This window comes from Myotis myotis, unplaced genomic scaffold (genome assembly GCF_014108235.1).
Source record: "Myotis myotis isolate mMyoMyo1 unplaced genomic scaffold, mMyoMyo1.p scaffold_m19_p_10, whole genome shotgun sequence".
NCBI classification, from domain to species: domain Eukaryota; kingdom Metazoa; phylum Chordata; class Mammalia; order Chiroptera; family Vespertilionidae; genus Myotis; species Myotis myotis.
The window spans coordinates 17,802,344-18,379,059 of record NW_023416314.1 but is presented as its reverse complement, the minus strand read 5'-3'; the positions used below and the strand labels follow the sequence as shown (position 1 = coordinate 18,379,059).

The 576,716-nt window shown below is 37.2% G+C and overlaps 1 protein-coding gene across 1 annotated transcript; it reads left to right on the top strand.

Annotated features, from left to right (window-relative positions):
• Positions 1-117,084: 117,084 nt before the first annotated feature.
• On the top strand, positions 117,085-567,189 carry CNTN5 (contactin 5; the record flags this gene model as incomplete). The annotated part of the gene is made up of 22 exons (XM_036323984.1): positions 117,085-117,316; positions 144,158-144,281; positions 144,409-144,584; positions 214,045-214,140; positions 252,141-252,344; positions 282,393-282,495; positions 313,970-314,151; positions 326,742-326,878; positions 329,382-329,511; positions 331,538-331,688; positions 437,322-437,449; positions 439,444-439,619; positions 462,445-462,565; positions 490,972-491,130; positions 500,537-500,686; positions 512,263-512,333; positions 514,696-514,930; positions 524,063-524,172; positions 554,254-554,440; positions 554,868-554,980; positions 561,475-561,643; positions 565,381-567,189. Coding segments are annotated over 22 exons (3,258 nt in total), but the record flags the coding sequence as incomplete, so codon positions are not given.
• Positions 567,190-576,716: the final 9,527 nt, after the last annotated feature.

Sequence of the window (576,716 nt, the reverse complement as noted above, 5' to 3'; positions counted from 1 at the left end):
GCACATCGATTGGTTGCCTTCCTATTGCTTCCAGAAGGTGCCCTGACCAGGGATGGAACCTGAAAGCAAGATGTCCTTGACCAGAATCGAACCTGGGATCCCTCAGTTAGCAGGCCGACACTATCCACTGAGCCAAGTCGGCTAGGGCTAGTGTCATGTTTGAAAAGATAAGTTGGTGGTAGTAGTAGTTGTTATGGAATTATAATTTAAAGCCATTGCACTAACAAATGTGGTCTGTCTTCTCATGTCACATTTCCAATGGGGATTTCATGGCTCCAAATGTTATCATTCTGGACAGTTTTAACTGGATATACTAGTTTGTAAGAACTGCCATAACAAAGTACGACAGACTGGGTGTCTTAAACAACAAGTATGTATTTTCTCACAGTTTTGGAGACAAAGTTTGAGATCAAAGTTCAACAGGGTTGATTTCTTCTGAGGTCTTTTTCCTTGGTTTGTATGTGGCCGTCCTCTTCCTGTGTTTTCACATAGTCTTTCTTCTGTACATGGAGTCATATTGGATTAGGACTAATGACCTTATTTCAACATACTTACCTCTTTGACGACCCTGTCTTCAAATAAGTCATGTTCTAAGATTCTGTGGATTAGGACTTCAACATATGATTTCTTTTGCAGGGAAGGGCAGGGGCACAATTTCATCTATAACACTGGGTAGCATTCAGCAGATCAAATTGAATAGGCTCCAAACCCCTCCCAAGTCTGATTCTCTCCTGATAACAAAAATCATTAAAGTCTATTTTCCAAATTTTAAAATTTGATGATCTTTGATTTCTCTTTCTCTTGCACACTTACATCTGATCAATTGCCATGTCTTCTTGATTCTGGTCCCCTATTATTTCTCATTGTCTTCATTTCTTCTTCAGGATGACATCCACTTAACTGATGTTTCCACTTGGATTGTTGCACAGTTCCCTATCTGTTTTCCCTGTTTCCTGTCTTTCTTACTCAGTCAAATCTATGCACTGCTTCTCGGATAATATTGTAAAGCATCCTCCCTCTGTCAAACACCTTTCATTTCTTAATGTTTAGGGATGAGGAACTCTGTCATCCCACCTTATGTTTTCCTGTAGTCAGTATTGCCAACAGCAGTGGTGTACTGAGAAGTAGACTAGATAATGGCTCTTCTGGAGGGAAGCGACCCCTGTCATCAGTACTCCCCTCGAACACCTGCCTGCCCCACCCTACTGCATAGCAGGAGGAAGCTATGAAACTTGATACCCCCAATATATAGGGGAGAGCAAAAGTAGGTTAATAATAATAATAAATAAATAATACAATAATTAATAAGTAAGTAACATAAGAATAAACTCTGTGTTTGCCTACTTACAACTGTAAACCCACTTTTGACAACCCCTGCATTTATTGGGTCAGAGGTTGGACTAAGGGGAGTTTAAAAAGGCAAGAAAATGCTCTTAGAAGATAGCTTGCAGTGGTCCAATAATAACCACATATTAATAATGGTTCCATATATTAATAATGACTCCTTAAAAGGGGACATGGATTTGGCAATAATAACAAGGAGAATTTTATTTCTTGCTGGTTATAATGTATTTTTAAGTGTGACATGTCAAGGAAATTTTTTCCCTTTTTAATTTTAAATATTTTTCTAATGAGTAAATATTTCCAATGTGGTTTGTGTATGTCAATGTATAATGTGAAAACGATAGTTTTAGAGAATCAGAAGCAATAAACTCAACAGTCACAGAGGTCAGCATATTATCATTAAATACTAGATTTACTTACCAGCTTTACCATTTGGCAAATCACTTAAATTATTTAAGGCCCAGTTTCTTTTTTTACTAGTCTTTATTTTTACTGTTACTTTACGTTATAGAAAAATTTAAATATAAACAAAATAAAAAAGAATACTATAATGAAACCCCATGTACTCAATAGCCAACTTCAATACTTTCCAACTCATGATCAGTCATGTTGGGCAATCACCAATCTGAGATTATTTTGAAGCTAATTCTAACATTATATATTTTCATGTATAAATAGTTCAGTAGGTTTTTATAAAATACTAGAGGCCTGGTGCATAAAATTCATGCGGGGGGGGGGTGCTTCCCTCAGCTCAGCCTGCACCCCCTCCAACAGGGGACCCCTCAGGGGATGTCCGATAAGGCCTAAACCGGCAGTTGGATATCCCTTTCCCATCTGGGACCACTGGCTTCTAACTGCTCACCTGCGTGCCTGCCTGATCACCCCTAAATGCCCCCTCTGCCAGCCTGGTCACCCCTTACTGCCCTCTCTGCCAGCCTGGTTGCCCCCAACTGACTCCCTCTGCCAGCCTGGTCTCCCCCATCTGACCTCCCCTGCCAGCCTGGTCACCCCCAACTGAACCCCCTGACAGCCTGGCTGCCCCTCCAACTGCCCCCCCCCCTGCTGGCCTGGTTTCCCCCAACTGACCCCCCCTGCTGGCCTGGTTGCTCCATGCAGCCTGCTGTTCAGTCATTTGGTTGTCCCTCACTAACCCCCCTGCCGGCCTGGTGGCCCCATGCAGCCTGCCAGCCTGCTGTTTGGTCGTTACTGTTACTGAGCCGGCGTCTGAGACAACTTGCATATTCCTCTATTATTAGTATAGATTAAAACTCATTTATACTTATAACTACTATTATCATACTTAAAATTTAAAAAAATACACGAATAATCTTTTATGTCTTCCAATATCTAGTACTTAAATTTTCTCAATTACCTCATAAATACTTACACAATTTCTTCTAATAAGGTCCAGTCATTGTAATTGGTTAATATGTCTTTTATGACTCTTTTAACCTAGAGGCTCTCTCTTCATCTTTTTTCCCCTTATAATTTATTTGTTGATGACAATGGATAGTATTTTTTATAGGAAGGCCCAGTTTCTTTAAGGTGAGGACAATACTATAAAAATTTCACAGTTCTATTAAGATTAGATATTATACATTTTTTAACAACTTGGACAGCATAGAGTAGGAGCTCAGTAAATGATAGATGACAAAACTAGAAACCCTGGCAGTAGATGTATTTTACATAAAAATTCAACCTCGTACTTGTTATTACTACACTCTCTACCTTCCCCCCTGTCATCTTCTGAGTCTAGGAAGGTTTCTGTTTTCTGAGATGTGACCACTACAGGGAATCTGAATCCCAGGGATATGGTAGCATTTTTATTTTTACAAATATATTTTTCAGTTATGTGAATAGCTGCAAAAACAAAGAGGAGAGGGAAAAATGTCTTTTAAATGACAGCATCCCAAGGGAAAGTGACAAGCTCATGGTTGGTAAATAAATTATGTTTATATATTTGTATGTTCATGTCAGTTTTGTTACTATATTCAAGCTGGCACTTGGGGTTTCACAGCTTTCATTTTATTACAGCCACTTTATATATAAAAGCATAAAACCCAGGAAAAAAGAATGTCCCAAGTGGTGTGCTAAAATAGTATTTTGAAACAAGAAAAAGCTTTTGTCTGCTTCTTTGACTCCTTTTGAATGGAAAATAAACCAAAAAAAAAATTAGAAATACTTTAAAAATGGATGAAATTCAATTAAAATTTATTTTTTATTTTTACTCTCTTGAATACATTTCATCCTTAGATAGGAACCAAATTGGAAAGCTATATAAATAGGAAAGCATTTTTTATGTCCTATAAAGTCCTGAGTTAGGAAAACACAGACACCTATGCATATGCCAATGAAACACTTCATAATTTACGTAAGAACAAAAACCAAAGGGAATTCTATTTTTAACCTTAACTATATTTTTAAAATACTTTCAGTACTGTAGCTATTTGGGGGAGATGGGTGGTCTAACTAAGTAAGCACCTACTAAAATTAAAAAAGCATTTTCCCTGCTATCTACCCAAGACATAGGCAGGGGTCCTCGAACTTTTTAAACAGGGGGCCAGTTCACTGTCCCTCAGACCATTGGAGGGCCGGACTATAGTTTTAAAAAAAACTATGAACAAATTCCTATGCACACTGCACATATCTTATTTTGAAGTAAATAAAAACAAAACGGGAACAAAAATAATATTTGTATTTGTATTTTCATGTGGCCCGCAGGCTGTAGTTTGAGGACCCCTGACATAGAGGCATCTTTTGCTATGACATAGAGGCATAGCACACAAGGGGAATGTTAATTTGGGCAGGTTTTTGTGTTTTGTTTTTCCTGGATCCCCTGTCCACCCTTCTTCGTCCCATCCTGCTTCTGTGTTCTCAGATTATACCAGTGGTCTTTCTTTACCTCCAGTTTCTATTTGGGTTGAAGTTACCAGAAACACAGGTTGAAGACTGGAGAGCAAAGGAAAAGGGAGATAAAAGTAATCATTCCCTGGTTTCCTCCCAGCCACGTCACGGGTAGTTGCCTGTATCCTTCTACTAAAGACCACAACTCAGCAGGCAACTCTCTTCATGTCGCAACATCTTCTAGCATAGTCACCTGGTAGGTCAAAGGATAAATACTCACCACTGTTGCTATCTGCAGGATATTGCACTATTACTTTAGTGTTTGTTTTTTAAACTCTGATAACTCCTTGGAATATTGTCCCATTATTTGAAAATAATAATAAGGCATTTGGAGTTAACTATTGTGTTCTATCTGATCCTGCCCAAACTCTGTTACAATTTATAATAACAAAATTGTAAAAACCACTTACACCATTCTCAAGAAAAGCAACCTGTAAATGCCTGTAACAACTGAATTCTAGTTACCAAACTTGTGAATTGGTTCCACTCCTCCTGGGCCTGGGCCTCAAGAGAGGCCGAAGTTCTTACCTCTGTATGAGAATTGGGGTGAGAGAGAATTTAAAGGGGAAGACATGTCCTGGAACTCAGGGGTGATGTAATGGCAAGCAATGCATCCTGGGAAGTAGAAATGAACCTGTAACTCCTTTACCATTACCTGGGATCTGGACTATGAAAGGAATGCCTGACAAGAGGGAAATTTCTGGAGTCCGTATAATTAGCCTTCTATAACTAGGCAGTCACAGACCCATGATATTTCCATCAACATTTAAGCTGCTAAGAGGCACCAAACCCAAACTGAAACTGGGGCATATTTGATCTCAAGGTTGGGTAGATGAATAGGCTTTCCTTACCTTCTTACCTCCCAAATCTGGCCCCACATTAAAGCCTTTATTAACTTCACAATAACAACAAGTAACATTTATTAATTTATCTGTCATGACTTCCCATCTTTGAGAGAATTATTTCACTCTCATCCCCACTTTTTGGTTCATTACCTCTCTCTCATACCAACATTTTGGTTGCCAATTACTGTAGCTAACTCCCCTAATCATAGGGATGGACATGTGACCTCATCCTTTTGGGCATAATAGTTGAGCCAATGATGGTCAAGAAACTCAAGTCAGATTACTCAGAATCCTACTCTGAAATATTTTAATTGAAGCTAAGGAGGAAGATTTTATTTATTCTGCTCAAAAGAATGGAAGAGTTCCATTCTTGAGTAGCCTCTGGTCATGTGCCCTGCTGTGTTGGAAAAATCTCATTTGATGTGTTTTCTCTAATTGTAAAAGATGGTGCTGACATAGAGACAAGACTCAGAGACATAATGAGAGTCCAGAGAGTATTCAAATTTCCCATTGTCCCTGAGTGGCAGAGTCTATACTAGTATTCTGTAATTTTTTGTCACATAAGCCAATACATTCCTCTGATTTTCTTCTGTTCTATTCTTTTTAAAAAATCTTTATTTGTTGACAGTATTACAGATGTCCCCCTTTTACCCCCGTACCCCCCTCTACCCGGTCCCTGCACCACCAGAGGCCTTCACCACTTTATTGTTTGTGTCCATAGGTAATGCATATATGCATATAAGATCTTTGGTTAATCTCTTACCACCCCTCTTCCCTCTGAGGTTCGTCAGTCTGTCCCATGTTTCCATGCCGCTGGTTCTATTTTATTCATCAATTAATTTTGTTCATTAGATGCTTTGTTCGTTTATTTTTATATTCAATTGTTGATAGCTATGTATTCATTTCCATTTTATTGTTCAGATTTTTAACCCTTCTCCTTCTCCTTCTTTCTCCTCCTCCTCCTTCTCCTCCTTCTCCTTCTCCTTCTCCTTCTCCTTCTCCTTCTCCTTCTCCTTCTCCTCCTTCTCCTTCTCCTCCTTCTCCTCCTTTTCCTCCCCCTCCTCCTCCTTCTCTTCCTCCTCCTCCTCCTCCTCCTCCTCCTCCTCCTCCTCCTCCTCCTCCTCCTCCTCCTCCTCTCCTCCTCCTCCTCCTCCTCCTCCTCCTCCTCCTCCTCCTCCTCCTCCTCCTCCTCCTCCTCCTCCTCCTCTTTCTTTCTTCTTCTAAGAATACCCTTCAACATTATATGTAACACTAGTTTGGTGGTGATGAACTCCTTTAGCTTTTTCTTGTCTATAAAACTATCTGACCTTCAGTTCTAAATGATAGCTTTGCTGGGTAGAGTAATCTTGGTTGTAGGCCCTTGCTGTTTATCACTTTGAAGATTCTTGCAACTCCCTTCTGGCCTGCAAAGTTTCTGTTGAGAAATCAGCTGACAGTCAGAGGTAACTGCACCTCTGTAGATAACTAACTACTTTTCTCTTGCTGCTTTTAAGATTCTCTCTTTGTCTTTCTAATTATGTGTCTTGGTATTGGGTCTCTTTAGATTCATCTGATTTGGGACTCTCTGTGCTTCCTGAACTTGTAAGTCTATTTCTTCCACCGGATAAGGGAAGCTTTCTGTCATTATTTCTTCAAATAGGTTTTCAGTATCTTGTTCTCTCTCTTCTCCTTTTGACACCCTCTTGATGCAAATGTTGGTACACATAATGTTGTCCCAGAGGCTCCTTACACAATCTTCATGTTTTCTGATTCTTTTTCTTTTTACTCTTCTGATTGGGTGTTTTTTGCTTCCTCATATTCCAAATCCCTGATTTGATTCTCATCATCCTCTCCTCTACTGTTGATTCCCAGTCTTGATGTGCTTTCTTCTTTAATTTTCTAGTTGTAGGGCTTCAATCCAGCCTGATTTTAGGCAGTTCTTAATGATGGTTGTTCTGTATTTTAGTTGTAATTTTGATGTGGTTGTGGCAAGTACCTGCATTTACCTATGCCACCATCTTGGTTCTCCTCCTGAAACTTCTCTTTTATTGTTAAGCCAGTTCAAGTGAACTGACATTTGTAGTAAAAATTTATCCTATATTAAAAAAGGCTAATATGCAAATTTTCCCCTAGACTGGGAGTCTGACCTGGAGTGGGACTGGCTGGACAACGACCCGTGGCCCCTCCCCCTGACTGACACCACCGCTGATCAGCCCCTCCAACCCCTGATTGGGGGCAGGGGCAGCTGGCAAACCGCCCACAGCCCTCCCCCTATCCTGATTGGGGGCAGGGTCACCCTGCCAACTGCTCGCAGCCCTTCCCCCCAGCCGGCCCGGCCCAATCAGCCCCAATCAGGGCAGGCTGGCCAGACCCCACCCATGCATGAATTTGTGCACTGTACCTCTAGTCTTATTATATGCATTTATATGAGCCAAATGCTAAATTAAGTTTTTGAAATGCATTATCTCAATGTAAAACTCAATCCTGTGGTAGCAATTCTTCACAGTTATTCATGCTAGGAAACTAAAGAAAGAATGTGCAAAATAATTATATGGAGCTGGAATGAATGTGTAAGTATGTATATATACATGAATGTGTTTATATATCTATATACAATGTACTTACATACAGATATTTTAGATAGATGATGGATAGATAGGTAGATAAACAGATAGAAATGCAAATATTTAAAAGGCAATACCTAATGGTTATTAAGAGAATGTAATTCTATTCCTGGAATAGAATTCTGTTTCTGGCACTATAATTTCAGTCGTGTATACTTATAGACTACTTCAGGTTCAGTTTTCACATCTGTAAATAAGGATGATAACTGTATTTACTTCATAGAATTACTGAGTATTAAATGAGTTATTATACATATATCATTTAGAACAATGAGGGATATATCTATATCTATATATATGTATGTGTGTGTGTGTGTGTGTGTGTGTGTATATATGCCTAAGTGACTGTTCGACCGTCCGACTGGTAGCTACTGACCACCAGGGGGAGGATGCTCAATGCAGGAGTTGCCGAGCTGCAGTGACTTGGCAGCTGCGGTTCTCGGGTGACACACCCAGACCCAAAGAGGAGGGAGCCCGATTCCGGGTTACATCCCTCAAGAACCACCCTCTCGCAATCCAGGACTCCTTGGGGGATGTCAGAGAGCTGGTTTCAGCCCGATCCCCACAGGCCAGGCCAACAGACCCCACCAGTGCATGAATCCGTGCACTGGGCCTCTAGTGTGTGTGTATATATATATATATATATATATACAGTAAATATAAACATTATTTTTATTATTACTAACTATATATATAATTTCAATGCATATGACACAAGTAATACATATAGATTATTCAGACCTGTTAATGTTAATAATAATTATATTGATAACACACCACTGTCTGAACTCTTACTATGTGTCAGGTGTATGCCAAGCACAATTGGTGCAGTTTGTGAGTGTGATCCACACAAACCATACATAGGTTCCTGCTCTATTGACCTTTAAATGAACTGAGTTTTTCCAGTGAAATAACGTTATTTTTAAATAACATTTTATTTATTTAAATTTAAATATTTATAGTCTAAAATAACTTTAATTAAAATAGCACTTAAAAGAACAGTGTTAACTTTTGAAAGTTAATATATGTGGTCTTAATACAGTTCATTAATTTTAAAATACAAATAATTTTTTCAATATTTCTGAGACCTGTGTCTGATGAAAAGCCTATATTCTGTATGCATACATGTCTCTTAAAAATATTTTTCAATTAAAAGTATATTTGCATATATAAAATACATGTGCCTTCACATACAGAGCTATATATAAATCTATGTGGTTACCTCCAAACTTGTGCCTATTCCCCTCTGAATCTCTGAACATCATTTACATATAAGACTTTCTCCAGTTGCATAGAAATAGTAGAAGTTAGTATTGTGTATTGTCCTTCTGCATGACTCACAGATGAAACATGAGCCGCTGCACATTTTGCATGAGTTTCAGTTGAGAATTCCTGAACATATTTGAGAGGAAGAAAACTTTCTTTCTTGTCTCTGTCTCCATTTCTTTCCATCTATCATCTATCTATCTATCTATCTATCTATCTATCTATCTATCTATCTATCTATCATCTACCTATCTCTATCTCTATCTCTATCTCTATCTCTATCTCTATCTCTATCTCTACCTATCTCTATCTCTATCTATCTCTATCTCTATCTCTATCTCTATCTCTATCTCTATCTCTATCTCTATCTATCTCTATCTCTTAACCTGCCTCACAATTGACAAGGTAATGATTTCTTATAATGCATTTAGAAGGCACTGTCACTGAGATCTGGGAAGAGTTGAAGAAGGAAGGGTAGGAAAAGTTGAGAAAGGAAAGGATAGTGCCAGATTCTGTCCCTATATCATAGTGTGCCTCATAATTTGGAAAAGAATCTCAAGTTCAATAATGTGCTACAAATAATTGATTTTTTCTATTTATAGTATCTCAAATGGACAAAACTTGACATTAAAATAAAATTTGAACTTTACAAATTTTTCAACACAGATTCTTATCAATATTGTGAAAAATCTTCAAAAATACAATTTAAATATTAGGGGAAGAAAGCATTTAAAATTTGCTACTTAGGACAATTTTAGTTATTGATCAATTTAAGAAAATTTATTTAAGCCAATCTTCATTAAACATTCACTAATAAAATAACTGAGCAAAGCACTGTAACTTATAGCTATATCAGAAAAGTTCTCTGGCTGATTAACACTATTACTCTAATATGTTCATTTTCTGTGATAGAGGATAGAGACTAAAGGAAATTACCCAAGAGGATTCCGTTTAGAACACTTTTCTGTAATCTAACAATAAATGGACAGTTATGCTTCCTCAGATCCTTGAATGTAATATTGTGCTTTGCAGTTTCAAAACATTCCAGAAAGTTTGTCCCAGAAATGTTGACATTATAAAGAAACAAAATTACAACAAAAAAGATTCTGAGATAAAAGCATGTGTCTTTTACTGAGATATATTACACGGTGGTTAAACATCCTTTGAAGTTTGCTAATGAAAGAGTTAGTTAGATATGCAATATATTCTTTGATTGAATTGCTATCACAATAGGGGTTAAACAAAACCAGAACAAAAGCTTGTAGAACAAGTCCAAGTCACTAGTGCAGTTAATTTGTTTTGTGGAGCCCGTTTCTCAAGATTGATCTTTGATCTGGGCAATGCTTTGCCAGGAACTAGAGTTATCTGCAGTTGAAAGCATTTGCTCTGCTTTGTTTATTTCGTTGGGAAGCTCGTGTCTATGTACAATCACTGCCTGGAAAAAAAAAAAAAAGAAGGAAAACCATGTCAAAAGTGAAGGAGCTGCCTTAACAGGTTTGGCTCAGTGGATAGAGCATCCGCCTGCCGACTGAAGGGTCCCAGGTTCGATTCTGGTCAAGGGCATGTACCTTGGTTGCGGGGACATCCCCAGTAGGGGGTGTGCAGGAGGCAGCTGATCGATGTTTCTCTCTAATCGATGTTTCTAACTCTCTATCCCTCTCCCTTCCTCTCGGTAAAAAATCAATAAAATATATTAAATAAGAAAGTGAAGAAGCTTCATAGCAATGTGGATTAATACCTATTTTATATTTGGAGGGATTAAATCTACCTTAATATGCATATGCAATGAACTTGGTATTCCATTTTTACTATCAGTTGAATGTGACAAACTCATTCTATCTGTATTGACAATTTCCATGTATCTTCAGAAAGAAAGACAAATGTCTTTATAGTAATGGTAATACTATCTCCACCAGAATATGGAATGAAAAGATCAACCAAAAAGATAACAAATGCAATATCAGGCAGTATTTTCCAGATCTGTATTAGAATATACATAAATCTGCTCACATACATGTCTAGTAGACTATTCAATACAAGTGCTATTGAGGACATAAAGTTGTCATGTGCTTATTTGCTTATATATCTAAATTCTCTAATATTCTGAGGGGTCTTTGAAGAAGAATATTTTATATTATTTATTTCAATAATTTTTTTCAGGCATTTTTTCTACCTAATAGATCTTCAAAATGATTTGTTGAATAGATAAATTAAACAATGAAAGCATTAACATTTTATTGACAGAGACTAAAGATAAGGATGCATTTAAAAAAACACACAAAAACTTGAAGTCTTTATCGATGCCAGTTCTTTTACAAAAAAAATAAAATTAAAACTTTCTCTGCAAATATTTTTCCATTTTTCTGTGAAAGTACTTTCCAAAATATTTTTATTGCTTTAAACCTATTTAAAAATTCTGGGTATATTAACTTAACCATTTAGTTTGTTCTTAATCAAAGTTAATGAGCATCCTTCTGGAATTCTAAAAGAAGGGAAATATGAATAAGGTAGAATTGTTATTGGTAGAAAATTCAGAATATATGAATATATTGACTGGATATTATAAATATAAAATACCATATTGCAACTTTATTTTTCCTAGAATAACCTTCAAATTTTTCACACATAGAGATGGGCACATAAGTATATGAATAATGAACAGATACTTAAAAAATATTAGGACTACCAAACTGCAGTACATGTCATAAATTTACTTTGGTTTCGTATAAATAGGTAGAATATTAAAAGATATTTATTGTATAACAGATTAAAAAATGAACTTTCATCATGAAATAAATTTAGTATCTCTAAGAAGGGGTATCACTCAAAAAGGCAATTATTAATGAAAAATTAAGATTTCTTTGTTTTCTCTTTCTATAATGCAAGTAAAGAGATTTTGCAGGGAACATTCTGGAAATTTGAGTCAAAATTATCTGCGATATCACCAATACTTTATTCTGGTTATCACTACTTGATGATAGCTTTGTATTTTCCACCTTTTCACAAATGAGTATTCCTTATACCAAGACTTTACTCTTTTTCATTCCTTTAGAAATGATTTCTAGAATGCATATGTGTATATCAGGATCCTCTTCTGTTTCAGGAAAAGTTGTAATCTACCTGAAATGCATTTTCCTTTGCATTTGGAACTTACCAAGACTATAAAAGTATTTTTCATTAACTTAAATGCCAATCTGAAAAATGAAACCTATTACCATAAGAAAGTTTTTAGTATGGACCATTTTTACCCAAGTTAAAACTGAATATTACAGAGCCACACAAAAAGTATAAAAGCCATAACACGAATGAATTAATTTACAGTGAGAAATATAATATCAAATAGGCTACTCATGTTTAGGGTTAATGTTTTCTTTCCTTATTAGCAAATCTAGCGGGAAACCAAATATTATTCAGAGGGTATTTGGTAAGCATGAACTCTGAGCAAATGGACCTTTTTCATTCATCTGAACAGTTGATTATAGTAAACTGAGGTAACATAATGCATCCATCTCTTTTATACTAATATCTGAGCTGCATGAATGAGACCCAGGCTTTTATAGGTCAGGCTATTCAGACCCAGATAGCAGCATAAGAACACTACCAATGTTTTTATCCTAGTTACATATTCCATGTAGACTACTCATTTTCATTTTCCTTAGATTAAAACAACAACAACAACACACAGAAAGAAAGAAAGGAAGGAAGGAAGGAAGGAAGGAAGGAAGGAAGAAAGGAAGGAAAGAAAGAAGGAAGGAAGAAAGAGAAAGAAAGAAAAAAAAGAAAGAGAAAAGAGAAAGAAAGAAAGACCCACAAGGTGACTTTCTGGGATCAATTCCTTCTTAGTTATGAGAAACAGCATTTAGCTACTCTTCTCTGAATGAATATCACTTTGAATTTGGGCAGCAAGTTCATGTCATCTTTCTACTACAAATGAGATAAAATCTGGTAATGTTTAAAAATTCTAGCTCTAAAATCAAACTATTTGGGAAAATCTCCAGGATCTTAGATAAAGTACAGATCATAGAATATTCCCTTTAAGGAGGATATATCTAGAACATAGAAAGTGCTCAAGTGGTTATGTACTTTTCCCCCCAAAGTTTGAATAGAGAATATGGGTTTGGGGATCAAATGGATATTTCATCATTTAGCAAATATGTATTTGAGAGCTTCCATGTACTATTTGAGGAATAGAGTGATGAGCAAAAGCAACGAGATCTGAAAAATATTTCACAAATTCCCTCATTGGCAGATAGTTTACTCTAAGACATAAAAGAAAAAAGAATCAGATTTGTTTTTGCCTTTCTCCTACTCCCACCTCTATAAGCCGGTGTTGGGGAGAATAATGATGTAGGAGAGAGACAGCTTTGTATTCTTTAGCTGTTATGTGGACAGCAGGGATAATCTTTATAATACCTCTTCAAGGAGCATTAGACACCTTAGGGTAACTGCTTGAAATGTCAACATATTCAGTTGGGAGTCTTGTGACATACAGACTTGACCCATGGGTCCCAGGGCCCTTCAGCCCAAACTGAGAATCTAGTTTTTTTCTCTTCTCTGGAAACGCTGTCTTAATATGTTTAGCCAATTCATCTCAGGCTGTCTCCCACTGTTTAGAAACACTGATAATAATGATCCATCTTTATAAATAATGTTTTCTCAATACTGTCACTCCAAAGGTCAGCTCTCAAATAAAATATTCTTAATGGGAATAAGGAGAATAAATATTTTCCTCAAGATGTGTTTGGAACAAGGAGATAAAATGGTCATCAATTTGCTTGCCTCACAGGTTCCTTGACGTGAGGCCTCATCACATTCACTTATTGATACTCTTTAGAGAAACATAACTGTAATCTGTTTAGAGATCTGCTTCTGACTTTGCCTCAGTAGGAATCATTATGTCACACCTGGTTGATGCTGGGCCCTTAGAGAACACCAAATGGAAAGATGCAGTGTGTTCAGGAGAGCTGTCAGTCCTGCTTAGGATGAAGGCCCTGGCCTGTAGAAGGGCGCAGGTAATATTCTTGTCTATTCCTCCCTACTTAAGGCTTTGAAGGAATCAGGTCTCTACCTTCAGGAAAGACACTAAATGGGAAAAGTAAGAAAAACTTTCATATTTTTTTCTTGATTTCACCCTCAAAGTATGTTTCAGCTCAAGAAGTAAACTTTAAAGAAGTTATTTAGCATGTGTAACCCATGGGATCTGCCCCCATTAAAGAAGAAAAGTGGCTTAACATCAAATATAAAACACTAAGATTGTATAGGTGACTAAGTTGAGCACATGTATCTCAGCTAATGAGGTCTGAAATTTGAAAGGGAAAACAAAGGTGCCATGAACAGTTACCATAAATTCAGTAATTTTTACAAGACAGCTTCTTAACTAATTCTGTTAAATATTGGTTGTTCATAGTAATTGGATAGTTGAGAAAAATGAAAGAGGTTGAGGAGTTAAAATATGGAGAGTGGAGATGGTGAGGTAATTTTAAAAAGAACAATATCGCCCTCAAAACAAGTTCACCCTGGAAACGCTGATAGAAATTCTAAGTGGCAGGTAGACATTTTGATCCAAAGCACATTTAAATTTAATACCATAGAACAAGCTTTTCCCATGCCCCTAGTAAGAATTGAAGTGACAGGTATAAAGTGTTTTAGCTTTTAGACTTTCATGAATGATATTCCAAATTGCAAAATATTGTGGGTTTTATTTTGATCAGATTTCTGTTTCATTTTTGAAGACGGACTTGTTGAAAAACTTCTAGTTAAAATAAAAAGAAATTTCATATAAATTAAAGCCAAGCCTCTTCTCTAATACACTTTCATCAGAGCTTCTTTTTTAAAAAAATCCCATCCACTCTTTCTGTATTATACATACTTTCTTTAGCATGAAAATCAACTGTAAAATTGAAAATCCTCATCTCCAAGTATCTTTTTATCTGCTTGCTCATAGGACTGTGACAGTGACTCAATAAGAATTAGAGTAAATGAGTTAGATTGTGGATAAGAATCTGAAAGAAGATTTGAATTGGAAATGAATAAAATTCACTGCATTATTTTTCTGTTGCTACATCACCAGTTACTACAAACTTTGCAGCTTAATGCGACCGTGGACACTGAGAAGAAAGGTTATTTGTATGTGAACCTGGAGAAGGAATTTACCTACTGAGGTGGACTCCACACGGTCAAACGGGGGCCCAGTGTTCATGAATAACGATGAGTCTAGCAGCCACTTACTGCCAGGGGCCCCTTGGGTACTCTCTGTAATGAGAAGAACCTCAGATTGAACCCTCGGCTTCCTGCACCAAGCTTTGCTTGTTTACACTGTCAGCCACCGGTTTTGTCTCCCCACCAATGCATTGAGACCTGCCTTTTCCATTCACACTGCACAGTTTAAATGCCTCATTTACATAAATCAGAGCTCATTGAGAATGTGAGCAGGGACATTTGCTTTAAAAGGTGGCTTCCCGCCCTGACTGGTTTGGCTCAGTGGATAGAGCGTCGGCCTGTGGACTCAAGAGTCTGGGGTTCGACTCCGGTCAAGGGCATGTACCTTGGTTGCGGGCACATCTCCGGTAGGGGGTGTGCAGGAGGCAGCTGATTGATGTTTCTCTCTCATCGATGTTTCTAACTCTCTATCCCTCTCCCTTCCTCTCTGTAAAAAATCAATAAAATATATTTAAAAAAGAAAAAAGGAAAAAAAAAAAGGTGGCCTCTCCTTTGTCTCAGTGAAACACAATTAAATAGCTACCTAAACCTGTGTCTCCTGTGTACATAGTTCCTTCCATTCAAATAAGTGTTTATTATTCTTTATTACAGTCTAAAATTTAATTTCAGTTTACACAACACAAATTATCTCACAGTTGCTGTCAATCTGAAGTTGGGACACGTTGTAGCTTGTTCTTTGCTCTGAGTCCCACCAGGCTGAAATTAATATGTTGGCAGAGCCTGCAATCTCATTGCTCATCAAGCTTGGGATCTTCTTTCAAGGTCATTGAGGCAGCTGGCAGAATCCAGTTCACTGTGGCTATGGGACTGAGGTCTCCATTTACTTGCTGTCTGTTACCTCCTAGAGATGGTCCTCAGGTCTTACCCAAAGTTACAGCTTATTTCTTCAAAATCAGCCGGACAGTCTCTTTTTGTGAAGCTTTGATAAAACCTGACACAATCCTATATAATAAAAGGATAATATGCAAATTGACCCTAAGGGTGGAACTACCAGGAATGACCAGTTGCTATGATGGGCACTGACCACCAGGGGGCAGATGCTCAATGGAGGAGCTGACCCCTGGTGGTCAGTGCACTCTCACAGGGGGAGCTCCACTCAGCCACAAGCCAGGCTAACAGCTGCAAGCACAATGGCAGCGGCGGGAGCCTCTCCTGCCTCCGTGGCAGCACTAAGATGTCCAGCTGCGGCTTAGGCCCGCTCTCTCCAGGGATGTCTGACTGCCAACTTAGGCCTAATCCCCTGCGAAGTGGGCCTAAGTTGGCAGGCCGACATCCCCCAGGGGGTCCCAGACTGCAAGAGGGCATAGGCCGGGCTGAGGGATCCTCCGAGTGCAGGAATTTTCATGCACTGGGCCTCTAGTGTAAAATAATCACAGGAGTGACTGGTTACCCACCTTTGCAATTTAACCTAGTCTAATCAGAAAGTGATATCTCATCGTAACAGGCCCTACCCACACTAAAGAGAAGGGCATGTACATCAGAGAGTGGCATTCCTTGAGTTCATTTAAGAATTCTGCTTACAAGTCTTACTTTCATTTATTTCCTATTATAAAATTCCTAAGCTCTAAAAAATTAAACTTTTCTAACACATTTGGTGACAAAATATGAACAGAACTGACAAATAACTTTTAGAATTTATTTAATCCATTTAGTACAAATGTGCATGTGCATTGCCAAAATATTAATATGCCTGAGTATGAGGTGTATCATGTATTCACTGGGGTGTTCATTAATATACTGACTATCTTAAGTATTACCTTTCTAAAATCTAAAAACTATTCTGAATACTGAAATACATCTGCCTCCAAGGGTTTCAGATAAGAAACCTTTAGATTTGGACAAATTGCATTAAATTTCTCAGAAAAGGAGCTCATTGGGAAAGGGATTATTTCAAGACTGTAAACCTTGGGGCAACTCAACAGTTGCTGCATGAAATCACCTTCATCAGGATAAGAATGAGAAAAATCAAAGAAAAAAACAATATTGTTTGCTTAAACTTCAAGTCTGAATTCACTGGTTCCAATTTCATTGATGACACCTTTATTAAGAAGGGCAATATCAACAGAACTGAATATTTTGCAAAAATGTGAGGGAAAAGGATTCCTCTTAGTAATCTGTTCAAGTTATCCAATGAATGACTTCACATAGAGACTGATTAGATTTGTACTACTAACCATTAGAACAAAGAAGAATTGTGTTTTTTGTTCTCTCAAAAATATATGGTATTTTAAAAACAAGCATTTTTTAATAAACTATTTTTTTTTTCTTATTTTTCTTCCTTACGTAAAATATTTGGCTCTGAAGGGTAAAACCTGTTTCATTTAAGAGTCCAATTTATTCATCCAAATTTTGAGTCAACTAGTAAAATTTTAGATACTACAGCTTTTTTTCTTCATCCCAGCTTTCAACCTTAAATCGCCAAGCAGTTATATTTACTGAAGGAATTTCCATATTTTAAAGGAACAAATGTGTATCTTGGTAACAATAGCTAGGAAAGCTAGTCCTCAGTCTGTATCTATTAATGCTAAATGTAAAATGTGAGAAGGAAAAAAAAAAACAACGAAGTGCTTATAACCAAGAAAGAAATGTAAATTGGACTGTCACCAAACTCTCTCTCCTCTGAAATGCCTTACAATTTACATGTAATATATGTGGATTTATAAGCAATGCCCAATGTGTGCTTGAAAGCAATGCTCGAGTTAATTAAATGAGCTCCTATGAGAGCACAGATCTCATTAGATGTTTGCTATAGTCAGGTTGGACTTTGAGAATTTAATTCAAGATATTTGATTCTTCATAATGAGCACAGTGATTTTACAGAAGCTTTTTAAAAAATGTCATTTCTACAATGAATTGTTGTGAAGCTTCTAAAACTGCTAGTTAAAATGATCCCTCATTACCTAAAAAGTACCAAAGCAGTCAGTCAATCAAGTCAGTTAAATCAACCTACTGTTATTTCCATTAAAAAATAATAATAAATCCATCAAGTTAAGTGCAAAACAAAACAAAAGGCTATTAATGGATTTGTTTCACTCTTTGATAGTCATACAAATACTTCACTGTCGTTTAAACGAATCAGGTGAAAGATCAATAGGCAAGTTATCAGTGCTGGGACTTTGCTTTTCAAATAACCATCCCAGCTCATCTAAAGAAGGAATGGTGAGTCATTACAGGTGTTTAAAAAAGCATTCAGTCTGGTGGAAAATATATATTTTTATTTTTTTCACTTTAAGTTAGCGTGCATTCACAGATATTAATGCATTAGCAGCATTTAGTTTATGGAGCTAAAATATATGTGAGAAAAATATCTGAATAGTGGTAGAATTTTTGGATTGGTGACATCCTCTTTCTAAGAAAGCAGCTTGGTAAGGAGTTCAGCAGATTCTTATATAAGCTACTGGGATTCTATAGAGGACATCACTGGGTTGAAATTGGTAAAGGTGGAGTTTCTTTCATTTAGGGGTTCTCATAATGTCAAAGAGACAGGGGTGGAGACCATGAAGACAACCAAATGGTGCTACAGGAATGGTACCAACATGTTGCAGGTTCCACTTAGATCAGACTTGCTGATAGAAATTTACTGGTGAAGTTATTGGGCTGTGTGAGTAAAAATGGAGACCATCGTTTTATGCAAGGTGGGTCAAAGTAGGTTTAGAGTCGTTCACATAGAAAAGAATACAATAATTAATAAATAATAATAGAAGATTAAACTATTTTGCATACTCACAACTGTAAACCTACTTTGGTATCTCCTTATATGTTAAACTGCTGACCTAAAAACAAACGTTCTGCCTAAATGATGCTCATTGAGTATTTAAAAGGTCAGAACATTAACAACATTTTCTGCAAAGTATGTTTGGACCAAAAGGAAATTACTTAAATCAAATAAATCTTGGAAGTTGTATTGCATTAAAAAATTATAATAATTTATGTATAAGCCTTTAATAGAGAGTCTGTAGCTTAAATGTTAAATACGTAGACTCAAGAGGGGAGTGTCCTTCCCCCCTGGGAAGAATCTCTTGCATGCTTTCCAGGATAGCTCACCCAGGGTCACGTTATTCTTATAAAAGTCTGCAACTCTTTGGAATCAAGCAATTGTAATCTCAGTTAATCACTCCCTGAAACTCATCTTGCAAACTAAAAAATTAACTTGGCCTAGGAGTCTACTGAGTTATCAGCCTTTCTTTATCCATTAATTAAAAATTGTTGTGGAGACTCTGCATAGCTAAATGAAGTAAACAGCAAAATGTATGAAGTCATGAATAAACATATTCTTGTTTCCCACCCTACCTCTCCATCCTGCTATAACCTCTTCATCACTTAACAGTGACATGTGCAATATGAAAAATTAGGTTGATAAAAACAACTGTGTCTGATTAAGCTTTGGGGCTATTAATGTGCATTTTTATACTACCCAATTTTTATACTCCCAATTTTTATACTACCTCACCCCTCCCAAAGACCCAATTTTTATACTCCCAATTTTTATACTACCTCACCCCTCCCAAAGACCTCCAAAGAGTTAGGTCTTTCATACCTTCCCTTGGGAAATTTTATAAAACACAAAGTAGAAAATGCCGAAAAGCCAAAGTTCCTCCTGTCTAGAAATTGGAGCTCATTGAAAAGATGATGCGAAGTGTCAGAGGTAGGGCGAAAACTGGATGACTGTCCCTTAAAGTAGCATTTGAGAAGGGAGAAATCCCTGGGTATTGGGAATACAGAAAGTTTATCAGATTGCTCAGTTGGCCAGGACCCATGCCTTGGTGTATGGACTGCACAGTGGAGCTGGTAAAATCTCAGAGTGTGGAATTGTACAGGACACCCTGGTAAACTAGACTCTCTGCCAGATCATCTTGATCCCATCAAAGGTGCCTGTCTGCACCAGGGACATGGAAGACTGGACGCCAGGAGAAACGTGACTTCAAACCACAATTCTAGAAACTCAGAGATTATCACAGTGAGCCTAATAAAAGCAAAAGCCCTTCCTGAAATTTTGGGGTATCTAGTAAGCCTATCTGATTCTCTACAGAGCCTTCAAAATACCCAAAGCAATAGCTTTCTGCTATTTTAGAAGAATATAAATTAGTTTCAAATTTAACTTGATTTGGTCCCAAGACAATTTTTCAAAGTAAAAATTTCTTGAAGAATTAATTGTTCAATGTGGACTGAAAGCCATACTCTTTCCAAAGAAGTCAAAGATCAAAAAAGAAACACTCAAATAAATACGTAATACATACAGCTAGCAAAATGAAAAAACACAACCCCCAACAAACAAAATCCACACAGAAAGCCTCACCAAATCTTTATTGTCAGTTACAAAAAATAAACATCTCTAATATCAACTATGGGAGTTACAGGGGGTAGGGAGCTTATAAAGTCATAATCTTTCCAGAAATGTTGAAAAAAAGCTTCATGAATACCACCAAAAGCATATAATGGATATAATAAACAGTCTAACATGCCTGTACAAAAGTGCACCTTCATCTATATGGTGGGGTTTGGAGGTCTGAGGTTTTTTATATATAATTACTGATGACCTAGGGACCATAAGTAAGCACTGGGCAGGGACTGCATAACAATCCCATTGAACCAGTTGCCATGGTATCCATGATTGCTCTAATATGTGTGTCAAAAATTCTTTCCATAGTGTCGTAACCTAAAAAGGAATTTTGCCCCACTGACTAATAGTACTCAGTAGTGATATTTTCTTTAAAAAAATATTTTTAACTCTCCCATGTGTTTCATAAGATTTTTTAAAACCACAAGTTAAAGAGACCTAGAATAGTTTCTAAATACTTGACATGTTGCATGGCTGTGCTGTCAATTATGACATGTTACAATGAATGGTGATACAAATGAAACATCTGTTTGATCACCCACTGACTATGTCTGTTCTGTCACACTTGACACATTGAGCAGCAGTTCATGAAAAATTCAAGAAAAATTTGTAAATGTGAGTGCTAGATCACTGATTTTGAAGGGTGAGATGAGTTAAGAAGATTAGATATATTCAGAATGTGTTGTAAAAGGACCAGCCCCTTAATTTGGCCTTGTTGCAACATTCGGACCTTTTCAATAATGGATCCTCTCTTTGTAAATACACTTATATATGCTTTTTTAAAATGTGAAAATATAAATGATCATAATTTATATTTCAGTATTAAAATTTATTTTAAGTACTTATTTTTATTTATTTATTTGTCATTTTTTCTTTATTGATTAAGGTATTACCACAGTGAGGTCTCACTAAAAGCATAGTAGAATAATTAAAATTTAAAAGATAGACTAGCAAGTACTGGTGAGTGGGAGGAACTTTAACTCTCATGCTTCGATGGTGGGAAAGTAAAGTAATACAATGGCTTTGGGAAAGAGTTTAGCAGTTTCTTAAAATGTTAAACATACATCTATCACAGGATCCAGTGTGGTTCTATTCTTAGTATTTACTTAAGAGGAATGAAAGCTTATGTTAATTTAAACACATGTATCTAAATGTTCATTGCAGCTTTATCTGTAGGTAATACTTCTAACCTGGAATCTGCTCAAATATCCATTATCAGGAGAATGGGTAAACAAATTGGGTATCTTTATACCAAGAAATAGCACTCTGCAATAAAAAGGAGTGAGCTATTAATAGACACAATATTGAAGAATCTCAAAATAATCTTATTAAGTGAAAGAATCTAAACTAAAAGAGTATATACTGTTTGATTCTATGTAAACTTGAGAAAGTGTAAACTAACCTTTAGTGACAGGAAGCAGAACAATGATTGCTTGGAGATGTTGGAAGGTGGGGCAAAGGGGAACACAGGTGAGATAAGGAAACTGGGGGATGATGGATATTGTTCATTTTCTTCATTGTGATGGTTTCATAGGTGTCAAAACTTCTCAAAGTATACATTTTAATTATGTGCAGTTTTATTATATTTCTATTACACATCAGTAAATGTGTTCTAAAGCAGAAAAAATATTACTCATAGAGACTAAATGATAGGTGATGTTTACCTGAATTAGGGTGGTGACAGGAATCATGGAAATAAAATAATAGGTTAAGGATTGCCAGAACTGGTTTGGCTCAGTGGATAGAGCGTCGGCCTGCGGACTGAAAGGTCCCAGGTTCGATTCCAGTCAAGGACATGTACCTGGGTTGCGGGCACATCCCCAGTAGGAGATGTGCAGGAGGCAGCTGATCGATGTTTCTCTCTCATCGATGTTTCTAACTCTCTATCTCTCTCCCTTCCTCTCTGTAAAAAATCAATAAAATATATTTTTAAAAAAATAGGTTAAGGATTTATTTTTATGGTAGAGCCAGCATGACTTGTTGAAAGTGAATAGTGGGATAAAGGAGAACTGGTTTAAGGCAGGAGAAGCTAGCTAAGTAGTTGTTCTATGTCTATAATATTTATTACATTTTTGGAATTCCAGATAGAAATACCTCACTCTTAGTTTCAGTGGAAATACAAAGTCAGTGAGTGGAGCCTCACTCAATAGTTGCTTTCTGCCTCTTCAACTTTAATCGTAATATATCATTTTTGTCATATTTTCTATATTAGTATGCCATGGAAGGTTTATTTGGAAAACTAAATTCTCTTCTCACCAGAAGACCTGAAAATCACTTCACTAGCATCTAGAAAAATATAGAACAATAACATGAAAATATTGATATCGTTATTTCATTTTATTTTTATACTCCTGTTATGTTGGCAGTATCAACCCCAACTTTTACATAAAGCAATAGGAGTGGAGGCATTAAATAACTTGCCCAATACCCAAAGCACACAAATAATTGGGATGCTACTTAAACCAGGTCTGATAATAAAGTTTATGTTCCTTCCTCTAGTGCACAGACAATCCCTCAAGACTTAATAATAAAAATCATAAACTATACTTTCTAATATATGTCTTTGCTGCAAATCAGTAATGGATTAAAATAAGAATACCATAAGGAAAATAAAATAAGAAAGTAAAGTGATTTACAGTGGAATCATGGTTAATTTTAAAGTTCCTTGAAGTTATCAATAATGAGTAGAATGCACGTGTTCATTAGTAATTCATTGTCAAGAGTAAATGATAATGTAATAACTGGGATTATTTTAAATTTTTTGATACATTATTATAGATTACATTAGAGTATGTGATTTAATTATAATTATTTTATGCATATTCAATATGTATAGATTTGTTTAGGATGGGAGATATAGGTTTCAATGGTACCTAAATATTTTTTACACAACTAGTTATATATACTCCAGAATCCAAGACTTCAAACATGAGAGGTCTTCTATGAGAATATATCTACTATTTTTAATTCATAATGAAGCAAGATATAAAGTTCATTAATAAAATATCATAGATATAGACAGACTCATGAAAACAATAGGTTAATTTGATTATTCACATTTTTTGGTTATTTTCAGAACAGGTCATACTTTCAAGTTTACAGACATTATCTAGGTAGTTCAAATTTCAATGGAGGGAATTATCTTTTTATAAATTTATTATTAGTGGGGTTTTCACTTCTGAACTATTTATAATAATAAAGTACAATATGCTAATTAGACTGGACATCCTTCCGGATGACCTTCCGGATGAAGCCAGGGTTGTGAGGGAAGCCCGGGTTCCTGGTGCCAGAGGGAAGCCGGTGCTGGCAGACAGGGGAAGGAAGGCCTACTCTTGCATGAATTTCGTGCATTGGGCCTCTAGTACACTTATAAACACTAAAATATGTGCTTCATTAAGTACTAAAATATTTCTAAGAAATATCAGACAATTAAATCATCACAACATTTTTGATAACAGCATAAAATTGGAAATGGCACAAGTGACTAGTAAGAATTAACTAAGAAAAGTTGGTATATCCGTATGACATAATAAAAAATAGTCATTAAGTGTTGTGTGGACAATATCTGGAAAGAAGGAAATATTTATAAGGTAAGAAAATAAAAGAAAAATGTAGCACAACAGTATTTACAATCTCATCAAAATTTTATTAAAACAAATTAGATTGCAAAGTATTAGACACAAAAACATAAAAATGCAGTGATGGCTATCACTTGATGTAGTGATGATAGCTGATGCTCGTTTTCTTTATGATTTTTCTTACTTTCTACATTGTTATGGTAAATATAAACTTACATTCAGGAAATATTTCTGGAATAAGTTAAATATTTGAAGCAAATATAGTACTATTAATGGTAATAAAGTATTACAGTATAAGCTCAAATACCTGTATGTGAGTTAGCGCTACTATTTTCCGCTTTGGAGAACTCAGGTACATTGGAGCACCTCTGTCATGTAGAAATTTGCAGCTCAAAGTGTGTTCCCTTAGCCAGCAGCATCTGCATCACACGAGCACTTTTTTTTTCTTTTTGTTTTTTTCTTCTCTCTTTATTAAGGTATTACATATGTGTCCTTATACCTCCATTGCCCCCCCACCCTCCCACTCATGCCTCACCCCCCTGGTGTCTGGTGTCCATTGGTTATGCTTATATGCATGCATACATGTCCTTTGGTTGATCTCTGCCCCTTACCCTCACCCTCCCCTACCTTCCCTCTGAGGTTTGATGGTCTGATCGATGCTTCTCTGTCTCTGGATCTGTATTTGTTCATCAGTTTATGTTGTTCATTATATTCCACAAATGAGTGAGATCATGTGATATTTATCTTTCTCTGATTGGCTTATTTGCTTAGCATAATGCTCTCCGGGTCCATCCATGCTGTTGCAAATGGTAAGAGTTCCTTCTTTTTTACAGCAGTGTAGTATTCCATTATGTAGATGTACCAAAGGTTTCTAATCCACTCATCTGCTGATGAGCACTTAGGCTATTTTCAAATCTTAGCTATGGTGAATTGTGCTGCTATGAACACAGGGTTGCATATATCCTTTCTGATTGGTGTTTCTAGTTTCTTGGGATATATTCCTAGAAGTGGGATTACTGGGTCAAATGGGAGTTACATTTTTAGTTTTTTGAGGAAACTCCATACTGTTCTCCACAGTGGGTGTATCAGTCTGCATTCCCACCAGCAGTGCATGAGGGTTCCTTTTTCTCTGCATCCTTGCCAGCACTTGCCGTTTGCTGATTTGTTGATGATAGCCATTCTGACAGATGTGAGATGGGACCTCATTGTTGTTTTTATTTGCATCTCTAGGATGATTAGTGACTTTGAGCATGTTTTCATATGTCTCTTGGCCTTCCTCATGTCCTCTTTCAAAAAGTATCTATTTAGTTCTGTTGCCCATTTTTTATTGGGTTGCTTATCTTCCTTTTGTTAAGTTGTATGAGTTCCCTATAAATGTGGAGATTATACCCTTATCGGTGATAACATTGGCAAATATGTTCTCTCATGAAGTTGTTTTGTTGATGGTTTCTTTTGATGTACAGAAGCTTTTTATTTTGATGTAGTCCCATTTGTTTATTTTCTCTTTAGTTTCCATTGCCCTAGGAGCGGTATCAGTGAAAATATTGCTTCAGCATATGTTTGAGATCTTGCTGCCTATGGATTCCTCTAATATTTTTATGGTTTCCCATCTTATGTTTAAGTCCTTTATCCATTTTAGGTTTTTTTTTTTTGTGTATAGTGTAAGTTGGTTTAGTTTCATTTTTTTTTTTGCATGAGCACTTTTTGTACATGAAGAATCCAGAGCCACTGTTTCAAAAGAAGCATTTTAAAAAGCTACCCAGATGTTTATACATTATAGTCTGAGAAGCACTCCTCAATAGGACAAAACCTTCCTTATCTAGAAATAATGTATTCCTGATTTTGACTAAATGAATACAGAGAATATATTGTAGCATTTTTTAACAAAATATTATATAAAACAGACACCTGTTGGTTCACCTATCTGTTTGCATATGGGGAGCTGCAGTCTGAGTCACCTTTTAGCAATGCAACGTACATTATTCATATAGATTAGTGCTGTCCAAAAGAAAACTATAGTGTGGACTGTATTGACACTTATAAATATTCTAGAAGTTACATTAAAAAGAAATAATTTACAGGTGAAATTAATTTAATAACATGTGATTTACTAAAACTATTCTCATTTTTAGATATAGTCAATTCAAGTATTATTAATGGTTTATCTTGCATTATTTTTTTCAGTGCTCAAAATGTGGTGTGTACATCTCAAGTTCAGACTAACAACGTTCAAATGCTTAATAGTTATATGGCTGGTGACCACTGTATTGGACAGCATAATAAAGCCTGTGTGCTTAATTTGTCAGCAATGAAACTATTAGGTCTTTCAGTTTCTAGCCTATTATTAGTCATGTTATTTGGATGTGAGAAAATGTGTTTTGTACACCTATCTCAAGTAGTTTTCAAAGGATATGTAAACATTTCAACTACAGTGTTGTTTATACATTTTGCTCTTCCCAAGTTCCCACTCAATGATTAACAACCATCGCCACCAAAACTCCGTCTTCATTCACTACCCCAGGTGTCCAAATTGAATTAATACATGTAGGTTGCGATGCTCCTTTATTTCTCCACTGGTACAGACAGCTCCAGCATGCAGACAAGGCTGTGCTCCAGGGACAGGGTGTGACGAGGGCCTGGGGCAGCATTCTCAGTAACAGCGTTTTCCGTAATTCTTGTACTAGGAAGCTCTGAATCACTGGCATTTTTGTTACAGCCATTGTTTTGGAAGAACACTTTATTACATTAGGATTATAATGTTCTTTTCTATTAGATCAATTTGGGAAAAACATGGGTGCTTAAGGAATAAACACTTTGATCACTGTAACTATTATACATACTGATTACAAATTAAAAAATGTATCTTAAGTTGATGCCCAAAGTTATTATAACAAGTAAATAACTCAGAGATGCTACTTTTTCTTCTATTTATATAATTTGTCTTTATGTGATTGACCTTACAAGGCAATTTATTAATTTTAAGTTATGCTATAATATACAACCCCATGTGCACATTTTACATTTTGATTAAATGTCAAATGTCATATCTACCACAGAATATCTTTCCTAGTCGCACTAGAGTCTTTTTTTTTTTTTCAGGGGAGATTTATAGTGCGTCCTCAAAAATGCAAGTTAACTTACAACCAACTTTTAGAAAAAAAATTTCATCATTAAATATATACTTTAGTTTTAAAAGGTGTACCGATTCAGAAGTGTGGAAAAGTGAATAATAGGAAGGAAACTGTTATTTTCAAGTGAAGCAAACATAATGTATGCGGGGGAAGTTAATACAGCAGTGGGTGCTAATTTGCATAATTTGCCTTGCTATATCCTAACAAAAGAAATGTATGAAATTCAAAACAAAAATTTTGACGTGACCTGAAGTTAAGAAAGTGAGATATCAAGTGAAAACCTAAGGCAAACAAGCTAAGAATATTTAGAGAACAGTAAGCATGTTGGGAGAGAGGACATAGGTAACAAGATTGTCAGACAGGACCTTTGGCGGGGTGGGTGGGGCTGAAGTGAATTAATAAGTGTATAGGAATAATAGAATCCTCAAAGACAAATTCTGATAGGATTAACGGAGTTAACATTCAGAGTACAGAATCCCTTTTAACACAAGACTACACATAACAAAACAGTACCTAGAGAGTGGATTATTTTTATTGCATTGTATGCGATCCTTTTGCTCTCTGATCATTCTCCCTGTTTGGCCACTGGGAGTGAAGAGTTCTTTTGGTATCACGTACCAAAAAATCATGACCAAGAGCCACGTCTAGGAGCCTTATTCCTGCACTTTCTTTTAGGAGTTTCATGGTTTCAGGTTTTGCATTTAAGTCTTTAATCCATTTTGAGTTAGTTTTTGTGAATGGTGTAAGAAATGGGCCCAGTTTCATTCTTTGGCTTGTGAATATCCAGTTATCCCAGCACCATTTACTGAAAAGATTGCTTTTCTCCATGGATTATCCTTGGCTCCCTTGTCAAATATTAGTTAACTCTATATACTTGAGTTTATTCCTGGGCTCTCAATTCTGTTCCATTGTTCTATTTGTCTTATTTTATTGAAAACAGAAAAAATACTGTCAGGAAAATATCTTGCTGAAAATCTTATTTATACATTACTTAGTTTTTGTCCCATCTCTGAGATATGTCACAAAGCTTTTCAAGATTAATCAATTATATTTTTGGAATAAAAATAAAAATTACTTCTGAGACTTTTCAGATGGTTATCGATAATTGTAATAGTTTAGAGTGGAAAAGAAACTAAGTTTAGAGGCATAATATTGCCTCTCTAAATTAAACAAATATCGTGTGTGTGCAATAACTTACACACTCACATCCACACACACCTGGTTTGCTGAGAACTCTCTGTCTTTGAAGGTGTAACATGAAAAATGTTAATTTCTTGTAACCATTCCCCAAATATGCTGTCACAATTCCCTTTCTTGATGATCAGCTGTTACAGTGTAATCGGATTCTGTAACTTCTTGTCACCTGTTCTTATTCTAGCAGTCCCTTTCTTGTTCTCATGAGTCAGTGTTGTTTATTTTACAACTTGAATCATATGGGTGTTTCAAAATTCTACGATGTCCCCTTCAAGCACAGGTTACTCCTGCCTGTGGTCTGTACTTCACTCACTTCTTTCTCTCTGCCCCTTTTATGTGTGCTACCTGTCCAGTATTAAGGGAGGGAAGGGGAAAGGAAAAGACAAGTGTTTCCATCCTTCACTATCATTCTCTCCTCGTTAGGCTTGACTTGCTGATCGCGCTCATTGTCTTGCCTGTGGGCTCATCACCGATGAGTGCCGGGTGCAATGCGCTCTTCCAGGCTTCTCTTAGGAGCTTTCACAAAACCCTAAAAGGTTTGTTGCCCAGTGGGTGGGGTGCTGCAAGCTTTATTCCTTTGACATAGACCCCACCCACCCACCCACAAGCAGTCTATACAATGCCTCAGCATCTCACCCACCTTGCACCAGCAGCAGAATATACTTGAGGTCTGTCTTACATTAATAGCAGAGAATTCCAGCAGAATATTCCTGGACCCTTGCAACCTGACTGACCCTCCTTGTCATCTCTCTCCAGTTCTTGCTTTCCTTTTCCAGTGGCATAAAAAGAAGAATTATCAAGTCCACTAAGCAAGTAATGTTACTTAGCAAATGAAATTCTAGCTCCTTGTAGGCTTATACACTCTTTACCACCCTTTTCTTTTTTGGGGGTGGGGGGGGAAAGCTGTCCCTTTGCTGTGGGAGGTGGGGGGGGTGGGGTGGGGAAGGGGTAGGAATAACTTCTTTTCATCAATGCTGTAATCTACAAAATCTGAGTTTCACTCTTCTAGCCCTTCTTTTATATTGACCGAGCAGATGCTCTTAGGAGTGGGCTCAGAGGGCAGTGGTGTGGTGGTTTGTGGTGGGGCCCTTTTCTCAGGACAGGCTGTTAGGAAGCCTTCCAGAGTGGAGGTTGACCCAGCTGGGAGTGGCTTCCTGAGTATAAAAGGTGAGGCACTGACTACCCTTTGTCCTGGGCTTAGAGCTTTAGCTGCAGTTCAGAATAACAGGGAAGATCTCAATAGCTTCCTATGATTCTAGCTGTAACTCCAGCTGTACATCTCAGAGAAGATAAACACGTTAGTTTTACAGGGACAGCCTTAGCCGGTTTGGCTCACTGGATAGAGCATCGGCCTGGGGACTGAAGAGACCCAGGTTCAATCCAGCCAAGGGCATGTACCTTGGTTGCGGGCATATCCCCAGTAGGGGGAGTGCAGGAGGCAGCTGATCGATGCTTCTGTCTCATCAATGTTTCTCTCTATCCTCCCTTCCTCTCTGTAAAAAATCAATAAAGTATATTTTTTTAAAAAAAGTTTTACTGGGACAGCACCATCAAAAATGGAAAAACGTTAAAGTCTTATTTCATGGGAAGTATAAATGATTGGAAGCAAAGATTCTGGAGCCCAATGGCCTCAGTATGTACTAACAATTCTAAACTTCTTTGGAAAAGATGGAGAACAGTCTTAATGACTGCATTGAGTTGTGGTAACAATTTGTATAAAGAATCCAGAATGGTGTTTGTTAATATGTGGCATTTCTCCTGTGTGTTATTTTTCTTGTCACTACCATGTTTGGACCTGCTCCCAAGATACACAACTTCTTCAAACTGACCTCTGGTTGCTGTGGATGCCTCTTCATTGTCCTTTTCTCTAACTAAGTGTTGGCTCCACTGTTTATTCGACTAAATAATCACTGTAGTCAAAATTGCTTCATGACCTAAAATAATCCGAGAGGTTACTGACTACAAGTGTATAATAGGTGCAGTCTTTTAGGATACTCATTTTTCTAGTTAGCAAACCCTTCCACCCAAATTAGAATTTTCACCCAACAGTACTGAATGAGTGGGATGGCTTTTTGAATAGATTTCTGAGAATTTCTAAATCCTCGTCTTAAAGAAGCCATCTGTAAGAAGGGAATAAACTAGTTCCAAATCCTAATGGATTTTGGTAGGAGAGTGAGGCAACCTGGTAGAAGCAACTGCCAATAAAATATAGAAACAAATTAATCCAAATGGGATTTTTAAAAATTAAAGATACATAAAGCAATGGAAGGAAAACTGAATAACATAGACCCTGGGTCCTAAGTTGCAACTCTGCTTCATATTAGTTGGGAAACCTTAAGGATATCCTCTCAGCTCCTTGCAAATTAGTTGTAACTATATCTGATTTCTTAGCACGCAGGGTTGTGTAATATTAAGTGACATATGAGAAAATACTCTGAAAAATGTGAAATTCTCCACAGATATAATTAGTAATAATAATTTTAGTACATTTTCTTGTAACTCTGATAGTGTTGGAAGATGCTACTCTTGTCTCATTTCAGCCTTTCAAGGATATGATTTTTTAATGGAATAATAAATATGTAAAACTCTTAACAAATTGTCCAGCATATAATAAACTCTATAGGATCTTTTGTTATCATTAGTATTGCTGTGATTTATAATTACTATTATATTACCTAATTTCCATGTGAAACCATGAGTTCTTACATAATACCTACTCTATTTTAGTTAGCTTTGAACACTAGTATATGATAAAGACTTAATAGATGATTGTTGAATTAATTTTTAATAATTACATTAATATAAAGAAAGTCATAACATAATAACAAACATAAACTATCACAATGAAACAATAAAGTAAAAAATTCAAAATCCTTCTTGCTCTGAGACACTAAAACTCATGCAGAAATAAGTATATCATACATTTTTTTTGTCATTACAAGATTTTTCCAAAAAATATATTTCTGTCTCATAGGCCCTTCACCAGACCGCTGCAGCTGGTATGCTGTGCTGGCACGTGTGAAGAGTCTGATGCCATAAAACTACAAGGGCTCTGCCTATAAAATTTTATGTACTGCAGACTTTGAATCTGCATTCCTTTGCAGAAGCGATGTTTTTTTAGAAAATAATTTGGTGGTTGTTAAGAAAAACTTTAAAAAATTAGTAAGTTCTTGAACTTGCCACTATGAGAAATGAATTTATAGACCAAAGTCCTAAATGCAAACCATACAAAGGAAACATTTATTACTTAAATAAAAGTGCTGTAACTTAAAGAATTCTGCATTATGTGAAACCTTAGGGTGTGGAATTGTGTTGTATGCTAATCACACTGCTTAGAGCTTTTCCCTGACATGCAAGAGTGGTGTGAGGTCTTCACTATATCTTTGACACATTTGACGACATTTCTAGAAACTCAAAACTTATTTTCAAGCTGAAAATTTATTTAAATTTCTATCTCCTGGACAATTTTTAAAATTATTTTCCAGTAAAATAACACAAAACCTCCAGAAGTACAGTTTTTTTTTTTGTAAAATAAAAGTATGTTTTATAATGTTGCACAACAATCAATCGATACCAAGCCACCTAGACTATTAGGCAAAGATGTGCTTATTGAGTTCCAAAATCATCTATGTTTTATCAACCATTGCTTTGAGCGGGAGAGAGAAAAAAGTGTCTTCTTCGTTTTTAAAAATGATCTCCTCTGTAAAGGCTTAGCTCAGAGACCTAAAGCCACAATGGTGAGTGTAGCACATTTATTTCCATGTTCATGGGAATAGTTTTCTCACAACAGGCATCTTAGATCTTTTTTAGTTTTTTGCTGGTTTTAATGATATTACATATGATTTTATAAATTTATTGTTTTGTTTATTGCTGATCTATATAGAACTTATTTTGTTTATTGAATATTTTTAGTTTTTCTAAATTTATTTATCAGTTATAATCATGTTATCTGTGACCACAAAAAATTTCTTTATTTTCTTCTAATTCTCGTTCATTCATTCTTTCATTCATTCATTTATGTCTTATTTCATTGGATAGAATCCACAGTACAATATTGCATTAAAATTCTGACAGCCCACATCTGTCTTCTTGTTGATCTTAGCTAATATTAGTTCTTAGTTTTCCTTCCAGATTCCCATTACATAACTGATAAAATTATTTTATATTTCTAGCTTCCTAATTTTCCCCCATAAGTAGATGCTAAAATTTTATTTAAATGACTAGAGGCCCGGTACACAACATTTGTGCACTCAGGGTGGGCAGGGAGTGTCCCTTCAGCCCAGCCTATGCCCTTTAGCAGTACAGGAGCCCTCAGGGGATGTCCAACTGACGGCTTAGGCCTACTGGCCTAAGCTGGCAATCAGACATCCTTAGCCCAGAGGCAGTGGTTGGAGAGGCTCCAGCCACCACCGCTGCGCTTGCCAGCCGTCAGCCCAGCTTGTGGCTGAGTGGCACTCTCCCTGTGGGAGCCCACTGACCACCAGGGGGCAGCTCCTGCATTGAGCATCTTCCCCCTGTGGTCAGTGTCTATCATAGTAACTGCTCGTTCCGTCGTTCTGTCGATTTGCATATTACCCTTTTATTATATAAGATTATATTCTCCAACATATTCAGATAATGTGGTGAATTGCATTAATTTTCATATGTTAAGCTAATCGTATTTGCCTAAAATAAGCCTAACTTGTCCCAAGTGTTTTATATTTTGAAAAATATACCTGTATTGCTGTATTTCATTTGCTAATATTTTGTTTAGGAATTCACATATATGTACACAAGAGAGTGACTTTTTTCAATTATTGTAGTAATCTCATACTTCATTGATCGGTTGCCTCGCGCACACCCCATATTGGGGATCGAGCCCAAAACCCAGGCATATGCCCTAACCGGGAATTGAACTGTGACCTCCTGGTTCATAGATTGATGCTCAACCACTGAGCCATGCTGGCTGGGCTTTACTATTATTTTAAGGATAATCTGGAGCATCAAATATCCATCCTTCACTTGTTAATGCCCATTAAGTATTGGTACCAAATAATATGAAAAGTTTAGAACACTTTCTTTTCATTTAATTCCCTTGTATATACATACCGCTGTTTTTATTTATTTTATTCTGTATGTATCTTTTAATCTCCAAGTGACATTGTTACTGTTTTATACAGTCATTATTTAAATAGATTTGTCCACCTATTCATCCAGAGCTCTTAATTTATCCCTGCAACTTTTATTTCTATATAAAATTTATTTAATTCCGTCCAAAGAAATTTCTTTAGTGGGCCTGAAGAGGATGAATTAATTAACTTAGTTTCCGTTTATCTAAAGATATCTTTATTTTGGTTCATGTTTGAATTCTATGCATATATATGGCTGGGAGAGAATTAATCTGAATTTCTTATGGTTTGTTTGTTTGCTTGTTTGTTTGTTTTCTATTATGGTGCTCTCTTTTTAAAACAGCTACAGAAATTTACAGTTAAAAAGTTACGTTTTTCTTGCCCCAAAGTCCTATGGAAATGTGTTTCTTAAAGTTTTCTCCAAGCTATCTTTTAGCTTTCATGTGCACTGTTTCGTTGTAATATAATATACTTAATTTCCTTCTCAGCTCAGAGATGTTGTTAGTGAGTTGGTTCTCTTTTGCTCTGATGTGTGTTCTTGGGAACTCTCGGTGTCAGCATACCCCGAAGTGAAGGGAATGAGTGAGCTCTCTCTTCCTCTGGCTGGTGATGGAGAATGGGTGGCTGCTTTCTTAATTAGAATCTTATATTCTCCCAGCTCATAAAACTGGAGGACTCAGCTCATATTTCAGACAGTTTTTCATAGCCTGGGGAAAATGTTAACCTTCATCTCAGCCACCCAAACTCTTCTCCGGATCCTGACTCCACAGCTGCCCTGCCTTTACACAGCCCAGAGGTGAGCAGTCCTCATACCAGTTATTTCTGTCTAGACCAGCCGTGGGCAAACTACGGCCTGCGGGCCAAATCCGGCCCGTTTGAAATGAATAAAACTAAAAAAAAAAAAAAGACCGTACCCTTTTATGTAGTGATGTTTACTTTGAATTTATATTAGTTCACACAAACACTCCATCCATGCTTTTGTTCCAGCCCTCTGGTCCAGTTTAAGAACCCATTGTGGCCCTCGAGTCAAAAAGTTTGCCCACCCCTGGTCTAGACTCTCAAGAACCCAAGGCCTCACAAATCATTTTACTCAGGAGAAGTCAATAGACTGGTATTATTAGTCTACTAGAGGCCTGGTGCACAAAATTTGTGCACGGGTAAGGTCCCTAGGCCTGGCCAGAGACCAGGGCCTATCTGTGGGGGGACTGGCAGGTGATCAGGGGCCCCCACTGGCACCCGCGTTGGCTGGCCTGGGGCCACCCACTTGCAGGCCCTACCCCCTGCCACTGCCACTGGTTGCCTCCCCCTGCGGGACGACCAGCGGGGTGATTAGGGCCCCCGCTAGCACCTGCCTTGGCTGGCCTGGGCCTGCAGGCGGGGGCAGCTCCTGCATTGAGCATCTTCCCCCTGATAGTCAGTGTGCATCATAGCAACTAGTTGTTCCACTGTTTGGTCAATTTGCATATTAGGCTTTTATTATATAGGATGTGAAGATCTGTGTTTAGGTAATCTTCTTAGACACCTCCACACTTATTTTACACAAGAAGAGTTGAAGATTAATGTATTTGTATCTACAATGAAAATTCTGCACTTTTTTCTTTTTGCATACCGTTATAGTTTGGTACTATAACTGTCCTTCCCAGATGGAGAATTGTACACAACAACCCCTCAACTGGTACAGACACTAAATATTATTTTAATAAGGTCAATTTAATACTACTTAATATATTGAAAGTGTAATTTCCTGAGTAATTAGATGCCTGAAAATGCACCATTCTTTGTAAACATAAAATAGTTTAATAACCCCATATGATACACCTCATTGTATGTAGAGTCTCCTTACAATCAATAAAAAAAAGTTTTGAAGTTATTTTCTAGGTAGTTAAGTTGCTACTTATTCAAGTTTAAGTGTCATAGGTCTTATTATGTGGTGCATCTTAAAGGTCAAGACCAGAGGCACACATTGAATTTTCAAAATGCTCACTGAGCAATACTTTATGGGCTGCCCCTCATTCTAATTGCTCAAGTTACATAGAAGATAGTTCATGGTATTCTTTCTTGGGCTTTATGAAAATGAATACTACATTTAGGTAGCTCAGTGATAATTGATACCACTAGAGACACAGATTATAGGGAACATAAGATTCTGCTGCCTTTATGTACATGTAGAGTTCTCATGAAATAGATTCAGTTACTTGCAAAAATCTTAATAATATGTCTTGATGTAGCATATTGAATTTCAACAAAAGCAAAAATAGAATCATGTGCTGGTCCTGTGACACAATAGGAGCCCAAGTTATATTTCAATCTTATTTGCATCAATCCTATGCCTGTGTTTACTATTCAGAAGTATAACTTCCGTGAGCAGCATTCTGAAATACAGTTTTGATAATTCTCTGGCTACTTGGGATATTTTCAGGATTTCTGGGAGTTATAAGATGGATATAAGTGATATTTTGATTGGGTGTTAAATTACTTATGTGTTTTATAAGTCAGCAGTGAATTCAGGTTGTAATAGACTCAACATTGTTATTCCTTCTTAACTTGGAGATTTCATAATTTATATGGACATATATAGGGAAACAGAATAATTGTAATATAGACTAAATCAAGATAACAGAAAAATATACAGTAGACGTTTATTTGAAAAAAAAATCCTGGACCATTCAATTAAATAGAGAATGTAAAATTTAATGAACATGAATTATTTACACAGTCCTGTAACAGATGAGAAAGAGAGAAATAACAGTGTAATCCTACTTTCAGTCAGTTTACTCAAGCATAAAAGTTCTAAACAGATACATGGTCAATAAAATGGTTCCAGAGTCAAATAGGTTTGGGGAATTTGATTTTTTGGTGATTTCAAGCATTAGCATATTATGGTCTCTTATAGAAAGGAAACATTGTTTTTGCCTTATTTAACACCAAACTCCATTGTCCAAAACCCTCCCTGGCCTTATTTTCATTCCAAAACACCTACTCATGTCTCTTGGAAACTATACTTTTATGGAACACTAAGTTAGGTAACTATTAAACCTAGAGAAAGTAATTAAATATAACAAATTCTGATTGTGGGAACCATGACAATATAATAGAGTTGGTGGTTTGAGGCACAGAAGAATGAGAAGGAGATCTCAATAAGTGAATCTATAAATTAAAACAGCATATAAAAAGATGAAAGAAATAAATGTTTCCAAATTTAATAAACACGTAGGTAAACACCTGAAGAAACATTTCTGAAATAAGAGCTGAATATGTACTACTAGCTATTTTTGAAAAGTAATGTAGTCATCAAACTTAAAAATTATTGATGTGTGTGAACAAACCATCAAAAATACAAATAAATATAATATTTTGACATCACAGAGGAAATACTGTCTAAATGATATTGCTACAAGAAAAATAATTAAATTATTACAGTTTCATAAAACTATGAGAAAAATATTACAAAATGAAATTTCATCATTTTTTTATTTATTCAACACATTCATTGAGTATCTACATGCCTGGTAAATTTTGAGCTGCTAGAGACATCTAGACTCTCTTATGCATGGGACTGAGGGTTCAGTTCACCTTTAAATCAAATAATTATAAATCTAAAATTACAATACTTGATACAGAAGTACAACCTAGGATGATGGTGTGTAAAAGGCAGACATGCTTGAGTTGAAGTGGAAAGATGAGCAGAGTTGACAAGGTGAAGGCTATGAAATGAGTCACACTGGGCAGAGGGCACAAAGGCCCGGGGAGGGGAAATGTGAGGCCTTCAAGGATGGAGTAAAGGCCTGTGGGTTGAGACAACAAAGAATAGCAGGAAATGAGTCTCTGCACACGTAATGCCCAAATTTAGTAGCTGATAAGAAAAGAATTTCATTTCTTAAATGTAAAACCAAAATATTAATAGGATTTTGACAAACTAGATTGTTGATTTGATTTAAAAAACTGTGACACACTTGCTCTTGGAATGGATGATATTTGATGCCATGATAGTTCAGTTTAGCTCAACAAATATTTATTGGATGAAAGCACCTTTGAGGTTGTGCTGCTAGAAATGGTTCTGCATTATATTATCCACGGGTAGGATTGTAAATAAAGTGAGCCTGGAAATGAGTAATTCTGAACAAACTGTGATGGACTGTAGTGAGCTGTTGAGCACTATTATAAGTGAAACAAGAAAAAATCTATTTATTCTCCATATAACTTTGGCTCCCAGTGACAAAATCCCCTCAGAAATTTGAGTTCTATCCTCAACATTTCTATAATAGTTTCTGTGTTGTCCAGTACAGAGAAAGCACTTGGTACCCACATAAGAACTTAAGAAGTGTTATTATATGCATGCATATAAGCCAAACCAATGGACACAGACAACAGGGGGATGAGAGCATGAGGTGGGGGGGGAGGAGAGGTTGGGGGTTAATGGGGGGTGAGGACACATTTGTAATACCTTAACCAATAAAGAAATTTAAAAAAAAAAAAGTGTTATGTTAAGTGCTACGGTAAGGTCATTATAAAATTGATATTGGTTGGGACATGAAAATTAGAAGCCAGAGTAGCTTTTGATGTCCGCCTAGCATATTAATAAGTGGCATTGATGAGTAGACCTAAGTCACACTTCACAACTCAGAATAACAGTTTCTGGATGAAGGTGACAAATGGAACAAATTGAGGCATGTTGTTAGTCATCAAGATAAAAGTATATAGTAATGCCCTAACCGGTTTGGCTCAGTGGATAGAGCATCGGCCTGCGGACTCAAGGGTCCCAGGTTCGATTCTGGTCAAGGGCATGTACGTTGGTTGCCAGCACATCCCCAGTAGGAGGTGTGCAGGAGGCGGCTGATTGATGTTTCTTATCGATGTTTCTAACTCTCTCTCCCTCTCCCTTCCTCTCTGTAAAATATCAATAAAATATATTTTTTTAAAAATATATATAGTAAGAACTAGAAAACGTTTTGTCCTTTTTTTGTACTATACAGTGTTGATCAACAAAGATTCTCAATATAAAATAAAAGAAGGGGAATCAAATTTTATCTCAAATTCTTATTAGTACAGAGATGCTTACCACATACATACTGTATTTAAATTATTAAATACAACCTCTATATTTTATCTATCATGTTTTTAATGAGAATAATAATAGAACCACTAAACTATAAAGTGCTTTGAAAGTTCAGCAAAATTCCACCTTAAGGAGAGCAGAGAGGGATGTCAGCAACACTTTTCCAAAGAATAGACTTTTAAAAGAAACATAGTAATCATTCATTGGATATTTAGTAACTGAGCTCTGTTGGATATAGAAATTAAAGAGTTAAAGACAATGGCTGATCAACCGAAGGACTTGTATGCATGCATACAAGCATGCAATGGACACAAGACACTGGGGGGGAGGGGAGGCCGGGGGAAGGTCAAGGGGGAAAAGAAGGAGACATATGTAATACTCTTTGTAATACTTTAATCAATAAAACAAAATTAAAAAAATTAAAGACAATGGCAAAGTTTCTTTTGCTAGTGGGTGGTTAGAACTGTCACCAATTGGCACAGGAAATAGATATAGAAGGGGGAATAAATTTGGTGGGTGGGGAATGGGTTAGGCTATAGAGGTGGAAAATTCATCCTACACATTGGCAAATGTTATTTGAGCTGAAACTTTAGATTTGGAGATTTAGATTTGGTTATCATTTAAAAGCATAAAAAGCATAAAAGCATATGTGATTATCCAAGACTTTGTATAATAAAAAAAGGAAAAAGATAAAGAGAGAATAGTACAATAGCAATATTTAGGGGATAAGTAAAATAATGAAAATAGAATTTACACTTGTGTATGTTATTTAGAACTTTAAGAAAACAAAATTTATTGGAACCTTGTCCCGCATCTATGCAATTAATTTGATTAAAATGTTTTTCTTACCACATTATACATGTAATAGTATTCACTTGAGTATTTATTTTAATTCATTCAATATAAATACTTAATTATTGTCATATAATAAGAATTAAAAACTAATATATGGTGACTGAATATTTTCTTGCTCTGTTTGTAAATACTATAGAAAATTATCCATTATTTAAAGGTAATTCACTATCCCTACCCATTTTTGGAAAATAACAACAACAAAAATTTTGTCATTATTAATTAAACCTATTAATTTAAAACTCTCATTTCCTAAATTTGATCTGTTGATGTCAGAAACTATAGTAAAATTTTACTTTAAATGATATACCTAATGATGGAATGAGGTTTTTTTTTTTTAATTATGAGCTCTATCTATCAGTCTCTATATACTATCATTTATCCATCTTTCTCTCTATGTTTTTAAAAAACATTCTTTCTCTCACTATTTAAGTGACCTGTTTACTGACCCAAGGAAAGAAGAGTTCTCATTTTTGTCACGATAGAATATTGATTTATTTGTTTGTTTTTTTAACAGTAAGGATGCAGCATTAACTATACACACTGTAGCATAATCAGAGTAGCTTGAAATCCACTAGATGCAATCATGTGCTATATATCTCAATTAATCTTGCAGGCTGTGGCTAATCACATTCCCACCAGGCAGGATCACACAACTCAGAGAGCCAGGATTATTAAAATCCATATTTCATGTTAACCGCCATGTGGTTGAGATTAGTTCCTAAGTAGTAAAGCACCTGCCATAAATTCGTCCTCTCTGTCATCTTCTGAAATACTGCTCTGTCAGATGATGAAAAATTACATGGTGTGTATTCAGAGCCAGTTTACAGTCATTTTTTTTTTCTATTGGTCAAGTAAAATTTATCTTCATCCCTCACTGGTTTTAAATGCACTGGAGTACATGAATGGTATTTAAACCTCTTATATGAAACTAGGGGCCCGGTGCATGAAATTCGTGCACTGGGTGTGTGTGGGGGGAGAGTGTCCCTCAGCCCAGCCTGCCCCCTCTCACATACTGGGAGCCCTCAGGCGTTGACCCCCATCACCCTCCGATCGCCTGATCGGCCCCTTGCCCAGGCCTGATGCCTCCGCCAGAGGTGTCAGGCTTGGACAGGGGACCCCCATCTCCCCCCGATCACTGGCTCTGGCCCCCGCCCAGGCCTGAGGCCTCTGGCCCAGGAATCATGCCTGGGCAGGGGACCCCCATCTCCCTCTGATCACTTGCTCCACCCCCCGCCCAAGCCTGACACCTCTGACCCAGGCTTCAGGCCTGGGCAAGGGGACCATCATATCCCCCCAATCCCCGGCTCCGCCCCCCACCCAGGCCTGATGCCTCGGCCAGAGGAGTTGACCCCCATCATCCTCCGATCACCAATCACCGGATCGGCCCCTTGACCAGGCCTGAGGCCTCCGGCAGAGGTGTCAGGCCTGGGCAGGGGACCCCCAGCTCCCCGCGGTTGCAGGCTCCGCCCCTGCCCAGGCCTAATGCCTCTGGCCTAGGCGTCCGGCCCGGGCAGCGGGGACCTGCAGTGGCAGCGGGGGGCGCCGCGATCGTGGGCTTCGCTTTAGGCCTAGGCAAGGGACCCCTAGCTCCTGGGACTGCCAGCTTCGACCGTGCCCAGCTCCCATTGCTGGCTCCACCCCTACTTCCTGCTATCACTGGCCAGGGCGGCAAAGGCGCCTGATTCTCCAATCATGGCCCCAGGGCCGCCTTTGCCCCGCCCCCCAGCTCTTAGCTCCCCCCTGGGTTTCCGATCACTGTCAGTGGCAGGGGGCTTCTTCCTGCTTTCCCTTTCGCCTCCCTGCATTGTGCCTACATATGCAAATTAGCCGCCATCTTGTTGGCAGTTAACTGCCAATCTTAGTTGGCAGTTAATTTGCATATAGCCCTGATTAGCCAATGAAAACGGTATCGCCGTACGCCAGTTACCATTTTTCTCTTTTATTAGTGTAGATGAGACAAAGACCAAAGTGGTCAGGCTTTTCAGATAAACCATAAGTATTTTTCCTGTAACTAACTGTCCTAAACAAACCTAAACTAAAATAATAATTAAGGATTACAACTTCGAAAAGCCATTGCTATTTGAGTATCTAAATTAATCTCCCTTCCAAGATTATTAAAAAAGAAAATCCTGAATAATCTGCACATTTAGTTGTATATGAAATCTAAATGAAAATTAAATAAATTAGAGTGAAGATAATAATTGACTAAGAATCAAAATGTCCAGTTCTCTGTTATGAAGCGAATAATTTAGAGCTAGTCACACAGTCTCTTGTTTTCCATAAGACTGGCGTAAGTTTTGCATTTCACTTCACTTTCTTCAATTTGAAAGCTAATCACTCGGAAGAAAATGAACAGGCAAGCTCAAGCTTTATTAATTTGAGTGTGAAATATGTCTATGTGAGAGATGCCAAGAAGCAGGTATTCTCCTTGTTTAAACGTATAGTATTCCTGAAATCTCTCAGCAGTCTTACCTAAAACACTCTGTATTTGTTTGGTAAATATTAAAGTTTAGAAATGTCCCATTTTGACCAAAATAGGAAACCTATTTTTTGTCACTATTCATAAAATAGTAGCATGCATAAATACTTTAAAAGATTAAGCTTTCTCCCACAAGCCCTTTACGAGAATCCTTAAAATGTGTGCCCTATACAGGTTTGCAGTTATTAATATACTTGGTTTGTCACCAAATCTTTTCGTGTCCTTCCTACAGAAGTTTAAATATGAAAGTGAGCAACTTTCAGAAGGCTAACTTAAAAAGCTGGAGAAAAAAAATTATGACCTAGACCACTGTCCTTGATAAATAAATATATAGAGAGATTTCCCCTGGTTTGGTATAAAATTCACATCTTTCCCTACTATGTGAAATACAGAGAAAATATTACACCGATGAAAAATGAATACGGCAGTACAACTTTAGTTTTCAGACCTGTTAAGAAAATAAATGTTAAGTCTTGCTGTTGACTCAGTATATTTTTCACATGCACATACATAGAGATATCTTCAATAATTTTCCCTGTTTAATAATTTAAACATTTAAATACATGCATTTCATATTTTCATACCATAAGTAATTTCAGCCAATCAATCAGCATTAGACTGGAAGAATGAAAGTGTAAGTAAATAGGAATATAAAAGTTGACAGATACATTAACTTTCCCTTCTGTATATATTCTTTATAATAAGACTAGAGGCCCGGTGCACAAAATTTGTGCACAGGTGTGGCCCCTAGGCCTGGCCTGTGATCACAGCACGAGCGTCTGGTGTGGACGGGCAGGTCCCAGCTGAGCTCTGGGCCCTGGGCAGCACCTGGGCCCCTGTGTTCCCCCCTCTGCCTGAGTCATCGAACCTACCTGGCTCCCTCAGCACCTGGGAGCTGATGCGACCCGCTCCACCATCCCACCTGCTCACCTGCTCCACCATCCCGCTCTTGTCGGGGCCCATCGGGGCCGGCAGCGCCTCTACTGCCGCCTGCTGCCAGTGCCACACCACCCCCTGGTGGTCAGCACACGTCATAGCAAGCGGTTGAACTCCCGGTCATGAGGGCAATTTGCATATTAGGCTTTTATTATATAGGATGTTTCCAAAGTTCTAATGAAACATCAGAAATAAGCAAATCTCTGATTTGTTAGGGATTAAGCACTGCCAAGCAATCAAATATAACTAAATATTACATCATGTTCATTTTTCTTCTAAAATTGCTTTCTTCCCCTCACTCCTTGGTAAATGCATCTCTACTTGAAGCTAAAGAAAGAAGTGTATACACACGCAGATATGCTGCGTTCATAGTAGCATTATTTACAATAGCTAAGACCTGGAAACAGCCCAAGTGGCCATCAGTAGATGAGTTGATTAAAAAAGCTGTGGTACACTATGTGGTTGTAAAAAAATAAGGCATTCTTACCCTTTGAGACAGCATGGAGGAACCTGGAGAGCACTATGCTAAGTGAAATAAGCCAGTCAGAGAAAGACAAGTATCACATGATCTCACTTATATGTGGAATCTAATGAACAAAATAAACTGACAAACAGGGACGTGGAACTGACAGGGGCATGGAAACATGGACTGATCTCAGAGGAGAGGGGAGTAGGAGGGACTAGAACAGCTGTGGGCAAACTACGGTCCGCGGGCCAGATCCGGCCTGTTTGAAATGAATAAAACTAAAAAAAAAAAAAGACCGTACCCTTTTATGTAATGATGTTTACTTTGAATTTATATTAGTTCACACAAACACTCCATCCATGCTTTTGTTCCGGCCCTCCGGTCCAGTTTAAGAACCCATTTTGGCCCTCGAGTCAAAAAGTTTGCCCACCCCTGGACTACACAATATTAACCAAAGAGTTTATGTGTATATATGCACAGCCCATGGACACAGACAATAATGTGATGATGGTCTGCAGTGGGTTGGGGGCTGTGTGGAGGGGAGCAAAAAGGGGAAAATGGAGGACATCTGTAATAGTGTCAACAAAAGAAAGAAAAAGAAGAAAGACAGAGAGAGAGAGAGAGAGAGAGAGAGAGAGAGAGAGGGAGGGAGGGAGGGAGGAAGGAAGGAAGGAAGGAAGGAAGGAAGGAAGGAAGGAAGGAAGGAAGGAAGGAAGGAAGGAAGGAAAAAAGTCACAGCTTTCCTTCTACCAGTATAACCAGTATTCTTGTGATCAATGGGGCTGAAAAATTCCGGGATCATTTTGATTGATTCCTCTCTTTTATTTTATTCAAAGTCATAAGTTCTGTCAAATCTGATTATCTTCTAAATTTGTCACTACTTTTTCTTCTTACTATTCCTGTTCAATTTACAGTTTAGAATTTATTCTCAAATTGATTATATCAAGAGCCACTTACTAATCTTTCCGTCTCCCATCCTCCCTTATTCAAATCCACCCTTCTCACACTTCTACTGGTAATGTTTTTCAAACACAATACTACTCTTACCATCCCTTTTTATTTAAAACCTTTCTGTGGTTTAAAAGTGTTTCCACAAATAATGTGCAAATTATTTTGCTAATCTTATTAGCCACATCATCTTTTTTTTTTTCTGAGATAAGCTTGATGTTCTAACAGTAACATTTTGTTTCCAAGAAATTATTTTACATATTTTACTTTTTTTTTTTCTATTTAAGATACCCAACTAGCCTAGGCCCTTGTGCCTAAATTGGCTATTTCTCAGAATTCTTTAAAATGCATGTTAAACATACGAGAATGTCAAGATACCTGGGAATCTGGCTTTAACAATTCTCTGAAGAAACTCTAATATTGCTGGTATGGCATTCAGGAATCATATAAAACTAGATAATACGTTGCCTTTTTAAAAGTGATATCAATTCTTCTTAACCTAGCACAAGCATTTTTCCCTCCAGGAAGCACTTACTAATCTCATAGAGTTTTAGGGTGGATCAACAAATTGCTTCTATCATTAAGAAGTAGAAGCTCTGAGACTGAAACTCAAGTCAGGCTAATTTCATACTCCATAACCTTTTTTGTGTGTGTGATTACTCACCTATGCACAGAAAATAAATTTCAACCCCGAATTAGTGTTAGGGCCAAGAGACAATGAGCCCCCTTAGATGATCTGCAATTTTCATCTTCTCTCTCACCTCCTAATTTTGAAATTTGCTCTAAGAATATTGGCTTTTTAGAAATTTCTTACTCCTGCTTTTATTGCTTTATTTCATTTTCTTTTGACTCCTCCCTACTTTCAAAGTCAAATTCAGAAAAGATAATTACTGGTTTGTAAATTAGTTTTGTCAGTGGTTTTCTGTAATCCCATATCTTTAAATTTTGGAAACAGTACAGAAATTCAATGTAAGTATTGATGCTTTTAAAACTTTGTGGGAGAAAATGTAGTAATGATTTGTGATATCATGGAGAAGATTTCAACTGAGATTTTTATTTTAAAAACATCAGACTCACTTACCTAGAGGTATTTCAGTAAAAGGTAATACAATTTAGTGGAATGAGCTCAATGCACCTGGGTTTGATTCCCATCTAGCCAGATCAGTACTGGTATATGCTTGAGTATTTTTACTAGTATCTGTGAATATAAATGATGTATACTTTGTGTTGTAAAATTTGATAATATATGTACAGCATCTTGCACATAAGTAGATTCTTTAACATGAGTCATTACTATTTAGATTAACTTATCCTCTTTGTAGTCGCAATGATTTAAATCCAATAACGTTTCATGAGTTTTTGGTGCAGCAAATCTAAGCCCTTTCCACAGTGCCACAGTACCCCTTATATAATGGAAATAGTACTGGAATATATTTTTACAAATATCAGATCACTTAAAGTCTAAAACCACTCCATGAACAAAATAAAAATTTATCTCCATTTTATATTGATAAGAAAATTGATGCATAAAGAGGTTTAGTAACTTGTTCGGGCTCAATCAGCTGGCAAGTGGAAGAACTGGAACTCAAATCCATGAGGTTTCAGTAGGCTTGCAATAAGGGTAAATGACTTGCCTTGCAAGACTGTAGGAATTTCCCAGCTTGGGCCTGTAAAGATTAAATATTTCTCCATTAAACCCTTCCTCTAGCTAAGGAGTCTCTCCACCCAATAATTTAAAAGGAATAATAAATTTTGAATGATGAACTTTTTGATCTGTGAATTAACCAAAGAAGACCATGCACTGGGCTACATTATTTATAAAAATGACCCATAGGACTTTGATGAAAATTATGTTCTTAGTAAAATGTCTTTCTCTGAATGAACATGAGATCAAGATCATACACTTTTTTAAAAAGTCACTCAATAGCTGAATAATTGGTAATACATTTTTGTGTCTGTGTGTGTTTTTTTTAAAGAAAAGTGAACAATATCCCTTAAAATTAGGTTGAAAAATGCCAAGATTTTGCCTAAACTTTTCAGGGGAACTTTATGTTAAAAGTTATAGTGTGTTTATTTCATGTACCCAAACTTTAAGTATTTAAATTATTCAGGAATTACGTAAACACTCTATATGTACACATCCATGTAAGTATATTCATAAAAATAATACAGACAAATATATATATATATATATATATATCACCAGAACAATAAATACATTTCTGGAAAGTAGTTTGCAAATTGAACATTCTGAAATATGGAAATACTTCACTTAACCGGGATAGTTGCAAATTAAAAAAATTTAATAAGCAAATAATTCTTTGATGTTTGTGGTAAATCTTAATGGGAATTTCAAAAGGACTTATTAAGGTATATTAACACACCACTGAGTTTGGATTAGTTGGATTTTTATTAAGAAAAGGGTATTGGATATTAAAGTGAATTCATGCCCTTTGGTTTTGTTGTTGTTGTTGTTTGTCAAGGAAAAAAAATTAGAGGAGAGTCCTTAAGTTTAGAGTTATATATTAGAAAAAGTTCTAACCAAGGTTGATTCCCGAGAAGTTTTCTTGATGTTTACCTTATAATTATATCAGTGAAAAAAGTACATGTGGGATTTCTGCATTTGTGTATCTTTAAACAAGTTACTCTCTTCCTTCTTCCAGAAATGTTTCCTTTCATATTCTACATTTATTGCACCACTAGTATTTTTTGTTGCTGTTCTAAAAACAAAGAATGTACATTGTAGGCAGAATTTGCTGATTTTTATTCCTGAGCTAACTCGTAAATGCAACAAGCACTTCCTTGGCTAACACTTTTCCATATTTCAGTCAAGGCACGTTCTCTAGCCTCATTCCAGGCCACCACGTGGCTGTTTTTCTCATCATTTCTGCCAGCATCCTACTCAGTGTCAAGCATCCCATGTGCACTCTGGGGCAGGAGTAGTGACCACAGTCCTTGCATCCACTGTGGTTCCTCCTCTATCCCTCAAGGGTGCAAAATAGCCTACACGTTTGTCTCTATTTGCTCTCATAAAACTAACAATGCACTGCTTTAGCAGAAAGGAAGACAGAGAGAGAAAGAGAGAGAGGGAGAGAGAGCGAGAGAAGCCATTGTTTGTGAATCTGTGTTGGAGAGGAAGGAAGGATGGTGACACTGAACAGTGCCCGTAAGGGGGGCATTGCCCCTATGTTGTGTGTGTGTGTGTGTGTGTGTGTGTGTGTGTGTGTGTGTGTATGGATAACCATTGCCTACATCCCACGTGTGACACTTTTTTCCTAGAGCAGCCATCTCATACTCTGGGGAATAAAATGACGCTAAAACTAGTTCATTATTAGAGGATTAAGAACATATTCCAAAGTTGGCCAAACATTCTGGGTTTTATTAAGGAGTAATAGGTTTGTTCAACAAAGGACAAGAGAGGAAGAAGGAGGAATTAATTTTGAATAAGTAATAGATTCTTTAAAGGTAAATTTTGTTTATATATTTATTTATTGGACATATTTGGCACACAACTAAAAGATAAGTTGGAATTTAGAGTTGTTACATAAAATATAAGATTGTTAGTTAAATTTGAATTACAGATGAAGGATAATTTTTTTTACTATTCATATGTTCCATATATTGCATGAGACATATGAAGGAGTCCGTTAGTTTTTAAATATGGCAATTCTAGTTGGATGTATTCTCTGTAATCACTTTTCAAATTTCCAGTGAGGTCTTAGAAAACTATTTTTAATTGTTCTTTTATCTTATGAATAAGTCTTGATTTAAAAAATAAACTTTTAATAGAATTTTGTAGAAATAAAAGATAATATTGATCAAAGTAACTCTATGGAGATAAGGTGATATTGATGAATCTATTTTTCTTTAGGGGGGCTTTTGTAATTCCTATAGTATATTCTTCTTTTAAAAACAGTAATGTGTTCATGAGGCAGAGGTATTTTTGTGGTTATATTGTTATTCCATGTTTCAATCCTTGTTACAACTCCTAATTTTTTCTTAGAATTCAGCAAAATTATAATAAAACAATTTTACTTTCATATAAGATAGTCCTTGCAAATTGAATAGTCTATATTCTCTTATTCATCTTTCAAGAGATACTTTTAGAACCTACCCTTCATGTAAATACTGGGCTAGGGTGAACTGCAGAACAATTTGTTGGACTATAAATTGCTTTCTGTATTATAAATGTGTATATATGTCCACAGATAGAAATAGGGGACCCGATGTACTCTTAACTATTAAGATTTCATCTCTTTCACTCAAGGGCATAAACTACACATTTCTGAAACTAGCAAAACAATTCAAATACTTGTACTTTGAGTTTGAATGCAGCCAAACCCAGGGCATTTTATTGTAGAAAGTAAACAATCCATTTTCACCCTTCATTTAGAGAATGCATTACTGAAAAAAAGAATTCTTGCTGTCTGTGTACATTGTAAAGAAACAAAAGCTGGAGAATTGAATTATCTGCATATCTGAGCAAAAAATAGCTAATCTGTGCTTGATATGAGTCAAATACTTTTTTAAAATTTTTTAAAATATATTTTATTGATTTTTTTTTTACAGAGAGGAAGGGAGAGGGATAGAGAGTTAGAAACATTGATGAGAGAGAAACATCAATCAGCTGCCTCCTGCACACCCCCTCCTGGGGATGTGCCCGCAACCAAGGTACATGCCCTTGACCCGAATCGAACCTGGGACCCTTCAGTCTGCAGGCCAACACTCTATCCACTGAGCCAAACCAGTTAGGGTATGAGTCAAATACTTTTAATATAATACTTACATGAGCAGAATTATGACCAGGAATGACCTTGAAATTTCCCCTGGGTACAGAATAACTTGACCTACAAATGATCCATAAGTTTGGGGATATATTTCATTTTAGGGTTAGAGTTAAAAAATTCGGCATTATGTCATCAATGTAAAAATTACACTTCTGAATTTCCAATATAATAATGCTACTAATATTGCAAGTAAATAAAATATATTTTAATATAGCTACAGCCCAATTACTACATAAATTATAGAGTCTTTGGTAGCAGCAGTTTCGTCTTATTTTACCAAAGGGAAGTATTACATTTCATGGTAGATTCCTTTTGCGATCTACAGATTACTTCAGAGGGAAAAAGTAATCACTATTGTAACTAGCATAGCATTTAATTTAATTTTTAATGGTAGCTTATAGCAGAAAATTGTTTATTATGTACAATATTTAAAATCCTGAGCAGGACCATCTTCACCATCTTGAGCTCTACATTACAAAAGGAATCTACCTAGTGAAGCACAGTATCTGATCCATTGCTTTTCTTCTTTTCAAGGCAATTAAAGAAAACAGACATTAATACTAAGTGTTGGCCTTCCAAGAACTGTATGCATCATGCGGGCTGTTTTATTTTACATACACTACTTATTTACTCAAAGAATATTCATATTTTAGAGATAATCATCATCTTTCCTTTTTATAGACAAAGAAATGGGGGTTCAAGGAGTTACAATAAGTAGGCCAAAGTCATACCAAAGAAATAATGACATTCAAGTCAAGAACCAAGTACCATTTAATTCATAAAGTTCATGTTATGATCGCTATATTCTGCCTAATTAAGGGGAGGTTATAATTTTTGATGGAAATATAATACTATATTCTATAAATGCATCAAACTATTTAGTCTAGTTGGCCTACAGCTCATGTAGAGAGCCACCTTCAAACTCTCCCACTCCTAGAGGTTATTTTGGGGAATGACAGGCACTAATGAGAAGGATGAAGAGCAAGGATTGCTGAATCTGAAAGCTCACATACAAATCCAGGCCCTACCATTAATCAATCTTTCTGTGCCTTCTCCTCACCTTTAAAATGGGGATAATAATAGTACCTAACCTAGTTTGTTATTAGAAGTGAATGAGATCATATAAAGTTCTTAGAATGATTCCTGCCACATAGTAGTTGTTCAATGCATATAAACTAATTTATTTGCATGTGACATTTTATGACAGCAGAGAAAAGGAAAAGCTTTGAGGATCGAGGAACCTAAATAAAATAAAATGAGCCCTGGGGTTTAGCAATTAGATGGTAAAAGGCAGCAGTTGGAATAGCTGATTTTTGTTCATTTGCTTGCTAGTTTTAGAGGCTATATATGAAATCAGTAGGAGAATCCTTCTCTATGTAGCTGACAGAAGCAAGGGCAGCATGACGACGCCAAGTAGTGGAGTAGTCAATGGCTCTCTGTAGTAATGGAAGTGGTGAGGGTGTGTCAACATTGGATCAGGCCATGTATGTTGTCTAGGGAAGGCGGGGCAAGAACAGAAGAACAGGGTAGACCTGGTGTATATCTGTATAGTTTTAAGAGCCTTACTCCATACTCTCTTAAATGCCTGGGGTGACTTTGCAAGGAAGAGTTCATGAACAGAAGGCAACAGACGGAATTTCAGGTATTGTAACATGACATTTTCATTCAGATATTGTAAAATGTCATAATAAATTGCAGTGTGCTATAAAATGGTATCTTCATATTGGGAAGATCTAAAGCCCCTGAAAGAATTTAATATTTCTATCACAATCATACATATATTTGTATAGAAGGGATACTTGCATCATGGTCTCTTTATTTTGCATAATCATAAATTAGCCTTACCCCCTAATATACAATTAATGTCTAATATCTTGGGAAAGTAAATTTTATCAAGCAAATATATATTTAAATGATAGAACTATTAACTCCCACAAATTATATTTTGTTGTTAAAAAAAAATAAATCCTTAGAACTAGCATAGGTATTCTTTTCCCCAAAATGGTAACATTTTTGGTTTCTACATGTGATTTAGTCATCTAATTTCAAATAGACATGTTGTTTGGAAGGTTTTCATTAGCAAAATGGCCCTGAGGAGGTATGTTCGCAGTTATACTCTGTATCTTAGGATTTAACATTATATTGCAATGACTGAATTTTTTTTTTCTTTTGTCCTTTCAATTGTGAACTCTCTTGGATCAGCAACTAGTTTGTTTATTCTTTGTGAGGCTGTAACAATTCCTAGTGGAGCAGAATGTCCATGTAAAATTATTTTTAAATATTATTAACTGATTGAGACAGTATCCAATTTTATACTTCTTTTTACTGCAGTTTACTGTGGTATTTTAAATTGATGACTCTTTCCTCTTCTGAAAATTCTCTCCACACTGGAAGCTTACTGTGACTTCCATTATATTCTGACTTCTTATCTCCTAACCTTTGTCATTCCTCCTCAGAATCCACAGTGAGGTCACCCCCCTCTCTCTGTCTCCATCCAGACCCATGCCTGGGTGCTGGCATTTATCATCTGCCTTCCAAACTGCTGTCATGCAAGTTGCATAGAGCAATTAACCTCCACATGTCCAGCAGGACTCATCAGCTGCAACCTCTTCCCTATTTATTTTATATATTCTCTGTCTCAAACTACGTGCAGCATTTACAGATTGCAATAAACCTCATATGATCAGTGTTCACAGGATTAATATAGCAACCAGTGCTTGTATAGGGAAAGGCTAGATCTCCATATTTTGGGGGGCTTAACACTAACTCTAAAAGTAAGACTATCCCAGAATATTTTGGTAAGAAGAGTAAAATTGTGTTTTGTATGTTCATTCATCAAACAACTTTTTTAAAATGAAAATACAGGGTGTCCCCCAAAAATGTATATACACTTTGAATAATTAATTCCAATGGGTTAAATCTGAAAAGAAACATCAATTCGGCTATCAGCTGTCAAAGGTGTATACATTTTGGGGGGACACCCTATATTTTATGTTCAAGCATTGGTTTAAATGCAGCGTGTGTTGGAGAAAATCAGAAAAAAAAATAGTATGCAGTTCCATACTTAAGAAGTATACCATGGGAGCAACTAAGTGAACCAACTCTGCTTTTTTTTTTTGTACTTTTTAAAAAATCTAGTAGCATCGGTGAAATTACCATTGAGCATCCTTCTTCCACTTGTTTTTTCCTTTGCTTAGTATTGGGACCCACAAATTGTACATCTGCATTTTCTGTTTTTAGATGGCATGCCAATTACCTAGTATTTTTCTGTCCCTTTGTATTAAGAACTGTGATTTTTACTATTTGTAGTTTTATTTTTAGTCTTTCTATGTCTAGTGAACTTTCTAGGGTAAAAATAAATCCAAAGTTGTCACTATTCTCTTGAATATAGAAGATCGAGGGAAAGGCAGGTATATAATATAGATTGATAATACTTATATACATTACTTATTTTAAAGTATTTAAAATGTCATAATAAAATTTCAGATCTGTATCTGCTTATAAAAAAGGTAAAAAAGTTTCTGATAGGGATTATGGGTGTGTAGTACCAATACCATGTTCTTAGACCTAAAAATTTTATAGAGAAAAAATAAGAGTACAGTTTTTTCATTTTGTCTTTCGATGAGGAAAAGAGGTGTGTTTTTAGGTTTTCTTTTTTTAATTCTTTAATTAAATATGTGTTCTGAATCAACCTTTTTAAATTAACACTTATAAAGCAACATTTGTTCCATTAACATGCAAATAAATCAGAGGTAACATATGGGTGTATCCACAATATGGTTTCCAAAAATGAATATAACAAGATGATAGAAAAATGTGTAATACAAAAATCCAGGTGTTCTTCAAATGTATATACGGGAAAAAGTGTAAAAATTTACATGGTGCATAAGTACTTTAAATGTTAGTTTTAATGGAGTGTTTCTGGAAAATGTTCAAAATGATCCAGAAATTTGAACACCTTATTATTCAAAGAAGACCATAGCTGAGAAAAGGGGTTTAGTTGCATGGATTCAATGCATCCATGACAAACGAACCTTCAGGACCACCCTAGAATCTTTACCACCCTGTCCTGCTGTCCCTTGTTGTCAATTCCCATTCTCTGTCTTCTTTCCTGGATTTTATTAATTCCCTCACTCTGAAATGCCAACTTTTTTTATTCCTCATCCAAGGATATGTTTATTCATTTTAGAGAGAGAGGAAGGGAGAGAAAGGGAGGAACATCAATGTGATAGAAAAACATCAAATGGTTGCCTCCCATAGGTGTCCCAACTGGGGATCGAGCCCAAAGCCTAGGTGTGTGCCCTGAGTGGAAACGGAACCCACAACCCTTTGTTGTATGTCACCACGCTCCAACTAACTGAGCCACACTGGCCAGGGCTGAAATGCCAAACTTTGTTAAAGAATATCATATGACTATTAAATGACCGCCCTTTGGTATGCGAAAAATCATCTTTAGGAGTCCTCATACTGCTTTAGGAGTCATTTTATTTACTTCCTGCTAATGACCTCCTTCATCATTGTTCTTCTAAGCCTTTTCCATTGTCTTCAATTTGTATGCATTAAGTTACTTATTCAATCAATACATATTTATTAATCATAATGTGTCAGACATTGGTCTAGGTACAGTGAGAAATCACACAAAAAAACTAATACAAAAATGCACTTTTTGACAAACTAATTTGTCAAATACATGTTAATTTCCAAATTTGTCTTAACATAGGTACAACAGATCCTATTCTTAGAAATTCCGATCTGGGAGAGAATCCAGGATATTTAAGAGTACTGTTTCATTGTTCTGGTGTACAGCCGGTTTTGGGAGCCAAAATGTAGATGAGTGGAACATGTTTGAAACTTGGAAGAAAATTTTTGGAAATGTAGGCTTGTAGATGCTTCTTGCAGCTGTATGAATATGTGGAAAGCTGAGAGAATAAGAAAGTGCAAAGGGAGGAAAGACTAGAGAACAGTTGGCAGCATATCTCTTACCTGGTCACAGGCTTGAGCATCACAAAGTATAAGGACAATGTTCTGTGGTATCAAATACTAGAAAGAGTTAGTATATGATTAAAAATAATTTCAAGTGCTATACACTGTGATAGTACTATGTATCAAACACTATGCTAAGTGTCACAAACATTACTGTGTTCAGTTCTTTTTTTATTTTATTTTTTTTAAAGTACAGTTGACATGTAATATGATATAAAGTTTCAGGTGTCAACAGTATAGATTCAACATTTATATACCTCAGGATGTTATCACCATGATACATCTGATCTGTTATTCTATTTATTACAATACTAAGTCATTCTTATAACAACAATTATTACAGTTTTATTGACTGTATTCCCTTTGCTATACATAAATCCCCATAACTGATTTATTTTGTAAATGGAAATTTGTACCACTTATTTCCCTTCATATTTTTCACCAATTTCTCACCTTTCTTTCTTCTTGCAACCATCAGTTTGTTCTCTGTACCTATGAATCTGTTTCTGTTTTGGTTTATTTGTTTTATTTTTTAAAAAAATATATTTTTATTGATTTCAGAGAGGAAAGGAAAGGGAAACATCAGTGATGAGAGAGAATCATTAATCGGCTGCCTCCTGCACGCCCCCTACTGGGGATCAAGCTCACAACCCAGGCATGTATCCTTGACAGGAATTGAACCAGGGACCCTTCAGGCTTCAGGCTGATGCTCTAACCACTGAGAAAAACCAGCTGGGGCTCATAGGTTTTCTTTTTGTAGATTCTACATATAGGTGAAACCATATGGTATTTGTCTTTATATATTTTGGATATTGTCTCTTAACTGGATGTCCATTGGCAAATATCTTCTCACTCAGTAAGTTATCTTTTCATTTTGTTGATGGTTTCCTTCACTCTGCCAAGTCTTTTTGGTTTGATATAGTCCCATTTGTTTATTTTTTTCTTTGTTTCTTTTGCCCAGGGAAATATTCAAAAAATAGTGCTAAGAGCTATGCCCAAGACTTCACTGCTTATGTTTTCTCCTAGGAGTTGTATGGTTTAAGGCAGCCGTGGGCAAACTACGGTCCGCGGACCGGATCCGGCCTGTTTGAAATGAATAAAACTATTGAAAAAAAAGACCGTACCCTTTTATGTAATGATGTTTACTTTGAATTTATATTAGTTCACACAAACACTCCATCCATGCTTTTGTTCCGGCCCTCCGGTCCAGTTTAAGAACCTATTGTGGCCCTCGAGTCAAAAAGTTTGCCCACCCCTGGTTTAAGGTCTTACATTTAAGTCTTTAATCCATTTTGAGTTTATTCTTGTTTTTTTATGGTGTAAGAGAGCAGTCTAGTTTCAGTTTTCTTAACATCACTTATTGAAGAGACTGTCTTTAATGATTGTATATTCTTGCCCCTTTGTCATAGATTAATAGACTATGTAGGTTTGAGTTTATTTCGGGGTTCTCTATTGCATTGATCTATGTGTATGTTTTATGCCAGCATCATGTTGTTTTGATTACTATACCCTTATAACATAGTTTGATATCAGGTAGTATGATACTTCAATCTATGTCTTATTTCTCAAGATACCTTTGGCTATTTGGGCCTTTTGTGGTTCCATGTTAATGGAAAGCCTTCAGTCTTCCTTCAGAAGGAATTGCTGGCCTTGCTGGCCTGGCTCAGTAGTTGTGCATCGACCTATGAACCAGGAGGTCATGGTTCAATTCTCGGTCGGGCACATGCCCGAACTGTGAGCTCGACTCTGGTGTGAGGTGAGTAAAAGGCTGCCAATCACTGGTTCTCTTTCATCATCAATGTTTCTATCTTTGTTTCTCCGTCTCTCTTCCTCTCTGAAATAAATAAAAATATATTTACAAAAAAGAAGGAATTGTTGTATATGTAGGTGTATATTTGTTGAGTCTGTGGGAGGACGTACTAGTAAGTTCAGGGTCTTTCTATGGTAACATTGCGGACCTGCCACTACCATGTTCAAATCTACAGCATCTATTTGGCAGTGAAGCTTCCTATGCATTAAGTCTACAATATTAAGACTAGAATTCAACCCTCTATCTGCTACACTGTCAATGTATTGGTTATTTGAACATCATTCTCCTCAAGGTTTTTAACCCATAATAAAAATGAATAGATTTTTACTCAAGAGAATAAAAAAAAAAACACAATTGATAGAATAAAGTTGCCAATATGAGAGATTATGGAATGGAATTAAGATCACAGTAGTGAATGTTATTTACGAAGGTTATTTTTTCCTAAAGAGTTTGTGTGAGAATATGTTGAAAATGTATATAGAAAAGTATTTGAGGAGGTACAGTGCATACAAGTGAAAAGGTTCCTTTTTAAAATGGAGCAAAGGTAGAGAGAAGAGAAAGGATGACGATGAATCAAGTTTTTGAGGCAAGGGACTAGAAATTTAAGGAAGTTCAAATCAGCCCCAGTGTTTTTAATGTATGAGGAAGAATACAGGTTCTGAGGCAGATAAGAGGACAGGTTTTGCCCAGATGATTCTGGGTACTCTTAGTAAGACTTTCTCCTTTCTTATCCCCACAGCTCTCAGACCTTCCCTTCTCCCTCCTCATATATATTATGTACCAGGAGACCAGCAGGATTCCCAGTCAGCCAATATTCTTGTTTTCTGATCCCCACGTGGGTTTTTACACCATTTTATCTGATACCATGTCTTCCCTATCTACACTCCTGAATCCCTTTTACCTCTGAAAGTCAAGATCGGCAGCAAATTCCCTGAACCCTGAACTTCTTCTCTCAGTATTCCCTCAAACACCATCCTCTAATTGAAATCTGGTACTCCCCTAAGCACACATTTTACCCTGACACCCTCAGTATTTTAATTTTTACTATCACTATTGTCATTACATTATTAACATTCTTGCCTTCTGTAAGAAAATGAGGCAGCCCCCAAAAATATGTCATGAAGATGGGAGATGTATCCTCTTTATTTCTTGCTTCTTTTAGATTCTCTCTTGCTCTCTCTCTCTCAAAAAAGTTTAGATAGCGCTATCCATTACTCTTCATTACAATCAATTTCCAACTTGCCATTTACTCCTCTCATATAGTAAAGGAATGTATATGGAAATGACAGGACCATTTGTTTGTTTGCTTGCTTGTTTTAGAGGCTTTATATAAAATCAGCAGGAGAATCAGGTTCATTGTTATTTTTTCCAATATATTCTTATCCTAATTCTTAGTGATGTCAATATCCACATACTATTCTTCTAATACCCAGCCCTATTAGTACCTTGTTCTCTCTTTTAATTACCTTGTCCTTCAAATTTTCTCAATTACCCATTTTCATTGTTGTATCCTAGATGTTGTCATTACCAATAGCCTTAATCACTTTCTAACCACACTCTCCCCCAACCCCCAAATCATACATCCTAGTGTTTCAATTTCAACTACCTTTCTTCCATTGGAATCTACAGTCCATTGCTCCTAATGCTTTTTCACTGTCCTTCACTACTTCCAGGCTCTCATTGTCAGTATCATTTTCAAATGAGAAGGTAGGATACAGCGATCTTGTCACAAGGTCTCATAGTTATTGATTATTTGAGCTGGGATTTCAACCTAGGCACCTAAGCTCCAGAGAACTTGCATTTAACCATGAAGAAATACTCTCAGGTAATGATTGGTACATGTACCCTAAGATATTGGTTGAATCCAATAAGCTGAATAGCAGCATCTTTAAAGTATTATAGTAACACAGAGGCTACTAGAGGAGTAGAGGTCATCCAGTGGTTATCTATTGATGACAAAAGTAAGTCATTGTAATTACAAGTGTTATATATGCTGCCTATTAGGAGAGATCAGGAAGGGCTCATTAAGGCTAATTGTATTGAATTAAGATGGAATTTGCATTGTACATCAAGTCATAAAAGATGGCATGCATTAGGCAAGTGCAAAGTTTGAATGTGTGCTTTCAAGATTAAGTAGACTACCTGATCATGTAGAAATAATCTTAGTCTATTGTAGAGTTTCAAAGTGGTCCAGCAAAGGGTAGAAAACAGGAATTTTCTAATTGCCTGATTAACTCTATAAACTGATGTGAAACTTGTCTTTCACAATTTTTACTGAAACTCTGGTGGGCCTCAGGAAACAGTCATGCTGTTTCACACTTAGCACCAGAAGCACTGAGATTTGTGTGAGGAACACTGTATAAACCAAAATTAATTTTAGACTGTAATAAGAAAATGTTAAGAAACTATGCTAGAGAGCCATTTTCAAAGTATCCCCATAAAGATATATTTCTAGCATGTCACTGAAAGGTATTTTTATTTTCTAATTCACATTACTTTGATGTTTGAATAGTATTTATATACTGTGGGCAATCCTTTGATCCAAAACAAAAGTGGTTTAATTTCTTTCTTTATAACTTTTTCTTTCCTTAATTTTATGGAAAAATAAGGAGGAAATGGATCCATTTATTAAAAACTATGATCAATAAATCTCAATTCATTTATTTTAAAAAATGATCCATATCTCCCATTTTTTCTGAAACACATCTATTATATAATGCAAGTCCCCCAATATATTTGCATGACCTTCAGGATCCACCACTCAACAATTTCATCATAAGTGATTAGTTGTGCCCTGCTTTACCCTAATTTAGAATGGTCGAACTGTAAGCTGGTACAAGCTTTACTAAACACAAACATATATGCAGATTATGATGACCTGGCCTTCAGTAAAGATGCGGCCTTTTTCAAACCTGATGATTGGGAAGCAATCTCCCAATTCTCTCCTTTAGTTTTTTTCTTAAAGACACAAGCTACTTGACAACATCCAAATAAATAAATCCAGGGCTGAGTCTGTGCATTTCAAGGAAATGTGAAACTCTTTTTAAAGCATTATTCCCTTGTGGACATATTGTCATTGGCACTTCCAGCCTCTCTCTTCACCTCTGGGGCCACGGCTACCACCACTAATGTAATCACTTATGAGTATTCTATAAATGAAATAAACTGAAAGGATCCCCATTTCCTTCCTCAGGAGTCCTGACATTAAAAGTAAAGAAATAAGCCAGTCAGAGAAAGATAAATATCACATGATCTCACTCATTTGTGGAATATAATGAACAACATAAATGAAAGGGCGAGGACTACACCTTCCATCTTACCCTGGGTCCTCCATTTTTGGGCAGAGCCATGTGCTCGGCAAGACTTCTTCCAGGAAGCCCAAGCCTCTACTAGCCACACCCAGGACTTCTTTAAACTAACCAATGACAATCAAGGGAAGTGCGCGCCATAGATATGACCACATCCTGTGTAACGAGATACCGACTTGCGCCTGGCCAATCAGCAGGGCCCACAATCCGCTCTCCACCCCCCTATAAAACTCCTCTTCCCACCGGGCTAGCCCTCTCTATGCCACTTGCCGATGCGTCAGTAAGGAGGGTAGGGGAGCCAAACCCGGGTTTGAATTAAGACTCTTTGCTTTTGCATGGGACTCGGCTGGCTCCCTGGTGGTGGTCTTTTGGCGATCTTGAAATCTGGGCATAACAATAAACTGATGAACAAAAATAGAACCAGAGACATAGAAGCATCAAACAGACAAATATTTGAATTCAACAATTGTTTGAGTTTATTGGGCAAGAAAAAAAAGATGTGTCAGTAACGGATTTAAAGATATACACAAGGCAGTTGCTATAGTAGGCAAAGAGCCAAGAGAAGAAGTATGCGAGAGAGTGGATGTTGAAAAACTGAATTGAGGACCTTTTGGGGTTAAGGAACTATTGGGATGGAAGTAATGAAGTTACTGGAGCTGGAATGATATAGAGCAGTGATGGCGAACCTTTTGAGCTCGGCGTGTCAACATTTTGAAAAACCCTAACTTAACTCTGGTGCCGTGTCACATACATAATTTTTTTTGATATTTCCAACCATAGTAAAACAAAGACTTATATTTTTGATATTTATTTTATATATTTAAATGCCATTTAACAAAGAAAAATCAACCAAAAAATGAGTTCGCGTGTCACCTCTGACACGCGTGTCATAGGTTCGCCATCACTGATATAGAGGGTGATCAGAGGGCAGATATAAAGAATCATAGTTATTGGCAATGATAAGGAGACACAACATAGAACCAGAAATATCCCAGTGACAAAACAGTATAATAACCAAGTATGTGGTATAGTTCTAAAAGTTAGCCTTAATTTTAAAATAGAGAGTGATCATCAGAAGCTGAAGTGGACAGTTCCATACAGAAGGTGAGAATGAAGCAGAATTTTTGGACTGGAACACTCGGTGTTCCCCTGGGCAGGATGTCCCGGATTCTTTGTCCGCTGGAGTCGAAGAATGAATCCACGGACAGAAGACGGTATAGCAAAAGTGGAAATTTATTAAAGAACAAGTACAGACTCCCACATAGGGAGAGGGAAAGAGTCCCACTGAGTTCTTTTTCTCTATGGCTTATAAAGGCTGCAGATCCTGGTGCCTTGATATCCCCTTTGATTGCTCATTATTCCCTTAGACTGGTTACTATAGTAACTCATGGGCTCAAAGGTTGAACCTCATGTGGGACTTGTGAGGTTCTCCCTCCCTCCTTCCTTATTGTTTTCCTATTTCCTTATGGCTTTCTTCTTCTCCTTCTGGATGAAGGGCTTCCTTCCCTTTATTTTGTAAATATAGACATTTTGCTGTTCCCAGCTCCCTCATTCTATGGAAATGTACTAGTTGCAACCTTTCAGCTGCCCTATTCTATGGAAATATATTTTCTGTTGCTCTGCAGCCCTGTGCTTCCTCCATGGTCCTCTTAATTTCCCAAATCTCTAAAATTTCCTAAACCTGTCCTATTTTACCCCTAACATTCCTGTTTCAAGAATTGAGTTGAATCCTGGAGATAAGTAGGAACCAGCTAAAGAAGGGTGCAAGAAAAGGCACAGCTAAGACTTGGTAGCACTATTTGCACGGAGCGCTTAAAGAATTAAGAATGTATCAGGCTTTCCCACTCTCAGGTAAGCAGTTTGGAATTTGATCTTTGGAAAGTGGGAGTCATTGAAAACCTAATTTAGTAAGCAAATGATATGAAAATAATTATTTAGGAAGATTACTTTGACATGAGGAGAACTGCAAGATTGACTTTTGTAAGACTATATATATATATATATATATATATATATATATATATATCAGTTAAAAGGATAGTGCAATAACCCATTGTGATGAAGTTCTTTAACATGTTCTTATTAGATGTGTAGAATTAAAAACTTTGCCACTTCATGTATTTACTTAATTGGGGAAATCAAGAATAAAAAAAGGAAGAGAGAGCCCTCAAATTTTTTGAACATATGATGAAGAGCATATGGTCTGCAGATGGTCCTGGAACAGTGAAAACCCTCAATGAAGCTGTTTCCAGTTGAATCTTTGCAAGTTTGACTATGTCTATGGATCCTGATATTTTGTCACAAAGTCCTAGAAGGCTGTCTTGTATATGGTTTGAAAGCCATTTAAGGAAAACTCAAAAATAACTTGAAGAGTTTGTAGAAATGAAATAAAGTAGTAGTTAAAGCAATAAATAGGCCCATTTCAACCATGAGTTGTCTCAGCAATCTCCTAACTGGAGAAACATGGTGTTGTCTCCAAAATGCTTATTTGCAAAAATGCAAGGCGCTGCATAATGCTGATTTCACAATTCACATAATCAGATTCCTGATTTGCTTTAGAAAGAGACTTCTAAAAGGCATTGATTTTGTTTTCTCCATCTACTGGATTCCAATGGTTCCCAGCCAAGAAGGATACACTTGGCTTTACAGTGTTTAATATTATACTGACTTTTTTTGCTTGCTTTTGCACTGGAAATCAATAATCCCTAATTCATACAACAAGTTTAAACAACAACAACAAAAAACAACTACGTAGACCACAGTCTCTTTAAAGCTTCTAGTCTATTATGATATAAAGAGAATCTGTCAACATTTGGGATTCATTCATTCAACATATACTCACTGGCACTTACTATGCATGAGACATTGTGCAAAGATCTTGTCATTATGAAACTTGCTTTATATAACTTACATTCTAGAATATGCCATGTTAACAAATGGTCCCCTGAAAAAGCTATTTCAGTAACGGGCTGTATCAGAATCCTCCTCCTTGTACACAATGGCATGGTTCCTCCAGCTGTCTGGTCACTGCTCCTTCATTTGCATACTACCTTATTGTCTCGATAGTGAAATTTGAGATACCAAGTAAATTCTTCCGTATATTTTATTATAGTTTAAGCAGAAACTAAATGTTCATTGTGTATACCTGCTCATACACTATACTATTTCAATATTTTGATTAAATTTCTCCATGAATGTTGTAGGCCATAAGAAAACTGAGCATTGGAGATTAAATTCATTCATTCAACAAAATAGTGTGATGTCTATTCTATGTTAGGAATTGTGTCGAGGTCATCATTGATACTTAGTGAAAATAATTAGTTATATAATTAAAGGGAAATACACTAAGTTCTTGTATAAATGGAAGACATGTTTTGATAGTTTCTTTATTTTTTCATTTATTTTATTTTCCTATTTTATTTTTTCTTTTGCTTCATTTCTCTTTCTCTCTTTTTCTCTTAATTTCTTAATTATTTTTTAACTACTAAAAATACTAGATGGCTTTGTTTTCATGAAATTTTGATGATGGAACATACACATTGGCACTGGGCAAACTCTTACAGCATTGAAAAGGAGAGGCTGCTGGGCAGAAACACTGGTTTCACCCAGGGCCAGTATAGCAGCACTCTGGAACTGTAACAGCAAAGGGAGCTGGTTAGGTATGGCAAATGGGGTAAAATAAGCTAGGCTTCTTAAAGCTTCCTGAGGGTTGGCTAATTTGAATAAATTTGGCAGATTCTGGAGCATAGAAGCTATTCCTATTAGATCTGGTGCCTGGTGGCTCAGAGTATTGAAAGGGCGAGGGCTACACTCTCCATCTTGCCCTGAATCCTCCATTTTTTGGCAGAGCCATGTGCTCAGCAAAGAGCTCCTTTCCGGAAGAAGCCCAAGCCTCTGCTAGCCACACCTAGGATTTCTTTAAACTAACCAATGATAATCAAGGGAAGTGCGCGCCATAGATATGACTACATCCTGTATAACGAGGCACCGACTTGTGCCTGGCCAATCAGCAGGGCCCACAGTCCTCTCTCCTCCCCTTACTATAAAACCCCTCTCCCCACTGGGCTGGGTCTCTCTGCCACTTGCTGCTGCGTCAGTAAGGAGGGTAGGGGAGCCAAGCCCGGGTTTGAATAAAAGACTCTTTGCTTTTGCATCGGACATGGCTGGCTCCCTGGTGTGGTCTCTTGGGGATCCTGAAATCTGGGCATAACAGTATAAAGGTCTGATACAGAAAGAGGTTGGAATGTGGACTTACTCAGATACTCAGAAAGGGTAAGTGACAGGTCTCTAACCAGGGCCTGAAAACTGAATCAAGACAAATAAACAAACAGCAACAAAAAACTATTACATGGCTCTATCTAATGTGTTTGATCAGGCTTATGAAAGACAGCATTTTTTTAAATCTACAATCGAGCAGGGTAACTTTATTACCCTTTCCAAGCTCAGGGAACTGCGCCAGTTCACCATGCATCTGCACCCATGATCATAACTCTTGAAGTATGAAAACAATACCAGAGGTGTACATTGTCATTTACATCTATCAAATATTTCACTTTTCCCATTATGAACACTGCATGTGTGTTTGTGTGTATGTGTGTGTGTGTGTGTGTAGTCTTATTTAATCCTTAAAATAATCACTTTGAGTGTATATGATCTCCATTTTGCAGGTGAGGATTAAAGTTGAAATCCTTTGTAACTTGCTCAGTGAATGGCACAGGCAAGACTGCCTGATGCTGCCACCCATGTTTTTACCTACTATATGTGAAATTATATCCTTCATTAATTCCAAAACTGCATTGGCATTTGGAATTCAGTAGTGAATAAGATAGACAAATATCTGCCCTCAAGCATCTTACATTCTGGTGGATTCTTTAAAAGCAAGGTAGCCATTGAAGACAGTTCTTTGAGAGATATTTGATCATACATTTTTCTACTGATGTCTCATCCCCTGCACTTTTATAGTTCAGTGCGGTATGATTTGCTAATATAAACAACATATGTAATTTCAAATCTTTTAGCAGCCAATTAAAAAATAAAAATAAACAAATGGCATTAACTTAATATAGTTATACTCAAAATGTAACTATTTCAGCATATATTTATGGGAAAATATTTAATGATATAGTTCAATTATTTTTATGTTACCAGATATTCAAAATCTAGTGAGGATTTTACACTTAAATGCATCAGACTAGGCACATTTTAGGTGCTCAGTAGCTACATGTGACTAGTGTGTACTTTATTGTACAACACAGTTTTGGTGATATGACTGCTGCTATCAAACACTCCTAATGTATGAGACATGCCAATAATTATCCAATTACCTAATTTTCCAGCACCATCTTTAATTAAACCTGCATCATCAGTGAGAAATTACGAAGTTTGTCATCACTGATACCAAAGTACATAAAAAATCATACAGCTTTGTGAAATCAAGGATCTTACAGCAACAGTCTCATATTTTTACTAATAGTGCCTTCTGTACTCAAGTTTCAGAAGTCTTCACATTTTTCACACCCACACTCTTTGTTTTTGTCAAAGAGAAAAAAATCTTCATATGAGCAGAACCAATGGACACAGACAGTAGCGGGGTTAGGGCATGTGCTGGGCGGTGGGGAGGGCCAGGGAGAGGTCAGTGGGGAAAAAGGAGACATATGTAATACTTTAAACAATAAAACATTTTTTAAAAAATGAAATCCACTAACAAACCTAGCAGGTAGTCAAATTCAGCCAGTAAGAAGTTTATGTATAAATTTGGAAGTTCACATAATTAACCTAAAGCTTAAAATCTAACCCACTTGAAAATCACAAATGGTGCTTTTATCAACACATTTCTTATCACATGTGAAAATAATAATATGTGGATTATATATATGTTTACATTATACAGAATATCATTTTTACTTTGAAGAAATAAGTAATAGGAAAATTGTGGACAATAGCAAAATTTCACTTCAAAGCAGATTGCATTTTGGGGGGAATCTTTTACACTTTGGGTTGACATTTACATCATCATAAAGATCAGGAAAATATAGCTTGGAAGACATAATTATTAAAACATTCATTCAAAATGAATGAGTTAACAAATAAAGCACCTCTCTCTCTGAACCATGCTGGGATTCCCATTTGACTAGAGTATGTGTCACATTACCAGGACAAATGGAAAGGGGTGGGGCTGGTTCAGCAAGGTTCCCCACAGAGAGAGTGGCATCTAAAGTCCAACCTGCATCTGCTTACCTACCACGTCCGATTGCATGACATTGTCTTCATTGTTGCTTCTGTTCAAAGAGATTTTTGTAAGGATCAGTTTCACTCTAGAGTCGGGCACACAGTAAGCACTTCAAATACATAGGTAAATTGAACTGAAGTATTAAGTCTAGGCAGGGAGCTTTTAAAAACTTTAGTTGGCATCAATGACTGGGTATGTTAAATGTGGTCATAACCTTGTTGTGTTGTCTGTAGGTTAAAACATATCGATCTTTATATTTTAGGCATTTGGCAAATGCTGTTTCCCTCACTAATTTATCCTCACTTGGTAATAAATACACCCACAATCCCTAAATATTATGAAATACTACAAGATTATTTCAGAAGTTTAAAGATAAAGCAATTTAGTTGTAGTTAATGACTTTGAGGAAGACTAAGCCCAGTCATAAAGCAAAAGTATTTTTAGAAGAACTGGAAAAAGAAAGGGTTTTGTTTAGTTTTCTCTTCTTCACTAGGCTTATAAATACGAAATACAAGAACTGAAGTTTTTCCTTCTCTAAAGGGGTATATCAGTGGGTGGAAAGGGTACTGAAAATGGAAGGACCATAATCCAAACCCCAATGTGGTTCCACAGAAAGGATTTACCCATTGCCATGATTTGAAGGTTTGTTTCTCACCAAAACTCATATGTTGAAATTCTAGTGCCCAATGTGATGATGTTAGTAGGTAAGAGGATTAGGTCATGAGGCAGAGACCTCATGAATGTAGTTTGTACCTTCTGAAAGAGCAAATAGAAAGATCTCTTACCCCTTCAGCCATGTGAGGATAGAAATGGGAAGAGGGCTGTCACCTGACCATGCCTACATTCTGATCTCGACTTTCAGCCTCCAGAACTGTGGGAGGTAAATGTCTGTCCTTCATAATATTGGTGGTGGTGTTAGACCTCTTTTCCTGAGTTGAGCAAAAAAAAAGAATTCAGAGCCAAGAACTGTAGCTCAAGAAGTTTATGTAGCATTTTAGAAAGAAAGTCTCAGAGGCTTCTAAAAGTGAGCCAGTTAGGCTGCGTGGACTCAGGAAACAAGTTACAGAGGCAAGAGAAAGACCCTTGGAGTTTAGTAAGAAAGGCAGAGAAAAACGTGTCAAAGGAAAGAGGTGGGAGAGGGGGAGAGGGGGAGGTGCAGATACGCTCTAGACCACGCTCACTGGACCCCTTGCTTTAAGGATTTTTTAATCTGTTTTCTAAAGGTGGGTCTTTAGGAGAGATCTCAGGGGAGGATCTTGATAGAATGTTCCTGCCCTGCCCATGCCTAACTGTCCACTCTATCAAAAGGCATTCACTCTGTGGTATTTGTTATAGCGGCCCGAATGGACTAAGACACCTGTCGTACTAATCGCTATGGGTGCACGTCCAATAAAAGGTGACTTGCTTGTCAAGGACTGTGCAGTGTAGCATTGCCAGTATAGCATATGCATATTATTTGCTCATTATTTTGAGAAAACCAAGTGAATAGAATAGGAATAGAGCTGAAAGGACAGAACAGGACTGATAGCTGTGTTCCTAACACCTCTTCCAGCAAAAGCCATAGAATGTATCAGTTACTCAGCCTGCCCTTATCTCAGCCAGTGGGAATGCAAGAAAAAACAAACTCAAGGCTGAAAGTATGCTGAACACCCCCCGTCTTTGTGTAACCAGACCCTAACTGCACCCTGCCCTTGTGTCACTAGCCCCCGGCCCTCACTCAACCAACCGGAATTGGCCAAATCAGTGGTCCGAGTGTGCCCCCACCCCCCAACCCCAAGCCCTATAAATTCTTTGTTCTCTTAGGACTCCGGGCTCTCTCTCGCATCCAGTAATGGAGGCAGAAGGGGACCAGCTAGCTTGAATAAAAGACTCTCTGCTTTTGCATCGAATTTGGCGTTCCCTGGTGGATCTTTGGGGGGTCTTGAAATCTGGGCATAACAGAGCTATCCATTTTTGAATATGGATCAAGAAGAAAGAAGCTTGAGAGCATACTTGTGTCAGGGCTGCCCCAGCGGCCTGGAAGCTTTATGTGAATTAGAGCTGCTTTCCCTCCTGCAGCTGAGCTGACAGGAACAGGCTGCATTCCAGCGCCTGGCCGGCCTCAGCGGGCATCAGGTGTAGCGCACCAACGAAGGGGCAGTGAATATGTACCAAACACTGCAGTGAATTTCTTAACTGAAGAAATACAAATGTCTAGTATTAATAATACTTAATCGCTCCTTACTCCCTCCCCAAAGAAACCACCAACACACATGGAGTAGCCTGCGCTTGCCTCACTGCTTATGGTAACTCTGCTGTCAAAACCAATTCGATGTTACATTTTCTGCTCACCTGAAATTCTCTTTATTTGACACTATTTTATTTTTAGCTATTCAAACTCTATCCATTTTTATTTTCTTTCCAGCTTGAAATCCATATTTGCCAAGAAAAACAACAACAACAACAAAAAAAAACATTTTAGCCCAGATATATATATTTTTTGTCTTTGAATTCTGGTAGGGTATTGTTGACTAGAATATTTATGTGTGCAATTACTATTTATTTGCTTATTAATGAATTATCCTCTCCCTTCCAAAAGGCTTTGAAGCACTTTACAGTTTAAGAGGTTTGAGGAAATAAGGTAGCAGAGAATATTAGAGTTCTCCAGAGAAAAGAAAGAATAAGTGTGTGTGTGTGTGTGTGTGTTTATACAAATGCTATATAATATGCTATAGTATTGGGACATAGAAATTTTACACATATATTTATTTTAAGGCGTTATCTCGTGTGACCTTATGATTGTAGAGCAGGTGTGGGAAACAGGCCATGAAATCATTTGAGCTGGCCCTGCGAAGGCATTATGGGTGAGTTAATGAAATGTTTGACCAAATACAGCAGGCTAATTTTTAAGTTGATAATTTTGTATGGCCCTCAGATAACGTTATAAATATCCAAATCCCCTCGACAGAAAAAAGGTTCCCCACCCCTGTGGTAGAGACTGGCAAGCCCAGCATGTATAGTTCAGGTCAGGAGGCTGGAAATACAGACGGAAGTTGATGGTGCAGTCTGGAGCCTGAATTCCACAGGCCAGCAGGCTGACAATATAGGCAGAGTTTCCAGGTTTCCGTTTTGAGGAGAATTCTTTCTTCTCCAGGAAGCCTCAATCTTTGTTTGGAAAACCTTCCACTGGTTGGATGAGGCCTTATGTAGGGAAACTCTCACTGAGATAAAATAATCAAGCAATTACAGTTTAAATTACCTTTGAAATTCTAATTAGACCAACATGAATTACAGTAGCTTTGTACCTATCAGAAAAAGCCATGTAAATCACCAATTTCAGTACATTGAAGTTAGCATGAAGTAGTCAGAGTAACTTGTTTCTTTATCTGGGTTACTATAGTTTTCTTCAAGGCAGTGCTAATTGTTTTGTATTCCTAAATAGTGGGATGGGATTCTGTAGGTTATGACAACCTCCTCTGTTTCCTAAATCTCACATACCAGGAGATTTCACCTCTTGTACTTAATTTATGGCTTAAAAATAAGCCCTTTAGCCCTGGCCATTGTGGCTTGGTTGGTGGTGGGTTCAATTCCAGGTCAGGGCATATACCCAGGTTGCAGGTTTGATCGATGTCTCTCTCCCTCCCTCTCTCCCTCTCTCCCTCTCTCTCCTGCCCTTCCTCTCTGTAAAATCAATTTTAAACAATAAAAATAAGCCCTTTGGAAGCTTTCTACTTTTTGTCCTACTTGGAGTTTTATTAAAAGAGAATTCAACAAAATTTTATCTACCTTAAGGCAGGATAAGTATTTCCTCTCTATTACACTTACATATTATATCCTGGTGCTATGTGACTGTATGGTATTATAAACTATTATGTATTTCATTGAATGAATTTTGTAAAAATAGACCTCGTAAGGACGAACTGTTCCATCCGTGTATGAATCCCCCATGGCCTCCTCCACCGAGGGCGCAGCATTTTACTCACCAGGAGAAAAATAGCTTACTTTCATGGTTTACAAGTAAGAAAAATAATACCTTCAATAATGAAAATTAGGGTCTATAAAAGAATAGAAAAGGAAATGCAACTACTAAATGTTATGGGAAGCAATATAAAGATTAGTTCATTTAATTAGAACATAACACAGCCATCGTGTTCAGCTATTCACAGGAGAATAAAGTGTGAGAGACAGGGTGGTGAGTCTGGGTCCTCGGTTGGCCCCTGAGGACTCTGTGACTGTTACTGAGTCTGTGTTCTCTCATAAAATGTCAGAATCACAAAGCTTATCCTATAGGGTGATGGGCAATTATGTAATTGTTTAGTAAATTCTGAGTGTATTCCAAATACGAAGTATGCCATGTAGTACTTAACATTTAAGTTTCCTTGTTCTGATAGCACTGGGATGGGAAGCAAGAAACCTTGGTTCAAAAACTAATAATTTGCTCTCTTTTGTCCAATATTTTTGGATGACAGTAATTTCTAAGTGGCGTTTCGGTGGAAAGAAAGGCATTTCCTGGGTTTTTATAGCTCTAAAACTCTTAATATTATTTGCAGCTTTATTGTAAATAACTATGTAGAGATTTGGTCTATTTAAATTAGATCAATAAATTTTAATTTCAAGAAAGTATTAGTGACTCGTGCAAGACCCCATAGGAAGTCAGCAGCTGTGTGGAGATAAGAAATGTAGAACAGAGCCCAGAATATGTTACTACTGGCTAGTGTTATTTTACTGGAAGTTATTTTATCCCTACCTTGGTAATACTTTCAGTTACTATAATCCAATTGATTCTGTTCTTGTAAATCATTATGGGAAATATGGATGTACTCGGCACACTTTCATTCACTGTGTCAGACCCTGTGCTAATTAACGGATCGGAACAACCAGAAGCATAAGGCATAGCTTCTGCCTCCAGAAACTCAGTCTTGCAGAGGATCTTACAGATTGCCGTTTTTGCACCAGGTTGTGTCGCTGAAGTCGGTAATGTTCAATGTGCTCTGGGTACTTCAATTACACAGCTTCCTTCAACATTTGCTATGCGGGATCTCAAAAGGAAGGATAGAAAAAACGCATTGCTTTGCTCATTCACAGCATGGTGAAGAAAGAGACACATCATTCTGAAAGAACAATGAAGACGCTCATTTCTATCAGGAATTTGTACATTCGCTGTGGCATTTTGAAGTCCTGTGCCTGATTATGTATGCACACATCACACATATAAGTCATCCGCATCATACACATTTTCTATTTAATCTTCACAGCAAACCTGTGGGATAGATTTATCCTACTATTACAAAAGATGAATCCAATGTTCAGATATGAGGACATATAATTTAGCTATTTGTCTTCCTCATTAAATTGTAAGTTCTTGGGAAAGAGAATATAATAGTGAAAACAACTTGCTTATCCTGAATTATATGCCCCATGAAAGCTGCGTATGTACCAGAGCAACTTAACCTCTCTAAATACTGGTTTCCTTGCCTAAAGAACAGAATAAGTGAAAAGAATAGAAAGTCTTGGTAGGGCCCAGCACAGATTAGTTATACGATACATGCGTTCTACATGCAGGACACTATTCTATATGGTGGAGAGCCCACAAATAGCTTAGTAATGATGTGGGACGGATGTCATCCAATAACTTCTACATGGGAGCTGCTTATACAGCCGGTGGCTTAGCAGCGCTAAAAGAGTCAAACCCATTTATTACTTATTTTCAAAATCATAAATGACTTGCAAATGATAGGGGCACGTTATTTTAATAACTCGGTGAAAGCTTAAGAGACGCTTGCCTAAATCCAGGTAGGAATTAAAGCGTTATAATTCTTCTTATTCTACCTCCAACACGCACAGAGTAGTGATCCAGAAACAGTGAATGCTGAATAGGACTTAAAGTGAAACACACACATGATAACCTCTATTGATCTTGACTTTTACACCTCGGTCAAACCTAACACGGAATATGAAAGCTTTCTCACCTAAAATAGAAAAATCCATATGTTGCAATTTGGGGGAGAAAAACACAAAACTTACAAACACGTCTGAGTTGATAAAAAACAATGTCTGATTACCAGGACGGTACCCACAGACCAAAGCATTCAGCCTCATTAATTACCATTTGGAACCAAAGTGGCCACTGTCAGTCCTGTGGCTTATACCCAACCTGTGACAAAAGAAACCAACAGCCTGAGTGTAGCAAATTCCCTACAGAAGCAGGACACATAGAGGATGATGGTTCCTTTAAGCAATATTGGAGAAGCTTAAAACAGCTGCCCTCAAAAAAGGCAGAGACTCTTTAAGGACAAAATGAAAAGTAAGGAAGTTCTGTCCCTCCGTGCGGGGAAAGTGAGCAGCTGTCTTACCTGCCAGTGCAAAAGCTGTGTTTGAAGACCTAAACTCCAAAATTTTAAAGGAGACCTTATTTTTACTTTCTATTGCTTCATTCCCTGTGCTATTCAATTTCACAATTACAAAGATCAATCCTTTCAACGAGTTGATTGATTGCCATCATTGATTTTGAACACAGAGGGTGGTGAGGAAACATACATAAGTCTTGCTCGACATTTCAGCAAATTTCCTTCATTAAGTGTTTATATTGGCAAACCTGAAATGTATGTTCTTGCCTTGGAAATGGTTCCCTGACGAGCATAAATTGCTGGTCGTCCCCTTGCTCATCCTTATAATCTTTTTAATTAGGGCAGTGGTAAAACAGAATCGAAGAAAAGTGCCACCTTCTAAGTGCTGGAGGAACAAACAAAAATAAAACTTGACTAGTGGCAGTGCAAACCGACTCTAAACTTCTAAAAGCCTTCTAGAAATATCAGAAAATATTTTCACGCCTAATTTCTTTTCTCTCCTTTTCTAAAGTCTCAATATTCTGTTTCCTACAGACTTTCTTACACAGGCATATTGGCGTGCTTAGCTGGAACTGAGTCCCTTTGGCTAAGAATGGAAAATAGTACTGTGATGCTCAGCTAAGCAGTTTTTGCAGAGCTAACCCATGTGGCTGCCCTGTGAAATAGCTTTCATCTTACGTCAGCCTCTATTGCTAGACAGCACCTACTGGTGTTAAAAAGGATTCTCTTGGCCTTGCTCAGAATATATGCAATGACTGCTATTTTAAGTCTACTGCTGTGGGTACCAAAACATTCAACGACCACACAGTTCAAATATCTGCTTTCCCTCTTTGCACCTTCAGCCAAACCTCCATCCTGTATGCTGTGAAGACATTTAAATCAATTCAGTGAACATTTATGAAGAGCGTTCAGTACTTTGTTAGGCACAGGAAGCACACAGGAAGAAGACATGAGCTTATAAACTGATAAGGAAGACAGTCATGTAAACAAATATAACCAAGTGTGATAAGTGAACACACCGGACTCTACTGAAGGTACAGAGGTGAGAGAGGAGAGCAATGCTGAACTCTCCCATTGGTGGAGGTGAGAAAGGTGATCAGGAAGGCACCCTCAGAAAGACAACCTGAGTTGAATTTGAAAAGATTATGAGGTTTTGCCTTTTTTAAAATCAAAAGTGACAAATATATGGTTAAGTTTTCCTGAAAACATTTAAGTTTTAATTTGAAAAACAAAAAACAAAACAACAACCACAAAACAAAATAACTGTAGTCAAATTTTGGAAACTCTCCTCTCTTGAAGAAGAGTAACTCTTGACCTCTCCCTGCTCTTTGCCTCGCTACCCATGTTTATGTCTGGTGACTCACACTTCCTCTGCTGAGTTTGACAGCCCACTCTGCTAATTACTACAGTCTGTCTATGTGTTTGCTATAGCACTGCACTAAACTGGAATCTTTTGTTATTGCCCCTTTCTCACTTTTTCTTTCTTTCTTTCTTTACTGCTGCATCAGAATTAACAGATTTTATTTGTCCATGCCTCATCAACATTGCTTATTAAGCTTTTCATATGAAACTGTTTCACCTTACTGTTTCAATTTCCTCATCTCTAATATGATAGCAGCAGTACCTACTTGAAAGGGTCCTTGTGAGGATTAAGTCAATCACCATGTGAAAAATGCTTAGAACAATGCAAAGCTCATTGTGCAAACTCAACAAATATTATCAGTATTTTTTTTAAATATATTTTTATTGATTTTTTTTACAGAGAGGAAGGGATAGAGATAGTTAGAAACATCGATGAGAGAGAAACGTCGATCAGCTGCCTCCTGCGCATCTCCTACTGGGGATGTGCCCACAACCCAGGTACATGCCCTTGACCAGAATCGAACCTGGGACCCCTCAGTCCGCAGGCCGACGCTCTATCCACTGAGCCAAACCGGTTTCGGCTATTATCAGTATTGAGATAGTCAAGAAAAGCACCTCCACCCAGGAACCTTCTCAGGTAAATTGCCTGTTTATCCCCCTTGGCATACTCCCAGTTTGAAACTAGCACTTTCAAAATTCAGTCAATATTTGAATGAATGTAAAAAAGCTCCATGAGCCAGACACCTCTTTGCTAAATCCAACAGGACTTTTTCAAGTATGGGTAAAAGGGACATTCAACTTTTACATCTGTCTTTTTATCTAACATGCATATTTTTTCATCTAAAGCAAGTATATTTTAGTTATAGACTATGTGGCGGTAGCTCCCAGTGGGGGATGAGTAGGGGCCAGCTTAGAGGTTTCAAGCTTCTCTCATGGCTAAGTGTAGCCGTATAACTAACTGCGCTCTGGCCAATGGCACATGCAGAGCAGCACTGCTGGCTCTTGACTTTAAAACCATAGGATGTTGAATTCCCTGCTCCCTTTCTTCTTCCTACTGGCTGGGAGATGGTGGAAATTGAACCACTTGCCATGGATGCACAGTGAAAGTTAAAAATCAGAGATGGCATGCACAGGTAGCTTCAAAAAGCTTGCTCACCTTTGGATGGATACACAAGAAAAAGAAAACAAACTTCAATTTTGGCAGGTCAGTTAGAGTAGGTTAGTCTGTACCCAGAGAAATGAAAGAGAAGTAACTTAATGTAGAGAAGTGTAAATCTACATTGAATTGATGTTTCCTTTCTATACTAATATTCTGAGTCTATTCACTACAAAGTATTCGAAGCACTCAATATAATATTTAACATCTATCCTCCTTCTAAATAAGCAGTGTTTCTTTAAAAGTGGTAGAAGAGCCCTGGCCAGTTTGGCTTTGTAGACGCAAGGGTCTCAGGTTCGATTCCTGGTCAAGGGCACGAACCTGCTTTGCAGGTTCCATCCTCCACCCAGGTTGGGGTGGGAATGGGAGGCAACCGATTGACGTGTCTCCCTCACATCGATGTTTCTCTCTCTCTTGCCCTCTCTTCTCCCCCCTCCCATTCTCTCTAAAAACCAATGGGAATAAATATCCTTGAGTGAGAGAGAAAAAAGTGGGAGAAGAAAGTTTCAGTGGTTATAGTATCTATATTATCTACTTTTACCTTGACTACCATTTCAGTCTAGTTGTAGAGCAATATCGTAACTCTATCAGACTGACATATCTCTACACAATCATATATCGGCTCCAGGATTCATGAGCCTGAAGTTTGACAAACTAGAAGGAGTTCTATGTTCTATTCTACCTGGTAGCTAAGAGCCACTCTTACCTCTTCTATCAGTGAAAAAAAAGTTAAATCATGTTTTCCCCAAAATATATTAAATGATGTTTTCCCCTACTTATTATCAAAATCTAACTAAATGTGCTATATATAGCTATTCCTTAAGAGATAGAAGAAATAGAAGTATCACTTGGAATAAGTGAAATTAAGTGTGAACATTTATGCTCATCATAGGAATAATATCTTTCTAAACATAATCTCTGAGAAAATTCCCTCTTAAAGAATCAGAGATAAAGTGCAATTTATATTCATACTTTTTCATCTCATTAGAATCTTTTGTGAGCAATCTTTAGCCTGCAGCATCTGTTTCTGCTTGTAGAAATGCGGTTAGAAAGCAAAATTGAACTATTTGGGCTCTCGAAGTTCGCATTAAAGCTGCTCTAGACAAAATTTACTTTGGCCTTTCAGTTAATTAACCAACCTGTTAACCTCACCTCTTACAGTGTTAAAGAAGTGAGATGTTCATCTCTTACAATTATAACTTAAAGCTTGTATGGGACAAGATGATAGTTTTTCTCATCAACTTAATGTCCTTCCCCCAAAGAGAAATGTGCATTTAAATGGAAGATACGGAACGTATCAAATTTAACATAACAACTTTTATTGCACTTTTCAAAAATTTCTATTTTTCACCGTAAGGGGAATTTTTTCACTCCTCTTTTGTAATCAGGTAATAAAACATTTCTTGTACAACTTTGTTTAAAGTCTCTGCCCCCTCACATCCTTCCAGCTGCATATTAAGTTATTGTTATCTACACACTTTCTGCCCTATATAGGAAAGAGGTTGTATTTCAATTACTGACATACATATTATATATATACATAAATATATATAATTGTCCACCAGAATAAATTAATATTTTCATTCTTAAATATTTAAAGGTGACCCTGCTGACAATGCTATTGAGAAATTGTTGAAAATTACTTGTTTGCCTTGTATGGGGCTGATTCATTCAACGTATCTTACCCCACTCCTCTATGCAGTCACTGAGGACACCATTGGACGAAGCTTGTCATTTTACATGCTCTAGAGAGATTTAAATTGCAAGTCCACTGTCATTAGCAGTCTGTCTGAACATCTGGTGAAATAACTAAATTAACTAACAGACATTTATAAATATATCAATATATAACAAAGTAAGGATTAAGTTATACACATAACATGCAATATTCTTGGAAGTTAGGTTCTTAGAATGTAACTATCTAGGAATATTATAATTAAAATAAATGATCTAACATAGAAACCATGAATGAGTTATACATCACAATTTGATTTTTAAAATTTCTGACTTTACCCAACACACTAAATATATTCAGTATTCTTATTAATATTACTGTTTAAAAAATGCAGATTATTTAAGTTTTGGTTTTTCTACTCATATTTTCTTAAAGAATAAATAACATCATTGAACTTCTGATCTTATAATTAATTATCACTACAAACCCAAGTCCCATGGTATTCCAGAACAGTTGCCCCTTCAGAATTTTAAAACAGCGTCATCCTGCAAAAAATGTAACTCCTATGTTTGAACTAATTTAAGAATATTGGAATCAAATCTTAGTCATGCTATAGCCACACAGTTTCCTTCAAGAGAGGAGGATTTAAAAAGTGATGTATTGGGCAACATGAAGGACAGAAGAATATATAGGTGATGACTTCCAGGAAATAAAGGAATCTGTAGTTGTTTAGCTTACAGAAAGTCATCTTTAAAGTTGTGTATTTTTTTACTGTAATCTGGAAGATAACAGAATTATGCAAAATGTGCTCTATATTGTCAATTGTAGAGACTCAACAAAGGGTAATAACCAATGAGTGTACCAATGGGTGTAGAGAGTTGAGGTCCTCTGATAGATTTATAACATTTCAGGCAGTATTTCTCTTGGTGTTTGCTTTTTATCATAATGTTATTTTGCAAACATTGAAAAAGGAAGTGCTGAAGTATCCTGCATAGGGACATAGAAAATGGTCCAGATGTCAGCTGCTGCTTCTTGTCTCATAAGATCGCAAAAAGATAGACTTGCACCTCCGGTTTCCAATCCCTGCAGAATCTTGTACCCTCTTCAACATTCAGCAGATTTTGGAGAACTCACATTCTTAGGATCTCCTTTGGTTTCTGCTTCAGTCCACTTATCACTTGTGGTTCCACATGTGCTACCTCAGCCGCATGCAGTTTCAAGAAGATAGGAATCTAAGCCCAATTTTTCACTTAAACAAACAAGCAAAAAAACCAAAAAAACCCAAACAAACAAAAAACCAAATAAAAAACACTCCACCTTTCTGGTAAGGACATTTTGCAGGGGTGAGTTCAGAGCTATTGTCCAGGTGTCTGCAACAGCAAGGTCAAGCTGGTTTTACAGTTAAGAGCTGTTGCCCATTCTGATTGATCAGTGAGTCCATCCTCACTTGAGGTGCCCATTCCACACAAATTGTCAAAGATTTTAAATATCATTTATTTTTTTTAATATATTTTATTGATTTTTTACAGAGAGGAAGGGAGAGAGATAGAGAGTTAGAAACATCGATCAGCTGCCTCCTGCACATCTCCCATTGGGGATGTGCCCGCAACCCAGGTACATGCCCTTGACCGGAATCGAACCTGGGACCCTTCAGTCCGCAGGCCGATGCTCTATCCACTGAGCCAAACCGGTTTCGGCTTAAATATCATTTAAATGTGGCAGGATTGGAGGAAAGATGGAGATCTTGGAAAACTTCAGGAATACAAACAATTTCAACAAATAATACATTTCTTTTTTTTATAATTAAATCTTTATTGTTCAGATTATTACATTTGTTCCTCTTTTTTCCCCCCCATAACTCCCCTCCTTCCAGTTCCCACCCCACCCTCCGCCCTCACTCCCCACCCACTGTCCTCATCCATAGGTGCACGATTTTTGTCCAGTCTCTTCTCGCATCTCCCACATCCCTTTTCCCCCCCAAGAACATTCAGTCCATTCCCTTTCCATGTCCCTGATTCTATTATAATCAACAGTTCATTCTGTTCATTAGATTATTCATTCACTTGATTCTTAGATTCACTTGTTGATAGATGCATATTTGTTGTTCATAATTTGTATCTTTACCTTTTTCTTCTTCTTCCTCTTCTTAAAGGATACCTTTCAGCATTTCATATAATACTGGTTTGGTGGTGATGAACTCCTTTAGCTTTTCCTTATCTGTGAAGCTCTTTATCTGACCTTCAATTCTGAATGATAGCTTTGCTGGATAAAGTAATCTTGGTTGTAGGTTCTTGGCATTCATCACTTTGAATATTACTTGCCACTCCCTTCTGACCTGCAAAGTTTCTGTTGAGAAATCAGCTGACAGTCGTATGGGTATTCCCTTGTAGGTAACTGAGTTTCTTTCTCTTGCTGCTTTTAAGATTCTCTCTTTGTCTTTTGCTCTTGGCATTTTAATTATGATATGTCTTGGTGTGGTCCTCTTTGGATTCCTTTTGTTTGGGGTTCTCTGCGCTTCCTGGACTTGTAAGTCTATTTCTTTCACCAGGTAGGGGAAGTTTTCTGTCATTATTTCTTCAAATAGGTTTTCAATAGGTGCACGATTTTTGTCCAGTCTCTTCTCGCATCTCCCACATCCCTTTTCCCCCCCAAGAACATTCAGTCCATTCCCTTTCCATGTCCCTGATTCTATTATAATCAACAGTTCATTCTCTCTTCTTCTGATACCCCTATAATTCTGATGTTGGTACGCTTGAAGTTGTCCCAGAGGCTCCTTACACTATCTTCATATTTTTGGGTTCTTTTTTCTTTTTTCTTTTTTGGTTGGGTATTTTTTGTTTCTTCGTATTTCAAATCTTTGATTTGATTCTTGGGATCCTCTTGTCTGCTGTTGGATCTCTGTATATTATTCTTTATTTCGGTCATTGTATGCTTAATTTCTAGTTGGTCTTTTTTCATATCCTCCAGGGTCAACATGTCTAGTTTTATATTTTTTTATTTTTTATTTTTTTGCTTTTATTTATTTCAGAGAGGAAGGAAGAGGGAGAAAGAGATAGAAACATCAATGATGGAAAAGAATGATCGGCTGCCTTCTGCGTGCCCCTTACTGGGGATTGATCCCGCAACCCAACACGTGCCCTTGATCAGAATTGAACTTGGGATCCTTCAGGCCATAGGCTGACGCTGTTTCCACTGAGCCAAACCAGCTAGGGCTCAACTTGTCTAGTTTCAAAAGTTCCTTAGCTGTTCCACCATTTAGCTCATCTACCCAATTCCATCTTTCTCACGTCTTTTTTACTATCCTCTCTGTCACCCCTTAATTCTGTGCATTTGTAATGTTGAGAAGCTTAGCTATCTCTTTCATTTACTGATTTCCCTCCAGTGGTTCTCAACCTGTGGGTCGAGACCCCTTTGGTGGTCAAACGACCTTTCACAGGGGTCGCCTAAGACCATCCTGCATATCAGATATTTACGTTATGATTCATAACAGTGGCAACATTACAGTTATGAAGTAGCAACGAAAATAATTTTATGGTTGAGTCACAATATGAGGAAATGTATTTAAAGGGCCAGAAGGTTGAGAACCACTGGTAGAGCTTCTCTGCACCTCCCCCTCTCACACAGAGAGCGCCCCACCCCGACTATCTGGATTTTTATAGGAACAATCCATAATTAGGAACATAACAACAATAAAAACAGTATAATATAAAGTAACTGTGGCTGTTGTTATGTTACTTTGAGTCAGTGTTCATATGTATATTATTCATTTTAAAATCATTCTCTGAGGTCACCAGATAGATAATCTGCTTATAGCCCATATTCCCCAACTACTCTCATATGGACCTCCAAAAGAGGGCTTCAGAATTAGCATAACAGTGACATTTCTGTAGCATAGGAAGAAACCTTTATTTCAAGTACTTTTTTTCCTTTTAACCAGTCCTTAAGAAAAAACAAATCAGACTCTTCCTGACACTGGAAACCACCCGTTTATTTAGAACTGATCTTATATGTTAGCATTTCCAACCTTGGAAAAGATCTGAGGAAAAACAGGAGACATGATCACAGGTGCATTTCTCTCTCACTACTGCACACTCCCATTAATAATGCATGTTGATTGATCTGCAATATCTGGAGACTCCTGGGTATGCTGTTTGGATGTTTCCCTGTCATCTCAAACTCAGTGTTTCTAAAACTACATGTAATATCTCACTGAATCCTCTGTAAGCCTCACTAACTCAGATTCCTTTAGCAAGCTTTCTCTCTGTCACCTACATTCCTATTCTTAGGCTTACATGGCTTGAAATATGTTAATCTTTCTTTATGTTCTAACGGCCAACCGGTTTTAAAATTAGATACTTTTTAACCTCTAAGGCTTTATTTATTTCTAAAAAAAACCCCAATCCTATCTGTTTTAGTCCCATTGCCAACAAACTTCCTGCCTATAACCATTTCTTATCTGATTCTGGATCTGGGGTCATCACAAGATACCTGAATTGGTACTTGAATAGCTTCCTTGACAAATTCTCATGTTAATTTATCTCAGTGAAATAGAACTGACCTAACATTTATTTTAATAACTTTACTACCTTCCTTGGAAATCTTCCTCATTCTCAATTTTCATCACCTTCAAACCTATGCGTGAGTTTATGCGTTTATGCTTCATAATCTGACTGCACTCTCTAAACCCAGATTTATTTAAGTAGTTTGGTCAGTTATTTCACTTACCCAACAATGTACTATACAAATTTTACTCAAAGAATTTCTCCCAAGGCCTTTGTTGTAGTGATTATGTCCAGTCATCACACACACGATGTGTCAAACATTGTCATTTGTCCGGTGACCTTGCCTACATGTGTTAACATTTCTGAGCCATTTTTCTTCTCTGCAGAATGGAGTTAATCCCCACCTTGCAGATTTGCTATGGGGATTGCATAGGTACTGTCTATAAAATTATCTTCTATCTACATAAAGTATAAAACCAATAAATGTTAATTTCTTTAGTTCCCCAACTCTCATGAAATTATCTTGGAACTCTATTGCAATTCTCTTTGTTTACACAGATAATATGGAATCAAATTCTACTATATTGAAAACACTTCAAACTCTGGTCCTGCTTTTTGCTTCAGTTGCACTGTATGATCTTTCTCAATAGTGCCTTGAAATGCTACCAAGCTGAACTATAAATAACTTTAAAATGCTCATGAATTTGTTAGCCTCTGTGTATTTTTTCACAAACTATTTTTCCTTCCTCATTTTTTTTTAAATCTGTCCTCTGTTCTTTCTCTAAAGGAGTATCTATTGCTAGTGATTCAATAATCAACTCAATGTCACCTTCTCCCAGAAGCCTGGACATACTCCTGTTCATCTGTTATACAGCATTCTCCACAGGTTTATCATAAACTTAACAACATTCTATAGGCATAATCTGCTCATTCTTTTATGTCTCTCACTGCTCTGAGAGCATCTTGAAGAAGAAACCATTTCATTCATCTTGGTGGCCAATACAAGGGTTTGAAATATATTTGTTGAGTAGGCTCCTTGTTAAAATTACAATTGATTTGCCTAAGTATGCTTGTTATTTTATGTAATTCTGTTCTCTTAAATAAACTACAAGCTCCTTGTGTATATGACCATATAATATTTCTATTATTCCTATTACTTAGCATATTAGTTTACATATAGTGGATGACAAATAATTATTGATTGGTTGACTATGAATATTAAAAATGATATTTATAAAGAGAAAAGGGGGTAGAGTAGTTCTTTTGAAGTGGTATAAAGCGCTATATCATGTATTTTCATTAAGATCAATTCTGAGGACAATATATTTCCATGTACCTCCTACAAATTTGGCTGAACTCTGGGAAGTGTGTAGTTTAACAAGGCTGAAGAAAAGTGATAATATTTTAACATCAAAGCAATAGTGTGACACTTTTACAAAATTCTACATGTGTTAATAAGATTTTTTTCTATAATTTTACTCTAAAACTGAGTATTTATAAGAAGCAGATTAATGGGAAAAGGGGTTCATCTGTAATACTTTCAACAATAAGATAAATTTTTACAAAAGAAGTAGATTCTCTGATTCTATATAAAAACAATAATTATAAAAATGATGACTTGGTACTTTTTGAGCCTTTTATGTGTCAGATACATATTTGACAATTTACAAATATTACTAAGATTTATAATAACTTGGCAAAATAAGTAATATTATCCTTTTATGTATAGACTGATATATAACCAGAAAAATTAAATAGCTAGTCTTAGATTACAAGGCTACTAATTAGAGTCAACACTCACGTTCAGATTGATCTGTATCCTGAGTTCATATCTTCATTGGATTGAATCCTATCACTCCCAAATTCATATCCTTTTGGAATCTGAGAATGTGACCCCTTTTGGAAGTAGGATCTCTGTATAGATTATCATTGTGTGTGTGTTGTTTTTTTGTTAATCCTCACCTGAGGATATTTTTCCATTGATTTTTAGAGAGTGGAAGGAAGGGTAGAGACACAGAGAGAGAAATGTTGAGAGACACATAAATTGGTTGCCTCCCACATGAGCCCCGCCCAACAGGGGCTGGGGATCAAGCCTGCACTGAGGTACATGCCCTTGATCAGAATCAAACCTGAGGCCCTTCAGTCCTCATGCCAATGCTATATCCACTGATCAAGACTGGCTAGGGCTGCATATGTTATCATTTTAAAATGAGATCATATTTAATTAGGGTGGGCTCTAATCCAATATTACTAGTGTCCTTATAAGAAAACAGGCATAGACATTGAGACACAGAAATATGAAGACAGAGGAAATATAAAGACAGAGGAAAATAATTGATGCATCTATAAACCAAGGAACATCAAGCATTGCCCACAGCACCAGAGCTAAGAGAAAGGCCTGGAAGTGATTTTTGCCTTATAGCCTTCAGAGAGAGCATGGCCCTGCCAACACCTTAATTTGGGGCTTTGTAAGCAATCCAGTTTGTGGCAATTGGTGCCCATAGCCCTACAAAACTAATACACATTGTGATAAGTAATATAAAAATGTTACCAACAGAAAGTTTGATATTAGCAGGTATGTTTTCAGTGATAATACATCTCAGAAAAAAACTCTTGCTTTCCAGTTTACTTTTGGCTAACATTACTAGTACATTTTAAAATTACTAGAGTTATTATTTCTGCTTTTTACATTATACACAGCTTAAAAAATTCTTAACATTTCTGCCATCAGAAAAACATCATATTTTTATAATTGGTGATTCAAGCATTATTTCTTTATTATATCGAAAGACTATGCTTGAAGGAGTTAATGAAAATATTTCTATAAGATCTGCAAAATGGTAAAGTTTAAGTACCTTGAGAATGGGTGACAGTGATGAAATTTACCTAAGCCACTGTGTAAATGTCCAAAAGTCTTAACCACACCAGGTTTGAGGGACAGACCTTTCTTCGTGTGTTTGTTTAAAGGGACAACTCTGATCCTAGCAGAGAGAAACATCTTCAGCTCACTCATTGTGCTTCAATTTGTGACAAGATGCAATCCACCTTTTCTTTAGCTTCTTCTTACATTAATAGTGTTTTGTATTTATATTGTCAAGAAAATAATGGAAAATCACCTGTGAAAAGGCTAGGCTAACCTATGCAAATAATGCAAAATTGATGTGCTTATATGTGTGGCCTTCCATCATATGCTTACAAGGGACCTATTAAAAACAAGGCTAGGTAGAACTCTTAGTTAGAAAAACACACACACAATAATCGAATATAACCATTCTAGTAACCTCCATTTCACAAGTTACCTTTGAAAGTCCTGTTCTGTGGTTCTTATGTAAAGTCAATGCTTCCTCACTGAGAAAAACATTCAAGAAATTAGATAGGACAGCCTGACTTTATTCATAGTCCTCATGTTCCTCAGAGTTTAAGAATGGTGATCTGAAAAAATTAATAAGCTGTCAAATTGTAGACTTTCCTTAGCCCAGACTGTTCCTCATCAACTTTTGTACCCTACAATTAACTGCATGCTAGGATCTATTAATGTATTAATACATGGGGAAGCATGCTTGTTTTAATTTTCTTTTCCTAACAGAGATCAGAATCTTGACGGGCTTAATAGGAAGTTGAATGCTTTCATATGTCAATGAGTAGCTTTTATTAATGTTATTGCACTCTGTGATATGTAGTGATGACCTAATGCCATTTGAAAACATACACTTCTTAGGGTGTTTAGAGTTGGAAGGAAGCTTAGAAAAATAATCTAGTAAAATTCTTTCAAAGTCTCTAATTTCTATATTAGATATTCTAATAAAGCTATCACAGTAGGAAAAAAATATGAAAGAAATTGGCAATAGAATGAGAAAACAAGCCATAGACTAGGATAAAATATTTGCAAAAATGTATCTGATAAAGGATTGTTATCCAAAATACACAAACACACACAAAAATCTCTTAAAACTCAATAATAAAACAAATAGCCCAAATAAAAATGGTCAAAAGTTCTGAAGAGACACCATGCCACAGAAGATAAAAAGATGAAAAATAAGTGTATGAAACCATGCTGAACATCATCTGTCATTAGTGAATTTGCAAATTAAGCAATAAGGTACCTGCCGGGAGCCAGTCCATCCTTGCTGTTTCAAGGGACCTGGCATATATGGCATACTGTTCTTAATATGTTTGCTCACCTTCTTGGCACTATGTGTTTTAACCAAGGTCACCTCTCTGAGAAAGGTTGTTTCCCCAGGTAGGGATTTTCCCCTGAAATTAGGGAGGGAATAAAACCTCTTAACTAAGTGCCAGGCGGGTAATTAATCACTTTAACTACGAACAATCATGCTTAAGCTACATAATCTTTACTCCCTGGAATGGAGATAAGAAACGCCCTAACCTTTGGAATAGAGGTTGATAGGATTGGAATCAACTGGTATAAATACAGATGTAACAAGACAACAGGACACAGAACCTAGACACAGAACCTACACAGAACCTAGAGACAGAAGAACTTCGCTGGAGAGAACATGGCAAAAGATCCTGGACAGAAACTGGCAACAGAACCTAGAGACAGAACCTAGCGAGAGAACATGGCAAAAGATCCTGGACTGAACCTGACTACAGAAATTGGCAAGAGAACCTGACTAGAACCTGGTGACTGAACCTGTCTGGAGAACCTGGACAGAACCTGGCTGGAGAACCTGGAGAACCTAGCAAGAGAACATGGACACAGAACCTGGCTGGAGATCCTAAGCAGAACCTCTCTGGAGATCCAGACCAGAACTTGGCTGGAGATCCTGGCTGGAGATGGACCTGCTGGGGTTGGACCCCAGCAGGTACCTTGACATACCTACTTAGAATGGTAAAACCCAAAACACTGACAATAAGCTATCAAATCCGACATATGCTGGCTAGGATGTGGAGCAACAGAAACTCTCATTCATTGCTTTTGGGAATGGAAAATTGTACAGAAACATTGGAAGACATGTTGGCAGTTTCTTACAAAACTAAACATTCGTCTACCAAATGACCCAGCAATTGCAACTCTTGGTGTTTACCCCATAGTGTTGAAAACATATTCACACAAAAACCTTTATAGCAACTTTATCAGAATTGTCACAATTTTGAAGCAACCAAGATGTCCTTCTGTAGGTAAGTGGATAAATACATTGTGGTACATACAGACAAAGGAGTATTAATCCTATATAATAAAAGCCTAATATGCTAAGTGTCCAGTCGTCCGGCCGTCCATTCAACCAATCAAAGCATAATATGCTAATGATATGCTAAGGCCGCTCAACTGCTTGCTATGATGTGCACTGACCACCAGGGGGAAGACGCTCCAACTGGCAAGTTAGCTTGCTGCTGGGGTCTGGCCAATTGGGACTGAGCAAAATGGGCCAGACATGCCCTGGAGCCATCCCGCATCCCTCCCCAGCCCCAATTGTGCACCAGTGGGATCCCTCAGCCTAGAACAGGGGTGGGCCAACTTTTTGACTTGAGGGCCACAATGGGTTCTTAAACTGGACCGGAGGGCCGGAACAAAAACATGGATGGAGTGTTTGTATGAACTAATATAAATTCAAAGTAAACATCATTACATAAAAGGGTATGGTCTTTTTTTTTTTTTTTTTTTTTTTTTTTTTTTTTTTTTTTTTTTTTTTTTTTTTTTTAGTTTTATTCATTTCAAACGGGCCGGATCCGGCCCGCGGGCTGTAGTTTGCCCACAGCTGGCCTAGAGTGTATCCTTTCACAATCCAGGACTCCTCGGGGGATGTCAAAGAGCCAGTTTTGGCCCAGTCCTGCAGGCCAGGCCAAAGGACCCACTGGTGTATGAATTCGTGCACTGGGACTCTAGTCAGTAATAAAAAAAAGTGAACTATAGAGCCAGAAAAAGACATTGAGGATACATACTGCATATTATCAAGTGAAAGAAGTAAATCATAAAATCCATGAGAAGTTTTTCTTTAAAATAATCAGGATTAAGGAGAGAAAGCACAAACTTCTCACTACAGTATTTACTCCAAAGTTTCTGTACCCCCTGAAATCATCTTGATGCCCTCAGTGTCATGTACCCCACACTGAGACTTAACCATTGGGAGCATTCTTTAGTTCTTTAGTAGGGCCCATTGGACAAAGCTATATTTTATAGTTTATTCAGGCTAATCTATAATTTACTAGAATTTTATTTCAGAGAGATGATGAAAAAGTCAAAACACTTTTAATTCAGTTATCTTGCTACATTTCTTTATGTTAGTGAATTTTATTGTATTTCATTGGGGTCTGACAGACTGATTACCTGAGATACAGTGACATAGAGAGGAATTCTGAAATTTTTAAAGTCAGTAATACCTATAGAAGAGACTAGGCTTTTAAAAATACATGAGTCATAGAGAAACCTCAAAAAGGATATGGAATGATATTTTGGAAATGTCTGATCTCCACTTATCTGTAGGTAATCAAATGTCAAGAACATGGACTTGTGCTCTTTCTGGTTAGATTAATAAGAGTATCCCAGAGTACAATATCATATAATACTAAGATAAAATAGTGAAAAGTACATTTATATCTGTCAAAAAACAGACTCTAGACACCTAGGTTTTTATTACTCTGAATAATTTTAATAATTTTACTAGTATCTTGAGTATCATCTGTGATCAGAGACCATGAATATTTCCCCTGGTAATTAAATGCTATTGCAAATAATATAGTAATTTCCACTGACAACATACTATTCCATTGTGATTTGCATGTTAGGTAGATATATTTGTAGGAATTTATAACTTCATAGCTTTGTGTTAGATGATAAATAATTGTATAAAAACAAGAGGCAATGCAACATGACTCTTTAAGAAATTGACTTTACGGAATGAATATGTATTTATCTCCATAATATGAAAGACATCCATTGTTCCTAGCTCAGAGATCTTAAAAATATATATTTTTTGAATGAATGGATGATATTATTCCTATTTGTAGGCCTTTAGAATAAAATTATTTTTTTTAAATATATTTTATTGAGTTTTTACAGAGAGGAAAGGAGAGAGATAGAGAGTTAGAAACATCGATGAGAGAGAAACATCGACCAGCTGCCTCCTGCACACTCCCCCCTGGGGATTGCCTGCAACCAAGGTACATGCCCTTGACCGGAATCGAACCTGGGACCTTTCAGTCCGCAGGCCGACGCTCTATCCACTGAGCCAAACCGGTTTCGGCTAGAATAAAATTATTATAATGTCATAGCTCCCAAAAAAATAAGATACTAAATTTTATAATTTCCTAAATAAAATAAATGCAGAGGGGAATTGTATTATACGATAACAATAGCATGGTGAGTCCGGAAGGATTATGGATAACTATTTTATTTTCCACTTTCCTTCAAAGAAATAATATTACTTTTATGTTGAAAAAATAATATACAGTTTTAAAAGACTACTCTTTTGCCAAAGAGGGTGCAGTTTGAGCTACTAAATTTAAGAAGTTTAGACCACACTATCTGCCACACATTATTCCATATCACCTTAAGTCTTGTGCTAATTTCTCCATTACTGTTATCTAAATTCTTTATTCATTGTTCACCTATCAGATTTATCTGTTCAGTTGGGTTTAACATGCTTTAAATTATGCCTGTGATAGCTAGTGTTTTTAAAACCTGCATTAATTATTTTTGTATATAAATGATGACTCCAATGTATTTAAGAGCACTTCAATTTCCTGAAAAACAAATGAAACACCAAAAAGTAAAGCCACTATGAACTTTTCAGGTCTATCTCAGATCCCAACAATTTCTGCTTTAAAAGAGAAATTGTATTTGGGGCATCATTCTTATTCTTCAGATACTTGCTTATCACTTATTGTCCTCTTGTAGTTCTAGAATATACATTTCAGTCACTTGCCATTCTCTGAATTGTTTCCCACTTTCTCCCACTATTATCAAATACAGGTGTTCTCTGGGATTTTTCACAAGGATTTTGTCTGTACTAGGTGACAGAGTATATACCTCTATCTCTATCTGCTTATCTACTTATCTACCTGATTACACACATACACCTGAATGTACATCAGTCCCTCCTTATCTTCATGAAATATGTTCCAGGACTCCCAGTGAATGCCTGAAATCACAGAAAATATTAATCCTATAAGTAACATGTTTTTTTTCTATACATTCATATATACATACATATATACCTATGATAAACTTTAATTTAAAAAATTAGGCAAAATAAGAGATTAACAGCAATAACTAATAAATAGAAGTTATAACAAGGCATTGTAATAAAAGTTATATGAATGTGGCATTATTAAATAAAATGAAGGTTACCTGAACACAAGCACCATGATACCCTGACAGTCAATCCGATGACGGAAATGGCTACTCAGTGACTAGCAGGCAGGGAGCTTTACATAGAGCAGATGCTGGACAGAGGAATAGCTCACATCCAGGCAGGACAGAGAGAGCCGGTGTGGAATTTTATCATGCTACTCAAAAAGGCATGTAATTTAAGACTCATGAATTGTTTATTTCTGGCATTTTCCACTTAATATTTTTGGACCACAGTTGACCATGGGTAATCATCCACAGAAAGCAAAACTGCTGATAGGCTGGGTCTACCATAGTGATTTTTAAATGATTAGCTTTGAAGATCTTCAGACTGTTTTCTGGTCAAGAACTTACATGCATATATGCATAACCCACGGACACAGACAATAGTGTGTGAAGGCCTGGGATGGGGCTGGAGCAGATGGAGGGGGTCAGTGGGGCAAAAACAGGGCATGTCTGTGATACTTTCAACAATAAATATGAATTTTAAAAAATACTAAATTTGGTTTGCCCCCAAAGGTAATTAATCTGAGTTTTCCCCTTTTGCTTCTGAAGGTTCCCCTGTTTCATGAAACCTTAGAGCTACAGAAGATCTCAGTGATTCAGGTCAAAGTCCTGGGCAAATGAATAATAAAGAATTTTGTTCTATGTTATAGAAACTTGTTAAACACAGAACACCTTTCATTCTTCAATAAGAGCTGTAAAGCCTAGTAGTCTTCCTAACTGTTCCCAAAAGATCCTGGCATAGGCAGTCCTTGGTGACCATCTTTTCTGTCCTCCTGTTCCCTGCACTTACTCCCTTGCTTCCCTCTCTCCTGTAACCTCGCATGCCTTGTAATGGCATCCCTCTCTATAAATGAACAGGATTTCAGTTCCGTCAGGAACATGAGTCTGTTCTGGCTACTCGTAATAAGTCTGCTTTCCAGATATAGGCTGCTCTACTACATTAAAGCTATTATAATCAAATCCAAAACAAAGAAAATAGCACTCTTTAAAAATACTAATAACCTAATTATTCATGTATCTGTTTCTTGGTGATTGGGTTGCATTTAAAAATATATTTATTTGGGGATACATTTCACATTCACTTGAAAGTATCACTTTAGTGTGGGTCATGACTGCAGGCCTGAAATAAATTGGCCATGCTGTGGCAGAGCCATTCGAAGGGAATTGTGGCCGACGCCTCACATCTCTGCAGACGCTCTGTAGCTACGTCAATCCAGACTGATTGTTACGGTGACCACACTGAGTGGTTTCACTGTATCGCTGGCATGATGCTTGGCTGTAAAAAAACTTGCTCTTGAGTGATAACATTTCTTATTTTCTGCTAGCCTAGTCTCCCATTTTTTTCCAATAACATTAGCAGGTAAAACAACTTGTTTTTTAGTATAGCCATTTTCATTTAGAATTTTTAAAACTGTCCTTTAACAATGCAAAGTCATGCAGAATGATAAAAAAACAGAAACAAAACAAACCTCTGAGATGCGTATTTCCTGGGAAAAACTGGTTGGGATTATTAAATATCTTTTCATCAGAATATTCCGAATGACTCTAGGTCATTTTGGAAATGAAAGTTAATATCGAATCTAGCTGAAAGAATATAAAAGAACATAGTGATTACTGCTTCACCTACCCAAGAGTTTTTAATCAAACAAAAGATAACTTTTAAAAACATAGATACATAATATGAGAGAGGGGAAAAAAGATATGCAAACAATTACTTTAAAACCAATTTTAAGAATCATTTTACACATACTTATATTTTATGCATTCACAGTTTTTAAGGGCATTGTCCTTTGGAAATATGTCTAAGTATTAGATAGGTAGATAGGTAGAGCTAGATACATAGCTCTATATCTTTTTACATATGTATATCATATATGTGTGTACTGTACAAGTAAAATCTGAAAAGTTCTTTTGCATATGGTAATTAATAATGCTAAGTATTAATCTACTTTAAATGAAGATTTTACTGAAGGAATATTTTTTATTTTATCAATTTTTTTTTCTTTGGCATTTAAACTTTTTAAAAAAAAACAACAAAGAGGAAAGGAAAAACTTTAAAATCATAAATAAAGATGAAATAAGTAATGATATCAAAATATGTATTGATAATTGAGTTGTTCTCTTAGTCATGGCTCCTTAGAATTTATATTTTTATTGCTAATTTATAATTCTAGGGAAATACTTTCTCTTCTTTTGAAATAATTTCCATTTCCATTAGTTAGCCATTTGGTCATTTGTCCAATGCATATTTATTGAGCAAACACCCTGTACCACGAATGGGAAGAATAGTGAGAAGAGAACTCTTCGCTCATAAAGACCATCATTCAGTAGAGCCTGGAGCATGGACATAACTATCTGAGTTAAGGAACCACATGTACAGCATCGTGGGAGCACAGAAGCGGAAGAATCCAACTCACCCATGGAAGATAGAATTGTCAGAAAAAGCTCTTCAGTAGGGAGGGACATTTAACTTAAGTTTTTAAAAATGGTTTCAAAATTAATGTCCAAGTCTTGCAAGCCATTTATTAAAAAATTATCTTTAAAAACTTTTTTTCTATTTTTTTAAAATGTGATTTAATTATCACAGACTAATTTTTTCTGGAGGAAAAAAATGGCTGGAATGATTTTTATAAATTCCCACTGATATTAAACTTACTATTTAAAAGAATAAAAATTTTACATTTGTATTAATATTATAAAATATTAATATCGTTAATATTTCTCCTCTTGCTCTGTGCACCAATTTATTTGTTATAATGATTCACAAAGCATTTGTCCTGTTAACTTTTATTTTCAAGTTTTAATGTTCAAGGGGGATTGGATAAATATACAGCATCGCCCTCTACTGGACAGAAGCCCATCAATTCACATGGAAGATGCTTCTTTATAGGGTACTAGGACGGATGTACATCTTATTATAGGAATTTCAATGATAGATAAAAAAATAATAATAATACAAAAGTGCCTGCTAAAAATAGTATCATGTTACTTTAACTTAACATATTTCCAACAATATTACTTAGACCTCCCCGCAGTGACTAGAAAAGCTCTGGTAGAGCTCATTTTCATGTCTCCAATATAAAGGTGAGGTATAAACAAACTCCCCGCTTCCTCCAAGAATTGTATCATTCTTTTGGAAATGTGTTTCTTTCATTTCTAACCAAAATATTGTGGTGTGTGTTTTTTTTCTTCTAACTTACTTTTAGAGTATTCTCCTTCATTGGGACAACTACCAATCCCATTCCCAGGTAACAAGATTGTGATGATTGTTAATACAACTTTCAAAGTGTTAAATTGAGCATAATTTTTATCACAGTGAATATTACATTTACCGAATTATTTATACTTTGTGGCAATTTTATATTCAAGAAAAGTAAGGTTTACAGTAAGGCAAGAATATATTTTTAAGTGCAACATATCATTTAGATAGCATATTTACACACTGCCCATGATTTTCAGTTTTTGCACATGGTTAGAAACACAAAATCCCTGCACATGGCCCCCCAAAAAAGCATACCATGAAGAACTGGAACCTCTCAGAGGCCATACAGCAGACCACAGTCCTTGATCTGCTTCATTGATAATGAATGTAGCAGGCAGCTCAGCTGTCACCTTGATATTCAGAGCCTCACTACACCCTAGGAAATGTTTTCACGGCACATCGTTCCTTCCCACCCCATATTCCAATTGCCCATAGTTTCCTGAGGCATATGTGTGGGGAGGGAGCCCTGGTTGCTCAATGGAGTCAGACTGTAGCTGGTTTGGCTCCATGGATAGAGCCTCAGCCCCCAAACTGAAGGGTAGCTGGTTTGATTCTGGTCTAGGATGCACATGTGGGAGGCAACATATGGATGTGTCTCTCTCACATGGATTTCTCTCTCCCTCCCTCCCTCCCTCCCTCCCTCCCTCCCTCCCTCCCTCCCTCCCTCCCTCCCTCCCTCCTTTTCACTCTCTCTAAAAATCAGTGGGAAAATATCCAAAGATGAGAATTAACAACAACAAAAAAGACAGTGAAGTCAAGACATGGATATTATAGGGACTGCCATAATCCTTAACATTGTTTTATGAACATTGTCTCTTTTCTTACCTCGTAGATAAACTACTGATACTTTCGTTTACTGTTGTCTTCAAGTCCTCCTCTTTTGGTTTCTTCAGCGGGAGATTAATTTTGCCTTAAGCATACAGTGCCCCTTTCTCTTAACAGAATATATGTTATTAGCACTTTACATATTAGTAAGCATATGAGCAGATGTGTGATTATATGTTATTCATCAATGCAGAAAAGTTCAAGGTAACATAAAATAATAATGTTACCTAGTAATAAAATATTTTAAGTGGGGATGATCAGAATTGGGTTTAGAGAATAAGGTTGCATTTAGCTGGGTGGAAAGGAAGGACATTTTAAATTAAAATGTGTGAATGTGAATAAATAATGGGTTGAACAAAAGTGGGTGAGTCAAATCTTAAGAATGGGACTCTCAACTTATTTAGGAAATACTCAAAAGGGCAATGAGAAAGAAGCTCTTGGATTATCTCTGAAATCTAATGGGCAATCTTAAAATAGTTTTCCAAGTTTGCATTTCTATTTCACAATATAGGTGCCTTTACTATAACATCAAAACAATACTTTAAATTAGTTAATTTTTGTGCTTAAGTCTTGGAGTAAACTTGATGCTTTCTGAAGTTGTAAGGTTTCTGTTTTTTGGGTTTTTTAAAATATATTTTATTGATTTTTTACAGAGAGGAAGGGAGAGGGATAGAGAGTTAGAATCATCGATGAGAGAGAAACATTGATCAGCTGCCTCATGCACACCTTCTACTGGGGATGTGCCCGCAACCAAGGTACATGCCCTTGACCAGAATCGAACCTGGGACCTTTCAGTCTGCAGGCTGATGCTCTATCCACTGAGCCAAACCGGCTAGGTCAAGGTTTCTGTTTTGCTTTTCTTTTTGCTTTTGTGATATACAGACACACGTTGTGTACCACGTTGTCAGTAATTGAATTTAAAATGTGCAACTTCAAGGAGAAGTTAAGGACACGGTAGGAAAACATGAGAGATAACATTTAGTAAATAAGATGGACTTAATGTATACATGACTTTGAATGTTAGGCTTATGAAGGGAATCTAATGGTAACACATGTGGCGTTTTAGGAAATTTGAATGCATAGTATTTCAGGTCTCCATCAAATTTTGAGAAAAAATATTTTTAGATGCTTACCAACCACATTAAGCATCTTTGCATTGGCTCTACTTTAAATTAAAAATTTTGTCTTAGTCTGGCCTAAGTGTGTCTTCTGAAGAGGATATTTTAATTTATATAACATTTTTTAACTGTCAAATAGTATTCAAGAGTAAAATAGACTGTAATTGCCTGAGGATATGAGCCATCTCTTTATGGTCCCTAGCACAAGGTCTCACATACATTAGTGATTAAGAGGTATACCTTTTAAATGCATATTTACTATAGGAGATGGACTTAGACACTAGAGTAAAAGATTAGGTGGCACTTGTCTTGTAAAAAGGTATTGTTTCTATGTTTCTTGGCACATTGGACTCAATACACCTCTTGTTTTAATGTGTAATGACTATATACACTGAGTGGCCAGATTATTATGACCACCTGACGTTTGTAGGCAAAGTAGCTATAATTTCGTGTGAAGTTGCTAGAGGGCCAGACCATTATAAACGTCTGAATAGCACAACATACCTAAGTATCGCTGCTGATCAAGTCCATCCTATCATGTTGATGGCGTATCCCAATGGAGATGGCTTCTTCCAACAAGACAATGTGCCATGCCACGGTGCTCGTATTGTGCAGGAGTGGTTTCAAGAACATGAGGGAGATTTACCTTGCTTAGGTGGCCCCCACAATCACCAGATCTCAATCCAATTGAGCATTTATGGGACGAAGTTATGAAGTTAAAAGAGCCATCAGGCAGCTGGTTCCACAACCATCAAATCTCACAGAACTGGACAGTGCTATTCATCAGGCATGGTGTCAGATTCCTCGCATCACCTTTCAACATCTCGTCGACTCAAAGCCAAGAAGACTCGCCGCAGTATTGAAGGCAAAAGGTGGCCCAATGAAGTACTGATGGGGTGGTCATAATAATCTGGCCACTCAGTGTGTGTGTGTGTGTGTGTGTGTGTGTGTGTGTGTGTGTGTACACCTTAGTAAAGCTTCTTGAGATTGAGAAGTGAAAAATGTTTTCCCATACCAAGTGACATGCTGAAGTGTCTTCTTTAAGCCCTTTTCACTTTGCAGGTCTTTGATCATCTCTTTTTTCACTGCCGGGAATTATAGTTACTATACGTACAGGTTTACCGGCTCCTTCCACATTTGCATGCTCTGGCAACCACATTGAGTTGGAGCACTGAACAGAGCTCCTGGCGCCCAGGAGATCTGACTTTCATGGGTTCCAAGGAATCATATTTTGAACATCCAACAGCATCACATATCTATACATAAATGTTTGGAAATACTAAGCACAAATGTTGTGTGTGTCGCTGGCTCCTATTAAAACCTGGTGAAAGCTATGGGCCCTAATACTGTTGTCTCTCTTCCAATGCATGTATTCATATTTTAAGAATCCCTAAAAGTTACCAATAGATCCAGTTCAAGAACTTTCATTCAGTTTATTTCACAATGCTGGAAAAATGTAGAAACAGTCTGTATATTAACTTGTAGACCAGTGATGGCGAACCTTTTGAGCTCGGCGTGCCAGCATTTTGAAAAACCCTAACTTAACTCTGGTGCCGTGTCACATATAGAAATTTTTTGATATTTGTAACCATAGTAAAACAAAGACTTATATTTTTGATGTTTATTTTATATATTTAAATGCCATTTAACAAAGAAAAATCAACCAAAAAAATGAGTTTGCGTGTCACCTCTGACATGCATGTCATAGGTTTGCCATCACTGTTGTACACAAATCTTTATTAAAATAAGATTTCTAAGAAAACATATAGATATAAGAATATGAGGTTCTCATTTGGTGGTGATTTTCAAATATGTTCATATATATTGAATAATATGAAATGATAGTAGATTTTGATTCACATAAAATATCAATATAAATATTGATTTTTAAAGGGTGATCATCAAAACCAGGGAAGAAAAAAAGAATATAAGGCATAGAGTGAAGAATGTTCATAAGTACACTTTAAAAAAAGAAGAAAACGTGTTACATTGAATAAAAACCAGAACTTGTTTGTTCTTTTAAAGAGACAGTAGTCAAGATTTTATAATATTTACTAGAGGCCCGGTGCACAAAAATTTGTGCACTCGGGGGGGAGGGGGTCCCTCAGCCCGGCCTGTGCCCTCTCGCAGTCTGGGACCCCTTGGGGGATGACCACCTGCTGGCTTAGGCCCGCTCCCCAGGGGATTGAGCCTAAGCTGGCAATCAGACATCCCTCTGGCAGCCCAGCAGCCATGGGGGATGTCCACTTGCCAGCGGGGAGCAGACCTAAGCTGCAGTTGGACATCCTTAGTGCTGCTGAGGAGGCAGGAGAGGCTCCCACCACCACCACTGTACTGGCAGCCATCAGCCTGGCTTGTGGCTGAGCAGAGCTCTCCCGATGGGAGCGCACTGACCACCAGGGGGCAGCTCCTGCATTGAGCGTCTGCCCCCTGGTGGTCAGTGTGTGTCATAGTGACCAGTCATTCCCAGTCTTTCTGCTGTTAGGGTCAGTTTGCATATTACCCTTTTATTATATAGGATGGCTTCAGTTCCTAAGAAATTTCACCCCTACTTTTCCCAAAACATGGAGGTAATTAGAGCATACACAGATCTAATCTCAATTACTATTTACTTCATTTTATTTTTTAAAATTTAAATACTTTATTGTTTAAAGTATTACATTCTCCTTTTCCACCCCTTGACCTTTCACCACCTACCCCCCACTCTCCAGCACATTCCCTCCCTTTCCCTGCCCCCCCCCCCCCGTGAACCTGCATTTGTGTCCATTGGTTATGCTCATATGCATGCATACAAGTCCTTTGGTTGATCTCTTACCCCCTCACCCCCTGCCTTCCCTCATAGGTTGGACAGTCTGTTTTATGCTTCTATGACTCTAGTTCTATCTTTGTTCATCAGTTTATATTGTTTATTATATTCCACAAATGAGTGAGATCATGTGATATTTATTAAATAAGCTCTGACTGACTTATTTCGCTTAGCATAGTGCTCTCCAGTTCCATCCATGCTGTTGCAAATGGTAAGAGTTCCTTCTTTTTTACAGCAGCATAGTATTCCATTGTGTAGATGTACCACAGTTTTCTAATCAACTCATCTGCCGATGGGCACTTAGGCTGTTTCCAAATCTTAGCTATTTTAAATTGTGCTGCTATGAACATAGGGGTGCATATATCTTTTTTGATTGGTGTTTCTAATTTCTTGGGATATATTCCTAGAAGTGGGATTATTGGGTCAAATGGAAATTTCATTTTTAGTTTTTTGAGGAAACACCATACTGTTCTCCAGGGTGGCTGCACTAGTCTGCATTCCCACCAGCAATGCAAGAGGGTTCCTTTTTCTCTGCATCCTCTCCAGCACTTGTCTTTTGTTGATTTGTTAATGATATAACAATGGAAAATAAGGAGAAAATAAACAAATGGGACTACATCAAAATAAAAAACTTATGCACAGCAAAAGAAACCATCAACAAAACAACATGAAAGCCCACTGCATGGGAGAACATATTTGCCAATGTTATCTCCAATAAGGGTTTAATCTCCAAAATTTATAGGGAACTCATATAACTAAACAAAAGGAAGATTAAACAATCCAATGAAAAAATGGGCAAAGGACCTAAATAAACACTTTTTGAAAGAGGACATACAGAAGACCAGGAGATATATGAAAACATGCTCAAAGTCACTAATCATCTGAGAGATGCAAATCAAAACGACAATGAGGTACCATCTCACACCTGTCAGAATGTCTATTTACTTCATTTTAATATGGTCTATTGTATTACAATGCCATTCTAATGCAAGGCAATTAAGGATGTTGTCTAAATAATAAAGCCTTTACTTACATCTTAACTTAGTTTAACTCCTTTGTGCTCTTGGCTCATCTCACTTCCATTGTCAAAGAATACAAAGCCTGCCCTGACTGGTTTGGGTCAGTAGATAGAGCATCAGCCTGTGGACTGAAAGGTCCCAGGTTTGATTCCGGTCAAGGGCATTTACCTTGGTTGCGGGCACATCCCCAGTAGGAGGTGTGCAGGAGGCAGCTGATCAATGTTTCTCTCTCACCAATGTTTCTAACTCTCTATCCCTCTCCCTTCCTCTCTGTAAAAAATCAATAAAATATATATATTTTTAAAAATAATATAAAACCTTCCATAGCTAGGCCTTCCTTTATCTCCCAAGTCTTACAGTTTATCTTTATATCTGTCTGATATGGAAAGTTTATACAGTTTCCTCTGGTTTAACTTGTTTTCAGTTCTCCTGCCCTCAATATCTTTCTCTATGATTTTTTCCTTTAATGGATAATGTCCACTCATCAAGTTTTACTACTTTGTATTATCATAAATAGATCTGCTTTTCAATAATGTATAGCCATAAACTCATAATGCCATAGAAACCATTTCAAAATAGATGTTAAAAAACTGTTTTGATTAATAAGAGCCAGTAGCAGTAATAGAAGTGAATAATTTAAAAGACAGAACTTTCTCAATATATAAAATCTGGTACAGATGTAACACTATCTTTTTTATTCATTGTATAGCTCATGAACAAATTATCATTTTTATATTAACCATTTTGTAGTGAGAAATACTGAAAAGCAATTACTCTTTTAGCTTTTAGGTCTCTCTTCTATTCAACAATACTTATTCAGTACTGACCACATACAAGGCACAGTGGTAGGCCCTGTGGGGGGTTAATTCAACTTTTTACATTATTGCAGCAGATGAGAGCTCTATTCTTTATGCAGATTTTGCTAACAACTCCTGTGAGAAAATGCATATGATAACTATCACTAGGACATATAGTCATTAAAATTTTTATTCAACCACCTCTTGGCCAGATTAAATTTACCCTCAATAGAGAAAGAAAATGATTCAATTTTGTCACATGTATTTTCTTCATCTTTTAGTTCTAAAAAAAACTTATTATTTTAGCCGTGGGGAACAGTTTTATTAAAATAGCTCAGTTTCAGATTTCATCAACAGAGATATTTGAATAGTATATATTAGATCACTTTCTGACTCAAAGTTTCAATTAGAAGCCCCCAAATCTAGTGGCTTATTTTTTTTTCTTAACTTATTTTTAACATCATGACATAAAATCTAACACCTCCCTTAAATGAACAATTTGACCTGAGAATCAGCAAAAATAATTATAAGAAATAATTCCATATTGCTTTGAAGAATTAGTAGATGAATATAACATTGATTTTTCCTTTCAGGTTGTTGTAGTACTATTGGGTTAAATAACAATAACAAAAATAATACTGATACAATTTGCAAACTTCTTATTTTGTACCAGTGTGCTTGACAATTCATCTATATCTGAATATTTAGAATGGCCATTATGAATTAGTTAATATTATCCCCACTTTATAGGTAATGAATGACAGAGTTGGGATTTGAACTCAAGGAAAATAGTTTAAATATATTTAAAAATATTTTTACATACCGTAATGTATATTACAGGATACAGCACACTGAATAAAGAAACTGTCGATAAAGTACACTTTACTGTAGAAATAAGGAGCAATTGGATTATCATCACTTCCCTTCCTTTGTTTGCAACCTATAATAATAAATGTGTAATATGCTAATTAGACCAGACGCCCTTCAGGACGTCCTTCGGATGAAGCCAGGGTTGCGATGGAAGCCCAGGTCCTGGGTGCCTGCCAGCAGCCAGAGGAAAGCCTGGGTCCCAGGTGCCAGAGGGAAGCCAGTGCTGGCAGCTGGGGGAAGGAAGGCCTTCTCTTGCACAAATTTTGTGCATTGGGCCTCTAGTCCAGCCGTGGGCAACCTGCGGCCCGCGGGCCAGATCCGGCCTGTTTGAAATGAATAAAACTAAAAAAAAAAAAAAGACCATACCCTTTTATGTAATGATGTTTACTTTGAATTTATATTAGTTCACACAAACACTCCATCCATGCTTTTGTTCCGGCCCTCCGGTCCAGTTTAAGAACCCATTGTGGCCCTCGAGTCAAAAAGTTTGCCCACCCCTGGTCTAGACTGTATAATAAAAGCCTAAGCGACTGTTACGGCGGAACAACCAGAATGACCAATCACTATGATGTGCACTGACCTACAGGGGGCAGATGCTCAACACAGGAGCTGCTGCCCCTGGTGATCCGTGCGCTCCCACAGGGGGAGCCCCACTCAGCCAGAAGCCAGGCTCACAGCTGGCGAGTGCAGTGGCGGTGGTAGGAGCCTCTCCGGCCTCTGTGGCAGCACTAAGGAAGTGGCAGTGAGCCGAGCCGTAAGGAGCAGCGTAAAGGCTGGCGGTAAGGAGTGAGGGTTCCCAGATGTGAGAGGGATGTCCAACTACCGACTTAGGCCAGATCCCCAAGGGGAGCGGGCTGAAACCAGCAGGCAGACATCCCTCGAGAGGTCTTGGACTGTGAGCGGATACAGGCTGGGCTGAGAGACACCCCTACCCTCAGTGCTCGAATTTTGTGCACTGGGCCTCCAGTAACTGTATACAATTCTTCCAGATTTGATATTTCTATAATTTTATTTCATGTTGTATTTCAGAAGATATTTTTAGCATTTAAAATATTAGATATTTTTAAAATTTTTATCTATTAAATCTATTGTCTGCCACCCACTAGGCCCCATCGTGACAGTTCCGCAATGAGTAGGCTACATGTTTCCATGCTTGAGATGAGAAACTGAGTAAACTCTTAGCTAGAGTTTTAAATTTTTCCCAACATCAATGAAAAATTCATAGCAGCAAACATTAGAAAACATTGAGTAAAAAATGCCCCCAAACTTCTACTATTATAGTATCACCAAAAGGCTGGCAGTTTCTATATAGTTCTACTTCATTGAATCTGAAGAATAATTAGCAAAACTAAATATGGCTGAGATTTTAATTTTGTTTATAATATGGTAAATACATTTATTTAGGAAAATATATTTAATAAACTGATCAAAGGAAAATTAATTGACCAAACACATATCCATATTTGCAAAACATTATTTTTTTTTTAATTTCTTTATTGGTTAAGGTATTACAAATGTGTCCTTATCCCCCCATTAATCCCCCCCCCCCATGCTCTTATCCCCCTGTTGTCCGTGTCCATTGTTTGGCTTATATGCATGAATACAAGTCCTTTGGTTGATCTCTTCCCCTTACCCCCACCCTCCCCTACTATCCCTCTGGGGATTGATAGTCAGATCGCTGTTTCTCTGTCTTTGGATCTGTCCCTGTTCATCAGTCTATGTTGTTCTCTATAATCCACAAATGAGTGAGATCATGTGGTATTTATCTTTCTCTGACTGGCTTATTTCACTTAGCATAATGCTCTCCAGTTCCATCCATGCTGTTGCAAAAGGCAAGAGTTCCTTTTTTTTTACTGCAGCATAGTATTCCATTGTGTATATGTACCATAGTTTTCTAATCCATTCATCTGCTGATGGGCACTTAGGCTGTTTCCAAATCTTAGCTATGGTGAATTGTGCTGCTATGAACATAGGGGAGCATATATCCTTTCTGATTGGCGTTTCTGGTTTCTTGGGATATATTCCTAGTAGTGGGATCACTGGGTCAAATGGGAGTTCCATTTTTAGTTTTTTGAGGTAGCTCCATACTGTTCTCCACAGTGGCTGCACCAGTCTGCATTCCCCCCAGCAGTGCGGAAGAGTTCCTTTTTCTCCACATCCTCTCCAACACATGTTGTTTGTTGATTTGTTGATGATAGCCATTCTGACAGTTGTGAGATGATACTACATTGTCGGTTTGATTTGCATCTTTCATATAATTAGTGACTTTGAGCATGTTTGCTATGTCTTTCAGCCTTCTGTATGTCCTCTTCCGAAAAGTGTCTATTTAGGTTCGTTGCCCATTTTTTTATTGGATTGTTTATCTTTTGTTAAGTTGCAAAAACATTAAATTTTTAATATAAAACTATTTCTACTGAAAATCTTAAACTTGGATCAGCTGATTTACTAAGCAATAGTGTGATATTTGAGAATAGTATAGCTTATCTAAAAATGTTTAGATGGCTAACTATTTTACTATTCTTCAAAAATATATTCAAACTCTAAAATTATACCTAATATGTCAGTTCTTTCAATATTAGATTAAGTCACTTATTTTTCCCAGTTTTATTGAGAAATAATTGACATGCATCCCTGTATAAGTTTAAAGCATACAGCATGATGATTTACATATATTATTGTGAAATGATTACTACAATAGGTTCCCTTAATGTCCATCTTCTCACATAGATAAAATGAAAAGAAGAGAGAGAGAAAAAAAGAAAAAAATTCTCTGTGTGATGAGAACGCTTAAGATTTACTCCCTTATATATTATACAGCAGTATTAGCTATATCATAAATTGTACATTACTTCGCTAAAGGATGCTTTTTAAGGTACCAAAAATATCTTCCTAGAGTTACACTTTGGTATTATGATAGATTTAATTTTATGCTTATCATCTCAAAACTATATGCAAAGATTTTTTCAAGAGAACAAATTTCTTTTACGTCAACCCCATATGTTTACTTAATATAAATAAATCTCTTAATGTGGGAAGACTAAAATATTTTTAAAACTATAATAAAAAGCTAATTTATGTAATAAATGTTTGATATCTTGAAACGGTAATTACATTTTATAAATTAAGTAAAATGGCTTATGAATCTTTAGTTCTATAAATAAGTGATTAGTTATGTATAAATAGAACATCCACTACATTACATTTTTTATGATATATTCACTGCTTCATAATCAACACATAACAGCATTAAGGAAATAGCAAGTACAAAGGCACAGTAGCAAACATAGCCTGACTTGAGAAACTGCAGGTAATTCAATATTGATTGATTAAAATTTGAGAGGGGGCCTGGCCAACGTGGCTCAGTGGTTGAGCATCCACCTATGAACCAGGAGGTCATGGTTTGATTCCCAGTCAGGGCACATGCCCAGGTTGTGGACTGGAACCCCAGTGTGGAGTGTGCAGGAGGCAGCCGATCAATGATTCTCTCTCATCATTGATGTTTCTCTCACTCTCTCCCTCTCCCTTCCTCTCTGAAATCAATAAAATATATATTCTAAAAAATTTTAAGAAGGGGAAGACAGGAAAGAGAATTATGAATTTGGACAAATAGATAAGAAGGGCCTTATCTCTCAGAAGATAAGTTTGCTTAGCCATGAAGGTTTAAAGGAAGGATTGTAGTATTTGGAGCAGGCAAGGTCAGTTCCATGCTAGAAATATCACTTTCATGAAGTTGAGCATGGCCTCAAAGGATGGGAGGAGAATTTAGGAGAAGTTAAAGTTAACTAGAGCAGTGCTTATGGGTATGAAGATGGTAGCATTTGGAAAGTATGGGGGTTGGGTTATAGCTGCAAATCTCTGTAGAACACCCAGGAGGAGATTTCTCCCAGGCAATCTATAATAATAAAATAGTAATATGCTAATTAGACCAAACGTCCTTCTGGACGACCTTCCAGACGAAGCCAGGGCCACAAGGGAAGCCTGGGTCCCGGATGCTAGAGGGAAGCCGGTGCAGGCAGCCAGGGAAAGAAAGACCTGCTCTTGCACAAATTTTGTGCTTCAGGCCTCTAGTTAGATATAAGATGGCGAGGTGAGAGGAGAGACATGGGCTATTTTTAAAGAAAGCCAAACCAATCAAGCCCATGTCACATCCCTTATTTGTGCAGAGGAAAACAAATCAGAGCTATTGTTTGGCATCATAAAGGCAAACCAACTTGTTAATGGAATGAATTTTGACTTTTCATCTAGTTGTCTTGGCAGCTGGTAGACACAGCCTAGCCGTCACTGCTCATTAGGGCACTAGACCCACAGCTCCCCACTCTCCAGGGGAAAAGTGGGATTTCATGAACCATCATAACTGAAGAATGAACGTTTTCAACATGATATAATTAAACATTATGGGAAAGAATGGATTAGGGTCCTCGGTGACATTTGGCTAAACATGCTAGCTAGCAAAAATACACAAATGAAGGTCACATTTGCAATTATTATAAAAGTGTCTACATTTTAATTAGGTAGCTGATAAATGTCATTGAGCCTTAGCCACTGACCAACTGTCATTTAAAAAAAGAAGGAAAATGTCACCTAAAAAGTCAAAATTTTTTGCATTGTCATGAAATTAAAACTTGTAGCCACACACACAAAAAAAGTGTTCGACACTAAGGTGTTAGACAGGCTTAGTGACGATCTCAAATAAAATTTTAAAAAGGAATATTTTGACAGCATGTGAAATGCAGTGATAACAGATTTTAAAGTTGTTTTGTGAAGCAGGTTCACCTTTACTGTAGAACCATGTGGAGCCTCCCTAGTTTTGAAAGGCTCTTCTTATCTTAGAGGGTGCAGTTTAAATAGCATTTTTTGGCCTGTGATTTTGGCTTAAATTCATTCTTTATTTATTTGAATTAAATATTCACTGACTTTCTCCCTCCCATGGTACATCAATCCTCAACCTCAGGCAATTTTGTGCCTAAGAGTTTTAAAACATTGAAACCACTTCTTAGAAATTCTAAAAATATTTTGAACTTTCTAATCCTATTCAAAAATCATTTTCCCCTTCCCTGAAAAAAAATAAAGGAAAACTTGTATCACCTTATATGAATTTCCTTTTAAATTAGCATTTGAAAATGAGACAGAGAAAAGTAAATATACGTAGAGCTTTTATGGTAAATTTGACTAATATTTCTACATATGGATTTTTAAAGCAGTCAAATAAATTTTTAAAAAATTAAATGGCAAATATATACAGTACATTAAATCATAAAGAATATGATCAATACATTTACCTACAAAAAATCTAAATCTTCTTAGTTAGTACACTATCAGCAAATAAAAATTCAGACCAAGGTAAATGTAATTGTTGATGGTCATAGTATACAAAGTGCTTTTAAGAACCAAGAAAAAGAAATCAACTCAATAGGAAAAAAAGGGAAACTATTTTATATATAATTCAAAGAAGAAATATGAACATGTGAGAAAATGAAGTATATAATAACCAAAATGCAAATACAAACAATAATGAAATAAGATTTTCACTAGTATATTTTAAAAGATAATTGACATTAGCAATCATCTCATTAAAGGGTATACAAAATGTGATAATACAACGTTAAAATTATTGCTGTCTCATGATGCTAGCAGGAGTGTAATTAAGGCAAAATTCCTAGAAAATAATTGTAGCAAGAGCTATTTCAGATTCAAAAATACCACTTCTATTAAGGAAATTATTAGTAATACAAAGATTTATGTACAATGATATTCCTACAGCATTATATATGACAGAAATAATCTAATCATCAATTAAATAATGGTTAAATAAATTATAACAACACACATCATTGGAATGTTATGTGATCAATAAAATGCTTTTGAAGAAAATTTGTAAAAGAATATACTATTTACAATGTATTATTAAATAAAAATTAGAAGTTTAACTAATCCCAGTTTCCTTCAAACAAAACAAAATATCTGTATATCTGTCTATAAATCAAATGAAAAATAATAGAGTTTGATTTTACAAAAGTTACTACTTCGAGAAACCAAGATTAGAGCTGATTTTGATTCTACAGTGAGCATATACTTTTTAATTAGAAGGTTTAACATTAGAATTCATGGGAAACTTAATTTACTGCTATTCCTGTTGATGCTGAACCCCATAATTTATCCCATAACAGAAAGCATTAAGATAATGACCACTCTGAACCCAAGATTAAATGACAGCTGAGCTAAACACTCACAGATTGAGAAAATACCAGATACCTATTTCTCTGAAATTAAATTTATATGAAGTAAAATTTTTTATTTGGAAAGTAGTAGAGTTGTGATCTGTAAGGGCCAAGAAATAACAGTTCCACAGTTGGGAGTTGCTTTCTGGAAATAGAATTTGTTAGATATTGAGTAAGTGCCACAGATGAGGCAGACATGGAGGCACTGACAGCGAGAGTGACATTATGATCAGGCTGCAACATTTTAGCCTGCCCCATGTCTTCATCATTATTTAACTAAATAGCTGGACCAAATCAGCTGTCTGTTAAGGCTCGAATATCACAACCACTGCAGCTGAGTGAATTTAAATGAGTTGCAGGATTTTCTTCTGTTAAATGAGAATTCACCTAACTTTGCTAAAGTCATTGAGAAATTGCCTTTTGATGTCTTCTTTGAAGAAACTGCAGTTAGCTGCACAGTTTCCAGTTTATTTCAGTATCTGCCTCACCAGCATATAGTTACTCCGGTCAAAGCTGTGGGACTGTCTTTGAAGAAAAATTGCCTTCCTGTAGTGAGGTCATTTGGGGACTTCAATAAGTAAGGGCCCTTGCAGGGATTTCTGAGCAATTTTTCATGTGCTAAATAGCAAAATAAAAGTCACATACATATTTCATTTTTTAAATGACTATTTTTAATGTTGAAATATGAGCGAAGCTCAATTCAAATTTCATCTCGGGATCCACGGCCTTTTTTCTCGGTATCAATTGCTTCTTCCTAGATGTTCCCACACAATTACTGGATTGAACCATAATCCATTTACGCATCTATTTCACTCTCCCTTTTAATACTGTGGTTTGTGGCTTGGCCATCACAATGAGACTGTTCTTATTGGAAACGGTAACAAACTGCTGGAGAAAATGAACATGGGGATTTCTTTAATGATTAAATACAGAAGGGCACTGATTTGCTCAGAGGAGCTGCACCACGCAGGAGCTAAGGCACGAGCCCAAGTCGGAAGTGCAGCTTCCTGAGACCCTACACGTCTGAACACGCTAGTGCCCATGAGGAGTGAGGGTTCCACCGGGCCTGGGAGAAACCTCGATTCTCCTAGTTGGGGGGTGTGGCGTTTTGCCCTCTTACTGCTATATGGCTTCAGTCTACACAAGTCTAAAAATCCCTTCTCACACGTCCCATATTTGCAGTAAACCTATGACAAACCTTTTCTCTTAAACTGTCAGTATATATATTTTTATATACTATGCAGACTGAGTTTTGTTCAGATTCTATGATTATAAAGTGGTGTCCCTGAAGTTTACACTATTCTGTACTTAGTGGATAAGAACTCTCTGTGAAGGCAAAGATTTTACATTTTATGGCTTTTTGTATTCCATAGTTAATTTTCAATTTGGCAGATACAATAGTTGGTAATTTCGTGTATAGTGAATAAACGCTAAATCTCATATTGCATTATGTGTATCTGTGGCATTTCAAGATTATTCTTAGCAGTCTAAAACTCCATGGACATAATGATCATCTTTAATTTCTCTCCCAAATCCACAATGACTTAGTGATGAAATGCATGAACATTTTATAGATCTTAGGGACAAATCTGTAATAGCACCAAAACATGGGACATAATGAAACATACAGGTTTATTTTTTTGCATCACCACATATAAAGAAGACATAACTTTCCCATAAAATCTTCTCAGAAATTGGGAGGAATACATTTTGTTTAATTATTTTTTCACCACAGCATTAATTGCTCAACAATATCAGCTTTATTTGCTTTATTATCAAATACTATCTGAACTATCTTAAATGCACAGGTTCTAGGAAGGTAAAAGCTAATATAATCATTGCAAAGTTAAAACTTCACTGAAACCTTTAATTATCCAAAACAAAAGGGAATTCTTTAATCGCTAAATTAATTTGGTTATATTTCACAACTAGGTACTTACCTAACTAATTTCCTCAGTGATTATAAGACAATACTCATAATATAAAATAAAAATGTAATTCAGTCACACTTTATCCTTTTAGTAATTTAAAGAAATATCATCTAAATCCTGTAGATTGTTTTAGCAATAGTGAAGAAATATGCCAAACAGAAGAACTTTAAGAAACTCTCTTTCTAAAATGTGTTTGCAATAAAGGCATATATAATACCCCAATTAAGACGTAATAAGTTTTATGCTATATCTATTCATACAACTAAGCATTCACTATTTAGAAAAGAATACAAAGTTCTCCAAACCTTAAATCGTTTTGACTTTAACTGTTCACAGCGTATCTGAGAAGGAGTGGTAGAAAAATTTAGAGCTATGTTGTTGTTGTTTTTTCAGCCTGTAAGTATATCTACTTTTCAATCTTATGCAAAGAAGACTGTAAGTGCGGTGCTGTTAAATATTGTTCCTTATATTCTAGAAGTACTACACTTTACATGTCTGACTTTGGTGCTTTAAAAATGGCGAGTTTCATCCTCTGCACACCCTGTCTTGCTCCTGCAGCTAAAAGACGGTAACGTTTACACGTAAAACATTTCTGGAAGAAAGTGCTGAGTTGAGACGTAGACTCGGGCTATTTCAAACTCTCCTCTGCCACAGATGCCGACAACCAAGTTGGAGTGATGCACATTATTTATCAATTATTTACCATTTCTAAATATGCTCCACACCACTGGCTTTGCTGAGGTGCTACATCCATCCATGCAAGCGTCATAAAGCAGTAGCAGGCTAAAGTTGCACCGTTAACATTAATTCTCATCAAAGCGAGGACAGCCTTAGCAATTACCCTGAAAAAGGTCAGATACCAAACTTCTTTATGCTGACTTTGATGCCAAATTAGGTCACACCGCGGGCTTGGCTACCGCGTGACTTCTGCTCTTTCTGCACCCTGAGTCATCAATATACGGTGGCACGTTTGCTCCCCTGACTTATGAGCCAGTGATTAAACATGAATATTCTTCAGAGCTTCGCGTATCGTTAGGTGATATAGTTTATTTATGCTTACTTTTATGTAAGAGCTTAAAGAAGTATTTAAAATCAAACTAGAACTATAGGGAATAAATGGATTTATGCAAAGACCGGCCATTTCATGAATTTTTGTGTTGTTTCTCTTTCTTTGGCTGTAAAAATTGACAGCTTTGCTGTTTCATGCAGAAGTGAATGAAACAATTTAAATAGAGGATCCAGTGGTGATGCTCTGCTTTTATCATCAGTATTATAAGAAATTTAAAGTTCTTTGTAAACATGTTTTTCACACTTAGGGACAAAGATAAGAATCTGAAGTTTTTTTGGTGTCAGAAAATTCAGGACATTTTAAATATAGTAAGGGATATATTCTTAAAGGTTGACAGAAGAAATCCTAGTTCTACTAATTCTAATTCATTATTTCATGAATATTATTTACATTGAATAGCAGTGTAATATCTATAAAAGGGCCTTTTAAGTAATGAAAAAGAAATGCTATTAGTTCCCAAACTGCAAGTGGTGGCAATGTCATTTGGACTTAATAGACTATAATTTTATTAAATAATATAAGTCCAGTGGTCCCAGGGTCATTTGATTAGAAAATATTTAATGAAGGCATTAATATTTACTCTCACCCAACCTCCAGCTGGAATTTCATGGTGTGAGAGCACCAGGTTAATTGAGTTTTATCACAAAATCTCCAGACCACTTCAGAAGTAGTTGTAATTCATGTTCCCTAAGGTCTGATCTATGAAAAGTGAGAAAATAGAAGAGAAAAATGATTAACATATAGCTAGATTCTGCTGACATCTTTAACATAGATACTCATTAAAAGTTGGAGCCACTAATGATGATTTTTCTGAAAAGGAATTAGGACTCACTCTTCCTTCCAACCCTGAACAGGAATATGGAGAAAAGATGGGGTGATCTTGTTTTAGCCAATAGAAGCACAAGAACATAGAAGCATTGAATGGTCTATAACTCAATAATTTTCATCAGTAGCGATTTTTTTCTAATTCATTTATAGGAATACCCCTGTCAGAAAAATAGTAATTATTCCCCTTCTATTTTCCAATCTTTTAATTCCTCAGAGTAAAATGATTATTCAAATTTGGTGTTTATATGTTTGTATTTTGTAGCCTAATCAGATGTGGAAGGCATAGCCAGGTATCCAATTATGTCCACCATGTAATAGTACAGGGTAATAACTAAAGTGCAGATAACAATCAAAAGTAACTAAAAATAGTTATCAGTCATTGCATTTTACTATGAGCCAAAGTTTTGAGTGCTTTATGCAGACCAGTTTTTTTTTTATCTATATGACAGCCTGTGAGAGAAATACTGTTGTTATCCCCATTCTAAAGGCCAAGACACTGAGCCACTGAGCGATTCATGTACTGCTCAAAGCCACACAGCTGCTGTGAGGTAGAGTCCAGATTGAAATCCCAGCATCTAACTTTGGAGTGGATATTGAAGAGACTTACTGACAAAGCTGCTTTCATCCAAAAGTCTAAACCAATAAAACGAGTGGCCAGGGCTTAGGAGGATGTATACACCAGCACCAAGGGTTATGTTCTCAGGAACTGAGTCACGATGGTAGCCAAGTAAGAAAAGGAAGAAAAAAAAATGATATTGGCAAGTTTCCTCTCTAGGCACTCTGCTTTCACTTGCTTTAGGTATCATACTTCTTAGTTTTATATGTTTTAGAATAATTTAGCTTGTTCATTTAATGTTCCGCTACTAACACTTCACCAATTTGTAATCCTTTACCAGTATCCCCAGATTGTATATTTCATGAAGGCAGGAACCATTTGTGGTTTACTCACAACTAACTGTATTCAAAGTTTCTAATACATAGTGGAAAGCCCATAAAGAGTTGTTGAAAAAAAACATGCATGCTGAATAAGGTGGGGTGAAGTAGGGAGAAAATGTGTGTGTTTGCTGAAAGAAAACAAGGAGTTATCTGAGAGGAATCCAGCCCGGAGTCCACTGACGTCACTTAGCATTTGTATTTTACTCAGGCTCTTTGAAATCCTGGGTGCAGAATTTAGACCCAACCTGTCCTCCTTTTCTTAAATGACAGCCCTTAAGGGTGACTGAAAACAATTTCTGAGTCCTGAATGAGATTTACTTAATGATCTATCTCAGAAGGTGCTTTTCAGTGGCAGAGACCAGGAATATTTTAAGAGCAGAGGCAGACCCACAAAAGGAGAGCAAGTAAAGGGCTATTAACTAGATGTAGGCGTTAGAATGAGCATAGGGAAATACTGGAGTAGCAAAATATTTGAATAGCTGAGTGCAAGTTACTGAGATGGAGTAAAGCTAGAAATCATCTGGGAGGGAGCTGATGTTCATGAGTAAAATCACATAAGGGATAGTTTAAATGGAAAAGATTTTTTCTAAAATATACCAACATTTAGAAGTTGAGGAGACAAAGAAGAACTAGCAAAGGAGATAAGGTGTAGCCTGTGAAATAGAAATAAAAGCATAAATTGTAGGAGCCTGGAATAACACAAAGATAATGTTTAAAGTAAAAAGAAATAGTTAACCCTGTTGAATACTGCTATCAGGTCTAATACAGTAAGAAATGATGCTTAGATTTTGCAATGACCTGGTTACTGTTAACCTTGAAAAGAGTTTACTTATTGTGGAATCATATAAACAAGACTATTTGGAGAAGCTCAAGGAAGGAAGGAAGGAGAAGAATTGAACACAGTTGACCACCAATAGTGCTTTTCAAGAAGTGTTGCTGTAAAGGAAAGAGGTAGAAGGAATGGTAAGGTCAAGATAGCCTTTTTTAAAGGTTAGAGGAATTTTTGCATATTTATAGGAATGATCTTATAGGGGGACAAAAATTTGGATGTTGAAGGGGAGATGCAGGGGTAGGCAAAAGTAGGTTTACAGTTATGAGTACACGAAACACAGTTTATTCTTATAATATTTATTATTTCTTGTATTATTTATTTGTATTATTTCCATATGAACACCTGTGAACCTACTTCTTCTCACTCCTGTATAGGGGATTTTCTGGAAAGACTAGAGGCCTGGTGTACAAAATTCATGCATTTAAGGCGGTCCCTCAGCACAGCCTGTGCCCTTTTGCAGTCCAGGAGTCCTTGGGGGATGTCTGCCTGCCACAGAGGTGGCAGAGACTCCTGCCACCACTGCTGTGCTCACCAGCCATGAGCCCGGCTTCTGGCTGAGCGGTGCTCCCCCTGTGGGAGGGCACTGACCAGCAGGGGGCAGCTCCTGCATTGAGCTTCTGCTCCCTGTTGGTCAGTGCACATCCTAGTGACCAGTCATTCTGGATGCTTAGGCTTTTATATATAGACTAGAGGCCTGATGCATGATATTTATGCAAGAGTAGGCCTTCCTTCCCCAGCTGCCGGCACCAGCTTCCCTCTGGCACCTGGGACCCGGGTTGCCCTGAGGCTTCCGGCAGGCACCTGGAAGTCCTTGGGCCTAAGCTGGCAGTCAAACATCCCTCTGGCACCCCGGGAGCCCACAGGGGAGTGGGCCTAAGCTGTTAGTCGGACATCCTTAGCGCTGCCACGGAGGTGGGAGAAGTTCCCACCAATGCTGCTGCCTGGCCAGCCATGAACCAGCTTCCCCCTGTTGAAATGCACTAACTACCAGGGGGCAGCTCCTGAATAGAGAGTCTGCCCCCTGGTGGTCAGTGCACATCATAGCGACCGGTCATTCCGCCTTTTGGTCAATTTGCATATTAGCCTTTTATAAAATAGGATATCCTTGTGCAGTCAAGATGGGATGGAATGGGATTCAATGCACTCAAGTGGAGGAGGTGACCTTCAATAGATGCACAATTATTCACAGCATATCATTGAAAGCAGGTCATGGGTGTACATATAAGTGGTGGGAGCAAGTGAGGAACCTTTTCTTCAGATTGCTTCATTTTCCTCAATGAAATAGGAAATCCAAGACCGTGTGGAGCTTGAGGACAGAGGATAAGTTGTAATGTACCCAGTAGGGTGGGATAGTAAAGGGAATAGGGAAATGTGACAGTATTACCAGGAAGCTTAGAAATCTCACTTGCGGTGAATATCATTGACTGAGACCTTTAGCATGACTTTGTGTTATTCTCCAGGAACAGAGTGTGGCAACAGTTTGATTTAACTTAGACAGGAGATTTTATCCTTCAAAAAAAATAAATAAAAGGCAAGGTTAGTGTGATTGAAGGTACATTGAAGGGAGTAAGGATAGGCAGGGAATTGAGAAAAAATGAGGGTGCAGGACAGTGAATGGGTTCTTAAAGGTGTTGAGATTCTAGAGAAAGAGATGAAATAAAATAAGGACAAAAAATGCAAATGCTGGCATTTAAACTTAGGAAGAGAATTCTGTATTTTTCACCCTTAGCAGAACCTGTATGTGTTATATCAATTCAGTCTCACAAAGTTGAGGGTTAAAACAAAGTCCTATAATTGAAACACTATTTTCCCATTTATTTGTGCTAATATATCTATTTTCCAGAGCTGAAGATCCCCAGAACTGGGATTCAGGAGAAGGAAAATTAAAGATGTCAGGAAAAGGGTCTGGGCAACTAGGAGGAATCAGCCCTGTCTGGTGGCTCAGTTGGTTGGAACGCTGTCCCACGCACCAGGAGGGTGTGGGTTCAATTCTAGGTCAGGGCACATACCTAGGTTGCAGGTTTGGTCCCAGTTGAGGCAAGAATGGGTGGCAGCTGATAAATGTATCTCTCTCACATTGATGTTTCCCTCTCTTTCTCCCTTCCTTCCTCTCTAAAAGTCAATAAAAAATAAAATAAAGCCCTAACCGGTTTGGCTCAGTGGATAGAGCGTCGACCTGCGGACTGAAAGGCCCCAGGTTCAATTCCAGTCAAGGGCATGTACCTTGGTTGCGGGCACATCCCCAGTGGGGGGTGTGCAGGAGGCAGCTGATCTATGTTTCTCTCTCATCAATGTTTCTAACTCTCTACCCCTCTCCCTTCCTCTCTCTAAAAAATCAATAAAATAAATTTTTAAAAAATAAAATAAAATAACTTTAAAAAAGTACTTGTGAGTGGGAGGACTCACTGAGTTGATAGTCAGTTGCACTCAGGTCAGGAGACTGAGGGAGGCAGCAGGCTAAGGCCCGGGTCTGTATGTCTAATGCAATGGAATTGGCAGTTTAGGGGTGCCAGACTGTCTTCCTGGCTTGGAAAACCCTTTTGCCCTGGCTGGTTTGGTTCAGTGGATAGAGCATCAGCCTGCAGACTGAAGGGTCCCAGGTTCAATTCTGATCAAGGGCACATGCCTGGGTTGTAGGCCTGATCCCCAGCAGGGGGCATGAAGGAGGCAGCCAATCAATGATTCTCTCTCATCATTGATGTTTCTATCTCTCTTTCCCTCTCTGAAATCAATAAAGACATATTAAAAAAAAAGAAAAAGAAAAGAAAACCCTTTTCACCTCCTGGCTCTGACTCACGTTCCCATGCACCGCGCACTCAGACAGCGTGACACTGCCGGGCACCCCAGTCTGCTGGGCAAGGCTCTGCACTGATCGTCCACACTGTCCCCTGCTCTCTCCTCTGAGTGGACTCTCTTCCCTTCCCCTCAGTGACATCCCACTTTTCCAGCTTTCCCTCTTTCCTTTCCAGGTTCTACTACCTCTGCTTTCCCCGTAAATGCCGGTGCTCCCCAAAGTCCCATTTTCAACACTCTATTTCTCCATTTACACATTTCCTTGGCAAACTCGTCAACTCAAAGAGTTTTAATAACCATCTAATTGATTACGATTTAATAATCTCAGGAGCCTGCATTTCCTTTATGGTTACAGAATCTTATAATCAACGTAAATGCCTTAGAAGCGTCTCACACTTTCCACCTGCCCAAAACGAATTAATGAGCTTTCACCTCAAGCCGGTGCCTCTTCCTACATTCTTATCCATCTTACAGACGCACAGATCATCCCGTTATTTACGTGCCTGTCCTTACCTCCAATCTAATCAATGAGTAATCCTATTAATTTTATTCCCATATAGATTAACAACTCCTCATTCCTGGGTAATCTTTGCCTCTATTACAGCTTTAGGCTCTTGAGTAATCATTTTTTCTTTCTGTTTTATTCCAAAGGCACTGTAGCCAGAGTGATCTTTCTAAAACCTATTGCTGTCTGTTCAAAGTCATACCATTTTAGCAGGATGTGTTAGGCATTTCATCATTGGCCCCTTGCTTACTTGACCAACCTTCCCTCTCCCCTCTCTCTTCTCCCTCATGCTCCGAACTTCTGACTACTTACCTTCCAGGCATGCCAGGCTGCCTTTCCTTTACAAGGCTTCATGTGTTTTCTTTTTCCCTTTATCTAGAATATTTTTTTCTTCTCCCCTCAGAGCTTTGCTGAGCTAATCATGAATGGGCTTTCAGGACTGAATTTAGACAGACTTTCATTTGGAAAGTATTTTCTGATAGTCACTGGCTGACTAAGAAGATGCCTCGTCCTTGGGAGGGAGCCCATAGGTCCCTGAATTTGCTGTTATGTCACCTTGGGTTAAAGCTGCAAGTATTAGTTGCATAAATTGTCAGATTTCCAGTCACAGCTTTAGAGTTCACTTTAATTGATGAAAGAGGAATATCCACTGCAACAATTGCAACTGGTTACATAACAAATGACGTTCTGGTGCGGAGCACAGAGGCAAACTAGCATTTGTCTCATCGCTCTCTGTATGGAGTGGCATAAGTCAATTATTGTTCCACTTGGACAGTATGGATTTTGTTAATATATGTTAATATATATTAACATGAATGGATAGATACGTATGATCTATAACTAAAATCTTATCCTGCTTGTTTGAACCTCATTATGGTCCCTCTAGCTTTCCACTGATTTACCTAATTTAGCTTATTTTCGTGTATGAGCAGGGTAGGCAGTTAAAACACAAGGCAACAGAGTGCACTGATAAATGAATAGGTTCTGAGACTAAAACTACAAACTACCTTAAAGGAAAACTCATTCTCTTTTCATTACCTTATACCTCTAGGTGCCAAAACTTGCATTTAATTCCAGGTTTTAAAGAAGACTTTATGTCTACCCATAATCTATTCTCATATACTTTGCCCAGGAGAGGTTAGCTATTTTCAGTTAAAATTGATCCACCTTCACCAGACTTATGGTTGAACATAAATACTAAAGGATATGATTTTCATTACAGCTCCTTATAGGCATGGGCTACACATATTACATTAAATGTAGAGAACATCTGAAAATATACTTTTTCAACTTACAGAGAAATCATGTTTACAATTTAACAGAGCAGAAAATGTTAAACTTAATTTGATGCTTAACACCTAAAGTGTTATTTTCAAATCACAGAAATGGTTCTTGCATTCCAAAATATCTCTGAGGCAGGATAATGACTCTAAATTATTTTAATTATGAGAAAGCCTACTAACAAGATAAATTATTTTTTATCTACAATTAAGTCCAAATGTCAGATACCCTGAACAAAAATGACTGATTCTAAAAAGTATTTTCAAGATCAACAAATTATCAAATTCAATTGATATTAGACTTAGAAAAAAATCCAATTTCAAATTGTTTTTAAGAAGTCATCAATTAGTTTGTATTTTTAAACATTTGATCTATACACTGAACTGACTCTCCCCTGTAGATATAAAGGAGTGATAGTACCACCCACTTTGCACATCTTTTATAATGAAAAATTTGGGGGACTAAAATAAAATATGAGCATGACATTTCTCAGTAACCAATAAAAGCAGAAATTTCCTGATAGTATCCCCACTTGATAACATTAAATTACATAGATTGTACAACAAAAACTACAAAGCAAATTTATCCAAAAATGTTGCATTGCATAATAAATTTGGCTGCTTTTTAAGAATATGAGCATAACTTACAGCCTACTCAAAATATATATGATACATTAGATACACTTTCTACTTTATGATAAATTTTAAATGACGATCATAGTTGTATATTGTTTTTATTTTTCTAACCTGTATTTATAGAATATAATCTACAATATTATTTTTTAATAATAAAAAGGTACTGATCTACTGTATATAAATGGACATTTTAATATTAAGGCAAACAGAAAGTTAATTCCAAAATTGTCCTGACCAAGAAAGTAAAGACAAATTTTGGATGTCTTCCCTTTTTGCTTCCTTCCTTCCTTCCTTCCTTCCTTCCTTCCTTCCTTCCTCCCTTTCTTCCCTCTTCCTCTTTTTCTTTTATTTTCTCCTTTCTTTCCTCCTTTCTCTTTCTTTCTTCCTTTCTTTCTTTCTCCTTCCTTCCTTCCTTCTTTCTTTCCTTCCTTCCTTCCTTTCTTTCTTTCTCTTTCCTTCCTTCCCACCAATTTAGAACTAGTAGAATTTTCAGAAAATATTTCAAAATATAAAAGTAACATTTTCTTTCCCCCCACTCTCACTGTAATTGGCATTTAGTTGCAGCTGCAAGGGATGTTTTCAACAATGTCTTCAGAAGAAATAATTTTCACAAGAATTCATTTTTTATTATTGTTTTTCTTCTACAGAATATTCCGGAGCTCTTCCTGGTCTCCCTACTTCCTATGCTGCTTTGCTAAGAATTAAGAAGAGTTCATCTTCACCCGTGTTTGGTTCAAAGACTAGACCACGATACAGCAGTCCTTCATTAGGAGCCCTGAGTGTTTCTTCACCAAGCTGGCGAGGGACAGCTCAACATTATTATTCCCCCATCAACCTTTATCATTCATCAGATGCTTTCAAACAAGATGGTAAGTGTCAGAGGAAACTATACCGTTTCAAGTTAAACAGGCAAGAAGACATTATTCAAGACAATTGCAATAGGGGTCAAGGCTATTGCAATAGTGCCAACTCCCCTAAAACAGAAAATGGCAGAGTTTCCAAGACTAGGACAAAAGGGAAGACACTGAGGAAGAGGTTGGTCAGTGTGATTAGGTCACCTGTATTTACTAACTGGTGGTTGTCAAAGTTAGTCTCTTACCCTCCTGTAGAGACTGAAAAATAGAGCCCTCTCTTTCTTAATAATTACATTTATTTTTAATAATATATATATATATATGTGTATATATATATATATATATATACATATATATATATATATTAGTTGATATTACAGATATCTCCCATTTCTCCCCCTTTTACCTTTCTCCTCCTAGATCCAACCCCCAACCCCAGGTCTTCACCCTTCTATTGCCTGTGTCCATGGTTATGCATATAAATATATAAGTTCTTTGGTTGATCTTTTTTTGTCCCCCCAACCCTGCATCAAGGTATGTCAATCTGTTCCATGCCTCCCTGCTTCAGGTCTGATTTTGTTGGTCAATTCATTTTGTTCATTAGATTCCACAAAGAAGTGAGATAAGGTGATATTTGTCTCTCTCAGATTGAATTATTTCATTTAGCGTAATAGATAATTACATTTCAAAGAATGGCTCCATTCTTTGAGAGATCCTTGAGAGAGACATCCCTGGGTTTTAAAAATGGCCAGAACCTGAAAGAAAATTTACATGTCACAGGGGCAGAGAAGGAATCTTAATTGAAAGTTTTCTAAAGTAAATGCTCTAAGAAAAGGGAGTTCGGGGACTACAGTTAGTAAGAAACCTGCCTAAAGTTTAGTCAAACTGAGAAAAATCTTAAGGCCTCCTTGGTAATAAGTATGTTTTCTGTCCCACACATATTTCAAAAAATGTTCATATATATATATATATATATATATATACACACATATATATATATAAATTATATCTGAGACCAACTTGATTTAGGATTAAGACTACATAATAAATTCATAGACTGAAAGAAAAAATATAAAACTTCTGAAAGATAATTTAACAGTAAATATTAAGAGCCTCAAAATAGCCATATTCTTTAATCCCATGTTTCATTTCTAGAAATGTATTCTGCACGATAAAATAATAATACACTCAGAGATATAAGTATATACTAGCTTTACTTATGAGTGGAAAATAAGAAATCATTTAAATGTCCAACACTAAGATATCAGTTAAATGAAGGACTGCTATACAGATATTAACATTACGGGTGCAACAAGATTTTCTAAGTGTTCTCCAACTTTTTCACTTTTGGATATGTCAATAAAACAATACAAGGTGGATTAATAGTCAGAGAGAAGCACTAGTATGTGATTATTACCACTTTCTGTGCCAGGCTCTTTTGTATAGCTTACATCGTTTATACTCTCAACAAATATGTAAGACTAGAGGCCCGAAGCACGAAATTTGTGCACAGGTAGGGTCCCTAGGCCTGGCTGGCGATCAGGGCCCATCCAGGCCTACTGGTTGCTGGCTGGGACCTTCCTTTGTTCCGCGTTGCCCCCTGGTGGTCAGTGCACATCATAGCGAGCGATCGAACTTCTGGTCTCCTGGTCGAACTCCCGAGGGAACACTTTGCATTTTAACCTTTTATATATATGGATGTAAATTCTTACTGTTTTCAATGGGAAAGGCAGATGAGTATCTTTGAAAAGGTCACACTGCTAATAAGTAGTGTTAAAGAACAAAATTCAACTGAATATATTTGAAGACTTAATTGGCTTTATTAAATTTCTGAGTAGAGTAATATCCCAGGGGTTATATAACATGAAAGTTTGGGAGTTTTTTAAAAAAAAATACATATAAGCAGAAGGGTGGGCAGGGGATTTATTAGCAAAAGAAAAGTAGGGAAAATTATTTCCTCCCATTCTTATGGGAGGAAGGAAATGGCAGAGGTTTCCTCTTGCATATCACCTCACTAACATTGAGCAGAAAATTCCAGAATGATTGCTTTAAATTCCACTCCTGGGAGAGGCTGAAACTGCAATTAGATTAGTTAATGAAATTTTGGTTTGGTGACATGTCTTAGTAAAAGTGAATCATTTGGACTGCTGTTTCTTGTTTTAGCATTTCCCACCTTTTTATCAAATTCTTAACCTGTGTGATATTCACAGGCCATGATGTTTCTGTTTAATCCCAGGGATACTCACAGGCCATGGATTTAGTTGAAAATGCTTAAATTGGTCTTTTCTTCATTCCCTTTTGATATTGCAGTCTTAGGGATACCTTTTCCTGCAAACATACATTTCAAGCATGTGAGAGGGAGATTATTAGGACAACTCTAAATAGGATAATTCCCAGTGCTTTGAATGTACTCTGGAGCCATAGTCTCTAAGACCCAAACCAATCAAAGAAAGACCCTTGTTAAAGTAATCACCTTTAAAAAAATTCTTTATTGTTTAAAGTGTTACATATGTCTCATTTTTCCCCATTGAACTCTCCCTAGACATTCCCACCCCCCAGCACATGACTCACCCCCCCTACTGTCTATGTCCATGGGTTATACTTATATGCATGCATACAAGTCCTTTGGCTGATCTCTCACCCATGCCCACCCCCCCCCCCTCCGCCCCCGTCCCATTCCTCCTCCTCACCTCCACCTTCCCTCTGAGGTTGGATGGTCTGTTTGATGCTTCTCTGTCTCTAGATATGTTTTAGTTCATCAGTTAATGTTGTTCATTATATTCCACAAATGAGTGAGATCATGTGATGTTTATCTTTCTCTGACTGGCTTATTTCGCTTAGCATAATGCTCTCCAGGCCTATCCATGCTGTTGCAAATGGTAAGAATTCCTTCTTTTTACAGCAGCGTAGTATTCCACTGTGTAGATGTACCACAGTTTTTTAATCCACTCATCTGCTGATGGGCACTTAGGTTGTTTCCAAATCGTTGCTATTGTAAGTTGTGCTGCTATGAACATAGGGGTGCAGTAATTACCTTTTTAAGCTAAGTGACTTTCTCAGTAATCTTATGTAGCTGAGTTTCAACTGCTCAAGAAGTGTTGATGTAGGTATAGCAGGTGATGTTGACCACAGCACAGATACCTTCTTGCTCAACTAAAAATTAATCAAGGGCTCTTCAATGTCTCCACGAGTTAAGTTAAGGCTATTCCCATTTACATTTCCTGCTAACCAGGGAAGTAGTAGGGCTCTGCCAAGTTAGCAAACTGCATCATGAAAAGACCCCTGCTAGGTTTGTTACTGACTGGGTCACTGGCTGGGACACCGGTTCTTCTCCTCGGTGCAGAAAAGATTTTAAGGTCAATGAAAATGAAAGTAAAGCAAAATAGGATTTATTTAAAATACACTCCAAGCAAGGAGAGGGCCAGTCGAAAGAGACAATGTCCCCAAACTCCTGGATTATATGGTTTAAAAGAGGGATTTTCTGGGTGGAGAATTTCATTTGCAGTCAGGGATGATGGGCTAAATTTATAACTAAATTTATATAACTGCATTTCTTCTGCACGTGCCCTTTCCCATAATGCACTGTAGAAAAACCATGGCAGGGAGGGGTTGTCAAAATCTTAATGCAGAATTTATTATAATTAGTCTGGGACCCTAGTAAGGTCAAATTGAGGCCCTTTTATTTTCCTCTGAGCTTGCGCCTAGAACCACTGGTTCTGAACCAGGCTGCTAGCAGTCTGCTGGCTGCTGGCTGCTGGTTGTCCATCGAGGTGGTCTGAAGGCAATGTTGGTCTGACCCCTGTCAGGATCCCAAGACAGGTCCCGCCCCAGCCACTCATGTCTAACTTCCTACCTAACAGGCTCTTTCTTAGCAGTTAGGGGCATTGCCCAGCTGTGCACCAGCTCTCTAGGCATGCATAGACCCAAGGAGAAAGATAACCATGATGACAAGTGAAAATCCAGTCAGGGCATGATTGCTCATTCAAGCCAGGGTTGAAATAGGTTTTCTTATAACTTTAAATAAAAAGTTGTTTTGAATTACAGAGGTTACCCTCTTAGCAATGACTTGGAAAATACAGATGATGGCATTATCTTTTCAGGTCAATGCCTGTATAAAAGAAAGAAAAATGGAAGGAAGGAAGGAAGGAAGGAAGGAAGGAAGGAAGGAAGGAAGGAAGGAAGGAAGGAAAGAAAGGAGGAAGGGTTTCATGTTTAGCTAAGTAGGAAGTCTGATCTCTTGGGTGGAAGTTGTTTATATTGATATCAGTCTCTTCTCTTCTTAGTCATTTTTGAAGGTCTCCAGCGTTTATACAGAATTAAATGGCAGGTGCAGCCTTCTTTTTTTGTTTTTGTTTGTTTGTTTGTTTTGTTAATCCTCACCCAAGGATATTGATTTTTAGAGAGAATGGAATGGAGGAGGAGAGACACACAGAGAGAAACATCGATGTGAGAGAGACTTATAATTGATTGGTTGCCTCCTGCATGTGCCTTGACTGGAGCATGGGATCCAGCTTGTAACTGAGGTTCATGCCCTTGATCAGAATCGAACCCAGGATCCTTCAGTCTGAGGCCGATGCTCTAACCACTGGACAAAACCAGCGAGAGCCAAGTGCAGCCTTCTTTAGTTGTGAGGTGTGTATCCAAGGCTCAGCACCTCCAGTTTTGCAGCAGTGGCAATGCTTGGGAGTACTTGCTAAGATTCTTTTCAATAGGGATCAAGGGCTGTCCTCCTTTGAGGATGCTTCCAGAATACCCATCCTCCAGGCATTAGAATGTAACCACAGCATCCCTTGAATGGAGATCTGGAAAATCTTCCTTACTCTGTTAATAATAAACTCAAGCAAACGACATTAAAGACTTACAAAGCTAATGACATTAGCATGAGACAACAAGGGACCAGCAGAAGATTATATACCAGTAGTTACTGGTCTACCAGTGACTATCTTGTGTGGAATGAAAACACATTTTCTTTGCCTTTATAAGCCATCAGTTTTGCGACAGGAAAACATACATGTTGTAACAAGGACATATTGATAACCCATATTACGTGGCAGGAGCTCAAAACGTTCCGAGGAAGGAGGTCTGAGGCCTCTCGGGACCATATAGTTTTTCTTAAACTCACTATGGTGGAGGAAAGAATGCAAAAATCCCCATCATGGGGTTTATCAGGGAGCATGGACAATCCATGTGGCTGTCTTGGGTTTTTCATAACCTTGACTGTGTGTTTAATGAATAGCTATTTTTTATCCATCTTAATTTCTCTCATTCAGGAGCACACTGTTGCCATGTTACAAAAACATCGGTATGGCCAAAGTCTGGCACTGAGGGGCCATTTTTGCAGAAGCTGAATGGACCACATCCTCCACATGTGCCACAGTCTTTATAGATTCTGTTGCTGCTGCCTTTGCCTGAAAGTCAGCCAGGGCACGTCCCTGATATTCAGGTTCAGTCCTTATAGTGTGAGCCTCAGTTTGGATGACAGACAGCTTATGCCAGGACATATCAGACTTCCAGGAATCCTATTTAATAAAGAGCAAATATGCTAATTGATCCCCACGCCATGGCAAAGATGGCTGCTCCCACAGCAAATAAGAAGGGAATATGCTAATTGACTGCCATGCCCTCAAAGATGTCAGCGCCCACAGCCACAAGATGGCCAGCAGGGGAGGGGAGTTATGGGCAATCAGGCCAGCAGGGGAGGGCAGTTGGGGGGGACCAGGCCTGCACCGGAAGGCAGTTGGGGACAACCAGGCCAGCAGGGGAGGGCAGTTGGGGGCAACCAGACCTGCAGGGGAGGGCAGTTGGGGACAACCAGGCCTACAGGGGAGAGCAGTTGAGGGTGACCGGGCCAGCAGGGGAGGGCAGCTGGGGGCAATGGGGTCGGCAGGGGAGCAGTTAGGCATCGATCGGGCTGGCATGGGAGTGGTTAGAGGGTGATCAGGCTGGCAGGCAGAAGCGATTAGGGGCAATAAGGCAGGCAGGTAGGCAAGCGGTTGGGAGCCAGCAGTCCTGGATTGTGAGAGGGATGTCCGACTGCCATTTTAGGCCCAATCCCACATCGGGCCTAAACCGGCAGTTGGAAATCCCCTGAGGGGTCCCAGATTGGAGAGGGTGCAGGCTGGACTGAGGGACAACCCTCCCCCCACCAAGTGCACGAATTTTGTGCACCGGGCCTCTTGTTTTACATAATGTCTGAAACTCATAGAACATATACAGACACAATGTAACTAAAACTTACTACTTCTTATTTGACAATGTTACCCATGTAATTAAACATATCAAATAAGCCCAATTAGTTCAAAATCTCCCTTTTTATAAGGAGAGAGACAAATCCTTTGATATTTTCCCTAAACTCTCTGAAAAATATCAAAGTTAGTTTGGGGTCAAAAAAGACTATTTAGAATTTGATTCTTATGAAGTTTGTCAAAATATCAAAAGGTCCTAAAGCACTTGACTAAATAGGATCACAAGTTATTATGAAGTAATACTTAATTATTTGACCAAAGCGACATCAAAAGATTTCAAAGACAATTACAGAAGGTTAGCTCTAACTATTGAGAAGATTCAGTTTTCTTAACTAATCAAAGACCTAGTTCAGACAACATGAAACACAGAAAATTATTTGGATAAAACAGTCTTTGCTTTCTCAATAGATTACTTGAAAAGAGAAACCTTTTGGCAGATGAAAGAAAATTAAGTTTGGAGCTTACATAAGTACACCATTGATATTAAACTTTAATTTTTAAAACCCTTACCACTCACTTAGCCATATTAGTTACACAGGCAAAAGTCTCTCTTTATCTCTCTCTCTTCTGCTTTTTGTATATATTTAGTTTGTCCTTCATAGCCAGAAGTTCTAGTTTAAATAAAATTACTCTAATTTCCCTTAATAAAAATGCCTCTTCATTCTTATTCTATTTCTGAGCAAAAAACCCACATCTTACTATATACAGTCACCCTTCTTATTATTTCTAGTGGTGTCAATTACATATATTAGAATTTTTAACCTTTAAAAACTTAAAATTTTAGCCAGAGCTGGTTTGGCTCAGTGGATGGAGCATCGGCCTGTGGACTGGAGGGTCCTGGGTTCGATTCCAGTCGGGGGCATGTGCCTGAGTTGCGGGTTGGTGTTTCTCTCTCATTGATGTTTCTGGCTCTCTGGCTCTCTCCCTTCCTCTCTGTAGAAAAATTGGTAGAATATATTAAAAAAAAAAACTTAAAATTTTAGTAAAATATAAGAAGTAAACAATGATAAACTGTCTTTTATATTAGTTGTCTGTGGCTTGGAAAATTTATAAATACTTTTTATTATTTTTGGAAATGTACTTTCTCAGAGTAAGTTACTCAGTGTGACATATGACATGTTTAATAATAAACTCAAATTTATCTTTATTTTTTCTGCAATCAGAAGCCAAAAGTACATAAACTTATGTTCAGTAATTAATTTTCAGTGTTTTTTCTTATTTGGAAATGATCTAGATATCTTCTATATATATAAAAGCCCAAGCAACTGAATGAATGACAGAACGACCGAACGACTGGCCGCTATGACGCACACTGACCACCGGGGGAAGACGCTCAATGCGGGAGCCGGTGGTCAGTGCACTCCCACAGCTGACCCAACTTCCCGCTGTTTCTCCCCTGGCCAGCCAGCCTCAATGGCCCCAATCAGGCTGGCTGGCCAACCTCCCACCGCCCCGATCAGCCAAGGGACCCCACCCGTGCATGAATTTGTGCACTGGGCCTCTAGTTTAATATAATTTCCATCACCTAATTTAACTTAGCAAAACCTTAAGGTTTCATAATACTGAAAATATTTGGAAAACTTATTTGAAAAGTTTACCTAAAAACTTTTAACCCTACTTATATATATTTAATTTAATCACCCGTAATTATGTTTAGACTACTTATAAAACTTTCATATCCAGTTATAAATAACATGAATTTATTTGAGTAGAAAGAGTTCATCCAACAACACAAGCAGAGCCAAACACTAGACTCCAAGCATTGCAGTGGAGAACAATTGGCTATTTTATTAATGGCCCCGCCCAGGGGGAATGGGAAGCTAATGATCTGAAGCCGGAACTCCAAGATGGTGTGTAGATTACAGAGTATAAAAGGAAAATTTATAACCACACAGAAACCTGTTTTCCTTCATGTGGCCTTTTATTTTGATTTTTTTTTTTTTTTGATTCAACTTGCCTCCCCTAGGGCCCTGACTCACCTACTTCCTCCTCTCTCACTTGCTTAATTGTTAAGCCCTCAGGACAATGAGGTCCTGGTCAGCATTCAAAAGTCTTAGAAACAAGGCCCTGGGTCCACTGACTATTGAGACAGAGTTTTCAATCAAACTAAACATAGTTCCTTGGCCTCAGTTGTGTTTTGACTCTGGACCCAGGAAAAGGAAGCGGAACAAATCCTTGAGGAACTGGATAGAACCACTCCATTGCTGACATCAGGACCAAATGCAATGATCAACATGAAATTTTACTTTTCTCTATTACTGGACTGAGGAGAAATATTTGAGAATATTCCAGGGTTTCATAAATTCTTTGCTTGTGGTCCTTAGATGGGTCTCTTACCTAGGAGTGAAAGATACCTGAGAGGAATCATATGTAGCTTTAGGTGGCTTTATTTGAATAGGTAGCTGTTTTTTTCACAGTGGAAAGGCAGTTCAGACAGAACCACTGGAATGTACTGGAATAAAGGAGAATAGAGGGGAGCAGTAGCAGTTATGTCAGCCATGTAGTTTTCTGTGTTAGGTACCTTTTATCTTTTTAATTTGCTATTAGACTTTGCAATGAATCTTTTCATAACAGTACTTTAGAATTCTGAAACATTTTGTAAACTCTTGCAAACATTTTGTAATAATTAAATTAGAGATCTCATTCTGATGGTTCAGTTTAGGAACACTTATTTTCAAGTCCACTTAAACAATTTTATCTAACCAGAATTCTCCTCACAATGGCTATTGCAACTCAAGAATCTCCAGCAAGATTCTCTCTCCTTTGCAAATATCTGCAGCTTCTCGGACTGTAATTCGTAAACATAAAATAAGCAGGTGTGCTAAAAGACGGCACACTCAATTTTTTGATATAATGCATCCCATCTCTTAATAGTCACTTGAAGGTCTCCTGTTGGAGCCTGTCCAGCTCAAATCAAATGCAGTCTGATTCCAGGACCCAGTTCTTAAGTTGGACTCAGTTTAAAATCCCACTCCTGTGAGAGGCTGAAACAGCAACTAGTTTGATTATTAACTTTTGGTTAGCAAGAGTGATTCCATTTTGGCCTGTTCTTTCTTTTTTAACAGCAGTATAGTCAAATATTTTGTTCACATTATCTACTGATTTTAAGTCCAATACACTTTGGGCTACCTTTTAATTATGATTGATGAAGGACTGAACATTCAAAGAAACATTTTGCAAGAACTGCCTGGAAAGACTCCATAAATGTCAAATTGGGTTGTGGTGCCAATCCCAAGCCAACTCACGCTGCATGATTATGCCAATTGTTTCCACGTGGAGCATCATCTCATCGTGTTGACATTTAAAATTTATTTAAGCATAGTGCTACCTCCTTTAAAATGTTTTATTTTTCATAATACTTACACTTAATACAAGTTTTTAAATTCCCATAACATGTTCTGTGATAGACAATATGAAGAGAACTAGAAGACAAGCCACAGACTTGTCTTTTAAAATATTTAAAAAAGATTTTTATCTGATATATGACTATTACCTAGAAATATAGAAATAACTCTTAAAACTCAATATAGGATAATAACCTGGTTAAAAATATGGGCCAAAAACTTTAACAGATGCCTCACCAAAGAAGATACACAAATGATAAATAATTATGGAAAACAATGCTTCACATCGTATGTCATCAGGGAAATACAAATTAAAACAATGAAATACTACTATCTACTTATTAGAATGACCAAAATCCAGAACGCTGAAAACACCAAATGCTAGTGAGGATGTGGATCAACAGGAACATTGATGGTGGGTATACAAAACGGTACAGCCCCTTTGGAAGGCAGTTTGGCAGTATCTTACAAAACTAAACATACTCTTAACATAATCCAGCAATTATGCTCATTGGTATTTTTGCAAAAGATTCGGAAATACACATTCACTTAAAAACCTGCACGTGGATGTTTTATAACAGCTTTATTCATAATTGAAAATCTTGGAAGCAACCAACATGTCCTCAAATATGTGAATAGATAAATACTGTGGTACATCCAGACAAAGGAATATCCTTCAGTGCTAAAAAGAAATTAGCTATTAAACCATGAAAAGACATAAAGGAAACTTAAATTCACATTGCTAAGTGAAATAAGTAAATCTTTAAAAGGCTACAGTAAAAAGATTAGTGGTTTCCAGAGATGGGGAGTTAGAGCAGAGATGAGTAGGCAAAGGAAAGGTGACTTTAGGGCAGTGAAAATACTCTGAATGATATCATAATGATGAATATGTCACTATACATTTGTCCAAACCAAAGAATGTACAAAACCAAGAATGAACTTTAACATAAACTATAGACTTTGGGTAATTATGATATGTAAATATATGTTTACCTTTGGTTTTTAAAAAAAGTACTACTCTAGTGAGTATGAAAGAAGGTATGCATGTGTGGAGGTGGGAGATACATGAAAATCTCACTCCTGTGAAAGGCTGAAACAGCAACTAGTTTGATTATTAACTTTTAATTTTATTGTAAACCTAAAAATGATTAAAAAAAAAAGTCTTTTAAAAATCCCATTACATTAACTAATGTCATATTCATCAGGAGAGATGTGTTGTGATTGTTGTTCTTTAGGCATCATTATTTTACGGATGACAAGATGGAATGTACAATCAGGCACCTCCTAATAGCACTTCAGTCAATGACAGATGATATACAGGACAGTGGTCTTGTAAGATTCTAATGGTGCTAAATTAACTGTAAGAAATGGAAGCACATGTGGCTCGGGAGGGATTTTTTCCCCTTTGACAGGAGACATATCTGTGGGGTCTGGCAATGTATTCCCTCTCACTCACAGCACCTCAATTATGAGTGCATAGGTTATATCTCAGCCAGTCAGCCACTGACCTGTGTTAGCACAAAGGAGTCTGTCCCCCAGGTGCTACATACTCAGAGGGTCTGATCAGAGCCCTCCCAGATCTAGCCTGATGGCCTTCAGAGGACATTATGTAAGTTCTTTGTTGAGGACCTCAGGTCCTGTACAAGGACACAGGTCCACAGGAGCTGCCTTAACAAATTTAAGTGCCACTGCCTCTTTAGTGAAAGCTTTCTGTGATAGTGTGCAGACAGCCTGTCCCTGTACTTCGGAAATATTTTCAGGTTGTAATGATATGAAACAGAGGTAAGTTTTATTTCTTCCATTAATTCAATGCCAGAGAGAGTCCTTTATGCCAAATAAAGGAGACAAAAACAAATTTCCAAATTCAAAATATTGAATCCTCTGTTATTCACTCTCTCAATGTTAAACACCCTATGTTTTTTAAATGAATCCCACAAAGTTTCTTCATGTGACCACTGCTCCAACATGCAGTAGCCAAAACACATTACCATGACAACCCACTGTGTTCCTCTATCTCTGTATCTTGTTTTCTTACTCCTCCTGATCCTCAGGCCACCTTTCAAGCCTCCTAACAGTTATTATCTTGGTGACTTATATCTCACCCAGTCTGTTTCTCCTCAATATTTCCAGTTAATCCAGCCCACATCCCTGTCCATGGAGCATTGTTGACAGCTTTGATATTCTGCTTCTAACCTTGTTGGAAGGAAACAGGGGAGGGCTTGTGGGATTGTGTTTATAAAGTCTACAATAGTGTACAGTAATGTCGTAGGCCTTCACATTCACTCACCACTCACTTACCGACTCATAGTGAGACTTCCAGTTTTCCAAGTTTCATTTATGGTAAATGTCCTATACAGTTGCCTACAGTGTTCAGTACAGTAACATGCTAGGAGAAATAGGCAATCCCAAATAGCCCAGGTGTGTAGTAGGCTATACTACCTAGGTTTGTGTAAGTGTACTCTATGAAATTTGTGCAATGATGAAATTGCCTACTGATACATTGCTCAGAATATCCTATCTAATAAAGATGGAATATGCAAATTGACTGTCACCTCACACTAAAATGGAGGCACCCACAGCCAATAAGGAGGGAATATGCAAATTGATGTGGCAAAGATGAGGCGGGAGGCAGCGGCCAGAGCAGGGAAGCTGGTGCCAGCAGCCAGGGGAAGGAAGGCCTATTCTTGCAAGCATCTTCCTGCATTGGGCCTCTAGTATCCTCATAATTAAATGACACAGGATTGTATTAAGTGAATTATGAGATTCTTTTGTTTTTTGGATAATTAGGTTCTAGTCCTTTGTTCTCTCATTCCAAATGTAAGTTAACATAGCTCACAATGATAAATAAAATACAGTTATAAAATATAAATTAAAACACATGAAAATGATGAAAACAAAAAATATTTGGACATGAAATGGAGCCAGGTTTAAGACTAATTTAAAGTATATATTCATACCTGCTTTGGATAATTAGCAGTCAAGGAAACAGTTACATGTTTCTCATTTTTCAAGGATTAAAATAAAATACTAATTGAGTAGAAGCACAGCTATTGCTGACACTAAGATCAGACAAATTTTTTCTGGAGAGTCCTTATTAATAATTAATTGATATAAAGGCCAGTGACCTGAACATTATTCTTATTGGCTCCATAACAGTGAGTTTCATCTGCTTCAGTAAAGGCAGATGAAACCCAAACATCAACAAAGTGAGAAGTAATTATCTAAAACTGTGTTTCTTAATCTTTAATGTGCAAAGAATCACTTGGGAATATTGTTAAAACAGAACTCCGTTCAACAGATCAGAAGTAGGCCCAAATAATTGGCATTTATAAAATGCTCCCAGTGATGGTGACACTGCTGGTCTGTGGACCATACTTGAGTGTCAAGGCTGTAGGCTGGGAACCAGTTTGATATAATTTAAGTCATCTGCTGCTCTAGATTAACCCCCATTTAGAGTACTAGGAAGAGTAAACAGTCTGAATATTTTTTCAAGTAATCTTTCATAACTATTGTTTTCTCATCTGATCCTTTGATAGATCTTGGCTAGATGTGGCTTTGAGTTTGTTCTCTCTGACAAGAGCCTGACATATGGCTTTCGTCAGGCAATTCCCTTTAGCTTTAATAGAGAGTAAAGCTGGGGTTGACATGCTCTCGTGAAAAATGAGAAAACTAACAGAGCCTGAATACAAAGCCATCCCACTCCTGCTCAGAATTAAGCCCAGAAGTACCCCAGGTAGAGCTAAGGTTTCCCTAAGAAATGTAAAAATCTAGTTTGCAGAGCAATTTGGGAAAGCAATTCCACTTCTGTGTATACAACCTGGAGAAACTTGCTCACACATGCACAAGGCAATATGAAAGTGTGTTCACTGCAATATATTTAATTTTTAAAAATTAGAAACAACTTGAAGTCCATCAGAAGAGAAATGGATACATAAATTCTACTTTTCATTCATTCAAAACTTAAAACTGTTAAAGTGAATAGACTATATCTTTATGAGACAAAATGGATATCTCAAAATATGGGTTAGTGAGCAAGAAAAGTTACAGAATATTACATGTAATATAATACCACTTATGTAAAAGATAAAAATAATGTACTATTTATGGATACATATATGTGGTATAATTTTAAAAACATGGACCTAAGAGAGCAAGTTGACTATAATGCCTACCTCTGAGGACAAAGGGAGATTGAGAGCAGAGAAATGGTACCAGGGTAGGGAAGATAGTTGAACTCATCTGTGATATTTCATTTCCTAAAATAAAAGATATGAAGCCAATGCGGTGGTACATATTGTAGGCAGAATCTAAAATGGCTCACCATGAGGTCTACCTCCTGGTATTTACAGTGTAACCTCTTCCCCTGGTGAGCTGAAGTTAGTAACCTGCTTCTGGAAAATAGATTATGGCAAAAGTAATGGAATATGACTCTCCACGTTGGGTTAAAAAAGACTGGGTTCCATCTCACTTCCATTCCAATGAAGATGCTTAATCAAGACCTGAATAACAAATTTCGATTAACTGTAGGGATTGGCTGCCTAGAAAATAATACCGATTTTTTGAGATACCCACAAGACAGAAAATTAGAATAGATAACATTTATGAAGAAACCCCAAAATCATGATATTGTAAGAGGAGTTCTCTGTAGAAAATTTAGAAGTATGGTGAGGACATCAACAAAATGAACAGATGTTACATTTTTTACTATCTCATGGCCTCTGTGAGTCAGGAAAGCAAATGTGGTTTAACTAGGTCCTCTGGGTCTGAGCCTTTCACAAGGTAGGACCGCAGTCTCATCCAGAGACTTACAGGGTACAGATCCACCCGTAAGCACACTCACCTCCATGATTGTTGACAGGATCCAGCTGCTAAAGATTGCTACACTGAGTGTCTCCACTGCCCAAGGCCATTCTCAGCAGGCCTCTCCACAGGGTAGCCCACAACATGGTAGCTGACTTCCAATGGCAGGAGGGATCCAGAGCAAGGGAAGGCCAACAAGCTGGCCTCAAGAAGAATAAATCAGTCATTGACACTTGATTGAGGTGAGAATGTGGAGCCAGTCAATAAATAAACATATTTGAGCTAGACTCGTAAAGGGGAGAAGAGAAATGGAGCAGTTACCTGGAAGGGAGAATGTTCCTCATTGAAGTCAAGCAATCAGAGAAGTCCTCAAAAATTGTTTTGCTTTCCACCTGATATTGTTAATTTGGGTAATGACTACGATCACTCTTCAAACTGTTCCACAGACCAAGAAGTATTATCTAGCTGAAAAAAATAAAATAAAAATTGAATTGTTAGCAATTACTCGGAAGTACTTGTTTTAAATATAAGTAATGTAATTTAATTGATTTTTAAAATTTGCTAAGGTTTTCATTAGAGGTTCTTATGATGATATAGGTTAATTAAGAGCCTTTAGGAGTCAGCACCTCAAACACCTGCATGTCTTGCTTTAAGATTTTGTGATGTAGACAAGGCTTACTAGTAACCACTGCTGATGACATATGTGTCCTTTCCTTTATAAATGAAAAGCCAACATTCTTTCACTTAATAGCCAGAAGTCTTTGACTTAATCTCCTTATGTTGTGGTAATTTTAGTAGGAGTAAACTTAATCAAGTGTAAGGTGCCTCTCCTTCTATTGGTGATAAGATGGTTAGGTTTACATATTTTATCTTCCTTGCACGGAGGCATTCTGAATTAGGAGGGATTCTGACTAGAAAGTTCAGACTTCTAGTAAGGGAGATTCAGAGACTACAAATCCTATCTCAGGTGGAAAAAAAAAAAGGTGGTTTTTAGAAGCAGTTGGAGTGAATTATTTATTACTAAGGTTAAGCATATAATTTTGGATCTGTTTATACCCTCAGCGATAAGCAGAACTTGCAATTTATACGACACACTGAGTCTGCCCACCCTTAGGAGTTTCTGCCCCTGGCTTCTGACATTTGGGATATTCCTGTGACCTACCAAATTTGTTACCTCATAGCCTCAGTACCTTTGGCTGACTTTCATTGTTAATATAGCTCATTTCCAGATTGGACGAAGCTTGTGAGCGATGGCGTCAAGACACAACATGAACTCTGTGTTGACAGTTATCTGTGTTTCTTCAAAATACCTTTTCTTGGTAAATTGTTTTGCATGTCCAAATACAAAACTTGAATGATCTTTCATGAGCATAAGAATTCTCTCTGGATGGGAAAAAGGTATTTCACTTAGAAGATACATTCCTATGTAAATCAGATCACTCCAATTTCTCTCAGTTTAAAATGAGAACATGTTCTAATAAAAACCTTACAAATTCATGACCATTCATTTAAACTTTGTAATTTTATTTTGTACTGTATTTTTAATTTTTAGAGCTATTGTTATTATTTTATATTATTGTGCTATTTTTTGCAGTTTAACTATATGCCATTTGAACAAAGACCATGTTATATACTCCTCTTTATCCTCTTTCAGCCCTAAAAGCAGTGCAAGCTAACTAGGAACTTGATAAATATTGATAAATAAAGAGGCATCTAGTTGAGGAATTTGAAGTCTGAATTTAGGTTGAATTTCTACACTATGATATATTATTTGCCTAAATATTTCTCAACTAAACTGTGTATTTTGTGTTACAAATGAAATGCAATGCCCTCCCTCTGTGGACAGGGTGCCTAGTGGTTCATCATCTTCTGAATGATATCCTTTTATCATTCTCATAAATGATAGCGACTCTGAATCATCTGACCTCTCTTTTATGGCTACATTAGAAAAATGACAAAAAAAAATCTATTAAACACTGAAGTTATATTATGTGTGCAACATAATGCCAGTATCCATAAAACATTTATCATAATGCTTTTTAATAAATAATGCTTTAATTCTTAGGACTCCTTGAAAGTTTCATAATGACAATTTATACTTGTTTGACTTTTAGAAAGAATCTGAATTTCTATTTTGAAAGGCAACTTAAAGTTGAAGGAAGGGTTAGATATTTTCTTTAAGAATTCAGGTTAGGTGCTCACATGGTGTGAATAGTTTTTTTTCTCACATTATAACTGTGTCATTTTAGTGCAATTTCTAGTTAAACATTTCAAAATTTCTGGGAATTATCACATAAAATATATTAATGATCATTAGAAGTGCATTTCCTATGACTGTATGGGATATAATAGGCTAATATTTCCTCTAGATTATACTACTGATACCCATAGGTCACATTATATAAATAAGTTAGATAAGACCATAAGCTAGAGCTAACCAGCAGGTGGAGGGAGTTGGGATCTGGCATTAGACCTAATCTTTGAGAAAAATAGGCACAGATGTAATTCTTTAAAAGGGATTTAAGTCTGAAAGGCAAGTTTAGAATATAGGGAGGCATGATAATCTCTGGCCAGGATCTAGGAAACAACAGAAAACATGATCCAATGTCAAGAAGTAAGGCTTCCCTACGAACCTAACTAAAGGAGTCTCAGATTGGATGATACTTAAAACATCTTGGCAGGAGGAAAGTTAGTATCTGGGTAGCCTATCAATAAGTGGCAATAACTTCAAAAGGGATTAGAGAGGGTGAGATATCAGCTTGATCCCAGGACAGGACTCTACAAGGGAAATCATTGTCTCCATAAATAAAATACATAACAGTGCTCCAAGAAACTCCACTGGGAGAAAGGCCGATCAGCCCAGACTCATCATTGCACAGGAAAGCTTTATCTTGCTGTTCAGGCATCCTCATGGAAGACTATTGCCAACACCATGCTAACTTCACAAGCAGTCATTGTTTCTTGCTTATTGCTCTAGTCCAGCGATTTTCAACCGGTATGCCAGAAGAATTTTTAAAAACACGCAATACCTGACTATTTAGTCCAGTGATGGCGAACCTTTTGAGCTCGGCATGTCAGCATTTTGAAAAACCCTAACTTAACTCTGGTGCCGTGTCACATATAGAAATTTTTTGATATTTGCAACCATAGTAAAACAAAGACTTATATTTTTGATATTTATTTTACATATTTAAATGCCATTTAACAAAGAAAAATCAACCAAAAAAATGAGTTCGCGTGTCACCTCTGACACGTGTGTCATAGGTTCGCCATCACTGATGAGTCAGAGGCACTGACCTCTTTTCCTTTATATTGTCAAGTAAAAAATGACAACAGCCAACACAAAAATAGCTATATGGTGTGAATGAATCAAACTTATATCCATTTTTTGGTCATATTGACAAATAATAATATGTTGGCAAGCGGCAGAATTTTAGTAATTACCTTATGTGTACCATGAGATGAAAAAGGTTGAAAATCACTGCTTTAGTGTGATTCTAAGAAGGGGTGGCACTTCCCTTTCAGATGTGGTCCAAAAATTTGTGTAGTAGTTTTGTTTGTTTCAGCAATTCTAGGATATATACTTCTTTAATTTAGTTAGTAGAGACCAAGAATGCTAAATAACCTATAATTATAATGCACACATCTCTTAAATCCCTGCCAGACATTCACATGAGTTGAAAATTCTTATCATTTTTGAAACTATAATCTAACTCTGTATTATATTATATACAAGGTATTTTTTACATATGCATATGTCAATGTAAAAATGTGTAATTTATAGAGAGATTATATTTAATTTTGTTAAGAACTTTAACAGGAGTTGTTGACCATTTAGAAAATCATATCGCTGAACACCAATGGAACTCATGACATTTGAGTCACTAATACCACATTTGGATCAGTGTGCATTTGTAGCTGCTTCATTCATGGAGATTTCATGAACAAAAACAAACTTGGATTACTTCCTTATGTCTTATACTAGAGGCCCAAAGCCCCCACCCACTGCCACCACAGCCTGAAGTCTCTTCCACCTCTGCCTCAGCCCCCGCCCACTATGGCTTTGTCCGGAGGGAAAGCTGTTCGGAAGGTTGTTTGGCTGTTTGGTCTAATTAGCATATTATGCTTTTATTATAGATTATAACTAGAGGCCTGGTGCACAAAATTCATACACGGGTAAGGTTTTTAGGTCTGGCCAACAATCAGGGCCGATCTGTGGGGTGACCAGCAGAGTGATCTGGGCCCCCACTTGCACCAGCCTTGGTTGGCCTGGTGCCGCCCTCCTGTTGGCCCCGTCCCCTACCGCCGCCGCTGCCGCCGCTGGTCACCTCTCTCTGCAGGGTGACCAGTGGTTGAGGCCTGTGGTCTAGGGGAAGCTGTTGTGTTGAGTGTCTGACCCCTGGTGGCCAGTGCATGGCATAGCGACCAGTCATTCCACCAGTTGTTCCACCATTTGGTTGATTTGCATATTAGGGTTTTGTATAGATAGATTGTCACTGAGAATTTACCTATAAATTAAATACTATTTTATGCTACTTCTATTTTTATTTGCCCTTTTATTAAATTTAAAAATGCATATAAATAAGTTAGAATATTTACTAATTTTTATAAAAGATGCATTATAAAATAACTGTTATTCAAAGGATTAGAGAACCACTAGCCTAAATATGAATGCGCATCACTTTTCCACAATTCTATGTTGTTTTTCTAGGCTTGCTAAAACCAAAATAGATGAGATTATTACTAACGCTCAGGGATAACAAAAAAGAAAAGGAGAAAGAGGAATCCTATTTATATATATAAAAGCCTAAGTGACCAAATGACCAAATGACTGAATGACTGTAAGACCAGTCAAGCAGTTGCTATGACACACACTGACCACCAGGGGCAGACGTTCAATGCAGGAGCTGCCCCTGATGGTCAGTGCGCTCCCACAGCCAACCTCCTGTGGCTGGCCAACCTCCTGCAGCTGGCCAACCTCTTGTGATCCCTCCCACCAGCCGTCCGGCCCCGTATCAGCCCCAATCAGGGGGGCCGGCCAGCGAACCTCCTGTGACCCCTCCCCCCAGTGTCCGCCAACCTCCCACGGTCCCTGCCCATGGTCGGCCAACCTCCTGCAGTCCCTCCTCCTGACTGGCAGCCCCCCTGATCGGCCCCGATTGCTGGCTAGGCCAAGGAACACCATCTGTGCACAAATTCGTGCACTGGGCCTCAAGTATAATAAAAGGCTAATATGCAAATCGACCAAATGTTGGAACAACCGATCACTATGATGCACACTGACCACCAGGGGGCAGATGATTAAAGCAGGAGCTGCCCCCTGGTGGCCAGTGCACTCCCACAGAGAGATCACCTCTCAGCCAGAATCCGAGCTCATGGCTGGTAAGTGCAGGGGTGTTGGCAGAACCTCTGCTGCATCTGCGGCAATGCTAAAGATGTCCGACCTGATGGCCTAAGCCATCCGTCAGACATCCCCCACCCCCGAGGGCCTCCAGAATGCGAGAGGGCACCTGGATTGTGAGACGGCACAGGCTGGGCTGAGAGACCTGAATGAAAAAATTACATGCACCGGACCTCTAGTGTGTATATATATATATATACACACACACACACATATATATATATGTGTGTGTATATATATATATATATATATATATATATATATATACACACACACACACACACATATGTGTGGGTGTATACACACTGGAGGCCAGGTGCATGAAAGTCATGCATGGGGGGTGTAAGGGGGTGTCCCTCAGCCGGGCCTGTGCCCTCTCGCAATCTGTGACCCCTCAGGTAGGGTCCCTAGGCCTGGGTGGCGATCAGGGCCTATTGGGGCTTTCCTTCCCCCGGCTGCTGGCAGCTGGCCCCACCCTTGCCACTGCCACAGCTTGCCATTGGTGCAGCACTGTCCCCCCTCCCCAGTCACTGGCCGCCTCCCTCTGTGGACAACAGGTATGGCTTGGCTGTCCTTGGCCTCCCTCTGGGGGCGATAATGGGGCCCCCAGATCAATTGCCCCTCAAAGGGAGTCTCTGCCCAGTGCCGCAGCACAGCTGGTCAGGTAGCCTGGGCCTCCCTCTTTGGGGCGATCAATCGTGGTGCTCCGCAGTTGATCACCGTGCAGAGGGAGGCCCTGCCCACCCAGCCGGGGCTCCGTGATGGATTGCAGCTCACAGGGAGGCCCTGGCACCCTAGCTGGGACTCCGTGATTGATTGCCACACACAGGGAGTCCCGTCCCAGCCGGCCGGGATACCACAATTGATCACAGCATAGAGGGAGGCCCTGCCCACCATGCTGGGGCTCTGAGATCTATCGCTGCACACAAGGAGGCCCTTCACACCTGACTGGGGCCCCTTGATTGATCACAGCACAGAGGGAGGCCCTGCCCACCCAGCCGGGGCTCCTGGATCAGTTGCTGGGCAGAGAGTGGCCTGGGCCTCCCTCTGTGTAGCGATCGCTGGGGATGGTGGGGCCTCCTGACCACCGACCAATCGCATCGCACCCGCCTTGGCTGTCCTGGTACCAGTGCGTGTCATAGTGTGGTCGTCTGGAAGGTCATCTGGATGGTCGTTCTGCTGTTAGGTCATTCGGTCGATTTGATATTATGCTTTTATTATTATAGATACATTTATGTGAATGTCAGTTTAGATTTACAAGTATAATTCATTAAACATTTCCAATTTATGTCACTCTATATAATTACCTCTAAACCTTGCCCCTGGCTTGCCTCCATAACTGAAATCATCTTGCCCAAATAATCTGGATGATATAGTTTATCTTAGTTTTCTGATATAAACTTAAGAGAAAGCTATCCAGAAAAATTTAGTCATTACCTTTCTTACATGTCTACTTCAACATTTTAGTAAACTATTTGAAGATCTGTTACTTTCACAAGTGTAAATCCTTTGGGAGGAATATATGTTTCCCTCAGAGAAGAGAGAGAGAATGGTGGACCAGGCATGATTTTTGTAACTACAGGATTTCACATACCCTGAAATGATAGGCCCATAGTAACCAATAGTGAAATATATATAGGCAACTGAAGAGATAGGAACACAGCAACCACAATTTAAAAATTCAAACAAATATAAAAAGAATAAAAATATAAAAGTTTTTACAGAGATGATAAATAAGACTAACAATTCCAAGCTATGCCTAGGTGCTATAAGGAGAACAGAACAAAGGAAAAAGATATGTTCTTGAAAAAGAAATTCTTGAACCTGCAAGCTATACAAAATGACATGAATATATATCTATCAAAATTCTTGAAATTAAAGGATGAGGATAAAGGCCTATGGGCATCCAGTCATAAACTCCAATCACTGGGAGTGAAGAAAGTCAGTCTAGAACTCAGACATCACCATGGTAATATTAAATGTGAACAGAGAGGGAGAGAGTGGAAGGATATCTATAGTCAATAATAGTGAATGCCTCATTTGATACCCAGTCAAGTTTTTTTTTAGTTGTAAAAACAACAAACAGATATTCTTAACCATATAACAAGGAATGTAGCACATATAGACTTTAAATTAGGGAAAAATAGGAAGCAGAAATGGAAAACCATAATGAAAAGACATAATAAATGTTTAATATCATAGTAGGTAATAACTATGAATAAGAAACCATGTGAACTGTGATTAACAAACAAAATTGAGAAAATTTAGGAAATAAAGTGGGGGAAAAATTTTAGGAAATAAAGGAAGTGAGGAAAAGGGTGCTGATTTCATCATTCTTTGTAGCAGAGAAACAAAGATCTTTACAAAACTGAATCCTCTTCTGAAGAAAAACACTTGACAAATGAATCTAATATTTCACAGACACTAACCACTAGCATTTTAAGTTCAGCCATTTACAAATATTTGTAGTCTGTTCATTAAAAGTCCATTCAAGAAAAAACACTCTCAAAAACATTCGTCCTGTGAAAAATTAACGTGTGTGATGGCATCTGTCTGTTACACAACTATCTCAAAGATTTCTACCATGCTAAGTAAAGATTTTGATTTATTGATTATCACGATCTTTGTGATGATTTACCATCATTTAAGTTTTGAAGTATATCTACCTAAGTTACAGATCCATCAAGCTAAAAATTGCAAAGTGTAAGGATATTGCTTTAAGCAATAAATGTATCATCTTTATCAATAGATGTACTCTGATTATAGAAGAACTAGAGGCCCGATGCATAAAAATTCATGCAAGAGTAGGCCTTCCTTCCCCTGGCTGCTGGCACAGGCTTTCCTCCACCACCCAGGACCCAGGCTGTTTCCCTTTTCTGGCCACCAGCAGGTACCCGGGACCTGGGCTTGGCTTCCCTTTGGCCACCCGCAGGCACCCGGAACCCGGCTGGCTTCCCTCGGGCCCTGGCTTCATCAGGAAGGACATCCAGTCTAATTAGCATATTACCCTTTTCTTTTTATAGATAAATCAATAATATTCTCAGAAATAGTATCATCATTGATTACCCTTTTCTGGGAATTGGTACACTCTACCTAGACACATGCTTTTTCACCCCTTACAATGAACGTTATTTCTAAGAGGAAAATGAAAGAAGGAGAGAAAGGATGAGAGAGTGCATGCTAAGATGCTTTTGGAGTTGACAATGAAAAACAAAGAGATACAGAGTATGGATAGTCATCTATACTAATAATAGAAGAATATGCAAATTGTCTGGGACACCATCACAGTAACAGTAATGACCAGCATGCTGCCTGGGGCGATAAGGCCGGCAGGGGGGTTAGTGAGGGACAACCAAACGACTGAACAGCAGTTTGTGTCAGGTGACCAGGTCGGCAGGGGGAGAAGGGATCGGGCCTAAACTGGCAGTTGGACATCGCCCGAGGGCTCCTGGATTGGAGAGGGTGCAGGCTAGGCTGAATTTCATGTACCGGGCCTCTAGTGATAGAATAAATGTTGTTCAGACTAGTCACTTGTTTTTCAGTCCATAATTTACCAAGTCGTACCCCTCTGCTATGCTCCAGACTGACAATCTTTTATTCCTCTTGTCTGTTTTGACATTTTTCAGAACATAAGATTTGACACCAAAGAACCTTAGTTGAAATCAACCATTTAGCCTGTGGTTAATTTTGCAGAAGTCTCTCAGAACCTCAGAGTTTTCATCGTTGAATTAGAAATAATTATAATGCTCAGCTCAGTGAATTAAATAATATGAAAGTGCTTTGTAAATTGTAGTTGTGGTAATTAGGTTCTAGATACCAACAGTCCTGGATTTGTATTCCAGGTTCATCATCTCTTTGCTATATACATTCAGTTAATTGACTTCAGCCTCAGTTTTGTCATCTATAAAATTGCGGAGGGGCATTAGTTCTGGCCTCATGGTTGTTATATTACATACCATATTGCACATACATTTATTGAGTACTAATGAGTTACTGTGTATTTATTTATAAGTGTTAATGTCCATTGATCCTCATTATAGCACTGTAATGAGACATTATTATCTACAATTAATAAATTGAGCAGCAAAAGATAAAAGTAGTTAGCTCAAGGCTAGAAAATTATGGTACTGGAATTTCAACCAAGGTATGTCTGACTCTAAAGCTCATGAGTTTGATAATGTATACATATATAAAATACATTTATTAAATGTTAATTTTATATATCCTAGGCATTTATAATCTACATACATACATAAAAGCCTAAGCGACTGTTATGACCGATTGACCAGAATGACCGGTCGACCAGTCGCCCAGTCGCTATGGCGTGCATTGACCACCAAAGGGCAGACGCTCAATGCAGGAGCTACCCCCTGGTGGTCAGTGCGCTCCTGTGGCCCCTTCTCCTAGCCGGTCAGCCCCCATTGGCCCCTGTTGCTAAACCATTCATAGAGACCTGTTTCTGGGTCGGGGTTTCATAGCAGAGCGGGTTCCTTACTGTGATCTATTGAAGGTCAGCCCTTGACACAAGGGTTTGTCTCGCTCTCATCCTCTCCCTTCCCCGGGGGCTGCCCGCCCCCCCCACGGTGTCAGTGCAGCGGCGAGGGAAGGAAGAGGGGTGGAGGCGGGGAACCGCTCGGTGGTGGGATGCCAAGGGTGGCATTGGCATCCAGCATGCGTTCCTTCTGCGTCTGGCCTGGCAACTGTCGCCTCCTCTCCTGACCCTGCCAGGGTCTTTGGGCCTGGGCTGGGACAATGGAACCAGGGGTTGGTGGTGGCGGACACGGCCGCTTTCCCAGGGGGGCCGAGAGTTATCTCCCTCCTTGGGGCCGGTGGCCAACCTCCCGTGGTCCCGTTCCCCCCCCCCCCCATGCACGAATTTGTGCACTGGGCCTCTAGTATATAAATAATCATTTCAGTGTATTAGAAGTGATTATTTTTTCATAACTTGATTGGGCAGTTTAACTCTAATTGAGAGTTTAATGAGGTTTCATGTGCTTTGCCAAATTTTTAAATTAATTATGATGCAAAAACAATTACAATATTTTGAGAATAATTTTCTCGTAATTTATTTATCCAGTCACTTGTTTTCCTTATTTTTAAATAAAAGTTTTCAGTGACATTGGTATAACTTTGTGTAGAGAAATACATTTCAGTTATTTTCATAATATTTTTTGTTGTGAGTTAAAATAAAGAACCTCATCTAGGTTATCTAGGACTCAAAGAAAATACTTCCCATCATCTACTCGTTATGAGTGCTCAGTTTTTATTGGATGAATGTTTAGAATATCATGACACTTATTTTCTTTGCCCCAAAAGAATAGACTTATCATGCATTTAAATAAAGAAAATTAATTTACCTACATTTGAAGTATGAAAGTATACATCTTTTTAAGTTATAATTTTTTAAAGCTTACATTTTTGCATAGTTTTCTTGATATTTTCTCGTGGTTATCCACAGATCAAGTAAACTTCGAATTGTTTAGTACAGACATTGGAAATACGGCTTTTCTAAAATTTCCCCTCTTCATTTTCCTAAGGCAGTTATTTTAAAAGAGGGTAATTTTGACCCCAAAGGATATTTAACAGTATCTGGAGACGTTATTATTTTGTTGAGGAGGCGCGCTACTGGAATCTAGTGAATAGAGGCCAGGGATGATGGGAAATATCTAACAAAGCACAGGACAGTCTCACAACACAGAATATCCCAAAATGTACCACGGTGAGAATCTTGATCTAAGGTTATCATGCAATCGAATTCATGATTATTAAAAACTAGAAGCCCATTGCACAAAGATTTGCACAATAGGCCTTCCTTCCCCTGGCTGCTGGCACCGGTTTTCCTCCAGCACCCAGGACCCAGGCCTTTGGTCCAGCCTCAGCAGAGAAGCCAACCCTCTTCAGTCTTCAGTCTTCACTCCAGCCGGAGCCTTCAGTCTGCGCTCCGTGCCTGTGTATGCAAATTAACTGACATATTTGTTCAGTTAATTTGCATAGTCACTCTGATTGGCTGGTGGGCATAGCGGAGTGACACCAATTTGAATATTTCTCTTTTATTAGTGTAGATAAAGCAAAAAGTTTTTACTTTTTTCCTAGGTTCACAATTCAGGATACTATAGATCCTAGGTACGCATATAATTCTGTAAATTCTCACACTACTGCAGACTAACATGACTCGTACTCCCACAGCACATTTACGCATCATTTCTCTAGCATAATCGTCTTCCTCAAGCCCAACCGGACATATGGAGCCTATATTCATTTCTACTTTTCCATGAAAGTTTTGTTAGTTTAAAATTACCTTATTATAGAATTTCTCTGAGTATTAACTAATTAAATGAGATAGAATCTAATGTCTGGCATACAGTAGGCACTTAGTAAATTTAAGTACTCTTCCTTTTTGCCCTCCTTTTTTAATGTCTTTTCTCTTTTGATCTCCTATTTACCTAATTTACTTACTGATGACCACTAGTTTTGACATTTTTATTCAGTTATTTAAATTTTTGAGGACATATTTTATTTACTCCATGACAATATATTTATTTGTATTATATGATTTCTCCCTACACTTCAGCATTATCAGCACTAAGTAGTGCTTGATTGAATAAGTGCAAAAAGGAATATATGAAAGGCTGATGTTTTTATATCTGTAGATTCCAAGTAGTAACACTATTAATTCATATCTTTTTTCTTTATTGTATATTATTTTTAACATTCTAAGAGCTTTACAAACTTTTAGATTTTTAAAATAATGTTTTTGTTTAGTATTATTTACATAATAACACTCTGCTTTAGATGAATATAAAGATATATATTTTAAAATATACAAAAGTAATGCTTGAAATGTTTGTTTTCCATTATATATATATATCCTATTTTTATGAGACTTCTCAGTCAACTACAAAAAAATCTATTTAAATCTCTATAGCTAACCCTTTCTTTTAGTAATATGCCTTTGAGTACATGGAAAGAGCAAGAATTTTTAATGCGAACATAATTAAGGAAAAAAAAAAAAACATGTCTTGATATTTCAAGGAATTTTAAAGTGTATCTATCTTGGTCCTTACAGAAAGTGTGGACTATGGGCCAGTGTTTGTGCAAGAACCAGATGATATAATTTTCCCAACTGATTCTGATGAAAAGAAAGTAGCACTGAATTGTGAAGTTCGTGGCAATCCAGTCCCCAATTACAGGTAGAAATTCACTGTTACTTATTTTTCTTAACTCTTAAAAATGTCCTTCAATGAAATTCTGACAGTTCCAGGGAGTATTATAATGTCTCAAATCATTTTCACAATTTGTCTTCTGATTTTTCCTTAGATGGCTTCGAAATGGAACAGAAATTGATTTGGAAAGTGATTATCGCTACAGCTTGATCGACGGGACCTTCATTATAAGCAATCCAAGTGAAGCAAGAGATTCTGGCCATTACCAGTGTTTAGCAGCCAACACTTGGGGAAGTGTTCTTAGTAGAGAGGCCATACTTCAGTTTGCCTGTGAGTAAAGTTTGTGTGTTTTTTCATGTGTGTATATATATTTAATTTCCAAGTTTAGTTATGCAAAAGCATAAAACCTCAGATTTTAAAACAGTAGAAAAATCTCAGTAAGGATTAGAACTAGAAAAACAATGCCTTTCCTCCTGAGAGATTCTGAAATTCCCCGAAATCGTTGCCCTCTTCAAATTTTTAAAATTGATGTTAGGGAGAGAGCAAGAAAGCGAGAGAGAGATTGATTGATTTGATGTTCCACTTATTTATGCATTTACTGGTTGATTCTTGTATATGCCTGACCAGGGATCAAACCTGAAAACTTGGTGTATCCAGACAATGCTCTAACCAACTGAGCAACCCAGCCAAGGCTGTCCTCTTAAAATAAACAGCCTTTTAGCCTGGGAGATAAAAAAAAAAAAATCTTATTCATGAAAGCAGATAGTTTTAGAATTTAAATATCTTTTGAAATCTAGCAAAAAATAGATTTTGAATTCTGTCTGCTTTTTAAAATACCTACTTTCTGCCTCTATTTTTTTACTGTTTATTATAGAGTATTTGTTATAGAATCTTCTGGACATAAAATTTTTGAATAGTATAAAACTTCTGCTTATGGTAGCTAACCAAAGAAATGCCTCTGAAATGTTAATATTTCAGATTCTGACTAGAACTTCCTAACCAGTTGTTCCAATTTTTTATTAGAGAAAATATACCATGTGTGATCATATATATATATATATATATATATATATATATATATATATAAATATATATACACATATATATTATAATATACATTTTTAAAAATAGATCATATATATAATTAACCAAATTATTGATTTTAAAACTCTTGCAGTTGTTTAACTTGTGATGAGGGCTTACACCAAATCGAGGATAGAGTACAAGGTGAAAAAAATCTTAGTTTTATTTCTTAGTAAGTAATCCTACTTGATTTAAATTCTTGAGGATTACAAATAATAAAATATAGATAGGAGGGTCATGAATCTTTGTGTTAATAATTTATATGTAACTATATTGGCTACATAATTCATCACAAAATGATTTTTAAGTTAAAATTACACCCCGAAGAATGGAATAATTAAGATTTCTCTATACAATCTTCATCACATATTATTTCTAATTAATCAGAGTGCAAACACCCTACTATAGGAGTGTGAAGGACAAAAGGAAAGAAAGACATGATAATGAATCTGTTTGGAGAACATTGATCTAGGTCCTAGAAAAATCGAAATATTGTCTTTCAAAGTAGATTTGGCTAAGGAGTTTATAAAGGTATTTTACATACACCAAATATGCCATGATAGTAGCCTAGATATATTCTTTTTATTTTAGAAAATAATTATGTGGTGCATTAAAGAACCTAATACTTTTCAGAATACACATTTAAAAAGTAACTTAATAATACAAAATAATCCTCCTAATTGCTTCTCTGTTCAATAGAGTCTTTTCAGCAAATTCAGACAACATGATATGCAAATATTACTGGCTTATACCTTTTTCTTTGCACTATACAATATGAAACATACACTAATTCACAGTAGCCTGTATATCAAATAGGTTATTTTCCTCCCAAAATCAGCAGTGGCAGCAAAATAGGTAAAGTTTTCTACATGCTTAAGAGAAGAAATATATTTATTAGAAAAGCCTACATGCCTTTTAAAATATTTTTATTGAATTTATTGGGGTTACATTGGTTAATAAAATTATATAAGTTGCAAGTGTACGATTCTATAATACATCATCTGTATTGTGTGTTCACCACCCAAATTCAAGATCCTGCATGTCTGTATGACTGTGCCTTCCTAGGATTCCTAGTCACAGCTATCATATACTCACCCCCAGCTGCAGTGAGCACGTTGGTACCAGCACATACAGTTTATGACTAGACAAGGAAAGCTCACTGTTATTTATCTATATCATCTATCTATCTATCTATCTATCTATCTATCTATCTATCTATCTATCTATCTATCTATCTATCATCTATCTATCATCTCTCTATCTATTCTGGAGGCCATGCCTACGCATAAGATCTGAAACATGCCTGATTGAAGCAGGCAGTCATTTACATAGGAAAGGCCACTCCTGCCTCAAAATTAGTCCCTGACTAGATATCATGTATATACTGATGATATAAAAATTGATTTCTTTAGGTTTAGTTTTTTCTTTTTTCCAGATAATATTTGGGAAGAAAAATGCAAATATAGATGGTACAGAGAGAGTGAAGGGTCAATCAACTTGCTTTCTAGTATACTTAGGCTTGAGCATGGATACTATCAGATTCTAGGAGTCAAGGTAGTTGTGTGGTTAGGGGCAGAAAATGAGGGAGGAAATTGGTGAGCAAAAGAAAAATGGCTCTGAAAGGAAGTGAAAGGATACAAAGGTAAAGTAACATTAAAAAAAAAACCAACTTTGTGGCAACTTTCATTTATATTATGATTTTCTATGTCCAGCCTCATAGATCCATAAAGCATTAATGTGCTGCTCATTGTTAATAGAATATTTAAAATTCAAAGGCTTTTGTGGGTGGAGAAGCATCATTACTCTTGACACATTTTAAAGCTGAAATTATTAGATATTTAGATATAGATATATATATAACAACTTTATCAAATATGTTTCTCTACTATGACCTTCAAAGATAAAATAGAAAAGAGGATCATATTATCCAATCTAAAGTCAGTTTCTGAATTATCAACCAATTGAATTTTGGTTGCTTCATTCAGAAATGATACCTCTTTACCAGACTCAGCCTCTTATAATTTGAACGTTATTTTTGTTTTATCAATGATACCTTAAATCTATAGCTTTTATATAGGCTTTTGCTTTTTGGGGTTATTACATTTGCTTAAAACGATGTGATTCTAGGACCTATTGTACAATGTTAAATAAACATTAGATGGGTCTCTTCTAATTATATTTCTAGAAAAAGGTACTAATCTATATTATAAATAGATACATATTTTTTAAGAAAATAAAATATAAACATATCCTATTAGAGTCCTCTTTCCTTTGCATGAAAATTACATATATACTATAGACACACACATGCATGATATTAAACTCTCTGATTCTGAGTTACATTAGATTTAAATGAGTTTTTGCAGATTCAACTTGTTTACATGCATATGCAAATTGTCACAGTTTGTCTACTGTGATTCCCTTAATGCTGGCTACTTTGTCCTCTTATTAACCAGAAATATATTTTAAAATATTCTAGCTTTCTTCTAATTACATCTTGATCCACTACCCACCCCCTAAGTCAAGCCTAGATGCAGCTACTTCATAATGTTATAGAAACAAAAATCTAGGCGCTTTAAGTGCATATACTATTGTTTCAAATAATTTCTGTTGGTGGTTAGGATGACATTACTAAAATAGCTTAGTAAAAGAGATTTTTAAAAACAACTTTTTACAAAAGTCTTGAGTTTACATTAGTAGCTTATACAAGAGTAGGGAAAAGAAGGTTTATAGTTGTTCATATGGAACATAATACAATAATTAATAAATAATAATACAATAAGAAACCCTGAGTTTTGTGCTTACAACTATAAACCTCCTATTGCCCAGCCCAGTATTTATTGAATACTTATTGGCAGAAATGTTTTAAAATACATTAACTCATTTCATCTGCATAACCAAGGTAGGTTGTTATTTTATAAAATGTAACTCCATTTTATGATATATCTTATTTAACTATAGTGATACTCAATCTTTTCCTATTATAATAACATAAATATGTATTATATTCTCATTATGGCATACTCAATTTAATTTTCCATTTCTCTCTTAAACTATAATTATATTACAATCTTTACAAAAGTCCTTAAGTTTTCTTCACCAAACACCATTTCATATTTAATTTATTAATACTTGCATAATATAACAAAAGTAAATACTAGTAACAAAAATAAGTATGTAATTATTATGCCTTTCTTCTCATTGTTCAAATTTAGTAAATAAACCTCTTTCTTAGTTTTTTGAATGGAAGTTTGAGACTTTAAGGGAAATTAGATCTTTTTATAAATCTGGAATTTGGGGACTTACAGTAACTTTTATATATATTTATTTTTCTTAATATATTAATTATTTTGATAAATCTTTTTTTTAATTAAAACAATAATTGGATGATACATGGTTAGGACCTGGAAAGTTAAATTTACTAAATGAATTTGAGACAAGACAAAGATTACTGTGGCTATTATCAAAAACTGAAAATATTGTCATAGATTCTGGGTTTTGAAGAGAATGATGGTAAGTAAGTGTAGGCACCTTTTCCTGGTGATTTAGCAATAGGAAGTTATACCTAGTATGTGGAAAAATTAAGTTAAATATAAGACAAATTTAATATCTTTTAAAGCTTTTTTCAATTGATTTTTCACTCAATATATATTAACACGTGAAAAATAGCATATATATATATACATATATGATATTTATTTTAATAATACTTTTATCTTAACATCATTCCAAAGGTGAATTATATGACTTGCTATATAAAATTATGTGCTACAATAGATAAATATGTAAATAAGTAGAGTACCAGGAAAAAAATACATTTCTTAGTAAGAGGTCAAGATAGTGTCGGCCATAATGTCTCATAATTATTGTGGTCAAAACATAAATGTTTCTTAGGACTCCAGTGGTCAGAACAAAAGGAAAAATACTAACATTTAAAGGACTCTTATTTTCCCCAAGTTTCTGAAGAGAAGAAAATCTTTTCTTGACATTTAATTGTCACAGAAATTTTTCATTTGAAGCTTTATATAGAGATCATAACTACATCCCTACATCACTTCAATAGCAAGTTTAATTAGCCTGACATAAAACCAAACCAATTCTTTAAATGTAACTAGAATTTAATCATGAAGCTATTCACTGCATTCATTTATAAATCCTTTTCTAAATTTTGATCTAAGCAGCTAATGGATTTGAGCAGCTGCTGCATACTGGCTCATCTTCCCCTTTTAACCTACCCCTCATATGTCTAAATGTCTATCTATGAGGATCTTTTACTTAAATGAATACCTATAAACATGTCTCAGCTCAGTCAATATTAATAATGTACTTTTGCATTAATAAATACACACCTCATTGGGGTATAATAAAAATTAATGAGGTGGAGAAGCCATGTCTGTGAGCTGTTTTTTAAGTTCAGAAAGAAAGACATAAATAAACACAGAGTTGGTGTATTATTGCTAGTGATGATTGTTACTGGCTATCAATAAGATTTTTTTTTACAAAGTATGTTTTATTCTTGTAGCTTAGGTTCATCATAAGGATAATTTCTCACCTAGTGTAATGTTTTCTCTTCAGTGACAAGCAAGGATACATCATTTAAAACTTTGTCACTAGATTAGCTTATTACCATGCTGATGAGAATTTGGAATTGATAATGTGACACTACATGTGCTTAAACATCCTTCAGAAATCCAAAGCTCATAGCAATCTCTCCAAAGTTTGGATTTTTAGAAATAATTCATACCAGCAAGTCAAACATAAAATGAATCAAGTATAAAATCTCCTTATGCTGCGTCTCGCTTCAAAAATAACTTTGTATGCCATCCCTGGTAAACTGATAGTTCATATCTAAACTCAAACATATTGCTTTTCAGGGCATTTAGATTATTTCTATTCAGACTATTTCCTTCGTTTCCTTAAGCAGTTGATTAAAATAACCTCCTTAACTCTTAGAGAGATTATATGATTTTTATAGACTTTGTAGTTAAGCCCTTTTATTTAATCTTTCATTTTTATACAAAACTCAAAAATTACTTCTCTGTATTTTTCATAACATTTTTATCCTAAAATAATATTGTTCTTAGATTTTAAAAGCACATTTTACCAGCATTTAACATCCATGGAAATTATTTGAATAATTGCTAACTCCACAGAATATCCAAAGCTTTATTTCATTATTCTGAGGCTTTATACATAATAACTCCATTAAAGCATTTGAAAATTAATTAACTTGAATGAGTCACTTTGGCATGGATGATTTTATTATTTGTAAAAGTATTCAATTTTATTGCAAAACTAGAGGCTCTATGCACGAAATTCGTGCAAGGGGCCTGACTAATGGCAGACCTGGCTGCCTCGGTAGGCCCTTGCAGCCCCGGCTTCATCCGGAAGGTCATCAGAGTTATGTCTGGAAGGTTGTTGAGCTGTTTAGTCTAATTATCATATTAGCTCTTTATTATATAGGACTAGAGGCCCGGTGCACAAAAATTTGTGCACTCAAGGGAGAGGGGGGTCCCCTCAGCCTGGCCTGTGCCCTCTCGCAGTCTGGGACCCCTCGGGAGATAACAACCTGCTGGCTTAGGCCTGCTCCCGGGTGGCAGAGGGCAGGCCCAATCCCTAGGTGCAGTCCCTGGTCGGGCTCAGAGCAGGGCTGATTGGGGAGTTGAGACGCTGCCCCCTGTCATGCACAGAGCAGGGCAGATTGGGAGGTTGTGATGCCACCCTCAGTCATGCTCAGGGTTGGGCCGATTAGGGGGTTGGGGCACCGCGCCCTGTCACACTCAAGGCAGGGTTGATGGGGAAGTTGCGGCACCACCCCCTGTCACGCACAGAGCAGGGCCAATCAGGGGGTTGGGGTGCTACCCCCTGTCACGCACAGAGCAGGGCCCATCATGGGGGTAGGGCCTCCGTACCCTGTCACGCACAGAGCAGGGCTGATCAGGGGGTTGAGGAGCTCCCCCCTGTCACGCACAGAGTAGGGTCAATAGGGGAGTTGGGGCACCGCCCCCTGTCACAAACAGAGCAGAGCTGATAAGGGGGTTGGGGCGCCGCACCCTGTCACACACAGAGCCGCAGGGTGATCAGAGGGTTGGGGAGCTCCCCCCTATCAGGCACAGAGCAGGGCTGATCAGGGGGTGGGGCGCCTTCCCCTGTCACGAACAGAGCAGTGCGGATAGGGAGGTTGTGGCCCCGCCCCCTGTCACACACAGAGCCACAGGGCGATCAGGGGGTTTGGGCATAGCCCCCTGTCCCGCTGATCCTGGTGCTGGGAGGCATATTAACCTTTTACTACATAGGATAGAGGCCTGGTGCACGGGTGGGGGCTGGCTGGTTTGCCCTGAAGGGTGTCCTGGATCAGGGTGGGGGTCCCCACTGGGGTTCCTGGCCAGCCTGGATGAGGGGATGATAGCTGTTTGCAGCTGGTCACACACCCTTCAGGGTGGGGGTCCCCACTGGGGTGCCTGGCCAGTCTGGGTGAGTGGCTGATGGCTGTTTTCAGGCTGGCGGGTGACTGAAGCTCCCAACCGTTCCTATTTTTCTTTTTTTTTAAATTCTGGGCCAGCTTTAGCTCTTGCTCCAGCTCTGAGGCCTCTGCTGCTAAAAGCAGGTATCTGGTTTGTTTGGGTTCTATAATCGAAACACTGTATCAACTCCAGCTCTGAGATCATGGCTGGCTGAAAGCAGGTTTCTGGGGTTTTGTTTAGCTTCTATATTTGTAACAATGTTTCAAACTGCAAGCTCAGAGGCCAGCAGCGGCAGGCGGGAATGTTGGAGTCCTCCGTCACTGAAGCAAGCAAGCCTCATGTTAACTTCAAGCTGCCTGGCTGCCGGCCGCCATCTTGGCTGGCAGTTTATTTGCATATCACCCTGATTAGCCAATGGGAAGGGTAGCAGATGTATGGCTAATTACCATGTTTCTCTTTTATTAGATAGGATAAGTTAACATTAGTTTGAAATCCCTTCTATAAACAAAAGAACTTTTTTTTACAAAGTTATTACTCAATATGTCTTTCTTTAAAAAGACAATTAGTCTGATCATACAGATATAGTAACTGTGTGGGTAAGGCCTCTTGACAAACAATGATATGGATTCTTTAAGAGAACACATTTTTTAATTAAAAATACATAATTTTATTCTTCAGAGACCAGTTATAATAAGTGAATTAAAGTTGAAATCTGTGGCATCTTGTTCTCAAATCCTTAATTCTATGACATAACATAAATTTGCAATTATTTTACTTACTAAAGTAAATCTGAACACAATTTTATTACTTATGGAAATCATGACTAACTGTCCACCTGTCACAGCAAAATGACCCCGCTTACCTATCTTGACCCAGGGTACCTTTGATCTCAGGGCTCCTCTACTCGCTTCTAGAAATGGAGTAAGGCAGTTCTATACTCACACTGTGTGAAGCAACCCAGAAAGATCAATATCAGGGAGTATACAAATCCTATGACTCATCACTCATACCCCTTTACCTAATTCACTGCTCCCTAATCCTTAGCAGAGTATCTTCAGAGGCCTTTCCCCAGCACAAAAATTCTGAGGCATAAAAGTATAATGGAGTTTTAAATCTCACTAATAGTGCCAGGTTTACTTGATAAAATACTAGTAGTTGCTCCAAATCAGAACAATTTATAATCCAGGTGAATAAAAAGACACTAATATAAAACAAAAACATAAACAATGGGGCAGATATGGAATATGAGTACTTTCTAAAATTATTTTAATAAAAACCCTTTATTTAAGGGACAAGTCAGAATATGCATTAACCAGCCTAGAGTTCTTGTGCCTTGATTGAATTTCCAAACCAGGTGCTACATATCATTACTCTTCATGTATATGGGTGGATAGATAGATGATAGATTAGATAGACAGACATAGATAGATAGATGATAGATAGATAGATAGATAGATAGATAGATAGATAGATAGATAGATAGATAGATAGATGATAGATAGATATAGATAGAGACTTATAGATGTGTATCTATACAAATATTTATATACATGTATGTATGTATGTTTGTAGGTACATAGATTTAATAACAATAAGGCAAGAATAAGTAGTGATTGTTGGAGCACTTAAAAGCCAAGCTAACTGTTAAACACGTTTAATGCATCATCACCCTTTTTAATTCTCACATCAACCTTATGAGGAATTTCTATTGACTTGCTTTATAAATGGAAAAAAGAAATGAAGCACGGGAATGTCAAGTTATTTTTCCAAAGTCACACAGCTAATAGATCTGATTCAGATCCAACTTCAAATTTTATACTTATGATCTTCCTTGTTCCACCCTATTCCTTACTTAACCATGCATTGCATTTTTGTTTGGCATATCTGTAGTTATTTTACTCATAGAACATTTACTCAAAATCTGCTCTCCCTGGGCATTTTTCTAGATGTTAGGAGCTTAAAATAGATATATGTGGAAGCCTCCAAAATAGATGAGCATTTGCTAATGATTGAATGGATGATGGTGAGAGTATAAAAACTATGGAACTTGAATGACATCAAGATTGCAAGCTTTGATAAATTAAATTGAACAGTTCATAGTGTTACATAATAAAGCCACACAGAGAAGAAAATCAAGATTCTGGGAGAATAAAATAATTTCAGTTTGATGTAGTTTTATACTGACTTTCAGGAGAAATACCCAGCACTTCAAAATATTGTTTGGTGCTCAGGAAAGGCAAGCAGGGACTGTCCACAAAACACATTAAGATACTCAATGAAACCATAAGGATGTTTCATCAAGAGAAATTATGCTAATTTTTAGGAATATACACATTTCTCTGATAGAAAGATAGTAAAAGATAGAAAGAATAGTGCTAGAAAAGTAGATAAGAAAAGAATGATCCAAGAGATTCAGGGTAGGGCCAATAAAATAGAGTGAAATAATATGGCATCTGGGGTTATAAAATGTGGAAACTTTCACTGAATCAAATGCTATAACACTATTAATAGGTCTTTGGATTTGAGACCTTTAAAAACCAAGTTCAGTAATGATAGAGGCAAAAATCAGAATCCAAAGCATTAAAGTATAAGATAATATGGTGGATATTGATTTTGACCATACCAGAATGAGGATGTATAACAGAGTTTTGTTGACATGACATGACAGTGAAATATGGTGGTATTTGGGGGGTAGAAGAAAGGGAGTCAGTTTAGAGAAACATGTTGAAAATATAAAATATAGACAGCCTATTTAGTTAAATAAATTTCTTCTTTCCAAGTAAGGTATAGGTATCCTCTAGACTTTAATCCTCTTCCAGGAAAATATTCTGCCATATAGAAGACACAATGTTGTTAATACAATGTTGAGCTTGAAAAATATTTAGAGTTTAGGCTCTCACCTCTTGGCCTACAAACTTAAAACCAAGTAAAGGATGCTAAAACTAGCCAGAGAGCTACACAATTCTCTAAATATTTCCCCAATCCTTTTAGCACTACTTCTCATTTCATATTCTCTAGAATTTTGATTTTGTTCAATGAAGTATAACTATTATATCAAGAGAGGTAGAAACTACATTACTATTGTCATAACTTGGTTACACCCAATGGAAGAATCACATGGTGGTTAGGTTTAACTATATTTTACCCACTCAAAAGATAAATAAAAGGAAAGGAAGTAAAAGGAAGAACTTAGAAGATAACTGTGTTGATGCTCAGTAGGGTCCAGAAGCTGTGAATTCATGGTCCCAGTTTCTATGTGAATTTTCTGCAGTGTTTTTCCTTTTGGTGTTTGTTTTGACTCAAATTTAGTACTTTGGGCAAATTTGGAGATTTTATTTGGAATTTCCCATTATAAATCCTAACAGGTGCGCTTGTGTTTAAGCAGGAGCTTTTTAAATTAAAGGCCTCTTCCACTCGTTGCAATGGGAGCCTTGTTCAAACTGTAAATGGTTCTGTCTGAACCTGTGTAGGAGGCCCAAGTTCAAATACCCTAATCATCTCGCACACCTTTGCTGAGGATGTTCTCAGACTTTGGCCATTTAACCTAATCTATAGACTGGATAAGATTGTACTCATGATGTATATTTATGGTGCTTACTCTTTAAGTTTAGACCAAGATGGGACCAGGGTGACTTCTCTATGCCACGCTTATGTTCTACCCATTCTGTGGGACTTAAGGGACAAGTATGAACTTTTGAAGTGTGGTAACTACTTCATAAACCACTGTCCCTGTGGACATGGAGGTGCTTATTTTTTTGCTTTTTAAAAAATGATTTTAAAAATTACATTTATTTGTTTAAAATTAAGGTATAATTATCATATAACACTGTTACTTTCAGGTATACAAAATAATGATTCAAAATTTGTATGTATTACTAAATGATTATTTTACATAGTTACAAGTTTGTTTGTTTTTTTCTTGTGATGAGAATTTTTAAGAGTTACTCTCTTGGCAACTTCCAAAAGTGCAATGCAGTAGTCACCATGCTGTACATTACATCCCCATGTAATATAACTGACAGTCTGTGCCTTTTGATACCCTTTACTCATTTCTCTCATATTCTGCCGACGTCCTCTGGCAACCGCCAGTCTGTTCTCTTGTTCTCCGTATCTATGAGCTTTTTGTTTGTTTGATATTGTTGCTGTTTTAGATTCCACCTGTAAGTAATATCATATGGTATTTGTTTGTCTTTGTCTAACTTAATTCATTTAGCATAATGTCCTCAAGGTCCATCCATTGTCATAAATGGTAAGATTTTCTTCTTTTATATGGCTGGGTAATATTGTGTGTATGTACCACATTTTCTTTATCTATGCATCCGTCAATGGACACTTAGGTTGTTTCCATATCTTAGCCATTATAAATAATGCTGCAATACACATAAACATTTTGAGTTAGTGGAATTGCTGGATTATGTGGTAGCTCTGTTTTTTTGTTTGTTTGTTTGTTTGTTTTTGAGGAAATTTGATGTTGTTTTCTATAGGAGCTGCACCAATTAACATTACCACCAATGAGGGCTCCGCATCCTCAGTAACAGTTTCTACTTCTTGTCTTTTCTTTTTAGCCATTCTGGAAGGTGATATCTCATTGCAGTTTTGACTTGCATTTCCCTGATGATTAGTAATACTGAGTGTCTTTTCAGGTGTACATGTTGGTCATCAGTATGTCTTCTTTGGGAAAATGTCTATTCATATTCTCTGCCAGTTTTTTTAATCATATCGTGTGTTTATTTGCTATTGAGTTGTATGAATTCTTTTTAAAAATTTTATTTATTTATTTATTTATTTACTTATTTTAAATTTAAATTCTTTGTTTAAAGTATTATATAAGTCTCCTTTCCCCCCCCTTGACCACTCCCTGCCCACTCCCACCCCCAGCACATGCCCTCACCCCCCACCACCCCTGTCTGTGTCCATTTATGGTTTGAGTATTAACCCTTTATCATATATATGATTTGCAAATATTTTTATACCATTCAATAGCTTGCCTTTTAATTTTGTTTATGGTTTTCCTTGTTGTGCAAAAGCTTTTTATTTTGATGTAGTCCCAAAGTGTTTTTTGTTTGTTTGTTTGTTTTGTTGCTTTTACTTGGGCGTCAGATTCAAAAAGTCATCAGAAAGGCCTATGGCAAGGAGCTTATGATCTATGGTTGCTTCTGGGAGTTTTTTGGTTTTAGGTCTTACATTTAAGTCTTTAATACATTTTTAGTATATATTTGTATATGATGTAAGAAAATGCTCTAGTTCATTTTTTACATATATCTGTCATTATCCAAATATGATTTATCGAAGAGGCTGTCCTTTTCCACGAATCCTTTGACCTAAATTTATTGACCATATGTGTGGTTTTATTTCTGGACTCTGTTCTGTCCCATTGATCTATATGGCTGTTTTATGTATTTAGGCAGAGTTACTATTCTTTGTTTTCTTCACTTTTCCTCCTACCCAAGGAACACCAATCTTATCAACCTTTTTAAAAAAACTAAGGTCTTCCAATTCATTCCAGAATAAAGTCTAAACTCCTACAAATGTTCTCAAGGCCATTTATCACTTAATCTCTGCCTGAGTTTCCAGCTTTGTCTCTAATACTCAAGCTTTAATAAACTATACATAGTCCTCAAAACATTTTATTCTTTTTTTTAAAATATATTTTATTGATTTTCTACAGAGAGGAAGGGAGAGAGATAGAGAGCCAGAAACATCGATGAGAGAGAAACATCGATCAGCTGCCTCCTGCACATCTCCCACTGGGGATGTGCCCGCAACCCAGGTACATGCCCTTGACCGGAATCGAACCTGGGACCCCTCAGTCTGCAAGCTGATGCTCTATCCACTGAGCCAAACCGGCCTCGGCAACATTTTATTCTTGTATGTGATAGTATATATGTGCTTGTGATGTTCTTCTAGTCTGCCGGGCTACTGTTCAATAACCAACTCTCTGCTCTCTGTCTCTGTCTCTGATATATTTGTTTCTTGTTACATTGCATTGCAACAATTTATGACAATCAGCTCTGCTTCCCAAGAGCCATTTTGAGTTTGAGCACACCACTGACTCTAGAAGACGGTGAATTCATTGAGGGCAGATTTCTTATCTCATTTATGGTTTTAGATGAATGCCCAACTGCCAACGTGCAACTCCATAGTCAAAATACAGAAAATGTTTACAGAATGAGTAGGTGAATGTATGAATGCCCATCAGCACCACCGTGGCCTTCAAAATGGATCCCCCCATGAGACCTATGAGAAGAATGGTTTCCTGGGAGGTACACACACATTTGTCTCTCACAATTGCAACAGACAATCAAAATAAATAAGAAAATTTATGCAGAGACATTTCATATACTATGAAGCTTCACATAGAGAGTAGTGAGATTATTACTACATTTAAAATGGATAATAAGACCTATATGGAGAGAATTCATACTAAAATCAAAACAGGTGTTGATGTCCATCTATAACTCAGTAATAATATATTTACGTATCATTTTGAATACTATTGGTAATATAGCTTAATACATGTTTTATTAATATGCAATAATGTAATAGATGTCTGAGGCAAACTAAGGTACCTCAAAGAAATATAAAAAAGTTACCTTGTTTAAAAGAAATTTGGATATGCCCTTAAAGCAGACAGAAGAGAGCTCTGACTTTTCTTTATAAACATCATTCTAGAATTCCAGGAACATCTCTCTATTGATCCTGGTAGAAATAAAAGTTTCCAATTCATTCCATAGCTTCATTGGGTTGCAAACATAGAATTAGGACATGGTGATAGAAGTTGTCAACTAAGGAACAAACCTTGCTCTTAAGTTCTTTGAGAATGTAGGTGGAAATGTCATTCTATTTCAGGTGTCAACAGTTAAGTTGTCTACTCAGTCCCACTGCTATAATTCAGGTCAAAAGAGTCAGAAATAATGGTTTACTGTTTCAGTACATTTTTCAGCCCACCAGTAAGAAGAAAAAAAAAGTGCTTACCTTCCAACTGTTAAAGGTAGATGAATTTAGAGCATTTTCTTCCCTAAGTAGTTCACAGGAAATTAAATAAAATTTAAAAAGGATCACATCTGTCCCAACAAAATAACCAAAAAATTGTCAGTAAAGAACATCAAATGAGGTCATTATATCAATTCTGTTTTCATAAATATAGTACATCATCCACCTAAGAAATCACAACTGTAATAGATTTATTTAAATTATAAGACATGAAACTTTATGAAAAGTCATTAAATTTTAAACAAATAACATAATTGCTGAGCTGGAACTAGCATGATTATTAAACAAAATTTCTAAGTCCCTGTGCACCAACATGCAAGCAGATTTAGAAAGCTTGACTTACAATTTTTATATATTTTTAAACTACCATTATAAGAACTCAAGAACTAAAAACTCATCAATATTTTACTAGTCTTGATTTTTTAGAAACACTCTTAATAGACAAATAAAACTATATCCTTTCCAATAGCAACAGTCTGTGGAAGTTTTTTATTCATTTAACATTGTTATATTTTGTACTTTAAAGATAGTTTCCAAAGTTATTTCTTAAAATGTTCGCTAAATATTTTTTATCTTAGTTGATTCACTCATTTTTAGAGCTAAAAAAATTCAAGGCTAACTCATAACATAAACATTATAATGAAAATAACCCTAACAACTTGAACAATTTATTTTAAATTTTAGACGTTTATATAGTATTTATATTCAATTATATAAACATTAACAATATTGAATGACAATGCTAACAACAATTGCTAAGACTTATTAAGTGATTATCATGTGCCAGACACTGGAGTAAACTTTATACATGTACACTCACATTTAGTCACAAAATCCTATAAATTAGGTATTATCCACATTTAAACATATTAAAAATAAGGAAACTGAAGTAGGTACCTCACTTGCCAAGCATGTATAGTTTTTGATGAAAACTGAATTCCATGTCTTGTTTTATCTGACTGTAGACCCAGATCTCAGTAAAATAAAGGAATAATATCCCCCTAGTGTTTGTGGAGATTTTGCATGTGATAGCTAATTAAATTACCCAAATGATCACGAGCTTCTGCTGAGTTGTCTCACAACCTCGAATTCTGAGATCAAAAATTGAAATGATGAAATCATATATTTTACTTATGGCCACACAGCTCAGATTAAAGATTTGAACTTAATGTGTTTGCTACATCTGCTGTATTTATATAATTTTTGCTTTTAATTTCAGTGTATTCACACAAGATTACTGTTTGATTTGCTGTATCCCTGAACGTTATATGTTCACCTTGATTATGACAAAGCAATGCCACACAGAGAACATGCATGCCAACTGTTTTCACTGTATTATTTTTCCTAATAAATCAATTGTTGTATTGTGTTGAGGACTTCATATTGTTTTTAATAATATGCAGGATAACTCAATATAGCTCTAATGATAAGAGATGTTAAATGAATAGAAATCATGCAATTCAACTACCAATATCATCAGGTCACACTTGACTCAGAAGATACATGGAGACTGGCAGCCTCAGTAATGTGGCCTATCAGAGCTGATCTTCCGAAATAAACTCAATTCAGCCTATTGTAATTGTACTCCTCTTAGAAGAAGGCCTAGCCTTAGAAATTAGGGCTATCCAGATCCTACTTTAGTTCAAACTATTTTCTAGCACCTGCAGTTTATGGCTATTGTTACTATTTATAACTAAACTAAAATTATTTGAATAACTAGTAGTATTAAGAAATATTTGTCTACTTTCAAAATTAATGATGGCCTTAAGTGCCATTCCAATTTTATGATTTCAGTTACCATATTTTGGAAGTACTAGTAATATAAAACTTAAAATGTTAATCAAATTATATATAGTATATTTTTTTCTTAACATAATCTGGATTGCACCATACATATGGATAAGACTAAATGAGTATTTAAATATAAAACATAAAAATTAACTGTCAAGTTAATTTTATTTACCTTTACAACCCTGGCAACTCTACATCATTTTGAATAATGGAGATTTCATTTGATGCTGTCAAATACATTAAGCATAACTAGCTAAGGACAAATAAAATATTTCAATACATACATTTTTACATGGTTTTGTTGAACTAGAAATACTTGTCCTTGTCTAGAATACATTGAAATTGCTCTGCCACAAAATGATATCTTCCAGCAGATGTTATTTTTATCCTTGGCCTCTGCCATGGAGAAAAATTATAACCTCCTTATAAAACTATAAAACAGAATTGCTTTTCTTTATTCATAGGTTATACTGACTTTGTAGGCCTAGGTCATTCTTAAAATTCACAACCTTAGGAGAAAAAAGAACAAAAATTTTATGTTTAATCCAAACTTATAATTTAACTTTCTTAATTATTTTTATTTTACAATAACATTTTAAGTATTGTATTATTTAGTTTAGAAAATAATTACTGATTATTAATCATAAGTAAGATTTCAAATGGTGAGTCACTAGTAAATGAGAAGACTGGAGGAATACAAGACCAGACAGATGACTCAAATGATTAGCTTTAAAAGGATCTTAGATGGTGATGGAAGGAGACTTGACTTAAGTTGGTGAACACACTATACACACACAGATGATGTGGTATAGAACTATGCACCTGAAACCTGTATAATTTTATTAACCAATGTCATCCCAATGAATTCAATAGAAAAAATGTTTAAAGGATCTTAGAGAAAGACAGCACAACATTGCATTCTTACACAATATCTTAGTTCCCTAGAGAAATGTTTACCTCCTAATACTTCATTTAATACCTGAACTGTTTTTTCTCAATGGCATAATATAGGCAGGCATGCATGCAACCTGGTGATTCAATTTGCCTTAATGATGACAAATGCTAAATGTTGATGTACGGATGTATGTATGTGTGTGCTTGGTTTAAGAAGTGATTTTGATTACTCTAAAAAGACTGAATACCCAACTAGGCCATAAAATTGCGGTACTGTCTTATAAAATATTAATCCAAAAAATTAGTAATCGACTTTAGCATGAGAAACGAAATTGAGGGTTAGATTATCTAGGGGCCCTTTGTTGTGTTTGAGGCAATATATCTATCTATTTATGACCCCTCTCCTGGTAAGGGGTAAAGTAGAAAATGTGTTAATTGCTTTTTCTTTCATTAAAGTGGAGACTAATATAATGAGAGAGATAGGATAAAGAAGACAGTTGCTCTCCTTAGAAGAACTAAGTCCATAGAGCATTTATAGAGTGGAAGGTAAAGAAACTGAGCAGTAGAGTCATGAAAAACAGTGGAGCAGAGGCTTGCTAACAACACCAAATTCAGCCAAATAATTTTCAGGTAATAAGGATAAAGAAGCTGCATTTGTCAATTAAGAGAGCATTGCTAAATATAAGGACAACACTGCCATTAGAGGAATGAGTAGAAGTTAGTATATGGGATGTTAAGAAGTGAGTGTATGGTAAGAAATTGGAAACAAATATTTGCTCTTTAAAACTTAGGCAGTGAATGAATCATGGAATTTACAATAATAACTTAAGAAAGGCACACATAGTAAACCCTATATTCTACAGAATAAATAATTTGAAATGGCTTTTAGTTTCAACAGTGAAATGCATGGGTATTCTTCTAGTTTCATCTTTCTCCTCCTATGCCCAATTAATTTTTACAACATCAAACTGTTCTGACCATACCTAACTTGAGCAGTTATTCCTGAAATAGGCTTTCAATGTCAGCATTATATAAAGGACTAGAGGCCCAGTGCACGAATTCGTGCACAGGTGAGGTCCGGCCGATCTGGCTGGGCCAGCCGGAGGGGAGGGGCTATGGGCGATTGGCCAGCTGGCCCCGCCCCTGATTGGGGTGGGGAGGTTGATTGGGGTTGGGGCGGGCCAGGGGGAGGGGCTGCAGGCAGTTGGCTGGCTGGCCCTGCCCCCTGTTTGAACTCCTGGTTGAACTCATGGTCGAACTCCCAGTTGAGGGGACAATTTGCATATTAGCCTTTTATTATATAGGCTAGGTCCTTTCTTGAATTATACTCATATACATGACAATGCACTAATTTACAAAAACATTCACCTTTATCCCATTTAGGCCTACTAAAAATCCATGACTGTCTAAAATTATATAATTATATTTTTTGTAGAGAGCCGCAGTAGAAATGTTAGCTGTGATTTGATTTATCCACTATCTAACAAAGTCACTTATTGCCCCACCCTGGCATTTCCTTTCCTGTGATGTTCAGATATCTTCATACTACTGCATCTCTAGGTCAGCATTTCCCCTATATGTGCCTAATCAGTTTGAGAGAATTTACTTTTATGTATCCCAATCTGTAAGATCATTCCTCCCTGATGATTCATATCTTATTCAGTTTTTGTCCCCATTCTTTTTTCACTTAATACAGGTATTTCCAAATTTGGGGCAACCTGCTCTTGCTCTTTCTCTTTTCTCTTTCTCTTCCTCTCTCCCTTATTCTCTCTTTTTTCCATACACTGCCTTAGACAATGTTAATCCATGTCTTTAACTGACTTTATTTCTAATATCCAGTTCCATGATGCTTGTTGAATGTCTCCTTCAGCACCACAATTCTATGTCATTTTCTTTTCTAAAAAAAAAAACAACAAAAAAACCCACAAACAAACAAAACACACTCACAAACAGAAAAACCTCCCAGGTCCCTAAATTTGTCTTTTGTAAATTGTACCAATAATGCCAGACTAGAAAACTTGGGATCATCTCTGATTGCCCTCCTCATTATCTTGTATTACTGCTCCATATTCGACCAATTTACAAGTAATTGTCACACAGCCATCCTTTCCTTACTGAAGTGCAACCCTCCTCCTAAGTTGAAGTCTTTAATGAATGTCTTACCTGGACTATTGTGATAGCTTCCTGGATGGTTTTGTCATCCGTGTTATCTCAAACCACCTCTGGTGTCCCTATTTCTCAATTCTCATCAAGACTCCCATCTGCTAAAAACCATCATGTTCCACTGAAGACTAATAAAAATTAAGGACCTCCACACTGTACTCAGTCTTTCCAGACTTCATCTCCCTCACTTTTGATTCACATTTATTATTCATTGCAGTCAACCTGTAATACTCCTTTTTTCGTCTACTTCATACAGATATGCTGACCTAGAGTGCCTTCTGATTTCTATGGCTACTGACATCTCATCTCTCCTTCAAGTTATAAACCACATGCTATGTTTTCCATAATGTTTTTCCTGATTTTTCCTAGAAAACCATGACCTCTCTGTAATGACAAATTCTTTGTACTCTATTTATGTGACATGAAGTCTAAAAATCTGGGATCTAATACAAGCTGTTAGCAGGAAAATTTGTGGCAAGTTAAAAATATTCTCATCTGTAAAATAGGGATAATGTTAAATCAACCTCACAGGAAATACAAGGGAAAAGGTTTGTGAATCTGTTACATGATATCCATAAGGTCAGGGATTATTTTTGCTCACTAATATATCCCAGTGCCCGAAACAGTGACTGGTGCCTATAGTTAAATGTCTGATATGTAATATAGTATAAACTTTAAATATTTTACCTTAATATTAATCTTCAATATATTATAGTTATTTATGTTCTTGTTTCCTTCACTAGATAAAGAAATATTTCTACTAGATATTAATTGAACACTTACAATGAAATAGATCCCGCCTTGTCCTGTAACTGTTTCTGCTTTTGTGCTTACTCTTCTAGCCCTGGTTCTTTGCTACCCTCCTGCAAGTTTTGGCATTCAATATTCCATCCCGAACCCTCTTCTGAACTCATTCTGTCCATTCTCCTTGGGTTATGTAATCACTGTAGGGTCCCACCTGATATTATGCTCCAGTTATAACAGGCTTTTCTTTAAAAAATGTTTTTATTGATTTTAGAGAGACAGAGTGAGGGAGAGGAAGACAGAAATATCAATGAGAGAGAACCATTGATCTGCTGCCTCCTGCATGCCCCTACTGGAGATCAAACCTGCAACCCAGGCATGTGCCCTGGCCAGAGTGGAACTGGTGACCTTTGGGTGCATGGGACAAAGCTCAACCAACTGAGCCACATGAGTCAGGGCTACATAGGCTTTACTTGATGTCACAAAGCCACTTGCCCCATTAGGGTCCTGTTATCTCGGCTGCTTGAATGCTCACTTCCTGGATCTTATGGAGTCTCCCTCTTTTTCAGCTCTGATGTTGTTTTCCTCAAAGAGGCCTGCCCTGAATGCTCCAAGTAATTAATTTAAAAAATTACTTATTTTCCTCTAATATATGCCATAATGAAACTACCTCAAAGCTTTCAGAAATTGGATGTCATATCAATATGTTAACAAACTGATGAAAATGGGCAATAGAATCTTTCCTGTGTTTATAATATAAACATGTGAACCTCTAGACCAGGGGTGGGCAAACTTTTTGACTCGAGGGCCACAATGGGTTCTTAAACTGGACCGGAGGGCCGGAACAAAAGCATGGATGGAGTGTTTGTGTGAACTAATATAAATTCAAAGTAAACATCATTACATAAAAGGGTATGGTCTTTTTTTTTTTTAGTTTTATTCATTTCAAACGGGCTGGATCCGGCCCGCGGGCCGTAGTTTGCCCACGGCCGCTCTAGACTCTGGGAGCAGTTCCATGTACCACAATTATTATTTGTCTTTACTAAGAGACATAAATGATTCAAATATTGCAGTAATATTTGTGAACCCTTAAAAATAAACACAATCATTAGCATATAATAAACATGCATGAAATAAATGTCAGTTCCAGAAAGAGTAATCAGTTGTCTCTACTAGTACCTTGATCTATCATAAAAATTCCAGCAAAACACCAATTGTGTGCCAGACATTGTAATAGGCATCTTCTATCACTTTTTCTGTCTTGAGAACTTTTATTTATTCAAGGTTGTTTCAAATGTCACCTTTACTTTCATACCCTCTCTGCTCTCTGTATATTTTTGTCCTCTATACTACAGTAGTGTATGTATTATGTTGGAATTTTTATTGTTGGAATTTTTCTATACTATATTATATGTCTCCGCTACAAGAATGTAAGTGCTTGAAAGGTTGAGACATCTTTAAATCCTTACAAATGAAAAACTGTCAATGGGACATAATAAATGTATATCGGTTTAACAAAAGAATGAAACTTAGTGCAAGAAGAATTTATTTAAATTCTCTATGTATTTATGAGATATACATAATATGAAAATTATAATAGTATAACCCCTAATCAAATTATTTTATTTTACCAGGAGAAAATAGTTTTTATTTATAAGTGTATAAATATAACAATATTTGCATCTCAAAATAAATATATTCTGATATAAAATAATTGAGAAATGATCTGTGAATATAATTTTATAGAAGAAATTGAGAAAATGCATATGAAAGTGTGAAGAGTGGATTCAATGTTTGGACAGGTTCAAGCCTTGGACTAATGAGAGGGCACAGTCCTCTCATGCCCACGTGCAAGTCCCAGCTTGGAGGGCAGAGCCCTCCCAGCACAATTATAGCCAACAGCTGTAGTTGTAAGCGTGAACCTATGGTCCAAACACGTGGCCCCACGTGCCTGAGTGATGTGGGCTTGACAGAGTTCAGGTGCATGTCATTGAGTAGGATCGAAACCCATGAGAATGTTGTAAACATCTTGACCAACCCCTTACTTTGCCTTGTGGAATCTGGCTATAAAATAAAGACATGGTTTGTAGTCCGTGGCGCTGTTGCTAGCTCTCCGTCAGAGAGGCTCCCCATCAGAGAGGAAAGCGTCCTACCCAGACCCAGCTTTCTTCTCTTGTCTGTTTTTTCTCAATCCTTCACCGCCCCCCTCTCAGGCTCACCGAACCTGGCTGAGCTGGCGCAGCACATAAGGCGCCCTGGGGCTGAGTATGCCATGGCTGTGCTGGCTCGCCACATGTAAGTAATCTGAACAATTATTTATAATGAAAGATAATATCAGAATTTTAAAGTAATTAAGATAAATTACATTTATCTCATAATTACCAAAACTTTCCTTTAATATATACAGTAGAAATTATTTGCCTAAGCCACCTGGAAGTCTTTTACAGCCCATTAATTAGTAGTAATATGTGATTTATTTAGTTTATTGCATTTTCCACAACTCATTAAATTTGGGCTTATTTGTAGTTGTAGCCTGCTTTGGTTTCACTAGTTTTAATTATTTTTTGATGATTTAAGACAGTAGCCATATGGATTAAAGTGTTTTGTTTTATTCCCTGCACCATGTACACCATAGTGGAACTATTTCTGTGCTTATTTATATATATATATATTTTAAAATATCATTTTTTCTTGAGAATTTGCTACTGGTTTTTATATTACACTGTCATAGTTCAGTAGTTTCATACATTAGCAGAACCCAGGGATATATGAGGATGGGTACTCTCGCTTCTAGCATGTCTAACGATCATAACTTGTAATAATAAGCCATGTGATCTCACCGACTAGTTGGGTGGTTTCCAAGTGGCTTGTCAGAGTGGTGTCGCTCTGAAGTGCTCCTGTGAGTGTAGAAGACCAATAAACTCTCCTTTTTTTAGGCACTCAATGGATGACACAGCTCAACAATTTCCTTTGCACATTTTATAAGGGCACAGAAGTAGTAATTCTGTCTCTTGAGTTATTAGTATCAGCTCCACTTAAAAACTTAGCTTTTATTATTTGCCAACCTTGTGGGTGGCACATTATTAGGTACCTAACATATATAATTTTAGTTCTCAGTATGACCCCACAGGAAAGCCATTTTATTACAGTTTTCTGCTGAGAAAACTGAGGCTCAAAGAAATCTCAGTTATTTTTCACGGTCTCTTTAAAGCAGTGGTTCTCAACCTTGGCTGCACATTAGAATCACCTGGAAATCTTTTTAAAATCCTGATTTCTGGGCCTCATCCTCCGGAAATTCTGTTTCTTTGTTACTAATGTTGTGGCCCCACCCCATAACAAAGAAACAGAATTTCCGGAGGATGAGGCCCAGAAATCAGGATTTTAAAAAGATTCCCAGGTGATTCTAATGTGCAGCCAAGGTTGAGAACCACTGCTTTAAAGCCTTCCCCAAACTCAGGGTGCCTGCTATCTATCCATGGTAAGTTTAAATGTTTGCATACTCGGTGCTGTGATCTGCATCTTGTGCCTCCCAGCCACCTGATGCCACCATCAGAGCTGAAGTCCAGGAACTGTTGCTAAAATGAGTTCCATAGTTTTCTACTGTTTTGTGCATCTGAGTCGGGACTACTGATTGGCTGTTGTGGCCGTTTGTGGAGGAAGTTTTCCAGGATCTGGGACCTGCTGGGTTCAACTCATGGGTAGAAAGGCTGGATACTGTTTCCGCTGGTTGGGCTCTCCTCCCCTGTCGACATGGCTCTTCCCCTTCAGGCACACGTAGTAGAGTATTGATCAACTCCCGCCGCAACTTCCTGTGACATCTGTGTACAGGAATATGGTCGCTTGGGAGAGGGAGATCGTAGGCCCCTGGAAACCGTGAAGATCTTTGGGGACGTTACAATTTTAGGTGGGTAGAAACACGAGACAATGCAACTGCTACATGGAATACTAATCCTAAAGGGTCACACAGGCGTTTAGAAGTGAACCTGGGATTCCAGGCCTGATCTGGGTAACTCCAAAGCTTTTGACTAATACTGTCTTTTAAAAAGTCAATGAACATGTTACAACCGGCAGTCAGGATCACTGCTTTCCAAAAACCCAAGAGCTGTAGAAAGAACTTGTCTTCTCACCCTTCATACTCTTTTTCTTTTATCACGACAAAGAAGAAGCATAAGGGTGAGGTTCTAAATGAGCATGCACTTACTGATCACCTACTATGTGCTGTGCCAGTACCATACTGAGTACTACTGTGAAGAACTGGTGCATTAGTTTTCTTTTGCTACTGCTACCAATTACCACAAATTTAGGGGCTTAAACAATACAAGTTATCCTACAGTTCTGTAGGATAGTTCAACCTGGGTCTCACTGAACTAAAATCAAGTTGTTGGTAAAGATGCATTCTCTTCTGGAAGCCCTAAGAGATAAAAATCCATTATCCCTTGTTTTTCCAGTTTCCAGAGACTGCCTAGAGTATTTATCTCTCGGCCCCCTTTCTCCGTCTTCAGAGCCAGCAGTACAGCATCTCTCTGAGTCCTTCCAGGAAAACCTCTCTATTTTAAGGTCAACTGATTAGCAACCTAATTACATGCACAACTTTAATTCCCCTTTTCCATGTAACCCAACATATTCCTAAATTCTGGGATTTAGATATGGACAACTTTGGGGGAATATTATTCTGCCTCCCACATGGAGAATGAGGAAATCACCCAAGAAGTCCCAGACATAATAGACAAGAAACATGCAAGAAATATACATGAAACAGAAAAAAGGATCATGTGAGAAAAGTGTGTAACAATGGCAATCATAATCATAGCTGAAGTCAACAACTACTGAAAATTTTTTATGTACCAGGCACTGTGCTCAGTGCTTTTTATACAATGACTGTTTAAATTTTCAAAACAATTTTTTAAAGAAGTAGTTTTTTAATTTTGATAATGATAAACAGGCTTTGGGCTTGCCCATGTTCTCCCAGCTAGTATGTATCGAATTGGTATTTAAACGTAGGTCTCTAATGTGGGTCTGTGCTCCAGTTTGTTGAATATTCATATTGTAAATCAGGATAGAGAGCAAGATGATTCCAAGTCATTGCACAGCACTGAAAAGTTCATCTCTATGTAGTTTGAAAAAAAAAAAACAATGAAAGAAGCACAAAGGGGGTGAATAGAAAGTGTTTATCTCAGGAAGCAGCATAGTGCGAGATAGAGAGGGAGATCTGCTACATTGGGGCTCATGAGTGTTTGTTTGTCATAGGGAGTTAAGGAGATAAATATTCATAGAATATTAATTGGCTAGTCTGTAATCTCTTGAGCCTTCGCTTGAACCGATAAACAAGAGAGGCTATCTGTAGTTTTTAAATAAGTGAGAGAGAGGATGCAATCGTGTTTTAGGGATGAAATCATGTCCCTAAAACATGTAACTTTCAGAGTGAAAGTCCTGTGACCAATAATCGCCCCAGAGCATCCTCTCACTGAGCACCAGGTCTATAACTTATCTACATAAAATCTCAAACTTAATATTTTGAAAACATTTTACCTAATAAAACATCCATTTTAGGGGAAATTAACAGGTTAATTTTCTCCAATTCTTTTTCTAGTTTTAGGCCTTTAAATGTTTATAAAGTGTTTTCCCATACACGTTTATATCTGGACCTACGAATTCAGTGAGGCATGTAGTGTGTGTCATATAGGTTATGAGGAAGAAATTGAAACTGAAAAATTGTAATCTGTCGAAATCCAGAGTAATGATTTCAATCCTGAATGTATTTCAGGCCTTGCTCCTTCTTCTATAGATGTTGGATAGTATGTAAATAAAAATAAAATTTGAGTATATCTTATATGAAAGAGATCCTAAGTTTTATTTCTTTCCTGTGAAATTGGCATATTCTTACACTTTAATTCTTCATATAAGAACTTTAGTGAGCATAAAAATTACCTCTTCAGCAATCTGTTTCCTAAATCTCTTCTCCATATGCCAAAATTTCAATCTTATTCTCTTCCATAGAATGACAGTATTCATTATAAATACACAGGTGAAATCTTTCTTTTTTCCCCCCAAAACTAGACACCAGAAAACAGAATCACCAGCTGCAACTTCCTGACAGGGCAAAAGTGAGGAGTTAATCATATATAATCAATTGATTTGGATAGAGCAGAGTGTAGACTATGACATACTGATTTTCATAGACTTTATCCCTGTTCACTTTGCTTCTGCATTTACGGTATTAAATTCGGATCTATGTGGCAAAGATGATTAGAAAGGATAACTGCTCCCTTAGAGATCTATTTAAAAATGTCACAATTAAACGTTTCTGGAAAGTTTCAAGCAATTTTAGTCTCCTGGCTGATGCAAAATATTGAGTAGCTCTGTTCACTTAAGAATGCTATCTGGAAGGGGAAATGCTGATTTTCCCTTGCCCCCTGCCATGCCACCTAATTGGAAGGCACCACTCTCAGTGGTAGACATACTAATACATGCTTTTGCTGGCGGAACTGGGAATAACATAATAGATGGCTTTGTGATTAGGGATATATGCTGTGCCTGTATTTGGGAGGAGGGAAATGTTTAATTTCTCTCTACATAAATTTGATTGCACAAGTGTAGAAAGAAGTAGAGAGGTGTGATTTGTTTTTCAACTGATGGTGAAAAGTGTCATCATTTAACCTCTGGGTTTATAATTTAACTCTGAGTGGTAAACTTTTCCAAGAAAAAAATCAGTGATTTTTCAAGCTACCAAGATCACCTTACTTCTTCCTCACCACCAGCCAGAGACCTTCAGTATGTGTTTTACAATAATGATGAAATCTGAATAAGAGAGAGGAAATTCTTCTGTGAAAGGAGGCCATTATTTGATATTATTAATGTAATTTGTTTAAGTTTTGCCTAGACGTGATGACATATGATTAAACTTATAAAAGGATAGTATTTATACATAATGGCAAAATCAGAAATATATTTATTGTTACTGGGTAAGACAACTAAACTGATAGTTTCAATCACTAGGTTCACTTAGATGTAAACCTTTTACCATCAAGTATTTAGACATAGATCTCTAGGTCAGAGAATTGAATTTACCTTTCATGTGGGAATTTTTCTCCCAGCTTTTCTTCAAAATTAGACTATTTGAAAGCTACCTTAGGAATAAAAAAAAACACAACAATTAAACTAACGAATCCACCAAAACTTTTATCATATTTCCCCTCCCTATAAGTATGAAAACAAGATTGAGTTGATTATTATTAACCTCATATACCTTTAGAAGAAATTCATTGACTTTATTATATTTGGCAAGTTTTATCTGATTCATCTCAAACCTTTCAGAGTCATAGCAATACATACTAATTGGAAATGGATATAGTTGTAATAAATATTTAAGTTCCTAATGATCAGCTTCATGCAGTCTTTTCTTAGGGCATAACCTGTGTTGAGAGCCAGTCTGGATCGACTTTAAAGTATGAGAACACAGGGTCTAATGTCTAATTTCTAAGTAGCAATTTGCCAATAATGAGATCAAAGCAATCTTAAAACTATTGAGTTTGAGAAACCACCAAAGAAATTAATAATTATATGCCATTAAGATTGACCCCTTGAGACCCCAACTAAAGAGAATGCAATCTCTAAACCCTAAACAATAGGATCAAGTTCTTGAAGAAAAGTACAAAGGAGAATAGTTTTCACTTTATAGAATACTGGTAACCTACTAAATTTCTAACAAGTAGAGATTTTAGAAATCAGAGCTCTATAATTCCTTAATGAGCAATGTAGATTGATTCAAGTACAAACCTTGGTAAATATAATCATTATTCAGATGACCATACATTAGCCAGTCTGGACCTGGATTGCTTAAATTACAAGAAATTGCTGATTTTAATTGTTATTAACTCAGGGAAAAAAAGCATTTTCTTCTTTTGGAATCTACCATCAGCTTTCTTGGTGCTAAGAGCAGAGATTTGGGTCTTGATGACAACAAAAGCAAAGGTGTTTCTCTTATGGCTACAGCATGTGCTTAATGCCAGGCACTGGGAGCCATGCTTTCCATGCTTCACGATCCAGAAAACAGCAAAAGGACATAGGTAATGTTGAAGGGAAGGGAATTTGATGAAGGATTTTGTGGATTCATTGCCTTTTTTCTTCTTCTGGGTCAACTTACACCCATTCACAAATTTAAAAAAGAAAAAAAGAAAAACAGGAAAATATTTCAATTGAAATATTCTCATCCAGTGATCTGTCTAAATACCAGCTATTTGCTTCTGACTAAACCTAGTGATTAAAATTATTTAGTTGGCTTATGCAGTAACATAATTGGTGTATTTCTGAACTTGACATAATGTATAAATACCATTCTCTACATATTTAAATATAACCTATAATAATAAAAGGGTGATATGCTAATTAGACCGGACATCTTCCAGATGTCATTCCGTACATCCTTTCTGACGAAGCTGGGGCTGGAAGGAAACCAGCCCGGGCCCTGGGTGCTGGAGTGAAGTTGGTGCCAGCAGCTGGGGGAAGGCCTACTCTTGCACAAATTTTCATGCATTGGGCCTCTAGTGTTACTATAAGAGATGGCAGATTAATACCATTAAACAGGTTACTTAATTAAATGATGAAAGACACATAGAACTTAGAGACAAAGTAACTTGAAACTGTGGTGACACAAAATAACATAAAGCAGAAATTTTAAGGATTCACTTATGAGAACTGTCTTCTTTTACTTCCCATTAGCTTGTCATTTGCACAGTCACCAAAGCAGGGATACTTTTGAAATACATCAAACAAGGTATTTTTGCTATCTCCAAAGTCACCACCTGTCTTTGTAGCAAGTGATTTCATTCAACATATTCTGCTGATACACAAAACACTTTCGAATAAAAAATAACATTAAACTGAGCTTTTGTTTCTCAACTTTAACGTAAATATGTTTGGTGACTGAGTTCACCCATCTGAGTTATTTCCGATAAAACTACTATAGTATGTGTTTGACTTATAAATTTCTATTCTGATTTCAAAGGCACAACATTTAATGAAAATACATAAAACAAATAGGGCCATGACTTATGATATTAAAATATTAAACGCCTATTTGAAAGGAAGTTTTCTGCCTCATGCCCTAAGGACTGCTGAGTTTGCTAAACAAATATAAATAAAATATATCACAATCGAAGACACTTTACATAACAAAAAAGAAAAAGTGAAAAGTTTTGCCCCTCAGTTCCCTGAAGATGGGATCTGTAAGCTATTACCAGTAGATTGCATTTTGCATCAGAGTGGAGCTGATTTATAGTCTGAGCTTTCTGGGGATTCATGAGTTTTGGTCACAGATAATCTTCCACTAGTAAGTAGTTTGGGTATGGAAAAAGTATAAGTGCAACGTAGCATTATAAAAGTAATATGTGTCTGTTTCTCAAGACATTAAACTTAAAGAAATTATCTCTACTTTTAAAGTCTATCATCTGGCTATTGCTAGCAACCTTAGCATAGCCCATTTTTAAATTACCTCATACTTGAGATTAAAAATATTCATTAAACACCTGAACATGACAGTAGTTACAAATAACAAACCATATACTAATGAATGATGTGGCCAAGTGTAATAGCATATTTTGGTAATAGGCCATGTCAGTTTGATTTTTTAAGCCTATAGAATGAAATACAGACACAAAAGACATTAATAAATGAATGAATTAGTATACAGTGAACACCCTTATAAATACCACCCAGGACAAACACTAGAACTTTGTCAGTGATTCCAGAGTGGTACTTCATCCCCAGCTCGGTAACTATCATCAATTCATTCCTTGAGTTCATTTAGTTTTATCACATGTGTTTGTTCCTATAGTTTGGTTTTGCACATTAGAAAAAGTGATGTCTTTTAAAAATTCTTCCTTCATCCCTTTCCTTTCCTTATAATTCATCTGTTGAAAAATGAATGCCATTTAAGCTATAGAGTTTCCCAAGGTTTGGGATTTTCTGATTGCACACTTACAGTGCAGTTCAGCAGATTGCTGGATTTGCTGGATTTCCCACAAATTGGCAACTGGATTCAGAGGCTTGATCAGACTCAGGTTTGATCTCTCTGATGACAGCGGTACATTCCATTCTTTCCTCAGATGGTAGACAATATTTGGTAGTCTTTCTTTTTGTAATGTTAGTAGTTAGTTATTGATGGGCAATGTCTACATCCATTAATGCATTGGGTTTGCAAAATGATAATGTTTTAAACCTGTGATTTATGATTTATCGGTTAGTCGAAATGCTTTAATAGAGAGAAACTTTCTCCTTATCTACTATTAGGTTACCTAGTGGTAGGATTCATATAGAAAAAGCAGGATAAATGCTTGATTCTTTTCTTTTATCTACCTGTTTCCTTAACAAATTGGTTTTCTTGTATTTTTTGAAGATGAGAACAGTTTTATAATAACAAGGAAATTCTTTAATTCAAGCATATTGGTAAAATTCAACCAGTTGCAATTATTACCTTTTTCTGAAGCTCAAGTTACCCAATTTTGGCTAATGGAAGTCCCTCATTCTATGACATTTTACTTAATTGCACTTTACAGATAATACATTTTTTACAAATTGTAGGTTTGTGGCAACCATCAGCGATAAGATTAGGACTCACTAAAGGCTCAGATAGCATTTTTAAGCAATAAGGTATTTTAAATAAGATCTGTATAATTTCTAAGACATAATGAATGCTATTGCACACTTAACAGACTAAGGTATAGTTTAAACATAACTTTTATATACACCGGGGAACAAAAAGTTTGTGACTCATTTTATTGTGTTATTTGTTTTTTTTGTGGTGGTCTAAGCTGAACCCACAATGCCTTCAAGGTATGCCTGTGCCAAGGACACAGGTGCTCATTGCTATAGGACTGGTACAAATAAAATATCTCAAGAGTAAATCCTACTGATACAGTTCAAATCCAGGATTCTAGCAGTCACCCCAGTCTATGTGAAATACATCCCAGGACCATCCATGGGTGCCTGAGACTTTGGATAGTACTAGTCCCCAATCCATAGGTATCAGACATACTTATGATAAAGTTGAACTTACAAATTTGGCACAGTCAGTGATTAGTAGCAATAATAATAACAGAATAAGTATAACAATGTTACTGCAATAAAAGTTATGTGAATATATTCTCTCTCTTTCTCTTCAGCTCTCTCTCTCTCTGACAATTGATGTGATAACCAAGATGGTTACTAAGAGACTAATGAGCAGGTAGCGTGTATATCGTGGAGAGACTGGATGAAGGGAATATTTGCATCCTAGGTGGGAAGGAGGGGATGGTATAAGATGTATTTTTATCATGCTACTTTGAACAGTCAACAGTTTAAAAACTGTGACTCGTTTATGTCTGAACTTTTTCATTTCATATTTTTGCATTGTGGTTGACAACAGGTAACTGAAACTGCAACCACAGATAAGGGGGGGATGCTGTTTGATGCCTTTTCTGTAACCTTTCCTGAACAACATCTCTCTCTTTTCTCCCATATTGTGAATCCTGGTTAACTGCTCCCAGGCATGATAGAATTAGAATATCTCCTAATTACTCATTTACTTTATCCCATATTATGCATATGAGCCTCAGAATAGCACTATTATTGTCACTCAAATATAATTACTGTGAATAATTTTTCTTTTCAGACATTGGTTTGATTTAGTTCATAAATTTATTTGAATTTGAAGTAATTCATATATAGAAACTTGATTTTTAGAGGACTTTCTGCATTTGAAGTGAAGCGAAGTAGCAATCAAACTACTAACTTTCTTCTATTTGATTATTTCTACGTGCTTCTTTTACTTTTACTGAGTAATAGAAAGGTGATAAACGTTTCCATGGCAATAAGGGTTTTTAAACTCTATGGCTAAGATGTGTATTCCTATTTTTAACTACACTGTACTCTTATCAATCTTGCCAAGCTTCAGCTTCCTCAGATGTATGTTCTTCTCTGGTATCTTGCATTATTTTACATATTCCCAGAACAAGCTGTACATAGAACTCAACACATTTGAAATAACTCATTCCAAGTTGTCTCTCCAAAAGGCTGTAAACTGAGGCTTATCTTTCTTGAGCATACCTGGCACATAGTAGACCCTCAGTACACACCTTGACTGAATTATCTAATGAATAAAGCAGGCTCCCCAGGTTTTAAATAAATTTTAAAAATACTTGCTTAGGTCTATACTTAATAGGCACTATTATACAAAGACCTTTGTATAGTTCTATATACCCATATACAATATTTGCAAAGTGCTTTTTCACCTCAGAAAAATAGATCATAAAGTTTACCATATCTTTACTTGATTTTAAGTAATGCTATTCCTTTCCACGCTCCCAGCCTAGACATTGATAATGTAACACCTTCATCAAATTATGAATAGTGAAAGACTCCATATCATTCTTCTTTGAAAAAAAGCTGAGTTTGACATCCTTCTTTTGTCTTAATGTGTCTAGTTATTGTCTAGCTTACCTGATACCTTGAATTGGGCTGAACTATCCCTGTGTCATGCAGCCAACATTCATAAATCCCCAGGTCTCTGAGTTGTGCAGGGTCCACATCTGGAACCACATTGCTGCAGCTTATTTGCACTCCTCTATGGCCTGTTACTGATACCCTCATTCCCTGACCCCTTGCTCTTTCCCTCAACTATCCCTTTATACTTACCTCTGATATCTGGTGATTGATTTTCTTCTAATCCTGATTCTTGGTCCTCCTCAGTGATTGTCTATACTTAGTCCATGGGCTGTCATATTCTCTTCTCTGCTCCAGGACATATATGAACCCTATTAACCTTCATCCTCAAGATACCAGCTGCATTCTGCATTAAGAAGTCTAAGGGGGAAATAGTCTGAATATATGTACATCAAGTTGTACTGAAAATAAGATTGAGGCATTTAAAGTTCTTGATTCAGGCACCAGGTGAATAAGTGACCTTCCTTGAGAGACTGCAGTAGAAGAGATAAGAATGCAATATTTTGTAAATGCAGCATTTTATAACTCAGCAAACATTCTAATATATATTATTGCAATGCCCCCATATCTTACAGTGACCCCGAATAGGGAAGATTATTCAGCTCTACATAGGATTAATGAGGCTCAGAGACATTAAGTAATTTTCCAAGATCACACCGAATTTAAGTGGAAGAATATGATTGAACTTCATCACCTTAATCCTACACTAAGGGATACATTTCCTTCCTTCCTCACTGATTGTATAATAGTGACCAAACTTCTTCTTAACTTTCTTTGTGCCTCAGTTTCTTCTATTCTGTCAAATGATTTTCTCTGTCAAAGTGAGTTAACTATGTAAATTGCTTTGAACTCCTGGAGGGAAAAAAAACAAAGAACTGTAGGAGTGATAATTAGATGCCACGGTATCATAGATCTTTTTAAATGGAGTTGAAAGGTTCATGGAATAATATTCTTTCCATATTTTCATTAATATGGATTTTAAATACCCTTTGGAAGTTAATCTGAAAAGTGCTTGTCTTTTTTTATAACGCTAAAAGAAACTTTATTCTCATTGACTATAAAATTTTTTATAACAGAAAATGGTCACATTTTACAAAATTCAAGATAAGCAGTAGTTTAAATATAAATTTTTTTGCCAGTGGACATCTCTATCTCTAACTGAACTACTCACTCAGACCTCCTTGGGAATAAGGTCTAGTCTTTCAAAGCCATTGGGAATTTTCTGAATTCAGGTCCCCTGGATTTATGAGCCCAAACAGACACTAGTTTCTTCTCATTTACTCTGCTTCTGAGCTTATCTGAACCAGGGTCTTACTCTTAAATGAAAGACAATTTTCTTTCTGTGGATTCCACAACATTTAAAAAAACCAAATACAAGATAATTTTATATTTCTAATCAACCATTCAAAATTAACTCATTTGTATATTTATCTTTTAATGAACCTTAATTCTTTTTTTCTTAAGGGGACAGTGCTGTTTTACCAGTAGATAGAGAGGCCCCTTTTCACTTAAAGATCTTGCTTAATTGCATAACACTGCATGCAATTAAGTGGTGATGTACAACCCATGTAGCTTTATATAATACGGCGTCTGAATACGCATTTCAGACTTTCAATCCACCTGTTTATTATGAAGTCTGTTCATATTGCCTATTGACTTCATAAATAATGTGTACCTTTCCCCTGTCAGTATAATGTGAATTATTTCATCGTTTGCTATCATAAGTTTCTAGGATATTCCCAATATTTTCATCTTCCATTTTATTACCTTGAAGGGTAGCATTCTGTGATACTGCATTGTAATGAACTTCATATTGAGCAGTCTACTTCAATGCAGTCTGCCTTATTAATTACTTATTAAGAAGTAGCACGGGTTCCACATCAGCTATTTTCTATTAAATAAGTAGCGCACATTATACACTGCACCAAACTATGTTGACATTTAGAATCATAGAGGGTGGGAAAATTTGAGATTGGGTTTTGTTGTAAAAGATAGATGAATTGGGTTTACTGTGATCAAAAGAAAGCTACTAATGACATGGGAGGAAAGAACCAAAAGCAGGGAGGAATTATTACACAACTTAGAATTTTTCAAATTCTACACAACAATGACTTATATGCAGTAAATAACAGTCTGTACCATTAAAGAACAAGAAAGAAATGATAAAAAAAAAAACACCCAACACACTCAAAGAAACACCTTTTTGTTCCTAACCAATATTTTGGTTGTGATTACTTAAGACAATACTTCCAGAAGGTTCTGCTGATGATGATTTTTGATAATGCTGTGAGTAAAACAGGGACTTAGCTAAATGGAAGAGCAAGAAAGCCTTCAGAAGCTGAAAGTTTTAAAAAATTGTGTGAAATCTCTTCTGTCCTGTCATTATAAGATTCAATTTTCCTTGGTACTGATGAAATATGTCACCAGACCAGATAGTAGACATTGGTAGCTTTTAGGGGATGTGGGAATTTTTAAATTGGACAGGCCAGATAAACATAGATGAAACCTGACATCATCCAGACACTTCAGTGCTGCAGATTTAAGAAACTTCTATCAGTGTTATTTCCACACAGAGACTTGGCATGAGCTGTTTTCCTTTATTTTTTTTTTTGTAGCTCCATGTCCTATATTTTTTAAAATGCTATTCTCTGCCATTTATTGAGCTTATTATTCATGTTAAATACTGTGAATAAATTATTCCATGTACTGTTCATGACTTTATGTGAGCTGGTAGAAATGATATATAGGGTGAATGGCATATATGAGATAGGTTAAGAAACTGGGATTTGATGCTCAGTACATCTAGCGGAATTCTACACTATTATTAACTCCACACTTGTTAAGACTGGCATCATATGTGATCTAAAATGAGGGTCACAGTTTTCCAGAGTTGAAATCCTTACTTCATGGCATAAGCATGTTGAAGAGAATGTCTGAGCTGTTTACTCAATTTTACAAAAGTACTTGAAATTGAGGACTTAAAAAAAATTATAGATAGCAACATCTAGTATAATATTATAAATTAGTTTTGACCTTTGAAAATGTTGTTTTCTGATCCTGACTAATTATCATTTGTTTAAATCACCGCAGTAGAGTATTCAAGGACATTGTTATATACATTTAGGAATAATAGAATTGTCATCTTTGTTTAAGTTTAGAAATGTTATTTCAGAGAAAATATAAAATTATCTACTACTTCAACCATCTATTTGTGAGGGGGCACAGGGAAACTTTATGACTTTTTTTTAATATGAAAAGAGAAAACTGTCAATATTAATGGATCTTGAGAATATGCTAAACAAAATAAGTCAGACAGAAAAAGTCAAGAACCATATGATTTCACTCAGATGTGGGATATAAACTGAAGGCAACAAATGAACAAACAACATAAACAAACAAAAACTCATAGACACAGATAACAAACAATATGATGGTTTTCAGAGAGAAGGGTATGGGGAGTAGTAAAGGGTATAGGGCAGGGGTGGGCAAACTTTTTGACTCGAGGGCCACAATGGGTTCTTAAACTGGACTCAGAAGAAGGAGCTGCGGCCGTGTTTCCCGACGTTGCCATGTTAGCACTGCTGCTGGTGAAGGAGCGGAGGGGAGAGCAAGAGAACCCTCCGCTCTTTCGGCTCCGCGGGCCAGATAGAACAGCTGAACGAGCCGGATCCGGCCCGCGGGCCGTAGTTTGCCCACGGCTGGTATAGGGGGTCAACTATATGGTGATGGAAGAAGATTTGACTTAGAGTGGTGGACACACATTGCAACATGCAGATGGTGTATTATAGAATTGTACACTTGAAGCCTATATAATGTTATTAACCAACTAGAGGCCCAATGCATGAAATTCGTGCAAGGGTAGGCCTTCCTTCCCCCGGCTGCCGACACTGTCTTCCTTCTGGCACCCAGGACCCGGGCTTCCCTCCAGCTGCTTGCAGGCACCCACGACCCAGGCTTCCGGGACCCGGGCTTACCGTGCAGCCCGGGCTTTGTCCGGAAGGTTGTCCGGAAAGATGTCCAGTCTAATTAGCATATTATGCTTTTATTATTATAGATGTCACCCCAATAAATGTAATTTTTTAAAATTAGAGAAAAAGAAAGTGTCACTCTTTGAAAAAAAGCTTATGAAGTACACTTAAAAATTGTCATGCTTCATTAGGAGCTATTCAGTGAGACAATTAAGGCCAAGTACAAAGATATTAATTGAGTTTAAGAGTTGCAAGCTAGTTTTAATTAAAACCGGCAGTAATTATTTAGCACACATCTGTGACTTATCTGCAGTTCTGACAGATTGTGCAGCAATGTGAAGATGGCCATGTTCTTGGAATTGTTGTAGGTAAGATGAGCGAGATCTCGGTGCTGAAGGAAGCCTAGAAACACACGCTGCTGGAGACATGTATTTGATCCGCACACCTCAGACGTTATAAAAGAGGAATTACAGTCTATGAAACCATTTTTCATTTGCAACAGTTGAATTCTAATGATTACACAAAACAAAATTCCTGCTCCAAACTCTTAAAAAATTATAGCCAAAAAGGAGAATGTTTTAGCTTCTTATGAAATGATTTAATAAGTGTTATTTACGGTTTTTAATACTGGAGCTCATGGTACATTTCCCTGGGAAAGTCACTTTGATTCTACATTAGTTATGCTTTTTTAAAAACTCATTCAAATCCATTATCATGAATTAGAGCATCATTGTTCTCCTATCAGTAGTGTACATTATGTCAAAAGGTATTTAAGTGCTATTTAGAAAAGCTTGACTCTGCAGGTAGGGTGCACTGATTACAATGTCATTATTTTTAAAAGAAAATAAAGGGGAAAGCTTGCCTGGTAAGTGCTGTGTATAAACTAAATCTGCCCTAAGCCAGTGATTCTCTGCTGGTACAAAGCTGCTCCTGCTAGGTTTTCAGTCATTACTCTGATTTGTAGCAAAGGCAGGTCCCCCTCCAGCCATGGACTGCAGAGTTGGCAGTTTACGCAGCAGACTCCTCTCTGAGGGATGCACAGCATTGCCTGATTACAGTCCACAGCTTCCCAGGAAGTTCCTCCTACCTCATCTTGTTCATCACAGTAGATCATGGTCCTGGCTGGTATTGGTCATCAAACATAGCACTGAGTTATCACCACTCTGCTGAGCCTGGATGGAGACCACAGAGCCTTGATGGGCTCGGAGAGTACATTTTAGTATTAGAACTGCAGACGGGCATATGACCTGACACCAAGGCCATTAGGGATGACTTAGTTTATTTTAGCGAAGATGACTGAGAAACAGTGAGGTCTCTAAACAGAATGCTAATAGTGTCCATTGCTGAGGACAACTGTAACTGCAAAATGATTTTATACAAAAATCACATCCTTGGATTGTCATAGCTTATATTTTAGATAAGTTTTCATCAATAAGTGCTCTGGATATTTCTGAGAATTCTCCCATTAAAAGACACTATACTCAATCAATCAACCAATAAATAAATGCCACTCCACTCTTCATAAAATATGCTGGGCTTGCATGAAGTGTGATAATTCTCTAAGACACTCATCGTAAAACCATTCACCCCTTTGCAAAAAAGAAAGACTGCTAAAAATAAGAGCTGTGAGCAATAAGCACCCAATTCAGGAGATTTGGCTTGAAGGTAAAGGCTACCATCAGTAATAAATTCTACACCTCAATTTTGGCCCAGAAACAGAGCTGAAATAAACACCTTTGAGAATGAGCAAAGAAGTAACTTATCGATTGGTTCCTATACAAGAAGGACCTTAAGGGAGTGATTGCCTAAACCCAGCCCCTGTGACATGCTCAAGGTGTTTACTAGCAGGAAGATTAAGGAGCGTCACTACGAAAACAAAGCAAAAACAAAGTTTCTTATTGGTTAGGGTACCCCTGGCCTTTCCAGGTTACTTATGAAAAATGAACGTGAAATTTGTGTACTTACAAAATACGCCCTCCTGAATAAGAACAGTCACTATTTTTATCTGTGTAATTGAATATAAAACTGGGAGCCCCAAAATAAATCAGCTTCTTCTACGTGAAAAACAATGTTTTGACTTTTCGGGCTCACTGTCTGTTAATCAGAAACCAAACATGGCTTACTGCAGAAAAGAAGGATAATACTAATAGGAAAATGTCTGATGCACACAGGTTTTAACCATTAAAAACAAAAAACAAAAAAGGAGTTCTCTGCAAGATATTGCTTGTATCTTTTGGATCAATAGTAAAGGCTGGTATTGGGTGAGACCTACTATTGAAGTGGCCCTGCTTTGACCCTGGGTGTTAAAACAACTTGGAAGAAGCTGAAATGGCTCCAAGACAAGAGCACTTCCCAGTTCCAAACAGTTATTCTCTCTGGAGAAAAACATCCTGAATATAGGCCTCCGGATTCCCCCAAATTAACATAAACTATATATAATTAACAACCACACATCACCAATCATAGAGGAACTGATAAAATGAGTACCAAAGGACGAATAGGATGTCATATTTTTACTTCTAAAACTTAAAATAATATAATTTTCAGATACAGAATATGAAATAACTATGTATTAAATGTTTAAATAAAATGATAGTGCAATAAAAAGTAAACAAGAGATAAGACACTATCTAAATTGACCAAAGAGATTTGAAAAACTACACAAGTATAACTTTTAAATTAAATGTATTAAATCAACTGATTAAAGTGTACAACAGCCAAGCCAGTACTGAAGCTGAAGAGAAGAAAAATAATATTGAAAGAACAAATATTTGAAAATACAATAGCTGCAAATTTTCCAAATTCATGAAAATTGTTATTTCACAAATACCAGAATGCCAAAGGTGCGGTACAAGCTGAGCAACAATACTCGCCTCGACACGCTGTGAAACTCTACAACATGTGTTACGAAGATCTTAAAAACAGAGAGAAAAGAAAGCACTTACAAAAGAATGACAACTAAACTTTTCATCAGAAACCAGAAAACAGAGAGATAAAATCCTCAAAGTGCTAAACAGAAAATAGCTGTCAACCTAGAAGTTTAAAAATTATCTGTCAAGATTAGGAGTTTAAAAAAAATAAACTTTGCATCTAAACAAAAGCTGAGTTTACCACCAATAGTTTTAACTGAAGGAAGGATTAAGAATATATTTTAGGAAAAAAAGGAAAATAATCTCAGAAAGAAGATATAAGATGCAGGAAGAAATGGTGAGCAAGATATTGGTAAAATAATTATTAGCTAAATATACATTATGGTATAAAATAATAATGGCAGCATATAAATTTTGAATTAGAAGGGTGTGGCAAGAAATATTCAAAGTGATGAATAGCAAGAACCTACAACCAAGATTATTCTACCCGGCAAAGTTATCATTTAGAATTGAAGGTCAGATATAGAGCTTCACAGATAAGAAAAAGCTAAAGGAGTTCATCACTACCAAACCAGTGTTATATGAAATGCTGAAGGGTATTCTTGAAGAAGAGGAAGAAGAAGAAAAAGGTAAAGATAAAAATTATGAACAACAAAGTGACAACAAATACATACCTATTAACAAGTGAATCTAAAAATCAAGTAAATAAAAAAACTGATGAACAGAATAAACTGGTGAATATAATAGAATCAGGGGCATAGAAAGGGAGTGGACTGACAATTCTTGGGGGTATGGGGGGTGTGGGAAAAGATTGGACAAAAATCTTACACCTATGGATGAGGACAGTGGCGGGGAGTAAGGCATGGGGTGGGGTGGGAACTGGGTGGAGGGGAGCTATGGAGGGTAAAAAGAGGAACAACTGTAATAATCTGAACAATAAAGAGCTATTAAAAAATAAAATACATAAACGACTATAAGATTTTGAAAAAAGAGATAAGGCAAACTACGTGATCTTAATAATAAAAAAAGGACATACAAAGCAGCAAGATACCACTGCACACCCATTGGAATGGCGGAAATGTGGAACACCAGCAGTAGAGTTGCTGGACATCATATGCAGCAACAGGAAGTCTCAGACATTGCTGGTAGGAATGTAAAGTGATAAGCCACTTTGGAAAACAGCTGGGCAGTTTCTTAGCAAACAACACATAGTATTCTCAAGTAATTCAGCAATCATGCTTCTTGTTATTTATCCAAAAGAGGGGAAAGTAAAACTATGGAGCAATTGGGGGGCTGAAAGGGGGGGAGGGGCATGAACAAGAAGAGCACAGAGGATTTTAAGGCAATGAAAATATTCTGTATGAAATGACAATGCATATATGTCATTATACATTATACAAGCCATAGAATGTTGAACAGTGAACCCTAATGTAAACTATGACTTTGGGTGATTATGATGTGTCAATGTACATTCATTCTGAGTTTAAAAAATTACTATATTCTGGTATTCTGTGAGTAAGGTTGATAATGAGGGAGGATAGAGCTATTCATGTGTGGGAGCAGGGGTACATGTGAAATCTCTTTAACTCCCTCTCAAACCCCTAAAAAAAAGAGAGACATGACTCCAAGTCTAATAGAGAATTAAGAGAATATAATATGAGCAAATTTGTTGACAATAGTATATTTGAAATTTTGTTAATATATTACTGCAAATTTTGTTAAAATCTAGAAAAAATAAAACTTTCCAGAGAGAAATGAAGGCTTAAATGGAACTATGAATGTTAAAAAATAATTAGCAATTTAAAATGTTCTTACAAAGAAAGTATCAAGTCATTATGATTGTAAGCCAGTTGTACCAAACTTGCAAAGAATAACTAGAAAAATGAGTATATACATTAAAACATTTATCTATAAAAATGCTTATCTACAAAAATAATCCTTGATAAATTTAACAATTAAGTATAAAAGTTCAAAGTGTGAAATTTTAGAAAATACATAGATATCTAGATAAGTATCTTCATGACCTTGACCTAAAATCTACACAAAAAAATTGTGGCTTAAAAATATTGGTATATTTAATTACATTAAAATAAAAAAAAAACTTTTGTTATTCAAAATTCAAAATTGCCAGGCCAGTGTGTTCAGTAGTTTAGTGTCGACACATAAACTAGGAAATCACGGTTCGATTCCAATTCAGGACACATGCAAGTAGCATGATCCATGATCCTCTCTCATCATTGATGTTTCTAACTCTCTCTCCCTCTCCCTTCTCTCTCTGAAATCAATAAAAACATATTTTAAAAAAATAGATATAAATCCAAGCCAAAAAAGAGAATATTTGACCATATATAACTTATAAATGATTAGTAACCAGAATGTATGAAATAATTTTATAAATTAATATATATGTACATGCACACATATTTTATTAATTAGATGAAATAGTAAATAAACATTTATATATATTCATCTAACAGGAAACACATATGGTTAAAAATATGAAAGATGTTCAAACTTGTTATAGATAGATATTCAAATATTGTTATAATTATAGATATTCAAATTATAATTATAATTTGAATTATAATTATAATATTGTTATAATTATAGATATTCAAATTAAATCCATATTGTATATTATTTTATTCCGAATAACTTGTCAAAAATGTAGAACTCTCATGGTGTCATATATTGCAGAAGTGTATATTATCAAGAACTCTTATACAACTATTGGTACCATTATTTGAGAAAACAATTTAGTACTGTATTGTAAATTTGTACATTTAAAATCTCTGAAACCCAGCATTTCACTCCTCAAGGTATACTCCAAAAAATGTATAAATCTTGTATATCAGGAGCATGTAAAAGAATGTTCATAGCAGCACTGGTTGTACTAACAAAAATGGTAGTAATGGTAAAAATGTCCATCAATATGAAAAGTACACAAGAACAATGGAATATTTTGCACCAATGAAAAGTAATGAACTCAAATAATGAACATGAGAGTGTGAATGAACCTTGCATAGTGTTAAGTGCAAGCAAGTTGCAGCTGACTTTATATCATTTCAATAAAATTCAAAATTAAAGAATATATCTTGTGCTAAGCATATGTGAGAAAAATTTAAGAAAGAAATGATAAGCACAAAATTAAAAATATTTATAATTTCTGGGGCAAAAAAGATACAAAGGGATAGAAAGAAAAATAAATAAATAAATTTATAGTAGTAAAGTTCTTATTTCTCAAATTTAGTTGTTCATGAGTGTTCATGCAAGTTTTTATAACTGAAAATTGCTATATGTATTATTTTGATTTTACCAAATATTACAGATTAATATATGACAAAAACATCAATATTTTATTTCTCTTGACTTTTATATGCACGCAACATGCATCCCCACAACCTTTCATCTGTTTTCACCCGGGCAGTCGGTAAGCAGCTGCCAAGGCTCCCGCCATGGTTTTGACCATTGCTGTGGTTTCTGCTAATGGGACCAGAGAGAGAACCACTTATGAAGATTGGTAGAGATGGACATTCTCAACACGTGAACTGAGATTTATAAATCCTTTAAAACTGTTATTCTGGTAGTGTGGACACGTTAAATAGCGATTAAAAGCACGGACAAGTGTCAAAGCAATGTTACGGGAACCCCAGCTCTATAACTTACCTGAGCATGCTAGGGAATGGCATGCATTTTCCTAGGTCTGCTTTTGCCTCTTTAAAATGAGGTTCACAGATAGCTCTTACTTCGTCGGGCCGCTGTTGGGACTAAAGGAGATAGTGTGCCTGAAGCACCAAGCACAGTGCCTGGCACATATTTCTGCTCAGTAGATGTTAAATGTTTCATCATTTCATGTGTTACTCTGTCATAGGATTAGAAGTGGATGCTTACTCTTCTGTTTTCCTGAATTGCTCAGGGGAAGGAATGCACAGCTGCAAGGTTTACATTTTTCTTTTCAATTAACACTAGTTGACAAGAATGAAATGATGTTTCTGTAACAATGTGTTAACTTAGGTACCTCAAAAAAGCCCAGAGATTCAGATGCTAAAAAAAGTCCACAGTCAGCCCATGGCATCCACAGGGTGCCAACATGGCAGGGCACCATCAAGCAACATCTGAGGCACCATGAAAGAACACTAGAATAAGCTTCTTTTCATTTTTTTTTGTTTTTCCCCCAATATTTTATTTTTAAAATTCTTTCTTGTTTAAAGTATGTCATATAGTATTACATATGTCTCCTTTTCCCCCCATTGAGCTCTTCCTGGCCACCCCCAGCCCCCAGCACATGCCCTCACCCCCCTAGTGTCTGTATCCATTAGTTATGCTTATATGCATGCATATAAGTCCTTTGGTTGATCTCTTACCCTCACACCTACCTTGCCTTCCCTCTGAAGTTTGATGGTCTGTTCGATGCTTCTCTGTCTCTGGATCTGTTTTTGTTCATCAGTTTATGTTGTTCATTATATTCCACAAATGAGTAAGATCATGTGATATGTTTTTTCCTCCGACTGGCTCTTATTTCACTTAGCATAATGCTCTCCAGTTCCATCCATGATGTTGTGAATGGTAAGAGTTCCTTCTTTTTTACAGCAGCAAAGTATTCCATTGTGTAGATGTACCACAGTTTTTTAATCTACTCATCTGCTGATGGGCACTTAGGCTGTTTCTAAACATTAGCTATTGTAAGTTGTGCTGCTATGAACATAGGGGTGCATATGTCCTTTCTGATTGGTGTTTCTGAATTGGTGATTCCCAGTAATCCCACTTCTAGGAATATATCCTAAACTTATTTTCATTTCTAAGATCAAAGAGCCTGAGGCTGACTCACTTTTGTAAGGCTTTGATTCATGCTTAGATGTGAGCTGTCAGCAATGGCCAACATCCTAGGAAAACAAACCTGTGGAGAGAACAGAGTAAAAGGGAAGAAATATCTCAAAGGCATGATCTCTAGTACTCTCAAAAACCCAATTATACAGAGGTGAGGAATTCTGGTGTAGTTGAGCATACTCACTCTGGAGTCAGTTGGACCTGCATTTGAATTCTGATTGGTATTTCTGGCTTCTTGGAATATATTCCTAGAAGTGGGATTACTGGGTCAAATGGGAATTCCATTTTTAATTTTTTGAGGGAACTCCATACTGTTTTCCACAGTCTGCGTTCCCTCTAACTCCCCACTTCTTAAGTGTGGGCTGCACAGAGTGACTTCTTTCCAAAAAGGACAGAATGGTAAGGGGAGGAAAAAAGTAACTTTACAGAGAAATCTGACAAACACTACTTTAACTAGAGATCAAAGTCAACACCAGCAGTTATAAATAATAGTGATATTGATACCTGAATGGCAAGCCAAAGTTCTTCCAGCGATCACGTCTCACAATGTTGAAGAGTAAAATCATGGGCCAGAAGATTTAAGCAAACGCATGGAAATTTATTACAAGCAGATGCACACTCCCCACACAAGGAGGGGGCACAAGAATGGGTTTCCACTGAAGTTAGTTTGTCTAGAGCAGTGGTTCTCAACCTTCCTAATGCTGCGACCCTTTAATACAGTTCCTCATGTTGTGGTGACCCCCAATTTCATTGTTACAAATTGAACATAATTAAAGCATAGTGATTAATCACAAAAACAATACGTAATTATATATGTGTTTTCCAATGGTCTTAGGCGACCCCTGTGAAAGGGTCATTTGAACCCCAAAGGGGTCGCGACCCTCAGGTTGAGAACCACTGGGCTAGAGGTTTTTATTTGCTATGGACCTGTTCTTTGTCTTTGTGTCACTCTCTGATTGGCTTCTTCTCACCTAGCAACAATTTTAAAACCCACCTAGTGCTACCCCTTCTCTTCTTCCTCTTCCTCCTTATCTGTTATAACCTTCTGCATGTGAAAGATAAGCATTATTGTCTTGTGGCACCTGTTTTTCTGCAAGACCAGCATTCCTGTGGTTTTGGTTGGCTTCAATCTTAATGTCCATATTTCCTCCCTTTTTTATCCCTTAACCTTGTCTGCCTAATCCTGTTTCTAACTCCTCGAAATACTATGTATACTTGATATCCTGTGATTAAATGGCACTTTAGCTCTCTGGTATTTCTCCTGAAAACCCATAACCCAAATTTAATTATGTGGAAAATGTCAGAAAAAATTTAATTAAAGGACATTCTAAAAATATCTGAATAGTGCTCCTCAAAATTGTCAAGTCATGGAAAGTTTGAGAAACTCCAGCAGCCATCAGGGGCATAAGTAGACATGAAAACAACGTAATGTAGTGTCCTAAATTAGATCTTGAGACAGAAAAAGTACATTAGGCAGAAACCAAGAAAATGAAAAATTCTGGACTTCAGTTAGCCATCTATATATATATATATAAAAGCCTAAGCCACCTTTACAATTGAACGACCGGAATGACTGGTCAACCAGTAGCTATGACATGCACTGACCACCAGGGGGCAGACCCTAAATGCAGAATCTGCCCCCTGGTGGTCAGTGCACTTCCACAGGGGGAGCACTGCTCAGCGAGAAGCGGAGCTCACGGCTGGCAAGCGCAGCTGCAGCAGCGGAGCAGGCCGGGATGAGGGTGAGTGGAATGCAGCGCCCATCCCGGCTCGGGCTCCTCCCTGGCCACCTGCCACTTGGCACACTGCTACATTCTTCAGGGGATGTCTGGCTGCCTATCCCTTCAAGCCAGGCGGGATTGGGCTTAAACCGGCAGTCAGACTTCCCCCGACGTGTTCCAGATTGTGAGAGGGCACAGGCCAGGCTGAGGGACCCCCCCCCTCCCCGCCCCACCATGCACAAGTCCATGCATTGGGCCTCTAGTAATATAAGAATTTTCGTTCATTAAGTTTGACAAGTATACCATACCTATGAAATATAGTACTGGAAACGGGGCATGGAGTATGTGAGAGTTTTCTTGTTCTAAAATAAATAGCTTCTTTTAAAAACAATAAAAATGCTACATGAATGGTATGGCTATTTAGTGCTGTACCAGGGATGGGGAACCTTTTTTCTGCCAAGGGCCATTTGGATATTTATAACATCATTCACGGGCCATACACAATTATCAACTTGAAAACTAGCCTGCTATATTTGGTTAAACATTTCATTAACTCACCCCTAATGCCTTGGCAGGGCCAGATGGAATGATTTTGCAGGCCTCACATGGCCCGCAGGCCAGACATTCCCCACCCCTGCCAGAGTAAGAGCAGCCGTTTCAGCTGGCAGTCTTGGCAAAAGTTACAGGAAGTGTCAAAAATTGGGCTCATCATTAGAAGATGAAACTTAACCACTTTTATAGGGAATTTCATTTTAGTGGGCAAATTCTTGAACATCAGCAGACCTTTAAGTCCCATTTCTTTTTCACTGTGGTATTTCCAATATGAGCAAAGAATACCAAGGAACAACTTTTCTACCCTAATTCTATACCAAGACACTTTTATAAAAAAATAGCTATCACTCTTATATGGCATTACTATAAGATTACTACAATATCACAGCCTAAAATATAAGTGAATTTGCAAATAAAAGCAGGGCAATTTTTATTACATCAAGAAAGATGCTGAAATTTGTTATCTCTCTTACTGAACCTTAAGTTGAAAAGTTTAGCAACAATCATATTTTCTTTGTTTATTGATAGAATCAGACTAAAATATCCCATTATTCAACATTTATTGAGCACTCACTTTGTAACAGACAGGGTTGTAGGCACAGAGAATACAATGATAAATGTAGGTGTTTTTTAAAAGCTAGTGCTCCAATGTTTTTGGCAGGGTGTTGCAGTAAGGACACGTGAGGCATCCACAAGTAAACCTCATTCTTTCTGGTTTACATTTAAAAAAGCCATATGGCTGGCTTTCCAAATTTTAAACATTTGGATCTGGGGATAAAAAGAGATAACACTTCTCTTTGTTTGCTGGTGTTTGTGCAGCTGTTGCCATCACCTTGCCAGTGTCTATTTGTCCTGGAGGGAACTGCTGGTATCTTTAATGCCAGCCAGTGGCAGTCTGTTATTAAGAGAGATGAAAACAAAATTACCTCTTCCTTTTCCTGTTGCTATAGTGACAGCTGTACCAAGCATTTCACCCACCAACTATTAGGTTCTATGTATTACCTGAAGTCCAGATTTAGTCCTTAGGGTAGCATATTGCATATTTCAAACACATGCTCCATTCATCAGTGAACTTTCAGTATTTACAAGGAAGGTGATCTTTCTTATCCTCATATTCAAAGAAACAGCTTTCAAACTCAGCAACATCAATCATCCAGGTATCAGATTTTAATTCCAATTTAAATGTGAAAGCCTGTAAGTTTCCAGATTCATGAATGTGTTAATAAATAGTTTTGGCTATTGAAAACCTAAAGACACAACCAAGGAGTTTCCAATTTCATAGGCTGTTTTCTTCACAAGTTTTCTGTGTGTGTTTACCACCTGCAAAAATGTAACTAAAATTGTACAAAAAAAGAATTCCCAGTGCGTTATGACAGGTACCGGTAGCAGAAAAAGCATGAGTTTACAGCAGTTGGATCAATAACTGTTAGAGACTGAACATTTATGAACAGAAATATTGAAGAGGACTTTTTGTGAGCTATTCCTTGAAAAGTATTTCTCATCTTACTAGTAAAATACCAGTGGCTAAACAGAAATACAGCTTGCTGTAATTCTAATGCCATGGTAATCTATAAATCTAATGTCAAAGTGTGGAGAAATTTATATGAAATATAAACAACTTGGTATTAGATTTAGGAAAACCTAAATTTTACCTCCTGTAGTTTGTAGTCCTGCTTATTAAAAACTAAAGTAAAATATGTTGTCTATTTCCCATTGCATAACATTTATATGTCCAAGTCTTTGTCCAAATCCTCAGTGTATCTTTCTCTACATACCTATAATAATTTTTTATAATAATTTTTAGACAGCATCTTCTATAAATCTATGAGTAGAAATCAGGACTAAAGGAAGTACATTGCATCTGAGTAACACATCCTAATTAATAAAGTGATTAAGATGGGACATAAATATATTAAGAACCCTAAAAATATTAACTATTAAGAATTATTTTTGCTGTTCCCCATCAGTTAAGTATCAAACAAGGTAGGCACGATAAGAGATCTCATCTTAGTTCAACAGAGCTACCCTAGATGAACGTATGCTAGATATGAGAACTGGAATAAGTCTTGTAAACATTAACCTGCCCTTTAGTTAGTAACTAAGAAGGAGATGTGATCTGTGTAGTAAGTGAAATGAAAAATGAATGCACACTAGCTGCTGGCTGATATCAAGTGTGGAGATAATTTCTTCAAAAAAAGAATAGAAAAGGATTACGAAAAAATACTATGAACAACTCTATTCCAACAAAATGGACAACCTAGATGAAATGGACATTTTCTTAGAAAAAGACAAGCTTCCAAAACTCAATCAGGAAGAATTAAAAAAAACCTGAATAGGCTGAAAACTACCGAAGAAATTGAAGCAGTGATAAAAAATCTTCCATCAAACAAAAGCCCTGGTCTGGACAACTTCAGAGGGGACTTCTACCAAGCATTCAAAGAAGAACTAAAACTTATCCTCCTCAGGCTATTTCACAAAAATCAAGAGACACTTCCAAGCTCTTTCTATGAAGTCAGCATTACCGTAATTCCAAAACCATATAAAGACACCACAATAAAAGAGAACTACAAGCCAATATATGCTAAAATCCTCAACAAAACTCTAGCAAATCAGATTCAACATTACATTAGAAAGATCATACACCATGACCAAGTGGGATTTATTCCAGGGATGCAAGGATGGCACAATATCTGCAAATCAATAAATATGATATATCACATAAACAAATAGATAAAAACCACATAGTCATATCAATCGATGCAGAAAAAGCATTTGACAAAACCCAACATCCTTTCTTGATAAAACTCCTCAGCAAAATGGGAATAAAGGGATCATACCTCAACATAATAAAAGCCTTATATGACAAACCTACAGCCAACATCATACTCAACGGGCAAAAACTAAACTCATTTCCCCTGAGAATGGGAACAAGACAGGGATGCCCACTTTCACCACTCCTGTTCGATATAGTACTGGAAGTGCTAGGCATAGTGATCAGACAAGAAGAAGAAATAAAAGGCATCCAAATTGGAAAAGAAGAAGTAAAACTGTCCTAATTTGCAGATGACATGATACTATACATACAAAACCCCAAAGACTCCATCTAAAAACTACTAGACCTAATAAATGAATTCGGCAAATGTAGCAGGATACAAAATTAACACCCAGAAGTCTATGGCCTTTTTATACACCAATAATGAACTCACAGAAAGAGAAATGAAAAAAAAATCCCATTTACCATTGCACCAAAAAAATTAAGATACTTAGGAATAAACTTAACTAAGGACGTAAAATACCTGTAATCTGAAAACTACAGGACATTGAAAAAAGAGATAGAGGAAGACATAAACAAATGGAAGAACATACCGTGTTCATGGATTGGTAGAATCAACATCATTAAAATACCCATACTACCCAAAGCAATCTACAAATTCAATGCAATCCCCATTAAAATACCAACAGCATACTTCAAAGATCTAGAACACACTCTCCAAAAATTCATCTGGAATAAAAAAAAGACCCTGAATAGCCACAGCAATCTTGAGAAAGAAGAACAAATTTGAAGGGATCAAAATACCAGATATCAAGCTATATTACCAAGCCACAGTTCTCAAAACTGCCTGATACTGGCACAAGAACAGACATATAGACCAATGGAACAGAACAGAGAACCCAGAAATCGACCCGAGCCATTATGCTCAGTTAATATTTGATAAAGGAAGCAAGAGCATACAATGGAGTCAAGACAGCCTCTTCAATAAATGGTGCTGGGAAATTTGGTCAGATACATGCAAAAAAATGAAACTAGGTCACCAATTAAACCATACACAAAAACAAACTCAAAATGGCTAAAGGACTTAAATGTAAGACGGGAAACCATAAAAATCCTTCAAGACTCCATAGGCAGCAAAATAGCAGACATATGTTGTAGCAATATCTTTACCGACACAACTCTTAGGGCAATGGAGAAGAAGGAGAAAATAAACAAATGGGACCACATCAAAATAATAAGCTTCTGCACAGCAAAAGAAACCATCAACAAAACAACAAGAAAGCCCACTACATGGGAGAACATATTTGCCAATGATATTTCAGATAAGGGTTTAATCTCCAAAATTTACAGAGAATTCATACAACTTAACAAAAGGAAGATAAACAATCCAATCAAAAAATGGGCAAAGGACCTAAATTGATACTTTTTGAAAGAGGACATACAGAAGGCCGAGAAACATTGAAAACATGCTCAAAGTCACTAATTATCCGAGAAATGCAAATCAAAACAATGAGATACCTTCTCACTCCTGTCAGAATGGCTATCATCAACAAATCAACAAATGATAAGTGCTAGAGAGGATGTGGAGAAAAAGGAACCCTCATGCACTGCTGGTGGGAATTCAGACTGGTACAGCCACTGTGGAAGACAGTATGGAGTTTCCTCAAAAAGTTATAAATGGAACTTCCATTCGACCCAGTAATCCCACTTCTAGGACTATATCCCAAGAAACTAGAAACACCAATTAGAAAGGATATATGCACCCCTATTTCATAGCAGCACAATTCACCATAGCTAAGATTTGGAAACAACCTAAGTGCCCATCAGCAGATGAGTGGATTAAAAAACTGTGGTACATCTACACAATGGAATACTACGCCGCTATAAAAAAGAAGGAACTTTTACCACTTGCAACAGCATGGATGGTACTGGAGAGCATTATGCTAATTGAAATAAGCCAGTTGGAGAAAGATAAATATCACTTGATCTCACTTATATGTGGGATATCATGATCAACGTAATTTGATGAACAAGAATAGATCCAGAGACAAATGGCAGGGGAAGGGGCAGATTAGAGAGCAACCGGAAGGACTTGTATGCATACATATTAGCGTAACCAATGGACACAGACACTGGGGTGTTGGGGGCTTGCCCAGGTTTGGAATGGCTTGGGGGGAGGGGCGGGGTCCATCAGGGAAAATGGAGACATACATAAAATTTTAGACAATAAATTTTTAAAAAATGAATAGAGAACAGAAAAAATTAACAATATGGAATTAGCAGGAAAATAAATACCAAAGGAAAGATAAAATAAATCTGAATAATCTGAAGAGGAAAGAAAATAATTACTATAAAAACCAAGAAACGTTTTTTAAAATAAAATGGTTCAACAATCATAATAGAATGTCAAAACATACCATTTATGAAAACAGGAGAAAATGAGGAGTGAACTGACACAATTAAAGGTACAGATTGAAATGAAGGACAATTAAATGAAAATGAAGAGAGAAAATAAAATATAAGGAGAAGAAGAGAGAGTAACCTAAGAACACAAACAAAAATCAATGCGGAAAATGAAGCAATTATCAAAGACAAAATGAGGTAAACTTTTTAAGTGGTAAATAGAGCTGAATGTGTAGATCATATTAGGCTCATAATGTTGTATGGATAATAATACATATTTATAATTTGGCAAGCCAATTTTTAATAACAATGATGAAGAAAATGTAAGTATTTCTTTTTAAAATAAATAAAAAATCCAGTTGATCTCAGTCTTCTCTCCTGTGTGCTAAATGCTAAATTATAATGATCAATGCCCCAGTGGTCAAGGAATTATAACCTAAGAAATATAAATCAGAGAAGTTGATATTCACATCTGAATGTGACACAAACATACTTCAGTTGTGAAAAACTCAGAAATACATCTCATAAGTGCACTTAAAAATAGAGAAGAGTCACAATTTAAAATTTAAAAATGATGAATTTTTGCTATGAAGAGTTAAATACTTCATTTAAAAGCTACTTAATCATAAAACTTACTTAATGGAAGGATAATGTCAAAAATGTGGAAAGCAGAGATAGCTAACATAAACCACAATAATTTAATTAAAACAGTTTGGGCTCGCAATCAGATTATATTAATAAAGTCAGAAAAAGGAAATGAGTAGTAAAAATGAATAGTAGAAAATCCTGCTGATATTCTCATTTTGAATAGAGAAGAGATTAAAAAGTTGTTACACCATTCTTTATTAATAAAAATGCAATTACATTTTTTTTAAAAAAATGAGACTTTAGAATTAGATAAGAGAGCTAGCCAGATAGATATAACTATATATGTATATGAATGTATTATAACAAAATCAAGACAAAGAAAATGGACTTTATTTTAAAAAGAACAGAAAAAGATTCAGTAGGAAAGCTTAAAAAAGGAAACCACACATAAAATGACAAAGATCAGACATCAGCTATGACAACAAAAGTAAGTGCATTAAATTACTCTATTGAAATTCAAAGAATATCAGGTTACCAAATATTTCTATATATATATATGATGTTTATGTCTTTGACTACACAAAACAAACAGATAGATTATATAAAAGAATAGGCAAACTATGTTCTAGCAAAAAAATTCAGCAGAGATGGTTATAGAATGTTAGACAAAGTGCAAACAAAAGACACTCATTCGTTGAGTTCCCATCAGTGCTAGGTGTTCTTTCAGATGTTGGGGAGATAGCATTAAATAATAGGGACTCAGTACTAGCCCTTGTGGAGCTTACTGAATGGAGCCAGGTATCTATACTAATAAAAGGGTAATATGCTAATTAGATGAGACATCTTCCAGATGTTCTTCTGGACAAGCCACAGCGGCTGCTGCTGCGAGGGCCAGGCTCAGGCTCAGGCAAGCTTCAGATGGCGGCGGCTGCTTCTGCTGCAAAGGCTGGGCCAGGCTCAGGCAGCTGTGGCAGCCGGCAGTGGCAGCAGCAGTGGCGTGATGGGGGCATCGCATTCCCCTGATGGGCCGGGTTGCTTCCTACAGAGGGTGGTCAGAGGTAGCAGCAGGGAGGGTGTGATGGGGGCGGTGCCTTCCCATGATTGGCTGGTATCCTCCTGCATAGGGAGGCCATACTGTGACTAAATCATCAGTAGGACATCCCCTGAGGGCTCCTGGACTGTGAGGGGGGAAGACCAGGCTGAGGGACCCCACTCCAGTGCACAAATTTTTGTGCACCAGGCATTTAGTCTATATATAAAGAGCCAGGGTCCGTAACATCCAAAATGAACAAACAGATGACCAAACACAGGAAGTCAGTCCTACAGTCAGTGCTGGGTCATTGTTGCGGCATGGTGACCCAGCACTGACTACCAAGGGGGCTGCAGATCAGGCCTGGAGAGAGGCCCAGAGAGAGAAGCAGGGTCTGATCCGCAGCCCTCATGACAGTCAATGCTGGGTTGGTGCTGCAGAAGTCAGTCCTGCAGTCAGTGCTGGGTCACGGCAGCAGTTGTGGCGACCCAGCACTGACTGCCAAGAAGGCTGCATATCAGGTCTTGAGGGAGGCCTGGAGATGGAAGCAGGGTCTGATCTGCAGCCTCTGTGGAAGCTGTTGATCAGCCTTGCCTCTTTTTCTCTCCGGGCCTGCCAGCAGGCACAGTGGCTGCTGATCAGCTCCACCTCTCTGATTAGACCCAGATATAGGCCCAGAGACACTGAGTGGCATAGAAACTGACCAATCAGTACCAAATCTGGGTGAACTGCGAGGAGCCAATGGCTGCCTAGGAGGCAGAGCTTGTGACGCTAACTGGCATAGAAACTGACCAATCAGAACATAATCTGGGTGAACAGTGAAAGCAGAACCTAAGGTGGAGGCTGAGGAGGGGTTTTAAGGGCAACAGCTGTTTGGTGTAAGGTGTAAGAAAGCAGTTCAATTTTTTAATGACTGGTTTGCCAGTATAGTGCATATGGCTGGCTATCAGTCCAAATATAGGGATTATATATTTTTTTTCTTCCAAGAGCATCTCCTCCTGCTGAAAAGGGCTCCTCCCACCCCATTTAAGCAATCCTATCCTATATAATCTATCTGTACTAATAAAAGGGTAATATGCTAATTAGACCAGGTCAATTGGCCGTCTGACTTCTTTCTGGTGGGGGCCAAGACAGAGGCAGTTAGGTGCGATCAGGCCAGCAGGGGAGGGCAGTTTGGGGCAACCAGGCTGGCAGGGGAGAGCATTTGGGGGGCAAGATCAGGCTGGCAAGGGAGGGCAATTGGGGGCAACCAGGCAGGCAGAGGCAGTTAGGGGCAATCAAGCCGGCAGGGTAGAGCAGTTAGGGGTGAGATCAGGCTGGCAGGGGAGGGCCGTTAGGGGCTATCAGGCAGGCAGGCAGAGGGGTTAGGGGCAATCAGCAAGGCAGGCAGGTGAGCCGTTAGGAGCCAGTGGTCCCAGATTGTGAGAGGGATGTCCAATTGCCAATTTAGGCCCAATCCCACAGGTATCGTTGTGGGATTGGGCCTAAACCAGCAGTCAGACATCCCCCAAGGGGTCCCCGATTGGAGAGGGTGTAGGCTGGGCTGAGGAAACACCCCTCCCATGCACAAAGTTCATACACCAGCCACTGGATTAATAATAATTGCGCAAATATTTTTACAGTTAAGATAAAGGCAAAGAAAGAACTATTCAGGGCGTAAGCATATAACATTAGGGAAGAGGGCATAAAAAGAATTGTGACTGAAGACGTGCTATTTAAGCTAACACATAAAAATTAAAAATTTAATGCACAGATACTAGTGTGTGTGTGCTTGCTTACTGGGTACACAGGTATGAATATTGAGGGGTAGATTAGTGAGAAATAGCAGCACTACAAGTAGAGGGAATAAGAGGGAGGGCTACAATCAAGGAATGAACTAATCAATTTATAATGATAAAATTTATAGTTAATAATGGGAATATATAAAATGTGAACCTTTATGCATTAATAGTAAACTAAACCTGTTATAGGGATATCCAGGAGAAACTGGCAAAAGATAGCAGAAGTAAACAACTTCATCATGTATCTCCTAGTCTTCTAAATTTCTAAGAATCTAAAATTGAATTAATATTAGAGAATCTATTTAGTAAAATATATCACAGAAATAGATACATTAAAATGTCATTTTCTTATCAGATACTGAAAAGTGAATGGATTAAACTTCTGTATTTAATTAAAAAAGCACAGTTGAGTGAAACTTAAATTCTTAGTGAAACTCGCTTAGTTTCATTAAACCTATCTCATTGAAAGCAAATATTATCATTCAATAGAGAAATAGCTTAGGTAGACAGATAGAAGAACAAAAAAAGAGGGGAGCGAGGGCTGGGTGGAGGTAGGTCAAGTGGGGAGTGGGGGGTAGAGGGAGATGGGGAAGCCTGTATTAGTATAAACAATAACAAATAAAAATAAATGAATGAAAATAGAATTGACTTGTGATCCAGCAATCCCACCTCTGGGTATGTATATTTGAAGGAAATGAAGTCCTTGAAGACATAGCTGCACTCCCATGCTCACTGCAGTGTTATTCACAAGAGCTATGGTATGGAAACAACCTAAGTGCCTGCCAATGGATGAATGGATAAAGAAAGTGTGGTGTGTGTACAGACAATGCAATATTATCCAGCCTTAAAAAAGAAGGAAATCCTGACATTTTCAACAAAATGGATGAATCTTGAGTACAATATGCTAATTGACATAAGACAGAAAAAGACAAATACTGTATGGTACCATTTACATGTGGAATCGAAAATTAAAAAAAAAAAAAGTCAAACTCATAGAAACAAAGAGTAGAATGGTGATTTTCCAAGGCTGAGGGAAAGATGATAGGGAAAGGTTAATAGAAGGGTATGAACTTTCAATTACAAGATGAGTAAGGTGTGAGGATTTGATGTATAACATGGTAATTATAGTTGGTAATACTGCATTGTATAATTAAAATTTGCCAAGAGAATCAAACTTACGTGTTCTCACACACAGAAAAAAAATGGTAAATGTGTGAGGTGATGGATGTTTATCTTCTTTCAGGACCCCCAGTGTTAAATTGATGGTAAAAAAGGTTGTAGGTTTGAACCCTGCTCAATCAATGTCTCTCTCTCTCTCTCTCCTTCCTCTCTCTCTAAAAACTAATAAAAACATATCCTCAGTTGAGGATTAAAAAAAAATGATAGTGGAAATACTTTCACAATGTATACATATATCAGTTATCATGGTGTAAACTTTAAATATATTACAATTTAATTTGCCAATTATACCTCAATAATGTTTAAAAATAATAAAGAACAAAAAACATAAGCTTTCTCAATTTTCCTTCATCTAAGTTAATATTGATCTTGAAATTCTAACCAATTTATTAAAACAAATGAAATGAGAAAAACACACAATATGTTGTTATTGAAAAGTGACACAATTAAGCCTGGCCCTGGCCAGAGTGGCTCAGTTGGTGGAGCAGTGTCCATGCACCAACACACTGCCTGTTCAATTCCTGGTCAGGGCACATACCTGGGTTGCAGGTTTGGAAGGCAACCTAGCAATGTTTCTCTGTCACATAGACGTTTCCTCTCTTTCTCTCTTTCCTTCCCTTTCTCTCTAAGCATGTCTTTGGGCAAGACTTATTTTTAAAAAGTGACAAAATTAAGCTGTGTTTGGAAATAGTAGTTTTTATGCCTAGAAATTGATCAGAATAAAGATTAAAACTTCTAAGTTTTAATATGGTAGCAACTCAGGAATTACAAAAGAAAAAGAAGTGGCAATCACTAAACAAGGAAATGTATAATTTCTAGAGGTATTCTTTAAAACTGTGAAACAATGAAAATGAAAACAATGCTATTTGAAAGGCAAACTCAATATTTTTTGCTGTATCCTTAGTGTCACTAAGTACCCAGAACAGAGTAAGCATATAACCTTTATTTGTTGAAAGAAATATTAATTGAGTTATTGGATAAATGAGCTTCATGAAGCAAATATCTTATGTTATTAGTCTTACAGTCTCAGCAACCTAGTAAGAGTTCAATTAAGTTTTATTAATTTAAGTCAAATTTAATTGTTATTGATAATAAACCAATTAATCTCCGGGGATATCTCTTTATATTGTAATGCTCTCTTTTTTCATTATTCTCTTTCTAGACTAACTCATGCCTCCAAAATTTTATGTCAATACGGTTGCCATTAAAATGTCTTTTAGTGATTAAGAACGAGGACTCTGGAATCAGATGTCCCACTGGGAATCCCATCTATTTTGCTTACCACCTGTGTGATGTTGAACACTGGTATATAACTTCTCTGAACCTCAATTCCTCATTACAAAATAAATAAACACAAATTTAGAGTTACAAAAGTATCTAACCAAAGGAATATTTTTTAAAAAATTAAGTGAAATATAAATATACATATAAATACATAATTTTAGTTTGGTGGTTGATAGGTATGAAGCGCTCAATAAATGTTATCAGCATCATCTTGACTCCATTCTCCATATCTTCTAGAGATTTGGTTTGAGATGCCATTGAACTATAAGCTGATAAGATAATCATAATATTTATCACAACTAGTATTGGTCAGATCTTTTCAATTCAAGAACATAGAATGGCTTCCTTTTTATAAAATGTGTACTCAGGTCACCACTCAAGGTTTATTCATTCAAAATTTATTAAATACCTAACACAGTTTCTAACCCATTATTCAAGCATGCAATGAATATTTGTTTAATGAAGGGAAATGAATTAATGACAAAATATGAGCTGCTATTTAGTAAAGATAGCACTAGACACTGGACACAAGGATGAATATGCAACATCTTAATATAAAATAATAATATAAAATATTTATTAAGGATTTACTGTAAGCTAAGGCCTGTTACTGGATAAATTGTAAGCATTACCCCTTGATAATACATATTTGTATTATTATTCCTATTAGAGGCCTGGTGCACAAAAATTTGTGCACTGAGGGGAGTCCCTCAGCCTGGCCTGTGCCCTCTCACAGTCTGGGACCCCTTGAGGGATGACCACCTGCTGGCTTAGGCCTGCACCCCAGGGGATTGGGCCTAAACTGGCAGTCAGACATCCCTCTGGCAGCCCAGGAGCCCTCGGGGGATGTCCACTTGCCAGCAAGGAGCAGGTCTAGTTGTAATCGGACATCCTTAGAGCTGCTGAGGGGGCGGGAGAGGCTCCCACCACCACCGCTGTACTGGCAGCCATCAGCCTGGCTTGTGGCTGAGCAGAGCTCCCCCTGTGGGAGCACACTGACCACCAGGGGGCAGCTCCTGCATTGAGCATCTTCCCCGGTGGTCAGTGTCTGTCATAGTGACCAGTGATTCCCAGTCACTCTGCTGATAGGGTCAATTTGCATATTACCCTTTTATTATATAGGATAGAGGCCTGGTGCTTGGCTGGGGGCCAGCTGGTTTGCCTTTAAGGGTGTCCCGGATCAGGGTGGGGGTCCCCCTGAGGTGCCTGGCCATCCTGGGTGAGGGGCTGAGGGCCGTTTTCAGACTGGCCACACCCCCTTCAGGGTGGGGGTCCCCACTGGGGTGCCTGGCCAGCCTGGGTGAGGGGCTGATGGCTGTTTGCAGGCTGGCCAAGACCCCCAGCTGGGTCCCTCACCCTATGAGAGTGTGGCTATCCTGGGTGAGGGGCTGATGGCTGTTTGCAGGCTGGCCATAGCCCCCAGCCACCCAAGGTCCCACTGGAGGCTGGCTGGAAGCAGATACCTGGGATTTATTTAGCTTCTATAATTGAAATGTTGTTGCCTTTTGCGGAGGCCACAGCTGGCCAGAGCAGGCGGGAAGTTTGGCTTCCTCCATCTCCGGGGCAACCAAGCCTCCTGCTTGCTCCAGGTCCGTGGCTGCCGGCCACCATCTTGTTTGGGTTAATTTGCATATAGTTGCTCTGATTGGTTGGTGGGCGTGGCTTGGGCGTAGTGAAGGTACAGTCAGTTAGCATCTTTGTCTTTTATTAGTGTAGATATGAAAGTTAGGAGACTGAGGCTTAAAGAAGCTTGCCTACATGGGTAGTAAGTGGAAGAAACAGAATGCATGCCCATGCCTTTCTAATTCTAACTTTTCTACTTGGCAAATATCCTACTCCTCTAAAGGCACTTTATAGGCTATATAAAAAGCCATGGACTCTCAAGTAGTAGAACATTATCTATTAAGCCTTCTATTACTCTTAATTTTAGTCGACTAGATCAGAGGTCAGTAAACTATGGCCCATGAGTCAAATCTGTGTTTTTTTGTACAGCCCACAAGCTAAGGATCTATTTTTACACTTTTAAATGGTTGAAAATTCAGAAGATAATGCTTTGTGACATAGAAATTGCATGACTTCCATATAATTTTCTACTTTTCCTTTTGACCTGCAAAGTGTCAAGTATTTACTATCTGACCCTTTAGAGAAAATATTTGCCTAGCATTGGACTAGATTATGTGGGATGCCCTTCAGCAATGTGAGTAATGCATATGCCATAGCTGATTAACAGACAAATGTACCATGACCAAATAGACATATCAGCCCTATAAAATTTCTGGGAACTGTGTTCTTGTGCTTTAATGCTAAAACAACTACATATATATGTATAGTTCCCAAGACCACTAGCATATTGAACTGATATGAAAACCAGTTTCGTTCTCCAAAGAGTTTCTTCATGTCATTAATTGAAATTTCCACACAAAAGTAATGTGCTTCCAATAAATGATTTAAATGTGTATTCTGCCTATTAAAAAATGATTTGCTATTTTCATGGATATAAATCATATGAGAAAAGAGCAGTGCTTGGGATTTACAGAGGTCAATTTATAACAAGTGACTTTTTATATATGCATCATTTGCTCATTCATTTATTCAGCCTATAATTGTTGAATACCAGGCACTGGACGAAGCATAGGCAGTGGACTAATACACTGCTGGTGACCTGGTTTCTGACCTTAAATAACTTGTTATTTATATTTTTTCAGCATTGATATGCTGTATAATACATATGTGAGTAGCTACACACAATACATTAAATCTTCCCTAAAGTTTGAGTATTATCCAAAGACCACTTTATATATTCATTCAGCTTAAATGAAGACCACAAATTAAAACTTCCCTAGGTAACTGAAGCTAGAAAAGAAAACTGCTACAAGGGCAGAGGGGAGAGATTTACTCTAAGGCAAGGAAGGCATTGAGGTTTTTAGCAGAGATCTAAGATAGGTTGGAAATTGATCACTACTCTGCTGAGTTACTAAATAAATAAGCTCCCTACGATTTTTTAAATTAATCAGGGTGTAAATTATTCAGATAGAACTGTTGAGGTTATAGCTTGTAAAAGAAAAAATAATGCAAATCTGTGGCACTTGATTTAATTGTGCAACAGCAAATGAGCTAAGGGAATCAAGAAAGCAAACAATTTACATTTTAAAGCATTTGAGCAGGGGGCCAGGAGTGTTGAAAGTGATCTGCAATGCTCAGATCACAAATTTGTTTTCAGCAGTTGAAAACAAATTTGGCAGAGCAAAACACTCAAACACACATATTAATTAATTATAGAAAGTTCTGGTAAAATGAAAGTAAAAATCAAGAGACCAACACAGATATTCTCATGCAATTCGGGATGCAGTTGAATGTGTGGGGGGGGAAAACTTATTGTTTGGCTCAGATACATAGTACTCAAATTCAAAAGTATAATTTCATACTCAGTCAAATAAACTGTCAAATAAACTGTTTTTAAAAATCTACTCACCAGTTAATTGTAGTTTTTTATTAGATATCTATATCTCTATATATAAAAGCCTAAGCGACTGTCTGACCGACCAACCACTTTACTGTTCAACTGGTAGCTATGATGCGCACTGAACACCAGGGGCAGACACTCAATGCAGGAGCTGCCGAGCTGTGGTGACTTTGCAGCTGCAGTTCTCAGGGGACCCACCTGGAACCAGACAGGAGGGAGCCAGATTCTGGGGTGTGTCACCTGAGAACCACCCTCTCACAATCCGGGACCCCTTGGCAGATGTTAGAGAGCCAGTTTTGTCCCAGTCCCCACAGGCCAGGCAGAGGGACCCCACTGGGCCTCTAGTATGGAAAATAAGAACTTGTCCAGAAGAGCTGTTCTGAGTAGGAGCAAATAGAGCTAAAAATTTCCTTGGAGGAGTGGAAAGATATACAGCAGAGAGGTGTTTCCCTATAAAAATATGTAGTGTCCCAGAAATTTCAGATATTAATAGAAATAAATTAGATTTTTAAAATCAGACAGGGACACCCTATGTTCACACAAAGTAGAAGAGCAGACATTCCTGTCAACTTCAAACTTCATAGATCCATCTGGTGGCTTGGAGGTGTTATTGCATTCTAGTCTTCACTCTGTTCTGTGAATACAGAAGGATATCTTATGTCTAGTGGCCTATCGTTTTGCCAAAACTGTTACCTTGGACTAACCCCTTTTTCTTTTATCTCCTGCTTAACAAAGATTGGAGCTGCATATATTTATATAGATATTAAAATATATAAAAGACAATATGTGACTTTAAATATAATTCATTTTGACATGAATGTAAACTCTCCTAATGTATAATTTAGAAGATAAGCAAGACACATTTTCTCAAGTATCTCTAATACTAAAAGTGTAATATGCTAATTAGACCAGACAACCAAAAGACCTTCCAGATGCCCTTCCGGACGACCTTCCAGATGAAGCCAGGGCTGGGAGGGCCAAGGCAAGCCACTGCAGCTGTGAGGGCTGAGCCCCTTGCATGATTTCGTGAATTGGGACTCTAGGGACCAAGACCTGCCCCTGTGCCCACCGCAGCCTTGCAGCCCACAGTTCCTTTCAAGGTGTAGTTTTGTAAATAAATGGCATACATTTTATGCCAATAATAATGTTTAAGCCAGTTATCAAAACATAAATACAAAATATAAAATTTCTTTAATTTACTTTTCATTGTAATAATAGATATTAGAAATATTCTTTCAAATATATTTTTTTATTGTTGACACTATTACAGATATTCCCCATTTCTCCTTCCTTCATCTAGCCCCTGCCCTGCCCCAGGCTTTTACCACAATATTGTCTGTGTCCTTGGGCTATGCATATAACTATACATGTTCTTTGGTTGTTAATTTCTTACAGTCCCTCCCACACCCCTCTCCTCTGAGATCTGTCAGTCTGTTCCCTGTTTCCATGCCTCTGGACCTGTTTTGTTTGTCAGTTTATTTTGTTTATTAGATTTCACATATAAGTGAGATCATGTGACTGGCTTATTTCACTTTTTATTATACATATTTATTTTATATATTTTTATACTATATATGTATTTATGTTTGCAGATTTAAATAAGTTCTGAAGCATAGGTAACATATAATTACACATTAAAATAGGTTCTGAATGATAGCTTTAAGTTAGAATTATAGGCAGTAAATTAAAATGTTGGAATGTTTAGTATCTTAGAGATTATCCTGTCCACATTTGGAAAATTGTTCTCTTCAGGCTATATCTGGCTATACAAGTGTTTCCTTTGGCCTTCACAATGTTTATTAAAGCTGATGACCCCTCAATGAGGCATACACTCTTGAATTTAGTGAGTTCCCACCATAATTATTATCTTACTAGAGGCCCACTGCACAAGATTCATGCACTTGGGGTGGGGGTGCAGTGGTTCCTCAGCCTGGCCTGCACCCTCTTGCAGTCCGGGAGCCCTTGGGGAGTGACCATCTGCAGCTTAGGCCCACTCCCCACGGGGACATCCTTAGCACTGCCGCGGAGGCTGGAGGGGCTCCCACCACCACCCGCTGCACTCGCCAGCCGTGAGCCCTATGGGAGCACACTGACCACCAAGGGGCAGCTCCTGTGTTGAGTGTCTACTGCCTTGTGATCAGTGTGCATCATAGCAACTGGTCATTCAGCTGTTCGGTCAATTTGCATATTACCCTTTTATTATATAGGATACTTGCAACTCCACAGGCAAGTGGGTTTGTTTCCCTTGAATAAACTGCATCTCTGATTTATAGATGAATAAGCAATTACAAGAAGGTTAAACCTTTGCTTCAAATTGCATAGCTAACTAGTAGAAGAGTTCAGATTAGAAGCAATGAGTCATACTTTTCACAACAGTGTTTTTTTTATAAGATTAATCATAATGATTATAATTGCTTCCATTTATCGTGTTGTGCCATGTGTTGTACAAACTGCTTTATATAAATTATTATATTGAAGCCTTAAAAAACTATGACATATACTAAAATTTGTGCACTCAGGGGAGTCCCTCAGCCCGTCCTGTGCCCTCTCGCAGTCTGGGACCCCTCGGGGGATGTCCACCTGCTGGCTTAGGCCCATTCCCCTCCTCTGGCAGCCCGGGAGCCCTCAGGGGATTTCCACTTGCCAGCGGGGAGCAGGCCTAGCTGCAGTCGGACATCCTTAGCGCTGCAGAGGAGGTGGGAGAGGCTCCCACCACCACCGCTGTACTGGCAGCCGTCAGCCTGGCTTATGGCTGAGCAGAGCTCCCCCTGTGGGAGCACACTGACCACCAGGGGGTAGCTCCTGCATTGAGCATCTGCCCCCTGGTGGTCAGTGTGTGGTCATAGTGACCAGTCATTCCCAGTCGTTTTGCTGTTAGGGTCAATTTGCATACTACCCTTTTATTATATAGGATATTTTCATCCTCATTTTACATATCAAGAAGCTGAAAGTAAGGGGTGAAGTAGCTTGTCTAGTTTTACCACTCTGATTGTAATGATTGTCTGTAGTTGGACCAAGGTGGTCAGGTCTCTATATTCACTCATGGAGCAATTGTTGGCCATGTACTTCCCAAGGAAAGGCTAAAACCTTATGTGACCTCATTTTCTGTGGCAGAGGCAGTCTCTAAAGGGGCCAAGAGCTGAAAGTTCTCTGTCATTGGAACTCCCAACAGCTGAAACAAGTCCTTCATTGAATGGGAATTATAGGCATACATTGCAGGGTACTCTGTAGGTGGAGTATATGTAAGTGGATTTTAGATTACTTACATTTCTCCAGGAATTGGCAGGGCAGGGGAGAGGGAGAAGTGGGGGAAGAAGTAGGAGTTTGTTTTGAAAGAGGCTTGTTGTAAAAGTATTGTCTAAAGGAGTGAGACAGAATGGACTCCATAAAAGTTAAATCAAATGTATAGAAACTCTGCCAGGGTTCATAGGTTTTTGTACAAAGGGCCTGCCTGAGGTTCATGATCATGAATTTAGCAAAACTTGTCATCATTGTTGATGTTTTTCTCCATCCCCATTCCCTTTCCCAGAGGAAAATAGCTAGCTAGTTGAATTTAACAAGCTTGAAATTGTGCCAGGGGAATAAAATGGAGGGAGAAATGGGAAAGAAATCATGGCTGTAGACAAGGAAGTAATTATCTAATAAGATATTATAAAAAGTAAAATAGCTAAAAAAGACAGAGAGGCCCAAAAGCTTTACAGACAAAAATAAGATCTCTGAGTTTTAGTGATTTATGTACTAAATGAATTGGTTTAACTAAAAAACACCCTTCCCCCAATTTTTTGGGCCTATAATATTCAAAATCTTAATAAGTGCTATATTATTTCTATTATATTTTTCTTTCCAATGCTTGGCCTTATAATTTCCTGATACTTTTAATGAATTTAACACTGATCTTAGTTTGGAAAAAAAATAGAAGTAAGCAAATATTTTTTTTAATGAAATCGCTTATCCACAGTATAAAAAGTTAAGTCAAATGTCTACAACCCCTGCCTGGATTCATAGACTATTGTCACATTAGTTAAACAAGTTTATATACAACTTTCACATTTGAAATTACTTCAGGACATATGTTATTCACAGTTGAAGTAGCTTTTTGTAATGCATATCAAGATACCAAAGAAAAGACCTAAGATCAAAAACATATTTTTCACACTCTTTGGATAATTTATCTTTTTACAAGAGCAATTACAATTTACTGTTTTACTTATAATGTAGATAAAATTTTCTCTTTCAAGGCAAACTTATACTAGCATGCTTTAATTTCCTCTTAATTGAAAACCCATTTGACTGGATGATTCATGTTTAAAAATATGTAAAGTGAAAATAGCAAGCCATAATAAGAGATTATTCATCTGACCTGTCATAAATAACCATGGGAATGAAGTAACTTTCATTATAACTTGTCATTATATCTTGTATATTTACCTGACCACATGTCCAGCTGTATCTTCATTCAATTCTTATCTTCATGTAATAGATGGAAAGTATTTTTGTAAATATATTTTTATTGATTTCAGAGAGGAACAGAGAGGGAGAGAGAGTTAGAAACATCAATGATGAGAGAGAATCATTGATTGGCTGCCTCCTTCATGTCCCTTACTGGGAATCAAGCCCACAACCTGGCCACGGGACCCTTTTGTCCGCAGACCGATGCTCTATCCACTGAACCAAGCTGCCTAGGGTGGAAAGTATTTTTTAACATACCTCTAATCAACTCAACTGATAGTCTTAAAAGACAAATTTTTTTAACAATTAACCTTTTTTATTGATTTCAGAGAGGGAGGGAGGGAGGAGAGAGAGAGAGAGAGAGAGAGAGAGAGAGAGAGAGAGAGAGAGAGAGAAACATCAATGATGAAAAAGAATCATTGATTGGCTGCCTCCTCCTGAATGCTCCCAACAGGGGATTGAACCCACAACCCAGGTATGTGCCCTGACCAGGAATCCAACAATGACCTCCTGGTTCATAGGTCAATGCTCAACCACTGAGAAATGCTGGCTAGGCTATAAGTAATATTTTTTAAAAAGTGGTGTGATATCTCATCACAGATGGCATAACAAATGTTTTAAATAAGTGTTTTGGTCCTTGTAAGTTTAGCATCAAATTTATTGTCAACTTCTAATAATTTACAAATGTATGTAACATATATTCTTAAGTGCTTATCTTACCCTATATACAGTATTCTTACCACACACACTCTACTTCACTTGGAATTTGTCAACTGCCTGTTTTTCTTTTTGTATTGTATACATATATATTTTAAGGTGACTCAATACTTTGTGGAATAAGGCAGGGAAGAAAAGAAAGGAGTCAAGAAGGCATGCAGAAAGGAGGGAAGAAAGGAAGGCAGGCAGGCAGGCAGGCAGGAAGGAAGGAAGGAAGGAAGGAAGGAAGGAAGGGAGGGAGGGAGGGAGGGAGGAGAAAAGGAAAGAAGAAACCTAAAAAGTATGTGTGTGTTTGTGTGTGTGCAAGAGAGAGAGAGAGAGAGAGAGAGAGAGAGAGAGAGAGAGAGAGAGAGAGAGAGAGAGTGAGAGAGAGAGAGTTGGTATATTGGTGTGCTTGTAGCTTACCTTTAACAGAATAGCAAAAGCATCTGCATGGGAAATGTGCATGGCATACGGCATGCACTGGTAACTCATAAGTATGACTGTGACAGTGAGAAGCTATGATGCTTTGGGCTCATGCATCCATTCAGTGGCGCAGACTCCTCTGAGCTGGGTCTTTGGACATTTGGCCCAAGTACGGATGATTAGCTCATATATCTATATCTTTTCTCTGCAGCTTTTCTGTATCACAAGTGCCTATCTTAGTGTTCTATGTGAAGTTTGCACTGATAAAATTTTGTTAAATGAATTGAAGAAATTTGTCTCCCATCTTGTCAACGAGCTTCAAATCACACATCCTAAATCTACATTCTGTCATGTGAAGCTCTCAATTCCATCATTAATTTGCACACCTCTTTTTCTTCGCATGGTTTATCGAGGATGAATAAGGGTAATAATTTTGTAAGCTGCAGTTCTGGTTAAAGCTCCACTATTAAACTGCATGAGCTTCTGAACTTGGAAAAAGCGTGAGAAAAGACACAGCCCAGGGCCCTGTGAGTCTTGACCACAAACTTTCTCTTCCAGCCTATTGCTTATGTATTTGTCCATACCCTTTATAGTAAGTCCAGAAAAAGGTTTATTTCAGTTCATATTTTAAACCGGAACCTTTTGCTTCCTTTCTCTCCTTGATATATCAGCATGTGTATCTATTAATAATGCGATAAGCACTCCAAGTTCTCTGATGAATACCTCCCAAGAGATTAGCTGCTTTCTGTTTGCAATGAGAGAAAAACAACCAGCTGTATTTTCACTCAGATTGCACTCTCTAGTTGCCATCCCCACTCCAACCAAGAAATTTCCCCACAAATCATTCTGCCTCAGATTAAGCAGAATCTTAAGTGACACAAGGACCACTTTCACATTACAAAAACATTTCACTTTTTTTGTAGGCAGAAGGATTTAAATTATAAAAACACACTCTCCATAAAAATGCAGACCTCTCTTTTCAGTGTTCTCTATATGTCTTTATGAAATATAAAAATGAGTTATTAACAATTGAAACAATCAACTTATCTTTGTACAGCTGGTGCTATAATACCTAGGAAATAATGACACAGAGACAGTTCCATGAGGACATGTTGAATTGTACCTGTGTTAACAGGTGGTACAAAATAATGTAATTATAGATGAATGTTATCTTTTGGGTCATTTTGACCTCAAAACACAATTCAGGTCATAACAATTCCATAATTTTCTTTTCTGCTTTGTGTCTGTTTTCTAGCCCATGCCTATACTTGAATTTCTCAGGAACAGGCATTAATTTAGTACTGTTTTCTATTAAAAGGTCCTTTTTAACTATAATAGGTTGATTAGAAATGTCATAAGCATAATATAAAGTTGTAGTGGTAAATGTGTTGGAAGCTACTCTTATACTTTTCAGAAACCATTTATGAAATAGAATTAAATTGATATCCAAATAGCTTTCCAGAGTTTATAAATTCAATGAAGATGAAAAGGAGAAAGTAAAACCATATATTCTCTAAAGAGATGTTACAGCCCTGCTGCAGCCATGCCTTACTGTGTGGCTCCTGCACTGTGTGTGGCAGAATCAAAGCAAGTCGACTTAGAAACCATGCCATTGTTTTCATATTGAGATCACTTTTTGGAAGAAAAGAAAACTTCTATCTCTAAGAATTTGACATCTGAAAATGGATGAACTTGATTTTTACTAGAAGTTAGTGTGTATGTTTTCAAATGAAAACAACCACCAAAAAAAAAAAAAATAGAACTAGGACAATGCTCTCTTGCCACTTGGAGAAACACATAAATATTTATAATAAAACACAGAATTATGTGTAAAATGCTAAACACTTTTTTTAATAATGAATACCTCTTTGATGATTTATTTGTCATTCTGCCATTACTATTTATTAGTCCTTTATGATTTTGAATGTATTTAAGAATATTCTGTTATAAATTCAGCATATCAGTAAATTGTTAACCATCTCTCACAAAAGTAAGGTTAGAATCGTTCTTAGGATATTGAAGTTAATGATTTATCTCCTTCCTATCCACTTATTATATTTTTCTTGACTGCTTGGTTTAATCATTTGTCAGATTAACAAAGATTAACTTTGAGGGTCTGCATTGTATTAATCTAAAATATACTATTTTTATCATGAAATATAAAATGTTTAAGAAAGTCTCTTTTATAATTGATGAATAATGGAAGGAAAGGCAGAACATTTTCCACAAGCATTTCTCACCATGGGAACATGTTTTTACAGACTGAGAATTCTGGGACAATGTTTATTTATGAAAATACTGAATTCCTACCATTTCTAAGAAACTATTCTAAAAATTATGTCTTTGATCAATCTAGCCCAAGAAATGGGAAAGGTACATATGTACTGAACTATGAATGTGTTAATAAACAATATGAGAAATGAAAATATTACACATAATTCTTTTTTAGGTGACTTTATTTTTAGGAAAGTATTCAAAATTGTGGAAATGTCACATAATTTAAGGGAAGGCAAATGAACCCCAATCAATGCTATAATCCTTCAGATCTATACATGTTTTGATAGCTGTAATACTCCCAGCATAATCAAAATAGATGAGTGTAATTAATTCATAAGGCCATTCCAGGCTTCTATAAAATGAAAGTAACATGACTGATTCACTCACATTTATAGAAAAAAAACAACATTTTATAGCCTCATTATGTTTTGCTAGAGCAAAAGTCTCTAATTTGACAGATGCATGCTTGGTTTTACACACGCTTCCCAGCTTGACATATCGTGAGGCATGCGGTTGGACAGCAGGTACCCCTAACCACTTCTATTTCTCTTCTCGCTATGCATGAAGGGGTTTTATTGGCAGTAGAAAAATCAGTACGTAGGAAATATTATAAAGAAATAAAAGAAAGATATTGTGTGTTATAAATGACTATCTAATTTCTTCTTGTACTGGCAACTTGTATGCACTATAGATAAAGAGTGTGCATACAGTCTGAAAATCATGGTACTTAAAATGGGCTGGTGTAGATTTCTTTTTAAGGCCCTCCTATCACTACTTAACAAACAAGGAGAAACCCTGTCTGGATAGGAGAGAAAAGTAAGTACAAGTTAACAAAAGTAGTAACTCTTTACACTCCTTTATGTCCTGTGTCTAAATGCTGTGTTATGTTGACAGATCTGGGGAATTTTAGTGGCCGGACGAGAAGTGCAGTCTCTGTGAGGGAAGGCCAGGGGGTTGTTCTGCTGTGCTCGCCTCCGCCTCATTCGCCAGGTACAGTAGGATCCATTCTCTATTGTTGCTGCTCTCCTTCACTACATGCTCACCCTTCGAGGGTGCATTGACTGGGGAACCTCCTAGGTGAAATGTGCATGGTTTTCTTGAAATGTTTCAGAGTTCCGGGCGTGTAATTAAAGATCATATACTGTAAATATCACCGGACAAGAGACTGAGCTCCTGTGATGACATTGTTTTATTGCCATTCTCACTTCTGACTGTTGTAGTTATGTCTCTGCCTGCCACCAGTGAGGAATATATTGCCTGGAGCACAAGGGAAGTGATAAGCTGAGAGAGTAAAAAGCTTTCACAATTGTTTGGAGTGTCAGAGTCGAGTTAACTGAATACCAGTGTGCGTCCTGTTTCAGAAGATAAGCTGGACACTGGGTTGTGTATGGTATTTATTTATGAGTTTCAAACAAAATTATAGCATACTTATCATTTTTTGGCTACTGGAGCTCTTGTGAAAGTCATGAATAGGTAAGTACTTTATGGAGTTTGGAGTAACATAATAGTAAATTGTGCTCAGGTTAATTTTAGTCCCTTTGGCCAACTCAAAGCTAATTATACTCATTTTGTTTGAGTCCTATAATTTAAACTGAGTTCCTGTTTGTGCTTCCGTATAGTTTTCCTATAATACAATTTAACAGTGTCCAGCATCTGAGAGAGAAAGAGAGAGAATCAATGTCTATTTCTATCTGAGAAATAATGAAGACCTTAGAGTGAACAATTGGAAACAGAATTGAGGGTCCTGGCATTTCAATAATTTTTTCTTCTTTTTTTTTTTTTTTTTTTTTTTTAGTGTGAAAGCCACACATGTTTTTAGGTTGTACTATTAGTCTAAAAAAGGGGTCCAATTTTGTCTCACCATAGATAATTCTTATCATAAATTACAATAGGACCTTGTCCAATTTTCTTAAGGATTTCTCACCTTTACCTGATCCTCCTCCTAATATTTTTAATGGAAAGAACAGTACATTATATTTCAAAAGGAAAACATTTGAAATAACTTTGTTTTGAAATTATTAGTAGTAATAATTTCCGAGTTGTACTTACTTAAATCTTACATGTCATTTCAGTTACTCTATTCCTTCCATGATTTTTACTGGAGACTTTTCAGTAAAAATATCTAGTATCACCTGCATGTGATTTGAGATCTAGATTCTTTCAAGACAATGTGTTTTAACTTTTTTTTATAGAGAAGAAAATAATTTTAACAAGTTTAGGAAAATCCTATAGCATTAATAAACGTCATGTCTAATGGGTTATTAGACAGATTTTCTTTGAAAAGCAGTGTTAGATGAATAATTACTATGGATATAAAGGAGGCTGAGGAAGAGGAGAAACCAATAGGCCCCATAGAGGATGGAAGTATTCATTGGCAGACTTATAGGCATTAACAACACTAAGTGACTCATGTGGGAAAAAGCAAGATTTTCTGAGATATAATTTATATTGCAAGGCTGCTGGAACATGTTTTAAAAAGAAGTTAAATGGCAGAGGATGATATAAGAAATAAAACTGCAAGCCTACATACACACATACCAATTATCCAATTTGCAAAGAAGACTATATAGAAAAGCTTTCCAGTGGGAAAGAAATATATAATGAATTACATACATGATAAGTATAAGATAAAAATATGTATTAATAATTGATTAAATTAAAATGTGATCTCAGGTTGAGACTATAAGAGAAAGCCAGATGATTGCTATTGTAGATAAGTCATAAGAAATATTAGACTGATTATATAATTTAAGATTGCAGGACAGGTTGTATTCTACTAAGTACTCATTGTTATGTCAGATTATCTACTCAAACGTCAGTGTTATCACAACAAACTTTTGGGGGGGATGTGATGACCCAATATAGCTCAGCATTCAGGTCAATGTCTAACACTTACCAGATGAGTAGTTACCCTGATCAGCCAAATCCTATACATCTTTTTCTTTTTTTTTTTTTATATCTTTTTCTTTATGATTTTTCTTATTTATTTATTTATTTATTTATTTATTTATTTATTTTTTAATTAAATCTTTATTGTTCAGATTATTACATTTGTTCCTCTTTTTTCCCCCCCATAACTCCCCTCCTCCCAGTTCCCGCCCCACCCTCCGCCCTCACTCCCCACCCACTGTCCTCATCCATAGGTGCACGATTTTTGTCCAGTCTCTTCCCGCATCTCCCACACCCCTTTCCCCCCCAGGAACAGTCAGTCCATTCCCTTTCTATGTCCCTGATTCTATTATAATCAACAGTTCATTCTGCTCATCAGATTATTTATTCACTTGATTCTTAGATTCACTTGTTGATAGATGCATATTTGTTGTTCATAATTTGTATCTTTACCTTTTTCTTCCTCTTCCTCTTCCTCTTCTTAAAGGATACCTTTCAGCATTTCATATAATCCTGGTTTGGTGGTGATGAACTCCTTTAGCTTTTCCTTATCTGTGAAGCTCTTTATCTGACCTTCAATTCTGAATGATAGCTTTGCTGGATAAAGTAATCTTGGTTGTAGGTTCTTGGTATTCATCACTTTGAATATTTCTTGCCACTCCCTTCTGGCCTGCAAAGTTTCTGTTGAGAAATCAGCTGACAGTCGTATGGGTATTCCCTTGTAGGTAACTGAGTTTCTTTCTCTTGCTGCTTTTAAGATTCTCTCTTTATCTTTTGCTCTTGGCATTTTAATTATGATGTGTCTTGGTGTGGTCCTCTTTGGATTCCTTTTGTTTGGGGTTCTCCACGCTTCTTGGACCTGTAAGTCCATTTCTTTCACCAGGTGGGGGAAGTTTTCTGTCATTATTTCTTCAAATAGGTTTTCAATATCTTGCTCTCTCTCATCTTCTGGCACCCCTATAATTCTGATGTTGGTACGCTTGAAGCTGTCCCAGAGGCTCCTTACACTATCCTCGCATTTTTGGATTCTTTTTTCATTTTGCTTTTCCGGTTGGGTGTTTTTTGCTTCCTCGCATTTCAAATCATTGACTTGATTCTTGCGCTCCTCTGGTCTGCTGTCGGGAGTCTGTATAATATTCGTTATTTCAGTCCGTGTATGCTTAATTTCTAGTTGGTTCCCCAATATAAGATCGAGGGTCTCATTAGTTTTCTTGTAGATCTCATTAAGTTTATCGGCGGCTTCTAAACAGTTCTTGAGAGACCTTAAAAGTGTGGTTCTGAACTCTATATCTTCCATTGACAATTTTGTCCTGTTTCTTTGTCTCCGCATTTTGTTATGCTTCCTTGGTACACCCCCTAGTGGTCTTTGTTCGCAGTCTTATAGTTAAATCTTGATTGTTGTAGCTAATTCCAGTGAGGGTTTGACCTCCAGGCCAAGTGGCTATGAGAATCAGCTGTGTCAGCAGTGAGAGAACTTCTGTCCTCTAGGGAGATGCTAATCTAGCCTTTGCCTGAGGCTATCCGGCAAATGCCTGTGTGCAGGGCTTGGGCGGGGCGGGTCGCACAGGATCAACAGGGTGGGCCGGAGAGAGCAGTTATGGCGGCTCTCAGTCCTGTCCCCAGGGGCTCTGCCTCTCTGAGTCCCAGCACCCGCTGCAAACCTCGGAGAGAAAGCTGCACTCGCTCTGACCAAAGCCAGACAGTCCCGCTTCTCCCGTTTGAGTCTGGGTCCCTAAAGACTCGCCGGGATCTGGAGCTCAGAGTCTGCGACTCCCTCCCGATTGAAAACGCCAACCACGCCCTCCGCCGCCAGCCCGCTCCGCGCACTCCGCACCTCAGAATTTGACTTCAGCACTGCGCCTCCTCTGAGTGTCCGTATGCGTTTTTCTTTCCTCCTAGTTGTAGGACTTCCACTCAGCCAGCGTTCCTGTGGTTCTGGGTGATGTCCGTTCCGTTTTTTGGTTTCACTTTTGAAGTAGTTGTTCAAAGCAGCAAACTCCGGCGTTAACCTATGCCGCCATCTTGGTTCCAGTACATCTTTATCTTTGTTGAATATCCCTTCAAGATTCTGACTCCAATTGAAACTTTTATATTCCCTGAAGCTATAGCTTTCCTGCAGCCTTTTAAAGTTATGGCTGTTTATTCTCCCAAATTGTACATTGTGAGTTTAGAACATATATATATCTCCTCTCTCCTCATTACCCATTCTCTCATATTCCTCGTTGCAAACCCTCAGTTTTGAATTTCAAGCCATCAGACTCTACTCTTCCTTGTTGCGGCCATCAACACACTCTGCTCATTCCCTTTATTCCTTGAGGATTTTTCTCCATTCACTCAGCTGATAACAATTTCATTGTGAAAGGAAAGCAAATCGAAGATAATGCCCACAGCCCACAACCTTCTTCACCAAATCACACACTCATTAGCTTCTGTACTGACAGGCTTCCCTTTTTAAATATAGAGACATTATTGTGCTTCTAAGGGTAATTCCTAAACTTGTGCACTGTAGTTCTTTTTCTTCTCCTCCTCCTTTACCTCCTCCTCCTCCCCCATTTTCCTCCTCTTCTTTACCTAGCTAAAGAAGTCACTTCAGTAATTCTCTCTTCTGCATCTTTACCAGAGATTGTTTATTTCCTTCTGGATCATTCATAACATCATGAAACATTACTTCCCTTCCTCCACCTGAAAACAAAACAAAGCAAAGCTCTTGACTCATGTCCTCTTTCAGCTATTACCTAATTTTTTTTCCTGCTCCTCCTCCTATCAAAACTTTCAAAAGCTTAGTCTGTGTATATGCTATCTAGTTCCTCTCCTCTAATCTGTCTTTCTGTCGCGTTCTGGTATCTCTCTGATTCCTGTTCCCTGTTTCTTTCTCTCTCTCTCTTTTAACAGATTGAGGTGAAATGTGATTCACATTTTCCACATGGAAAAATAAAATGTGGCATTTTATAGTTTTGCCAAAGTAACAAACTGAAACCCGGAGGATTGAATTTACTAGTTGAGACCACAATCATATGGAGACATAGTGCTTTAATTTTAACGCCTAACTTAATCAGTTAAAAGGGAAAATTTAAGTGTCTTAGAGAAGTTGAGTCAAAAATTCTTGCTGAAGAGGCAGAGTAAGTGTAGAAAGAATAATCCAGGACTACTCAGTGAAAGAGAATTGGGTTTAATACCTGCTGTGGCACCTATTAGCTATGACCTCAAAATGGCCTTTGATTTGGTGAGGTGAGATTATATTTTGTGAAATGAGCAAATAACATGTACATACTAGAAATCTAAGATCCAGATTTCTGTCTCATCTAAATAGTCATATAGCTCACAATCTTATCATCACATACCTATTTAACTGGTGCATTATTTTATTTTGTTTCCCACTTTTGTTTTATTTCCTTCTTTCAAGTCATAATTAGTTTATCTTATTTTATCAGAATTTTATTATGTGAAGTAAAGTGTTGGAAATAAAAGTTTACTAATATTTTTATCTCCCCTAGTAAATTAAAAATGTATAAATTCATTATTTCAGAGAGGAAGGTAGAGGGAGTGAGAGATAGAAATATCAATGAGAAAGAATCATTGATAGGCTGCTTCCTGTATGCCCCACCCTGGGAATGGAGCCTGCAACTCAGGCATGTGCCCTGACCAGGAACTGAACTGTGACCTCCTGATTCACAGGTTGACACTCAGCCACTGAGCAACACTGGCAGGGCAGATTATAAATTCTTCATGGGTACAAAACTCGCCACAACTTATTTATATCCCCAATGCTTAGCACAGTTCTTGACACTTAGTAGGTATTCACTTACTGCATGTTAAAGAACTGACTGAATGTGCTGATTCTAATAGTTAAGTTTTATAGGGTTTTAGATAGTTCCTGTCAGCCTTCTGTTATCAGTTTATTGCAACCCATATTTATGACAAATATTTGGATCACCCAATATCACATTCAAATATTACAATTTCAAAGTATAACAGGTACTATGATTCAGAGGTAACTATGTGAAATTATAAATAGTTTATACATCAGAGAATATTAAATAATATTCAGAAATCGCCCCCAAATCTATTTTCTCATTATCTCAAATGGATGTATAAAGTGAATATTTTTCTGTGAATAAAAGCAAAAGCTAGAATTGCCTTATTTGCTAAGTTCTCCTGTTTACTTCCCAAGAGATCTTATTAATTCCTGTCAGTAACATCTGTGAATGAAGGCATCTTGATTATATACTGAAGCACTTATTCATCTACCAGGAAATAAACATATTTTCCTAAAGTATTAATCACATCTGCTCAAGATTATTTTTGTTGCTAAAAAACACCTCTGTCAGTTTAGTGATTTTGAAATTCAAGGTTATACTGTAAAGAATATCTGTGTGGAAATGTAAAAACAATCCCCATAAAACCTATAACCATGTAAAGCATTATTTTATGGTTTAGAGGTTATCACCACAGATACTTTTAAAAAAAGAAGTTAGTAACTACATTTGACTTTAAACATGTTCTGGTCCTATTTTGTGCAGAAACATAAATCTAAGAAACACATTAAAGTGGGACTTAAAATTTTTGTACAAAGTGTTATGTTCTAGTAAAAAATATATGATTATACCACTATACAATATAATAATCACATTTTCACAATTAGTATGCTATGTAATTCTTGAAAAAATATATGAGAGTTAGAGATTATTGTTATGCCTGTTGTATTGATGAAGAATTTAAGCTTTAGAAAGATTAAATAAAACAATTAAGCTCTCATACTTAGCAAGTGATGGAACCAGGATTTCAATCTTTGATGTATTTGTACCATAGAATGTGAATTTAGTAAAAGCTTTACTAAAAGTTTTATAGCATTAATACAAACAAAACTTTTTTAACAATGGAATTATTGACTTTTCTAAAATAATGCTTATTTTATTATTATATCAAATGTTTTACTTATTTTTTTATTCAATAAATGTTTACTGAGTGCCTATTCTCTATTAACTAATGAGTTTAGGCTATTTATATTGATTTCTACTATCTTAATTTGAACTAGTAATCCTGTTTTTTTTTTTCTATAATTCATTTGCCCTCTTTTCATATTCATTATCATTTTTTAAATAACAGAAGGTTTTTTAATTGCATTTTTTCTTTCTACTCATTTCAAAATTATATGTTTTATTTCTGTTATTTTAGAAATTATACATAAAATCATAATGTGGCTATATGACATCATTTGATCACTTTAAATATTATTGCTCTTGGTAATTAATTGATCTATTTATTCATTGCCAAATAGAATTTGAAGAAGAAAAGGAACTCAAGTTTATGGCTCTGTGACTATTTCCTATTAACTAAGAAATAAAGTTCATTCCGGACAAAATAAGACTAGTTGAATTATGGATACCTATTGTTATGACAGAAAATTGAGTAGATACATCTGAAGTCTAGAAAAGGGATCTGAGCAAAGGATTCTAACTTTAGGCATAATCAACATAAGATTGGTAGGGATTTCTCAGGGACGCTGCTTACGGTAAGCAGCATATACTTTTATTTCTGTACTAAATAGTGGAGGGGAAAAGAACTAGTTGTTTAGTTTCTATGATACCAACCAATTTAAATAACTTTTAGTTACTAGAAGAATTTGGGCATTTACGTGGTATAGTTTAGGGATATTTCAAATCTACATTGAAATTACTAATATCTACAACTTACATTTTTTTTTTCCTCCAAATGGTTGTACGTTTAAGTTAATGATTCATGGACTAAGGATAGTATTACTGTAGTTCTCAAAAAGCTCTAGAAGCCTGAAAGGTTAATGCATCTCATAGATGCTCAGGAGCACCAGGTGCTCTAAGGTTGTGGTTATACCCTCAAGAGGAAATAGCCAGAATTACTCTTTGGCATCTCTGTTATTTGCAGAGAAGAAGGTACAAAAAGAGCATGAAAGATGCAAAAGCTGTTTCAACAAACTTGACAATAAATAGGAGAAATACATAAAGCAACTCATTGCCAGAGAAAAAGCATAAAATATAAGGAACAGATTTCAAAAATATTTTATCATTTTTTAAAATTCTACTGACCAGACACCTAATTTACATAAACTGTTCTCAGTTCTAACACCCAAGTATGTTTTGCCTTGGTGATCTTGTGAAGTTACATAGTATTGAGTCCCAAGCGAAAGAGATTCCCAGTCTTTGATACATCTGATTCCCTACAAATTAAAAACCATAGGCACAGGTCTATCCAGCTCTCTGAAACATGCTCTGCAAGCCAACCAGTCCCTTTACCATCACTCCTTCAATCACCGAACCATGGTAAATACTAGTTAGTGCTAGTCATGGGGAATACTAGTTAGTGCTGAATGGATACTGGTCTCAAAATGGTAAAGGAGAATAAAACCATAATAACTGGTTATACAGTAAGAACCAAGAAAACTGGATTAAGGGCATTATGTGAAAATGTACAGATGAAACTATTTATGCATATATATTTTGAGCCATCATTGAATATAGTAGCGTGTATAATGATCTATATAGCAAATCGCCTGTGCTTTAACACACTGCAAATATAGTATATTGAACTTGGTTGTCTCTTTCATAATTCCTCATTGTAAATCTCTAATATATCTTTTTTTTTTCAATTTAGAAAAATACTCAAAACAGGAATGGACACTGCAGAACTAATAACCCTGGTCCTGTCCCAGATGCTAAACCTTAGTAACCCTTCATTGCCCATAGCCCTGGGACTCCTCCTCTATGAAGTATTGGTTAAAATAGAGCTAAGGAGGCGTTCAGGTTTCATGTATAAGCTATAACGCTCAGCTGAGACATTTTATACTAAAAAAAATAGAATTTTTGTTTTCTTTAGAGTGAAATATTTTTTACCTCAACCTTATGTAAAGCAGGTAGACAGGTTCGCCAGCCTCAAATCCACTGTAGAACCGGGTCCTGTGGAAGTAAACAAATCCAGAGGATACAAGTAGGTGGTCCCTGAAACAATGTGAATGGGATGAGGGATACTAGATAGTCTCTGTTTCTAAATAGTATGCTAAACTATTCATAATATTTCACCTGGAGTTTCCACTCAGAGAGCCAGCGATCCCTATCCTGACTCTGACACTTAATTGGCTTTGTTGGTTAAATTAAGCCTGATCTTTGCTGTAAAGAAAGAGCAATAAAAACTACCTCTCAGGACTGTTGTAAGAATGAAGAGATCATTTATGTAAAGCAATTAGCCTGATGCTTAGAGGATAGTAAGTATTAAATTCAATTTTTCTTGAAGACTTATCTTCAAGAATCCTCTTTAAAATGCTTGTGAGAAAGGTGACACCTTCAATTATTAGCTGCTAAGATTAATCACCAGTTGGCAGGTATTAGTTGCCGTCAAATTGACAAGGCAATTAGAAGATGAGTGGCACTTGGAAATGTGAATCTGAGGGTTTGCGATGGGAGAGGGGTCAGTGAAGAGAAAAATAAAACCAGACAGTGAAGTGAAAGGGCACCAGGTATCATTGCTCTCTTCAGGGGTTCCCTCATCCTAGAATAGTTGGTACCAGAAATTATTCTCATGGAACAGACCTCTATAAAATGGGAACCAAAATTTTACAAAGATGAAAACAAAGCATTCGGTTGATATTTTTTTCTTAAAAAATTGAAATTTTACATCACAAAATCTAAGCCTCATAACTTAAAAATTATTGAATAACTGTAACTGAGAAAAAACAACTCAAGAAGTAGTTTTGCACCCCTTTTCCTACAAAATAGTATGATAATATGACACTCTCTGCTTCAACTTTTGTGCCAAGATAACAAAAAGTAATTGTCCCCCAAATATCTGAGTTCAGCAGTTTTCCCAAGGCCTTTCTTAATTATTTGATTTATAATTCTTACGTCAAAGCATGTATGATCCACATGCTTGTAGTTACTGGTCACTTGATTTGATCTCTGTTGGTGACTATGCTCTAAAGATCTCAGCCATGTTCCACATTTGCCTTTATTAAATTCATGAAACCCACAATTTTGCAATATTTGCATGTTTACTTTGCAATTTTAAAAGTGATCAATTAATTTGTCATTATAGCCATCTGACCATAATTTTGGTTCCCTAAAAAATGTTGTAATCACATGGACATGGGTTAAATTATTAGGACACAGAGAACTCTGTTGTTCAATTCTGACTAAGCTCAGCTATCTCATTAGACCAGTGATGGCGAACCTTTTGAGCTCGGAGTGTCAGCATTTTGAAAAGCCCTAACTTAACTCTGGTGCCGTGTCACATATAGAAATTTTTTGATATTTGCAACCATAGTAAAACAAAGATTTATATTTTTGGACTCTGGGTTAGAAAGATTCAACTCTGTCACTTTCCAGAAGTGTGACCTTAGAGAAATAATATAGCTTGCTCTTACAATAATTCCTTATTTTCAAAAGTTTTCATGTATGTGATAGTTTCAGAGATTCAATGAGATAATATATGTAAAATGTTTAAATAGTGCCAGCTGTGTAGAAAATATTTTGTAACTTAGTGATTTTGAAGATACACCCATTATCATCTTATTATTAAGTAAGAAAGAAAGATGTAGCCTTCTCCACTCTACCCCTTATCAGCATTCTTAAGTGCCTATAAACAAGTTTCATGCTCTTGTCTAATTCCTGTCACATACTCCACCACTGCACGCCACTCATCTGTGCATCTTATCTCTCCTCCTTGATATAGGCTGCTAAGACAGTCTTTGCATCTTTGTAACTTTCATATGCTCATTAACACAGTGTTGATGTATTAAGTAGTCAATAGATACTACTAATTAATCTTCTTAAAACAGTTTATAAGGCTGGCCCAACAAACAGAACCAAAATAACTCATTTTGTTTTTATTTTTCAGAAGATAATATTCTTTTTATTTTACTTTCAAGAAAATAAATGTAGCAATATAATTATTTAATAATGCTTAATATAAATCTTGCTGTAAATTTAAAAAGTTAAAAATGGCTTCATTTAGGAATTTCAATTAATGCTCTGAAATGGAAAATTAATATTTGAGTCATTAATACTTTAACTATTTTGTATAGCTACTTAAATATAGATTTTTAAAAAGTATATATTTTTATTGCGTTCAGAGAGAAAGATAAAGAGAGAGAGATAGAAACATCAATAATGAGAGAGAATCATTGATTGGCTGCCTCCTGCATGCCCCATACTGAGGATCAAGCCCAAAACCCAGGCATGTGCCCTGACAGGAAATTGAACCATAGCCTCCTGGTTCATAGGTCAATGCTTAACCACCGGGCCACGCCAGCCAGGCAATTATAGATTATTTTTAATTAACTTTATAAAAAGTATAATTAACAAATAGTGAACATCAGCAATTTTATGTACAATTCAGTGAGTTTTGAAAATAAAGAATATAGTTGTATAATTACAACCAAATTATGACATAGAACATTTTGATCACAAGAAATTCCCTAGTGCTTCTTTTTAACCAATTTCCTCCCCCTTGGCATCCACTGATCTACTTTTGTTCTTAAATTTTGTCTTTGCTATAAATTCTTTTAAAGGAAATCACACAGGAACCAAAAGCTGTTTTGAGCCCTAGCCAGTTTGGCTCAGTGGATAAAGCATTGACCTGCTGACTGAAGGGTCCCCCTGGGTTCGATTACAGTCAAAGGCACATGCCTGGAATGTGGGTTCGATCTCCAGTAGGGGGCATGCAGGAGGCAGCCAATCAATGATTCTCTCTCATCATTGATGTTTCTATTTCTCTCTCCCTCTCCCTTCCTCTTAGAAATCAATAAAATTATGTGTGTGTGTTTTCTTTTTAAAAAGATCTTTTGAGACTGGCTTTTTACACTTGGAGTGATATTTTTGATATTCATTCATGCTACTGAGTCCATAGATTGTTCCTTTTGATTGCTGAGTAGTATTCTATTGTCTTAATATTGTTGCCAGTTTGGTTATCCATTCACCATATGATAATGGGCTGCTCTAAAATTCAGACAACTATGAATAATGGTTTAAACAGAATTAATAATAATCTACTGTTAACGGGAAATCCCTGGGTAGACTGGGGCTGCCTGTCGCAATGTCCAATAAGGAAGGCAGGGTTGAATCATACAAGCCTTACTGAGAAGACCAGCCAACCAAGAAGACAGGGAGCTTACAAGCATCCAACACCTGTCTTGCAGCAAGGTGCAGTGGACAGGATTATAAAGGGGAATGGGCTAGGGTGAGGCTGGGAGTCCTGGAGGTTCGCAGAACTCGGTTATTGTTCTTGGTCATCAGGCGATGAGATGATATCTTGGCTCCTGGTGGGGTCGGCCTGATCACGCTTGACGGTTCTGTTTGCTTGCTTGGTACAGTATACACTGTCCGCAGCTGAATCACCTCCTCAATCACTTCGTTTGGGATCAAAGGGAGTATGCAGGTGCACTGGCCTGAGAAATGAAACTTAGAAAAGAAAAAAACTTAACTCTATTCTTATATAAGAAACTTAACCCTCTATTTCTAAACCTGTATGTATTTCAGAATTTCAAAATAGTATGATTATCTTTCAGATTAATTCAAGTGTCTATGTATCAGATTAGAAATCCTCCCCTGTCACTATGACGAAATTGAAAAATAAACTATGAGCTTTTCTCTTTATGATTAATTTGGACCTGGACCTGGGTCCCCGTGTTGGCTCAAGAGAATATCATGAGTTCTACTTGTAGCCTGCAGAGAAATGACTACCTGTTTCAGGTACATGTTGTTCTCAAGTAATAATTATGATGAGTCTTTCCAGCTACCAGTTGATGAATTTAGGAAATGCCTACTGTACATTGCTTTGACTTGTACAATAATTGAAGACTTACTCTTTTTTTCTTTTTCTTTTTTTTTTAAATATATGTTTTTAAATGTGTTGTATAAAGTCATGAGTCATATAACAATGTTTTGGTCAACTATGGACCACAACAGATAAGATTATAACAGAGCTGAATATTCCTGTCCCTAGTGACATCCTAGTCATCAGTGTGGCAGCACAGCGCGTCACACAAATGCTTACCATTGTGTTGTAATTGCCCATAATGTTCAGTGAGGTAACACGCGTACAGATGTGTAGCTTAGGAGCTGCTGCAGAACAGAATATGCCAACCCAAATATGGTTATTTGGCATAAGGATTATCTTAGGCTGGCTAATTTTAAGATACAGTTCACCCGGGAGCTCTCAAAACCAAACAGAAGTTCCCCTACCTAAAATATCTTTACATTTGTAAGGGGAATCTCCATTTGTAAGACTGTCACCCTTAGAAGAGGGATATCACCTTTTCTCTAGAAACTCTTATCTATGAGTAAGACAGTGACTTAAATCTACATAGCAATCTTACCCTTGTTTTCTGTGCTTTTCCTGGTAACCTCCCCAAAACTGATTTTCACCTTCCCCAACATCTTCTCCTGTCTTCAGGTAAAGATGGTATTTATAGTGGTCGCTTCCTTGGTGGCTTCAGCTACTTTGAGTTCTCTCCTTGAGTTTCCTGGCTCTCTCCAGTGTATATGGGAGATGTACAAGTTATTAAACTTTTGTTTGCTTTTCTCCTGTCATCCTGTCTTTTATTGCAGGATGTCTCAGCCAAAAACTCAGAAGGGTGGAGGGAAATTATTTTTCCTCCCCTACAGAGCAATAGGTTGTGCCATATGGTCCAGGCGTGTGTAGTAGGCTAAGCCATCCAGGTGTGAGTTAAGTGCACTCTATAATGTTTGCACAAGGAGGAATCTGCTTAACAAAGAATTTCTCAGAATGTAGCCCTGTTGTTAAGCAGCACACAAATATATATGTATATACATTTATTTTATAAGATGTAAAAAGATTAATAATTCAATAACAACGTGATATTCTTCAGATTCTATAACAATATGACCTTGGCATAGTGAATTGAAATTAGCCTTTCTCAATCAGGGTTCCACAAGGAAATTAAGCCCTACGGAAGATGATTTGAGTGGCTGTTTTCTCGGTTCTTCCAAGGATGTTACATAGTTAGCACCATTCTAAATGAATAAAAGTTAATTTATTATATTCAATACATGCTTTAGGGCACTAGGGATTAGATTTTTTCAATAAGCAATATATTGGAAACATCGTTGCATATCAAAATTTATTTAAACTCCAATTTTATTTTAATGAATGTAGAGTATTCCAGAAAAATAATATAATTTATTTAACCTGATTTTTATTATTAGAGGTTTTAAAAGATTTATTGTTATTATAAGTAGCCTTGTAATAAACATTAATAGATATCTGTATGCCGAATTCCCAGAGGTGGGATTTCCTTGTGAAAGTAGCAGCACTACGTTCATTGATAAGTATTGTCAAAATGCCCTCTAAAAAGAGTGGAACCAGGTAACAGCCTCATCTAGTCATCGGTGCATAGCTGTGAGGCTCTCTTCTTAGCACACTTGTCCTATTTTGTACCCTTTGCCAAACCTCTGAACTTCAAATTGTCGGACTTTGTTAGTCCTTTATAGAGGAGGTGTGTGGAGCAGGGAGAGCAGGTATATTCTCCAGTCCCTTTTACAACCTTCTTTGTTAGTTTAGTAAAGGACATTCATTGCCTTTCCCTTGTTTGGACTCTGACTGCCCTCCTCTAGTTTCATCTAGAGGAAGAATAAAGATCCTATTCTTCCATCAACTGTTTCAAGAAAGTTGCTTTGCAGACTAGAAGGGCTCCACCTTCAGAGCTCCCGTCCCTCTTCAATGTCCAGAGGGCACAAATCATTATTTTTTACCTCCTGCTGAAGACATTTGCAGAGGTTAAAAAAAATCTTTACCAATGATAATAAATAGCAGGAGGTGCAGGAATAAACATCCCATCTACCTGACCATTGGCTTATTCACTTAAAATACAATTAGCATGTTGCCTTAACAAACATCCTGTTAGTTTTCTTTCAGCTTTTTCAGTTTAGTAAAGTACTAAGATAATACATAGTTTGCTTTTTTTTTTTTAAATTTCTTCAGAGAGTTACAGGAACTAGGAGACCTTATCCAATTAATCCCCTGAAATGGCTTCACCTTTTTCTTTTTCCTTCTTCAAAAGGACATAGCCTGCTGTTAAGTGCTATAGAATTTTTGGATTAGATGAGAAGAAATCCAGACTCTCCCATAATAGCAAAGGGGTTATATGTGACCCTTATTAAAAAGTCCAAACAATATAAAATATCATGGCCTTATCTCTCTAACTTCCTGGCCGCCCTGCATCCCAGGGAGAGGGTCAGGGCATGCGGAGGATGATAGTCTCTGGGGATCAGGCAGCCAGATGCCACTTAGAAAGTGAAGAAAGTAAAATATCAAGCACCACTGTCATTTTTGTTTCACCATATAAATAATCAAAATACCCTTAGCTGAAAAGGGAGTCCATTGTTGTACATGCGAGGTTCCCCTTAAACATTAAGCACAGGTGAGGCAGGGAACGTGATCAAAACCTGTTCTTTCACTGACAAACAAAAGAAAACCATATTGATAGCATCCTTACCACATGAAAGGCAAAGCTAAGCTCATTCCTGGATTAATCAAGTTAATGCAATACATATCAAATAGGTCTTTGTACCATTATTATTATTATTACTTTGCAGATGAAAACTCCGAGGGGGAAAAAAGGATTCTTTAGTTAGTTCTATGATATTTTGGAATTTATTTGTGTATTTAAGATAGCATTTTCAAATGTTTTTAGCATCTTGTTAAGCAGAATCTTTTAGACCCATAAAAACATAATGAGGAGTGCGACTCTAATTAGAATATCCCGATGTGTAATGGGGAGAGAACGAGTTGGCTGCTCAGAGTTGCAGTCCCAAGATTGCTCTGGAAAGCTGGTCAGGAGGTTAGTGATATAAATGCATTCTCTTACGCTGTCCTTCTATATTGCAAAGTGGCCTTAAGATAACAAGCATAAAAAATGAGTGCCCTTAGACATGGTGGGCCATTCATTGAAATCGCTCTTCCCCTCAGGGAGAATGAGAGTGTGGAGGGAGAGAACAGCGTGACCTCTCCCAATTAACGCGGTACTGATGCTGGTGGAATGGCCCCTGGTGGCAGGGCTGTGTTTCCAAGCTGTGTGTTCGGGGCCGAGGTCCAGGTTACGTCAATGAGCATCATTCTGGGCACCGTTTCAGTGGCTCTATATTGGACACAAGAGAAAGACAGAAAAGGGAAAGATAAGGGAAAACGATGGGCTATGTTTTTAAAGTACTTGAGAACTTTGCTTTTCCTTTGGGAGATGAGTTTTCTCTGACCCTTGTGTGCAGCTGCAGCCTGAAGTTTGACAAACGGGCCAGGAAGTTGGGAAAGAATATAACAGCAGTACTACTTTCCCAATGGAAAGGGATACTCCTAAATGTTACAATGCTTCAGTCTGAAGTTTGACTAGTAGAATGCCTTTAACCTAGAATTGAAGCAAGCAACAATACACTGTGGAGGGTTTAGCCTACACTGAGAATACACACTTTTTCATTTTATATCTTTCCCTGTGTTTACTTAAAAAAAACCACAAACCCAAAAAACCTATTGCTAAATATGTAGAATTCTGCCTTCTGTTTTGGGGCAATGTTTGTATCATACAAGTGGCTACAGGGCTTTTAAAGCATATATTGTCTTCTTTTTCTAAGAATGAGATCCAACAAAGAAATAAACAAAAAACTTAGATTTTTGAATGACTGTGAGCAAGAGGTGAGATTGGTGCTGATATAGTTTCTGTGCTAATAATGCTTAGAGTTTTCAAATCAGGAATAATATAGGCCAAGCGGCTCCTTACATCAGGGAATTCCTCATAGTTGCAATTCCTGCCTACGATTCTGGTCACAACAAGATGCATGCCCCTTTCTCTGCCATGTACAGAAAAAAACTACCTAATTTATTAATCCATCCTTAGTTTAAATTCTATGAAATTTAGATAACCAATCATATTTTTATAAATAATATAGAATGCTTAGCAAAACACCTGGCCAGAATAAGTGCTTAATGTATTTACAGGTACTTACTATGTGACATGTAAGAGAAAATGCCCTTCTTTGGACTAATCAGATATTGTATCTCCTTGGGCAATCAAGACATATGTTTGGAAGTGAAAGGAGCTAGTAATAACCCTGAATTATTTTAAGTTAAGTCAGATGAGAGAAAATAGGTTGTTAATTCAGTGCCAGTTGAGTTAAGATAACCTGGGAATTTTGTCCTCATATACAGATTTTCCCCACCTCAAAAATCTTTACATAAAAGATATTCTAAATTAAAAACAATTTTATCTTACTTTTCAATTACAGTTGACATTAAATACTATATAAGTTTCAGGTGTACCGCATAGTGGTTAGACATTTATTTAACTTACAGTGTGATCCCCCTGGTATGTCCAGTACTCACCTGACATCATGTATAGTTACTACAATAGTATCAACTATATTCCCTAAACTGTACTTACATCCAGGACTATTTTGTAACTGCCAATTTGTACTTCTTAATCCTTTTCACCCAGCCTTCCAATCCCCCCCACATCTGGCAATCATCAGTTTGTTCTCTGCATGTATGAGTTTGTGTTTGCCTTCTCTGTTCATTTGTTTGTTTGCTTTGTAGATTCCACATAAAACAGGAATCATATGGTATTTGTCTTTCTTTGTCCAACCTGTTTCACTTAGCTTGATACCTTCTAGTGGTACCACAAATGGTAAGACCCCATTCCTTTTTATGGCCAAGTAATATTCCATTGCACATATGTACATCTTCTGTATCCATTTGTCTATTGATTAGAGTACTTAATCCATTTACATTTAAAGCAATTATTGGCAGGTATGTAGTTATTGCCATTTTATTAATTGTTTTCTGATTGTTTTTGTAGTTCTTCTATGTTTCTTACTCTCTTACTCTCCTTGCTTGTGTGTTGTTGAGTTTCTGTAGTGTTGTGTTTGGGTTCCTTTCTCTTTATTTCGTACATGTTTCTTGCAGAATTTTGGTTTGTGGTTAGTACGTGCTTTATATATACCAAGCTATGTTTATAGCAGTCTATTTTCAGTTGATGGCCACTGAAGATCAAACACAGTCTAAAATCACTACCCTTTTTATTCTCATCTCCTCCATATTTATGTTTTTATCATTATTTTTTACTTATTTTGTGTGGCTGTGTGTTTGTGTTTATCCCTTAATTTACTGTTGTAATTATATACCATCTTTCTACTTTTTCCTTTTAACCTTTGTAGTAGCTTTAGTGTTGATTGGTCCACTGCTTTTATTACGTATTTACCTTTTGCTGGGACTGGCCAGGAACCCCTAATGGATGAACAGATTACTCTGACACAGTTTCACTGTGAAAGAGAAGGCTAAGGGACGGCCTGGCTGAAGGAGCCAGGCAGCCTCCATTGCCTGCCTCAGTGGCCTTTTATTGCAGTTTTTATCTTTAGATACAATCAATAGGGTGAGTAATCTTTGAAGGAATCATGTGTTTACATTGTCTTCAAGGCAAGGGCATCCAGGAATTAAGCATAAGGATTCCAGTAAACACCTGGGGTCTGCACATGCACAGACTTGTTTGGAAAGGTCAAGGACTAATTAGGGGCGCCGCCTTCGACACTCCCCTGTCTCCCCTAATTTGGAATTCCGATAAACAAGGCAAGTGGCCTTTCACACACTTCCCTTTTCTCAGAATGTCCTCCTTACAAACTTTGCAACCAAGTCTCATGTGCTCCCCAACAACCTTTGTCAGTGAGAATGTCTTTTTTTTATGACATTGTATTATTCACATTTTTAATTTTCTTCTTAAAGAAGTCCTTTTAGCAGTTCTTGTGACACTAGTATGGTGCTGGTAAACTCCTTTAGCATTTTCTTGTTTGGGAAGCTTTTATCACTTCTTTGACTTTAAATGACAGCCTTTCTGGGTAGAGTATTCTTGATTGTAGGTCCTTGCTTTTCATCACTTTGAATATTTGAGGCCAATACCTTATAGTTTGCAAAGCTTCTGTTGAAAAAACAGCTGGCAGTCTTATGGATGCTGCCTAGTAGGTAACTAACTAATTGTATTTCTCTTGCTGCTTTTTAGATTCTCTCTTTGTATTTAATTTTTGCTTTTTTTATGATGATGTGTTTTGGTGTGGGCCATTTTGGGTTGATTTTTTTTTTTTTTTTTGGAACTATTTGCACTTCCTGGACTTGTATGTCTGTTTTCTTCATGAGGCTAGGGAAGTTTTCCATCATTATTTCTTCAAATAGGTTTTCAATAGCTTGCTTTTTATCTTCTTCTTCTGGTATTCCTAACATGTGAATGTTGGTATGCTTTATGTTGTACCAGAGGTTCTTTAAAATAATCTCATTTTTTAAAATTCTTTTTTTCTTCTTGGTACTCTCATTGAGTGTTATCTGCTACTTTGCTTTTTCCAATTGTTATTCAATCTTCTGCTTCATCTAATCTGTTATTGATGCCATATAATAATGTATTCTTCATGTCAGTTGTTGTATTCTTCATTTTCTCACTAATTCATTTTTATGGTTTCTATCTCCTGTTTGTTTCCTATCACTGTTGAATTTCTCACTGAAATAATCTATTCTTCCCTTAAGTTCACTGAGCTTCCTTATAACCTGTGTTTTGAACTCTGCATCTGGTAGACTGCTTGCCTCCGCATTGTTTAGTTTTTTTCTAGAGTTTTTTTCTGTTCTTTCGTTTGGGATATGTTTCTTTGTCCCCTCCTGTTGGCCTTCTCCCTGTGTTTGTTTCTATGTGTTAGATAGATCTAGTACATCGCCCAGACTTGGCAGAGTGGCCTTATGTAGTCGGTGTCCCATGGCGTCCAGTGGAGCAGTGTCCCTGTTCATCTGTGCTGGGTGCTCCAGGGGTGTCCCTTGTGTGGGTAGTAGGTGCTCTCTGATTGTAGTTGAGCCTTGATTGCTTTTGGCATGTCAGTGGGCGGGATTGACCTCCAGGCTGCTTGGCTGTGAGAACTAGTCATGACGACAGCAGACAGGCTGAGAGGTCTGATCCCATGGAGAAGGAATCACTTTAGCAGGCCTTTGGTACTTTTCTTTGGGTGTGTCCTTTGTGGTGATAATTGAGTGGTGCTCTGTTGTAGTCTGAAGCCAGCCATCAAGTGTATTTATTCTGGGGCCTCTTTGGAGATGCTCTGATGCAGGCTAAGGTCAGCTGCTGCTTAAATCCAGCCTCAGGCCGCCTGGTAGGAGCTACAAAGTGACCTTTAGTTAGTAGCTGGCTATACTGAGCCTGGAGATGCCTTGGAGTGGTTATGCTGCAAACCGAGGCCACTGCCACTAGTGCCTGGCTTGGGGCCACTTTGCAAGAGGTACAGGGCATGCTAAGGCCAGCCACTACTTATTTGGGGTTTGTGGATCTTTGAGAAATTTTAGGAAAATCCACACCATGGGTCCAAGCTGGAAGCTTGTGTGAATTAGCTTCTGAAAGAGGTTGGGGCCAGGTGGGGTCTCAGAAAATCACCGTGGTGGAGCAAGGGAAGTGTTAGTCTGGTTAATGAAGACTCAGACTTCACAGTCACCTGCACCTACAGGCTCAGTGTGGGGAGGGATCAGCCTCTGCTTCTCCCCGTACTCAGTGCCCCTCCTACCAGTCCCAATTGGGCTTCTTCTTTATATTGTTATAGGAGTCTGCTCAGCTAGTGTTCAGGTGTTCTCAAGGATGATTGTTTTATAATTGAGCTGTAATTTTGATGTGGTTGTTGGAGGAAACAATCACACAGTTTACCTACTGTGCCATCTTGATCAGAAGTCTTTCCATAATTTTATCTAGTGAATGTTTCTATGCACCAAGCATCAAGCTATGTACTTTGCTTAAGTCACTTCTATTTAATATTTACAAAACACTAGGAAGGGAAGAATCTCTCCATTTCAAAAATAGGACAACAAAAACAGGAACATTCTGTAACTTGCCCAAGGTTATATAAAGACTGCAGGCCTGGTGCACAAAATTCATGCATGGAGGGGGTCGTCCCTCAGCCCGGCCTGCACCCTCTACAATCCGGGACCCCTTGGGGATGTCTGACTGCCTCTTGCAATCCAGAACCGCTGGCTCTGAACCACTTTCCTGACTGCCTGCCTGATCACCCCTAATTCCTCTGTCTGTTTGCCTGATCGCCCCTAACCACCTTTGCCTGCCTGCCTGATAACCCCTAACTGTTTCCCAACTGGCCTGACTGCCCCTAACTGCCTCTGCTTCTCCCTGCATCCAGGACCCAGGATTCCCTCCCTCTGGCCAGCTGCAGGCACCCAGGGCCTGGGCTGGCTGCAGCCGAAGGGGACTGTGGGTGGGCGGCTTTGCTGGGGCCGCAGCCACAGGCTCTCGTTACCTTGAGGCGGGCGGCTTGTCCCTCTCCTAGGCCACAGCCTGGTTGGTCCCCATTCCTCTCTCACAAGCTCATTTGTGCCTGGCTGGTCCCCATTCCTCTCTTCTCAGTGTTGAGTGTCTGAGCAGTTCCAGCACAAGAGTGTGAGGGCCTGAGGGCGTGATGACCATTTGCATATTAGCTCTTTATTATATAGGATTAGCAGTGAAGGCAAGGTTTAAAAAATTAAAAACTCAAAATCTAACTGAAAGACATTATCTACCTTATATCTGAATTAGTAAGTATATGATTTGACTCACTCAAGATTGTGAGTTCATAGACCTTATTAATCTTGCTAAACACTGACATTTCTGTAGCTTTACCCAGAGTAGACTACCTTTTATTAATCCATTTATCAACCATTCAGTGTTTCTACAGTAATTTCTATAATCCAAAAAATGTAAAAAAATATAGAATCTTATACATTATGTCAATAAAATGCCTTAACATGAAGATTTAATAATCTGGAAATTTTTTTTAACAATATATTAAACCAATTATTTTTTCTCTATTAAGCTCAGATCCTAATAACTTAAATACTTATGCAAATTGTTTTGTCCTTCTATATTATATCGACCATAAATTTGCATTTTGTTTCCATTATCTTAAATTAATTTATACAGCCTTCATTTTTAATACAATCAAATAAGTTCTGGAAATACATATTTAATAATTTTTTTAAATGTGGAGAAAAACACACAAATGATTTAGTAAAGAGAAGGAAAGTAAATGCATTGTTTCAGATTTTACACATAACTTACAATTCTGTATGTTTGCAAAGTAAATTATTTATGTAGAAGCACAAATGATTGAGTAAAAAGAAGTAAATGCATTGTTTCAGATTTCACAGGCTTGAAAGATTGTCAAAATATTAACATATTTTTTGATTTATTAAATCAAAGTAAATAATGTTCCTTAAGGTTACCTGCTTCAATTTTAGTATCTACTTTTATCTACTAATATCTATCTATCTATCTATCTATCATTTATCTACCTACCCGTCTACCTATTTATAAAATGAAATAAAAATATAATAATTACCAAGTAACTCAAATGGTTGTTTAACTAGAATATTTCATTTCTAGATTAATCTAGATTAGAGGTCCTCAAACATAAATGATCCCCCTAGGGGATATTTGGTAATGTCTAGAGATATTTTTAATTATCATAACTGGGTAGGCAAAAGTGGGGGTTTTGATAAGATGCTGTTGGCATCTAATGGTAGAGGGAAGAAGGGACACTAATAAATATCCTACAATGCAGAGACTGTCTCTCACAGCAATTATCTGGACCCAAATATCAATAGTACTGAGATTCAGAAACCTTGATCTAGATAATGGGAAGCTTACTGAATTAAGATATTTTATATCAGCAATAAGTTTATACAGTTAGCACTGTTTACTTTTTAGTTTCTCAAAATATTAATATTACTGGAGAGTACTCGTTCTCAGAAATAAAGATACTGAGTAAACTAGCGAACTACTATTTGATACAAATAAAATAGGGAAAGGAAGCCAAAGGAGATGAGCAAAGAGGAGTATGGTATTTCAAAGTTATTAAAATTGGAATTGTCCCTTATAGGCCAGCACCCTAGTGTTCTCATTAAGATACTACTACATTAGCTAATCATAAAGTATTCATTTAGGTATACTATTACAACAGTGTCAACATTATGAGATCGCCTTGGTCAACTTCCACATCTGCATTTTAATATTTCCCCCTGATACGATCAGTGATGGAAATATTGGTGTAAGGGAGTGCTTGTCCACTTGTAAAGCATAGCTATCACGCTGTGTTTAAAATTGTGACAATCCTATCTGAGGACTTCATTATGGAGTTAATAAAATCGGTGCTGCGTTGCTGCTATTCTACACCAAAGATCCAGCACTCCATGGCGCGCGCTTTTTTCTCCAGATAGATTAAAGCATTCATTTTGACGTCATCTCTTTGTAATAAAAGTAAAAGGTCAGGTTAAGTTAAAAGTAAAACTGTATAAAGAGGCAAAATTCCAAAATGGTGGTCTGATAAGAAAAGCGCTAATTAAAAAAAATTAGGATGACATGGTTTTTATTAACAAGTCTTCACCACAAACTTTGAATCAGTAGTCTTAAGTGAAATACACAAGGTAAAAGAACTGTACTGAAATTCTTGTTTCACTAATTTTCTCTTTCACATCCAACATTTGTGAAAACAGCTAGTAACATATTGTTACTTCTATAAATTCTTTTTACTTTAGGCCAACCTAATTAGCTCCATAAAACCGAGCAAACTGTCTAGAATATTTGTATTTGTGTATTTGTTCAAGTCTCATGTCCTTATCACATATAAACATCTACATATATTGTATTCCCTGGGGTTCTGTAAAAAACTTCCTCATAAATCATTTTAATTGTTTTATTAATCACCTTATAAATGGGAAAGCTGTGTTCAGTATCTTAAGAGATTCACGTTATGATACATAGTATAAAATATTTTCACTACTGTGTTCATTTTCTGTTCAGTCAGCTATTAGTTATGGTGTGCTAGCCTCTTTTTACAACTGAGGAATATGGTGAATAAAATAGGGAAGGTTCCTGCTCTAAGAACTAGATAGATAGATAGATAGATAGATAGATAGATAGGTAGGTAGATAGATAGATAGATAGATAGATAGATAGATAGATAGATAGATAGATAGATAGATAGATATAGATAGAGTTAAGATTGAAAAGCCAGTCAGGCACAAACTCATGTAGGGCATTATGATATTTATAAAACTATTGCCAAGGTCTGAAAAATAGTTTAAGAAAACATCTTGTTTCACTAATGATGAAACAACAAAACACTGTATTTATCATCAGAAAGGGATATATAAACTGCTCACTGGATACTGTAGTGAATTGGAAAAAAATTATTTTAGCTGTCTAGAGAGATGATATGAAATAGTACTTTGGTGCTACTCCAAATATTTCCAATTGTCTTTAGTGGCAAAATGGCATTCTGTTTAAAGTTTCTAAATAAAAATTAAATACTTCTATGAATTAAATAGTTGCCGTATTTTACAGTAAGCATATGACACACTCCCTGCTCCAGGTGAATATATAATTTGGGAAGGGAGATGGTATATCCACACAGAACAGAGTCACTGAGAGAACATAAGCAAGACCAATACAAGAGGAGTATATTGTGTGGATTATGAGTAGGAGGTAGGGAGACCATATAATATATTTGATATCCTAACTGGAATGTTTTTAGAGGGAGAGGTTATTAATAATGTTTCTGGGGAAAATGAGGTAAATGATCGCTCTTCTAAGTAAATCAGGACACCAATAATGATAGGTCCATAGAATTTCAGAAAAGTTCATTGTACATTGGAGTGACTCCTGAAGCCTTTCAAGAAAATGATCCTGCACTTGGCTTGTGTCTAGACATGTGACCCAGCAGAAGGGAGGGGTAAATGCATCTAGGCCAGGGAAATAACACTACAAGAGACATTATTATTTGAGAATTACCCTAAGATGAAGCATGGATTGTGAAGACTGGGAGATAATAGTGCATGGTTAAGAAAGAGATGGATTGAAGTATAAGAGCAGAAAGATTGTAATAGATTTTAAATTCCATGAAAAAAAGTCTCATACAAGAGATTCATATAAGGTTTATTGGTTGGCATGTGAAACTTCAATTTGATGTCAGATGGGAATATTGTGGAGCAACATGTAGTATAAAATATACACGTTTTAATTCTGCATAATCTATATGCTGCTGCATGATAAATTGGAACAGGATAGATTTATTTCAAATCGCTCTTTTAAGCATAAATGTATTTTTACATATCATGCAATGCTTTATGATTGATGCAGCAATGAAGATAAACATAGCAAAAATTATGTACGTATATGGGTATACAAATGCTAATGTAGCATTTTAGGTAATAATGATTATTTGTGAGCACTTACTATAGTCCTGACATTGTTAACATTTCTTCTAAAATTTCTCCCCAAATCCTATAAATTAGATATTACTGCAATTACTTGACAGATGAATAAACAGAAGGAAAGAAGTCAGGTAATTAGCTGAAAACTGCACAGCTGCTCAGTGATAGTACAAATATTCAAAAGTATTTTTGCATTGGTGTAAAGTCCATGATCGTGACCAGGGTGCCCCATTACCTTGCACCTAAACATGTGCTCAGTGAATTGAGCCCCATGGAGCTCAATTCTTACACAGAAGTTCCCAACTGGAATAGGAAGCTGAGTATTCAATACACAGTTATTCTGTCAGGGCCAGCCTGACAAGGTTGAGCCGCGCTGAGGCAGGGAGGTGGGAATTGAGAAAAGAAAGAAAGACAGGAAAGAGGGATCGGGAGGACTCCAGTTCTCGAGGAACTGAAGCAAGTTTATTAGCCACACAATCTTATTTATACACAACACATTGAATGGGAGGTCGGTCAAGAGGAATGTATTCTTTGTTCCTCTTAATCTCTAAGGGAGAGACACAGCAGAAGGACAAGTTCTCAGTACAGCATATCTCAGTAAATAGTTACAGACTTCTTGGTAAGCTATGAAAGGCTGTTCTTATTCTACAAAGGTTGCTCTCATTCTACTGATAATCGCCATCCAAACAAGTCTGGGAAAGCTGTGTGGGTAAGGGTTCCAGCCTTGCTAGCCCCTTCAGGTGCAAGGACTTTGCCAGCTTACATCTGGTCCCCAACATTATTCCTCTCAAATGTGACATGATTCATGTTAGTAACAATGTCGTTTTAATCACTTTCTTTCAGTACACATATGGGATAAGTACTAGCATATTTAAAATATGTATATGTTTATATATACATATTTACACATAAAATGTGTATATATTTATATTTATATAAATGTAAATATATACACATACATACAGGCAGTCCTCAGGTTATGTCAGAGGTCCATTCCTACAGCGCAACTTAAAGCGATTTTCGCCATAAGTCGGAACCCACCTACATAAGCACGTAAGTCACTCACATGGAGCACAGACACAGCAGTAATGAAGTGAAACAGCAAAAAAATAAAATAAAATAAAAATTTAAAACAAAGATAACAATTCCTGACCTTTACTTATGGTAAATAAATAATAAAAAACATAAAGCACATATGTACATACGTCGAAATGACGGAACTTTTTTTTATAAATAAATGGGAGATGGCGACGTAACCACGAAACGACATAAGTCAAGTCTGACGTAACCCGTGGACTGTGTATGTATGTGTGTGTGTGTGTGTGTGTGTGTGTGTGTGTGTGTATGATCTTTCTGTTCTGCCCATTCTCTGACATGATGTATTCTAATATTTCTTGATTTTCATTTAAGCATTTGGTGTGGCCTATTTCTTCAGGTGATCCCTATAAATCAGACTCTCTCATTTTCACCTTGAACTGTCAGCTCCTAAATTAGTGGTTTCTGAGTAAATTTATCATCCTAACAGCTAGTTTGTATTATTGAAATGTGTGGCAATCCCTATGGACATTTAGTTTTCCTATTTCTAAAACTATAATATTGTTTAACCTTTCTGGGTTCCAATAAAACTGTAGTATTTTTATTTCAGCTTTTATAGGTCCTAGTAGTCTTGTGATTTGGAAAAATAGCACTGAGTTAATCACCGGAATTATTAATGAACCAACAAGCTAGGAACAGTTGCTTAGGGGAAAAATACATCACAGAGCCCATACTTGTGGAAAAAAACAAGGAACATATCTCAGTAATTGCTACTCAACAAAGAAGTCTGAGTAAGTTTGGTTTTTAAGAAGTAAATAGCTTCTGTGTTCAGTAATTTGAGGAAGCGTTAAAGATTAAGGTAACATGGGAACTGACTAAAAATAGTCGTTTCAGGAAAATGAAGTCTCAAAATGATTTGGATAAATAAAAAGGAAAAAGGGAAATATGAAAAAAAAACAATTGTTCCAGGGAGAATCAACATATATTTTTCCATCCAAACCTTTTATTTCCATAAAAATGCATGCCACATATCTCTGAATATCTAACATTCATATCTAACACGAATATTAGGCTCAAAATAATGACCAATCTTAATTGTTGTAAATATATCCATTTTCAAAGTTTTATTTCTTCTTTTTTAAATGTGGTCTTCAATTTCTCAAACTTCCCTATTATTTAATACTGAACTTTTTAATATTGCCTAGTTCACAAATTTTGATAATATGTCATTAGAAAAGAGTAACATTTGGAGGCTAAGCAACAAACATACTTATAAAAATAAAAAAAAAATCTGATTTTTTTGCCAAAAAAAATCTCTTGTAGAATTAGAGAGTGTATTTTTAAAAATTCTGTACCATTTATATTATTAGTGTAACTTATACCAACTTTTCTACTTTTTCCAATCAACGAAAAAATTGTAGCCAAAAGTTTCATGCTATATGAATTCATATAAATAAAAATTTAAAGATTTATTACAGTGATTACATGTCAACAGAGATAAATACGTATTTTATGATTAGGATTTTTTTTTTTTCTGAAGTAGGTGAGCCATAGGGACAAACCCCCAGAGCAGAAAATAAACCATCTCAGTGCCTGTTGATAAATAGACAATACCCACTATTTCTACCTGGTGCATGGCAACGTGACAAATAAATTACCTCCATTAAAGATTTGCATGAAGGATTAATGAGCATTAGTTAAGCCACAAAAGCACAAAGAATGTTTATGAAAAATTACATTGAATGTAGGAAGTTGAGAGGCAGAGGATCTCATCATAATAATTTATCTTACCTGAAGATTTTCTGCTATACCTATATGATAAATGTAACCCATATGCAACCAAGGTTCCACATTTAGCATGCAAACTTTAGCAAAATCACAAGTTTAGAGGGTTTTATCCTCTGTGACTCACCTACCTAGAAGGGGGATAATTTATTAAACTTATATTTGTTTCTGTTCATACTTATCCTGCTATAAATCTTTAAACTTGCACCATCAAATTTGCATAGCATAAAATTAAAAGAAGTAAATATGTCTTTTAAAACTCACTGTGAATGAAAACTGTTGAGTGGTTTTAATTTTCTTTTGCTTTCAGTGCATAGAGCTAAATTAAAATTTAATTATTTTAGTTATATGCAAATGACAAATATCTTTGGGATAAGAGACATTTTACTAAATAAAACAGAAAAAAAATGAGAAAACTTAATTTTGCTAATCATGATTTCCAATTTCTTCCCTTTGAATGTTGCCCAAGATTAATGCTTTCTACTCATCCATCACTGCCAACTTGCTGTGGACTACTGTTAATTTCAGAAAATACTGGATTATTTATGTATGGGACTTTTCTGATTAAATATTTTTTTAAAACTCTGCAAATCCTAAGATCAGGACTAAGTATCCAATGTTTGTAATCGCTCATTCATATTTTGTTTTTACCCCCATGAACACTCACATTTCAGACACACTGTGCTGCTAATTTATAATAGCTTTCTATGTTAACAGGACACACCCTTACTATTTTACATAGTTAAGACTTTTATGGCTTTGTGACCACAGTTTAATTAGATTGTGACTCAATGGTCAACAGGCATCCCCAGAAACCGGCTTTTGTCAGTTGAGTGGGATTTAGACACTGCTCTGCTTAGTTGTTATATGAATCATCAAAGTTTTAATGGCAAAATTAGACTCCATAATATTTATAACAATCTAATAAACACTTGAAACCACTATTTATCAGGTTTTTATTTTTTCAGATAAAGATCTGTGCTTAGTAAGAATTGTTGGTCAAGTTATTGATCTCTGTACCTTAGTTTTCTCATTCAGAAAATGGGTTGCCTAGCCCTGTAAGGATTAAATTAATACACATAGACCACACTCCCTGGAGCATACTAAGTACAATACAGTTTACTAGATCCTACTGGTGCTACGCCCAGATCTCCTTCAGCTGGTGAATGCTCCCATCCAAGAGTGCTCCCTTCTCCAGAGAATTTCCCTTGCCTAGGAAATTCCCTGCCCGTATGGCACCTCACTTCCCCTGGCCTGTGGCCAGCAACTGACTGATGCAGGGGAGCGGGGCACACACAACTTACTCTCTTTATCTTCTGTTGATTCACTCACCAAAGCTACAGTGGAATTTGTGTTCCAGAGACCCAAGTGGAATTAGTCCTAAACTAATCTTTGGTAGGGGACCACATCCTTGCTTTTATTTATTTATTTATTTTTTTTTTATTTATTTTTATTTTTTTCCTTTCCCTATTCTGTTTCTTTTGAATTCTAATCCTAGGAACATTCTATCAATAAATCACATTAAAAAAATCTGCTTCTCTGTTTCTAGGAAACTGACCTAACATAATAAATGTTCACTAATATTGCTATTATTGTTGTTATTAAGCTGTCTGATATTCTGATTACCTTGGTCATGTCTAATGGGTAGATTATACACTCTTCCAGTAATTTCCCATGCATCTCTTCTTTAAGCCAAGTTCTTCCTAATTTTGATAAGCACAGCAAGGTCATATTCCCTGGCAAAATCTAAAGGCACAGATATTCTATTATTGATTAAGGGCTCGGGTCTATGAGCTTTAACAATGAATTGTGGGAAGTCTAGAGTGAATGCTTTTTAATGCAAAATTTGAAGCCTCAGTTGAACTTGTACACCGACTGTGTCACACCGTCAAGTAAATGCTGGTCCCTGACCTGATGGAGTTTACAATTCAAAAAATAGAGTTTTAAAACCCCTTAGCAAAGCAAGAAATTTAGGTTGCATTTGAAAACAGTTAGTAATGACCTTTATATCCAGACACAGGGCCCCTGGGATTAAAAAGTCCTCTGCAGTGTGAAGCATTCCACAGGGAAATAAAAATAGCTTCTGTCACCCAGTGTGTGTAATCACCTGAACTCTGGAACTTGCAATTCACTTACTCAAAGTCGTTTGAGTTGTGGATTCTGGGAGAATGCCAATGTACTACTGTTTCTATTATAAATATTCTTTACTTTATATTTTGCTTTGCTAAAGGTGTTTTGAATTATATGCACATAAAATTTTACTTTGTCTTGGTGACACACGTTTGAAGCAGAACTCTGCTGCTTCTGACTTTAGGTAACAAACAATGAAAATACATGCCTCGAAAACTTATAAAAAGGAGAATTAGTACTTTGTTTTTTTCAGCCAAGATAACTAAAATTTAATGCAACAATACAGTCTGTCTTTGCTTTAAGGTAATTTCATTTTTTTAACACATATGACAAATGTTCTCTCTTGCATTCTTCACATCTTTGAAAATACCTTGATTCTGTAGGCACTAACCAAGTGTCTGTTTTACAGCTTTATTCTATTGTTATTGTCAGGATCCTTGCCTCAGGCTGCATTTTATAGGGGAAACTTTCAACACTTGTAGAAATTTAATCCACCTACACAGGGTTCAAGGTGACTCTGCATGATACCAATACTGCATTACACGAGGTCGCTTATCCTGACCCAACAGCTGCCCTTCCTTCATTTTGAACACTGTCACTGAAGTAGCTTTTGTAGTCCTCAGCACAACCATAAAATGGAAACATTACCGTCCCATTATATGGATACTGAAATTGAGGTTCAGCAAGATTAGAATATAATAACTGAAGCAGTATGATATAATGATGAAATATAGGCTTAGAGTGAGTCAGATCAATTTGAATTTTTCCTCTGACACTTATTAGCTACGGTTTTCCACTGGTTCCTTCATCTGTTTGAGCCTCAGGCCTTCTGATAGTGAAATTTTCTATCACAATGTAAAATGTAAAAATATATTTTCTACTAATTTCAGGTTGTGTCTCCTTATGGTCAGTAGTAATAGATAATCAATGAGACAATTCTCTACAGAGTTTTCATCATATCATTACTTCCAAGACCCAAAGCTTCTGATGTGTACACACATTATTAGGAAGAATGGTTATTTTCTGACTTGTAGTTATATTAAAGAATGTTGAAATGAATCGTAGATAATTATTCACTTATATTGTTTTCAAGGACTTCAGAGAGTCCAGTATGCTGTTTCATTCCCTTTTCTCACACTTTATTATTATTATTAACGGCACTTCAATTATGAGAAATGAGTATCATTGTCCATATGGGTACTCTTGTTTTTATATCCTGTAGATGTGGAAATATGTCAGATGTGGAAAGAGGAGATCTCCTGTTTTGTGACACTAAATCAATTACAGCAATTGTGTTGAAATTCTGCAATGCATGAAGCCATAAAAACCAAGACATTCAATTAGGACAATGGACAGGGCCGGTCTAGAAACTTTCCTCCTACCAAAATTTAGAAATAATGAGTAAAGTAAAGAAAATTCCACTATACAATTAAGCTCATAAGAAAAGAAAGGAATCCCCAGGCTAAAATCTGGGAATAGTGTTAATCCTGAGGCGATCTTGGCACAAGGTGGATTGTTTATATGTCATAAATAGATCTTAAAGTCTAGCAACGTGACAGTGGGTGTTCATGCTGGGATCAAGTACACATCTTTGGGCCTGCCTGAGAAGGGAAATTAGGTTAGTAATGTCTGCCCCAAGCCAGGCCCAAATTGGGCTATACCCTGAGTAAACTGAATGATTCTCACTGACTCAGAATGAAAGACCAAAATATTCTCCCAGGAGAAACCAAAACTTCAAGCCAACAGAGCACATGGTGACTATGGATCAAATGTATATTACCACATATTATCAAAAGTGCACTAGTGAGATTTAATATAAAAATTAATGCCAAATAGATCTATCCCAAGTGGGGCTCTTGGTAGAAGCTGATTCAAAAGCATCCTTGACAGAGACTCTCATAGTCTAGAATGCGCACAGAACCTCAAAGAAGTCAGTCAGTGTCTGCTAAAACAGGGAGCACACACTGAAGAATCCTTTCAGGAACTTCTAAAACATTAGTTGTCTTAACTAAGCGTACTATTAAAATAGAACTCTAGAAAAATGGGGAAAAAATCACAATTGATCAAATCATCTCAATATTCTTCTGAAATGAATAATAATATTAAAAATTGAGTAGTAATCAACGTGTCTTAAATTATTATGAGACAGAGTGGCATAAAGAAACAAAAGACTGCCCTGGCCAGTTTTGCTTAGTGGATAGAATGTTGGCCCCATGGACTGAAAGCTTCCAGGTTTGATTCCGGTCAAGGGCATGTACCTCAGTTGCAGGCTCAATTCCTGGCCCAGGTCAGGGCACGTGCGGGGAGGCAATCAATCAGTGTGTCTTTCTCACATTGATGTTTTTCTTGGTCTCTCCCTCTCCCTGCCACTCTCTCTAAAAATTAATGAAAAAATATCCTTGGGTGAGGATTAACAACAACAAACAAATTTTAAAAATCCATGAAAGACTAATAACACTAAAGCTGACTCTGTGTTACTACTTTCCTGAATTATTCTATAAACCTCAGACACTAACCTAATACTAAATATATGATTAATGCTCACTTTCTATAGTAAAGAAAACTTTTAAAAATATCTTAAAACAAATGCTAATAGAAAATGAAAAACCTAATAGTAGGAATTAAATAGCAATCTTAAAAGATATTTAGCTCAGTTTAATATTTTTATTCTTGGCACAGTTATAACCAAATCCAAGTTCAGCTTATCAACTTTTCTATGGTGTACAATTTCTACTTTGAATATTTCTTGGAATTACAGAATGCTTTGCTATGTAAAACTGTGAACACATTTTAAAAACTAAATAAGCATTTTTGAATCCCCAAATACTCATTTACCTGTAAAATAAGAAAAAGTGCCAGTTTTATGTAAATGCTTTTTTTCTATTCTAAAAATATTTTATGAAACATTGATTCAACAAACACTGTCAGTAAAACAGAAGTAACATTTTAATGAATGGTAGACAACCTTTATTCACTGTGTTCTTTGCCTTGAATTTCAAGTAATACAAACCAAAAATTGAGATGACCCAGTAAAATCTAGTATAAAATAAACTGCAAAAATATCAAGATATCTATGAGCAATGTTTAAGTGACAAATGAAACTCTTATTATGACAATTAGAAGAATTCATAGTGTTCAATGTGAGAAGTCCTTGGATTTAGAGTAGAAGCTGGTGCCAAAGCAGCCTTGACAGAGACTCTCAGCCTAGAATGCACACGGTACCTCACAAAGAGTCTAGTCTAGAGTCTATTTAAGCAGCATGAGGACAGAATGAAGTATTTTTATTATAGTCTATGGGCTTTCTTTGAGTAAAGCCACTTGGATACCATTAAAACATTCTTAATAAACTATCAAGTGCACTAAAGACTGCCAAGTGGGTCACTGTAGCTATGAAAAAGAGTTTGTAAAATATTTATTTGAATTATTTAAAGCTTTTGACATTGTAAATGCATATTATAATTATAAGCTAATATATAACATTTCAAAATTCTCAGGCATCTGCTAGAACTAAACTCTTAGGAGTAATAAATATCACCTAAGCCTTGCTTAATATCAACGTTCTACTCATTTGAAATTTTCTATGGAAAACAGATCAAATAATATTTAAGTACTAATAATTTTTTTTTACTATATGTTTGATCCTGCTTACTACTTTTATTATATTTAAATGAAGCACATAGAAAGAGCTCTTAACTTAATAATTTTTGAGAGGGGCTAACAAAATGTTATTTTTATATCTTATAACTATATATTATGTGTTATGTTCCTGGTTATATTATTTTATTTTAAAACTTATTAAGTTGGTAATATTAATCTCATTTTTTGAATGAGAAAACCAAACTCCAAATAAAGGTAAAGACTTGTACACTTTAAACCATCAGTAAGGGATTTTAGATCTGAAGTAATAGGATTTTTAATGTTTGTCTCTTGATTGTATTGGATACACCTACCTCAGATGATGCCCATAAAAATGTTTCTTTCTTTTCAAGAGTTAGCCTGAGACAAAAAAAAAAAAAATTAAATGGTAATAGCTCCAGAGGTGTTCTATTCTAAGTTAATTGATCCATATATAAAGTTTTGAAATTAGATATATTGGCTTTCAATATGGGTGGATAATTTTCATGCTTCTGCTGAGTATTTCAAAAGGCCGATTAAATGCCAAGCTTCCCACTGGAACCTAGGCAGGGCCAGAGTGATAAATGTATTTTTAGCTACTGATGACAGGCAGGTTGGAGGACAGAAAAAGAGGAAGGAAGGAGGGTCGGAAGAAAGGAAGAGAAAGAGAAAAGGAAGGGAAACAAAAGGATGGCATGAAATGAAATAGGGCTTCCTAAAACCTATTGTAGATTAGAATCACATGTTGGTCTTTGTAAAAACCCAAGTAAAGTTTTCACTTAATATTGTAGATAGATTCTTTGAAACAACTTTAAGTGAAACTACTATACCAAATTTTACTATAAGCTAATTGATATAAATGAGAGTTAAAGTCCAACACATCTCATCAATGTTATAATGAAACAACTTTATTGGAGAACCTGCCATAATTATTGTTACTAAATAAATAGTTCTGGTGAAAGAGGACCTTGGAATCTCCTCTTTCAACCATAACATAGGTAATTATAATATGTATTGAGATTTCAGTGCTACGCACAATATTTCCAATGTCCAATCTTCTGTTAACTCAGTTAGTTTCAATCCCCACTCATCTGTTAAACTTGCCATTCAGTGATATTCCAAATGCCAATCTTAAGTGATGTTTTCTTTATGTAACTGGGCTATTTGACTTATTTGACATCATTAACCTTCTTGAAATGGATAAGCCATTGTTGCCTATGACACTGAATTTTCTTTATTCTATTTGAATTTTTGCAACCATTTCTTTACTCTCACCCTTTGCACATTTTCTTTATTTAGCTTTTTTTGTGCCTCCCAGAGAACCATCATCTTACCATATCTATTCTTCCTAGTTAATCTCATCTATTAGTACTTACGTGGTTTCGATTATACCGATATACTGACAACTTCTAAATTTAACTTTCATTGTGGATTTCCTTTCCTGGGCTTCAAACATATATTTGTCAATTACTAGAACTCCTTATCCAGGTTTCTCTCACACACTTCAAACTCAAATGCCCAAAAGTGAACTGATTGTCTTTCTCCTTAAACCAGTCTGATTTTGTGTATTTTCATCCTGAACTTCTGCCATCCTCTACCCAGTCCCTCAAAGAAGGTAGGATAATATTCCTGGACTATTTGTCTCTTAGTGTGTTTTACCTCCAGTATATTTCTTGAACAAATATCCTTCTCATTGTTATAATAATGATTATATTTCAAAATTTTTTAGCTCTCATTTCTGTATGCAATATTTTCCTATTGTTTTTTTTTTTCCTGCAGCCTTGCTCTTACTTGAATCCAACATCACCAGAATCAACTACAGCCCTTTGCTGACGAATGTTCAGTAGTGCCACCCTGCATATAAGATAGACACAAGCACCTTAATGTAACATATACACCATGTTAATCTGTTTTTAGTAATTTTATTTCTCTCCAATAAATCCAACCCTTTTTCTGACCACTCCCTTCCTTAAGCTTTTACTCCAATAGTCCAAAACTGTTTGTGGTGGTCCATTCTTACCATCCAACTCCTTGTCTGAATGGCCATCCTCATTTGTCTCCTTTTACTGGAATATCTTTAGCACCCAATAAACTCTTCATCTGGCCAGCTCCAACAAATCTTTTAAAACTCCAAACTTATAACACCAACACAACCCTTGGTCTCCATAGTCAGACATGCAACTGCCTTTTCAATTGTATGCTAGATAGTATGACAAATTTAACCTCTAATTTAAACTGATTTTACTTCACCCACATTCCAAAGAACTGCTCTTTCTGTAGTCTTTCTATTTCAATAAAGATAAATATTTTCTTCCAGTTGCTCAGTTACTCAGCTCCAAAGTCTTACTCCTGAACTCTTTTTTTCCCTCTCATTTTATAAAAATTCATCAGTAATTCCTATTACCACATTTTTATCAGAACCAATCATTTCTCATCACTTCACCATTACTGCTACCATTCTAGGCCAAATTATTTACAGCTTTCATGGCTATTTTGAAAATAGCCTCTTAGACTAGTAGACATTATTATTCCTGATTCCCCTCCCCCATGCCCTGCTTTGTCCTCAGCCTGGCTCTTCTCTATCCAGTAGTCAGAGAGAGCTTTTCAAATACAAATTCACATGTTCTCATCCTTGTCATGCTCTAGCTCTCTTAACATGATTTAGTTTTCTTCACAGCACTTATCATCACTTGATATACACTTCCTTGTATTTTTTATTTCTTCCCACTATAATGAAAGCTCCATGAGAACCCACACCTTTTATTTTTTCACTTAGAACATTGCTGGTCTATCATGACTCTCAGCAATATTGTTAACAAATGAATGAATGAATGCAGCTCAGATGTCTCTTAATTCAGGAAGTTTTCAATGATAGATGTGATTACTTAAGCATCCCTTTCCCATGCTTTCTTTAGAATAGAATATATATTTTTATTACTTTACTAGAGGCTCGGTGCACAAAAATTTGTGCACTGAGGGGGGGGTCCCTCAGCCCGGCCTGTGCCCTCTCACAGTCTGGGACCCCTCGGGAGATGACCACCTGCTGGCTTAGGCCTGCTCCCCATGGGATTGGGCCTAAGCTGGCAATCAGACATCCTTCTGGCAGCCCAGCAGCCCTCGGGGGATGTCCACTTGCCAGCGGGGAGCAGGCCTAAACTGCAGTCAGACATCCTTAGTGCTGCTGAGGAGGCAGGAGAGGCTCCCACCACCACCGCTGTACTGGCAGCCATCAGCCTGGCTGTGGCTGAGCAGAGCTCCCCCATGTGGGAGCGCACTGACCACCAGAGGGCAGCTCCTGCATTGAGCATCTGCCCCCTGGTGGTCAGTGTGTGTCACAGTGACCAGTCATTCCCAGTCGTTCTGCTGTTAGGGTCAATTTGCATATTACCTTTTACTAAATAGGATAGAGGCCTGGTGCACGGGTGGGGGCCGGCTGGTTTTCCCTGAAGGGTGTCCCAGTCAGGGTGGGAGTCCCCACTGGGGTGCCTGGCCAATCTGGGTGAGGGGCTGAGGGCCATTTTCAGGCTGGCTGGCAACTGAAGCTCCCAGCCTCTCCTTTTTTTCTTTTTTTCTTTTTTAAATTCCGGGATTTATTTACCTTCTATAATTGAAACTTTGTTGCTGTCACTGGAGCTGAGAGCTGGCTCCTACTCACTCCAGCTCTGAGGCCACGGCCTGCTGAGAGCAGGTATCTGGGGTTTGTTTAGCTTCTATAATTTAAACTTTGTTGCTTTTGGAGCTCAGAGCCGGGCCACGGCTGGTGCGGAACCTTGGCTTCCTCCATCACTGGAGCAAGCAAGCCTCCTGCTCGCTTCAGCTGCGTGGCTGCCGGCCGCCATCTTGGTTGGGTTAATTTGCATATCACACTGATTAACCAATGGGAGGTGTAGCAAAAGTACGGTCAATTACCATGTTTGTCTATTATTAGATAGGATTCCACAATGTTTTATAGGTCCGGGTAACTATCTTCTATTAGACTGATCTTTAAGAATGGAAAACTCTCCTCATCTTTTTTACGTTTAGTGTTATCATAGTGTCAACCATCTAACACATACTTGAAAAACTTTTGGATAGAATGAATAAATGAATATGTAAAGGCTGAGCATTCTTAAGAAATAGTCCAGATCTTTCCATAACCATTAAAACAACAGTCCTTTAAACACATCTGGATCTAATGGATCAAATATGTATGTCCTTGAAATATGCCTAACATTTTAGTAAAGGCTCTGTTAGTTGAGCTTTAACTGTTAGTAAAGTAACATCTATTTCAACAATTAAATTTTGTGTATTTTCAGAGATCATCTATAGCTGGGTATTTAACGAATTCCCTTCCTTTGTGGCGGAAGACAGTCGGCGGTTCATTTCCCAGGAGACAGGCAACCTTTATATTTCTAAAGTCCAAGCATCGGATGTTGGCAGCTATATTTGTCTGGTGAAAAACACAGTGACGAATGCCCGAGTACTTAGTCCTCCAACACCACTCACTCTACGAAATGATGGTAAGTTGCATGGCCCTGATTGAAACATCAGACACCTCAAAGGTGAAAAATAAGATGTAATAGTGTTTTGCTAAACCCTTGAACCTAGCACACAAAAAAGTACAAAGGCATTTTCCATACTTAGAAACTCTATTTTTGGTCTGAGATTATGCATACCTTAGAATAAAAATTTTGACATAGGAAGTTGATGATCTATGGATGAGAAATAATAAACATAATGCCTCCCAATGCCAAAAAAGGGGAGAGATAATGTGAGAAAAATGAACAGTAGCAAAGACTCCACAGCTCTTTGCTCTTTACTGCCTCTATATAGCACATGTGCATTAATTGTGAGCATTTTATAGGTTCACTTTTCATTACATTTTTATATTAGTTACCTTCAAATTGAATGTTCAGCTTTTAATATTTCATGGTATAGTTATAATTGTTATTATTACTTTTCCAATAATAGGAATAGTTGGATCTTTAACTTTTAAGTGCAGGCAGATATGATAATTCTATAATTATAGGTATTGCCATCTAAAGGATCTTCAAATTTTTATAGACATTTACAGTTAAGCATTGCATTAAAGAAGTCATGTGCTATATTACAGTTGATATATGATATGTGGCTTGCTCTGTCATGCAATAAAAATCTATAAATGCATATTATGAAGTAAATTTGAAAGTGCTTATTATAAAGCTTAAAAAATAATATATTTTAACACTACTCTTTCAGATGCTTGGTTTTAGAATATATGCTGCTGGAATGTATGCCCAGAGTTATATCACAAGATTTTGCTTACAACTTAGCTTTTCATCTTATATATTTAGATTTAATAGTAAATATAATACAAGTACTTATAATAGTAATAATCTTAACAGAAAGTATAGAAGCAGTAGCTCTTTTTGAGATGAGGAAGCTCATATTAGAGAGATGAAGGGACACAGCAAAGTAATGACACAGGAATAGATGAGAAACAAATACAGAATTTTGGAGACCAATTTAGAGTCTGTTGAAACCAGTCAGCCAAGAGGTGATGAGAAGTAGAATGGAAGCAGTGGTAATAGCATTCGCAAGCAGGAGACATGCCTGGGATTTCAAGGAGGTAGATTTGCCAGGATATTATGGTTAATTAAACATGGGACTCTGGAGTAGGAGGAAGCTTTGACATAGTTCACTGAATGGGTGATGATTCATGGATCATGATCACCAACTGCAAATGGGAGTTCAACATTGCTACTCCATCCTACTAACTTTCCTTAAACTGGACTATGAGCCAACATCCCTTCACAAAAACTATATAAGTATAAAATTTATCTTCCTGCTAATAAAATTCAGACCTAACTACATCTTATTTCATATCGTTCTTCCCTCCCCCTATCTTAATGGAGATAGAGATCTTGTTTCTCCTCCTATAAGGACATCCCTTTATCTTTGTTGATTTTCATTCCCTCTGGCCTTTTCAGATCATTACACTATTAGTCATTATTTCTTACGTCACCAATACCATGTCACTAAACTAAGAAACTATTTTCAGTCATCATAGTAATTGGATTTACTGAGGCAGTTCAAATTATTTACCTTTTTTGTGTGAACATCTTTATTTTCAAAGAATCATGAGTTGAGCAATAATATGTAAAGGCTCATTAAAGAAATACAAATAAGTAAAATGAAACTGGTATTTTAAAGTTAGCATTTAAATTAAAAAGAAAGATATGGAAAACGCCTGCTAAATTTCAATTACATTTTTTGAATGATAGTCTTAATTAAGATTCTGAGAGAGGTTAGAAAATTTACATTTCCTTTCTGTAAATTATCTAAGGTTGTTGTTTCCATGGTCGTTCTTTGCCTACTAATGTGTATTTTTTTTAATCATAGTAATACTGTATATCCATATTGAATGAATGGTATAATTGTGGATGAGAGAAAACAAAAACAAAAACAAAAATTTCTTCCTCTCATCAAATCCCACTCCTTAAAGCCACTCTTTTTAACTTTTCCTTTTTTCCTTGATGAGGTTCATATATAATGCTAGAAAATATCGATATTTCTTCTTTAATCAAGTTAAAGAAATCATCAGTATGGTTAAGAAAGCTCATACAAAGAGTATAAGATAAAGAGAAATGAGCTTAGGAACACACCTTAAGTAATACAAATTGCATTAAAGGAAGGGTAATGAATGCAAAGCCTACAAAGATAATGATAAGAAGCCAGAGTAAATAGGAAAAAACAGTATTGTAGAGTCAAGGAAGCCATGGAAATGCATGTTTGAATGAGGAGAGAAGGGAGCGCAGCTCAAGATGGTGGACGGGGTGCCTGCATTGGGTGCCTGTCACCCTCTGAGACCTTCGGAGACAAAGCCATGTCATGGGTGAGGATGCTGAAGGAGAGCAAGCAGTTCACTAACAAATAAGACATTTTGATAAACAGTTTCTGGAAAAATAAGGATGTGAGTTAAAGGATTAAACAGGTAGAGAAACTAAAACTTAGAATAAAGTTTGAGGGATCTAAGGAGTTTAAAGGGCTGAAGACCATGTGCCCAGTGGAAGCCTGAAGAAGTTCTGAAATCAAAGTCAGTCAAGGGTGCACATAAAAATGAGACTGAACAGTAGGGTTTGAAGGTATGTATGTTGAACATCTATTTCAGTGAAATATTGAAATCCCTTCTCTTCCTTTTCCTACATGCAAAAAGACCATAGGGTTGTCTCTTAACAACATGGATGCACTTTTTATGGACAGCTAGAGTTCTTTTTTTTTTTTTTTTAATATATTTTATTGATTTTTTACAGAGAGGAAGGGAGAGGGATAGAGAGTCAGAAACATCGATGAGAGAGAAACATCGATCAGCTGCCTCCTGCACATCTCCTACTGGGGATATGCCCGCAACCCAGGTACATGCCCTTGACCGGAATCGAACCTGGGACCTTTCAGTCCGCAGACCGACGCTCTATCCACTGAGCCAAACCGGTTTTGGCTGGACAGCTAGAGTTCTTAATGAGAACAATGGCCTGGGGGCAAAAGCTTTTTCAGCAGATGGGTGTCCACAGCCTGACAGCCAGTTCCTTGCTCCCATATCAAAGCCAAGAGGACTGCCCTGGCCCATGTGCTCAGTTGGTTGGAGCATCCTCAGGTCCACCCAAAGGTGGTGGGTTTGATTCCCAATCAGGGTGAGGATTTAAAAAAAAAAAAAAGCTGAGGGGACTTTCAACACACTGTATCCAGCCTTCTCCTCACCCCACCTTTAAAGGGAACCAATTCTACATACAGGGGAACCATGACCACTTCCAAACTTCTCATACTTAACATTTACATACAATTCTAAGTTAACAGTTTCTGTTTAAGAATTACTGAACTGTTGAGTGGTTACAGAATTTATACCAGGATAATGTGTGAAAAAAAAGAAACTTTTAATATGCTAAAAAAAGGCTTCTATTAGACTGGAATCATTTTTAAAAATAAAAAAAAAACCCAAAACTTCCATATCACTATTTGATCTCTCTTTTTAAAAAAATTGAAAAGTATGTTCAAAAGGACACACTCCTGAATGTTTTCCCAAGTAGATGGCATATATTAGACATTATGTCTAAGATAAAAATTGAATACAATTGTGGATGAATCCATTTATTGCACCACGGTTGGCTGGACTTCCTGGTGGGTTTTACAAACCTCTCCGTGCAGAGACAGGCATCAGAGTAGATATTTCTGCAGACTTGGCAAACACCTCTGCAGGGGTTTGAATATAAAAATTACACTTAATCTGCTGTGACCATAGAGTTAGCTATAAAAGTCATTTCAAGAACATTGTGTTTTTATACTTCCCTGAAAAAAAAAGAAAAAAACAATAGTCATTTCTAAAAATAGTAGAGGCTATATACTTAGGCAAATCATTTCCTCTCAAGTACAAAGAAAATTTTACTTTAAAACTATTATGAAATGTCTTGGATTCTCTTAAAGCAAAGCTGGACACAAAATTTTCTTGTAAGTAGTTTTGTTGCATGTTTTTTCCCCAAAAATATATCCCAGAAAGCAGGAATGTGGGCTGGAGTGGGGGTGAGGAGTGAAACAGTGGAAAGGTGGGCTGCATCATGGAGATGACCACTTCTACAGGCAGCTGGAGCTTGAGCCCACAGGGCCAGAGCCTTACAAAATGCACTCAGAATAGGTCCTTGGAAGACTTATCCATGGGCATTCATCTCCCATTCCAGGAAGGTGGCTCCAAAGTCAGTTCATTTCTGTGCACTTGCATGTGCCCTCAAGTTGCAATCGTATGAAACGGGTGGCACCTGCACAGACCTGGTGGCAGTGGCAGTTGCAGGAGTGGATATGTGGGCCAAGATTTTTTTAACTGGCCCACAATAAAGGTCTAAACGTAGATGAGGAAGCTTTAGAAGACTGAAGTGCATGAGTGACATGATCAGAATTTCCTCTGTTGACGCTGTGGAAAATTATCCTCACACACTCACTCGAGTAAATTGCATACCTACCATGTGTCCGATAATTTTTTTATATAGTGGAGGTACAGCAGAGGGGAAAACAAATATAATGACCATCCTTATGCAATTTACAATATAATACAAGGAGGCTATGTCCCTGAATATAACACTGCATCCTAGGATCTGCCTGCCCTCCTTCAGTGCCCCATGAGGCCATCTCATATATCATTACAATAAAAAACAAATTTAAAAATCTATCTCCAAAAACATTTATACAGATTTTTACTAATAGTGTGGAGAGTAACGAATGAGGTGCTGACATTACACATAACACAGCAACATTTATTAAACACATCACTCTAACCACATCTCTCTTTAACCAAGCTTTCATATCTCTGCTCAACATACCTCTGCCTTTCCCACACAACACTGTGGCCTCTATTTTCCCTTTAGGATCTCACTTTCTCTGTATTAAATATGGCAATTTCATTTCTCCTTTCATTTGAGTCCCTAGCCCAATTCTGGAAAAATTTTAGCTTATTTTATTTTTATTTAATCAACAATTATATTTTATTACTACATGTGAGGCATTGTCTGAAAAACTTTACAAGTATTAGAATAAAAAGATGGAAGATATACACAAGCAGATATTTTAAAAAGAAGTTGAAGTTGTTCTATTAATATCATACAAGATATTAAATGAATTAAATGAATTTCTAAAAATAGGAATGGCCACCACATTCTGATAATAGGTTTAATTCTTCAAGAAAATATAACAGAGCATCTTCCCACAGCCCACTATGTACAGGACCAGGCCCCCCATTCCTCTTTCCATCCAGATGGGATCTTCTCTTACAAGATCCCTCTCTTTCCTGAAGCACATTCAGCACCCTTCTTTAAAGTGGCTCTATAATAGTACAGAGAGGATAATACAAACAAGAAATGAAAAAAAACAAAAAACAAAATCAGAGCCAGCCCCTGTTCCCTTTTCCCATCCCTGGAGTTGGATAGCAAAGAAGAAAAAAATCATTGAAGAAGCAACTTGAGAAAGTGAGTGGGAATACATTTAGAATGCATGCAGAAAGATTGCCTTTGTTAGAGAATTTATCAGTTGTCACAGTGGGGAGATAAATTGCTATTTGGTGGTGAAAAGTCTAATGGCGTGTTGTTGTCTTTTAATGAACTACAAGCAAAGTCATCAACTGAGAATGTACGTATATGTAAACAACAGGTTTCTTTTTAAGGCAAGAAGTGTATTAATAAGGAAATTGTATACAGAATTACCTACTTACATAATCAATTAATTAACTCCATTAATTTACTAGTGAGTAATGCAGGTCCTAGGAGCCATGGAAAAATATTCTAAAATGGCATGCTTTGAAGAATGTGCTAGGCTGAATAGTGGTCCGCAAGATGTACATATCCTAATTCCCAGAAACTTTGAACGTTAACGTATATGGCAAAGGGACCTTGCAGATGTCATTAAGGACACCCAGGATTAGTTTGGATTATGTGGCTAATTAGAGTCAGCCCTAAATATAGAAACAAGTGTCCTTACAAGAGGGATGCAGAACAAGATTTCATTACAGAGGAGAAGAAGGCAATGTGATGATGGAAGTAGAGATTAGAGTGATGAGCTTGAAGATGGAGGAAGGGGCCCTGAGCTAAAGAATGTAACAAATGCAGCAACAGAAGATGGAAAGGCAAGGGATGGGTTTTCTCTAGAGTAGTGGCTCTCAACCTTCCTAATGCCGCGACCCTTTAATACAGTTCCTCATGTTGTGGTGACCCCCAATTTCATTGTTACAAATTGAACATAATTAAAGCATAGTGATTCATCACAAAAACAATATGTAATTATATATGTGTTTTCCGACGGTCGTAGGGGACCCCTGTGAAAGGGTCGTTCGACCCCCAAAGGGGTCGTGACCCACAGGTTGAGAACCGCTGCTCTAGAGCCTCTCAGAGGGAAGGTGGCCTTGCCCTCAAGAGAGGCCACCTTGATGGAGCCAAATGAAACTGATTTTGAACTTCTGGACTTCAGAACTGTAAGAAAATAACTGCATGCCATTTTATACTACCAAGTTTGTGGTATTTTATTACAGCAATCATGAAAAAATTAATACGAACAAAAATTTGGGACACATTTTTTCTTACCCATCTTGTGAATATTTGTGGTTATTTGAGTAGTGTGTTGGGTACTGCTTGTTCCATCTCCCAAGAGTTGATTATGTGCATCTCTTTACTTCTTGGTACCTTCAGATCAGTCTTCATGGGGAGTATTTACAACATAAAGCATCAAAGGCTACACATCAGGGTTCCTATCCACCTCCAACCCCAGAGAACTGGTGGTTAAACTGCATTCTGATAGTAATTCAGCACCTAAAATCACAGTCACTGAGTCAAAAATAACATTTGATGGAATAAGCATCAATTTACATGTACCTTTGTTCCACCCCAATTCTCTCTGGCTGCTTTGCACCAGATAAAAGCACAGACTGAATGAATTCTGTGTTAATCTGTTTCTGATCCCTGAAATTTGTTCTGGCACTCAAGCAGTATGATGCAGCAAAGTCACTCTTATTTCCTGACCAGTGTGGTTATCACAAAGAAATATGACAATTGGAATGGCTTTGGGTACTTATTTTTCCATTTTCTCTTCTAAGTTTTGCTCCTTATGTGTTGAATATCCTGCTCTAAACCCAGGAGACTTTTTCTTCTAATCTTTGTTCAGAATTTTCAATTTATGCATCGTTTCAAGGGGACTTGGAAAGCTGGTGACAATAACACTCCTACTCAAGAAGATATAACTATTCAAAGGAAGCTGAATACATCAAGATTTTATGTCAAAATTTGCAGGAATATAGAAACTTATTTGGCTTTTATTAATCTTTTATTTATTTTGCTCTGTGTCTCTCTCAGAAGCTTATCATGCTGACGGGTTACAAATTAAATAAAAACATCAAAAAATCATTGGCTCATTTTTGAATAAGATAAATACTTTGCTTGCTCAGCTGTCCTTGACAGTCATTCCATACAGTTCAATTTCTCCTCAAACAGACTTATAAAAGCAATTTGCACTTCTATCCATAGAGACAACAATTATTATCAAGAAAAACAATGTGCATTATTTCATCAACTCTCTCAGTATGTCTTTAAAACTTTGTAGATTTAATAAGTGCTTACAAATAAGATAAATTTCCTAAAAATGTACCTACTTTAGGCCTTTTCCTGGTTTCTAACATGAAAGCTTGTTATTGTTATTTAGGGGGAAAAATCCCAAAGGATATCAGTTTTTGAAAACTGGCATTGTAATAGTGAATATATAATTCTAAATATAACAAACATGAATTTTGAGTTATTGTTTTTTGTAAGGGTAGAAAATATATGTTCTGCGATTCTAGTCTGACTTTCCTATTGTCAGACTAACCTAAACTGTCTTTGTTGCTATATTTCATTTCTTCATTTAATAATCTGCAAGCTGGCATTCAGCCTCACCGCACTGCTCAGGGTGTTTCCTCAAAATCAGTCAAATATCTGTTAATCAAATATATCAGCGCTTTCTCAGCCTTCATCATGTTTTACCTTTTTGCAATCTGTTTAAACATAAGAATATTTTATTTTCTTGAAGTACTGGGACAGTTTCATCTGTACCTTCTACTATCTCTTCTCAGTGTACCCGTAAGTCAGTCATTCCATTTCACAGTCCATCTGGATGTGTCCATTCATCCATTTTTCTGGCTTGCTTATACTGTTCCAGAAAGGATTTAAGGAGGCTTATCCTTCTAAATGTAGGTGTTTCTCCAGGATTCTGCTCCTGAGACTCATCTAAACTATTTTTCTTTAGGGGGCACTTCTGTTTCTGTCTCCAATTTAGAATTTTCCCAGAACTTCCCCAGCCGATATCTGTATTGTTAGTAAGATCACCTTTCTTCTAAACATCAAACAGAAATGTTTCTGGATCAGTTAGCATCCTCCTAATATTCTGACTACTTACATATTCCATAGGGGTGGCAAACCCTTGGAATTCTACATCTCCAATGTCATTCTCATCCATCCTCCCCTTTCTATTTCAGACTACAGCGCTCTTTACCTCTTGTCTAAATCAGTGGCTTTTAACTGCATTTTTCTACAATTCACTCTTTATGCGCACTTTCTAGAGTATCGCCACATTCCAGGCTGTAGAAGAAAGCAGAGGCTGCAGTTGCAGTGGCAGTGAGCTAGCTGAAAGACCATCTCCTTCACCCTCAATCAAGAAGGCTTAACAGTAAAGTTCATGAGAGTGGCATCATTACATTGATTTAAACTAGAATCTATTTTGATTAATTTTGTTTAAAGTAAATTGGTTACAAAGTTAGGTTTATCCTTGGACAAGAAACAACCTGTCTGTGATTCAATTTATTCATCTGGACATAAGGATAGCATGGATACTCGTCTCATAGGGTTATTGTGGGGATTCAATGCATTAATACATACAAAGCTATTAGAACAGGGCCAGTTACACAGTCAGCTTTAGTAAAGGTTAGCTATTAACACAGTATTTATAACTCAGTTCCCACTTTTCACTAGTGTGTGGGGTCATAACAGTTAAGAACTACTTTCCAAGATCATTACTATGATTGTAGTGTTTGTTTTGCTATTGTTTATTGTGTAAATTCAACTCCTCTGTCTACAATTGAGGATTTCACAAGGGTTGGGGGACAGGCTATAGCCTTGGAAGTAGTTTTATATTTAATCACTTGTCTTCAGTCACTTTTCATTCAAAATTTACCCCAGAATTTTCTGAGTCCATTCCTTTTGTTCTCATTCTTTCTTCTTGAGATGCCCTCTGAACTCCTAGCTCTGCCTGCAAGTATTTGAATGACATCTATTGGTTAGTTACAATAAACAGGAATAAAATCTACCATATAATAAGTATAGTTTGAATTTTATTATAGAAGCATTTTTATGTTTGTCCATTTTGAAATTCATCTGCCACTTTGATAATATTAATCCATACAACCATGTAATATCTTTATAGAAATTATATTTTCCAGATTAATATTTCACTACTTTAGTAGAGCTCAGTTCACCTGAAAGCTTAGAGATTTTATTATTCCCATATTAAAATACTTCCCACATTAAGATGCATTCCAAAATAATCAATAAATGCCACCACCAACTCAACCCATGAGGTCTATTTTGTTTTGCCAACATGCTTCCCATACCTAGGTATTTCACTAGTCACGACAAGACATCATCCCTCCACATTACATCAATTCACTGTTTTTCCTTTGAGGTTTTTTTTTTTTTTAAAATAACATTGAATACTAAAATTTCTCAAAAGCATTTGAAAGTCTATAAAACAATATCTAATAGACCAGCATTTAATAGTGTGATCCTCAAACACTTGCATGAGAATAATCTAGGATGCTTGTAAAAGATGGAAATATTGAGGTATACCCAAGATCTACCCAATCAGAATCTCTGGACCAATCCTAGAAATCAGCATTTTTACCTACAAAAACATTGTAAGGTGAACAAATTCTCCATAAATTTGTTCTCTTTTTGAGACCCAGAAGTGTCACTGCTCCCCTCCCTCCCCAAAGGACACCAGCAGTCCTCTTCCATCTGAAAGTACAAGAGATAATTAAATCTACATTAGCTCTCTCATCCCTAAGAAGAGAGAGCCCTGCTTCTCCCAGGTCCCCTGAACTGTACTAAGCCAGCAGACTGTGTAGTGTCTTTAAGAATATCCATCAGCCTCTAAAGGCTGCATCCTTCAGGCAATTTCAAAAAATAAAATCCTAGCCCGTGGTCGACAAACTGCGGCTCGAGAGCCACATGCGGCTCTTTGGCCCCTTGAGTGTAGCTCTTCCTAAGCCTTAGGAGTACCCTAATTAAGTTAATAACAATGTACCTACCTATATAGTTTAAGTTTAAAAAATTTGGCTCTCAAAAGAAATTTCAATCGTTGTACTGTTGATATTTGGTTCTGTTGACTAATGAGTTTGCAGACCACTGTATTAGGGTTTTTCAAAATGCTGACACACGGAGCTCAAAAGGTTCGCCATCACTGTATAGACCTACTCTTTCCCCAAGAGGTCTCAGGAGAAACTGGGTCTTCAAGGGCACCACCTGACTCCACTGGTGGGGCCACTCTGTCCCTGGTATTTCTTCAGAGAGAAGATTGGGAGAAAGAGGTAGTTTAAGAACTGCACGCAAGTTGACCTCACCTTGTAAGTCCCAGGAATCTGCATTTTCCATGGCACTTCCCAGACATTTCATGCATTTAGTACAATCGAGAACTACTGCTCTAGTGATTACTTGCTACATATTGTGGGTGGTATTCTTTTGTGTGTGTGTTTTGTTTTTGTTGTTGTTTTATTAATGTTACATACCTCTTCAAATTTTTAAAGCTCTTCTTCAAAACAGACAGGATTTTCAAACAAAAGGTGAGTCATGTTGGGGAGAATCTTGCTAATAATTCAGATTCCTGTGTCTTTCCCTTAGATGTTCAGATTCAGTGGACATGAAGTTGCGTTAGAGATATTTGTTTTTGAGTGCATCCAGAAATGTTTATGTTCAGTCAGGTTAGGGAAGGTCTGGCATTTTATTTTATTTCAATAAGCCACTCTCAATCTTTCTATTATTAAGATGCCCATTTTTTTATGGTTACCAGTTTTCCTTACACTTTCCCTTCTTGCACTTCTGTTCTTAATATGATCTACCTGACTTTCTCTGAGCATCCAATAAAGTATTAAAAATAACCTTAAGTCTCCCTATGAATCATTTAAAATGACTTCCTTCCATTATTTTTCTCCTGAACTAATTCTCACATTTCATCTCAGTTAATTTTTCAAAAATTGAGTAACTCTATGGCAGATATTTTAAGGTTTCCCTTACCTTGAAAGGATATTGAATTTATATTCTTATTTATATCTGTCTTTATTAAATTATATTCTTATTGTGTGATCACTTTTATTATCTAGTGCTAAAAATCACATCCAGGATATTGAGGGTTCTAAAACAATTTCTCTGGAAAGTAATTTGTAATATTTCAAGAAGTGTATTTTCCACAGGTCACCCCAATGAAATATTTCACAAATTTGTCATAAAATAACAAGATTTATGTTTTTTAAACAAATGTACTGAAACGCATGTATTTTAAAAAGTGTTGTGTTCTTCAAAGTAGACATACCAGGAGGCAATTTACTTATATCAATATAATCTTGCCATCATTCAAAATATTTTAAAACTCAGTGGTTCATCTTACTGGTTTATACCCCTTGTCTTTCAGTGCTGTGGAGGGGGGGTAGCAGCTGCATAGGTGGAAGGCTTGTTAATGATTAATTAATGTTTTTCCTATGCACCAGGCACTGTGTTGAAAGCATTTCATAATTCTCTCGTTTAGTTTTCACAACAAAACAGCATTTTGAGCTTGTATTTTTTTTTTTTGTAGTCAAAGAATCTGCCAGTAAGACAAATAACATGTTCTCTTACCTATGTTTGTTTGACTCTAAAAAGTATACTCCTAAATGTTATATTTTATTGGTCAGTTCCCAGTGGGTTAAGGAACTCGCCCAAGGTCCTAGTTGGTGGAAGATATGGAACTAAAGCTCACTTGAAGAGAGTTTTTTTCCACTGCATCATTATGCGTTCCTAATGATATCAATGCCAAATTGGGGTCTTGGATTACTTTAACAATATCAGTTAAAATAAAATTTAAAAGGTGTGTTAAGATATGATCCTCGGTATAAATAGGAGGCCTATTATAGAAACAATATTTACTTCTTCACAATTTCATCAGACTAGATGTTGTGAGGGTTTTTCTTTTTAATTTGTCAAAAAAAAAAGAAAAAAAAGAAAGAGAGAGAGAGGAAGAGAGAACTTGTCAAATTTATGACAATAGAAAGTAAAGGGTAACCAATATAAGTAGAATTGGGCTTATGCTGATCTTTGGGAATGATAGCATTCATCTATAGAGAATATAAGTTTGCCTGCTTTATAATGTGTTAAGTATCTGTCAAAATATCTGTCAAGAAAATACATAGGCTAATTTTCTTAATAATTAGTAGGGTCTGGTTAATATTAAGTATGCCTTTTTCTTTAAATTCAGGTTTCTTTTAAAATGTCAGAGTGTTAAATAAATTAATTATAGAGAAAAATAAAATAAAGAATGAGCTTAATCCAGAATTCGAAAGAATATCCCTATAACTCATTGTTTTAAAAAGTAAAGTAAAGCCAACTTAAAGGAAGATTTGCTGTCATTCTGACATCATGGTGATCAAATACACATGCTACAAATCTTATAATGATCAACATGCAAAAGACTCATCTGTATAAATAGCTGCCCTGCCACAGGTTGTGCAGTGCCACAGGCCCTTCTGACTTTGCCTTTGTTTAAACAAAGACATATTGACAAGAAGCTTTTAGACAATTCGAAATTCAGAAGTGTGTGAAAGCAGAAAAAAAAATTAAAAAACAAACAGTGGGAACAACGTAGGGGTTCTGTCCTCAGAAATGGACTCTCAGGCAGGATCTGTACAAAAGCAGCAGACCCACTGTCTCCAACCTCTCTGCCCGCTGAGGCACAATTCTTATGCCACTCAGACTAAAATTCCACCATTGAAACATTCATTTAGGTGGGGATGTTCCCCGAAAGGGGATCTGGCCCTGAGCAAGTCTGCCTGGGGCTGGCCTGTAGTTTTCAGGCTCCGCTCCAGCCTTCCTGCAGGGAAGATTTCACATACAAGTCCAGGTGATTTTGAGGGTATGTGAAACAAGGACGGACTTAGGACAGCAGAATCTACAGGAGAGAGCCTCGGTGGGGCTGCTTTGCTCTCTAGAAATGTCATAGGAAAGAAATGAGCCCAGGTGGGGCTGCTTTAGCTCACTGGAAAGTCAGAGGAAAGGGTTTAGCCCAGGACTGGATGAGCTGCCACTGCGTTGTTCCCCTGGTTGCAAGTCTCCTGGGGTCCCTTGGGATTCAGGAGATGTGGCCTGTGGGGGAAGATGAGAGGGCAGGGGAAGAACCAGGAGTGCTCCCAGGAGGGAGAGCACATGCTGGGTCATTGGTTTTGAGAGGTTTTAAAGGTTGGGAGATTAAGGGAGGGCTTAGGGGAGATTTCAATAGAATATTCATCAGCTGGAGCTGAAATACATGTGAGGCCCACATATTATCTCCAAGGACCTTCTGTATCTGCTGTAAATTGCTGGGTCAGTTTGTTCAGCTCTCTGCTCAGTTTCCCCATTCTACTTACCAAGGAATTTTCCTAGCTTCTTACTATCCTGACTCAAAGAAGCATTATCTTTTCAAAGATGAAACGATACTGAGAAAATTAGAGATCAGTAATTTTTACTTTAGTGTATATCAGTTCAACCATATCTTTTTTTGTTTTGAACTTTTACTGAGACAACTCCCCAAAGAGAAAGGAATGTGGATTATATTAGAAGAGAGTTGGATAGAATTGGAAGGAATATATATCCACTGAATATATATATATATATTCAGGCAGAGAGCTTTTGAGCCAGATTTTTTGAAAGTCTGTATTTTGAAATCCTAGTTCTGCCTCATTTTTAACTAAGTGACCTGCCTATTCTAAACCTTGGCTTCTTGATTTGTACAACAGTGATTAAATGAGCCTCAGTATGAATAGGAGGCCTATTGAATTTTTTAAACAAATGTACTGAAACTCATATATTTGAGTCATACAACAGTGATTACATTTACCTTAAGATTGTTATAAAGATTAGAACAATTATGCATGTAAAGAATCTAGCAAAGTTCACAGTTGTTTTGTGGGTTTTGGTTTGTTTGTTTTGTGCTAGAGATTCAAGAACAATAACACATTCTTTGACCTTCGAAGAACTCATGGTATCATGGAGAAGACAGACAAGGTGGCAGTTCCGTTAAAAGAAGCCACATCACAATGTGCAAAGAGCAAAATAAGGAGGTATCATATGTCAGGGTGCAAAGAGGACAGGAAGGAGCTCCACAAGTTTAGCAGGGGCTTTGCAAAGTGGAGTTGATGTTTGAGTGCAGTGTTGGAAAAAAAGGAGCTTGTCAATGGCCCTAATTCTGGGCTGGCATTATAGACAGAGGGAAAACATAGGCAAAGGAACTAAGGAAGGAAGGTCAATAAAAAGAAGTGGGGTGGGGGGAGAAAACCTTTATCTTTCAAGTTTTTGTCTGAGGCTGACTCTGTATCTATGAAGAAAGCATACATAGCCCAGCCAGAGTGGCTCAGTGGTTGAGCATTGACCTATGAACCAGGAGGTCACGGTTTGATTCCCGGTCAAGGCACATGCCTGGGTTGCGGGCTCGATCCCCAGTGTGGGGCCTGCAGGAGGCCAATCAATGATTGTCTCTCATCATTGATGCTTCTATCTCTCTCACCATCTCCTTAATTCTCTGAAATGAATAAAAATATATATTAAAAAAAGAAAGAAAGCATGTGTAGGGATGAGAGGAGATTCATTTTCACTGACTTACTGTAGAACACATGGCATACAATCCATTCCCTATTTAATATGGGCGGAAGAGCATGGACTCTGCAGCCAGAATTTCTGTACTCAAATCCTGTCTGTAGCATTTAATAGCTACGACTTTTAATCAAGTTTTCAACCTTTTGTATTCAGTTTCCTCAGAGGTCAAATGGGGATAATTATTAGACCAATTCAAAGGGTTGTGAGGAATGTAGTTGACACATCTATAGGAGTTAGACAAGTACCTGTTATATAGTAAACCCCATATAAACATTGAGTATTACTTTTTATTATAATATTATCATTATACATAAAACAGAGATTAGTATATGACCTGAAATGTCAAAATAGGTCTCTAATTGTAATTTTAGGTTTTAATTTATCTCTACAACTTTAGAAATCTTATGAAAAGGTTACAAAAATAAGAAGGGAATGGTTTGTAACCTACAAAGATCATTCACAAATCCAATAACCAGCAATATTTAAAAAATGATAAAACTCAAAGACACAAGACCTAGATTTGCTCCTCAAACACTCTCAAACTTCAAATGAGAAGAAAAATGTTTATCCAAACCAATCCAAGATAGTAGATCAAAATTTTAATAGAAAATTGAAATCAAATATTCAGTGAGATAAACTTATGGACAATGGTGGAATCCAGGCTGACCCAAACACTATCATGTAGCTAGATAGCAGTTAATCAATTTATGTTCAGGCATTCCAGGTACAATGAATAAACTTCATTTCTTGATTGCTAGAAGCCACAATGTAAAGAAGAATATAGAGAAATAAACATAATTATAATTCAATGATATATGCACTAAAATAATGGTTTCAACTGGGAAAATAAAGAATAGAGTAAAATCGCCTTAACTGGTTTGGCTCAGTGGATAACAGTGTCGACCCAGGACTGAAGGGTCTCAGGTTCGATTCCAATAAAGGGCACATACCTTGATTTAAGACTCAATCTCCAGCCTCAGTAGGGGTGCATGCAGCAACCAAACTATGTGTCTCTCTCACATCAATTCTCTCTCTCTCTGTCTCTCCCCCTCCCTTCCACTTTCTCTAAAAATCAATGGAAAATTAACCTATGGTGAGGATTAAATAAATAAATAAATAAATGAAAGAATAGAGTAAAATTAATTCACCTAAAATGGGGAGATGAAATTTGAGTATGATTTTGAAAGCTGAATGGTAGTTTATAAATAAAGAAAAAGTTCAAGGAATTACAGAGAGAGGCAAAAGCATGTGGTTGTAAAGTATTGTGTGGCTACAGTGGGAGATTTATAAGTTGAGTCAGTAAATATGACTACCTACTGGGTAAGTTTCAAGTTATGAAAGGTTTTGAATGCAATGCTAAGGAATTCTGATTTTATTTTCAAAACTATTGAGTAAACCGTCCTGTAAGCAGGAAATTAATATTAAAAGTTTTATTATTGTTGTTTGTTGTCCTTTTTAAATTTAATTTTTAATTATACTTTACATTTAATATTATTTTGTATTAGTTTCTGGAGACTGCATAGTGGTTAGACAATCATATACTTCAAAATGTGATCCCCTTGATATTTCAAGTACCTCTTGGCACCATACATAGCTTTGTTGTTTGTTTATTTGCTTGCTTACATTCAGGACAATAACTCTAATACTAGTAGAAAGGAGAGACCAACAGATTAAAATGTTGATCTGGAGTCTGGAATATTTTTTTTGAAAAAAGGAATGAATTGATAATATCCTATAGCTCTATTCTTCAATTAACTAATGAAAGCCAAATGCAGATGATATAGGAAAATCCAGGTTTCTTTTTAACAAGCAGATAGAGTAAGGATTTAAAACAGTACAAAAAGATGAATTTGCTTATAACAATGTAGGATTTCAAAAGACAAGTTAGAAAACATCAGAAAGAAAGCTATACTAAAGGATAATTAGAAGTAGGATTGGGCTAGATAGGGGAGTTCAGATTTGATGATGATGGTTTGAGCAGTAAGATAATTAGAATAGCTATACATAAATAACTATAAAATAAGGGAGAACATAATTAAGATCATTATAAGTAACACACCATGGTAATTTAGGAGTAGGTGACAAGATTTCTTGCTGAGGGAATTACAGAAGTTTTTTGTTTTTGTTTTTTTCTCCTGCTTCATCTTCAATCTAATTTTAAGTAAGTTTATCGGTAAACTAAATTTTAGTGTGCATGGGATGATAATGTAATTTTAGATAAAAACCAACAGCATGTGGGAAGACTAGTGGCCAGTTAAGGATAAAGTATACTTTGAAAATAGCAGTCATTTCAGTTACATAGAATATTGGATGCATGAAGGGGAAGAGTTAGAAGTAAATTTAAAAAGATAATTTAGGTCTAGGACACTGAAATCTTGGAGTGGAAAACTGAGAGATATAGATATTAGTAAATAAATAGACCTTCAGCATGCATTTCAGCAGTTGCAGTCAACTCTCTTGGAATAATCTCTCATATCCCTAGTTCAGTCTTATGGAGAGATGCTATTCTGTCTTGATGACATACATATTTATATCAGTGATCTATTCAATGTCCTGACCTCCCAGTTTCTTGACCTCTTTGCTTCCCATGAAATTGTACTCCATCTCACCTTAAGCACCCTTTCATTACATATGTAAAAGCCTGAATTTTGCCGTCACCAATTATTCTGCCTTTACCAAAATCTCAGTTTTTAAGTAAACAACTTTCTGCCGCAGGCTCCTTTCTGTCTAAATAATGTTGTCCAGCACTTTCCACTCAATTCTTCAATCTCTCAGACTCCCGATCCCTTTGATCAATCCACTATGTCATTGTCCAACACACCCTCATGTACTAAAGTGCCTTCCTTTTCTAGCTTAGATTTCATGGTAGCCCAGTATAAATATTCTCTGTGTACAGTCTCAACCCTGTACCTCCCCAGTTTCTCTATCATATTCTACTCATTTGGCAGCTCTCTAATCCCAACCTCAGCCATTGGACCATTCACTTCAGGGTTGTATCTATGAGGCTAACTGGATAAAAACACACACACATAATTTTGAACACAGATTTTGTCTTAAATTTATGATCTCATTTATTCTTCCAAGAACAAATATAGCATCTCATGATTTATTACATATGTATGTTCCCTTGCCTTTAAACATGACTAATGAACTCTTCTTGGCTGTTCTGTTCTATGCATTATATCCCATGCCCTCTTACCTAATTCAAGGACTTCCCTTCTGTAGTTATCTCTTCCCTCTGTCCCATCACTTGCTCACTTCATACTGAATGATTTTCATCAGTAAACATATTAGAATATTTATCATTTAAAAGTAATCCTTTCTTGATTTCAGCATCCACCTCCAGCTCGTATCTAATTTTCTCTGCTCTCATTGATAGCAAAACTTCTCCCAAGAGTTGTCTAAACTTTATCTCAAATTTATTTTCTATTTTTTTATATCTAATCCTAGGAGGCTTTAAATGACCACTACTCCTGCCACCAGTGATCTCCACATTGCCAAAGCTAATGAGCTGGATGAAAGGGAACCCAAATTAAAGTAACGACCATCAGAAGAAGGAAAAAAATAGATGAGAAAGATTTTATAGAAAACAAATTAACATAACTTGACTGTTGATTATAGAGAAATGGAGATTTGTTTTCACTTTATTCATTAAAAATGTTTTATTCTCATCTGAGCATATCACAATAACTTAAAAACAAAATACAAAATTTTATGATTCCGTATTAGAAAAGTACCTTCAATTTTTCTCAAAATGAATAAATAATACAAGCATTAAAATGCACAAAAATAAAATATTCTCAGCTATGTCACCTATCACACATCTTCTACATAGTTGATGACAAATTGATTTATGAATTCAGTTATCCAATATTCTTGAAGACTGACTTTGTACCAGGCACTGTTTGAAGATACAAGGGAACAAAACAATGTGGTGTTTGTTCTCATTTACCTTATGGATTAGAAGAGAAAACAGACATTAACAAAGGAATGCATGTGTAATCAGATTGAGGAACCAATTATAATTGTAATTAGTTTTTAAAAATATATATATATTTTATTGATTTTTTTACAGAGAGGAAGGGAGAGGGATAGAGAGTTAGAAACATCGATGAGAGAGAAACATGGATCAGCTAACTCCTGCACACCCACTACTGGGGATGTGCCCGCAACCAAGGTACATGCCTTTGACCGGAATTGAACTTGGGACCCTTCAGTCTTCAAGCCAACGCTCCATCCACTGAGCCAAACCAGTTAGGGCTCTAATTAGTTTTTTTTTTTAAAGAAACAGTAATATAATATATAGAGAAAGGTAATAAATATATAGAAACAGAGTGCTATGTATAGCATAGGAATAGAATACTATTATATATAATATAATATAAATGCCTCTTATAGTATTTTATATATAATTATACACACACACACACACACACACACACACACACACTAGAGGCCTGGTGTATGGATTCATGCACCGGTGGGGTCCTTCGGCCTGGCCTGCCAGGGATCGGGCTGAATCTGTGCACTGGTCTCTGACATCTCCTGAGGGGTCCCAGATTGCAAGAGGGTACAGGCCAGGCCAAGGGACCCCACTGGTGCACAATCAGGCCCGGGGAGGGCCCGTGGGAGGGCTCCAGAACATGTCTGGCCTGTCCTGGCCAGTCCCAATTGGCTGGACCCCCAGCAGCAAGCTAACCTACTGGTCGGAGCATCCCTGGTGGTCAGTGCATGTCATAGCGACTGGTCAAATAGTCAAATGGTCAGAGGGACAATTAGCATATTATGTGTATATATATATACATATATATGTGTATATATATATATATATGTATATATATATACACACACATACATACATATATATATATACACATATATATATTTCTCAAATATTATATATAAAATAATAGAAAACAAATTTGAGGGAGAGAAAAAGAGAGATATAGGAACAGAGAAAGAGACCAAGAGAAACAGAGACCAAAATTAACCTGGTTTGGTGGAGCAGGGCAGGGGGTAGAGGGACAGGAAAGAATTTCCTGAGAAAATAATATTTGAAGTAGAACTTTGTTGTCCACAAAATTGAAAATGACTATGGGAACTTTTCCTGGGGAACAAATAGAACAATCAGGGGGCGTTGACTTCATAATTCATATAGTCTTGCATTTGAACCCCTTACCTGTCATTTAATCACAGTGACGTTCAGGGGTTATTTAACATTTTCAACACTCAGTTTCCTCTTATTTAAGTCAGGGATAATAGCTTCTACCTTGCTATATTTGTAGGATTTAAATGCCAATTTAGTCGCATTCACTTAACCTAGCACCAGGTTTGTAGCAGATGTTGAGCCAATGTTTATTCTCCCTCTTTACATCTAGAGTCTTTAATGCACAAAGCCCTGCAATGAGGCTGTGATCGTTGACATTCCCCCTCTGGAAATATGTATCTTTTGAACCATATCATCCATAGAGCTTTTGAAATCAGTAAGAGTTTGTAAAATAAAACATGTGAATTGTTTACAGAGCCTGATATGTTTAGTATTTCAAATGTGAGTGCTAACAGCGGGAATGCTGGCATAGCGATGACAAGACTGGAGTGAGAACACAATCTGTGCCTATTAAAGTGTAAAAATAAATGTTTAACAATGGTTTATAACAACCCATTGGTCATGTTTTCTCCCAAAATATGCAACCAGGCAGCTGGTCAACTGAGCTGATGACTAATTCCTCCAGGGTATTTAATTCCCTTGTCTTCTTGGTGATTACAGTATGAACAGAGAGATGGCTGTGGATGAGAACCTTTTCTGGAAGGAACAATCTCTCTAAAGAATGTTAAAAATTTAGAAATAAAAGGCAACGTGAGTAAGTGGTCTAGGTAGTTTCCAAAAACCGAAGTTTACTCAAGTAAACAGAAATAAGAGACTTTTGTTTCAGGAAATACATGACATAATATGAGAAAGAAGATATTAGAGAAATCCAAAACTAGGATCTGAAATAAGGAATGACTTCATGGGGCCTGAGACTGGAAGTTAGCTGAATCCAAATAGTTCTAGGAATCTTAGCTACAGGAGTAATGTGGCTATTTCATTTTTCCCTAGTAATGTGACTCAGCTATTAAACAAAATTCTTCTACTCCCCAATAGGCTTGGTCTTATATAGTGATTCTAATATATCATTCCTACCTTCCAGATGGTGTGTGTGTGTGTGTGTGTGTGTGTGTGTGTGTGTGAAGAAACTGCTTCCTCATACCTTCGGTTCACCTTGCCTCACCTTTATCAGACTTTTGTGTCTTGCTACATGCTTTTAGTTTCTTGTAGAAAGGACTGTGGATCTAGCAATTTGTAATTAATGTATTCAATGCAGTGAGGAAAGTTCACCATAGTTCTAAAGCATCTTACTTACTCTTTTAATGAAAAAAGAATGATTTAGAGATCTCCTAAGCATGCAATTATTGAATTGAGCTTTAATATATAATTCAGAACCATTATAATTTTTATTTAATTTCCTTTTTAGTTAGTATACTTATTTTCCATTACTGAGCCCAAAGTAGCTTTCAAAAGAGGATCTTTGGCTGAAGTATGAGGACCCTAGTTCATTCAATATCTGATCTGTTGTTATACTTACAATAGAGGCCCAGTGCATGAATTCATGCACCAGTGGGGTCCCTTGGCCTGGCCTGCAGGATCGGGCCAAAACCAGCTCTCTGACATCCCCCGAGGGGTCCTGGATTGCAAGAGGGTGCAGTCCAAGCCAAGGTACCCCGCCGGTGCACAATCAGGGCCAGGGAGGGAGGCGGGATGTTGGCCAGCCAGGGAGGGACCACAGGAGGGCTCCTGGGCATGTCTGGCCCATCTCACTCAGTCCCGATTGTCCAGACCCCAGCAACAAGCTAACTTACTGGTCAGAGCATCTTTCCTGGGGTGGTCAGTGCACATCATAGCAAGCAGTTGAATGACCTTAGCATATCATTAGCATATTATGCTTTGATTGATTGAATGGCTGACCGGATGACCAGACACTTAGCATATTAGGCTTTTATTATATAGGATAGGTATTGGAGACAACTTAAAGAAGTCAAAGTACCAAACATTTTAACATTTACCAAATATTCCTCTCTCTTTTTGTTTTCATATTATAAATGCAGACATATAGAGGGATAGACAAACACACACATACTTCATTCAGAAAAAAATTAAGTTAAAAAATCATCCATATTAAATGAGTTTCCAATACAGTCATGTGTCAGTTGACAAGAATATGTCCTGAATGAAATATGTCATTAAGTGATTTCATCCTTATGTGAACATCATAGAGTATACTTAAACAAACTGAGATGGTATAGCCTACTATACATCTAGACTGTATGTTGTTCTGCATGTTACTGTACAAAACAACATGAGATTAAATCAAGCACAAGAGAAAAATGATGGAATCAAGAGAGGCGGTAATGAAGATGCATGAGGCTACTGGCAGTGTAACACAGCACACTGTTTTATAGCAGACTTTTTTTTTAAGTAGAAAGAGTACACTCTAAGATAACAATAAAATTGTTGTATAGTAAATATATGAAGCAGAAACATAGTAATTTATTATCATTATCAAGTACTAGAGGCCCGGTGCACAAAATATGTGCACTGGGTGGGGAGGGGAGTCCCTCAGCCCAGCCTGCACCCTCTTGCAATCTTGGATTCCTTGCTCCTTACTGCCCTGCTCACTGCTCCTCAGCAGCAGGCTCCTTACTGCTCCTTAGTGCTGCTGTGGAGATGGGAGAGACTCCCGCCACTGCCACTGTGCTCGCCAGCCATGAGGCCAGCTTTCTTGTGGGAGTCCACTGACCACCAAGGGGCAGCTCCTGCATGGAGCGTCTTCCCCCTGGTGGTCATTCTGGTGGTTCTGCCATAATGGTCGCTGGGCTTTTATCATATAGATTATGCACTACACGAAATTGTGTGTGCTATACTTTTATGCGACTGGCAGAGCAGTAGCTTTCAGTTACACCAGCATCATCATAAACATGGGGAATGTGTTGTGCTACAACATTACAATAGCTGATGTCACTAGCTGATAGGAATTTTGGGATCACTGTTGCACATGGGTCCATCATTGACCAAAACATCATTATGCAGCACATGACCAGAATGGACTTACTATAAAACTGTGATTGGTTATGTAGATATAATTATGGAGAAGTTTCTATAGTTTTATTTGTGAATAGATATTTATGAAAAAATGGCAAACCTTTTTCTAAAAGAACTTTCCAACATACATACCTATTCAAAGTTAATATTCGACTATTTATTATCAAAATTTTCTAGTTTTCCCTATCTAATTTATTGTTTTAAAGCTGGAGAGCTTGTATGTTTGTTCATGAAAAATTGTAGTTTGCTTTCTTTAGTATTTATTTTTATAAATTTTTTCAAGTAATTTATGCACATGGAGTGAACCCTCCTATGATGGGAGAGAGATATATTTCCCTAAATCTCAGTGGCAAGAATATGAAAAGAAAATATGTCTTAAAATTCAGTAATCAGAGGAGGGCATGTACAGTGGGAGGCAGCCTATTGATCAATTTATTCTTGATGCTCGGGAATGGAGAAAAATATCTATTGGTTTCTCTGATTTTCAGCATATATATAACTGTGATGAAAAACATCTCCTAATAATAAACCTCTCTAGTTTTTCTCAATCTCCCTAGATAAATAATACTCATAAAGGTGCATTTATTTGGAGATAACACAATTCATTTCTTTCTTCTTGTCGGGAGATCCTTCAATCCCTGTATTTACATAAAAATAACTCACCTTAAGAAACTTTGATTTAGGTAGGCTTGTGAAATTGTTACCTTTTAGGGGCTCATTAGGGAATTTAAAAGAAGGCTTCTAATCACTTTTCCAAAGACCAGAACTTTTATTTGAAAACAGTAAGGAGGGATATATTAATGCATATATATGCTCTAGCATACCACTAGGTTTCTAAACCCTCAATTACTTTAGTTTTCTTATTATACATGAGAAAACAGATCCAGAGAGGTTCTGTGATTACTTCAATGTTTCACCAAGCCAGGGCTACAATTCGGATTTGCATCATTTATCCATGACTCGCAGGTTAATATTTAATGTGTCCTAAAAGGATGAGTACAGTGACATGTCTCACAAATAGCACAATATCTATAGGCATAATGTGAACTATTTAGTCATTATTATTATCAATATTTGTTATTACTCATCTGAGCTTTCATTTCCTTACCAGGGGGATTGCATAGAACAATACATATATTTTATACTGGGATTTGTAAAGACAATAAAAAATTACAAGTGAAACATTTACTGAAACTCAAGTACTATAAAGTAAAAATAATGTAAGAAGCTCTGATATCACATATATTTCTGGTGAAATAAAAGAAAATCCCCACAACATTTTATCAAATATTTTCAATACATTTTAATGTGCAAATCATATAATATGCAAACAATAGTCCATTTCATAGGTCCTTCATTTTGATGCATATCCTAGGTATATCTTTATTACGTTTTTTGTGTTCAATTTACCAATATTTAATCATTGATAAGTGTATGTATGATAGCAACTCCAGATGCTATCATTAAATAAAATCAGATGCCTATTGATTATAGAAATTATTTTTCCAAATGAGTGCTCAACAAGGATTTACCAATCCACTGCTGAAGTCTCTTAATAAATGAATAAGAAAACATAATATTCCTAGTTATTATTTATCATCCAGCTCCTAATTATATTTAAAATTTCTCTCTCATATTACCTCATGCACCATGCAATAAAATGAACATTTCTGATAAAATTCTATGGAATCTCATTTCCATATCTTTACGGACATGGTCCCTTCCCCCTGAGAATCACTGATCCTCCCAGCATCACGTCCTTAATCCCAGTCCTATGTCATATGCATTTAAACTAGTTCCTCCATTTTCCTCAGTTTTCCTATTTAATAATCTCTTCTTCTTAACTCCCATAATATTTTATCTGTACTTTTGTAATTTCATTTATCCTCTTGTGTTACCTATTATAATTTGCATTCTCTATTAAAAACTGTGATGTTTAAAAATAAAAAAAATCATATATATCGATGTGTCCTGGTGCCTATCCCACCACCACTCAGTCTTGTCTAAGCTAGAATATGCAGACTCAGATAGGTTATGAGATTGAACCTGATATTGGGCCACCACTGGTTATGTTGAGCTCAATGAGGTATCACTGAGAACTTTTTGAGCTGAAACTGAGAAACCCAACGTAAAATAATTTAAGCAAAATAGAAAATTCATCTTATTTTACTGAAAGGAGGGCAAGAAGTTAAATCCCAGGTAGAATTGACATGCTACCAGTATTCTCTTTTTTTATATCTCCTGTATCTGCATTGGCTTAATTCTATCTAAATTGGCTTAATTCTCTTCAATGGCAGATTCACTCCTTACACTAGTGGAAGTTCAGTGACTCTCAGACGTGCAGGCTCTTTTTTTGCCACAAGGAGGAACTGACACTTGGACTCCCTGGTCTCCTGTTCAAAAATCTCAGCCTTGCCCTGGCTGGTGTTTCTCAGTGGTTAGAGCATCAGCCTGTGCACCTAAGGGTCGTGGGTTTGATTCCAGGTCAAGGGCACGTACCTGGATTGCAGGTTTGATCCCCTGCCCCAGTTGGGAGTGTATGGGAGCCAACCAATCCATGTGTCTCTTACATTGACGTTCTCTCTCTCTCGCTCTCTCTCTCTTTCTCTCTCTCCCTCTCCCCTCCCCTTTCTCCCTCCCTCCCTCCCTCCATTCCTTCCACTCTCTCTAAAAGTCAATGGAAAAAATTTCCTCAGGTGAGGATTAAGAAAAATAAAGAAAAATAAAATAATAATAACAATGATAATCCCAGCCTAAGCTGCCCATCCATGAATCAAACATTGTGTTCAGGGCAAGGGTTTAATCTAACTAGCCAAGTGTGAGTCTGATGCCCATAATAGGTGAATAACTACAGCCAGGAAGGCAGAATTTATAGGAAGATAGTGGCTCCTATTCAAGTCACATGGTTAGAAAAGATATAGGTTCTATTCCTGGAAGACAAGAAACATGTTGAATACAATTGGCAAAGATGTTGAAAACAAAAATGTAAAAATGCATTATTTGGACATAAGATCAACCAAACCTTTTTAACTCATGAGCTAAATCAAACGTTTAAGGTCTACTGGATGTAAATTCTTGGCCCTGGAAATGAATATTACTATGAGTACCAGACAGAAATATCACTTGAAATATTTATGTGCTAACACATGGACATTGACCAATCAGAACTGATCTTCAAACAATTAGAAAATTCCCAGGTCTGGCATGAGTACCAGGACATACAAATTGAATATAATTTGCCTGTTCGGACAAGTCACCAATGAATGCAATATGATTATAGACTCTGTGCATGCCCTTTTTTCCCCAGGCATTTTATTTTGCTACACTCAAATCCTAAAAATGACAGGTAACATGATAAAGATAAGAGTCAATGTTCATCCAACACTGAATTTCTTCAAGGTACATAAAATCACCTAGAGAAACGATTGAAATATAGAGCCCATAGCCCCATGATTATTTATCAATAGGTTCAGCAATAAACCCTGTAGCCTACAATTTTAGTAAGGCTTCCAGACTTTTCTGATGTCATTGGCTCTCTGTTCTGCAGCACACTTGGAGAAACACTGCTCTAAATTGCATTCCACTTACGGAAAAGCATCCAAGCTATTTGTAAGTAATTGGAATAAATAAGAAAATCAACAACCATGAAGACATAGAAGGATAGTAATGAAGTCTCAGCAGGAAGGCTTCTGTTTATTAGGGATCTGGGTAATTCAGGGCCATCTTCCAATGGCGTGTAATTCCAGAGTAGGGCAATCAACTAAGCCAAAAGGGACAAGTATGAGGAAAAGGATGAAAACACAACTTAGTGTATCTTGAGCATATTTAGCTTCATATAAGGGACTATCAAAAAGTAAATGAGGTACATTGACTGACGAGATAATCTTAGTAATTTGATCTTTGACTATGTATCCTATAGGGTTTTCTTACCTGTCATCATCAAACCCTACCCAACAAAAGACATTACAGCCAGGCTGCATATGACTTGAGATATTAAAAATAGAAACTGAAATAAAATAAGTAGTGAAGGCAGGCAATCAATGATTGATGTAGTATATGTGATATGCCTGGATTGTTATACTCTGTGATTGATGTTCCCCAACAGAGTGATATCAAGAAAACGGTTGTGGACTTAAGGTCATAAAACTCCCGTTTTTGCTCTGTTTCCACCAACAGCTTTCTTTAGAACCTTGTGCCACTTACCTGACCCCTTGGACTCTTACGTCCCTCAGCTTTAAAAGAAAGAGGGTTAGTTAAACTGAGAAAAACCTTTAGTCATAACACGATTATCCCATGAAACATAAAGCAAAATTTAATTCCTGATTGTAATCAATTGTTAGAGAGCAAAACGTAACTAAAGAGCTTTCTCATCTGCCCTTTTAGCACTATCAGAGTAAAATTTAAAAGATCCAGCTATTTCTTATAGTGCAGCTCAGATTAGGTAATATAATCGGAAGCCTTTTATTCAAACCTTTTAACTTTATTTTTAATATCTAGTTTAGATATTAGCAAACCTCTTGGACCCTAAAGTGAGGCTTAACCATCTCTTTGGTCATATGGGAATCATTGAAGGAACATGAGAAAGCCAACCTGGATAAAATTACTTCCCAAATACTACCAGGAGTGCCCATCCTTTGAGTCACTTTTAAGGATTAGAGCAATAAAAGAACACCTTTGCAATCACAAATGTTATCTAGAAGAGAAGAGAGAGAATATTTGGGTCTGGCTCCTATTAGCCAAAAAACATCAGTAGTATCTTGGGATTTTTCAGAGTTGGATCGAGATTTTGAAAGGCCTGAAATGTTGTTACAATTCTGGGACCTACTTTAGTGAAAGGGTTTTTAAAAAGTACTAATATAAAAGTCAATTCTAAAGGGAATTTTTACTTAGGCTAGAAAAAGAAATAAAAACAAATTACTGGAGTTTTGGAAATTCAGGTCTCTTTCTCCGGAGACCTCTTTAGACTCTTACAAGAAGTCATTATAAAGAATCATCTAAATCCATCCTGACATCCACTGCCCTTCTACAGCACTCTACAGCTCTCAGCGACAGCCAGCACTCATAGGGACTCATGCAAATAAGGGTGTTCAGTTTAACAAGCTTAAGTTTAATAAGTATCGTGTATTATTAATCATCAGCTTAACAGGTGGACAAGGAACAAGAACACCACAGAATCAATTTTGGGAGAGAATGGAGAGCTCAGAAGCTGACATTAAGGACTGCTTCAGGTGGGCAATCAGAGGTAGCCTCTGAATAGGAGGCCTGGGAGTCTTTATATGAAGGCTTACAAGTAAGAGGGCATTAAAGATAAACTTCTCAATATTGGGTGCACTCAGTCGGGTATCACTAAGCAGGCCAAATCCTGATATTCAGGAGAGCCAGGAAAAAAAGATATGAGGAAATAAAAGAACAGAAGTTGGAAAATGTGGGTGAGGGCAGGAGGAGGGTGTAAACAAAATAGAGGAGAAAAACATCACTGAGAGAGAGAGAGAGAGGGAGAGAGAGAGAAGAGGTGCTTCACCATCTGTTTTGAGCGATGTAACAGTGCTAATCACTCAGTTCCCCTGCTGTATACCAGGCTCTTGGCACACAGTGAACATAAGACTAGGAAGAAAGTGAGGGAGTTAGCCCGTTAGAACAGGACATTACACTAATGGTAATTCTCTCTGTTCCCTCATCTTAGAGTTTAGAAAAATGAGGCACAGAGGTCACTGGCCTGTCAGAGATGATCGTCTAGCATAGCCAAGGCCGGAAGCCCCATCACTTTGATGAAAATAACACTGATTTTTTTTCTCTTTATGATTGTTTTACAAAAATCTAGCAAAGATAATCTCTTGTCCTCAGCAAACTTAAACACTTCTCCATCTAAAGCGGTCCACACACGCAAAAATAATAAAAAAATAAAGTTGTCCAAGTCTTCCTTCATGACACATCTCAATCAATAATAAAGAAGTAATAAAGAAATAATTAACACATGAAGTTTTTCTTTGTTGAAGGTAGCTGTGTCTCCCTTTCCATGTCCAGTGCACCTTGCCTGTATATCTTATAGCATTTATTTTACTCTGTCCAAGTCTCTTTTTCTCCTCATCTTTCTCATCCACCCCACCCTACCCCCCCACACACAAAGGAATTACAGTGTTCTACATGCACCCACACATATACATGCAAATATGCCCATAAACACAGACACCCATAAAGCACACACACAAGCTCCCCAGTGAAGCATCTGTGCTAAATCAAGACTCTACCATGTAACAATATTTTAGAAAAAACTGATGTTCCTATTTCTGGTGGTTTTCTATATCTCTTTGTTCTTACTGTTCCATTTACTTTCTCTTCTCCCTTTCCCACACTTATACAAATCCTAGCCTTTCTCATAATCCCCTCAAATGCACATCAAACTTTAAGGATACCTCATTCACAGCACTCATCACTTTCTATGTTGCATGACACTTAGTTTGATATATAGCTCTTTTCCCATACTTGAGTGTACTTTATATGTGGCTTCTTTCTTTAAGAATATACTTGCTGAGTGCTTGAGAGCACAGTCTATGGGTGATTTATCTTTGTAATGCCCACAATGTCTTGCAAAATGCTTGCATATTATAGATATTCAATAAATATATATTAACTAATAAATAAGTGTTCACTAATTTGGAAATGATAAAGTTCTGGAACCTTTACTCATTTTTTTAAAAATCAGCAATTATTTACCATAGGAAATGCCTGTAGTTATTTATTTCCTTTGGAATATAATTAGTACCTAAACTACTAGTGTTAATTTACACTTAAATAATTAATATTTTAAAAAGTACGGAACATACATGCAATCCAATCCTTAAGGGAAGGCAGACATCATAATAACTGAATTTAAGTGTATTTTTCTTTTTTTAATGCTTCAAAAATTTAACAGTCATCAAACAGACGTTAACAACCAAACCACAGTGCTGTTCAACGTAACCATCCCCAGGATTGAAAAGAAATTGTGACATTCATTTTATGCTTTAAGACTATGCTTTCTTTTCCAGGTGTGATGGGAGAGTACGAGCCGAAAATTGAGGTCCATTTTCCTTTAACTGTTACAGCTGCTAAGGGAACAACTGTTAAGCTGGAGTGCTTTGCCCTTGGCAAGTAAGTCCATATTCTTCCATAATTAGACACAATTGTTTATTAGAATGTGACATATCTTATTTTTTAATCACTTATTTTGCTAGATTTCACTTTCCCAGAGCTCCTTGGTGGGAAGAAGTAACCAATTATAATGATCTTTCTAGTCATTTCTATGAACCTCAATGTATACATTTTTTGCTATTTTAACATAGAGAACACTTCTTTAATTAAAAAAAGAGCTTTACATCTCTGCCAATGTGTCTTAAAAATTTTAGTGTTTTTTCTTAAATTTTATTCAGCAATGATGTAAATGAAAATATAAAAGAATAAGGTGCTACTTGCTCCTCACAGATTTTGATAAGATATAATAAGCCATAAGTATAAAAATCACAAAGACAATAATTACAGTGAGTCAACTGCTTACTTCTGTATCTCCTGAAATAATGATAATGTGATAGCACCAGCTGTCAATATGCACAACATGTAATGATTCCCCAAATCAGAAAGATGATTCATATCACACTTTAATGCTTGCTATACTTAAGGATTCTATTTCGGAGGGTTTAAATCCCGTGATATATAATTACTTGTCAATGATGTTTACAATATGAGTATTGGGTGTAGAGGCAGGAGTGGAATTTTGATTGTATTTGATTAGAGTATTATGATTTATTTTTAACAGAGGGTTGTTGTTTGCTTTTTTTTTTATGGGTGATAAGCCCTCAGGGTTCTTTCTAACTCTATAATTATAATTTGCATAACTGCATCTCTATCAGAGTTGCTAATCATTTAACTTTACTTGTGGTGAGCTACTCTTACAGTGTGACTACAAAGTACATGGAGATAAAACATGCTATACAAGTGTGCTTAAACCTATAATTGGGGAAAATATTACTAAGTATAAGAAATGTAGCTAGGAAAAGGACATTTAGGGCATGAACATAGTAAATACTATGTTTTCTAATATCAAGACAGATTAAAATAACATCAGTGTAATTTACTTAACTCTAAGTAGAAACAGCATCATCATAAACTGAAAACAAAATAAACTGTTATGTGGTCATTCTTTTAAGTAAAAGATGCCTATAAATAGAACTATATTTCAAGAACTAAAAATTCATCAAGGAGGTATTTGGGCAGATATCTGAGGAAGTCTTCTAAACACAAAGATATCATTTAAATGCACATGGTTATATAGCACCTTAAAAGTCGTGTGTTTTTTTTCCAACCATTTGTCCATGTTGTCATATCAAGTATGCCTGAAAATATCCAGTGTTAGCAACTTAATTCTCACAAATACAAAAATAATATATTTTGGTTTGATGCCAAAGGTTTAGTATATCCTGCAGTTAAATATTCTCAAATGCTTAGTATTTGCACTAAAGCCACAAACAAAAGGAGGTCGTATTGTAAAACACATTAGAGAACTGGATTTATAGAGAAAAAAAAACAATATGGGAAATTTCCCCAGGCAGGCTTATTTAATAAGCTAGATGTGTTTGCTTTTGGAAGTATTGAAATATGCTTAAACTGATCATTAAAGTTCCTTTCATTCTAGGTAGGATTCAACAATTATTTTATTTTAATACTTTATTTTCTTCAACTTTTCCCTCTTCAACTTTGCTACTCCCTCTCCCCACACCACCCCAAATAAACAAATAAAAGGGAAGGTAACCCTGGCCCCAGGTGGCTCATTTGGTCATCCCATACACCTAAAGGTTTCAGGTTCAGTTCCCAGTCAGCGCACATACTTAGGTCTGGGGCTTGACCCCAGGTCAGGGCTCATATGGGAGGCAATAGATCAATGTTATCTCTCTCTCTCTCTCTCTCTCTCTCTCTCTCTCTCTCTCTCTCTCTCTCTCCCTCCCTCCCTCCCTCCCTCCCTCCCATCCTCTATCTTTAAAAATCAATAAAAAGCATATGCTTAAGTGAGAATTTTTTAAAAAGGGAGGGGGATAAAGAAGACACACAGCCTATCAAGGACACTGTTGTTCATTTGATATCCTTTCTGTAAAGTGTCACAATGATGACTTTTAAAAATGTTATGAAGAGCTATACCTCTACCTAAAGACTAACCTGCGATTCTGATGAAAGTAAACAAGGTCAAAGAAATAACATCCTTACATATGTTAGCTCCTTCACAGCATATGATCATGTGGAGATCATCACTGCATCCCAACATGATCACAGCAATTTCAAATTAATACCTGAGTATCTGCTTAGTCCCCACAGCTCGCCTGAGCTGCTTTCAACTTTAACAAGCAGATGATTCTTTGGTGGCCTTTGTCCCAAAACTTTATTATTTGTCATTAAATACCAGTTAGGACTGTGCCACTCAGACTGATTTTCCCCCTTCCCCCCGGCCCCCCACTATCCTTTACACATGGAGTGTTTCAACTTGTGGAGTTTCATAACCAAATCATGGCATAGAGCATATCAAGCTCTCTCCTCCCACGGCTTCTGCACTTGCTGTTCCCTCTTGAACTCTCTTCCCTGTCCTTTCCATCCTTTCCATCCTGGCTCCTACCCACTGGCCTCAACTTAAATATCACCATCTTAAAGAGACGATTGATAACTATCTAACTCACACCCATTTTTCTCTAAGTAGTTGTGTTTTTTCTTCATAGTTCTCAATACAGTTTTAAATTATTTACTTTTGTGTTTCCCTACTTTAAACATTTCTTATCTGTGTCAGTCAGGTATTCGGCTGGAAACTGGACCCAACTCCGATGGTTCAAAAGATTTTAGTAAAGGCATATGTGAAAGATCTGTCAGGGAGCAGGACTAAGAGGACCAAGGAAAGTAAATGAGACATTAGTAGGCGAGCAATAGCAGGAAGTCATTCTCACCCAGAATGAGCAAGGGGGGGGGGGGGAGGTGAAGACAGTGCCATCAGAACCAGGGACAGCAGAGATATGGAGGGGGCCGGGGGCCACTGACAAGAAGGAGCTGCAGACACTATAGTCATGAAGAGATCACAGCCCAGGAATGGGTCAGGAAATTCATATCCTGACTTCTTTTCCACATGCCTTCTGATCTCTGATGGCTCTCATGACTGAAGGCACCCAAAGCCAGCTTGGAAGCCAAGAGGATGCGGTTGGCAGTACACAAAACAAGGCAGAGAGTGTGAGAGAATGAACTCAGAAATACCGTGACTACCTAACCCATCTGAGATATCAACAGATGATACATAATAAGTAATAGATTCTCTATGCATAAAGCATTTTGACTAACTCCTGTTCTCCCAAACAAATGTGCACTGCTCTCCTCTGCACATCTCTATCTCTTGCCCTCTTATTGTTTCCTATTTATGTCTAAATTGACACTTATATTTTTAGCTGTGCCTTTTCCTGACTAGTCTCACCTCACTCTAACAGTATCTCTCTTTTTTAGACCTACATTATCTCCTTCTCTTTTGATTTTCTTCTCAAAGCTTATTATCAAGTTCTAGTCATACTTAATATTTAACAAATATAAAAACACAATAAAAAACACACTTCTCTTTATCTATTGGCCCTTAGGAAGGGTTTGTTTGCTTTGAGAGGTAGCATAAGGTTAAAAATGAATTCTTCATATTTAAATACTAGGATGAAGGACAGAGTGAAAAACATATATCACAGAGAGTGATATTTAATGCAATAATGGATTCAAGGACAGATAGGAGGAGACCATAAGCACAAATTTTTGCTGTCTCCACCTTTGCCTCCTACAAGCCTTATGGGGGCAATTCAGCTTTCCTACTAGAAATCACCATTTTTAATCATGTCATTTATCGAGTCAAACGCCTTCCTAGGTACACCTCTTCTCTCAAGGAAAAATCATTCATTCATTTATGCAAAGAAGTCAAAAAGCAAGAGGTGGGCTTTGTATAGGTCATCCTGTGAATGCATATGAGCTAAAGTATCTTGAAAAGAACCTACCACTGAAATGTGTCTGGAGGTTTTGAAAACCAACTATGTGCCAGGCAATGTACTAGCTTCCATGGATTTCCATAGTCCCTGTTCTCCAAGAGATGCCATGTTATCTTCATACATTTTCTGGGTGTAGCACCTCCATCTGGAGTCCAGTCTTAGGACCCTAGTAAATATTTCCATCTAATCACTCTCTCTGTATAGTGGAGGCAATTGAAAGTTGGTCTTAGTCATCACATTAGCAGCAGCATACACCCTGACCAAGGTGTCCTCCACAGTCAACTTTTATTTCTAGAAAGATTTACTGCCCATCTTTTTTGCTCCAACTACAAATTGGAGACTAAATGACAATAATGGCAGATTTTCTTCCTCTTGAATTTTCCCTGACCCAGACCAATCAGAAATGTCTTTGTATTGCTAGAGCCACACTTTCAAGCTGTCAGAATACTGTTCTTCTGCTCACAAACATTTTTACTCCTCTAGAGAAATACATTTACTTCTAGGAGATCTGTCCCTAAAAGTTCTTATAATTTAGAGAATGTAAATTGATGCAGCCATAGTTGCACACATAATATAAAATCATGATATGGATACATTTGCTGTATTCTTCAAGGAAAATAGCAGAAGCCAAATGATTTTAGCTCATTGAATTTTACTTTCTCTTTTGTGTGTGTGTGTGTGTGTGTGTGTGCTTTCCGATGGCCTTTTTTTTTATTGTTTTATTGCTTAAAGTATTACAAAGGGTATTACATATGTGTCCTTTTTTTTCCTCCGCCCTTGAAAATCCCCTGACCTCCCCTACCCCCCAGTGTCTTATGTCCATTGGTTATGCTTATATGCATGCATACAAGTCCTTTGGTTGATCTCTTACCCCCCTCACTCCTGTCTCTTAATATCACACAGGTTCACCAACCTGCCTAATCAGAAGTTAGGTTAAAAAGTCAACAGGAAAGTTATATATTACAAGATGTCTTCTAAAGAAGCCTCTGCTTAAATCTCAATTTAGCAAAAATCAAATGGTTTCTCTATAGGTTGATGCAGCAGAATACGACAAAAATATACTATAATTAAACTCCTTGTCATGTATCTGCAAACAGAATTACCAAGTATGGAGCACAGAGTGTATGCATGACGTGCCTGTGACATATTATGTCTGGTATTAGTCAATTCTGCAAAGGTATAATTTTTTCAGCAAAATGGGAAGTGCTTAAAGAGAGCCCACAGGGAAACAAAGGTGTGTAAAGGCTTGAGAAATACAGCAAAGTATTAAAAGAAAAGGAGGGGGATTAATTACTTTGGAAAGAAAAGGCTGTTTTAGACATATGGCGGGTTATTACCAAGAGATTGCTCACAAGCTGTTCTCCAGTTTCAACAAGATGCAAAAGGGTGAAATTCCAACAGGATGGCATTAAACTAGAAGGATTAGATTAGGTATAATGTAGAAGTTCTTGATGAAAAAAAGTGAATGCAGGAAAAATGGGTCGTAAGCAGAGGTGACTAGGAGCTCTTCCCCACACTGCCATACGAATATAACAACATCAACTTGTCTCCTAATAATTCAGATGTACCGTTTCCTGAAAGAAGAGAAATGGTCTGAGTCAGGGATGGAAATGAAAATTAAAAAATTCTTTTTTTGCTGACCGCTCGCTCATCTACCCACTCAAGGCTGCAAATGAAGAGTAGAAGGCTAGAGGCAGGCCGACTTAATTAGCTGCCTTTTGCCAACGGCATTATTACATAACATTTAAAAATGGTTGGTGGCCTATGCAGGGAGTGGAGCATTCAGCCCAGAGATGTCAGTTATGGAAGAGGAGGTGTCTTTGATATTTCCCAGGTCTACTTTTATTTATTTATTTTAATATATTTTATTGATTTTTTACAGAGAGGAAGGGAGAGAGATAGAGAGTTAGAAACATCGATGAGAGAGAGAAACATCGATCAGCTGCCTCCTGCACATCTCCTACTGGGGATGTGCCCGCAACCAAGGTACATGCCCTTGACCAGAATCAAACCTGGGACCTTTCAGTCTGCAGGCTGACGCTCTATCCACTGAGCCAAACCGGTTTCGGCCCAGCTCTACTTTTAAACACTGGACACAGTGCTCCTGAAAGGAAATGAGAGAAAAGAGGCCAAAAAACAAAGCAAGTGTGGAATCCCTTAGGGGCGTAATACATATTTCAGTTTAATGGCTCTCTCTATATTGCAGGTAATTGAAAGTTGGAGATATTTTTCAACTGGTTGTGCCAAGTTTTCAAGCCTTGTCTCTATAAGCATGAACTAGGTAGAGAGAGTAAAATGACAACTTTCACGTGTGGAGAGCTAGTGACTGCAGGAAGAGCTACCATCCCTAGGGCTGAGATGAAAAGTAGAAGAGTTGTCATTATTAAGAATTAGAAACTCAGAGGTACCCCTCTTGGGACCCAGACATCAGGGGAGCAGGCACCAGACAGCTGGGTTTCAGAGGTGAGACAAAATGAAGCTGGCCCTACAAACGTTGGAAAAGCAAACTAGATTCCTTTGCTGCTTCAGGAAGGACTTGTTGCTAAAGTGCAATGAACACGAATCTCCAGCAACAAGAAGCAGGCAGGAAGCAGTGTGTCCTTTCCTCTAGCCTTGCGGTCTCCCTCTAGCGCCCCCTCTTGACAGATCCGTAAATAACGTTTCATTCAACATCATTGTGTTACAATGTTCATGAGGAAAAAAACAAAACACTACAGTACAGGGGTCCTCAAACTACAGCCCGCGGGCCACATGCAAATACAAATATTGTATTTGTTCCCGTTTTGTTTTTTTTACTTCAAAATAAGATATGTGCAGTGTGCATAGGAATTTGTTCATAGTTTTTTTTTAAACTATAGCCTGGCCCTCCAACGGTCTGAGGGACAGTGAACTGGCCCCCTGTTTAAAAAGTTTGAGGACCTCTGCCAGTATTTCCAGTTTAAGCCACTGTCTGTATGGAGTTTGGACGTTCTTCCCATGCTTATGTGGGTTTCTCCAGGGACTCATGTTTCCTCCTGCACCCGAAGATGTGCTCCTGAGGTGAATTCGGTGTCTCCACTGTCCCAGTCTGAGTGTGGGTGGGTGTGAGTAGCCCTGCGATGGAAGGGCGTCCTGCCCGGCGTGGGTTCCCACTTTGTGCCCAGAGCTGCTGGGATGGGCTCCCGCCAGCCACCTGCAGCCCTCAACTGGAATAAGTGGGTTGGAAAATAATTATCTTACTTGTTTTTATTAATCTCTCTTAAATGTATGTATAGCTCACATTTACTTCAATGTTGGGTAGTAGAAGTGTTTGTGCTCTTTATTTTGAAGTGCGGTGATGTTTTTGTGACCAGAAGTATGTGGTAGGAACGTAACTCTTGCTGATATCAATTAGCCTGTGGTAAAATGGGTTTCGTTGTAGTCATTTCACTTAAAGTTGCCATTTCCAAGAACTTATTCACAATGTTAACTGAGGACTTACTGTATCCTGCCCTCACAATCCTATTCAGTCTTCAAGGTTTAAGTCAAATGCCACCCTTCTGTTCAGTCATCCCTGCTTTACTTAAGATCCAATCTCTTACTTTTAGAACTGATGACAATCCACCTATATTTTACTGTTTAGCCAGTCCCCTTGGGCTATTGTGTATATCTGTCTTCATTATCCTTTGTAATAAAAGCTAATATGCAAATTGTCCCCTTGACTGGGAGTTCGACTAGGGGGCGGGGCGGCCAGCCAACTGCCCTTGGCCCCTCCCCACAGCTGGCCCAGCCTTCAATTGGCTCTGATGGGGGCGGGTTGGCCAGACCCCACCCATGCATGGCCTCTAGTTGTGATATATTTTTGCATCCCTAGATTATCTTTATGTGCAGCAGATGCTAACTATATTTACGAAATTGAATTCAAGCCTGAGAAATGTGGTCGGTCTTTGTAACAGGAGGTATGTTACTGCCTTGGTTTTGTCAGACAGAAGTCTTTAGATGCCTTTCACATGTCTTGGCCCTGAAATTCTTATCACATTACATTAGCTACAGATTTCTGGCAGGTGTCATTTCATCATGTGACCTTTCAAAGACCCACAGAAAGATTACTAGATATGTCACACAGCCATCAACAACAAAGAAGTGAAATTTGGTCACTGATGCTTAAATGACCCCATGCACAAGGGCAAACTTGGGATTATTCTGAATTTTTTAAAAAGCTATAAACTTTGAAGCAACATCGGTTTATCTACTACAACAATCCTGCAAGCCAATAGTGTTACAGGCAAAATTTTTTTTTTCTTTACATGTGCCTTATCTTGCTTTTGCAGCCATTAACACACAATCAGATCAGCTGTGCTCAAAAGGCCTTGAACTAGTTACTGTAATAATTATGTGAATGACCTTTCCAGATTCATCTGAAACCTGGTGGTGAGGTGGGAGGGAAGAACTCATTCAATTTCCTGCCCTTTCCGTTTCTTCTTATCTCTGTTTCAGATAGCATTTACAAACCATCTTTTGTTGCCCTCCATCAAATGCCTATTAGGGAATCCAGACATTAAGTTATTTTTTTCTTTATTTTTTTTTTATATGTTTACTGCAAGTAAGAAAGTACCAGTTGTCAATTCATAAAGTCGTTTTTTAGTTTTTGCTGTAGTTTATGTTTTCTTTTCCTCAGTCCTCAGCCAAGCTGTCTCAAATGGCTGCTCTTGTGTCCCACTGTAACTGTGAGAATGACAAATATTCCTCAGAGATTTCCCACAGTCTGCAACTGGCAAACATTCCTGAAAGAACCTGCTCTTTAGTTACAGATTGATGATTTATTAATACCACTGTAAACTGCCGGGCACTAAGGGCTGTAGGAATTAAAAATAGAGTTGTGTGATATTTGTCAGTCAAACCAAAATCAAATTATTTACGTGTTAGATTGATAGAAGATATGGGGATAGGAGTTAGTCACTGGGTCTAGGAATCAATAAATGTTTAGCTATCACAGGAAAGCAGTATATTATAGAGTTGAGAAAATTACCCTTGTGAGCTGTTGGTTGCTTCAGTATTTTTGAAACCAAGGATACATCCTCATTTTAGGTGGTACCCAGAGGAGATGGGTGCTGAAGGAACCTTAGAGTTCACATAGCCCCAAATCAATTTGCAGATGGGGAGCTGAGACTGTGCAGCGAAGGGCTAGACAGACATGTGGTCTCGCTGGTCGGGCTAATGATTCGATGCTTCTTCATTTGATGTTCTTAATATTTTCAACATTCTTCTATAGTGCGAACTATAAAAGGGAGTGTTTTATTTACTTATTTGCTTTTGCATTCAGAGGTGTTGTCTAGTTCTAGAGAAACAGAACCAATAATTCACATTAATTGCTGACATTTGAAGTCACAGTTAACTGACATCATATGTCTAACTTGTCCAGGGCTGTCTTAGGACCATTTAATGTGCCTCATCAGGAAAACCACATTCATGAAAAAGGCCTCATAGCTAGGAACCTGTAGAAGCAGAACCAGGTCTCCTGATTCTAAAATGAACGTGCTTCTCACCTTATCATACCAGTTTTCAGTTGCTAAGAGTAATTTCCACTTTATCAAAACAAAAATAATTTTTGATGCACTTGAGTATCTCAATGATTGAAAATTAAGAATGTTAATATGCAAGGAAAGCCATTGAGGGCATAAAGCAAAAGATAAAAATGACTGAGATTTTTACTTGGATCAGTTTAGACTCATCCAAAAGCTTTGTTTTAGGTGAATATCCCTGGAGTTTTCATAGGATAACCTCTTCCATTGGGTTTGAAAAAAATATATTTTATTGATTTTTTACAGAGAGGAAGGGAGAGGGATAGAGAGCTAGAAACATCAATGAGAGAGAAACATCAACCAGCTGCCTCCTGCACACTCCCCACTGGGGATGTGCCCGCAACCAAGGTACATGCCCTTGACCAGAATTGAACCTGGGACCTTTCAGTCTGCAGGCCTACGCTCTATCCACTGAGCCAAACCGGATAGGGCTTCCATTGGGTTTTAATTTTGGATCAGAAACTGACTGGCTGCTGACATTCTCAAAGAGGATATAAGGAAGCAATATACCTATCAGGAGTTTCTTATATCACACACACACACACACACACACACACACACACACACACACACACACATCACCACATACATAACCTTGCTACTTGAGTGAGCCTTTGGTGAAGCAAAAGTAGAAGAAATTTTAACCAGAACAATTGTCAAATATTTCAGTATACTTAAAGCTGAACTTCTATCTAGGACTGGATGATTTCCATGTTTCACTCAAATTCTAACCACATCTCTGAGATGGTTTCTCAAAGGATTACAAACAAGAATAAATTTAGGCAAATTATTTATCCTTCTGACTTTAGTTTCCTTATTTTGAGCACTTCCAGTCTTGCGTTTCTATGTTTTATGTAATCAATCACTCACAAATTCCCCCTGATTTTGCTACTAAAGGTTTAAATTTTGTGCAAGTAGCTGTCTCTTCTAAAGGTGATTGAATAAAAAATTTTACAGCTTTTAAAATTTATTTATGTAACAGCGAATGTGTTGGAGCCTGGTTATTTGAGGTCTCATTCTGGCTAATCTGCTTAATGGCAACACTTAATTTTTAAAGCTATGACAGTACACAGACTGTTGAAAGTGGAATGGGTCTCACTGATTTATTGTCCTATGAAATACCATATGTTTATTCTTGTTATAGTGGTATTGTTTGAGGCAGGGCAGCGTCAGCTCTTGTCCACTAGAGATGTGTTTAGAATGTTAAGATGTTTTCAGATACAATTCTTAGAATGAGTTGACACTTAGTTGGAAATTAATGTATTTTAAAGTGTTGTATTTTTCATTTCAGTAACTGTACATTTGAATGCCGTGATCATGTATGAATTACTAATATATGTCTCCCTTGACACTTCATTCTTCCGAACTTCAATAGCCAAGTATACCACCTCAAATCTTGGGCATGCGATTGACCTCCCTCTATCCTTCTGTCTCAGTCTCAGTCATTTGAAAATGCCTTAAGTCCCCGTCTCTCTATTCTATCTGCCACAAGAATAATTAAAGCATATTACTATTTAACTAGTTTTTCTCTCATTTTTTTCTGCAAATAAGACTAGAGATATCCTTTTAAAAAACCACCCCACTAATGTTCCACCAGCTTGGGGAATTTCTCAAGTGCCCCTTTCCATCAGACTCTGCTCCATGCATTTTATTGGTTCTGTTTTCCACAGTCATTCCTGGTTTTCGTACCACTCCCTGTCCCATTCAGCCGAATACTTCCTTTGGACTTCTAATTTGGCCATTGATTCCAGCTTCACCCCTTAATTTTATCTACTTGAAATTCTTTAAACCCTTGTTCCACAGATGAGGGTCCAGGCTGGTTCCTAGAACTTCAACTCAAATACAGCTCCCACACCCACCCTCATCTACATAATACATTTTTACTGTCACTGGAGGTGACCACTGAGGCATTCACGCAAAGTATAAACTCTTAAATTATCTTTCACTCTTTCTTCCTTTTCATTTCCATCTGTTTAATCACCATAAATGTCTCTGAAATTTATTCCCACTTAGTTGGTGCAAAGTGAAATTTTTATTGATTGATTAAATTATTCATCAACATAGCAGGCTTGTATATATGCTCAGGGGGAAGAAGGTACACACTAACATACTAAAGAATTCTATGCCTGATGCCACATGTGCATGGATTGCAAAGGCGTTTAGATTGCAAAGTTAGAAGCTGAGTGGCTCTGCTAGGCTGCACCTTGGAGGATGGCTTCACCTTGATAGTGTCTGTTTCTATGTGTCCAGGTTTCAGAATCACGTGTTTTACAGTCGATGTATGCACTCTAGCATGAATGAATCGCCCTACCAAAGTCACCGTGATGAATCAGTTTTTCTTTGATTAATTACACGTTTAGGTTGGTGGTTTCCTTTGGGTTTTCAGGGAGGGACTTTAACCTCAGGGGTCACATATTTAGAAATCATATTCTGTGGTCTGATGTCAGAATAATTTCTATGAACAATTAATACCATCAGTTATACTGTAAGTCTTATTCTTTCCAATTCAGAATGTATCCTGAAAATCAGAGGATGACTCATATGTATACGTATTTAAGCTTTTTTTCCAAAATATTTGATACAGAGTGAACGTTTCCTTATATCTCTGATGACTATGATACCCAGGGCCCAGAGGACCACATGCGAAGTTTATTTGTTCACTCTGATGTTCTTATCAAATGAGCACCAAGAGGCATAATTTCATATTGATCTTTGGAAACAGGTGCCATTGAGATGAGGTGGAGAAAGGATGAAATCACAGGGAAAGAGCCGTTAATTAAATTGTGTTTTTCAGAACCACCTCCTCTGCCTCTGTCTTGCTAGAAACACTTGCTAGCTTTTACTTATCCCTGTGATAAGATTTATTATAGACAATTACTGTGAAGTTAAAACATTGCAACTTCATATTCTTCACTTCTATGTATGTTTTTTAAATCGTATAGAAGATTCAAATCTGCAATTAAATAAAATGCATATGTATTTTAAAATATGCAATTAAATAAAATGTATCTGCATGCACAATGTATACCAAAATAAAAATGGTTCTAAATTGTCTTATAGCTCATGCACTGCTGGCTTAGATAAATCATATTGTAATTATTCCTTTTATCTAAGCATTTTCTATTTTCTATGACAGTGAAGTAGCGGGTTCCATTCATTTTTTATTTGATATTTTTGTATTCGTTGTCCCTGGCTGTGTGCTTGATTTTTAATGGTAGAGTCACATGTCCATGGTAGGATTTGCTGCAATTAAAATTAATGTATTCCCTATATAAGTGAAATGTGTGTGCATGTACATATATGTATGTGAATTAATGGTTAACCCCCCCCCCAGAAAGAATATCTCAAGAGAGAAAATGTTAAAATATAAATATCTGCCACCCTGGTTTTTTTTGTTCTTTTTTTATTTGCAATGTAATAAAACAGCACCTGTCTGCTGTTCCTGTCAATGTTTTTGTTGGTAGCTATGTGATGCAGAATAGTTTCCATGTCAGATCTTGATGATAATATTTTTAGTTTGAAAAATAATTTTAGCTGAGAGCCCACAGATACAAAAATAATATTCAATGGGGACATGTGTCAGCAGCTGCTTTATATCACAAAAAGCAAATGATAAGTTCTTTTGGTCATTTCTGTTTCCTACTTTTCTTTTCTTTGGGGATCAAATCAATCTGGTCACAACTTTTAGAATGTCTTATTTACGGCCATTTTCTCTAAGTAAGGTGCCTTATGAAATCAGGTCACTTGTTTTATACATCCCCACAGAGAAGTGTAGCCTTCTGGACATTTCTGAAACAAGACACACATCAGTGTTTTCCACACAGACGCACAGGACAAGAACAGCTTCCTGTCCCCACTTTGATGTAATCCCATTCCTTTGAGAAAAAGCATAGATATAATAATACTCCCAAAGCACACATTTTTTAAACATTAAAATCTATGAAATCCAGGTATATATGGTGTGTCGCTGTTACATCAGCAATGTTTTCTTTCTTATTGATCTTTGCAATCATGTGTGCCTTACAGTCAGAGGTATTTTGGATGTGATGATTGAGAGTAATTAAGGATAAAGCGGCGTGGGTACTAAACCCTAATTTAGTGAGCAAGTCGATCAGAACCTGAGTGATGATAAGTTCTTCCTTCACTTATTGGCAGTTTAATTTTTAAAATTTTGAGTTAATAGTTATCTCCTCTCTAGCATTGAAAAAGTATTAGGAAAATGGTTGCTAACTACATATTTTTGTCTTACTGATCGGTAGCTTCATTTATCAGTTGTATCATTCAGATGAGTTACCCTCTTTGAATCTTATTTTCAAGATTGGTAAAGTAGACATAACAATACCTATCTTATAAAATTACTCTTAGATTTAACCAAGGTTCAATATGTAAAGGGATGTCAATTACACGTTAATTCCCTCTTTCACCCTCCTTCTCTGGAATATTTGTGACTCACCATTTATTTTATGAAACACTTGCCCTTGTTGTAATGTTGTGCTTTTTATGAAATACCCTCGAAGACACAGCTCATTTCCCAAAACAGGGATGCTAGCCTTTTACAAACGTCACTCTCTCTGCTACCATTCAGCTTTTCATGGTTTCAACTGAAAATGGATCATAGGAAATTCACTCTCTGGCTTTTTGCTAAAAATACATATTGCTATGTGCCTGAGTAGTGCAAAGAAACTCTGAACCCATAAAAAAATTTAAATGTATTTTAAATATTAGGAATTTTTTGTCAGTTTTATCTTTCCCAAACATTCTTTCAGGTCAAAACCTTTCTTTTTGTCCCCATGAGCTGATTTCACATATTAAGCCAAAGTGACATTTTACTGTGGCTGCTGTTAATATTTAAAATATTTGATATGATTGTTTTGCAATCAAATTTGATATACCAATATTAGAGAATTCCAAGAGGACACATCATTTGCAAAATGTAAATTCTAAGAATCTGCTTAAGAAAAATCCATATATGTGAAATAGATAAATACTACTCCATAATTAGTTATAATTGTTTAATAACTACAGTGGGGCTTGACTTATGAGTGTCCCGACTAACGAGTTTTTCGAGATATGAGCCGTCTCTTGGCCGATTTTTTGCTTTGGGTTGTGAGCTAAAATTCGGGTTACGAGCCAGCTTCAGATACCCCACCGCTAGTTGGCGCAGCAAACGTCACAGTGAACGCCACAACATCAGCCCAGCATCACGTGTCTCACTCGTTCACTTTATGATTTGACATATGAGTAATTTGAGTTATGAGCTCCGTCATGGAATGAATTAAACTCATAAGTCAAGGCCCCACTGTATTGCTATAAGATCCATATGATCTGGGTGTAAAACACAAAAACAAAGGCCAAACAAAATGCTTGAGCCATATTCTGTTTTTATTTATCATATGGGTTAGAAATGCCAGTGGAATGTAGATTTCAATGCAAGACAAGAAAAGCAAATTCGAACCTCTGAAAGACAAATCTGAACCTCTGTTTCTCCATAATTGAAATAGATTATGGTGTTATCTACCCCTTATATAAAATGATTAATGAGCTATTTGTGCCTCTTGGCTTTTTTTATGGGCTTTTATTTTACTTAAAAATGTTCTAATAAATAATGGAAATTTTTAATGTGTAAAGATTGTGAATAAATCTTAGCAGCCCTTTCACTCTATCTTTACAACAAAATAATGGCCAATATTGTCTGATGGTAAGTTGTGCAATATTTGCTTTTGTCCTCTATTAAAAAAAAATAGAGCATTAAGCCTTATTCTGTGCTTTACTTGAAATGGATATTTATTTAAAACACCAGAGGCCTGGTACATGAAATCTATGCACGGGTAGAGTCCCTATGCCTGGCTGGCGATCAGGGCCGATCGGGGCCTTCCAGCTGCCGGCCAGGGCCTTCCTTCATTCTGTGCCGCCCCCTGGTGGTCAGCACACGTCATAGCAATGTATCGAACTCCTGAGGGGACAGTTTGCATATTAGCCTTTTATATATAGAGAGTGTATTCCATAAATACAGTCTGAATCACTGCAAACCCTAAGAAACTGCTCTGTGCTTACCCTGAACTATAGAGTGCTATGCTTTAAACTCACAGTAGAGGTGTAGGTACAGAGAAATAGAATTCATTTGTACCAGTATAATCAAATAGTCATATTTCATGGACTTTTGCACCATCCACCTAATGGTAAAGAATGTGGCTATAGTAGAGAATAGAATTTACTATCCTAAAAGTAGGTAAAAGCCATAGCCTTCTCATTAGCATGGTATGTCACTAGCTTGGCATCTTAACCACCTGAGAGATTAAGTTATGCCATAGATTTACATAATCTACTGTATGCCTCATTATTTGTCCACTTCTCTCCATCTCTTCATGATAAATATCCTAAAGAGCCATAGAGATAATATATATGAATATGTATATTTAACATAATAAGAATAATAGCATCAGAGTTACCTTTCTTTTCTTTCTAGTTATAGAATTACTAAATTTCTTTGCCAGTTTACTTACCAGTAAAACAGAGAAAATAAAACATACTTCTCAAGCTTCTGTGAAAATTAAATGATATGCCAAATAAAAATCTGATAACAAAGTAAAAAGCCAATTAATAATACCTATATAGTTTTATAGACCAAGAATTATAGATGAATCAAGATCCAGGAAAATTACATGTCCTAAACACAATCTTTTCACAAATTAACACCTAGATAGAAATTAAATAACTGCCAAGAGTCTCCCATAAAATCGCCAAGCTGGGTCTAGAATCCCCATCTCAGTACCATTCACCTGTCATACTTTCCATAGTACATCAACATCAGCTTTACACAAAACTCTGATGACTGCTAGCACCTGTGTTAATGTGTTTTTAACTTATTTATGAAAAGGTACACAGGAGAGCAGAGATTTTACTTTTCTTCTTTTTTGCTGACAGAATTCATAGGGTCCAACATGAGCATATAAACTACAGTCATATACTGCTTAATGACTGGGATACGTTCTGAGAAATGTGTCATTGCTCAATTGATCATTGTGTGAACATCATAGAGTGTGCTTACACGGACTTTGATGGTATAGCCTACTATACACCTGGGCCATATGGTATAGTCTATTGCTCTTAGGCTCCAAGTCCGTACAGCCTGTACAAGTCTCTACAAAGCAACATGAGACTAAATCAATCACAAGAGAAAATGATGCCATCAAGAGACCCAGTAATTATGATATGTATGAGGCTGCTGGTGGCATAACATGCTACACTGTTTACAGCAAACCGCATTTGCTTTATAAGTGAGAGTGTGCTCTAAAATAATTACAAAGGAAGTATAATAAATACCTTAGCTAGCAACATTTATCCTCATTATCAAGCATTGTAATTATCAAAATAACATTATTTGTGATCTTTAATTTTTTCCTATTTATCAAGACCTCTATTTTCATTGCCTACTTTTATAAACTAGAGCAGGGGTGGGCAAACTTTTTGACTCGAGGGCCACAATGGGTTCTTAAACTGGACCGGAGGGCCGGAACAAAAGCATGGATGGAGTGTTTGTGTGAACTAATATAAATTCAAAGTAAACATCATTACATAAAAGGGTACGGTCTTTTTTTCAATAGTTTTATTCATTTCAAATGGGCCGGATCCGGCCCTCGGGCCATAGTTTGCCCACGGCTGAACTAGAGGATATGACTCACTGCTTTAGTCACTCTTTCATATCTTTAACTCTCTTGCCACAATGTTTTTCACCACTCTCACTCTTCAAATACTCACTGAATCTATTCAATGTCTGTATACTTCTACTCAAGCTGCTTAGTACTGTTAGAGAACGCAGAGAACTCTACAGACTGGTTCCTCTGTAATGTAGTGGCCGTAGCCTTACTTAGGCCCACAGTGCTGCCCAATAGCCTGCTCTGTCTTTACAGTAGATAATCCCAGTACCATGGTCCTCAAATCTCCATCTCCCTCTTCAGTCAGATGCTACCTTACACAGTTAATTTAAACTATTGGACAAGAAATGGCTTCGCTTCCCGACTCCAGACCTCCAATCCTCTCAACTTCCCTACATACCCCTTTCCTTACCTCTTTTAGAACAACAACAAAAAGGCATCATTATCACTAATACAAATCTACCTTCATTATGCTTTAAACCTTCCCACTAGTTTCAGTATCTTTCTCTCTACTGGCTTTTTCTCATCTGCACTTACACTTAATCACATTTCTCCCATCTTAACAGAATTGACTCTAAATTATCTTGATGTCCTTGTTCTTCATGTGTAAACCAGAAAAAAATGATCATTTTTACTTCACAGAGTTGTTATAAAAAATGAATTCATTACAGTGATAACAGGAAGATGGTGGAATAGAAAGTCCTGGAACTGTCTTGCCCCGACAGGCATACTGATTCAACAACAGTACCCAGAACAGTTCCCCTGGTGAGAAATCGGAAACTATTCAGTTGAGAGGCTCTTGCATCCTGATCAAGAGCAAAACCAACCACATCAAAGCCAGTAGGAACTTGAAGACTCTCTCTCCACATGCCATACTCCTGACCCAGTGCCATTCGGGAGGAAACCACAGGTCCCTGCTTCTCCCTTGGAGGAAAAGGAAGGACTAGAACATTTGCCCAATATTCTGATGTTTCTGGGGCTGCTTGATGCAGTGGCTTCTGTGTCACCTGTCTCAGAGTGCGAATGGGACATGGCAGAGCTAATCACCTGGGGACCTCTAAGAACAAAGGCCGAAGTTGAACTAGCAAGCTACTCATGTCACGGCCACACCCCTTGACTCAGTGCAAAGTTTTCTGGTGGAAAAAACACACAAATCCCAACTTCTTCCCGGGGAAGAAAAGTCCTGGGCCACACAGTCTCATTTTTCTGGGGACTTCTGTGGCACCGGCCTCTGCCTAGGATGTCTAAGACCCCTGCCAGGACACAGCATACTCTAGATCAGAAGTTCTCAACCTGTGGGTCGCGACCCCTTTGGGGGTCGAACGACCCTTTCGTAGGGGTCCCCTAAGACCATCAGACAACACATATATAATTATATATTGTTTTTGTGGTTAATCACTATGCTTTAATTATGTTCAATTTGTAACAATGAAATTGGGGGTCACCACAACATGAGGAATTGTATTAAAGGGCCGCGGCATTAGGAAGGTTGAGAACCACTGCTTTAGATGCATATCAGCAGCTGAGAGCAAAGACAGAAGTTTGAACTAGAACAGAAATTTGAGACACCCCAAAAACCTCTGGCTGTATTAATTCATGAAGGGCTTCACCTGTGTGAGACCAGTTTGTAAAGTCTGGGAGATGTGGCTGTTTTGTCTTCTGTGTAGACACTGATAGAAAGAGTCAAGGAAAATGAAGAAACAAGAAAATATGTTCCAAAGACACAAGATAAATGTCCAAAAACTGACTCTAATGAAAATGAGTTATATGACTTACCTGACAGAAAATTCAAAATAATAATCATACATATGTTACATGGGGTCAGGCAAACAATACATGAAAAAGTGAGAATTTCAACCAAGAGATCAAAAATATAAAAATGTGCCAATTGAAATAAATCATGAAACCGAAGAATAAAATAATTGAACTGAGAAATTCACTAGAAGGTTTAAATACAGGGTAGATAAAGCAGGAAAACACACACACACATATCTATGGTTTAGCTGGCATGGCACAGTGGTTGAATGTGGACACATGAACCAAGAGGTCACAAAGTTCAATTCCTGGTCTGGGCACATGCCCAGATTATGGGTTCAATCCTCAGTAGGGGGCATATAGAAGGCGGTGATAGATGATTCTCTCTCATCATTGATGTTTCTATTTCTCTCTCCCCTCCCTCCTCTCTCTGAAATAAATTTAAAAAGCCCAACAAACTTATATATGAACTCAAGGACAAGTTATTGGAAATTATATAGTCAAAGGAGCAAAACTATTTTTAATGAAAAAGAGTGAGGAAAGCTTAAGAGACTTATAGGAAACCATCAAGCCAGACAATATATATGTTATAGGAATCTCAGAAATAGGATAGAGAAAAGGGGGCAGAAAGCTTATTCAATAAAATAATGGCCAAAAACTTCCTAAATCTGGGAACTGATATGGCCATCCAGATCAAGGAAGCCCAAGGAACCATTAGTTAGATGAACTCAAAAAATACAAACTAAGATACATAATAATCAAACTATCAGAAGTCAAAGACAAAGAAAGCAAGTAGCATGAGAAATGTGACTTGTCTTATACAAGGAATCCCCATAAGTTCATAAGCAGATTTCTCAGCAGAAACATTACAGGCCAAAAGGGAGTAGGGTGATATATTCAAAGTGCTCAAGTGAAAAAATAACCAAGTAAGAATTTTATACTGGCAAAATTGTCTTTCAAAAATGCAGGAGAGAGAAAGACTTTCCAAGACAAACAGACCTGAAGTCCATTACCATTAGAACCTCCTTAAAAGAAACGCGAAGCAGAGGTCTCCTAAACCATAAGATGAAAGCATATAAAAGTATAAAATTTACTGGCAAAGGTAAATATCTAACTAAATACATCTAGAAAATATATAGCCAAATAAGAATACTATCATACAGTAAAGGTAAATCACTTTTCATTCTAGTATAAAAATTAAAAGACAAAATATTAAAATAAGTACAATTATAATAATAAGTTAATAGATACACAATATACAAAGATGTACTTAATGACACAGGCATGAGGGAAGAACATGTAGAGATTTTGTAAGTGGTGGAAGTTAAATTGTGATTAGCTTAAAATGTATTGTTATAACTATAAGTTGTTTTATATATTCCCCATGGTAACCACAAAGAAAATACTTATAGAAAAGGGAAAGAGAATAAAATCAAAGCATATTAAAAGCCCCCAAAAGTCAATGAATCACAGGGAAGATAAAAAAGAAAGGACAGATAAAAGAACTACAAAATAGACCAAGGCAATTAACAAAATTGCAATAGTAGCCCTTCCTATCAATAATTATTTTATAGTGCCCTAGCCAGTGTGTCTCAGTTGGTTGGGCATCATCCTATACACCAAAAAGGTCTCAGTCTAGGCATGTGCCTGGTTTCAAGCTCAGTCACTGGGGCAGGGCACTCAGGAGGGAGCTGGTTGAGGTTTTGTTCTCACATCGATGTTTCTCCCTCTTCTGCCTTTCTCTCTCTCTAAAAATCTATATTTTAAAAAAACCCTTTATAAACTCATACCCCTTGAGATTTTTGAGTGTTCAATTTCTCTAAAAATTACCATTTTACACTTAAATAGTAAGCCCTTTCTATCAATAATTACTTTACATTTAAACTTCCCAATAAAAAGATATAGAGTAGTTGAATGGATTTAAAATAAAACTAGATCTAACAATAGTCAACTCATTTCTGATTTAAGGACACACATAAATTGAAACTAAAGAAATGAGAAAAGGTATTTCATATAAATGGTAACCAAAAAATAGAGGGGTGGGGGTGGGGAGGAGACTGTCCTTATATCAGACAAAATAGGTGGTATGCCAAAATCTTCACAAGAGACAAAAGACTATATATATATATATATATATATATATATATATATATACATATATATATGTATATATATATATATATATATATATGCCTAATATGCTAATTGTTCCTCTGACTATTTGACCATTCAACCAGTTGCTATGATGTGCACTGACCACCAGGGGGCAGATGCTTCAACTGGTAGGTTAGCTTGCTGCTGGGGTCTGGCAGGTCAGGACTGGGCGAGACGGACTGGATATACCCTGGAGTCCTCCCTCAGTCCCTCCCCAGCCCAATCGTGCACTAGTGGGGTCCCTTGGCCTGGCCTGCACCATCTCGCAATCCAGAACCTCTCGGGGGATGTTGGAGAGCCAGTTTCAGCCCAATTCCTCTAGGCCAGGCCGAGGGACCCCACAGGTGCACGAATCTGTGCACCGGGCCTCTAGTATAATGATAAAAGGGTCAATTTACCATGAAGATATAAGTTACAAATACACCCAACATCAAGGCATCTAAATATATAAAGCGAACATTGACAGACTGAGGGAGAAATTGACAGAAATGCAATAATAGATTACAATATCCCACTTTTACTATTGATAGAACATTCAGACAGAAAATCAACAATGAAACAGCAGACTTGAACACTTCAGATCAAACTGACATAACAGTCCTATATGCAGGACATTCTACCCAACAGCAGGAGAATATACATTCTTATTAAGCACATATGGAATATTCTCCAGGATATGTCACATGTTAGTTCAAAAAATGATTCTTAAAAAATATTAAAAGATTGAAATAACCCTATATAATAAAAGCCTAATATGCAAATTGTCCCCTCAACCGGAAGTTCAACAGGGAGTTCGACTGGGAGTTCAACTAGGGGGTGTGGCCAGGTGGCCAACCGCAGGAAGGGAGGCCCCGGCCAGTGGCAGGTAGCCGCTAGGGACCCTACCCATGCAAGAATTTCATGCACTGAGCCTCTAGTACCAATTGTAATTTTCAACCACAATGGAATGAAACTAGAATAATAGTTAGAAAACCAGAAAATTCACAAATATGTGAAAATTAACCAACACATCAAAAACAACTGAGTCTAAGAAAAAAATCAAAAGAGAATTTTGAAGATATCTCCAAACAAATGAAAACAAAAATACAAAATATTCCTGCAGTGAAAGGAATAATAAGAGGAAAGTTATGATGATAAATGGCAACTTAAAAAAAATTAAAATAGCCCTGACTGGTTTGGCTCAGTGGATAGAGCATCAGCCTGTGGACTCAAGGGTCCCAGGTTCGATTCTGGTCAAGGGCATGTACCTTGGTTGCGGGCACATCCCCAGTGGGGAGTGTGCAGGAGGCAGCTGATCAATGTTTCTCTCTCATCGATGTTTCTAACTCTATCCCTCTCCCTTCCTCTCTGTAAAAAATCAATAAAATATATTAAAAAAATCAAAATTAAAAAGAAGAAAGCTCTTAAATAAATATCCTATTTTATACCTAAAAACTAGAAAAAGAACAAACTAAATCCAAAATTAGAAAGAAGGAAATAAACATTAGAGTAGGTACAAATGAAACAGAGAATAGAGAAACAACAGACTCTGGCTGGTGTGGCTAACTTGTTAGGAGCATTGTCCATTACCCGAAAGGTAGGGGGATCACTTCCTGGTCAGGACACACACCCAGGTCACAGGTTTCATTCCCTGTCAGGGTGTGGTCAGGGTACATGCAGGCAGCAACCTCCCTCTCTCTTCCTCTCTCTTTAAAAAATAAAAGAAAGAAAAATATCAACAAAACTGAGTTGACTTTTTGAAAAGATAAAATTGACAAACCAAGAGCTACACTAAGGAGAGATTAAAATGAATAAAATCATAACTACGGTAAAAGAGGAAACATTACAACTGATAATAAAGAAATAAAAGGGATCATTAGAGACTACTCTGAACAATTATATGTTAAAAAATTTAATAACTCAGAAGAAATGGATACATGTTTAGAAACACAGCCTATAGAGACTGCATAATGAAGAAACAGAATATCTGAACAGATATATAACTAGTAAGGAGACTGAGTCAGTAATCAATAACCTCCAAGCAAAGAAAATCTCAGGACCTGATGGCTTTAGTAGTTAATTTTACCAACTATTTAAAGAAGAATCAATGCAAATCCTCAAATTCTTCCAAAAAATTGAAGAGGAAAGAACACATCCAAACTCATTTTATGAGGCCAGCATTACCTGAGACCAAAGCCAGGCAAAGACATAAACAGAAAAGAAAACCAACAGGCCAGTATCCCTGATGAAGACAGATGCAAAAATCATCAATGCAATGTGAGCAAAGTATATTGAACAGTATAGTAAAAGGATATACACCTTAAGCAAATGAGATTCATCTTTGGGATGCAAGGGTGGTCCAACATATGAAAATGAATTACTGCGATGCACTTCATTAACACAATGAAGAATTAAAACCTCATGATATCTCATTGAAAAATAACATATGACAAAATTCAATATCTTTTTTATGATAAAAACTCTGAACAAACTAAGAATAGAGGGATATTATCTAACATAATAAAGGCCGTATATTAAAAATCCACAGCTAATATCATACTCAGTAATGAAAATAATCTCACAGAAACTACCAAGATTCTTTACCTAAATTTGATTCTTACCTAAGATAATTAAAAGTGGGTGGAATTATATATTCTGAGCTGTGATTCTTCAGATCTAATTTGAAATAATGCCATGGGAAGGCTATGAGTTAATACATGAGTTAGTAATCAGAAAGCAGAGAGATCTAAAACTCATACGTAAGATAGATGCAGTTCATTTTTTTCTCCCTAAGTGCCAATTAGTCCAATTATGTAGTGGCTGAAACAGTGGTCTCTTGCCTCTAGGGCAGGATCCTCTCAAGAAAGACCCAGGCATCATGCTCACTGCCCCGAAAGTTTCCAAAGAAAGCTTTTGCCTTCAAAATTTTGTATATTATGTAACCAGCAGTGATCACACATATTAATGGTTGAATTTTTTATCTATCTATCTAATCATCTATAATCTATCTATCTATTTACGTATGCATTTTGAGATATAGGATCATAAACCAAAAAATACCTTTGTCTCAATAGCTTTTTTTATGATGGCTTTTTATGTGCTTTCTTAGAGAAAAGTTATAAAACTTGGTTCTTTGAGTTTCTATCAAACACATACAGTGTTTCCTTATTTTCTTGTGTGTGCAAGTCACAAAGGAGCCATAACTGTATATATTTTCACATCAGATGTAAAATTCATATCTCACTAGTGACTTATGCAAGGAAAATAGGAATCTCCATTAGACAGCCCTACAATTTGTGTATGAATGGTGATTTGCAGTTTGGGAGTACTTTCCTTTGAAATCATTAAATCTTTACAGCTAAGTGGTCCGTCTGCCTTGACAGATCCTACACATTACCTTATTATGTGTACAAAAATGATCTTTAAAAAGTACCTTTAATGACTTCAACAATGGCCAAAGTTCATCCAACACTTTTCTTACTTTCTTGAACTACATTTGGAGGCACTTTTTATCCTGTCACTTCAACAGCGCATAACAAAAAGCTTGTGTCAGAATTTCAATGTGGCTTCACAGAGGCTTTTACTGTCATTACAGAATATTTTCGAACCAAATGAATAGCACCATTCTCAATATAGCATTAGCTAGAAAAAAGTTTCTTTATGAATTCTGTAAGGTGCATTGCTTATTCTACATGAAAATTAAATGTGTAGTTACACAGATATAATTTCAACAGACTAAAATAAGGATAAATAGAACTCTGCTATGCCTTCCTAGCAAAGCTGACATTTCTACTCATCCTTTTACTGTAGTTAAAATCAGTCCCCCTTTTAAGCAACAATCCCACTTGCCAGTTGTTACTGGAAAGAAATTGGCTTTAAATAAACTTAAGCAAACTAAAATCTGAACATACTCTTAGATTTTTTTAAAGTCCCAACTGACTACGAAAATAATGAATGAATCATCCTTGATTACAAGTAAGTAATTTGAAAGCAGCAAAAATTATTATTTTCCCTAAGTTGTCATAGAAACATCAATGAAAATGGGATACCAAAATGCCTGTAAAAAATTAGCAGTGGACTCAGAATCACTATTTCATTTAAAGAGTTGTGTACATTATTGCACACATAAATCTTTACTAATAAATTTTCAGCCACTCCATCAATGCTTTTCAATATTTTCAATTTCCAAAGCTTCTAGATATTTAAAGTAAAAAATTTTAGGATACTAATCTTGAGGATAGAAGAAAGAAAGGAAAAAGGAAATAAACAGCATTAAAACTTTTATAATTTGAAAGATCTCTTTGTTTTTTTAAAAGAAAATACACTTTCCATGAACTTGCCAGTGCTTTCCTGCACACATCATGCATGTAGCATACCAAGCTATGCAAAGTTCTACCAATCTATTATGCTGTCTCATACTATTCTTTGTTCATGCACATGGATTTTACTGCCAAGAACATACTTTCACTGTCAGGATAAATTTTTCTCATCTCTTCTGGGCTGAATTCCCTCAATCAACTTTTGTTTCTAAGATTTTTCCATGGTGTTGAAGGTAGTTGTAGTTTATTTATTTTACCTAATGAATCTAATGTGTAAATACATAAAACATATTTACCCGTTCTTTTGTTAATGGGATTTTATTGTTACCAGACTTATTTTTTCCTTATTAAAACAACTTTTGACTACTACTACCAAGCATGGCAAAATAATTGGTATCTCACTAGGCATCAACTATAAACAACTAAAAACCTGAAAAAACATAAGGAACAATTATTTTATTTACTGGATAATAGACAGTGCAGGAATGCATCCCTCAGAGAATGAAGACAATGTGAAGTTTACCATCAGTACAGATTTCTGCCAGGAGGCATTCCCTCCAAACCGACCCAGGGAGGAGGAACCCCAGGAGAGCAGGACAGAAGCACTGAGCTGAAAAGACAGAGTAGGAATAGCCAGGAGGCTGAGGGGACTGAACTTACAGGACAGAATAAGAGAAAGGGGAGCGACACAGATAATGACTTCCTGAAATCTGTACTGGGATGCAGTCAGTCTGTGACCAAATAGTAAGCTGTGAGTGTGTGGAGCGGGACTTCACACCCTACGAAATAGTACTAGGGAAGGAAAAAAAACCTGGGAGCTTAAAAAATACTGGATATTGCACACAGAACAAATTCAAACTCCAATTAATCAGAGGAATAGCATCTTATTGAACAAATGGGTCATTTAGTAGAGATCCTTAAGAAAACCAGACTTTAAGACTAGGATTAACCTAGTTGTAAAATAAAGGCTATTCTGAATCCACCCTGACAAAGATTATAAACAAGCCTCACAAGGATTCAGCTGAACTACAAGTAAATTTGCTGCATGCCAGGAAAGAAATTCACCCTTTGTTAAAATCCTATATAATAAAAGCATAATATGCAAATTGACTGAATAGCAGAAAGATCAGTTGGTGAGGGGGCGGGGCTGGTGAGCAGGCAGCACCAGGCCAGCCAAGGCACATGCCAGTGGGCAGAAGGATGGGACAGCGATTGGGGGGGGGGGGGCGGCAGCGGCAACAACCCCTGGTGGTAGAGGGGCAATCGTGGGGTAGGACCAACCATCGCTGCCAGCACCATCCCCTAATCGGCCCACTGGTTGCCTCCTGCAGAGGGAGGCCAGACTGTGGCTTAGGCACACTAGAGAGCGGGCCTAAGCCATCAGTTGGGCATCCCCTGAGGGCTCCTGGACTGCAAGAGGGTGCAGGCTGGGCTGAGGGCCCCCCCCCCTCCCAAGTGCATGAATTTTGAAGCACTGGACCTCTAGTTTAAAAATAAAGGTGAAATTCAGGCACTGGGCAATATATAGCCTCTAATAAAAACTGCTAAAAAATGAGAAGTAAAAGATAAGTATATTTTACTCATATGTAGAATTAAATGAACAAATTGAACTACCAAGCAAAATAGAAACAGACTTATAGAGAGCAGACAGACATCTCTGGTGGGGGAGGGGGTGATGGAGGGGGGGGGAAGATTAAGCAGAAAAAGAAAAAGAAAGAGAGAGAGAACTCATGGACACAGACAACAGTGTAGTGATTACAGGGGAGTGAGGGGGAGACTGGAAGTGGAAGAGGGCATAGAGGGGACAAATGGTGATGGGAAAAAATAAAAATAAAAAAACCCCACAAATATCCACATGCTCACAAATAAATAAATAACGAATAAAGTATCATAGATAAAGGTTTAGTCCTAGAAGATAAAGGTAGGCAAAAACAAAACAAAACACAAAACAACAGCCCTGAAGATTAAGCCCCCAAGTTATCACATTATTGAAAAATATAATGCCATAGATTTCCAAGCTTAATGAAACATAAGCAGGATAAACAAAAGTAAAATGCATCAAGGTACATAATAATCTAATTGCTGAAAAACAATGATAAAAAGAAGAAAATATTTAAAGAGTAGTCTGCCTAGAGGTTTTAATCCAGTGAAAATATTCTCCAAACATGAAAGCAAAATAAAGATATTGTCAAAAAAAAAACAAAACCTGAATTATTTCTTCTAGTAGACAGCACTATAAGAAATGTTAACAGTATCGAGTTCTCCAAAAACCAAAAATAGATCTACTATTTAACCCCACAATTCTACTTTTGGGTATTTATCCGAATAAAATAAAAACAGTAATTTTAAAGATATTTGCACCCCTATGTTTTGCTGCATTATTTACAATAGCCAAGATATGGAAGCAACCTAGGTGTCCATACATAGAGAAATGGATAAAGACGATGTGGTCTATATGTATATTTAATGGAATATTACTCAGCAATAAAAAAGAACAAAATCTTGCCATTTTTGATATGGATGAACCTAAAGGGAATTATGCTAAATGAAATACACTAGACAGAGAAAGATAAATACAACATGATTTCACTTATATGCTGAATATAAAAATTAATGCAAATAAGCAAAACAAAAACATTTTCATAAAAACAACAAACTGATGGTTGCCAGAGGGGAGGGACATTGAGGGATGATTGAAAAGGTGAAGAAGAATATATTCAATTACATGTGATAACTTTGCACAGTGATAGATGATTACTACACTTAGTGTGGGAAGCACATAGTAAGATATACACTGAATGGCCAGATTATTATGACCACCCCATCAATACTTCATTCACGCTTCCAAAAATACTGAATATTGAAAACTTCCTAAGCAAATACTCTCAAAGTTTTATTATTAGTATTATTTTCATAACTAATTCACTTCATTGTACTGATGGGGTGGTCATAATAATCTGGCCTCTCAGTGTATAAATATTGAATCACTCTGTTGTATACCTGAAACTAATATAATATTGTATACCAATTATACTTTCATAGAAAAGAAGCCTATTCTGTGAATAAAAACTTATGTAGGCTGAAAGAAAGCTAACACTATTTGAAAACTCCAATTTTCAAAAAGAAATAAAGAGCAGGATTTTTTTAAGCAAATGTATGTAAATATACAATAACATATTTGCTCTTTTTAATTTCTAAAATATATCCGCTAAAAAAAGTTTATAGAACTTGGATAACATTCCCAGCGTTACACAGCGTCTTTGTGTCCAAATTGTACTTAAACCTTAGTTGTATCATTGAAGGCCAGTGCTCCTAGGCATCATGGATTGCTAAAAATAGAAAATAAAATAAGAAGGAAATAGATTTAAACAGTTACTATTTATAAAACACAGAAATCATAGATGAAATAGTTGATTTTCTAGGAAAATATTAATTGCCAACATTGACGCAGCAGATATTTGAACACAACATAATTAAAGTAAAAAGAAGAAATTGAAAACACTTGTAAACAAACAAGCAAAAAAAAAAAAAAAAAAAAACACCCTAACTTTATTGATGGTAGCAGACCCAGATGACTTTTTGTGAGAGTCTTATCAGTATTCTAAAGAATGTATAATTTCTCTACTATTTAAGCTATCAAAATAAGAGATGGAAGTATTCTAGCATGTTTCCCAAGCTATCATCCATCACTGTGAGACATAATTTGTCAAAGCTAGCCTGTGAACAAACCACCAGCTCACTAACACACACACACACACACACACACACACACACACACACACACTCTCTCTCTCTCACTCACACACTCACACACTCACACACCAACAAACTTAATAAACTACATACAATCTCACCTTTGAATAGTGACACAAAATTCCTAGGTTAAAAAATAATGCCCTGGCTGGTGTGACTCAGGTGGTTGGGTATGGTCCCCTACACTGAAAGGTTGCTGGTTCTATTCCAGGCCCCCCACATGCTCAGGTTATGGGCTTGATCCCCAGTGGGGGGCATGCAGGAGGCTGTCATATCAATGTTTTTTTTCTCTCTCTCTCTTTCCCTCTATCTCTAAAAATCAATTTTGAAAATTCATAAATCATTTTTCATATATATTAAAAGAATGATATGCCATGCCAACTTAAGCAATATTCCAAAAATGCAAGGTTCAGTCTTCCTGGATGTTGCCAATACAGTATGCACCTAAACAAACAAGCAAAAACTATCAACCCAAACCCAGCAATTTCACTTCTGTTTTATTCCTAAGGAATAAGTCAGAACGATGTTCAGAAACACACATGGTCTTTATCATAGCATTGTTTATAACAGTGAACATTCCTATTGTCCCTGTAAAGAAAATTTGTGGAAAAATATCCTATCCTTAGTATATAATTTATGGTAGACTGTTACAAGAGATGCAAGCAGTATAAACAAAGCAAAAAAAAAAAAAAATCCCAGCAGACTGCACAAATAAGGAAAGACTGCTGAAGAGGAGGCATTTAGGACGGGTCCCAAAGGACCAGTAGGATTTTAACGGATATGATTGGAAACACATAGAGATGTGTTTCTGGGTCAGGAAATGTGGAAGGAAGTAGTGAGAAATCAAACTGAAAAGTAGAGTAGGTCCAGACCAGAAAGGTCATTAAATATAGATAGTAATAAATAAATCAGCAGAACAGAACTGAAAAGCCTGAAACAGAGTCAAGGATGTGAGAACCAATTATATGACAAACACAACATCCCAAATATTGTGGGGAAGGGAGTGTTAACAATACTAAAATAAATAGTTGCATTCCCTGTCTCACACCCCAAACATGAATATTGTCCAGATGGATCAAAGATCCAACTGTATAAAAATAATTGAAAATATTACTAGGAATACTGAAGAAAATATGGACATAAACTTGGGTTGGTAGATAATTTCATTTAAAAAAACAAAAATTCAGAAGTCATGAAGAAAACTACAGATGTTTGTTTCTCCTAAAAAATGTTCATAGAATTATATCACAGAATTTTTCTGAGAAACAAAATCTTCATTATTCTAATACTCAAAATACTTGAAGAAATTAATTTAAACAATACAAACGGAACAGAAAAATGAAAGAAAAATTAGAAAAGTAACATAAGCAAACATCTCAGAAAAGCACATGCAAATGGCCAATAAATTACAAAGAGTTGTTCAACCTTCCTAGAGTTCAGAGAAATATTAATTAAAGTATCAAATGCCATTTTTTACCTTTCAATACTGACAAAAATTAAACAGTTAATCACACAAAATGGTGGCAAGGATATGGGGAAACAGTCTCATATATTACGGATAGGTGTGGAGACTGCCACTATATTATTGAAAAACAATCTGGCAGTACTGATTAAAATGAAGAATGTACATGCCCTTTGATCCATCAATTCCACTTTTGTGAATGTCTGCTGCAGAAAGTAAAAGCAATAGTCCATGATATATGTGCAATGTTGTTTGTAGTAATATTGTTTCTTAGTGGCAAGGAAAGGAAACAAATCAAAACTGGGACTATGCTGAATGTTTAACTATAGGGAATGGCTGATTAAGTTCTGATACATCAATACAGTGGAATAATATGCAGCTATTAACCAGAGTAAGTCCTGAGTTGATCTTGGATTTGATCTTTTAATAAAAATAATAAACATCCAGCATATGAGTTACATGTTTAGACAAAACAAAAATATCATCATATGTGTAAGTATGTTCATCACACAGAGCAGATGAGAGATTACATGCAAACTGTATTTGTCGCTGCAGAAGGAAGATATTTTCAGGAGTGGAGGCCAAAAAAGATTCTTAATTCACTTAGTTCAAAATCTTGTTCAATCCCTTGCTATAAGTATTTGTTATGTTGTAATTTCACTGAATTACTTTTAAATAATTTTACAAAGGTTTTTAAAAATAAAGTATAATGTATTAACATGTATGTGTATTGTCTATGAATTGCCTTCCTGAAATATGAAAGAAAGGGAACTGTCTCCCTTGGCATCTAACTATTTACTTATCAGACAATCCGCATGGAAAGTGAAATATGTCAACCAGCACACGGTCCTTAATTGTGATTACACTTTATTGCACTCAGCCTATTAAGTGCTTAAATTACCAGATAACAGAATCTATGTTCCTAATAGTGAAAGTATATTAACGATAGTTTTGCTCCTTATCTCAGCCCAGTTCCAACAATTACATGGATGAAGGTTAATGGCTATATCCCTAGCAAGGCACGGCTGCGGAAGTCTCAGGCAGTGCTGGAAATACCCAATGTGCAGCTGGATGATGCAGGCGTATATGAGTGCAGAGCTGAAAACTCGCGTGGAAAAAATTCCTTTCGTGGACAGTTACAAGTATACAGTAAGTGTTCTCAGCAAAGCATGATGTTCTAGTCCCAGGACCCTAACTGAAAATGCAAATTACTTTGAACTAATTATTGTTTTTTAGAAACAAAAAAAAAACAGATTTAATTTATGATAATACTTCTTTGGTGTGATACAGCATCATGTAAGATTATCCTACATTGAGAAATGATTTAAAATAAAAAGGAATGGGAATGATCAGGTTCTTTGTATAGCAAACAGGGTTTATAAAAATGAGATGTTTTCTTGGCACCAAAGCTAATGTCTGGGAAGGTTAAGAATCTTTATTAATTTAGTCTCACCCTTGGCCTGAGTAACAGTTGTCAAGAGTAACAATGTAGTGCCTATAAACTATATCCTGCTCAGATGTCTCTTTTCAAAAATAAAATTTTATTGGGGGACAGCCACATTCATGCGCTTACAGACGACATGTCATTTTTGCACTGCGGTAGCAGAATTGAGCACTTGGGACAGAGAGGAGATAATGCAAAGCCCAAAAAATGTCTGCTCTCTTGACCTTTACAAAAAAACTTTGCTGACAATTCATACATCTGTATCATAACTAGCCTTTGAAGCCTGCAAGTGTTTATATTGTCCAAAAATGCCAAAGAGTCAACCAGGTTGTGTGTAAGAATTGGGAAAGCCTACTTCAAAAATATCTACAATTTCCTTTTAACATCTAAGGATCACAAAGTGTATCTATTTTACATATTTTTATAATAAACATTATAGATGATGGGTAAGTGATATAATTCTATGTCTCAGGTGAGGACACCAAAAAAGAGAGGAATAGAATAATCCAGAATCTATATAACAAAAGCTTAAGTAACTGTTACAGTGGAACAACCAGAATGACTGGTCGCTATGATGCGCACTGACCACCAGGGGGCAGATGCTCAATGCAGGAACTGCCTCCTAGTTGTCAGTACGCTCCCACAGGGGAAGCGCTGCTCAGCCAAAAAATGGGCTCATGGCTGGCGAGCGCAGCGGCGGTGGTGGGAGCCTTTCCCGCCTCTATGGCAGCGCTAAGGAGCAGCATGCAGGCGGGCCGTAAGGAGTGAGGGGTCCCATACTGCGAGAGGGATGTCCTACTGCTGGCTTAGGCCCGCTCCCTGTGGAGAGCAGGCCTAAGCCAGCAGGCAGACATCTCTCGAGGGGTCCTGGACTGAGAGAGGACACAGGCCAGGCCTCTAGTAGTGATATAAGCAAATACAGATGTTTCTAATATAAAATTATTGTCCAAATTGCATATTCAGCTGATTCTTTCAAGCAACTATGACTGTCACTGTATCTCAAGATCAGTTATCCTAAATAGCTTAATGTTCTTCACAGGGACTCTTAAAGAGTATTTTGAAATATGAATATCTGAGCTCAATCTGTTTTTTTTTTTTCTTTATCTCTTACCAACACCTTTAAGAATTCAGTACTTCCACCAAATTGACTATGCACATTTTATTCATTCATTCACTGATCTAATAATTGTTTATTAAGTGCCTATTACTGCTTGCAACAGAGCTTTGAAGAAACTCATGGTCCATTGGTTAGACTGAAAGCAAACTCCACCTTGGAACTGAGTATACTATCTGCTGTGATAAAGGCATGTGCAAAAGATTATAGGAGTACAGTCTGCTACATCCTACTGGGACTTAGGAAAAGCTTCCAGAAGATTTGTACCTTAAAGGCTAAACAGGGGACAGCATCCTAGAAGAAAGATACATGAAGTAATTTAGAAGTTTGTAAGATTGAAGCATTAGCCCTGGTTTGGTTATTTTTAGGCCATGGATACTATATTTGGATGAAATCTTAACAGATAAAAATCTGATCCCTAAAGACAAGTGTTCACCTAGTACTTTGCTACTCAAAACCACACACACACACACACACACACACACACACACACACACACACAAATGCAATGAGTGCCTGTTACTTTTAAGGCTGTTTTGGAAAAGCCCAAAGAATGGTCCACACCTAAATAAGAATTAGATTTACAGTCTGGGATAGAAGTTCCTATGGGCACTACTCTACTTGCTCCCCTCCACATCCCAGCTACTTGATTGACAGGCGGTGGCAAATATTGCTAGAAAGAGTAGGAACAATTGCTTTTACTCGATATTATTTGTGTACCTTCTGGTGAGAGGATATGCTGCTAAGCAATAACTGTGGGCTCTCCTTGTCACGCACAATTAGGTGTGCACTGTAGGCCAGCTGGGTACAGACAAACCTGCCCAAAGCATGCATCACTTTGATAGAAAATAATTAAGGTTGTTGACTGGAAAGAGAAACTGAGCTAGCCAGCTACTTTGGCATGTATTTCTGACACTTTGGGAAGGTATCTTAGAAGAATGTGGCCTTTTGCTGTAGCCCATGTTTAGGCCGGTTTCCTGTCCTGCTTTGCCCCGGATGTCTACTGCATTGGGCATTTATGAACAGTGTTCTGTTTCACATCCAGAAATAACTGGCTTATTATAGGTTTACTCAACTTTTGTACTTTTAAAACTATTGTGTTTGACAGGAGGGCTTTTGCTCCTCGTCCATCCAACTCTGTAAAATACAGAAAAAATCTTGGCTAACATTTCCACCTGACTGGCAGTTGCTACTGATAGCATGATGCATAAAGGTTCCACTGTATCCATGGATTGTACTTAAAATCTCCTCTCAGAATGGTCCTCTTGGAAGCTCTGTGACCTGAATTTCGAGTGTTGAAAGAAGTAGAGGCTGACCCTTTCTATCTAAGTGGTCAATAGTCACACAGGACTGAAAACATAGTCTTTCCTCAGGTTCACTTTCTTTTCAGAAGGACAATTATGGGAGTGTTTTCAATGTGCAGTAGTTAGACGCAAAAGATGAACCAAGCTTCTAAGGCAACCTTTCTGGCCTCATCGTTTTGTCAAATCACTGAAAATGAGTGCTAATATCGGTGCTAGGTATAGATTTAGGCCACATATTTTATTGTTAATTACTCAGAATCTGTATTTTTAAACATACACCAAATAATACAACATAAATAAAGAGGTTTGTGTTAGTTAAATGAGTAAAAATTAAGGTAAACTTACATGTCTAATATTATATAAAATTTTTAATGTATTACTTATAAAAATAAACTAGCAAGGAATTAAAACAAAATTTTGGTCAGAATTTGAATCTTAGAAAAACTGCATACTTATTCTGTGGAATATGCCTTTTGTTTATACTATAGAACAGTTTAATGGGTGAAATGATGTCTTTATTTTTTCTGTAGTTTCTGATGATTAATGAAAAACACCTTGTTTTAACCAGCCACACAAAATTTTTGGTCCTTATTTCCAATATAAGTGGAATCTTGCTTCATAGAGTTCTCAATCAAAATGAAAGAAAAAAAGAATGAGGATACAAAAGGAGAAGAAAGGGGAAGGAGGAGGAAGACAGAGGAAAGAAGGAAGGTGGGAAGGAAGCTCAATTTCAAGCAGTTTTATACATAAGGAGATCCCTAATAGGGGATATTTGTGTACAGAAAAATCTTATTACATAAAGATGTGCGATCTATGAGTTTAAATATATGTCATGTACCCACCAACTAGTAATTTGTCATCCTGTAGAGCAAGGGCACTGTAGCTGATTGCTAAATAGTTTAAATTTACTATTTCGACTAGAAATATGTCAGTATTAAAATATACCTGTACCCAAGATGCTTAAAGAAAATTACATTGCATTGCACTAAATGTTCAATAAGGTTTTTATTTTTAGCGCAGTGTAGCATTATAGGTGTTATTTTTTATATGTTTGTAAAATCTCTGGACAGTGTCCTTATAAATTGTAAATGTCTGCAATTCAATTACAGAAAAGCTTTTTCAAGACAAAGACTAATTTTTTTTCTTTTGCTATTATTCCTATTTTCCAGCACTAAGCATACACTCAGCACAGAATGGATGATTTTTATTATAAATCTATGCTTATTATAAAGATTAATGCTTAGATATGCACACCATCCTTCAAGGTATACCGTAAATAGATAAGCGTCAGGAGATTAAAGAACTAATGAAGGTAATTAAGGTAAAGAATGTGAAGACTTTAGACTTAATCCATGGTGGGTGAGCATAACAGTTTCCACGTTGGCAGACGATAGCATATTCACAGACCTATAAACTGCTAATATGTAGGTGAATACATAGTGGCATTTTATTTTTGTTTACTGATTTTGAAAAAATTAGTATTGGTTTTCATAGCTATCATCCACTCTAATATTTTTGAACCTCTAATAGACACTTAGTTTATCAGATCTTATTTGAAACTGTCTTAATAAGTCACTCTGTGGATAAACTGTCTCTGAATAACTTGGCCTCAAATGTATTCATGGGCTTGTATCTCAGGAACACTCAGAATTTGTGGGAAATTTCCCTGAAGCCAAGGATAATGTACTAGTGGTTAAAATGGAAATAACATTGAATTAGTAATTTTTTTAAAAGAACTAATGAAGGGAACAAATAGTTGCCAAGAGCTTATGTTTTAGACACTACTGTACTACTAGGTACTTTGTATAATATAAGCCCAAATAACCCCTAGGAATTGGTATTCCTGCTTGACTGATTGGGAAACTAAGGCCTGGCAAGGTTAAGGAGATTATCACTGAAAGTCCCATTCATAATAGGCAGTAGAACCAGATTCCAACTTAGAACTAGCAATGGCACCAGAAATCAACCCAACTGTAGGATGTGACCTCTCATCAAAAGACTGAGGACCTGCGCTAAGGCATGGGATGAGAAGGGGGTGAAGAGTAGTTAATTCCTTCTACTCACCTCTAATTGCTAGAGAAGACCATTTTATACATTGTCCTTTTCATTAATTTTCAGTCCCTAGTTTTCTTTTCTTCCAAATTGTGTTTTTCTATAGTAGGCATGATTTTAAAAGATGTTTTAGCTATCCTATCTAATAAAAGAGAAACATGGTAATTGGCATACGACCACTACCCTTCCCATTGGCTAATCAGGGAGATATGCAAATTAACTGCCAGCCAAGATGGCGGCCGGCAGCCACGCAGCTTGAAACTAACATGAGGCTTGCTTGCTTCAGTGACGGAGGAAACAAACGTACCCCGCCTGCCTTGCCGGCCTCTGAGCCTGCAACTCTAAGCAACTATGTAACAAATATAGAAGCTAAACAAAACCCCAGAAACCAGCTTTCAGTGAGCCGGGATCTCAGAGCTGGAGTTGATACAGTGTCTCGATTATAGAACCCAGCAGAGGCCTCAGAGCTGGAGCCATAGCTAGAGCTGGCCCAGAATAAAAAAAATAAAAAAAAAAAAAAGAACAGTTGGGAGCTTCATTCACCCACGAGCCTGAAAACAGCCCTCAGCCCTCACCCAGACTGGCCAAGCACCCCAGTACGGACCCCCACCCTGAAGGGTGTGTGACCAGCTGCAAACAGCCATCATCCCCTCACCCAGGCTGGCCAGGCACCCCAGTGGGGACCCCCACCCTGGTCCAGGACACCCTTCAGGGCAAACCAGCCAGCACCCACCCATGCACCAGGCCTCTATCCTATATAGTAAAAGGGGAATATGCCTCCCAGCACCAGGATCAGCGGAGCCACGAGGCCTCCCAGCACTGGGATCAGAGTGACAGGGGGAAGCGCCCAAACCCCCTGATCACTCTGCGGCTCTGTGTGTGACAGGGTGCGGCGCCCCAACCCCCCACCCCCCGCCATGGGCCCTGCCCTGAGTGTGAGAGTGGCGGCGCCCCAACCCCCTGATCAGCCCTTCTCTGTGGGTGATAGAGGGCGGCGCCCCAACCCCCTGATCCACCCTGCTCTGTGTGTGACAGGGGGCGGTGCCCCAACTCCCCTATCGGCCCTACTCTGTGAGTGACGGGGGGAGTTCCTCAACACCCTGATGGGCCCTGCTCTGTGCATGACAGGGGGGAGCTCCCCAACCCCCTGATCAACCCTGCTCTGTGTGTGACAGGGTAAGGAGCCCCAACCCCCCTGATGGGCCCTGCTCTGTGTGTGACAGGGGGCAGTGCCCCAACCCCCTGATCGGCCCTGCTCTGTGCGTGACAGGGGGTGGCACCGCAACCTCCCCATCAACCCTGCCTTGAGTGTGACAGAGGGCGATGCCCTAACCCCCCAGTCGGCCCTACCCTGAGCGTGACTGAGGGTGGCATTGCAACCTCCCAATCCACCCTGCTCTGTGCATGACAGGGGGCGGCGCCCCAACTCCCCAATTGGCCCTGCTCTGAGTCCGACCAGGGGCTGCACCTAGGGATTGGGCCTGCCCTCTGCCACCTGGGAGCAGGCCTAAGCCAGCAGGTCGTTATCTCCCGAGGGGTCCCAGACTGCAAGAGGGCACAGGCCAGGCTGAGGGACCCGCTTTCCCCCCTGAGTGCACAAATTTTTGTGCACCAGGCCTCTAGTCCTATATAATAAAAGGCTAATATGAAAATGTACCAAATGGCAGAAGGACCAGTTGTTATGATGCATACTGACCACCAGGGGGCAGAAACTCAATGCAGAAGCTGCCCCCTGGTGGTCAGTGCGCTCCCACAGGGAGGTGCTGCTGACCGGACTCATGGCTGGCAAGTGCAGTGGCCGTGGCAGGAGCCTCTCCTGCCTCCATGGCAGCACTAAGGAGGTCTGACTACTAGCTTAGGCCAGCTCCCCGTGGGCCTAAGCCATCAGTTGGACATCCCCTGAGGGCTCCTGGACTATGAGAGGGCACAGGCCAGGCTGAGGGACGCCCCCCCTCCCACCCCCCCCACCAAGTGCACGAATTTCATGCACCAGGCCTCTAGTTAAAATATATTAAAGATTTACCATAGAAAATAATGTGAAACTGTAGATATCTAATTAATAATTTCATCCATAAAGAAAATGTTTGCAATCCTCTTTGGAGAAAATTTCTCACCTTGAGTTCTGTTGTTATGAAAATGATACCAAATATATTCATAGTTGATAGAAAATAAAGTTCAAGTTATTGTATGAGCAATGGATTAAGGGAGGAAAGTAACCAATATTTTTTTATATCAATCATCACTGTAGGCCATTGAAATAGGAATTATAATCTATAGCTCACAGATAAGGCTAATTGAAGTTAAATAACTCATTCCTAATCACATATTAGAGCAAGGGCCTGGTAGCACTGGGATTTGAACGTACATTTACCCCAACTCTGTAATCTTTCTAATATACCAAGTTACCTCTTACTGGCCCACAGCTGAGAATTCTAATATTGAGAATGAGCTCTAAGAATAAAATATGTTGGCTCCTCAACCCTTGAGGACAGGAGCAATGAAGGAGGCCAATAACAATCAGCATTTATCAACAGATTTTCAGAATTTCTAAGGACAAGAGATAATAAGCAAGATTCCCTTTACACACATCTGCTATGTGTTTTAAAATTATAACCTAGATACTGATCTGAAGTTCGAATGTATCACATAAGTAGTTGGCAATGTACAGTGCATCTTGTGAGAGTGTAACAGCTTCTGGGCTTACAGTGCCATATGTCTCTCAAATTGTTCACACCCTAAAATAGGTAGCTTGACAAAAGCTTGAGAGAAAAGTTACTAGCTTTTTCTTTTTTAAATTCTGGGGGCTAAGTAATAGGCAATTTTTATTCATAGAATTGTTGGCAGAATGAATTTGAATAATATTTTAATTACATTTCTGTGTCATCCACTATATTTTGAGCTGACAGACATTGTAACATATTTATCTTTGCATTCTTGGTGCTAGGCATTGCACCAATTGTGATGTCCAATAAATATTCAAAGAAGAAAGGAAGTCAGAAATTCTTTTTTTACAATTAATTGGCCACTTGTTGATTCTATGACAAAGTCATTTGGAATCAGGGCTCTAAGTTAGGACAAACATTATTTTGATTTCTTTTCCAGATGACCAGTTTTTAATTTGTTAGTTTTATTTTTTCCTTTTCTAATTTTTCATTTTAGTAACTTTTAAAGAATTTTTTTCATTTTTTTTTCACTCCCACAAACTGGATATCCCAGCACTAGTTGCAGTACATTAAGTAACATATCAAATATAACCAATGTCCTGTAGTCAACCATCATGTGTGGGTCAGTGCTGTGTCTAAAGTAAATATATATGTTACGTCAACTCTGCTCTTGATCTTGCTATCTAGCAGGGGTGTCAAACCGTAACTAAAAAATGCCATAAGTTTAAGTAAGCAACAGAAGAGAAGGAATAAGTGACTATGTGATTATTTTTCAAGTGAATAAGTACTGTAGGTGTCCAGAGAAGGAGCAATTACTTCCCTTAAGGTTAGGGTTAATAGTCCTTATATTACTTGTACAAAGTCTTGAATTATGAGTAGAATTAAAAGAGACAGAGAAGAGAAGTAAAATATTCCATGTGGATTGAGCAATCTGAAGGAGATGCAGGGTGTGCTTGGGGAGACAACAAACTTGTCTCTGGATTACAGGGGTCATGTATAGCTTTGAAGTTGTCTGGCAAAGCAAGAGTAGGAAAGTTTATAGAAAGTCCAAATGAGAAAGCAGAGTTTAAGGTTGCTTTCACATCTGACCATTTCTGTGTTTTGCACATGACTACAAAGAGACTAATTTTGGAACCCAGGCACAAAAAAAAAAAATCAGAACCAATATTTGAAGCTCACTATGGTAGGTTGTTGAGTGAAAGCTTCTAGGCTTTAAGTTGAATCACAGAGTGGATTCAAAGGCCTACAAATCCTGACAATGCCAAGGTAAGCCTCCTTAAAGGCCAGGCTATATTGGCTGGAAGACCAATGAGCTACTAAAGACAAAGTTCCCATTTAGAGACAAGTTTGAAAGTAACACAGTAGGTATACAGCATATGCTATCAATTGATTTTTTATTTTTTATTTCATTTTATTTTTTTACCTTTATTGTTGAAAGTATTACTGATGTTCCCTTTGTTTGTTTGCATTTTCCCCCCATTGACACCCTCCACCTCATACCCGCCCCTCCCAGGTCTTCATCACTCTATTGTCTGAGTCCATGGGGAACTTATATGCATAACCCATCAATTCATTTTTTAATATTTCAAAATGGGATGGGAGAAATATACTCCCTAAAGTTAGAAATGTCTGACTTTGTGAAAGCAGTTACTGACTCTTACTGTGGGACTTTGGGTAAATTCCCTTAACTTCTCTGAGCCAAAATTTCCTGGTTAATAAAATGAAATATATTTATTTTTGGCATCAATATTGCAAGGGTTAATTGATCATTGAGCTCAGTGTGTCTAGGACTAGTATTTCACAAATGAGAGATTTTCTTGCGTTTTCCCCTCCTATCTCAACTGGCTTAGGTTTTGGACATCTGTTGTCCTTCTTAGACCCCTATTCTGATATCCATGTGCAGTTTCCTTCAGTGCATGTTGTTTCCTTTCTTATGCTGTCCTTTCCTGTGGCATTGACTTTATACCTCCTATATCATAGTATAAACTTCTTAAATATAGGACATAGGTGTCCTGCATCCATCATAACCTCCAAGATTGAGCAGGAACTGAATAATATGGGGTGAGTGAATCAATGATCAAAGTCCTCACTAGCACTAAGTAAAACATTTTATAAGCTAATGCTAAAAAAGTTGCTAGAGATAAATAATAAATTCAGGTCAATATTTTTTATGTTTATTTCTTAAATTGTTTCAAATAGAATATTTGTGGACAAAGAGTCACTTTTCCCCCCTAGTAGTTTTATTTTAAAAGTCAAGCAATGGAGAAAAGACACTGTACTTATATCATAAGATTTTCATACAATTACAACATTGTCTTATTTCTTTTTTTTAAGTTATAAAGTGTATTTTTACAACTATCCAATATATGACTTAAATGTTGATTTCATCAAATGAAATATACCTGAACATACCCACTACATGATATGCACAGGAAAAGACACAGAAATCAAGCAATACTTTCACACCAGAATTCAAGATATTAAGTAGCAAGGAAGTACAGTGGCATTGAAGGCTGAGGTGAAGTACAAGAGTCAATAAGGTAAAGAGAGCAGACATTTCAAGATGTACCCAGATAACACCAGTTCTTAAGTCTCAAATTATTTCCAGAAAAATAATGTTCATGCATTTCTGTTGAAGCAGAAGTCAGTTTCAGGATGTGGCTTCTACAAATCTGTAGATTGAGAGTTAAGTAGGTTAATTTGATTAGACTCAAGATTTCTAAAACACACACTGAAGGATAAACAAACTAAGGAAGCATGCTTCACAAAGCTGAATTCAGTGTAATTAGTCCTTCATTCCGAGACTTCATTTTTATCTTGAATGTTCTTCCACATTTTGCTTGCAGATGTTGCAGTAAATCTATATATATAAAAGCCTAAGCAATTGTTACTAATGGAGAACCTGACAACTGGCCAGTAGCTATGATGTGCACTGGCCACCAGGGGCTCAATGCAGGAGCTGCCCCCTGGTGGCCAGTGCACAACCACAGCCAACCTCCCGAGGCCAGCCAACCTCCTGTGGTCCCTTCTCCCACCCCCCACAGCACCCCCCAGCTGGCCAGGTCGAGGGACCCCACTCATGCACGAATTTGTGCAGCAGGCCTCTAGTAAAGTAAACAAAGTTGTTTGCATGGAAAAAACACAGTAACTAATAAATAATAATAGAAGAATAAACTCTGTTTGGGTTACTCATAGCTGTAAACCTACTTTTCCCTACTCCTATATATGACAAAATCATAATGAAAAGCATAATAAATCCCAATCTAGAAAACAAGTCTGTGTAAGTGGCTATGACACAATTCTTCTGTTTTATTTCTTAGAAATTATTAAGCATAGTGGTTTTTGTTTAGATAATGACTGTATATTAAGTCTTAGAGCAGTGAAAGCAAGCAACCTGTGCTGACTCATCTATATATATATAAAAGGCTAATGTGCAAAGTGTCCCCTTGGGAGTTCGACTGCTTGCCATGATGTGCACTGACCACTAGGGGGTGGCACAGAACAAAGGAAGGCCCTGACTGGCAGCCGGCAGCCAGGGAAGGGAGGCCCCGGCCGGCATCCAGAAGGCCCCAATTGGCCCTGATCACTGGCCAGGCCTAGGGACCCTACCTGTGCACGAATTTCATGCACCGGGCCTCTAGTCATGTTATAAACATCTTCAACAAAGTAACATGGAAAGGTGGAAGTCAGAGACACAATGCAAAAAATTGCTTCCTCTGTACAGAACACATTCTTGAACTTGCCAAAACTGGAAAAAGTAGGTAGAGGGGGTGATACTTTACTACTTACTCATAAAAATTAGCTTCTATGTTAAAAAGAAAGAACAATCTCTGTTGGTCCCCAACTTTCATCATAAAGTTAGCATCCTCTACACTTGGCAGCTCCACAGGGCACATCACATGGTGGTGCTCCAGGTTCCTTAAAAAATGCATTTGGGCATATTATCAGGATTACATCCTCCCTAGTGTTCCAGTTCCTGCTGCCTCCCAACATAGATCAAGGACAGATGTCCCACTGCCTGGTGAGATCCAGCTAGCTTTCCCTGCATCAGATTCTTTAGAGAACTATGATGAAAACAACTCATGGAAACGTGGCAGCGGAATCCAAAAGTTGCAGCTGGAGCCACTTCTTCCCTTAGCTCCTAAAAGTAGTCTCTTCAAGCCCCAAATGTACTTACCCGCCACTACACACCCTGGGCCCTGTCCCCCCGCAGCCCTGACTCCCACACGGGATCGCTCCATGTAGAGTCGCCCACCACTCCCACTTCACCTGGGGTCCGCCCTGAGAGCAGGTGTACACCCGTCCTTTTATCCTTGGTGGGCCCAGCTACTCTGCGGACGTCTTTAACTCCGCAGCCCGGTTGGGCGCCCACAAGCCATCACAGGTGAGATGGATCTCCCTGCAGGTCCCCGTGCCGGCTGTTTTCTCTGTTCATAGCCGCTTTGAACAGCAGTCTCTCTCTTGCTTGATAAAGAGATTTTTCTCTGTTGTCAATTTGAAAACTTCAATATATATATAATATATATGAAGAATGCTAATAAATATATAAAATATGTACATCAACTAAAATTTGAATTTGCAAATTATCTCTCTGAAGCCATCCAGGTTCTATTAGGAGAGAAAAATAACCCAGCAGACCATTTATTCAGTAATGGACCTGTTGCATTACTTCAACCTGTGCTATTGCTGCCCCAATGTTTAAGTATCTGACTTCCTGATAACCAGATTCTGGCACCTTAGGGAGAATTTAGCCATTGTTTTGCAGTGGATAAAACAATGATACATCTGTAATACTATCAACAAAAATAGATTAATATATATATATATATATATATATATATATATTGCTAAGAGAAATGTCAAAAAAGATATACTTAGCTTGCAATGATCAAAATATAATCACTTCTATATATATATACACACACGTATGTATGTATATGCACATATATGTATATATGTATATATATATATATATTCCATTTTTATATTTACACAGGAAATGAGAGTCCTGTGTGTAATGGAAGGCTGTGCTTCTTCCAAATACTTATAGTTACATGAATTGATAAAAATTTGTAATGCAATTAATACGTTCATAGGAATTGTGAACTTGGTTAAGTGTTTGAAAATGAAATCATCCTTTTTTATTGCTTAAATTCTTACAGCTTACCCACACTGGGTAGAAAAGCTCAATGATACTCAGTTGGACAGTGGGAGCCCTCTCCGCTGGGAGTGTAAGGCTACTGGGAAACCCAGGCCCACATACCGCTGGCTGAAGAACGGAGTGCCCCTCTTAACTCAGGTACTTTTGGCAACTATTCACTCTCCAGGTGTACTTTTAGCAGGATTACAAATAGGGCAACCTTCTTTCCTTCTTATTTTTTTTTTTTAAATATATATTTTATTGATTTTTTACAGAGAGGAAGGGAGAGAGATAGAGAGTTAGAAACATCGATGAGAGAGAAACATCGATCAGCTGCCTCCTTGCACATCTCCCACTGGGGATGTGCCCGCAACCCAGGTACATGCCCTTGACCGGAATCGAACCCGGGACCTCCCAGTCCGCAGGCCAACGCTCTATCTACTGAGCCAAACCGGTTTCGGCCTTTCCTTCTTATTGAAATCCATTTTTTACTTAGGCTTTATAATATACTTGGAGTGAGAAATACCACAAATATGTAAACAATTTTTTAAAATTTTTATTTATTGATTTTTTAAAATATATTTTTATTGATTTCAGAGAAGAAGGGAGAGGGAGAGAGAGATAAACATCAATGATGAGAGAGAATCATTGATTGGCTGCCTGCTGCATGCCCCCCATTGGGCATCAAGCCCACAACCTGGGCATGTGCCCTGACCCCCTGACAGGGAATTGAACCAATGACCTCTTGGTTCCTGAGTCCATGCTCAACCGCGGAGTCACACCATCTGGGCTATTTATTTATTTATTTTATTTTATTTTATTTTTAGAGAGAGAGAGAGAGAGCGAGAGAGATATTTGTTGTTTCACTTATTTATGCATTCCTTGGTTGCTTCTTATATGTGCATTGACCAGGGATCGAACCAGTAACCTTGGCATCTCTGGATGCCTCTGTAACCCACTGAGCTACCCAAACAGGGGGAGAATTTTTATTTTAATTACACTAGAGTTTTTAAAATAATGCATTGTTTCTTTAAATTGTATTAAATCCTGTAAATTTATAGGAAAATATAAATGCTTATCATAAACTCATTGCCATTTCTAGCTGACTTTTAGCCATCATCTAGCTTGTTGCTGTTGCTTTGCAGATGACAGAGACAACCCCAGGTAGTAAAGTGACCTGCCCAAGATCATATATCTAGTAGGGGGACTGGAATAGAACCCTGTATTCTGTGTCCTGGGCAAGTTCTTACTGTGGCATCCTGCTACCCATACATTTAAATATCCTTTTAGGAAATATGCATGTTTATAAAAACAACTTAATATGTACAAAATTTGAAAATAAGTCAATTACTATTTAATTTCAGAATAATAGTAATAATTTTAGCAAAGTCTTCCCCTTACTTTTGGCCTTCGCAGGAAAGAGGGCAGGAGGGGATAGTGCACTATTTATGGCCAAAATGGAGGGATGTGTATAACGTTGAAATCCTGGGCACAGGTTCTTCCCAGCGGCCTCTTGTCTGTCTTTACCTCTTTGGACTTCAGTTTGCTGCTTTGTAAAATGAAAAGATTAGATCAGATCATCCCTATAGTCCCATCCAGCTCCAACATTCCCTCATTCTAAAGCCAGTTAGGCCAAAACAAATGCAATTACATAAACAGACAAGTAGAGCTGTTAAAAAGAACTATAGTGCTGGTTAAAAACAAAACAAGACTGAGAGTGAGAGGCTGGGAACCTTTCTCTCTAATTCTCCCTCGGATACCAGATACACTTTGAGAAGGGACTGCTCGTCATGTTTTCTCCTGCCAGCATCCAAGTCTAGTAAATTCCATCACTTCCACTGGCAGATGATACATCTGCAAAGGGAATGGGTTTATTCTGAAAATGATGCCAAGTTACTTGGCATCTCTATTGATAATCAAAGCACTGGTCACTAATATTTTAAAAAATGATTTACTTGACATTAAGTAGACAAGAAACCTGGTTGTTTAACAACATTTAAAATTCGTTTTTAAATGTGCTCTTGGCCTCTTGGGTAGGGAATCGATTTACTTCAATTTGCACATGCTCAATTTTCTGTCTCCTGTATTGTTTCTTCTGATTATGAAGTTCCTATTTTTTTTTTTACCAATAATTTTATACAGAATCTAGTTCTAGGGCAGTTTTTCATTTGTGTTATTTTATTGGGAAATGAGAGAAAAGGCAAACTCCTGACGAGATCAATATAGTAAAGGGGTCTTTGTGATGACCTTAGCTATATTTAACCTTGATTCTATGTATCTCTAGCCTCAATTCTTTCTTCCATGTGAACCCCTGCTTCTCCTTTATAAAATGAATTCAAATAAAAGCTTCATCTGAAGGTTTTTCCTCACAAGCTCAGCTAGTATAGCAAACAAAAGCAGCTCCACTTAAAAACCAAACTAAAAGTAAAACTCGAAGGAACAACTACAGAAAAATATAGTTATAATTTCTCTCCTAAGAAGTAGTTTGAATTTACATGAGGCCTTATAATACAATAAGGAGCAGTAAATTGTCTTGCTAAGTTGTCAGATAATGTTCAGTTGCATTAATTGCAGGCTTTTTTTTCTTGGTCTGGCAGATGGTAACTGCAGAATCTGTATGATTTGTTCACTTTCTATCTCTAATATTCTTATGCCATTACAGAGTAAGGTTGAGATGGTTAATGGAGTACTGATGATCCACAGCGTGAATCAGTCAGATGCTGGGATGTATCAGTGTTTGGCTGAAAATAAATATGGAGCCATTTATGCAAGTGCTGAGCTGAAAATTCTAGGTATGCAATTTCTAAATAAATCAATGGGAAGAAAGCATGGCTTCTTTCCATGCTCTAATTCTCACTCTACTGAAGTTTTATGGTGTGATTGTAAAAGCCTATTTTTTGGATTGAAAACAATTCTATGTCTTGCTAACATTTTTTTTAAGCTTTAGGGGACAAGTCTACATTGGGTACAGTGTGTGCCATAACTTTTATTAGAAGGCTTTTCTAACTTTTCGTTTTAATCATAACAGGGTTACACCATACATGTTTTCCATGGCATTAAAGAAATCATAAGAAGTTTATGTTAACTTTCAAGGAAGGATATTGGGGGTAGGGAATCAGAATGTAGACTTCCAGCAGCCTCTCCCCGCCCCCTTAGCAATGCTTAATACTTTTCTGAGCGGCTCCTACCTACCAGTAGGCGGGACTCCAGAGTACAGCACCTCTCATCCTGGGCATCACCATGTCCATCCTTACATAGAATGGAAAGCCTTCCTGAGGCCAGGCACAGCTGTTTCATAGGGTTAAAAACAATAAGAATGTAACCAGGGCAGTCATACTGTTTCACTATTTAATACAGGAAAGATAAAATCCCATGGAATAGGCTACCAAGATTGAGCATATTTGGGCTGCTGGAATGGATTTAATTTTTCCCGCTCTGATGATTTTTAAACTTTGGTTCTGGGGTGTTTATAAGACAAAGGGAGATACTTAGGGGATCTCAATTCACTGCCTCTCCAAAGTGATCAGAAGCCCAAGTGTACTTTCTGTTCTCCACTTACATTCCCGGAGCAAGACATCAACAGAAACACCCAAGATCTCAGGAACCTGGGAACTTACCATTTACAGATTAGCTAAATGTAATACGCCATAAGTCAACTTATTAAATTATGAATGCCTAAACTTAAACTTTTTCTACATTATAACCAAAATAGACACAAGTTTATATTTTAGTTCTCTAAAACTAATCAATAAGATATTAATGTATTTCCTCTTCAGCTTACACTCCATTTCTGAGTTAAAAAGCTGATTCAGCCTTCACTCAGTTAATCTTTTACTCAGAAACACTTAGTCACTAGACATATTTTCAAAATTACCTTTTGTAAGTTCTATTTCCAGTAGGCAATCAAAAATATTGCCTGTGATTCCCCCATAATAGTCTTCACTTTTCTTTCAATTTCTTAACCCTCTCAATTGCATATATATCTTTTTTATGTTGTGTACATATGTTTCATGTTATTGTGTCATGCATTATATTGCTATGTGATGGACATAAAATGCTTGTGAAATAATCACGAAAGTATCATACTGGTACAATAAATCTCTCAGATACAGTAGACTTGTAGGTATATCTTTCAGGTTTCCTTTAGATTCAAGTGCTTTTTAAAAATAATGTGCTAGGACCTCTGTGGCATGTATTCTTCAACCACAGCTGCACAATGGAGTTAACTGTAATCTAAAGTGTCTTGATAAAAATACAATAAAAATAATATTAATGAATGAGCAGACCTAGGTGAATAATTGCAAACAGTGAAATAGAACTTTTGATTGGAATTTAAATTATTCCATTTCTTAAAAACTGCATTCAATTGTGTATAACATTGAAGTAAAATATGCTTTAGTGAAGACTCACACATAGGAAATGGATGACAGAATTGTCTTCTCCACAGGGGGCCTCCATTTTTCCAGAGGAAGCCAAAATAGACTTGATTTGCTGACCCCTTCACCTTTTGCCCAAGGTGCTCATTAGTCTTTTGCAATTAAAGTTGATCACCATAATTAAAGCATGTCATTTTTTAAAAAAACGGCCTTTGTCTCTGGATTCCACATTTCATGAAACCATCACATACTAATGAAAAGGACAACCAATAAGATAGCTATTAATTAAAAAAATTTAAGTGAATGCCTTTTATCTGTGTAAATATTGTATGATTTTATTAGAAATGTAGCCCAGAAGAAAAAGTTGCAAAATATTGATGTATCATACATTCGAGATTATTGTCATTGCTTCTGGTAGAACTAACTTTTTTTTTTTTAATAGCTTCAGCTCCCACTTTTGCACTGAATCAGTTGAAGAAAGCAATAATTGTTACCAAAGGCCGGGAAGTCTTCATAGAGTGCAAACCCCAAGGCTCTCCAAAACCAACCATCTCTTGGAAGAAGGGAGACAAAGCAATTAGAGAGACTAAAAGGTTAGACGTCTATTTCACAATCCAAACTCTTAACGTCAATCTTTTTTGAAGTTGCTGATGATACACGCAAAGTATGCAGGAAAGAGGCTTGCAGTAATTGTGAAACATATTTTTATGACTAGATTGAAATATGGTTTTGTCTATATAGTGAGTAAAAAGAACCCAAAGGTCTACTTCAATATAGCGAGACGACTTTACCTCTGTGGGGTTTCAGCACCAATTGAGAACTTCACCAGGTTATGAAGAAAGCGAACACTTGTGTTAAGTGAGTTATTCTGAGTTTTCATTTTGGGTCTGCAGAATCGGGGATACCCAAGTGATCTATGATAATATTTAGAGATTGTGTTCTCATTTCAATTTTAACATTAAAAATAGCATAAACACATTCTGGATCTTTTGGATAATTACTTTAAGATGGAACACTTCCAATTAAAATTTGTGCCTATTTGCCTTTCTTTTTTTTCTTTTCAGTAATGTTGATACAAAATAGTACAGGATTTTTCAGTAACCACAGGCAATTGAGAAACATGCAGAGTAATATATAATGTGTAAAGATTTGTCTTTGGTAAGTAAACTAAAAGGGCATCACAGTAGTACAAATGAAAAACAGATTAGAGAATCAATGATTAATGTATGCCTAGGTCAAAAGTCCCGTGCTCTTCCAGTTACTGCCATATTGGTGTTGCGAATGGTGACTCAGCTTTGACAAAATAATATCCTCCAATATATTAAAATAAGGTTGAATATGTTGCCTTAGAGTTTGTTTTTCATTTGATCTGTAATGATGGAGTTTATACCTGGTTTTATGTTTGTCTGGGTCTAAGTAATCATATAATTAAATAATTTAAGTCAACATTAGGGGTCCATTTGAATAATTCTTAAAGTAATTTTGGAATGTTTGAAATTATTAAAAAATGTTTTTGTTTGCCATTCAAGTTGAAGAAATACTGATTTTAACTGCCTGTGTCTGATGAACTAATTTGTGGAAAAACTAGATTCAGTTTGGGCCCAAGGACCTCTGCTGCCTGGAAAAGGGTATCTTCAGAGAGGGATATGGGTAGTATCACTGGGCATCTCATTTTGAAAGGGAATTTATCTTTTAACTCGGAGTAGGGGGCCAGGTGGTGGGCAGAATCACAAACTGCAAGATCTGCGTTGCATATGGCTGAATGACATAGGAAGGAATTGAATTTGGGGGGGTTGCTACTTATAGAAATATATTTTAAAACCTGGCAGAAACCTTATTCAAGCAGAAGAAACGTTTTTTGTTTGCTTGTTTGTTTTGTTTTTGTTTGTTTTTTTGTATTGTGAGGACAAATACTTTACATTGCTTGGTATCATTTTTTTCTGAATGTATTGAAATATCTTATGTCATCAAAATATATATGCCAGAGCAGTGCAAGCCATCACATTTGAAATGCTTGTTTGTGGGTGGCCCATGCAGCTTGTCCTATTTATTTCAGTTCATCATAGAAAGTTCCTCATCATCTATTCATAGACATCTCACTGTGAGTTTAAAAAATTAGGTGGCATCTCCTTTGTCAAAGCAAATGTATCGAGAGAGGAACAATATTACGGGTTTCCTATTACAGCAAATATAAACTTTTTATTTTCTGGAAGTTGAAAACAAAGTTGTGAATTTACCAGTTTTCTTGATTGATTTTCTCCTCACTGGTAACCCCTTGGGTTAGGGGGAGACTACGCTGGCCTCAAACTCCAACCACTCATGTTTTCCAGATGTCAATACTTTGGGTCAAAGTGCTAGTCAGTGAGGAATCTGAAATAGTTTTGTTTTTATTTATTCAAGTAAAAGTAAGACTTGGCCACATTTGCTTAGCATTTTGCCTACTCAGATGTGTTTGGTTTGTGAAGTGGTTTAATTTAACAACTCTGGAGGTATAGTGTATTTTTACAACTAAAATCAACAAGACCACTTGCAAAATATGATTTTTTACTGCTATATGATTTGTTTTCATTTGAGCAATCCCAGATTTCAGGAAGAATACAGTCTAATCTATATATATAAAAAGCCAGCGATCGGAAATGCCATAACAACCTGAATGACCAGTCACTGTGATGCCCACTGCAGCCAGCGAACCACCTGATCGGGGGGTGGGGCTGGCTGGCCAACCTCCCGTGTCCCCCCCCCCCCCCGCCGGCCTCGCCCTTGATCAGCCTCTCCCACCCTGATGGGGGGTGAGGTGGCCGGCCAGCCCTCCCTCCCCCCTGCATCCCTTCTCCCTTGGCTGGCCCCACCCCTGATCACCCCTGCCTACCCCAATATATATATAAAAAAATTAAACAGTTAAGAATTAAAATAAGAGATTAAGATTTAAATATTAAAATGAATTTCATAAAGCAAAGTAGAAGGCACACATAGATGTATGGAAAACTGAACATTCTAAAATATGAATGGAAACTTGAAAATTAAAGTGTCAAATGTATATATCATAATCTCTTTAAAGTAGGATCTCAGTTACATATGCTACTTATATTCTTACAGAAATTTTAGATAACTTCTCTTTATTATAAAGCTCACCAACCATTTGATAAGAGTTGTAAACATAATTTAAATATAAATGGAGATGTTAGAAATCTATTAAAGCTTTGAAAACTGCAAATATATTTCATATTTGGACTACAGACTTAAATTATGGTTTATTATAAGATAAGTATATTTACCATTTATGTGATATACATTAAATACAGGGTATCCCAAAAAAATGTATACACACTTTGAATAATTATTAATTCCAATGGGTTATATCTGAAAAGAAAGAAATATCCATTAAGCAACCAGCTTTAAAGTGTGTATACATTTTTTGGGAACAGCCTGTATGTTCCTCATTCATCCAAACTACAACAACTGGAAATAAAAAGTTAAATAAATTAGCCTTGTCCATCTTTCACAATGTTCACAGTTTTGGAAGGTTCATTCTAAATTAAATATTGAAAGAGCAAATGGCAGTGTCCTATATGAGCAAATAAAGGCTAGTATTTTATTTGGGAAAAGTGGTTAAAGAAATATTTAAATGTAAGAAATATAGCGTCTTAAGACAAAATTATGTTATGAGCAATGGCATTAAAATATCATGAAATATTTTAATTGCAGAAAAATATCATCTAAACATCTGAAAACATATCAGAAACTCAAAAAGATGAATTTGAATCTAGAATAAATTGCAATTTAATTCTATACTGTAAACACAATGTTGTAACAAATGAAGGTTAATATGAAATCACTTATTTTATCAACAAACTGCCAAATAACTTATCGGTTTATTTATTTATTTATTTTTTTACCAAATTTTGGTTGAGTCTTTCAGATTTTATTAGCTTTTTGGGGGGAGTGTCTTTAAAACACAGCATTTTTGTGTATTTATCTATTTCACTAAGGAAATACATAAGTTGTTATCTTAAAGTTTAAAATTTGATAAGTAATAACTAGAACATAATATGACTTTTAGGAAATAATTGATTAACAAATAAGTTGCCTGCTTATGTATTACAAAATATTTCATTAGTTTGACCCTAAATGATACATCTAAAATATATAAGAAAATAGATTACATTAGAGCTTGTGAGTTATTTGTAGTTGCTTGCTATTTATATCATCGAATGAGTTGTTTATATGACAGAATTTTCAATATAAACTGCTGCAAAAAACAGTAAATCATATTAATGATGATAACTGCTTAAAGTGTATAGCATTTATAATTTACAAGGCAATTTAACATTGTGGGTACAGTATAACCCAGTGTATATCAGGACTTGGTTGCCCTGCTTATCCTACAGACTATATGTTACTTTACTTATTTGCTTATTTGTGAAGTTGGAAGCCAAGAGTAACCTCACTGGGTTGTGAGAATTGAATGAAACTTTGCATGTAAAATGCACTGGCTGGTATATGGCATTTAATAAGTGATCAAAGAATGTTACTTGTGTGATAATGACACTACTGCTGCTGATGATAGTGGTGGTGGTGATGATGGCATCATTTAAACATTTGACTCGTTGAATACTGGCATCAATTTTTATCAATAGCTCTGGAAAATTTTATCACTCCCCTTTCTTCCTTCAGTAATTAAGGAGAAGGATAGTTAAGATTTAAGTCGTTATCTGGGATTAATCTTTTAGGTCCTTCGTGTCATCACTTTGTTATTCATAAATCTATGTCCCTAAATTGACATTCTTTGCCCACCAGAGCCCCAAACCTCCACTTCTCGTCATCTACTCCTGGCATGGCCATTCTCACCAACCTTCCCTACTCCTAGTTCAGTATCAGTGCTAGCAGGCTGAATATGTATTACTCCCACAATCAGCATTATAGGCAATGTGCAAATAGGTGAATATACCCAGGGAGTTCATGAAAATAGAGAAGAAGCCTTTTACAGACATTTTTTACTCTTTTTTTTCCCTCTTCTCTTTCCTCTAAGGAATCTTCAGGTTTAGCCCAGTCGCTTTTAAAGATCAGCAGCACATATCCACTTAGGTTCCTTTATCAATCATGTCCATTTCAATACTAAAACCAATACGCTCCAAGAATACTAAGACGTGAACTGTTCCATGGGGCTTTTCTTCTCTAGTATACTTTCATTCAGAATGTTCTGCTCATCAAACTTATATTGGATTTTCACTTCAGCTCATTATTCCCATTACTTGGCCATTAACTTTTGTTAAAATATAATCACCCAGAAGCACTCCAGCAGTGCACAAATATTAAGCCTTCATTATTTCACGTTCAATTTCCTGTACAAAGACAAAGTGGACAAAGGCAATCTTGGCTAAAATAAAGAATACGTAGTTTTTGGTGAAAGCACAGTTTATTTTGTTTTTCTTTCCATCTGCACATGTTTAAACTGCTATAGAACCCCATATAATATGCCATATATGTTTAAAATTTATTCACAAATGTTAAAATTCCACACTGTCTTAAATGCCAGTTTTCGTTTCTAGGCGGAGGAGGGGGGATGGTACCAGTTACAGAGATAACGGACTGTAATTCAAATGGGTGCTAAAGAAATCCTGCATCCATGAAAGTAAAAATTATCCTATGGAGGGGCAGTATTGTAGCGTAATTTTTCCTTTATGGGGCTGTAATCTAAGGAAAGACTGGTCCAAAACCCCTTGTAATATTTCCCTGCTCACCAAAGCAGCTTCCGAACAGCGAAGTGTTCTACTTACTCATTTAACACGCATAGAAAATTGCACTTGAAGTGCCCATTAGTTGACTTCTAGTGGGAATTCATGTTGTGTTCATTAGACAACAATGATCAGGCTCACATACTGACTCACAGACATATGGAGAAATATATATTCTTAATGTAAGCCCTGAAGGACACTGTTACTGAGGGGGAAACTGGGCCTTCTTTCTTTTTCCAAGGAAGAGGAGGAATGCATGGGTATAATTAGGGTCTCGTTTCTGTCCCTTTGTTTCCACCTACATGCTGTGTTTTCTAATGAACAAGCTGTTTTGTGGCTTCCTCTGTGACAATGTCTCTTACATATTAAGAACATAAAACAATGTAGACCCTAGGTATCTTGGTTTCCTTCTGTATCCCAGAAATAGTATAATGAGGGAAAATGAGCATTCATTTATTTGTTCCCTTCCTTTGTAAATTAAAATCTATGCTTTCAAAGGAAATAAAATGATCAAAATGACATTAGTTATGACAATAGCTGAATACATAAGATTTAATACCTATGAAGTGCTTACAATATCCGATGTGTTATCACTCAGGGATGGTGACTTGATGTTCCATAGGTCTACCCAGCTTAAAGAGATAAGGAGGAAACAGCCTTACATGTGTTACAGCAGGTTAGGATGCTGACTTCCTGGTTTCAATAAAAACGAACTGCACAAGACTCTGATTAACGTCACCACTTTTCCCTTAAAATGCTAGTAAATACACAACAGGAAAAAAAGCAAAGTCATAGCAGCATTGGAAATTAATGAATATAAACAAATACTTGGCCTTTAGGAGAAATCATTCCTTTAAGTAAAAATGGGCTCAATTAAGACATTCTCAATGGCTTGTTTAAGCCTAGACCCCTAAACTACATCTCACTGAAAATAAGAAGCCAGTTAGTGGATCTTCCACTAACCTTGACTGTATGACCATGACTATTAGAGTCAGAAATTGGGCCCCACTACAAAGATTGGCTCATTAAGATACCACTCCCTATGTCCCTGGAGAAGGGTGTGGCTTGTCTCCACCAATTGTTTCTGGGGATGGATTTCTTGCTATCTCCTGAGAAAAGGAATTTTCTGAGACTCGCACAGGCGGGTGTGATATAGTAGAAAGTTTTATTTGTGTGGAATTATACCGCTGGGTTTCCATAGTCCCATTTTCCTTAATCCAATCATAGAAGAAGTGTAGCTGGGGTTTCAGTAGAGCTAAAATCAGAGCCATTGTCCAGAGTTTCCATTCCATGTGGGAGCCGGGTGCAGTACAGCATCAGGCTAACTGCAGTCCATTAGTCTATTGTGTGTGGGGTCCGCATGGCCATGGGCCATACAGCTGAATGCAAGAACCCCGAGAGAGCAAGCCTCGAGCAACAAGTCCCAAGAGCACAAGAATCGAGCACAAAAAAAAGAGTGAATTCCTTACCAAAACCAGGTAAAGACAACACAATGAAAGAGAATTACAGGCCAATATCCCTCATGAACATAGATGCCAAAATCCTCAACAAAATCTTAGCAAATCGGATCCAGCAGTACATCAGAAAGATCATACACCATGACCAAGTAGGATTTATCCCAGGGATGCAAGGATGGTACAATATCCGCAAATCAATAAACGTGATACATCACATAAACAAATTGAAAGAAAAAAACCACATGGTCATATCAATTGATGCAGAAAAAGCATTCGACAAAATTCAACACCCATTTTTGATAAAAGCTCTCAGCAAGGTGGGAGTAGAAGGATCATACCTCAACATAATAAAAGCCATATATGACAGGCCCACAGCCAACATCATACTCAATGGACAAAAACTAACACCATTCCCCCTAAGAACAGGAACAAGACAGGGATGCCCCCTCTCACCACTCCTCTTCAACATAGTACTGGAAGTGTTAGCCATTGCAATTCGGCAAGAAGAAGAAATAAAAGGCATCCAAATTGGAAAAGAGGAAGTAAAACTGTCCTTATTTGCAGACGACATGATATTATACATACAAAACCCTAGAGACTCCATCAAAAAGCTACTGGACTTAATACATGAATTTGGCAATGTAGCAGGATACAAAATTAACCCCAAGAAATCCGAGGCATTTCTATACACCAATAGTGAACTTTCAGAAAGAGAGATTATAAAAACAATCCCGTTTACCATCGCACCAAAAAAATTAAGCTACCTAGGAATAAACTTAACTAAAGAGGTAAAAGACCTCTACTCAGAAAACTACAGGACGTTGAAAAAAGATATAGAGGAAGACATAAACAGATGGAAGAACATACCGTGTTCATGGATTGGTAGAATCAACATCATTAAAATGTCCATACTACCCAAAGCAATCTATAAATTCAACGCACTTCCCATTAAAATACCAACGGCATACTTCAGAGATCTAGAACGAACTCTCCAAAAATTCATCTGGAATAAAAAAAGACCCCGAATAGCTGCAGCAATCCTGAAAAAGACCAAAGTAGGTGGGATCTCAATACCAGATATCAAGATGTATTACAAAGCCACTGTTCTCAAAACTGCCTGGTACTGGCACAAGAATAGGCATATAGATCAATGGAATAGAATAGAGAGCCCAGAAATCGGCCCGAACCAATATGCTCAATTAATATTTGACAAAGGAGGCAAGAACATACAATGGAGCCAAGATAGTCTCTTCAATAAATGGTGTTGGGAAAATTGGACAGATATATGCAAGAAAATGAAACTAGACCACCAACTTACACCATACACAAAAATAAACTCAAAATGGATAAAGGACTTAAATGTACGACAGGAAACCATAAAAATTCTAGAAGAATCCAAAGGCAACAAAATCTCAGACATATGCCGAAGCAATTTCTTCACTGATACAGCTCCTAGGGCACTTGAAACGAAAGAGAAAATGAACAAATGGGACTACATCAAAATAAAAAGCTTCTGCACAGCAAAAGAAACCATCAACAAAACAACGAGAAAACCCACTGTATGGGAAAACATATTTGCCAATGTCATATCTGATAAGGGCCTAATCTCCAAAATTTATAGGGAACTCATACAACTTAACAAAAGGAAGATAAACAATCCAATCAAAAAATGGGCAAAGGACCTAAATAGACACCTTTCAAAAGAGGACATTCAGAAAGCCAAGAGACATATGAAAACATGCTCAAAGTCACTAATCATCCGAGAGATGCAAATCAAAACAACAATGAGGTACCATCTCACACCTGTCAGACTGGCTATCATCAACAAATCAACAAACGACAAGTGCTGGAGAGGATGCGGAGAAAAAGGAACACTTGTGCACTGCTGGTGGGAATGCAGACTGGTGCAGCCACTATGGAAGACAGTATGGAGTTTCCTTAAAAAACTGAAAATGGAACTCCCATTTGACCCTGTGATCCCACTTCTAGGAATATATCCCAAGAAACCAGAAACACCAATCAGAAAGGATATATGCACCCCTATGTTCATAGCAGCACAATTCACCATAGCTAAGATCTGGAAACAGCCTAAGTGCCCATCAGTAGATGAATGGATTAGAAAACTGTGGTACATCTACACGATGGAATACTATGCTGCTCTAAAAAGGAAGGAACTCTTACCATTTGCAACGTCATGGATGGAACTGGAGAGCATTATGCTAAGTGAAATAAGCCAGTCAATGAAGGAAAAATACCACATGATCTCACTCATTCATGGATAATAGAGATCATTATAAACTTTTGAACAATAATAGATACAGAGGCAGAGCTGCCTCAAACAGATTGTCAAACTGCAGCAGGAAGGCTGGGGAGGGTTGCGGGGCAGGAGGTAGGGGGGTAAGAGATCAACTAAAGGACTTGTATGCATGCATATAAGCATAACCAGTGGACATAAGACATTGGGGGATAGGGGAGGCTAGGGGACTGTCTAGGGCGGGGGGATAAAATGGACACATATGTAATACCCTTTGTAATACTTTAAGCAATAAAAATTAAAAAAAAAAAAAAGAGTGAATTCCTTTGTTTAGGGCAGTGGTCCTCAACCTTCCTGGTGTTTCCCAGTGGTTGGAGTGTCATCTGTGCATCAATTCCCAGTCAAGGGTGTGTACCTGGGTTGCAGGTGCGATCTCCAGTCCTGATCAGGGGTGTGCAGGAAGCAACCAGTCAATGTGTCTATTCACATTGATGTTTCTCTCTCTTTTGTCCCCTCCTTCCCTCCTTTCTACTCTTCCTAAAATCAGTGGAAAATATATCTTCAGGTGAGGATTACAAAAAAAAAAAAAAAACTACTTCAAATTATATAGGATTCAATTTACCTCTTCCTACTTATAAGGATAAGAGGATGGGAATCAACAAATATCTTGTCCTCCACCCCTGAAAAACCCTCCAAGGTATGCTAACTTCAAACTATACTGGGCACGCACAATTTCCCAAAACACGTTCATTTTCTTACCTTTTCATCTTTCCTCAGACTTTCCCCTTATCTCTCCTCCCCTTCAACCTCAGTAACATTTGAAATGCTAACTCAAAGAAAAGGACCCTCTTATCATGCTTTCTCACCATTGGAAATGCTCCAGCAGATAAAATTACCAAGAAGCTGTAGTTAGTTGGAAGTTACATGAATGATTTAAGTCGACTTCTGAGCCTCAATTTAGCTCTCAGTATGTGCCAATTCACAACTTTCTGATACAGATATTGTCATCTCCGATATACACAGCTTTAACATTCAAGCTCAGCGGGATGACGTGACTTGTCCAAGGTCATCCATCATAAAGCTGAGCTTTAAGAAACCAAGTGAACTGCTACTCAGTGATTCTTGGTCAAAGAAAAACCTAAAGGTTCCTCTTCAAAGGTCTTCTAAGGTTTTTTTGTCCTGATCTCATCGCCAGTTTGTCTTTTGTTTTTACTATTTTTTTCTTAATTGGTAAATATAAAAAAAAAAAAAAAATTAGGCCTCAACTCCCAAAGGGAGATAACACTGAGAAGTTCATTACTTTAAGCTGTAAATGACACAGAATAATTCTGGCTCTGTTGTGCTATGAACACCTCCAGTTTGGGGCTTTACATCTCCAGCTAATTACCAGTTTAGCAAACAGTTCATAAATTCTACTTCTAACTATGGTTCATTTACCCCAGTAACTATAAATTGCTGCGCAAGTTGCCTGGTTATGCTCCTCACACAGGCAGGACTTGAACAAGCCATTAATTGCTTAAAGGCTTTTCTTTTCCAAAAGCCCCCCAGACTACAACTTTCAGCTTAATTTGTCCTTAATACAAACAACATTTAAAATACTGGGGAATTCAAGCATCTAAGTACATGCTACTGACTGATCCTACTACCTCCCCAAGTGACTCTTCAGTGAATATAAAAGAGTGAGAAGAGAAGGTTCTGAGGGTGTTTAGGAAAAAAAGTATTTTACGATGGAGATTTTTTTGCTTCCTCTGAGAGTTATACCATCGCTTCTTTTTAGTTTTTGCATAAATCACAATCTAATTTAACCGGTTTATTCACAATGGGAATTAGATGGCTGGTTACAAAGGAGGGCATAGACAGACTGATAACCTTGATGGCAATGAAAACAACCTGCAGCTTATTTCCATAAAAGATAACCGAAACAGATTGTACCATCAACATATTTGCTTCTCTTTGCTAGAATAACAGAGTTGTTTATGAAACTAGATTGATCGACAGATGAGAGATAAACACATTTTAAGTTGACCTATATGTTAGCTGTATCTGGAGGTTTCAGGTACCAATTTGATTTTGTTTTTCTCTCTTCCCAATTGTAAATAGTAGCTCCACTTCTCCTTTTTCTACTGCCAGGTGGTATAGATACTGTTCTTTTCAGTTAAAGTTATTTCAGTGAAATAAGAACTTTATTCAACATATAAAGTATGTAAGATATTATGTCAGTTCATAACAAAATAAGTAAGAGAGAATCCCATCCTCCAAGGAAGTACTGTCTAATAGGCATTTAAACTAATACATAGATAACTATTACACATGATATTTAAGGTCTTAATAATATAGGATTATTCACACAGGATAGTTAATAGATATTATATATGTATTATTAACAGGATAATTAAGGTAACAACAATAATAACTACCTTTTATTGAATACTGGCTATTTTTAAAAATATATTTGTATTGATTTCAGAGAGGGAGAGAGAGAGAGATAGAAACATCAATGATGAGAGAGAATCACTGATAGGCTGCCTCCTGCACACCCCCTACTGGGGATCAAGCCTGCAACCCGGCAATGTGCCCTGACCAGGAATCAAATCGAACCGTGACCTCCTAGTTCATAGGTCAATGCTCAACCACTGAGCCACGCCAGTCAGGCTGGCTACTTTATATATGCATATTTTAATCTTCAAAATAAGGCAGCATTGCAAGGAAGATATAATTATCCCTGTTTTAAATAAAGTAATTGGGTCACAGAGAGATTGTGTACGCTCACACACATAGCAAGTTACAGAGCCAGACAAAGAGTACAGCTCTCTTTGGATCTCATACAGCACTTGGTCTACAGCACTTGGTCTATCTTGGTCCATCCTACATAATAAAAAACTTTGAGAGTTAAGAAGAGGAGATAATAAAACCTGGATGGGAGATGAGGGGAATTTCTTGTATGAACTACAATTCCAAATGGTTCTTGAATAGGACTTTGACACATAGAGAAATAATGTATTTTAGAAAGTGAGTTCAGAATGTGCAAAAGCATAGTCATGAATTCAGGACACTTTTGTGAAAAGTAAATACTATCTGTTGGCCATTATATATATTGGGTGTAGAAATGGAATTAAGCTGGAGATATTGAAATAGCTGAGGACAAATTGAGGAGGACCTGGAAAGACAGGTTGATTTAATGCTTCATTTAGTAGTCAAACAGTCTTTGAAGGACTCAATTCACATCTATTTGGGGGCATCTACTTATATTATGTAATTTTAAAAACCATATGTTTCTTTTATAGAAAAACATTAAATATTGCCCCAATCTTCCCAAAATAAAAAAACTGAACTGATGAATTAAATATAAAACATATAAATAAATATTATTCAATGGCTTGATTTTATCAATGCGCTGGCAAGAAAGTCAGGAGAAAATGGGAGAGCCAAGATCTGAGCTTACCCTCAAGTCATGCAGGGAAGCTGGCTTTCCCTCAAGGGCATTTACTGACATTGAGCAGCGGCTTTTGGAGGCAAAACGCAGAGCATGCCTCCTGTAACACCTGGCCATTGAATGGCTAACCCTGAAACATAAAATTGAACTAGATATAAATCTACTCAGAAAACTATGAGGGAACTTATCTGTCACATGTCTTGGTTTTGAATGGAGAGGGAAATCTTTCTCTAAGGTTTTGTTCTCTAGAGGACAGCATCTCTAACTGATACTACCTGGGTGGCCTGAATAGTTCCATGTAAGAATTTAGTTAAAGCAGTTCCTTGCAGGAAGTGAACTCAGGCACTTGAGGTACAACAAAAAATGAAAAGCAATGAAGGTATCAATACGTAAGTCAAAGTAAATAAAACTTGCCATATACATTTGATCTTAACCAAAAGGCTGAGGAGCAATAAAACTTGCCATAGAAAGCAATAAAACTTCTTAATTTCACAAAACTGGAAAAATAAAGAACTTGGAAACAATAATGAGGGTATTCTGAGATACTTGAATTATTTGGAAATAGGTGAATATATTGTTAGAATTTGCTAAACTTAAATTGGTTTAAATTTCTAATACAATGAATAAAAGGATTGAGGTTAAGTGTGCTGTTTCCAAACTAGTTAAGAAAGTAAAAGTAATGAAAAAAAATAACCCATCAAAAAACAAAGAAGAAAAAAATGTATCTATCATGTATCAAATGAGCTACAAATAGAAAGTATGTAATAATTTAGTAACAGTAAACCCAAACATTAGAAATCACTATAAATATTGAACTGATATAAAAACCTAGCAATCAGCTGTTTATAAGAGAGTTGTTAATAGCATAAGAAAATAGGAAAATTGAAAATTAAAGCATGAACCCTGGCCAGAGTGGCTCCGTTGGCTGGGCATCCTCCTGTGCACACTAGCTGAGGCATTGGACTGAGATAACTAGTAGCAAAGATGGGTAGTATTTACTAGACACCCACTGTGTGCCAAGCTGTACTGCTTAATATTTTAAATATGTTATTTGTTTTAAAGGTGTTTTTAATGTGTTGTGAGGGGTGTGTGTGTGTGTGTGTGTGTGTGTGTGTGTGTGTGTATACAACTGAGTAAAAATGGAACAAGGGCTGACAGTATGAGAATATCTGAGAATGGATTTGATTATGGAATTGTTTGTGCTTTTCCAGAAAAATATGTAGAATGTTCAGGTTTAGCTATAATTTTGTCTCCTATACTACTGATCCCTCTGTTGGAATGGATCCTTTTATATAAGCACTAGAGACCCAGTGCATGAAATGTGTGCACTGGTAAGGTCCCTAGCAGCTGTGGGCTGCTGGCCAGGGCCACCTTCCCATCCCTCGGCTGGCCCCCGCTCCCTGGTCGAACTCCCGGATGAACTCCTGGTTGAGGGGACAATTTGCATACTATTCTTTTATTATATAGGATATTTTGAAGCTTTCAATATCAATTATAAGATACTGGTTGACATATATACTTTAAAATTCACTGTTAAAAAACTACTAAAGAGTTAACAAAATATGTAGGAAATCTTTGGCCTCCCATTTCACATAGTTATCAGTAAGTAAATAAACCTGAAGACATTGCTTCTTTATTTGTAAGATGTTAGGTTGGACTCAGTTTTATAGTTCTTGTTGATATAATCATTTACAATAAAAAACCATGTAATAGTGAACATCATCATTTACTAGTTGTGTGATTTGAGCAACAATAATAATTGATAACATTTATTATGGGTTCACATCCAGTTAGGAATGCCTGAAAGCATTACACATACTAGTATTAGCTCATTCAATCCCACAAAATTGGTTTTTCAATCATTCCCATTTTAGAAATGTGAAATAATTTGACCACACAGATCGTAAGAGGGTATGGCAAGCTTCACACCTGGTAAATCCAGCCCCAGTCCATGCTCTTAAGCACTTAAGAAAGAAACAGTGTCTCTCCTATAGTGAGCTTGCCTAACTATTTTTCTAAGCCTTGGTTTTCCCATGTGTCAGATGAGGCCAATAATCACCAACTGAAAGGATTTGGGTGAGATGCTAACGTTTACTCATTGTCTTGAGCACGCTCTAGCTTGTGGGGGATGCTCAGTAAAGAGCAACCATCCGCCTTTCTATTAGAGGCACTAGAGACAGCGATGGTGGCCATGGCAAAGCAGGCCAGACGTTATCCTCAACTGCTGGGAGGGAGAGGACCCTCACATTTTATCTTTGAATCTCATCTTAAAAAGAGAGGTGAAATCTGATTCATTGATTTTGTCCTTCACTTACTTATAGTCACCTATTATGTACACAGCCAATCTACTCTTTTCTTTCCCACAGAAATAACATCTTTTGAGCTGCTCAAAGTTATTTAGTCTCCCATCTAATCCACAAAGTTTAGCCTACCCTTTCTAACAGCCTCTGAACTGGCCTCTTTTATCCACCCCTGTCTCTGAATAGCATCCTCTCTCCAGCAACCAGAGATTTAAAACATTACTTGAATCATTGAAACTTTCCAGTGGCTTCCTTCTCTGTTTTAGAGTAAAGGTAAACCCACACCATGCACGACACCTGGGAGCCTATATAAACTGACTGCAGCTCCTTTTTCTTCTTATCTCATCACTCCCCTTCCTCAGAAAGGTCCAGCACAGCCCCCCACTTTTATCCTTCTTCCTGTTCTCTGCTCTGTGCTCCTAGGAGGCTGATTCCTGTCTCAGGGCAAGGCCCCTCCGAGTTCCTCAGCTTGAGACACTATTGCCCCAGACATAGCACTGCTGTCTCCTCCTGGACTTCTAGGTCTTGACTTACCTGCTCAGAGGCACTCTTTACCCCGTATCTGAAATAAAACCCACATTTCAACCTCTTACCACACTCCGAAAAGCTTATGTTTGCATTTACTCACTTGTTTTCTGTTTCTCTCCCTGGAGTAGAATCTCTGGGAGGCAGGGGCCTTGATTGTCTCTTCCTCAGGAAGCCCAGAGTCTAGAGATAATGCTCTGCATAATGTAGAAACTAATAAATACTTTCAAATAAATCTGTCGGAACAATGCATGTGCCCAAACCCTCTGCAGCTCTTACCTTTTATGTCTCCATGTCAGCCTCTGGAATGTGAGTGAAGATGACAACAGTTCAAGCTGAATTATTAAGGATACCGTGAGGGTGAGAGGAGACCACTCTGAATTTCTTTGAAGATGGTCTAATAAAGAAAGCGATAGTATTATGACTAGTCTCGTGTTATTGGAATAAAGATCTGAGGTTTCTCTCTTATACGGGTTAAGTTAGAGTAGCATGGAATTGAATCAGAAAGTTGTAAGCAGACATAGGGTCACTCCCCTTTGTGTGTGTGTGCGTGTGTGTTTTGTTTTTTGGTTTTGTTTTTTTTTGTTTGTTTTGTTTTGTTTTTAAGAAAATTAACTAAACAGCATTGGATTTCCAAGATAGCTTCCTTTAAAATCTTGGTTTAAAATCTGATTCTCTGGCCCACCTGGTTCTCAGGACTATCACTAAATTAAAAGCAGCAGCCATGAGGTGTGAGCTTTCTCATCTCTACCTCATTTACCCAGCAAAGCGTCTGCAGAGCCTCTGTGGGTGGTTTAAATGCCAATATTCAAAAGGCAGCCGTGGAAGCAAACACCCAGCTGTAGTTAAGGCCTGCGTTTTCCTGGTGAATGTGTCTCGAGAGGGGTACCTTTCCGGCGCCCAGACTTTTAAGCACCATCCATAGTAAGCACGAGTCAGAACACTTTTCACAAACCACTTAATGCTATTTAAAACCCACAAGTAAATCATTTTAACTAAACCCTTTGGTAAAGCTTTGCTCTCCAAATTGTCCCAATCTGGTTTTTAACACTATTATAAAAGTGTTTTAAAAATGTAGAGGGTGGCATACCACATCAGGGCTACTCTATCTGCATAAATCATGTATGTGGCATCGAGCTGTGTGCTTCCCCCACACTGAGATCAATGCTGAAAATTTTATGTGATCCTTGTCTGTGCGCCTGTGTGGGCGGGGAGGCAGGACAGCGAGGCTACTGTGCCCATATGTGCCTGTGCTCAAGCCTTTAAGGCAGATTTCCAACCTCCTTACTCTCGAAGTTGGTTAGCCTCCTTGTTGCTTAAAAGGAAGCAGTGCCCTAACTGGTTTGGCTCAGTGGATAGAGCGTCGGCCTGCAGACTGAAGGGTCCCAGGTTTAATTCTGGTCAAGGGCATGTACCTCGCTTTCGGGCACATCCCCAGCAGGAGGCAGCTGATCGATGTTTCTCTCTCATCGATGTTTCTAACTTTCTATCCCTTTCCCTTCCTCTCTGTAAAAAATAAATATAAATATTTTTTAAAAAAGGAAGTAAGCAAGATGTGCTTCTTGACATACAAGCTGTAAGCAGCATCATTTCTGGGTTTCTCCGGACCCCCAGGCAGCTGGCTTTTTCTGTCATGCAGAGTCCTTAGGGGACATGGTCCTGTTGGAAGGAAAAGACTGAGTTGCATCCTCCTGCCCCATTTTTCAGGCCACTGAGATGTACACGGGTCCCTTCAGTGGGGATGGCAGTACCTGATTCATCCTCCCCCAGGGACCATCTCTGAGTTGAGTCGCTAATCAGCCAAGGCCACTGTAAGGCTTACCCAGAGCCCGTGCGACTCAGAGGACATGGAAACGGCTCTTTCCTCCCCCGTTCAGTCCTTGTCCACACAGCTTCAGTCCTGCCTCACTACCACCAGGCCTGGCTTCCCACGGATGCTGTCCATGCCACAACTTTGTTTGTTGCTCGCTTCTGAAAGATGCGGGCTTTTAATCAATGACCTTTGTGGAAGTAGATAGACTGGAACAAGTCTGGGTTTTCTGACTCTTTCTACAGTCTCTACAACTGAAGCCTGAGTTCAGGCACAATCATGATCTCCTGATCACTGTTCAATCATCCCCCCTCCCCCAAAAAAAGAACTGGTTTAGTCATCAGAATTAAATGTGGATTTATTAAAAATACAGATAAACAGACCACTTTCCCTAGGAATGGTGATGCAGCCTGCAGAACTAGGGTGGGTCCCCACAATCTAGAATTTTTATTCTAGATTCAGGAGATTCTCAAGAGCAGGCAGGTTTAAGAAACAGCTGTCTGCCCCAGCCAGGTGGCCTATTTGGTTGGAGCCTCGTCCTGCAGTGTGCAGGTTCGATTCCTAGTCAGGGCACTTACCTAGGCTGCAGGTTCAATTCCCAGTGGTCAGGGTGGGTATGAAAGTCAACCGATCAATGTTTATTTTTCACATGGATCTCTCTCTCTCTCTCTCTCTCTCTCTCTCTCTCTCTCTCTCTCTCTCTCTCTCCCTCCCTCTTCCTCCCTCCCTCCCTCCCTCTTCCCTTTCCTCCTCCCTCCCTCCCTCTCTCCCTCTCCCTCTCTCCTTCCTCTCCTTTCCTCTTTCTCTAAAAAAGTCAATAAACATATCCTGGGGTGAGGATTAAAAAAAAAGAAACAGCTGCTCAGGATTAGCATTTCCCCTCAAACAGGGTGAACTGAACAGTTTGTACTAATTGACTCCAATTATGCAGTTTATTTGTAACTTGAGTCAGGACCTTTTTGTTAACAGGAAACCAGACATACTTAGGCTTTCCCACATTAATGGGGATTAATGGCGTGGTTACATCTGGCAGTGACAGAGTCCGAAATCTCTTAGGAAAAAAAGATAAAAAACAGGTAGGGGAGCCAGGCCTCCAGGAGAATGAACTAGACAGTTGTCCCAAATCAGGTAGATCCAGAGACTTGGTCAGCTGTGGTCCGCAACCAAGGTACATATCCTTGACCGGAATCGAACCTGGGACCCTTCAGTCTGCAGGCCGACACTCTATCCACTGAGCCAAACCGGTTAGGGCAAATTTGTCTCTTTTTTAATAGCTGATCTTAAGTAAGAGGTTCTGTTTAAATGTTACTGGGTAAAATGATGTTAGAAGTGAATTAACAAATATGATACTACTTTTTCAGCACACATGCCCCCCCCCCCAGTTAATAATTTGGTCTTTTTTATTAAGCTTATTGGGGTGACAGTGGTTAATAGGATCACATAGGTTTCAAATGTACATTTCTATGATACAAGATATGCATATTGCACTGTGTGCACACCTAAGTCGTCATCTTCCGTTACCATATATTAAGCCCCCTTTACCCTGAGTTCTTGATATATTTTGGATATTAAACCTTTGTCAGAGCTACCATCTCTGATAAAGGTTTGCAAATATCATCTCCCATTCCATCCGCCACCTCTTTGTTTTGTTGCCGGTTTCTTTTGCTGTGCAAAAGCTTTTTTAGTTTGATATAGTTCATTCATTTATTTTTTGCCTTACTTCCCTGGCCTTTGGGGTCAAGTTCATAAAATGTCCTCTATAACCAAGGTCCATATGTTTTCTTCGCTGTAATATATTCTTTCAGACCCTTATATTTAGGTCCTTGATCTTTTTTGAGTACACAGGGACAAACTGTAATCTAGTTTCATTCTTTTGCATGTGGCTTTCAAATTTTCCCAGCCCCATTATTGAAGAGGCTTCCTCTTCTCCATTGTGTGTTTCTGGCTCCTTTATTGAAAATCATCTGCCCATATACATGTAGCTTTATATCTAAGGCTTATTTAGTTTTAAATTTAGGCTCAACCAGATTTACATGTAAGCTTCTGTACTTTAAACTACCAGGCTGTATTTCCGATGGCTTCTCAAGCCTGTGAAAGAAAATAATTACAGAAAATACTCCAGTCAATTTTCATCCACATGTGCCTTTGGTGATATATTTACACACTTCTTCAGATAATATGTCTGAATTATTTTTTAGCAAAGAGCTGTTGTCAATAGCTTTATCTCCAGTCATAATAATTCTTTTAAAATTTCATCAAAATGGTTCTGCTCCCCATTCAACAGGAACCAGAATATGAGGTAGAGGCCCAGAGTATGCTGTGAGCTCAGCAGGCCTGGGATTAATCCTTGGCGGAAAGAGCTGGCTTCCTGGGCATTAGGCATGTGTAGCTGCACAGAGCACCGCACTTCAAAGGGTTTCCTCTTTGGTTTGGAGTTTTCACCAAATGGAAATTTTAAATAAATTTGAACAAGGCACCCACCATGATTTTATTTTGTACGGGGCCCCACAAATTATGTATCCAGTCCAGTCACGAGACATTTTGCTTGCTGTGAGATCTTTAAAATGTATATGCCTCATTTTCTACATTTACAAGAAGGAGAAGGTAATCATATCCATTTCACAAATTTTGCAAGAATTGAGAGATGATGCCTTCTCTTAAAAGTATGTTTAGTACAGCACATGGCTCATGTCCAACAGCCATTATTCACACATGGGCTGATATACACCTCTGTTCAGAGACCCCTTACCTAGAGCTCTGCACATTGCCTAATGTGCACACGTGTCCCACACATCATGCTGTGAAACCTGATCTTCCTCCGACCTGGAGCTTTGTCACGATTCCCACCATTTTTCCATTATCCCCAGGCTTGAAATAATAGTCTAACTTTGACTGATTGTTCTCCTAAGCCTTGTTGGTCAGCAAAACCTGTAAGTCCTGACTACCACATCATTCTTGGGCTAGCTCAGCCTGTAGACTTAAATCCAGTTTCCGAGTTCCCCTACCCTAAATGAAAGCTGGATGGCGAACCATGTAAAATTAATCTACCTCGAAAGTCATTTCTATCAGCTGTTAGTCTGCTCTAAAGTTTTTACTGGTATCCCAGAGCAATAATTCCCCATAACTCTCCATGCGACCCCTCCTTGTCATGTAACCACACACAGAGAGAAGGGAGGGAGTAAGTTTAAGTTCCTTGCTTCCTTAAAGGCAAATAAAGAAAACCGCACAGTTGATGGGAAAGCTTCTTCAAGCCGCTGAAGTAAGCACAGTGGCCAGAGAAGAACAGTGGCCAGGAGGCTGTTTTCCCAGCACAGAAGCCCAGTTTTCCCAAGTCTCTGCTCTTCCCTTCATTTGTTTTTCAATGCCAGGCTCCATCCTTTTTTAAAATATATTTTTTATTGATTTCAGAGAGGGAGAGAGAGAGATAGACACATCAATGATGAGAGAGAATCATTGATCGGCTGCCTCCTGCATGCTTCTGACTGGGGATTGAGCTCACAACCCAGATATGTGCCCTTGACAGGAATTGAACCCAGGACCCTTCAATCCACAGGCTGACGCTCTATCCACTTAACCAAACCAGCTAGGGTCAGGCTCCATTCTCTAAGGAAAGAGGGGTCAACACATTTTAACTGGGAAAAATGAAACTCAGTATATTATTTTTATTAACCATTGGATGCTATATAAATTATCTTTTTCCAAAGCTACTCTGGGGGAAATATCTGTGTAATTCTAATGATTCCTAATCCCCTCAATGCCTTCCATATTTTGAGGAAGCAAGTGTTCTTCAAGATGAAAGAAACCCTATATGTCATTCAGTCAGCCTTCTTCATTTTACAGATAATAAATCTGAAGATCAGAGACATAAAATGATTTGTTCAAATTCTGTCTCCTGTCTCTTCTAAATTTCAGCCGTGTCTTTCCCAGAATGCCATACTGCCCTTATATAATGAGAATCAAGTTTATTTTCCATGAGAATAAAGGAAGGTTAAAATAAAAAAGGAGAAGTTTTCTGGATGCAGAGTGTCATTATGCCTGTATGGAAGAATGTTAGTTAAAAAGAAAATAGAAAAAAATAAAATAGAATAAAAGAAGCTATTCCTGGCAATTGACTGCAAGAAATAGTAATCATAAAAAGCTTGAATGACAGGTAAATAAATAATGCGATGAGATCAAATTTTGGTACCACTGATATCAAAATGAGAGTATAGGGAATGAAAGACGATGTCTAGATTTAACATTCATTTGGAAATCATTTAGAAATCTAGAAACAAAAGGTTTTCTAGAAATAGTAAAAGTAGTGATACTTAAACTTAAGGATTGAGAGATGCATGCATTGCCACCAGCTATTATTAAAAACGGCTATTCATTTCCCACGCAATGAGATGGAGTGCACATTCTGTATTGAAGGCAACATCACATTCTGTTATTCTCCTGTGTTTCCCGTCAATTGCAGGTCAATTGAAATTGTGAGTGAATATCAAAGACTTGAAATTGTAAGCGAAATTTAATTGGGGAGCCTTTAAAAAAAATAACTTCCATTTGTCCCATGGTCACAATGACCAATATTCTATAAGATGAGCTAGCTCATAGGCTAGCTCCATGACCTAAAAGTCATCTCTGATACATGGACCGCATATTCTCTGTCTGGTCCGTTCGTATCAGTGTTTAAGCACAGAGAGACGACTGCAGGTTTTTAAAGCTTGTGTCCAATTCCCCAGGGACACTCCAGTGTGAATTATAGCTATTATAAGCAAAGAGGTTATGAAGTGAGTACAGTATTCATCCTTTATTCTATTCAAAGATGACATTAGGAGAGGTGATTATTTGTATTATATGAGTATAAATATCTATCATTACCCCTGATTTGCAGAATACTTACAAAATATGAATAATACTAGAATCCTAAGGATAAGATCTTTTCAGTAAGGGAGCTCTCTTCTGCCTGGGACTCCCATATTCCCAGCAGCATGCTGTATTGTGCTGTTGCGCTTGTTTCTTTCTTGGTGTTTTAGATTTACTTTATTAAAGTAGAAACACTGGCCCCAACCTTTGTCCCTACAGTCCTCCTTCCTGGAATACCATCCATTTCAGATCAGAGGATGGTACTTTGGCATCCCATTTATCTTGAACTTAGAAATCATCTTTTAGACCTATCTGTTGCTGTGCAACAAAACACCCCTAAACTCAGTGATTTCAAATGATGACCATTTGTTATTGCTCAGCAGGTCTTGGACCAGCGGGGTAGTTATTCCCTGAGTTGTGTCACTTACCTGCAGTCAGGTGCAGGTAGGCTCAGAAGTTTTCCTGTCGTAGTTGGTTTCTTACACATCACTCAGCACATCTGTCCCGTCTGTCCGGTGCTGACTTAAGTGTGGCCCAGAGATTCTGTCATTTTTCTAGAAGATTAGCCAGGCTTGTTCACTGGGTTGTGGGCAGGTTTCCAAGAGAATGAATGGACATCTTTCAAGGTTTCTTAAAGTCCAGCCTCAGAACGGGCTCCATCTCTTCTGCTGCATCTGCCGGTGAAAGCAAGTCACAGAACCAGCCCAGATTCAGAGTGGGGAATAGGGGAGGGGGAGGAACTGCAGAGCCACCTTGCAAAAGGGAATGAATAGAAAGAGGGAGATATTTGATGCAGGTTTTGTAAATTATTTATCATAGATCTGGAAAAATTTCTACAGAAAATTCATTTTAATTACTTTGATTATAATTTAAAAAAAGAAAAAGAAAACCAGTGATGCCTAGAGAGTCAAGTGACTAAGTGACTGATAAGTTTAAAATTTATTTTAATTATTTTGATTATAGTTAAAAACCAAAAAAAACAGTGACACCTAGAGAGTCAAGTGACTGATAAGTTGAGCTGAGGGGTCCAACCATCCTGGTTTGCCCAGGACTCTGCCAGTTATAGATCTGCCAGTTTTTTTTTGTTTGTTTTGTGTTTTTTTTTCCATAATATTCAAGTTTCTTATTCCTAAAATATTCCAAAATAAATCCAGTAAATAATTTCCATTTCCAATGGCTTAACTGAGAGATGAATCTAACATGTCTTTTTAAATAAATTACAACTAAATTGGGCTGAGGACAGCTACATTAAAACCCTGCAAACCAAAGCCAATCATCCAAAAGTTTAGAACACCAATACTTTCCATCCAGGATAGAAAAATGAGCATCCAAAGTAAAGAGAACCACAAGATTGATCAAGTACCCAGTCAAAAACCACTTCTCTGTTATTTGAGCTAATAGTTACTCGAAGCTTGAAGTTTCCGCCTTCGTTATTATTGGTGGATCCTAGAGTCACAGCTTCAATGTCAAATGTGACAGTGGACCCAGAAGTAACGGCGGGCAATTGATTAGTCATTTCTTTTCCATTTACAAAAACTTCACCGTTTGTACTAATGCACACTGCTTGGTCCCGCTGCAGAGATTCATATCCATTCTGCCTTTCCGCACACACTCCGATACTGTCTCTTCTGTCGGGTTGGCCCACAGTTTCAACTCTGAATGTTAACGTCTGCCCACAGAAGTAGGTTGGAGCGCTGGAGTAGAGAACACCTGAGGATTCCGAATCATTCTGGAGTGCTATATTTCTTCGACTGCTCAGACTGTACCCCTCAAAGCCAGCTGTCCATTCATGCGGCACCAACGTGGAATGACCTATCTGGGGGACGCTCCAAGGACCTGGCATGAAAATCCCATATTGCAAGCAAACTGGGATGATTGGACACCCCAGATGAGAACTAGGATTTCCTGACCCCTAATCTGCTTTGCTTTTCATAATGCTAGGATCATCCTTGCCACTTAATCTCAGAGGCTAAGCAGCTAGTAGCATACAATCAACCTACCCAACTATCTGCGTCCCCCACTAGCCTACTTGCTTATCTATTTATATAAAAGGCTAAGTGACTGACTGTACATCCGTCTGACCATCCAACTGACTGACCAGCTGGTAAATATGAGGTGCACTGGCAATTTAAAAATAAACGTTGACTTGTGCATGTGTTCTACATATAAAGCTCTCGCTGGCACAAATCACACACATGTATTTCAACCTGTCATTGTCGACCATGAATTTGGCTGTTTTTGTTGACATTCCTATTATAGAGAAAGGGCGAATATCTATATTAAAATATTTCTTCTAATTAATTTCCTTTCAATGTGCACAAATCCGTGCACCAGGCCACTAGTATTGAAATAGTTGTTTTTACCCTGCTTTGTTCCAAAGGGTTTAAGGCATCTTATAAAGCACGGTACGTCATAAGGTGATAACTATATATGCCTACATTGCCATTCTTCAAATATTCCATGTAATTTCATGTTTCTGAATGTTTTTTTTCTTTCTGGTTTGCTCTCTCTCTCTTTCTCTCTCTCTCTCTCTCTCTCTCTCTCTCTCTCTCTCTCTCTCTCTCTCAGTCTAGAATGGACTTTACTTTTATTCCTCTGCTAAAATCATTTACTTTACAGCCCCAGTTACCTTCTTTGTGATATCTCCCCACCTGCAGAATTAATCACTACCTTCTCTGTGTTCCCAGGATCCTGGCCTATATTTTGTTCATAGCACTTATCACATTGGTTCCACCAAGTTACCTGATTACCTGACTTCATGTTTTTTACTTTGTCTTGCCTTTATTGAATTATTAACATAAATCTCCACATCTAGTAAGCAGTCAGTAATTTATTTTGTTGTTGTTGTTGCTGAGTAAATTAATGAACAAACTATTGTTTGTGTGTTTTTTGGTTTTACTTTCTCTTTAAATTATTTTTTACCTTTCACTTACAGTGACAATACAGTATTAAATTAGCTTCAGGTGTATAACATAATGATTAAATATTTACATAACTTATGAAGTGATCGCCCCAGTAAGTCTAGTACCCATCTGACACTATATATAATATATACTGTACTTCACATCCCCATGACTGTTTTATAACTGGCAATTTGTACTTCTTAATCCCTTCACCTTTTTCACCCATCCCCCAAACCCCTGGCAACCAGATATCTCCGTATCTATGTTTGTTTCTGTTGTGTTTGTTCATTTATTTTGCACAAAGTCTTTTCTTGCACCCTACTGCAATGTGAGGATTTTCTTCTCCATTACTAAAGAGCACCCCCCTCCCTTAGCTCCAGCTATGTATTCTATACATTTTTATATTTTATTTCAGTATAATTCCTGCCTCAAGCAACACACTTTCCACTTCTAATTTTGATTGGCTATAGGTTCTGAAGCTAGGAAACTAGTTCCAATAATATTGTTTCTAAGCCAATACTATATAAATTCTGCATTGGGATATGAAGTGCTTTTGTTTGAGGTCCTGTGTTCTGCATTTGCACTTCTCAATACTTGTTCTGGTTTACAGTTTCCAGTGTCCAGAAAAATACTGAGCACAGGACAGAACTTTTCTTAGACTCTTCATCCCTCTGGAGGGCTTGCTGTGACCAGACCCCTCCCTTTTCAGTTGGTGTTCGTCACACTTCTACCTCATCACCTATCTTTTTATATTATCATTATGTGCTTAATTATTTATCTTTTGCCTCTACTTCTTGGTAAACATCTGTAGACTATTTGCTATTGCTGTACCTTGCTTATGGTAAATGCTCAACCAAACTAAGTTTGTTTCATGAATTAGTCAAATTAGTTAGTCAAGCCAAAAATACAGTTTCATAGGGAGATACTATATAGAGAAAAAGAATATTTCAGACTTCCTCTGGTTTCTGTAATGGGTAGGCTGAGAACAGCCCGTGTCTTCCCCGGAACTCCGCAGCATGTGTCGCTACAAGGCCTGGAGGTGAGAAGAGGAAAAGTCCAGCGACTGGCTGGCTCATCTCGCTAATTTGCTTTACCTAAACTTGCAACTTAAGTTTAGAGTTGAATTTATGAATAAGATGGATTCACTTCTTTGCTTCTGTCAACACTGATCTGATATCTGCAAGTCATCAAAAAGGTTCTGTGGAAGATATGGGACTTTAACTGCTCCTGGAATGAGGGGTAGGACTTGGTTTGGCAGAAGAAAAGAAGACATTTCAGATAAGGGAGATAACACAATCTAGCACATGAAACAGAAATGACACAGTGTGTTCCTGCAACAGTAAGGACTTTCACATGTATAGAATATGGGATAAGAACAAACAGGTGTGAACAGCCCTGATGATGACTGGAACTAAGCTGGGATATGTACACTTGGCATATTGGTATATATGCGTAAAGAGGCGCATGATAGGTAACATTTATGAAAGATTTGTGAAAAACACTAGTGACAGAAAAACACCTTGGGGTCTCTTACCATTAAACAAACATGGTATTCTGGCTCTGAGGATGCAGGGGAAGGCATGTGCCCAATAAGTCATAAGAAATTAAAGTAAATTCATATTTCTGAAGTGAGGAACAGTCTACTTATCTAGCCTTGTCTCTTACTGCTGAGCCATATATCTTTTATGCTTCAATGGCACAATTTCCTAGTCTTACTGAATTTATTGCATCCTTTAGACTCCATTGTCTTTGCTTATACTAGTATGGCTTCCTTTGCTTGATCCTTGTTCTCCTCTGAGAATTTTCTACTTACTCTTCCAGATTCCCCTAGCCTTCTCCACATTTCTAAAAGGGCTGTCAAGGTGTCATAGATAATTAGGACCAAATGCAATGACTGTTCCTCGTCTACTGCCTGCTAAAATGATAAAAAGAATCATAATGAAAAAGCGAGTGAGTCAAATGGGTGAATTATCTCCTTTTATAGAAGGAGCACAATTGGAAGGAATTGCTGTTTCACGGGAGAATATGATGAGTTATTTGGGATGTTCTGGGGATGGGTAGGAGGAAGAACTTTGTCTTGAAATATCTGGTCACCAACTAGGGATTCAAAACAGAGCTTCTGGATAAAGGCTGAAAGTTGAACATGGTTGACCTAGACATTGTGAGATGCACATAGATTTCAGAGCACAAAGCAGAGTTTGGAGAAATGCCACCGTATTTAGAAAGGAGGGAGGATAAAGAAACAATGAAAATAGAAGCTATAGAATAAGAGAGGTGGAAGAAAATGCTGAAAATGTCGTTTTTCAGAGGTCAGGATGAGCGTTTCAAGAAGAAAAGAAGTAAAACAGTGTCAAATGTAGTAAAAGGTCAAACACTGAAGAAAAGAATAACTTGGGATTTATCCAGAATCTGATCATTGAGAGAAAATATTTCAAAGGAGTTTTAGTAAAAGATATTACTAAAGTGTATGTTTTATTACATATCTTAAGGGATTAAATGGTTTCCTCAGGAGATACTTTTATTGGTATTAGTGATCCTTGGTCACAGTGTATGACTTTTCTCCCTTCTGCATTACCAGCGTTCTCAACATTAGCACCAGACATAATGTGATTAATTAAGAGACATGGATTCCATCTCTAACTGGCTGTGTGATTTCTTACAAGACAGAATAATCGAATCTTAAGTTTAAAGGTCATTGCACTCTCACCCAATATAAGAATTCTCCCTGCAACCTCCTTGACAAGTAATTTGCTTCATCTTTCTAGATGCCAGTCCCCTGGTCTCTGAAATAATGCACTGGGACTTCCATCTCTAACTTCTGACTAAATCAATTAGAGGATAAAGTCACTTAGAGCCCTTCAACTCATAGTCAACGTGCACACTGTATGGTATCTCAACCAACATATTATTTTTAAAGTGAAATATTTTTAAATGTTCATAAACTCTTGAAATCAGTAAGTAAGGTGTAACTGGCATTGGTACATTCCCTTTACTTAAACTTAGAGGATATTTTGGCAAAAGATATATTCATATTTCTGTTGACACTTCAGTGGTTGCAAATGAACATTTGCCGGCCTTCCTCCTGAGTCTAGCATTTCACCTAATTCTGATTTTACGCATCAGTAAATTCTGAACAACCCGTGGCTTACAGCGCATCATGTACTAATTTTGCTCTGACAACCTTGTAATGGGAATTTGAACACTTATTACGTTTTTCTTGTTAAAACCAGAGGAAAAAAAATATTTCAAGTGTTTACAGCTCTCTAACCTTGCCTCCATGAAGTGAAGTTTCCTTTTACTTTGAAATCTCATTTTTAATAACACTGTTCCACACCTGGCACTGCCTATTTCATCTGTGAACTCACTCGCCTTTGGAAGGAGTAGCTATAATCCTGTAACTTTGCTTCGCTCCCGTCAGGGAGTGGTTGAAGAGTGGAGTCTATTTTAATTACTTGTTTTGTATCCAGCAGGACTTGCAGTTGCTGCATGGCACCTGGAAGCTGTTATTAGACCTCCCTCTTCATTTGGGGGCAAATTTCTACTCAAATGTTGTTTATGCTACAAGGAACCCTTGCAACTTGCATAGGCTCATGATGGTTATCCCAAGCATACCTGGAAGAGGTTCTAGAGATGGTTGCATTATGGCAGATAAAGGTAAAGATTGAAGTGATGAAGTAAACAGAACTCTTTACAAAGTCACAAAATTTATTTTGTTTTGTCAAATAGAACAGGGAATGCTCAAATTATCTGCTTCCCACACATTAAAACAAAATACACACACACACACACCCCACACACAAAATAAACAAATGTGAAACTCTGAGAGACAGGGTAGAGAATGTCATGTTTAAGAAGGGTGCTTCTCAGGCGTCATAGCGTAGTTTGATCTAGGTGGACGGAATTCTAGAACAAATAGGCACGTATAATATCTTTTGTTGAGTACGCACCAGAAACCAAGGACTGTACCAGACACTAGGCATATATAATTTCATTTGAACTCATTGAGAAAAATTAGGAATGGTTGTGCCCATTTTTCAGGTGTGGAAACTAGGATGAGGTTGCATAACTGGCACAAAGACTAGTTAGTGGCAAAACTCCACTTCCACACATGGTTGCATGAAAAGCCTGCACACTTCTGAGATTCATATAACTTTGTGTGAACAGGAATTCACCAGACAGACAAGAGAGAGAATGCATTTCAGTCAAAAACAAGAACAGAAATGCTGAGGTACAGAAGCTTGGTGCAGCAGGAGAGCAGGTTGTGATGGGCAAGTTTGGGGCGTGGCAGTCTGAAACTTGAGAGATGGGCAGGAACCTAGCTTGAGGGTGCTTGCATGTCATGCTAGGGAGTTTCGTCTTTATTTTGGTGGCTAAGGTAGAACCCTGAAAAATATCTACTCTAAACACAGGAAAAAGTTATACAAATTGAAAAAGAAATCACTTCGGAAGAAAAACAAGTTGAACACATGATCAGGTCACTAAAAAGAGAAGAAATAAAAAATCATGAATAAACCTAAAAACAATTCTCATCCTCATTATTCAGGAAAAAAGTAGATTACCGATTTACATTTATCAAATTAGCAAAGAGATTCTGAAATGTTAGTGTTTAGTTGCTGGTGAGGTAGGTACCCGCTTACCCTGTGACTGAGAAATTACTTCGTTAAGCATTGATGGAATTGCCAACATGTATCTATATGGTTCCCAATAATTTCACTTGTAGGGCTTTACCCCTGACTATACACACCAGGGTTTAATTTGATAAAGTTTATAGGGGAAAAATGAAACAACTAGATGTGCAAGAATAGTGAGATGCCAAAGTGATGTTATTCACCCATTAAACTCATGTCTTTAAAATGCATTCAAAGGAGAGACCTGTAAATGTGGTGATGTGAAGTATCTATTCAACTCTATTTTATTTACTCTTCACATTATTTTTAGAAAATTTAAAATACAAAAAAAAATGTTTGCATGAAATTCAACTTTTACAGTTTCTCTTAAATTGTTACAAAATCCAGCCTGGCCAAAGTTGGCAGATCTGAGTCCTGACTTTTTTCTTTCAATAAGTCATGAGCATCCAGTTTGTTGAAAATTTTCCCATTCCCTCTTGTCTTAAATACAATTATCCTGCTAGTTTTACCTTTTTTAAAAAAACAGTATTTCCCTTGCCTCATAGGAATTTCTTTGTAATATACTGTTATATGAATGAAAATAAAATATATAGATTTATAATTTCATATACATATGAAGGAAAATATAGCAAAGTATTAACAGGAGAAATCCTTAGGTGACGATACAGTTGCTTTTAGAGTAGATAATCCAGTTACCTTTCTTCACCTGTTTAGCTCAGCCCCACTCCCTACCTCTGGCAACCAATCTGTTCTCTGCATCTATGACCTTATTTTTTTGTTTGTTAGTTTTTTAAGATCTGACATATAAGTGAGATCATAAGGTATTAGCATTCTCTGTTTGACTTATCTCACTTATCATAAATCTTTTTTAATTAATGTTTTCTTCTTCTGCCGATAAATACCCAGGAGTGGAATTGCTAGATCATATTGGAGTTCTATTTTTAATTTTTTGAGAAATCTCCATAATGTTTTCTTAGTGGCTACACCAATTTACATTCCCACCAACAGTGCACATAAGTTCTCTTTTCTCCACATCTTTGTCAATGCTTATTATTTCTTGTCTTTTTGATAATAGCCATTCTAATGGGCATGCGATGATATCTCATTGTGGTTTTGATCTGCTTTTTTTCTGATGATCAGTGATGTTGAGCACCTTTTCATGTATCTGCTCACTCTCTGTATATCCTCTTTGGGAAAAAAAGGTCTATTCAGTCCTTTGCCCATTTTTAAAATTGTTTTTCTTTTTGTTTTGGTTTGTTTTTGCTATTGAGTTGTATGCATTTAAAAAATATGTTTTGGATACTAACCCTTAGCAGATATAAGATTTGCAAATATGTTCTCCTCTTTAGTAGATCACCTTTTCATTTTGTTGATGATTTTACTTGCTATGCAGTTTTTTATTTGTTAAATATATTTTTAGTGACTTCAGAGAGGAAGGGAGAAGGAGAGAGAGATAGAAACATCAATGATGAGAGAGAATCATTGATCGGCTGCCTCTTACATATCCCCTACTGGGGATCGAGCCCACAATCCAGGCATGTGCCCTTGACGGGAATCAAACACGGGACCCTTCAGTCCGCAGGCCAGCACTCTCTCCACTGAGCCAAACCAGCTTGGACAAACTGCTGTCAGTGTTTTAATTTGATGTACTCCCACTCTTTTACTTTTGCATTTGCTGTCTTTACTTTTGGAGCCACTTCTTTTTTTATCCTCTCCATTGTACTCCCTTACCAGGCCCATTCTTTCATACCGCTCAGCCCCTCCAGGGGCTGGTTCAATACCAAGTCCCCACAGCCAGGTCTTCTGTTCCCAGGCAATGGCCAAGGATCCACACAAGAACAAATCCTCACTCCTGCTTAAAGGAAAATCTTCCAGATGTGCAAATTCTTCAAGTGGAATATTCTCTCTGTCAGAGGATTCTTTCTCTCACAGCATTTTACAATAGAACCATGAAGCTCAAGTGTGCTAGCCAAGTGTATTATCACGTGGAAGGCTAGCAACATCAGAGGTTATGCCCTCAAATCACAGGCTTCCCATAATTGAACATGATTTCAGCTCATATACAGTTCAGACAGTGTTGCTGATAAGAAGGTGGCTCTCAGGCTCCTAGGAAGATGTGCTACCACTAACTTTGCATCAAGCTACAAAAAACTGTCACCTCTAGCCACAGACCACCAGCCACACTTTACTGCCAGGAAAGCAGAGAATAAGGGCCACCAAGTGGCCTAGCATTGTATAAAAAACATTCTTAACCAGAATATGCAACCTAAGTGGATGTCCTAGAATAAAGGAGAGAGGTTTGCTTTTAAAGAGATGGCTGGACTGTGCCATGCAAACTTTTCTCTTTCTAAAGACGAATCAAGGCTCCTTTTCCTAAGGTGGGGCATTTTACAATGGCAGAAAGGGAGTGTGTGGAAGGGAACAGGGAGGAGAAGGAAAAAGGGAAGACAAATAGAACTCTTCCATATGAAAACAATTCTAGAATGACTTTTAAAGTAAACTTGCAGTTTAAATTGTACATTATATGGGTAAAACCATCATAGAATACAGCAAAAATGAGGCCATCACTGCTTAAACATAAAAATAAAAGGCCAGCCCTAACCAGTTTGGCTCAGTGGATAGAGTGTCAGCCTGCGGACTGAAGGGTCCCAGGTTCAATTCTGGTCAAGGGCATGTACCTTGGTTGCGGGCACATCCCCAGTAAGGAGTGTGCAGGAGGCAGCTAATCAATGTTGCTCTCTCATCGATGTTTCCAACTCTCTATCCCTCTGCCTTCCTCTCTGTAAAAAATCAATAAAATATATTTTAAAAAATAAAAATAAAAGACCATTCATGTTTTAAAATAGGTATTTTTCTATTTGCCTAGGAAATCACCTTAAATTATCTGTTTCCTGGGAAATGGTGAAGAAATAATAATGGCCTCCCTCCCTCTAATAGAGAATATCAAAAAGTGACATGGTGTTTACATAAAATGTTGTCCCCACCCAGATCTAGTAGCCTACTATTGACAGAGGTCCCTGAAAAATTCTGCAGAACATCTTACTTTCAAGGGAGTTAGTTCTACAGCCACCTCTGGAGACCATCAACTCTGAAAGTAATTTAATATGTTGGCAGTTGGAGGACATACTGACACCATCCTATCTATTTATGACTAAGTCTAAATGTTCAAAAAATAAATAAATTCACACATATTTAGTAGGTCTGTAAAGTGAACTTGGATTTACTATTTTCTGAACATAGCTTTGACAGTAATAAAGTATCCTAATAACAAACTTAGACTAATAAAAGTATCCCCAAGACCACTCTTCCCTCACTCCTGCATTGCTTACACACTTGTCAGTAAATTAGTTTTATTTCATTCATGCCAGGTACCCTGCAGATTTTGAGGAAAATAAAGGCCCCTTGTGGAAAATACAAGAGTTTCTGAGAACTGGTAGATAAACTCTTATTTATTAAAAATAATTTCTTTCTTAGCATGAGGTCAGTAGACTTAATGAAAAAATTTCATGGTATAAGCAATATTAAAATATACTAATTATGACAGTTCCAGCAAATCCCAAAGTGTACTGGGTTATAGAATAAAAGACTTGTTTTCAGAGGCTGCAACTATGGTTCTATCCTTTTTTCCTAAACATTTGGGTGGTTGCTAAAATCTGGCCAAAGTACAATAGAATCAAATGTTTGAGAACCATATTGACAATCAATTTTGAAAACCGAATAGAAGTTTAACTATAACAAAGGAGAAGAACACTTCATTGTATAGATTGTTTGAAGCATAATTCTATCATTAGTTAATTGATAATTTCACTTCTTTTTTTCTCTATTACCCTGAATTCACCAATTAACAAGTTACTATGGAAAACTTGTGTATAAAACCATAGGATTTTTTTTCTTTAAAATATATCCTTATTGATTTCAGAGAGGAAGGGAGAGGAAGAGATAGAAACATCAATGATGAGAGAGAATCATTGATTGGTTGCCTCTCGCATGCCCCCTTCTGGGGATTGAGCCTAAAACCCAGGTATGTGTCCTGACTGGGAATCGAACCATGATCTCCTAGTTCATAGGTCAATGCTCAACCACTGCGCCTCACCAGCTAGGCAAAACCATAGCATTTTTAAAAATAAAAGAAAGTCTTCATTTTAAAAGACCTTTTATTAGTCTAGATTACATATAGTAAATATATACAAATGCATATATGTAACATAAAAACATATGTGTGTGTGTTTAATATCCAACTATTTTTAAAAAGTAATATTTCATAGTTTATAGGAAGCAAAGTTTGTTTTGTATGTAACCCAGAAAGCTGAGTAGAATTTGCCTAAACACAATAGTGAGGAGACTTTCCTTGTTTTTTCTTTTTGTTGGTTTTTTTTGTTTTTGTTTTTGTTTTTGTTTTTTTGGTTTAAGTGAAGTTACTCAAGTTGGCTTGACCAGAGTGGAAGACTGTATAGGTATAATGACATGGAGAGATTAAAAAAAGATGTTGAGACTACACTATAGGAACCCGTGAAAGCATGGCTGAGGATTGCATTTGAGTATAGAAAGAAAAGGGAGATTATAGGATGTTCAGCATTGTCTAACAAATATTATTGACCTTGGATAAAAATCAATGAGAATAGTGCTCTATGGCAAAGGAATACATACAATACAATATGCAGTTGGTTTCATGAAGACATTTGCAGGCAGCCATGTATGGGATAAACAGAAATGAAAGAGACTGGAAGTAGGAGGCTGATGCAATAGTCAGATGTGTGGTGAATTAGAAGAATGAAATAAAAAAGGAGGTGGAAATTAACTGGGATAGACACATATTTCCATCACAAAACTTCAATGAGTAATTAAATCCATATTTTATTTCAACTCTTTGCATATGCAGTGTTTCTCTTATGTCAAAAAGCAAGGAACCTGGGTACAAAAGTTAAAGTTTGAAACAAGTTCTCCCTGAGACCCTGTCATATGCTCTCATATAAGTGATCATGGAGTTCACTGTCACATACTCTCATAAAACTTATAATTTTTATTTTAGCATTTATTACCATTTCACTAAATAATTTTAATTACCTTTAAGTCATAACTGGCTATAGAAAAAATTATAGGGAGAAAGACTTCTTTCCCTTTGTAATATTCCAACACTCTTGACCAAAGTGTCGTCTCCATCATTCGGTACTTTCATGCCACTATGGTCTTCCATCATCACTAAAGAAAAGCCCACAGAATTAAATCACACATAATACTAGGATCATTTGCCTTTAGAAATCCCCAAGGAAGAGACTAGATCTCTAGATGATGGGATTTGGGCCATTCCGGAGGCACACACTTTTGGTGTTTACCAGGCAGCTCCTTCTTCCACTTTTGAAATAGAATTGACCCTACACATATTCCCTTTTATCATTTTTCATTCTAATAAAAAAAATAAAAATTACCAATTAAGCATTCTTCAGGAATTATTTATAAATAAGAGAGAAAAGATGGTTTATATTTTAACTTATATTTCAAATAGATTTTATTGCTGGAATGAGCATTCAGAATGAAAAGCAAAAGTAGCAAGGACGCAATTCACCAATGCAGAGTGTATGGAAAAACATAAATATCTGATTTATTCATCTTTATTATAGGATCTAAGAAGTTTACCTTTTATTTGCCTTCAGATTTGGAATCAGGACATTCATTTCTACCTGTTAGATGTCTAAATAGAAACTAGAACATAAGCACAATGGAATTTTCTCTATACATCCCAGAAATCTAAAAAATAATGCTGAATTTTTAGCACTTAAGTAGATTATATTAAGGTAACCAGTTTACAAAGAAGCATCACTTGACCAAAAATACCTCTAAAAATAAGTGTAGCATTTTAAATGCAATTATAAGGATTTCTATCCAAATAGATATTTTTCAATAACATAGGGTTGCTATTTTTCCTGCTATATGCTTTATTTTCTAAAATTTTAAAAAGCAAAATGTATTCCAGTTTATAATGAGAATGTGAACTTAGGTAAGTTTTCTCACTAGATATTATAAAATGCATTAGAGAACAATCTATCTATAAGCTATATAATACCCAACAGTACTCAATCTAATTTGCAATCCATAATAGAGACTAATTTTTTACAGTACGAGAAAAATGACTCACATTTGTTTATAAATAGTACCTTGAAGGGCTCTGTATTTAATTAAATGTCCAAAGACAAATCTGTTTGCCCTGATTGCATCTTCCAAATCAGAGATTGATAGAAGCCACAGGGTCAGGGGAGCCATTTACCAGAGTGATGGTGAAATGTGGGATTGATGTGGCTTCAGTCTGGGATGCTTTATTTGAAAATGCTTAGTCTCTGGTAGCATCAACGATGCCATTTTTATTAGCTCGTAGCATTTGTGCATACGCTCCTGAAACTGCTGCAGCCCACTGAGGATTGAATTAAAGAGAGGATTTCAAGCCATATCCTTCACTAGAATATAGCTCTTCCTAAACTGTCAATGTGAAAAATGTGAAGCCAAAGTAAACTTGTAGCAGACCATCGCTACATAGGTGTACCGGGGGAGAGAGAGAGAAATACATTCGATTTAAACGTGAGACTTGTCAATATCAAGACTGGTTATAAATGGCACTCCAGTTCAGATATTCGGGGGGATGGAAAGGAGAAAGTTTTCACTCAACTGACTTTTGTTGGACTATGTAGATACAGTTTTAGTTAAATTATTCAGTTAGCAATTCCCTCTAGAAAGTGACAAAAATACAAGGACAGAGAAACTGAATGGAACAGACGGATGAGGCAACATCTCAAAAAGACAGGACACAAAGGATGAAAGGCATGTATGAGCCAACCGAGTTATCTTTGGGATCCAGAGACAAGGCAAAGAGATTTATTTGTCCCTGAAGCAGCCCTCAGAATGAAAAGTTTCATTCATAGTTAAAGAGAGATTAACATCCCCAACCTCCTTCCATTATTCATTATTTCCCTAACAGAAAAGATAATATTTCTTTTTACCTCCTGCAATGTTATTTTATTAACTTTTTCTTTTTTTGAAATGTCTTTTGTTTCCGAACCAGAGATTGATAGAAGCCACAGGGTCAGCTTTCATTTTTAATAGAAAATTGTACAGAGAAATAAAATGCTGCATTTCCCCCCTGTGGTTGTCATTCTGAATGTTCATAAATATTCTCTCTGTCCTCATCACATGTCGGAAATGCACCTCCCTGCTAACTTGAAATTAGGTAAGGCCATGGGACTTGTTTTGGCCGGTGAAATATGAGTGGGAGGTGCCTCTGTTACTTCTGGGGACTAGCTTCAATAGCCAGGGGCTGCTTTGCCGTTTTCTCCTCCCCTCCACTCCCAAATAGCCCAGCTCTGCCTGCGTGGCTCCGTAGTTGAGTGTTGATCTATGAACCAGGAGGACGTGGTTAGATTCCAGGTCAGGACACGTGCCCATACTTGTTTACTCTGGCTTGGTCGCCAGTAGGGGGCGTGCAGGAGGCAGCCAATGAATGATTCCCTTTCATCATTGATGTTTCTATCTCTCCCTATCCCTTCCTCTCTGAAATCAATAAAAATATGAAATATATATAACAGGAGCCACTCCAACAGTCTAGGTCATAAAGCTGAAGAAAATATAGATCAGTACCTCAAACTGACCTTCAGTAAACATGGTCAAGAGTAAGGCCCTGTGGGGTTTTTAGACACCGAAATTTAGAGTTTATTTGTTATTTCAGCCTGGTACATATCACTGATGATAATAAATAGGAAAGATAAGCATGTATGAAAAGGAGATAATTCTATTTTCTATTTTAAAACAAGAATTGATGATACTTATTACCCAATACCACAAAAGCAACAAGCATCCTTTTATTGCCTTAATTTCTTCTAAATTAGTCCAGTGCTAGAAAAACTTTGATATCTGCTTAGAGATGTGGCAAGATACTCTTTTACAGTTAACTCCTTTGTATAGTGTTATGAAAGTTTGACAATTACATTTTCATTCCTCGTAGCTAGGGTGATAAAAACATGAGAGGATGGAAAGCAGGCAAGGCACGTCTTTCTTTAATTGAAACCACACAGCTCATTTTGAGATTGATCAAATGGCACAAATAAATCTAAAGATAAAGAAGTGAAAGTTTCAAATTTATGGTTATGACATAATTTTAAGATGAATGCAAAATAACATAATTAAGAAACAAAACAGGCCTTTATGACACCAGTAATTCACTAACACCTTCATTTAATAATCCTCTGGCTGAAAAATTAAAATGCTCAAGTGATATATCTATCTCAAAAAGAAAGCCAAATCAAAACAGCATTGTAACCGAACTTTTGGTACCTCATGTTATTGTTAGAGAAAAACCACAGAGAACGATATTCTTTCTTTAATGTGATTTGAATCATTTATTATTGAAAGCAAATCTCATCCTCTCTCTAGTACTATTCAATGTCTTCCTGTGATTAGAGCAGATGCTCTGTATCTGTGCTGCCCAATACATAGCCTGTATTTTTTAAATATATTTTTATTGTTTTTTGGTTTATTTTTGAGAGAGAGAGTGAAGAGAGAGAGAGAGAGAGGAGAGGAAAGAGATAGAAACATTGATGATAGAGAAATAACAATTGGCTGCCTCCTGCATGCTCCCTACTAGGGATCGAGCCCACAACCTGGGCATATGCCCTGATAGGGAATCGAACCAGTGACCTCTTGGTCGATTAGGACAACAACGCTCAATCCACTGAGCTACACTAGCCCAGCACAATAGCCACTATTAAGCATTTGGAATGTGGATAAGTGCCACCAAGACCCTGAATATTTAGTCTTATTTAATTAATTTAGACTTAAGTAGCCCAGTGTAGCTAATAACTGCCATTTCAAGAGTGCAACCTGTACCCCCCTGTAACTGGAGAATGGGGTGGAGTCTTCACAGTAACACATTCTGGAAGAGACCAACCCCAAACTTTTAGCATCTGAAGTCTCAGCACTGCCTGGCAATTACTAACAGGGAAGAAGGAAGCACAGTTAAAGGAGGTTTTTGCCACCAGAGAAGTATTATATTGCAAGTAACAATACTAAAGGTCTGTTTCCTGAAACTGTTTCGGGAATAGAATTTAAACCATGAGCATAATTTCCCCTACTCATTTTTAATCCAAATAATCCATGTTTCTATCAGAAAAAAATTCTGAGTCTTTAACATCATTTTTGTGAAAACCTTAAGTCATAAATAATGGTTTATGGATTTTAGAGAGAAAGACAGGGAAAGAGAGAGAGAGAAAGAGAAACATCAATGTGAGAGAAAAACATCAGCTGGTTGCCACCAGTACAAGCCCTGACCTGATGGGGGATGGAACCTCGACCTTCCGGGGCCTGTACGGGAAGAATCTCCAACCAACTGAGCCACACCTGCCAGGGCATCATAAATATTTCAAGTTACTTTTACTTTACTTTTTTTTTTTCCAAATAAAAATTACAAGTTCCCCAGGTTTTGCTTCTATGAAAATTAAAAAGTCTCCATTTATGTAAAATCTGGGTGATCGAAGTTTTTTTTACCTTTAGCTTATCAGTAACACACTGTGTCTTCACCAAGTTGGATTCCCTCAGTGGATTGCTAAACCTTACCACTTCCATACATCCCAAATTTCCAAGTACAGCCGGTGGAGGCACATTTACCCTTCGGTCTGTCTTGGCTCTCTATGTCCTATGTTCTTGATCTATTTGGAACTACCATCGATGTGTGTATGTACCCTATTCTTCCACCAAAAAGTTGAAGGACAGCCCTGACTGGTTTAGCTCCGTGGATAGAGTGTTGGCCTGCGGACTGAAAGGTCCTAGGTTCGATTCCAGTCAAGGGCATGTACCTTGGTTGCGGGCACATCCCCAGAAGGAGGTGTGTAGGAGGCAGCTGATCAATGTTTCTCTCTCATCGATGTTTCTAACTCTCTATCTCTCTCCCTTCCTCTCTTTAAAAAATCAATAAAATATATATATATATATTTTTTTAAAAGTTGAAGGACAGGTAAGAATGCTGGACCTTTGGGTCTGCAGCCAGTGTTTTATATTTTAGCAGTTTAAAGCAAAATGACTGGACTGTGTTTCAAGGTATCAGGTCAAAAATAGACATTCTTGTATTTGTGTGACAACACCAAAATTTAATTGAAAAGCCAACATTCAGATAAAATGTTTTTTATTAAGATTATTTTTGTGGGTAAACTCGAGGAAAGATTTTGGCAATTCATACTAATTAATTTTAGGTCTGCAAGCTATAATTGATCTGGCACTAATGCTGATCTCAATCTAACTTTATTTATCTGTATTTAGATTATATTCCAAAATGTCAGTTTTATGAGATAGTCAAAATAGTTTTGGCATGAAGATTTTAAGATATTTTAATCTTCACCTAAAATAATTTGATGTTTTATTAAAATCCTATCACATGTTAAATTTTGATAGACTGTTGATTGGATAGATTATCACATTAACTAGAAACCACCAGTGGCTCCCTCAGATCCTTTGTTTAAAGGCTTAGTGTAGCATGTATAAAAGTTTCCAAACCTGGAATCAGCCTTGCTTTTTACCCTCCTCTTACAGCAGTTTTCTGCCTGAAATTTGGTTGTCAGTCCTTGAAAATTCTTCTGCTCCAACTCTTTAGAGGACTACCCTTCTCTCCCCATTTAGCAAAAAAAATTCTCTTATTTTTCAAGACTAAGTTTATATGTCATCTTATTTCATTCATTCACTCAACACATACATAAGAAATATGTTCTTATGTGCTGCTCAGTGCTCTGTAAATTAACTTACTTGATCCTCACAACTGCTCTGTAAACTAGATAACGTTATCATTATTTCATAAACAAAGACAAACGAAGACTGCCCACCCTTCTGTTCCTCCTACCAAGGACCCCCGCATGCCACCCACCGTTCTTACTGACTGGGGAGCCTCTGTGGATATTTTGTCTCCGTTACTGGACAGGACTGACACCATCAGCCTCCATTTCTCTGGGACTCCCTCTTCTTCAGGGGTCAAATCTCAAAGTAGGATCAAGTGACCGCCATGGACTGCTGTAGTTTTAGAGTAAGAAAGATTGATGTGTCACAAACCTGTTTTCACCCTAAAAACCCCAAATTTCAGGTTAGCAAAGTGGCTTTGGTTACTGCCCTGCATTTTGTATGCAGCAATTACAACCTGACTTTTTTTTAATCACAGTCAACTATTAGGGCTAATACAGAATAAGATATTATTCACATTCTGCTCACATCACGGTCATTGGCAGAAAACATTTGTTGAGTGACTGCTATATGTGCAAAGTCCTCTGCAATTATGTATGTAATATACATATATGTAAAACAATAGAATAACAAAAAGAAAACAGAAGTCTCAAGAGAGAAAGATTGGGGGAGGGAAGGGGCAGTCGAAATGTATGTTTTGAAATATGTTACTTCCAAAATGCTAAGAACCTGTAAAAGGACATCTTTTATACCAATGATGGTTTGGTAAAGGACCGATATTTTTAAATCATAATATGATTTTAGATCATATAATTTTAGTGGAACTTGAGGGGTGTACATGATTTAAAATTATACTTGATTAAAAATTGGATATCATTTAAAAATTATAAAGTATTTTTTTGAAACTCTTGGCTTCTTAGGGGGCCAGTGAGGTTTGCATGAAGAGAAATCTGGTACTACATTCACATATTAAGTCAAGCCATTCATATTAAAAATTCAAGCCAGTGGCCACGAGAGAAATGAGAGAGAGAATGTGTTGTCTGAAGCCATTACCACTTTTGAAGGAGAACAGCTTCTGCCTGACCTCCCATCTCCTAGTGCCCTAAGATAGTCCTTCTGTCTCCATATATAACAACAACCCCCCCTGGCATCCAGCCCTCGCGCTTGGACTCCAGGCATGGATTGTTCTCATATCAAAAAGCCACATATGGGTCCATCAGGACCAGCAAGTGGAGGAAACAGTGTAAGCGCATTAGCCCTCCTGGCTACTGGGTCAGCAGAATTCACCCATAACTCATTCAGCCAACAGCAGTTTCACGTGAAAGAAAAACCACATTTTACATTTTACCTTGCTGTGAGGAAAAAAATAAATTTGTTAATGAACTATTTAAACAAAGAGAAGCCATCCCTATGCTTATATATTTGCAACTTGTAAAACACCCTGTGAATCATGAGAGATTTCCTATAAAAATAAGTTTCATGGTTATAAATTGGACGTGGAAGAGTGAAAACATAATATATCCAGGTATCACAGGCGACTAGCTAGAGTACCAGAGGAAATTTGTTTAAAAAGGAGGGGGGTAGGTAAACACAGTACTCGCATCCTCCCACAACTACATCAAAACTTCAGCTAAATTACAGAGCAACCATCATTCAGAACCACCTGAAATCTAGCTGAAAAGAAGTCCCACAACTAAGGGTATAAAGAAGAAGCCACATCCAGACTGGTAGGAGGGTGGAGACCCAGGACAGGCTGGTCCCACATGCACATGTGGGAGATAAAAATCTAGAGGAATATCTCAGCTGCTGAGATCCCCTCTGAGAAGCAAGGGGTCCCAGCCCCATACCAGGTGCCCCAGTCGAGGGTTCCAGTGCCAGGAAAAGTAGCCTCATAACTTCTGTCTGTAAAAAATAGTTTGGATTGAGGTTGAGTGAGGCAGAGGGCTGCTGGAGTCCCAGACAGTCCTCTTAAAGGGCCACACCCAGACTTACTCAGACTCACTTCCTCTAAGCTCCAGCACTGGGGCAGCAGCTCAAAAGGCACCAGGGACATACAGAGAAGAACTGAACTGTCCAGCAGTTCACCACAGGGTGAAGGCTGTGGGGCAGCTTTCTCCCAGAAAGGAGTGCTGGCAGAGCCCATTCCTTTTCTGAGTCCTCCCCCGACAGAGCTGCAGGCAGGAGCCATATCTGAGTCTCTGTCAACCTGACTAATGCCGTTGGCCCCACCCTGGTGATTCCCTGAGACACTGCCTCACCCAACTTTTTGGTCCACCCAAGCCATTTCCAGTGGCTTTTCTACGCACAGACCTGCATTGGCTCAAGTTTCAAACTTCCCTAAAATCTCTCAAACAAGCAACATCTGGCCTCAAAGTGCTGTGTACCTCTGGCTAAGTGACCCTGAACCTCGTCCAGCATGGCCAGGGGTGAATCTGAGGAGGGGTGGTGAAGGATTAAAGAAAACAGACAAGAGAATAACAGTTGGGACCAGGTGGATCACTGTGCCTGGATGAGGAAGTAGTGACAGCCTGTAAGCCAGCGGTTCTCAACCTGTGGGTCGCAACCCCTTTGGGGGTTGAACGAACCTTTCACAGGGGTCGCCTAAGACCATCAGAAAACACATACATAATTACATATTGTTTTGTGATTAATCACTATGCTTTAATTATGTTCAATTTGTAACAATGAAAATACATCCTGCATATCAGATATTTACATTACGATTCACAACAGTAGCAAAATTACAGTTATGAAGTAGCAACAAAAATAATTTTATGGTTAGGGGTCACCACAACATGAGGAACTGTATTAAAGGGTCGCGGCATGAGGAAGGTTGAGAACCACTGCTGTAGGCTGAAGCTTTATTTTATAGTCAGATCACACAAAGCAAAACAAGGGCAAGATGTTTACAATGTTCTTTCGAGTTTCAAATCTGCTTCTTTCCTGTTGTTGCCATTCTCTGAACTCTATCATGCCTTGTTTAGGCAGCACTTGCTGCACTCCCCGACGCCCACATCCCTTAGTTACCTAGGACTTCAGGGTCGGACTATAAGGTCAAGCTTACAACCATAGACTTTTGGCTATAATTGTGCTGGGAGGGCTTTGCCCCCCAAGCTGGGATGTGTATGTGGCGTTGCCACAAGTCAGTCGGAGGCTTGATCCTGTCGGACCACTGAGCCACTCTCCACATGGTCCCAGGTCTGGTACTATATGCAGCTGGCCTTGATTCCCAGCTTGACCATTCTTGGCTCCTTCAAGCCCAGCATAAGTAGAAGCCATGTGCAGATTGCTCTGTAGCTCATTCAGGTGGCCCTGGGCAGAACACAGGTGGCAGTTGAACTTGGCCTGTATCTCCTGGGAGGCCCCAGAGCCAGTTCACCTGGTAGACAGCTTCAGACCACCTTTAAGTGCCACCCCACCTCCTCCACAAGTGACACACTCAGGGGTGGTCTCAGTGGGCACCAGAATTGGTGCATATATACAATAGAATATGATCCAGCCATAAAAAAGAATGAAATTCTGTCATCTGCAACAACATGGGAGGACCTAGAGGATCTAGTGCTGAGTGAAAGAAGTCACACAGAGGAAGACAAATGCCATATGATTTCACTTACATGTAGAATCTGAAAAACAAAATAAATGAACAAGCAGAACAGAAGCAGACTCATAGACATGGAGAACATGTTGATGGTTGCCAGATGGGAGGGGGAATGGGAATTGGGTGAAAAGGTGAAGGGATTAAGAAGTACAAATTGGTAATTACAGAATGGTCATGGGGATGTAAAGTGCAGCATAGGGAATGTAGTTGATAATATTGTAGTGAACTATGTATGGTGTCGGAGGGGTACTAGATTTATCAGGGTGATCACTTAGTAAATTATATAATGTCTAATCACTGGATGTCCAGATGAAATTAATAGTATATTGTATATCAATTGTAACTTAAAAGTAAAAAAAATGGTTGAAGTATAAAAAAGGGATTTTTATATGAACTTGGTTACCTAAGAAGAGAAAGAAAAGTGTAAACCCTCCTTTTTTTCTTGGTGTGAATAAAAATAGCTTCTGAGAGCCAAGTAGAAAGTATAAATACCTATAACAAATGTACTTTTCTTTATATAATAATATAATGATATCTATACTTTTATTATTCTTATTCTATTATTCTTGACCAATCTTATCTTTGGAAGGCAAGTCCTATATTATTTTAGATGTGTATTTGCACAGTTCTTCTAGCACGTTTGAATGAATGATAGAAAGTAAAATATAAGATTTAAGGTAATTTTAAAGAGAAAGCTTTGGCATATAACAAACACGAATGAAATACTAAATAGCTGCTTCCAAGAAGCTCTTTTGGGAAAAATAGAGCAAATTGAATTGACTGCCTTGAAAGCACATTGCAGGTGGCAGGTGAGGAGATTCTCAGCTTCCTTGACTTTTTTCCAGTAAATGTGTCCGTCAAAATCACACATTCAGCACTGCTTGCTCGGCTGGGTGTGTGTTCAGAAAAAAAAAAGAAGAAGAAAGAAAGAAAATGTAAAGGATTCTGAAATAAGCACATCCTTGTCTTCTCTTGGCAAAGGAATCTGCTCTTATTTCTTCTGAGGAGTTTTTTGGCAAGAACCTGTTGTGCCAGTTAGAGCCACTGTGTACCACTGCCTTAAGCATTTGAGGTAAGGGTCCTAGACCTGGGTTCTAGTAGGTCTTGATCAGACATGAGCACTGATTTTCTTTGTGGCCTTGAGTAAGTTCACTACTCTGAACGTCTATTACCTGTCCTGCAAAACGGAGGCGATGATGACTCAGGTATGATTACTCCACCATTATATTTACATCAGAATATTCTTCTATGAAAAGAAAAATATCCAAACACAAAACCTGTAAAGTTCCCTGATACAATACTACCTATTGCAAAACAGTATTTCTGAGAGGGTTACATGAAAGGCTATGTCTGAAATGTCTAGCATATAGCATGGGCTCAATTAATATTAGTCTCTTTGCCCCAGGGTCACTTCCAGTATCCCACTCTAGTAAAATCTTTTCCACCTCCTGAAATCTCTTTGAGCCAGGTATAGTAGCTGTGCCTATGGTTACTAGGGTTGAGATAACAGGGCTTATGAGTACTTATATTTTTAAATTATTGGAAAATCACTTCACTAACTTTTGCAAGTCATATATTTTTAATATATTTTTATTGATTTCACAAAGGAAGGGAGAGGGAGAGAGAGATAGAAACATCAGTGATGAGAGAGAATCATTGATCAGCTGCCTCCTGTACGCCTCACACTGGGGATTGAGCCCACAACCGGGGCATATGCTCTGACCAGGAATTGAACCATAACCTCCTGGATATAGGTCGATGCTCAACCACTGAGCCACGCTGTTCAGGCCATATTTTTTAAGACTAGCATTCTATTTAAATATACCATGTGTTTTATTGTATCTATACATTACTTAACACAACATCTATTAGTTATTTAATAATGAATATCTGAATAGTAATAAATATTATTTACTTGGATAAGTGAATGAATGTGTCACTTGAATACAGTGCCTCTGCATTCAAGCATTAATATATAAGGCATCTTGAGCTATGAGTTTCATTAGACTACATATGAGAACCTGACTCTCTCTGTATAATTGCTTTGGGCTGTGTAACAGAATCCATGGATTTAATAGGAACTGGGAAAATTTATCTAACTTGTTGAACTTCAGGGTTTTTCTTTCCCCATCCATGAAATGGGCATACTAATACCTGATTTACAGAGGTTTAACAAAATTGAAGATAATATCTAACATGTCAAAACTATATGAGTTACTATTATAGCTACCTTTGATAGTTACAGAATAGTCACAGAGATGTAAATTACAACATGGGGAACGTGTTCAGTAATCTATATATATAAAAGCCTAAGTGACTGTTACAACCAAATGTCCAGAATGACCCGTCGACCAGTCACTATGATGTGCACTGACCACCAGGGGACAGACGCTCAACACAGGAGCTGCCCCCTGGTGGCCAGTGTGCTCCCATAGCCAACTTCCCACAGCTGGCCAATTTCCAGCAGTCCCTCCCCTCAGCTGGATGCCCCCCCCCCACAATGGCCCTGATTGGGGGGGCAGCCAGCCAACCTCTCGCAGCCCCTCCCCCCTGCCAGCCAACCCCCCTGATAGGCCTCGAATGCCAGCTAAGCCAAGGGACCCCACCCATGCACGAATTCATGCACTGGGCCTCTAGTTTTGTAATAACTGTGTATGGGCAGGGTAGGTACTTGAAGTATCAGGGGACCACTTTGTGGAGTATCTGATTATCTGGCCACTGTGTTGTATGCCTGAAACTAGTGCAGAATAATATTGAATGTGAACTGTAATTTTTTTTTTTTAAAGGTCCTGGCCAGGTAGCTCAGTTGGTAAGAGTGTCATCCCAATACATCATGGTTTTGGATTTGATTCCCAGTCAGGGCACATACAAGAGTTATCCAATAAATGCAAAAATAAGTGGAACCACAAATCAATGTCTCTCTCTCTCTCTCTCTCTCAAAAAAATCCTATATAATAAAAGCATAATATGCAAATCAACTGAACAGCGGGATGACTGGTCACTATGATGTGCACTAACCACCAGGGGGCAGACGCTCAATGCAGGAACTGCCTCATGGTGGTCAGTGCCTACCCATAGTGGCAGTGCCGCTCAGCCAGAAGCCTGGTTGACAGCTGGAGAGTGCAGCTGCAGTGGTGGGAGCGAGGGGTCCGGGACTGCAAGAGGGATATCTGACTGTCAGCTTAGGCCTGATCCCCCAGGGGGTCCTGGACTGTGAGAGGTCACAGGCCAGGCTGAGGGGGTCCCCCCACCCCCAGTGCACGAATCTCACTCACTGGGCCTCTAGTCAATAATAAAATACATAAAATAGCCCTAACTGGTTTGGCTCAGTGGATAGAGTGTCGGCCTGCACACTGAAGGGTCCCAGGTTCAATTCCGGTCAAGGGCATGCACCTTGGTTGTGGGCACATCCCCAGTAGGGGGTGTGCAGGAGGCAGCTGATTGATATTTCTAGCTCTCTATCCCTCTCCCTTCCTCTCTGTAAAAAAAAAAAACAAAAACAAACAAACAAACAAAAAATAACGAAAAAAACTCAATAAGATATATTAAAAAAAAAAAACAACGGAAAAAAATACATAAAATAAGAAACAACAGAAAGTGTATTATTTTTAAGGATATCATGTGCTTTTGAAAGTAATTAGTTTAAATTTACTTATGTTTTATTTCTGATACATCCTTTTGGGGGATCGCAGGAGATTCCCTCGCTACCATCAGACTAAACTGCCACTACTAAAGCAGAATGAAATATGCTGACTTCCACTGAGGCTGGATTTCTTATGATCAATATAAAACAAAGATGGGGAAAACTATAAAAGCTGGTGTAAAGATAGTATGGCTCATGAGACTATAGTATCTTTTAACCATGCCCTTCTGTTATTATTTGGTCATAGTCATGAGGAAATGCCATTTATATAAAATGCAAATGACTCTTTGAGTCAATAATAAATTACTGAGTACAAACTATTCAATAACAGGGAATTGATTTGAAACCAGGCAGCATTTTAGACTTATCTATTGTCTTCAGCTGTGCTGAGTTAATGAGGATTTGTAATTGCCGTGAATTTTAATACGTCTTTTTCATTTTGGAAACTGATTTTATATTAGCATCATATTTTATGGTTTGCAAAATTACCTGATCATACAAAGGTTGACAGCATTGACCATAATCAAAGGCTTTGGAATATAATAAGCTGTTTTAATGAGTAGGTTTATGTTTTCTCTCTTCATGAATACCCATCTTTTTTTAAATGTATCTTATGTATAATTATTAAGACTTTTATTTTGAAACCATAAAATGGACATGGAAGTAGCTTTCATTAACTACAGAGCATTTATTCACATATTTTATTTATATTTGTCAAATTACATTGTTAACTAGAATACGTTTGAAATCCTGTGGATGGCCTTTTAAATTTATATTTCATAAGCCAGAGAAATTTTCTACATTAACGACATCAGAGTGTGCACTTTTAGTCTCCTTTAAAAAAGACTGGAAAAAAAATGATTCCACATATTCTATGACTTCACTCACCAAGTAACACATATGCCTACAGGGTGATCTCCTGTGGAAAATAAGAGGCACACACACACACACACATGAACACCCTCTGAAGAGATTGTTCTAAATTCTTACTGGACTTAGTTTGGAACCGTCCAGTTGTGTAAACACAGTATCGCTCTGTTCTCAGCCGGAAACAGGTTAAGTTAGAAACATATTATTACAGCTAAAGAAAATAGATCGATATGTCCATAGTTATTCATTTACATTTCTCCTTGGGGATCCCTAAGAAGCAAATGATATGCAAACAGCTGCAAGATTATTGTTATGCTCTTGTTGCTATTTGGTGATTGCTATTTACATGTAAATTACTGCTTGGAAAGGACAACTTCTTCTCTTAACCAGTAACAAGACAACAAAAGGGTTCTTACTAAGCTATCCAAGATTGATCACTCAAAAATACTTCACATAGAAGTCATTGTTTAGAGTAGTTTTCACTTCTGCATTTGCTTTCAAAAGTAATTTTGGAATGAATAAAATATAAGAGAACAACCATCCCCTCATTCTGAGCCAAATAATAAACCATTTTAGAAAAATATGTAAGGATAGATTTCTTGCTTTGAGGATTGATTCTGCAGAAAGGAAAATAAAAGAAAACCATGAAGCTAGAGAATACACTTAAAGACAAAGGAGTAGAGATCAAAGATAAAGTTGATTTATTTCCAAATTTTATCTCTGTGTCAGGCACCTTTAATTTGTTTATGCCTGAAGATTATCATGGCAGTAGTGATCATTAAATGACCTCAAATTAAGCAATAAAATTAAAAAAGAGGTCTGCATATTAGTGTTAATTAACACTGATTTTTTTTTTTTTTTGCAAAATGAAAGTAAAGATATGAATACTGATAAATTTACAACTGGGTTATAATCTATATCCAGTTTTGTATCTTTTTCACTTAACATTACATCAAAGCTCATTTTCCATTATTAATTTATGTCACCACAGCAAAATTGTAATGACTTTATATCTCCTTTCATGCTTATAGAATCATGTATTTAACAAGTCCATTGTTTTAAACTGTGTGTTATTTTTTTTTTCATTACTTAGTATTAAGATCGATATACTTCAGCTCTTGTGAAGCTCTAAGATGAACGTGTGTTCAGGTATTTGAAGACCAGTCAGAGGGCCCCGCTGATAGGGCAGTGAGTGATGTGGGAGCTGTGGGTGGGCCAGAGCTGAGAGCCAGTGGTAGGAAACATGGAGGGCCGTGTAGGTTAAGTTACAAAAGAACTTCAGATTTTTTTTTCTCAGTGTGTTTGAGGGTTTGACATTATCATACTCACATTTAAGCACCCCACTGTGTGGAGAATAGATTGTAGGAAATGACAATGGAAATGGGTGATCAGTTCAGAGGCTTGTGCAATATCTAAGGAAAAGTCATTGGATATATTTTGAACATAATATTGACTGATTTGCAATTGATTTGGATATGAAGTAAGGCATAGTAAAGTACATTATTCAAAAATAAACTTGATTCCAAGATAACAGTTTAAGGACCAAAACATCATATAAACTGCTTACTAGAGTATGTTCCTACATGTTTTTTATTCTTATACACACTCTTTATTTATATATTTATTTATTTTTGCATTTTAACATTTTGGAAATGGAATATCTTCTCCCACTCATCCTACCCTTTACCTTCTGTAAAAAGTTTCGACATTTGCTTAAAACAGACTACTCTTCCTTTAATAAGCCTCCTCCTCACCAACCCCACCGTTAGGTGAGAAATGAATTACGCAGCAATTGAGTGAGTCACAGCTTGTGGTATATTTTGCTTTCTCTTCCCTTCTTTACCCGCTTGCCCATCTACCTAGTGCTTGAGTGGTCTATGTCTAAGTATTTTTACACGGAAACAGGGTGCTATTGCATAGCAGTGGCCAGCAAACTGCGGCTCGCAAGCCACATGCGGCTCTTTGGCCCCTTGAGTGTGGCTCTTCCACAAAATACCGACTTCTGCGCATGGGCCACAAAGTTTCAATCGCACTATATGTGTGCGCCCGCATGTGGTATTTTGTGGAAGAGCCACACTCAAGGGGCCAAAGAGCCGCATGTGGCTCGCAAGCCGCAGTTTGCCGACCACTGGCATAGAGTGATTCTCATGGCCCAAAGAAGGGAGGGACTCCTGTTTAGTGCATGCTAGGTGGAATCCATGGATTTTTATGTAGATAGCATCAATAAACACTTTCTTAAAAGTATATATTTTTCGCCCTAACCGGTTTGGCTCAGTGGATAGAGCATCGGCCTGCGGACTGAAGGGTCCCAGGTTCGATTCAGGTCAAGGGCATGTACCTTGGTTGTGGGCACATTCCTGGTGGGGAGTGTGCAGGAGGCAGCTGATCAATGTTTCTCTCTCATCGGTGTTTCTAACTCTCTATCCATCTCCCTTCCTCTCTGTAAAAAATCAATAAAATATATATTTTTTAAAAAAGTATATATTTTTCTCTACTCGGTCAACTTTTTAAAGTAATGTGTGTTTTTTTTTTGTTGTTACTCTACTTAATCCACAAGCAGTTAATACAGTCTAGGATAGCCAAAGGGTTCACTGTGACACTTTTGAATAATTTTAACTAGACCAATTCCTTAATTTCGCTTCTAGCATAGTTGAAGACTAAAAGTAGAATCGCCAACTCTCGCCCTGGGTTGTTTTTTCCTGAGAATGTACTCATCTTTGTCTCATATTTCAGAAGCTTGACAGACTCTTTGGCTTTAAAGTTCATAAAATAGAATAAACAAATCAGTCCATCACAGCTTCTACCCTTTAAACATGAAATGTTTTTGCCACTGGGTTTTCCTGTTACTATTAAATGAAAGTCAGCACTTCCTTTTACATCTGTATATATCGAGCCTTAATATTTCATGCAAAGAGAGGAATAAAATTCATAAATAATACATCTTAACCTCCTAGGTGGAATAAATATGAATATAGTGACTTGTCATGCTAATGGCAAATGGAATGGAATGGAAAGCACTTTAGTGTCAAACACTCTTTGATGCCATTCAACTGATTAAAGGGCCAAAAGATCATTTCAATATTGCTAACTTAGAAATTCTTCTTAATTTTTTTTTTTATTTTATGATTTGTCAAGTTCCTAAGACAGATGGAGATAATTTGGCTACTCTAATCTAAAATGTGTAATTGAAACAAATTATGTGACTCAAAATGCTTTGAGGGACAGAAAGATGATGGTGAGGGTCAGAGAAAGGCGTCCATCTTAAAGAGTATTAAAACTCAAAGTTAATGACAATGAATGACTGAAATGAAATTAAAGAGGCTCAGTGGATTTTAAACTGATTAGATCAGAAAAAGTGTTTCTAAATAAAATTGAATTAATATTTATTAGCACCTACTATTTGCTCTGATGCCGTATGACATCACCAGCTTAGTCTGAATCAGTAGTGATAAGCTATTACGTAATAAAGGAAACTCTCATTAGGACACATCAAAGTTGGCTTGTAAACTACAATGGTCTGAATGAATGTTTGTGTTCCCCTAAAATTCACATGTTTTCAACCTAGTGCCCAGGGTTTATGAGGAGCTGGGGCTTTTGAGAGGTGATTAGGTCATGAGGGCAGGGCTCTCATGAAGGGAATATACTAGTAAAAGAGGCCCCAGAGAGCTCCTGAACCACCTTCCAGCTCTGTGAAGACCCATGAGAATACTGCTACCCAGAAGAGGGCCCTCCCTGGACTGTGCTGGCACCTGATCTTGGACTTCCAGCCACCAGAACTGTGAGAAAGAAGTGTCTGTTGTTTACAAGCCACCCAGTCTGCGGTGTTTTGTTTTAGCAGCCCAAATGGACTAAGACATAATCTGAAAATACATTCCCCTCCATAATAATAGCCAATGTTTACTGAGTGTTTTCCATGCACCAGGTACTGTGATAAACACTCTATGTACAGAATCTCATTTAATATTCTCAGGAACCCTCTAAGACCAGAACTCTCTGGTACTGGTACTCTCTCCATATTTAAGATGAAGAAACTGAGGCTCAGAATTGCTAAAATAGCTTAAGGTCACACAGGAAATAAGCAATAGAGGTAGGATTTGAGCACAGATATTCTTTTTCTTAAAATAAAGTTTAACATATTTTAATAGCAAACTTATAGCATCAGCACAGAAGACAGACAACATTGAAAACATGTACTTGTATGTAAGACAACTCAGAAAAATATAGTGAATGGATGAAATCTATATATGATAAAAAGGCTACAATCACCATTTAATTGCCCAGATATTTTGCCTCTAAAGCCCAAACTGTTGAGTGTTAGACACTTAAAACTGGGTAAATGTATAATTAATACTCCCCTTACCTGTTATATTCAAAGTATTTCTTTTTTTTCTATAGATAAGAGACAGCTTCCATAAACTAAATACAATAGCAAACGCTGGTAAATATGTGCCAAAGAAATTATTATAGCACCTGGCAGAGAAGTCAGAGAACAGAGAAAGGTAAACAATGTGAAATGAAAAGGTATAAAAGAAATAAGGATGAGAGGCAAGGGAGGCCACTGGGGAAATTTTTAAAGAGATATCTGACAAGAGCCAGCTCAGAAAGATTCCTGGCTCCAAGCCCTGGGAGAGAAAGCAACTAATTTTGCTGCATCAGTACAGTACATTACATTGTAAGTTAGTCTGAATGCAACAGTAGAACTTGTAATACTACCCAGAAAGGATATGTGATTCTCAGTCTTCAAGAGTCCTAAAAGAAATAGTAAGAAAGTTGAGAAAGTGGTTGAAACAGGGGGGGAGCATGTAAAAAAAACCTTGTAAGACCCAGGCATAGAGCTGTGTCAGGATTAATAAATGATGCTGCATACTAATAAGCGGCTCACTTGGATAAAGTTTATAGCCCAAGGTTCTTCCTGTGCTAATACAGGAGCTCTTACACTGTAAACCAGTGGTTCTCAAATGTTAGTGCGCACAGGAATCACTTGGAGGGCTTGTTAAAATACAGGTATCTTGACCCCCACCTTCAGAGGTTTGTATTTTATAGGTTGGGAGTGGGGTCCAAGAATCTGTATTTCAGCAGCTTCCTAGATTATTGCTAATGCTCCTAGCCTGGGACACCCCTGCTCTAAACAGCTAGTTAAGTGCTGCTGCTGCTGAAAATTGAAGACAAGACATGGTTGAGAATAAAGTGGACAATGTTATGCTCCAGCCACCTCATTAATGCAGACTTACCTTTCATGTTTTTTGAATTAGTGATAACAGTCCATCCTTGAAAGCAGTCATAACTTCCTGCTTGGCGTTCTTCTGGTTTTCATCGTAGCTTGCTAAGTTATTTTGCTTGGAAGATCAAGTTGCCCACCTTACATGAAAGGTTAGTGATATAATTGCATGGCAGGAGAGACTTGATTTAGTCGTGGATGAAGGTTCACTCCCTGGAAGTTATTAAGATCAAAATGAATAACAAGCTTCCTGAAATATTTTACCTGAAATCCTGAAGTCATGGAAGTAGAAAGCTAGATGAATGTTACTGATTTGTAAGTAGACCTTAGTAGGATAGAAACGATGGCCACTTTCTGGCCTAGGCTTTCTTCTCATATACACTCTGTGCAGGTGATCTCTATGGCATCAATTATCATCTGTACATCACATTTTGCACCTGCAATCTCAGCATCGTCTCTGAGCTCCAGCCCCATATATCCAGTTGCGTGTTCAGCATCTCCACTTGGCTGGCTGCCTCATTTCAACAAGCCTAAGCCTGGACTCATAATCTCAACTTTATTCCTAAATGGACTCTTCTTCCATTCTTTCTACTTTAGTAAACAAAAAGCACTATATTTCCCCGTTTAAACCAGAAACCTACAAGTCATCCTTTATACTTCCATCTTTATTTTTTTACCCCATCGAATCAATCGGTAACTTCAATTGATTCTCTTTTCTATAGATCTTGTATATTGTACTAGGCAAGAAAATAGGCCTCCAAAGATAACCAGGTCCTAATCTCTGGGGTACGTTTCCTTACATGATAAAGGGGTTGCAGATGGAAATGAGATTGCTACTCAGCGGTCTTAAACTAGGGAAGATTTCCTTGGGTTAGCCCTGTGGGCCCATTATGATCACAAGGATACTTAAAAGTAGTAGAAGGGAGAAACAGAATAAGAAGTAGAAGACAATGTGACTACCGAAGGAAGGCACAGAGAGATACAGCTTTTCTGACTGAAAGTAGAGAAAGAGAGCATGGAGCCACTAAATAAGGATAGCCTCTAGAAGCTAGAAAGGAAAATAAACTATGATGGCATGCTTTCATACTCCTGCCCCAGACAGGTGTATTATGTACCGTCCTCTCTTTCTGGAATACTTTATTTCTACTCCCACGCCTACCCCACCCACTTTTACCTAGCTAACTTCTACTTGGCTACCAAGTCTCATACAAACTATTACTTACACAGGGAAAAAATGTCCAAATTTTCATCAGATCAGGTTGGATCCCCCCCTTCCCAATGTGCACTCTAGGAGTATTCTTTAATTATGAGTCATAACACTTGCTACAATTTGAATTATTTAATATTTGTGTAGTAATTTGTCTAAGACTTCTGTTTCCCACAATAGATAAGCACCAAGGAATCTAAAGCCTGGGTATATGTCTTCCTTGCTTGTTATTATGTCCTAGTAACTTGTACAGTACCTGGAATAGCATGGATTCTCAGAAAATACGTGCAGATGAACAAATAACTCAATGGATGGATGGGTGTGAGAGGGAGGGAGTTATAAAATGTGTTGGTGGACAGTTGTGCCATTATAAAGTGGCTATACACCTGGTGGGGGGCCTCTTTTCTATTCACAGCTAGAAATTTGACAAAAACTTGAAAGATGTATTTTTGATGTATATTTGTCTTAATCCTGACCAGTAGACCAGTAAAAGTCCCAATCCATAAGAGTCATTTGCCATTCTATGACAGTTTTTCTTTGCTTCCATTTTTATAAGCACTCATCAACATTCCTTTGAAGACTGAGAAAAGAGATTACAATCACAGATAAAACTGCAGTTGCTTGAAAGTGTTCCTAAGGCCCATTTTCATCAGGCCTTCCAAAGAGTGGCATAAATATATAGTTCTCTGAGCATGAATATTTCCTGATTTTGGGGGGAGCTACAGAAGTTTTCTTGGCCCCTCTACAGACATTGAAATTTACCAGTGAAAAGACTTTCCCCAAAAATAAACGGTTAAAGACCATGAAGTTGCAAGTCACAGAGGATTTCATATAATTGAAGAAAGTTCAGTTCAGATACCCTTTTCTCATAATCTCGTGCATATTTACAATTAGGAGGTAGCACAGAGAATCTCGTATTTGACCTCTGAAATGGATATATATTTTGAGATGTATTCTGTTGATCATTTTTATGTGATGTTGGTATCAATGAGACCTGAAAACAGGAGGATCTAAGAGGCCACATTCAAATTCATATTTAATATGAATATATATTACTGGATTAGTATAATTTTATAAAAGAGTATAGAATGGAAATCATGAATTGAACATATATTCAAACTTTCACAGATGTTGTCCCATTGGTTTAGATCAGGGCCAAGGATAAAGGATATACATAAGTGAAATAAAGAAGACACCTTTCTGCCAAACAGAAGAAGTTGAAGTATTACACACACAACACATAGCACACATCCAAACCAAACCCACATTTCCTCACTGACATTTGCTTTTTCCTCAGGGAAGACAAATAAAAATAAAACTTAGAATGCAAACACCTCTGAGTCATAGTCATTCAAAAGACTGCACTGTATGTTTCATCCATTTTGTTCCATAATTTATTCTCTCATGTATTCATGTATCTATTTAATACATTTTTTAAAAATAGCAGCCATATGTTAGACACTGTTAGGTTTTGGGAGATATAGCTGCAAACACAACAGAGACTCTGCCCTCACCTACCTAATAATAAAACAATAACAGAGCAAAACTGAATACAATTTAATATGCAAGTAGTGGAAAGAGTAGGGGGGAAAGACTTTCCAGGCAAAGGGAAGAGTATGTATAAAACAGTGAGATGAGAAAGAGGCACGGTGAGCAAGGGTCAGCATGTCTGGTGGCAAAAGGTGGAGGTGCTTCTAGAACTGTGTTGGAGGATACATTGGGAACCCCTTGTTTGGGCTTGCTTTTTCATGTTACTAGATAACATTTTGAAGTGGAAGTGTGTGCAGGAGAGCAGAAGAAACTTTCCTGGAGAGCCTGAGGAAAGTTTATTGTGTATGGGATGGGAAGACAAGGAGATGGCACCATCCACTGGGAGTGCAATTTTGGTGGAGGCAAATTGGACAATTCAAATAGGATTTTTTATAACTTACTGTTCACTAATTTGGAGATAAACATATATTTTGTGTCCCATAAAACTTTCAGGAAAATAGGTAAAAACAAGGCCTTCAGAATTCGAGTTTTATTCTGTTGATCATTTTTTTTTTTATATGATGTCGGTATCAATGAGATCTGAGAACAGGAGGATCTAAGAAGCCACACTAAAATTCATATTTAATATGAATCAGGTAACATTGTTTTATCCTTTGGTAATAGTGAGGAAACTAAACATGAAAGTCACTTGATCTTAGTTACAGTTTGAGTTTTACCAAGACTTTTGTGTACACTGAGTTGGAAAGAAGCAAGAATACACAAAGAATCATCACTAATTAAAAGGCCATGTACCTCAGGAAGCTAAAGATGGTTGTATGAGCTAGAGTGCTAGTGGTGGAGAAAGAAGGATTTGAGTTGGGTGATGGAGATAAAGACAGCATGGCTTGATGCAGACTCAACATGAAGTGTGAGGGGTTGAGCAATGGGTTGGAGATGTGTGCCCTTTACTGCTGTTGAGGGGAGGAAGAGTGGCTCTGGAATGGGGAGAGGACGAAGGTCAGTAGTTGAGTTTTGGACATGTGAAGGCTGAGATATCTGTGAGTTATCCAAACGGCCATGTTAGTGAGCGATCACAACAAAAAGACTGGGCTGGACGTTGGCATGTAGATAGTGACTGAAGCAAAGCATATGGAAGAGGTGCCTCAAGAGAGAATGGAGGTGAAAGGAAACAAAACGAGAAGCCTAAAAATGGAAACAGAGAAAGAGTGACCAGAGAGATCTGAGGGGAAAACAAGGGCATGTTTCACAAGAAAGCCAAAGAAGAGGATGTCTCAAGAAACAAACACACCATACTAATGTGCACATCAATGAGAATCTACGCATCTAAAATTCACATTCCTGCCTCATGGCCCAGGTGGGTGAAGATAGGCAGAGATTGTTTCAACACAACAGTAACAAGTGTCACAATGAAAGAATGTACAGGTGTTTCTGGTTGCCTTAGAAGGAGCATTTAATTCAGCCTGGAAAGATGGTTAGGCAGAGAGAAGGGGATGGTAAGTGTTCCAACCAGAGGTACTAGCATGTGCAACAAAGCAATGAGTTTAGAGAGAATAACAGATTCATTTCTGAGATTGGGCTTTGAGACAAGAAGGACATTGGACATCTGAGGCTATGGAAGAAAGGAAAAGCCACAAATCATACACAGTAAATTGGCCTCCATCAATGTTCCTCGGTGAGCCCTGGTTGACATCACTAGACAGCTTCACACATCAGACAGAGAGCATGTTGAAAGTCAAGAGCAATGCTTGCTCAACTTTCTAATAACTCTGTAACCCTGGGTTATTTACCCACATCCTGAACCTGTTTCCAGTTTTAAAATAGCACCCACTGCGATGGTCTAAAAGTTTGTCTCCCCAAAATGTATATTTTTAAAACCTGATGCCCAAGATAATGGTATTAGGAGGTTCAGCCTTTGGGAGTTGATTGGGTCATGGAAGGCAGAGTCCTCGTGAATGGGATGGGTACCCTTATAACGGGCTAGCTCACCCCTTCTGCCATTGAGGATACACTACATCAGCAGTCTGCAACCTGGAAGACCGCACTCACTAGGGCCTAACTGTACTGGCACCCTTGATCTTGGAATTCCAGCCTTCAGAATGGTGAGCAATATATTTCTGCTGTTAATAAGCTACTCAGTCTGTTATTTTGTTACAGCAGTGTAAATGGACCCAAACACCCACCTAATAGAATTATCGTGGAAATTAAATTAAAAATGATAATAGACATAACACATATTGAGCCTGCTTGGTGCATATGAAAAGCACCCCATGTGGAAGGTGCTGGGGAGGTGTTAATAGTAGGGGCAGTGGGAGTAGTAATTGCACTAATAGTTAAGAAAATAGAATCAGCTGCTCTTGCCTATGTAATGTTTTCTCTGAAATTTAGAGGGTTTTTTTTTAATGGTTTTTGACATTCATAGTTTATTTTTACATAGAGAGTTCATGGATTGGTCTGTTACTCACATTCTTAAAATAAACTTGCTAGTGAAGACATTTCAGCAATTTGGATGAATCATATGTATCTTTCGAGATTACCATGCAACATTATGCCTACATTTTGAGTAACTAAGCAATAAAACCCCCAAATGTTTTATATGAAACCAAGTGATGCACTATTTAAAACCTGAAACCAAGTGATGCACTATTGTTGATGCACTAAAAGTTTCTAAAACTGAAGTAAGAGGGCCATTTTTCAAAAAAGTATTTTTTACCTTGAAAAATCTAATATTTATGAATACCCTGATTTTTCCTTTCAATATGGAGCAAAACTAATGTTTTTTTATCTATGACTTGCAAATACAGACGCAACTCATATTTTCTTATTTTTAATATTAATTTGTCTATAGGGTTATTACAAACTAATAATCTGAAAATCATGTAATTATCTTTATAAAACAATAGAACAGTATATTTTAATTATTAATTTTAATTACATTACAAAATAGACAACATAAATGAAAGGTATTTAGAAACCCCTCAGTGATTTTCTCAAAGAAGGACACATAGATTTAAAAAATCATAAGCACTGAGGTTTATGTGCAGTGATCGGCAATGAATTTAGTAATGAATAGCAACTTACATATGCAGTTAATGGCCAGTTCAACCCCTGTCACCCTTCACACAGGCTGTCTGCTTTTAGATATTCCCTGCACAAAATGAACTGTCACCAGCAGATATGGAAAGAATTGCCAACATCAGAGGATTAACTGTTCCATTTAGGATGTCCAGCTGGCTAATGGGATTCACTTTGGTTTGTTGTCAGATTCAGCCTAGCGTATTTAATTTTTCTTCCCTTGAAAATATAGTTTTTTCACAGAGATTCTGCTCACATAATGCCAATGAAATGGTACAGCGAGAGTGGAAAACTCCAGACTCCTTGTTTATCACTAGCAACACAGACAGCTCAAAGAAAACATACTCATACTTTTGCATAAGGAATGTATTTATAAGGACGTATTGGACCAAGGATGGATAATTGATCCTGATGCAATTCACCAAGAACCATGTAGTCACAATCTCTCTTCTTCATTCATTCCTTCAGTATATATTTATTAACTGACTCATTGTTCTCAGCAGCAATGAGCTTGATGCCCTTTACATGTAATCTGGGAGGAGAGAGATGAGTTGGCCCTTTGTTACTGGTAGTGGTTTCATTAGAAGGTTACCAAGGGCATGTAATCAGCTATTGGCTGGTAACTGGAGTTTGAAATTGAACAGTACAATTTTGTCTCCAATTTCAAAGATGATTTTTCCCTCAAATGCAGTTTATAATGTGATTTGATTTTTATTGTTTTTTAATGATAGGAAAGATGCATTCATAGATGGGAGAACCACTAAAAGCAAAAGTTGGTCCAAAGGGTAAAATGTCAGAAAATAACAAAGGGTTTCCAGAATATAAATTTTAAAAAATAAAAAACTAAGTAGAAAGCTGCTAAAAATAAAAAATAATAGATATTTTAAAACTCCCTAAATATATGAACAAAAAAGAGAAAGGAAATGTGTCTTTTTACAGTTGATAGAGAAGAAGGGCTTATAGCTGCTTCCAGCAATTCTATTACATACAAAATGAACTTACTGACCATGACTTTTCCCTTTAAACTTTGTTTTCACCAAAGTAAATGAAATATGAACTTGGAAGCTCCGGCTGTAAACCTTGCACAGTCTGTTTAGAGAATCTCTTTTTCTTCTATGTTCCCCTTAAAAGATAGTATTCCCTGATAAAATTCAGCCTTGATATCTTAATTTATATTTGTCCTTGAGCAAACTAGATTTTCTAAGCCTTGGTTTCACAAATTATGAAGTGAGTGGTGGGGATTTCAATAAGCAATGAGCATGAAGTGCCTGACATATGGCTAATATCTAATAAATAATATATTGCAGTTTTATCATTTTGTGAAAAGTATATGGCCACTGGCCAACTGACTTCACTGAACTAGAAATTCCTAGAAGTCAGGGGCCATCTGTTACTCATCCTGTATCCTTTAACATGATGCCTAGTATAGGCATAACTTGGAGAAATTGTGGGTTTGGGTCCACACTACTTCGGTAAAGCAAATTATAACAATGAGGTACATGAATGTCTTGCTTTCCCGGTGCATACCAAAGTTATGTTTACACTATACTGTAATTCATTAGGTATACAACAATATTATGTTTTAAAAACAATGTACATACCTTTACAAATCCTTGTTGCTAATAATTCTAACCATCCTCTGAACCTTCAGCAAAACATAAGCTTTTTGCTGGTAGAGGGTCTTGCCTCAATGTTGATGCCTGCTGCCTGATCAGGGTGGTGATTGCTGAAGGCTGTGGCAATTTCTTTAGACAACAGTGAAGTTTGCTGCATCTATTGACTCTTCCTTTCACGAATGATTTTCTCTGTAGCATACAATGCTATTTGATAGTACTTTACCTACAGTAGAACTTCTTTCAACACTAGAGTGGATCCTCTCAAGCTTTGTCGCCACTTTATCAACTAAGCTTATGTAATATTCTAAATCCTTTGTTGTCATTTACACAGTCTTCACCAGGAATAGATTCCATCTAAAGAAACACGTTTTCTGCACATTCGTAGGAAGCAATTCCTCATTTGTTAAAGTTTTATCAGAGATTACAGCAATTTGGTGACACCTTCAGGCTCCACTTCTAATGCTAGTTTTCTTGCTATTTCCACCACATCTGCAGTTACTTCCTCCACCGAAGTCTTCCACCCCTCAAAGTCATCCATAAGGGTTGGAATCAACTTCCTCCAAACTCCTGTTAATTAACTTCATCCCATGAATCACAAATGTTCTTAATGGCATCTAGAATGGTAAATCTTTTCCAGAAGGTTTTCAATTTACTTTGCTCAGCTGCATCACAGGAATCACTAAGGCAGTGATAGCCTGCAGAATGTATTTCTTAAATTTTAAAACCTGAAAATCAAAATCACTCCTTGATCCATGGACTACAGAATGAATGTTGGTGTTGGCAGCATTAATATCATTCTATGTCTCCATCAGAGCTCTATCAGGTGTGTTATCAATGAGCAGTAATATATTAAAGGGAATTTTTTTTTTCTGAGCAGTAGTTCTCAACAGTTTATTCAGGAAACCACGTTGTAAACAGGTCTGCTGTCATCCAGACTTTGTTATTGCATTTATAGAACACAGAAAGAATAGATTTAACATCATTCTTAAGGGCCTTTAAAATGGTAAATGAGCATTGGCTTCAAGTTAAAGTCACCTGCTACTTTAGCCCCTAAAAGAGGAGTCAGCCTGTCCTTTAAAGCTTTGAAATCAGGCTTCTTCTCTCTAGCTATGAAAGCACTAGATGGCATCTGCTTTCAATATAAGGCTGCTTCATCTACATTTTGTCATTAATTGTCTCAGCTAGGTCTTCTGGACAACATACTGCAGGCTCTACATCAGCACTTGCTGATTCACCTCGCACTTTCAGGTTGTAGAGACAGCTTCTCCTCTTAAACCTCATGAGCCAGCCTCTGCTGGCTTCAAACCTCTCTTCTGCAGATTCCTTCCTCACCTCTCTCAGCCTTCATAGAATTGAAGAGATTTAGGCTTTTGCTCTGGATTAGGCTTTGGCTTCACAGAATATGGTGGTTGGTTGGAGATTCTGTCCAGACCAATGAAACTTTCTCCATATCAGAAATAAGGCTGCTTTGTTTGTGTGTTCACTGAAGTAGCACTTTTCATTTCCTTCAAGAACTATTCTTTTGCATTCACAACATGGCTAACTCTTGGCGCAAGAGGTCTAGCTTTCAGGCTAGCTCAGCTTTTGACATGCCTTCCTCGCCACGGCTAATCATTTCAAGACTTTGATTTAAAGTGAGAGACGTGCTCCTCTTCCTTTTACTTGAACACTGAGAGGCCATTGTAGGATTATTAAATAGCCTAAATTCAATATTGCTGTGTCTCAGTGAATAGAGATGCTCAAAGTGAGGGAGAAGCACGGGGGAACAGCCAATCGGTCTGTGGAGCAGCCAGAACCCATGCAAGAAATTTATGGGTGTGGTTCTTGGTGCCCCAAAACAATTACAACAGTAACATCAAAGATCACTGATCACCATAACAAATATAATAATAATAAAGTTTGAAAAATCGTGAGAATTGCCAAAATGTAACAGACACGAAGTGAGCAAATGCTGTTGAAAAATGGCACCGATAGGCTTTCTCGACAGCGTTACCACAAACCTTCATTTTGTAAAGAACACAATTTCTGTGAAGTGCAGTAAAGCAGAGCATAATCAAGTGAGTCATGCCTGTATGTTGAAGCTGCTCAGGAACTGTTTGTGCAACAAAACTGCACATTCTGAATATCCATCAGCTTAAAATGTCCTTGCCAACACCTGCCGATTTGTCAAACTTTGCCTTCACCTTCAAGAACCAGCTCAAATGGTCATTGCCCAGAAAAGCTTTCTCATGGCCTCGAGTCCACCTACTCAACACAAGCAATGGGAGTTATTCCTTCTGCTGTATTTCAATACAGTGGAGCCTTGACCTAGCAGGGGTGGGCAAACTTTTTGACTCGAGGGCCACAATGGGTTCTTAAACTGGACCGGAGGGCCGGAACAAAAGCATGGATGGAGTGTTTGTGTGAATTAATATAAATTCAAAGTAAAGATCATTACATAAAAGGGTATGGTCTTTTTTTTTTTTTTTAGTTTTATTCATTTCAAACGGGCCGCAGTTTGCCCTAGTGTCCCAACTATCGAGCTTTTTGAGATACCAGCTGTCTCTGGTCAGATTTTTTGCATTGAGTTGATAGAGTAATTTGAGTTAACGAGCTCCTTAACGAGCTTGGTCTTGGAAGGAATTAAACTCGTAAGTTAAGGCCCCACTGTAGTATATTATTGTCTTCTACACTACACCAAATATGATAATACCACAATTATTTGTTTACATTTCCCCTCCAACTGCCTTACCTCCTCACCTCCTCATAGTTGATATATATATATACATACACATACATACAGTGTCTGGCACATAGAGAATTCCCAATATGTATCAATTTAATTAATTGCTATTTGATTGATTGTTTTTTACACTTACTGTAAAAATTAATTGCTTTATTTTCTCATGGTATACTGAAGACATAAAGAGATAAAATGGTTCAAATTGCATTAGGAGTAATTTCCATGTTAGATATAAGTTCTCATAATATGTTGGACATAAGAGATAAAAAAGAATTATATTTTTATCTCTGAGATAAAACAAATATGCTTCTTACCAAAAAGTTGTGAGGACTAGGCTTGATCATTTTTCTAATTTCCTTTCATTGTAAATCTTTATTTTAAAAGTAGCATATTTAGTAAATATCTACTATTTGCCTGGCACCAATAAATATGGCCCATTATCTTAAAGAAAGAGTAAAATTGCCCATGAATAAAACCCTTTCTACTGCTTTCTAACATTGCTTACAATTTTACTGAGCTCTTTCTGACTGATAAATATGACTGTTGTCTCTTGCAGTTGCTGGTTTTATTTAATAATTTTTCATCTCTTATTTGAGTTTATGATCTTTTTTTTTCCATTTGTTTCAATCATAACTTGTAACCTGGTTCTAAATAATAGTCTGCCTTTCACTTTGCTATAAATATCTTTGCTGTTCTCTGAGTTGAGTCTGGCCTCAACCCTGCTTGTAATTTATTGAATACTTGTACCTGACATTATTTGTCATCATTATCTGGAACTTCAGTACTATGTTTAGGACATGTAAAAATGATACTCTCCATCTTCAGATCATTCAGTATTGTCTTAACTTTAGGATAGTGTTTTGTTGAATTAGGAAAACAGATGTGGTTAAATCATCCATAGTTCAATAAAAATCAGATTAGATCCAGGATTGTCATAGTAAAGGCACAAAATAACATCCATCAGGATAATACCGGCCTTGAGAACCTGAAATACCTTGTCCTTGAATTCAGGACATGCCATTTAAATACTTCTATTCAATATAAATGGAAATAAAATTCCTTCATACATCACTTCTTATGAAAGGGGTATTTTCCCATCATTTTTAAAGATCACACATTCATTTGTATTTGGATTTAGAGCATGCCAAAAATTGATATATGCCTGTTCTTTTGCTTTTCTCCTAATTTATTTGAAAAAATAAAATGAACTTTTCCTTCTATCAAGATTTATATCTTCAACTCTGAAGGAAAAATAACTAAATTAAGTTTGCAGTATTCCTTTCAACTTTCCTGTTATTTTTATGATTATAATTAATCAATCTAATTATTAATTACATCAAAATAACATATAAATTAATGTTTTTTAATACTTGGACAGTCACAGGTATACTTTCAGCTCTTTTAAAGCTTTATCTAGACAAAGATAAGAGGGTGATCACTTGTCTAAACAAACTAAACATGTATTTCTAAAACCAGGTGGGATTTATGTCAACACCTTTCAGTTACAAAAGGCATGAAAATAAACATGTGCCTGGTTTCCTAAACTTAAAAGAAAAGAGCAACACATGAGAAACCAAACAATTTGAAAAAAAGAAAAAAATTATGTATTTTTTCAATTTTCTATTCTTAGTAGGTTGTATACCAAAAATGACTTATGCTGATGTGACTTCATTTCTATACCTTCAATGAAAGGTGAAGAAATTATGAGTGAATCCAAATATTTTGATCAAATTAACATTTTTAGTAAAATATACACCATTACTTTAACAAATGTAAATATACAATATTTTAGCTAAAATATATATTTCAGGTGCAATGACATAAAAATATATGGCACATAAAAGATTTAGAGTAGCAGAACTTTATATTTTACTAAAGATTTCCCCTATTTCCTATTTTGCTTTTATATATAAAGCACTAGCTCAACACATATGTATAACAGGGAAGATAAAAATTAAATCTCCATTTGAATATTTTGGTTGCTATATGTGTATGGGAAGCTTATAATGTGAAATTCCTAGTGTAAAACAATAAATTCTGAGAGTTTCAAATGCAAATTTTATTTCAATTGGAAACACACAAACAACCATTCATTTGTTCATTTAAAAAATATATTTATGGAGTTCCAAATAATTCGAAATACTGGAATTCTCATGGGGAAGGAAGCAAATAATTACATAATAGGTAAATTTAAGTCTGAAATATACAGATGATTAAATCAAAAGATGAGGACTTTTTCTGTTTAATAACGATCTCAATTTACCCATTTAATGTTACTTAAATAAAATCTCAGCCATGAAAAAAAGTTATATGTATAAATGAATCATTCTGGAGCAGACATCATAAACCTGGAATCTAGTCACTTACTGAGAACTTAGGCAGGCCGCTTTATCATATGAGCTTTGGCTGCACTGGTGAATTGAAGTGCATTATCAGATTGATGGGAAAATGCAATTAGGAAGCAATACAAATACACAGTGAAAAGTACTCTAACAAAAGAATGCAAAGGATGGCATGGGAGTACAGAGAGCAAGGCAGTACCTGAATTTGCAATAGTCATTTTGCCAACAGTATAAAGGATGGATTTGAGAGAGTTGGGAATAGAGCCAGAGATATCAGCTAACAGGGTATTATAAATATCTTTGTGAGAAATAATAGGTCCCTAAACATTGACACTGGCAGTGAATTTTAAGGATAGAAGATTGACTTGGGGGATATTGAAGAGGTAGAATTAATAGAACTTGGTTGATAAACTGGATAATGTAAAGTAAAATTGAAGGAGAGATAGTCATGCAGGTTCAGATCGGATTGAGGTGACATTAATAAAGATAGAAATAGCAAAGAGAATGAAATAAGAGAGATAAGAAAATGAGCAGGCTAGGAAGAGGCTTGAATTATGAGTGCCTTTGGAATAGCCACCTGTAAAAATCCTGTAGGCAATGGATATATAGGTCTGGCACTAAGGAAAAAGAATGGTGCTGATGATAAACATTTTTGAGTTATTATTTATTCATTCACTACATATTTATGGAGTAACCACTATCAGATATACAGTTTTCTCAGTGCTGGGAGCTCAGCAGTGAACAAAGCAAAGCTTCTGGATCAAATACTTTATATTTTATTGGAGGAATCTGGAAAAAATATATTAACATGTACATAATTTGTCAGATTCTGGTAAATACAAACAAGAAAAAATAGAGTGGGGAGATGGGATAAAGAGTACCAGGAATAGGGGTGGTAAGGGTTTCTAATTCATATAATATGATCAGAAAAGGCCTGTTCATTTGAGAATCAGCAAAGAGATTAGTGTGACTTGTGTTGCCTGAGTATGGGGAAGCAGGAATGGGGGATGTGGGTACAGAGATAGTAAGAGGCCAGAAAATGTCAAGTCTTACAGGTCATAGAAGTATAGTACTTTGGTTGTCAATGTGAGTCAGATTAGAAACCTTTGGAGAGGTTGAGGAAAGGAGCATGATCTGACTTACTTTCTACAGGAATGCTTTGACTAGTGTGTTATAAAGAATGAGCAGCTATAGTGGGTATAATGGTAGAAGCAGGGAGACAGGTTATGATGCTATTATATAAATTTATGCAAGCAAAAAAGGGTGGCTTGAACCAGAGTGTTTGGTAGTAGAGATAATAAGAAGTGATATGATTTTAGACATGTTTTAAAGTTAAATGATAGGACTTTTATTGGAATTGGAATGTGAGAGAAAGAAAGGAGTACAGGATAACTCTAGGATGTTGAAGTGAAAAATTTGGAGAACCGGAAGAATGGAATTGGCCCTTATAGAATGGGGAAGAGTGCAGAAAAAGGAAAAAAAAAAAGCAGGTTTGGGAATTTGGGGATTTAAGTGAGAGCCCTATATGTACATTGAGAATATCTAAACTCAGTTGGACATATGAGATGGGAACAAGGATGATGTAGGGCTATAGATTTGGAGTCCTCAACATGTAAGTCATAATTAAAACCATGAGAATTGATTAGATCTTTGTGGAGATAAGTGTTGGTGAGAAAGAGTTTGTAGGAGTAAAGCACTTCAAAATTTGGAAGTTTTGAAAATAAAGAACCAGAAAAAGAAACTGACGAGGCACAGTCATTTAGGTAGGATTAAAAACAAAACACAACAGAAGTCAAGAGAAAAAGCATTGCAAAGGAAAAAAAGATATCCTTTATGCCAATGATGCTGGTAGATCAAGTACCATGGGAACAAAGACTTGACCATAGAATTCTAGTAATATGTAATTCAATGGTAACCTTGAAAGGAGTAGCTATATGAAGTATCAGCAACAAAAGTATAATTGGGGTAATTTTGCGAGAAAGAGAAAGAGAGAGAGAGAGAATAATTTTTAGAGAAATCAAGTAATATAATTTTTTCCCCCAAGGAGTATTGCATAGAAAGGGGAAGAAACTAATGGTTACTCAAAGAGAGCAGAGAATTGCTGGAGCAATCCTCCTGAGAATCTGATGGCCCACTAATCTGGTGTACAGTAGAGTGTCCGCAGGTAGAAGCTAAGACATTTTATCCAGAGAAAGAAGAGAAGTGGGTATATGACCACAAATGCCAGTAAGAGGGTAGTTGTGGTGGTGGGAACTTAATGAAAGTTCTCTACTTATTGCTTCTATTCTTTTAGTTGCATAGCAAGCACGGTACTTGCCTATTGTTAGACATATTCTCTACCTTTCCTTTGTGCTCAGTACTTTTCTCTTTTTTTCTTTATTGATTAAAGTATTACATATGTGTCCTTATCCCCCAATTGCCCCCCACCCATCCCCACTCATGTCCTCACCCCCCTAGTGTCTGTGTCCATTGGTTTGGCTTATATGCATGCACGCAAGTCCTTTAGTTGACCTCTTCCCCTTACCCCCACCCTCCCCTTTTCCATTGCTCCCACTTGGGGCTCTCACCTTCCTGGTGGTTTTCCCATTATTATTATTACCGGTTTCGTAAGACATGACTAAAGGCTTCCAGTCTCCAGTAAACTGCTTGCTCCTGGTCTGACCCATAGCCCTGACCTGCACAGGAGACATATATATTTCACTCTCCTTACTCCTGGTTTGTTGTTGCCATTTTGGTCTTAGCCCTTTTATTCACAGATGTAACAATAAATTTTGCTTTTAATTTCTCTCGGCCTGGTTCCTCTGGTCATCAACCTAACACTATAAGTGATGAGGGGGTAGTAGAAGAGGAGGTCTGAGCACAGAAAAGTTGATAGGAAATACTTGTCTAAGAGTGCAGGAGAATAAATACCAGAGATTTCCAGGCAGCATTAGGAGCTCAATTAGAGATAATGAATTTAAAAGAAATATGTCAGCATGATTTTCTGTGCTTTTTCCCCCAACTGTGTTGTTAGCTGCATGGGTGCAGGTATAAAGGAGGTGGAAAGGTAGATTTAGTAAAGGTTTTGGTTTTACCCAATGAGTATGATGAATCTGACGAGAAGGATGTGAGAGAAGAGGGTACAGGGAAAGAAGTGATTATAATAACTGATCATGGATTTTTAAGTCAGGTAAACAGATAGCAAAGGGCAGTGCTATGGTCTGAATGGTTCACCCGCCCCCACACATTCATATATTAAAATCTTAATGCCCAATGTGATGGTATGTAGGAGGTGGTGCCTTTGGGAAGTGATTGGGTATTGAGGGAAGAGCCCTCATGAAGAAGATCCATGCCCCTTCCATCACATAAGGGGACAAGAAGAAGTCGGAGAGCCAAAAAAGGGCCCTCGCCCTATCATGCTGGCAGCCTGATCTCAGGTTTCTAGTCTCGAAAACTGAGAAATACATTTCCGTTGTTTATAAACTACCCAGTCTGATATTTTGTTATAGAACCCTGAACAGATCAATACAGACAGTGAGATTAATGAATTGTTGTTCCTGGGGAGAATGAAGTCTTGATGGAGGTAGGGCACAAAGAGAGTAAGCTGGATGGATTGAATTGAAGTTCAGGAGTAGGGTATTTGTAGCTGAGATAATGGAAGGCTCTCAGTTATTAGTAATGACTAAGGTATGACTAGGACATGAAAAGCTAAGGTGAGTTAAAGGAGGATATCATTGGTACAGAAAAGGGAAGAAAATAAGAGGCCAGAGAAGTAAAATAATTATCCTCTTGGGTATTAAAATCATCAAGAATTAAGATAGGAGTAGTGTTAGAAAATGAGATGAGCTAGGAGCTAAAATTTACAGGAAATGAAAGTAGAGAAGCAGAGGTAGGGGGCAAGAATTTATATGCCTAAAAATATAAATATTTATATACACATATAAATATATGTGTATATATGCATATACACATAACCCAGGGACACGGTGCTTTGAAGGCCTGAGGGTGGCGGGGCAGAATGGAGGGGGTTATTGGGGAGAGGGGAGGGGAACATCTGTAATACTTTCAACAATAAAGATAAATTTTTAGAAATGCAGAGGCTCTGCTATGTAACTTCAAAATAAAGAATCAATGGAGTTATATGGTCAGGTCACATTCAGGTCAAAGCTGGGTGTTTTAGTGAGCAGAAATGTAGGTGTCAGGGTTATGTTTCAACTTCACATAAGGAATTGGACACCTTTCCATTGAAGATACAGTGGGGCCTTGACTTACGAGTGTCCCTACTAACAGTTTTTTGAGATACCAGCTGTCCCTCGGCAGATTTTTTGCATTGAGTTGATAGAGTAATTTGAGTTAATGAGCTCCTTAACAAGCTCCTTAACGAGCTCGGTCTCGGAACAAATTATACTCGTAAGTCAAGGCCCCACTGTATTTTTAAATTCTGTTTTGTTAACAACATTCAGTCAGTCTATTGACTCCACCTGTGTGATTATGGGCTGGTAACAATTTCCTGATGGCTCATTGTGTATGTATATATGAGGAGAATGATACCTACTTCATAGAGTTCTCATGTCAAATAAATGAAATTACGCTTGCAAAGCACTTAGCAAGTAATCTGGCACATAACACCACATAATCATTAGTTAGTGTCGTCGTTACCACTCAGAACAAGGCTATGCCTGTCACCCATCACCAATCACATATATCCGTATTCAAGAAAGTGGTGGGGTGTTTTGGTGCCCACTGGGATGGCACTTTCAGATCTCTGTCCCATTTGCTCATTGGCTCAGGGAATGCTGATGGCTTTACGCTTCTGAAGAGTAACTCTTATCCTGGGAGGTGTTCGTGTGACACATAGGCAGCATGTGTGAACACCCGGTTTGTATTTAGGTGGAAAGTGTGACTTGACAGGAGCCTCTAGGGAGTCATCATTGCCTAATAGGTTTCCTTAATGACCAGTCAATTAGGAACTTGTATTTGCAAAGAGCTTTGCCATCACTGTTTTTCCTTCGATTCTCTCAGCCATTGCTATCATTTTTACTGATGAAACAGAGATATAGGAAAGCTTATTGACTTGCTTTTGGCTACACGGTCTGAAATTACCGGCACTCTTGGGATTTGGGTCTCAAGATTCCTGCCATTCTAAGCAAACAGGGTTAGTGTCTAAACTCAAGAGAGAAGGAAACGAAATGTAGCCTGATCACAAACTCTGAGAGGCCTAAAGGCCTTTTGATCTAAAGCACTTTTGTGATTGTCCCCAAATCACTCCATTAATAGCCTTTCGCTAACAGTCTAGTAATGACTGTTAGAGTCATTATTTGCTCATTAAATTATTAGCAGTATCAGAATCAGACACCATGGAATAGAAGAGTTTTATTTTAATGCATAAGATATTCTAGCACAAGTATCATGAGACTTAATCCTTAAGTAAAAAGAAAGCAATGTTCTTTACTGTGTTTCTCTGTAAACACAGTAAATATAGCAGTATAGATAGAATCATGAATACTTTGTAGCCCACAAAGGGATTCTTGGTTCCTTGTGTAGGAAATAGCCAACAATAATGTTTAAAAGTTGTAAATTCAGGGCTTGGTTAAGAGTGACTGTATTACAGTTTTTCTCATGTAACTACCTTTTATTAAATACTGAAAGAAAATAGCCCCAAATGTATAGTAATTATATCTGGATAGGAAATTATTATAAGATCTTTATATTCTTTTATACACATTTTGATTTCTATATAAAAGCTATCCATATATATATATATATATATGCATACACATACACACACATACATTTTTTTTTTAGCTCAATTGATGTTTCTTTCTTTGCAGATCTAACCCATTTGAATTAATAATCAAAGTGTGTATACATTTTTTGGGATACCCTGTGTATTATAATGAATATCCATTAAATCTAAATATTGAAAGCATGAATATATACAAGCAAAACCATTTTAAAATATCCTTTTTTTAAATTTCTTTATTGATTAAAGTATTACATATGTGTCCTTATCCTCCCATTACCTCCCCACACTCACCCCCCTGTGTCTGTGTCCATTGGTTAGGCTTATATGCATGCATACAAGTCCTTTGGTTGATCTCTCCCCCTTACCCCCACCCTCCCTATCTTCCCTCTGAGGTTTGATGGTCTGATCAATGATTCTGTCTCTGGATCTGTTTTTGTTCATCAGTTTATGTTGTTCATTATATTCCACAAATGAGTGAGATCATGTGGTATTTATCTTTCTCTGACTGGCTTATTTCGCTTAGCATAATGCTCTCCAGTTCCATCCATGCTGTTGCAAATGGTAAGAATTCCTTCTTTTTTACCGCAGCATAGTATTCCATTGTGTAGATGTACCACAGTTTTCTAATCCACTGATCTGCTGATGGGCACTTAGGCTGTTTCCAAATCTTAGCTATGGTGAATTGTGCTGCTATGAACTTAGGGGTGCATATATCCTTTCTGATTGGTGTTTCTAGTTTCTTGGGATATATATTCCTAGAAGTAGGGTCGTTGGCTCAAATGGGAGTTACATTTTTAGTTTTTTGAGGAAACGCAATACTGTTCTCCACAGTGGCTGCACCAGTCTGCACTCCCACCAGCAGTGCACAAGGATTCCTTTTTCTCCACATCCTTGCCAGCACTTGTCCTTTATGTTTTATCTGTTGTTTTTATTTTAAAGATGCCTGAAACTATAATTATAGAAACAATTTGCTAACTTCTTTTAGAAAGCATCATTTCATTATTTGAAGTTTTATTCTTGGATATCAGCTTTTTAATGATGAAGTAAGATTTATGTCAGTCTATAACAAATTTTGCAGTTCAAAATAAACATGTCACAGAATGTGTAATTACTATCCTCAGTAAGATCTTATTCAATATTGAAAAACTTGTAATGAAAAGACTGTTTGGCCATTTTATATGCAAAATAAATTCATTTTTTCCCTAATGTATTTTTAGCTTTAGGCTAATATCAAGGGATATCATTGATTAGGCAACTGGAGTTTTAAATGTTATGGACACTATATCAAGATATATTCGTAGAAATTTATCAAATGTCTGCTCTGTACAAGCTGCTATAATAAACACTGTGCAAAATAAAATATAAGATATAATCACCATCCTTACCACTGCCTAGAACACAGGCCTTCTCATCTTTTGCTAGGCTATTTCAGTAACCTCTTAAATGACCTCTCTGCTATTATATTCTGTCTAAAATGTAATTGTGATCATCTTTAAAGTCTCCTCATCCCTACCTTCCTTCAGGAGAAAGTCCAAACTCTTTAGCATGACAAATAAGATCATCTCTGATCTGGCCTATCTATCTTCATCTTTTGCCAGCCCATCTCATAGTAACTTTGGAGTAAGGCAGAACTGCTGGCGCTTCCTCATGTTCCAGGCAATGCCACATCTCTATGCATTGGGCTTAAACTGTTTCCTCTGCCTTTAATGCCATTCACACTCATAAGGGAAGGAGGTGAGCACTTCTGGCCTTTTTCTCTCCCCTCTTCAGGAGATGGGTAGTGGCTTATCTGAGCGTTGAGACTGAGAGCCAGATGTGCACGGGGTTAACACATTAACGGTCACTGTTCACAGGTGATTTGTCATGGTAACTTGCCTCAGTCTGTACCCTTAGGGCAGTGGTTCTCAACCTGTGGGTCGCGACCCCTTTGACGGTCAAACAACCCTTTCACAGGGGTCGCCTAAGACCATCCTGCATATCAGATATTTACACTATGATTCACAACAGTAGAAACATTACAGTTATGAAGTAGCAATGAAAATAATTTTATGGTTGGGTCACAACATGAGGAATAGTATTTAAAGGGCCAGAAGGTTGAGAACCACTGCCTTAGGGTTAGTGAGTTTGTGACCTACATCCTCGCCCTTTTAAGTTAAACCTGAATCACCTGGATCAGCAGCTCAGCCTGTTGCTGGGTCAGCTCTGCTTGCAAGCCCTGCTTTGTGCTTGCAGGCCACCCTATTCTCCAACCCTGCTCTGCTAGGGAACTTTGTGCCTGAAACACGTGTGGAAAACAGAGGCTAGGCCTTCCTGTGGTATTCTTCAGAGAGCAGTGAATGCTCTTGCTAGAGTAGTTTCATCGCTTATTTCATAGTGTAAATACATTTATTTCTTGATTGGTGATGCTTTTATTTATTACTAAATAAAAAAGTAATCCTAAGTACAGTGGGGCCTTGACTTACAAGTTTAATTCATTCTGAGACCGAGCTCGTTAAGGAGCTCGTTAACTCAAATTACTCTATCAACTCAATGCAAAAAATCAGCCGAGAGACAGCTGGTATCTCAAAAAACTCGTTAGTTGGGACACTCATAAGTCAAGGCCCCACTGTAATAAGAGGGAAATATGCAAATTAACCATCCCTCCCTCCGCTATGCTCAAGCCATGCCCACACTCCACGCCCACCAGCCAATCAGAAGCGAGTATGCAAATTAACCCAACTAAGATGGCAGTGGCCATGGAGCTGGAGTGAGCAGAAGGCGTGGGTTGCCCCCGGAGATGGAGGAAGCCAAGCTTCCTGCCTGCCCTGGCCTGTCCTCAGCTCCTCTCAAGGCTACAAAATTTCAATTATAAAAGATAAATAAATCCCAGATACCTGCTTCCAGCCGGACCTGGGCTCTGCTCAAGGCTACAAAGTTTCAATTATAGAAGATAAATAAATCCCAGAAAAAAAGAAAAAAAGGAGAGGCTGGGAGCTTGGGTTTCCGGGGGGCGTGGGCAGCCTGAAAACAGCCCTCATCCCCTCACCCAGGCTGGCCAGGCACCCCAGCAGGGACCTCCACCCTGAAGGGTGTGTGACCAGCCTGAAAACAGCCCTCAGTCCCTCCACCCAGGCTGGCCACACCTCAATAGGATGAGGGTCCCTGCTGAGGGGCTTGTCCAGCCTGAAAACAGCCATCAGCCCCTCACCCAGGCTGGCCAGGCACCCCAGCGGAACCCCACCGTGATCCGGGACACCCTTCAGGGCAAACCAGCCAGCCCCCACCTGTGCACCAGGCCTCTATCCTATATAATAAAAGGGTAATATGCAAATTGACCCTAATAGTAGAACTAATGGGAATGACTGGTCACAATTCACACACTGACCACCAGAGGGCAGACGCTCAATGCAGGAGCTGCCCCCTGGTGGTCAACAGGGGGAGCTCTGCTCAGCCACAAGCCAGGCTGATGGCTGCCAGCACAGCGGGGGTGGAGGGAGCTTCTCTCACCTCCTCAGCAGTGCTAATGATGTCCGACTGCAGCTTAGGCCTGCTCCACGCTGGCAAGTGGACATCCCCTGAGGGGTCCCAGGCTGCCAGAGGGATGTCTGACTGCCAGCTTAGGCCTGATTCCCCAGGGAGTGGGCCTAAGCCAGCAGGTGGACATCCCCTGATGGATTCCAGACTGCGAGAGGACACAGGCCAGGCCGAGGTACCCCCCAAGTGCACAAATTTTTGTGCACTGGGACTCTAGTAAGGTAATAAAAGAAAACCCAAAGTTGCCCTTACTGGTTTGAAAGTGAATGTTTAATGAAAAATTACTAAATTTTTGTTTCTTAAGAAAATGAATAATGAACATATAAGTTGCACAAAACATTTGTTGACATTTACCAAGAGGACTACTGAGCAACCCAAAACCAGAAGACAAAAATGCATTGATGGAACTTAAGTGTCATTTCAAAAGTTAGTAGATTTTAACAAGATTGTGTCCAAAGATGACAATTAAACATGTGAAGCTCCCATCTGTGCATTTGCATGTTATTCTACGAAGCATCACTTTTCATTTAGATACATGTCTACTCTCCTAAATTCATTTCACTCATCTTCTATTTCAAGTTTTCTTGTGCAAGTACAAAAAGTTAAGCAATAAGCTGTTCATGCATTGTCTCCATTAACAGCAGAATCTTGTAAAAAGTTAAGTGATGTTACTTTTATAACAATGTGGTCAAACTTTCATGTCAAGTAAGTTTGTTTGAATAAATAACTAATCAATAATGTCCCTATAAAAGAGAAAGAAAAAACAGAACTCCCTCCACCATGGGAAGACACAATGAGAAGACAGCCATTTGCAAGCCAGAAAAAGTGCCCTTACCAAAAACCAAATCTATAGGCACCTTGATCTTGGTCCCCCCACCTCCAGAACTGTGAAAAATATCTATCTATTGTTTAAGGCATCTACACTGTAGTGATTTATTATAACAGTGTGAGTTAAGACAAGCCTTTTATAATGAATGTAGATATTATGTGGAATTGTATTTATATATGTAAATGTACATTATTTTCATTCAACAGTGTAAATGAAGTTCATGATAAATGTATTGTACATTCAGTGTTCCTGGCACTGGGAAACAGTAACAAATGAGGGACAAAAATTCTCATCTTCACTGAGTTCTACTTTGTGGATGAAGGCGTTAAGTAAGGGAAGCAGATAATCATCAAAACAAAATTAAGCATAGAATATATCATATTATATTAAGTGCTAAAATATTAAAAGGAATGAGGTAGAAAGTATAGGGATTAGCTATTTAGATACATTGGTCAAGGAAGGTGAATGTTCTGAGAAGGGCAGAAGCAGGAAGCCCAAGCAAGACACTATTGTAGTAATCCAAAGATTATGGAGATGTGGTCCAGGGTGGTAATATGAGAGGTAAAGAGAAGTAATCAAATTCTAGGTTTATTTTAAGTGTAGAACCAACCTATAGGATTTCCTCATGGATTTTTATGTGTGACTGAAAGGAAGAATGGAGTTTACTTCCATTCACTTTCATTGGTCAAGTAGAAGAATGACATTTCACTGAAATGAGCAAGACAGCAGAAAGAACATGCTCTGGAAAGAACCAAGAGCTCAGTTTTGCGTATGTTAAATTTGGGATGTCCATTAGACACCCGAGTATAGAGGTCTGTTAGGCAGATGGGCATATGAGACTAGACTTCAGAGGAAGCAGTCCAGTCTGGATATGAAAATTTGGGATTTATCCTCAAATAGATTATCTTTAGAGCAACAATACTAGATGAAATCATGCAAGGTAAATGTAGATAAAAAAAGAGATCTCCAAGACCTAAGCTCTAGGGAATTTAAACATTTTGAATTCAGGGAGATGTGGAGAAACCAATGAAAGGATGGAGAATAGGTAGCCAAAGAGGTAGGAAGAAAATAGACTATGCCATGCCCCAGAAGCAAAGTGAAGGAAGTATATAAAAAAGAAGGGATAATCACCATGTTCAGTGATGACACCAGAAGCAGGATGAGAAAGGAGAAGTACACATTGGATTTAATGGCAGGAAATTAACTAGTGACCTTGCTAGTAGCTGTTTCATTGGTATAGTTGAAGGAAAGGTCAAATTTAATGAGTTTTTAAAAGGGGTGGGAAGTAAGCAGGAAATGGGAAGTACATAACACTAATTCGAGGAATTTTGCTACAAAGAGGGGCAGAAAAAAATGGGCAGTTGCAAAAGGAATAAGTAGAATTGAGAGGGATTTTTTTTTTCATTTTTAAAAATAGGATAAGTAATATGTTTACAGACTGATAAGAAAGAACCAGTAGAGAGGAGAAAATGGATGATGCAGGAGTGATGTCCTTGAGTTGGTGAGAGGGGGGAAGTGAAGGGAATGGGACCTCTGCTCTTGACTAAGAGCAAGGACAGTGCAGACACAGTAACAGAAAGGAAGGCAGACCAGGACCCACAAGGAAGGGAGTAATAGAAATAAGAGGTAAGTCCATTAGGCTACAGTTAGGCTATAGAAGGACATTTTGGAATTTTGGGGGGAAAAGTTTTGAAATAATCAGTTAGAAAATTAAGAACCGGGCCCACTTAAGATCAGGCATTATGGATTTACACTGAAATCAGTTGGCAAGTTTGTTTTACTTCAATCGTGTTCAGTTTGGTAAGTAAAGGCAAGGAATGGTGGTTAATTGGGTTTAACCAGAAATGGGATTTGTATGAGAAATAATAAAATGAGAGTGAAAAAGGTATGTTTATAAAAAGTGGTTATACTGATTGAACATAAAATTTAAGTTTGGAGAGGAGGGATATGAGGAAGTAAGAGTGGCGGGGACCATGAAAAGGTGGTTGGGTCAGTATATCACAGATGTCTAGTGGTCAAGAGTGTAGGAATTTTAAAGTGATTGAGCTGAAAGAATAAGAAATGATGGTCGGAAGGTTTGTTTGCTTCAAATTAAAATTTGGGGACCAATAGTCCCTAGTTGATTATTGTAGTTAAGACTTTTGAGCCCAGAGTGAAAGCCATATAATTGATACTCGGAATGGCAAACTTGGACTCTCCTTATGGGTTCTAATCCTATGAAGTTTGAAGAATAAAATTTGGGGACTAAAATATTTTTTAGCAAAGTGTGGAAGTTTATTGCAAGCATATACAAACTCCCCCTGGAGAGAGGTCCCCAAAGGGGACCCTCTTGGGATGGGCCCCCAAATGGGAAAACCTGCTTCTCTCTCTCTTTCTCTCTCTCTCTAAAATGGGAAAAAACCTAGTCCAATGAATCTCTTTGTCTACAGGTTTATAAATGCTGGAAGCTTCTTTGCCTGTTCATGATACTTTTCTAATTGGACCCTTCCTCATTTTATGTCCACCGTGCTTTCCTAATTGGCTACTTCCCCCCTTATTCCTGCATGCTATCAGTTTCAAAGCTCATGCAGCCCCCCTCTTCTTCTTCCCCTCATCTTGTAACATTTTCATAAACAATCTGACAGCTTAGAGCTGTCTCTGCCCTTCATGTATGCATTCCTCTCCCATGGAAACCCCTTTTCCCTAACTGCCTCTCCTGTCTCCAAAATCATTTCATAATGAATGCTGCTTAGTAGAGTTTATGATTGTCTAACCACTATGCTGTATACCTGAAACCAATTCAAAATAATACCTAAAGTAAACTGTAATTAAATGTTTTTTTAAATTTAGATGTATTTCTGACTGGGCAAGCCACCTAGTGTACACTTCTGAGTGGTTCCCCTACATTAATTTAAATGAATGTTACCAAATTAATTTCTTTAAACTTTTATTCCACACCGAGTCCTTAAATCTCTTCCAGCGATGTCTATTTCCCACATTTTATTAAGTAGTCTGGGGCAATTTAGAAAGAAATGCTTTTCCTCAAATCAACGAAAGCTACCTGACTTTTTTTCCAGAAAAGATTGACTGCTACTTATATATTTTTGTATGCCAAAGTATTTTGAAATATCTGCAGCTACATTATGATAGGTTTGATTGTCTCTTCTTCTCCTGAGTATGATATATTTGTATTCCTACATATGAAAAGCTCTTGGCTGGTGGTTAAAGTCAGTCCACTGCCCTTAGGTCTGTTTAGTAATATCTTCCGGTCAAAATTCTCTCCTGATCCTATCTGCTATTTTTTCTGAAACTCTTATCCCTTCACAATATGACTGTAACCATATCTCCTTTAGCCACAATTTTATTCCTGGAGGAAAGAAGCGATCTTTAGCCTTGACCCTCTAAGTAAAATCACCAATGAGGCCCACGCTACCCCCTGCTCTGGCTGTGCCGTGGCTGCCTGCTTGAATTGTTGAGATTTCTGCAGCTACTCATTAGTCTCCTCGCCCCCCTTAGCCCCAAAGGCTTCTTTTCAGCTGTTGCTGGTGTTTTAGGCATCACCTCATGCAACAAGGCTCATGTATTCTGTAAAGTTAATGAGGTAGCATTATTAGAAGCCGAGATACAGATGCCTTAAAGTGATCTGTTTAAAACTTTAAGACTAATTTCTGGCAGAGCCAGACCTGGAATTCAGGTCTCCTGACTCCCTGTTCCAAGCGTTCCTAATCCATTTCACTTACTGCTGGAAAACAACAACAAACCCACAAACACACACACAGACACACACACAAAACCACTGAATGAAAAGCACTTATACATGGAAACAGAAGAAGTGAACCTAATATCAATATACTTCTGAAGAATTGCCTTCTAATTAGGCTAATGGAGCCTTGATGAAGGTACTTAGCATACTATCGATCAATATAAGGGTGGGGCAAAAGTTGGTTTACATTTGTGGGCACGTGAAAGCTTATTTTTGTATTATTATTATTTATTAATTATTGTATCTTTTATAGGAACAGCTTCATCGTTTCTTGTGACTTTCCCCCAGTAAAAATGACATTTTTTTGGTCCCCTCTACTAAATGCATCTGAGTATCTTCACTATTTATAAGCAGCTGTCAGAAATGTATGCACTGTTTTTAATTAATGCTCACTAATTGTTACTATAATGAGTAATGAATGACCATTGTTACATGACTTCTCTGCATGAGTAACATTATCTGTAACAAAAAAACTTCACAGTAGGTGAGGACATTGGTGTTTTACAGATGAGGAAACGAAGGTACAGAAAGTTAAGTACTTTGTCAAAGATCTCAGAGAGACTACATCCTGGGCATGTGCACGCCCTTCCCAGAGAACAAGATTGCAATCATGAAGACCCATAGATTGTTTTGAAACATAAAGTATTAATTTTAATGACATCACCACAGAAACATCTCATAAAAATGAGCGTAGAAAGAAGTAATAAAAAACATAATTTTCCAATCCATTTGATTTATGAGATACAATTGGGGCCAGAGCAACTAAGCAAATATTCTAAAATTAGAGTCCAACTAGAATTTCAAATAGTCAAGTTCCAATCAGCAAAATTCTTTACAGGATAGTGATAATGTGGCCTCTTTTTGTTGCTACAGGATTGCAGCATGAACAGTATTAGATAGTAAATCTGCACAATTGGTTAAAATCTCTCATTTTTCCGGAATTGTAGGTAAATTAAATATAATTTAGGATTTCCTCATTAATACTGCTATTTTCTTGGATTACAAGTACTTTAAAAAGTTCATTTTAAACAAAAGATTGTGTAACATCTTTGATAATAATAATGTGTTAATTTTAATATCTCAAAATTACATTTATTTAATCAAATATAAGAAAATGCTGTATCTATTCTTACCCCCAATTGCTAAAAATGGATGATAAAAATAGATTTTTTTTGTTCCACCTTATATTTATTAGCTGAAAGAAATGATAAAGATTTCCAAACTCCGTAGACAATTATAAAAGTAAAGTGACTTTACTAATTATCAATCAAATGGGATGAATACTAGCCTTTCTTCCTTGAACAATGAGTACATCAGTTTTCCACCTGAAAAATGAGCACACAATTTTGTTGAGTATAAAATGTCTTTGCTGAGGTAAAAATTATGCCAAAGAATTGTATCTAGTGTCAGTGGTCCCTGTATTTTCTAGTGCTAAAATATTTGTAAAGAAGCTAACCTATAAGTTGATAACATGTAAATTATTTTATATGAACTTTTAGTTAAATATGGAAAAGAGTAGCAAGCAAAAAGATATTACTGCTAGTGCATGTAGATTTCAAATATGCCAGATACACGTCTACATGAAATCTTTATCTGCCACTGAACTAAGCACTACCTAGTTATTGACTACATAGCAATTTTATTATATTTGTTCAATGAATATGACCACATTTCTTAATATGCATGTTAATTGATATGTTCTTAAAAAACAAATTACTCATAATGACATATTGCTAGTACATAATAAAGCATAAAGAATAAAAAACTCATTATTCATGTATTATATAATTGCATATATCAAGAATCAAAGAATATGTAGATAAATTACTGGAAATAACAAAGGTTAGCGCTGATGTAATTCAATATAATAATGAAAGAAAATAGTTTAAAAATAAAAATGTTTTCAAGAGATACCATTTAATGTAAATTTAAAAACCTATGACCCAGGGAAAAAGCTAATTAAAATGGGCAAGACTTCATTGAAGGAAAATAATTTATTTAAAAAAAAGTTAGAGGCATTAAAAAGTTTATTTTTTTCTTCTTTAATGTATTTTTATTGATTTCAGAGAGGAAGAGAGAGATAGAGAGATAGAAACATCAATGATAAGAGAGAATCATTGATCAGCTGCCTCCTGCACACCCCCTACTGGGGATCCAGCCCACTACCTGGGGATTAAGCCCACAATCTGGGCATGTGCCTTGACCTGGAACCGATCCATGACCTCTTGGTTCATAGGTCAGTGCTCAACCACTGAACCATGCTGGCCAGGCAAGAAGTTTCAAATAAATGTAAGTTATACCATGTTCATGAATTGAAAGATTCAATTTTGTAAGGATAACAATTTCAATTAATATTCCAACAGCGTGTTAACATTGGTCATGGATATTTTGCCTTAGTTTTTGTGGAACTTGACAAGCAAATTCAAAAATTATATGACAGTACAAAAGCTGAAAACTTGTAATGAATCCCATGCAGAAAAAGAACAGGATGGAGACTTGCCTTGTAGAATATGAAGACTAGTATAATACAATCTTAATCTTTTGTTAACCTAAAATTAAAAGCCAAAGTGAGAGGCGACAAGCACTATTTCACATCACAGAATTGCAATTGGGGTCACAGACTCAGGCAGATACCCAAATTTTGCCCTGATAAAAGAGTGAAGGCACGCCCTGACCTGTTTGGCTCAGTGGATAGAACGTCCGCCTGCGGACTGAAGGGTCCCGGGTTCGATTACGGTCAAGGACATGTACCTTGGTTGCGGGCACATCCCCGGTGCGGGGTGTGCAGGAGGCAGCTGATTGATGTTTCTCTCTCATCGATGTTTCTAACTCTATCCTTCTCCCTTCCTCTCTGTAAAAAATCAATAAAATATATTTTAAAAAATAAAAAGGAGTGAAGGCAGGGGGTTTTAATAAAAAAAAAGGGGGGGGGGAATGAACATGTGAATAGAGCAGTGATGGCGAACCTTTTGAGCTCGGCGTGTCAGCATTTTGAAAAACCCTAACTTAATTCTGGTGCCGTGTCACATAGAATTTTTTTAATATTTGCAACCATAGTAAAACAAAGCTTTATATTTTTGATATTTATTTTATATATTTAAATGCCATTTAACAAAGAAAAATCAACCAAAAAAATTGAGTTCGCGTGTCACCTCTGACACGCGTGTCATAGGTTCGCCATCACTGGAATAGAGGAAAGGAATTTCTATTGCCGTTAATCAACTGAGTTACTCTTTAGCTATACATGGCTGGTTACTAATTCTGCCTTCAGAAGGAACGTCCATAACACACAGTCCCTGTGGTCAGGCAGTCTGCTTTCCTGTTAGCTTTGCAAACAGTTGTTTGGACGCAGTGTTGGATTGGCCCATTTGAAAGCTAATTTTGTCCGGTTGAAATATTCCAAAGTTTCAAGGAGCAAGGCGTGGAGCAGTTCCTCAGGAATAGCTGCTCTGGCTCTGTTTTCAAATGGCTCCACTTGTATCGACTTTTCACAAGTTAAAGAATTTAAATAATAAAATCCTGACACAAATTGGCTTACAGAAAAAGTGAACAGAATAGGCAGACCAAAAGCAGACCCATATGTTTATGGATTCTAAGACAGAGGTGCCATTGCAGATTGCTGAAAAATTGAAAAGCCATGTGGGAAAAAGGAAAAGAAATATGGTCCCCCCTTTAAATCATACAAAAAAATATATATTCAAATCTATTAAAGCCCTGAATATGAAAGTCAAAACTATACAATTTTAGAAAAAATCATAGGAGAATATCTTAAATGAGGGAAGGATTTCTTTAAAATAATAAAAAAAAGCAAGAAGGTAGAAAAAAAGAAACCATTGAAGAACAGTGTATTTTTAAAATCTGTTTTAAAATTATGAAATTTTATTCCTGAAAATACACTTTAAAGAGAGTACTAAGACAAACCTTGAAGTGGGACGAGCTATTTCAATCACATAACTAAGAAATACCTAGTATCCAGGTTTACAATCAAATAAACAAACCAAAATCAAAACAACACAGTATAAAAACTGAAAGGTGAAAGTCAGTGATGCAAGGGCAGGTTGAATAGCCATCTCAGAGGGTGAATAAAGAAAAATTGAATTTATTTAGGGAAAAGGAGTCGGTGGCTGGGGATATCCAAAGGGAAGGGCTACACAAGCACTGAACCAAAGGGTATTATTGGGTCCATGATGGCAGCACAAACATACTTAGGACAGTGACACAAGGAAGGGCATAGAAGAAGTAACAGGAGAGCCCAGGCTGGGCTGCTTTGGCTCAATGAGACCGGTTCAGGGGGTGAGCCCAGAAGAGCTGCCACTGCCCATTGCTCCCTTGGTTGCAAGTCTCATGGGGTCCCTTAGAACAAAAGAAGGGGGAGGGGAATGGTGCTGGCTGCTCCTTGGAGGGAGAACTCTCTCTAGGTCCTCTGTCCTGAGCCTATTTATCTCTCTCTTGCAGGTGGAAATCTTAGGGGAGGTCTCAGGGGCGGGTCTCAATAGACTATTCATCAGCTTTCCAGGTGTGCTCTTTCAGTGTCGTGGTCTTCACTGATTGGTTAGCACCAGGGCAGGGTTCATTAGTCAATGTAGCTGGTCCTGAGGCAGCCAGGGTGTCACTTGCCTGGTTTTGCTGCTTTTCTGGGCCTGGAGCTGAAATATAACCGAGGCCTAGATGTTATCTTTAGGGAGGAAAGATCAGGGGTCCAAACCTCATGACCAGTGATGTGCTGGGGGCGAGGTTCTTGCTTTCTCAGTTTTGTACCTTGCTAGGCATCTGGGGCTTTCTGCCCTGGTGAGTTTCTGCTCATGTCTGTCTAACAGACTTTCCACAAAAGAGAAATTCCAATGGGAAAAAGTGCTCTACTCAATTAGTATCAGGAAAATGCAAATTTAAAAAATAATGGTTGTTATGCCCAGATTTCAAGATCCCCAGTAGACCACCAGGGAGCCAGCCGAGTCCGATGCAAAAGCAGATAGAGTCTTTATTCGAGCTAGCTTGGCTCCCCGACCACATTCACTGACGCAGTGGCAAGCAGCAGAGAGAGAGCGAATGCTGTGTGGAGAGGGGTTTTATAGGGGGGTTGGAGTAAGGGGAGGAGAGAGGACTGTGGGCCCTGCCAATTGGCCAGGCACAAGTCCGTGTCTTGTTACAAAGGATGTGGTCATATCTATGGCGCACACGTCCCTTGATTGTCATTGGTTAGTTTAAAGAAATCCTGGGTGTGGCTAGCAGAGGCTTGGGCTTCCGGGAAGAAGCTCCTTGCCAAGCACCTGGCTAAGGCTGATGCCCAAAAATGGAGGGTCCAGGGTAAGATGGAGGGCGTAGCCCTAGCCCTGGGGCAAGATGGAGAGTGTGGCCCTTGCCCTTTCAATGGTAACAATAGTATAACATCCTATACACTTTCCAAATTGGGAAAAGTATTTTAATAATCTGATAATACCAAGTAATAATGGAGCAAAGGGAATTCTTATACCTGATGCAGAGAGTGTCTATTTTCACAACCATTCTGGGAACAATTTGACATTGTTTAGCAAAGAGGTAAATAACTACCAATTTTGTTATCCTGCTCCTATGTAAATGCCTGGTAAATCTCTTATATATGCCTGAGGAGATATATACAGCAGTGTTCATAGCAACACCGACTTTAATAGCAAAATCTGAAAATAACCCAGAATGTCCATCTGTAATGAAAGAATCAATTATAGTATATTCAGATAATGGGATGCTACTCAGCAATGTAGATTAATGAACTACATCTTGGAATGTACAGTAGATGAATCACACAAATATAATATTGAATGAAGATTTAAGACAAAAAAGAGTACATAGTGTTATTCTATAAAGTTTTTTAAATGGGCAAAACTAAACCATATTGTTGAGGAATACATATGTAGAGGTTAAAACAAAACAAAACAAAAGCCATGGAACGATCATTTCCAAAGCGAAACTAGTGTGTAGGATTGTGACCATGGCAGGCCATGCGGTAGAGTTTAAGAAGCACTGGCAATACTCTGGCTCCCGTCCTGCATAATGGTTACATGGGCGTTCACTTCATAATGCTAAGTGTACACATGTGCTTCATGTACCCTTCTATCTGACATAACTAAATGTTTTACTTTTTATTTAAAATAAACAAGGCATGTGGCCCGCCGGCCGGGAGTTTGATATGCTTGTTGTAGATTGTCCATGATGACTATGCCTTTTTCAATGTTGTTGTTGCAGAAGAAACCAGAGTGGCAAAGGCCATTAAGTTTTCTTTCTAAAGATAATTGGTTGAACAGTATAGCACATACCAGTTATTACTTATTCCTGTGAACTTCCTGAATATTCCCAGCATTTCTTCGGGTTTAAAGACCTCTCAGATAGACATAATCTGGAGTGATAGGTGGTTCCCTTGGGGCACTGTTACTTTAGGCAGTGTTTTTTTAAATACTCTGCAATGCACACATTTTATCTCAACATGCATATTCTTAAGAGATAAAGATTGTATTTCCTGTAGAAATGCAGTTTTCTGGAAAGAAAGAGAGAGAGGCTGACTAACTTGGGCTTATCATCACCCATCACCCCACAAAGATAATCACAAACACCACCATGAACATTGTAAATGTAACAAAAACAAACAAAGGAACTGAAGGGTTCAAACATGCTATTCCATTTATTGTTTGCTAATGGAACAAATGCTTTCCCACCCTTATTATAATAGTACTACGATCTTTGAATAGAATGCATGTTTCTTGGTAACTGCCTTTTTTCTCCAGTTGCTAGGTAACATTTCACCTTTTGCCAGAAGAGCAAGAGAGATGGTACTTACTCTGTTTTGCAAGTCACAGTCCCTGATAATTTAGTTCCTTTCTGGAATGCTAAATGAGGCTTTATTCTCAAAGTGGCCAAGGGAGTGTAAATAAGACACTAGTTCATTATTGCCTCCATGCCTCCTTCATGCTAGATTGTATTAAGTATAAAAACAACATTATTTGAAGAGCATTTTGCAAACCTTACCTTCCAAATTACTGTACTGAATTTTATTACTTTGACAAGTTGAAAACAAAACCAAAAACAGATTTCCAGCTTATAGTTTAATTAGACACATCCTTTGTTAAAATTACTTTGGCTAAGGGAGGGGAAAGGGCCTCTTCTCCCTCAGTTGCTAGAGGGGGTGGAATTCTTGTGATATCCCAAGAAAAGGAATTTTCTAACACTTGCATGGGAGGATGCCCTGAGGGATGATCGGGGCGGCAGCCGCTGCTCACACCCACTGACGGCACCGAGCCTGGCGCAGGGCACCAGCAGCAGGTGTGAGTGGGGCCAGTGCAGGCAGCAGATGCAATTGCCAGGTGGGACAGCGACGCGCAGGAGCAAAGGATTTTCAGTAACCACTAGAGGCTTGCCCCAATGACAGCGATGGGTGCCCCACCTTGGTCTGGTGCCCCACTCACCTGCTCCACCATCCTACCGTGGCTGACGCCCGCCATGTTCCACACGTGCCCCCTGGTGATCAGTGCATGTCATAGCAACTGGTTGTTCAATTGTTCAGTTGTTCTGCCATTTGGTCTATTTATTTGCATATTAGCCTTTTATTATATAGGACTAGCTAATTATAACAGTGCCACTTAAAAAAATCTTAAATTAATATTGCATCATAAATAAGATGGGGCAAAAGTAGGTTTACATTTGTGAGTACATGAAAGTGTATTCTTGTATTATTACTTATTAATCATTGTATTTTCCATGTGAACAACTATAAACCTACTTTTGCCCCATCCTTTATATCTGATAGAAATAATGAATTGAGATACAAGCTAAATCTCATTATGAAGATTATGTTTTATTACATTTATAATTATTCATATTGTTTATATGTTTAAAATTATTTTTATTCTTTTGTGTACTCAGTACAGAGTACTCTCATTGGACTCATTGAAATTTTAATAATTTAAATGAATGTTTTATATAACAAAGCAAGATATGTGTAGATATAGATGATCAGGATGGATAAAGACATAGAAATATATAAAAATATTTCTGAGGTAAAACATTCCTCTGGACATTATCACTACTTAAACTTACTAAGCAACCTTTTCCCTGAAATCAACAAATACAATGTACAATTTTCTTCATTATTTATTTATAATTTACTTTAAATACCACAGATCCTGAAATCAATCTCTGAGCCTTCACGTGAAAGTAGATCATTGCAGCCTAAGCCAGTTTGGCTCCATGGTTATAGTGTACACCCACAGACTGAAGACTCGAGGGTTCAGTTCCCATGAAGGGCATGTACCCCTGTTGCAGGCTCAATCCCTGGCTCTGGGTCTGGGTCCGAGCCCATGCGGGAGGCAATCAATCCATGTGTCTTTCTCACATCGATTGGTTGCCTCCCACATGTGCTCCAACACATGATGTTTCTCTCTCTTTGTCCCTCCCCGTTCCTTCCACTCTAAAAATCAATGAAAAAAATATCCTCAGGTGAGGATTAACAAAAAAAAGAAAGAAAGAAAGTATATTTTTACATTATATTGCCTCATAATAGTATCAATGTCTCTTTCATTTGTTACTATGGCAGTCATTGACCCTTTGTTTTAATTTACCTACTAACTGACTGTTAGTAGCTGCTTGGTGATTCAAGTCTATTTCATCAGTCCTACCAAATCAAAAGTAGCATTTCTGAGTTTATTAATCCTCTACTACAACATATATATGTGTGTGTGTGTATATATATACACATACTCTAATAATAGACAAACATGTAAATTGACCATCCTTCTGCAATGCCCACAGCCAATCAGGAGTGAGTATGCAAATTAACCCAACAAAGATGGCGGGCCTCTGGGCACCGTGCAGGCGCCGAGCAGCCAGGGGTGGGGTGGGACACCCGCCGTGTAGCCAGGGTGACCTGGTGGGCGTCCCCGGGATGCTGCCCGCTCTAAGCCTGTGGCCAGCATGCGCACGCACCGGCGCTGAGCAACTGGGCTCCAAGGGATGCCACTGGAGTCCGGTCCTGTCAGCCCAGTCTGGGGTGGCAGCCCCTGGACCAGAAGTGGAAGCCCAGAACATGGGGAGCACCAGCAACGCTGGGAATCGTAGTTCTGGTGGCAGATGCATTGCGGAATCTCCTAGACCAGTGGTTCTCAACCTTCTGGCCCCTTAAATACAGTTCCTCATGTTGTGACCCAACCATAAAATTATTTTCATTGCTACTTCATAACTGTAATGTTGCTGCTGTTATGAATCTTAATGTAAATACCTGATATGCAGGATGGTCTTAGGCAACCCCTGTGAAAGGGCTGTTCGACCGCCAAAGGTGTTGCGACCCACAGGTTGAGAACCGCTGTCCTAGACACTAGAGCAAAGTGAGCCTGGAGCAAGTTACTGTTGCGGTGGGGGATGGAGGGAAAGCAAAGGTGAGAGACATAAGTAAAGCCAGAGTGTCGAGGAAAAATTAAAAGGAAGCTATCCTGCAACTTCTAGGAAATCTCTACCAATGGAGCAAAGAAAAAAAAAAGACCTGTATTATTCTGTGAGCACCAAACCAGACTGGGCTGGGGTCTCAGACAATTCGCTCATATTATTGCAAAGACAGACAGAAACTATTGGATTGAAGAGGGCTCCCCTGAGGGCTCCCAGATTGGAGAGGGTGCAGGTCAGACTGAGGGACCCACCCCTGTGCATGAATTTCATGCATTGGGCCCCTAGTAATATATATGCATATATTTGAAAAGAAGCAAAAAAATTATAACATAACGTTTGGAGTAAAAAAAAAAAAAAAAAAAAAGAAAACTTTTTAGAAAATAGGTATCACCAAGACAAAATTCCAGCAGCACTATGAAATCAATTAGGAAATCAGGCTTCGTCTGACCAGGCATTATTATAGACCTTACAATAATACTTTAGAAGATGATTGCTGCCCCAGGCACATGAAAATGTTCCATGTAGTACATATCGAATTGTCAGTCCTAAATTTTAAAAAAGCATATTCCACTGAAAGTGTCTTTGTGCTTCAGGATCATGTGGAAATAATTCTGCTGTTCATTTCATATTGCTCAAACTAAGTGTTGTCCATCCTAACTGGATTTGGCCTCATATAAGGAATTGATTTTAACTTTGGCTGTTACTCATTGGGCCTTAGCAATTATGCCAGGAACACTTTTTTAAATTAACCTATGCTTTCCCAAAGATTCATGCAAGCAAAAATGTAAGAATAATTTAGAATTAGTGAAAAACAGTGTTGTCTTTCTTCCTTTGAGTGGAGTCTGTCACCACATCTGCAGAACTGGCAGTGAAGGGGAGCAGTGACTAGCTCTGTGTCTGACAGTATCTTGAAAGATCAGCCTACCTGATGGCTTCCAGGTTTGGTCAGATATCTAAATTAAAAGCAACGATCTTTATTTCTGGGTTTTCTGAATGGGTTTTCTTAGTTGTAGAATCATATGATGTTCAAAACCGAAAGTGACATTAGAAAACACCTAGACGCATTCCCTCAGTTACAGGTGAAAGAAATGGCCCCAGAGTGAAATGACTTGCTTATTGTCACAAAACCACTAAGGCAGAAGACTTAAACCCCCAGTCTCTTAATTCCTAGCTTTCCTTCCTATTCCATGTTTCATAAATTAGTTCCTAATTGAACTGCAGTGTGAATTCACATCATTTCCAACATTTTTAAAGTGGCAAACTGGTGCAGCTCCTATGGAAAACGGTATGGAGATTCCTCAAAAAAACTAAAAATAGATCTATCATATGACCCAGCCATTCCACTTCTGAGTATTTATCCAAAAAAAGTGGAAACACTAATTTGAAAAGATATATGCATGGCCTGTGTTCATTGCCGCATCATTTACAATAGGCATAACGCTGCATAATGTGGAGGCCACCTAGGTGTCTTCCACATTATGCAGCAATAAGAGAATCTTGCAAGTTGCAACAACATGGATAGATCTAGAGGGTAAATAAGTCAGACAGAGAAAAACAAACACCATATGGTTTCATTTGTATGTGGAATGTAAAACAAAACAAAACAAACAAAACAAAAACACACTCATAGAAACAAAGACCATTGCCAGAGTGGAGGGGGTAGGGGGATGGGCGAAAAAAGTGAAGGGGAATAAAACCAGTAATATTGTGGTAGGTTTGCACACTGATAGATGATTACTAGAAATAGTAGAAGTGTCACATTTTAAGGTATAGAAATGTCGAATCACTATATTGTACACCTGAAACCAATATGGCCAATGTGATCATTTGTACCACTATACTTAAATAAAAATAATTTTAATACAGTGTCATTGCCTGTCCCTGCGTCCAACCCATCTAAATCACAATTAAAAGAGTACACAATTAAAAATGAATCGGAGAAAATAATATTAAATTAACCATTCACGTAAGTTTTATTGTGCTCTCAGAGTGTGATTAAGATATATCTTAAGTGTAAGAGACAGATGTTATTTCTTAAGCTTCATTTTTAATAGCAGCTGACAGAAACCTTGCAATAACTGATACAGTGCATTTAAAACAAGGCGAGATAAGAGATATTTTCTTAAGAAAATTCACCCATTCATGCATTTACTTATCCACTCAATAATTAAGTTGGCACTTAATCTGAGCCAGTTCTCATGTTAGACATGGGGGATATAATAATGAACATACATAGAGCCAGCACTGCCCTCATGGAGCTTATATGATAATGGGGAAGCAGGCCTCAAATAAATATCACACTGATGAATAAATAATAAATAATTGGATTAAATAATTTTCTTTTCTTTCTGAAGGAAGTAAATCTGATCCTATGCATGTGTATAATAAAAGAAACAGACATAGACAAGGGCTGGGGAAGTCAGGGAGGGCTTCTCAGGGGAGGTGACTCAAACTGAGAACTGAAGGATGGTTATCAGGTCACTAGCCAAAGGGAAGATAGCAATAGTGGAGTGAGAGAACATTCCAGACCCGAAGCCTTGTGGCTAGCATTAGTGTGCCGCCTTTAAGAAATAGAAAGACACCTATGGAGAGCTTTGTATCTGAAAAAATTATTTCACCTCCTCTGTAGAGAGCAAAGCATGAAACAATGGCTGACAGTTGGTAAGTGCTCAACAAATATTTAAGTGAGTGAAAAACAGGAACAGTACTTGTTAGTGTAAGGCTATGACATTTAATTGGTAACTGACCTTTCTCTGAATGCAGAGGTGCCAAGATTGCACTAAAAATAGCAAGAAAAATTGAACTGCCCTGTTTAAAGATGTCAAAGGTAATTATGTGCTTTTATTTATTTATTTATTTATTTATTTATTTATTTATTTATTTAAATTTAAATTCTTTGTTTAAAGTATTTACATGAGTCTCCTTTTTCTCCCTGGCCACCCCCCCCCCCCCAGCACATGCCCTCACCCCCCTACTCTCTGTGTCCATTGCTTATGCTCATATGCATGCATACAAGTCCTTTGGTTGATCTTTTATCCCCTCACCCCCCGCCTTCCCTCATAAGTTGGACAGTCTGTTCCATGCTTCTATGTCTCTGGATCTGTTTTTGTTCATCAGTTTATGTTGTTCATCATATTCCACAAATGAGTGAGATCATGTGATATTTATCTTTCTCTGACTGGCTTATTTTGCTTAGCATAATGCTCTCCAGTTCCATCCATGCTGTTGCAAATGTTAAGAATTCCTTCTTTTTTTACAGCAGCGTAGTATTCCATTGTGTAATGTACCACAGTTTTCTAATCCACTCATCTGCTGATGGGCACTTAGGCTGTTTCCAGATCTTAGCTATGGTGAATTGTGCTGCTATGAACATAGGGGTGCATATATCTTTTTCTGATTGGTGTTTCTGATATCTTGGGATATTATTCCTAGAAGTGGGATGACTGGATCAAATGGAAGTTCCATTTTTAATTTTTTGAGGAAACTCCATACTGTTTCCACAGTGGCTGCACCAGTCTGCATTCCCACCAGCAGTGCACCAGGGTTCCTTTTTCTCCACATCCTCGTCAGCACTTGTCGTTTTAAATGGTCATCTTTCAACTAAAACACCTCCCCAGGAATATGAAATTTAAAAGAAAATTCATATTATTTCAGCCAGTTTTATGATACTATATAAATATTATTACATTTAAAGATATGAGTGATCCCCATTTTGTCTCTCAGCTAAAGTGAATACCATTTAAGTAGTTAGATTTGTATTCACAATCAGATCATTCTCACCAAAAAAATTACATTTTTTCTCTTCTTCCATAGAAGGTTATATTTAAATTGTCTAGCTAATATCCTTGAATGTTTCCATTAATATAAACATCTACCACACTTATGTTCACCCAGGACACCCCTCTCACTCTGGCCTTTTCTCTGTCCCTAGGCCCAAAGGCATTCTAGTGTCAGGGCCTGTGTACCTGCTATTCCTGACAAGAATATTCTTCTCCCGGTCTTAGTGGCTGTCTACTTATCATTTAGATCTTAGCTTAATGCTACTGTATAAAATGTCCTCTCCAGCCTTCCTAGTGAGAGAACATGGCACAGCGCCTGGCCCGTAACAGGCACTCCACAAACAGTAGCCATGATTATTTGTAATGTTAAACAAGAAATGCCACTTCAATGGGTTTGATTAACCTCAGCACAATGGAAGCCACTTGGTACATGTGTAGTTTTTACAATCGCCGGATAAATATTATTATCCCTCATTTTACAATTAGATTATTCAGAGAGATTAAATTGTTTGCCCAAGGTCACGGCCCATAACCTGCAGAGTCTGTTTCTCTAAAAAAACAACAACAACAACCAAAAAACAAACAAACAAAAAACCCCTGTGTTGTAATTCTTTTGAACCACATAAGTTTTGATTAAAAGAAATAAAATGTGTACATGATGTCATTTTATTGCACTTACACATAAAGAAATTAAGATGGGTAGGCCAGTAGAGTTTTCTGATTGAATTATCCTCACAAACTTTTCTATTTGTGGAACCAGTGCCTGAACCCAACTGAAAATTTAAATTATGCTTCATTTTTTTCATTTTTTCTAGTCGCTAGCGAGTTAAAATTCCTTAAATACTTAGAGTTGTTTTATACTACTCAAATTAGCTCTTGAGTCTTGTTAGTAGCCACGTTGTTTCACGTAGGAAAAAAGGAATCAGTGAATATCTGAAAGGCGCTGAGCTATGTTTTATATTCTTACATGTCATTCCCAGAAGAGGACAGTGCCCTGCATGTCTAGGGTTGGGTGCAAATTAGAAGTTGGACGTTGGGAACCTGTCTTATTCTGAGATGGATTTTAATGAGATAGAAACTTCAAGGTCGCTCTCAGAAAAAAAAGGAAAAAGAAAAGAATGCAGGCTGATTCTCAGGGCTCGCAGTAAGATAAAGGAAATGTAGCCTGAGACTAAGAAAAGGCTTTGGAGTTTAGGTAAATAGGTGAAAAGTGCCTTAGAAATTCAGCCCACATTCTTCATTTTACAGATGAGGGAGAGAAGGCATCGAATTAAAATAAAGGTCAATTGACAAGTGAAATCAGGAGTGGGGTTTTGTGCTGACTGCCGAATGCATTTTACTTTACCCTCCTCTGCCACACATAAAAATCAATTAACGGATGTTGATTTGACTCTGTTCAAAAAGTCACTTGAGCTAAATAGTGGAAGAGCTGCTCTCCAGGAGAGAACTAATACAAAAAAAATAATAAAGTGCATTTTTTAATAATAAAAAGCTGAGCCACAGTCCAGCTTCCTAATTAGGTCAGGATAATTTAAAATGGACTAAAAACCATCCCAGGGGGTGATATAAAAATTCATAATTTTGCCCTAGATGCTATCCCTGTGACCTTAGAGGTTTCAGAAGAGCAATAATTTAGCCACACTTCCTATGAGATCTAGATATTTATACAGACAGCAGACTGTACAGAAAAGAAAATGCAAAAACAAAAACTCAAGGAATATAAAGATTTCAACTTTTTATAAATACCTGTCCTTTTCTTCTTAAGTCTTCTTGAAGAAATACTGACAGATTTTATGTCCCTGTTAATGTGAAATGACAGATTATTCATTTCAGGACACTGCGAAAAGCCACAGGATAAATGATTCAATGCAACCTCAACTATGGTTTTTGACTTTAAAAGTTCTCAGTTTGGGGATATATCCAATTTCACAGCTTCTTTCAATTTTGGAAACAGCTCCGTGGAAAAATTTAGAATCCAGTCCACAGTCACTCCAAAAGCATTTACCCAGTTCTGTTGTGCATGGTTTTAATATCTCTCACTGTGTAAGATCAATTTCTCATTAGTGCTAAGCCAAATGCTTCCAGGGGAAAATGAAGAAATGCGGTTAGTTGAGACGGATTTTTACCAAACTATTCAACTGCCTATAAAGAAGAAATAACTTTAATAAAATAGAAAGAAAATGTTATAAATACTCGCAGGTTTATATCTAGCTAATAAATAGTGGTATTCGAAGTATGGTTTGAAAGAACATCCATTAAATTTTTTAGTAGCTTTGTATTGCTAATAAGGAAAAAGTGGAACATTCATGCTAATAGACACATCATAGCACTATGTAGCTAAACCAGTGAAAAAAAATTTAACAGTGAAAATAAAGACAGGAATTTCAATCCTATCACATCAAGTGAACACAAAATGCCTTACTACCCCCTTCTACACGTTTACTCTTGCTTCCCTACAGTGGTTAAAGAGCCAAAACTCTCTTCATGGATCCTCATGGACAAAATGTGGTGTGATAAATTAATTCACAATAAAATGTGGCGATTAACCAGATACTCATAAGGAATCTGAGCCCTGTTTAACCACCACTTGTTGACTGCTTATTGTGCTAATAAAATGCTCATTTCCTTCCTCAAGTAACTTTCAGTCTAGGGAAAACATAATATCCAGAGGTCTGGCACACTGAGGAATGTACAAGAAGCATAAGAGGACAGAGGAATAATGATATATGAGTAGGAAGACAGTAACCGAGGGTCAGGGAACATCACCCAGATATAATTGGAGCAACAACAACAAAAAGATTAGGGAATAATAATAATCTTCCAGACAGCTATGAGACTGGGAAGCAGGAAAAGTTTTGTCCAGATGGGGGAAAACTATTTGCAAAGATCCAAGACACAGGATCTTCAGAGAATGACAAGCAGCTTATTACAAATGGAAGGTAAGATCGGTGTAGATGTGAGAAAGCAGCAGGGAATCTGATATGAGAATAGAAAGGCAGGGAGAGGTTATAAAAGATGTCATAGGTCACGCCAAGGAGTTTGGATTTTATCCTGAATGGAGTGTGGAGACATGGATGGGCAGTAAGTCAGTCGCTAGCATTATCATATGACACATTGTGAAGGCAGTGGCACCAACACGTTTGATTTTTGTAGTTGTTTTTTAATTGATTTCAGAGAGAGGAAGGGAGAGGAATAAAGAGATAGAAATATCAATGATGAAAGAGAACCATCTATCAGCTGTTTCCTGCACATTCTCTACCGGAGTTCAAGCCCCCAACCCGGGCATGTGCCCTGACTAGGAATTGAACCATGACTTCCAGGTTCATAGGTCAACGCTCAACCACTGAGCAGCACTGGCTGGACATCATAATTAAATAGGAAATGCCTACTGGAGGCAGAAGAAGCAGAATGACAATAATATAGGTGGATTCTAATGAGAAGCTCAAATAAGGTGTGGTAGTGAGAGAAACTGGTTAAGCCCAAACCCAAAGCTCCGAGCAAAGCTGTGAGGCACCTGGCATTCAGAAGAGACTCCTAAAAACTCAGGAATGGGATAGCTCCTCCGGAGCCAGGTAGCTGAGCCAGTCTTGCTTGTGGAAGTATCTGACCAGCACAGCGTCACCTTCCCCATCCACACCGCCTTGCCTCTGTGTATGTAAGAGCATATTAGAGAGAGAAAGACATTGTTTGCAGGCTTTTTCTTTCCCTTCTCACCTCCAAACTCCAGTGAGGGGAAGGTTACAAGGACTCACTCAAATAAATGATAAAACTAGTTCTTTTATTCCTTGATTGAACTTTGCTTAGGCCACAGACTTGCTGATGGGCTCCTGGCCCTGCTTAAATAGGGGAGCGCGTAACTGGAGAGAGGTGACAGACAGCAGAAAGGGGGCAGCGGGAGAGAAGCCTACACTCCCACCATTCAGGAGGCAAGAGGATGCTCGGTTCCCGGGTGTTGGATGGACTTTGGAGCAGGTTGGCAAGCACAAGCTTGCTGGGCTCCATGAGCTGTCAGAGCTGGAAAAGGTGGGCCTACAGAGGAGACTGCATGAGGGGACTCTGCAGTGAGGAGGCCCAAAGACTCATAGATGTGCTCACAGAGCCAGTGTTAAAGGATCTGTTTCCACGGTGGCCTGGGAGGCAGTAGCTTTTCCCAGAGTGACAGGTGCACCCCAGTAAGGACCACAACAGAAACTGAGTGAGGGACCCTGGCCCCTTTCCAGCTCTCTCCTCCCTACTCTGACACACAGAGGAGAAGAACTGGGAAGAGGAGGAGGAAAGCTGTGAAGAGAGACCATTCTCCATGCTCCTTGCAGCCTCAGTGTTCTGGGTCCGAGCCATTTCTCCATGTTAAGCTAAGGTGGAGGAGGAGGAGAGCAGGAAACCAGAGAGAACTGTTACCTTTGTAACAACTGAAAGTTATTTAAAAGCTATGAGACCTTCTTGGCTGTCTGAAGGAAGTGGAAACGTGGTTTTGACAGGACATGGTTAAAGGCAGTGATTAGAAAAAGTAAAACCACCTCACGTTTGGTCCTCACTGCATCTAGACTCACCAGTAAGCCAGAAAAGGGGAATAGATTCGACTTGACCAGCTTGTATTGAGGGAAAAAGTAAACGATGATTTCTGAGGTAATAGTCTGAATTATGCCCTGAGCTTTAAAAAAGAAATAGTCTAAGCTTTCCTTCTCTGGGCACAGCTACCTCCTCTATAAAACAAAGGATTTTTCTGGTGGTTCCTAACCTTGTTTTCATCCCAGAATCCCTTGAGAATCTGAGGAACCTTACTGATCAAGTTGAAGAGTGTATGGATTTCTCTACAAAATAGGTACATGCACACCCAGAATTTTTCATACGAATTCACATAAAATAGGTTTCATTGGATTGAGAGGCTGATTTCATGGAAATGATGGAGTGTAGTTCTGTAGATGTTAAGTTTGATGAGCCCGTGACAAATTCTTGTAAAAATATTCTTCAGAACAAGAACAAGATAAGTGTGGTGTGTGTGTGGTGTGCGTGTGTGTGCGTGTGTGTGTGCGTGTGTGTGTGCGTGTGTGTGTATGTTTTGTTTGTTTGTTTTGGGGGGGAGTTGTTTTGTTTGGTTAATTACAAGCACTTAATATCCAACCCTGGCAAAGAGGCAGCCTCCTTTCTCACCCTTTTTCAAAGCCTGCAGGTTGTGAAACTTTCAGTGGCTTAGCACAAAGGGCCTGCGGTTTCTTCAGGTTGCTTGCAGTGATGCTCAGAGCCAGGGATGCGGTCCATTAATTAAAGTCACTTCTGCACCTGGGCTTCCTCTCGTTTCCTGAAGGCTGTCATCCATGTCTTTCTGGGTCACCTCACTTCTTCCTTCCAGCTCCACTGCATCTAAAGGGAAGAGCACGGGGACAGCCCAGCCCCCTTGAGTGCCTATGGCCCTCCGCTTTGAAAATACTTTACTGATCAAGTTGAAGAGTTTGAATTTCTCCCATTTCCATCATCTACAGGAAACATGTGTCTTCTCCTGTTACCCTCGAGTTTCCACTTCTGTCAGCTTCTATTGTAGGTCAGAGCTGCCACCAAGTGTGTGATCTTATGCAAAGCTTTCTTTTGATGTTTCCTTTGGATCGATGTAGAGTAGCTGCAAGTGCAGAACAAATTTTAGAAACCAGCAGGCCTGGCCTAAAATCCTGGTAGTTATTTCAGTCCTTTGTGCCTCATTTTCTTTCTCTTCCTTTATCAAATGAGTATAATAATATATCCTGGGGTCTTTGTAAAAAAATAAAGTATTGAATGAGCTTTGTATAGGGCCTGGCAAATTATAGAAGCATAACAAATATTATCAAAACAAACTATAGGCCATCTTATTTTTTCAAAGTGACTTGTAGTTCTCAGGGCATCCATTTTTTCATCTATAATCGATTTAAAGTATATTCTGTTTAATTCAGTCCCCACTTATTGAGTACCAATTACTGTGGAGTTTGTAAAGATAAGGAATGAAGGAGGTTACAAATTAGAAGTCACAGAGAAACAACAAATCAGAGTATTACCCAAATCAGGGTTCTGATACTTGATGAATAGTCTTGAATAAGATAGTAGGTGAGCCGAAACCGGTTTGGCTCAGTGGATAGAGCGTCGGCCTGCGGACTGAAGGGTCCCGGGTTCGATTCCGGTCAAGGGCATGTACCTGGGTTGCGCACATCCCCAGTGGGGGGTGTGCAGGAGGCAGCTGATCGATGTTTCTCTCTCATCGATGTTTCTAGCTCTCTCTCTCTCTCTCTCTCTCCCTTTCTCTCTGTAAGAAATCAATAAAATATATTTAAAAAAAAAAAAGATAGTAGGTAATGATGCTCCACAGTTTTCTCACCAGTAAATGAGACTAATACTCAACCCACATAGTGGTTAGAAGTGTTATGTGAAGTAAAGTGTGGAAGGTTCTATGATGCCTGAAACATAAAAAGTGATCAGGAAATGTTTATCAGCAGAACAATGCAAAGGCCATAGATAGATCTGAGGCTCTTTTAATTTTTTAAATATCTCACCCCAGCTTTTATCAAAAATAATAAAATGTACCTATATCCATAAAAATGTTTTTTGCTATAAAATATTTTGAAAACTTTATATAACTTTATCATTGAAACTGTTAATATAATAGTAACATTTTTATAAAATATTGTGGTAGTAGCTTTTTATATAACAATGGAAAAGAAAAGTTGAGTTTGACTAATTGTAGCAATATTACATTACATTATTTTCAACATTGTGGTTATTTTTGATTGTTTGAGCCACTAATTTTCTTTTAGGTCTCAGATCTTTATGTAAGCCCTTGAAAATGCTGAAACTTTAATGCTCAAAGGATAAAACCCCCTGTCTGAGTGAACTAAGGAAAAGGGTGGCAAATGCTGTGACAGAGTTCTGAGGAAGCAAAAATGAAGGCAGGAATAATTCTAAGTAAAGAGGATTAAGGAGAAGTTCAGCTAGATGGTATATTTGAGCGGTGAAAAACAGGCAGGCATCTGACCATTAAAGGTATGTGGTCTTATATGACTGGAGCAATGGACTCCAAATAGAGGTTTGAACAATTTAGAGATGTGCAGGAGATCCCAGGGGATGGGAGGAGGGAAAGAAGAAATGGTATAACATATTTGCTTTTACGAATAATTATAATGTCTAATTATTGTCTGTTTACAATGTGTCTAATATAATAGTTCAGATAAGCAATTATGGAAAAAAATGGAATAAACTTATCAATAATAGGTCATTTTTACCTACTTCTCTCCCCAACCAATATAAGGGTAAGATTTACTAATTTTTAACTGTCAAATGAGATGTAAAAGCAGTGGGACAATTGATTATAAAGCTAGTACAAAGGTTAAAAGACAAAGGTAGAACAATCATGTGTGACTATAATAATAAATCAAGGGATACACACAGACCCAAAAAAAAGGTAAAAATAATGACAGAAAGATAACAGTGGAGAGAATGAGTAAAAATTGTAGTGATTTTATAATCTCTTTGAACTTAAGCTACCAATATCTTTAAAAAGACTACTATGAAATAGAGATAGGCCCATACATAGAGAGCAGGCTGACAGTTCTCCATGGGGAGTGATGGGGGCGCTGTGTGTGTGTATGGTGGGACTGAGAAAAAAGAGAAAGAATTCATGGGCATGGACAAGGGCAATGGTGTAGTGATTGTGGGGAGGAGGGGTGAGTAGAAGTTGAGGAGGGTATATGAGAAATAAATGGTGATGGACAAAATAAAATAAAATGGAATATAAAGACTGGTATGAACATAGCTTGGTATATATGAAGTATGTGGTAACCACATATCAAAAATCTGTAAAAGATTTACAAGAAATAAAGACAAAGGAATCTAAATATAATACTATAGTCAACAACATACAAGAGAAGAGAGCAAGAAAATAAAAAATAAACAGAGAACTATAAAAACTTTCAGAAAATAATACAATAGCAATAACTACATACCTATCAATAATATATTTAAGTGCAAATGGGCTATTAAAAGACATAGGGTGGCTAAATGACTACAAAATCAAGATATATATATATTATATACATGTATGTATATATGTACATATATGTACACATATGTACATATATATGTATATATGTATGTATATTGCCTACAAGAGACTAAAAATGAAATTCTACAGAGATTGAAAGTAAAGAAATGGAAAAAAAAATAATATTTTATGCAAATAGAAACCAGAAAATTTAAAAAGCTGAAGCAGCAATACTGATATCAGACAAAATAGACTTTAAAATAAATGCTATAACAATAGACAAAAAAGACCATTTTATTATATAAAGGGATCAATCTAACAAGAGGATATAACTCTTATGAACATCTATGCACCTCATTTAGAAGCCCCTATATATAGAAAGTAAATATTGTTAAACCTTTAGCCAGACTCATCAAGGAGAGGGCCCAAATAAATAAAATCATGAATAAAAAAGAAATGACAACAGACAGCACAGAAATACAAAGATTGATAAGAAAATAGGATGAAAAAATTGCATTGTATGCCAACAAACTGGACAACCTGGAATAAAGGGATAAATGTATAAAAATACTCAATATTCCAAGACTGAATCAGCAAGAACCAAAATCTGAACACACTGATAACTACTTAAAGTATTAAATCAGTAGTCAAAAAACTCCCAACAAAGGTCCTGTACTAGATGGCTTCACAGGGCAATTTACCAAACATTCAAATAGTTAACACCTATTCTTCTCAAACTATTTAAAAAAACTGAAAAGTAGGAAAAGTTCCTAGACTCATTTTTTGAGGCCAGCAATATCCTGATACCAAACCCAGATAAAGAAGATAAGACACTACAAAAAGAAAAAAGAAAATAAGGAAGAAAATGCAAGCCAATATCTCTGAAGAACATAGATGCAAAAATTATCAACAAAATATTAACAAACCCAATTAAACAATACATTAAATAATACCCTATGATGAAGTGGGATTTATTCCTGCAATGCAAAATTAGTTTAATATCTATATATCAATTAATATGATACACCACATAAACAAAATGATGGATAAAAATTATATGATCTTATCAATAGATGCAGAAAAAGCTTTTCACAAAATTCAACATCTGTTTATGATAAAAATTCTAAGTAAAGTAGGATTGGAGGGGTATACCTAAACATAATAAAGTTCATATGTGACAGAATCACAGCAAACATTTTACTCAATGGGAAAAAGCTAAAAGCTTTTTCTTTAAAATCAGGAACAGGAAAGGATAGAGATGTCCACTTTCATCACTTTTATTCAACATAGTATTTGAAGTCCTAGCCACAGCAATCAGACAAGAAAAATAAATAAAAGGCACCCACATTGGAAAGGAAATCATATCATTATTTGCATTTAACATGATGTTATATTTACAGAACCCTAAAGATTGAGGGAAGGCGAGGGGTGGTGGGGTAAGAAATTCACCAGAGGACTTGTATGCATGCATATGAGCATAACCAACTGACACAGACAAGGGGGAGGGGGAAGGTGAGGGCATGTGTGGGGGGTGGGGGCAGCCGGGGGAGAGGTCAATGGGGGGAAAAGGAGACTTATGTAAACAATAAAGAATTTAAATTAAATAAAAAAGATTCCCCCAAAATCTACTAGAACTTATAAATGAATTCAATAAAGTAGTAGGATAGAAAATCAATATTCAGAAATCAGTTACATTTTATACACCAATATTGAACTTTCAGAAAATTTAGAAAACAATCCCATTTATAATTGAATAAAAAAGAATAAAATATCTAAGACTAAATATAATTAAGTAGGTAAAAGACCTATACTCAGAATATAAGACATTGAAGAAATTGAAGAAAATGTAAATAAATGGAAACATATTCCATGCTCAGGAATATAAAAAATTGGCATAATCGAAATGTCCATATTACCCAAAAGCAATCTATAGATTCAAAACAATTCCTATCAAAATACCAATAAGATTTTTCACTGACCTAAAGCAAAAAAAAAATCACAAAATTTATATGGAATGACAAAAGACAGAATACCCAATGCAATCTGGAGAAAAAAGAACAAAGTTGGAGGTATCATACTACTTAGTATCTAGCTATACTCCAAAGCATAATAATCAAAACAGCATTTTACTGGCATAAAAACAGACACATAGATCACTGAAGCAGAATGAAGAGCCTAGAAATAAACCCACACCTATATGATCAATATATGACAAAGGAGGCAAGAATATACAATGGGGTAAAGACAGTCTATGCAGCCAGCCAGCATGGCTCAGTGGTTGAGCATCGACCTATGAGCCAGAAGGTCATGATTGGATTCCCAGTTTGTGTACTGGGTTGCAAGCTCGATCCCTAGTAGGGGGCATGCAAGCTTAGTCTCAGTCAGGGCACATACTGTAGGCAACCGATCAATGTTTCTCTCTCACTTGAATCTCTCTCTCTCTCTCTCTCTCCCTCCCTCCCTCCCACCCACCTTCCTTCCCTTGTTCTCTCTCTAAAATCAATAAAGAGAGCCAAGGTATCTCTAGGTCTAGACAGAAACAAATGCAGAAATTAAGAGACCAGAATATACTAAGCAAGACTTGATACTGACTGTAGAAAGCTGGTTTGCATTTCTAAGAGCTCTCTTTACCCCCAAAAGACCTTCACCTCACCACTCTCTTACTACTCTAGTCCAACTTCAAGGATGCCTCTTCAGGATTAACCCCCAAATCTGAAAATCCCAGATGTAGTAGCCACCTGGTAATAATGGCAGAGGGGAGAGGATAGAAGCAGAAAACTGCCGGGAAATATTTATTCAATATTCAATTTTCTAGTAATTAGGTATGCAAAAGCAAGACATTATAATGTAGATCTCATTCATTGCCTCATCTATTTTTTATTTCTTAAGTTAAAAAATGAGCTCATTTGATAAGTATGTGATATATGAATCAGTAGACAGGCTTTTGGTTAAATGGCATTGCCACTTGACAGATAAAAAACATCATAATATTTAAAATTCTTCATCCCCCAATGTATCAGTGGCCTAAAGTACAGGAGTGTTCATAAACTATCTTTAAAAGGAGAATATAATATGTTGTCTGCTGTCAGTGAGAAAGGACTTATCTTAAATCAAGAGCTGAAATAGTGCCTTTTCTAAGATACATTTCTTTCTTTAAAGGAGGTGAACTTTTAAGCCAAACCTCGTAGGGTTGGAATTACATAGGACAGTAAATCAAGATAGTGACAATCTATGGAGATTATAGTCAATTGGCTAAATTTAAATAGATTGTTATTCTCACAAGAGAATGCCTATTTATTTACAAAAATATATATTACTTTTGCTTTCAAATGTATCTTTTTTGTAGCATTGTATTTGGGGAATTAAAGTGGAATGAATACATTATATTCCATTTTTATAGAAACCGAGCGCTGTCTAAATAAATGAACAGAATTTTTGATGGACCATCTTGAATGGATTACATAACTTTTGAGATCACTGTTTTTCAAGTGTCTGAAGTTAATATCCCTCCTAGACATAAATTACAAAATAAAATCAGCTATTCCTCGTTTGCTTTGCTCCTGAATGTGTCTCCATTCTACATGTTGTAAATCAAGTTTGATCTATATTAAAACAAGTTGATGTTTCAAAACTGATACCTTTATTGACGACAATATCTAAGTGCAAATTTGTAATATTCAGCAACCTAGAATCTAATACAGTTGTTACAAAAAGCTCAATCATCTCAGTAAGTGTCAGGTCTGAGCAATTGGCAAGATTGAACCCACATTTTAAAATAACATAAAAGATGTTGACTAAACAGACTCAGCCATTTTTGTATCTTAAATAGTTTAATATGATCACATTGCTTGGCATAAACTATTATTTTCTGGACTAGGAGGATTCAATTTTAGGATTTTAAGTTCAGTGGAGTCACTGGTTCTTACCAAAAGCAATATAGTCTATTTCCTCTTTCCTAAAAGAAGTCAGTCCAAACTCTAGTGGCATATCAAATAAAACTACAACAGCCACCTCTATTATGTTTCAGGTTGCTTGAGTAGGTTGATGCACCAGTGAAATATATATTTCAGGAGCTTAGAAGAGAGAAAAGGACAAAAGTACTAATTAAATTTAAATCCGTATATTTCTGGAATGATGACTACACAGGAGAATACGGTAATTCTAAATGTCAACCTCATTTTCACTGAACTTTAAAAATTTTTTAATAATGCTGTAATTTTTCACCTTCATATAAGGCTCAAGGTCCATTTTTAACAAAGGTCTCTAAAGAGCCCACATGCAAAGTCAGGTATCATGTTTTTATGTTTAAAAAGTGCAATATGAGCAGCCAGGTATGGGTTTCAGGTCTCATTTACATACCCTTGCTGCAGGAGTGGCACTGCCGAGAAACTCCCATAAATCATCTCCTGGCTGTACACAATTAATTTTACTTTCTGTACTTGCCCGCCTCTATGTTTTTATGCTGTTTCTTTTTATGTTTAATTGTTGAGGTTGCTCATGGTTTGGGGTGAAATACCCAAGCTTAATATTAAAATATTGCTGGATAATATTATAGTAGAAGTTTTAATAACCCAATCCAAGGTCACCTTTTTCCACAAGTTTTAAAATTAACTGTCAAAAAAGTATCAAAAGAAAAATAACCTGTAACTTCCTAACCCTTTTATATGTGAGAAGATATTAAGTGGGTTTACTGCATAATTTCTTGAAGGGTAAAACATTTCTACCATCACGGTGTATTTTCCCCGCGATCTTTTACCTTATTTATTGTTACCTTGGAAGTGATTTCAGACTTCATGAGAGTTTCTTACTACTTAGCTTATTTTCAATAAAACAAGGGGAAACACCCTTTTTTAATGATTTTCAGAATAGCTATTCTTCCAGACGGGAATCTGCGGATCCTAAATGCTTCTAAATCAGATGAGGGAAAGTACGTTTGCCGAGGGGAAAATGTCTTTGGTTCTGCTGAAATCATAGCTTCAGTATCTGTAAAAGGTAAGAACATGTGGCTAAATATTTCATAAGCCTAATTTCATGGCCTTATCAGATAGTGAATAGAAATAATATGCATGTGTAGATGTATGTGTGCATGCTCCTGTTTATGAACTACGTTGTAAAAATAGAACTAATATAGCCACATGGTCCCTTTCCATTATTTAGGGCACCATAAAGAAATGGAATTCTTGTTGGTAGAAATTTAAATTTTTTTCTTTGAACACAATATGTAAGAGGATGAAGACAGCTTGGTGAAATTTTAGTCGGTGTCTCAAAATTTAAAAGTATGCTAACAGTATAAAAATATTTTTTCTCTACCAAGATTAATTTTAGAAATAATCAGTAATATTCCCTTATTACCACTTCCACCGAGGATTTGGGGTAGAAAGGCAGGAGGAGGACATGGGTGTGGTATGTGAGTGAGCTCGGAGAAACTGACATACCAGAGCTGCCCTTTGACGTTTGCATCAATGGAATTTTTTACATAATGTCATTTTTTAACATTGCAAATATTGCCTCAAATGTTTACTTGTAAAGTAAACTGGATGTCAAGCCTAGAACTTTCGAGACTACATGTCACTGCTTCATACTAAGAAAATCTTAGGTAGTGTCTTTGTTAGCAGAGGAATATTTTTAAAGTTGAACGCTACACTTAATTGATTTTTTTCCATTTGCGCATGTATTTTATAATAAGCCATATTTGGGCCATAAAAAGGTAAAACTGTTAATTTATCTCATTCTTTAGAAATAGAAAAGTGAAATAGACAGCACTCCAATATTTTAGGGAACAGGCAAACATCACTAGAAGGAACATGATTTAAACGATGTTTTCATTTATTGCAGACACTACAGGAATCAAACTCTGCTTCTATTTCCAGTCTGTGTCTTATTCCTTCTCTGTGCTAAACAATGAGGCAATGCTGTATCCAAGGACTTTCTTTTACAACAACAAAAATATTCTAGCACTTTCCAAAAAAAAATAAAAATTCTTAAATGGAATATTAATTACTGGGAATATTCTAATTCTTACAGAGGTTAAACCACAGTATTATGTGATTTTCCTCTCTGATGAAGCCAGAGATTAGATTGCCACATGAATATCTGACTTCTAAAATGTCAACATTCATCGTGGCATTCCTTTCCTGGCATCACACCCACTTTCCTCTGGGTGACTATTCAGAAGGATGTTGCATATTAAAGGATCTTAACCACCCCTGATTAGGCATGGTGCTTCATCAGATTGTGCTATTGTCAACAATAGAGTTGGAATAGGAAAACTGGGCTAATTGTTAATCACTTGTGTCAAGTCTTCTTCAGGTATCTACAATCGGGATTCCAGGAAATAAAGACAACATCAAAATCCTATCTCCATCACTTCCCTACTTTATTCAAAATAGCAAGTTATATCGCAGTTATTTGATCACTGTCTTTTTAGAATAATTTTTTCTTTTTCAATAACAGTCAACATACAATATTATATGAGTTTTAGGTGTATAACACAGTCACTAAACATTTATATCTTACAAAATTGATCACTATCTTAAATAGCCCTTGGATGCATAGCTCATATTAACCTTTATTGGTTCAAAATTGCCCTAAACCCTGTAAAAATGTACCTATTTATTTTGTAATTTAACTTTATCTCACTTAGCATAATACTCTCCACGTCCATGAATAAGCCAGTCAGAGAAAGACAAGTACCATATGATTTCACTTAAATGTGGAATCTAATGAACAAAGTAAACTAACAAGCAGGGTGGAGACAGACTCATGGGCATAGAAAACAGACTGACAGCTGTCAGAAGGGAGGGGGTTAGGGGCTGGGTGAGAAGGGTGAAGGGATTAAGCAAAGGAAAAATAAAGATTCAGAAAAATCTGTATCTGGAACAACTTTATGGCGTAGATTCCTTGCTAAGTTTTTCTCTGTTATTTAAAATATAGAACGCAGGGAAATACTATGTGTGATATTAATTAATATATTTTTATTTCTGTAGAACCTACAAAAATAGAACTTACTCCTAAAAGAACAGAGTTAACAGTGGGAGAAAGCATTGTTCTTAACTGTAAAGCAATCCATGATGCTAGTTTGGATGTCACTTTCTACTGGACACTGAAAGGACAGCCTATCGATTTCGAGAAAGAAGGTGGACATTTTGAAAGCATCAGGGCCGTAAGTGAATACACTTTTATTTTTTGAGTAATAACAATTTTAGAAATTTAAGTTCAAATGTAAAAAACGTTCATATTCATGTAATGCTAAGAAAACATAGGGATAAAATCAATTTGATTTAAGCATATTTTTCCTTATTTTATATTAGGCCAAACTGAAAATAATAATAATTTTTAAAAACCCAGTAATAAATTGGTAATACTATATTATGCAAGTCTGGTTTATTTGCCAATTTCATTTACTCGATTAATATTGTCAACATTTCCACATTACTTCTCAAAAGTTATGTTGCTACATAAAGTGACTAGTGATATTTAAAGCATTCTTATGAATATTTATGATACAATAAATTAATGAAGTAACCTGGCTGTCCTACTCCTCGAAAAAAGGTAATTTGGGGAGATTTTTAAATTTCTCACAGGCTACAGAGCTAAACATGCAACCCATAGTCAGAAAGGCATATTAGCCTTAGATAAACATTCGCAAGCATACTCGTTTCTTCCTCACCAAATATTTTCTTTGTGATGTCTTCTTTTACTTTATATATCTACATGGCAATCCACTAAATGGAGTGGGAAATCTTTTTAACCAAATACTATAGAACCATCACAGTGTCTTTAGCCAACAGAGAAGTAAAAAAAACACCTCCTCCTACTCTTACTTAAGACATAAAAGAGTATTTGACAGAGGGAGAGAGAAAGATGGATGGAATTAGGGAAGCAGAGAAAGATTGTGGCTGCTATATCCCATCTATATTTGCTAAAGGGATGGATCCAAATGCAATTTATGCCTACAAATCCAATTTGAAATGTCACATGCTTATTAACATCAGTTTATTTTTCTATAAACACTTTGGGAAGCACTGGAAAACCATAGCTATTATGAGCTCAAACAGATAAAACTCAGTTTGGATTGCATTTTATTATAACTGTAATGTAATACAGTGAAAAGTCCTGGACCCAAAGTCAGGGATTTTCTGGATCAATTTCCAGTTCAATCTTTAATCAGCTATGTAACCAAAAGCCAGTCAATAACTTGACCTATTTGGGCATTAATCTTATAAAGTGAAACAGTTGGACCAGATAATTTCTAAGAACCTTTCTCACTCTAGAATTTGATAAATTTATATTATAAGAATGAAATATGAATTATCTTTGTAACATTTGCCAGTGTAACCAAAATTAAACATTTTCTTCCAAATTATCCATTTTATCCTGATTTACTTTGCAATAAATGGGTAAGACTATATAAATCAGAAACAATTACCAACATCATTATTCATATCTCACTAAATAAATTAATTTTACTTGTTAATGGTTATGTTAAATACAAAATATTTAGGTGATATTAAATTAAACTCATTTTCCTCTAATTAATTTTTCCTTTTTTCTTTTACCTTGAGTTGATAATTCCTTCAAGATTGTGAACAAATTTTATGCCATCATTGTCACAAAGAGAACCAGAAAAAATGATACAAAAATATTACATTTGAAAGCAAAACATTTACCATCAAAGATATCGCTTCTTAGGATTATCTGTAAATCTTCATTTTAAGTGATCAGATATATAACGTAAAAATATATCTAAAATGAATGTTGATTTTTCTTTATATAAGTGGGTCCCCACTTTATTTAAAAAATACTAATAGAGAAATTAATGGTCCTGATCAAATTATATGAATTCTGGTTTTTGTCTGTTAGACATTACCACTTTGGTTTAATGTCATTCATTTGTATAGACAAATACCTGTAATCCCTTCCATAAAGTTGGCAGTTAATAGTACCTGTTGTAGTCCTCTTTACATATATGCTCTTCTTGCCCTTGAGAAGTACAAAATTTACTTTTTACTCCCTGTTAACCCATACTGTTACAAGCCATGTTAAACTTAGACTCTGGATGATGGAGAGTGATAATAAACTACAGAATAGAAAAATTAAAGCAAATTATCATATTGAGACGTGAGAAAAATATTTAGGTTTGGGTAATGTAGAACTTATCATTTTCAGTGGATTTAGAATAATTAATAGAAATACGTATGTGCTGTAAAAATTGAAAGCTTCAAAACTGCAAGGTATAAAAGAAATTGCCTATCACTTTTTTCCCAGTTCCCTCAAACACTGATTGGATTCTGGATGGCTCCATATGTTTTAGGAGAAGAAATGAAAATGTTATTTCGAAGGGAGATTTGGGAAGGCCTCTGGACTTGTTAATACCTTCTGTTTGAAAGGCCAATTGAAGATTCTAGGTATAAGAGGGGTAGGACAGGGTTCAGAAGAGAAGCACATAGGGTGATCTGTGAGTTTCAAAGGAGAACCCCTGAAGAGACCTTAGTGGGGCTCCAGGCCGGCCCAGTAGAGTAAGAAAGCCAAACAGAGTTCAGGGACTTAAGCAGGAAGAGTAGTGTGCCTTTGAGCCCTCTCTGGATTAATTGCCTTGAGACCTGACCTACCAGTGCGTGATTGCATGAGGGTTATTCAGAAGAGAAAGGAGGGTATAACTTTTAAGCATTAACATTAACACTACAGAGTGGCAGATGAATCAGACAAATATCTCCCCCCCCCTGCCCCCCCCCGCAAAAAAAAAGATACCAATGCTGTTAATAAAGCATTTTCTGCTTAGTTAACTACTGCATTATTGCAGAGGTTTTTAATATAATTAAATTCTGTTAAAACTTTTTACTATAAAATAGTTTATTTCTCTGATCTTTTACACAAAATTGTATGTTCAGTTGAGCACAGTTTGAAACTGCCTTAGATGACAGCTGAGACAGTCTGTTACTGGCAGACCCTTCCTTATTTTCTGGGGGTGTCATCTGAGTGATCTGTGGACTACAATGACTTCAGGATCACAGCTGGATAGAAATACCATGTTGATTAGCCACCTCCGTTTTTACTCTAATAGGCAGATGATCTCAAAAAGCAAAATTTGAAGACTCCTCTTCACTTTTTGTCAATGCAGTAAAATCAAGTAATGCCTCTGAAGTTATCCTATATAATAAAAGACTAATATGCAAATTGTCCCCTCGACCAGGAGTTTGACCTGGAGTTTGACCATGGGATGGAGCTGGCTGACCAACTCACCCCAGCCAGCCCCGCCCCCTATTGGCACCCCCCACCCCGATCAGGGGTGGGTCTGATCGGCTAACCTCCCCTGTCCCCTCCCACCCAGGCCAGATCACGGCCGACGGGGGTGAGCCAGACGGACCCCACCCATGCACAAATTCATGCACCAGTTCTCTAGTCACATATAAAAAGACAGGCTTAGCCATCCAAGTCACGCAGGCCTCACTTTGTTTATTTAAATATCATCCACTAAAACGAACCTTCTGGTTATGGTACTTACTATGGTAGGGATACCAAGCTTTTTAATTTATTTAGAAGCTCCATTTTTGATAGATGTTTTATCTTTATAATATACTTACATAGCATTATGGGTGATATGAAAGTTACTAGCTCCTATGAAATGTGTTTAACCTTGACCATGAAGTCAATTGGATTTACTTCAGTGATATTTATTAAACCAAATTCTCCCCTAACTCAGTCATTTTCAATAGTGACATACTTGGACTTGTTAGTCTTTCTAATATGTACAGCAAATTTCTAATAAATATTTTCATGCAAAACAACACTCTAAATATCTTGAGTTTCAGTTCAGAATTTCCATTAAGTTTATTCAGTATTACTCTGCCTTTCTACCAGCTATTCTGCAAGTGTACATTGAAGAATAATCAGTGGAACTTGACTCCAGAGCTAATTCCTTGTCCCAATCTGACAAGACGTATTTAAGACCACACATTTTTATAAAGTACGTATGTACCACACCATTTAGAATAAATAAATAAATGAATGAATAAGTAAATAAATAAATAAATGAATAAGTAAATAAATGCATAACGTCAAGCCCACTCTTTGAATTATAACATTGTAGCCTTCCACCTTTATCAAATGTTCAAGTTACTAAAATGAGTATCTAAATTATTTTCAGAGCATAAAATTCTCATCTTTTTTCAATATTGCAATTTTATCCACAGTGTTTGCTTTATTTCTTAAGAAACCTCTATTCAAATCTTGATAATTTTTTTAAAAAATACCTCTATCTCACTCTTATATTCTTGTACTCTTCTCCCTTTTATTATTCATATTGATTTGTGGGTCCATTCAAATGAATTAAATTAGGAAGGATGATGGATTATGTCAGTCTTAACTGGAGACACCATAGGGCATTGTAGTAGATTCCACCGTTTGTTACCCAGAATCCCCTTTTAAAACTAAGGCACCCGTTCCCCCATCCAAGCCACTAAGACAGGTCCCAGTGGAGTCCCTCTCTAGGAATCATTCCCAGCCAATGAGAGTTGTCTCTCAATATCTTTTATCAAACATAGAGCATATGTAGAACTATTTAGGAAGGTGACATTTTAAATTTCCTACTTTCTCAATAAGTTTAACATTAAATTATATCATCTTATGAACACCTTAGGTAAATATCCCTCATCCATTGTAGAATTGTGGGTTAATTATTCTCATTGATGGAAATATTTTCATATATTCATCAAAATCACTCACACCTATAAAGTTTATACTATGATTATATGGTTACATTTACATTATATAACTTCTTTTCTGCTAGTATTTATAAATGACTATTATGAACAATATCCTTTGCCATAAATATGTTTCTGTTATATGTATTTTTAAAATCAACCCTACAAATCAGACTCTTCAACATTTAATCACTTCAGAATAAATTTGAAAGTTTCATTATTCAATTAAGACCTAGGCTAAAATAATATTAATAGAATTTTACATCATGAAGAGAACTTTTGCCCTTTCTCTCTCATACGTATTGTTTCATTTGATTTCCACAATAACATTGTGAGCCAGGCAAATTATATATAAATGAGGAAACTGAGTCCCGGGAAGGAAGATGGGTGAAGGGTCTCACTTTTGGGTTTCTGAGCAAAACAGACACAATGACCACACAGCCGCCACCATTATCATTGAGCTTAAAACTTCACAGCCATGAATGATATTCCAAATCTGGTTTGATGTTTCAAAGTAAAGACAGAAACTAGCTGTAACTCTTCACTATGCCATTTTGAAAATCGGAGACATAAAGAGATTGCTTCTTCTCTGCAGCCTCACCTCTAAGCTGGAAAGTGTAACCTATTTTTACCTTACTTCATTGATGACTATTCAAACATTAAAATTATATATTCTGTAACATCAAGTCAACAAATTGTTGTGTGTGTGTGTTGATTATTGATTTCAGAGAGTGAGAGTGAGGGAGAGAGAGATAGAAACATCGATGAGAGAGAATCATTGCTTGACTGCCTCCTGCACGCTCCCCAGTGGGGATCAAGCCCACAACCCAGGCATGTGCCCTTGACCGGAATCAAACCTGGAACCCCTCAGTCCGCAAGCCAATGTTCTATCCACTGAGCCAAACCAGCTAGGGCAACAAATTGTTTTAAAAAATGCTCCCATAAAAGTTACTGAGAATGAATTGAAAAACATCTCAAAATATCTACTACACTTGCCTCTTCAGATGTTCTGTGGGTGTGTTTTCCATTATTTAAAGCTCACTCTTCTGGCAGCTATAATTGTTTCATTTTATAGTGTTTGATTCTCTTGTTATCAACTTCCCGTTTTAGTCTTTGGGGAAAATTTCTCTAAGTGGACATGAGGTGCAGTGTTACATTGCTTTTACTGCTGAAGACAAAGCAAAGAATGTAGAGGACAAAGGGCTCAACCCTTCTTCTGAAGAAAACATTCAGTTTCCACATTTGAGACATTTAAAATTGGATCTTTTCTTATCGAGCATGTTACAGCATTGTTGGTTCCACTTGAGTTCTTGGCCACGAAATTCACCTTTCAAGTTAGATAGCTGGTCGGTAGGGTTTCAGATTCTGTCCTTTTCCCCCGCAGTACTTCATTTATTCCTTTCCCATCCCTCCCCCAGAACAAGTATCAAATTCTACCGAAAGTATTGCTTTCCCTTTTAGCCTTTACATTTTCAGAAATTAGGAATATGCTTATTTTTTCTCAACTCAACACAGTATTTGGTCCACATTAAATACCAAATAAATATTTGTAGAGTTGTTAAAGGAATAAGTGAAGTTAAGAGTATATGAATTAAAAACTAGCCATATAGCGTAGGCCACTTAGAAAAAAATGTTGACTATTATACCTAAATAGCTTTTTAAATCCAGGAATGATTCCAACACCTATTTGAATAATATAGAATGCCAGTGATCAGGAGTTTTATTCCTATTGCTTTAGATGAAATTTAAATATTTTTGATGTTGTGCTTAAAATAGTTATTTTCTCTGGAAATATTAATAGGAGCTTTAATAAAAGAAAAATATAAAATGGATTCTAGTTATCATGTTGAAGCAATGCTGATATGTTTTATTGGTTTCTTGTTATTTAAAAAGAATGCCCTACATATATATCTATGTATCCAGAGAATATAATTTAACCTGCAGAGTGATGAAATGCATAGTATAATAAGACCCTTAATACTAGAAATTTTTTTTACCTTGTAGGAATAATATATATATGGGGATTTTTTTTTTTAGTGTTTGAAAGAAAACCTTGGTATATAAAAGGCTGTCTTTATTCTCTAATACCACATAAGGTTAGGATTTTCATAAGAAAACATGGTTTAGTTTTACATTTTGAAGTACTATTGATATGTAAGCATTGTGTTTTAGACTGACTCCTATGTTATTTCTGAAAGTGATTTTCAAAGAGCAAGGTTTTTGATAGGCTGCTATTTTCAAGACATCTTTGAAATTCTGCCTTTATTTTGCAATTTCTCTTCTGCATCTGTTTTGTATTAAATTCTAAAGAGTGTCTAAGTGCTATGATGTCTTTCGCTTTTGCTTTTCAAAATCCTTTAGTTTCTTTCCTGTACTATTTTTATCACATTATAATAGAAAAGCGACTCTAGGAGCCTAGAATTAATAACTCGGTAGGTAGCCTCTCAGATATATTTTCTCTCGTAGAAAAGGAGGAAGAGGGAATTTTTATAAATAACAATTGGGCTATTATAATTCACTTTCTTCATCTGATACATGTTATATAAGAGAAGTAGAAAAGATCAGTTTAGAGAATTTGGATAGCATGACGCCATTTTCTTTAATGAATAACTAATGTCTCCATAGAGTATTTTTTATTTTTTTAAAAAATATATTATATTGATTTTTTTACAGAGAGGACGGGAGAGAGAGAGAGAGTTAGAAACATCGATGAGAGAGAAACATCGATCAGCTGCCTCCTGCACACCTCCTACTGGGGATGTGCCTGCAACCCAGGTACATGCCCTTGACTGGAATCGAACCTGGGACCTTTCAGCCTGCAGGCCGACGCTCTATCCACTGAGCCAAACCGGTTTTGGCCATAGAGTATTTTTTAAATCTAAGATAGATGAATTCTGAATATGTCACAGTTCCACGAAGATCTATTGAGCACCTACCCATGAGGCAGCTGCCCAGGACTGAGGGTTCTGTAGTAATCAAGGCCACCCTCTGTGAAGGGTGTATGAATACAACTGAGGTAGAGTGCTGCCTTTGAGGGGCCTCATATCACAGAGGAACAGACTTATAAATGGGTATATGGCAAGGGCAGTGGAAGAAGTATGTTTAGGGAACTCAGTCCAAGTTACGCATCATCCAACCTGTGGGAGCAGTATGCTTCCTAAACCAAATAACACTTCTTAAACCAAATAATGCCTGAGCCTATTCTTAAAGAAAAATAAATAAAGAGAGACAATGCAGAAGGTGGAAATACATTCTAGGTAGAGACTGGGCATGAGGAAAATATGAAAGATACTGAGGTTTTGTCTATCTGATTCCAATAACAAGTGGTGATCTTACAGTGAAAGCAATCCTCATCTATCTGTTATAGTAATTCTGTTTTCAAGAAATCTTCTCATATCACCTATTAAAGTTACATAAATGACCATGATTATCTTTGGCTCCAATTATAGCAAGTTACATAGTTCTAACAAAAGTAAAGCTGACAGATTTTTCAAAAATAAATCCAGGGATAAATTGCATGTTGTTAAGCATAAGTATATGTGGTTTACATAAATTTACATGTTGCTTAAAGCTTTCTACAGGGTATACAAAAAAGAAATTTATATTACAATGTTAAGATTCAATATCCAGAGTCATTACGATAATTCCCTGAGAAGCAGTATGTGATTTCTTATTTTCAGGACACTGCTTATTATTCTAGAAGCAGTTCTAAGAAAATGGACTAAAATAAAAATTTCTGTCTTCCATATTTATTTCTTTACTAGAGAACTGGTGCACAAAATTTGTGCATGAGGGGGGTGTCCCTCAGACCATCCTGCACCCTCTCCAATTTGAGACCCCTCAAGGGATGTCTGACTGCCCGTTTAGGCCTGATCCCACTTAAATGGGCAGTCGGACACCCCTCTCACAATCCAGGACTGCTGGCTCCCAACCACTTGCCTGCCTGCCAGCCAGATCACCCCCTAATCACTCCCCTGCCAGCCTGATCGATGCCTAACTGCTCCCCTGCCGACCTGATTGTTCCTAACTGCCCTCCCCTGCAGGCTTGGTCACCCCTAACTGCCCTCCCCTGCCTGCCTGGTCGCCCCTAAATGTCCTCCCCTGCAGGCCTGGTCGCCCCCAACTGCCCTCCCCTGCAGACCTAGTCGCTCCCAATTGCCCTCCCCTGCAGACCTGGTTGCTCTCAACTGCCCTACCCACAGGCCTGGTTGCCCCCAACTGCCCTCCTCTGCTGGCCTGGTCACCCCTAACTGCCCTTCCCTGCTGGCCCAATTGCCCACAACTGCCCTCCCCTGCCGGCCATCTTGTGTCCACATGGGGGTGGCCATCTTGCGTGTTGGAGTGATGGTCAATTTGCATATTATCTCTTTATTATATAGGATTACATTATATATTTTTTAAGAATAAGAGTCACACCTATTTTGCTAGCTATTGCTAGAACCTAGCATCATGCCCTTGAAAATTTTTTGCTAAATAAAGTATTTGTTAAATTAATTATTATATAAACAAGTAGAAATCTATACTATTATATATAGACACTTTCTCATTTCCTTGACCAGGTGCTAAACTACCACACACACACAAAAAAGTAATATATTGATATCAGATAATTTTTTAACACATCACTTTCCAAAAAGTTAATGGTCACCTGTAATGTGTATTGTACTTTATCAGGGCAAAAAATATATGGTTGAGTAAAGCATGATCTCTCCTTTCTGGAACTCTTAATCTAGACAGACCTTTAAATAGTGATAAGTGTTATAGTATTGAGACATTATACTGTTGATAGAAAATAACTCTGCAGGAAAATTTTCAGTTATTAAGCAAGTATGTCATTGGCAGAAATAATGTTCTTAGAATTAATGTTCTTGGAATTAATGTTCAATTGAATTAAACTAAGTTAATTACTAAAGGTTATCTGTCAACTAGTATAAGGTAAGATAATTATGATAGTTGTTTAAATACCCTAAATATCAAACTATTTCTTTTTTTTAATATATTTTATTGGATCAGCTGCCTCCTGCACACTCCCCACGGGGGGTGTGGCCGCAAGCAAGGTACATGCCCTTGACCGGAATCGAACCTGGGACCCTTGAGTCCGCAGGCCGAGACTCTATCCACTGAGCCAAACCGGTTAGGGCTCAAACTATTTCTTATTATACACCTACACATCTGTAAAATCAAAATAATTAACTATTTTGAAGCCAGTTAGCTAAAATAACTTAGAATGCATTAATTGTGAAGATACAACGTTCACTAAATAGGTTAAGGCTGTCATATCAATAAGCTTAAATGAAACTATAAAATACTATATGTTATCCTCTTTAACACCTGGTAGCCCCACAAATAAAGCTAGCATATTGATAAAATTTGTCTTAAAGTAGTTATTAAATATAGCAACAGTATTTCCTAAAAGCATTTCTGAAACTTGCACTTCATGGCCATTGCCTGTCATTTAAGTAGTAAGAGATGCTGAGAGGCCTTCGCTTTTCCTGACGTAGGGACCTACACATGCTTTGCTCACCGTGCCCATCACATCAGTGATGATTCTGAACAGCAATGATTCTCTGGTACTTAAAGTAACTTTAGCTAGTGTTAGAGATGCAGGCATTTCACTAAGAATGTTCTCATTTACCTTTAAGAACAATCAGGCAGAATAATAAAGCATCTTCTTTTCAGCTAACTTTTTGGGGACTTCACATTGCCGTTTCCAAACACATTTAGTCTCATAACAGAATTCTGACCGGAATAATCCATTGTTGTTTTATTTTTATATTTAAGATGTTGAGATATAAATATCTTGAGAGAGGAGGGAGTTTTACAGTTTAGAACCAATGAATACCCTTTCCTTTGCCCATCTCTTTTTTCCTATGAATCACTAAAAGAAAGGAACTGAGGGGTAGTTTTTCTAACTACTATGTAGTGGTGACTGTTAAACATAGTCTGTATCAGTTTTTGCTATAAAACAAACCACCCCAAAACTTAGTGCCTCAAACTATCATTTGTTTAGTTTATAATTCTATGGGTTGGCAAGTTGGGCTGAACTCATCTGGAGTTTATCCGCTGGTCTCAAGACTCACTCATGCATCTTCAGTCAGCTGCCAACCAACTCTGAGGCATTAATGGCTGACTAGTGGCTGGGGCTACAGGGTACATAGACCACGTGTTTCTCATCATCCACCAGGCTAGTCAGACTTGTTCACATGGATGTCTCAGGAGTCCAAGATCCAAGAGCAGAAGCATCATGATCCCTTAGGCCAAGGCTCAAACTTGCTTTATGTCACTTCTGTCAAGCTCTATTGGTTAAAGCAAGTCATAAGGCCGTACTAGATGCAAAGGGTAGAGAACCCTCCTCCTGGGAGGAACTGCAGACTATTATGGCCAGTGTTGCAATCTACCACTATCGATTTCCTGTCCCAATTTTTTTGTATTTTTCTGACTTGCAAACTTCATTCCAGAATCCACAAATTTCTCAATCAGTGGTGGCTCTAATTGCTGTTTGAGTTAGCTTATAATGCAAAGCAAACTCCACAAAATTTATGATCCAATTCCATGAGTCAATAATTATAGCTGGACTCAGTTGTTTATCCTACTGGTTTATATCGGACTCATTAATGCATCTGAGGTTAACTAGGAGTTGTTTGGGAGGTGGCAGCTAGGATGCTCTGTCTCTGCCCCAAGTTGTCTCCACCCGACAGCAGGCTAGTCTAGGCTATGCCGCACGGTTTTCACAGGTTCCAAAATAGCACTCTCCAGAACATACCCAGTTTTGCAAGTATATATTTGTTCTATGTTTGCTAATGTCTACATGACCTATGTAATCACTTATTATGGCACAGTGAGTGTGAGAAGGGCTAACTCAAAGGCGGATCCAGGAAGGCATAAAAAACTTTGGGGCCATTACTTCAACACTCCTACCGCACAATTTGAACAATTATCAGTGTCAAATGATCCTTAACTTCAGTTATGGTATTATTTTTAAGACAAACTAAAGCTAGATTATGCATGTAGTGATATGTATGGGGTAAAATGAGCATTAGGAAAAATAATCATTTACATAACACTAAAATTCAACATGGGCTGTCACTAGCAACACAAACTATGTCCACTGCATGGACTGAATTAACTAGTCACAACCTGAATTGACCCCTTTGAATTGAATAAGTGAAGATAGTCAAAGCCCTTGATCTGATTATAGTCATTTTTTTCATTTATAGAGTTTATGTTCTTTTTTTAAAAATCTTAGGATATTTTAACCACTTTACTTGTTAATAGATACTGGGAACAGTTAGGGAAAAGATATTAACAGAGAAAGATTAAATTCTTTATTTAAAAATGAATAAATTAATTGGTTTCTGAAAAATAACATATTCTGAAGACATATTATGATATTTTCTAGCTTATCTATTGATCTAAAGTAATCCATGTTAAATGTCTCTTCCAAAAATTGGTTTTAATGATTTCTGTGCTTTAGTTATATTTTGAGAGAAACAGAATCAGATATATTTATTAATAAATTGATGAAAAGGGATTCTGGATATATTAAAAACGAACATGAAATATACTTAATATTCCATACCCAAATGAAGTCATAGATTCTTTTAGCCATGTAAGCTGATTAGTTTATAATAAATGCAGTTGATGATAAAAACTTACCTTGGTTTTTCTCCATGGTAACCATAGTTTTGAGTTCTAAACCAAAGTCAGCTTTTCATTTGCTCACCATTATGTAGATAGGTTTTTTCTATTTATATAAATAATACCAGCTTATTGTAGATTATTTGAACATACTAAAACTGGAAAAAGAATGAAAATCCCTTGGAACCACACTACCTAAAAATAATCACCATTAAGCTTTGTAATCATGTTTTCATGCATCTCTTTAAGCATAATAGACACACATTATACAAGTGTACAATATCATGCAGGCTGCACTTATTAAGACGACTTTCCCCTACTTCTACCCTCCTATAACAGCATTTACCACAACTTCTTAAGCTTGTTAGTATCCAAATGTATGCCCTTCTATATTTTCTCTGTTCTGGTGTAAGCCTAGGCAGATGTATATATGTACAGGGAAATTTTTGTCATTATTTTTAAAAAACTGAAATATATTTTGCATCTCATTTCTCTCATTTAATAACCTTGAAGGTTTTTTTATATCTCTAATTCATTCTTTTCAATGGCTACATTATTAGTCCATGGCATCACTATACCTCTATTTAGCCATTTGCCCATTGAAAAGATTAACTTGATTTCTTGTTTGGGGGGATTTATGAAGAAATGCTACAGAAAACATCTCTAAATATCTGCATCCATGTGTATCAACAATTTTATTTCTATGGGATAAATTCCCAGAACAGATTGCAGGGCGAGAGAAAAAAACTATTTGTAATTTAAATAGATGCTGCCAGATTTTCTTCCAGGAGATGATACAATATTAAAGTATTTTACTGGGTGACCTCATTATATAGTAAAAGATTAGTAGATTGGGTGGGGAGGAGATATGAAGGGGTTTTGGTGTGGGCTCAGCTTTGTCCCTACGTAGCTGTATGGCTTTCAATGATTCATTTCACCTGAGCCCTCAGCCACAAACTGAAGAGGTTAGAGGAGATGATTCCTAATGTCCCTACCTAATTCCAAAGTTCTGTAATTTTAAATGTTATGTTCAAGGACTGAATGCCAAGAAACTCTCCTCATGTGGCACTCAATAACTGAAGTGAAATCATTTTAATATGTTTTAGTGAACATTAACCATTTTTCAGGAGGGATCACTCGTAGCTCCAAAATCATATTGTTCTCTATTAAATATTGCATACCTGCTTAATTCATGGAATATAATTTAAAATCTTATGATGTCCTTAGAATTGGAAAAATTTTAATGCAGAAGGAATTCCAAACTGAAAAACATGATCTCAAATCAGAATTCTTCTCTATGACTAAGAAGATATGTGTATATATATCATCTTGTTATATGTTAAAAGGTTCTTCTACAGTTAAATAAAGATTTCCTCTTTAAAAGCAATAATAATCTTATAAATGGGCAAGAGATCAACATTCCTTATTTTGTGTAACCAGCAAACATACACAAAAAAAGATTCACAATAATGAAAAGTTTAAAACCTACCAATATGTACCTTAGGAAAAAATATATGTGCCTATATAGTTATTGATGTTGGTGTCAATTCAAAAATGCGATGCTTTGGAGAGTCTTGTAAATATGATTTTGAAATATCAGAGCTCTATTAGATAGTTACAGAAGAGGGAGGAGCAGTAGTAGTTTATGGCATCATAGACGATTTTCAATCTCGGTCTGAGTGAACTGATTCTTTATAAATTAAATATGGTAAATTCTTTTATAAAATTGTAAAGCCTGTTATTAATGAGTTCACTCTGGCAAAGTGTCTTGACTGGCTTTCAAAATGTCATTTGAATTTGACTGAGAGTCTTTGACCTTGAACTTTTCATAGTCAGCTTTTGATTGACACATTTATTCAATTTGACCTTTTGTTTTAACTGAACTATTCTTCTGTTTAAATCTTCATTGGAAGATTGCTGTTGTAGCCTACAATCTAAGCAGTAATTTGAGTAGTCTTTTTTGACATTGATGTGTTTGAATTTTCTAAATTCTTAGTGTTTTTGATGTTGATGAGAATCTTCATGACTGAGTGAAGGTGCCTAATGGATGCTGTGACCCAAATTTCCTTCTTGATTGTAATAAGGTTCTTTTTCATTCAGAAACTTGTTCCTAAGCATTAGTAGCTATCAAATTAGGCTTGACAAAAGAATACTCAGTATTTGGTCTTGAAGCACATGGTTGAAATAATGCAGCTACTTGTTGAAGGCTGCACTTGTTAAAATGTTTACTAATATTGCACATGAAATATAAATACATAAAGATTTTGAATTTTGAGACAAAAAGCTTGAAACAGCCAGATATTTGTGGCTAATTAACATTTAGAAATTCTTTATAAAATTAATTATTTCATTTGAAATAGTATGTTTTTGCAAAAAGATTAGACATAAAAATATCGCTATCTCCTTGGTTACATTTTTTCTTTTAAAATGTCTCTTAACTCTTATTTCATGGCAAGCTATCTTCTTTCATATATGTGAGGAGGCTTTCATGTGCTAGGCATTGTGCTATGGACTGGGTATGCCAGAGTTAAATAACAAAATTTCAAGTGGGTGAAATGTAAAGATCTTATTGGCTTATTGAATGACTTTTGAATTAGGCAGCATCCTCTGCAGCAAATAGAAAGGAGTTCTGAAGAGCTGTATAAAAATGGAAGAGTTTGATAGGCAAAGGTGGGGAAGGAATGCATTGTTTCAATGTTAAATAACATGCCTATGGGGATGCAAGTGAGCTGTGAGGCAAATTAGCTCCCTAGTGCCGCCTGGAAGATTGCATTCTTGGCAGAAGCTCAGTCTGCACTGGGATTGGTAGTAAGTCTAATTTTGATGATGTGGACTCAGCACCAGTGACTTTGTTTGGGGCCTTTTGTCTCTTTTTTAACAACAGTGAAGGGAATATCATCTTTATAAGAATAAAGTGCAAATGTGATCGATATTCACAAGATCAAAATATGGTTAAAATGCCTACAGGTTGTATTTATCCAGAGGGTACAAAAGCATTTTTTTTTAGTTCTTCTATAGCTCAAGAATATGAAAAGAGAAACTGTTTCTGTTTCAACCAGCAAGTTTTGGGTTGGAAGTATTTTCTCTAAATTTTTCCTGAAAACGAGGCCCTATTTTAGCCTAAGTCACTCCCCTCATGTACTATCACAGACAACTAAAAGTCAGTAGTCAATACTTTTATTCTCCCTATAAATCTTTTTCATCAGATACACAAATTCATTAGGAGCCCTTTCTATCTTCCATCTTACCACAGACAAGGGTTTTCCTAATTTTATTTTTGCTGTTTCATAAATCAGCTACCCCTTTCACCAGCTTTCAATTATCATCTCCTCAATGTTGTTTCAGCCTTTAGTAACAGTTTTGGGGTTCTTTCTTCCCTACCTAGGACTGAGGGCCTGGTTGCTATAAGAAAATGCCCTTAAAACTCTGTTGTAAACTTTGTTGTCAGTGGCTACACACTTGGGATCTTTATCCTAGGAACATATTTTATTTGGTAGATTTAATGTTTTCCAAGGCCATTCTTAGGTAACTACTCTTTGACTACTTGGCAAGATTGGAGATGAGAAGTATTTTTGTTTATAAATCTAGAATCCTGGCTTCTTTACATTTCCTTTACATTCTGCTGGAGAAATGAGTGAGTCTCTCTTTTCAGCTCATCTCTGTATTTATACTCAGTATACACAGCTGAAAGAAACCTTTTGGCACTTTCAATTTTCTTACTGAAAATATCCTTAGGCGATTTTAATTTATTCACTGTGTATAATGTGTTGTTCGCATCATCTCGGGTGGCAGTGTTGTCAAACTTTCCTACACTGCATAACAGGCCGCCTTTTCTCGGGTCTCCAATGGCAGTTTTCTCACGGTTCCCCCAGCCCTTGTCAGTAGTCAGTCTTCTTGAAGTTCCGGTCAGGATGGCAGAGTAGGTGCTATGCTCTCCTCCCTCATGGCATCAAAATTGCAACCAAATTATAGAACAGTCAAGCCAGATAAGCATCTACAGGCTAGCAGAACAGAAGTCCTATATCTAAGGAAATAAAGAAGAAGCCATGTCGAGACTACAAGGAACATCGAAATGGGCTGGCCCCACACCCACCAGTGGCAGTTGAGAATCTGGTGAGATATCTCAGCCACTGAGGTGCCCCCTCAGAAGCCAGGAGTCCCAGCCCCACCCCAGGCTCCTGAGCCCAAAACACCAGTGTTGGGAAAAAGAACCCAAATAACATCTGAGTATGAAAATCAGTGGAAATTCCATCTTTTAGGGTGAAACAGAGGCTGCTGGAAACACAGATGTCTTCTTAAAGGGCCAGTACACAAACTCACTCACAGGAGCTCACCTTGGGCTCCAGCCTAGGGACAATGGCTGGTTGGGGGTGGGGAGGGGATTAAGAGGGAGGGAGTGTTGCGGGGAGGAGGAGTGCACCAGAGTCATACAGGGAGAAGCTGAGGTGTGTGGCTACAGGGTGAGGGCAGGAGGGACAGCTGCCATTGTCCCTGCCCTGAGCCCTCCCCCCACACGGCCAAATCTGAATCTTCATGAACCTAATTAACTCTAAAAGTGACTCCTTGAGAACCTGGGACTTTTACTGAATGGCCTTAGGCCCTCAGCAAAAGTCCCTAGGGCTCTGATTACCTCCCAGCACACCCCTCCAAATGTCGTGCCATCACACTGGGGATAAGGTTTCAATATATGAATTTTGGGAGGGACACAACTCTCAGTCTATAGCAGAGTCCTTTTGCCTTGGCCACTTAAGTTAATTCTTCGATAAAGGAATGCTCATTTACCTCTCCACTAGGGAAAAGAGAGTCAATGTGCATTAGATTAAATAAGGTACATTATTTCAAGAATCAAGGCACAAACATGCCACCAAAGTCTGGCATCCACTGACGTGTTAAATATCACACCCTCTAGTCCTGCTTGGGAAAGGAGGACACTGAGGTGACACACATGGCATGTTGTCAGTCACTCAGTGTTCTTCTAGGAAGTTTTGTCGCCTAGGAAGTAGTATAACTTAACGTTTGTACTTTTAAATTTATTGTATGAGCCCGCCGGTATGGCTCGGTGGTTGAGTGTCGATGCGTTATGGGCTCAAGGTCCAGTAGGGACGTGCAGGAAGCAGCCAATCAATGATTCTCTTTCATCATTGATGTTTCTATCTTTTTTTTCAACCCTCTCTGAAATCAATAAAAGCATATTTAAAATTTAAAAAATAAATAAATTTGTTGTATGAAAATGTAATTGTAATTGGTCCTGTATATTCTTGCTTTGAACGGCTTTAAAATGCTTAATCTTCATTTTAACCAAGATAGTGGACTGATATCATGAATGATCTCTATTCATGACTTGTGCTTATAAAGCTAAATGATCCAGTTTAGATATATAGTCATCTTGCATTCATCAATGAGTCATCAACTCATTTGTCTTCTTTAATCTATATCACCAAACAACACTGTTTCTGCATTTTTTTTAGTACTTAAAAATACATTATTAGAATATGTATTGGAAAGTAAATACCAAGGTCGCATTAATAGGATGTTAGAATCATTTTTACCCATTTTTAGTCTTCAGTGCATTGTTGGATGCACTTAATATTCCACCAAAGTAGACATAACTGTTTTGTCAAATAATATCTTATCTATTATTTTCTTCACTGCTAGCAAAGACAAGTCTTCCAGTAATTTATCTAGTATTTTCATCATTAGTAGCAGTTAGTATTTCTATTTCTGATAATATGTCCACTTATTTAAGCACCATTAATATCAGCTACTTTCTTAAAAACATATATTAAAACACACATCATCACTAATGTAAATCTCATACTACATAAGTTTAAGAAAGGTTGTAAAAAGAAAAAGAAAATGTATGTTTATTGTTTCCATATTGTAGGATACTTTAAACAAATTATCCTCTGGGAAAAAGAAATACTGTGACCAGGAAAATCTTTTAACTACACAAGTTCTATAATAAGCGTCTCATGCTAACACCCAGTTTTTCATGTTAGAAAATATTTTTAAAATTGTTTCTTAGAGAATTTATATAGAGGAATGGTTTATATGTCTGTTTGTTGGGGGCTGGGGATGCTGGGTGGGCCCTATGTGAGCCCCTTGAGAAAGTGAAGTAAACCCTAAATAAGGGAATGTAAATTGCCATATCCAGCAGTTTTTTGACGACTCATTCAGCATGAGTCCACTATTTTTGAGAACATTCAATTTACCTTGTTTGAAGGATACATTTTCCAAACTTTCTCAGAGTGCTTACTCAATCTTGGTGGGGGAAAAAAAAAAAGGCTTTAAGAGTAATTCACACTTCCCAGTAGTTCACATATATACATTGCTTCACTTGATGTTCCTCAATTCCTGAGAAAAACAGAGCAGCTGTTATTATCAAAAAAGAAAAGAACTTTCCCGTAGTTTCAGGGCTTGGAAAGGCTAAAGCAAAAGCTAGACCTCATGTCTGCTTGTTCTGAGTGCAGAGGTTTGCTATAAGAGAGAAAAGGAGGATGTATGTATCTAAAATAAAGCCAGGTAGTTAGGAAACTTACTACAGCTATGGAAAACATTGATATCTAGTTTGTTGAAGGAGTGAATACTACTTAAAGAAATATTTCTGCTGGCTAAGAATGCAAGTACAGTGCCATTTAACAGACAACATTTATCAAACACGCGTATGTGCCGGAAACACTACTATAGGCTTTACTTGCATTATCACATTGAATCTGTGCGAGAACCTCTAAGCAGTGGAGTAATTTTCCCAAGTTCAAAATTTAATAAGTGGTAGAGGGGTTCATACAGTTCTTTGTCATTCCAAAACCTTTATGTAACTTTAAGTATCCTTTCCCACTGTCTCTCTCCATAGTCTGTTCCCTTGCCTTCCCCAATTTCTTTGAGAAAGAGGGGAGGTGGGTATTATCGGAACAAAGAAGAAAGGAAAGAAGCCCTCATGCATCCATTAGCTCACCCAGTAACCATCAGCTGCATCGCTACCTAGCCCAGCTCGGGGAATGCCCATGGAGGACTGGCAGGTGGACTCGAGGAGACTTTCAAGAATGCCAAGTGCTAGTTCAGAGACAAGAGTGAAGTACTATTGAAGCACAAATAACTAAGCAGTGTCAGCACTAAGGAAGCCTGGGGAAGGTCTGGAAAAGCTTAACCAAGGAGAAGTCTTTTGAGCTGCATCTAAAAGTGTCTTTCTGGGCAAAGGAGAAAGAGCATCTGCAGTAGCAGAGCAGGTGGAGTGATGGAAGGATCCCCAGGCACAGGGAAACTGGAGATAAGTGTTGAGGCAGGCCAGGATTCAGTCTTGGGAGGTGAAATCATGGTTGGAGGGTTCTTCTGTGTTGAAATAAGGAAATTGGACTTTAACCTCAGGGCAGTAAGAGCCAGCAGACACTTTGAATATCAACGTTCAATGAGCTTTCCATTTTTAGGAAATCTTTAAGCAAGGCGCTTAGTCAAAGTAAAATGCTATAAAGAACTGGACTTGTGAAATGATGACATTCCCTGGATTATTTCAAAGTCATAAATGAAAGTTAGATAATTTAGCAACTGCTCTAAAAGTTACACCATGTGGCCAAGAACAGTAAATGACTTAGCCATGTTGCTGGTCTCACAGAGTGAACATGCAACCTCTTTCATAAAGAACCTCACACACTCATTCAATCAACAACTATACATTGAGCTCTCACTATGTGGCATGCCTTGTGTTAGATGTACAATTCCTAAAGCCTTGTGTTAATTACTGGTAGGGGACATTTATCTGAAGCAACATAATTTGATCATAAAGCCAAAGAAAGCAGCAAAGCAAATATAGGATATAAAGCAAGTGTCAAAGAAAACAAGAGAGAGTAGCCCCTGAGAGGGAAAAAGTGAAAATGAGGTTTAAGCTGAAGGAAGCAAGCATCTGCTCTAAGTAACCATTTTATTAACAGTGCACTAAATTGCGAAGGTTCTCTCTCAGGAACTGCATACTGTGGGCTAAGATTAAGTGTAATGGGTTCCCACATGAATTCTTCTCATTACTTCTTTTGAAAGATCAGTAAATCTACTGAAAGGGTAATTTAGGTTTAGTGTTCACAATCCATTCATTTTATTTTTAATTTTCCCCATTTAAAATTATAAAAAATAATAATACAGATATAATTCAAAAGAGAAGGGATGGACCCAAAGTGAGACTTCAAGTCCTCAAATAGTGTTGGTATTGATAGGTATACAATAGATGGTAGACTTTTTTATTCCTGATAGATGGTGATAGAACTTCAGCCAGTGTATAAGGCATTCCACACTATTAATTGCAGGAACCAAGTGAAGGACAACATAGGAATGATAATATGCACCTCTCCCTCCTGAGATTTTTAATGAAGGCTCTTCTTAACCCATTAAGTTTTTATTTCAATATATTTCACCTTAAAAGACAAAGCTTTAGGGACTTTTGTCCAGGACCAAAAAAAAAAAAATATTTTGGAAGAAAAGGGTCTGGAAAATAAGACAATTCTTTAATCACAGGAATGTGATTTTACAAAATACTTTTTTCAAAAATGTGAGCCTCAATAATGACTTACAATAATGACTTTTAAAGCTATTTAACCACCACCAGCATGTGATAGTGAAAAACACTCAAATAAAAAATAACAATAAAGCAAACCGAAAACACCAACCTCAGCCTTTCAGAAGCCCATTTTAGAAAACAATGAAGTCCTTTCTCATTTTCTGGGCCTCTCCTTAGCTTTTCCATTAGACATAAGCCCCATTCGGTGCCCGTGATTTTAAATTTGATTCCTGATTAATTTAATTGAGTACCCCACCAGGAGAGCTTCTTAGGAATCCAGGAGGGAAAGGAGATTTTCACATCTAAGATGGGCCCATACTACAAAAGTGGCAAATATGTTGAAGCCTATTTATACCTTATTAAATGATGCTGATTTGAAACTGAATTATGGCTTATAATGTTTATAGTTTGCTTTGTTGCCCCATAATAGTTAAGAGGTATTAAAGTGTAAATTTCCTGTTCTGACTTGAAAGAAGTGAGTACTTCCTTAGTCTAGTAGAGATGAGAAAATGAAATTTAAGAGTAACCATTTATCCTAAAGAAATTAGCAGCGTAGGACATTTACTGAACAAATATCACATTCCTTGAAATAATTGTTATGACATTTTAATGCATTCTCACTATGAAGCTTTCCCTTGTAAATAACTAAACCAGATCATGTTTAACAATTATTTCATGAGAGAAAAGTTCAACACCCTTAGAAGTTCCTATAAGACTATTAGAAAGAGATAAAAAAAAAAAACACCATCAGCAATGAAATACCAGAAAGAAATGGAAACAATAGTATACAGTTAAGTAATTAATTTAGATGCTAAGGAATGAATGCCAAGGAAAAAACATACAAAGTATTTCTAGAAACCCCTCTCATTTTCATATAACTCATTGGTCTATTTCAAAATAAATGCAAACAGTTAATCTCTTGAATAATCATCAGAATACTGCCCTCTAAGGACAAATGCATTATTTTTAAGGGTAATTCACCATCCCATCAAAAATTAAAAGATCTCTTATCCGGGGTACTTCTCCATAACATGCTTTAAACATTCTTTCATGTGTTCAAGCTGTTGGAGAGTGTTGAGTTCTCTGAATATGTCATTTCAAGCTGCATGCATCTGCTCTCATTCCAGTCAATTGTTTTTTTTTTTATTGCAACGTGGAAAATGAAAAGTGTATTGGAGTTTTGCTGTGTCATTATCTGGAAAAAAAAAACCAAAAAACTACCTCATGAGTGAGTGATTGTAAATGCCAGATCTTTACATATTCATGGAAAAGGAAAGACGAGATTAGGTAATTAAAAGTTGCACCAGTCAGTCTGGAGTGTAGGGAGGATCATCACCGATCCCATGAACTGATACATCTAACAGATACTCTTCCTGGTACTACGGATCTCCCCAACTGCATTTATTCTTCAGCCATGTTCTAAACATCTTGCTCAAAACAAGAATCGGGTGTTTTGAGCTCCTTTGGCGTTTGTATCTGCATTGATTAACAAAGACTCAGGTTGACCCTGCTTCCTGATGGTTATGGGGGATTAGTGTTGTGGCAGCCAGGATTCAGTTGTGGGGGGTGAAATCATGGTCATGGGAGGAATACATGGTTTTGGGACCAGCAGTCTTTACCTAAGCACTGTCTCGTTCCCATGGTGTATTTACAAAAAGAATCACTCAATAAAGCCATACAAGATAATCTTTTCACTGCTGTCTTCTCAGAAGTAATTTTCACAAGTTGTCATTCCTTTCAATACTATTTTCTTGCCACAAAAATAGGCCTGTCTCTGAATAGCAAAGAAATAATTTTTGCTCAATGATTATTTTTCTTATACTTTTAAAGATATGAATTTGTGTGCATATTTAAATATTCTTAGAGATTATAGCTGCTAAATTATTATATGCAATATTAAATGTTCAAACCCTGTATCAGCAATTGTTGAAAACATAACTTCCATGTGTTCCTTAAACTAGGGCATGTTTGATTTCTGAATTGTTGTCTTATAAATTGTAAGGCCAAAAATGGGCCCTTAGACTAAATATGCAAAGTTCCCCTTAAACCACCTTGAACTAGGCAGATTTGCAACATTTTAAACTGGCACTTCATCCCTCTTTCAGCAAGCATCCTCTGCAGATTTAATGATCAGGAACATCCTTCTGATGCATGCTGGGAGATATGGCTGCAGGGTACAGACCACAGCAGACAGTGTGTCAGATGAGGCAGAACTTCTTGTTAGGGGTGAGTATGCTAATAGTGCAGTCTGAAGACATGATCACCATAAATTATCATACAAAGGAATTTAAATGCATGGACTTTGAGCACATCAGTACTGTGCATTTTACTTTCAATTTTACAATATATGTCATTTTTGCTTAACCTTTTGCCTTTGAAAATATTACATGGAAAACTGCTCCTTAGTAACAGACAAAACCTACAGATCCAGCTTCAGGGTCCAAAACACCTCTAGTAATAAGTGGTCACTAAGTGTTTAATCAACGTAATGCCAAATAGAAATGGTAAACAGTTGAGCCACAAAGACCCTTGGAATACAGAGATAAAATGTGTTTGTGTCTTTATGTGCTTTTTTCAAATGCAAAGTCAGTGGAGCCTCCAGGCATGTGTTTCCTCCACTAACTTCTAAATTCTGCTTCCCCAAACAGGAAAACTAACGGCATGCCTAATACAGTGGCATTTACAACTGTTAAGTCATAGGGATTTTTTAAAGTCTGAAAATGCCAATACAATTTTCTGTGCAGAAATGACAGTTAAGTGGTTTTTAACTATGAACCAGGCTGCCAAATAGTATGACCCTATAAAGCTACACATTATTTGAATTAAGTAAATAACAGTACCAATTTCTTTCACCACATTATTTCTCAGTATGGAAAATGTAGCTGCTAGCATGCATTCTCTCTCTCTCTTTTTCTTCTTTCTTTCTTCCTCCCTCCCTCCCTCCTTTCCTCCTTCCTTCCCTTCCTCCCTCCTTTCCTCCCTCCCTCCCTCCCTCTATCCTTCCTTTCTCTCTTCCTTCCTTGTTTCCTTACTTCCTTCTTTTCTTTCTTCCTCTCTTTCTTCTTCTTTTCCCCCTTTTAGCTTTTTATTGAGACACAAAGTACCTACAGAAAATTTTACAAATTATAAGTGTACAGATGTACAGCTCAAAGAGAAATTACCAAGTGAACACACCATGAAACTACCATTCAAGACACAAACTAGAACATACCAGAATCTCACCTTATGCCTCTCCCTTTTGCTCCTAATTACACTTTGTGTGCTATGCGTATTGCATGCTAAGACCCTTTGCATGATCTCTGCAAATCAAAATTTCACAATCCACAGCAGAAACGTATATCTTAGATTATCTTATTTCTTACTCACTTGGAGTGTTTTCCAATTACAATTTTTAAGAATTTATCAATATTATAAAAATCTTGAGCAAAAAATGTAAGGTATATAGTAAGATTCATCATCTCTTTGTTTTAGTTGTATGTTTCATCTAAGGCTTACTGACTGTTGGTAGTGCATCCATCATTTGGTCCAAGTAAAATGTTGATTTGAAGCAAGTGTGTATCTGGGTGCATAGCAGCTTGTTCATTTTTTTTGTGTGTGTGTTTGTTTCTGTTCAGAAGGTTGTTTGAACTTTTTTACAAGTTTATATCAAGACTGTGTATCTGTATTGCCTATTATAAAGCAACAACCTTTTAAGGGCTCACCCTCTCACAATATTACATTTAGCTAAAATTTTTCCTCTATGCCTTTCGAAGTTACAAGGCTCATGGAACTGCTCACCCCACACTGCAGTCAAATTTCTAGAAAATTGCTTTCTTCTCATGCTACAGTCTGTTTGAGATTATTTGTGTTTATTGTGCAGCACTTGCTCAGTAATTTAGAATGATGCCTCTGAAATCGGAGCTTTCTAAATGAGTCACACAGTTTAGATGCTGATAACGAGAAACTAGGTCTTTTTACAGGGCTGTGAGGGGCACATTTAAGCGGCAAACTAACATTCTGCTTTGTGAGTAAAATTAAACTCAACAGGGTTTAGAACATAATTCAGGTTCAGCTTTTTCGTGTTGTGCTCTTTTAGCCTTTGGCTTTTTGCCTGGGAGATGATAAAAATGCATAAATTTTGGAATTATACTCAAGAGCAATTTCAAACACGTGGCTATTGTCTGAATATTCATGTCACATTCAGCTCAAACTTTCATTTGAAGTGAGTTGGATCAAGTTGCCAATTTCCTCTTCTATATTTTCATTACTTTTCTAAAATTAGTAAAACTAGCTTGCCTCTCTGCTTGCTTGGCCTTAGACAATAAAAACTGGACTAAGGGTTCTGGATCTTCTTTTTATTTTTAAATAAAAATATTGTTGTTGTTTTTAAGTTAAGAATTCCTGGTAATTGAAGGAACTTGGGTGCTTGAATATTGGTGTTTTTAATGTTGGCTTGTGAAATAAAACTCAAAGTACTTTTTACCCTGCCATTTCTTCTCTCCCATTCCTTCATTCGTTGATTTGTAAAACTGAGGCATTCTGAGAGTACAGGCCCCACAGGACCCAAGCCGGGCATTCTAGGTGGAGTTTTTCTAATACCGGCTATAATTCCAGCAGCCAAATCCCTAAAGCACTCTTATTCAAGTGTGAGTCACATAAGAATGGGAACAATAAAGGTGATTCTGCCATCCACATTCTTGTACAATACCATCATTGAATTGTCTGAGTAGTCACTTTCCTCAAGGTTGAGAATGAGGAACATTCTTGCCTAACACAGAATATGTTTTGTAGCCCTGTAGTTCTATTCCAGTAGAGATTTAGGGAGCCAAAAATCTACATTCCTCTCCATTGATGAAGCTACCTTTTTTTATCATCTCCTTTTCCATTAGAGATAGTCTATGAAACTCTGTTGTGCATCTCACCAAATCCTGTAATTCTTTCCCTGGCCCAGCAAGCACACCAGATTGGAGCTCAGATGTGCGGCCCTAACACCTCCCCACGGCCTATCTACAATCTGAGTGTTTCTAACTGATATGCTCCCACTTCTTCTCCCATTCACTCCTTCACTGCTATCTCTCCCCCAGATGCTTGTTTCCACTGTTGCTTCTCTTTGCTTGTGAATGTCAGCGCTATTATTCACCACCTCTAGTCCACCATCATACTCCAGAAATTGAATTTTCCCATAAATAATCACCTGAAGCGTAAAATTGCTTGCTCTCATATCTTTTAATATTCAGTGAACCGGCATTATAACAGCACCATGCATAATTTGGAGAACCATAATAGAAGTAATGAATATGTTAAAAGAACTTATTATCCTGGAATATAAAAAGAAATTAAAGCCACACCTGAACATCTGTGCACAGCTTAAGTCACTTATTCGAGTGTGATGGAGCAACAATAGAGAAAATAAGACAAGACTATGCTATAAGGAACCTCTTTAAAGGTGGCTAGAACGGCACTATTTTATCCCGGATAAAGGCAATAGACCATTAAGAGATAACCTCACTGAGGGAGATACACAATTTGTAAAGAACTGATACTTCCAAACAATATGAGCAGTGATCTAACACAACATAAAAGTCTCCAGAGAAAGGAGTGTTTGTTTATTTTATTTTACAAAAATGAATGTTAGAAATATGTTTCCCAAAGTGAACATAGGGTAGGAAACTATCATGGTTTAAATAATAAATGTGGTTAGCCAAGCTATGATAACTGGGAACCAGAGCATGAGCTCTGTCAGTTCTGCCCAGAGGCAGAGGAAACATTAAAACTTTTACTTCTCCTTACATTTTTTTTTTTAAAAATTCAAATTACTCTGCTTCTTAATGCAAAACAGTAGGTCAAGGAACCCTTGGAATAGTCAAAGAAGAATCAGTAATCTCTTGGTTCCTTCTGAATGCGCAGCCTATATATCCCGTTTCCCCCAAACGTGGACAATTATCATTTCTTGAATTAAAACTTCCAAGTTAAATCAGACATGTATTAAATTGAATTTGAGAAGAAAGGATCCATCTCAGGATGTACCTTTGTTGAGAGACATCTAACTACTTTTAACCATTCATCCCTCCTCCCACCCATTACTTCGTATTCAACCTGGAGTTCAACCTGTCTTTCCAATTTACTTATTTTAAACTTTCCCTCAATCCAATTTCATTATTTCCAAGAAAGATTTTTCCCCTTGAATATTTTACCTTTAATCTCTCCCAATTCACTGAGTTACTCTTCACGGCAGAACTAAAACTATTAAAGTTTGAATGTTTTGTCAATGAAAGAAGTCAAAGGTGTTTGTTGACTGTTCGTTAGGCACCTACTCTGTACCAAGCACCGAGCTTAGCACTAGAAATGAAAAGAGGAACAGACCACGGTCTCAGCCCTCCTTGTGGCTCTATATCCACTAGTCACTGGTGTGAGAGACACCTTGGGAAAAGGGGTGAGAAACACCAAAAGTTAAGCTCCTAGATAACTTTGTCTTGCGGCGGAAATAATGAAATATAAGAAAAACATAAGCATAGCTACAGGGCCAGCTACATAATTTGTGAGGCCTGATGCAAAATGAAAATGCAGAGCCCTCCTTCAAAACTTGATAAGAATTTCAAGGCGGTGACAGCAGAGCATCAATCCAAGTATGGGGACTTTCTCCCGCTGTGCCCTCTACCAGCCCTGCATCACTATTAAATTGTGTATTAATATCCAAGAATGAAAGGATGTTAGTAAAGGGAAGGGATCAATAAGAGCAAAGTTGTCTAAATCTCAGTTTACTCATCTATAAAATTAGCATATCAGAGCCTCCTCCAAGATTTTGCCAAGTTTTTACATAAAGGATCTTTTTTATTATTCTACCCCATGATCCCTATGTTTTGAAAGGTCTTTTTTTTTTTTTTTATTGTGCTGAACAATTCTATTTCAATTCTCACCAAAACCTCTTATCATCGTGAGGTAGCTGGTGTTACCAAACTAGATAATTTAATTCCAGCCAACAGCAAAGAGGCTTTACATTTCAGCTAGTTGTGAAATGTTTATGTTTTGTTTTGTTTGCAAATAGCTGAAAACAACCTAAAGATACCAATTACCACCTGATGGAAACCACTTTAGAACCTTTGATTAAATACACTCCAGATTGTAAGCTGTAATTTTTAGTAATTTTCACTAGCAAGAGAGGAAGGAGAAAATTTTGAGAATTCTCTGCCTTTTGCCCTTGAAGGACGCAAGTACTGTCACTTTCCCAAACAAGTAGAAAGGGAAACTCAAGCTCATTAGAAACCTTGAACATATTTCTAACATGCGTTGATTTGAGAGTGAAAACAGTATGACTGTGTCCATCTTTACATCTCTCACAGCACTAGTCTTGTGACTCATGTAGATTCCAAATTAATGTAAATACATCGTTAGCATCTCACCACTTCAGAGCGTTTCCAACCTTTAAAATACACAAATATATAAGACAAGTATCTTTTGGAAGATAGATTTTTGCCTAGTTTTTCTTTCCCACCTTTGATCTAATATGCACTAACTTTATACTTGAGAGTTTGCACAACCTTCATATGATGAAGTAATGTCCTGAACTCAGTCTCTAGTGAAAAAGGATCCGTAGTCACAAAACGTAAAGCTGGGTTTGCCAGTATGCTGTTATTTAGGGATCAGTGTGGAGAATGACAAATGTTTTCAGTATAATTTTAATCTTAGTTAATATTAATAGTAAGTGAATTTGCAAAACAATCTATGCTTTGGAGCAGAATAACAGTTTTTTAGTTAATACATCTGTTTTTACAATACCTAAATAAAAACACACACTAAAATGCAGATACAAAATATCCTCCCTCTTAAAGAAAATCAAATCTTATTTAAACAATGTCTTACTGGACTCCCTTGCATCATTATAGAAATTTTAGGTAACCAATATCACTAGTATTAGATAAAATTATTTAAATTAACTTATACCAATCACTTGCTTTTCTAGCTTATAATTCATCTAGGTTAATTCAATTGGCACCTATACAATTTATTTTAGGCACTAAATAGCAGTTTCTTTTCTCTTATGCTTCTCATATAGTTGCTTGCTAACTTATGGAACTTTCTTACAACTGACTAAAAAGTATTGGTTTTTGATCAGTCATGAGTTTATGTGTGAATGAATTCTCTGCACCACATTTAGTTTGGCTCCTTGAATGACAGTTGACTGAAGCTACCAGACTGGCTGAAATGATTGGAGAGGACAGATAGATGGCAGGTAGAGGTGCAAGTAAAAAACAAAATGATGTTGTTGTGTACAGACAACCAATTGATGGAGACGAAGTTTCTTGTGTTTCCTTTGCTCAACAACTGCTAGAAGCTATCTTCTCTTTTAGACACAAATATTTCAGTTAACTGACTTGGGTATTTTGGGTTCTTTGATGTGAGCATTTTGCTATTTTTAAACAAAGACTCTGACCTCACTCTTACATTATGAGAAAAATTCTAGTCAACTGGGTTTTATATATCATACATATTTTTTAGTCACAAATTGTAAGGTGATCACCTTTAACTATGTACTGTTTCACACAGACTTACCCTAGTTTTCTTATGTGTCCATCCTCATATAAAAGTGACATTTACTACTCCTTCACATTTATGTAAATTTGTTGAGACAAGGTCTTTGTGTGTGTGGTTTTGTTTTAAAAGCTGATCTAGTCATTGTTCAGTAATTGCCTACTCTTCGGTAGGTGAGGACAGGTCCAGTGTGCAAGAGGAAGGCGTGGTGAGATAGGATTGGGAATAAGTACCTTCTGATGCCATGGAAAAGCGCTTAACTTTTGTGCTAGAAGTTATGGGTATTCATCAAAGGGCCAAAGCAGGAAAGGGACATGATTAGATCATTCTTAAAACCGTAGAGGGTGTTTCAGTGGAGAGTGAAGCACAGTGGCCTGCTAGTAGACCGATTTGCAGGGTTTTGCAGTAATCCTAGCAAGTAATAAGAAGGTTTTGAAAAAAGGCAATGATAATGGAGATTGATATGAGTGTACATAAAAAAATAGGAGGAAGGAGAATCTACATAACTTGGCTACGAAAAATGAGAAATAGGGGGCAAAGATGAATGCCAGTTGTAATGCTCAATTGTGTGTTCAATGGGAATGAGACCATGAATTTTGGTTAGACCTTGGAATGCCAGAGTAATTATTAATGAGGACCCTTTACTTTCCAAATAGTCCTGGTTTAGATGATAAATTATGTGGACTAAAGGAACAGCATTTATTTAAGATAGGGCTCTCCAGAGAGAAATATCAAATAAACAAATACATATGGCTATGGAGCTCAGGAGAGAAACATTGAAATTGAGATGTGGATTTGAGCATGATCAGATAGAAATGAAATGACAGAGATAGTATGTGAAGAATGAGATGGGGAAAGGGCTCAGGATGGAACTTCCAGAAACACTAAAGTTGGAGAGGAGGAGGAAGCTACAAAGGAGATTAGGAAATACCTGCCAGAAAAAGATAGAGTGATAATGAGAGAGAGAGAGAGAGAGAGAGAGAGAGAGAAATTAGGAGGAAAGCCAAGGAAATCAAGTAATAAGGACAAATAAAAAAGAGAATTTCAGAAAGGAGCAAATAGGCAACAGTGTCAAATACAAGTAAAATGAGAACCAATATATACTATTGGATTGAGTACCTTGACAGCAATTGATGATCTTGACAAGGACAAATTCAGTGGAATGATGGATATAATAACAAATTACTGTAGGTGGAGGAAGGCAAGCAATAATGTATGACAGGTGGTGCAGTAGCTTAAGAAAAGCATGGGCTTTGAAGGTAGATAAACTATTTCACATCTCCACAAGCTCTTACTAGTTATGTGACTTTGGGCAGGTTGTTTAACTTGAACCTTTCTCGCTTTCATTCATTCCATTCAATATTTATTCACCAAAGATTTATAGAGCACATAATATCTGACAGGAACTGTGCTAAGAACCAGCTAACCATGAAAAACTTATGTCCTTGACATGGGCATACCTTTTTTTAAAATATAATACCAGGAGTGCTGTTACAGACATATGAGCAGCACATTTTGCTTTCTGATCGTAAGCTCCATTAACAATAATAAAAACATTTAATTTCTTTCTGTATGTCAAGCACTGTGTTAAAGGCTTCATATAAATGATTTCACTTTGTCCATTTAGCATATCACATGAAAACAATATGAGAGGAGTACTATTTTTAGTTCCAACATGAAGATAAGTAATCCAAGGCTCAGGAGGTTTAGGAACTGTCAAATGTCACCCTAGTAAGTGCAAGAAGGGAATAGAGTCTAGGCAAATTGATTTCAAAATGAGCATTTTAAATTAATATACTGCCTTCCATCAGTTGTCAAATTGTTCCCATTTTATTCATTATTGTATCTCCAGAACCTATTGAGTTCCTGACCTGATATAGTTCCTTACAACTGCTAATAAATACTGTGAGAGCGGGGAGGGAAGACAGAGAAACAAAGGAAAGGAGAGGGAAGACAGAGAGAAAGAAAGGAAGGGGTGGAGGGAAGGAATGAGTGACAGAAGAAAGAATCTTATAAGAAACAAGGGAGTCAAGCCAGCATGGCTCAGTGGTTGAGCATCAATCTATGAACCAGGAGGTCACCATTCAATTCCTGGTCAGGGCACATGCCCGGATTGTGGTCTTAATTCCTAGTGGAGGGCATGCAGGAGGCAGCCAATTGATGATTCTTTCTCATAATTGATATTTCTATCTCTCTCTCCCTCTTCCTTCCTCTCTGAAATCAATAAAATATATATTTTAAAGAAGGAACAAGGGAATGGAGTGATAAGTTCAGCCTAGGAGTTAGACAGTTTTATCAAGGAGATGATATATGGGCTGGATTGAAGAACATGTAATCATTTGCTAAGCCACGTAAGAGAACAGAAGATACTCTACATCAGCTTGCAAATGCAGCACTCTTTCACTCCCATCAGCCTCTAAGGATAGGCTTCATGTTCTGTAATCTTTCAAAGTCCCTAATCTTTGACCCCATGACCAAGAGACTCAACATTATTGATCACCACTTTCTGTCTTATACCTTGTCCTAAATGACCACTAACCTTACTGCCAACTCTGAACTTCTTCTGACCCCTGTGTTTTGCCAATTATATAAAATATCAAAGTCTAATGTCTACTTTCTCAGAAGATCTTGTGGCACTTTTTATCCAGACAATAGGTTTTGATCTAAAGGAATCACTCCGAACAAAATGCCGCCAGGAATATTAAGCATCAGCAAATAATAGACCTCTTCCTCCATGATCTCTGCTCTTTCTCTCATTTTAAACTTTTCTTCCAATTGCTACAACTATGAGACAAGGACAAAACTCCTAATTGCTTTAAAAATTGAATCACCTTCTTTCCATTTGCTCCTGCTGTTCTTTCACATCTTTGATAATTTGTTGTCTATTATCTGCTTATGGGTGAATTATGCCAAGAGTCATGAAAGCAAAACAATAACAAAAACAAACCAAAAAAAAGGTCTTTGATGTTCAGAAGGATGTCCTTAAACTCACCAATATTGCTTAGGCAGAATATTGAAAATGCACTTTGTCTGTTCATTTGTTTGTTTGAATTGTTTGGAAAAATCACCTTCCTTGTTCACTTTTCTTATGTTTTATATAGACACAGCCGAAACCAACCACCAATCCTTTCTAAAACCTGACCTTTTAAAAAAATCCTGAATACATTCTGTTTTCTGTGACTGCTACCTAGATTGTTTTAGCGTGTCTTTTAGTAATTTATTTTTGTGTGGAGCCTAGAATACAGCCTTGTAGAGTACATATGTACTACTTGGCCCTTTTTTGATAACCCAAATGAAGTCACAAAGAACCCAAGTTCTAAGCAAAAGTTTTGCTGAAAGTCAACCCAGTGATTGATCATATCTTCAAGGAAGATGATGGAAAATTGGTAAGTTCACTTTAGTCTCTATCCCAAAATCTTGTTTCATTTCAACCTATATTCCAAAATACTCAATTCTTAATTATTTTCTTGCTTTTGTGTAACGCCAAACAACATGTATCCTGTTGTTTGACTGATTCTTCATTGAACAACACAGAATCCATGCAGACTGAACAGTGAGAGAACTAGCATTGATTGGAAGAAACTTTACTGACTTTTATGGCAGATTGAATTTTGTCCTCCCAAACACCTGGCAAAGGTAATGTCTCCGTTTCACTAAGTACTCCTTAATTTAGAATTACAAAGGTAATTAGCTCTCTAATGAGTTGGAGCATCTGGGGTGAAAGAGTAGGGAAAATACTGAATACCAGATGATGTCTGTTAATGCCAAGAAAAGAAGAAAAAGTGACTTATTCTCAGTGGAAAAAAAAAATCTCAGATTGATGATTTAAATCTCTTTTTTTCTCCAAAAAAGTAAAGTATATAGAACTTATCGCATGGTATATATAGTGAAAATCTAATTTGACCCATTAAATGTAAAGATTGGCAATCATGAGCACATGGGTCTCTACCCTATGTTATTGATTAAATATATCAGTAGATTTTACATTTGGAAACTTGTGAATCATTGCTGAGGTCCCTAAAAAGTAAGGGTGAATGGGAAAAAATAGTTCTTCGCTTTATAAAAACAGTTTATTAAAAATAGAAAATATCCTGTACAAGATTCACAGTAGGCAAGCATTGAAAAGCTGAGCTATAAAAGTGACAGCTGCAAGGTTATTTATTACACTGAGAAAATTAAAATAACATGAAAAGTATTGTGAAAGGTCGGCTGTGTTAGTGCTGCACATGGAAAAGGAAGGTCTTTGGGAACCAGAGCTCTTAGCATCAGAACTAGTTTATAGCTGGTGCGCAGTAAATGTTAGTTTAATCTCAAGCCCAATTTAAAAATCACACACATTGTTAAAATGGCTGCGATAGTAACCATTTCACCCAGTCCATACAGGGTAGCATTATAAAGATAACCGAGGCTGGAATTTGAATCTCACGCTGAAACCAGCTGAATAACCATAGGCAAGTCATATTACCTCATCTGGATACTTCGTTTTTTAAATGAGGATAAAAATATGTAATTTGCAGATTGAATAAGAGAATGAAAGGAAATTTCAAATGGAAGAAGGGTTCTCAGTAAATGGTAAATATTGTTGTTGATACTCTTAAGTAGAGGAAGGCTTTTTTGTTTCCCTGATCTTTCAGATTAAGGAGATGAATCAGTGTTCTTCATGGTATGTAAGGGCAGGAAAATGGTCTACATTTATTCAGAAGGTGATTGTATCTTATTATTCACTGACTAAAATAGTCAATAATTTTCTGATTATTTTGTTCATCTTGTTCAATTACAATTTGACAATACATTCTAAAATTATTGGGAGCATTGTGACTGCCTCTCCTTTCTCAGGGTCAAAGTGGCCTGTTGATAGGCATCATTGTGTTCCCCGCTAGTGTGCCGTCATCAGGATAAATAAACTATGAAACCACTATCACGGCCATCTCAGTATAGTCAGTTAACTGAGCCAATGAAATCTTGCATCACTTTCCTGAAGCAGATTGCTTATAAAGCATGTATTGATATGCACTGAGCATTCCATTGTAAAGGCATCTGTCCTTGAGCAAGAACTAACTTAGTGTGCAAGGGAATTTCCCATATGTGACATAACACTGAAGAGCTTCAAGTTCACCAAAAGGATAAGACTGAGTAAAAAGGGTTCATTACACAATTTATATTTTATTCTAGAAAAGATGTGTAGATGAGGCTATAATAGAGAGGTCAGAGTCCTAAGAGTACTGCTTTCATATCCATGATAATCATCACTAACTACATGTCTAATAGTCACCAGCTTAATATCACATGAAAAACAAATATATATTTAGTTGATTTAGATCATAATATTCATTATTTTTAACACATAAATATGCATTCAATGAATGTTTACATAGGACTTTGCCATACCTGTAATAAGTCAGGCAAAAATTAAAGAGTAGAAAGGCTTTAAGAACTCACCAAAGGACCCAAAGGGATTTGAAAGTACTTGTGAAATAAATATTTTGATTTTTTAATTGAAACTAAATAGTATGAATGGTTTTCAAGTTCTTCTAGAATTATGTCTTAGATTTTAAAACGTTCTAGGTCAAAAGTATAAAATTTCAAGCGAAGGGAATTTTTTATAAATCACACAAGTTAATTATATCAAAACGCCAGCTTTCTTCTTTGTCAGCCTTCTGATTTGGTTAATTTAAGTGATTATTAATCACAGAAAACTGAGGCATGAAACAAGTCTGTTTGAATTACATGTTTTGTTCAGGAGGTTATTGGTTCATATAACTGCTTCTTTTGTGCCAACTCAAGAAATACAACTGTTATTAGTAAACTTCATTTGAAATACTTAATCACTGTTTCAAAGACTTTTTATCACCTGATCTATATGTACCAGTACCTCAAAGCTCACATATTTGTCTTACAATCTCAGCTCACTGAATGTTAAGTCAACCTAATGAGCAGCATCGATCATAACCCAATGAACGAGATAGTCTGCATTGCAGACACTCTCCCTGTAATCCATCCATTATATGGAGCATCTGTTACAAATTATCCAACCTCCAGGACTGCTCATTTAAGTGCTTTTTCAAGAGCCTACTGTCTTCATTTCTCCAAATGAGTTAGATGGTGGCATCGGGATTGTACCAAGTTCACTGTCACCATGTGACAGCAGTCATCTGTCAGTCTGTGCGAAGCTGTAATGGTACATTGCATAATGGTAAATGTTTTACAGTTGTAAAGCCAAAATCCTCAGAGTATAAGCCAGAAGCCATTAAGAAAACACTAAGACAGTTATTTTTCTATTATATCTCAGCTACTGGCCAAAACGTTAAGCACGTTGTAATACTCATTTTTTAAGTCCTTAGGGGACTATTGACTTGCTCTGTTACTTAATACATGAAATTAATGACCCCAGATCATGTTTGTCAATTTCTGTTCATTTCTATCACTATAAAACATGTCCTTAGTCTCAAATAGATATCTTGTAGAACATGTTGTTGGTATCAAGGAAAATCATAAAAGAAAACCTAATTAAATGAAAATAAGTGCAAATTTATACCTCAGAAAAGACATATTAAAGAAACTTTCCTACTTACAGTTTTAGTCCATAGTAGAGTGTACCCATCTTAAAGAGAATAGCTGTATAAGTATGTTGGCCTAATGTGTCATTGGAAATACTAATGACAAATTCACTTCATGGTGTATTTGGGAAAAGAAGTCACAGAGATATGTATAAATTATTCATAAATGAACAGTGAGACTGAACAAATTTAAAAGTCCATGTAGTCATTATTTTCTTGATCTTAATTTGCATTGCAGAATTGTTATTAGTCATACACAATAAACCCAATATTAGATTTATAGAAAGCTTTGTAGAAATATGGTACCTTTCATATTTTAGGACACCATATGGCATTTTCCTACAGGATTTCTTTAACTCATCTGTTTTTAGAATTTTTGTAATACTAGCTTGATAAATTAATTTCAGGATAGCATCTGGGTTGGTTGAGTTTTTAAATAAACAAGCTGATTATTTTAAATTATTCTTGCCAGTTTGTACAATATACCCTCAAATATCTATTTTCCATTTCAGAAAGATCACCTTCGATGGATGGACAGTACTACTTTCATATTTGAATACATATGGAATGTACAACTTCAACTCATTTTGTAATATTACATTAAATATTTATGCCTATTAAACTACCTTGAATCTTTGGTTAATTTATCTTTCACCTGAAGTCTGTGATAATTGATTAGAAGTGTTTATATTTTCCTAAAGAAAATAACACAAGAATTTTTTAAATAAACATCTTAAACACAGTGATGTAATTGGTAATTAAATACTTCAGCCAAAAATGGCACAAGTCATTTTAGTTCACAACTCACTGGTCTGGTCACATTGCACCATCTAACCCAAAGGAATCAGAGTTCCAATGAAAACTACATATTCACAGATTATAACTACCACTGGGGTGGGGAAGAGGTGGTATGGATTTTGGTTTTGCTTATTACAGAAGTAGAAGATCGTGATGCTCCCAATAAGATTCAAAAGACTGATTTGCAAAGGATCCTCTGAAACTACTGCTGTCATTGAAACTACACTGACAACATCTATCAACCAACAACAGTACAATAAAACAACATTGGAATAGTGATTTACTCAATCACCACAATTTACCTTTGCTACCAAAACCTTATTGCAATGAAAAATACCCATACATCTTTAAATTCAAATAGATTTTCCCCAAAATCTTCCTACAGCCCCTGAGGGTTTCCATCACACTTTTGCTTTATGGTTTTTAAATAGCTTCTTTCCTTTGACTTTCTCATAGTCATCCAATGGCTTCCCATCACATCCACAATAAAATCACAATGTATTACCATTGCTTTCAAATCCCTATATTATCTGGCACCTATTGATCTTTCCAATAGTATCACCCTCTGTGGTCCTCCTTCACTTTGTTTCAGCCACACCAGAATCCACAAAAATGCCAAACACTTAGGAATTTTTTAATTGATGTTTTAGGCATAATATTTATTTGGCTGGATGGCCCCTTCTTATTTACTTCTCAGTTCTCTAATGTTTCCTGCCTCTCCTCCACCAATTTTCACCACACTTTATTTTCTTTATTGCATTTATTACTATCTGAAATTATCTCATTCATTGGCTGTCTTCTTTCTAGAAAGTAAAACTCATAAGGACAGGTACCTTCCTTATCCTGTTTGCTGCCTATCCCAGAGTCTTGCACACAGTAGCTATTTCCTCAATATTGTTGAAGAAATTTAAATGTATGAATGAATTAATATATAATTCTTTTCCACAAAAAGAGTAATTATATTTTTATAAATCAAGTAAATGGGAAGATTGGGTAGCAATTGAATAAATAATCATAGACAGTTAATGTTAAATACATTGCCACGTGATAAAACATGTAAATAAGATAGAGAGCAGGCACAGTGAAGTATGAGGGGAAACTATTTGGGGATGGTGTGGTGGGAAAGGGATTTCAGAAGTTTCCTACAGCTGCAATCACAAAACAATTCTTTGTAGCATGGGCATTTCTATCTCTATCAGTGTTCATGTTACATGCCATTGAGTGGGTTCTAGCTCCTGGCAACCCTATGAATGAGTGATGTCCACAATGTGCTGTCCTCAACAGCCCCACTCAGCTCCTAAAGACTCATCCCTATGGCTTTTATGGAGTCAATCCATCTTATATGTGGTCCTCTTCTCTTTTTTTTGTTGCCTTCTTCTCCCCCAGCATTACTATCTTTTCCAAAGAACCCTGTCTTCCCAGGATGTGCCCAGAGTGGGGCAGCTTCAGTTTTGTCATTTTTAGCTCTGTCAATGATTCAAGCTTAATTTGCTCTAGGACTCACTTGCTCACCTTCTGTCAGTCCAGGGTATCTGTAGGGATCTCCTTCAATACCATATTTCAAATGAATCAATTTTTTCCTGTCAACCTTCTTCACTTTCTAACTTTTTCATTTGTATATAGTCATTGGGAATGCAAGGGCGTAGATGATCTTAGCCTTGGCCTTTAATGACGTATCTTTGCTCTTGATGCTCTTTCCAATTCTTCCATTGTTTCCCTTCCAATTCTCAGCCTTCTCTGGATTTCTTGGCTGCAGTCTCAATTTGAATTGATGACTGAATCAAGGTAAGCAAAATCTTTAACAATTTCAGTGTCTTCTTTGTCAATGCTAAAGTTGTCCATTTCTTCTGTAGTAGAAGGGGTAAGTGGGCAAGATAGTTCAAGCTACAAGAGCTGAACCTGTCAAAATCCTAACAAGAATATGTCAACAAATATGGAAAACAAATCAATGGCCTATAGACTGTAAATGTTCAAAAAACTTTCATTAAAGGAAATGCCAAGGAGTGCAGTAGGACCATATCTGCAATTCCACACTCATATACAGTGGTGCAGAATACCAAGTATTCAAGCTGTATTCCGAAAAAGAAGAAGCACTTGAAATCTAATTGTGAGCATTCTTTGGATACTGGAGAGCTCCAAAGAATTTCAGAAGAAAGTTAGCTATGTTTTATAAACTACAGTAAAGCCTTTAACTGTATCAATCATTAAAAGCTATGGGTTGTTATAAAAAAAAAAAAAAACAGGCTTGTTTGTCTTGATGGCTAGCATATTGTGGACAAGAAGCTACTGTCAGGACATAATATGGAAACAGAATGGTTTCCTATAGACAAAAAGTGTCAGACAAGGGTCCATTTTGTCTCCCTATTTGTTTAATCTCTATGCAGAACATATACTAAAAACTGAGATAGATTCAGAGGAAGGAGGAGTGAAATCAGTGAAGAAATATCATTAACTTAAGATAATGCAGATGGAATAATCTTACTGGCAGAAAGTAGCAATGATTTGAAACAACTTCTGGTGAAAGAATAAAAAACAGAAAAAAGTGCTTAAGCATGACTGCATTTGAACATCAAAACAAAAATTGTGACTACAGAAGAAATACAGAACTTTAACAAGACAATGCTCTACAAGTCTCAGCATGTTTTCATGACTCCATCTCACCTTCTACTCCACCCTATACTTTGCAGCATAGACACATACACACACACACACACACACACACACACACACACACACACACACACACACACACAGTTGTTCTCATAAGAAGTGTTGACCTAAATATTAAAAAGTAAATGCAAGTAGCAAAGATGATTCATATATGCTGGATTCTGGCTACATGGAGTATAAGAAACTAAAGAATGGGCTTATGCATCCAATAAGATTTTGGGTGTGCTTACTGGGCCGAAGATTTTAGGTTGAATAGAAGAGTTTTTGAACTATCAATTGCTCTATTTGCAACTGTAGAGGTCCTAACTTATGTTCTGGAAGCTCTGCCATGTGTATTTCAATCTATAATTGGAGAGATTAAATCTTTGACAACAGCTTTAATCTCCTACAATAGGTGTCTTCTCACATATACTGAGTCCTCTCCTGAGTTTAACATGGATTTCACTTAACTTATACACTCACCAGCTATACCTAATTTAATCCCCATCTGAAATCCATGACTTCCTTGATACCTATCATGCCGTCTTGTGAACTCAGTCAACTATGTTGCAAGCATAGAGCATAAAGAATCTAATGGAACTGTGTAGACTCAGCCCCTATAAAATTACGTTTTTCACTTCATATAAGCTCTCAGTGTTGTTCAGCAATATTACTGTTTTATGATTATTGATTCCCTATAACATTGCTCTCAATAACTATTCCTGACACTTTCAACTCTCTTCAAAATAGAATCTTCCCATCTCTGCACTTCAGTGTTATCACCAGAATTTATTTTAATTTTGAGATCCTCCTCCAGATTATTCCTTTATTCTACTATTCCAATTTATCCAAGCACGAAATTCTGCAGTAATTGTAGGTCCTAAATCATTTAGCTCAGTGATTCAAGTCGAATAATGGTTTGTTTTGACTCTTAACTCTTCCTATATAATATCAAATGTATTGATCCATCTCCCATCTAATAACATTATAGGCTCTCTACTTCCTTCATAACAAAGTTCACACTTATTGTCCTGTTGTTCAAGGCCTTCCCTCAACCTACTTTTCCCAACCTTTATACATTGCTGCTACTCTAACCAAACATACTCTACCTGCCTTCCCTCCTTCCCTCTCTTCTAAATTGCCTTGATATTGCCAGTCTTTTGTATATTTACTTATCCCTTTTTGCCACGCACACACACACACACACACACACACACACACACACACGTCACCTATTCCATCTTTAAACACCAACCTAGAGAAACTGTTTTATTGGAATCTTAATTGAAAAACCCATCTTTCCAAACACAGTATCTGAAAACTTTCTGTGTCCCAGAGGTACAAAGTGAACTTCTAAGTTACTTTACTGGAAAGTGGCAAGGCCTGCATGAAACTGAGTTCTCCTGGTATCTAGTCAGCTTTCATCATTCAATGCTGTCACGTGGTAGTTTCTCCAACCCTTTCAGGCCTCTTTTTTTAATTGATGTAGCAATGTGAAACACACAGAATGTTTAATTACGAGTTTTTGTTAATTTTGGTCTAAATTTTTTTCTCTAATTTTCAATACTTTGTTGAGCATTATTGTCATAAAAATATTGATTATAATAGTACATCTTTAATAAGTCCCAAATTTCTATCCAAAATGATTATTCCATTATCCTATAGGTAAATTATTAAATCATTTTAATAATTTTATTGCATTATGTGTTTACCTATTTGGCTGTTTGCTTCTAGTCAGCCAGCTGTTCCATCAGTTTTCTCAATTAACTTGTCATTTTTCAATTCCAAGGGGTTTATCTGGGGTAATTTATTATTGGATATGCTCTTTTCTGTTTATTTATGCTAATATATAACAGATAAGGAATTATGCCAGTTTTAATCTCTCATAAACCAAGGGCATTCTCAGTTATACTTTGTATCTTTAGGATGCTTCCAGTTGCAAGCAATAGAAAACCCAGCTCAGATGGGTTTAAACAATAAGGAAATGTATTGGCTCTCATGACAGAAAGTAGATTTTTAAATTGGTTCATCCAGGGTCTCAAATATTTTTCAAGAACCAAAGTTGGTTCCATCTCTTCACTCTGTTGTCTACAAAGTCGGTCTTACCCTAGAGCTCATTGTAGTCATTGTCTATCTGCCCAAATAATAGAGGCTAAATGCTTTCTTGTTCACATATAACAGGAGAAAGAACTAACACATCTCTACAAATGTCCATCCCTTCATCTGGTTTTGCCAGTTTAGACCTTATGGTTATTCCTTAACTAGAAATGATCATAAAAAGATTGCCATGATCTAATAGGCTTAGACCAGACTTCCTGAACCAATTGTTAGCGGGGGCTGGTGAGATGGCCAAGATGGACATAGACTAATCAGGGTCTTCCATATAAAGAGGGGCTAGTTAGTTCCATACACTGCCTTGGAACAGGTGGAGTGGATATTAGGGAGTCAATCACAAATTTTATTTAATCTCTATCATACATTTTCTACCTCTAAATCCATTTTTAATCGATAAAAAAGTATGTGCCCCCCCTCATAATAATTGTCAATCCTCTGAAATCTACATTTCCTGCCTATGCTGAACTATGTGAAGTAAGAATGAATAATATAGAGTTAAAACTCAGATACATACGCAGTTAAGAATAAGAATTTAACCCCAGGCCTACTTACTATTGGAATGTTGTATAGCCTTGGGTGAGTCATTTGAACTTCTGAGATTCAGTCTTATCACGTGTGGAAAGGAAACATCAATACCATATTTGCTGTAAAGATTAGAGACAAATTACATATCATTTAGCATAGTGCCTTCTACCTGAAAGGTGGGCATTAAATCATTATCATTTCAGCATTATTTTTTTTTCACATTATAAGCTCCTCAGAAAATAAAGATTGTTGACTCTGCTAACAATAGTATATATTTTTCCTTTAAAAATCATTTTCACATCTATTATTTGTTTTGATAAAACCAAATGTGGTGCATAGGTTCTTATTTATATTGATTTAAAAAATGAAGCATTTTGAGATCTGTAATGTTGTTAACATTACTGAGCCAGTGAGAGGCATAATCAGTGTTAGTATAGCTATTTACAAAGTACTTTTTATGTACAGTCCCATAAGCAATTCTCACAATAATGATAGAATTCCAATTATAAAATGTCAAGAAACTGAGATTAATAAGGTGCAGAAACATGCACAAAGCTCTTATATAAAAAGTCAAAACTAGAATAAGATTCTTTTGACTCTACCCAAGAATCTTTTCTTTAGACCAGTTTTTCTTGAAATAGAAGATGCATAAAAACTTCCTAGGCATCTTGTGCAAAATACAATTCTGAGGCTCAAGTCACAGAAATTGTAATTTAGTTACTATTGAGAACAGCAAAGGAATCTACATATTTTTTACAAACATGCCAGAGATTTTTGTTGCTCATCAAAGTCTAAAAGACACTAACAGCTTGTTTTTTTGTTGTTGTTCTTTAGAAACACACCAAGTTCAGAAGAGTAGCTAATTAATAGCATTTAACAAAGAAGATAATCTAACATAATTAGAATCCTACTTTTTAATATATAGTAAAAGTCTTTTTTTTTCAGAACAGTGCTATGATTTTGCAAAGGTATATTACTCTTTCTCATATTTTCATGGGTCAAAGTGAAAATGTGTACAAAAATAACTCAACAGCTATACTAGGCTGTTAAGTGAATTTAAAAAGTATTCATCACTCATGTATTATAAATCTATATGTAACAGACTACATGCTGAGCACTGTGCTATAGGCATTGGAAATACAGTATTGAGCAAATTATAAGCACAATTCCAGCTCTCCTGTACCTAAAATCCAAAGAGGAGACCTAGCTGGTTTGGTGTAGTGGATAGAGCGTCGGCCTGTGGACTGAAGGGTCCAGGGTTTGATTCCAGTCAAGGGCACATGCCTGGGTTGCAGGTTTGGTCCCCAGTAGGGGGCCTGCAGGAGGCAGCCAATCAATGATTCCCTCTCATCGTTGATGTTTCTATCTCTCTCTTCCTCTCCCTTCCTCTCTGAAATCAACAAAAATATATTTTTTAAAAATATTAAAAAAAACAAAGAGGAAAGCCACCATTAATAAAACAATCACATAAATATTAGAAAGCTTTAACTGTGATTTCAACTATGAATGAGAGGTAACGGCACTATGAATATATAGTGGAGTGACAGTTCCTAGGTGGTGCATTCAGAGAAAGTCTCCTGCAAGGAAGTGAAACTAAAGCAGAGATGTTAAATAAACAAGTGAGGAGGGACGAGAATTGTATGCTGAGAAACCAGGTTACATAGATGACATGTATATAGGTATATAGGCAATAATAATAATGAATATGATTTCATAGATATGCTAAATGGGAAGCATTAGCAAATTAATTGAAAATACACTTGCTTTTTAAAAAAATAATTTAAAATGTCCATCTCTCATTTCAATCCTTAACTGTTTCTGGTTTAAAAAAAATGAGTTGGTTATTCTCATGGGATTGAAACAGTATGAAAGGTTTGTAAATAATAAGAAATTAGGTTAGTAAATGATAGGAAATCTAAAAACACCCTCTAAACTTCATGAGGAACTTAGGATGGTAAGGAAGCATCTAAGACTTAAAGAAGGAAAGATGCAATACTTTATGAAGTTGCACTCTGCCAGCCTACTATGTCAAGAGTATGTTAAGAAACATTTTTTGCATAAAAATATTATCAATATACCATGCTCCCTAAATAAGGTTGTATCATAATTCCGCATAATTCTATTATAAAGATGAAAACTCAACAACCACTTATTAATATGTATTAATGCATGATGAACTATAGAAAATCTATTCACATCATTGATTATTACCTTTTAATGAAATGCTTTATTGTTATTTATACCTTTTTTATTATTTGTGTCTATGCAAAATGGTTCTTTCACTAGATGGTTCATGGCATATAATTTAAGTACATGATAAAAATAAAAAATATTATTTGCGGCCTGAGTTATTGAGCTTGTTCTTCTACATCCATCTAATGATCTAGACAGGAGCTAAATCTCCTCTTCACTTGGTGTTAGGAGACGTGTTCAGGACTTTGCTTCCATGAATGCCTGCCATTCCTATGTGTGTTTAGAAGTAAGAGATGTCTGCCCCCAAGCAATATTTAAGGGCTTGAAAATAGAATTTAAGGTACCATGGCATATTTGCTATCAAAATTTTCATTTTCGTCTTAAGCAGTTTAAATGGAAAAGCCCACTTAATGTTTTGAATCCCAACACGTGTAATTCCATGTAAAACTTCCATGTGAGAAAAATAACATGAAAGTTCCCAAAACCAAATAAAAATGAAAACAACCTGAATAGATTTTCAGTGTGAAAAATAGCATATAACCATCAGTATACTTGTTGAATCAGTGGGTGTCAGCTCAGGTAGCAAATGTGATCTTACCTAGGTGAGAAAGCCAGAAAAGTGGCTGCACTAGGGGTTTAGTCTCAGCATTAGGAAGGTTTGTAAGAACTATTCCTCAGGAAGGGGGATAGTTACACCACGAGAACTATAAAGCCCAGCACCACAAGGTGTTATCTAAAAGTGATTTTACAAGAAGTCGGTATTCAACTTCCTGTTTGTTACCACATTGACTTGTCATAATTTGCTTTGAACAAGAAATAGCACTCCTCAGACTAAAACTGACTCCTGCTTCAACAAATTTTTCCTCCCAAGCAGGAGGACTGTTTTGTTTGTTTGTTTGTTTTTAAGGAGGCATTTTTTCTATCTCAAGTACTCCTACCTCATGTGAAAAATAATAGGGTTGAACTAGATGACTCCAGTTGATTTCAAGTGTTATGACTATGTAACGTGGCTTAACTATTATATTGTCTTTGTTATGCTAATGACATGAAAAAACAAGACCTATATTGGTATATCATATTTGTGGTTTTTTAAAAAATATATTTTTATTGATTTCAGAGAGGAAGGGAGAGGGAGAGAGAGATAGAAACATCAATGACGAGAGAGAATTATCATGTGGCTGCCCCCTACACGCCCCACACTGGAGATGGAGCCTGCAACCTAGGCATATGCCCTGACCGGAATAGAACCTGTGACTTCCTGGTTTATAGGTCAATGCTCAACCCTGAGCCACACCGGCTTGGCTATTTTTTGTTTTTTCAGCTTTAAAAGTCAGTGGCTTCTCAAAAGAAAAACATTTCCTAGCTGCACATTAGGTCAAAGGAATGAGTCAAGGTGATAGCAATCTAACAGCAAACCAGAGGAGCCCTGGGTTGAGAACCGGCTCCTGCTTGGGACCTTTGTCATCAGCATCTGCTCGGACACCTTCTTGAAGAAATAAAGGGACTGTGTCCATTTTTCTAAATTGTGTATTTTCAAATTATATATTTATGTTAGTGGTCCTACATAACAGCACTGTCAGGGGAGGAAGGGAGAGGGCCTTTCCAGATTCTTGCCCATCTGACACTGACTCATTACAGCTAAGTATAAATTAATGAGATTTATGCTAAATTAGTGGCATCTGTGTAACATTCAGACAATAGCTACTGTCACACATTTGTCATCCCTGAGATATATACCTATTAATCTATTTTCAAAGATTTCTTCTGTAAATTAGCAGTAAAATCCTTTGAAGAAAAAATTTACATCATGATTTTAAAAAACAGTCAAAAGATGGTAAAAATATGGTCATTATTAAAAACAAAGGTAATGATTGTATTAATGTAATATTGGTGTAATTCACTCCTAATATATACAGGAAACTAATGGCAGCCATTCAGTATGAAATATTTAAAAATTTAAATTTCTCTGTAGGTAAGACATTGATAAACCAATACTAATAAAATAACTATAAATTTCATTTTCATTTTTTATTTTGGTTGAAAATTGTACTTAATTTATCTTAAAAGGTAAATCACATCACTTTTTCAGAGTATTTTTACAATAACATATTAATAAAAATTTTTCAGATTTATAAGAATTTAGAAAAATTGCCCTAGCCAGTTTGACTCAGTGGATAGAGCATCGGCCCATGGACTGAAGGGTCCTGGGTTGTATTCTAGTCATGGGCATGTACCTCGAATGCAGGCTCCTCCCCAGCCTGGGCCTGGTTGGGACGCGTGCAGGAGGCAACCAATTGATGTTCTCTCTGTCTTTTCCTCTCTCTTCCACTCTCTGAAAATCTATGGGAAAATTCCTCAGGTGAGGATTTTTAAAGAAAGAATTTAGAAAAATGACCTGTTCATAGTAAATTTCTAATAATAATGAACCTTTTTAAATCATGAGAAGCTTTATATTCATTCATGGAGCTGTTCTGTCATTTTTATTACCATCCCACTATAAGCTTGACTAAGAAAATGTTAATTCAAATATATTTTGATTTAACAAAAAAAAAGGCTATCATATTGGATATTTGTCTTAACAATAATTATTTTAAAATATATTTTACTTGTTGTTACACAATGTTTTAAACTCAAAACATAACTCCTGATGGATTTTTTCTTCTCGATTTTTCCTTTAATGTCTTCTACAAATATCCATTGAGGGCCTAATAGATGCCAAATACATGTTGACTATTCAGACAAATAGAAATTATAGAAAATAATTATAATCAATGTAACAAGTGTTATAATGAAATATAAAATATACTCCCAAAGCACTTAAACATAACATTATCACTGCCTGACATCTGTTCTTTGTAAAAAAAAAAAAAAAAAAAAATCTGTCTGCCACTGGATTTTAACACAACTGGGGCTGGAATCCTATTTTGTCCTCCTGTAAACCATTCATCTCCACCTGACCCCCATCTCCCATCATCAGCACAGTGTTTACCCATACTTGGCATTCAATAAATGTTTAGTTAAATAGCATATACTTAGACTAGCACATACGCATCACAATATGGAAGTTTTCTTGAAAATAATGATTTTAAAAATAACTTTGAACAAATACATGCTTATTGCACAGAATTTGAAAATCCAAACAAGTATAAAGAATGCAATTTAAATCATCTACATTCTCACCTCCAAGAAATAACAATTATGTATACTTTAATGCCCTTTTTTCCAGTCCTTTCCTTTATGTATTTGTCAAATTACTATTTCTACATTTATGTTTACATATAAAGTTGCATTTCATTATTTTCACTTATATTGTGAACATTTCCCATATCATTAAATAGTTTGCTATATTAGGCAGTTTAATGGCTGCCTAATATTCTGTCATAAGATGTTATGATTTGAGCATTACATGATTGGACAGTTGGTTCTTTATAATGCTGTGTAATTATAAATAATTGCACAGCCACAATCATATCCAGGATGCATAAACTTTGTTCACTGTCACTGATAATTTTGCAATGGACTATATGGTAAAATAGGCACATATAGAGAAAAATACTTGGCGATTTATCAATTATATTGTAAATTTTATTTTTTAAATCATTATTTAAAGCAATTACCTATTATCTATTATTAAAAGAAATATACCTTTTAAGAGAACTAATTTAAACATTTTCATAGAGCTATAATACTCAGAAGACAAATAATTTTATTTAAGTTAACAAAGCTATTTTCCACAATATTTTCTATCACACATAGGTGGTTGTTAATAAATGCTTTTTGCAGAGGTAAATAAATATAATGGATGAAATGGAACAGAATAAATGGAACAATACAGAAGACCTCAAGAACTAAATTATGTTGATAACCCCCTGTTTGAACACATTAGCTAAATTTCAAGTCTGTTTTCATAATATCTGAAAGATCCACCTGACAAATTTCCTATCTATGAACAAACTCTCAAACTATTTTGAAATCTGTTCTAATTATTCATTGCTGCCTCAAAACTTAGTGGTTTAAAACATCAATCTATTATTTGTTCTCATACTGTTGGCAGCTGACGGGCACAGCCAGGTTCTTACTGGGATTGCTCATGTGCAGGAGTTCCGTGGTGGCTGAAGCTCAAGTAAATGACTTCATTACTTACATGTCTGGTGCCTGGGCTGGAATGTCTGGAATAGCTGGGGGCCATTTGGCTCTCCTTCTGTCCATGAGCCTTTCCAGTTGGCTAGTTTAGACTTGCTTACAGAATGGTAGCCTGTTTAATCGGACTTCTAACGAAGGCATCTGGATTTTCCCATGAACGTTCCACGAGACATGTGATGATGCTGCACAACTGCTTGTAACCTCTCCTCAAAAGTCAAGCAATGTCACTGCTACTATTATCTTTGGGGTCAAATAGTCCCAGGCCAGCCCAGATGGAAGGAAGTGAAAGTGTAGAAGGCTTCACTTTTCAATAAAGTAATGACCTGCATGTACAGGCAAGGAAGGGAGAGATGGTGGCCACAAGCTGCCACAGAGCCCAAAATGGTTTTTTAAAAGCCATCTCTAACTCTCCCACATGATTTAAATGTGCCTTTCCTTTACACAAGCCTTTACTTTTTCTTTTCTTCCTTCAACTGAAGCAACTCCTAGATTAACAGTAAAGGGAGCTCAGAACCAAAGGGCTAAATCTCAACTGTGCTGTCCACTAGCACAGGGACTTGGGCAAATAACTTCTCACTAGAATGGACTCTCTGACACCCACTGTCTAGCATAATACCTGACATACAATAAGGTTATTGACTAAGTGATTTATTTATCATTTATTGACTAAACAATCTCTTTTAGATTCTATTACATTCCCTATGAAATAGGGATAGTAAGGCCCACTCCAGTAACATAGAAATACATGAATCAATTAATGTTTGCAAAATACTTAATGCAGTGCATTGATATGGTAGCTGTTAGTATTGTTATTACAGTTAATAGTCATATCATTATATTATCATAATTATAGTCTCTCCTCCATATCCCTGTCACCACAGTCTAATAACTTGTTAGACTTCTTCAGCACCTGGATCTCATTTATTTTCCTCATTTTATCTGTAGCCATTATTTTAATACTTTGAACATTCATATGAATGACACGTCCAACATACTCTTCCATAAGTCCTTGACCTTTTCAGCCCTGGTAATCATACTCTCCACTTCATTCTAGATAAACACAGTTGGATATTTAAAAGTATCCAACAAATTGTGCAATTTTTCTTCTCGCAATACAAGTTTCGATTTTTATAATTCGCCCTCATAATAACCTGGTTTCCTTTACTCCTTTTTTTATTTTAGCCTATCAGCACCATTCTGTCTTTACTTGACTGCCTAGTTTACCTTGATCCCATGGTCATTCATACTTTGGCGTCTTTGATAGTAAGTCATATCAAATTTACAAACTCCTAAACTTGAATGGACCCAATTAACTATTTTCTCTGTCCCTAGTCCTGGCTTTCCAGCCTAACCTTGCTTATTCAGTCAGTTCTACCTCAAAATGGTGCTATTGAACCAAATTTGAACTCCAATACTTTTCCAAAATATTTATATTCATGTCTTTCCTCTCTTATCATGTACTTATCCCAGACATTTCCCATTCTTCTCTAGCTCTCAGCCCCATTATCACCCAATTACCTTTACTTATTCTTTAATGAAAAAAATATAAAAACCTTCCCAAATGAGCTCTCTCAGCTGCCCAAAACTTTCTCTCTATATTTTTGTTTCTTTCTTCATTTCTCTTAGAGGGAAAAACTGTCACTTCTCATGATTATTTTCAATACTTTTGCGCACAATCCTAATATTTTGTCACCTTCCTGATAGAATAGTCCCTGTCTTCTAAATCTTTAGTCTCTGCTATCTGGTGCTGGTTCTTCTCAGTCTTGATAAAAAATGGTAATTTCTCCCCAGCCGGTTTAGCTCAGTGCAGAGAGCATCAGCCCGTGGAATGAAGGGTCCCTGGTTTGATTCTAGTCAAAGACATGAGTACCTTAGTTGCAGGCTTCTCCCGGGCCTGTGCTGTGATCAGGGCACATGAAGGAAGCAACCAATCTAACTATTTCTCTCACATTGATATTTCTCTCTCCCACTCTCTTTAAAAATCAATGGACAAATATCCTCAGGTGATAATTTAAAAAGTTAATTTCTCATTTCCTAAAAATGTCATTTGCCCAATGAGGCTTTTAAATTTAAAATTCTCTACCAAGAGGTCTTTTCTAACCATCTGCATCTCTTTAGCATCCCATTTCTTAGCTCCTTACAGTCCAATTCAGCCCTTACTGTTTAGGCTTCATAATCACCAAATCCAAACATCAACTTCCTACATAAGGACTAATTCAGAAAATAAAGTACTTAAGTGTGAGGTTTTTCTTAATTGAAAATAAAAGTATCCTTACAGCTTGAATTGACCATGTTAGGAAATAGAAAAAGGTCAATAAGAAAACCAATTACTTTTTAACCAATAAAATGTAAGTACATATTTTTAAATGCTATTTTAGAAATCACTATATTAGAAGTTATAATACAAAGGTATATTTCTTCTCATATCAGATCATGGTTGTTTCTTCAAACTAGAATCTACATACATGTATATAGATTAATCATCACTATTCTATATTGATTTTTCATAATCAAAAGTGAAATAACCTTCTCTGACTCATACAATGAATAATATAATAATAATAATAATCACACCATCCTTTTAACTTCCCACAATTTTTTTATACCTCATTTCTAGTATTTGCTCTTCCTTGCTCTGAACTTTCATATCTCCCCTGTAAAAGCTTAGGCTACTTGATAATCACATTTGAATATTTGTACATTTTAGGTTTCCTGAGCGTGAAAAATAGTCCTATGCACCCATACTTTATTAGTAATAATGGGATAGTTTTTGTGCCTGATAGCATTGCCTATCACTTCCTTTTGCTGCCTCTATAAGCTGTGATTGATTTCAACAGCCAGAGTTGATATCGACATTCTTGTGTTTGTTTCTATTTTTTTCTTTTCCTATAAAATATAATGGTAATTGGTAGTTGCCCCTAAGCACACAGTGCTAGAAAAAAATCTAATCTATAATTATTTTACCCCCAGAAATCATAAAAACCAGCTTGCATCCCATCACTGTTTACTTCCAATTTTTATTACTAAATATGTATTCCATTAAAGACAATTACATAGGTTTATTAAATATTCATGGAAATACAATTTCTCATGGCTCTTTATCACAACTTGTACTCAACTTTATCCATTCTCTTTTGTCTGTAGGTCCCCCAGGCCCACCAGGGATAGTGATCGTTGAAGAGATCACCGAAAACACAGCCACACTCTCCTGGAGTCAAGCAGCTGACAACCACAGCCCGATCTCCTCCTACAATCTGCAGGCTCGCAGCCCATTCTCCCTGGGCTGGCAAACAGTGAAAACAGGTAAGAGGTTCGGAGGCAATATCAGATGTAATCGGAGCAGCTTCCCATCATGAGCTATTTTGCCATATCTATACTAATAAAAGGGTAATATGCTAATTAGAGAGGATGTCCTTCTGGACAAAGCCATGGTGGCGGGGCCAAGGCAGAGGCAGTTAAGGGTGATCAGGCTGGCAAAAGGAGGGCAGTTAAGGGATCAGGCCAATAGACAGGCAAGCAATTAGGAGCCAGTGGTCCCAGATTGAAAGAGGGATGTCCGACTGCCGGTTTAGGACCGATCCCTGTCCTAAACCGGCAGTCGGACATCTCTTGAGGGGCCCCAGATTAGAGAGAGTGCAGGCTGGGTTGAGGGACACCCCCCTCCCATGCATGAATTTCATGTACTAGGCCTCTAGCGTATATATATATATATATGCTAACAATTTCAGAGGAATCTTTTTGGATTCTTGAAATGTTATCATTTATTACAATACTAGAGGCCCAATGCACAAAATTCGTGCAAGTGTAGGGCATCACAGCCCCAGCTTCGTCCAGGAGGTCATCCAGATGGTCATCCGGACTGTCATTATGCTATTCAGTCGGTTTGCATATTACCCTTTTATTATTATAGATTAACCATTGTTTGCTTCTTTTAATAAATCTGCTTTGCTTTTTTTCTCTCCTCAATTCCCAGGGAGGAATCATTTATATTTGTTTCTTTGTTTACTTATTGAAATAACTTAAGACTCACATAAAAATTGCAAAAATAACACAGATTTCCTGTGGACACAGCCCTCAGAGTTCCCCCAGGATAACATAACAATAACACTATTATCAAATCAGAAAGTTGGCATTGGTGCAATGCTATTAACTAAACTACAGACTATATTCCTATTTCACCAGTTTTTGTATGCTACTTTTAGTGTAAGTCCTATAAAATTCCATAAAATTTTATTGTAAAGATTCAAGTCATCACCACTGATCACTACTCCAGTTCCTTGCTACCTCTTTATAATCACACACAAAAAGAAAATCTAACATCAAATTACATTATTTAAAAGAATGCAGAATTTTAATGCCTGCTTCTAAGATATTTGCATTATATTTTAATTATTTCAAAAATCATTTCTTCCCAGATGGATTCCATCCCATGTTACAACTAAACTTCTACTATCTCTCCAAATGTGTCTATTTATAAAGCTATGTAGCATCATACTCTCCTGATAGTTATTAGGAACTTATTTAACATATTGGTATTTGAAAAGTATAGTGTCTATACCAGTGGTTCTCAACCTTCCTAATGCCACGACCCTTTAATACAGTTCCTCATGTTGTGGTGACCCCCAACCATAAAATTATTTTCGTTGCTACTTCATAACTGTAATTTTGCTACTGTTATGAATCATAATGTAAATATCTGATATGCAGGTTGTATTTTCATTGTTACAAATTGAACATAATTAAAGCATAGTGATTAATCACAAAAACAATATGTAATTATATATGTGTTTTCTGATGGTCTTAGGCGACCCCTGTGAAAGGGGTAGCGACCAACAGGTAGAGAACCACTGGTCTATACAATCTAATCTTCAGATGCAGTTGTCCCTTCTGAGTAGGGATTTGTGATTTTGTTTTACTGCCTAAATATAAAATCAATTTGCCTGTTTAGAAGTAAATATAAAATTTATAAAGTATTTGAGTGCAGTAACCATAAAACTCAATTAACTAGAATGTTATAGGAGTGATGTGTTCCATTTTGTTGCTTAAATAAATTAAATTTGAGAAAAACTTATGTTTATGTAAAAATTTACAATTTACAGGGGGAGGAAATATATTTACCTGCAAAATATAATTTAAGTTTTTCTTGATATTAGGTGTCTATATTAATTTATAGAATTCAGTTTGATCGTCATTATTGTGTACTATACATGTACATATATTTATTTTGTAATATATATAATTGTGGATATTGGCCTCATTTCTAGCTTCATTTTAACCCTGTGATGCCTCTGCAGATCCAAGAAATTGGGGGAATCTCTAAGTTTGGTAGATAACTCTGAAAAGGACACAAATTCAAGCCACATGAACAGGTTTACACAAGAATTCTTACAACCTCTGCCCCAGTGCTCCCAAATTATCCTCAGTGTGACAGCCCAAGTCTTTTGTTCTGCAGCCAGGAAATGGATTCACCTTCAGATGTGGTGTTATGAATGCACTCAACAAACCCATTCTCCTGCCTGCTGCCATGCTCCCTGCCCACTCTTGTCTCACTGCCCATACAACTTACTATTTGAGGATGTTTCCTTGTGGGTACATTGCAATACACATTTACTTGCTCATCATATGCCCATGTTCTGGTCCCTCTGACCTTAACTCATGGTATACCAATCCAGGACATCTATTCTTCCTCCTACTACACCCATAGTTTACTAGATACTGTTATTCCTTGGTTTCTAACATCTTGGCTCACCTGTTTCTACTTTTTGTTGTTTGATAGATGCTTGAAAGATAGATAGGATATATATATATATATAAACTTTGAATATTTTGGCACAAGCTATGGACAAATGAAATTGTATGTTAGGGGAAGCTCAGGCATTTGAACTAAATGTTAGTTTGGGGGTTATTTGTTTTAGAAGTCCTTACTATAAAGTTACATCTTTATCTTTCAAATATAATTTGGATGCTGGAAACATTTTAAGTTGGGAGTTTTTAAAATTCTGTTCAGCAAGTACTTATTAAAAAATCAGTGATTGCAATATATAAGAAAAGAGACATTTTTTTCAGAAATATATTTCTATAAATGATTGATTTTATTTGCCCTTGATAGTAATAGGGCTCTAGCAGGGTGTCTCTTAACCTAATGAGGCCACTCATTTTTCTAAAACTCAGCATCTCTTGGAGCTACTGGTAGAGGCAAGACATCCTCCAGGCAAACCTGCCAAGGATCAGTCCTCAATGCTTGTGTGCTCTGAAGTAGCTGTTTTAAATGTAGTCTGCTTTTACCAGCTCCTAGCACAGTCTGACACAACTTCTTTCATGCTCCTGACAGGGAAAGAAATCCCTCTAGAGCCACATCAGCAGTGGGCCTTTTGTTTTCATAGTCACTCCCTCATCTAAAACAATTTCAGTAGAGATAAGCTCTAAGGCATAAATATCTATTGGGAAAAAAAATGGGTTTGAACACTCTGATAAAGTTAATGCAATTCATAAGCTAGTATTTAAAAAGCACTTAAGATTCCTTCATACATCAACATGAATACAAAGAATAGTGAGTTCTTCATTTTTGACAAATGAAGTAATGAGTTGCACCTGGACCTTCTAGCTGAGCACCTGGAATTAACTTATTAATACTGCCTACCCCCAAATCAGACTCACATCAGGTGACTGGGAATGGGACTAATTTACTCATTTTGAAGAGAGTATGAAAACAATGATAAAAAATAATTTCACTTGCAGACCCTTATCCTGGTTAAACAAATTGCTTTTGATTTGGAAACCTAACTTTCTTCTTCATATTACTGAGCAGTATCAGCTGACCTAGTTTTTAACTATGTCTGTTTAGAAATAACAAATCACTTATAATCATAGAATTGATTTGTCACTGTTAATTCAAATATGTTATTTACTGTTCTTCTATCAGTGGATACATCTTCTGTCCTTGGATGTTTTCCACTGATTGATTGGTTGATTACATTTGTCAACCAGACAGGCTTATTTAGTTTTCATATAATTATTTAATGAAAGTCTTGGATGAAATTATTTTACTAGAAGGCATTTTGACAAGATTCTCCCTGAATCAATATGGGATCCTCCACTGTCTTTAGTTGCTGTGTGTTGTCTATGAAGCAGAATGTCTTATCCCCATTGTTCCAGAAAGAACATCTTTATAATATAACTAGAGGCCTGATGCATGACATTCATGCAAAAGTAGGCCTTCCTTCCCCTGGTGCCAGCACCAGCTTCCCTCTGGCAACCGGGACCCAGGCTGGCTTCCCTCTGGCCCGGCTTTGTCCGGAGGGACATCTGTTCTAATTAGCATATTACCCTTTTATTATTATAGATACCTGCCAGGCTTTAAAAATACCTTCTTTGGTGAACATTCTCCATTTTCTTTAATCTCTACAATATTGCTTTTGAAATAAAAAATCCTAAGTTTGACTTAAAAGTTTGTTTCTAATTTATTTTATATTGCACATTATTTCATCAAAAATATTAATAACTTCAACTCATGCTTTTTTGTAGCCCTTACAAGTAGCAATGAATTTTGGATTTCTAAATCTTATTTTTGTTTTCCTTTTTAAAGAGAGATTAGAATTAAGGATGGTGGAGAAGATGTGGGATATGGGAAGGAAACTTTAAAATCTATATGGTAAGAAAATATAAATACATGTAGCTTTGGGAGGAAGGATATTTTTATATTTTAAATTAAAGTTCCTTTTAAACATACAGTCTGAATAATTACATCAAAATTAAAACAGAAACTGTTCCAATTTTTATCACAACTATTTGAATCCCCCTTTTATTCTGAATTCAATAAAAATTTATCAAGCAGCTTTCAGCTAGTATTCTAGACACTTAGGATATATGAGTGAACAAAACAAAACCAAAAATACCTATCCTTGTGAAGATTGTATTCTCATGGGTGAGGACAAACAATAAAGAGAGAACTAATAAACAAGGAAATTATATAGTATTAAAGAACTTAATGAATGGAAAAAATAAAGATAGTATTGTAAAGAGAATCCAAAGTACTGTGGTAGCCCTAAAACTCACTCTGTTCTTGACTCACTGATCTCATGTTCCTGCACATACTGCTTCTAATGCCTTTGCACTATTTACTTCTTCAACCTGGGATGTTTCCCTCCAGATATTGGCATAGCTAAACCTATATTTCCTTCAAAAGTTTATTCAAGTGTACCTTCTCAGTGAGGCTTATCCCAAACACTCTATGTTAAATTTCAACCTGGCTGTGAAGGAAAGGGAGCCCTCATGCACTGTTGGGATTGCAAATTAGTGCAGCCACTGTGGAAAACAGTATGGTATGGGGGATCCTCAAAAAAGGAAAAATAGAACTACCATATCACTCAGTAATTCCACTTCTGGGTGTTTATTTTAAGAAACCTTCAAATGCTAATTTAAAAAAATGCACCCCTATGTTTACTGCATCACTATTTACAATAGCCAAGATATGAAAGCAACCTGTGTCTATCAATAAACGAGTGGATACATTAGATGTGGTACATATATATAATCGAATATTATTCAACCATAAAAAGGAATTAAATCTTGCCATTTGTTACTACATGGTGGGATCTCTAGGGCATTATGCTAAGTGAAATAAGTCAGACCGAGAAAGACAAATATCATGTGATTTCAACTCTATGCAGAATATAAAAATAAAAAATAAATGAACAAATAAAACAGAGATAAACACATAAATACAGAGAACATTTTGATGGTTGCCAGATGGAATGGAGGGTTAGGGGAATAGGTGAAAAAGGGGAAGGGATTAAGATGTACAAATTGTCAGTTATAAAAATAATCACAAGGATGTAAAGTACAGCTTAGGATATATAGTCAATAATATTGTAATGAATATGTATGGTGTCAGATCGGTGCTAATCAGAGTGATGACTTCATAAGTTATATAAGTGTCTAACTACTATGTTGTACACCTGAAACTAATATAATATTGTATGTCAACTATAATTGAAAAGTTTAAAAAATTATTTAAAAATGTATGAATAAACCAATTTCAACCTGCCTGCTATGGACTATATTGAGTTCCCCTTCCCCACAAATATTCAAATGTTGAAGCCCTAACCTCCTATTGTGACTATATTTGGAGATGGGAGCTCTAAGGGTATCAAATAGGTAATTGTACAAGGTGCGGCAAACAGAGTTTATTCTTGTATTATTATTATTTATTAATTATATTTTCCATATGAAAAACTGTAAACTTACTTTTGCCCCAGCTTGTATAAATGAGCCTGGATTTTAAGGGAGAGACTTAAAATAAAGATAAAAATTGGGAAATTATTGGTATATAAATTACATTTAAAATCATGAGACTGCATGTTATCTCCAAGGATATAAGTTTAAAATAGGTTATAAAAATGGAAGGCTAGAGCATTTCAATAGTAAGAAGTTGTGGAGAAGAACAACCAACCAAAGAATACAGAGGGAAAGTAACAATTTAATTATAGGGAAAACCAAGACCATGTGATATACTGGAAGACAAAAGAATGAAGTATATCAATGAGGGGAATGTAATCAACTATGTCAAATGCTGATGACGTATCAATATGAGGCCTGAGGATTGACCATGGAGATCATTGGTGACTTTGACGACAGCAGTTTTAGTACAACAGTAAAGACTCAAGTCTCACAAAAATGGATGCAAGAGATAATGGAAGAGAAATTAATATGGGCAACTCTTTTAAAGAGTTCTGCTGCAAAAGGAAATGGAAAAATCAATATATTTCACAGTCAGAAATGTCATAATTTGCTTATGGGTGGAGTGGGACAGGGGGAAAAGAAAGGAATTCAGGACAACCCCAATATTTTGGCTACAAAATCTATAAGAATGTAATCATCATATACTAAATAAGGAATACTCCAGAAGTAAGTAGGGGAACTTCAGGTTGAAAGCCTTATCCAAGTAGAAATATCTAATAACCAATTGAACATATCAACCTGGAGTTTAGGGAGGAGGTTCATTGCTGAAAATTTTAGAGGCATCAGCATACAGAGGGTATTTAAAACCCTGAGAGTGGATTAGATCACCATGGAGTAAGGAAATGGGAAAGAGCTCCTAGAACTGGAATGCATCTGGAAGAGGAAAAGAACCCAGCAACTGAGACAGATAAAGATGTCCGGTAGGAGAAAAACAAAAGTTAAATTTTGAAAAATATTTCAAACAGAATTATCAACTGTGTCAAGGGATGATGCTAGGTCAAGGAAAATGAGGAAGAGAGATCTTACCATAGGGTTTTAGTAGCAGAGACCATTGGTAATTTGGACAGGATCAGTTAAGATGGAATGCAAGGAATAAGAGACTTATTGGAGTGGGCTCAAGAGAGAATGGAAGAAAACTAATCAGTGACAGCAAGTAAGAGCACAAACAACCCTCAAGAAGTTTTGCTATAAAAGAAGCATAGAAACTGAATGAAGGATGGAAGGATAAGAAATTTTGAGAGAATTTTGTTTCTTTGGGTTTGGTTTGGTTTGGTGGGAAAGACACCTGCATACTTATTATGTTGGTGGGAAAAAATCTATTAGAGACATTTGGTTGGTGGTAGGGAGGAGAGAGAGACACAACTGAGATGGACTGATTATTCTTTACGGTAAATTAAGATGGCCACCCCTAGAGAAGCAGTAAGTGTCCTCAGAGGGGATTCGGGCTCCTATTAAACAGTTGGAAGAATGTTCAGAGGAAAGAATGAGTATACAGGGAATTTTGCTAATGATGGATTGTGAATTCCAACGGTAAAACCAAAAGGATTTTCAAAGACTAAAGAAAGATGGTAACTGGGACAGAAAAGCAAATGAGCAGAATTCTATGGGGATTCCAGTAAAAAAGATGAGAGATGACCTAGAGGTCTAGAGTTGCTTGATGAGACTGACATAAACTGAAATACATGAAACAGTGAGGTGAGTCCTTGTGGACCCAAGGCAAGTATTGGCAATACAGGGTAGGCTAGGGGTTGGGGAAGGCTGAGTGTCTGGGGATCTCTCCTTCCCACCTTTATGTTTGGCAGGCACAGCTCAGCAGTTCAGCAAGCTATGGACTGAACAGTGGCTTTTCATCGCCCCACTCCTCCCTCCCCACATCTTTTTGACTCCAGGGATATTTATTGTTCAGTTTCCAGTGCAGAGGTGACAGACTTTTTTCCAGGTCTTCATTTCCCTGCTTTAAAAAATCAGCTGTGCAAGGGCTGTGAAATCTGTCAGGCAAACCACACTGCCTATACTCCGGCCTTCACCTTTCACAGAGCTGATTATTTGGTAAAATTCTCCTGATGCATTTCAAAAGAGATTTTCGTGAGAAATCCAAATGCATTTAATTCCACCTTGTCATAGCGAAAACTGCACTGAGTCATCAAATCAAGAGCTCCCCAGCCCCTCCCATCCATGATTAAACAGAAACCCAGGACAGGATACAAATCCAGGGGATCTTTGCAAATCCTAAGGGTGATCCTTTGCTCTCCCCATTTTCACCCCTGTAATAAATGTTCTTCCAGAAATATTTCCTAGACAGCAGAGATGTGTGAACAAGAAAGGCAGTCTCAAATAAAGCATACATATGATGTAAGAAATTTTACTATGTGGTAACTATATTGACAAACAATCTTATCCTATATAATAAAGAGCTAATATGCAAATGGCCATCATGCCCTCACGCCATCATGCCATAACAGCTCAGATACTCAACTCTGGGGAGAGAGAAATGGGGATCAGCCAGGCACAAATGAGCTTGCAAGAGAGGAATGGGGACCAGCCAGGCTGCAGCCTGGGAGAGGGACAAGCCGCACGCCCCACAGTCCCTTGCTACTGTGGCCAGCCCAGGCAAAGCCAGCCTGGGTCCTGGGTACCTGTGGCTGGCCTGAGGGAGGAAAGCCCAGGTCCAGGTGCCTGCGACCAGCTGGAGGAGGGAATCCTGGGTCCTGGGTGCAGGCGAGGCAGAAGTGGTTAGGGGAGATCAGGCCAGCGGGGGAGCAGTTAGGAGCAATCAGGCAGGCAGGCAAGTGGTTAGGAGTCAGATTGTGAGAGGCAATTGGACATCCCCCAAGGGGTCCTGGATTGGAGAGGGTGCAGGCCGGGCTGAGGGACCCCTCCTCCCCTTCCTCCCCCATGCATGAATTTCATGCACCAAGCCTCTAGTACTTTAATAAAATCAAAATTTAGTACAAAAGTCACTCCAAGAAGAGTTCAGAGGTTCCCCTTAGCTCCTACAAACTGGAGTTTTTAAATTGGAAAGGTGTGTTGTTAATCTGCTGCTTGGAACTGCCAAGTGGCTAAGCATGTTTGCCAGAACTGGAAGAGACAAACTGCTCAAGAAGTTTCCCTAGAAATTGAAGAACTGTTTGCTTAAATTATATCACTGGGTGTCTTCTCTGGGACTGAGGGATTGGCACAATGATTTTTAGTACAGATAATGGCAAGTTATAGTATGGCAATTCATGTATAACGATGAGGTAGAAAGAATTCTAAATAACTACAACAAGTGCTTACTTCCTGAAGATTGATTTTGATTTGACTAATGAGACCAGAGGTGACACCATGGCCATGTGTGATGAGGAAGTAGGCATCAGCCTGCGGATCCTGTCAGGGCCTGTGGTACCCTTGATTGCTAGTTGTGACCATTTTCCAGTCCTCCTAATGACATGAAATCTCCTAATGACATGAAACCTCTGTCTCTCCATAGTCCCAGAAATCATAACAGGGGACATGGAGTCAGCCATGGCGGTGGACTTGAACCCCTGGGTGGAATATGAATTTAGAGTGGTTGCCACCAATCCAATTGGGACTGGAGATCCAAGCACCCCGTCTCGAATGATCCGCACCAATGAAGCAGGTAAGAGTGAGAATTCCATTTGTTATGCCTCTAATCACTTTGACAGCAAGCTGAATTAACCATGATTGCTTGCTTTAGTATAATCTTTCCGGATTCATTTACCTAGGCCTCATAAAAACATTTGGGTTAACGTAGGAGGTCATGGTTCAATTCCAGGTTAGGGCACATGCCTGGCTTGCAGGCTTGATCCCCAGTAGTGGGTGTGCAGAGGCAGTTGATCAATGAGTCTCTCTTATCATTGATGCTTCTATCTCTCTCTCCCTTTCTCTTCTTTTCTGAAATCAATAAAAATACATTTTTTAAAAAAAGATTAATCTTTTATGTCCCTATAAAATTGGATATAAAAATATCTAGTAAGGCACTAGCTTAGGTAAACACAAATGTCAATAATATTGATGAGAACAATATGAAGACAATAGATAAATGAAGGGGGTAGATTGCAGATACACAGAGGGGGAAAAAAACAAAATTTAATGACTTTGAACTCAATGATAACATATGAATCTCAAAAATCATTAGAATATAAGTCATCCAGCTGGTATGGCTCAGTGGTTGAGTGTCAACCCATGAATCAGCAGCTCACAGTTCAATTCCCAGTCAGGACACATGCTCAGGTTGCAGCTTGATCCCCAGTGGGTGGCATGCAGGAGGCAGCTGATCCATGATTCTCTCTCATCATTGATGTTTCTATCTCCCTCTTCCTCTCCCTTCCTATCTCTCTAAAATCAATAAAAATATATTTTTAAAAAGAATATAAGTGCACTGAGAATGGGGCTTTTGTTTTATTTGTTCACTGTTCTATCTCTATCACCACGTAGTGTCAGGCACTAGTGCTCATGCGTCTTTGTTGAAAGATTAAAAGGGAATATTTTTTTATTCTTTTATATGTCCCTAAGTACACCAGTACCTAGGTCAGAGACACATTTACATAGAAAACTAATAATTAAATGTGACTATTTTGTATTATAGTTACAGAATTGGACCAAAAATTTGATTTGTGACTTTTTATAAATTTAATAAAGTTTATAATAACTAATCTATCAAAAGAGTTGATTCTTTCTCTAAAACACACTAGGTCTGGTTCTTTAAAAAAAGTGTTTCTCTAAAACACACTTGTTTTTGTTGTTGCTGTTTTTAAGAAAAAAAAATCTCAAATCTTCAACTTATTGCATGAAGTGTGAATAATCTTACAAAAGATATTCCAATTCTTTCCATGTAAAATTTAAGTAACCAAGAAAGTACAAGATAAAGTAGTCTAAATATGTTGGAAATGATTCATTCACAGAAAATTCAACTTTTCTGTGTCTATGATTTGCCTATTACAAGTTGTTTTATTTGCTACTTTTTCAATAGTGTGAGTTTAACTGAACATTAATTGCCTGGTTGGATTTTCATGCATTCATAAAATCAGTCATGCTTTCATTGTGTACAGGTGCTCATTAATTAAGAGTGTAACAGTTTAGTCGCTCCTCATTTTATGTACTCTCTGTGCAGATATTGAAATAACTGCCAATATTAGTACTTATGCATACATATTTTCTAAAAAGCTCTGCCTTATTTTGCATATAGTTAATTGTGTTTAAACAAAGGCAAAGATTACTGCCTAATTCAGTGGCTCTTTATAAATATTCATTTTGAAAATAAATAATCTGTTTGGGAGGAATAATCCTTTTAGATTTTTTTTTATAGCATAAATCTCCTTGTGCTATTAAAAAGAATTTTAGTAAAAAGCACTTACTTTCCCAGCTCAAATGTATTCAGGTGATGCATTTTAAAAGATTTCTCCCTTGACTGTTTCTGCATCTACCTCAATTATACAGCCCCTGTCTCTCCATTTTATCGAGTTCTATATACATGACATACTTTAGTCCATTAAAATCTTATGGAAGAGAAGAGAAATAGCATGAAAAATGCATGAAACGCTCTCCTTTGAAAGCGAGTTGAAGAAGGCTTGTACCGCCTACTTTACGTTTCCTGTGCTTTGGTGCAACACAGGGTTAGAGCTACTAATGGTGTTGAACCAAGTGTTGAGTTTTGTGCCTGTCTCGTCAGACAGCACAGATTAAAAGAGACACCAATATCCTGAGATGTTCTCTCCAGTCGCTCACTCTGCCTCTATTAAGTATATGTCCTGTATTGTCCTGTATTTCAAAAGATGACCCTGCTCTAATAGACCAAGTAAACTTTGAAAATCAATGGAGCTGCTTAGAAGAGAAAAGGTTTCACATTCAGGATATGGAATTGAAACTTTTATGTCCTTATAAAATTCTCTTATTTACTAGAATATTCTAAATACCAAAGCAGCTTTAGTAAAGCATTTTTGCCTTAGAATTACTCCTTTCCCACACACCAAAAAGTTAATTATTTTGCAATTTCCTCTAAGATATATTTTGAATTTTCTAGTCATCAAAACACTGTTAGTAGTAAATAAATATAAAGTAAATTGATTTAGTTTGACTTTTTATTATTAAGATGTCAAAATAGTAATAAAAATATGTTTTACTTATTGTACATTTATGTTTATCTATAGTAAAATTTTATTACAAGTTTTAGATAGATAGAGATACCCCTGTATTTTATTTTAGAAATGTGTTACATCATCAAAACAGTATATATATATATATATATATATATATATATATATATATATTTGGGTTGCATAATGGAAATGCTTTCTCTATTATTTAAAAAGATGACACTCAGGAGGGAAACACATTTTTAGGATATGGATTTGAAGTATATGCTATGGTAGAAATGAAAAAAAAATATATGCAAAAGTGAATGCAGTACAGCAATTCTCTCATTTAATTAAACTGTAATATTCTATGAGTTATGTATTTATAACATAATTGTTGAGAAATAAATGAAAAGGTGAAGGATAGAGGTAACAATATGGTTTACCTCTGTAATTTACGAAATAGTGTAAACTTGTTAGTATCAAAGCCCTTGGCATATATCTCAATATTTGCAGTTTTCTTTACTTCAAATTATGACTAATTTTATATATCTGGATTAAGATTCTGAGTTTTAGAGATAGGCAGGTCTAAATTAATATTCTTCTCGCCCACTTGCTAGCAGTAAACTTGGTAAGATACACAAATAGTTTTGAGGCTCAATTTTCTCAGTTATTAAATGGGGATAATAGTACTACTTACTGCTTTGGATCATTGTATTGAATAAGATAGTGCCTGTAAAGAGCTTAGCATAATACCTGGTACATGATAAATGCCTACTCTTAGCCACTTATTATTATTATTATCATTGATTTTTATTGTGTTATTACTTTATTATGTGGAAATTTAAACTACGGTAACCATGCAAGAGCTGCTTTTTATCATACTGAAGAAGCATTTTCAGGTTAAACATATGTTGGTCAATATGGTTAGGGCCATCCAGTCTCTTGGCTTGCCGCTGGCTCCTCCAAAATGTTCTCCCACTGAGCAGTCTCTGCTGCAGGCTTCATGCCCTCAGGCCCTGCTCCTCAACCCACCTGAATGGCTGGGAGTTATAACCTTCAGGGTATGGTGCATTCTCTGACTCTTACCTAGGCAAGTTTCAGTCTATAAGGAGGAGTGATGTTGTCTCAACATATAGACACTTTCTTTGGTTCTGATAGCATAGATAAGATAAGATGGGAACCTGGTCGAGGAGGGCAATAGGGGGACAGGAGGGAGCATCTGTAATATGCTCAGCAATAAATAATTTTTTAAAAAAGACAAAAGGTGCAGAGAAAAAGAACTGTCACATGGAAACACCATGCTTAAAAAGTTTGTTCCACATTAAAATAGTTTGCAAAGTTGCTTAGTACATTGTTTTCTCCCCTGAAAATTCTCTTTTCAAAGTAAAATGGAAAATGTCACATACATACTTATGGCCACAAAAGGAAAAAATATTTTTCTCCGTTTAAGAGATTATTTTTTCAACCATATGAATATGAATATCAAGTAGGCAGACAGATGAACATCATTCCAAGCCTTAGCACTGTCTGCATTATATCACTGTTATGTAACTGGTTTACTAAACAGCCTGAACTCTGTAGAGTTTAAACATAAGATAGTTTCCTTTTTCTCTCCCACTGCTCTCCAATATGCTCCTTCTGATTTCTGGCTTCAGCCACAAATATATCCACGGTGTGTTTAGGTACTAGTGTAGTCTCATTCTCAGATTATAAATTTTTAATTTTGATTGACATAAAAACTGACTTCCAATTCCATGTTTTCTTCCTTCCATCCCAGCACAGGCTTGACCCAAAGGTATTTATATGTCTTTCTTTCCTTCTTTCCACTTCCTTCTCCCCCCTTCCAATCGCTGCTCTGCACACTTCTCAAATCAGACAAAAGACTAGGAAAAACTACTTAGATGGTAAAATGTGTGGTTCTCTCTTGGGTGTTGAGTGCTCCATGTGATGGGATTTGTCCACATGATGCTTTTCTCCCTCAGAAGGTGCATTGGGTCCTTTGGAGACTCTCCCATCGCCTACCAGGCAGTCCTATTGTGTGAGCCCAACAAGCCTACTCAATCCATCTCCATATTGTCCACTTGGCCCACAGTAATGATTGCCCATTCCTGTGCTGCCAAATTCTAGAAACACACAGTATTCTCAAGAATTAATTTGCTCGCTGCTCTGGTAACATCGTGTGGGGCTGGGCCATCATTACAAAATCTTGAACCTCATGGCATCAGCCAGTGTGAGGAGTAATAAGCATCTGTACTCTGTAGCAGTTATTTTGCTCCTCTTCTTACTTAGCTTGAGGGAGAATAGGCACTCCGACTTCTCTTCTATTGACAGCTGGGGGTGCAAGGAGATACCACAGCACATCCATCTGCTGTACTGACGACCTTCTTCCAAAACATTCCTTGTGCTAAAATCTGGAGGGGTAATGGGAAAGGGCCATGAAATTTTGTTTCTCTATTTCTTAGGAATTCAATGGTTTCATCCAGCCCACCTCACTTTAACATCCAAGGTTACGTGTGACTCGTCCCAAGTCCAGAAAAGACTCATTTAACTTCCTACTATAATTTCTTCAGGGTTATACATTATCTCCTTCTTTCTGCAAGGACCTTGCTTTGTTCATAATTGTATCTTCACAGTTCTTGTCCATGATAACTACTTAGGAAATTTATTGGAGCTCAAATATTATAGAAGGAACACAGTAAAATACTATTGTAATATGAGATAGGGTTAGATTCCTTTTCTCTCGGGGTATGTGTATTTGCCTTGTAAATGGCACTTAATTGGACTTTGAAGGGTAGACCAAATAGGACTCAGGCAGAATTATTTATAGGAGGAAATTAAAACTATAGTTGTCAGGCACTTATGTGTACAGAGAAAAGGCATAGGCTTTGGGGTTTTTAAAGGTCTCTCCAAGCTATGTTTCTAAGAAAAAAAATATAGAAAATATCAAGCATGCAGCTGAAGTAATTGGGAAATCCTGAAATAAAATACTATTAATGAGCAGTACAACTTTCTTCAACCTGATGAGCAATTTAATTATATTAAATAAAAGAAATGGTTCTTAGTAACATTAAAAGAAGGCAAAAATCATGTCAAGCAACAGACCTCTAAGACCAGATCTCAGTAATTAGGAAAAGAGAAGAAAACAGCACGGCTCATCTAACAGAGAATAGTTTAAATCATGTAACCACTTTTGTCCAGGCAAGTCTTTTCTTCAAAATGTATACAAGAAGCAGAACTTTCAGTTTCATAGGCACTTTGTAAGCAAAGATGGGAACCCTTCAACAAATGCTTTTCTAAAAGAAACCTAATTGTCAGACATTTATTTTACTGATAAATAACAATACGATGAAAGAAAAGTAGAAAATTTAAGCGTGAAAGATAAATGGATAATGAGAGGTTATCAACCCAGGAATAAATGTGAAACACTCAAGTTAGACTTTTTCTAACTATCTAGTCCCCATAATACGATACACCATTCTAAATCACAAACCATGTTTCAGGCCCAGTGCTAAGCACTTGCCCTTCATTATGTCATTTAATTCTCATATTAACTCTCTAAAGCCATGAGTGTTTATCCTCATTTTACAGATCAGAAAACACATTTCTAGAGTTTTAAAAACTAAGTAAGTGACAGAGCTGGAATTCTAACCCAGATGGTGTCTTCCAAGTTGTCTCCCTCTCCACTCCCTTCTTTCTCCTCATCCTCTTCTGACCACATGGGTCAACAAATCTCATTCAAAGATTATTTTACCCATCCTCTGCTTCTACTTCCTTGTGGACCCATATAAACAAAGTTCAGAATAAGAGTTGAGGCAAACAGCATTTATTGCATGTACTCGCCTCCGTGGCTCTTGACTATTGCCAGGCATGAGAAGGTTCAGAAATGAGAGAAATCATACATTTCTTAAAATATCCTAACAATCTCTTTTGCAAACCAAAAATGGATATTGCCTATATTTCCAAATTAAAACAACCTTAGCCAAAATTGAAAGCACAGTTTCCATGGAACTAGCAGAACCATATTATACAGATTTCCAAAAGGATACTCTATTTCAAGGTCTTATGTAAATAGACTCATGTTGAACTTTAAGTGCTGACCATAGAAGACTTCACTACTTTCTTTTTCAAATCTAACTGGATAATAGCATTAGGTAAACTGTATCAATTATAGTTCCAGACATTTTGATAAATAATGATGAAAATAACCTTGAAATATAGGTAATATTATCTCCATGAGGGAACCAAAGGACAAAGAGGTTAAGAAATATTTCCACCCAACCTGCCAAAATGGAAGTGGGATTCAGGCCAGAGCTTTCTCATTTCCACACGAACATCTTACGATTTGTGCATACCGCCTTCTCTAGCCTATTGATAGGAATGAAAGCTTTATTTGAAATCCTTAGGAAACAACGCTGGTATATTTTATCTTGGGAATTTTGAATTTAACTCTTCCTATAAAGTGAGCTTAAATGATAATCAGTTAACTGAAATATTGATGTGCCATGTACTTCAATCCATGTAGGGAAGATGCTTTTAAGTTTCCCTCTTGACTCCCACATTTACTGTATAAACAACCTCCTTTCTTTCTTTCCATTCGTCTGTAACTTTCCAAACCATTCACTGGATTGGCATTAAGCTCCTAATTTTCATCACCTCCTCAGGTCTCTAATGAAGCTGTATGGACAAAAGTAAGTTTATAGTTGTTTGTATGGCAAAAGGCATGCAGGTTAGGATTATTACAATAGCTTTATTAACTCAAAAGAATGTCACTCACAACTGTAGTCCTTACTATTGCCCACCCTTGTATAATAAGCCATGTAAACATCTACTGTAGTAGATATTGCAAGTTATTTAAGGAAAGTAGAGAGATTGGCAAATTATTTCATCCTGCCTTCTTTTGTTTTGTTAATTAATTAATTTAAATTGAAGGTTAATTAAAGCATGTTGTTAGTGTGACTGACTTTGCTAAAATATTATACTTAAAGTTCTTTGAGACTCATGCTTAAATTCATGCCTGCTGAAACTAAGGTAGCATACTATATGTTATCACTCTGAGTGTGCAGTATGTCCAATGTATATGGTGAAAAGAAACAAGAGTATGATTTTCAGCATACCAGAGAAGGCACTAAGACAGCTAAGCATTTCCAGCTTGTGGGAAAAATATTAATTACATTAGCTGTTCTTGAAAGAGCGTTGCTTAGAACAAAATTCAGGAGAATCAGAATTTAGTCTGTTATCCATGAATATAAACTTGATTCTCTAAGACAATAAACTCAGGACATTTATCAGTATATAACTGAGGGGCAAACGCATTCAGCTGCTTAATTTTAAATCTGGTTCTCAGTAAGTACATTAAAATATATTTGGTTTTTAAGTATATATGTATTTCTCTGAACTCAATCAAAGCATTTATTCGATGTTTGATTATATTCATTTTTTATTTCTAACAAGAATTATAGAACTTTTACAGCAGAAGGGCTCTAAAAGATTAAATCAAATTTGTATATATCATGAATATGTTGTTTTATAAATAAAAGGATATAATTAAAATTAGTGGATTTCAAAGCATTGATGGCAGAAATAACTGTGTGCTACCGACTTGAAAATGAATGAGCCTGGGTTCTACTGTGCATCTGCATGTAATTAGGAAATTTAAGCCAATTAAAATTAGAATACCCATTTCACACAATGTGATCCTGACAAGAAAATATAATTCCTGAGATGCAGCTATTAAAGCCTTGTTTTCTTTTTCTATGTTGATTATACATAAATAATCCCTATTGCATAAAATTTATGCAATTAAAATATATTGTTTTTACAGTTTTACTGATATGTAATTAACCTATAACATATTGAAGGTGTACAGCATGGTTTGATATATGTATATATTGTGAAATTATTACCACAATAAGTTTAGTTAACGTCCATCATCTCACATAGTAAAAAAGGTTTTTCGTGAGGTGAGAACTTTTAAGATCTACTCTCTTAGCAACTTTCAAATATACAATAAAATATTGTTAACTACAGTCTGCATGCTGCACATTACATCTCCGTGACTTATTTATCTTACAACTGGAAGTTTGTACCTTCTGACCATTTTCATCCATTTTGTACCCACCATACCCCACCTCTGGCAACCACCAATCCATTCTTGGTTTCTTCATATTCCACATATAAGTGTCTGTCTTTTTCTGTTTAACTTATTTTACTTATTATAATCCTCTCAAGGAGCAGCCATGTTGCCACCAGTGGCAAGATTTTCTTTTTTATGACTGAGTAATATTTCATACTATACAGGGTTTGGCAAAAGTAGGTTTACAGTTGTGAGTATGCGAAACAGAGTTTATTCTTGCATTATTATTTATTAATTGGATAATTTTTTATATGGTAAATGCTAAACCTACTTTTGCCCACCCCTGTATATATGTACACACATACCATATTGCCTTTATCTAATCATCAATCGATGGACACTTTGGTTGTTTTCATTTCTTTAAAGCTTTAAGTTTTCTATTAGTAGTTTCTATTATATCTACTAAACATTTTTTTTATTTAAAAATAGTTGGTTTTTATACACCTAGGTCTCTAAAACACAAATGGCCTATAGTGCCTTTTGTGTTATTTGTGTTAGATATTAAAATTGCAGGTAGTGTGAGAGAGGATCTTATTTTTTTTTTACATTAAATTAAATATGGGATATCTTCTCTTGAAAAGAAATTAGTAGCCGTAAGAAAACCTCAAAGGCTGATTTCAAATAATGAGAGAAATTTTATGCAATCTGGATTATTTATGTATAATCAACATAGAAATTACCCAAAGAAACAAATCAAAGAAAGTATTCCTTCCCTTTCTTGGTTGCTCAAAGTGAAAATTTTCACCAAATTTTTTACCACTTTCTTTTTATTTTTATTAACACTCTTGAGAAATCTAATTTTTTTAAATAAATGCATTAATTGACTGTGGTACTTTATAACTCTATTCTAGAGGTTCCATGCATCCTCTTTTTAGATGATGTTTGAGGTCACAATAAAATAGGAAAGGATCTTCAATGCCTAGTCTTTCCACAAAATCATGATCCAAAATTCAGGATGGTGTCCTCAAAAAAGAGGATAAAGTCCTAACTTTGAGGTATAAACTTAACTATTTCAATGTAAATGACAATGTGTGTGCCTCTGGTAGATATGACCTGTAATGTTATTTGGCTATTAGTTGTCAGAGATTAATGTGAAACATATAATGGGGGTGCAGAGTACACTTTTTAAAAAAACAAACAAGTGCTACTAAGACAAGCCATAATGGCATAATGTTAACAAATTATCTTGCTTTTACTATTTATTTGACCATGTATTAATAGTTACAATATTCAGAACTCTGAGATTTTAGCCACTGAGGGAATACAATTAAACCAGCTCCCTTCTTGTGTGCCTTACTCATACTATACACTAGGAAAGGAATTTAGAATTAGTCCTATATAACACTGGTTTTGGGACATGGTGTTAAGGTCATAGCTATTATATGTAACAATAACCATGACTATTACCAAAAACTCACATAAAATGATTTGCTCATTGTTCGTATAAATTGGACATATTCAGTTATTGCTATAACACTGTCATTTTTTTTCTTAGTTGAATTTCTTGTGACTTCTTGAATGAAAGATAAAGAGGTATCCAATTTCATGTAATTCTGAGGAAATTTATGAGAGTGAACTCCATACATAAGTAAGTTTTTTTAATTCTCACCTGAAGATATCTTTTTTTAAATTGATTTGAGAGAGAGAGGAATAAAGAGAGACAGAAACATCAATGTGAGAAAGAAACATCAATCATTGCCTCCAATATGCACCCCTCCTGGGGATCAAGCAAGCAGTTTGGGTATGTACCCTAATGCGGAATTGAGCACACAACCTTTTGGTGTATGTGATGACACTCCAACCAACTGAGCAACCCGGCCAGGGCGAATAATCTTTAGTATACATGTAACTGTGAGAAAAGAATGATAGGTAGCTGCTGTTGTGTGTAGACTTCTACATGTGCACAAGCAAAAGAAGAACTAGTTCATGGAGCAAAGTGTCCAAGGACACTGAAGTTGGGACCCTAGCAAATGTAGTTTATTTGTTTCAGTGGAGCCAATTATATATTCACAGACTTTTCTTTTCTACCTCTCTTACCCAAGGAGAATGTTTATTTTTTATTTATTTCTAGTAGAATATAAATTCTACATAATTTTTTTCTGGTATATAAAATGCTGTGTGAGTATCTACCAGTAATTAATTGCCTTTCATAGAGGCATGTAATATATGGGAGTGAATTTATTGTTTATGAGTATATCAATGGTGTTTAAAAACTATATTCTGAGATATAAATCCAACGCTGAAGTGTAAAATTGCTCCTGCAGGCTCATAGGCTGGAAAATGATTTCTTTTAATAGTTCTCTTCATTTAACAGTTCTTCATTTGAAAATGTTTCCTTTCAGCTGCAGATTTTGTGGTTTGGTGTGGTGAAGGGGAAATTAATTCCTTTGACACATTTATTCTTTTAATATTTATTTGAAAAAGTTTCACAGGATGCTTATATATTTTGCAGTTTGCAGAGAGATTCATTCTTTAGTTTTATTTTTTAATGTTTATTTGTTTAAATAAATTTTCAATCCATGGAAGTGTTGCTAAGAGCTCTTTAGGGGGCTTTCATAAAGCAATAATGCTAATGTCAGCCTGTGGGTTTTCCAGGGAGTCTGCAAGCCCTGAAACCACAGAAAAGAGCCACATCCCTAGAAAGAAGGAGAAATAGAAATTTTGTAGGACAAAAACTAACCATTAGTAGATGTCCTTATCTATAAAGTTAATTATAATTTAGACCTTACTCTCTCATAGCATGCACAAGAAGACTGGTTTGGGGATGTGGTATGTGGCCAAGAAAAACACGTATCACTCATAGATTTGAAAGTAGGGTATCTGTCACAAACATCTTGTTTTAATACTGAATATCACCAGTAACTTCGAACAAACTTTGATTTATTTATATCAGGATTTTACCCAACCTAATGATGTGTTCTTACTATAAAGACACTTAAATTACACATGTATTTATCACTTGCTCTCTGCCCATTTTATCCACAGTTCCAAAGACAGCACCCACCAACGTAAGTGGAAGAAGTGGAAGAAGGCACGAGTTAGTCATTGCCTGGGAGGTAAGAAAGCCTGTACTCGGATGTCAGAACTAGTTGAGTCCTTAGGAAATACGGCTACATATTTAGTGTCTGTACTTGGTACAGGGAGACTTAATAATTCATGTTTAAATTAGGTGAAGGAACACTTTGAACATGCATTGCTCAGATAGATATTGCCAGCATCATCCTTTCTCATTTTCACACCAAGCCCCAGTTGACTTTTCTCCAAGTCTGTGGAATGCCCTCCTGTGAACAGGCTATCTCATAGTAAAGTTTGATTAAAACTCATATATTACTTCAGATGTCTGCCTGGCTTAGCTCAATATTTAATTATTTCAAGATTAAGTAGCACCCTTGACTTATTTGGAGTCTAAAACTAGTGGGGAGGAAGGAACTGACCCCCCACTGACTTTGTGGCATAATGCCTTGCTTATCTCATTTATCCCATACAACAATCCTATTAGTGGGGATCATTTTCCTTGTGTTAAAAATCATGAAACTGAGGCAGAATTTAACTACTTTCTCTGAGAAGTAGTAGAATTGGGGACTTGGATAACAAAACTTATGTTCTTTTGTCTCACTCACCATATGATCTCCGTTCCTTATCAAAGAAGTGTGAGAGGTGCATTTATTTTTCATGAAGCCACTTTCATTTTTTGATGATAAATTACCTTATTATTCAATATAGCAATGTAGCTCACAAAACTATGCCTTAAAATATGAAAATGGAATCTAAATGAAAATGTCTACTGGAGAAAACTAAACAAATTCCTGACACTCTAGGGACAATGATCAAATGTATAGAAAAACATCTTTTCCCAGTAAGAAATTTTCCATGAGCACACTCTGTCCTGCTCTTATGTCCATTCCCCTCTTCTTCAATAAAACATTTTGTCTTGTTTTGATTTCTGCAGAGGAATTAACTTCCCAATACCTGAACTTCACCGAGATCAAATTTCTCTAAATGGAATTGCCTTCCCTGTACAGTTTTTGTGTCAAAGTCAGCTCAGGCTGCTAGAACAAAAATTGTATAGACCAGGTGGCTTATAAATGACAGGAATTTATTTCTCACAGTGCTGGAAGCTGGAAGTCTACAATCAAGTCTACAAGCAGGTTGAGGCCTGGTGAGGCCCGATTCCTGGTTGATAGTCATTTTCTCACTGTCTTCAATGGCAGGAGGCAAGAGAGCTCTCCAGTCTCTTTTGTAAGAGCACTGATACCATTCATGCAGGCTCTTTCCTTATAATCAAATCACCCACCAAAGGCCCTTCTTCTTATAGTATCCCACTGGGGGTTAGGATTTCATCACATAAATTTGGGAGGGATATAAAATTCAATCTGTAGTACTTTCATTTAATAGTCCTGTCTCTTTTATTCCACTCAATACACTTTTTTCTCAAATCAAAATTCAAAAGAAAAAAATTTAGCAATTATTTATTGAGTATCTACAATGTGTTGAGTATTGTGCTAGGCAGTGGCTGGTAACTGTTCCATTCACTAACTAGTCAATCACAAGTACTCCTTTTTTTGATGCATAACTGATGCCCATTTAACAAATTTAAGTATAAGCCTTTTAGTACAGGAAGTTTCTTGAACAAATACTATATTTCAATTTTTTCATATGTTAGTAAAGCACAAAAGAAATTTTAAAAAAAAACAACAGTAGAAGAAAGATTTTACATTAATGTCTCCTAGATTTTCTGTGCTAGCAGCTCAACATAGCATCACCAGTGACAAGATTTCCCGACCCCCAGATTATATGATAATTTCCTCCAACTTGTTAAATTCTAGTGTGCAATCCAAAGGCCTTCATTTCATATATAGGACTAATTGGAGCAAATTTGTTTCACTTCAGGAATTTTCAGTACTCTTAATACTTTCCTTAAATACCAACTAATATTATTTAATTTTTCATCCTTTACCCTTAAAAGCCTTTTAAATTTCCAGCAACTGCCAAGTGATTATGCTATGTTGGCTTTTAATCCTATATAATAAAAGGCTAATATGCAAATTGTCCCCTCAACTGGGAGTTCAACTGGGAGTTCAACCAGGAGCTTGACCAGGGGGCAGGGGCCCCTCCCCCTGGCCAGCCCCACCCCCAATTAGCTCCCCCTACTCCTATCAGGTGTGGGGCTGGCTGCTAACCACCCATGTCCCCTCCCCCAGCCAGCCCCACCCCTGATCAGCCCCCTTGCCCTGATCAGGGTGGGCCAGCTGGACCTCATCTGTACACAGATTTGTGCACTAGGCCTCGAGTGTACCATAAAGATTTGAGTCTCCTTTTCTCTAGTTACCCATAGTTTTTAAAAATTTAAACTTTTGGAAGAAGTGGATTTTTTAATTCATTATTTCACTTATAATTAATTGCATTTTTCTTCTTTAGCCAGTATCTGAAGAGTTTCAGAATGGGGAAGGCTTTGGCTATATTGTGGCTTTCAGGCCCAATGGAACACGCGGGTGGAAGGAGAAAATGGTGACATCCTCTGAAGCTTCGAAGTTCATTTATCGAGATGAAAGTGTTCCTCCTCTTACTCCCTTTGAAGTGAAAGTTGGTGTCTACAACAATAAAGGGGATGGACCTTTTAGTCAAATTGTGGTCATCTGCTCAGCTGAAGGAGGTCAGTTTCTTTATCCTTATTTTTATTCAATATATTTTAATATTTTATTTTGCTATATGGGTGAGATATTATTGTACAAATATTACAAAACACAGATACACCAAAATGGAAATAAAACTCACCTATAGTCTCACCATACTTTTTAGATATATTTTTCCAAATAATTTTCATTTAACAAAATTGATCATTCCATATCTGTTACTTCATGTTCTTCACTTTCTAATGATATATGGCAAATATATTTCCATGATAATAACAATATTACTAATAGCTGTAGTGTATTCTATTCTCTGGATCGGCATTTAACCAACCGTCTATGGTTTGAAATGTAGATAATTTTATATTTTAACCCATTAAATTTAAATAAAATAAATTTAAATGAAGAAACCATTTATATGAATAATAACTATGTGTATTTATGACTAATGTCATACACACCACATTGCACTGACAAAGAAGTTTCAGACAGGGTTTCCTGTTGGAAGGTTTTCACACGTGACATCTTTCAATCCCCTTGACAATGTTGCCTAATAGGCATTATTATCCCCATTATAGATAAAAGAAAATTCAAGTTCAGAAAAGTTAAAGGTTACACAGCTTGTAATTGAGAATAAGCTCAGGTCTGTGTAATCATTAAATCCTTGATTTTTCTGTAGCACACTGCCTTCATATGCTTAATCTCATGTAATTCTCAATATAAAACCATGAGGTAGGCAGGACTTAGCAGGCAGTAAACCCATTACTCGGCTTTCTTCATCAAAATCCTGGGCTTTGTCAAGTTTTAAAACAAAAATCCAATTTTCTCAGTGAGAAAAAGCATGATAGATCTTACCCTAAAATTAGCTTTTCTTCTTAGTCCTTCTATTCAAGCGCAAATTTTTCATTGGCCCTGAGTGTAAAAATAATGCCTTCCATTTCCTAAATTTACAAATCACTAAGAAAATATTCCACCAAAGGCAACATTTACTTGACCTTCCAAATAATGATTGTCTTTATAAACTGGCCTTTTTACTTCTTTTGTGCCCACATCTGTGACTTAAAAAGCTGAAGAGAATTATTCATCTTTTTGTACTGGAGTTCATAAGAGGATATAAATAAGGCCCTTTAAATATTGAAGCACAAAAGTAGGTTCTGATTTATGTAAGATGTAGTTTTTCAAAACAAGCTGCCTTATATTTGCCTAACATAGAGCCAGATTTTGAAGCAGAGGCAGAAAGTTTATCCTAGCATAAGAATGTATCCCAAGAAACTAGAAACACCAATCAGAAAGGATATATGCACCCTTATGTTCATAGAAGCACAATTTACAATAGCTAAGATTTGGAAACAGCCTAAGTGCCCATCAGCAGATGAGTGGATTAAAAAACGGTGGTACATCTACACAATGGAATACTATGCTGCTGTAAAAAGGAAGGAACTCCTACCATTTGCAACAGCATGGATGGACCTGGAGAGCATTATGCTAAGCGAAATAAGTCAGTTAGAGAAAGATAAATATCACATGATCTCACTTATTTGTGGAATATAATGAACAACATAAACTGATGAGCTAAAACAGATCCAGAGATAGTAAAGCATCGATCAGACCATCCAAACTCAGAGGGAAGGTAGGGGAAGGTGGGAGTTAAGGGGGAGAGATCAACCAAAGGACTTGTATGCACGCTTATAAGCATAACCAATGGTCACAGACACTAGGAGGGTGAGGGCATGAAGCAGGGGTGTGGGAACAATGGAGGGGATAAGGACACATATGTAATACCTTAATCAATAAAGAATATATATATTAAAAAAAGAATGACCAGGAAAGTGAAGAACCAAGTAATAACAACAAATTATAGATGTTCCAATGACGTACCCATGCACTTAACATCTCAAATGTCTGATGTGTTTCAGATAGAGCTGGTGGACTATATTAGTTATACTAACTCTTATAACCAAATATGAGATAGGAATCTCAAACCTCAATCTACTTTTCAGGAAACTGAGGCTCAGAGAGGTTAAGGAACATGCTCAAATTGACACCAGGAAGTGACAGTTGTAAGTGACTGTAGTTAAGTGGCAGACCTGGGATTTGAACCTAAGTGTGTATGACTCCAAAGCTCATACTTTTAACCACTACCCTATACTATATCATCAGGAATGTATATAATAATATTTTATTAATGTATTATGTTATTTTATATAATAACATTTTGTATTATGTTACACCAAAAATCTATTTTGAACTACATGTTTTATTCAGGAAGTCCTTACTCTTGTTGCCTTAAAATTTCTTCAACCTAATCATCGAGCACATAGCCCCAAAGGTTACATAAGATGAATTTGAGGCGTTTGTGCACATGTTTTGTATGTTAACACCAGTGCTGCCTTTAAGAAATCCAGAATTGTACTTTCCTTGTCAACTTTTGCTTTGAAATGGAATTATAGCAGCTACCATGGGTTGTTTATACTGAGTTTCCTTAAACTTGAAATGGTTTGCCTTTGGAGATTTCTCTTTCAAACTAGATAGGAAATATGCATATTTTCTTTCAAAGACACTGAGGTTGTTACTGTAACATTTCATAGTAACATTTCATTTATTCTGGTAGACTGAAATATGAAAAATATCAGCAAATTAAATCTGGATAGAATCTGCCTTTGTCCTGACAACAAAATTCAAACATATTTTGGTATTGTTCACTAATTAAATTTACTAATTTGGAACTTTGTGTGTAAATATGAGTAAAGTGTTTAGCATCATTAAATCATGTCAACTAAGAAAGGCAGTACAGTGGGAAGGGAGAGCCGGTGCCTGGAGTCAGCAAAGCCCGAGTTCAGTCTGCTCACACACACTGTGCGTCCCGGGCCGTTTAACCATCTCTCTGACCCTTACCTTCCTCCATGTAAAAAAATCTAAGTCTTGAACTGGAACATCTCTGGAAGCCATTACAAAGCTACAACTGAAATTTTGTCAACTTATTCTACATCCTAAAATATTCATTTCAAAGTTTTTAATTTCCCCCACTTTTGTTATATACTAAAAAGAAGGAAATCAACACCCTTTTTTAAACACTTGGCAAATTGCTTTACTTGAAGAGGAGTAAAGGTTTTCCAGATTGAGCCATTTTTAAAGAGTCAAGGCCTGTAATAAACGTATAAAATAATATTGGACTCATGCCAGTGCAGATGCCTCCCTCTGCCTATGGACGTTCATACAGATTCACAGCGTACCTTCATCATCATAGTCTCGTCTGAGGCCCAACTGATCTGATAGAGACAGTATTTCCCCATAAGACAAATTCTGCATGTTTGTTCTTTCATTAACCTAGTTCACCTGTTTACACCCTAAAATCCCTCTGTATTTATATACAGAATAAGAGGAGGGAGATGGCTCTCTAGTTCTGCTTATGGGCATAGTTCTCTCTCTTCATATCCGAAATACCCGATACCTGCCTAGAGCTGACATCAAATCAGGAAGAAAACATGTCCCAGATGCTGAATCAAAAGTAGCTAACAGAATTAATGTTGATTGGAGGGAACCACAAACCACAAGGACTACAAGACACACCTTACAGTACCAGTTAGCTACCCATTTCCCGCTGGCACATGGATGGCATCTCACATGCAGAACACACTTCCATAGGTGTTGATGTGCATTCCCTATACTCTCATCTTTTCATTTTCCTCTCAAGAAAGCTTATTTAAATGCAAGTAAGAATTACATTATTATAGTGAAAACCTTGAATGTGATCTGTTATTAAGAGAACTAATCATTTATACATATTGATACTTAGTAAATCCCTTGGGAAATGCCTTGACTCATGACACTGAGGTTGGTTGTTGCCCTAGGGTTGTCAGAAAGCTCCATGGTTTCCGCAATAGAAGTAACCCTGAATTGCTCCATCAGTGCCAAGCGGCATCTGACATCACTTCCATGCACACTGCACATCTATTGATTACCTATACTCTTTAAATCAAGCAAGACTTACATACGCACTAACCCTGACTTGACTTCAGATATGAGGGTATGACATAATCTTATACAATACCCTCATTTTGGAAACAGTTCTAATGTTATTAAGACTAGCAAAGTTTCAACAGAAGTGATATTAGAAATATATGGTAGAAGTGATAAAAGTGATATTTTTTCTAGATGAAAAATCAGATTGACTTTTACTGCCATATTTCTAGACATACTTGTCAAACTTACACCCATTTTCCATTTAATTCTTATTACTATAGCTTTGGAAAATGGAGATACCCTTAACATTTAATTACATCTAACAGAAAAATATGGAAAAATTCAATATAGATTAATTATAGATTGAAATATTTGTTTTTTTGTGATGAGCTTTAGCCTTTTCTAGCATTTTGGTGTATTGTGTGTGTGATTTTTATTGTTGTGGCGTTTTTTGTGTGTTTTCTTGTTTTTGTTTTTTGCTTTTGTCTTGTATGTAAAATATGGGCTGCTTTTCTTTTTATTAAAACCAAAAACCTCTCCTCGTTTTCATAAAATCGTATGCAATTATCTCCTTGCGAATGGAGATACCACAGCTCAAATTAGAACCCAACATTCATGAGGTGTTATTCCTCCAATCAGTTTTCAGCTGAAACTGAGCTCAGTGGGATTTATGTGAACTTGAAAATTAATAAATTGGCATATTCATTGTAAAATACAAGATATAATTTCCTGTCTTTGCCAGATGATCCATTTGGATTAGTGTCTGTAAAAGTTCAACTACAGCTTTTTTCACTGAATTTTTAAATAATGAAACCATAACCCTTCTCCCAAGGAGTTTATTAAACCCTCCTTTGATTAATGCTGTTACCCACTGCTCCTGGGAAGTCAGATGTATAATCAATATTTCAAGCACAGCCCCCCATATTACTTGGAGAAGTCCTGCTGCTAGGTCACTTAATACAAATGTATCATCTAAATTCATGAACATGGTAATGCTGTTCCAAATTTTCAATCTAACAGAAACTGAAATCTATCAATCAGTCTGTCCATTTCCTATGCCAAGATTGGAGTGCAGTTAACCATGCCCTCATTACAATATCAGAGAGAGATATCTTTTCAAGTCTTTGAGTCTATTAAATATAACACGAGTAAGATCTCAGAAATAGATTCTTGAATTTTCATCAAATTACCTGAGTATAATAGAAGTGAGAGTGGCAGGAAACATCCTGTGGTTTACAGATCAGGAGAGTTTTAGAGACGCGTGAATGTGACAGGATCTATGAGGAGCAGTGCAGCTATGATTCTAATTTATCAAAATTCCATAAAAGATTTTAAAATTTAATAGTAAGCTCGTGGCAGGTTAAATAGGAAATGTGGAGGTCTAGGGAGTTTCTGGCAAGACTTGTAGAACCCAGGTGGGGATCCCAACATCAATAGTCGTGAGGGAAGTCAGCAGTGGAGGGGCAAGGAGAAGAGAGAGCAATAACAAAGGGTGTGTATTACACAGACACATACACAGAAGCAGAATAGCATAGTGGTTAGCCCTAACTGCCTTGTTCAAAACCTCTCTCCACCCACTTGCAGCTGTGTGACTTTGGGCAAATTGCTTATCTCTCTGCCCCTCAATTTCCTCATCTGAAAATAGTGACAGTAGGGTTGTTAGAGGATCAATTAATACATATAAGAAATATGAATAGGGTTTGACACATGTCAAATGCTCAGAAATTGGCAATTATTACCTTTGTTTTTGCTCCTTATCTATTTTTTATTGATTTCAAAGAGGAAGGGAGAAGGAGAGGGAGAGGGAGATGGAAACATCAATGATGAGAGAAAATCATTGACCTGTTGCCTCCTGCATGCCCCACACTGGGGATCAAACCACTCAACCACTGCTGTGCTGCTCTTTATTTTTAATTTGATTCCATTCATTACTCTGTCAGTTATTTGGAGGTAATTGGGCAGCGAGAAAGTGAATTATATATGTTTCCTATAAAATCTCTCTCCATGCCCCCCAACTGACTAGAGATGGAGAATGAGCCAGCCACTTCCTTGGAGCCCATTTTACAACAGAGGACATGAGTTCTAGTTGGGACTCGTGCAGAGCTGGAAGCAGAGTTTAGATATGTCACATTTTTCCTCTGCAAAATGAGGACATGGGTTTAAAACATAGGTTTATAATCCCGAAGCCTATAGAGGTCAGGTAAGAAATAGAAATAAGTGAAGTATTCTCAGTGTGATAAAATAGGGACTCTTCTGAAAGAACATGCCCTGACTAATGGGGCCAGCTGCTAATTCTCATCCACCAACACCCAAGTATTCAGGATTGATATTACCCGTTTGTCCCAAAGAAGCCAGAAGTTTTTATTTTTACATGAAATGTTAGAATAACTTAATTTAATACATTATTTAGACAAAAAGATGACTGGAGACCAACTGCCCATCCATTGTGAGCTTTGATCCAAGTGTCTCTGGAAAATTCTTTGTAGTTGTGACCTTCCATCACTCAGGGACAATGGGATACCCAAATAGCTAGTTCCAATCCAACCCAGATATGCTGTGACCCAGTCATTTACTCCTGCCTACAGACAAACTTCATTGTTAGAGCTTGAAATGATTGATTGATTGATAATTTATCTTTATTGTTGAATGTATGACAGATGTCTCCTTTTTCTTCCCATTGACTCCCTCCATCTTACTCCACCCCCTCCCAGGCCTTCAGTGCAGTATTACAGACAAACTTTTTGATTCACACAAGAATATTCACTTGGCTGTGAATGGCACATACTGAAACCCTTGGAAGTAAACTGACTGAGATTATGATTTCACTTGCTGAAATTTCAAGTTTAGGTATTATTTTGGTGTAATATGTACATCTACTTCTGTTATTATGTACATCTAGAAGGTGAAACAAATGAAAAAAAATGACTCTTCAGTTCTTGATTTATTTACCCTTATTTAATTAGATGCAACTATAATGTTTAGCCTGCAAGAATGCAAATGTGAAATGTCAGCTTGGGTTTGACCCTGATTTAATATCCTCAGAGCTTATAAATAGAAATCAGGATGCTTGTTTGAGAAATAGGTTTCTGAATATTTATCTTTTTTAACTTTTCTTATTTTTTACTTTTTTAAAACTTTCTTATGGTTGTTTGAGAAATACTTAAATTTGTGTAGTGCTACAGAAAGCTGATAGAGAAATACTTTTTCTAGACCTGGAAAGAGATATAAAAGCTGCCACCTAACCACATATTTTGTGCTTCTGAAATTATTTATCCCCCTGCAAAGATGTAATTGCTTCAATAATATAAAAGCTGAAATGAGGCATTTGGCATACAAATCTCTGCAATGCATTCATTTAAAAGATAAGCAAAACTGCTTCCAAATAGCCAATTTACCCTGAGTGGCTGTCTTTGAAATCCGTAGATCATATCCGAACTCCTGGAGATCAGGGTGTACACATCTTGAGAACATGAGCATTTCCTTTCCTTTACTTGCAAAATCAAGAATCTTACTTCTGTTAAATAGCAATGAAAAAACTTTTTTTGCAAGCCAGCCTACATGAATTTTAGAATAAAATAGTAGAAACTTTCCCCAGAATTTTTTTTAAAAAATCAGGTAAATGCACTAATAACAGGCAGTTGCAAAGTGAGATGAGGGAAACCACTAGCAAAAGTAAATAATAAAATATATTCAAAGAGGGACAGAATGAGAAATTAAAGTTTATACCATGACAGGAATTTATGTCAGCTTCCATGTAAAGATTAATGTGAATTCACCACAGCACTTTGAATTAACGCAATCATAGCATGTGATCTTAATGAATGCTTTACCAAAAGAAAATCATTCTCTGTGCAGACATGTACCTTTGAAAATCTTCTGTGGACTCCTTTTACAATAACAAAGGCAGATGTTTGATTGATATTTCTCAACTAATACTACGCATAGGCTCTCCAAATAGATGTGTGACTACCTTCCATTGGAAATGGAAAAATCTCCACACACACACACAAAAAAAATTGTTAGAATTCTTTCTATATTTCTCGTAATGACTTTTAAAACTTTTATTTAGAATTCTGTCTTTGGCATATGGTTGCCTAAATCTAAAACAAACAAAAAACAACAACAGCAACAAAAAACATTTTCGACAGAGTAATCTGAGCTCTTACCAGTGATATGGAGCTAATATTAAAGTCTCTACAGATTTTAAGGGATAGTTTTTTAAATCAAATTTGTACAGAACTATTTGAACTAATGTATAGCCTTTATTCTGTCATTTCATTGCATATGTGTTTGTGACATAGTATTTATGATTCCGCAGTGTCAAAGCTGAAAATATTTTTTTCCTCACATCAAGTGCAACCTCAAAGTGCTGCTCTTGATGGATGCCAGTCAGACATGGTGCACTGGAAAAAAAAATAGTGAGAAATGTCGCTGAGCATAGCAACAGCCTGGAGACCTTCAGGGACTGTTCCTTTTCTCCCTACAGTTGTCTTAAAAGTCAGCTCATGCCTTTTAAATACCGTGATTCATAACATATTCCTTATACAATCATGGAAATGTGGTTTTGTGGTTGGAACAACAAAACAACTCATGTAATTTAGACTCTTTGTGCCTGCAACGGCTAAAAAAATAAAATGATAATAACTGGTATTTTGTGAATGAATATTTTAAGTACCAAGGACTGTGCTCAATATTTCGTATGTGTTATTCCAATTAAAACTAATCTAAAAAATCTCTAAGCTAAACTCTTATTATGCGCACATTACAAATGAGGGCACTGGGCTTAGGAAAAGATGAAGCTACTTGCCTTAAGGTAAATAAATATATAATGTTTTTGAATGCAAACAGCACAGAAAAAAAAAAAAAAAAGGCCAATCCTGACACCTAGTCCATGCTTTTGATCTTTATGGTACATGGCAGGCAATTTAAGTCAAACAATTTAACTTCTCCAGAAATGTCCTAGTTAATCCAAGGACAAAGATCTTCTCTGCTCATCTTCCTAGATTCGTCATTGGTAAGGTTTGATGAGACTTGACCGAAGTATAGAAATCCAAAAAGATCGACTTTTTATCTGGTGTTTTTTGGAACTACCACAGCACTTCATTGCAAAAAGATGGTGGAAAAAGTAACATCTTTGATGGACATTAACTTGCTACCATTGTGGTTTATTATTTCCACTTTCCTTCCTACAGAACCCAGTGCCGCTCCCACGGATGTCAAAGCTACAAGTGTGTCCATGTCAGAGATTCTTATTGCATGGAAACATCTGAAAGAGAGCCTAGGAAGACCACAGGGATTTGAGGTATGAACAGAATTATTGAAAACAGGCCTTGTTATTTCTGCTGGCATCGCGTTCTCCTAAAGAGCTGGTTTGGTGACATTTTAACAGAATTACATTCCTTTGAAATTTTTCTTGGTGGCAAAGAAAGTAAGAAATATACTATTTTATGGACATGTATTATGTTGCTCATTAGCTGGCTTATTTTTCAGTATGTTTCCATAGCACCATGCAAAGATTTTTTTTTTTTATAAAAAGACAGATGAAAATAGACCTATTTCAATAGCTACAGGTGGCTACTTACTGTTATCCAATTTATTGGTTGTTAAGAATTTTTTTTGTATATTTTCCTCTAATAATTAAATGTATAAAATAAGTCTTTCTACTATATTGTCCTTGGCAAATCTTACCCCCTACTGCTAAATTCTCAAATTTGTTTGGAGCTTTGTGATCTGTGCTTTTTTTTTGAAATGACTTCTCATTCCTTAAATTTTTCTATTTTTAAACACAGTTATGTCAGCCTTATAATGGTGAACATTTTATAACAACTCATCAACTTAATGAAATGTTAGCCTCCAGGAGTGTGGGCAGTCTGTGAACTTGGATATTCCACAAAAACAAGATCCCTATTCCTCACGTAGCTCTTGTTCTTGCCTTCACCAGAACTGGGGGTAGTGGTTGGGGGGTAATTTCTAAAAGACAAGAAAGAATTAGCACCCAACCCAATATCTCAGTTGCCTTTAAACTTTTTCTTTTTCTTTTTGCTGTTTTAACCCCACTAAGAGAAAATCATCTTGATTTTTGAAAAATGATCAAGTATAGAACTTGTACACCAACACAAGCTTTTCCTTATTCTATTAGAGTTTTTAAATAATGTGTGAGAACTATTTGAATAATATACAGCTAGTATTAAAAAATGATTACTGTGATAAAGAGTTTTTACAATATTTCTAAGTGACAGCAAGGACCATGTACTAGTATAAGGACAAATTACCTAGACAAAAATCATGGATTCTTCTCTACAGTCTTGCTTCAATTCATTATTTGGTGATAGGTAATTTAGCATTTATCTGATCATTATTGCACATTCATTTTATTAAAATCACTCTTTTTCCTATCCATGCTTCAGGAACCATGTCTGATCACCAGGACTGGTAGTACTTGGTTCATGGCACCTACAATATATACTTGTTGAGTGAATGAATATCTGCGCTTCACAATCATCCTCTTCTAATACCAATATAGAAGATATGGGGGTGCTCTTCCCAGCTCTCCTTCACTGGGCCACTGCACCATCCCCCAGCTGCTGTGAGTGCTGGCTAATGGTTCTCAGCTTCTCTCTGGAGAATTGCCCTCTCCTGAGGGGCACTGTCTTACCTGAAAAGTCACCTTCCCTACAAACAGGCAACCCAACCCAAGGCCAATGGCTGACTCTGACTGACACTAGTCCCTTCCTCAAGGAGGAAACAAACTTATGATGCGGTTTATAATTTGGAGCGTTGCTGGGTGCATCCGACTAGGGCCAGGTTACCTGGGACCACACTCTTGCTCGGCTCCCTCTTCTTTCACACTCTCCTTTCCTCCCTTCCTACAGTCTACTGTAAGCACGCTCACAATAAACCAAATGCACTCAAATCTCCGTCTCAAGCTCTGCTTCTAAGGAAACCAACCTAAAACAACTCTGTAAATATAGGTCCACCTCGACCCCTCCATCAGAGCGTCTGGTGTGCACACTTTTAGAAAGCCACAGAGTGTATTCTGGCGTGCAGAGGAATGAGGATCCGGTCTCCTATAGGTCAAAGCCGTGCTCCTCTCACGCAGCCAGCCCCTCTCCACCTTTGTTCTGCCTGCCCTCAGAGCATGACCTTCACTTTCCCACCATGATTCACCTGTAATAACAGTTTTCTGTGAGGTCCTGCAAAGATCACATATGATTTAGATTTGTGCACAATTCTTCTCTTCCTAAAAAATAAACCATTCATTTATTAATCCAACAAATATGTATTGAAGGTATACTAATACTAAATTTTATGCTAGGCATAGAACAATAGACAAAAAAATAAAGTCGCTGTTCTTGTGGAGATTATATTGTAGTAGTGGGGACAAGCAGTAAACAAGCTAACAAATAAGTGTGTGACATAATGTCAAGTGATGATAAATTCTGTATAGAAAATCAAACTGGACGTGAAGGTAGAGAGTGAAAGAGTCAGCTATTTTTAGAGGTTTGAGAAGTCACCGTTTCTGAGGTTTTGCCATTTGAGTAGAAACATGACCAAATGAGAGAGAGAAGCAGAGAGGGCAGCAAACTCAAAGGCTCTGAAGTCAGAGCAAGCAGGCCTTGTTCAAAGAACAAAAAGGAAGAGATTCTGGTGAGAGAGCAGTGAACAACAGGGAGGTTGGCAGCATGGTGATGGAGAAATCACCAGGATAAAACCAGGTTACACAGGGTCTTGTGACCTGCAAAAAATGGAGTTCAGATTTAATCCTAATTAGGAAGCGAGGCCATTAAAGGGTGTTAAAGAGTCAAGTCAGGGTATGACATTTAAAAGCCTCTTTCAGTCTAGAGGGGAGAGAATAGACCTCAGAGATGACATCAGGAGGAACAGCACAGTTAGTACAACCTAGGTAACAATGAGGTTGCTTTCAACTACAACCGTAGCAGTGGAGTTAATGAGAAATGGACCTTTTAAGATACATTTTGAATTGGAGGTGTAACAGGATTTGATAATAAATTGAAGGTGGAGCATTACCAAAGATAATTTCAGAGATTTTTTGACCCAAGAAAGTGAGTGAATGACATATCAATTACATATATGAGAAATAGAGAAGAGCACATTTTTCAAAGGAAAAAAAATCAAGGATTCTGTTTAGATGTGTTAAACTTTGTAAGCCTTTTTATTTCCAGAAATAGTTGTCAAGTGGGTTTTGTGTTAAGAAAAAGGTAAGAGTTAGAGCTGTAGCTCTGAGGAATCATCAGTGTATAGGTGGTTTGTATGCATGTGCTGGCTGAGCTTACCAGGTGTTGATAGAAATGTCTGAGAATTGACCCTCTGGTGCCTCACCATTTGGAACTCAGGAAAGAAACAGGATCTGGCCAAAGAAACTAAGGGAGAGACTGAAGAAATTCAGAAGCCAAAGGAGGAATTTTAAGATGGAGTGAGCTTCTGAGTCAAATGCTCCTGGGAAACTCAGAAAGATGAGGCCTAAGATTGCCCAGCGGGTATGGCACGCAGAGACCCCGCTGATCTTGGTGCTCTCACCATGACTTACTGTAATAACAGCTCTCTGTGAGGTTTCACGGAATGCTGATGATCAAAGGTTGACTGGAGAGCAGGATCAAGATCATTCAACAGTAGCACTCAGAAGTGTCAGAGCACAATGTTTGTACTAAGCCTATTTCATTCAAAATGACAAATTATCACAAGCAAAAAGGGAATATTTCTAAGGATCAAACAGTAATAGGAAATGCATCAAATTCTAGAACAATCATCACAATGACCACATTTTTTTTAAGTTAAAATAAATCAACTCAAATTCTGACAACTATTTTTACATATGGAAACAACATAAAATCCAAGGGCACAGGAACATTTATGCTAATTTTATAGTGCATTATAAATTGTAGTTTTAAAAATATGGCATCTTGTTACCAAAAAAGTCAATATCTTTTAATGGGGAAATTAAATGTATACTTTTTATAATCAGAAAATAATTAAAACTTCATATACTTCAGTGGCCAACTATTACATTAACTGTTATTTTAAGTAGAATATAACCAGCAAAGATGATTTTTTTTATTGAGACTATCTCATAACTGTATGGTTGCATGTAGATTTAAAAATAAGTGTGATGTAAGTAAAGCTTATCAACATCATCCCCATCCTCTCTGTTCTGCATTTTCATCCCTTTAAGGAGAACTCTACCTCTTCTGTTCACCATACCTACCTTGGAACTTATGGCTTTCATCATCTTATTATTTTTTTCTTTTATCAGTTTTCTTTTCTCTTAGTAAATGATCTCCCCAACTAAAGATTACTAAAAGGTAGTAACACCCTAAAGCTTAATATTTCATCTCACCACTATCTTTCTCCTCTATTCTATCCCAACCACAATCCTAGCTGTATTTACTAATGGTAGAATTATAAGCATGGTGACAAAAAAACAAAATATATATATTCCTATGAGTCATTTGTTTGGTTATTATTTCAGCTTTACCTATAATGTCTGAAAGAGCTAGTTACTATAAAGGCAGTAGGTGCCATTTTGAAAGGAGTGGAGGTGGTGTTCAGGGCCACCTCTCTTTTTCCCCCTGAATTGAAATGCGTGAATAAGTTAGAAAAGGTTCTACTCTTATGAATATTTTATTCTAATGGGAAAGACAAATAACATATAAACAAGCAAACAAGTGGGTAAAATAAACTTAGGTAAGAATACATATAGAACTTCAAAGGTAGAACACATCTGGTTCCTTTAAGGAACAGAAGGAAGTGGAGCTACTGCACCTTGGTGAGCAGTGGTGTGAATGGAATTAAAAGTAATAGGAGAGTTAAGTGGACAGAGACAAATTATGTAGGAATATATATATTATAGAAAGAATTTGTGTTTTATTTCAAGTGCAATGGAAAGCTGTTGGGGCAAATGTGTCTGATTTACATTTTTTTAAAACATCACTCTGGTTGTTCTTTTTTTTTTAATTTTTTTTTTTTATTATTAGTTAAGGTATTACAAATGTGTCCTCATCCCCCCCCCATTAACCCCCAACCTCCCCCCCACACACAAACTCATGCTCCCATCCCCCCGTTGTCCATGTCCATTGGTTTGGCTTATATACATGTATACAAGTCCTTCGGTTGATCTCTTCCCCTTACCCCCGCCCTCCCCTACTTTCCTTCTGGGGATTGATACACTCTGGTTGTTCTTAGTGAAGAATACAAGAAGGGGAGAAAGTCCAGAAGTAGAAATTAGGAGGTTATCACAATAATCCAAGCAAGAAATGATGGTTACTTAGACTAGGTCCTAACAGTGGAACAGGACATATTTTAGAGGCAGGTCAACAGGATTTGCTGACTGATCAAATGTGGATGGAAAGGAAATGATTCCTACATTACTGACTTGAACAGATTTCAAGGTAAAAAAATAATTCTATTTTGGCTAAATTCAATTTGAAATGCCGATTAGAAATCTAAAAGAATAAGTCAGTTAAGCAGTAAAATATGTGAGTTAGGACTCTAATAAGAGATCAGGGCTGAAGACATAAAGGTGGCAGTCATAGAGGTGGTATTTAAGGCCATTGTACTAGATGAAAGCACCTAAGGACAAATTTCCAGAGGAGAGGAGAGGAAAGGAGAAATGGGAGGAGGAATGGGGTGGGGTGGCACTAAGCTATGTCTGATGCACTCAGAATTTCAATGTTTAGCTAGAGAGGAGCAATCAGCATGAAATTGGTGTGGAGACAGAGAACCCAGGTATGAGAGGTATCAAAGAAACTAAAATTGCTGATCAAAAAGAAGGAAATAGCCTACTATGTTTAAAGCTGCTAAGTGATTAAGCGAGATCTAGACAAATTAAAAGTAGTCAGAGAGCGAGGTGGACAGAGATAAGATTACATAGTGATATGGAGATTATGGAAAGAGTTTGTATTTTATTTTAAACTAGAGGCCCGGTGCATGAATTTGTGCACGGGTGGGATCTGGCCAACCCGCCCCCCTATCGGGCTGGTTGGCCGAATGCAGTGGGCGTTACAGTGACCAGTCATTCTGGTCTTTCTGGCATTCTGGTCACTGGCTTTATATATATAGAGAGAGATGTCTATTGGATTTAAAGGCTACTGTTGATTTTCAGATAACTTCCATAATCAAATAAGAAATAAGTATATTTTATGTTATCAATTTAGTTACTTCAGGCAATAAGCATCTAATACCCCAAAGAATACTACTGTTATCTAAATTGTGACTAGTGACAACAATTTGGGAAGAGAGAACCGCAAATCAGAGCTCTCATCCCAGCAACAGTTTTATTTGTTGTGAATCCTCTAAGTCTTTTGTCAGGGTCCCAAGGTGTTTTGATACACGTATGTGGGAATCACAACCCTTCAATGTTGGTATCAGAGATGGTGAAGAATCAGACCTAACATCTGAATATGTTTTTGCACCTGTCAATAATTACAATAAGTGAGTCTATTTGACCACTGCAGAAAATTATTTTAGCCTCAGTCAAGAGTTAAAAGAAGCAGTCAAAAGAAGTCACAATGAGACTTCTATATGAGAAATTTCCCTTGACATACCCAGAATAGTAGGAGAGGTAACAGAAAATAAGAACACATTTCTGTAGTTGTGTGCACAGATTTATTTTCTTCTGGGATATGGTTTCTGTTAAATACATACTCAACTGCCATTTTGATTTTGGTAAACTATATCTCTGGAATATGTTGCATTAACAAATGATAACACCTCAATGCTTTCTCCTTAATAAATAATCAAAGTTGAAGCTACATGTGGTTCACTTGGTTCTGAAATCTTTGTGTTCTCTGCTCTGCTAGTCATGGAAGGGTTGCCCTTGAACAAGTGTCGTTTGCAGAGAAAATGAACATTGTCAAGGGCAGTAAAGTCCTTAAAACTCTCATATGCTTACCTGATCTCTCACGCCCAAATCTCTATCACTGATCTCTCACCTGTTCTCATTCTGCTCTTCAATCGACTTGCAGCCTGACTCTGTGACTTGGATTGGCAGTCAAATTCAGATCTCTTATGTCCCTGATCTGACTTTCTGTGTGTTTTTTCTGAATCTCATTTATCTTTATTATTCACTCATTTACTTAATCAGTGAATATTTATTGAATAGCTGCTATGTTTTGGTGCAGTGTGTGGGTTAAATAATCAGGAAGAATGATACAGTCCCTGCCTTTACGAAGTTCACAGTCCAACAAGGGAAACTCTATTTCAATTTTTGTTGTTGTTTTTAGTTTTTATTCCTAACCTGAGGTCTTGATCTAAGTCCTGGTAGCTCCTTTTGCTTGGTCTTGACATTTTTTCCTTGATCTACTCTATAGGGCAGCAGTAAGGCTCTCAGTAGGAGGCTTCACCTGATGCCATTTGTTAATAATCTACCTACAATGGCATTCTTATCTTTTACAAGGAAGTCTTAATTGATGTAAGAAATAACGAACCAAGCATTTTGACTTAAACTATATTCATCTGCAACTAACAACACTTTCAAATACATTAACCAATTAATTCAAATCAAATTGGCTAATTTTTGTTAATGAAAAGACTAATTGCTCTACCTAGGAATGCTGTGCGTAAAGATAGAGTCGGAAGGATGACAGCCCCAAGCCCACCAGAACATGACTTGAATGGCAAGGGCTTCAGGACATTTTAGTAATCTCATCCCTTTTATTTGCTAAGTGAGTCCAACCATGGGTGTTTTTAAATGTCATAATTAGGCTAGAGTAGGACTTTGGTATGAAAGGAAAACAACATGGTCTTTTCAATAAGCTTTTAAAGCTGCTTTCTACAAGTCTAGCACTACCTCACATAAATGGCCATCAGAGGAAATAAAAAAGAATATGAAATCACAAATTTAGACACCCATCCATCTCATTGTCTTTTACAAACATTTAAACAATTTTGTTGACATTCTCTTAGAACCACCATTTGAGAATTTGAATAGCTTACATGTGAGTAGCTTGAGATTTCATGGCTGCAGAGACTAAATATAGAAAGCTCTGGCATTGAGATATGTGAAATTTCTAACGTATGACAAGCAGCATGATTGAAAATTGAAAATGAGCTGTATTTATTGAATGTCTGACTCATGAATAACCATGACTGTCCCTTCTGGATTGCCATTCATGTCATTGGCCACTGTAAGTAAATTATTAGGTTCAGTTTTGAATTTATGAAGCCACCAGCATTAAGGGTCCTGTGAATGGTAATTCCCAAATCCTAGAGCAGAGCCGCTCAAGGTGCTTCTATGACACCGTGATTCTATGTGCATACAAAATCAGTGCATTTGCTAGTCTGGCAGGAAGGGGGAGTAAAGAAAGATAAGGCCACATTTCATCATCTTTCCTATGATTTTCCCAGATCAGGAAGAATACTGAAGGTAACTATGTGACAATGGAATGTAAGATGATTCGTGTTTTCATGCCCCCCCACCCCCTTATCAGCATTTATTAAGTACCAAGCACTGTGCTAGGCAGTAGAAATACAAATAGTAATAAGATCTAGTCCTGCCTTCAATCTAATAATGAAGGATATTTATGGGGAATTTTAATAAAAGAGAGAGAGAGAGAAAGGCATTGGGACAATACAATTCTCATATCCATAATTACCCCAGGATTTCTTACCATCCAGATCCTCTGAAGAAACACCAGTGGGAATAAACTATGCCCTAAATGGGTATAAGTTTCTGTTTGCATGAGCATATGCTTCTGTTCCTAAAATGCCCTCCATTTTTCTAAATAAAATAATAAATCAAGAAAATATTTAGTTATTAAAAAGAAAATTTTTCTAGACTAATTTATTTTTAATATTGTTGTATATTGTACCTGTAAAATAACAACCCCCTCCCCCCCATGATTACCAAGTTTATAGTGCTTGTACTTTTTGTGGCCTTGTGTAAGAGTATTATTAACATTATTTTTTAATGACTGAAATAATTTCAACAGTAAGCAACAATGTATTTTTGTAGTGGGGGAGAAATGCACAGTATCTTAGTTTCAGTTCTAAAATTTTTGTGTTATTAAGAAGAACAAAAGACCAAATAACTGATCCCACTTTATAATTCTCACTAAAAGACAGCCCTACCATCTCCTGTGCCTGGGCTATGTTCAAAACTTTCACGTGTTTATTTTAGACCTTCTGGAGGAGATGAAACTTAGAAGTTCATCTCAGACATGTCTCTAAAACCATGTCCACTTGTTGATTGCACTGAAAAGACACCAATTGTGTTTTGCTCTGCAAAATAAGTTGCAGTGGGATTTTTGAAAGGGAGGAGAGATAAGATTGTTTCTTATAATTTTATTTTATGATTTGACTCTAATCATCAGAGTAGGAGACACACAAACAAATGGATCTCACTGATGTTTGACACTAACTCATACTGGGCAGATTTCACTTAATTTGTATATCAGGGCTTGGGAGTGTGTGTGTGTGTGTGTGTGTGTGTAAAATGGAATTTCAGATACACATTAAAGGAGGAAAAGAAGCTGAAATGAAGCCAGTCACCAAAAGGCTAAAGCAAAGGCTATTTTATTTTCCATATGGTGTGTGGGTAGCAGCTGTTTTACAGATTCTCTTTGGCTTTTTATTATGACTATATAAAAATATGACTATAAAAAATAAACCATAAGAACAAAATAAGACGCCAATTCTACTCTTCCTTTTCTAAAATTCTGTGGACTCTGATTTAAATCAAATAGCTTTCGTGTCACTATTATTTTATTTCCTTCTTGGAGTATTTTCTTAGACTGGGAGGCTAACTAAACCTGTTTTTTCAAAAGTTAGCAGGAAATTAGCAAGAAGTAACATTTCAGTTTCTTAACTTCTTCCTTCTCCTGTTCCATTGAAAGGCAAATCTGTAGAGTTCTTTTAGAAAGCAATTAATTATTCAGTTTATTGTGTTTGTTTCATTTGCTTCTGGATACATTGCTTCATGGAAGAAATTTTCTAACCCAGACCACTTGTCAAATATTTTCTTATTAAAATTTTAAAGGAACCATTTTCTCTTCAAGAATATTAGAATATTTGCCTAAATATATTGTTTTATTCACATAAAGAACCAAAAGGAGTATTAATATATTTTATCATATTCAGAAGCATTTTCTATTTCTTCACACTTCGATACAAGTGAATCTACTGGACCAGCTCTAAACAGGGGTTGTCTCACTTCTAAACTCAGTCATCCTGAGCTCATATCATACGTCCATCCACAGTCTCACTCTCATAATACACACTTGCACACTCAGAGCACCCATGCAAAAAATGAAATCACAAATGTAGGCATCAACTCATTTAATTTTACAAATACTTGAAATACTTTGTTGGCATTCTGTTAGATTGACCCACTTGATAATTATCAAATTAAAACACAATATTTTCCCTTTTGAGGGCTGGGTTTATATCTTAAGCAACTGACAATGTACTTGGGGCAGAGAGATACTAATTCAATGAGTGTTGAACAGACAGATATAGATATGGTCTTGCTTACTATACTAAGAAATGGAGAAGTTTTATAAAGTGCTTGAATACAAAAAGAAAAAGGAATACTTATAAAAGACATACTTTATAAAAATGCCAATTATTAATTGACTAATTGCTCATTAGTAAGTGACTGAGACCTTATTTCCAAAAGGCAAGACTTTATTATTATTATTATTATTACTAGAGGCCTGTTGCATGAAGAGATTCATGCAATAGGCCTTCCTTTCCCCTGGCTGCTGGCACCGGTTTGCCTCCAGCACCCAGGGCCCAAGCCTTCGCTCTAGCTGAGTTCCAGCCAGAGCCGGCTCCAGAGCCATGAGGCCTCGCTGCTCCGCCAGCCCCTGGGCCGTGAGGCCTCACTGCTCTGCAGGCCCCAGGGCCATCAGGCTTCGCTCCACCGCTTGGAGCCTATGTATGCACATTAACCGCCATCTTTGTTGGCGGTTAATTTGCATATCATGGTGGTTATCCAATGGGAGGCATAGCGAAGGTATGGTCAATTACCATGTTTGTCTATTATTAGATAGAATTATTATTATTATCATTATTATTTTAATACTCACCCAAGAATATTTTTTTCACTGATTTTTTAGAGAGAGTGGAAGTGAGGGAGGGAAGAGAGAGAGAGAGAGAGAGAAAGAGAGAGAGAGAGAGAGAGAGAGAGAGAGAGAAACATTGATGTGAGAGAGACACATTGATTGGTTGCCTCCTGCACAAGTCCTGATCCTGGCAGGGAATCAAACCTGAAACCCAGGTACATGCCCTTGACCAGGAATCAAACCGGAGACCCTTTGGTGTGCAGGTCAGGGCAGGGCAAGACATTTTTAAATCTCCATGTATGCAAATCTAAATGTACAACTCAATGAATTACTACAAAGTAAACATACCCATGCAACCACAATCCAGGTCATGAAACAAAACATTACTAAAAACTAGACACCCACCTTGGATCTCCTATAGTCACTATCCTTATTCTTACCTCTCTCCAAAATAGTATCCTGACTTCTGATTGGTTTTGATAGTTTTGGAATCATGTGGAGCTTTTTATGCCTTTTATTTTTCATGAAACATGATATTCATTCATATTGTCACATGCTTTCTTCTAAACTGTATTGTATGCATTTCCCACAATTTATTTGGCATTTTACCAATGAGGGACATTAGGATTTTTCAAGTTTGGATGTTATGAATAGACCTGACTCTATAGAACATTTTGGGGAGAATTGCACACTTACAATATTAAATCTCTTAATCCATGATCATTGTACGGCCCTCTGTTTTTTCAAGTCTTCTTTGATCTTTGTCAATACAGATGCTGCATATCTTTTCTTTTATTTATCCCTACTTTATGTTTTATTTTTTTGTAACTATAATCTTTGTTTTTAATTCATACTGTTTCTTTAACTTCTTATTATGAAGTAGTTAAACAGGTGAAATATACAGAAAAGTATACTGAATTTCTATGTACTCAGCACTCACCTTCAAAAATTAAAAACTAACAAATACCCCACCAGCATGGCTCAATGGTTGAGTATTGACCTAAGAACCAGGAGGTCACAATTCGATTCCTAGTGAGGGCACAAACCCGGGTTGCAGCAGCTTGATCCTCAGTATGGGGCATACAGGAGGCAGCCGATCAATGATTCTCTCTCATCATTGATATATCTATCCCTCTCTCCCTCTCCCTTCCTCTCTGAAATCAATAAAAAATAATCTGTTTTATATACAAGTCTACTTAATCCTCCTGTATCCTTTTTTTGTGTGTGTTTTTAAATGTATTTTATATTGATTTCAGAGAGGAAGGGAGAGGGAGAGAGAGAGAGAGAGAGAGAGAGAGAGAAACATCAATGATGAGAGAGAATCATTAATTGGCTGCCTCCAGCCTGGGGATTGAGCCCACAACTAGGGCAAGTGCCCTTGACTGGAATCAACCCTGTGACCCTTCAGTCTGCAGGTTGATGCTCTATCCACTGAGCCAAATCAGCTAGGGCAATTTTTGTGTATATATATATATATATATATATATATATATATATATATATATATATATATATATAAATTTAAGAGAGGAAGGGAGAGGGAGAGATAGAAACATCAATGATGAGAGAGAAACATTGATTCTCCTGTATTCTTTTGAAACAAACCTCACTATCATATCATTTCACCCAACATGTTTCATTATAAATCTTTAAAATATGTGCTTTTAAAAACTGCCACTTTTCTGCTTTCTTAGAAGATACATGTTGAAGAATGCACTCGGTGTTTAAAGCAGCAAACTCAACAGTCCCACTTAATGCAGCTCTTTTAAGGGGAGATTTCTCTTTGTTGCTGCCTGCAATTTTATCTGGTTCTCGTGTTCTCCCTGGGCAAGCACAGTACTTGGTCATTCACCCAAGAATCTGAGCAGAGTCTATACTCCATTCTGGGTCTTAACATGTTTACACTTCTCTTCTTGAATTTCCCTCTGAGGTTCCCAACTGCTCTTTCTTGCACTGAGCTCCATCCTTCGCTGTTTCTGCTGGCAAGGCTGCAGTCTTCTGGCACCAGCGACATATTCTCGAACAAAAGAGCTGCAGGCTTACCTATTGCTGTCTCAGCTTTTCAACAGTAAATTCTCCTTCAGCATCTGCTTTTGGATGCTTGCCAGGAGTTTTTACTTCTCACCTGGGCAGGATTTGCATGACCACTTCAACCAGCCACCATTTCTCTCATTGTTCTTGTACTGCCTCTAAGATCTGTGGTATTTTGTTTCTGTCAGTAATTTGTATATTTTCTTCTTCTCCCTCTCCTTCTCTCTCTCTTTTTTATCACTCTTGATCAAAAGAGATTTACTTTTTTTTGTCTTTCAAAGCACTAATTTTGCCTTTATTCCTTTTATTTAGTCCATTTTTTTAACTCAAGTATTGCTCTTACCTTTATTATATGCTTCTTTCTAGTTTATTTGGGTTTAAAATGTATTGGGTGTTGTTGTATTTTTCAAACTCCTTAAGATGGATATATCACTAATTTTTATATTTTTGTCTTTTTTAATGTGTATATGAAAACTATATACCTTCAGAACTCTGCATTTCTAACACCTTATATAGAGTTAAACCATAGACCATATTAAGTACATCATTTGTAAAAAAAAAAAAATTAGTATTCTCTTACCTAAGAAGGTTAACTTTCATATAAAAACTTTTATTCTTTAATTAATATGTATTAAGAGACTACTATGTTTACAGCTCATCATGCAAAACATTAAATATATTAGTTCTGATAAAGTACTCAAAGAATTTTCTCTATTCAGTATACTGTATTTTAGATTATTTAAGTAAAAAAAGGTAGAGAAGGGAAAGGAACTAACATTTGTAAAAAGACCTACACTAAACTACATGGATTAAGAACAAATTCAACCATATTCAATCTTCTTTAGAATATTTTATTTAGATAGTAATGACAGCTTCTAAGAAAAATAGGTACAAATTCATTCAGTAAATTATATTCATTATTGTGTTCCTGCTGCATTTTAACTTCCTCACCTCATATCCTCTAATCACCGTTGAACTGCCTCATAAATATTCAAGAGTTTAACTAAGCATTGTTTATTTATCTTATTTGATTCATTAAATTGCATTCTTTATAGTAAAATTACCTCTGGGCACAAAACAACTAATATGCATGCAACCTAATAATACTGACTGCCAGTATATCTCAGAATATTGATTGTGAATAGCCAATTTAATAACCATACCTAGTGCTAAACTCAGGAGATTGAAAAGCTGGAGATTAACTTAATTGAGGCTAGCAGAAACTTTCCTGACCAAAACAAATTCATCTTCCATGGGAAATGTGCCCCCCATACAGAGGATTTTGAAACTCTCAGTAGAAGGGCATGACTGAATTTAGGTGTACATAAGAAAAGAGTGTTGGCCTAACTGGTTTGGCTCAGTGGATAGAGCATCAGCCTGTGGACTGAAGGGTCCCAGGTTTAATTCCAGGCAGGGGCACATGCCTGGGTTGCGGGCTCGATCCCCAGTAGGGGGCAAGCAGGAGGCAGCCGATCAATGATTCTCTCTTATCATTGATGTTTCTTTCTATCCCTCTCCCTTCCTCTCTGAAATCAATAAAAATATATTTTTTAAAACAGAAAAGAGTGATGTAAAAGGTAATTTAAGCATTATTAGGGAAAAGGTCATAGTGTTTGAAACATTATATGAAGATGAGGAGTTACTAGAGAAAGCAGGCTAGTAATGAAATGTCTGCCTTCAAAGCCTCGATTTACATTAGTCACAACTTTCGAATTTAGGAATGCCAGTGAGTTGAATGCAAGCACATAAAAACAGCTTTAATTTCCCTTAAAGTAGCAATGAAACCATGAGGAAGGGGAGAAGGATCCTTCTTGCAATTGCAATGAAGGGTAGGAAATGAGTTTAGTAGTAGTATTTTCTAGGTTTTTCTTTTCTCTCATTGAAACACGGAAATCAAACTGAAATGCCCGGTTTTCCTCTGGGCAAGGTGCAAAGGTGGCTTCCTTCCTGGGTTCTTGTTCAGGTGGATTCAAAGAATGGAAGCCACGGACAAAAGGTGGTATTGTTACAGAAGACCGGAGAAGAACCAAGCAACGCTTAGAGAGATGGAGTTACACTTTATTTTTTTTTTATTATTATTATTATTATTATTATTATTATTATTATTACGCACTGGCCGAGAGAAAACTCTATTTCAAATTCTGGGCCCCAACATGGAGGAAGTTTTCCTATTTATATCTTTTTACCTTCTTTGTTCCCAAATACGGGGTTTTCTGGTCCCCTTTGCAAGTTCTTAAAGAGCCCTATGTGCTGGGGCTTTGGCGCCAGCAGTGATAACTTTGTCTGGGGAAGGTTTATGGCCTCTCTGGAATGGGAGTAGTCTTATTTTCCTTATTATTTAAGCCAGCAAGCATTTACAGAAGCCAGAAATAGCAGGGTTAAAATTTCAAACAGCAGTTTTTATATAAGATGGATGCTTCAGTATAGGAAAAGGTGGAAATTTATTGGGAAACAAGCACAGACTCCCATGTGGGGAGAGGGTTCCAAAGGGGTATAACCCACTAAGTCCCTCTTTCCTAAGGTTGATATAGGTTGCAGTTCTTTGTGTCCTGGTATTCTACTCTGACTGGTCACTATAGCAGCTTCAAAGCTAAACCCCACATGGGGTTCCCCTCCTTTCCTCCCCTTCCTGTGGTAGAATTCTCTATTCCCTGTGAAAATCTGTTTGTTTTTTTCTTTCTCCCTGCTGTTTTTCTGCTCCCTGGGGCTCTCCCCTCATCTCCTGCGAATGGGTGTCTTCCTTTCCCCTTAGGCTGTGGCGCCTTTTGGTCTTTGTGAATGTAGGCCTTTTGCCAGCTCCAAGTCCCAGCCAACTGTGCCTCCCTCCCCTATGGACCCCTAATTCCTAAAACTCCCTAAACCTGACTATTTTACCCCTAAAAACTCCTTCCATCATCTTTGTGCAATGACTCAGCCTCAAAAGCCCATTTCTAGTTTCAAGCAATGAAATGGCTTCTGGCCTCCTTCTCCTTTGTCTTTTGCTTCAACGAAACAAACTGCAGTCAATATGGAGCTTCGCCTGCCAGCTCAGGCCTGGGCAGATTTCTTTGTGTTGATTGGAGAACAGAGTAGAGGCTTCTACTTACAACCTGGCCTCTACCCTCACAGCAGAGGCCACGGGTCTAGGAAATACACTGAGTGGCCAGATTATTATGACCAGCCAGATTATTATGACCACTCTATCAGTACTTCATTAACACTTCCAAAAATACTGAATATTGAAAACTTCCTAAGCAAATACTCCACAAGGTTTTATTATTATTATTATTATTTTCATAACTAGTTCACTTCATTGTACTCATGGGGTGGTCATAATAATCTGGCCGCTCATAATAATCTGGACACTCAGTGTTTAGTCTAGAGGTAGATATCTCACCATTCAAGTAAACCATCTATTCTTTCTTAGAACACTTAAAAATCAGTTGGGTCAGAAGAAAACTCTTTAAAAGAAGGAAACAAATAATAAAGCTTACTGTGAATTTCTTCCCCTAGTATGAGAGATTTTCTTGTAAATCAGAAGAAAAATTTTAAACGTATGGTTCTAGATATCAATGAGGAAAAAGAGAATATTCCTTTTGCATTTAAAGAGCGATCAAGGATGTGAAGAGAATGCAATAAAATCAAAACTCAAGTAACTAAAATAAAATATTCATTAGAAGCAATAAAATGCAAATTTTTTACTACTAAATATTTAAACCAGTGCTTCAGAGTAAAAACTTGAGAAGAAATCTGAGAATGCAAAGTAAATGAATAAGGAAATTTTAAGGTGAGAAAGGAGATGGCAAACAAAAAGGACAAAAAGAATTTGATCCATACACCATAGGTATCTGCCAAGGAGACAGAATATGCAGAGCAAAAGCAATAACAACAACGAAGAAAAATTCAAAGTAAAAAACAAAAATTCAAAAACCAAAAGTAACAACAAAACCATACATATAAAATAGAGGAATCCACAGACTTTCAGGAAATATTAAAGTTCTAACAACTCCCTCTTTGTCATGCCCTTAACTAATCTATCACCAAAGTCTGTGGGTTTTATCTCCTGAGTACTTGACTCCAGACTTGCCTCCATGTCCCCACTATAATCCTAGCTCAGGCATCCTCTGTCCTTACCTATACTGTGGCAATGCCTCCTAACTGCTCTGCAGATCTACCCTAGTCCCTTTCCAATCTGTTCTCCATACTGTAACCATTGATTCACGAAAACAAACTGTAAAGTCCCTCTAGGTGCCAACATAAACAATTAAACAGATAAATTAGGATAGTTTCATATAGGATAATTACAAGTAATAATAATAATAAAAAAAAAACCAACCAGAATAATGTAAAAGAGGGTGACTAAGGGAGGGTTCGTTTCTTTAGGGAAGTGGCCAAGTGAGGCTTCTTGGCTTCGCTAAAGCTTGGCTGAAAAGGAAATAGCCATTTGGAAAAAAGAGCCTCCAGGCAAAAGGCATCAGGAATTCAAAGGCTCTAAACTGGGAATCTGATTGAATGTTTGAGGACATTTTGCTGGCAGATGGTGAACAAAGTGAGGTGAGATACACGATAAGGTCGAGAAGTGCATAGAGATCATCTCAGGTCGGGTTTTGTAAGCTATGGTGAAAATTTTGGAATTAATTCTAAGTGCAATAGGGGGGCTTTTTAGCAAAGGAATGATCTGATCTACATACTTTAAAAGATAAAAAAAACTTTTGACTGCTGCATGATTCTTTTCAAACTCAGATTTGATCACACCCCATGTACATTCCCACCAAAAGGTCTGGTTCCGTCCTTTGTCTCTAGCATCAAATTGAGCCACACTCACCCTCAGCCTCCACATTAGCCTAAATAGACTTTCTTCAGGCTCACATCCACCATTCTCCTCTTCAGACCACACAAGCTGCTCCTTGGCCATCTCTCTCTCTCTGCCTGCTTAGCCCCTACTCCTCTCTCCATCAAAGTTCAACTTCTCTGTCTTAGTGAAACCGTCCCTGGCCTACCTCTCTCACTGCTCCTATCCTACCTTGTAGATATCTAGCAATAGGTAGCTTGTCAGAACCACACTTGCACATTTGTGTGGTTACTCCTTCAGTGGTTATTTTGGCTATGATTTTTTCAACTAATAAACTATTTTAAGAACAGTTTTAGGTACACAGAAAAATTGAGTAATCACTAGAGTTCCCTCATCCCGCCCATCCCCATATAATTACCATCTGGCCCATTATCAACATAGCCCACCAGAGTGGTGCACTCAATTACCTAAATTGACCACCCCAAGTCCAAAGTTTAAATAAGGGTTCACTTGTGGTGTAGCACATTGAAAGAGTTTTGACCAACATATAATGACATGTAAGGACCATTGTAGTATTGTGCAGAATAGCTCACTGCCCCTAAACTCCTCTGTTTATGGCCTGCACTATATCTTTTTGACTCAGCATTCATCCCCAATTGCATACAAGCACAGGGCTTGGTAAATAATACATATTCAAAAAAATCTTTTGGGATGAATAAGTTAATACTTTTTAAGAACTCAAGTCCTGGTAAAGCATTTACATTTCAATATGCATTTCCATTTATTAAAAAAAAAAAATCCTAAGCTCCTTAGCAGAAAAAACAGTTACTTTCAATGGTGCGAAAATCAATTTCTCTTTTGCAACATAAATAACAGCAGAAAATAGAGCTGTACTTATTAAATTCAAGGAGTACAGTATTGAATGAACAGTGATCATCGAGTGCAATTAAAGATATAGAAATAAGTGAGTAAAGGAACTATTAGTTGTATTCTTTATATAACAGGTAACAAAAATTGGATGTAACATAAAATATTAGAAAGAACTCTTCATATATATATATATATATATATATATATATATATATATATGGCTAAATGCAGACTGATAAGTAGGGGAAGGTTCACAGCTCATCCAGTAACTATCAATGGTATACTGCAGCAGTCATGGGTTTTAAATTTGGTAACTTATTTAAAGGAACTGGATTGTATGTGGCATGAATGTCTTAGAAGCATCATACCAGACAATCAAATACATTATCTGCACAGTTAAAATTACTATTATTATGAAGAATCAACTTTGGAAAAAAATGGGATAACTACTAAGAAGAGCCATCCTGCAGATTTAGGTTCAAATATACAATTTTGATGTGTTGACTAACTCAGAATTCATACTTCCTGCCTGCCACTAATAATATTGCGTCTTATAATTTTAAATAAAAATAATGTTGAAAGACAAAATCAGAAATAACATTATGAAAGGTAGCAAAAAAGGGAAAACTAATAGACTTACAAATATAAAAATCAGAAATATTAAAACATCAAGAAATAAAATAGTACAAGTAGTTGAGGGATAATAGAGGCGTTGTCTAAAAATATTTTATAAAATGTAGGAAAGTAGTATTTTACCTGTTTTATAAACAAGGATAGAACAATTCAGTGGTTAAGTAACTTGTCCGATTATATATATACTAGAGGCCCAATGCAAGAGTAGGCCTTCCTTCCCCTGGCTGCTGGCATCGGCTTCCCTCTGGCACCTGGGACCCCGGCTTTCCTCCAGCCAGCAGGCACCCAGGACCTGGGCTTCCCTCATAGCCCCGGCTTCATCTGGAAGGACTTCCAGTCTAATTAGCATATTATGCTTTTATTATATATACTAGAGGCCCGATGCACAAAAATTTGTGCACTTGGGGGGTCCCTCAGGCCTGCCTGTGCCCTCTCGCAGTATGGGACCCCTCAGGGGATGTCCACCTGCTGGCTTAGGCCCACTCCCCAGGGGATCAGGCCTAAGCTGGCAGTCAGACATCACTCTGGCAGCCCGGGAGCCCTCGAGGGATGTCCACTTGCTGCGGGGAGCAGGCCTAAGCTGCAGTTGGACATCCTTAGTGGTGCTGAGGAGGTGGGAGAGGCTCCCGCCACCACCGCTGTGCTGGCAGCCATCAGCCTGGCTTGTGGCTGAGCAGAGCTCCCCCTATGGGAGCACACTGACCACCAGGGAGCATCTCCTGCATTGAGCATCTGCCCTCTGGTGGTCAGTGTGTGTCATAGTGACCAGTCATTCCCAATCGTTCTGCTGTTAGGGTCAATTTGCATATTACCCTTTTATTATATAGGACAGAGGCCTGATGCACGGGTGGGGACAAGCTGGTTTGCTGTGAAAGGTGTCCCAGATCAGGGTGGGGGTCCCCACTGGGGTGCCTGGCCGGCCTGGGTGAGGGGCTGGTGGCTGTTTTCAGGCTGGTCAAGTCCCCCAAAGGGGACCCTCACCCCATGGGAGTGTGGCCAGCCTAGATGAGGGGTTGAGAGCTGTTTTCAGGCTGGCCACAGACACTTCAGGGTGTGTGTGGGGGCGTCCCATTGGGGTGCCTGGCCAGCCTGGGTGAGGGGCTGATGGCTGTTTTCAGGCTGGCCATGCCCGTGGGCTGGAAGCAGGTATCTGGGATTTATTTATCTTCTGTAACTGAAACTTTGTAGCCTTGAGCGAAGCCCAGGGCCAGCCAGGGAAGCTTGGCTTCCTCCATTGCCGGGGCAACCCAAGCCTCCTGCTCACTCCAGCTCCATGGCCGCTGCCATCTTTGTGACAGAGTGAGGGAGTGATGGTTAATTTTCATATTACTCTTTTATTAGATAGGACATCTAATAGGTAACAGATGGCTTATAGATATCAAAGGTAAGATTAAGATATAGGCCTTTTGGCTCTAAACCCATGATATGCTTAGAGTTTGAAATAGTATAGGATAACTCAGACTCATATGTTTTGTAGAAAATTAAAATTGCAAATAGTACAAACTATTTGAAAACCAGTGCAGCATTTTTGTATTAAAAATTTTCATAACTTTGGATTCTGCATTCTTCTGTCTGAGTTTCTACATAGGGGAATTAATCCAATATGTGGAAAATTATATACATAAAGATATTCATGCCAACATTTTAATTAAAAGAGCAAAAGTTGGAAGCTACCCAATGTTCCACAATAGAACAATGGTTAAATAATATATGGTACACTAGACATATGATAGAATAAGGTTTTAAAGTGAGAAAATATTTATATTTATCTGTAATGTTAGGGAAAATTAGGACATAAAATTATAAGTACAGAATCATCTATATATATAAAAGCCTAAGCAACTGTTCGACCATTCGACTGGTCATTTGACGCACACTGACCACCAGGGGACAGATGCTCAATGCAGGAGCTGCCCCCTCATGGTCAGTGTGCTCCCACAGCAGGAGCACCATTCAGATGACCAAAAGGCACCAGATGCTGAGCTCATGGCTGGCAAGTGCAGCTGCAGTGGCAGCGCAAGCCTCTCCCATGGACACTCCCCCTGCACACCCCTCCCCCATCCAGACCAGGACTGGGATCAGGACCAGGATCAGGACCAGCATCAGGACTGGCTGGGCGTGAGCCTGCAGCCACTTCTCAGTCATGGGCACGCTGGTATCGCCCTAGGATGGGTGCATGGAGACTGCAGCAAACCAGCAGCGAGCCTACTGAACAGCAGTGGCAGCAGGCACAGCGGGGTGGAGATGAGTGGGAGCGGCCAAGGCCCAACCTGGGCTCAGGCTCCTCCCCTGCGGCCTGCCACTTCACACACTACTACATCCCTCAGGGGGTGTCGGACTACCAGTTTCGGCCCACACTGGCAGTCTGACATCCCCCGAGGGGTCCCACATTGCAAGAGGGCACAGGCCAGGCTAAGGGACCCCACTGGTGCACGAATCCATGCACTGGCCTCTAGTACTGAACATCCTATATAATAAAGAGGTAATATGCTAATTTGGTCCTAATGGTGTCTGAGTCACCACCAGGTAGAAGCTGGTGGGTGGGGATGGGGGCGGGTAGCCAAGCTTGAGTCCGGCTTTGGCAGGGTCAGCGAGAGCCCGAGGCCACCCCAACCCCTGCAGGTCCCAGGCTGGATGGTGGCTCAGCAGCATCTCCATGAGGGGCGGCTGTGAGGGGCATGGGGCTTTGCTGCGGGTTGCTGCGCTGCTCCTCGGTGGGTGCCCGGCAGCCTGGAGCTGGAGTGGGTGTGCACAGACTGCCCAGCCTGCTAGTGCCCGGTGCTCTGCCCCGCCCTGGTCTGGCAACTGCCTCCAAGGCCTGGCCACAGACCTTGCCCCATGCTTCAGGCAGGGAGAAGAAGCTCATGGCCACTGCCAGTGCCCTAGGCTGCACCGCCTGCACTGCCGCCTGCCTGGTTGGCAGGGACCAGAGCATCGCGGGCGAGCTCCTCCTGCCCCCATTGGTGGAACAGGAAGGAGGGCGCTGGGTGCAGGGAGGGGACCTCAGCTGGGGTCCTCTCAGTGCTGGGAAGGGGCCCGGCCTGGGCCCTGTGGGGAGGTTAGGAAGTCTGGCTGAGCAGGCGCCAGTTCATACCAACTGTTACTCTGCCATCTTCCTCCAGCTCTCCAAGCTAGACCCCCTGCCCCACCTGCCTGGAGGAATGGGCTCCAGGCGACCTCCCCGAGTGCAGACTGTGGGCCTGGAGACTCAAGGAAGAGTACCCCAGGCAGGGGGGCTGGGCTGGGCTGGGGCCAGTGCACAACTACCGGGGCAGAGCTGCTTCAGTGTCTCAATGAACTTTGCAACCGACCCAAGGAGGGAACCGAAAGGGGAAAGGCCAGGAGCTGTGAATTCCCAGTGCTTTAGTCACTTGAAAACAGCCCCTCTTGGAATGCGAGGTGACTGTACATTCAACTGAGAAGTGAGGGGGCTGAACATCACCATCGCTGGGCTCCTGTCGGCCCGAGCATCTACCATGAGAAGGAAAAAACGAAGGGAGGGGCCCGGAGGAAGGGAGGACAATCGAAGGAAATGTGTCTAGACTTTCCCCAGCCCTCTCCCTCTTTCCACTGCCTACAAAAGCCCTAGGCCCGGCCACAGTTCTGACTCCACCGTTTAGTCCCCTGTTCTCCAACCACAGAGGAAAGAAATAAGGAAGGAGTCTGTGCTGCCTCCAGAAAGTATCTATATAACTGATCGGCTGGTCGCCTCCCGCAGAGGGAGGCCAGACTGCAGCTTAGGCCCACTCTGTGTGGGCCTAAACCAACAGTACGACATCCCCTGAGGGCTCCCGGACTGTGGTGGTGGGGGGTAAGCCGGACTGAGGGACCCCCACCCCCGTGCACGCATTTCATGCACTGGGCATCTAGTATGTAATAAAAACATAGGAGGGGATACAGACACAACAAAAAACACAATTATGTGAGGTGATAAAAGAGTAGGTTATCTACACTTCTAGCTTTAGATACTTTTATCTTTTTTAATGTTTTTAACCTCAATTCAAGTGATCTCATATAAAGTTCAAAATTTATATGGTTGATAAAATCTATTATTAGGATGGAAATTGACTAGTGGGGGGAATTTGAATGAAGAATTTCAACTTTAGAAGGAGTTTCACTTGTGAGTATTTTTGCATCTATGTTCATGAGGGATATAGAATTTAAATTTCTTTTTTTTTTTAGTGTCTTTATCTGGTTTTGGAATCAGGATAATGCTGGTATCATTAAATGGGCTTAAGAGACTTCTCTCCTATTGAAATTTTTAAAGTTTGAGAAGGATGGATGTTAGTTTTTCTTTGAATGTGTGATAAAATTGAACTGTGAAGCCATCCAGTCAGGACTTTCATTTGTTGGGAGTATTTTTTATTGCTACTTTGATTTTGTTCTTTATAATTGGCGTAATCAGATTTCCTGTTTTGTTTTGTTTTATTCAATCTTGAAAGATTATATGTTTCTAGGAATTTATCTATTTCTTCCAGGTAGTCCAATTTGTTGGCATATAATTTTTCATAGTATTTTCTTATAACCCCCTGTATTTCTGTGGTGTCAGTTGCCATTTCACTTTTGTTTCTGGTTTTATTTATTTGGGTCCTCTCTCTTTTTATTAATGGATGGTTAAAAGTTTATCAATCCTCTTTATCTTTTCAAAGAACCAGCTTTGGTTTTATTGATCCTTTGTATTGATTTTTTCAGACTCTATTCATTTATTTCCACTCTGATCTTTATTATTCCCTTCCTTCTACTAACTATGGGCTTTTTTAAAAAATAGTTTATCTAAGTGTAAGGTTAAATTGTTTATTGAGATTTTTTTTCTTGGTGTAGGCCTGTATTCGCTCTGAATTTCCCTCTTGGGAATGCTTTCACTGTGTCCCATAGATTTTGGATGGTTGTGTTTTCATTTTCATTTGTCTCAAGGTATTCTTTTATTTCTTCCTTGATCTCATTGTTAATCCATTCATTGTTTAGTTACATGTTGTTTAGCCTCCACATTTGTGTATGGTTTTTTTTTTCTGTTTTTATCTTATAATTGATCTTGAATTTCATACCATTGTGGTTGCAGAAGATGCTTGATATGAATTCAATCTTCTTACATTTAATCAGATTTGTTTAGTGGCCTAACATGTGGTCTATTCTGTAATATGTTCCTTGTTTACTTGAAAAGAATATATATTCTGCTTTATGGATAAAATGCTCTGAAAATATCAATTAAGTCCATCTGGTCTAATGTGTCATTTAAGGCCACTGTTTCCTTGTTGATTTTCTGTCTAGTCTAATGTCATTTAAGGCCACTCTTTCCTTGTTGATTCTCTGTCTGGAAGATCTATCCATTGATGTCTATACTAGAGGCCCAGTGCACGAATTTGTGCATCAGTGGGGTCCCTTGGCCTGGCCTGCGGGATCAGGTCAGAACTGGCTCTTTGTCATCTCCCGAGGGGTCCCAGATTGAGAGAGGATGAAGGCCAGGCTGAGGGACCCCACTGGTGCACTCTTGGGACTGGGGAGGGACGTGAGAGGTTGGCCAGCCAAGGTGGGACCATGGGAGGGCTCCAGGATGTGTCCAGCCCATCTCACTCAGCCCCAATTGGCCGGACCCCAGCAGCAAGCTAACATACTGGTCAGAGCATCTGCCCCCTTGTGGTCAGTGCATGTCATAGCGACTGATCAACCGGTTGACTGTCTGCCCCCTCATGGTCAGTACACATCATAGCAACTGGTCGACTGGTCAACTCTCTGCCCCCTGGTGGTCATTGCATGTCATAGTGAGCAGTTGAGCAGCCTTAACATATCATTATCATATTACGCTTTGATTGGTTGAATGGACGACCAGACACTTAGCATATTAGGCTTTTATTATATAGGATTATTGCTGATCTCTCCCTTTATTTCCATCAATATTTGCTCTATATATTTAGGTACACCTGTGTTGGGGGCATAAATATTTACAAGGGTTATATCCTCTTATTGGAGTGATCCGTTTATCAATTTATAGTGACCTTCTTTGTCTCTTTTATGGCCTTTGTTTTAAAGTCTATATGTCTGAATTAATATTGCTACCCAAACTTTTTTTGTAATCCATTTGCATTAAATATCTATTTCTATCCCTTTACTTTTAGTCTGTCTGTATGTGCCCCTTTCAAACTGAAGTGAGTCTTGTAGACAGCATATATATGGGTCTTGTTTTCTTATCCACTCAGCTACCTTATGTCTTTTTGACTGAAACATTTAATTCATTTACTTTTAAAGTGATTATTGATACATATTTATTATTATTTTATTATTCATATTTATTTTCCTTTTTTTCTTTCTTCTTTTAAACAAGCCCCCTTAACATTTCTTGTCATACTGGTTTAGTGATGATGAATGTCTTTAGCTTTGATTGCCTAGAAATTTTTTATTTCTCCTTCAACTTTGGAGGGTAGAGTAGTCTTAGCTATAGGTCCTTCTTTTTCATTATTTTTAATATTTTGTGCCAATCCCACTGGCCTGAAATGTTTCTGTTGAGAAATCAGTTGACAGTCTTATGGGAGCTCTCTTGTCAATAACTAACTCTCTCTTGCTGCTTTTAAGAGTCTCTCTATATCTTTTACTTTTGTCAGTTTAATTATGATTTATCTAAGTGTGAGTCTTTTTGGGTTCATCTTGTTTGGAACTCTACATTTCCTGGACTTATTTGTCTTTTTTCTTCACCAGATTAGAACATTTCCAGTGATTATTTCTTCAAATGGATTCTCAATCTCTCTCTCTTTCTTCTCTTTCTGATATCCCTATAATGTGGATGTTGTTACACTTCATGTTGTCCCAGAGGTTCCTTAAACTATCCTCGTCTTTTAATTCCTTTTCCCTTTTGCTGATTTGAGTAGGTGTTTTTGGCTACCGTGTCTTGCAAGTTGCTGATTCGATTCTTTGCTTCATCTAATCTGCTATAGATTTCTTCTAGAGTTTTCTTCATTTAAATACTGTATTCTTCATTTCTGACTCATTCTTTGTTGTTGTTGTTGTTGTTGTTTGTTTTTATGTCCTTTTCTTTTAAATCCTCAACAGAAGATATGTGCTTATTGCTGTGGATTTTGGGGGGTTTTTGTTTGTTTGTTTTTGTTTTGTTTTTGAGACAGAGAATGAGAGAGGCAAAGAGAGAGAGAGAGAGAGAGAGAGAGAGAGAGAAACATCAATGTAAGAGAGATACATTTATCAGTTGCCTCCCATATGCACCCCAACCTGGGATCAAAGCCATAACTTGGGTATGTGCCCTGACCAGGAATCAAACCCATGACCTTTAGGTGTATAGGACAACACTCCAACCAACTGAGCCACACTAGCCAGGGATCTATGTTCTTTTTTGTATACTTACTGTCTCTTTGTTGAAGTTCTTACTGAATTCATCCATTCTTCCCTTAAGCTCCATGAGAATCCTTATAAGCATTGCTTTGAACTCTATATTTGGTAGATTGCTTGCCTCCATTTTATTTAGTTCTTTTGCTTGGGCTTTCCTCTGTCCTTTCTCTGGGGCATGTTTCTTTGTCTTCCCATTTTGGATGCCTCGCTGTATTTGTTTCAGTATATTAGGTTGATCTGCTAAGTCTCCCAGTCCTGGTAGTGTGGTCTTTATGTAGTAGGTATTCTGTGGTGCTCAGTGGTACTCTTTCTGATCAGATGAATTAGGTGTACCATGAGTGTCCCTTGTGTGCGTTTTGTGAGCCCTCTTCTTGTAGTTGAGTCTTGATTGCTGTTGGCCCATCCATGGGTAGGATTAATTCTCAGGCTAACTGACTATCAGATTGACCCCAACCACAGTGTACCAGCTGCTGTACAGGGGCTGACCCTACAAAGCAGAATTTGCCCTAGCAGTGTTTGGTGCCTGCCAAGGTCTCCCTTTTTGTGTGTCATTTGTGGAGCTAACTGGGTTGTACTATGATGTGATCTGAAGTCCTGGGTATGTGTTGTTTCTGGGCCTCTTGGGAGGAATTCTGGTGCAGGTTAATGCCAGATGCTTCCTGTGACTTGCCCTGGGCTACCTGTTAGGAGCTACAAAGCAATCCATGGTTGGTGGCTGCCTCTGCTGGGCTCAGGAACTCATGGGAAGGATGTTCCTAACTGCATACTAAGGCCAGCTCTCATCAGCACTGAGCCCGGGGCAGGTCAGTAAAAGGCCTAAGGTACCTTAAGATTTGCCTCCACCTACCAGCTTTCTGTTAGGCTTAGGCACTGAAAGAACCTCTGGCAGTATATAAGTTGTGTGAGGCAGGCTCTAAGTGAGTCAACAGGCAGAATTCAGTGCCTGAGACCCTTCTTTGCATGGGCCAACACTCTAACCACTGAGCAACACCAGCCAGGGCTATCATATCAAGCTTTTTAAAAAATATATATGTAAATTACAGATCTGTGCAGATGTATGAGGGTTCAGTTACAAAGAACTGAATTGCTTCAACTAATTTAAGTAAGAAATGTTGTATTATAGGTATTGAATGGCTTACAACATTACTGAGTTAAATTAACACACTCTAGGGCAGTGATGGCGAACCTTTTGAGCTCGGCGTGTCAGCATTTTGAAAAACCCTAACTTAACACTGGTGCCGTGTCACATATAGAAATTTTTTGAAATTTGCAACCATAGTAAAACAAAGATTTATATTTTTGATATTTATTTTATATATTTAAACGCCATTTAACAAAGAAAAATCAACCAAAAAAATGAGTTCGTGTGTCACCTCTGACACGCGTGTCATAGGTTCGCCATCACTGCTCTAGGGTGATCTTTCAAGAATGACTATTAAAGTCACACAATGGGATCAAGCCATAGAGGAAGACACTGATATCTTCTGAGAGCAGAAAGCCACCAGCCCCAGAAACTCAGGCCACTGCCACGGTTTGGAAGCCACCGTGGTCAGGATGGCACCACACTCAGGAAGCTACTGTAACCTGGAGGCCTCCGCTATGTTTGTCAGCTCCAGAATCTCACCAGGCTCGCTGCAATTTGCACCAACAAAATGGATGTCTTCTGCCCTGCTTCTTGGCTCCCATCAAGCTAATGGTTAGACAGCAAGTCATTCGTTAGTGCTGTCCCATCAGCGGGAAAGAGGAAAAATAATGACCCCATTACTATGCTTGCCTGCAGAAAAGCAGAAGCCATGGACGTTTAGCCTCCATGTTTCTTCTACATTCAGATCTCAGGCATGTGCATCTGACTGGCTGAACCTAAAACATGATGAGATTTCTAACTGCAAGGGACTCTTAGAAAAATGTTTTTGTTTCTTCATCTTCTTTAGTCCAAGAAGACACACTAACATCAAGGTAAAATGGATGTTGAATGCAAACATACCATATCCCTTTGGTTATTCAGTATCCATGCACATGATTTTTCCCAATTCAACAACTCCCCTAGAGCCATGGTCGGCAAACCACGGCTCGCGAGCCACATGCGGCTCTTTGGCCACTTCAGTGTGGCTCTTCCACAAAATACCACGTGCGGGCATGCACGTACAGTGCGATTGAAACTTCGTGGCCCACGTGCAGAAGTCGGTTTTTGTGGAAGAGCCAGTATTTTGTGGAAGAGCCACACTGAAGGGGCCAAAGAGCCGCATGTGGCTCGCGAGCCACGGTTTACCGAGCTGCAGTTTGCCGACCACTGCCCTAGAACAACAATGAGCAGTGATGATGTTCCATACTGACATAGTGCATATATCTCATACAAGTGAAAATGTACTCACCACCTCCCTGGAAAGGAAAGCCAGAGAAATTTCTACCAGTCAATCTGTCCATCTCAGGGTGAAGGTTTATTCCTCCTCGAATGAAGTACATTAGAACGTTACCTACCCCATATAAAAATATTAGAAGAAAAGAAGGGGCTTGAGTTATTTAATACTTATATACAAAAACATTACAAGGAAGAAAGTATGGCTATTATAGTCTTCATTTCCTAAAACTGCAGTTACAGTTTATAACGTCCTTCCTTCTCTACCCATTTCTACTCCCTTTGCCTTCAGTCAGCATCAAGGCTGGTAGAGGCCTTTAATAGAGTGTGGTGATGCAATATTACTTTTTTCTGAGAGGTAAGATCTGATAATGACTTCCCATAGCCACAACCGGAAATAGCAGTCCTAGGTATGTTCCAGAACAGTTCAGCCAAACTACTCGCTGCCCACAGTGTACAGCAGCAGCCTTAGCTGGAAGAGAATCTGAAAAATGTGATGTGTGGCTTTCTAGCCTGTACAGTATACCAAGCACTTGAGGGAGGATGACATGGGTGCAGTGTCCACTTCTTTTACCACAGTAACTAACTGGGGAAAGGTAATAACTTTCCCATTACCTTTACCACAATAAATACATACTGGTTGCGGGGGGGCGGGGGGGGGGATTGTTCCCCTGTGCACTTATGCATAAAGTTTAGTGCCTGAAAAAGTTAAGCTTTAGATACACAGAGGCAATTACTGAATCTCATGGAGAGACCAAGTTTGGTACGGGATGAGCCCCATGAGTTCATAACCAGAACAGATCATCTCAATGCACAAAATGTGCTTTGACAAACAGCTCTTCCTCTCTCCCACCTTCCCATAATCTAACGATATGCATTCTCGACATTTAGACCACTCCACGTTATCATGAGTTTCTGTCACCTCTTCTCTATTAAACCCATACAGCTTGTGTGATTCACCTTTATTCCAGGCCCAGGAGGAAATATTCTTCATTCTTCTTTCTCAAATAATTCATTCAAAGCACCAGGGTTTTGAAGGATAAATGGTTCTGATGACCTAGGAGAGAAGAGCACTTCCGTTTCTTTCAGTGATTCTTCCTTAATGTTCTTCGTGCTACCAGGCTACACGGCAGCACCTCTCCTTGTTTTGCTGAGTACTGCTCAGCACAGATGCAAATGGACAATGCACACAGATGCAGATTGGGCCCTGACTAAGACTGTGATTTTAGCCTCACTAGTAGGACCTGTTAATTGAAGGATACAGGAGTAATTTCCTACAGATGAGTGTGAGAAACATTTTTTGAAGTTCAAATAATCACCAGCAGAGGGGAAACCTTACAATTAATCTGTCATGTGATAATATGTTGACAGGTTAGTTATCGGAAAGACGAGGAACAAGAAGATGCAGCAGAAACAGTCAAAACGAAGGGGAACGAGTCATCTGTCACCCTGACAGGACTGGAAGGAAACACATTATATCACTTCACAGTGAGGGCCTATAACGGAGCTGGGTATGGGCCAGCGAGCGGCGAAGCGAGCGCAACCACCAAGAAACCCCGTAAGTGGCCGGCGCTTCTCGTTCGTTTCAGACTAAAAGGAAACGCCTTTTAGCATTTCTGGAAGCCACATGAGGCACATAATAAGCAGAGTTGACGGAGAGTTTAGATACATAGTCTTGTTCATTGCTCAGATCTGACTTCCAAAAATAGCTCAGCAATTTCTGCATTCACAGTGGATAAAGGTTATGTTCCTGTGAAACAAGGCGAAGCGATTTTGACACGAAAGGGAGATAAAAGGATTCAGGTTCAAAAGCTCAGTAGAGTAACTATTAAAATGACCATTCTGGAGCAAAACCCTCCTTTCTGACTCTAGCTGGAAGGAACCTATGGTGCCAGCCAACTATGAAGCAACTATGAAATGCAAGGATTTAAGTGAGGAAATGTATGTAAGACCCCTTGTCAGTTCTTTCACTTCTTATCTTGCAGCCCCTAGTCAAGCACCTGCCAACCTCAGATGGGAGCAGCAAGGCTCTGAGCTTTCTCTGGGCTGGGAACCTGTCAGACCATTAGCCAACGAATCTGAAGTCATGGGCTACAAGGTCAGTGTTTCTTCACTCCCTTGGGTAGACACTGGTCTCGAACACTGTTATTGTGAGGATGTATCATTAATAAGCCATAAAAAGACCCAGCACAGCCCTAGCCGGTTTGGCTCAGTGGATAGAGTGTCGGACTGCGGACTGAAGGTCCCGGGTTCGATTCTGGTTAAAGACACATGCCCTGGTTGCAGGCTCAATCCCCAATAGGGAGGCGGGTGCAGGAGGCAGCCAATCAAGGATTCTTTCTCATGATTGATGTTTCTATTTCTCTCTTCCTCTCTGAAATCAATAAAAAATAATTTTTTTAAAAAAGACCATCACATGTCAGTTTTTTCTCAGTCATTTTCCACTTCTAATTCCTAGAATGAATTTCCTGCAGTAAGAAAGCCACGGCAGTCAGAATTCGTCCCCACTGCACAAGGCATGGGAAAGGAATGGGTAGGAAACACAACAAAAGTTTGAATAGAGGGTCCCACGAAGCACAGTGTCAGAACCCGCAGAATATATCCTGGCATTCTCTCTCCAAGGACAAACTGTGCTGGCAGATGGAAAATACTAGATGACTATTTGATAGAAAGACTTTCTATTAGCAAAGCAACAGAGGAAGAAAAAATGCTAGGCCAGCACACAGCGTTGGAAGGAGCCCATGGAGAGAGACAGAAAGCCCCAAAGTAGATGTAACATTTCACATACGGCCATCCTGCTTCGTGCCAGCAAGAGATCTGGAAATCTGAAAACATTTAGATAGTTTGTTCTTGAAAAACAGCTTTGTCTCTGATTTTAAAATAGATGTGGCCTATGTATTGAATTGGCTGAGCTTCAAATTTTAGTCCATACGTCAGATTCGGTGTATTGTCTTAAACTCCAGGCAGAATCATTAGTTGAATATTATTTATAGCAGATTTAAAAAATATTTCAATGGTAATATTTAGACTGAACAACTTCATTTAGGTGGCTTTTCAGCTACCAGAGATGGTAACATTTTGTATACAAAGTGATAAAATTCTAAAGCTAAAAAACGAGAAGTTATAAATTGAATATATTTTTAAGGTAAATAATATCCATTAAGAATATAATATTTTAAGATGCAAACTGCAGCATTTCTTACAGACTGTAATTGGCATGGATCACAAACACCCCCACATTCAAACGTACACGCTCCAATCTGTCATAATCCCCAAGGATATTGAATTTGACCTTTTCGGGGTGGGCAGGTGAGCCATTTTCTGAACCCTTTTCTCAGTTTCCTTTTTTACATACCCTCCCCCCTGTCCTCACTACTTGTCCTCTAATGCAAATATACCCTTCAATGATTAGGAGTAGAAGTACAATGAGAGTGATAGACCAAGAACCAATATAAAACCTCACTAGCATTATGGCAAGCAATCTCCCAAATAGGAGTGGCAAATAGAACACAAGGAAAAGCCCTGACCGGTTTGGCTCAGTGGAGAGAGCGTCAGCCTACGGACTAAAGGGTCCTGGGTTCGATTCTGGTCTAAGGGCATGTACCTTGGTTGCGGGCACATTCCCAGTGGCAGGTGTGTAGAAGACAGCTGATTGATGTTTCTCTCTCATCGATGTTTCTAACTCTCTATCCCTCTCCCTTCTTCTCTGTAAAAAAACAATAAAATATATTCTTTTTAAAAAAAAAAGAACACAAGGAAAAGCTAGCTGAAAGCAAATGGCTTCAGGCACCTCTCAGGTGAGAGGAGAAGCACCATTTAACCTGGAGAATACGTGAGGTTGAACATAGGTGTCCCAGGTGAGGTGACCCTACACTTCGTTCACAATTGCCATTTCTGTCTCTGTCATTGCTCTTCCTTTTTATTTTATTTTAATTTTATTTTTTGGCAGTCCTCACCCGAGGATATTCTTCCATTGATTTTTAGGGAGAGTGGAATCGAGAGGAAAAGACAGAAACATTGATGTGAGAGAAACACATCGATTGGTTTTCTCCTACACCAGCGGTTCTCAACCTGTGGGTCATGACCCCTTTGGGGGTCGAATGACCCTTTCACAGGTCGCCTAAGACCATCGGAAAACACATATATAATTACATATTGTTTTTGTGATTAATCACTATGCTGTAATTATGTTCAATTTGTAACAATGAAATTGGGGGTCACCACAACATGAAGAACTGTATTAAATGTCACGGCATTAGGAAGGTTGAGGACCACTGTCCTACATGAACCCTGACCAGGGGCCAGGCCAGGGAGAAGCCTGCAACCAAGATGCGTGCCCTTGACCGGAATCAAACCCAGGACCCTCTGGTCTGTAGGCTGACTATCTACTGAGCCAAACCAGCTAGAGCTGCTCTTCCTTTTTACATGTGACTATCTTCCCACCAGGCTATATATGATTGAAGGGAAGGGCCCTGTCTCACTCGTCTCTTCATCCCCAGGGCTTCTAGAATGGATGAATAAACTAATTAGCTCTGACCCAGCTAGAGGAATCCATCAATATAGGCACATGTTTTTGTTTGTTTATTCAAATCAGACATCAGTTAGGGCCTTCCACTTGGATTGATACCTGTCCACTTGGATTGATAGGCCACACCCTGTGGAATTTTGAAGCCCACTCGTATATTTCTCCAGCTTCTCAGGGAGTGTAAAATCTATGGCTATTCTAGTCTCATTGATTTCCTGTATCTTAGAGCTTTCCTTCAGCTTATATTCATTCCAAATACGGACGCAGCCTCTTTCCTGTGATTCCCATAAGTTAGAAAGACTCAGGTATAATGGCTTATACTATCGTCTCTACATTTGAGTACGCTTGAAATTTTTCATCATAAAATAATTTCAAAATAGACGTAGCTTACATACTGTTACATATACATCAGACTTCGTGGAAATTTGGTAGGGGGAGATTGTAGAGTGAAAGACTCACCACACAGATACACATCTGAAAATTGCCCTTCAGAAAGTTTTGTCCTTTTTTATTTTTTATTTTATTAACTACACTCACTCTGCTGTACATTATTTCTCCAGGACTTATTCAAGATCCTGTGCTTTATTTCTTAAATGTAGTTGGTATACAATATTATATGTGTTTCAGGTGTACCATACAATGATTTGACACTTATATACTTTATCACCACACCAAGTCTAGTAATCACCTGTTACCATGCAAATTTATCACAACATTATTGACTATATTCACTTTCACCTTTTTCATCAATCCCCCACTCCCTTCCTCTCCAGCCACCATCCATTTGACCTCTGTTGATTTTTCTTTTTTTAGATTCCACTTATAAGTGAAACTATATGGTATTTGTCTTTCTCTGTTTGACTTATCTCAATATAATACCCTCTAGGCCCATCCATGTTGTTGCAAATCACAAGATTTGATGTAGCCTCTATGGAAAACAATATGGAAATTTCTCAAAAACCTAAAAATAGGTCTACCATGACCCAGCAATTCCACTTTTGGGTATTTATCTAAAGAAAATTAAAACATTTAATTTGAAAAGAGAAATGCACCCCTATGTGCATTGCAGGAAAATTTACAATAGCCAAGATACAGATGCAACCTTGGTGTCCTTCAATCTATGAATGGACAAACAAGATCCTGTTCTTAATAGTGCTTTTCAGCCACCCTACAGCCAGTGGCTTCTCACGTGTACTTGTGGTTCCAACTTCTTTTTATCCAGATTCTATTCATCTTACTGATTCCTTATCATCCACCCCTTGCCACTGGGGATTCTGAATCCTCACCCTCTATAATGAAGAGCAATTTTCTCCATTAACTATTCCCAAAATGCTCAGCTGGTGCAGAGGCCTTCAATAGGATCCATCCTTTTCAGGGGCACTTGTGGGTAGAACCAGCAAAAATGTATTCTGTTATATTGTTAAGCATACTCACACTATTATTCTGTTACCATCAGATATATACACTAGCTGTTTCCAAATTGTGCCTTTGAGAATAGCATTTCTGTATTAATTTTTTTGCTTAAAAAACTCTATATGGATGGTACACTGGCTCTCAGTTTTTTAGATAACAAATGAGAATAGTCTTGACAATACATTAGACAATTTCCTTTGTGCCTAAAGATAGCTGTCATCGCAACTGCCAATCTATACACTTCCAGATTTTTTCAGTACTCTCTGAACTCTTTACTGTCAATAACTATTTCAGACATGTCTTGATAACTCCTTAACCTTCTCATATTCCTCATTCTTATTCATCTTTTCTAAATTAGGATTTTAAAATGAGCCAAGATTCTCTAAAGCACCTAAGACTGACAATGAATTTAATGTCTCTTTTCACTCAGTATACCTACTTCCCGACTCACAGCAGTACATCTCCCTGGATGTATTGATAAAAACCACATTTATTCTCAAACTCCCTTTGTTACCATCAATTGATATTTTTCTGCTTTCCCCTTTTGTTCCTAAATCTCAACTGATCCACAAATCTGTCTTCAACTCTGGATTTTACAAAAACATTAGATATGCATTACTGGTTGCATTTTTCTTTGTCATAAGAATTGTAATTTATCTACCATAATAACAGTGTCCTCTAATATAGTCACTCCCCTGCCAACCCTCACCAATTTACATACATTCCCATTGCCATGTATTTGCTTTCTAATTACCTCATGTGGATGATCAGAATTCTAATTTATTACACTGCTACAGTCAAAATGAGAAGCATGTATTCTGATACAATTGTCATTTTTTAAGCCAAAAGAGACTGCTATAGGCATCATTTAAGAAGTGTTTCTGATTCCCCAAATCTTGACTAAGAACCCACTCCATGACTTGCTTTACCATCAAATATGTTTCCTATTGCAGTACATAATACACTTCATTGCATCGTTACCTATGTCCACCATGCATTAGACTATAAGTACCGTAAGGGCTGAAACCATATTGTCTTGTTCTCTGGCGAATCTCCAGTGTATGGCACTATGCCTGGCCCACATGAGAAACATTCAATATTGCTCTTATCACTTTGTAACTACATCAAGGCTATGGCTTCCTTCCTTATATGAAGTTCAGTAGCTACAATTATTGCACATGTTATATACATTTATACAGAAGTATTTTTTCTTGTCTGTAGGTTAGTTTGAGTTAAAATCACATTTTTATAAGAAAACAGTATTATAGATTTTTGTCTAGGTTCCCAAGCCAGTCCATATTTTGTGATGCAAATGTGAATTCTGGCCATTGACAAAGAACAATGATGAAGCAAAAGTAGCTTTATCTTATTACATTTCCCATGTACCAGGTCCTGTGCTAGATATTTCATATGTACCCTCTCATTTTATTCTTTTAACAAAGCCAAAAAATAAATGTTATTATCTCTACAGTAGAGGTACTTGAGGTTTAGAGAGACTGGCAACTTGCCCACATTTGCCTAAACAGAAATGCATAGGAAATTTTTTTTCTTTTGAAGGATATTTGTTTTGATCCCAGATCTGTATGATTTGCAAAGCTATTGATCTTTCCATTATGCAAAGTAATCATATTATAATACCAACAATTATGAAAAAGCACAGAAATAATGAAATTGGATAAAAATGCATTTTAACATAACTTCACTGCTGCTACTTGATTATTAGACACACACACAAAAAGGTTTATTGGGGGTAAATGAGTAGGAACAATATGATATAGTGAAAGTGCTCTGAGCTGATCATGAGAATGCTCAACTAATATAATTTCTACCATAACTAGTCACATGAGCTTGTATAAATCGCATAATCTCTATGACCTTAATATATTGATATGTAAACAGTATAATTCTGTATCCTAATTTGTTGTTATGAAACTCTGCCATGAATACATATTCAATTCTAATGCCATAGATAATGTCTGAAAAAGGCTTAACTTCGCTACCCAATGTATCCAAATGCCAGTTCACCAAAAAACAAGCAAACCACCAAAGTAAAATTAATAAATTTTTAAACTTCTCAGCCATTTCCTACATTAAGGGTTGATATATTTATCAAATTTTATTTTTACTTCTTCCAAATGATTAAAGGTTGGCAGCTTTGACTACTCCCAGGGTACTATTTCTTTCAATGACCAAGAATGAAAGACGCCCAGTGATCTGCCCCCTCGCTACATACTTCTCTAGCCTCATTTCTCATGAGTCTTCCCATATGCCTTGTCTCTATTCCATACCCCAATAATATGGTTTCTTAGTGCTTAGATGTATGTTTTAATCTTCTCTTACCTTTTTCTAGAATTCTTCTCCTCCCCTGGAACAACTGGTGAGCTTGACTCATCTTTAAATGTTTAGCTCAGGCATCACCTCCTCTGAAAAGCCTTCCCTACCTTCCAGACAGAATTAAATTCTACTGTGCTTGCAACCAGCACATTGTATATACTTCCAGTTGAGTCACATAGCACATATGTCACATTGTTTATGTATGTATTTCAGCTATAAGCTCCTTGTACTTAGCACAGAGTGTGACATACAGTAGACAATTAACATTTGAAACGAAAACATAAATATCATTATGTTTGAAACCCTGTTATCATTCCTAGGTTTTTTATAGGCAAGAGGGCCACAGCAACAGTCAAGTTATTGAAACACAGAAACCTCAAGCGGTAGTACCTCTCCCCGATGCTGGAGTCTACATCATTGAAGTTCGAGCATCTAGTGAAGGAGGGGATGGAACGGCTAGTTCCCAAATCAGGGTACCATCATATTCAGGTAAATTCTGACATAATAGGCTTACTTTGATGACCACTCAAAACATCAAGATGGTGTAAACCTCATGAAAATTAATGTGATGGATTGCATGGTCCAGAGATTTTGAAGGGTTTCTTTTCTCACTCTGATTGCCATGTCATACTCTGATTAATGCAAATCATTGTAGTCTGCCCCAAATCGCAGAATTTCTGTAAATTCAAAAAAGGACATGACAGTTTCATTTAAATGTCTTCATTAGTGAAACTCCCTTGCCTTTCCTGATTTCAAGCAGTACCGTGTCATTTGGGTTTTGAAATACTGCTTTTAAACGGGTACAGCTCTAGTTTGACATACCTATTTCTCTATTGTCTTGACTTACTTTATCATTACATAATGGAGCATGAGGGATAGGGAAGTTCAAAGGGAATGCTTTTTAAAATTTTGATCATGTTTATTGACTTCAACATAAATTATAAATGTTATTGAGCATAAGTTTTTTGGGGTTTTTTCTAGTTTTGACAAATAACATTGTGTAAACTTAAGTTGTACAATGTATTGATTTGATACTTATATTTTGCCAAATGATTACTACCATAGCATTAGTTAACACCTCCATCAAATCATATAACTGCCTTTTCCTTTTTGTGGTGAGAATATTTACAATCTACTCTCTTAGAAACTTTTAATTATATATCATAGTATTATTAACTAAAATCACCATGCTGTACATTAGATCCCCAGAAATTATTCAGACATTGTAGTTGTTAGCAATATTAATAATTTCTAGCTTTTACTGAGTCCTTATTATATGTCAGATATGGTGATAAGTGAGTTATATACATGATCTTATTTAATCTTAGTAACAATCATGTAAGGTAGATGGCATTACATATTCATATTTTATAGATGAAATTTAAGGAACTTGCCTAAGATCACACAATTACTAAGTAGAAGAACCAGGATTCAAACCCAGGTATGGTTGTCTCCAAGGCCACATATCTTCACCACTACCATCACTATTATACCAGCAAGGGAAAACTGGCTAAAGGAAGGAAGGATTGCACAAATTTGTACAAAAGTAACCCTTTCACTGATGTAGTCAAAATAGGAAGAAAATATTTAATTAAATATGCAAATGTCCAAATAAGAAAGTATTAAACAATTTTCAGTAAAGCCTTGTATAAAAAATGTTTAATGACCCTAGCCAGTTTCACTCAGTGAATAGAGTATTGGCCTGTGAACTGAAGGGTCCTGAGTTCGATTCCAGCCAGGGGCACATGCCTGGGTTATGGGCTCGATCCCAAGTGGGGGGCATGCAGGAGGCAGCCAATCAATGATTCTCTCTCATCATTGATGTTTCTATCTCTCCCTCTCCCTTCCTCTCTCTGAAATCAATAAAAGTACATTAAAAAGTTTAATGAACATTTAATTAATGTATAATTATAAGCATTATTTATTGAGCAATCATTTTCAAGCAGAACTGTCAACCTAGAGAGAAGAATCAAGTGATAGCCTGTAGGACTCCGCTTGTGGCTCTATTACATTCCAAATATTTATTTACTAGAGGCCTGATGCACAAAAATTTGTGCACTCGGGGGAGTCCCTCAGCCCTGCCTGTGCCCTCTCGTAGTCTGGGACCCCTCAGGGGATGTCCACCTGCTGGCTTAGGCCCACTCCCCAGGGGATCAGGCCTAAGCTGGTAGTCAGACATCCCTCTGGTAGCCCGGGAGCTCTTGGGGGATGTCCACTTGCCAGCAGGGAGCAGGCTGAAGCTGCAGTTGGACATCCTTAGTGCTGCTGAGGAGGTGGGAGAGGCTCCTGCCACCACCACTGTGCTGGCAGCCATCAGCCTGGGTTGTGGCTGAGCAGAGCTCCCCCTGTGGGAGCACACTGACCACCAGGAGGCAGCTCCTGCATTGAGTGTCTGCCCCCTGTTGGTCAGTGTGTGTCATAGTGACCAGTCATTCCCAGTGATTCTGCTGTTAGGGTCAATTTGCATATTACCCTTTTATTATATAGGATAGAGGCCTGGTACACAGGTGGGGGCCGGCTGGTTTGCCCTGAAGGATGTCCCAGATCAGGGTCGGGGTCCCGCTGGGGTGCCTGGCCAGCCTGGGTGAGGGGCTGAGGGCCATTTTCAGGCTGCCTACAGCCCTTTCAGGATGGGGGAGTCCTGCTGGGGTGCCTGGCCAGACTGGATGAGGGGCTGATGGCCGTTTTCAGGCTGGCCACGCCCCCCAGCAACCCAAGCTGCCAGCCTCTCCTTTTTTTCTTTTTTTCTTTTTCTGGGATTTATTTATCTTCTATAATTGAAACTTTGTAGCCTTGAGCGGAGCCCAGGGTAGGCGGGAAGCTTGGGGTCCTCCAACACCAGAGCAACCAAAGCCTCCTGCTCGTTCCAGCTCCATGGCCACTGCCATCTTAGCTGGTTTAATTTGCATACTTGCTCCTGATTGGCTGGTGGGCATGGCTGGTGGGCATGGTTTGAGCATAGCAGAGGAATGGTTAATTTGCATGTTTCTCTTTTATTACATAGGATTTGGATTAAGACCAGAAGTATTGCATATGAATTTTTAAAGTATATTTTATTGATTTTTCACAGAGAGCTTTAAGCAAGTTCTATAATCTTTCTAAGTCCAGTTCCCTCCTTGGCAACAGGGGGGTAAATAATATTACTTGTTGAATAGGAATGTTGTGAGGATCAAATCAGATAATATATATAAGCGTTTGCCTGTTTGGCTCAGTGGTTAGAATGCCCACTGAAGAGCCGCTGGTTCCATTCCTGACGAAGGACAAGTATATCCCCAGTGCCTGTTGGGGCACGTGGGAGAGGTAATCAATCAATGTACTTCTCTCACTACAATGTTTCTCTCTCCCCCTCCCTCTCCCTCCCTCCTTCTCTCTCTAAAAATATCAATGGAAAAAATATCCTTGGGTGAGGATTAAGAAAAAGAGAAAAGATAATATGTATAGTACAGTGCATGGCATGCAGTATGCATTCATTAAATATAAATTATGATGATGATACTTCAGAAGACTTCTGGCTTGAAGAACCATTTCTGAAGTTAGATCTAAGAGTAGCACTTAGTTTATGATTATGTAGTGCTATCAGAACTACTTCAAACTAATCCATTCAGATCAGTCAGTTCAATCAGACAATCACCTTATACTTTAACTGCATATGGTGTTTTTGGTCTCAAGAAGGAAGAACTTCTGGTTGAAAGTAAGAGTGATGAAATATAACTCTCCTTTGGCAACTTTGGTATGAGAATCTACTCAACTGAAACTCAAATCAATCAAGAACCTTTAAATAAATGAAATAATGTGCTATTATTATTAAATTGAAAAATTGGCTAAAGTAATTAAATTATACATTTCTATTGCCACAAACTTTTACAAATTGTTTTTGCTCCATGCCCTCAACTGTGTACTATAGAAATTCTTTTGTTTTTTATATTTGTAACGTGGGATGTTTTCCATTATTACATCATTGGTAAAACTTACCCTGAATCTTCTAATTAGATGTGTTTGTTAGACATGGCATTGCCTTTTTAATACGGTATTCCATATATACTTCTGCCCTCCATAAAACTTATGGGAACCGCAGACAGTGTCTCGTTTCATAAATACTAGGAACACTCTCATCAGAAACAGGACCAATGTTGCATTCACTTGTCTTACACATCTAAACACAATTCTTTCCTAGCTCAAGTAAAATCAAAATAATTTGCTCCATTACTGCTTCTCTCTTTTCACAGGTGGAAAAATCACTAGTGCTCAGTCAACCCTCCATACTCTCTCCACATCTTCATCATCAGTAACGTTGCTCTTGGCATTGATGATTCCTTCAACCTCTTGGTGAAAACCGCAGACTTAATTTGCTTTACTCTGATAATAGTGACGAAGAGTGTACTATAAGTGGAGACCCAGGACACTGGAATGAGCTTTAAAAACTTGGGATTATACATGATGCACTTATAGGAAGTTGGGGGAAATATTACTTATCCATCAGGTTTTTCTTTGTTTTTTGTCAATGGAGAGGACAGTTCTTGGTCCAATAAAAATATGCAGGTTGTATGTAATGATTTTTTAAAGCAATGGTAATTTCTGTCTAATGTATTCTTTAATTTTTTAATATGTGGGAATTTGATTTTATATCTGATAACCCTACATGTGTGCCATCCATTTGTTAAGTAAGTGGTTTCTAGCAGATCTGTTTCAAACACAAATCCAAAACTGAGAATGAAAACTTTGGTTAAGACTCTGAATCTACTGTTTTTCCTTTTCCCTTTGGCTTATATTTCAATTGACAACATGACAGGAGATATGAAAAATACTTCAGTTGTGTGGGCCATTATAGGATAAGTATACAAAAATTTTCTGGAAAAATATTGTATGACTGCATAGTGAAATAGCAAAATTTGTCAATATGCTATTCTATATGCATCCCTAGAGCAAGTTATTAGGGTAGGGAATAAGCCATTTATATTAGTGCAAGATAAATAGACAGTGAGTCCAAATGAATTTAAATGATGTTGTTTCTCATCAAGTTCTATGTTATCTAGCTGCAAATATATTAAATGTTTATTTTTAATAACAAAAGAGTTTAAAGTCACAAAAAATATGGTTACTAAGAACTGCAGACACTGACTTATTGTGAAGGGTGCTAACTTGTAAATGAAATTACAACAGACACAGCTTCCTGTTTCCACACCTACTGCCAAAACAGAGGTGGAATGAGATCCAAGGTTTTCTTCTAATTGAAAATAATTTTAAAGACAATGAAAAATTGTCATGCAAATAATTATGCATACATATAGTCTGTAAATTAAAATGGTTCAAGCATAACAAATAAATTTTGATCTTTAAACAGTTCTGTGCATCACATACCACTTATAAATTATTACCAACTGTTAAGTAAAAAGGATCTCTAGGATAAACTGATTTTTTAAATTAAACTGTGGAAACATGGCCACAGTACAAAGTGAGCCCCATTTGCTATTTGGAGGCATCAACCAAGACCCATTTGATCCTAGATAGTTGTTAGAAAGTGAGGTGAACGTTTTCTGCTTGGTGATATTTTTACAAAAGTTCTAACCAACATGAGAACTTGTCAGAGTTTGCATCACACCCAAAAAGATGCCTGAAGAGAAATTTTTTGCAAAGTCATACACCAATAAACAGCCTGCATGTTAACAGGTGATGTTAATCTATACTAATAAAAGGGTAATATGGTAATTAGACCAGATTGACCAGACATCTTCTGGACATCCGACATCCTTCCGGATAAAACTGGGGCCCGGCCCTGGGGAAGCCACCCTGGAGGCAGGGAAGCCACCCACGATCACGGTCCCGGGTGCCTGCGACCTGGGCCGGGCAAAGCCGGCCATGGTCCTGGGTGCCTGTGGCAGGCCAGAGGGAGGGAAGCCCGTGTCCCAGGTGCCTGCTTCCAGCCAGAGGGAGGGAAGCCCGGGTCCCAGGTGCCTGCTTCCAGCCAGAGGGAGGGAAGCCCAAGTCCCGGGTGTGGGGGCCAACGCTGAGGCGGTTAGGGGTGATCAGGGAGGCAGGTGGGCAGTTAGGGGCATCAGGCAGGTAGGCAGAGTGGTTAGGGGCAATAAGGAAGGCAGGCAGAGGCAGTTAGGGGCAATCGGGCAGGCAGGCAGAGTGGTTAGGGGTGTTTAGGCAGGTAGGCAGGCAAGCTGTTAGGAGCCAGCGGTCCCGGATTGCAAGAGGGATATCCAACTGCCAGTTGGGATTGGGCCTAAACTGGCAGTCGGACATCCCCTGAGGGGTCCCAGATTGCAAGAGGATGCAGGCTGGGCTGAGGGACTCCCCCCCGCCCGCTCCCCATCTCCTGCCCTCCATGCACAAATTTTGTGCATGGGGCCTCTAGTATGAGAATAAAAAGCAATTTATTTTATAACTTTCATTCTATTTACATCTTTAACAGGAAGCCATATGAAGCAACATTGAGCTCAAACTGGTGGCTCTAGAGGTTAATTCTTGTAGAATCAGAGGAGAGATTGGAATTTCTGTTCTGCATACCTAAAAGATTAATTTCAGAGCCACAGAACAACTATTTATGTTGGTTACTCCTGTTTTGAGGGAATTATGTCCAAAAAAACCCTAAACAAATAAGTAGTGACTTAAAAGACTATTTTAGTTTATGGATTATTCTAATAAATTAGTACAGATGGTGAATATTGAAGCCAGTGAATAATAATGACCAAATGGCCTTCTTTGAGCACCTCCTTTGTATTGGGAGAGGCTGGACTTTGCAGAGAGGGATGCTATTAGGCAGGCAAAATATGAGCTTTCCTGAGCATAGTATGGCTTGTAGGAGCAAAATGTGCATCTGAAAAGAATGCAGCAAGAATATTTAAAAATGGGCAATAATTTTTACTTTATATTTGATTAATTAAACCATTTTCTTCATTTTCCATGGTGTTTTATATAAGATTTAGTGACAGACTTTAAAAATCAGGTTATTACTAGAACTCTTATAAAACAACCCCCACCACAAATTATAATGTCAGTATATGGCAAATTCAAATTAACCAATATTTTCACCTAGCTGATGGATGGTACATATCTGACAGAATATTTAAATATAGAATTCTGATGTTGTATTCTTAGAGGAATCAAAGATATGGGATGTTTTTACTCGACATGCGCAGAATATGTATTTTGCATCATAAACCTACTTAAAAATAGGTTTGAAATGTTTATGTACTTATATATTGCATACTTGTTGCTTTGAAGAAAACAAAACAATGTTCCTTATCAAGGTACATTATTTTCCAGCTGCAATACTGAGTGAGCTTTTTGTTGGATGGAATAATAACCACACAGTCTTAAATCACTAAAGAGACTGTATTTTTGTATAATGTCAATTGAACTATGAAGGAAAAAAAAACACTCCTCATAATCAAAAATTCCATGAAAGTGAATGTTTTCCATACCTGTATGAAGGTATTGTGGACCCCATGTCAAACCGTCAAATATATTGTATACAGTCTGTATATATGTACTATATATAAGGTTATATACCATGTGGAAGGCACAGTCAGATAATAATTCTGTGTACTGTTCTTGTAACATTAGATCTTTTTAATAAATAATTCTCTTTTTATTGACTTTTATCTTCTCTCCTGTCAACTATATGAATGGCATTATTTATGTCATGTAAAACACAGTATACTCACAATTATGGTAATGTTTTCACACTGAAAATATCATTATCCACAGATGTCCATGGTAGTTTCAGCTTGACAGTTGGAAGCTACCTCAAAGAATAAACTAAGCAAAAAAGCAGTACAAGTGGGATAAGTTCATAGTTAGACTCACGATGTATTTCTTCTCAGGAAGGAGACTTTATTAAATGAGGTTTGTAAAGAGTTTGGTAAATGTGTACTTCTGCTTCTATCAGGAACAGTATATCCCAAGTACAATTCTCCTGGGCAGCCATTCACTCCTTTGTTCTCCCTTAGCACTGTATGTACATGTCTATTATACCAGCAATCACAAGATGTTACGATGATTTGTTTATGAATGTTTCCGCTTCACTAGTCTATGAGATCCTCCAATCATTTTAGGATTTCTCTCACCAGTGTCCAGCACATATCAAGTTAGCAATTAATTGGATTTAAATTAAGGTTGGCCTAAAACATTTCCTTTAGACCAGACTTCCCAGACCTGAGTCATCACCCAAATCTTGGAGCTCTGACTCAGTAGCTCAGAGACTAGGGAACCTGTATTTTCAAAATCTTCTCAAGAACAAAAGGATATAACTAATGAAGGGAATTTAGCAATAAATAGTAAAAATTTTTATAGATTTACCATTTGACCTGGCAATCCTGGGTCTAGGAATCTATTTCTAAGAAAGACTAGCAAAAATATGCAATTTGATGTGAATATATAAGGTATAGACTATACAAGGTAAATATATGCTCACTTTTGTGTAAGAAGTGGGGAAAATACACACATATTTGCTAATATTCGCTAAAAGATATAATGGAAGAATAAACTAAAGACTAATGAAAATTGTTACCTACTAAGATAAGAGAGAATAGGACATGGGGACAAATATGCAAGCAAGCTCTTTCACAATGTATTTATTTCTTAGTTTTGACCTTGGAAGTACAAAAATGTTTTACATTAAGTTAAAAATAAAACAAAAATAAAAATACAAAGCAACCTCCAAAAAAATAAGTGGGAAATAAGGTAACTAACTATATCAACTGTTGGTTAATAAGCTAAAGCTTTTTTATAGAAGGATTTAACTTCATAGATAAATATTTCCAGTCACTAGGTTAACAGTACATCCTAATGAGGCATACCTATCAAGAACAACACACACATCAAAAGTATAAAATCTTAAACTACATTCATTGGTCTTCTTGTGAGTAGCGCAACTAGTTGAATTATTTTTAAACTAGCCAATAAATAAATATGAATGTTAAAGGTATTTAAAAAGTACATTTTGGGGATAAGAGAAAAAATATATATACAAATTTTTTTAGTTAAATAAAATCTGTAATCTTTGACTTATCAGTATGAAATATCAGTACGAATTCGTAGTTTGACATTTTTCTTAAAAATGACCTATTATTTAGCTTTGTTAACTGCAAAGGTCTAGAAGAACATTGAACAGTCTTAATAGACAAATAATAGAAGTAATGATTAAATAATGCACAGATTTTTGGCTCCAAATTCATTCACCGTTAAAAGGAAATTTATTGCAGAAATTGTTGATTTAAGGTCTTGGATAGGAAGTGAACAAGATGAATCCAGGTTTTCTTTTTGTGCCTTTAAAGACTACCATCTGCATGGGATAAATTGAGCTCAAAAAGAATAATGACAGAAGTAGATTGAAACAAAAGTAATATCTAAAAATCCATGAGTTTATACTAATAGTCACACAAAACTTTGGTTATCTTTGTTGGATGCAAGATTCATCATTCTGAGAATTATTATAAAAATGTAAAAGGGAAAGAATTAAGTATGTATCCTGGCTTTCTTATAAAGGCTATGTATTCGGATAATCAAACAGCTGATTAAAGATAACTCGACTTTATAAAAGAATCATAGCTAATATATGCAAAAATAATAATAAATAATAGTAATGTAGAACACTCTTCAGGATGATGATCCAATTTTTTTCATTAGTCAATAGCTCGGTGTCAGGGGATAAGGGAGGAGTAGAATTTCTCTTTAAATGAAACTTAAGAAATGTATGAAAATCAAACACTTTGTTCACATTCGGATTCAAATAAGTTGTTCAGGAAAATGGAATATGGGATAGATAGAATATCATATGCTAAAATAATGTAGTTATTTAGGTATTTTTTTAGAAAAAGGTGTGCAATGACATGATGGCAGAGATTTACTTTAAAATATCACAAAAAAGAGCAAGGAAGGAAGGAACAGGGGAAGGATGGAAGAAAAGAATGAAGAAATAAAGAGAAAGAAAAAAATTATAAATGATAGATATGCGCCTAAGAACACAACATCAAATTACATGAGGCAAAAAATAATAGCAGTGCAAGGAGAAAGAGATGAATCTATGATCACCGTTGGAGACTTCAACACCCCTCTATCTGAAATGGACAAATCCAGCGAGCAGTAAATCAGTAAGAACACAGTTGAATCCAACAACACCATCAATCAACTGGACATAATTGACACTATAGACTACTTCATCCAGCAACAGAGGAATGCACATTCTTCTCCAGCTCACATGGAACATTTACCTAGATAGACCACACTCTGGGCTATACAATACACCTGAACAAATTTAAAAGAATAGATGTTCTACAATATCTTTTCTCAGACTACAATAAAATTAAACTAGAAAAAATAGAAAGATAAAAAAATCCCAAAATACATGGATATTAAATAATACACTTGTAAATAACATATGCATCAAAGAAAATATCTCAAAAGAAATTTAAAAATATTTTAGCTAAATGAAAATGGAAACACAAATTGTGGGATACAGCAAAAATAGTGCGTAAAAATTTATAGCTTTGAATGCATATACTAGAAAAGAAAAATCTAAAATCAATATCTAAGTTTTTACCATAGGAAACTAGAAAAAAGAAAAGCAAAGTAAATTCAAAATGAGCTGAAGAAAATAAATAATAAGAAATCAATGAAACTGAAAACAGGAAATCATTATAAAATATCAACAAAACCAAAAGCTGGTTCTTTGTAAAGATGAATAAAATAAGCCTAGTCAGGATAATTATGGAAAAAGAGAAAGTACCAATTATTAATATCAGAAATGAAATATGAGATATCATTTTAGATTACATGAACATTAAAAAGATAGTAAAGTAATATTATACCCGCAAATTTGACAACCTAAATGAAGTGAAAAAGCAATTTTCCAAAATACATACAAGAAAAAATAAGACAATCTGAATAGGCCTACATCCAGTAAAGATATTGAATCAATAATTGATAACCTTCCAAAATAGAAAACATTAGGTCCAGATGAATTCATTGGTGAAATCTATCAAACATTTAAGGGAAACATTTTCTCAATTCTCTACAATCTTTCAAAGTATAAAAGTCAAGGGGATACATCCGAATTTATTCTATGAGGCCAGCATTACCCTAATACCAAAACCAGACAAAGATATGACAAGGAAAGAAAACTAAGTAAAATCCAGCAATTTATAAAAAGAATTATTCAGCACAACCAAGTGGGATTCATCACACAAGCATGCAAGGCTAGTTCACATTCATAATCTAATTACTGTGATTTATTATGTCAACAGGCTAAAAAAGAAAAAAAAATTATATGACTATATCAATAGATACAGAAATAACATTTGACAAAATCCAGCACCCATTAATTATAAAAACTCTCAGCAATCTAGGATTAGAGAGTAACTTACTCAATTTGATAAAGAATATCAACAAAAAGTCAATAGTGGTCATCATACTTAATGGTGAGAAGCTTTCCTCTAAGTTAGGGACCAAGGCAACTATGTCTCCTCTCACCATCACACTGGAAGTCTTAACAAATACAATAAGACAAGAAAAGGAAGGCATACAGATTGAGAAGGAAGACATAAAATTGTCTTTGTTTACACAGGACATGATCATCTCTATAGGAAATTTAAAATAATCATTAAAGAAATGAATAAAGGATTATTGCAAGGTTGCAGGATAAAGGGTCAAAGGATAAAGCCAATGGCAGCAGCCAAGGGAAGGGAGGCCTGCACTTACAAATTTCATGCATTGGGCCTCTAGTCTATAATAATAAAAGCGTAATATGCTAATTAGATGGGATGTCCTTCTGGACATCCTTCCTTCTGGACAAAGCCATGGTGGGCGGGGCTGAGGCAGAGGCAGCAGAGGCCTCTGGCTGCAACTGTGGGCAGGGGTTGAGGCAAAGGTGGCCGCTATGGCAGCAGGGGCCAAGGCCCTTGCACAAATTTTGTGCACCGGGCCTCTAGTATTGAATAAAATGAACAAAGTTAGAAGACTGACCTTACCTGACTTTAATAATTACCATAAAGCTACAATAAAAAAAGACAATATAGTATTGAGGTATGAATAGACAAATAGATAAATGAAACAAAATAGAGAGCTCAGAAATAAATGCATATAAATATAGTATTTGACAAAGGAACACAGACAATATAGAGCAATGATAGTTTTTTCAAGAAATACTGCCGAAACAATTGGAGATATATATATATAACTGTTCTGAACAAGAGTGAATTAAATTCTCCAATCAAAAAGCATAGAATGGCTGGATAGATAAAATAACAAGACCCCACTACATGCTTCCTCTAAGAGGCTCACTTAAGCTTTAAGGACAAACATAGGGTCAAACTGAAATGATAGAAAAACATATTCCATGCAAGTTGAAAGCCAAAGGGATCAGAGGTAATTGTATTATATCACACAAAATATATTAATTCAAAAGCTGTAACAAGAGACAAGGTCTTATATAATGGCAAAGAAGTCACTTCATTAAGATGACATAACAATCATATATTCACCCAAAATTGGAGCACTTAACTATATTAAGCTAATACTAATAGATCTGAAGAGAGAAATAGACAATAAATACAATAATAATAGGAGACTTCAATACTCAGTTTTCAACAATGACTTATCATCAATAAGGAGACATTGGACTTGAACAATACTTAGCCCAAATGAACCCAACTGACATATATAGAATATTCCAACAATAGCAGAATACACATTTTTCTAAAGCACACATGAAACATTTTCCAGGATACCATGTTTAGTCAGAAAAAAAGTTTTAGCAAATTCAAGTATCTTTTCTGTACACAATGGAATTGACCTATTTACCATTATATAAGACCTTGTCTCTTGTTACAGAAATAATAACAGGAGTAAAGCTGAAAAAAGTCACACATGTGTGGAGTTTAAATAATATGCTTCATATAATCAATGTATCAAAGAAGAAATTAAAAGGGAAATTATAAATATCTTGAGACAAACAAAAATGGAAACACAGCATACCAAACATATGGCATGCTGCAAAGCATTTCTAAATAAGAAGTTTATGGCAATAAATGCCTGCATTAAGGAAAAAGAAAGATTCAAAAAATAGCCTAGCTTTACACCTCAAGGAACTGGAAAAATAAATGAACAAATTAAGCTCAAAGTTAGCTGAAGAAAAATAAGATAAAAGGTGAAATAAAATAGAGACCAGAAAAACAATAGAAAAGATTAATAAAACTAAGATCTGGGCTTGTATTTCTTTTAAATAAAAAAAGAGCAACAAAAATGACAAATACTTAGGTAGACTAAGTAAAAAAAGAGAGAAGACTCAAATAAATAAAATCAAAAATGAAAAAAAGACAAAATTGATAAACTGAAATCCAAAAGATATAAAAGACTGCTTTGGCAATTGTACACCAACAAATCATATGACCAAAATGAAATAGATAAATTCCTAGAAATAAACAACTTGACAAACTGAATCATGAAAATATAGGAAATCTGAATAGATCAATGATGAGTAAGGAGATTAAATCAGTAATCAGAGAACTCCCAACAAAGAAATGCCTTGGACCAAATTTGCCACTGATAAATTTTACCAAGCCAAACACTTAAAGAAGAATTAACCCCAATTCTTCTCAAATCTTTGAAAAACTTAAGGGAACAAAACACTTCCAAACTCATTTTACAAAGCCAGTGTTATTCTGATACCAAAGTCAAATGAGGACTCTAAAGAAAAGAAAACTACAGGAAAATATCCCTGATGAATATAGATGCAAAAATTCTCAACAAAATACTATCAAACCAAATTTAAAAGGATCCTACATCATGATCAAGTGGAATTTATCCTTGGAATAAAAAAATGATTTAATATAGGCAAATAAGTAAATGTGATATACCACATTAATAAAATAAAAGCTAGCCCTAACCTGTTTGGCTCAGTGGGCAGAGCGTTGGCCTGTGGACTGAAAGGTCCCAGGTTTGATTCCAGTCAAGGGCATGTACCTTGGTTGCGGGCACATCCCCAATAGGGGCATGTGCAGGAGGCAGCTGATGGATGTTTCTCTCTCATTAATGTTTCTAACTGTCTATCCCTCTCCCTTCCTCTCTCTGTAAAAAATCAATGAAGTATATATTTAAAAAAAATAAAAATAAAAAAATAAAAGCTAGAGATAAATTATTTCAATAGGTGTAGAAAATAAAAATTTTTTTGACAAAATATAGCCTCCTTTTAGGGTAAAAATTCTAAACAAATTGGGTATAGAAAGACATACCTCAATATATAAGAAAAAGATCAAATATGAAAAGCTCACAGCTAACATGGTATGTACCAGTCAAAAGTTGAAAGCTTTTCAACTAAATCAGGAATTAAACAAGGGCTCACTCTCACCACTCTCATTCAACATGGTACTAGAAGTCCTAGCCAAGAAAAAAAAATTAAAGACATGCAAATCAAAAATATAGAAAACAATTTTATTTATAGCAGCATGAAAAACAATAAAATAGGAAAAATTTTAACCACCAAGGTGGAAGATCTGTACACTGAAAACTAAAAGGCTTTGACAAAAGAAATTGAAGGAGACACACACACACACACACACACACACACACACACGCGCGCGCGCGCGCGCAAGATATCAAGATATTCCATGTTCCTGGTTTGGAAAAATTAATACTGTTAAAATATCTATATTACCCAAAGGCATCTACAGATTCAAGAATAGAAAAAAACCATCCTAAAATTCATATGGAACCACACAAAACCCCAAATAGCTAAAGCAATTTTTAGAAAGAAGACTAAATTCAGAGGTATCACATTTTCTGATTTCGAATTATACTACAAAGTTACAGTAGAAAACAGTATGGTAGAGGCATACAAACAGAGGCAAATGGAACAGAATCAAGAGCCTAGAAATAAACTCTAAGATATATGGTCAGTTAATATTTGGCAAGGGAGAAAAGAATGCTCAATGGGGAATATACAGTGTTTCCAAAGAATGGTGCTGGGAAAACCAGAAAATCACATGCAAAAAAATAAAATTGGATCCCTATATTATACCACCTACAAAATTAATTTGAAATTTATCAAAGACTTAAACATAAAACCTCAAACCATAAAATTCCTAGAAAGAAAAAAAAACATAGGGAAAAAATTCCTTGAAATTAGTTTTGCAAAAGATAATTATGTGAGTGGATGGAGGGCTTAATTAACCATATTGTAATCATTTCATGATATATAAGTGTATCAAATCCTCACATTGTACACCTGAAACTTATACAATAGTATATGTCAATAATATGTCAGTAAAACTAGACTAATAATAATAATAAAGTTAAAATTCTTCATTCTCAGTTGTGGCCTTGCATAAATGAGAAATTTATGATCCAAGAACTTTATCACAGTCCTATTGAACTCTGCATGCATAGACCAAGCCCAAGGCAGCCAAACATTCCTTAACAACCTGTTATAAAGAGTTTGAGGAGCCGAAACCGGTTTGGCTCAGTGGATGGAGCGTCGGCCTGCGGACTGAAGGGTCCCGGGTTCGATTCCGGTCAGGGGCATGTACCTGGCTTGCGGGCATATCCCCAGCGGGGGATG